The sequence below is a fragment of the Panthera leo genome, chromosome C1 (assembly GCF_018350215.1).
Source record: "Panthera leo isolate Ple1 chromosome C1, P.leo_Ple1_pat1.1, whole genome shotgun sequence".
Taxonomy (NCBI): Eukaryota; Metazoa; Chordata; class Mammalia; order Carnivora; family Felidae; genus Panthera; species Panthera leo.
In genome coordinates this window covers 184,920,456-185,408,042 of record NC_056686.1, presented here as the reverse complement: position 1 = coordinate 185,408,042, position 487,587 = coordinate 184,920,456, and the positions used below count along the sequence as shown (strand labels likewise).

The 487,587-nt window shown below is 39.4% G+C and overlaps 3 protein-coding genes, 2 long non-coding RNA genes, 1 other non-coding gene and 1 pseudogene across 16 annotated transcripts; 3 read left to right on the top strand and 4 right to left on the bottom strand.

The window, feature by feature from the left end:
* Nucleotides 1-740: 740 nt before the first annotated feature.
* Nucleotides 741-69,894, bottom strand: SGO2 (shugoshin 2). Of its 6 annotated transcripts, none has more exons than XM_042949645.1 (10): nt 47,648-47,732; nt 40,104-40,196; nt 39,504-39,635; nt 37,513-37,688; nt 36,609-36,686; nt 28,761-28,846; nt 15,662-15,792; nt 11,317-14,511; nt 10,213-10,363; nt 741-1,062 (listed from the first exon to the last, which is right to left on the bottom strand). In XM_042949645.1, the coding sequence occupies exons 3-10, from the start codon at nt 39,631-39,633 to the stop codon at nt 1,047-1,049; spliced, it is 3,963 nt and encodes a 1,320-aa protein (XP_042805579.1). In that variant the 5' UTR covers nt 39,634-39,635; nt 40,104-40,196; nt 47,648-47,732; the 3' UTR covers nt 741-1,046. The 6 variants fall into 6 exon arrangements, with proteins under 6 accessions (XP_042805579.1, XP_042805578.1, XP_042805577.1 ...); XM_042949644.1 differs by lacking the exon at nt 47,648-47,732 and adding an exon at nt 40,894-41,042; XM_042949643.1 differs by lacking the exons at nt 40,104-40,196; nt 47,648-47,732 and adding an exon at nt 69,872-69,894.
* Nucleotides 69,895-70,180: 286 nt separating this feature from the next.
* Nucleotides 70,181-92,787, top strand: KCTD18 (potassium channel tetramerization domain containing 18). 2 transcript variants are annotated; one of them, XM_042949642.1, is made up of 8 exons: nt 70,189-70,265; nt 70,829-70,883; nt 72,692-72,927; nt 74,463-74,674; nt 77,095-77,288; nt 78,324-78,418; nt 83,584-83,686; nt 90,707-92,787. In XM_042949642.1, exons 3-8 carry the CDS (start codon nt 72,759-72,761, stop codon nt 91,182-91,184), a joined length of 1,251 nt encoding a protein of 416 aa, XP_042805576.1. In that variant the 5' UTR covers nt 70,189-70,265; nt 70,829-70,883; nt 72,692-72,758; the 3' UTR covers nt 91,185-92,787. The 2 variants fall into 2 exon arrangements, with proteins under 2 accessions (XP_042805574.1, XP_042805576.1); XM_042949640.1 differs by lacking the exon at nt 70,829-70,883 and having other exon boundaries at nt 70,181-70,265.
* Nucleotides 78,324-88,856, bottom strand: LOC122226467. The gene is made up of 3 exons (XR_006205641.1): nt 88,578-88,856; nt 82,977-83,062; nt 78,324-78,404 (listed from the first exon to the last, which is right to left on the bottom strand). It is a non-coding gene; the product is annotated as an uncharacterized LOC122226467 (long non-coding RNA).
* Nucleotides 92,788-102,017: 9,230 nt separating the features above from the next.
* Nucleotides 102,018-267,397, bottom strand: SPATS2L (spermatogenesis associated serine rich 2 like). 4 transcript variants are annotated; one of them, XM_042949639.1, is made up of 13 exons: nt 267,380-267,397; nt 244,993-245,042; nt 185,243-185,303; nt 161,833-161,941; nt 158,378-158,427; nt 155,510-155,756; nt 139,291-139,497; nt 137,798-137,933; nt 117,579-117,637; nt 111,241-111,350; nt 108,568-108,670; nt 105,498-105,718; nt 102,018-102,918 (listed from the first exon to the last, which is right to left on the bottom strand). In XM_042949639.1, the coding sequence occupies exons 3-13, from the start codon at nt 185,279-185,281 to the stop codon at nt 102,523-102,525; spliced, it is 1,677 nt and encodes a 558-aa protein (XP_042805573.1). In that variant the 5' UTR covers nt 185,282-185,303; nt 244,993-245,042; nt 267,380-267,397; the 3' UTR covers nt 102,018-102,522. The 4 variants fall into 4 exon arrangements, with proteins under 4 accessions (XP_042805573.1, XP_042805571.1, XP_042805572.1 ...); XM_042949637.1 differs by lacking the exon at nt 267,380-267,397 and adding an exon at nt 267,053-267,201; XM_042949638.1 differs by lacking the exons at nt 244,993-245,042; nt 267,380-267,397 and adding an exon at nt 267,053-267,201.
* Nucleotides 199,528-214,261, top strand: LOC122226465. Of its 2 annotated transcripts, XR_006205640.1 has the most exons (5): nt 199,528-199,776; nt 200,967-201,081; nt 208,335-208,406; nt 213,505-213,592; nt 213,692-214,261. It is a non-coding gene; the product is annotated as an uncharacterized LOC122226465 (long non-coding RNA). The 2 variants fall into 2 exon arrangements; XR_006205639.1 differs by lacking the exons at nt 208,335-208,406; nt 213,505-213,592; nt 213,692-214,261 and adding an exon at nt 204,316-204,662.
* On the top strand, nt 266,119-427,572 carry LOC122226065 (annotated as a pseudogene).
* LOC122228958 lies at nt 279,143-279,248 on the bottom strand. The gene has a single exon (XR_006206840.1). It is a non-coding gene; the product is annotated as a U6 spliceosomal RNA (small nuclear RNA).
* Nucleotides 427,573-487,587: the final 60,015 nt, after the last annotated feature.

The following is a 487,587-nucleotide window of genomic DNA, read 5'->3' as shown; positions in this document are numbered from 1 at the left end:
TCAAAGTTTGATCCTAGGACAGTCTGCTCTAGAATTATCTGAAATGTTTGTTAAAAATGTAGGTTTCTAAGTCCACCCTTTTAGTTGTCAGATATTATGTAAGCAAGATTTTCTATCTAGGCAGAATAGAATTTGACTAGTCATTTGAATACACTAAGCTATGTTCACTGATCTCGGATATGAATAGGATTTATTACTTTGTACTACTGGTGTAGTAAGCAATCTTTAAAATAAAGTTACAAGGGGCACCTGGGTGGCTCAGTAAGTTGAGCATCTGACTTTTGATTTCAGCTCAGGTCATGATCCCAGCCAGGGTTGTGGGATTGAGCCCCATGTTGGGCTCTATGCTGAGTGTGGAGTCTGCTTAAGATTTTTTTCTCTTTCTCTCTCTCCCCTTCTGTCCCTCTCCCCAGCTCGTGCTGTCTCTCTAAAAAGTAAAATAAAATAAAATAAAATAAAATAAAATAAAATAAAATAAAATGAAATGAAAGTTATAAAAACCAAATTTAAAAGAACCTGAAAGGTTAAGCCCCTCAGCCAAGTCATCAGATTACATATAATGGAAAGAATTCAGAAATCAACACCTAACAGGTAATTCTGAAAGTATAAGAATGAAGCGTGACAGAAAACTGGCCAGGGCAGAAGGCAACTTTTAAAATCTTCTGTGTGTTCACATATATTGTATGGTTTAAAAACAAAACAAGATAGCTTGGTAAGCAACAAGATAACCAATGAAAAAATATTTCACAACACATTTTATTTGGCTAAAAGGTTAACAGCTTTTGCTTAGTTAATGGCTGTTTGGTTGAAAGAGGCTTACACCAACAGGAAGATAAGTTATAGGCTGACCAAAATGATAACAGAAGTTGAACATTACAAAATAGATACTTTATGCACATACATCTAAACATAAGAATGAATAAATTAACACTCATGAAAAGGTGGGGGTAAAAAAAGCTTTCATCATGCATTTCATCTTCTTGATCCTTGTTTTGACTTGTTATGGTTTGAGAATTCAAAAAAACCCCAGATTCCATAAATTCATGTCATCTTCTCATCTTCCTGCAAAGTAGAAAAAAAGGAAGATAAACAATACTAACAACATAAAGCTAATACTTTTGCTGTGAAGCATGGAGAAAAAAATGGCTGCATCATATAATTTGGAATACTCTACGATTGTGGGAATTATAAAATAGGGGTTAAGAAAAATTGACTAGCTTAGATTTTACACATTACATACTTTACTATATATTTCTTTTTTATTATTAACTTTGGCATACATAAAAGAGAATATGAAAATGTATAACTTAAAAACAATCAAATAAATGTTGATGTACCTACCACCCAGGTTAAGAACTGAAATGTTACCACACCTCAGAAGCTTCCAGTGTGCCCCTTTCTGATCACATCCCCGTCGTCCCCCAAGAAGTAACCACTACCCTGAACTGTGTTTATCTCCTGCTTGTTCTTCTTTAGTTAACTTGTTTTTTTTCAACACCTTTATTCATTTCCAAGTCTCTCCTTCACTGAAACATTAAACAGTCTTATTTTATATTCTGTATCTAATCCTGCTATCAGTTGCTTCTGCTGGCACCTTGTTCCCTTGCATGTGTAGTGTTTACTATGAGGTAACTGCTCATTTCCCTCAGAACTTTATCTGTGGAAAATTTGTTGATGACTGAGATGAAGGAGAGCCCTAGAAAATATTTATATTTGCTTCTGACAGACAAAGGGGGCACTACAAGTCATTGACTAATACTAAATCCTCAGCTTGAGGTTTTCTGTGACTTCCAGATACTGTGAATTCCAGCTGCAATGCAGGAGAGTTTGATTTTGGTTACAAATTCTCAGAAGATTTTTTTTCTCCTCAGTTCAGTACCAGAGTTATTTCCTGGGGCTTAAAAAAGCTGGTGGTAAGGTTGTTTTTAGTTTGCTCTCCTACTGAGAGTAGCTTAACTTTATTGAAGGTGATCTACTATTAGACTCTTCATTTTAACTAAACCTGAGGATATGCCTTCTGTCCTCAGCCCCATAAGGCTATGTGAATCCAACACTTAGGTTCACTTAATTAGAGAAATGCCTTTGGGCAAAAGCCAGTTTCAGAGTCCACCTACCTCTCTGGGTTCCTGCTCTCATTTAGTTTCTGATATGAACTTTCTTTTCTTCTAGCTAATAGATTTGTTCAAGGGTTTTGTTTGTTTTGTTTTTTTAATATTTTACCTAGTAATTTTATTTTTAGGTTGACCATGCACCTGGTTGGTCATATTATAAGAAGTAGAGTTGTATTTATTCTTTACAGTATATATATTTTTTAGATAAGATGTACACGCACGGGGCCAAATTACAAAGTATAAATGGTAGATATAAAGTAGGTCTCTTTCTCTCCTTTGTACTCCTCTCCAGAGCCAATGATACCACTGCCTTGGGTAATTAGATAGAATTTAATAATTCTTTCAAAAGAGTTACCTATTCTAAATATAGCAAAATGCTGTAATGAAATAGTATTCTATTTTAATTTAGATGTACTGGGCATACAGATTATTTGGTTAATGGTTTAGCTGGTAAGTGTTTTAAAAGCAAATATCACAATAAACATTTAGTATAAATACTAAGAATGATGACAACCCAGCTGCCTTTTATTTTCTTTTTGGATTGGGCATGGCATCCAGCAGGTATATATCACAGCTTCTGATAGGCTCCCAGTGAGAACAGATCCTGAATGAAACTGCTTCAATGTATTATGGAGTGATCATCATAAGCATTGAGGACAGGCGAGGCAGAAGTTATCAGGAAGGTAATACAAATACATTTTTAAAGTCTTTATCTTTTAAGTCCCAAAGCATTGAATAAGTGAGGAGATAGAAAATCTAAGCAATGTAGGGGTAAATCTTAACGAATATACATCAAACGAATATACATCAAACTCTATACTCTGATAATAGAGAATACATATTCTTTTTCAAGTACTCACAGCACAGTTACAAAAGCAAATCCAATACCACATTATGAAAAACATATACCATGACCAAGTGAGATTTATTCCAGGAATGCAAGTTTGGTTCAATATTAGAAAACCTATTATCATACACCATGTTAATAAATCTAAGGAAATAAAGCATACTATTTTTTCATAGATACTGAAAAAGTCCTTGACACAATGCAACACTCAACACTCACCCATGACTAAAACATTCAGTAGACATTGAGGGACATTTTCTTAATGTCATAAATTTTATATATATATATATATATATATATATATATATATATATATATATACCTTCATCCTAAAGCCATTATCTCATTTAATGGAGAGACAACAGAGGTATTTCCACTCAAGTCAGGAACAAGCCAGAATGCCCACTATTCCTGTTACTATGTCAAACTATACTTGAGGTATTAGCCAATGCCATTAAACAAGAGAAATCAATCAGAGGCATATGAATGGGTAAAGAAGTAAAATTAACTCTATTCTCAGATGATTTCATAGTACTCCTCAAGTATTCCTCTTCCACTGAGTTTTACTTGAGAGAATCAATGGGATAGAGAATAAAGGAAATTTAGTTAAGTAGCCAGTTATAAACTTACACAGAATTCAACACCTTTCATACTCACAAACAATAAATACTGAGCATGATTATATATGTCTAAGTTATATGTCCATTTATAATAGCAACAAAGACTACCTACAAATCAACTTAACAAGAAATGTGTAAAACCTGTATGAGGAACATTTTTAAACACTTCTAAAGGTTATACAAGAAGACTTGAATAAATAGAAAAGACATCTGTTCTTACACAGCACAACTCAATACAAAGATTGAGTTCTTCCTAAATTAAGGTAGAAATTCAATGCAATCCCAATAAAAATACCAGCAAGCCAGACCAATCGTTTTTAACTCAGGACAATTTTAATCCCTAGGTGACATTTTGCAACATGTAGAAATATTTTTGATTAATTTAAATGGACGGGTACTACTGATATTTACTGGGTGGAAGGCAGGGATACTGCTAAATATCTTACAGTACACAGAACAGCCTCCCACAACAAAGAAATATCTAGCTCAAAATGTCAATAGTGCTGAGCTTGCCAAGCAAATACTAAAGTCTAAAGTTCTATGTAAAAATAAGCATGTAATAACACCCAAGGAAACAATGAAAAACTATGAGAAGGCAGTAGCCTTACCAGACATTAAAACATCATATAAAGCCTCTATAGTAGACAGGTAGATCACTGCAGTAGAATAAAAAGTCCAGCATTAGACCCCATCAAATACATATAGAAATTTAAAATGTGACATGTTTGACATCTCAAATCTTTAGGGATAAGGATGTATTTTTTAATAAATGAATGGTGCCAGTACAGATGGGTAGCCTTCAGAAAAAAGACAAAATTAGATCCATATCTTACATCTCATGCTAGAAAACAAATTCTAAATGGATTAGGGTTTTATGTAAGAAATGAAACAATATAAATACTAGAAGAAAATATGGATGAATTCCCCTTTAATCATCGTAGAGGGAAAGACTTTCTAACTATGACTTAAAATTCAAAAAGAATGAAAGAAAAGATTGACAAAAATGACTATATAAAAATTTAAAATGTTTACATGATTAAAAATATAAAGTAAAAAAATAAATGATAAACTAAAAAAAATACTGGCTATACATACTACAAGGGCTAATATCCCTAATACATAAAGAATTCTTAATAACTGAGGGACAAAAGACCAGAAACACAATGAAAAACAAAAAAGTTATGAACAGACTAAAAGATTATATAATGACCCCCAAGCATGAGAAAAGCATTTAAACTCACTTATAGAGAAAGGCAAATAAAACAACACCATGATACCATTTCTTGCTTATCAGAGTGGCAAAAATTTTTACATATGACAATATATTACATATGATTACAATGTGGGGCAACAGTGCCATAGGCTGCAGCTGGTAATGCAAATTGGTACTAGCTTCTGGAAGGAAGTGTGGCAAGACCTAACAAAACTACATGTGTTCATTTTTCACCCCTGCAATCCCACTTTTAGGAATTTACCTTGAAGATACACTTCCAACAATATGAAAAGATATATGCACAGATTATTCAATGTAGTATTACTTATAATGGCAAAATATTGAAAACAACCTAAATGTGCTATAAAGGAATGTTATTGCATGACTATAGTATATCTATACACAATTAAGTATTATACAGTTGTAAAAAAAGGATAAGGAAAATCTCTACAAATTGACAGGGAATGATTTTCAGAATACACTGTTAAATGAAAAACAGCAAAGCCCAACAGAGTAGCTATAGTATGCTGCCTTTATGTAAGAAAAAGGGGAATATAAATGGATCTATATTTCTTTAGGAAGGATAAGCCAGAAACTAAAGAAACTGGTTACCCCTAGGAGGAGGCGTATAGAAAAAATAGGATAGAAAGAGAGGGTAATGGGAATAGGGTAGATGAGATAAAGTAGTTGACATTCTCTGCATATACCATTTTTTTCTCTCTTTTTTTATATCCATTCATTTATTCTGGTTTATACTCAACCACCTGAGCCACCAAGGCACACTTCTGCATACACATTTTGAATAGCTTTGATTTGTATAAACCAAATATTTCACATACCTCAAAGTAAACAACAAAACCTACCAAGAAACAGAAGAAAATGGAATACCAACAATAACAAATGTACCTAAATAAATTACAAGTGAATAACATAACTACTTTGGAAAGGGGTTATGGTAAGGAAAATAACTAAACCATGACAAAAAAGAACCAAATCTAAGTGTTATAATCTAGTTAGTAAATATGTTTCTCACAGGGATAGGAGTCAGCAATTCTGAAACTACTTTATGTGTATGCTACAAATGAACAAATAAGGAAATGTATTATAGATAATGAAAGCCATGCTTCTTGCTGATGAAGAAATCATGAATAAGCAAAGCTAAAATGAACCCTGTGGTGTTGAACTGGAATCAGAGATATCAATATAAACTCATTGTTTTTACTACATATACAAAAAGAAAAATATGAAAGTGTGTATACGTAGGGATTAGCATACATACATACATTTCCTAGCTCTGTCTGCTGAGAGGGCCTAACAGCAATGACCCCTGTGGTAACCAGCCTCTAAGAAGATCCCTCCCAACACACTCATAATGATGTTCATGCCCTTGGGTTAACTCCTTCTCTTTAAGGAACTGTGACTCTCATTTAACCAATATGGCAAAGGTGATGGGATGTCTCACTTCTAAGATGACATTTCACCATATAATACTCTGTTTGCTAAAGGATTTGCTCTACAGACTCTAGTTAGCTTTGAAATAAGGAACCATTTTGGGAGGCCATTTGGCAAGGAGCTGAGAGTGGCCTCTAGGAGTTGAGGACAGCCTCCAGCCAACAGCATGAAGCTGGGGCCCTCTGTCCCATAACTACAAGGAAATAAATTTTGCCAACAATCTGTGTGATCTTGAAAGCAGATTCTCCCACAGTGGAGCTTCCAGATGAGAACCATCTTGGAAAACATCTTAATTACAGCTTTGTAAGACATTAAGTAGAGCACCCAATTAAGCCAGTCCAGCTTCCTGGTCCACAGAAACTGAGAGTAATAAATGTATGTTGTTTTAGGCTACTAGGTTTATGGTAACACTGTTATGCAGTAATATAGCCAACTAATGCAACACAATATAAATATTAAAAGTACCTAGTGCCCAGATCATGGTTTCTAAATAAAATTCTTCAATCAAAGGAAACAGGATCTTTGAAAACGTGTCTGATTTGGGAGTTGGGGTAGGAAAAACACTAAGATGACCCTCGAACATCTTGTGTCAGAAAGTAAGGAAGCGCTCAAAATATAGTATGGTCTTGTTAAAAGAACACAGAAGGAAGCCACCATAAAGGAAATCCTAATAGCCAAGCTGGAATTATCTGAGCAATAAAATAACTATTGATAGTATTAGATTTTAACTTACAGAATAAGCATCCATGAGTCAACAGTGATATAAATAAATGAGGGAGAAAGAACAGCTTTTCCTTACAGAATTCCAATAAATGTAGAAGGAAAGAGGGAGACAGAAAACCACTATTAGGAAGAAATAGAACTGTTGTAGGCAAGATCCATCAATGGATGCTAAAATTAGTGGGTGAAAGTTTGAGGAAAAACAGGATGCAGATTCAAAGCAACTTCTCCAATGTTCATCACCTACAAAGGAAAAGATAGTAACTTTATAGTGGAAAAAAAAAAAAACCAACAACCCAGCAGACACCTCCTCAATCAAGTGATCAAGGTTAACATTACGGAGACAAACTGACACGATGAACCCCCTTCATATGATGCAATGAGGACACACCATTTCTGCAGAATTCTTGCCCAAAATGCAAAACTGCATTGTAATCATGAGAAAACAAAAGACAAACCAAACTAAGGGATATTCTACAAAATAACTGACCACTAGTTTTCAAATTGTCAAAGTCATAAAAGGAAAAGGAAGGAGTAAGGAACTGTCATAGCCTGAAGGAGGCTAAGGAAAAACAACAACTATATGCAAGGTAAGATCCTGGATTCTAAAACAGCAAAGGATGATAATGGACAGCTATCATTTACAGTTGACAATAATGTACCAATGCTAATTTTCTAATTTAGATCATTGTACTGTGTTAAAATTAAGCAAAGCTGGGTGAGGAACCTCTATGCTATTTTTATAACTCTTTGATAAACCTAAAATTAGTTCAAAATAAAAAAGTGTAACTTGCAACTCAGTAACAAAAAAGATAACCCAATTGAAAAAAGGGAGAAAGATCTGAATACATTTTTCTTTGAAGATATACAAATGGCCAATAAACACATGAAAAGATGCTCAACATCATTATTCATCAGAGAAATACAAATCAAAACTATTACATGCCACTACTTTACGCTCATTATTATGGTTAGAATCATCAAAAAACAAATAACAAGTGTGCAGGCAAGGAAATTGAGAAATCAGAATCCTCATACATCGCTGGTGATAATGTGAATAAAATGGTGCAGCAGCTTTGCAAAACAGTCAGCAGTCCTCAAATGATTAAACAGAGTTATCATATGACCCAGGAATTCCATAACTAGGCATATACCCAAGAGAAACCAAAACATATGTAGACACAAAAACTTGCAAATGATCTTTATAGCAGGATTATTCATAATAACCAAAAGATGGAAACAAATGTCCATCAAGAGACAAGTGAATAAATAAAATGTGTTATTATCTATATGATAGATTATTATTCAGTCCTAAAAAGAAATGAAATACTGATACATGCTATGACAATGGATAAAACCTGAAAACATTATGCCAAATGTAAGAAGCCAGTCACAAAGACCACATATTATGATTCCATTCATATGAAATATTCATAAGAGGGAAATCTACTGAGATAGGAAGTAGGTGAATGGTCACCTAGGGCTGGGGGGTATGGGAATATTGGGTAATGGCATGGGGTTTCTTTTTGAGATGAAGAAATGTTTTAAAATTGTGGTAATGGTATGCATATCTGTGAATATACTAAAAAAAACACTTAAGTGTATACTTTTTTTAAAGTTTATTTATTTCGAGAAAGAGAGGGAGAGCGCACATGAGCGTTGGGGAGGGGCAGAGAGAGAGGGAGAGAGAGAATACCAAGCAGGCTCTGTGCTATCAACACAAAGCCAGACATGGGGCTGGATCCCACAAACTGTGAGATCAAGAGGCAGACGCTTAACCAACTGAGCCACCCAGGTAGCCCTGAAGTATACACTTTGAACGTTGATATGGATGGTGTGTGAAATATAACTCGATAAAGTCGTTTTATTTAAAAAATGCTTTGATCCTTTATTTCACTTTTGTTTCTCTTCTACCGTAACTCCTTTGTATTGCTACCATGTGCTGGTTGTCTTAAACTACCTGTCAGAACCATCAACAGTTTTCATTTATAAAAGAAGCAAACATTGAAACAATGCAAAGGACAAGAACATTTAAGAATACTTTTCTCTTTTTGAAAATATGATCCCAAATATGATCAGGATCTGCAAAACAAGCTACTTCATTTACCCTTTTAAAAAAAATGAGGGGCGCCTGGATGGTTCAGTTGGTTAAGCGTCAGACTTGATTTTGGCTCAGGTCATGATCTCACAGTTTGTTGAGTTTGAGCCCCACATCGGGCTCTGTGCTGAGAGCGCAGAGTCTGCTTGGGATTCTCTCTCCCTCTCTCTCTGCCCCTCCCCTGTTCATTCTCTCTCTCTCTCCAAAATAAACAAACATTTGAAAAAAAAATTTAAGTGAGATTTTCAATAAAATACATGTTAAAAGGCATTTGGACATTTTTTGAGATAATTAAGGGAATTTGAATAGGAATTGGTAATTAGATGACAGTAAGAGAGTGTTGACAATTCATATTGATAATTGATGTGATCATGGTTTTCTAGTTTTGTTAAGAAGTTTGTTAAGAAGTTCCTTTTTTTTAAGAGAGATATATATAGAAGTGCTTTTGGAATAAATGACCCAATATTAGGGATTTGCTTTAAAAATACTACAACAGGGGTGCCTGGGTGTCTCAGTTGGTTAAGCATCCAACTTCAGCTCAGGTCATGATCTCATGGCTCGTGCCCTACATTGGGCTCTGTGCTGACAGCTCAGAGCCTGGAGCCTACTTTGGATTCTGTGTCTCCCTCTCTCTCTGCCCCAACTTGTGCTCACTCATTCTCCCTCTCTCTGAAAAATAAATAAAAACATTAAAAAAAAATACTACAACAAAAAAGGACAGACGAAATAAGTAAGGCAAAATACTGATAACAATTGAAGCTGAGTGATGTATAAATACGAGGAGTACTATGTTCTCTTTGTTGGGGAAATTTGATATTTTTAAAAAGAAAGAAGACTATTAGTCTTTAAGGCCAAAGAACAAACAAAGCCATTTTCAATTTTTCTAGGGAACAAGGTAGAAAACTAATGAAGATAACAGACATGGAAATAGTGCTATGCAAATCATAGACAGCAGTTTTTTACAAAGCCTGTTCAAAGAATAAAAGAAGATATTTCTTCAAATCTCATCTAGATCATTACTGTGGTTGTTATATATCAAAAATCTACTGATATTCAGAAGTGTTCAAATACAATTCAGGCAGGAATTTCTTTTAAAGCATATATTTTATATTATCATACTGAAATCACTTTAATATCACTGAAATACTTACCTTTTGAGATTTGGCTCTTTTAAATAGAGAGGAGTACACCTTCTTCTTCGGCTTGGTAGCTCTAAAGATGGATTTTCTGACTTATTTTCAGCGTTAGCAGTGTTATTTGAAATAAAACTGGTATTTGTCAAGTCCTGCAGTGTTCTACCACCTGAAAAGAATATTATTTTCACTATAAGCATATAGAGAGAGATACAGGATATCTCCCATATAGAAATAGATATGGGATATTTGTGGTTTGCAAATAGCTGACAGCAAATTTTTAAACTTAACAATCATCAAGTTGTAATTTTAAATATTGTAATAGTAGCACTAAAATTATTTATAAATCAGGTGTTTTTTCCAGCAATGAGAGGAAATGAGATTTAATATTTTAAGCAAAGTATCAAACTATATAAACCACATGCAGGCTGATAAAAATTTTTCACAAGTCACAAGTCTTGATTCACAGAATCACACAAATTACTACACATTCATTCAACATTTGTTATCGATTGTTTACTCTGTGAAAGGCACCACGAGGAATATAGAGATGAAAGATGACTCACCAGTCCTCTATAATGGCCTGCAACTCAAACTTTTGCACTTCATCTGCTTCAATATTCCTTCTATCTGGAATAGCTTTATACACCAAAATCCTGGTGTTCTCAAACTTGAGAAGATATCTGCACCCCCATGTTCATAGGCATTATTTACAATAGCCAAGATATGTCCATTGATGGATGAATGGATAAAGAAGTTGGGTGTGTGCATGTATGTGTGTGTATACGCACACACGCACACACACACAAATATATAGAACATATATATTCTATTTGCATAGAACATATATATACATGCTATGAATATTTTTCACCCATAAAAAATGAGGAAATCCTACCATTTGAAACAATACCAAAAAAAAAAAAAATACAGAAGGATCTTGAAGGCATTATACTAGGTGAAATAAGTCACACACACAAAAACAAATACTGTATATTGTTTCTATAGATCAGCTACACAGTTAAATATTAAACTCCATAAAAATATCAGGACATACTTTACTGATTAAATGAAAAAAGAAAATACACTTTTAAAACTTGATCACTTCAGCTTTTGACCTACCTATTTCTGATTTTTGTGTTCTCTGGTTGACTTTGAATTTCATGCCTTTCATCTTCTCATGTACATCATCAGTTACTTGAAAGATTGGTGAGCTCTCCAGGGCAAAACTTTCTTTTATTATCAGATTTTTACTAGAAGAAATACTTAGAGGTACTGAATCCCCAGGAACACTGTTAAAGGAAGAATCTTGTATGTTAGGTGAATATACCTGAGACAAAGATTCAAATGCCTTTGTGTAAAAGTCTGGCTTCATTTTGATAACTTTCTCATTTTCCAAAATTTTTTCCTCATTAGCCTGTTCAGATTCAACTGATATTCCCTGATCAGTGTCAGATATTACCTGCATTACTTCATGGTTATCTGAAGAAGGATAGATGAAGATCTTCCTTTTCTTTGATTTAGATGCCATTTTGTTAACTTTTCTAACCTGGCACTCTCCTTCTTTTATCACTTCCACAAAGGGAATGTTTTTCTTTTTTTCATTCAGAGTTGTAGTTCTTTCCTTTGGATTCTGCTGCTTACCAGGATCAGAATCTGCTTCATTAGTAATAGATTTTAAACCTGATTCTGAGACAGATGTCTGTAAAGAATCTGCTAACTGCAAAATAGATTTTTTACCTTTGGCCAAAATCGTGGTCTTTCCTGATGATTCTTTCCCATGCTTTTTAACTAGTTTGTAAAGATTTGAAATTTGATCACAGTTTTCCTTTTCATGGCTATCAATTTCCATAGCACACCCACTGATAATACCTTGGCATTCAAGTATTTGTTTAGATTTATTTACTTGAAAATCCAGACCATTTATATAGCTTTCTTGATCATGCACATCTTTATCATTATCCCCATATATGGGGCACCTTTCAGAAATTATTTCTGTCTTCTGATTTACTTTCTGCCTAAGTTTCTTATTTATTTTTGATTCATTCTGTTGAGCAGGTCGCATATCAGTGACATGCTTTTTCAAATCCAACACATTCTGTGTCTCATAATCATACAAATTTCCATTATTTTGTGTGGAAAGATAAGCTGTTTGTAATTCACTTGTGACTTCTAGGTTTTCATAAATAGTTTCTTTATCTGTTTGGGATAGGGAAAAGAAGTTACCTTCTTCTGGGTCATGCACGCCTTTTTTTTTTAACTCATTTACTCGGTTCATTTCTAAAATTATTTCTGTCTTCCGATTTACTTTCTGTTTGAGCCTCTTACTTATTTTTGATTCATTTTGCTTTGCAAGTGGCATATCGGTAACATGTTTTTTCACCCCCAAAATGTTTTGAGTCTCATGACATAGGTTCCTATTACCTTCAGTGGAAGGATCAGCTATCTGAAATTCATTTAAGCCTTCTGGGTTTTCAGGGATGGTTTCTTTTTCCTTTTGGGTTAGAGAAAGTAAGTTATCTTTTTCTGGGTCATGTATGTCTTTGTCATTATTCTCATATACTTGGTTGATTTCAGAAATTATTTCTGTCTTCCGACACACCTTTTGCCTAAGCTTCTTATCTATTTTTGATTCATTTTGACAAGTAGGTTGCATATCATGGATATGCTTTTTCACTCCTAGAACATTTTGAGTCTCATAATCGTATAGTTTTCTACTATCTTTGGTAGAAAGGGCAGGTGTTTGGAACTCACTTGGGTCTTTTAGATTTTCAGGGATGATTTCTTTATCTTTCTGGGTTAGGAAGAAAGAATTACCCTTTTCTGGGCAATACACATTTTTGCCATTATCTAAATGATTCATTTCAGAAATTATTTCTGTCTTCCGATTTACTTTCTGCCTGAGATTCTTATTAACTTTTGATTCATTTTGCTGAACAGGGTACACATTAGTGATCTGCTTTTGCATATCCAACACATTTTGGATCTCACAATCATACAGGTTTCCATTACCAATGGTGGAAACAGCAGGTTTTTGAAACTCATCTGAAACTTCTAGGTTTCCAGAGATGGTTTCTTTATCCTCTTGGGTTTGGAAGGAAAAGTTACCTTTTTCTGGGCCATACACATCTTTACCACTATCCCCATATACTTGGTTTGATTCAGAAATTATTTCTGTCCTCCGATTTACTTTCTGCTTAAGCTTCTCATTTATTTTTGATTGATGTTGCTGAGTAGGTTGCTTATCAGTGACATGCTTTTTCAAATATGACATATTCTGGGTCTTATAATCACATAAACTTCCATTATCTTTGGTGGAAAGATCGGCTGTTTGAAATTCACTTGTGACTTCTAGGTTTTCAGAAGTGGTTTCATTATTTTTTTGGTTTGGGAATAAGTTACCTTTTTCTAACTTATGAATCACAAATGTCTGTCTAGAAGCTTTACTTTTATGATAAGCTACAGAACTCTGACCCATATCAAATTTACTCTCCTGCTGGAATTTATCTGAACTTTGGGAGAAAGAGTTGGTTTCCTCTTGTTCATTTGTTACATGTATTCTCTTCTTTTTTTTATTATGCTGTATACTTTCTCTGTCGTCTTGATCAAAGCCATTATGAAGGGTTACTTCCTTCAGTATGTTCAACTGAGTCAGCTGCTCAGCACTGAAAATAAAATTTGGATCTTCTGAATTCCCTTTGCCATCCACAACAACTGATTTTTTTGCTGGTCCATTTTCAATCTTTTCCTCAATATCAATATCTGAACTATTTTTAAATTGTCTCTTAGATCTTTCTCTCTTTTTTTCAGAACTTGAATCTTTCACTTTTCTGAAAGTTTTTATTTCACAATCATTTGATTTTTTATCACTTCTATTTTTAGCACCTGTTGAAACTGTAACAATTTTGCTTACTTCACCAGCAGTTAAATCCATGTCAGCATCATATACAGTTTTCTGCAATTGATAGTCATCACTACCCTGAAATGGATTCATGTACTCTGCAGCTGGTTCACTTGTAGACTCAGATGAGTCAGGAAGGCACTGTATGTTTCTCTGCATTTTGATATTTGTTTCATTAGTACAATCATTTATCTCATGCCAATTAAATTCTTGACTTGAAATCTGTTGTTGATCTAAATCCATCACATGAAGACTGTCAGTAGAAGGATTATTTGATTCCCAAGATGATACACGTTTTTTCCTTTCAGTTATATTACTAGGAGATGATTTCTCCTTTCTGTGGCTGATTGACTGGGCATTTCTAATCTCACTCATTAGAGAATTCTTGGAACTTTGGTCTGAGTGGAAATGATTTTCTATAAAATAAGAGGAAAGAAAATTCAGAAATAAGTAATGGCAAGGAATTTGTTATTTTAAACAAATTAGATTAAATATCAAACTGTTTCACAGAGAGGATTTCTAACAATATGTTCTGTTCAGATACTATAAAGAATCTACACTAATGAAAATAAAGTAGAAATGATCAGAGTATTCATAAGTCATTACATTTGTATCTATGGAAAATATATACTTAGAATTCACTCTAGCTTGGCCCCAACAGTACTGGGGAATATAGCTGATAACAGAGCCATTAACATATATTTCTAAAATGGGAGGAGGCCAGCAAATGAACCCAAATAAAAGTGATAACTCTGATAAGGATTACTATCAAAAGGCTATAAGCAGGCAGCTAATATTTATATAAATATTTATGTGAAAATTTATGTATATATATATATATATATATATATATATATATACACACACACACACACACACACATCAATTTTTATAAAGGAAAAACAATTCTAAGTTCTAAATGAAATATACCTATGGTTCTATAATCCAATCTGTAAATCTATGACAAATACATAAGCCAGACTCCACTGAAGGATTATTATTTTAGAAATAACCACATAAATAAAACATAAGTGTCATCATTTTCTCTGGCTCAACCATTTTCCAGGCTCAAGTTTTTGTTTTGACTATGATCTTGAAAAAGTCACTAAATCTATCTAGACCTCCAGTTTTATTGTCTATGAAAAGGAGAGATGAAACTAAATAAATATATGGTATCTTTCAATTCATAAGCTAATAAGATACCAAGAAAAGCTCTTCAGGATTATTCATTTCTAAATATTGCTTGCAGAATAACAGTGTTAGGCCACTGTGGTTCTGACATTTGTCAGCATGTTTCCTTAAAAATTAAATTTTTCACCAGCAGTTTTAAATGGTAGAAGTTAGCATATCTATAACATAAGAGGGTCCAACTTATTAACTGCATATACACCTTGGGCCTCAAGAAAAAAAATCCGATGAATGTAACTTTTTAATACTGATATTCAAAATTAATACTGATATTCATCTTTGGGAAGCATAGCAATAGAAGAAATATGTCTGAATCATCTAAACCACACATATGATGATTATTTTCTTTAAGAAATAACAATTCCAAATTATACTGACTTGATAAAGATTGTCTCGTTGATACTGAAAAGGGAATATCAGGTGATGTCTTTGCTATAATATTGTCATCATATTGTATTTTCTCTTTATCATCATCATCATCATCATCATCATTTGAAGTTAATGGAACCCTAAAGGCAAGTGGAAATGAATGAAGAATTTTGTATTTTATAAACATTATTTAGAAAATTACATGGATAGTTCTTTTTATATTCTATTTATTTAAGATCCAACCATAAACCCACTCTGGTATCTCTCTGTGTTCAATGAAGACAACTATAGGCAGGAAAGAGATAGTTTCTAATAGTATAGAACAGGAATGCTTCTTACTCCCAGAGCCCCAGCGGCCTCAAAAAGAAATAATTGATATAATCACTGGTTGACCATTTAGGATAATACTAATGAAATGAATAAAGTTCAGACATACTTACAAATACTCACTCATATGTAATATTTATTGTTTTCTTACAATTAATTTTATGGAATACCCAAAACTCTTTCTCTAGTTTCAAAGAAGTACAATTATATGTAAAGTTATGTGTGAACTAAAGTTAGCTATGTTTCCAAAAGGCATCCATGTAAACTAGAGCCATATTCCTAGAGTAGTTAGTTAAATGTAGTTGGGGGTGGAGGGAAGACAGTAACCTACAGAAATAATTTGATAAACTGACCTTGAGTTCAAAGAATGAGGATTAATATCCTCCAACAATAAAGACTTTGCCTTGAATGCCAAATAAATCAGATATTTAAAAATTATTGACAATAATAAGAATAAATATTGACAAATATTTGTTAAAAATTTAAATGCAACAAATAGAATAGCCATTGGGAAGAAATTTCTATGCCACTTGAAAAAAACAAGTCAACAAAAATAAACAGAGGAGAGAGGTTCTGCTTCTGGTAATGGCTGAATAGCTATTTTTAAATCAACTCTATCAAACATAATGACTATAAATTCTGGATAAAATATTTTTAAAAAATGGGGTGCCTGGGTGACTCAGTCAGTTAAGTGTCTGACTCTTCATCTTGGCTCAGGTCATGATCTCACAGTTGGTGAGTTTAAGCCGTGATTTGGGCTTGTCAGCTCAGATCCTGCTTGGGATTCTCTGTCTTCCACTCTTTGCCCCTCCCTCTCTTTCTCTCTCTCAAAAATAAACATTTAAAAAATATGTACATTTTTAAAAACAACCTGAAGTAACTGGAAAGTAAACAAAAAGCACTTAAAAAAAGATGAGTTTACATCCTCAGCCAGTGCCACATTTTTAAAAAGTTAGAAGTCTACATTCTTATTGATTCAAGGTCAAAATTAGGGATAATTATGACAGCTGCAAAATGTGTGTGATGGGGGAAATAACAGATGAGATAGAGAGGGGAAGGCCAAATTTTGTGTGTAAACTGCCCCCCCCCCCCCAATCTCTGGCTGACCCATAAATCACAAATATGTGAAGAAGATTCCAACCAACCCCGCTAAGGATAAACGAACTGAAATGAGATTTCATATGTTGCCCCTCACAGGGAAATAATAAATTTGAGTTCAGACAAGGTAACTGCCTAAAATAAAAACATCAAACTTGTTGGAGGAAAACACCTGAATCCAGACTTTCTACAACACAGGATTTACAATATCCAGGATACAATCCAATATTATTCAAAATATAAAGCAACAGGAAAAAGTATTCAAATTCAAGAGAAAAAGATAACCGACAGAATGATCCTAATATAAAATGATCATGAAATATGCTCATTATGCAAATATTCTCAGTATCATTAACCATCAGGGAAATCCAAATCAAAACCACAATGAAATACCACTTCATACCCACTACAATGGCTGTAATCAAAAGGACTGGTAATAACAAGTGTTGGTGAGGATGTAAAGAAATTGGGTTCCTAATACTTTGCTGATAGAAACGTAAAACAATGCAGCAGCTTTGGCAAACAGTTTGGTGGTTCCTCCAAAAGTTAAACATACAGTTATTACAGGACTCAGCAATTCTACTTGTAGGCATAAGCTGAAAACTATGTCCACACAAAAACTTTTGTGTGAATAGTCATAGTACCATTGCTCATAATAGCCAAAAAGTAACAACAGCACAATTGTTCATTAACTGATGAATGGGGAAACAAAATATGGTAGATGCAAACAACTGAAAATTATTCTGTCATAAAAATGAATGAAGTACTAATACATGCTACAACATGGATGAAACTTGAAAATAGTATGCTAAGTGAAGGAGGCCAGACACAAAAGGCCACATATTGTGTGATTCCATTGATATGAAATGTCCAAAACAGGCAAATCCATAGAGACAGACAGAAAACAGATTAGCGGTTGCCAGGGGCTGGAGAAGAGCAGAATGGGAAGTGACTGTTGATGGATACAGGCTTTCTTTCTGATGTAATGAAAATATTCTGGAATTACACAGTGGTGAGGATTGCAAATTTTGTGAATATATTAAAATCTCCTGTGGGGCGCCTGGGGGCTCAGTTGGTTAAGCATCCAACTCTTGATTTTGGCTCAGGTTACGATCTCCCAGTCATGAGATCAAGCCCCACGTTAGGCTTTGTGAGGAGTGTGGAGCTTGCTTAAGATTCTGTCTCACCCCTGTGCTTGCTCTCTAAATCAATCAATCAATCAATCAATCAATCAAATCCACTGTACTATACACTTTAAAAGGGTGTATTTCCAGTTATGGAAAACTTTGTTATGTGAATTATATCTCAATTTTAAAAAATAAGTAGAAGAAAGGAAATAATAAAGAGCAGATACATGGGGCACCAGGGTGGCTCAGTCAGTTAAGCAGCCAACTTCAGCTCAGGTCGTGATCTTGTGGTCTGTGAGTTGGAGCCCTGCATTGGGGCTCTGTGCTGACAGCTCAGAGACTGGAGCCTGCTTTGGATTCTGTGTCTCCCTCTCTCTCTCTCTGCCCCTCCCCCACTCAGATTCTGTCTCTCCAAAAATAAATATACATTTAAATAAATAAATAAATAAATAAATAAATAAATAAAGGGGCAGACACCAGTGAAGTATGAAATGGAAGAAAAACTAAAAAGAAATATTTAAAAAACCAGAAGCTGGGTCTTTAAGGGATCAATAAAACTGACAACACTATAGCTAGCTTGATAAATTAAAAAAAAAAAAAAAAAAAAAAAAGAGATACAAATTACCAATATCGGGGATGAGAGAAAGAACCTCACTACAGACGTCACAGACAATTAAAAGTTTAATAAGGGCGGGGCGCCTGGGTGGCTCAGTTGGTTAAGCACCTGACTTCGGCTCAGGTCTCGATGTCGTGGTTTGTGAATTCGAGCCCCGTGTCAGGCTCTGTGCTGACAGCTCAGAGCCTGGAGCCTGCTTCAGATTCTGTGTCTCCCTCTCTCTCTGCCCCTCCCCCGCTCACGCTCTGTCTCTCAAAATGAATAAACATTAAAAACATTTTAAAAAAAGTATAATAAGGGCATTTTATAAACAACTTTATAACAAAAAACTTGACTGCCTAGATAAAATGGATGATTTTCTGGAAAGACAAACATTTTCTAAATTGACTGAAAAAGAACTAGAAAATCTGAAAAGCTCCATATTTATTTAAGAAATCAAATTAATAAATTAAAAACTCACATCCAAATTACCTATCTTATTAATTCTTTCAAACACGTAATGGAGAGATACCAGTTTTACAAACTCAAAAAATGAAGAGGGAATATTTCTTCATTTTACAAAGCCAGGACAACTCTTATCAAAACCCATCAAAATTACAGTAAGAAGTTTATAGACCAATATCCCTTATAAATACAGATAAAAAAATTAAAGAAAATGTTAGCAAATCATATCCATCAATATATAGGAAGAATAATACACCATGACCAAGTGGAATTTGTGACATAAAAATTTGGTTTAACGCAAATAAACTGAAGTCACCACATTAACAGAAAGGAAAAATATATCTCAATTTTTAAAAAGTAAAATAAAGGAAATAATAAAGAGCAGACACCAATGAAATATGAAATGGAAGAAAAACTGAGAAAAAACATTGATGAAACCAGATATAAAGGAGAAAAGTCATGATTCTCTCCAGACAGAAAAAAATTTTTTTTGACAAAATACAAATTCATTATAAAAACAATGAGCAAACCAGAATAAAAAGGAATGTCTTTCCATCCAGACGGCTAATAGACACATGAAAAAATGCTTAACATCATTCATCATCAGGGAAATACAAATCAAAACCACAATGAGATACCATCTCATACCTGTTGGAATGGCTAAAATTAACAACTTGGGCAACAACACTGCTGGTGGGAATGCAAACTGGTGCAGCCACTCTGGAAAACAGCATGGAGCTTCCTCAAAAAATTAAAAATAGACCCTATGGCCCAGCAATTGCACTACTAGGTATTTATCCAAAGGATACAGGAGTGTTGATTTGGAGGGGCACATGCATCCCAATGTTTATAGCAGCACTATTGACAACAACCAAAGTATGGAAAGAGCCCAAATGTCCATTACTGATGAATGGATAAAGAAGATGTGATATTTATATACAATGGAATATTACTTGGGGTTCAAAAAATGAAATCTTGCCATTTGCAACAACACAGATGGAACTAGAATGTATTATGCTAAGCAAAATAAGCCAGTCAGAGAGAGACAAGTATCATATGATTTCACTTATATGTGGAATTTTAAATACAAAACAGATGAACATAAGGGAAGGGAAGAAAAATAGTATAAAAAGAGAGGGAGACAAACCATAAGAGACTCTTAAATACAGAGAACAAACTGAGGGTTACTGGCGGGTGTTGGGTTAGGGGACGAGCTAAATGGGTGAGGGGCTTTAAGGAAGACACTTGTTGGGATGAGCAGTGGGTGTTATATGTAAGTGATGAATCACTAAATTCTATTTCTGAAATCATTATTACACTATATATTAACCAACTTGGATTTAAATTAAAAATAAATTTAAAAAATAGCCCTGTTAATTCAGAAAGAAAAAAAAAGGAATGTCTTTCTTCAACTTGCAAAAAAGGTGCTACCTTTTCAAAAGAAAAGCCAGAAGCCACAGACAATAAAATAACATCTTTAAATCACTAAAAATGATTCCCAACCTAATATTTTTAAATTGCAAACATACTCTTCAAAAATGAAGATGAAATAAAAAGTTTCCAGAAAAACAAAAGCAGAATGAATGCACTGCCAGGAACTGCATTAAAAGAAAGAATAAAGAATTTCTTTCAGCAGAAGGAATATTATCTTAAAAGGAAATATCAAAATGAAAGAAGCTTATTTGTAAATTTTATCTCAGTAAAGCTGGAGGAAAAAGTTGTGAGTGGGCAATTAAAAAAATGCAGGAAGCAATATGAAAAAATTGAACAGTTAAATATGTAGATCATTTAAATGAATCTTAACTACACAAAAAAATGAAAGTAGCAATTTGTGGGATTAAAATATATAGAAAATGAAAATACATAAGATTTACATAAAGGTAGGACACAGAAATGTGGAGCTTAAGCATTCTAACGTGCTAACATTATTGAGAAAGTGGTAAAGTAATAATTTGTATTAGAGAGTTAAAACAATCTAAGGATGAATGCTGCTATCACTAGAGTAATCATAAAGGAAGAGTAGATGATAACAAATTAATAGTTAACAAATGTAAATAAGAAAAAATATTTTATTTCAAAAGAAATCAAGAAAGGAGAGAAAAGGGAACATAAAACAGGTTGCTCAAGTAGAAAATAACTAGGGCTGCCTGGGTGGCTCAGTGGGTTAAGTGTCCAACTCTTGATTTTAGCTCAGATCGTAATCTCACGGTTTGTGGGATCCAGCCCCACGTCTGGCTTTGCACTGACAGCACAGAGCCTGCTTGGGATTCTCTCTCTGCTCCTGCCCCACTCACACTCTCTTGGTCTCTCTCAAAAGAAATAAACAAACTTAAAAAAAATAAAATAGGGGTGCCTGGGTGGCTCAGTCGGTTAAGCATCTGACTTCGGCTCAGGTCATGATCTCACTACTCGTGAGTTCAAGCCCCACATTGGGCTCTGTGCTGACAGCTCAGAGACTGGAGCCTGCTTCAGGTACTGTGTCTCCCCCTCTCTCTGCTCCTCCCATGCTCATTCTCTGTCTCTCAAAAATAAATGTTTAAAAAATTAAAAAATAAAATAACTAGATGACAGATATAAATCCAATTATATCAGCAATTATATTAAATGTAAACATATTAAACATTCTAATTAAAAGAGATGTTAAACTGAATTCATTTTTTAAAAAAATGAAATTATATGCATTTTTTTTTTTAAGTTTATTCATTTTTGAGAGAGAGAGACAGAGTATGAGCAGGGGAGGGGTAGAGAGGGAGACACAGAATCCGAAGTAGGCTCCAGGCTCTGAGCTGTCAACACAGAGCCTGATGCAGGGCTCAAACTCACAAACTGTGAGATCATGACCTGAGCTGAAGTCGGACGCTCAACCGACTGTGCCACCCAGGCGCCCTGTAATTATATGCATTTTAAATATAACAGAATTTGAAAGTAAAGTTATAGAAAAAGATATACAGTAAAACTTTGGTTTGAGAGCATAATCTGTTCCAGAAACATGCTTGTATAATCCAAAGCACTTGAATATCAAAGCAAATTTCAAGAGCCATTGGTTCAGTTGTGATTATGTGACATTTGGTGTCACATACTACTCATATTGCAAGACATCACTTATTTATAAGTTAAAATTTACTGGAAATGTTTGTTCATCTTGAGGAACACTCACAGAACAAGTTACTTGCAATCCAAAGTTCTACTGTACAGAGAAATGTTCTATCGGCTAAGTACACTTAAAAAAAAAAAATGTTTATTTATTTTTGAGTGAGAGAGAGAGACAGAGTGTGAGTGGAGAAGGGGCAGAAAGAGAGGAAGAATCTGAATCAGGCTCCAGACTCTGAGCTGTCAGCACAGAGCCCAATGTGGGGCTTAAACCCTTGAACCAAGAGATCATGACCTGAGCCGAAGTTGGATGCTTAACCAAGTCACCCAGGTGTCTCTGAGACAAGTAGATTTTAAAGCAAGAGTCATTTCTGGAAATAATTCATATTGACAAAACAAGTCATCAGGAAAACAAATCAATTCTAAACTTACATGCATCTACTAACAGCTTTAAAGTACATAAAGCAAAAACTGACTAAGCTAAAAGGAGAAACAGATGAATTCATAATCATAGATGTAGACTTTAATGCACTTCTCTCAGTAGCTGATAGAATAGGTAACAGAAGCAAGAAAGACATGGAATTTCTGAACAATATAATCAGTAAACTGATAAAACTGACATATATAAAATACTGCATCCAACAACCACAAAATACATTCTTTTTATGTGCACCCAAAATATTTACCAAATTAGACCAAGTTGTGTCTTAATGCAAGTCTTAATAAATTTCAAAAGACTAAAATCATTTATCTATGTTCTGTAACTACAATGGAAACTGGCTAGAAATCAACAATAAAAAGTAATTTGAAAAAACATCCAGCTGATTGGAAATTTGGTATGCTTGTTAATGACCCATGGATAAAAGTATATATCAGAACAGAAAAAAAAAATATTGTGAATTGAGTGATAATAAGGATATGGCATATCAAAAACTGTGCAGTGCAGCTAAAGCTATACTTACAGAAAAACAACCTTAAATGCATATTTTTTAAAAGAAAGTCTGAAAATTAATAATGTAAACTAGCTCAAGAAATAACTAAGAATAGTAATAATCACAGTTTTAATTTGAAAAGAAGCAAAACAGAAAGGCAAGACATGATAAGGAGCAGACTAAATTCAACAGGAAACAAATATACTAAAAAGAAACATCAACATAGCCCAAAAGACAATTCATTTTGTAAAGATGAATAAAACTGATAAATCCCTAAAGCAAAACAAATCAAGAAAAAAATTGAGAAAAGTCAATATTAAAGAAAAGGAGAACATCAGTACATATCCTACAAACATTAAACATGTAACTAGAGCTGTTATCAACAACTATACGCCAATAATTTGATATTTTAGATTAAAGGGACAAACTTTGGAAAACACAAACCCGACACAAGAAAAAATAGAAAACCTGAATATTCCTTTATCTATGAAAGGCCCAGATAACTTCTCATAAACATTTAAAGAAAAAAAATTTACACAAATACTTTTAGAAAATAAAAAATAAATGTACTTATCAGCTCATTTACTGTGACCAGCATAGTATGAATACTAGGACCTCAAGTTATTACAATAAAGAAATATTATAAATTATCTTTATTATTAACGTATGAGGAAAAATCCTTTAAAAAGTTACCAAGTAAAATTTACTGACATATCAAAAGGATGTATCATCAGGAGCAGTTCATTCCACAATTGTAATCATGATTTAACATTCAAATATCAATGCTTAAAATTCATTACATTAATAGAAAAAATATTAAAAATCATTACATTAATAGAAAAAAAAGAAAAAAATAACATATTCTTGATAGTGACATAAAAAGCATTTGATAAAATTAAAAAGCCATTCATGAAAACCAGGAGCACAAAGGAACTATTTATTCTGTTAAGGAGAACCTACAAAAACCCAAAAGCAAACATATTAAATAATGGGAACACAGTAAGAATCTCCATTATTATTACTTTTATTCATTAATGAACAAAAAGTAGTCACTACGATAAGATAAGAAAAAAATTAAAGGTGTACAAACTAAAGCAGAGAAGGGGAAACTGTCCCTATTACAATATATATAATATATAATAAAGTTATATTCATAGAAAATGGAAAAAAAAACCTACAGATAAACTATTAAAATTAATAGCAAGGTCACTGGAAACAAGGTTGATATTCAAAAATTAATTGTACTTCTATATACTAGCATCAAGAAGAATATTAAAGTTAAAAACAAGAACATTCAGGGGTGCCTGGGTGGCTCAGTTGGTTGACCGCCCAACTTTGGTTCAGATCATGATCTCACAGTTTGTGAGTGTGAGCCCTGCATCAGGCTCACTGCTATCAGGGTAGAGCCCACTTCGGATCCTCTGTCCCCCCTACCTCTGCCCTTCCCCCGTTCACACTCTCTTTCCCAAAAACAAATAAACATTTATAAATAAATAAATAAAACCAATAACATTCAGAATAGCACTAAAGATCAGATAAGTAGGAAAAAATCTAAGACATGCAATAACTACTCAAAAAAGTATAAAACTATGAGAGAATATACATAATATCTAAATAAACAATGATATACCATGTTCATTGATGGAACATTCAATTTTATAAAATGTCAATTTTCCCCAAACTGAACTATATTCTATATAATCCCAATCAAAATTCCAAAACTGAAAGAGAGAGCGTGTGTGTGTATAAACTGATAAGCTGATTCTAAAATTCACTTGGAAATGCAAAGGGGTCAAAAGAGCTAAGATAATGTTCAAGAACAAAAACCTAAATAAAGAAAATGGATACTGACACTATCAAACATCAAGACTTATTACAAAGCTAGTAATTAAGATGATGTGATATTGACAAAACTCATATAATAGAATATTGAGTTCAGAAACGGGCCCATACACATCCAGTCATCTGACTTATGATACAGATAATACTGCAGTGAAGTGGGGAAAGGGTGGTCTTTTCATTAAATGATACAAGGTCAACAGGATTTACACATGGAAAAAATGACCCTTCCCTCACATCATACCCAAAATTCTAAGTAGACTGAAGATCTAAACATGAAAGGAAGGGCGCCTGGGTGGCTCAGTTGGTTAAGCATCTAACTTCATTAAGCTCAGGTCATGATCTCACAGATCGTGAGTTCGAGTCCCGCATTGGGTGAGCTGAAGCCCTGCCTCGGGTGAGTGCGAGGTCTGCTTCTTTCTCTTTTTCTCTCTCTGCTCCTTGAAGGATTCTCTCTCTCTCCTTCTCTCTTTGCCCTTGCTCCCTTGTGTCTGCTCTCTCTCAAAAAATTTAAAAAGAAAAATTAAAGGGAAGTTAATAAAGCTTGCTATTTACTTATTTGTTTATTTTCTTCCCATTATAATTAAGCTTTTAAAAGAAAACATAAGGGAATGTCTCATGACCTTCCAATTGGTAACGATTTTCTTGAAAGGCCACAGAAAGTAGTAACCATGAGGGGCAAAACAGAGACATATAAAGCAGATTCTTATAAATAACTTCTGTTCATCTAAAGACACCATTAAGAGAATGACAAGGCAAGCCAGAGTAAAAGATATTTGTAATTTACACACAATGTATAGAAACTGCAAATCTTAAAAAAGAAAAGAAAGAAAGAAAGAAAGAAAGAAAGAAAGAAAGAAAGAAAGAAAAAGACAATCTAACAGAAAATAAACATATAAACAGGTGCTTAACTTCATTGTTTATCAAGGTAATGAATGATTAATTATTATGGCTCAGTATGGCTAAACTGAAAAAGACGGTAACAAGTGTTGATGGAGATACAGAACAGGAATTCTTATACATTATTAGGAATGTAAATTGGTATAACCCCTTTAGAAAACTGTTTGGCAGGTTCTCCTAAAGCCAAATATATGTAAAACCCAGTAATTCTACTCCTAGGTATATACCCAACAGAAATCTGTATGTGCATCCATCAAAAGGCTTATATATGACAGCGCTGTTTGTAACAAACAGGCCAAAACAAAAACAAAGTAAATGCTCATCATCTTAAGGATGAATAAATGATGGGATAATCATCCAACATTACACAGCAGTGAGAATGCCTGATCTACAAGTACATAGAACAATACAGATGAATCTCACAAACATAATGCTCAACAAAATAAGCCAGAGATAAAAATACATGTTTTATAAGGGGCGCCTGGGTGGCGCAGTCGGTTAAGCGTCCGACTTCAGCCAGGTCACGATCTCGCGGTCCGTGAGTTCGAGCCCCGCGTCAGGCTCTGGGCTGATGGCTCGGAGCTTGGAGCCTGTTTCCGATTCTGTGTCTCCCTCTCTCTCTGCCCCTCCCCCGTTCATGCTCTGTCTCTCTCTGTCCCAAAAATAAATAAAAAACGTTGAAAAAAAAAATTAAAAAAAAAAAAAAATACATGTTTTATGATTTCACTATAAGAAGTTTCAAATGAGCCAAAATTGTTCAATCTGTGATGTTAGAAGTCAGGATAATGTTCATACTTGGGTGGGTGGTGAGTAGTGACTAGAAAGGATCACAGAGCAGGCGTCTGAAGTACTGGCTATGTTCTGTTTCTTGGTCTGGATACTAATTATACAACAGTGTTTACTTATGAAAATTCACCACGGCTCTAAGATTTTACAACTTTTCTAATATTTCTAATATCTATATTATACTCCAATTTCTACTAAAAAATGAAATTTTTTATAGCGCAAGAGGACACTTAATTGGAAAATGTGTGCATAATGACAGCCAAGATATTCTTAAAAAACAAAAAACTAAGTAAAGGAACTACAGGACAGTAAAATGTATCTATTTATTTTTTTTAATTTTTTTTTTTAACGTTTATTTATTTTTGAGACAGAGAGAGACAGAGCATGAACGGGGAAGGGGCAGAGAGAGAGGGAGACACAGAATCGGAAGCAGGCTCCAGGCTCTGAGCCATCAGCCCAGAGCCCGACACGGGGCTCGAACTCACGGACCGCGAGATCATGACCTGAGCCGAAGTCGGACGCTTAACCGACTGAGCCACCCAGGCGCCCCAAAATGTATCTATTTTAAAACTACAGCAATTAGGGGTGCCTGAGTGGCTCAGCTGGTTATGGGACCGACTCCTGATTTTAGTCCAGGTCATGATCTTGTGGTTCATGAGTTTGAGCCCCATGTTGGGCTCCTCTGCTATCAGTGTGAAGCCTGCTTGGGATTCATATTCTCTCTCTCTCTCTCTCTCTCTCTCTTCCCTTCCATTGCCCCTCCCCCACCCTCAAAAAATAAACATAAAGAATAGAGAGTGACACAGTAGATACAGAATTTTTTTACTATTTTTTACTATGTTACAGATAGCATTTCAATATGTAAGTGCATTTACTTGTGCATTTAAATAAAAGCATTAAACCTGTAAATGACATAACAAAGAATTCTGTCTCTAACAGACAAGAGAATTTTAATCAATGCCATCAATTCATTAAGTCATTTTATCTCTCTGGACTTCAGAAATTGTCTTTAAAATGACAGGTTTGAAATAAGCTGTTTACTATGATTTATAATCAAATTAATCAAGAAGTGGTAAATTTTGGTTAGGAAATAGCAATGATGAAAGTTAATTTTAAAGCTTGGAGCAGTATTCAAGATAATAAAGATAGAAATAGTTACCAGATTTACCCAGCATAAAACGAGGCCAGTGGGGACTTAAGGAAAAAGAAAGAAAAGAACTAACGAGTAGCAGATACTACAGATGCACATAGTTACTGAATTTATGGGTAAGCTTCCTTGGAGCCCTGGAGATAAAACCTGTACCAAGAAACTACAGATCATCTCATTCCTACCTTACTAGGCAACTACAGGTTGATGAAACTCAAAATATTGTACAACATACACAAACACAATGTGCTACATAAAAATCTAAACACTCTGGGGGTGCCTGGGTGGCTCTGTTGGTTAAACGTCCGACTTTAGCTCAGGTCATGATCTCCCGGTTTGTGAGTTTGAGCCCCGTGTCAGGCTCTGTGCTGACAGCTCAGAGCCTGGAGTCTGCTTCTGACCTTGTGTCTTCTCCTCTCTCTGCCCCTCCCATGCTCATGCTCTGTCTCTCTCTGTCTCTCAATGATAAATACGTAAAAAAATGATAAACATTAAAAAAAATTAAAAAAAAAAATCTAAACACTCTGAACCAGTATAATTCAAACCCATGTAACTAAAGGTTCACCTTTGGCTCTTTCTTCTCTACAGTCTATGGGAAAGCTGAATATTATTTCAAAGTTTAAAACTGAACTCTATTAGATTATGCTTCCAATTTCTTTCACTGGTACAATGTTAACAAGTATTTCATTACTTATTTTTAAATGTTTTTCTATGTTTCAAGGAAGAAGACCCAAATAAAAACTGTTCAAAGTTTTATCTAGGTAGAGGTGTGCAAGTATTTAACCAAGTTTGAAGCAATTACCTTGCAAATGGAAGTCGCATCAACTTGTACTGTTTACTAGTCCGTTTCTTCTTGCTACTTGGCAGTAGAAAGGGACTCTGGTGAAACTATTTTTGAAATAAAGAATAAAGAAAAGGAAAAGGAAAAAAATTTCTAATCTCATTAAATGTTTGTTATTGAAGCACCAAATTATACAAGTATACCAATAGCAATAGAACAATTCTTGCATTAGCCTTTGATAGCTGAATGAGAATAATGTGATAAGATTAAACATAGTTCATCCTTTATCATGCCATCCAAAGATAATCATTACTACGATTTTGGTACATAAACTCCCAAATAAATTGTCTTCTGTGCATATGAATAAATATACCTGTGTATACCTATATAATATCTTGACATAAATATGCAATATGCTCATGCCACATATGCATTGTGTAACATATGATTGCACTTTATAATCCATATTTCTTAATGGTCTTTTACATTTAAAGTCTGGGTGATTTTAATATATCTTTTAAATTTTTGCTTATCTATAGTATTTTCTAAATTTTCTCAGACATTTTTTGAACATGTTTTATTTATTTAATAAATATCATAAAATTAAGCAACACACAACTATGTTTTATTATGGTGCTAACCTGTAATAGAAACAAGGGTATAACCAAATCAACAAACTAACTTTGATATTCACATGGAAATGCAAAGAACCCGGAATAGCTAAAACAACTTTGAAAAAGAAGCAGTTGGAGGGCTATAATTGACATAGTATAGTATTAGCATAAAGACAGACAAAAAGATCAGTGAAATATAAGAGTCCAGAAATAGACCCACACATATTTGGTCAATTAATTTTTGAAAAAGGTACAAAAGCCAAATGAGGAGCCTAGACTTCCATACTCACCAGGCTATCACAAGGCAACTGTCCTCCGAACTGTACTGTCAGAAAAGGCCAAGAAGAGAGGTGGGACATCCCAGGGGTAATGAGGATACCCCCTGTACCAGCAATGTCAGTGGAGAACACATGGGGACTCTGGACTTCCATTCTTACTTGCTAATAACAAGGAGCCCTTTTCCTCTACTCTAGGGTGGGGATAGAAGAGGTCTATAGAACCATTCTTTTCACCACTCTTCAATAATAACAACCTCCCCCTTTATGATTCCCCCAATCCTGCTGTCAGTGGAGGCCATGAAGTCATGAGGCACCCTACTCTGTCCCAGCCAGGGTGGTGTTAGCCTGAAGTCCTAGCTCCATCCATCAGTGAGGAGACACCCTCTCCACCAGGGTGACAACAGAAACTGAGTGGGGAACCTAAACTTTGACCCCTCCAACTTGGCAGTAGGTGGCACATCCCTTTATCACTGGCATTATGATACTATCAAATGGTGCCTGTCAAAACAGAATGTTTAAATAAGATCTGGAGTTTCTTAATACAATACCCAAATGGCCAAGATGTTTTTTTTTTTTTTCTTGAGAGAGTATGAGCAGAGGAGGGGCAAAGAAGGAGAGAGAGAGAATCCTAAGCAGGTCCTACACTGTCAGCGTGGAGCCTGATAAAGAGCTGGAACCCATGATCCTGTGAGACCATGACCTGAGCCAAAACCAAGAGTCAGATGCTTACCCGACTGAGCCATCTAGGCACCTCCCAAGATAATTTAATATAAAATAACTCATTGCACCAAGAATTAGGAAAAGGCCTAAATTTGAAAATTATAAATTTGAAAATGAAAAGACAATCAACAGACAGCAACAACAAGATAATAATACAGCACCAACATTAAGATGCTGGAATTACCTAACAAGGATTTTAAAGCAACCATCATAAAAATGTTTCAATAAACAATGACAAACATGCTTAAATCAAATGAAAAAAATAGAAAATCTTGCAAAGAAACAGAAAATCTCAGCAAATAAAAAGAAGATATAAAAAAGAAACAAAAATACAATAACCAAAATAAAATAAGTTAAAAACTCAATGGACTCAAAAACAGAGGGGGAAAAATCTGCGAACTTGAACAGAAAGCAACAGAAAGCATCCAATGTGAGCAAGAGAGAAGCAACTGAAAATAATTAAGAGGTTCAGGGATTTATGGGACTATAACAAAAGATATAACACTCATGTCACTGAAGTCCCAAAAGGAGATAAAGACGGCAGACGTGAAAAAGTTTGAGAGAGATAACGGCTGAAAATGTCCCAAACTTGGCAAAAGTAATCAAACCACATATTTAAGCCGAGTGAATCCTCAAAATGCTACAACTTTAAGAAATCCATGCAAGGATACATCATAGTCATATTTCTCAAAACTAAAGATAAAAATCTTCAGAGCACTGTGAAAAAATGGCACCTTCCTACAGTTATTAAAGAATGAAAAAAAAAAAAAATAAGCATCTGACTCAGGTAAAGAAGTAACAATAAAATAAACCACAGGAAAGGGGAAGAAAGGACTTACTACTCAAGATAAAAGCAAAAATTAGTAAGTTTGAAACAACAAAATAAAATTAAAGGTTGAAAATTAAACCCCAAAGATTACTATTTTAAAAAAGAAAAAAATAAATAAATAAATGAAAAAAACCACAAGCACCTAAACTAGTAGGGGAAAAAAAAAAGGAAAAGCCCAAAATACACAAAATTAGTCAACTGGGAAAATATAACACAGACAAAATTAAAAAATAACAGACTACTTTGGTCAACTCTGTGCAAATCAATTTGAAAACATGTCTGAGATAATAATTCTAAGGAAATATAACTGAATAAAACCAACCACAAAAGAAAGAAATTTTCCCAAGCAAACTAATATCCATAGAAGAAATAAAGTTAACAAAGTGTGACCATTCCTACCAAGAAAGACCCAGGTCTAGATGGTTCCACAGAATTCTATGAAGCATTTAAAGAAAAAATAATTCTAATACTGTACCATCTTTCCAGATCATAGGAAAAGGAAAACATCCAAATTCCAGTTCATATATATTTTTATCAATGCCTGAAGACTGTATAAAAAGAAAATCTCACTTGTGAATTAACAATAAAAAAAATTCCTAAACAAAGCACTGGCAAAAAGAATTTAGCAGCACATTGTAAGAATAATAAATCATTTCTGAAATTTATTCTAGAATTACAAAATTAGGAAAGCTACTAAAATAAATTATCATAATATACCTAAAAAGAGAGACCATATGATTATCATCATAGATGCTAAAAAAAGTATTTTACATTGTTTATCATTTTTTTATTTAAAAAGCTAAATGGGGGCACCAGGATGGCTCAGTCAATTAAGCAACCGACTCCTGATTTCAGCTCAGGTCATGATCTCAACAGTTCGTGAAATCGAGAGCTGCCTCAGGCTCCACACGGACAGCACAGAGCCTGCTTGGTATTCTCTCTCTCCGTCTCTCCCTCTCTCCCTCTCTTTCTCTCTCTCTCTTCTCTGCTTGCATGCATGCACTCTCTCTCAAAATAAATAAACTTAAAATAAAAAGCTAAATAAAATATAAGATAAATATGTACATTACCCTTAAAAAAAGGGATCGTTTTTAAAAAAAATATATTTTATTTTAATTTTTTTAAATGTTTATTTATTTTGAGAGAGACAGCATGATTGGGGGAAGGGCAGAGAGAGAGGGAGAGAGAGGATCCATGTGCTGTCAGCACAGAGCCTGTCATGGGCTCAATCCCAAAAACCAAGAGATCGTGACCTGAGCTGAAATTAAGTGTCAGCAGCTTAACTGACTGAGCCACCCAGAGCCACAAAAACAGGATCATTCTCAATGAGGAAACACTATCCAACATTTTATTAAAATTTATTGCTTTCTATTATGTTCTAGACATTGTTGTTATATAGACAGAAATTCTATACTCAAGAATCTTATGTTCTGGTAAGATGAGTAATAAAATTAATGAGTAAAATTATGTCATATAGTGTTAAGTTCTAAAGAGAAAAATTAAAGCAGAGAAGCAGAGTATAAAATGTAGGGGCAGGGATGGGGAAGGATTCAAATTTATATAAGGTTGCCAGGGAAGGCTTGACTGAAGTCACTCTTGAGTCAAGATTTGCAGGAAGTAGGGAGTAGGCCATATGAAAGAAGAGCAAGACCAAGGGCCCAGAGGTGGCAGCTTGCCTGTGTTTGAAGAGTGGGAGGAGGCCTGCAGATTGAAGATGTTAAAGAGCGGAAGGAGGAGAGTAGTCAATGAGGTGAGAGAAAGAACACAAGTTTCAGTATTCAGACAATAATAGGCAATAGATCACATGGGAAGCCACTGGAGAGCTTTCAGCAGAGACTTCTGTTTTAACAGTATTAATCTGGCTGCTACGCTGGGAAGAGAATATAGAGGCAAGGCAGAAGCAAGAAGCCCACGTTGGGATGCCACTCCAAGAACTTGGGTAAGAGAAAATGGGGGCTTGGATGGGTGGTGAAAGTGAGGGTTGTGAGAAGTGGTTAAGACTCTGGACTGAGCTTTAAGCAGCACTAAAACCATTTGCTAAGGGATCAGGTACAGGATGTGAGGAAAAAACAGGAAAACAGAATTGCAGTTACCTGAAATGAAGACCCCCAAAAGGAACTGGTTTGGTGGCAAGTGCAAAATTTAAGATACCTCTTAGACATCCAAATAGAAATGCGAAATAAGTAGTGGACTAGGTATTGTCTGGAGTTCAGAGGAGACGGGGAGGCTGCAGATGCAAATTTGGGAGTCATCAGCATTTAACAATAATCAGATCCATGAGAATGGATGAATCATTTAGGGAACAAATGTAGATAGAAGAAAGAAGTCCAAGAACTGAGTTCTGGGGCACCCAAAATTTAGCAGTCAGGAAAATAAAGAGGAAACAGCAAACAGACTAAAAATGAATAATCAGAAAGGTAGGAAGAAACATAGGAGAATATAGTGTTGTAAAAGTCACATGAAGGTCAACGTAAGGACCAAGAACTATCAAGAGGTTTTGGTAACATGGAGGTCAATTTCCAGAAAAGCACTTTTAGTGGAGTGGTGATGAAACTCCAATTGTTGTGGGTTCAAGAGAAACTGGAGACAGTGTGAACAATTCTCTCAGAGTTTTGCTATAAAGGAGAAAAATGAGAAAGTAGCTGGGGGTGGGGAGTTATTTGGAGTAAGAGGTTTCATTTTGTTTTGTTTTATTTTTTAAAGACGGGAGATAACATTTTTGCTTCCTGATAGGAATAATCCAGGAGAGAGGGAAAAAATTAATAATGCAAGAGGAAAGGGCATTCTACACTAATGTGAAGCCAAGCAAAAGACAACCCAAGTATCCAACATAGTGTTGGATAGTGTTAAATAGATTAGAGGTCCACTCTGGATCTATCCTAAATAGCACTGGAAAAGAATGAGGAAGCATTTCTTGTAATCATATGGCAAGATCTTCAAGACAGGTCACATTAAAAAAAAGTAAGGCATAGGACAAGGCATTAGGGATAGTATATTATCTTTTGTGTAAGAAAGAAAATTAAGAAAATATTTATATGTTTTGTTTTAATATAAAGAAACAAAGCAGTTACATGTAGGTAGTGTGGGGAGATGAAAGGAGGAAGAATAAAGTGGCTGAAAGCAGAACAGAAGCTTATATGAGATTTCATTCTATATACTTCATTATATTGTTCTGATATTAGAACATCTATAGTCCCCATCATTCTCTTCCCCAAATAAAAAGGAACTACAAAACTCAAAACTTGATATGCAAAAGTTAGTCTGTTAAATAGCAAGTCTAAGAAAGTAGATCCCAAAGTTATATGCTGTCCCTTCATCATCCAGCTCCTCCATTTACTGTTTTTACCTTCTTCTAAATCCAGATGCTGATCTCAGCCTTGAGTTCTCCAAAGAGAGCCACACAAAAAGCATCGGGAATAAAGTTGACTTTACTAAATATTTTTTAAAGAACTAGTGGAAGGAAGGAGCTTTGTATCACATAATTCACAAGTAGTTGAGCAATGCTTTTAGGGCTATCTGTTCTCCAAAGTTCCTCCAGATCTTGCTAATTAATTAGCTTCTTTCCCTTACTCTCTAAGTCAATTCCTGTACTAACTTTAGACTCCCCACTGCTATATCTGATTCTGATCTTAGTAATTTATTCAAGGCAACTTGATTCAGCCCTGCAAGCTGATCAGCAAAACAGAGCCCCCTCCCTGACTCTGCCTACCCACCCACCCACCCAGTGAAAAGCAAGCATCTCTTCTCCTTAGAGGATACTAAATGTATAAGGTATACCTCTGTTCACTGGTTGTACTAGGTATCAAATTTATAATGCTAAGAGCTACATCTCCTGTGAACATTATTTCACTGGGACATGTACGCAAATCTTTTCTGTATCCAAATGTGGATGAAGTTAGGAGATAAAAGTACACATTCTTTGGCTAGCTTTTATAAAGCTTCTGACAAAGGAGCTAACCACTGATCACAAAAGTTGAAAGAGTTCCTATTTTCTTACCAGAAAGACTATGTATTTAAAAGCCTTATAAATGACTAAAAATAAGTTTTTAAAAGGAGAGATTTGCAGAAAATTAGAAAACACAGGAAGATGCACACACAATAATAAAAAAGTAATGACAGCTAACATTTATTGCATTCTTCCTATTGTGAGGACACATGCTAGCCACATTTAACTCTCACACTAATTCTTCATAGATGTACTACCATTAGCCACACTAGGCACAAGAGGACAACTAAGATTCAGAATTAAATGCCAAAGTCACAGGACCAGGAAGTTAACAGAGCTGGGAGCTAAATATAGGCAATTCCATTTATTTTATTTATTTTATTTATTTAATTTTAACGTTTATTTATTTTTGAGAGAGACAGAGACAGAATGCAAGTGGGTTAGGGACAGAGAGAGAGGGAGACACAGAATCCGAAGCAGGCTCCAAGCCATCAGCACAGAGCCCAATGTGGGGCCCGAACCCACAGAGCTGCGAGATCGTGACCTGAGCCGAAGTCAGACACTCAACCGACTGAGCCACCCAGGCGCCCCGGCAATTCCATTTAAAAGCTGCCCTATAAAGCACTAAACTCCATTACTATCAAGAAATTTACCTACAATTGGGACTTCACTAACCTTTCTTCAGTTTATTTATTATGTATATTTTGCCTTCTCATTAGATACTACTTTACAACAATTATGTTTCCTATTTAGATAATTGAGTTAACTTCACTAATATTTGGCTTTCCTCCCTTCCTAATTTTACTACTGATTATATTTTCGTGATAGATTACAAGAGGTATTTAACTATCGATATTAATGCTTTATCTGCTATATGTTTAATTTTCCCAGTCTGCCATTGGCTTTTTATTTTTATGATTTTTAGCCTTCTAAGAATGTTCTTTGAGAAAATCCACCAATAGTTTCCTTTATGCCTTCTACTTGCTTTGTTTCTAGGTATAGAAAGGCCTCTCCTATTTAAAATGAATATATTTGTATTTCTTATTTTATATGATTTCTTTTTTTACATTTAAATCCATCTAGAATTTATTTTAGAGAATGTTATATAGTAGGATCTGCCTCTATTTTTTCCCCCAAAATAGTTGTTCAATTGTACCCATCTTTTTTTTTTAATAACACAAATCCTTTTCTAATTTGAAATACTACTTTTCTATCAATGTCTTTTTTAGCTGTGTTTTAGTTGTTCAGGGGCCATTATGTTCCACTGAGCTGTCTAATCCCGTGTTACTTCTAATCAAAACCTAATTTTTATGTAAAAATTTCAATAAACCAATTATGCCATATGATAATGTGCTGTTAGCCAGTTAAAACTGGTGTTATCATTTCTTTGCACAAAGTTTAAGTTAGTTTAATGCTACTTAATCTTAATTATCCTTAGTAATGCTTAAAAAATTACACTACTTACATATAAACTCTACTTACCTCAGAAAGAGTGCTCATTTCAATTGCAGTTATCAAGTTATTGTTCATGAGTGCTTCTATTTCTATAAGTTTCTTATTCTGTGTTAAAATAAAGACACTTTTAATCAATTAAGATTTGGAGTTTATTATACCATACATGTATGGATGTCATCAGTTGAGAAGACTTAGAAAATAACTGAGATCACACTGAAATAAAAAGGTACTACATGCTATAGTTCAAACACACACACACACACACACACACACACACACACACACACACACACACACCCCTTGAATGCTTCTGAGTTCTCAATAATAAATTTTCCTACGAACATTTCTCTTTCTTCTCACAGTAATAATACATCCTACAGCAAGTTAACATAGTTTATCAAGGAATTGAACACTCATGAATAGTAGATCAATTTTTCCATTTTAAATTAACTTCTGCTCATTTTGGTGTTAGATCTATAAATTGCAGCCTAGCTAACCATTGGCTCTTACTGACCTGTCTGTGGACAGAGTTGGAAATTGGAAGGGAAAACAACGACTACAATCTTCATTCTATTTGGTGTGTAGCCAGTGAAATGCTGGGATTAAAGAGAATACAAACACTCTGGGAACTCCCCTCTTTTCATTGGAGGAATTATGCCCATTGTTGTAATGCACCAAGTTTTGCTAATGATAAACAACCAAATAATGATCAAGGTATTATACTGGTTTGCAGGGCTGTAAGTGACATTTAGAATGTAGAGTTAAAGACACCTATTTTATTACCCATTAAGTTTGTCCACTAACATGGCATATTCTTTCAATAATTTTTTACAATAATTAGATATTTGAAAAACACTTTTAGAGCTTCTTTAATAACACAGTTAAGATTTTAGTTATAATTTAGAATTCAAACACAATATAGTATTCATACCAAATTATTTAGTTTTAGGCGAAGAAATGCATTCTCAAAATTCAGTTTCTCCACTTCTTTTTGCAATAGCGTTTTTTCAGTTGTAACCCTTCGAGAATTTTCTTTTTCTCTACTAAGAGCTTGAGCTAATGCCCTGTTGTTGTGCTTTAAAGAAATTTTGAAAATGGAAGAATTATCTGTAAAAAAAATTTTTAAGTTAATATTGAACTTATACCTTGTTTTCATATCCTTATAAAACTATTTTAGGCAACATATATTTCACTTATAAGTCTTAACTAAAGGCTGGAAAACAACAGAATGACAATATTAAAAAAAAAATGTATACAGACCAGAAATAAAAGCCAGACAGAAGATGAAGAACAAACGAACTGTAAGGAATGCAGAATGTTGTAAATAGAGTTAGGGATAAAGGATGTCTAGGACAGATGCAGGATCCTAGATAATTAGACCAGTCATAAAAACTAAATCTTGATACTTGCTGCCCTACCTTCCCTCCTACTTTGACTAGGAGGTAGAATGGAGAAGCTGATTCCAAAGCTCTAACTGGAGATATCCCATAGGTATTAGGGTAGCCATTAAAATCTTAAAGTCAGTTTCTGTGGCTCCAGAATGGAACACATCAGTTAATGCTTCCAAAGCCCATTTTTCAAAATTTTGAGTGAAAGGGACCATAATGAGTGTAAAGTTGGACAGACCATCTAAACCCTGTGGGATTTTCTATTGCTACCCTAAATATCCAATTCTTATTTCTTGGCATTTACTGCAATCTAAACTCGATGCCTTCTCTTTACAAGCACTATGTAAATATAATTTAAATCAGAAATGCTTCTGTGTTGTTAGAGAAATTTAATCGTGAATTCCTTGGTAAAGCTCACCTTAAATATAGTGTGTTCCCTTAGTACACATAAACCATACTTACATTTTCATAATTTAGATTTAAATGTTACTATTCAACAACATATCCCACTGAATGGAAGTTTAGTATCTATAAAATAAGTTTATAAAAGTAATAACATATTTTAAATATTCAAGCATTGTTTGGGCATCAAAAAAAGGGTCCAAAAAAGTACTTTATCTTTTGCATAAAGAAAGTAGTTTCACACAGCCACCCTTGACACAGAAAACAGACTAGAACGAAAACAGACTAGAACCAGTTTAAGACTTCCAGAGCTAAAGGATAATATTTTCCTGTCGCACTCCTCAAACTCCGGATGTTCCTTCATAATAGTGAGTGTGCAATGGTCCTGCCAAAGAGAATAGCAAACAGCCACTACACAAGGTGGTCTAATATACCACATGATTCTAGAGACCTGGGTAGGAGCAACATAAGATTTAAAGATACTCAGGAGGTTCAGCTATTTCAGAGGGCACACACAATTACCCTTCAAGCATGTTATATCTACAGGAAACCTTCTCTACTCCTGCTGAGATGGATAGGAAACACTGAGATAAGTTTCAGAAGTAATGGAAATTTATATTGGCAGTTTTTCCCACTTTTTTTTTTTTTTTTTTTTTCCCTTCTGACCTCTTAGTTCCAGAATCCATGAAACCTATCTCCAAAATGTTCAATACCATCATGAGCTTTGGCTATATAAAATCACCCATGACGACACTCTACCTGGGCCAATCATTCTAGATTACCCATCATCCAATTGCTACAGCATACTAGAACAATCTGTCACTTGTTTTTTAGCTCTTTTCCTGAAATGTCACATTGGTATTTTCTTTGCAGTGTAGGAGGTAGCTGCCTTAGGCTACCCCGGCCTCACTGCTGAAAATTCTGCTGTCACCACTGAGGGTAAATCATCATATCCGTTAAACTAATAAGAGTTGAAGGAGACAGAAAGGATTGAATGCACAAAAAGTATCGCTTAACAAAAATTGTCATTTTAGTCATTTTCTATACTTGATAAAATGAAGTGCCAAATACTGTATCAATTCTCCAAGGGAAAGTAAAAATGTGAGCATACTTTAAAACCAATAGCACTTACTTAGTATTTTTGTTTTGATTTTTGAAGCAAGAGAAACATTCAACTTCCCAGTCTTTGAAATTCTGTCTTTCACATGTCTCTTAATTCCTGAGGTAAAAAGTGAGCTAGTTTCCATCACTGGGTTCTCCATCACTGAAGTAAAAACAAGAAAGAAAGAAATCAGAGCAATGATTAATAAAAGAAAAAAGGGTATCTGATACATTCCAGAAGGTAATAATCATGACTTATATGGTATAATTTGTTTGTGTGTAAGTATTTACAGGGGTGCCTGGGTGGCTCAATCAGTTAAGCATCCAACTTTGTTTCAGGTCTGATCTCACTCTTTGTGACTTTGAGCCCCGTATCGGGCTCTGTGCTAACAGCTCAGAGCCTGGAGCCTGCTTTGGATTCTGTGTCTCCCTCTCTCTCTGACCTTCTCCCACTCCCACTCTGTGTGTCTCTCTCTCAAAAATAAATAAACATTAAAAAAAAAAAAGAATTTACAAAACGCTTTGTATAAAATCTGAAAGTATGCAAGTAGCCAGGAGTGGTTTAAAGTGGTATCCAAAAAAGGTAAATGACAATTTTTTCATTCAAATCTATATTATTATGTCTACATACCAGGAGCTAGGTTAGGCACAGCAGACAGAAAACAGGATACGGTTGTATAGGCATGTCAGTCATGGAATGTAGAGTTCACCGTAGGTACAGATCCTATTTTGACAATGTAAGAAGTGTAACCTTAGAGAATGCACAGAACAGATATACCTAATCTTATGCGAGAGGAGGCATGCTAGCTAGTTTGGAGGACTAGGCAGGATATCTTGAGTGTGTCTATTTGTCCATTACAGTTATGGCCTATTAGACCTTAAAGTCTAAAAGTAGAAAGAAGAAGATAATCACATTATACTATGACAAGAATAAATGATATAATATACAATGCATAAAAGTAATTAACTCTGCCTGGGCAGAGGAAAATGATCAGAAAAGGTTTTACTGAGAAGGGACAGTTGACGTTGAGCTATGTACTTAGACAAGACTAACCTTTCAAAGCTCCCATTCCCTCCCCAAGCTTCTTTGTCTCTATCTTCAGAGATCAAGAAGAAACCCCATTACCTGCACTTGCCTAACTTCCAATACTCAACCTTTCCACCACTACCTGACTTAAATCCACAGGACTAATCTCACTATGCTCTTTATGTCAATCACAGAATCTTTGGACTCCCAGGTCACTGTCATCTCCCTATCTCCCTCATCCTAATCCTCCTGTAGCTCTGTGGTAGGCTAAAAAATGGTCTCCCAAAGATATCGGGTCTTAATCCTTACATTCTAAGCCTTATGTGGAAAAAGGGTTTTTATAGACGTGATTAAGTTGAGGATCTTGTGATAGAGAGGTTATTCTGGATTATACCTAGTTAGGCCTCCAAATGGCCTCATTGGTGTCCATACAGGAGAGAGGAAGAGATTGAGTGATCCGGCCAGAAGCCAAGGATTGCTGGCAGCCACCAGAAGCTGAAACAGGCAAGGAACAGATTCTCCCCTGGAGCCTCCGGGGGACTACAGCCCTGCAAACACCAGAATTTCAGCTCAGCAACACTGAGTTTGGACTTTTGGCCTCCAGAACTGTGAGAAAACAAATTTCTGCTGTTTAAAGTCACCTGGTTTGTGGTCATTTGTTACAACAGCCACAGAAAATGAAGAGTCTTCATATCTCACCCCTGCCCTACCTTGTGAAGGTCTCTGGAACTCACAATCCATCACTATCAAAACCTCTAACTTCAGTCCCTCCTCTAAATGGTCCCTTCATCTTCTTGAACCAGCTGCTCCCAGGAAGATGCAGATTCCCCTCCCTGTCAGGAGGTGGCCATTTTCTCCCTTTCACCTCCTAAAGGATGCACTACATTCATGCTTGCAGACCATTTGTTCTCTCTCCTCCCTAAAAATCCCCAGCCTTGAATATAATGTCATCAGACTCTATAACCCTTTACATCCTGATGGTATAGCCAACCTCTGGGTCACTCTTTATTGGCTGCTAATTTCATATCCTGGCTCACTATTACTCTGAGAACACTGAAGCAACCTGTAGAGAACTCTGTCAAAGCTCTCATTACAATTACCTACCCATTATCATCTGTATCTGTGCCCTTGTCTTCTCTCCACTATGATGGATGAACCATCTATCTTCTAATGTCAGTCCTGCTTTGCTTAGATAAGGATCCATGCACTGGACTTCATGCTATCCTGCCTCCTCAAAGACATAACTCCATAATTCTCTCCTCTTCATTGTCATTTTTTCCCACTGGATCATTCTCATCAACATACAAACACACTGCTATTTCCTTCATCTTAAAAAACCTTCCCTTGTTCCCACTTCGTCCTCAGACTACTCCTCCATTTCTCTGAAGCTCTTTATAGCAAAACTCCTTGAAAGAACTGTCTGTACTCAGTTTCCAATTCTTTCCTAAACCAATGTCACTCAGACTTTCACTATGACTACACCAAAAGTGCTAATCTTGAAGTACCATCACACTGCTAAATCTAATGGTCAATTTTCAGTCCTCATCTAACTTGATCCAGCAGCAGCATTTGATATGGTTATTTCTCTTTCCTCCTCGAAAATTATCTTTCCTTGGCTGCCAGCACACCAAACTTCTGGGTTTTTTCCTCTACTTAATTAGCTGTTTCTTTTCTCTTTTACAAATGTTCCAAACTTGTAACAGATTTTCTCCTTGGATCTCCTCTGGGTATCTATACTCACTCCTTTGGTGATTTGATAGTCATGGCTAAAATACCACCTAGAAAATGCCAAGAACTCTAAACTTTATGATCTCAGTTTGGATCTCTTTCCTGAACCTCCCTGGATTCACAATTCTGCTTAAACAATTATAACAGGGCATATCAAACTTAACCTGCTCATACCTGCTTCAGTCAGAGCCTTCTCTATTTCAGTTAATAGCAACACCATCCTTCTAGTTGCTCTGGCCAAAATTCTCTCTCCTATCCCAATCAACCTTCACAGTACATTAGGAACCTGACCACTTCTCAGCACTTTCACTACTATCAGCCCAGATCAAGGCACGGACTCATCTTACTTGAATTATTGCAACAGGCTCTTATCCCCCTATTCCCACTGCTGCCCTCACTACAGCGCATTTTTTAGTCTAGACAATCTAAAAAACTCCCTGATGGTCCCATTTCTCTCAGAATAAAAGCTGAAGTCCTTCAGTGGTCAAGAAGTCCCTTCAACATCTGCTCTTCTTTCCATTTCTCCAATTTGAACTTTCTTCTGTTCACTAGTCCATTCCTTCCAGGCCACACTGGCTACCAAGCTCTAATTGCTCCTGGCAGATGGTAGGCATCCTTCAGCCTCAAGTCCATTGTACTGGTCATTCTTTCTACTCAGAAAGCTCTTCCTCCAGATATATAAAAGGCTCATTCACTCTCCTCCAAGTCTTTGCTCGTGTCACCTTCTCACTGAGGCCATTCAAAACTGTAGCTCCTTCTCTTGGCATGTCTGATCATTCTTACCCTTTTCTATTTTTTTCCATAGCATTTAAAGCACTATCTAATATTCTACAGAATTTACTTACTTCCTGTTTTCCCCAACTAGAATTTAAGTTCCAGAAGGTCATAGATTTTTCTGTTTTATTCACTGATATATTCCGTGGCCCGTGTAACAGGGCCTGGAAAATAACATGAACACAACAAATATTTGTTCAATGAACAAATAAGTCTTAAAAACAAAGAATTTGTTAGGTATCAAGATTAGAAAGGGTATTCCAGAAGAAGGGATGGCAAGTGTAAATGCATAAACATGGAACATTTAAAAAGATACAAGTGATCTCTTGATGCTGGAATGTTATTACCCTAGTTCTGTTTCTCTTTATCGCAAGTTCCCTTAATTTCTTTTTTTTATGTTTATTTCTGACAGAGTGAGAGAGAGACAGAGCATGAGTGGGGGAGGGGCAGAGAGAGAGGGAGACACAGAATCTGAAACAGGCTCCAGGCTCTGAGCTGTCAGCACAGAGCCTGATGCAAGGCACGAACTCACAGACCGCGAGATCATGACCTGAGCCGAAGTCGGACGCTCAACTGACTGAGCCACCCAGGCGCCCCTATCGCAAGTTCCTTTAAAAGAGTTGTCTATACTTGCAGTCTTCAGTTCATCCCCTGCCATTCCCTCTTGATCTACTCCACTCAAGTTGTTGCTCTCGTCACTACCGTATGGAAATTGATAATTGAAGTCACTAAATTGCAGCATTGCTAAATCAGATATAGTAGTCAAGATACAGTTCTCAATTGATCTAATTTTAATCACAGTATTTTTTTTTTTTAATCAGAGTATTTAATATCAGGTCATTCTCTCTGCAATACTTTCTTTAGCAATCTTCTAAAAAACATTCTCCTTGGTTTTTCCCTTCTCACTGACCACTTCTTCTAAGTCTCTTCTGTTATTCTTCATCTCCCTAACCTCTTACCATTGGAGTGCCCCAAATCTCAATCCTTGGGTCACATCTCTTTTCTATGTACATAAACTACTGTGAGAGTATCATCTAGTGTTCTGGCTTTTAAATCTAAATGCCAATGGCTTACAAATTTATATCCCTGATCAATTCCAGACTTATTTATCCAACTGCCTACTCCTCATCTCCAACTTGGATGTCTAATATGTATCTCAAAAAACAAAATCTTAAGTTTATTTATTCTGAGAGAGAGAGAGAGAGAGAGAGAGAGAGAGATGCAGGAAGGACAGAGAGAGAGGGAGAGAGAGACAGAGACAGAGACAGAGAGAGAGAGAGAATCTCAAGCAGGCTCTGCACCATCAGTACAGAGTGATGTGGGGCGGCTTACAAATTTATATCCCTGATCAACTCCAGACTTATTTATCCAACTGCCTACTCCTCATCTCCAACTTGGATGTCTAATATGTATCTCAAAAAAAAAAAAAAATCTTAAGTTTATTTATTCTGAGAGAGAGAGAGAGAGAGAGAGAAAGATGCAGGAAGGACAGAGAGAGAGAGGGAGAGAGAGGGAGAGAGAGGGAGAGAGAGGGAGAGAGAGGGAGAGAGAGGGAGAGAGAGGGAGAGAGAGAGAGAGAGAGGGAGAGAGAGAGAGAGAGAGAGAGAGAGAGAGAGAATCTCAAGCAGGCTCTGCACCATCAGTCCAGAGTGATGTGGGGCGGCTTACAAATTTATATCCCTGATCAACTCCAGACTTATTTATCCAACTGCCTACTCCTCATCTCCAACTTGGATGTCTAATATGTATCTCAAAAAACAAAATCTTAAGTTTATTTATTCTGAGAGAGAGAGAGAGAGAGAGAGAGAGAGAGAGAGAGAGAAAGATGCAGGAAGGACAGAGAGAGAGGGAGAGAGAGAGAGAGAGAGAGAGAGAGAGAGGGAGAGAGAATCTCAAGCAGGCTCTGCACCATCAGTCCAGAGTGATGTGGGGCGGCTTACAAATTTATATCCCTGATCAACTCCAGACTTATTTATCCAACTGCCTACTCCTCATCTCCAACTTGGATGTCTAATATGTATCTCAAAAAAAAAAAAAAAAATCTTAAGTTTATTTATTCTGAGAGAGAGAGAGAGAGAGAGAGAGAGAGAAAGATGCAGGAAGGACAGAGAGAGAGAGGGAGAGAGAGGGAGAGAGGGAGAGAGGGAGAGAGGGAGAGAGAGAGAGAGAGAGAGAGAGAGAGAGAATCTCAAGCAGGCTCTGCACCATCAGTCCAGAGTGATGCAGGGCTTGAACTCACCAACTGTGAGATCATGACCTAAGCAGAAACTAAGAGTCAGAAGCTTAGCTGGCTGAGCCACCCAAGCACGTCTGCAGCTCAAATTTAACATGTCCTAAACTCAACACACCCAAACCTGCTCCACTGTGTCTCCTCCATCTCATTTAATGGAAACTCCATCTCCACCTGCTCAGCTCAGAAACATCTTTCTCTCACATCCCACATCCACTCGATCATCAGTCATGCTGGCCTGACCTTCACAACATGTTCACATGGGCCACCTATTGCTATCACTCTGATCCAAGTGGCCATTCTCTCTCATGTACATTATTGCTGTAACTACCTAAATGGTGTTCTTGTTTCCACCTTCCTTCCTACTATCTATTCTCAACCTAGTAACCAAAATCATCCCTTTACACTTAATTCATGTCACTCCTCCGTTAAAAACCCTCCAGTGGTTCCCATATCACTGGAGTAGAGTCATAATCCTTGCAATGGCCTGTAAAGTACTACACAGTTTAACACTCCCCCCCCCACCCAATTCCCCATCCAGTACCTCTCTGACCTCTTCATCACTCTTCCTTCACTCACTAAGCTCCAGCCATTGGCTACCGTGGCATACTCCCACTGCAGAATCTTTATATTCCCGGTTTTTTTTTTCTTCTTTGTGTCAACTCTTCCTCCAAATAATCATGGGGTTTACTCACTTTCTTCAAGTCTTTACTAATATGTCACTTTCTTAGCCTTTCCAGACCAAATATTTAAAATTACTCACCTGACCCCATTTCACTATCCTATTATATATTTTCTCCATTAACTTATCAGTGTCTAATATAAGACCACATAATTTCCTTATTTAATTTACTGTCTTCTACTAAAATCTGTTCCATGAGGGCACGGATTTTTGTCAAGTTTGTTTGCTGCTGTACCCTTAGAGCCAAAAGAGTGCCTGGCACATAGCAGCTACTGGTTAAACATTTGTTGAAGAAGCAACTATGGATAAATGGAAGAAGTGTCAAATACTAAAACTGACCAATGCTGGAATGAGTCTCCTTTGAAAGTGTTGGGCAGATGTTGGGTGATGTCAAGTTAATAATGGGAATATGGTTTTAGAAGAATTTTCTGCAATGGGAAAGAAGTTTAAAGTATTCTAAAAATTTTGTCAAAAAAGAAAAAAGGTAAAATCAAAGATCACTATCTATTGCATAGATAGAACACAGGCACATACAGAAATTCCACAGATAAATGGTTGCATCTTACACCTGTGAAGAGACACTGGCATAGGTATCTAGTCCATCTCCAGAAAAATCCAGTCAGGAAGACTAAATCTCATTTTACTAATTAGGAAACCATCGCTGAATTGTCCTCCCCAATAAGTTGGTCCTTGGTTCCCTAACTTAATAAGTGGCACTATCAATCACCCACCCAAATGCTCATGCCAGAAATCAGAGTCTTCCTTTTAACACTGCCCTGTCACCCTCCACATTAACAACCTCACCAGGTAACACTTTAGGAACCAAGGCCAGGCCACTGGAGTACCATTCAAGGATGACTTATGGTACAGAGATTGAGGTATTTTAAATACCGGTTGGGACTGTGTTGGGAGTCTCAGTTCTAACATTTCATAGCTATGTTATTTTAATGTCTCTAAGTTTCAACTTTCAGGCTTATAAAGTAATAGTAAGTGAATCTAATTGTAGGGACTAAATGAGCCGATGTATGTACAGTGCCTAGTACAGGACTTGGCACATAGCACTCACTAATACGACCTATTTATTATTATTCTGTAGCTCCTGTCTGGCCATCATCTCGGCTAACTCTATATCAGAAATATTAAATTCCACATCCAGTTCTGAATTGGATTCTTCATCTAGAAAAATCATAGTCCCTATTCCTTACCGAAGTCCTACCTGTAAATCAAGACGCAGTTCAAGTTCTAAGTTTTTCCCAGTCTTCCATCACCCCTTCGCCTTCAGCCAGCCCTCCTTCCAAATGATCACTCCAAAGGAGAGGGATCATTTAAGAACCTGGGTAAGCAGTCTCCAACGCTCACCCAGCAGGTATTTACCGAAGGTTCACAATGACCTAGATAATGCTCTAAAAAGCAGGAGTAGTGCAGTCACAAAGACTGAAATCTCTTCCTTCAAGGAGCTGACCTTCTAACTGGCCGCTCGTACCTCTCACCCAGCCGGGCACAAAATCAAAGAGACAAGATGTAGCCACTCAGATCCAAACCGGAGAGTTCCCCAACGAGCCCCTGAGAGCGCGGCCTCAGTTCGCGATACCAGAGGGCGGAGGGTGGGCGGGACCACGGGCCGCGCACGGCTCCCTTGACGGAAGACTCAAGAGAGCAGCGCTGAGAGTTTCGGCTGGGAAAGGCACGGATCTCCCCAAGCAAAGGGCGGCCGCGCCGAGGTCCCTGACTTACCGCCCTTTCACCATGGGGGCGACGACCACCCAGCCTGAGAAGCTCAGCGCCAGCGGCTACAGATCTGGTTTAAACTCCGCAGCCGTTAGCGGTTGCCACATCAGCCAATCAGATCCCCAGGAGGCCGCGCAAAGGAGCGCGGTTACCAGGAAGTGGGAGGCGAAGGGGCGGTACCTCGAGCTGAGGGCCAGAGGGGGCGTTTCCAGGCAAGGCAGGGGCTATTGAACGAAGGTGAAAGTGGCAGCTTGGACCATGGGCGGGGCTGGGGGTGGTGGTGGCGGGTGGCTGTTGTTCTGTCTTTTGATGCATTGACCGAAAAGGAAACGTTCCTTTAACAAAAATGCCTTTATTAGAGGTCTAAAAGGCGTAACAGTCATCTTTGCATTATGATGCCAGGACCTTTATTTAGTTTTTCACTTAAAAGCACTCCCTATTTTTCTTTCAACTTGCCGAAGGAAAAGTGGCAATGAAATTTCTTTGAACATTTAGGTCTTAAACAAATGGTTTGATTCAACTAAATATACAAGAATGGCATTTTCCGTTACACCCAACTACATTAAAACATATATTATTCACTTTGTGTTCCAAGTCAGTTAGTTTTCCTTTCACGAGTGACTTTATAATCTATAGAAAAACCTGGGAAAACTATACAGAGAATAAAATATCCTCTTTGTATGTCATTAGACAGAAACTGAAAATAGCTTACTAAATCTAGATTTTAATAATTGGTTATAGAGTGATGCAGTCAACTTCATATTCCTGTCATTTTTTTGTCCATTTGGGGACATTTGAGAATCACAGATTTCCACTTTACCTTAGAAAATCTAGAAGAATTATGTCAAACATGATTCTGAGTTAGATCTTTTAGTTTAATATCTTTAAAGATTGGTGTCCAAAGAGATCTGGCTACATGAATCTTGTATAAGTAGAAGAGTATTTATTGATTGGCCAGCTGCTAAAATTACAGTTTATAGTTCAGTAAAAACTTCAATATAAGTGGTTCAGTATGTAATATACTGGTTTTAGAAATTTCTGGTTTATCTACGGATTAACTAGCACAGTATCTTGTTTACCCAGCCTGACACATTAAATGCTCAATATATGTTACATGATTTTTAAATGAACCATGACATGGCTCTGCCATTTAGTGCCTATTTAATCTTGGCCAAGCCACATAATCTCTTTAAGCTTCTGTTTCTTCATTTGTAATATGGAGGTTAATAACAACATCCAATATATTTTTATGATGGTTCCAATCAGCAGATCATTTTGTTCAAATACATTAATATTTTAAAAAACTAAATACACTTACATTGCTTTTTTCTTGTCTTATTTTGTAGCTACTACTTCAAAACCAAAACAAATAGAAAAGGGAGAGTAGTCAGAGGTAAAAGAGATGTTCAAAACTTTTTCAAGACGTGAATACCAAAACCTATTTTTTAAAAAAAGTGATAATTAACTTATTTTGGGCAGTTGAAAGAATTTAACAAACCAATGCTTTGTAAATTGTAAAAATCTCTTGAAAATGTAAATTCTTTTCATTCACAATCATAAACTTAAAAGGTATAATTAATTGAACTGAATTTACCTTGATTTCAGCCTGCTTTTAGGTCATTTGCCTCTTGGTAGAATGGATAGAGGCAGAAACCCTGAACTAGGAGTGTGAAGAGACAGTTAGTTGTACCTTGAACACACATTAGCTATGTGTTCTTTGTTGTAGGCTCCTTATCTGTAAAATAAACCAGTTAAATTAAATGAGCTCTTGGTCCTATTATGATACTCTTATCATACCTGCACAAGGTACTGGTTTTGCTCCTCTCCCTCCATTTTCCTTTATTCCTACACCCATTAATTGCCTGATTTTTTTTTACCTAAGGGTAGATTCCAGTCAATTAAAATTTGATTGCCCTGACCCACCCCCCCTCACCAATCACCTAAGAAAAACAGTCCCTGTCTAGGAGCTGAGTAGAAGACACATATTGCAAATCAATAAACCAATAAAACAAAATAGAAATGGTGTACTTACATTTTATTAAACCATCTGAATGCATAATGTATATCAATCTGGCAGGTTGAATTGCACCAAGAAAAACTAACCCAGGCTGACAGAAGGAGAAAAGGGCATTGGGTGGTTTAAAGCACTTCTCGAGAGGATAGAGAAGTGGACTTGAAAACAGGAACAAGAGGGTCTTGGCAACAAAGACCCAGCACGGTCATGCTACCAGCACAGCTTGTGAGGATACTGTTGATCTTACATAGCCAGCAGCGGCCCTACATGCTACCACTGGGACCTCCACCACTGCCACCTTTAGAGAAAGTGGGCATGACCCTAATATAGGTCCCCCATCCCTGCTGCCTGGTGCCACTAGCTCCTGTTGGTAGGCCTGCATTGAGTGTGTCTCACTGGTAAAACCTGGATCATAAGCTACAAAGTCTAGCTGGAAGGGAGTCCTGAACATTCAGCCGGGGTCTGGCTTTTTTAGCTTCTTAGTAAGAGGCCACCTCTACCTCCCATTTAGTCTCAGGAAGGGCTTTTGAGCTGGGCAGCCAAAAGAATGATAAAGGTTCTTTTCAGCATTTTATGCTACTGTATTATAATAATTATTTCTATTTTCTTCAATGAAAAGACTTCCTGCTGTGCCAGGTTAGGAATAGGTAATAATCATAACAGCAGCAGATAACATGTATCTAGCATTTTCCATGTCCTAGGCACTGTGTCAAGCCCTTTATATGCCTTTTCAATTCTCACAGTGATCCTATGTGGTAGGTACTATTATTTCCTTTTTATGGTTGAGAAAACTGAGGCACAAAAAAATGTAAGTAAATTCTGCAAAGTTTAGTATGTGATACAGCTAGAATTTGAACACAGGCAGTCTGGCCGGGGCCATTTTGAGATAGTGGAAGAAATGGCTGGTCACTGTCATTTCAGTTTCAAGGCATGACATTCATCATGTAAATTTACTTATGTTACCTGCTTGCCAGCTTTCTCTTTTTCTTCAGTTTATTTATTTATTTTTAGTCCTTTTTGCATTTGGCATTATGCTAGAGGTGAAAATGGATGAGGCAAATCCTGTTTCCTTAAGGGATAAGGCAGACAAGCAAACAATCCATTCCCATACATTATAAGTAGAGATTTAAGATGATTCAACATGGTCTCTCTGGTTTCGGCAAGGGCAGGGAATATGTAACAGGGGAACTAAGCAATCTTATCTCTGACCTAAGTTTATGTATGTGTGGCAGGGAGGCTTCTCTGGGGGAGGGATAAAATAATCAGGGGTCTTGGTCTAACTGGCTGTCTGGCTGGATGACCTCCAGCCAGAGGACTCTTTCATCACCTCTACCCTAATCCACATGCTGGGCTGTACTGAGACAGGGGTTGAGTCTACTTCCCAATCTCTAGCCTGTGCCTCCACAGGATTTTCCAAAGAGGTTCAAGCATTTCTTTACTCAAGATTTCCTGTGATAAAATCCAAACCATACACACTGGAGGCCTGGGGAGGGCTTGAAAAGTCAGCTGTCATAATCACTAGCTTCACTAACAGATTTACATTAACATGCACCATCCAACAGTGCAGGGCCCTGAAGCCCAAAACTCCAGAGTTCTCTCCACATGGACATTCCCCTGGCTGCTGGAGTGGGTCCCAAGAGACCTCCATCTGTACCCTTCCTCAACATACCCATTTTTTGTTCTACTCCTCACTACAAATGCAAAAGAATAGCAGTCATGGACAATAATGAATTCAGCTGTTTGAAGTCCCTTCAGGATATCTAAGGTAGAAATGTCCAGCAGGCACACAGATATAAAATATGGAACTCAAAAGAGATATCTGGATTTGGGAGTCAGCAATGGACAGTAATAGGAATTGCTGGAGGTGATTAAATTATGGGCGGAGGGTATGTAGAAGCACAAGGAGGGTGGAAGGCAGAACCCTGGTGACCATCAACATGGAGGAAAGATGAAAGGGTATCCAGGGAAGCAGTGAAGGGCAGGAGGAGACAAAAGCTTCATGCAGGCCAAGGGAAGAGCTCATTTCAAAGAGGGGACAGGCAACCTTGCCTTATACCACAGGAAGATGTGAGCAAGAACGACCCTGGGGGTTAACAGTCAAGAAGTCATTCATTTCCCAGTGAAGATGAGGGCAGACAATTCTTTGTGGGTAAAAACAGAAGTGACAAAAGCAGAAGGGGAATCCAGGGTGGAAGGAGGATCTGTAGTTTTTTTATAGGCTGGAGGGGGGAGCTGGTAGAGAGGGAGAGTGAATGACTTAGGTGGCTAGGGGTGGAGCAGACTTATGTGGATCCAGAGGTTGGAAGAAGAGCTAAGCCATAGGCTGAAGGGTTACCTCTTCCTCTGAGGCAGGAAGAAGAGGTTAAATCCCAGATGTTGTAGACATAGGTGAGTTTGAACACAAAAGTGCTCGGTAAACTTTCAAATTCATACAAATGTAGGACTATGAGCTTTCATTTTATTTAAAACATTTGCTTCCTTGGGGTGCCTGGGTGGCTTAGTCAGTTAAGGATCCGACTCTTGATTTCAGCTTAGGTCATGATCTCATGGTCGTGGGATTGAGCCTCACATTGGACTCCATGCTGAGAGGGCAGAACCTGCTGGGGATTCTCTTTTTCCCTCTCTCTGCCCCTCTCCAGCTCTCTCTCTCTCAAAATAAATAAACATTAAAAAAAAAAACACATTTGCTTCTTTTGGAAAAAAACCATCTCAACATTTAAAAAATTTTTTCTCCTATAGTTTCTCTAACAGAATGAAAGGAAATAGTTTGTACCTAAAACTCCCCACTGTTATATCAACCCACACACAAAGGTAGGGCCTCTTAAGATACAGTTAGTCATAAAAAGAAAAATAAAAAGTACTGGTTTCAAACTGACTGAAGCACTACAGAATTTAAGAGGGAAAAGATAAATACAATTGCAGATTCCTCCCAGAGTGAAAATTTAGACAATTAACATAAATAAGCCCCCCCAAAATATGCTCAGCAAATCAAATTTTTTTCAGCCAAGGCAGGCATCAGTAAGTAGCTAAATATTTATCATAATAGTTGGTTGTAGAAAACTTTGCTATGTTCACCCTAAATGCAAATATGAAGTACTTTTCTCAGTAAACGGACTAGTAATTTTTTTCACTCACAAAATATCATGTATCTTCTCCATCATCTTAATTTTATTTAGATCACATACATGGTTTTCTTAAGATCATATTTGCCATTTTTGTAAGTAATGAATTATACGGAAAGTGGTAGAAATTATTTAGAAAAAAGGAAAAACAGCTAATGGGTTCTATGAGGTTACACTGATGGAAGGTTCATGCTGTCAGAGAATTTTAGAGACCAGTACATCTGACTTATCATTGTAGCAATACAAGGTGGTCCATGCTGATTGCCACAACAGTAGCAGAGAGAGTGATTCCTGTTTGGTTGTAGGTTCAGGAGGCCAGCATAGAGGACAGTTCATGTGACCTAGGTGTTGTGGTAGGCTGAAAAGGGATATTGACTTCCTAATCCCTGGAACTTGTGAAAATTACTTCATATGGCAAAATCATGGATATTACCTTAATTTGAAAAAAGAGTCTTTGAAGGTTTAATTATGCTAAAGCTTTTGAGATGAGGAAATTATCCTGGATTATCCAGGTGGGCTCTAAATGTCATCACAAGTGTTCTCATGAGAGAGAGGCTGAGAGAAATTTGACATATAGACTCACAAGAGAAGGTTGGAGGGGTGCCTGAGTGGCTCAGTCGGTTGGGTGTCTGACTTCAGCTCAGGTCATGATCTCACCGTTAGTGGGTTCGTGCCCTGCGTCCAGCTCTGTGCTGACAGCTGAGAGCCTGGAGCCTGCTTTGGATTCTGTGTCTCCCTCTCTCTCCGCCCCTCCCCCGCTCATGCCCTGTCTCTCAAAAATAAATAAACATTTAAAAAATTTAAAAAAACAAAAAGAGAGGGATGCAGTCACACATTCAGGAACATCAACAGTCACCAGAAGCTGGAAAAGGTGAGGATCAAATTCCTCCTAGAGACTTCAGAGGGAGAGCAGCCATGCTAACACTTGCATTGCGGGTTTCTGGCCACCAGAATTGTCAGAGAATAAATTTCTGTTCTAAGCCACCCAGTTCATGGTAAACTATTGCAATAGCCTCAGGAAACCAATAAAGGGGCTGTTAAGAATGTGTAGGGTTTTACCAGATGAGAATTTCAATGTATGGAAAGGGGCATTTTATGTTGAGAGAAGGGCAAGATAAAGGGAATAAAATGTAAAAGTGAGTAAATTATCTGATAAATAGTTCAGTTCAAATACAATGTAAATATAAAGGACTAGGTAGAAATGGAGGGATGGTGTAATTATTTGGCAATGAGGACACAGGTGAGTTTTTGAGCAGAAAAGGGACATAATCAAGGCTATGCATTATATATATAGCCATATCTATCTATATCTATATATCTATATCTATATCTATCTATCATATATATATATATATATATAGAGAGAGAGAGAGAGAGAGAAAGAGAGAGAGAGGGAGAGAGCAGCTTGCAGAAAGACTTCTGGTCTTGCTAGAATAATTTATAGACAGCTCATATAAACTCTACTTAGCCCCCAACATGGAATTGTATTTATATTTTTTTACTTTTTATTTTGAAATAAATTTATTTATATATTAATTATAATACTTTTTATTTTGACAGACTCTACAGACTCCTTTAATCTGGAAAAGTTACAAAGCTTTTTTTTTTGGTTTTTCATGATCTTGACATTTTTTAAAGAGTAGAGGCACACTAAATTACAATGTCCCTCTATTTGGATTGTCTGAAATTTCCTCAGGATTAAATTCAGATTTTCATTTTGGGTAGAAGTAATGTTGAAGTCTTCTCAGTATATACCCATCAGGAGCACATAATGTTGGTTTGTACTGTTAACTGGTGATTTCAACTTTGATCACGTGATTAAGGTGATGTCTGCCAGGTTTCTCCACTGTAAAATCCCTTTATAATTAATAAGAATTATAACTTATGATTATAATTTCTTTTTATGATTAATAAGAATCTTGTGAGGAGATATGTTGTGTGTAATTATTCTTCTAATCAAAATTTCCAGTCATTAGTTTTTAACATCTATTGATGTATCTTTCCTAAATCAATTATTTCTATGATAGTTGTCAAATGGTGATTTTTTTCTAATTTTATCATTTTTTTTTTTTTACATTTATTGGTTGGCAAGAGCTTTCTTCTCACCCCTATCTATCAGTATGGACTCATCTATCAGTATCTCTCACCATCTGTCAGTATCTATCAGTATCGACTCATGAATTCTTATTTTATTCAATAGATTATAATCTATTATTGTCATAATAAATTTTGATGAGCAAATTGTCCCACATTTGGCAAGTAACAGCCCCTTAAAGATGATTCCTGTGTCCCTTTGGTAGTCCCCATCACTCATTGAACAACTTTCTGGAATAGCAGGATATTTCCGGCTCATTTTGTAGTTTCTCAGTCCCAGCCCTGGGAATTACTCAATCAGCAATTTCACCAAGAAGTTTTGGTTCCTTTTACTAAAGAATGGCAGAATGGGTTTAGAAACCAAAACTTGGGCACTTGGTGGGACCATTGCTACTGGGGTGTCATTAGTTCCAGGCTCTCTTAGGGGACAGAGCTTGAAAATCTATGTATCTTTATATATCCATACATACATGTATACAAACATCCATATTTCTATATTTACCATTTGTTTGTATCCATCATCTTATCTGTCTTAAAAACCATGCATTCACACTGATACTTCCAATTCCAATAAAAATAATGGGGTTCCTTCTACTATTTTCCTTTTCAATGGAAAATCTGAGACAGTAAATACTGAGACAGTGAGAAATCTGGTTCCTATTACCTACAATATATTTACTTTTTTGTCAGTCTTAGAATACACAGAAAGTAACTTTCTGACCCATAATTCTGTGAAAATTTGACTAACTAGAGTTGACTGTTTACCATTCTTTTTTTTTTTTTAAATCTCTTCCTTAAGGTTATGCAGTCAAATACTGTGACCTAAAGTTTCTTGGATTCATTAATTTTCTCCCCTCTATTCAAGGTGACTACGTTATTCATTTGAATTATGGTTAGGTTTACTTATGTCTATTTGTATATAGTTTTAGTTTTTTCCCCTATCTTTAGATGCGTGCATGTTTATACTCATATACGCATTTTAGTAGGTGAAACATTAACTAGTTTTAGAAGTCAGAACTTTATGAATACATGTATTCAAAAGTATCACTCTTCCTTTCTTCTATCCCTTTCTCACTCCTACTTCCTTGCAGCCTGCATTAGTTTCTTATGGCTGCTGTAACAAATCACCAGAAATTTCGTAGTTTAAAACAACAGAAATTGATTTTCTGATAGTTCCAGAGGCCAGAATTCTGAGTCAAGCCTTATGGGGCTAACCTGAGTATGTCAGCAAGGGTGTGCTCCCTCTGAAGCTCCAGGGAGAATTTTTCCTTGCCTTTTTCATCCTCCAGAGCTGCATTCCTTACATTCCTCCACTCTGGGGACCTTTTTCCTTTGTTCAAAACCCAGTAGCATCACCTCTTGTGACTCTGCTTTCCTCTGTTTCCATCACACAGCCTTCTGTTCTACCTGTAGTCCAATCTCCTTCTGCCTGCCTCTTACAAAGATACTTATGATTACGTGTAGGACCCACCCTGAAAATCCCAGATAATCTCTCCATCTGAAGGTATTTAATTTAATAACATCTACAAAGACAGTTTTTCCACATAAGGTAACATTCACAGTTTCCAGGGATTAGCACTTGGATAATTTTGGTGGCTATTATTAAGCCGATTATAGATAACTAATCTTAATAGTTTTTTGTTTGTTTATGATTCCTATGCTTTTATTTGTACAAATGATTAGATACATGTAGGTTTTCTCATTTCCTATTTTTACACAAAAAGTGACATACTGTAAAAAATCTTACATTTCATCTTCTTTGCTTAACAAAATTTTCTAGAAATCACTCTACATTAGTTCATAGAAAATGACCTCATTCTTTTCTATAACTTCATAGTACTCCATCCTATGGATCCATCCACACACTCTCCTATGTATAGACATTTAATTTTTTTTCTGATATTTTGCAAGTACAATACTGCAATCACTAACTTTGTGCTTAGAATGTTCACACTGTTGGTGGTATACCATCAGGGTAGATTTAACTTTCATTTCACGTATGAGTGAGTTTGGGTATCTTTTCATATTTTTGAGAAATATGTGAAAAATGGTGTGTGCATGTAAATCATCTCACAGTTAGGAATTTCTCTATTTTTTGTTCAAAAAAATGTTTAAACACAGTCAAATCTATCAATTTTATTTTTTATTGCATCTGAATTTTTAGTTGTAATTAGAAAGTCTTTTCCTACATACAGGTTGTAGAGAAAACCATACATTATTTCTTCTAGTACTTATATGACTTCATCTTTGACATTTATATCCCTGGTGCTTTTGGAGTTTATTCTTATAGTGTGAGACTTGCTTTTTTTTTTTTTTTTTTTTTTAACGTTTCTTTATTATTGAGAGACAGAGAGAGACAGAGCATGAGCACGGGAGGGGCAAAGAGAGGGGAGACACAGAATCTGAAGCAGGCTCCATGCTCTGAGCTGTCTGCACAGAGCCGGATGCAGGGCTCCAGGGCTCAATCATGACCTGAGCCGGATGTTTAACCGACTGAGCCACCCAGGTGCCCCATGAGACTGGCTTTTAATTTTATCTTTCTCCAAATAGCAAACCAATTATCCCACCAGTATTTGTTAAAATGTCCAACTTTTCCCAAGTGATTTGAGATAACACATTTATCACATTAAATTTCCATATGTATTTGGATCTATTTCTGTAATTTCTATTTTATTCTACTGGTCTATTTGTCAATTCATGCACTAGTACCATGAAAAGATAAAAAAACCAGACTTATAGTATATTTTAATATACGCCACTCTCCTCTCATAAACTTTTCTTTTTCAGTGTTTTCCAGGCTATTTTTGCATGTTTATTTTTCCAAGTGAATTTTAAGATCAACTTAACTAGCTCCATACAAATCCTGTTGGTAATTTTGCTGGTATTTGTTAAATTTATAAATTAACTTAGAGAAAACTAGTTATCTTTATGACATTACGGAATGTCTTTCAGTTTTTTCAAGCCCATTTTTGTATCTTTCAGGGGTGTTTTAAAGTTTTTCTTGTATGAAGTTTGCACACTTCTTGATAACTTTATTCTGAAATATTTTATCTTCTTTGTTACTATTGTATTCTCTATTTTCAGGGTATAGAATAAATATATCCATAAGATCTACTTTATTGCTTATGCTATTTACATATCTATTTTCCTTACTTATTTTTTGTTTACTTCATATGTACTAGAAGTGGTGTATTTAAGTTTTCTACAATTAGTGTATTTCTGTCAATGTTTCTTGCGTGCTCCATGATTTTTGCTTTATAAATGTATTGCTGAGTTGTTTGGTGAATAGGATGCATAACTGTTATATATTCATTGTGAATGTGACATTAAAACATGTCCTTCTTTGTCTTATTTAATGTATTTTGACTTAAATTCTACTTTGATATCAGGATCACAACTTCCACTTTCTTATTGTTTCCACTTACCTAGTAAACCTCTACCTATTCCTTTAGTTTTATACTTTCTGAATCATTTTGATTTAGACATGTTTCTTATTTTCATCTGCTTTCTTTGTGAATCAAATAGAAAATCTTTGTTTTTTATTTTTATTTTTTTTCAATATATGAAATTTATTGTCAAATTGGTTTCCATACAACACCCAGTGCTCATCCCAAAAGGTGCCCTCCTCAATACCCATCACCCACCCTCCCCTCCCTCCCACCCCCCGTCAACCCTCAGTTTATTCTCAGTTTTTAAGAGTCTCTTATGCTTTGGCTCTCTCCCACTCTAACCTCTTTTTTTTTTTTTTTTTCCTTCCCCTCCCCCATGGGTTTCTGTTAAGTTTCTCAGGACCCACATAAGAGTGAAACCATATGGTATCTGTCTTTCTCTGTATGGCTTATTTCACTTAGCAAAACACTCTCCAGTTCCATCCACGTTGCTACAGAGGGCCATATTTCATTCTTTCTCATTGCCACGTAGTACTCCATTGTGTATATAAACCACAATTTCTTTATCCATTCATCAGTTGATGGACATTTAGGCTCTTTCCATAATTTGGCTATTGTTGAGAGTGCTGCTATAAACATTGGGGTACAAGTGCCCCTATGCATCAGTACTCCTGTATCCCTTGGGTAAATTCCTAGCAGTGCTATTGCTGGGTCATAGGGTAGGTCTATCTTTAATTTTATGAGGAACCTCCACACTGTTTTCCAGAGTGGCTGCACCAATTTGCATTCCCACCAACAGTGCAAGAGGGTTCCCGTTTCTCCGCATCCTCTCCAGCATCTATAGTCTCCTGGAAAATCTTTGTTTTTTAATACATAAACTTATTCATATTGATTGATATGACATATGCTTAGTTCTACTATCATTTTATGTTAAAATTATTTTATATAAAGTAATGATATTAACATTGTTGTAATTGTTAGGTTTCTTTCCGTATATGATGCATTTTTCTTTGCTTTTAATTTAATTTAATTTTTATTAAAAAAATTTTTTTTAATGTTTATTTATTTTTGAGACAGAGAGAGACAGAGCATGAATGGGGGAGGGTCAGAGAGAGAGGGAGACACAGAATCTGAAACAGGCTCCAGGCTCTGAGCTGTCAGCACAGAGCCTGACGTGGGGCTTGAACTCATGGACTGTGAGATCATGACCTGATCCGAAGTTGGATGCTTAACCGACTGAGCCACCCAGGAGCCCCTCTTTGCTTTTAATTTTTAAAATTTCCTTTTGTATTTAGGAATGTTTATAGTATTATTCTGGTGGTTATCTTTGTATTCATAACTTTTCTAAAGCCCTTAGTTCTTTCTTGTTTAATCATTTATCACCTGACTCACCAATTTTAATATTACCCTTGACCCCTATTTACTGCTTATTCACAATCGATGAACTTATTCTACTTTCTTTTATCTCTCTAGTGTCTCCCATTTTATTTACACTATTTCTATTTTGTTAGACCCTATTACACATTATTCTTTGAGTTTTGTTCTCACCTTTGTGTAATTTTAGATTTACAATTAAATATGGTAAATGATCATCATCAACCCTTTTGATGAAATTTTGCCACTTGGTTGGATGGAAAACATCTTTTCCCAGATTCTTCAAGAGGGGCTCATGTATACAAAATTCCCTGAATTTTTCCAGTTGAAAATTCATTTCCTCTTGCTTTACTACTTGAAAAACAAGTTGACTGAATATTTTTTATTCACACTTCTTTTCCTTGAGTTTTAAAAAAGTGCTGTTCTGTTGTTGCCTTCGTTGTTTTTGAGCCAGTTTAATTCTCTCATTCTTGTAATTTCTTGATCTTTTGTTGCTTGAAGGCTTGGGTACTTATCTTTGAAATCCAATAGTTTTACTTACATATATATATATATATTTTTTTTTTAATTTTTTTAATGTTTATTTATTTTTGAAGGAGAGAGAGACAGAGTGTGAGTGGGGGTGGGGGGGGCAGAGAGAGAGGGAGACACAGAATCCGAAGCAGGCTCCAGGCCTCGAGCTGTCAGGCACAGAGCCTGTCAGGCACAGAGCCTGACGTGGGGCTCAAACTCACAAACCACGAGATCATGACCTGAGCTGAAGTTGGACGCTTAACCGACTGAGCCACCCATATAAAATATATATATATGTAATATATATATATATACACACATACATATATATATACACACATACATATATATATACACATACATATATATATATTTAATTTCTTTTTATTTGAGAGAGAGAGAGAGCACAGAGGTGGGAGAGAGGGGTAGGAGGGAGGGAGGGGGGGGAGAGAGAGAGAAAGACAGAGAGAGACAGAGAGAGAGAGAGAGAGACAGAGAGAGAGAGAGAGACAGAATCTTAAGCAGGCTCCATGCTCAGTGTGGAGCCCAACACAACCCCACGACTCTGGGATCATGACCTGAGCCAAAACCAAGAGAGTTGGACGCTCAACCAACTGAGCCACTGAGGCAACCCACTTGCTTATGTCTTGAAATTGATAATTCTGGTTAATTTTCCCATGCACTGATGGGTCCTTTCAGTACATAGATTTACATCTTCTTTTATAGTTCTGTTCCAGTGTTGTTCTGTTTATCTTCTTCAGGTACTGCCATTATTTGTATGTTGTTTCTTCTTCATCTTTATTTTTCTCTGACTCTAACTACTTTTAATTTTGTATCTCATTTTCATTATCTTGGTTATTTTCCTGAATTTTTTCAATGCCCCTTATTAAATTTTCACTTGACTTTATTTTCCTCAGAAATTTTGCAATTTATACTTCATTTCTGTGATAATTTTGGTCTTTTTCTTCTGTTTCCTTCCTGGGTTCAATCTTTTTATTTCTTCCTTTCTTAAAAAATCAATTTTTATTTTTTAATTACTGAATTTGGGGTTCAAGGTGGTGTTTCATATCCCCCCAAATTTCTATGTGGATACTTAATTCACTTTGGGGTGTGTGGTGCAGTTTTCTTCTACTTTGGGTTGTTCTTTGTTAGAGGGATACTTTTTTATCAGACTTGATAAAACCTTGTTTTCTGTTTTCTTCTTATAATAGCTTTGTATATATTTACTCTATTTTCACCTATTCACTTCAAATATTTTGGATGATTGGTAAGATTTCAAGTTCAAGGGTGCCCTCTTCTGTAGTGAAATACAGATTCTTGATGGTGTGTGTGTGTGTGTGTGTGTGTGTGTGTGTGTGTGTGTATGTATGTATGTGCGTGCATGCAGGTGCGGTATGGGCTAACAATTGCATATTTTCACAGTTTGGGATATCTTTTTCCTTACTTGACCCTAAATTTTCCTTTTACTTCTTTTCTTAAGGGTGTGTCTCCATTCCCTCTAGAAGCAATGATTTTCACACAGTGTCACCTTGAATCATGTGCATTTTTTTTTTATTATATAGTGTTTTGATCTACCAGAATTCTTCATCACTATTTTAGCAAAAGAGTAGACTTTTCTTGGTCATGGTTATCTTAGATCAGTTATAGGCTTGTCAAAAGCTCTCCTTTTCTCCCATGTATTCTTTCCAGACTGTGCTTTATCTTTGTGCAAGTTTGCAGTAGGACCAAGGGACACAATTTGCTAAAGTTTGGTGTTTATTTTTCTATTTATGGATAATTTGAAGTTTGGGTGTTCTCTTTTAGTTTTACAGATAGCATGAGTTTCATGTAGTTTTATTTGTTCTTTTTATTGTACTGTATTATGTTTTTGGAGAAGGAATTGGGAAATTCAGATTTATGCAGCTATGGCTGCTATTATCTTGGCTACTCAAAAATTCTACATTACTATTATTTTGATGGAAATGCACTCTTCCACGAGGCATTTTAAAAAGAAAAACACTGCAGGGGCACCTGGGTGGTTCAGTCGGTTAAGTTTAAGTGTTCGACTTTGGCTCAGGTCATGATCTCATAGCCTGGAGCCTGCTTCGGATTCTGTGTCTCTGTCTCTCTTTGCCCCTCCCCTGCTTTCGCTCTGTCTCTCTCTCTCTCAAAAATAAACAAACATTAAGCAAATAAAAAGCAAATCACATAAAAAGAAAAACACTGCAATCCATTGAGGTTAAATAAATAAAGGAGCAACCAGACCCCCTCATTCTCCTTCCTATAACCTTGTCCAAGGTTGGAAGGAGGAAATTGTTTATGGTTTGGGAATCTTTTTCCAAAGAATATACGTGAAGTTATTTGCTCCTCCTCAACCATGAAAAGTCCCTATCTTTCCCATACCAGGGAGAGCTGGAAGAGAAGAGTAGTCTTGACTTTGATCAGGCCTGTGACTCAGGCTTTGATTTATATGGTGCTTTCTCTTTTCCTTCCCCTCAAGCTTTGTTGCATCAGAGCTGGGATTATCCTTACTTCTTGGAGAGGTGGTAGAGAGAATAGTCAGCTAAGGGCTTTCCTGATGCTTGGCTTCCTTATAAGATCTTCCCCTCCATTCATTATACCATACAGTGGGGAAGAGCCAGAGGGTGGGGTCACCCCAATGCTGTTGAGCTAAATATCTGGGCTTTGGCTTGAACCTTGTACTAATAGACCATGAGGACTGTTCTCATCCTGGCTCAGATCCCTGTTTACCTTAACACTCCAGGAGTCTCAGCCTCTCAAGTTGTCCACTGCCAATTGGGTTCCCATGCCCATACTGCTAGTGTGTCCACTAGTCTGAACCAATTCCCGACTCTTCTCATTCCTCTTAAACATTTCCACTGAGCTTCTTAGAGTTCCCTTTTTAAATGCTCCCTTCATTTCTCTCATCCTGTTTTCTTTTTCTTTTTTTTTTTTTAACTGAAACTTGTCTGTTTCTAGAGACTGCTTCCTCTGCAGCCTCTCAAGTAGTGACTCCTTTTCCTTCCAATCCCTGCATACGTCAAGGCTAGGAGGTGGGGTTGGTGTCTTTTTTTCTCCCATTACTGTTAAAAAACATTTTTTTCCTCCATCCTTTCTCTAAGTTCTAGCTAATCTGAACTCTGTGCCACCTGGATATAGTATCTGTCCTTGTCTCCTCAATGTAGTCTTCTAAGGTTCTTCTAATCATCCATTATTGATGATATTAGCTTCTGTTTAATCTTCTTTCTTTCTACTCTTGTTGACTTTACTACTTATGGGGATAACTCATCTAATAATAATAATAATATTTTAAACTCCTTACTTCCATTAGCTGTTCTTTTACCTCACTCACGTGGAAACATGGCATTACAGTCATTGTAATAATAATACCTCTGAAATACTGAAATCAAGTATGATCCTTTCTGGCAAAACAGGGGTGTCCACTCTCACTACTTTCATTCAACACAGTACTGGAAGTCCTAGCTACAGCAATCAGACATTCAAAAGACTTCCAAATTGGTGAGGAAGAAGTAAAACTGTCACTACTCACAGGTGACATGACACCATATATATAGAAAACCCTAAAGACCTCACCAAAAAATTATTAGAATTGATAAATGAAGTCAGAAAAGTTGTAAGATACAAAGTTAATATACAGAAATTTATTGTGTTTCTATACACAATAAAGTAGAAGAAAGAGAAATTAAGAAAACAATACCATTTATAATTGTATCAACAAGAACAAAATACTTAGAAATAAATTTAACCAAGGAAGTAAAAGGCCCATGCTCTGAAAACTATAAGACACTTGTGAAAGAAATTGAAGACAAAACAAATAAATGGAAAGATATGCCATGTTCATGGATTCAAAGAGTATCATTACAGTGTCCATACTACCCAAAACAATCTACAAATTCAATGCAATTCCTATAAAAATACCAATAGCATTTTTCACAGAACTAGAATAACCCTAAAATTTGTATGGAACCACAAAAGGCCATGAAAATCCAAAGCTATTTCTCAGGCTTCTTGAGAAAGAACAAAGCTGGAGGTATCGCAATCCCAGATTTCAAGATATACTACAAAGCTTTAGTAACCAAAACAGTATGGTACTGGCACAAAAATAGACATATAGATCAATAGAAGGAATAGGGAACCTAAAAATAAACCCATGTCTATATGGTCAATTAATCTTCAACAAAGGAGACAAGAATATGTTTTTACATATGTTTACAATGGTAAAAAGACAGTCTCTTCAGTAAATGGGAAAATGGGAAAACTGTACAGCTACATGCAAGGAATGAAACAGAACCACTTTCTTACACCATACACAAAAATAAACTCAAAATGGATTAAAAACCTAAATGGGAGACCTGAAATCATAAAACTCCTAAAAGAAAACATAGGCAGTAATCTCTTGGACATCTGCCTTAAAAATATATTTATGGATATGTCTCCGCAAGGAAGGGAAACAAAGGTAAAAATAAACTATTGGGACTATACCAAAATCAAAGTTTTGTGCTGCAAAGGAAACCATTAACAAAGTAAAAGGGCAACCTAGTTAATGGGAGAAGGTATTTGCAAATGATACATCTGATATCCAAAATATATAAAGAACTGACACTACTCAAAACCAAAAAACACTACAATTAAAAGACGGTCAAAGGATTAAATAAACATTTTTCCAAAGAAGACATACAGATGGCCAACAGATAAATGAAAAGATGCTCAACATCTTTGTATGTATACGTGTGCATATATGTATATATATATATGTACACACTCATATATATATACACACATATATGTAATTATATATACATATATATATAAACACACATACATACACACATATAATGGAACATTACTCAGCCATAAAAATGAAATCTTGCCAGTTGTGACAACATGGATGGATCTAGAGGGTATTATTATGCTAGGTGAAATAAGTCAGACAGAGAAGGAAAAATACCATATGATTTCACTTATATGTGGTGGAATCTAAAAGCAAAAACAAAAACAAATGAACAAAACATACTCTTAAATTCAGAGAACAAACTGGTGGCTGCCAGAGGGAAGGAGGGTGGAGGGATGGGCAAAGTAGAGGAAGGACACTAAGAAGTACAAACTTCCAGTATAAAACAAATAAGTTGAAGAAATGGAAAGTACAGCATAGGGAATATAGTAAATAATACTGTAGTAACATTGTATGATGACAGATGGTGACTATACTGATCTTGGTAAGCATCAATAATATATAGAATTATCTAATCAATATGCTGTACATCTGAAATGTAACACTGTATGTCAATTATACATATGTCAATTAAATAAAGTTTAGTATGTAAACCTAAGTAAAATAAAATAAGTATAATATGATATTCTCTGACCACTGCCCCCAATTCTTCCAGCTCACTTACTCTAGTACTCCTATTTAAATAATTCCTTAACTTCATGGAGCTCTCCAATCCATTAACCTCACTACTTTTTTCACTATCCATCACCAACTCTAGATAGTTATTTCTCTCCTTACCCAGTTTAGAGTCCATTGTCCATCAGGGGAATCAATCACTTGCAAACATCCTCAACTCTTTTGCCCCTCTCTCCTTGTATTATATTTCAACCCTAGCTGAGTCCCATTATCATTCTCTAAAATGAAGCTGTTGAATGTTGCTGGATAAAAGTCACATAACTGGAATGATCATCCATGTTAGAATGATTATAATCTTCAAATAGGCTCTCATTCCTTCTTGGAAATCATTATCATATTTCCATAGAAAGTCTGATTTTTAAATTTCTCAAAATAAATAATTCATACTTTATTCTTTCTCAAACCTCATCCATACCTCATCTTCTTTACTGTCAGCCTCTGACCTTGCTTTAGAGTTAATAGAGAAAGTAGAAACCATTCAATCAGAATTTCCTCATTTAACCACTGTGAGATTTACCAGTTCATAGGAACTTTATCTTCTCTGTTTTATCTCCTCTCTGCTCTTGTCTAACAAAAAGTCTTCCACCTGTGGAATATTATTCAGCCACGAAAAAGAATGAAATCTTACCATTTGCAATGACATGGATGGAGCTAGAGAATATTATGCTAAGCTCAGTAAGTCAGTCAGAGAAAGACAAATATCATAGGACTTCACTCATGTGTGGAATTTAAGAAACAAAACAAATGAGCAAAGGGGAAAGACAGAGTGAGCAAGAAATAGACTCTTAACTGTGACGAACTGATGGTCATCAGAGGGGAGGTGGGTGGGTGATGGGTGAAATAGGTGATGGGAATTAAGGAGTGCACCTGTTATGAAGAGCACAGGTGTTGTATGGAACTGTTGAATCACTATATTATATACCTGAAACAAATATAACACTGTATGTTAACTAACTGGAATTAAAATAATTTTTTTAAAAGGAAATTACTCCACTTGTGCCGCTCCAAGTACCCTTTTGTCTTCTCAAGTATCATATTCCTTCAGTGGTCCCCTCTTTCCCCTGCACCACCAATCTCTACCTATCCATTGCATCACTCCCACCAGCATGACTTGCTATAGTAACTCTCATCCTAGCTTCTTTCCCTGACCCCGCATCCCACCTTAACTACAGCCCCACTTCTCTCATTCTCTCCACCATACGTCTTCTCTATAGCCAATTTCCCATCTCACATTCACCCTTCAACCCACTTTTATCTGGGCTTGCATCTTCATCACAGCATTGAAACTGCTTTTGTCAAGGTCACCAAGAATGTGTATACTACCAAATCTAATGGACTCTTGACCTCGTAACAGCATTTGACAGAAATGACATTTTCTTCTCTGCCGCTCCATATTCTTCTCCCCTCTGGATTTTCCTTCTAAACCTGAACTCTAAGTATTGGAGACAGTGCTCCATCCTATATCTCATTTACCTGTTCTTTGAATAGGCGATTTTATCCAGTCCCATGGCTTTAAATGCCGATGCCTTCCAAATTTACACCTTTAGCACAGAACTTCACTCCTGAGCTCCAGATTTATCCAGTTGCTATGTAATCTATTTACTTGGATGTCTAGTAAACATCTCAATCATTAAAGTCCTAATTACAGTTTCTGATTGCTCCCATAAATCGCCATTTTAGTAAATGGTACCATCATTCAGTTGGTCAAGCCAACAATTTAGAAGTGATCCTATATTTTCCCTTTCCCATATGGGGCAGCCATGAAAACACATCTCTCAGATCTCTGATTACAGGGAGCATTACTGACTGATGGCCTCAGTTGCCGTGCTCTGAAATCTATCACCATGATCCAGGCTGCACATCCTACCGACTGCTCTAGCCAGTGACTGAGTGAGACAGGGTCACTAAGACAGTCCCCTTCCCAGGAGACATAGGACTCCTCTGATGGGGGACATTGGCTTGAGGACTCCCCATTGGCTTTCTTGAAAGATTCTTAGAATGCATCATATCTACAACTTTTCCTACCCATTTTTCCCTGTCTTCCATGAGAGTTGAATCAGCATCCAGTCTAAAGGTTTTCCCAGTCCCCTTCAGAGCCCTCCCTGTTTTTCCCTCACAGGTGTCTTCCCCAGTAAGTCTTCTGCATGTCTAATCTGACCTTACAGTCTGTTCCTCAAAGAACCTGAACACACTATAGTTGAACTATCAGCAATTTTATGTTATTTCTGTTTCCTAAATATATATCTTGCAGCCATCTACTTTCCTCTATTGCCATCATCACTGAGTAGAAGCTATGCCATTTCTCCCCTGGATTATTGCAACGGTCGCCTAGTCTCATCTTATGCCTCTCCAATCCATTCTCATCACAGTAACAAGAGTGATTTTTTTTTTTTAACAGTAAATCAAACATGCCATTTCCCTGCTTAAAACCTTTCAACGGCTTTCCATTATGCTTAGGGTAAAATTTAAACTCCCACAACCACCATAAGTACTTTAAAACCTGGCTCCTGCCTATCTTTTTAGCTTCATCTCATATCACCTTCCTCCTTGTCCTCATGCTCACCAAGCTCCAGCCACACTAGTATCCTTTCTCTTCTTACAAATTGTCAATTCTTTCCTGCCTTGGGCCTTTTTTGCTTGCTCTCTCTTTTTTATAAATTACTTTTCCCCCCATCTCTTCAGAGGGCAGGCTCATTCTCATCCTTAGTGCTCAACTTGAATGTACCCTCATCAGCATCCAGGGCCTTCTCCACCCCAGCCATCATCTCCACCAAACATTATCCTATTTCCTCTTAAGTAGTTACCACTATCTGTAACTATTTAGCTTAGTGTCTGTTTCTCCCACTTGAACAGGAGTAGGCAAAGTATGGCCCATAGGCAGCCAATTGTTTCGGCATGGCCCATGATCTAAGAATGGTTTTTACATATTTAAGTGTTTGAAAAAACATTTTTTAAGTTTTTAAATTTATTTGGGGGGGGGGGGTGTGCATGCACACAAGCTGAGGAGGGGCAGAGAGGGAGAGAAAGAGAATCCCAAACAGGTTCTGCACCAACCGCGTAGAACCTGACATGAGGCTCAAACTCTAACTCACAAACGGTGAAATCGTGACCTGAGGTGAAATCAAGAGTCAAACGCTAAACCAACTGAGCCACTCAGGCACCCCTGAAAAAAATTTTTTAAAGAATATTTCACAACACATGAAAATTATGTGAAATTCAAATTTCTGTGTCCACAACTAAAGTTGGAATACAGCCACCCTCATTTATATACTATCTATAACTGCTTTAACACTGCAACAGCAAAGTTGAGTAGGTGTGTATGGCTCACAGAGCCTAATTTACAGAAAAAGTTTTCTTTATTTAAGTAATCTCTACCCTTAACATGGGGCTGGAACTCCCAACCCTGAGATCATTAGTCACATGCTTTAGGAGGGAGCTAGCCAGGTGCTCCCAGAAGCAATGTTCTGACCCTGACACTAAAATACAAGTGCCATTGGGCATTGATTGTCTTGTTCAGTCCATCACTCCTAGCGTGTGGTCCAGGCTAATGCTCAATTTATAGGATGAATCAACCTTACCACTCTCCAGGGACTATTACTATCTGAGGGAGTAGGTGGGCTTACTGGCTTATGCCCTTCTAAGACCCAGAGGAACTGGGAACCAATTATTATTGGCTCTAGAAAAGTACCTTGAAAACAGGACTATGTTTTATTCATCTTGAAATACCTAGTAAAGTCTTTTGTACAAGGTAGGGTGCTACTGCAATCTGGAAGAACTCTTTTGGGGTTGTTGTTAAGATAAAAGTAAAGCTAAGTAAAGGGCTTAGCATAATGTCAGGTGTACGTAAGTGTTCACTAAATGTTTGCTCCTGCCTCAATTTTCCTTGCTGTGATGGGAATAAAAGTGTGGGGTAGTACACAGACTCAAACAAGAATGTTCTTGTGTGAGACGGCTTTGTTTTTTTTTCATTTATTTATTCTCGATGGACAGAGGGAGGCAGAGCGTGAGCATGGAGGGGCAGAGAGAGAGGCACAGAATCAGAAGCAGGCTCCAGGTTCTGAGTTGTCAGCACAGAGCCCGACCTGGGGCTGGAACCCATGAACCATGAGATCCTGACCTGAGCCGAAGTCAGATGCTTAACCGACTGAGTCACCCAGGCGCCCCCGTGTGAGGCAGCTTTGTAAACTACAAACACAACCCGAATGGACTTACCCAAGTGCAGACAGAATTCTACTAAATCTTGGCAGTGAGCAGCCCAGTTTGGAGCGAAGGGCCTTCACCTGGGAGTCGGAAGACATAATTCTTCCTAACTCTTACCATTTAACTGACCCTGAACAATCGCAACTTCAGTGTCGTTTCTTTTCTTCATGTGTAAAAGCAGCCTCCAAACGGACACCATGTTCCTCAGGGGTCCAGCCGGCGTGTCTCTTCCAGGTCTTGCCCTTCCCTGCAGGTACTAAGACCCTTCCAATCGGCTCTGCGCGCCCACAGGCTGGAGGCCAGAGGGACGGGACCAGACTGGGGGCGGGGCCTGGAGTCTCCGGGGCGGGGCCTCCCTCGTTCCGGCTGCAGCCGCCGCCCAGCCGGGCCGCAAGGGGGCGCCGCTGGGGCCGCGCTGCTCCAAGAGTTGCTGAGCAGCCGAAGAGGCCCTCACTTCCGCGTCGGTCCCCGCGGCGTCCGGCGGCCGCGCCGAGGGCCGGGCTGGCCGCAGGTCAGTCGGGGAGGCCGCCAACCCGGCCCCGCCCGTGCAGAGGACCGGGGCGCCGGGTGGGCCGCGGGCCCGGGAGGCGGCGGGGCGCCCCAAGGAAGGGCCGGATCGCGCCGATAACACGGGCGCCCCGGGCTGCAGGCTCAGGCTTCGGGCCGATTCGGGGACCCCGGGCCGCGGGGACACCGGCGGGGCTTTCGGGTGTCCCAGCCCCTCTCCTTTCGTCCCGCGTCGTGGGAGGAGAGCGAGTCCTTTGAGCAGAGTTTATTAAAGTGGGGTCCGTGGGCGGATCCCCGACCCCATCTGACTTTCTGAACCAGACTCTTGTGTTGTGGCCTGGGAATCTGAATATACATCAAGCGTCTCTGATGGTTTTGATGCAGGTGGTCCCAGAACCGCACTTTGGGGGCACTTCCTCAGAGGGCAGGGCATTTCCGACACAGCAGGGAGTCTAAGTGGGTGCATTGAGGATGGGGCCATTGACTGGCCTTGAAATGGTGTTGGATGGTCCTCTGCCTTAGGAGAAACTGACTGAGGCAGGGGTATCTCTTAAATCCTTGCACTAGGGTGCTGCTATGTTCCTGTTGCCACCACTGGAGTCTTCAGATGGACAGATGCTTAGTGAGTAAAGTGCCCCGGTCAGCAGCCTTAGGGATGAAACAGTGCTGAAATAGACAGTGTAGGGTGCAGCAGAAAACTTGGAGCCAGTCCTGCGGACCTGGGGCCGACTCCGCCACTTACCAGCAGGGCAGTCCTAGTGTGGACCCTGCTCACATCACTATTTCTTTCTCCAGTGTCCTCATCTGTCAATAGAGACAGTAATTCCTATCCAATAGGGCTTTTGTGTGAATTAGGTAGTGTCTACCAAGTGTCTCCTGCAGTAACTGTCACATAATAAGCATTGAGCAAATGGGAATAATTGATAGTGATATAGATTCTGTCTTCCTAGAGCTATAGTCTCCCAAACTAGGGATTAAATAGGTGAGAAAAACGTGGAGAGAGGTACACAGTATATTTGGTGGACTGTGCACAGATTCTAACTGGGGGATGCTCGGGAAGGTCATGCAACCTGTGAGATTTGCCTGTGGCTTTGAAGAATAGCTGGATTCCAGGGAGCTGGTAACTGGGGCAGCATGAGCCAGTTCAATCCCGTGCTTCAGAGGTGGTTCTCTCACATGGATCATTGCAGGGCTGCTCCTGGGACTTTGAGGCAGCAAAAGAAGTCATGTTGATAAGTGCTTTCTGAAGGCTAAACTGTTGATCCATAAGAGTTTCTGTTTACTGACCACGTTTGACACATATTGTTTTTGTCAGACACCGATGGTCTCCTTTTCCCATCTCATTGGAGACTGGCTAAATTAGAGCATCTACAAAAGGATCCTAGTTGATCGCATAGTAAAAGTGAGTTGCCATGAATATAGTTGTCTCTTGGCGGCCATTTTGCATTTGCAGTGAAATGCGCAGTCACATCAGGAGTACCTTTTTATCACAGTATTGTTTTAGGTTCCAGAGAAACACCACAGTCACTTGTGGTTAGTCCATCTCCAGAATAGATTAAGAAATCAAGTCCTTAAAACTTCCCTAAAGCTTCATTCAGCCATTTTGGAATGAAGAAGCCAGATGATTTAGAGCTGTTATTTGTTGCTCTTTTGGACCAGTCTGGCTACTGGTATACATAGAATTCTGATCTCAGTTGATAAATTATATATTCCTTAGTTACCTAATCTAGGAACTACAATTAGCATTGTTAATAATTTCTGCTTAGGTTTCCTTAAATCTACAGAGCCAATATCAATCCTTCAGTATATGCCTTATGGTAAAATTTATATCGTTATAGATATAAATTTATATAGATAAAATTTATATTGTTATTGAGTACTTACTCTGAGCCAGAGACTGTTCTATGTGCTTTTTATATGTCCTGTTACTCCTCTGATAGTCCTTTGAGGTAGGCCCCATCCCTGGCTCCATTTTATAGATGAGGAAATAGGCAGAAGAAGATAAGTATTTGCCCAAGGTCCCTAGTTAGTGGTAGAGCCTAGTAGCCTAATTCCATGCTACATGCTGACCCCCTCTGCAGTCTAGATAGCTCCCTCAGACTTATTATAGTTTAAAAAGATATGTGAATATCAAAGAACATGAGCAAACCTCACCTTTGCTTTATATGGGACAGACAATGCATTTTCTTGTTAAATTCTTTAAACAGTCATTTCAATAGCTATGATTTGGTTGGTAATAGTTCATCATTTAAAAATACTCTGAACCAAAGTTTTCCAGCTTCTCGGCATATCTCAAACTTCTTTCATGTTATATAAAGTCCTCCAATATTGTTAGTGCTGAGCACCTTATTTTAAATCACATTAAGATGTATTTATTTTATTATCTATTTGGTATATTATTGGAAATGTGATTGTCCTTTGTTTTTACAGAGGTGGACCAGGACCACCATTATTTTGCAGTTTCTGAAAGCGTTTCAAAGCAAAAATTTAGGTGTTGATGGGAGCAATGGAAGGTCACAAGGCAGAAGAAAAGGTGGTAGATATTCTTCGACTGAATGTGGGTGGCTGTATTTACACAGCCAGACGTGAGTCCTTGTGCCGCTTTAAAGACTCGATGCTGGCATCCATGTTCAGTGGTCGTTTTCCTCTAAAAACAGACGAATCAGGTAAATAACTAAAGTCCATAAAGCATGATCATGAATATTCATTAAAATAGTTTAAATTCCCTTTGGTTTTCCTAATTACAATGGAATGTATTAGACTAGTGTAGTAATTATTGAGATCATTAGAGTTGTATGGAGATTTATTAAACACATGAAGAAGTTAAATACCAGTTTCCAGAATCTGTGATGCTGTCACTAAAAGTTGACAAAAAAATCAATGTGTGTTAAGGCCTACCATCACCTAAATATGGGGATTGATTATACTTTGAAAGTTGTTACGTTCGTGCAACTCCATGGGTAACGATATTGCGGCTTCTCTCTGTGTTCTTCAGTTAAAACATTTATTCTCTGGAGAAAGCAGCTGCCCTCATAGTTCACAGGGCAGTCACTGTAGTGTAGAATTAGTGTTAAACTGGCCACCCAGTCTAGTTGCGTAGCCTTGTGTGGGCTGATGTGGACTCCTGCAAAAACGTCAGTGCAGTGTATCAGCAGTCACCTAGTGGTAGAGGACTGAAAATTGGTCTTCCAGAAGAAACTGTAAAACACAAGGGTAGGGATCTGGGGCTGCTGCTCTTCTTGTTTGGAGTGCTCTGGTATTTGCTTAACCTACTCCCGTTTGTAAAGAAATCTCAACAGTGCAAATAAGTCTTTTTTGCACATCTTTGGTGTTCTGGAGCTCAGAGAACCCACTATTGCTTCTGTGTCAGAAGAGGGGGTTCAGGGGATCTTGAGCAAGAGTCACTGTTAGTAACCCTGGGTCTTTAGAGATTGCTTTGCCGGCTGGATGGCAGTTGAAAGAATGGAAAACACTGATGGCTGGTGCCCATGTGGGCAGGAAGGTTGTTGGCAAAAAGATAGCAAGCAGGGATTGAGTTTTTCCTCTGCCCCAAGTTTCACCTCCTTAATCCCTTCTTTTCTAAGCTAACCAAGGGAGAAAAGGAATTATTGAGTAGCCTCACACAGAAGTGTTTTTAAAAATTCTGCTAAATTGTCTAAGAAAGCCTTTTGTCATAAAGTAGTACCAGCATAACATTTCTTTTTTAAAGTTTCGGTTCTCACAGTACAAAGGGACTAACCTATTAAGGCTAAACATACAGTGTGCCTGGAGCTAGGAACCCTGGGTTTACATGTCATTGACACTACAAGTTGACTAACATACAAATATGACATAAATGAGCATGTCCTCATTAGGGAGGAACTCCATACATCTTTCCTGGCCGGGGAGAACTGAGCTTAGGGGTAAAGTTACATTTCAGCAGCAGTCGGATCTCCATGGCTTTTGAGTGGCCATAGCAGGAATATGGTCATTGCATCTAAAATTCCCCCATGGAGCTCAGAATACATTTTCCTATATCGTAGGTGAGAATACAGAGGATCACCAAATATGGCTAAACCCATTTGAACACTAGTTATTAACTTTCTTGTGAGAAAGAAACATTTCTAATTGTAGAGGTCTGCAGTCTGATTTTAGTTTGACATGTTGAAACTTTATGATCATATGTATCTATGCAGTGATTTTTGAACTGGATGTTTTCTAGGGGCTTGTGTTATTGACCGTGATGGACATCTATTTAAATACCTCTTGGATTATCTTCATGGAGAAGTTCACATTCCCACAGATGAGCAAACCCGTGTTGCTCTGCAGGAAGAGGCTGATTATTTTGGCATCCCGTATCCATACAGCCTGTCTGACCACTTGGCCAATGAAATGGAGACATATTCTTTAAGGTCAAATATAGAACTTAAAAAGGTCTTGGCATTTTCTTAAGTTTTAAAAAGTACATACGTATACATATATATATGTTTTTATACACAAAGCAATGTGTGTTATTTTGCATAGCCTGTGTTGCCATGAAAACCAAACATGAGAAAGGTACTTTTTCTAATTTTGAAGACACGTTTCTTAATTACTAATCTTTTGAAGGCCCAAATTCTATGTTCTAGGAAAGTGTATTACATTGCCACTCAAAGGTTTATAGTTTTTTTATTTCTCATTGGAGATTTAATACCTTTTGATGGCTTTTTTAATAGAAATATTCTGCTCTTTAGGTTCTTTGTAAATAAAGAGCAATATTGTAGTATGTAAGAGTATAGTGGTATTTTATTTACTGAAATGACTTTTTAAAGAATGGTCACAAAAATAGCCTGGAGCCTGTTTCAGATTCTGTGTCTCCCTCTCTCTCTCTGACCCTCCCCCGTTCATGCTCTCTCTCTGTCTCAAAAGTAAATAAAGGTTAAAAAAAAAAAAAAAGAATGGTCACAAAAATAAAAGATTGTAGAAAATCTACCTGATTCAATAAGTGTAGCAGTTTGTTACTAAATTAAAACATTGGTTTGATTAATTCACTTTGAGATCAGTAAATCTTTTTAAAAGATATTTCTCCTTTAAATCACATTTTAGAGATCTTTACATGAAAGATCTTGAAAAACTTCATTACCTATTTTTGTCTTACTGATAAGTATTATATTTGCTTTTAGTACCTTTGGGCATCTAAGAAAATTTTTTTCCCTAGATGATTAATAGTAGTGAAAACTGACCTGAATTGGGTTTGATTTGGGTATCAGTTTAGGAGAGCAAGCTGACAGTATGGTTATTAGGAGTGTAACATGAAGAGACAGTTGATTTGGTTCCAGATCGTCTTCAGGAATTTGCATGGTTGTATGGGTTCTGCTACTGAAGTTATATAGAAATTGAGTTGTCAAACAGTTCTAGGGTGCTGTTTGCCACATCTCAGAATGGGGCTAAGAAATCCTGACTGGAAAGCTGGAGTGGGTTGACATTCATCTTCTGAAGTCTCAACTGTAGTCTTTTGATTTCTGATTTGTACACAAAGAGGACATAGCATGTGTACATTGACTGTGTCAGCCAACACATATTTATCTCAAATGTTTTTGGTATATAGAGCACTGCTCTTGGACTGTGTGGGACACAAAGAAATATGACATACAGTTAGACAGCAATATTAAATGAAAATGTAAGACATGTTAGAGTCCTATTTTCATTCACTGAGTCAGTAAATATTAGGCATCTCCTTTGTGTCAGGCACTATTCCAGGCACTTGGGATACAACACAAAACAGACAAAAGTGCCTGTCCTCAGGGCCCTCAGAGGAATAATGCTGTTTCTCTCAGGGAAGGCCCTTGGGCACTCGGCTGGGTGAAGCGCTCCAGCTCTGTTTCCCTTAGCACCTCCTAGGCTCACCTCGTTACAGTTATCCTATGTGCTGATGGCTTATTGACGGTCTTTAAATTTCCTAGAAGTTTATTTATTTATTTTGAGAGAGATACAGAGAGAGAGAGAGAGAGAGAGAGAGAGAGAGCGCACACTCTGAGGAGGGGCAGAGAGAGAGGGAGAGAGAGAACCCCAAGCAGGCTCTGCACTACCAGCGCAAATCCTGACATGGGGCTCAATCTCACAAACGATGAGTCATGACCCAAGCTAAAATCAAGAGTTGGATGCCCAACTGATTAAGCCACCCAGGTGCCCCAGCTGTCTGTCTTTTACATTAGCTATAAAACTCTAGAAGGGCTGGGACCCTGTCTTTTGCTCATCATTATATCTGTAGGACCTTAGTGCTCAACCACGTTAGTAACTTCTTAATATTCAAGAGAATGAATGAATAGGTAGATAAATGCCAAGGAGTTCTTAGAGTTTGCACTGATTTTGTATATCTTGCAGTGGAAAAGAACAAGTTAATCTGGTTAATTCATGATTGCATTTGGAGTAAAAAAAAAAAAATCAACTATGGGGCTTAGTCAGTAGAAGGTGAAAGGAATATTGAGTCAAATGGGAAACTGGGGGGAAAATAAAAGGAAAAGAAAAAGGTCTAACTCTTAATCATATGAAGATTTTAAAATTAAAAGTAATGTTGATAGTGAGGCTAAAGGAGGAGGAAAGAAAATACAGCTTCCATGTGGAAGAGGATTCTCTAGATGAAAAGGTGTTGGATTTTTGGGTGGTGCTTTTTGTGATTTACCCCACCCCCATGCCAAATTCAACAAAAGCATGTTTGGTTTTTCAAGGTGTAAAGACTAGGCTGAAATTTATCATCTTTTTATTTCCCTTATGACCAACTGAAATTGCAGCTTTACATGAAAGTAATAGAACAAATTCATTTCTACTTTACTCCAGAATTAAATTCAAATTTTGTATATTTTTTTTTGCTCCAGGCTTTAACAGACTTCTGTGATTCATATGGTTTAGTTTGCAATAAGCCAACAGTTTGGGTTCTCCACTATCTTAACACATCTGGTGCAAGCTGTGAGAGTAGAATTATTGGTGTATATTCCACAAAAACTGATGGAACAGATGCTATTGATAAGCAGCTGGGAGGAAGAATTCACAGTAAAAGCATTTTTAAAAGGTATGCCCATATTTAAATATGAAAGGGAACAGAATAAAGTTTTGGTCTCTTGTAAGAGGTGTTACTGAATGGAATATGTGGTTGACTAGAAAAGATCTTCATTCAACACTTGGCAACACACAGAGTGAGCTCTTATAGCTGTTGAGACAAGCCTGCTTCAAGGAGATTGTAATTAAGACCACTTCACATATATGTAAACTATGGGACATCCACAGTGGTCTACTACATTGCCTCTCACCTGGGAGTGGGCATCAAAGTCCCCTAACAGGCCATGTCTGGCTGTCCTCCCCTAGACCATAGTCCAGGAACAGAAGCACTGCCTAGAAGTCAGCAGCCCTGCTGAGTGGCACAGGACTGGCATGTGCCTCGGTGTCCTGTTCTGAGAAATGAAGGACTTCCCTGGTCCCTATCAGCCTTAAAATCCGATGACTTGAATGTAAAATTCTTAAGCGTTATTCTCTTAATATTTTTTTTGTAAACTGACTTAACACAGCGGTCAATTCACATTACAGTTGGTGTTTTGTTTTTTTCTAATTCTCTGGGTGGTTGGATTGGGTCACATATTAGTGACTAATGAATGATCACATGAACTTGCTTTTTTAGGTGACTAAATATGTCATCATTTTATGAATTCTTTACAGGATGTTTATATAAGATATATGAGTGCCTGGAACAATGCTATGAAAGTTTTAGTCAAAGTTGAATCTTTTAAAATTTTCCTGGAGTTAGGTAATTTTTTTTAGAAAACCTATTTCTAAAGATTTGTTGATTTGTCTGTACAGTCTATATTGTAGAATTAACAAGTACTTTACCACATTAAAAAGAGATTGAATATAGGTCATAGATATAATCTATAGTATATTATTATCTATATATGTCCTTAAGAGTTGCAGAAGAACAACTATTCAATGCCAACATATTTTTTCCCTTAATTAACAAGTATTTGGTAGTATATCGAGTATTAGCTGTATATACATACACACACACATACATTCATACTTAGTATGTTTTCATCACCTTTTGCAATATTTCTAGAGAGGCGGGGAATAATGTTCAGTACATTTGGAGCTATTATTCAGTAGCTGAATTGAAGAAAATGATGGATGCCTTTGATGCCTGGGAAGGAAAAGGTATAGTACAATTATTTTATTTCATGGCAGAAGGTAGACTTTCCCATAATAAGACAAAGTGAGTTCAATTGCTGCATTTTTCTTTTTTGAGAAAGTATTTCTTTGTAAGGTCAAGACATTTGTCACTTCAAAGTATGTTGATTGAGACAATTTACTTAAAAATCTTTAGACCCCATGAGTTGCTAGATATTACTAATAGTTTATAATCCAGTAACCTAAAAAATAGTTTATAATTTCAGCATCTGTTAGTTATGCTTATTTAGTTCAATTCAACAGGAATTTATTTAGCATCCACTTTGTACCTAGCATTGTCCTTAAGAAGTATACCTTTAAATTAAGCATACAATGTATAATCAAAAGAAAAAAGGAAGGGAGCCCGGCTGGCTCAGTCAGTGGAGCTTGTGACTCTTGATCTTGGCGTTGTGAGATTGAGTCCCATGTTGGGTGTAGAGATTACTTAAAATCTTAAAAAAAAAAATGAAAGAAGAGAAAATGAAAATAATGCCAGAGAAGATGTCTGAAGAACCCTTAGGAAGAATTAATAATCTTTAAATGCCTACTTTGAAATTTGACCATTTTTACCAAGCTTCTTATATCATTTGATAATAATAATGCTATTTAATATTCAGTGTGATAAGTAGTTTACATTTGATAATAATAATGCTGTTTAATATTCAGTGTGATAAGTAGTTTACATTCAGTAACTCTTAGTCTTAAAACAATTCTGGATGTTGTTTACCATTTTATTGATGAGAAAACTGAGTCTTAGGCCATGCCACTTGCTTATGGATCACAGAGCATTAGCTGTTATATGCCTAAGTTTTTTTCCTTATTTAACAAGTATGTATTGAGTGTCTATTAGGTGCAAACACTATAAGAAGTTCTAAAATTGGGTCCGCAAATAAATAAGACACATGTTGGTCCTCAAATAGTCCTAAAAGCTGGTAGAGACAGACATTGCAAGTCACAAAAGATTGCATACAAGGACAGGAGGGGGGTTTAAAAAGCTCTTCATCACCTGCTTCTCTTCAGGTAGGGTGCTAGTACCAACCTTTCTTTCCTCAACTTTGCTCCTCTCACTTTTCCTCCCCCCCCCCCCCCACCAGATTACACCCCTCAGGCAGATAGAAGAAAGTGCTATTCTCTTTAAGCTTTTTATCTTAGATTTAATTGACTTTGAGACACTTAGGCTTAAGTTGAGGAACAAACCCCCTGGTGTTCTCTGTGTCTCCTATTGTGCCTCTGGACTGGCAGACTGCCCAGAAGGCTTTGGGAGAGCCCTGGCTGGTCTTCTTTCTCCACTGACTCGGGAAGCTGAAGTGAAGAGCTGGGATCACTGACTTACAGAGTGTGAGACTGATTTTAACTTTTTAATAAGCAGGTAATGAAGTATCATGGGTATTTAACACAGTTCTGGAAGGCCTACGGAAAGCCATTAGACAAGAAACAGAAGTGAGAGAAAGAAATATTGGAAGGAAGGAGATAGTTATTTGTGGAGAGTATGTCTTTTTAGAAAACCCAAAGGAATCAACTAAAGGTATCTTATAAGTGATGAGTTTAGTAGACCAAACCAGCTGGATACAATGTAAGTAAACACAAAGATCAGCTTACTTATGATAGATTAGTTAGAAATCACAGGGGAAAATCCCATTTACAATGGCAATAAACAACAAAATAACTAGGATGACCTATCAAGAAATACTTGAGTCTTTTATGAGGAAAACTACTAAAATATATTCATCCATTCATCAATTCATCCATCCATCTATAAAAAAAGAAGACATGAAGAGTATGGTAAGACCGACCATGCTCCCAAATAGGAAATCTATTCAGATAGATTTTATAATATTCATTATAAAGATATCAGTTTTTCTCAGATCAAATTATAGGTTTAACACAATCCCTACCAACACATCAGTGGAACCCTTTGGCCATCTTGAGGAAATGATTCTAATATTCCTTGAAAGAAAAAAGCAGTGAAATAGCCAAGAACATTTTGGAGAGCAGAAGTCATCAGAGGAATGAATCTAACTATGTGATAGTAAAAATACTATATATAGATTTGTGATAGTAAGAACCATATGCAAAGATCAGGAGTAAACCCCAATGAAATTATAAGAATAAAAATGCTATGTGATAAGGAGTATTAAATATCAATGAAAAAAGATGGATGATTTAATATGAAATTGAGAAATATGCTTAGGAGAAAACAGAATTTTAACCTCATGTCACTTATCAAAATAATCCCAGGTGAATTTATGGATGAAAAATGAAGCTATAATAAACTATAATGAAAGTTAAACAAATAACTGATTTCTTAAAAGGGAAATAAATCATAAAAGACAAAGATGAATAAATTTGATTACATAATATTTAATATAACTTTAAAACAAAAAAGTATAAAAAAATTAAAAGGCTAATAAAAACTTGGATAAAAATATTACATTAACTGGACAAAGAATATCCTTAAAATAGAGAGGATTTATTTAAGTTGATTAGAAAATCAACTCAATGCCTATTATAAATAAATGTGCAAGGTTCATGACCACAAAATTTTCAGGAAAGGAAATCAGCACGTGGCAGGAGGTTCAAACTCATTATTTATCAGTGAAATATGTATTAAATGAGAACTATTTTTTACATACCAGATTAGTAAAGATCTCATGCATTTTTGGCAGGAGTAACAATTAGTACTACTGTGTTGGGAAGTAATTTATCATTACATATTGATAGCATCAGAACTGTTCATATTCTTTGACCTGATAATTCTACTTCTAGATATAACCAAATGCAGATAAAGGTTTATGAACAAAGTATTCAATTAAGCATTATTTATAATAGAGAAAAAATAAAAACAATATAAATGTCTATGATAGAAGGTTAAATACATATTGGCACATCTATGGGAAACTGATGAGCAATAGCTATTAAAATTATTTTGAATAATTTTTTACATACATGAATGCCCATGATACAATAAGAAATTATCAAAAGCAGGAAAAAAAATTAAATGTAAAGTGTATTCAGTAATGTGCATATCATATGAATGAGAAAAAGACTGGAATCAGATTCATTGAAGTGTCATGAATCATGATTCCTAGTTTTAGGATTAGAAGTGATCTTGATTTTTTTTTAATATATACTTTTCTATATTATCCAAGTTTTATACAATGAAAGTGAATTATTTTATAGGAAGGCATATCTATATAATGGAATACTACACAGCAGTAAAAAGAAATGATCATTAATGCATATATCAACATGGATGAATCTTCAAAATATCAATGCTAGAGAAACCAGACACAGAAGGGTACATACTGTTATGATCCCATTTGTATGACACCCCTGAAATGGTAAAACTATGGAATGGAGGGGAAGGCATCAATAGCAAAGGGGTACATGGGAAATTTGGGGGTGATAGAAATGTTCTATGTCTTGATTGTGGCTATAATTATATGACTGTATACATTTATCAAAACTCAGTGAAGTGAGTACTTTAAAAGGGTGAATTTTATTTTATGTAAATTATCTCAATAAACCTGAGTTAAAAATAAACAAACAAACCTTAATGGATGGGATTTGGGAATGTTTTTGTAGCAGCAGTATGTTTGGGAGCATGATCAAGCAGTTCCAGATAATTATTGTCTTAAAATTAGGTCCATAGGCTCTGTGAGTATTGGATATATATGTTACATATACTAATTTATATGCCCAGCTTGCTAAGTTGGTTAATATTTATTACTAAACCTTTAATGATTAAAAAACAAGACACCAGGGGTGCCTGGATGGCTCAGTCAGCTGAGCATCTGACTTGCTTTCAGTCCCAGGATCATGGGATCAAGCCCCAAATCAGATTCTGTCCTGAGCATGAAGCCTGCTTAAGATTCTCTCTCTCTCCCTCTGCCCCTTTCCCCTGCTCGTGCTCTCACTCTCTTTCTCTCAAAACAAAACAAAAACAAAAAACCACATACATACGACACCATATCCATTCTTGGGACTTCAAAGTTACTTTTAAAACAATGTGAACCAATTTTTATTCAACATTTTTAAGCCTTTTTTAATGCATCTACATATAATTTTTTATGATTCTTTAAAAATTGGGGTGAAATTCATATAATATAGAATTAAAGTATAGACTTCAGTGGCATTTACTACATTAACAATGTTGTATAACCACCATCTCTGTCTAGTTCCAAAACATTTTCATCATCCCACAAGGAAACCCAGTACCTGTTAAGCAGTTACTCCCCATTCCCTTCTCTCCTCAGCCCTGGCAACCACCAGTCTGCTTTCTGTTTCATTGCATTAGCCTGTTCTGGATATTTCATGTAACTGGAATCATACAATATATGACCTATTGTGTCTGGTTTTTTAACTCAGGATAACATTTTTGAGGTTCATAAAAATACATTTCAAACTTTCATTCAGAAACTTCTCAGATTTAAAAGTTAAAATGAGTTTGACCACAATCTTGGCCTAACACACACACTACCCTAACAGTGATAGTTCATATTCATATAGTGGTCAAAGGAAATTTACAGTGGTTCACAAAATTTACCTGATTTGATGAGTGCTGCAATCCAATGATGTTGACATGGCAAGTGTTAAGACCGTCATTGTCCAATCCTTGCACTGCTGTCAACACTAGAATTTATAAAATAAAGGCACCAAACATCTGTTAAGCGCTGTCTGTTATAGGCCCTATACTAAGCATTTTGCACTTATTTACTCATTTAATCATCACAACAAACCTATGAAGTATATACTGTTATTGTAATTTTACAGATGAGAAAATTTAGACACAGAAAGTTAAGTAACTTTCGCAAGGTCACATGATTAGTAAGTGATAGAAGTGGGGGGATTCAGACCCAGGCAGTCTTGGCTCCAGAGCCTGTGCCTTTAACTCATCTGCCCAGAACCCATATAATGATCTACTAATTATCAGTAGTAGATCTGGGGCTGGTAGCCAGAAATTCCCTAGACCTGCGTTATGAGTTATCCCACTATTGCCTTGTTTCTTCATGGGAACACTTCCTGCATACACCTGCTTTCTTCAAATGGGAGGCATGAATCTCAAACTCTTTCTGCTTAGTTTTACACAAAAGTGTTGCTGAACCTTTTGCAGTGGACAGTGGCTCTCTTAATTATGCCTTTTGATCTTCCAGGTGTTAGCTACTGGCGGGTACCTCATGAGCTGATAGAATGTTGGACTCTGGAAGAGCGGCCTTTACTTGGAAGCCTGCGTCACATGGCCCCAATTCGAAAGAGGTTGTGTTCTGTTGATATTGTTTTTTGTTTAAATCTGTGACCTGTATTTTTACTGCCTTTACTGGAGAAATGAATAATGGTTCTTGATCTTACTAAGTTTATTAGTCACCTAGGTGAGTATTCTGCATTACCATCAAAATATAAATCTTGATAAATTCAAAGTTTCCAAAACTATGTAAAAACTGGAAATAATTCTCTAAAACTGAGTTACAGTATGTTCTTTTTGGGAGAATGTGATTTTAAGAATACTAGTGGACATAGTAAGAATGCTGTGGTAAGTATTTTTCCCTACAGAAGTAAAATCCTAGGCTTTATTGGCAGTAGCCAAAAAAATTATTTGTTAGACTTAATATTTGAAATTTCCTGTGACTTATTCTGAATTCCTTTCTCCTTCCTATTACCACCAATAGTATTTTTATTTAATGGTATTTTCTTGTATTTTCTGAAATTATTATCAAATTCAGTCCACATCTGTGCTTTTGACTGTACTTTAAATACATTTAAAATCATACTTATTTTTCATTATCTGGGTATCATTCATGGTTTTTAGATGTTCTGATTTCTTGATCATCTGTTGTGAATTTGATTCAGTGCCCCTATAGAATCTGTGATTGCTTTTTTTTTTTTTTTCCTTTTGGATCTTTCATAGAAATGCAGAGAATTTTCTTCAGTTTTTAATAGTTAATTATCTCTGGTTAAAACATCTTTTTTTTCTTAAAGGCCCTCATTTTATTATCAATATTTATTTTGCTTTTTGAACTTACAGTTAGCAAATACTGTTTGGGTCCAGAGCAGTGGTTCTCAACTGAGGGCAGTTTTGTCCCACAGGGGATATTTGACAATGTTTAGAGACACTGTGGGGTGGGGGATGCTACTAGCATCTAGTAAGTAGAGGCCAGGGATGCTGATAAACATCCTAGAATGCATTGAGCAGCCTCTACAACAAAGATTTATCCAACCAAAAATGGCAATAGAGCTAAGGTGGAGAAATCTTGGTCAAGACTCTAGTAGAAGATTTGGGCAGAAAACAAAGCAAGCAGGGATGGTTTTATGGAGATTCTCCTCTGCGTTAATTTTTCTTTCCTCTGGGGTTTATTAAGCATTATTTTTGATTCATGGATAGGATAATGATAATGATAACTTAGAAACAATTGTGAGGTCCTGAAGAATCATTTGCTTCACCTGAGAAAATTTAGTTATGTTCAGTAGAGTTTTAGGGTTGAATATATTATATTTGCATTCTTTATTACATGTCAGTTTTCTTTTTTTTTTTTTTTTTTAATTTTTTTTTCAACGTTTTTTATTTATTTTTGAGACAGAGAGAGACAGAGCATGAACGGGGGAGGGGCAGAGAGAGAGGGAGACACAGAATCGGAAACAGGCTCCAGGCTCCGAGCCATCAGCCCAGAGCCTGACGCGGGGCTCGAACTCACGGACCGTGAGATCGTGACCTGGCTGAAGTCGGACGCTTAACCGACTGCGCCACCCAGGCGCCCCACATGTCAGTTTTCAAATCGCCATGCCATTATGATCCTATTTCCAAGATCAAAATTCATTATGTTATATTTATTTGCCTGTGAAAATATACCCACACTGATAAAAGGGAGAAAACTTGGAGGATTGCCATTATACTTCCTGTTCAGGAGGTGAAACTGATGCAAACAGTGGCAGGAGCAGGCAGGATTTCGACAGTGGTTGTTTGACAGTTTTAAGGTCATTTCCTTAAACCTTAATATCATACTGGCTCTTTACAGATATTGAACCATCCTTGCATCCCTGGAATAAATCCCACTTGATCATGGTATATGATCCTTTTAATGTATTGTTGAATATGGTTTACTAATATTTTGTTGAGTATTATTGCATTTATGTTCACCAGCGATATTGGCCTATAATTTTCTTTTCTTGTGGCATTCTTGTCTGGTTTTAGTATCAGGGTTATCCTGGTCTCATAAAAATAATTTGGACGCATTCCCTCCTCTTCTGTTGTGTGGAAGAGTTTGAGAAGGATTGGTATCAACTCTTCTTCAAATGTTTGGTAGAATTTACCAGTGAAACCTTCTGGTCCTGGACTTTTGTTTATTGGGAGGTGTTTTGCTTTGTTTTATTGTTTTTTAAGTTTATTTATTTATTTTGAGAGAGAGAGCATGAGTGGGGGAGGAAAAGAGAGAGTGGGGGGGGGGGGAGAGAGAGAGAGAGAGAGAGAGAAAGAAAGAGAGAGAGATTCTCAAGCAGGCTCCATGCTTGTCAACACAGAGCCCAACATGGGGCTCAAACCCATGAACTGTGAGATCATGACCTGAGCTAAAATCAAGAGTTGGATGCTTAACTGACTGAGTCACCCAGGAGTCCCTGTTTTTTGTTTTGTTTTGTTTTGTTTTGTTTTAAGTAAGTTCTAGGCCCTACATGGAGCTTGAACTCACAATCCCAAGATCAGGAGTTGCATGCTCTACTGACTGAGCCAGCCAGGTGCCCCAGGAGCTTTCTGATTACTGATTCAATCTCCTTACTAATAATTGGTCTGTTCAGATTGTCGATTTCATCATGAGTCAGTCTTGATAGGTTGTATATTTCTAGGAATTAAAAAAAATTTATTTGTCCTTTTTTTTTAATTGAAGTATAGTTGACATACAATGTTATATTAGTTTCACATGTACAACATAATGAATTGACGATATTATATATTATGCAGTGCTCACTATGATAAGTGTAGTAACATCATACAGTGTTACTATAATGTTATTGATTATATTCCCTATGCTGTGCTTCATCCCCATGACTTATTTTATAACTAGAAGTTCGTAACTCTTAATCCCTTAGGAATTTATCCATCTGGTCTAGTTTGTTGGTGTGTAATTAATCACAGCAAGCTCTTATCTTATGATCCTTTGTATTTCCGTGGTATTAGTTGTAACACCTCTTCATTTCTGATTTTATTTGAGTCCTCTCTCCTTTTTCTTAGTGAGTTTTCTTAGTGAGTTTTCTTAAAGGTTTGTCAATTTTGTTTATCTTTTTAGAACTGGCTCTTAGTTTCATTGATCTTTTCTATTGTCTTTATAGTCTCTATTTCATTTACTTCTGTTCTAATCTTTTATTTATTTATTTTTTAACATTTATTTATCTTTGAGAGACAGAGAGAGACAGAGCACGAATGGGGGAGAGGCAGAGAGAGAGGGAGACACAGAATCCAAAGCAGGCTCCAGACTCTGAGCTGTTAGCAAAAAGCCCGATGTGGGGCTCGAACCCACAAACCATGAGATCATGACATGAGCTGAAGTTGCACACTTAACTGACTGAGCCACCAAGGCGCCAGCCTGCTCCAATCTTTATTTCTTTCCTTCTACTAATGATGTGTAGTTGTCACTCAGCTATTCTTTAGGGTTTTTTTTTTATGAGGAAATTGTTCCATATGTAGCTGTAGACTCAGTGTATTTGTGGGAGGAGATAAATTCAAGATTTTCCTACATCACCATCATGAACAGAAACCTATCATATGTTTTTGATATCGTATTGAAAATCATATGATCATCTCAATAGATGCAGAAAAAGCATTTGACAAAATTCAACAATTTACGATAAAAACTCTCAACAAAGTGGGTATAGAGGGACTGCACTTCAACATAATAAAGTCCATATATGACAAGCCCACACCTAGCATCATACTGTATGGTGAAAAGCTGATAGCTTTTCCTCTAAGGTCAGGAACAAGACAAGGATACCCACTTTCATCACTTATATTCAACATAGTATTGGAAGCCCTAGCTAGAGCATTTAGGCAAGAAAAAGAAATAAAGGGAATCCAAATTAGAAAGGAAGTAACAGGCACCTGGGTGGCACAGTTGGTTAAGCATCCAACTCTTGATTTTGGCTCAGGTCATGATCTTATGTTTCGTGAGCTTGAGTCCCGCATTGAGCTCTGATTGGCTCCACTTGAGATTCTCTCTCTGCCCTTCCCTTGCTCATGCTCTTTTTCTCAAAAATAAATAAATAAACATTTAAAAAAAAAAGGAAGTAGAACTGTCACTATTTGCAGGTAGCATGATATATATAGAAAAAATTACATCAAAACTGCTAGAATTAATAAAGAAATTCAGTAAATTTGCAGGATACAAAATTAATATACAAAAATCATTTATATACACTAATGATGAACTATCAGAAAGAGAAATTAAGAAAACAATCCCATTTACAACTGCACCAAAAAGAATAAAATATCTAGGAATAAATTTAACCAAGGAGGTGAAAAACCTATGTATTGAAAACTATAAGACATTAATGAAAGAAATTGAAGAGAACATAAATAAATGGAAAAATATTTTGTCTTCATGGACTGGAAAAATTAACATTATAAAAATATCCATACTACCCAAAGAATTCTATAGATTCAATGCAATCCCTATCAAAATTCGAATGGCATTTTTTATAGAAATAGAACAAACAATCCTCAAATTTGTATGGAACCAGAAAAGATCCTGAATAACCAAAGCAATCTTGAAAAAGAAGAACAAAGCTGGAAAACTCTTGGTCCATGATTTCAAACTAGCATAGTCCCCCCCTTATCCACAGGGGATACATTCCAAGACTTCCAGTGGATGCCTGAAACTGTACAGTACTGAACTTTGTATGTACTATGTTTTTTCCAACACATACATACCTGTGGTAAAATTTATTTTTTTCAATTAGGCACAGTAAGACAGTAATAACAGTAACTCAATAAAATAGAACAATTGTAACAATATACATAATAAATATATGTGAATGTGGTCTTTCAAAATATTGTACTATACTCACCCTTCTTCTTGAGATGATGTAAGATGATAAAATGCCTGTGATGAGATGAAGTGACGTGAATGATACAGACATTGTGACATAGCATTAGGCTACTACTGACCTTCTGATGATAGAAGAAGGATCATCTGCTTCCAGGCGATGGTCATCTGTGGGTAACTTAAACTGCAGAAAGTGAAACTGTGGGGGAGGGGGGACTACTGTATATTACAAAACTGTAATAATTAAAACAGTATGGTTCTGGCATAAAAACAGACACATAGTCCAATGGAACAGAATAGAAAGCCCAGAAATAAACCCACACATATATGGTCAAGTAATGTACACAAAAGCAGCCAAGAATATATAGTGGGGAAGGGACAGTCTCTTTTGGTGTTGGGAAAACTGGATATCCACATGCAAAAGAATGAAACTTTTGCGTGGATCCCTATCTTGCACCATACACAAAAATTAACTCAAAATAGACGAAAACAGAGGCAGTAAGTTCCTTGACATAGGTCTTGGCAATGATTTTTTGTATCTGACACAAAAAGCAAAAGCAACAAAGGCAAAAATAAGTGGGACTACATCAAACTAAGACTTCTGCACAGCAAAGGAAACCATCAAAATCAAAAGACTATCTATTGAGTGGGAGAAAATATTTGCAAGTAATATTATCTGATAAGGAACTAATGTCCAAAATATATATAGAACTCATACAACTCAAAAGCAAAAAATAAAATAAAATAAAATTTTAAAAAAGGGCAGAAAATCTGAATAGCCATCATTCTGAAGAAGACATACGGATGACCAACAGGTACATGAAAAGATGCTCAATGTCAATAATCATCAAGGAAATGTGAATCAAACCCACAATGAAATATCACCTTAGACCTGTTAGAATGGCTATTATAAAAAAGACAGGAAATAACAAATGTTGGCAAGGATGTGGAGAAAAGGGAACCCTTCAGCTCTTATGGTGGGAATGTAAACTGGTGCAGCCACTATGGAAAATAGTTGGAGGTTCTTCAAAAATTTAAAGGTAGAACTACCCTATGATCCAGCAATTTCACTTCTGGGCATTTATCCAAAGAAAATGCAGAGAGTAACTTGAATACTTCATTGCAGTATTGTTTACAATATGGAAAAACCTAAGTGTCAATTGATGGATGAATGGATAAAGAAGATGTGGTATATATATATAAAGGAGTATTACTCAGCTATAAAGCATGAAATCTTGCCATTTGTGACAACATGGATGGACCTCCATGGCATTATGTTAAGTGAAATAAGTCAAAGGAAGACAAATATCATGTGATCTTTGTTTTTTCATAAATGAAAGTAAAATGAAGTAAATAAATGAAGTAAAAAAAAATTCAAGCTGGTAGATACAGAGAACTGATTGGCGATTGCCAGAGGCAGGAGTGGGGGAGGGGGAGAAATGGGTAAACTAGTTTTTTGGTTTTTTTTTTTAATTTCAATAAGTCGAATTTTTTTTAATTAAAAACAACCATTGTCTTCCATTTAGATTTTTTTATAATGAATGGCAAACTCAATTCAGGAATCTTTTAAGTTTTGTCTAATACTTCTTAAATTGAAAAAGCATCTAACTATACCATGGGTTTGACCATTCTAGCAGTTCCCAAAATGCATTTCACAGAATGCTAATTTTACTGGGTGCCAAAGGCTGCATTACAGATTCATATTGGGAAATACGGATGCAACAAAATTAAATAGGTGTCTTTACTTTAGACCTCAGAACCTTTATTAACTTTCAAGAGGAGAGTAAAATATGCAACAGCATTTCTCAAAGAGTTTATGAAACAGTAAATTTTCTCAGTAAATCAACTGTTGTTCTGGGGGCGGGGGGGGGAGAAACCCTTAACTAGAGATCATCCTGGTTATCATCTGGATCACTGTGAGGATTCTTAGGAACCAAGTGATATACTATATAATTCTAATGTAACATTCCAAATCTTAATTTGTCGGTATTAACATGGTGATTTTATTTTATTTTAGAAAACATTATGGTGATTTTAAGAGTTCATATTCAAGTAGAAACAATCTTTTGTAAACTTGGTAATTTACTTGTTGACCTTGGTGGGAGACGAGATGAAGTACCTGATCCCTCTAAACCTCTTGACTCAAATTCGATGAAAACGATTTTCCTCACCCTGAAGATAAACTTTGCGGACGTTTCCATGAGTTACCAAACCTGTAAATGCTGACATTGACATGCTTCTGTATCCACAGGCGACTGATAGCTTTCAATGAAGAAGAAGAAGAAGTGAACTGTAAGACTGGTCCTAAACCAGTCCGATTTCTGGGCCCTTCCACCAGCACCCAAATTAAAGTCAAGAACTCGGCGTCGGTCCGAGTGTCTCCGGCCAGCGCCCTCCACTCTTCAGGCGGAAAGGCAGCGCAGCGTTCTGCGTCGCCAAAGGCCCCGTCGTCGGTGGGCACCGTGCTGCCAGGCCAGCCCCAGGCTTCCCGCGGGGCCAGGAGCGCTGCTGAAAACGGAGCCGCACACCCACCCCCGGCCAAGGTCCTGCTCTCAGACAAGAAAGCCACCCCGCCGCGAGTGATAAAACTGAAGCGAACTCCACTGTGCGCCGCCGGGCCTTCCCCGCCAGCCGGGGCAGCACCGCGACCCGCGGAACCCCTAGTGCCGCCCCCGGAAGTCCCTAACGCGCACGCGCAGACTGAAAACGGGCGGGGCCAGGCTGATTGACAGAAAAGTGGGTTCCTGACCTCCAGCTCGCCTCTCGGAGCGCCCGACCCGTGTGGTGCAAATAAGTGGCGCTGTTCTTGGTGCAGTAGAGGTGAAAGCTTATGCTGGTCTTTAGGATAGTTATGGGAAAAATGAAGTGAGTCAAGTAGGAATGGAGGAAGGAAGCTTTAAGTGGTTGAGCCTATCTTTACTTTTCATTTTCCTTACTTTGACATGGTTGGTCTACTGATAGTTTGAATTTCAGGGTGGTTTTGTTGGGTTTTGGGTTTTTTTGTTTTTTTGTTTTTTTGTTTTTTTTTTTTTGATGGTTAATCCGTATTAAGGCAACAAAACAGCACAGTACAATAAAACAGTACAGCAGAACCATCACTAGAGAAGTCTACTTTGTTGCTGAGTAATTATAGACTTTAGGCTCTTTTGTAATGTTACTCATTGCTGCCCAGGGCCAAGAGTGGGATTAGTATTCCCGTCTGCTGAAACAGAATAAGAGAGGGTGGCGTTAATGCTTCCCTGCGCTGTGTCCCAGCCAAGAGAGATTTGAGAGAAAATGTGCACCAAGGTGAACCCCCCCACAGGTTACTTTCAGTCTCAAAAGCCGTCATGAAAAGATATGAGGAGGAAAAAAAGAGTAATTGAAGATCACACTTTGACTCAAAGTATTTTCTTTCCTAGATTGTTTTTTTTTTTTTTTGTCTTTTCTGGTAGCAGATTTATTTATACATCACAAGATATCTTGGAATGAGAACCATATAACATGTCTTCAGAATGAATTGTTAAAATGTTTTAATTTGAATAAGTGAAGTTTTGAAAGTACTTTGAAAAAGAAGTTAAACATTAACTTTTAACTAAAGTTACTATTTGTTTCTCAGGAATGACCACTGAAGAGTCATTCTGACCATGTAATATGATTTTTATGCATAAAATTCCCATTTAACTTGAACTTAATATTTTTAAACAATCTTTTAATTAATCCTCTATTTTTTCACAACTATTCAGTTGTATGTGTTTACTCTTACATGTTAAGTTTTATAATTGGATCCCATATTTCTGCCTTCAGTAAGCAGTATGCCTACAGTGTATTAAAAATAAGTCCATAAAGCAGGGTACTTTTTACTCAATGCTTATCATTGTACTTGCATTACTTTGAAAGAGTGAATATACTCAAAACATTACTTTTTACAAAATAAAGTAAAACTTTTCCATAAAAAGTAACATTTTCTGTGACTATACTTTTTTTTAAGTCCTAGAGCCCATTGGTAGCATGAGAGCTTGTTTGTTTATGTAGGTTATCTATTTCTGGTTTCCAAATTTCTTTATTCCCTAGATAATGTATGAAATAATTAAACAAATTTTGTATATCTATTCAAATACCAGCAGCCTTTTAAAATAGGTGTTTTATCTGGCTAGAAAAAAAATGAATATATAACTGATGGTTCATGAACTACATTTCCCTGTAGAATATAAAAAATACTTAGTCACCTTGAAAAATACTATTATAAAGACTCTAAGCATTCTGAAAATCAAAGATCATAGTGAATTTTGAGAACTTCCATTTAGGACATTACTAGTATTGCTTGATCTCGGATATCTTGAATTACTGATTCATATAAGAATATTTTATACCAAGGTACCAATAGATTTGCTTGATGGAGGGTTGCCACAAACCTTCAATCTGTAAAAAAAAAAAAAAAAAAAAAAAAAAAAAAAAAAAAAATGCAGTATCTAGGAAGCACAATAAAGCAAAGTGCAATTAAAAGAGGTTTACCTGTACTCATGGGTGTTTCTGCAAATAGCCTTCTTTTCTTTGCCTCTAACAGTTTAAAGGAAGCCTATTTAGCGCATCTAGTCTTTGTAAGAAGGGAGTTTTTGGAACAGCTACTAGGCCATGGTGTAGCCAAGGTGGAAAGAGACAAGTGGTCCCTGATGGACCATGGGTAGCAAGAGTCAAAGTCAAATTCAGAATGCTGAAGTAATTTGAAAATTACTTTAGTTGGGGTGGTTCCCTGGGGACTAGGTACTTTTGCATGAAATCACATTTCTCCAGATTCTGTAGACACAAAGGAGTAACTTATCATAACCCTCTGGTCTTCCAGGAAAATAAAAAATAAGAAAAGAGAAAGTATGCTTTATAAATAATAGTTCAGTGTCATTACTTTGGAAATGTAGGTTTGTGCAGTTGTTGGGTCAGAGGAGACAAATTCTTATGATGAGTAGGACCTTTAGTACTGCTCGTATCAAAAAGATATATGATTATGCCCTTCTAGGCAATCTGTGTTGAAAACTGGTTTGTCCTGATTAAAACTGGTTAGTTATATCATGGAAAGCCCTAAGTCTGGCATTTTATATTTTATATTTTTAAATAATAATTTTTTGCTTCAATGTTGCCTTATAAGGCAATACATTGTAATATTTTATAAAGTATTTTCATATACTTTGTTTTATTGTGTTCATTTTGCTTTTTAGTTTCAGCACAACAATATAATGAAGGTAGTCTTTCCCAGTTCTTTAAAGATCAAGAAAATGAGGTTGAACAAAATAAGAGCTGTACAATAATGACACCCCCCATAACATCCCCCCATATTGGCCCCTGAATGACACAACATCACTGAACAAAGGAAAAGCTAGAGGGAGGAAGTAGACTAAAATTGTGAATTTGTTTAATATTTAAAGTTGTTGAACAGTCAGGTATTAAACTATTGGATAACATATCTTTCCTACTAGAGAGGGGACTCCATTGCCTCTATATGTGTAATGCCTGGTATGTGGTAGTCCTTCAGTAAATTTCTAAACAGTTAAGGCAATTCCCAGCTTCCTCCCCCACGCCCCAGTTATTTTTTTTTAAATGTGCCTGGTGGCAATCTTCAGGGGGTGTGGAAACTGATTTCCAGCCTTGCAGAGTTGATACAGTCAGAACAAAAGAGGTGGTAGTGGAGGTTCCTTAGTAGGGTGATTATTGCTAATGACCAAAATTACCATTAGTAATGACCATAACAGTTAGATAACTTGTCAAGTTGTTTAAAGTAATCCAGAGCGAAGGATCACGAGATCTCAGAGAGGTTGGTGCCAACACTGCCTGACTTCTGAGAAAGGAAAAAAGCAGTCTGGCCTCTCCCCTCCTGCTTTATTGCTTCTGCTAGAATTGCTGATGCAATTTCTTTTTCATTCACAGACTGAGTCCTATTCCAGTGCTAACGCTGAAAAAATTGTTGACTCACTTCCCAGTCTGTGGTTAAATACAGTATAATTATTATCCAGCTATTCCTTGATTTTTAAAGAAGGAATTAACATGCCAGTATATTTGACTTTACCTGAGAAATTGTGCATAGAAGGTTTTTTTATTTAAATAGCATTTTGAACGTGCACAAAGACTTGTGGTAATAAATTGTACTGTAAAGGGGAGAATGCTAACATTTGTATGAATATAAGGGTAACTTAAAAGAGATTGCCCCTTAAGGGCACACAGGTGGCCCAGTTGGTTAGGCTTTTGACAATTCATCTCAGCTCAGGTCTTGATCTCAGGGTGGTGAGTTCGAGGCCCCACGCTGGGAACCATGTTCAGCCCCCTGTTTGACCTCATTCTGTGTGTGAAGCCTACTTAAGAAAAAAAAAAAAGAATTGTCTTATACCTGCAATCCCTTTGGATAGCTTTAATTTATATTTGGTAGGATGTTGGTTAGATACTAAGTGGAAAGTATGAATTGGATAAAATGAAGGGAAAGAACTTCTATAGCAAATGGAAAGTATTCAAATTATTTACATATGTGTATTCCTAAGTTAACTAGGAACTTTCTAATGATGGAAAATACTGTCATTTTCCCATATGTGGAAACAGCCTTGAAAACTGTCAACAAGTTGCTGATTCCTCAGTGAAGAGTGGATGAGTGATTCTTTGTTGAGGGCTGCAGTTAGTATGCATGATTTCAAGCCAAAAAAGGAAACATCATGAATAGCTAACAGAAAAAAATTGGTTTCCAGCTGTTTTCAGAATTTCCTATTCATGGAATTTGGTTGGTGGTGCAGCCTCTAAGGGGCCATTTTCACTTACAGTTCTGTCAACCTCATGAGATACACATGGCTTACACATTCTTACACATTGTTACAGAAAAGCTAATTTTTCTTTGTTCACATGTGTTGTCTTGGACAGCCTGTATACATTTCATATTTGATAGCTAGACGGTTCCTGATGTAGGCTCTGGCTAAGACAAATAGAACTTTATAGTAACTGTCAGTCAGTATTCTTCCCTACTTGTTTATTTAACAACTTTTCATGCTGTATTGTTGCTTCTCATACTTTTTGTTTCCTTCCTTTACCCCAAAGCCCTCATTACCTTAGTAAAAATTTTTCCCAGCTACGGAAGTGAACTGGGGGCCTGAAGCCTTGAAGAGAAACTTGTTTTAGACAGAAGCATGTTACGGAAAGAAAAAGGGAGTATATTTGCTAGGTGGGAAAAGGCAACTATTGCTTCTGTCTGCCAAGATTTCTTAAAACTTTGGACATTCTGCTTCAATAGCAGCTCTTTCAAGAACTCAGCCCTTAACTTCTTGGTTTGGAAGATGTGGGAACTCAACTTCTATGTAGATGACGGGAATAGGCCAAGGGCTTCAGAAGCTATATATTTAGACTTCAGCTGTAGGTTATACAGTCTGGACTTGGTAAGCTAGGCTGAACCAATCAAGAACCCAGCATAGCTGGGGGAACAAGGCAACATGTGCCTGCTCATCAGCTCTGTTTCTCTTTCCTTCCTCCAAATCCCTTGTACCCTCCAGATGAGGGTTTGTCTTTCTTTCTTTTTCTTTCTTTCTTTCTTTCTTTCTTTCTTTCTTTCTTTCTTTCTTTCTTTCTTTTTTTCAGATGAGGGCTTTTCTACATTGACACTATTTGACATTTTGGATAATTATTTCTTGTGGGTGACTGTACTGTGCACTGTAAGATGTCAAGCAGCATCCCTGGCCAGGGATCCCTGCCCTAGTTGTTATAACCAAAATGTCTCTAGACTTTTCCAAGTGTCTCCTAGGGGTTGGGGATGGGCACAAGATTGACTACCCCTAGTTGAGAACCATTGCTTCAGTTTGGTGGCTTAACCTGAGCAAAATAATCACTTCTCCTAACTGGGGCCCATGGTATATTGAGGAAACATCACAGCTGTCCATCCCAAGCAGGAATGGAGCCGTGAGAATTAAAGGATGTCTCAGGCCCGCCAATTAAAAATGTATCCTATTAGCCCCCAGTTACAATTTTGATTTTGGTATTGTAGGAGCCAAGGGCAGCCTGCCCCAAGATGGACCACTTGGCGTGAAGATTATTTTGAGCTGAAAGCAATCAAAACCCAGCAGATTCAGGAAAAGCTCCTTTTTTCCCCCATCAAGGACCTAAACAGAATTTAGATAGAGGACTTGTTCCAAGAAGAGAGCACTCACCAGAGATAACTATAGAATAATATGAACTAGATATCCTAGACAGAGAGGAACCTAGCAAGGACTCTGATCAAAGTCCCCTATGTCCCATTATTTCTGAGTGGCCCAGCAAACATTTATTTACCAAACATTTACTTTTTTTCATCTTTCTGTGAATTGCATTCCTTCCCTTTGAAGTTCCAGACCCCTGCCCACTTCTCCTTAGTTCAGGATACATGTATACCTCATTTTGCCTGACTGGGGAATTTCATGTCTGTGTGGATTCCCCATATGTATGAAAGTAAGATTTATTTTCTCCTGTTAATCTGCCTCATGTCAGTTTGATTCTTAGACTAGCTAGAAGGACTTTGAAGGGCAGGGAAATTCTTTTTCCCTGATGTATAATACTAAAAACACTTGTTTGCTGTTCTGAGCAAGCAACTACCTAAGGAAAACAAAGATGTACTCCCCTAAGCCCTATATACTGACATATTTAGTATACCACTCTAGAATGTAGGTATATTATTATTATCATCCCCAGTTTATAGAGGAGGAAACTGAAGCACCAAGAGGTTTGGTAAGCCACCTAGCGGCTAGTAGGAGGCTAAGGCAGGATTCACATGAATGCTATCTTCCTGGAGTACAGGCTCTTAAGCACTATGGTGGGCCTCCTATGGAAGCTTGCTGCTCCATTTCTGAAGAGGAGCGGGACAGGACTTCTGCATGCTGTTTAGTCTTCTGTATGTTGCATAGCTATTATTTATCAAATCCTCGGCTAGTGCTTTCTAAGATTATGCCAGTTATCAACTCTTTTGCCTCTTGGTTCTGTGGGGGTGGCCTGCCCTTGGGCCCTACAGTTCTAAATCCACTCCTTATTGCCTTGCTTGTGATCCAGGAGCTGGACCCTATAAGCAGTTCTCTTTAGCCATCTGGCTTTGTCACTGGAGGGACACCACAGGAGGGAGGAAGGGGCTTTTTCTTCTTTCATTGAGCATCCCTGTGTTCTTGCTCCTGTGGTGCTTAGTTGGGGTGTGGGGCCCCCAGAAGCCCTCACCCTCAGTAAGTTTTGGCAGTAGCTTCCAGTCCAGCCTACCCCCTCTGGCTCCCCAGATAATTCAACAGTATCCCTGCTGGTACCCCAGCCAGATTCTTAGTGAGTTCAGTGGCACCCCTGCAGGGGGACCCCTGGCAGAGTGGCCAGCACCTCCTCTGGAGCTCCTCTCTGGCTCTCCAGTGCCCCATAGGTGGCTTCTTGCTGCCAGCATCTCAGTGAACTTCTTGACCCTCAGTGGACCACAGGTACACCCTCCTCTAGAGGATCAGAATCTCAGCCTATGGGGCCAGGGTGAGTAGGGGTGGGTGGCTCTCCCAAACTTGTTTTTTCCTTGGACAGTCTGCCTCAACTCCAGTGGTAACTGTCCCTGTGTCTGCTATTCCTGTACTCTTTAGTAGCTAATCCCTCGTTACTAATTATTTCTTCTCTCATTCATAAACACCTACACACACATAAACACACATAAAAAAGAACATATATATAAAGTTTCCCCATATAAATTTATAAAGCTTTCCCATTGTAATTACTTGGTGGTTACCTGACCCATACAAAGTGCCAGGAATTATTCCAGGTGGTTTGCAAAGATTAACTCGTTCAGTCTTTACAAAAAACCTTCAAGGTATGTATGGTTATCAGCCCATGGAGAAACTGAGGCAATGAGATGTTCAGAAACACACCCAAGTTTACACAGCTGGGAAGTGGTGAGGCCTGGATGTGAGTCCAGCTAGTCTGCCACAAGGGTCAAAACTTTAGTAGCTCTGTTCTCTTCCCATCTTCTTTAGAATTGACTTATTGGATTATTTTGCATTTAGACTCCACAATGTTCTAGGCATATTGGAGTTGACCACTCTTTCCTATCTGTTCTCTTGTATTTATTGAGTTCCTACTGTGTGTTAGGCATTGGCAGAGGGGTAATAAAATTATTGGCCAGGTTGTTACACAGTGATACTAATTTATAGAAAGTGTATGTTCTCACAAGAGACTAGGAACTGGTAAATCTAATTCAAACTTAAGCACCTGAAGTTAAAAATAGGTATTTTCTGTTTTTGATGGGAGGCACCTTTTACACTCATTTTCTGTAGAAATTCTTTGGTCATTGTTGCACTTACAGCTCTGAAATAATTATTTTTATGTGTGAGAAATCTACATATTTTCTCAAGCAAAGAAACAAATTTGCTTAGAATCTATTTATTCCCTAAAAACTGTGTACGGCAATGTCACCTGTGAGATTTGAACTTACTGGTAGCACCAAAAGCTGTGAGAAGAAGCAGAGTTCACAAGCAAGGGGTCCTGTGAAAATCAATCACCAAAAATAATTTATAAGAACCTGCATGATGAAAGCAACCTTGTGTGCTTCTTGGACAGCACTACTGGGTCCAGACCAGAGTGCCCTTTGCCTAGGGGGCTGCCGTAATGGGATTAAACACTGGTTTGGGCTGATTTCCTCCAAGGACCAGGGAGTTCTTTGAAACTAAGAATAGACAGAAAACTTCCTTAGGATTTATAAAGCCTTGTTAGAAAAAGCAAAAGGATGAAAAAAAGTTCCTTCTAATAGCTTGCAACGAATAGTATGAAAATCGTGCTTCAAATTCTGAGGTAACAAGAGAATCCCTGGCACTTAGCAACTCTTCATATTTTTTCTCACCAAATTAGAGCAGTTAGGATGGCTCAGTACTTTCAGGGAGCAGCATATTAGCCAGATGAATGATTTAGATGGTGATGATGAGTTTGCTGAAGAAATGTGGGAGCAGGTAACTGGTTATTTCTCTTTTGTTTCACTTTTTTGGTGCCTGGGGTAACTCTGGAGTCCTAGCCCACCTGTGCCTGCATTTTAGGTATGGCCTCTGAAGCCAGTGTAGTAACAAAGGTGCCAGCCATTACAGAGTTCTTGGATGCTCTTGTTAGCGTGTCTGTAGAGAAGTGAAAATCTTACCATCTCTAGACACAAGAGGGCACTCTAAACAGGCAGGGTAGGATACAAGGTAGAAAGGGAGAGAGGGAAAACTCTCAGGCAATTGAATTTAGGTTTTGAATTTAGGCACCCCTACCTCTAGTCTTTAATCAGTTCTCCGAACTCCACTGACCCTTCCCCTACCCCAGTTGCCCTAGGAAAAGAACTGATCAGGTCCTAGATTCCCTCTTCTCATGATTAAATTGAAATTGAGGCTCAAATCTAGGCTTTCAGAATCGCAAGTCCCAAATCTCTTACTTTGGCAAAAATCTGCAGGTCGCTTTTGGTCTGGCAACTTTTCCCATTAACCTCATTTGATGTTGCTTCCCTAGGAATATTTAATTAGAATCTCTTTTTCTGATGCCAGCAGTATTGAACTACTTGTGAACTGAGCCTTAATTTGGATATGTTGTGTTTCTAGTTTCTTCCCTCAAACTGTCATAATGTCTGTTATTGAGGATGAATTTTGTACGACTTCTGTTGAACTTTCTAAGTGTTGCTGCATTCAGCACCCTTAGGGTAGGCTCAACAGGACAGAGCTGGAGTCTGCAGAGATTCTCAAATGGAATGGAAATTTGGAATGTAATGGGAACCCAACAGGGAGGTTTGAATTTCACAGATGGGGTCTTGGTACAATGTAGGTGAGTTTTGAAGTTATTCAATCTTCATGGGTATTAAAATGTTTTAACCTCTACTAAAGAAATGTTTAAGAGTGAAGAATCTATTTTTCTGGCTATTGTGCATTAAGCAGAGACAGGAGAGTGCTTCTGCCTGTGGATTTTTTTTTAAAGGAGTTTAAAACATTTTAAAAGAATGGCAGAATGCGACCCAGACAGGATCACAATGGTTCCACCTGAGCAGACATAATATAGTATTTAAATGGCCTGACAGTGGCACTACAATATTGAAATTACCATTTCAAACATACAAATTAGTAAATGCTCACATGCCCAGGGTCTCATAAGAAAGGCAAAATCTAGGAAAAAAACCATAATTAGGTCTGAACACGTTTTAGCATTCTGTTTTATTTCTTTTCTGTGAGCTGGGAGCATTTGCAATGTGCTTAGGAATGTGTTTGAGCTGTCTTAACCCTGAGAGCAGTCAGTCAAGGCTGAGAGTGGTAGGGCCAAGGCTTACAAAGGCAGGTACACTCCTGACCTGGAAAATGTAGTGTTTCCTGCTGCAAGAATTATTTGACTCATCTTTAAAGCGGTCACATATTAAACTGACATTTTTTCAGTGGCAGGCCAAATCTTGCTACACAAAATTTGTGCAAAGTCCTTCTGTCTTGTAAAATATAAATTCAGGGCCTCAGATGGAGTAAACAGGGATTGCAGTCCTGAACATTTATCTTTCTTATTTGAACGAACACCTCTTCCTTCCTTCCTTCCTGGAATGTGACTTAACATTTAAAATTCCTATTAAATCTCTAGGTACATTCAGAGACTTCAGAAAGCTCTCTGCGGAGAAGGCAAACATCCTCCTGTACTTGGTTGTGTGGCTCAGGGCCACTGCTCAGGGCCGCTCTGTGGAGGGGAGCCACTGAACCTGGGCCGCCAGAAAAAATGTTAACGCTGAGCTCAAAATAAGCATTTGCACTTGAAAGAAGCCAACCAATCTGTAGGACACAAAGAAGTTGGACGGAAAAAGTGCCCTCATTGAAGTGCCCTGCAAAGATAGGGGACGTGGGGTTCTGTGGGGCTTGGGCCCTCCAGTGTCCATTCTCTCTTCCTGAGGAAACAGTAGCCCTTCCCACACAGCCCCTGTGTTTCTGCGGGGCTGGACTCCCATTAGTCTATGCTAATAAGTATATCTTATTTGCTGCCCTCTCCCCCAGTCTGGTGATTGCTGTAGCGACAAGCCTACCTGCAATCTGGGCCAATGATTTTCAAGACCCTTGCAGGGACTTCTGATAAGGATATTTGCTCCCCATGCATGCTATCTGCAGAGCATCTCTTTTCTTCTAGACAGTGTAGGGCATGGACTTGAATCTTAGAAGCAAGGCAGCTATTTGCCACCACTCTGAACACACTGTCAGCCTATGGAGGAAGGAGAGCGGAGGTAATCAAGAGAAATGAGCTGGAGCCCTGATCAAATTGGACCCAAGGCATACTTTGTTGCTGGACTTTTCAGTCACTGAACCAATAAATTGTCTTTATTGTTTAAGCTAGGCTGAGCTGAGGTTTATGTCACTTGCAACCAAGGTTTCCAAACTACCACATTGTGTCTAAGATGACTGGGGTGCATATCCACTCATATGCGGGCAATGTACTGGCAGGGGCCATTGTGAGGCATTATTTTTTTTTCTGAAAAAAGACTTGTCCGAAGAGAAAGAGTATTGTGGAGAGATCTGTGCCACAACCTCTAAAGTTTTCCTGAAAGTACTACATTTAATAATAAAGTAGGCATCAATAAAAAAAAAGCAAGCCAGGTGTCAAATGCAGCATATTTTAATTTGTTTCAAATAAAGCAATATATGTATATATATATTTTTTTCAGAAAAACACCAGATGTTAAATTCTACAAAAGCGCATGTGTCTTCAGCAGATCATGTTTGTCTGATCAGTAAGGATTTTTTTTTTCCAACATTAACTCTCTAAAGACAATCAATGGACTGACATCACTGCTACAACACAGGTTGCTACTGAGCCTCTGATCTTTAGCCACATCTTGATTTTCCTAACAAATGAGTAAATACTGCCTGGCTAAAATGCTGCAATGTCTTGGTGAGAAAAAGCATCAACAGATCAAGCAAAGCCATGAAATGTTATGAAAGCAAGCTAGAGCTGATTATTAGAATTAGTAAAAATGATTAAGAGAGGATGACACAACCATATAGGGTTTGTATATTCTGATTGACTCTCTTTTGGCAGCGAATTGGGTCAGCACCTCGGGCAGGGAACCAAAACTGAGTGAAAACTGCTTTTTTCTCTCCTAGCTCAGGCCACCAACGTTACAGCTGGGACTGAGAGGACCGCGGCATCTGTGGAAACTTCTATTCTTGTAGGGCAGAGATTGCACTGTGAAACCCTAGTGACATTACCCCGGAAAGGCCTGGCCTCAGAGTTGTCTACAGCGTGCTGCCTTCGCCGGGGCTTCTCTGAATGGGCTGGGGCCTCAGGGGTCTTTGTTCCCAAGGGGGCTTCTTGGTTTTTGGCGCCACCTTTGTTTTTGGGACGGAAGCCATTGTGCGGCTGTCTTCTGTGTTCATGGCGGTTGTTGCCCTTCATCATCAAATCAGCTTCATTACCACTGCCCTGGGGCTTGGCAGACCCATTTAGCCGGTTATTATGGTACTGTGGATTAAATCTTCGTCTTTGGCTAGAAGATCCATTCTACCAAAAGAAGAAAAGAGATAGGTATTAGGTGCCAACAAACCGCAGATGCCATCAGGGAAACCAAATTTCTAAGCCACAGGTAAGCTTTTTTTACATCCTAGAAGACAATGACAAGATGAAAATGAGGTCAAGCTGATAAGAGCTTAAAAGAACAGTGGACAGTCTTGCAAGTGGAACTCCAATTACTGATGTTGGAAGAGAGGTTTCAGAGTATAAGACAGACAAATCAAGAACCAGGATAAAGAAATCCCATAAAATATGCTTAAAATATAATGTAATGAATGTAACACAGAGGCAGGATAATGATGATTCTCTACCGTGAAAATTTCTTGGACCTTCTAAATAGACTAGAAATATGAATTCTCATTACAATGTATGAGGAGAAATGTAAAATTCTGTTTAAAATTCGGTTTGTAATTTTTCTTCTCTAAAGCAGTTTTTCTATTTTATCATCTTGAAACAAATATCATAGTTTAGAAATATTATCTTGGGTAAGTATAAGGGTAAGGTGTATCTGATAGATCCTGGCAGGATATAGAAGTAACATGTATTTTCATGGAGATAATTAGTTCTTCTAAACCTTATGTAGTTCTTAGCCAACGAGTTTTGAAACATCATACTGGAAAATTGACAGCCTTCAACAAATCAGCAACCAAGAATATAAATGGAAGAGTAGAAAGGAAGCAATGGTTAGCTTGTCTGTGTCTGTACAAGGGAAAGATTTCTGAACTCTATGAGGTCAGTTACAGCCAACATTTATTGAGGGCTTAAAGTGTTCCAGGCATCAAGCAAGGTACCATCTCATTTATCATCACACTCACCCTTTAAGACAGTTGCTATTATTTGCTTCATTTTATGGATGAGGATAATGAATTTGAAGGACTTGCCCAAGGTCTACAGTTAGAAAGTGGTGGAGCTATTCCCATTTCACATACTGTCTCCTGACAAGATTCATAAATAGGTTGTTCCATGAATACGGGCCTTGGTTGAAAATCAAATCTCTACTATTAAAATGTGTAATTTTATGACTTACAAATTTATAAAGTTCTACATTTGTGCTTTGTGATGGGATGGTATAGGTTTATGGCAGATCCACCTCTAATAATTCAAGGCCCAGGCCAAGAGCACAAAGGCAAGCCCATGTACCACATGAGTGAATATTGTCTCTTCCTCCCTCTGACTCCTTCCAACATTGTGAGTGGGCCTTGCACACACAAATGTGGACACTTCAGCCTGCACACTTAAGATTTGTCCTCACACCCATGAATGATCATCCTTCGGACCTAGGAGTGTACATACTGGTAGTATGGTCTGCCCTTAAGGTGATATATCCAGGGAAGTGGTCCAAAAAAATCCTGAGAGCAGGCTTGGTGCCATTTGGGAATAGAATTCCAGGATCTTGAGTACTTGGGAGAATACAGATTCTGAGTAGTGACATCTCTGGTCTTGCTCCATAGGGATGGCCGTGGCTGGGAGAAAGCACAGGGCCTGGTACAAGGGCCTTTCTTCCCTGGGTCTACAGGGCTCTGGCTTGTGTATATATTTCCATTTAAATGAGCCTTTGCCTGAAATGCTTTGCTGAAAATGATAACAGTGAGCTGAAAAAGTATCTATGCGGCTAGCATTTAATCTGGCTGCTTTTGTTTTTAAAGAAGTGAAAGGGAAGCCCAGACTAAATTTTAGACTTAATTTTAGTATGGGGTTTAATAATGACCAAAGAACAAAAGCTGTGAACAAAAGCTATGAAGATGTGAAATATGAAATGCTCCTTGTCAAAGTGCTGTTTTAGAGTTGGTGAAGATACCTGGGGCCAGAGAAATGTCTGTCAGTGTAATTAATGAGAATTCTAAAAGACCTAGACCACAAAATCCAACAGGGCACTTGTTAGAAAACCAGCATTTGGGAATGCTTTAAAAAAGTCTCTTTATTTGAGCTCTCTTTCTTAGAATTCATGAAAGGTGTCTTTATAGCATGCCCAACGTCTGTTATCATCAAATTCCATTTCCTGTTCATTCTCCTATGATAAGAGGGAAATCACTTCTCAAGCATATAGTGGAGGAGCAAAGGAATGAAGGAAGACTGACCTTTGGACACTTACATTTTTAGGTGTTACGGCAGATGAGAATTAATAATGTCATTTTGAAATATATTCTCTATACCAAAAGCCCAAGAGAGAAAAATCTGAGCTAACTTTGGCCTCTTACTGATAAACTACACATCAATGGGAATTAAAGAATCTTCAAAACCAAATGTCAGATTCCCTCCCTCCAGTAGCGTCAGTGGCCAGGTAGTCTTGTTCCCACGTCTGTGTGAGTCCCCTCTGCACACGGGCCAGTGACCAGGGCTTGGGGGTGGTGGCCCCAAAGGCACAGGAAGAGCTGGCTCATTCAGGTGGACTCTCCTAATGCCACAGTGTACGAAGGACACTTCCTCCACCTGGGAAAGTGCCTGTGAAATGTGGCTGGATGGACCAGGGGAGTTCTGCGAGGCCAGTGGCTGATGGAGGCCTCCGAGGTCAGGAAGGTGGTTTCTGCCCGGCACCTTGCACCAGGGTCTGCCTCCCCAGAGCGGCTTACCTGCTTATTAGTTGGCACGGCCTGGTGAGAGCTGTCGGCAGCACTGGGAAGACTGCTCACCATTTTTGGGTTTGCTGCTTTACCCTCTGAGGCCTTGTTGTGATTGGATGATTTTCGGGTAAAGTTGCTCTGTTTTCCAGAGGTTGCTGCATGGGTGTTCAGCAGCGGCAGCAGGGAGCTGCAGGGAGTTCTTGAGGAATAGTTGTTCTTTGGGTGTGTAACTGCAACAAGAAAGCGCGTGGTGTTATGGGCTATGCCACAAACACTCCTGCCTTAGTAACTGATGAAAAGATGGGAGAAAGTGGCAGAAGCTTCATAAAAACATTCTTTTTTTTTTTTTTTTTTTAAAGCTGTTATTTGAAAGGGCACTTTTGTGTTTGTGAGGCCAGTGAAGCTCTTCAGTGAGAATCATTGAACTGTCATTACAGCATAATTATCCAAGTTGGGAAACATTTGTAGGAAATAAGACATATCTGAGCAACGTTAATATTATTCTTTAGGTTAAGCACCACAAAAGGAAGAGAGACAATGAAATCTTGGAAGTATCCTCTCATGCCTGTCCACAAGTGTATTTTGCCTCTTGACTGCCCCATTACCAAACCCATTCTTTGCCCTCCATGTCAGACCCCTAGACCAGTGGGTGCTGCAGAGACGCAGAAAAACCAGGAGGCACGTGGACACCTGGCTCATCAGAGCCATGATGTTCTGTTGGGTGTCAGGAATTTTGTCAGCCTGGCTCATGCATATTTTGCGACAACAGGGCCAGACCTACCAGCCCCAAACATGCCCTAAAGCATCTTGCATATTCCATGAGAGCCACATTATCTGGCCTTTTCTCAACCTCATTTGCTACAGCTCCACTGCAAATCTGCACCAATTCCAATGCTAAAGTCAATGCAGACTAATCAGACAGATTCCCAGCAGGCTCAGGCAGGTCTGCTCAATGTTTATTATCACCATTCCCGCTGGTTTTGAAAGAGGTGGTTTTTGATGGGATGATTTCTATGTGATTATGCTGAATCAGTGCTGGAGGGAATCACTCAAGGATAAAGTTATGACCTCCCTCTCACAGTTCACCAGAATTTGACTGCCATGCTGGACAGTAAGACCTTTGAATCTTAAAATTGTCACCAATTTTTAAAAGTAATTTTCTCTGCTACCCTTGTTGGATCAGATTTAATCCTAGGGTTCTTCCAGAGGATTAGCAGTGACTAGTAGGGATCATAGAACATTAGAAATGGAAAGGACAGGGATGCATCATTTATCCCCCAAATAAGGGATAAATAGTCCCCTTATTTATAGGTAAGGTGTGACAGCACGTTGGGGGCTGTCCGAACATGACCAGGGGGTTTCAGTGGCTCTTGTGCTCACTAGATCAGTTTCACGGGGGTCATTCTTTCCTACAGCTCAGGGACAACTATATCTGGTTCATTAGCTGTGGGTTTCCAATATGCTGTCAACAAAGCTGATCTGGAAAGAGCCTTTTGAAGACTATTGTCTGCAACAGGGGAGGTTGACTTTCATGTGGACCTTTGGAATTTGGTAAGGGATGGCTCCTCCCACTAGATGGCACTGGACGTGCTCTGGAGGAAAGCAGGCAAGCTGAGCTGCCCACCCCTCTTCAGTCACTTGGCATCAGGGTCTTGCTCATCATCAGGCTGAAATGGAAAGTAGCTTGGGCAGTTAAATTGCCAACTGTGGAGCAGACTGTCTGTGTTTTTAGAGATGGGGCAAAAGCTGGGGGTAGAGAATGATAAATGGGTAGATTTTTATATATGGGAGAGAACATGTATTAAAAAAAGGAAAATAATTTAAAGGAAATGCAATAAGGGGGCACTTGGCTGGCTCAGTTCGTACAGCATATGACTCTTGATCTTGGGGTTGTGAGTTTGAGCCCCATGTTGGGTGTAGAGATTACTTAAAAATAAAATCTTTAAAAAAAAAAAAAGAAATGCAGTCAGAAAATCAGATAACTGCCAAAGATATGTGAACAAGGATGGTTACAGCAGTGTTACTTTAATGGTGAAAATTTGGGAGCAACCTAAATGTCCACAATCAGGGGACTGTTCACATCAATTATATTTATATAAATTATGAGTTAAATATATTGACATGGAAAAGTCTCAGCCATATGTTATAAAATGGTAAAAGCATCTCATATTACTATATATTATGTAGTATAGTATAAATTGTAACATGTAGTATAATTATAGATGTAATATATAACTTACACAAATTAAACATGCCCATAAAAAGTGCAAAAGCTACATAGAAGTAATGTCAAGTTCTCTTTAACATAGTTCTCTAATTTTAGATCAAGAAAAAAAGCACTTTCGACTCTGAAAAAAAAAATGCAGCCAAATCTCAAATTTTCAGCTGACTCTGAGGTTGTGGGTATTCCATGTCCCTCACTAGTCCTTCTTTCCCCCTTGTGCCTGTCCTTAAAGCCATTTCACTGTTCATTCCCACCTCCCCTGGTGGGTGGGCTGGAGTAGGAGAAAAAAAAAGATCAGCCAATTTTGTTGCACATTAACTGCTCTAATTAAGGCTTAATAGCGAACAAGACTAAAGCTAATGGCTGAAGTGAAGTCTTTCATTATCTTCAGACTTCACTCAGCACAGAGAGCCGACCAGGGGACAGGCTCCCAGCACTGCTGAGCAGAGCACATACGACAGCTGGGCCCTTTACGACAAGAGCCGCTTGTTCCCAGACTTGTTAGGGAGACTGGCTCTCAGTGTAACAGGTCTCTGTGGAACTAGACTATTTGAAATCAGAGAGGCAGTTTATCTGGCAGTGCTTAAGAAAAGTTTGCAAAAGATATAGACTAGTTGACCTGTTCTGTACTGCTTAATAAATCCTGGGGATTTACTGATGGGCAGTGGCATTTGAAGACTCTACGTTCAAATCTTGACATTTCTAGTGACTTGTGTCATGACCTTAGATCATTAAATCTCTTTAGACCTTGCTTTAACCCCACTGGGGGACCGCACACCTGACATTTCCAATATCAACTCCAAATAGCACCAAGCTTACTCACACAGAATTATTTAGCAAGTATGCAAAACTCACTTTCTCCGCAGAGCATGATTTGGGCCTTTAGCTGTTCAATGTCGCAGGAGAATCGGGCAGCTTTCCCGAGCTCTTCATCATATTTACGCTCGCTGACAAAGTGCTGGAGGAAAGAGAAGTAAAACAGGAGCCCCACAGTTAGAGAAATGACTGAGGCACACTGCAGATTCATTCACTCTGCTCTTCGGCTACCACTGATGGTGTTAACCAGGAAGGCAGTCATGCCGGTTCTGTCACCGTGTGGCTCCATTAAATCAGGCTTGGTTTGACCGGTCTGGAGCATGATCACCTTCTTGTTCTGGGAATAGGTGAGGATCCTGTCTTTCCCCTGCCTAGACTTGGAGAAAACCGTGATCAGGCAAAATGTGTGTCTGGACTCATGTATTTAACCTTTAGCACCCCTTGCGCTCCTTCTGGCATGTTTTGTCCTGTTATAAATTTTGGGGCTGCATTCTGTCAGTCTTCCTAATTTGGCCAATGGCTTGCTCAGGTATTATCCCTGGAGAGAAAACACGTCATCCTTCCCTGTTGTGATAGGGAGCCAGGAACCAGGAAGCGCAAAAAGCCTTTAGTAACTAGAAAACATTATCTTGAATGGTAGAATTTCAAGATTTCAATGTCTTCAATGGTAGAATTTCCCACTTCCTGTTAAAGGAAGTGGGAAAGAGATTATTTTTCAATTCATTTAAAATTTAGATCTGTGTGTAGATGTCAGAGTGAGAAATATAGAAATAACTATGATTCAGTCCCTCCTGAATTTGCCAGGGAGTTTACCACATGGCAAGGGAAACAGATACCACTAAACATAATATAAGGTAGAATGTGGAAGGTGCTTTAAGAATATAAAAGAGGAAGAATTATTTCCTACAGAGGGGAACAGAGAAAGAGTTATGTAAGGGGGAGCATTTGTGCTGGAACACCAAAAAAAATTATCGATCACTTACCAGACATGGGCCAAATTCTTAACAGATAATCTCATTTTCATCTGATCACATTATTACAAAGTCAGTACTATTATTATCTCTATTTTATATAAGGGGAATCAAGGTTCTAGGAATCTAAGAGAAAAGTAGTTTACCCAAGGTCACAGGAGCTGGACTGTTTGACTCCAAAGCCTGTGCCATTAACCATTTCATGATGAATGGGATTTTGGTAGGCAGAAATGAAACTTGGAAAATAAGTAAATTTCAATAGACTAGGAAACTGGCAACTTCATATTCTTCACCTGATGTTCTAACAAGGGATGAGAGCTCGAAGTTGGAATATATATACTGGAGTCCAGTTGTGGATTTTATTCTGATGGGAAGGGTGGACCAAACTGGGGGAGACCAGATCTGCTCTGGGGTGTAACTCTGGTCTTAGGGTGGATGACCAGGCTGAAGGGAGACAGCAGAGGGAGAGAGACTAGTTAGGAGGAAGTTGCAATTGACTGGTTGCAAGCAACAACGACCAGAAGAGCAGATGAGGAAGGAAAGGCCACTAGGACTTCACAGGACCCTCGGAGGAAGTCCTTATCCTCACAGGGCTCCCTTTCATGCTTCACCAGGGCAGAAGGGAGTCAAAAGTCACTTGCCACTTTCCACCATGCCCGACCAGGTTTTGCCTGGATAAGCAGACAATCCTATGTAAAACCTAGTAGCGGCTGAGTCCTCAAGGTACTCTAGACTCTAGAAGGTGGTTAGAAGCCAAGTGCATGTATACATGTGTGTATGTTTAGTATACTGGGGAAAGAGAAGAGGAGAAGGGAAGATGTATAAATTGTAATGTCCTGGTTTGTTATAGATACTTGTTTTCGCCTTTCTGGTAACCATTTTTTTCTGGTTACTGTACCCCAGTGCAGTTTCAGAGATCCGCAGTGTTGGCAGGTCTGTCAATCAAGGCATCCCTTGGCCAAATGGTGTATGTGATCCAAGTGGAGGCCAATCAGAATCTCTTTCTTTGGGATGCGAATTGGGTGGGGTGGCACAAAGGGTGATGACATCTGAAGGTCACGCACTCTAATGGTGCCCTGAAGAGTGTCTGGTAATTACTGCTGCCTGTATTACCCAGGTGGCTGCCTGGGTTTCTGCCTAAGTGTAGCCTGGAGTCTTCAGATCACACTTTGGTGAGCTGCACTCATATTCTTTCAAATTCCACTTGTTCTTGAGGTTAGCCAGGGTCAGCTTCTATTGCTTGCAACTGTAGAAATCCAATAAATACATATTTGTGGTGGTATTCTCAATAAAAGGGCAAGTGAGCTAGAAAAGGATACAGAAAAGAAGTCTCTGTATATTGTGTGTGATTTAGAATCCTTACTGTTACACTCAGTTCATACTCACTGTGTACTCACACGTGTGTTTATATACATACACCTAAATTACATATGGTGAAAATAATACCCCCCATTCCAGCTATAATTCATGGTTGAATAGATTTTATTTGGGTCAGTCTCCACTGCCTAAGAAAATAGCTCGTACTTCTCTGTAATAATATATCCCTTCAAACCATAGCATACTTAAATACAGTGATTAAGTTGGTTCTTCGCCCTTCTGAATGCTCTAGTTCAACACTGTGAAAGAGAGCTGGGTATATGATGTTAGGTCCTCAGAGAGCAGCACTCTATGCATGCAAAACAAACATAATGGGGATCAGATCTCTGGCTCAGAGTTCAGGCTGGGATATTTTAGAACTGACCTTAATTTCTGCCCTGAGTTCAGCCAGCTGCATCTCTGCCATCTGACTGGCTAGATCTGTCAGTCTCTTTAGTTCCTCTGCTTTCTTCTGACGAGCAGTCAGGATTTCCACTGCCAAATAAGAAAGAATACTACGTTAGGGCCAGAGACCTAAACATATTAAATGACCTAATTTCTTGGTATCAGTTCTCTCTCAACACACTGATCACTCTGTTGGACCATGACTATGTTTTCTGAGTTGGTCACCGAGGTGGGTTTGCTCCTGGTGCTCATGACTAATCACCCATTTCCGTACGTCCTTATCTGCCAATCCCCAAATCAAACACGGTCCCTTCTGATTCACTGTACACCCACAGTCTTCTTTGTTTTCTTCACTGGCGTCTGATCTCACTTACTTAATTTGGACTTTCAAATTTGTGCAGAACAACTGCTCAGAACTCAGAACAACTATCACCAAGAAAAAGACACTTAGTAAAATACTATCTGAATGGTATTGCAAAGAAAAGGAGTCCACTAAACAAAAACCATTCTTTGTGTCCACTATTAAATTCTAACATTATCAGACCTTTAACACTTACTCCTTTAGAGCAACTAGGTTTATTATTGGAATACGACATAGAAGTTTTACTTTACTGGCTTTATGTGAGCTAAAAAATGTGTCTGCTTTTGATACTCTGCAGATCTGTTTTCATTTTTGCAGTCAGAGAGAAGTTCCAGACCAGAGAGTGTCTTGTCTTTGTTTTAAGTGTCCCCCATGGAAAAATTTCAAGGTTAAGTCAAAGCCTGCTTGAACTGGATTTGTGTATACTCTTTAGCATCTGCACATGTGGAGAAGACACCAGGGAGTTTTCTGGTGCCATATTTCACACATCTGTCAGATGACCTAAAGGTTCAAGTAAACGTAGTAGTCCACAGGTGAACGTGTGTTTGTGTGTGTGTGCATGTATGTGTTTCTCAAAAGATCACAGAGCTCAAAAGCAATGCATACAAACACATAGGGTGAGATTTAAATATGAAATTTCGTCTTCCAATAGATAACTTGTAGTTCTTGAATTTAAGTCACATATGAACTGCCTTCATTTCTTTTGGACAAGCATTTTGAGTTACAAGAAAAAAGAAGTCCATTCAACTAAGATGATATCCATGTTGGATTCACATTACTTCTTGGTTGAAAAAAGGCCAACTGCTTTATTAGACCAGATTTGTAGCACACCTGTGTAGCCAAACAATACGATTTCTGATTGTAAGAGTTCTTAATTTATAAATGTCAAAAAGTCACTTTAAAAACTCCCAAAAAAGTTCAGAAGCAATCAAGAGTTAAGATTTCCTGCAAACTATAAACTATTCCACAGAGAAACATTGTCTTTCTATGCTGATACCAATGTTGAGAAGTCAATAAAATAAGTAATCTGTAACTCATAAAGCCTAATTGTTTGCCAAACTACTCTAATCATGCTTTGATTTTTTACCAGGACTCCCCCTGCTTCCCATTTACAATACCATGTAGCTGAGCAGAGGCTGATCTGTGCCTGTAGTCTTTCAAAATACAGAGGAGCTAGTGTAAAATGTGTCCCTACGATGGCTGTGAAAAGAATTTCCATCTGAACACAGATGATGTATTACTGAATGATGTCCCAGTTACCCAGTCAGACCAGAGGTCACAAAAAGGTGGCCTACTAACACTTCGGGCCATAGTGTACCTGTGTTTTATTTGGTCCACACATTACTTTTACAAATTAATTGTCCACATTTGAAAATTAGGAGATTCCATTTGGAACCTGGATTTCTGGCTTCCCTTAAAATATTGGCATTTCTGGCCAAAGTTGGCCAGCATTGCCATGTGGCAACCATTGGCTACCCCTGAGTTGTTGTTGCCCATTATAGATGGAGCATGGTGCCCAGCATGCCATGGTCACCCTCTGCCCTGCTCATTAAGGTTACCAGCCTGGCCCCTGTAGCCGTCTCCAATCATGGCAGAGGCTGCACTTTATGGTTGTGTCCATGTCGACTCGGACCTGGTACAAAGTGGGTGCCCACTATGTATGTTTGCTGAATGGAGGACTGAATGAATGAATCAATCTATTATTCAAAAGGAATATGCAAAGAAGGAGAGAAGTCCCTTTTCTAGAAGGGCCACTTATATTCAGCACTTATACCTTTGGCTGATTATTTATTTGTCTGCCATTATAATTCACCACAGGAATGGGACTAAAGTCTGGAGCGTGAAAAGACGATTCTCGAGCGGGAAGATGAAACAAAGTATTTTGCTCTTGCAAAGATAAAAAATTCTGAAGGCCTAGACTTGATGAACAGATAGTGAAGGGGTCAGCAGACCATGACTACACAATTAAACAGATCTGACTTTTCTTAATGGATCATTTGTGGGACCGGTGACAATTAGGGATAATTGTATTTTTTGAGAAAAACTTGGGCCTTCACACAAAAGATTTTGTAGAAATAGATATAAATGGGCCCTAAAATAGGAATGCAGGTGCAAGATCACCAATAAACTCTGAGTTTACCCTCATGCAAATGTGCATGGAAATGAATATTTTGCATCAGCAAGTGTTGGGATGAGTTTTACATATAGTCTCATTAACATTTCAAAGCATTTCATTATGAAAAAGGCTTAAAACTTGAGATCTAAAGCCAGAATTCTGTGGGGACACCAACATTTTCACCTCAAAAACATCAACCACAGAAACAAAAAGCAAAAACAAAGCCAGATCAGATCCTAAGATTCATTGATCCCCAAATTTAAAATAGAATAATAAGTTATATTTTGCAAGCACCATCCTTTTGGAAATCTGTAGAGGGAGACAGTTTCATAAAGCTTTAATTTTCACTGCATTCATGACTTCATTAATATTATTTCGGTGCTTTTATAAACAGTATCTGGTATGCTGAAATCCATTTTCTCAATAGGATTTATAAATTCCTTCAAGTTTTTGCAACACATTGGAAGCTTGCTCTTGTTGCTTGAACCATGGAAAATTTTAGGGCTTCTCAAATAATATTCCTTAGCAGAGGGTGGACTTGAAATAGGCACAAAGCTTTCAAGCACAAAGATTCTTTGAAACCCTTTTTATTATTGGGAATCCTGCATTTTTACCTCATAATATATCTGTGTTTCTGTTAATATAAAGTAATGTTTTCTTCCCAGATCGGCAATCAATTTGATATCCCAAGAACACACCTATTTTGGCCTTCAACAAAATTACCCTCAAACAAATTTCAAAAAAATTTGACTCAAAGTCTGAGACCACAGCACTGCAACATGCTTTGTTTCTTCATCTGTAAATGTCATGATCATATATACCTTGTAAGGCTGTTGTGGAGCTAAATGACATCACTGATGTGACATGTTCAGTATCATACACTAAAAGATGCTAACCTCAAATGTGATTAATAAAGTGAGATATAGTCATCTAGAATATACGTCCTCTTTTTGCAATTACTAATATTGGATCCGACAGCCTACACTAACTAATTACAGTAATTCATTTAACAAATATTATGAAGTACCTACAGTCTTTTCAGCACTGTGTTAGATGCCATGACAGATAGAGGGGCTTATGTCATAATTGAGGAAATAAGGTTTATAACATGTGCAGCAAATAGAAAGTATGGGAAGTACTTGAGATCATAGATGAGCAAGCTCAAGATGGTGGTTGTAAAGACAGTTCAGTTCTTAGTGGAGGGAAATTCAGTGGTTCCTTGTGCCTGTGGAGAAGACATATAGTTGACACAGGCATGTCACCTGAGAGATGCTGTATAACCCCTTTGGCTTCCATTTTCTGGCTGTCACATGAGAAGGCTGGACAAACTTCTTTACCAGTAAGTGCTTTTCCCTTTTTGTACACATACTGTGTCAGGCACTGTGCTAAGTGCCTGGCATATATTTCTCATTTTATCTTTACAATAACTATTTGAGATAGATACTATTCTTATTCCCCCTTTTCTGATAAGTAACCTCGGACTCTGAGAAGTTAACAAAATGGTACAAGGTCACACAGCCAATAAACAGGTGGAACCTGGATTTGAACTCAGTTCTGCTTGCCTCCAATGCATGCAAAATGGCTTCCCCACGTTCTGGGCAGTTCTAAAACCAGAGCTATGGCATCAATTACTGAAGTTAGGCAAACACTGCCAACCGTCTTGCCATTTCAGCTAGGCTGAAAGCTCTTTATGTGCAGGTCCCAAAGTTTACTGTTTGCTGCTTAACACAGTTTCTGACAGTACATAACACATACAAAGCACATAGTACATGTTTATTGATTGAATGAATTTGAAAAACAAGGATGCTCTCCTGAGATACTCTAAATCCCACAGGTCTTGGCACCCAATATTATTGTCTCAAGGAGACAGAATGAACATGTGAAATCTGTGGTCTTTCGTTAACCTGTTAGAAAGTGACGTGCTAGTAACTATGCATTTTGGTACTAGAGAAACATTTGTGTCTGTGCTGGCTGTGAATATTTTTACCAATAGCACATGAAACTTAAAAGAAAAAATAAGCTATACCTGAGAAACAGGGAAAATCCCAAATCATGTGGTAATCAACTTTTACCGAAGAAATCAACAGATTTCATAAGAGTAAAATAATTTCACAATCAAAGGGATTGCATAACTACCTAAATATTCCACAGCTGAACCCTGGATCACATTTAGTTTTATTTAATAAAACTTGCTGCATTTTAGATTCTAACATGTTGCTTAAGATTATTTTTAAAAGACTGTGTAACAAACACACTGATAGCTATTTTCCATAAAAAGTGACTACTGAATTATGACCAAGGGCCAGGCAAGAAAAATACAAAAAGAATGAAGAATCTGTTCTGATCCTTCATTCTGATAAAAAGAAAGGCATTGCAGTCAAAGGGGAAGGAATTTAGCTGAAACCAGGTTGGGGTACAGACTGCCATTCATTCAATTAACAAGATAAAATTTGGGTAAGGATGAAAAACTTTAAATGCCCAGGAGATAAGAACTATAAAACTAAATCCCAGCTGAAAAATACGGTTTTAGCATTCCCATTAACAACTTCAGGCTGAATTCGATAATAAAAAAGGGCTCGGCAACTCCACTTGTGGCTTGGTGTTGAATCTGACTGAGCCATCTTGTCTCAGTTAAAATTTCCAGCCCATGAACCTCAGCCTATTTGAGGTAGTCCTGTCCTACTAGCTGTTGAGTTACCTTACAACAGTGGAAAATTCAGAATTAGAAACAAGTATAAAGATAAAACAAATCAAACCGAAGGTATACTGATATTTTGTGTTATATTTAGGAGTTTTGCAATGATCAAGATCATCTGTTTATTGTTTAAACAGTTACATTATTACATTAAACCATCCCCATTTGTGATTTTGATTTAAAACACATAATTGATTTTCTTTTGAGGTGTTAATCTGGCAGGTGTCAGCCGATTTGACTAAGTTTGTAAACAGAAGCGGGAGGGTTTTAAGAAAACTTCATTTAGTATAATTCTAAGTTTGAATTATTAATCTTATAAGAGCTGCTTAAAAGCTTGGAATATGTTGCTCTTAGGTTTATGAGTTTGCCTTGTCAGGCATCTGAAATGCTTGAAAAAAATCAGATGGATTAAATTTATAAATGTACTTCAAAATGTTTGAGGGAATTTAAGTAAACTTCAAATGGACTAAATTTTTTTTAGGGGAATTTAATTTGTTAAACTTGTGTTAGTTGAACCTAAGAAAGGACAAGTGAAAAGGACTGTATAAGTAACATAGCAACATGTGTGAATTGCTGGGGTGTCTGGGTGGCCCAGTTGGTTGAGCGTCTGACTGGCTCAGGTGATGATCTCATGGTTGGTGGGTTCCAGCCCAGAGTCAGAACCCTGTGACAGCTCAGAGCCTGGACCCCGCTTTGGATTCTGTGTCTCCGTCTCTCTCTGCCCCTCCCCCACTTGCCCTCTGTCTGTCTCTCTCTCAAAAATAAACACTAAAAAAAAAAAAAAAAGATGTGTGAGTTGTGAAAGCTTAAAAACTTATGTTTTAAAATTTAATTTTAAATTCAATGTCATGTTAAGCCTGATTAAAACTATCAGTAGTCCTTTATACGCACAAAATTTTAAATAGCTAACAGCTATTATTTGCCAAGTGCCTTATTCTGCTGTGTGCTCAGTGGTGCTACTCCTCTGACTTTGTTCCACATGAGGTTCCTGAGGTTTCCAGGGGCTAAGTGACTTGCCTAAGGTTACAGAGCTCATTAATCAGTGTGAGTTTTAGGACCCCACTCAGAATCCATATCAGTGTCAGTCGACCTATGGATTGCTTCTGACTGGGAGGCTCCTGGCCAAACAACCATGTGTCTACTTACTGGCTTCTTCTTTAACTTTATCCATTTCTGCCATTAATGAAACTTCTTTGTCAATGATGCTGGGGGGGAAGGGGGAGGGAAACAAAAACAAAAGCAAAGAATGCTTAATCAAAGATAAACTTTTAATAAGCACTGGAAGCAGAAGAAAAATTATTTTCATTAAACAAAAGACAAAATTATCATAAATATTTCTATGTTACAATGCCAGCAGCACACTCTGCCTTTTCCAAAAATGAGGCAACACGGAAGGGATGCTCTCAAGTATTTCATAGTGACATCTGCTGATTAAATCATTGTCAGCAAATCTAAAAAAAAAAAAAAAAAGCCTTTTCAGACTTTCAGAATTGTGCTGCTTTGAATTTAAATTTGGGAGTATTTTTGCCCTATGAATTCCAAAGTTCCACAACAATGTAATGAGTATTTGAAAAGCTGCCATTCAGGTTATCAAGGGCAGTAGTTCTCAAATGTCTCTGTGCATGGCTCCTCTAGATTCTGGCTGGGAGGCAGGGAGGTGAGCCCATCTCTGATTCAGATGGTCTTGGGACCTACTTTGGGAAATATCATCTGGGTCCACCCATCCATGTGTTCAAAGAGTCTATGCCTTATCATTCCCCCAAAGAAGCATTTCAACTTCAAATTACTTACCCTCCCACCCCACTGTATTATTTTTTGGTTAGTTCTTTGAAAAAAGTATTACCTGCATAAAGTAAATAATTATCTGTCTAGAAGTTTGTTTCTCTTCCATCCTGACTCCCAGTTCCCCTCACAACAGCAACACATGTGAGACTTCCTTTATACAGTTGATTCTTGAACAACATGGGTTTGAACTATGTAGGTGCACTTATATGTGGATTTTTTGAGGGGGGGGGAATACAGTACATTACCATAAATGTGTTTTCCTTATGATTTTCTTAATAACATTTTCTCTTCTCTAGCTTACTTTATTGTAAGAACGCAGTATACGATACATACAACATATAAAATGTGTTAATTGACCCTTTATGTTATTGGTAAGGCCTCTGGTCAATGGTTGGCTGTAAGTTAAATTTTCAGGGAGTCAAAAGTTACATGCAGTCTTTTGATTATGCATGGGGGGAGCACCCCAACCCCACCCCCCCGCATTGTTCAAGAGTCAACAGTATATCCTTCCATAAGGATATATCCTTATGTATATATAAGCATAGATGTGAGATGTTCTTAAATTTTCATTTCCATCATAAATATTTCAATACATATCTCAAAAAGATAAGGACTTTTTGGGACTATAACCATAGTATTACCATAATATCTAAAAATATTAACAATAATTTAACGTTATCAGATATACTCAGTGTTCAAATCTCCCTAATTGTCCTATACAGATTTTTTATCAGTTTGACCAGGATCTAAACAAGTTCCAAGCATTGCAATCGGCTGATTGTCTATTAAATCTGTTTTAATCTATAAATTCCCTCCCATCTCTTTTTTTTCTTCTTTGCAACTCATTTGTTGAATATACCAGGTTGTTTGTCCTGCTACACTATCCACAGTCTGAATTTTGCTGACTACATCTCCATGGGTATTTAACCCATTCTTTTAATTTTCCTATGAATTTGTGATGAGATACAGAAATTTGATTAGATTCAGATTTGTTTTTTCTTCTAAAGAATACCTTATGTTATCTGCTTCTACCGGCAGACACATAATGACACAACACAGTTATAAATACTCCTCTTGAAAAAAAAAACCAAACCTGAATGTATTTGGATTCCTCCATCTCACAAGTTGATAGGAAATACAAAGGACATCTCTATTTTTATATTAGCCATTGATGATCGTTGCCTAGATCAATAGGGTTTTAAAAAGGGGATATTCAAATTCTATCATTCCTTCATTTATTTACTAGAAGACTTTCACAAAGAGAAACTTTCTCTTATCAGCTATTTGGGTTATCATGCCGTTTAAGTAGGTAAGGCAGGGTAAATGCTGGTGTATCAGTTTTCAAAATGATAGTTGGTTCCTTAGCATCCCCCCAAAGTAACCAAGGAGGTTTTTTTTTTTTTGCTTGTTTGTATAGTTTGATTATGAACTCATAATTAACATGCTTTAATACACTGCAGTTATCTCCATAATTATTATCTGTTTCAACAGATGTACTTTTTTCCCCATCGGGTGTACTTTTAAAATTTAAAGTGATTTGAAAATTTATTTCCTCTTAAGAGTAATATTTTGTAATCTCTGTCAAGGTAAGAAGGGATATATCTATAGGAGTTCTGGGGCTCTTCATCCAGATGATGTAACCTGAACACCTGGAGAGCAAGGACAGTATGCCGAGAAGCTCAGCTCTTTCCAACCAGGAAATCCTCATGGAAAGAACTGACGTGTAGAGTGAATGGCACATTCTCCAGAGCTGGGCTCTAAGCCTAATCCATCAAGTATGGATATCAACTATCCCCATGAAGCATATGGCTTAAGGTCACTGGAGATGATCACTTTGGTGTAGCCAGCACATCAGGATACTTGTACCTTATTAATTGACATTAAATAGGTATGATGTCAATGTGCTTTAAATACAGGGAATACAAAAGAAGGAAGTCTTTATCCTGTCTCTGTCCCAGCTTATTCAGTTCCCTTCCTTGGAGGTCTCCACCATTACCATCACTAGCTTCTTGAATTTCTTTCCAAAGGCCATCTATTCATAAACCAGCATATGTTTATTAATCATATGAAATGCTGAGTTAGGCCAACAGGCTTATGCTCCTGTGATTATAAGGTATATTTAGCTTCTCTGTCAAGTTCACATGTAGCCAATACAGGCCAAGCAATTTGTTGTTTTTGTTTTTAACAACCCTCTCAGAGAGGGCTGTTCTGTATTAGTTTAGGGAAAAGAAGGCTAATGGATGAGCTATTAGGGAGATAAGAGGAGAACCTAGAAATCTGGACTCAGGAGCCCCAATTACAATATGATTAAGCTACTCTGCCTAAGAAAATGTTTTGAATTTCTATCCCCTACAGAAAGAGAGGCAGAAGAGAGAGGTAGAAGAGTCATCAAGAAGGCTGGGAATTGTACAGAGTGAAGGCCCTGGGAGAAATCACCAGTAGTGGGATGGGCAAAAGAACTGCCGGGAGCCAGAAGTCTAAGGTGTGCACTGTGAGGACTGTGATATGAGCCTCGCTGGGGACCGCCCCATCTTCACTGTGCTTGGTGCAGCCGGTCTGAATGTGCGCAAGTGAACACACACATGGTCAGCTGAGGAGGTGGCTGGGTTCCACGTTTGGGTCAATTTGAGGCTGAACAGATGGGAAGGCAGACTGAGGGTGAGAATGTGGAGCCCACCCTCAACCCCGGAACTGGCACAAATCTTACAGAGGGCTTTTGACTTCCACTGGACACGAATAGGAGTCCAGGACCACTTCTTAGGAACTTAGGAGCAGGGACACTCCAGCTGAAGGATGGGCTACAGGTCATGTGAGCCCTGCAGGTAGCTTGTGCTCCATTCTCTTAAGCAATGGAGTGCAGCAGGATTGCACAGGTTTGGGACGGCAGTGCAGGAATGTGCCACAAAGAGCACTAGAAACCACACACACTGCACAAGTATTTGCTGAGTGCCTGCCATGTGCCAGCGAGGGTGTTGAGGCAGGGAATGCTGCTGTGGATGAAGCCCCCTGCCATCCCTGTGGAGCCTACAGTCTTTTGGGGAAAGCTGAGACGAAGGGGAGAGGACCTGCCAAATTTACTGGGGAAAAGCAAAAAGCAGACGGTCAGGGAAGAAAATGACGGCAAGAAGAAATTCCTCCACCCGAAACCAATGTCCTAATTAGAGTCTGTGGGATTTGAGGGCACACAAGGTACACATAACTAAAGGACATACATGCACCCAATACAAGAGTGGGTGTCCTTAGCCTTCCCATAGGTGGGGGAGGAGCACAGCGCGGGGAGTGCCCGGGCAGGGTCCCACGGTCCTCCCACGCATTCAGTCCCGGAACAAGGCTGAGACCCCGGGAACCCTGCAGCCTGTGTGTGCGTGTTGGGAGGAGAGAATGGTGGAGGAACGGGCCTTTGCTAATTTCTTTACTAGCTACAAGATCATGGTAAATTCTTGTTGATTAAATTTGTTAACAGAATTATGTGCCCAGAGGGTTTACGAGATGGACATTTTGGGTATAACACATATCCCCAGGTCTAACGCATAACAAAGCTGGATATTCATACAGTGGTTAGTTTGGGCCTTCTGGGGCCCAACAGGAGGAATGAAGGTTTTCACAATAAATTGTTAATCTGCTTAATGCCCACTTGAGGGTGTGATAAAGCTGTGAGGTTGGCATCAAACCATGCTTCCATTCCTCTGGGTATTTCAACAAAAGATTGTCCTCAAGCGTCTTAGTAATTCAAGCATTGCTACGTATGACTGCTTTCAAACCTCATGTGCAGAAAGGCAAGCCAGGAATCTCTGCTGAGTCAGGACCCTGCTCAGAACCCATGAACTGAATGCAAACCAGGATTAGGTGCCAGACTGAAGCAGCTCCCTCCAAACCTCCCTCAAGAATCTCAGTAAGATACACCTGAGGGTTTCTTTGGCTTTCACTTCCAAGGCAGCAGGATTGCGGAAGGGAAGTAGATACAGAGGGTGAAGAGGATTTCATAGTAAAGGCCAGTCTGTTCCCTAGCAGGCTGTCAGACAGTGAGGAGCCAGCATTACATCAAGCTGAGAACCAGATCGAAGGAAGGGTATGAAAGACTGTGTCTAAAAAATTCCAAATGCCCTCAGGACCTGAGGTCACATCCAGCTTCATGAGCACTTTCATCAGTGCCCTGCATGAGTCCTACTAGATCTTCTTAGAGGTCCTAGGACAGATACATACACTAGGTGCACTTGATGAGAAACACTGCAGGCAGGTAAGGACACAGGGTAGTACCAGATATGCAGGTAATCTGGAGTACCAGATATGGAGGGCAGGAGGGAGGGTCTTGAGAGAAATGACATCAGAGAGTTGAAGAGTCACAGAGAAATCAAAGGCAGTGTCACAGACCACATTCCTACTGAGGAACAGAAAGGGCACATGCTTGCTTTTTAGGTATACCTGTGCAGACAAGATGTCAGCCCTGAGTTGCCTTAAAAGGAGAGCTGATCATAACTGACACATCCTTAGTGCTTACTGTGTGGCAGGCACAACAAGTAGAGCACTAACACTTTACTGGAATGACCTTGATTAAGCTTCATGAAATCCCAAAACGTATGAGCTCTGTTCTCTTCTCACCACAGGGCCTTGGCACATGCCCTTCCCTCTTTTGGAAGACAACCCTCCTCCCCAACCCTGCCTTTCTTCACCTCATTAACTGTGAGTCTTCCTTCAGGTCTCCACTAAAATTATCACTTTTTCAGGGAAGCTCTGGGTTTAAAAAACTTCTACTTTATGGTCTTAGACAACTGTGGGTTCCTTGACAAGAAACTACTCAATAGTAATAATAACCAAATTATGGAAATAGCCCAGATGTCCATCGACTGATGAATGGATTAAGAGGATGTGGTGCATGCGTGCGCACACACACACACACACACACACACACACACACTGGCATATTACTCAGCCATTAAAAGAATCTTACCATTTGCAGTGATGTGGAGGGAGACAGAGGATTATGCTAAGCAAAATAAGAGAAAGCTAAATACCATATGCTTTCACTCATATGTGGAATTTAAGAAACAAAACAGATGAACACGGGGGAAAGAAAAAAAAAGAGGGAAGCAAACCATAAGAGACTTTTAACTATAGAGAACAAACCGAGAGTTACTGGAGGAAAGGTGGGTGGGGGGATGGGCATTAAGAAGGGCATTTGTTGTGCTGAGCACTGGGTATTGTATGTAAGCGATGAATCACTAAATTCTACTCCTGAAAGTCGTATTACAGTATATGTTAACTAAATAGAATTTAAATAAAAACTTGAAACATAAAAAAAAGAGAAACTGCTCAATAGTGATAAATGGGAAGGAAGACAACATATTCATTTTTTTCCCGTGGGATAGCAATAATGAAACTTTTTAATTGGTATACGGTAGTGCTTGCATATAAATCATGTTTAAGCAAAAAATTATATAATTTTGTCACTGATGGAATCTAATCATTTGAGACATAAGCTTATGAATAAAAGTGCAATGATAATCACCAAACCACACAGGGTTTGGCTCAGAATCAAAACAGGTAGTTGATGATTCTGTATGCAAATTAGGGTGTTAATAAATTACTGAAATTTGTGCTTTCCCCCACTAATCATCTGGTTTTGAACATTTTTGCTTTGGAACTGTAATCCTCTGTACTTGACAGAAATACAGAACTCTTCAGCCTTTCACTGACCACTAAAAGTTCTTTAAACGGTTGGATAAAGTCCTCTGGAGGGCACCAGACTTAAGACACATTGAACATGTTTTACATAAACTGTGCTCACATAAAACCTATGCTGACCTCACATGTTTCAGATGTGCCCTTTATCCTTCCAAAAACACATCTTCTCATTTTATCTAAACTGTCTGGATAGTAAAATTTTATTCTGTTGCCATAAAAAAGCTTTTATTATTAAAGCAATAAGGTGTAAGGAGGAGATTACCATGGCAAAGCCTTTATGGTTTATTATATAGTTAATCACAGAGATAAAGTGTCATTTTATAAAAATGTTTCTCCACTGTCTTGATTCTTTTCTGTAGAGGACTTATAATAACAATAATAAAAAGAATCAGAGAGGCACTTCAGCAAGAAGAGATTTATTATTTTCTGCTCTGTGAAAGGCTCTTCTCTAAATCCAGAGGCTAAGACACCGAGTGACGAAACGGCTTCCTTTGGAAGCTGGGTGCACCACGTTGAGTCCAGTGCTCTTCGTCAATAAAGATGCTGTGATGGGGAGGCAGCCACAGGACTGTCAGTGGCTGATAAGCTGGAGAGCAGAACCTGCTGGTGGGTACGGGGGAACGAAAGCAGGATCTCAAAGGGAATTTCAAGACACCAATCTGCAACAGCAGCCAGACTCCATGTTAAAGAGTTAAAACTAGACCACAGCTCATCGCCATGAGTTTGCCTCAGGGAGGCTGTGGTGAGAGAAACTGCCCAGACCATCTGGCTTCAGGACCTTCTTGTGGATGAAGTGCTTACCTCCTCAGCTGCCAAGCAGAACAAAGCGGGCGGAGCAGAGGGGCAGGATGAGAATCCTGCAGAAGAGCCTCCTGTCTCCCCCCCCCCCACCCCCCGCACCCAGTACAGAGAACGGGAATGTGGGAACTGCTGGGGGGGAAAGAAGGTGATGTTTCAGCCTTTCTGGCTTGTACCAAAGAGCATAAAGTGGGCAAATGAGTGATAAAGTCAGAAAGCCAGACTTTGTATATAAAGAATTTCTCTCTTTCACTGAAGAGAAAGAGTAATGTAAAATCACCCCCCGCCCCCACTGTGGGCTGTGCCCCTTCCTACTGCATCAGGAGTAGGAACTGTGAATGCCCAGAGGAATGCCAGCTGAGCTCCCGGCTGCCTCGTAGTGCCTGGTGGCTGCCACGTGGGCCTTCAGCTGCGGAGCTAGCGCTGATGGAAGAGGCTGCCTGTCCTTCCCCTCTCCTGGGTCAGAGGACTGTGCCCACCAGGTGCCACCTTTATTAAACATTTAAGGTGCACTACACTGTTACCATGGGTACCATTTCCAGTCCAACTCCACAAGTACTAGCAGGAATTCTTGGACCCAGGGTTTCAGCTCACCCATTTCTCAACTATTGCTGTTGTCAACAGAGCTTCTGTCCTGGCTTGGTAGCCACAAATGCGTGAGACTATGTGTGGCTTCCTAGGGTCAGAGGACTGGCACCTCTACCACTTACAACAGGTGCCTGCAAACAGCACCCGTGACCTTGTATGCTGCCAATTCCCTGTTCCTCCTCTGTTCTGCTTCCTGAAGGGTAGCAGAGTATGCCCCCCACCCCCAAATATGGCACTCTGATGTACTGATGATTGTGAGCTGCAGGCACTTGAAAAACAGCCTGGGTAGGGAGATGTTGTCTCTGAACTCCCCTCATCTGCTTGAAGGCGGAGCCTCCAAAGGAACTCAGTTGTCATAAATCCCCTCCTGGGGAGTTTTGCCAACCAGGTAAGATTGCTGACTCCTGTCTCAGGAGAGGAGCCTAGAAGTCAACACCACACTCAGACACACTTTGTCACAAATGATCATACCTTCCGTCTATTCTTCTAAGGGCCCACTCATCTTTTCTAAGAATCACTTACTCTCCCCTGAAAGGCCTATATCCCCCTCTCCCCTTTCCCTGTTAACATGGTATTTAGTTCTGAATTCTAAGCCACCGTGGGAGCTCCTTGCTTCCTCCTGGGTATCTCCTCTGTATACATGAGGTGCACATGTTAACAAACTTGTTTGTTTTTCTCTTATTAATCTTTTATTACAGGGGTCTTGGCCGAGAACAAAAAGGGTAGAGGGAAAATTATGTTTCCTGCCCTATATCCCCATCTTGTCCCCTCTCCTGTGCCCTGGAAGCTGGTCACTGGTATCGTCACTCACCCAGTTTCTGTGACTCCTTTTCCTTCTCTTCCCACGTGATCACGTCCTCTAAAGTCTACCCCAGAAATGTCTCCCCCACCCTACTCCTCGCCCACTGTGGCCGCTTACACTCCAGGCTCAGTACTAAGTAGCTGGTTATGTTGCATTCTTTAGTTGTACAGGGACCCTGGGGTCTGTCACATTCTACTCGGTACCTTTTTACGTTTAGATTTTACAACAAGTGGCATTCTTTTTGAAGACTGGGATTCTTCTTTTCTGAATGCAGCCATGGTGACAAACTGATCTTTCTAAAGACTTCCCGAATCCCACCCTTTTATTTGGCAAATATAACAAAACCCAACATACATGTCTACAGCATGTAGAGTAAGCTGAGACAGCCCTCTGGAAAGCTGCTTAGTCATTGGGACTATCAGGGAAATAAAGCAGCGCATGGTGCCTCTGAGCATGAATCACACTTAAAATATAAAGCAGTTAAAATCCCTCTGGCTGTCAATGAATGCAGTAACTGCACTCAGTTTGCCAATCAGGCTGAACTTGTTTTAGTTCTGTTTCTTTTATCAGAGGTAATATTATCTGTTAATGTTAATATCTCTTAGTTTTGTATTTTATATTGGGATCCTACAATGATTTAAATCACAGTCAATGAATATTTCATCACACTGTGTGAGGTGCACCTGTGGAATGAGACACGTGCAGATTTTAGCATAAGGAATGACTTCTAATACTTATAAAATCCAGGGTTCCTCAAAAAGCAAATAGCTAATTGAAAAAAAAAAACCACAGGGATTCTTTTTCTTCTCGGAATTTTAAAAATGATATCAGAGTTGCAAAATCCTATAAACTGTACAAATTCTGCAATACCCCATGTTCAGCTGAAAAATCTACACTCCTTATATACCTCCATTTAGAATTTTACATGATTTCATTTAATAATATAATTTATCTTTACTAATTATTTCTTAAAAATTTTTAATGTTTATTTATGAGAGAGAGAGAGAGAGAGAGAGACAGAGGTGAGTGGTGGAGGGGAAGAGAGAGGGAGACAGAGCTGTCAGCACAGAGCCTGACGTGGGGCTTGAACTTACAAACCGTGACATCATGACCTAAGCTGCAGCTGGACACTTAACTGACTGAGCCACCCAGGCGCCCCCTTTTTATTTTTACATTTGTTTATTTTTGAGACACAGAGAGAGACAGAGCACAAGTGGGAGAGGGGCAGAGAAAGAAGGAGACACAGAATCCGAAGCAGGCTCAAGGCTCTGAGCTGTCAGCACAGAACCTGATGCGGGGCTCAAACTCACAAACCGTGAGATCACAACCTGAGCCGAAGTCGGATGCTTAACCGACTGAGCCACCCAGGCACCCCTTTAATATAATTTTTTAATGTTTATTTATTTTTGAGAGAGACATAGAGTGCAGGTGGGGAGGGGCACAGAGAGAGGGAGACACAGAATCTGAAGCAGACCCCAGGCTCTGACCTGTCAGCACAGAGCCCACTGTGTGGCTTGAACTCACGAACCGTGAGATCATGACCTGAGCTGAAGTCGGATGCTTAACTGACTGAGCCATCCAGGCACGCTACCAGGCTCACCTTTGCTAATTATTTCTTAGTTTTGTTTCTTTCTCTGGGGATCACCATTCAGGGAAAGTAACTTAACTGTATTTCAGTTTCTATAGCTGTAAAAATTATCATTTAATCCCACCCCCTTATTAAAAAAAATTATACTAACTCTGGAACAAAAAGCAAACTTTTATCTGCGGATGTTAACTGTCTTATAGCACAAGGGTGCCATTTAAGGAACAGAGTTAACATTCTTCACATTTTAATTTCATTTTACATGCTCATTTAAAAAGCTGGAAAATATAGAAAGCAGGATAAAATAAAACACATTTCAAAATAAAACAAAATGAGGCAAAATATCTCTTCGTTTCATACCCAAAATAGAGTCAACCACTCAGAACACTGTTGCATTTCTTTCCAATCTGGGGGGTTGGGAGGGGAGGCATCTATGCAGAAGCCATCAGTGTTGTTGAACACAACTAAGAGGAACAGAAACTGGAAGAGACTGATGTGGCACAAGGAGTCACAGCAATGCTGGCCCACATCCAGCCCAAGGCCCCAGCCTGGCGGAGATGGCTCCTGGCCTCCCGATGGGCTCTTGCGTGAGAAGGGGACCTGGGCACCTGATGCTCTTCACCGCCCAGCACCTCCAGCCTCACATGCCAGCACCTGCCCTGGTTCTCTGGCTTCCCAAGTGGGGGTAACAAATGAAATGTTAAACTTCATATACTTTACTCTTCATTTTAGAAAGTAGACTTTCCTCATTTCTAGTATACAGATTAAACAGTGGCATACATATGTGACTTACAAATAAGTTTTCTGGTTCGAGAGGGATATGCTCATAGTTCATTTATTAATGGAATGAGACCCAGGGAATGTGCTCCTCCCAGAGAGTGCACTGGGGTCTCTCATGCTTGTGGTTCCTTGTGTTGTTTCTTCTGCATGGAATCCTCTCTCCCTTCTCAGTCTGGCAAATTCCTAGCCTTACTTCAAGTGCCAGCTCCAGCATTACCTCTGTGGTGGACCCTTTCCCTGCCAGCCAGAAACCCTACCCCATGCATGCTTCCCAACAGTTTTCGCCACACTGCATCACACAGCTTGCTTCTGTACACTCTCATTAGACTTTGGACCTTCTTTGTAAAGACATCATCTTCTATCCCTCAGTATTACCAGCAGTGTTTCTTCAAGTGTGGTCCTGAGACCAGGTACACTGGCACCCACTGCACTCCTTAGATGCAGATGCCTGGGCTCCACCTGCACCCACAGAAGCAGAGCCGCTAGGAATGGGGCCCAGGTGCCCCCTGTGCATTCCAAAGTTTGAGAAACACCAGCTCGCGACACATTCATCTCCCTACTGGATGGGTGAATGAAGAAAGGGGAAGAGAAAGCAGAGAGAAGGCAGGGCAAGGTGTGAAAGGGGGAACGAGGGTTGATCTGGTGGCCATTCAGAATCAGGGGTCAAAAGGCTTTTGCCTTACTTCTGTCTTCATCAAGCAATGAACAGTAAAAACTTGTGTTGAGATATCCATATCTCATAGCTGGGATCCACTGCATGCTAAACAGAAAAGTGGAGAAGGACAACTTCTTCCCATTGTCTTGGTACAGAGAGAAATAAATTTACTAAATGCTTATCTGGAAGGGAAGAGAACCAACCTATACGGGTCAGGCTACAGATTTACCAGAATAATCTGAGAAATGCATACATTGTACATGAATCTTGTACACGAATCTTCATAAAACCTCTAGATAGTGACAGTAGTACCCCATTTTGTAGCTGAGTAGAAGTTAAGAAACTCAATCATCTTCAGGGTTAGAATATGTGGAGATGAGATTAAAACGCTATTTTAACTCTATACTCCATGCCTCCTAATTACGTGGTTAATCAGCCTTGGAAAATGTGACTTTTGTTATCATATGGCTTACTAAGAACCAAAAGTTTACAGTCACTGAAAGAACAATGTAACTGACATATAAGCAATTCTGTTACATGACTTCAGGCACAGGCTGTTCTGTGATTTCTTGCTGTCCTAGGTGACAAATTGCCCAGAATGATTCCTTAGTCTCACCCTCAGAGATTACAGTCTTACTCTATATCCGTGTAATAAACAGAAATAAGTTCTAAGATCCATTCTGAAGTTGTGATCTAGGATATCCCACTTTGAAAACTATACTGTATTTTATATTTATACTAATATATATATGAACAAATTTGTCTTATTTTCCTAGTGAAAATAGATGATACTTAGAGTGAAACACACACACACACACACACACACACACACACACACACACACACACACAGCACATACTTCCCATATGGGACTGTACAGGGAGAACAATTTGCTTAATTCCTTTTTCAATTTCTATTCTGTGGTGAAAACTAACCCCGTATTCGGGAGCATGTTTCCAGGTGGGTATGATTCGTAGCCTTCCTTTGCTGAAAAGATTCAGAAATCTTTTCAGATTTCAAGCTGAAATCGCAATCAACGTCTTGTCCTCCAGCTCTTATTGTGGGTCTGTTATTTCACAGAGAAGGCTGCAGTGAAAGGGAAGCTGACCTCCACTGCCGAGTGTGTGACGAACATAACGAATGGAGGTAATCACACACGCAGCTCAGAAAGGCTATCAATACAGGGTGCTATTTATGCTGGTTTCCTGGGGACCATCCCCAACTGAAAAGGCCAGTCCGGTACTTTTTTTTAATTTATCAACCTGCTCTTCCTTCATGTCGACTGATTCACTCAGTCCTTGCAGTGGCCCTGGGGAAACATCTAATGCAGAGGAAAACCTCGGGGAGGAGAGAAAATAGGAAAAAAGCTTTCACCTCCAAAGAGTGAGCTACACCTATTTAGAATGACACATATTCACAAACGAGGCAAGATTTGAAATACAGTGTACCACAGGGACTTGCCTTAGTCACAAAGTCACAAGAACCTTGAGTTTCCCCGTGGTTTATGGTATTTACCCTTTTCACAATTTCAGAATGGATGCCGGAGCTTATTTCTGTTTATTGGACTGGTGCAGAGTAAGGAAAAGGAGTCATTCTGGGCAATTTGTCAGCTAGGACAGCAACAAAAACCATACATATGGCTCTCCTGAGGCATAAATATATTTATTAGCCTCTTCCATCATTGCCTCTTGGTATCCTTTGCAGGTGTATGTTTATCTCCATACTGTGAGTTCTTTTAATATGCTGGCATAACCTCGAATATTGGGTGTGGGGAGGAGGAACAGGCTTGTTTAATTTCCGTTGTATAGTTCTTTGTACAAGTCGCAAGCAGGTGGGCACTTAGAAAAATCATCTGATGAGAAGGAAAGAGATTAGTCAGAAAATCTTTGTTGGTATGGGTTTTGATCAATGGGAAGATTATATTTATTTCCAAAGCAGAAAGGACATAGAGACTTTTTTTAATTAAATTTCTTTAAAAAACCATAAAAAATACAACGCAGACTCCTGACTTTGTCTTCATTACACGTCTAAGGAGTTGGCAAAATCTAGCAATCGTTTAACACATTGCTGGTATTTTAACAGGGAAGCAAAGTCTGTAAATCATTACATCACAATGGCTGAAAAGGTTCCCAACGTCAGCTCTCCTACAGGGAATCCTATTACAAACATCCCCTGTTGAATGGCCTGGAGAAAAGGACAACACGCTCTTCCAGAACTCTTGAGCTCCGCGGTGCAAGAGGAATGCGTACCACTTCAGCCATGGTTTTAAAATGGAGTCTCTACCCCTTATCCACGCTTACGTCAATATCTTCCATGTGACTGAACTCAAAAACCAAGTCTGCTTGTTGTCACAGCATCTGTTCTGTGGTACAGTTCTGATTCTAGAACCTGCCTCACCTAATACATATTTTTCCTCCCCTCACCCATCGAGGTAGACGTAGCGCCGGCCGCAACTTCCATGATTCTCCTAATTAAACAGTCACCAAGTGTTTGCTCAACCACAACTGCACCATAAGGCACAAAGAGACCTGTTTTCATTCAGCTTAAATAGCTCAAGGGCTGGCACACTTGAGAATGTCACTGGCATTACAGTAGCTGGACACAGGCCACGTATGCCCAGGAGCACCAAGTAATACTGCTGGCTGGCTGAAGCCAGAGAAAAATAATAATCCTTTAAACAGACACTTAATGAAACAATTCCCTACTGTATTTATCTTCACGTACCTCAGATCTTCATCCTAATCCTCGACTCCCCCACCCCCCACCCTGCGGTATTGGTTTTATTGCAAAATGAGAAAAAGACTCAGGTAGAGACAGAATGGCTAATGAAAGGGACTGCCTGTTGTTAGCTGCAACCTTTGGTTCTTAATTTTTCCATTCTCTCCTAAGGACTGAGTTGAATTCTCTAATGCAAAATAGACAAAAAGCAAAGCCCTCAGTTTTCTACACTTCAACATAATTGTTTTTTATGGTCTTAAGGAAACAAAAATGTAATTTAACCTGTAAAATGTATAGTTAGAAAGCTTACATTTAAAGTTTCCTTGAAAAGAAGAGGACACTATGGTTATGTTTTTTTGGGTATGGAAATGACTGGAAAGGAAATTTCCTCTCTCAGGTTTCCAGCAGTGGGTTAGGAGGGCAACTGGGAGAGGGGCAGATAGATACTCAGAAGTGCAGCAAAGGGGAGGAACCCCGGTCCCTCCTTCAAGGAGCCACAGCAGGGCCTGTAGAAGGACTGATGGACTCTTCCTCTCACTCTCTTCTTGCCTGGGCTTTCCCAGTGTTATTGATGTCTTGGGACAGATAATTCTTTGTTATGGGTGCTGGGAGGGGAGGGCTGTTCTGTGCATCGTAGGATATTTAGGGGTATCCAGATGCCAGTAGCACTCCCTTCCTGCAGTTGTGACAGCCAAAATGATTTCCAGACGTGCCAACGGTCTCCTGGGGGGCAAACGCATCCAGCTGAGAATAGTGCACTAGCCCCAGATGTACCACTCCCTCTGTATGACTCTCAACCAGTGGTTTTCACCCACAGAGGCAGAGAAGAATCACCCGCAGTTCTTTAAAAAAAACAGCAACAGCCTTTTCCGGAGTCCCCGTCAGACCAGTGGCATCCACATCTCTGGTGGTGGCACCTAGGCGAAGGGTGACCACAGTGCTCTCAGAGCTTTTAATTATAGTGTACACACATATACTTCGGTATGGAGAGAAGTAAATATTAATTTACAAGCATGATCTTTCAGTCAATGCTCGGTTATTCACAAAGAGAACGTCCTGGGGAAACCAGGCTCTTAGAATTAAATGGGAAGCCAGGTATTGACCAAAAATCAGCTAAAAGTTTGGGGAATGTGGTGGGCGGGGGTATGGTGGGGAGAACCAGCCCAGGACTGCTGGAGAAATAGCAGGAGGAAAGAATCCTGCTATGTGTAAACCTTCAAGGGAAGAAAATTGGTCTTATTTGAACTCAAACTGAAGCAGTTCCAAGGTGGTATGTGCCAAGATTTTTACATTATTCGGGCACCCAAGGAGCAGCAAACTGGGGGTATGTGGCACATTGTTGCATTGCTTGTTCTTAAAGTCTCCACTGGCAATTTCCCCTTCGGGAGCCCTTGGAAAAAGGACATGACGTTTCAAATGTCACAGTGATGCTATCTGGTCCACATGCGGGGCCGCCCAGCTGACCACCCTTTGGTCTATGTGTGGTCTTGCATGGCTAACAGCGAAGCCTCCACAGCAGATGAGAAGCCGCCTTTGTGGAGTGGAATTTGAGGGATGCTGGAAGCAGACACACTTAATCTCAGAATGGCTTTTTCTTCAGCCTGAAATTCTCACTTTTATAGGGTTATTCTTTCGGCTGATGGAGAAGAGTCTCAAGAGACTCTGGTTAACACTTGCGAGCATAAAAATATGTCACTGTGGGAAGGAGGACCCATGATCATCAAAAGGATGAGCTTATCAGTGACACAACAGTGAGTTTCAACCGTTAATATGGAAAAAAGGAACGCGATACGGGGACCCCATTACAAGTTCATCTGGTAGCCAGTGGTGTGGGGAGGAACCCCCGGCCTGTGAGGAGCTGCAGGAGGTCCACCTGTCTTTGCTGGGAGGGAGGACACTCACAGTGGAGAGAAAGCAGGCGAAGAAAGAGGAAGGCAAGGGCTGGGGGGCCAGGGCTGGAACTGGCCTACTCCAAATTCTGCTTAAGTACGACTTGGTGCCACTTCAGGAAAAAATAAACATGAGGTGTAAGAACACTGTACAGGAATCATGCTTTGATTTCCCTTTCCTGTATGGAAGCAAAGCAGCCTAAAAATATTGTCTCTTCCAGCCTCCATTCCCTATGGCCCTGTTACCCCATCCCCAGCACACGTTCTACCCTCTGGCTCATCACCATCTTCCATTTCCTTTTAGGAGTGCTTTTAATTAGATGTTAAATTGACAATAGCACCTAGCAATTTTTACAGCTCTATTCTGGAATACTTTCTCCCCTGGCATATGGCACAGCTATCAAGTATTATTCTCCTGCCTTGATGTTTTTTGAAGTAAATGTTTATTGTTCATTTTAAGCCTTCACCATCAACTTGGACACGCACACACACAAATTTGTGATGAGAAACTAGACTAGTTTGCACACAAACCAATTAAATCTGGCAGCTATGATTCCAAAGGACGAATATTTTCCAGTTGTGGTAGGGGGCCAATCATATAGAAAGGAAACCAGCTGTTTCATGTTAGTTCCTGATGTGACTTTTCATAGACACTCATGTTGCAAAATTTATTTTCTGTTAAGACAGTGTGGGATCACCGTGTCATCTTTGCTGCCCTCTCAAATCCCCGATTCTTTCTGGGAAAAGAGAATGATCCACATAATGGTCATTTAGCCCTATGTAACTGTGTCCTGGCCAAATGCCCACTTTGATATTATAATTTAGCTACTTAATGGTTTTCTTCAATAACTGCACTGAAAAAAGTATTCTTCACAGCCAGACTGGGAAGGACAAGCATTTGGTTCATCTCGTTCTGATGTGTGCCCGCTGGGTACTGAGCACGTGCAAGCAGGTACTTTTTCCCAGCCCCCCAAAATCACCATTCCCATGAATCCCGGCAGGCTTTGGGGAATCTGATCAGGCAGGATTCATCTCCTGAAGCTGGGCAGCAAACCGAATGTTCAGAATTTCTTACCCGAGAGTTTCTTTTTATTTCTAAACTACACACAATGCCTGCTGAATGCTTCGGTGAGAGCACCGGATGGCCCGGAGTAAGGACAGAAGGACCACAAGTGCGATGTCGCTGCGTACCAGGTGAGTTAACATCTGTCCCTGAACTAGCATTCATTTTGGAACTCTCTGCAAGACTTGTCCCACATTTTCCAAATCTGGATGTGCCTTACAATGTGATCCTGAGGTTTACATGTGAACAGCACTGCATTCGCAAGTCTCTCTAATGCCTGGGGTCCATGATTTCACCACCAATTGGAAAGCTGCATTTTTTAAAACATGTAAGCTGCCTTCTTCAATTCTGTGATCTGCTTTTTTTTTTTAAGAGTGCCAAAATCCCTAAAATTCATCCCTTTTTCCCCCTCAGAAAACAAAAGGGAGTTATTCAAGTAAATCACCATGTTGGCTGGGCTGCAGGCTAACTTGGAACAGAGGTAAAGTTTTTCCATTTGGTCGAAATGTATGTTAATGGCCTATTAAAAAGAATTACTTTTGTTTTATTTTTAAGGTAATATATATGTAATTATTTTGGGATCATTTTATTAAAGGTTAGATAACAAAACAAGTGCTGCTGTTTACTAATTTTGTAGCAACAGCATGTAAAAAAATGGTTAATCTATATTTGTTCGTCTTCAGTTTGGAGGAAATGTGCCATTTGTTAAGAGGTGACTTTTAAGCAGCAGTACGGCTTGGTAGAGCTCATTCAGGAGTGATCTTTACCCATCAGTTTAAAACAAAATGTGAATTACAAGCAGAGAAAAGATACACAACTTCTCTGGGTGCTGACTTTCCTGCCCCACACTTTCAGATCTCGAGGAGTGAAACAGTCAAAGAGTCTGTTATAAATCTCGAGATGTCTCGTGACCCATGTGGTATTCATTTTACTAAGGAAATAAAAAAAAGTACTCAGAGCAGCTGGAGGAGAGAGGTAATTTGAGGTCACTGCTACACTTTGTCAATTAGTGTGAGTCACTCAGATGGAAGGTATCATACAGAGGCCTCAGAGGAAGAGTTTACTCTAAAATGCCACACAAAAGAGTAAGACAGAGTGGTCTTCTCTGAATAGTTAACTAATGCCTCCAGAGACTAGCAAACTACGACCCCCACAAGCCAAATCTGGCCCACTGCCTTTCGTGCCGTAACAGTAGAGCTGAGTAGTTGCACAGAGACTTTGCAGACTGTAAAGCTTACTAGCTGGCCCTTTATAGATAAAGTTTGCTGACTCTGGCTCTAGAAAACAGGCCTGGAAGTTGAGTGCGCTTATGTATATTAGGGTAATTTAAGGATAGATTTAAAAAAGTCACAGAACTGTAAAATTTAAAAAACCAACCATCATAATAACACCTTTCATTTGTATAGCATCTTTATGTTCTCTAAGTACTTTCAAACATAATCTTGGAGTTTACTTTGAACAATTACTTGGTTTATTGTCTGATCAAACAGAGAAGAGTTCCACTAAGGTCGAGATGACATGACTGGGTGGAGGGTAAGTGATTCCTCACTGAATGATAACCGAAGGAGATGGTTTTCTTTCAAGTTTCTGGTATCTTATGCACATGGGGATCTTATACATAGCAGATGGTTTAAAATTCAAGAATTTTAGATTGTGTTAAGCGTAATCCTTGGTTTTACACAACTATAATCTGCTAAAAAGCACATCTATGTCAAAGAAAGGACTTGGAAAGGAAAACCATGCAGAAGATGTGACCAAATTCTAGAATCATGGGAGGCCAATGAGATACAGAGAACACATGTGAGCCTGGGCACTGCGGACATGTTTTTCTGTTTTTAGCACCCTGATTTTCCTCTGGGGAACTCTCCAGTGATTTTCAACTCTCAGTTCATGGGGTTCAGGTGGGGCTCACCCCACCACTAACTCTGTGGTAGGCACAGGACCCAGCCTAGCTAGTGGGAAGACCCTGTCCCTCTTGCCACAGTGACTAGTTTAGGGACAGAAGATTGACCCAACCTACCCAGTGTAAATTAGCCCTTGGATTTCTGTTGGAACACTAGAGACAAAGCTCTCTCTCAGGTCACAGGAACTAAGGATTATGTAAGGTTGCAGCTGCTTGGGGGTCATCTTTGCTACCACATGGAGAGATCATACCTAAGAATCAAGCCAAGGATAAGCAGAACCAGGAGACTGTAGGAGACACTGAGAGAGGAAAGGAGGGTGAGAAGGGGAAAGGGAGAAAGGTAGAGAGAAACTGAATTCTCATAACATAATTTGGGCTTAGAACCAAATTCGCCTAAAAGAATCTTGTGGATTTCTCATGTACATCAGCCAAACAATTCTCCTTTGTCATTAACTAGTGTGACTTGGGTTTCCATCGCTTGAAACTGAAAAAGTCTTGACTGATACACTAAGAAGTTTTTCCACTTATAATAACTTAACCTTTACCAGGAGATATTTCATTGCAGCTGTGGACATGAGCAAACATACATGGCTCAAAGAGATGCCTTCTTTCAGCGTCAGTTGCAGAGCAGGGCAGGGCAGGACCAAAGCCACACCAGAGTACCATTTCTTAATTCCAGCCTTCAAGATACCTCAGAATGGGATTCTATCACTCAGCTTGCCTAAGATGTTTCTGAGTTTTGTTAAGGGAGTCTTTCTTATTTTATAATGATAAAGCTGGAAAATATTTGTTCTCAGTATCACTCATGATATTAGCCTCCCAGGGATTTGTCAAAAATATCGTTTGTTGAGGTTGTGTTCTACATCATTCATATACTTTGGGGCCAACTTCAGACTCCAATGAATTATGTGTATCAGGTTTCTTTTTATTCAAACACTTTCCCTTCATTTTTATTCCCAAGATATATGCCTCTGCCTATAGGACTTAAAAAAAATTCACTGAGGAGTTGTTCTGTGATGTTTATGCATTAAATAAACAATGTTTTCCATCAGATGCTTTTACCTGTAGGAACAGCTCAAGTGCCACAAGTTTATAGTTTCTAAGTCGAATTACTTACCAGTTGTGTAATTCAGCAAAGGCAGCTTTGATCTTCTTCACTGAACTATCCACTTCTTCCTTGATCATGACACGATATCTAGTTAGAGACACAGTGCAGCGTTGCAAATCCTTCACCGATTTCTCAATGTTTGGGCCTACAAGTAATGTCATGAAAAAAATGTTAAATTGAACACTTTATCTTTTTACTTGTGAGCTAAATAGCAACAGTGACAAAAGCAGCTAACTCACCCCACCCCCTAATAAGAGATTTATCTTTTGTTTCTCAATGAAAAAAAAAAGTTCTGTCAAGAAGATGTTTATATGTTTATAACCCAGAGTTTTAAAAATCCACAGTGGGGATATGTATGGCCCCTGAGACTGCTGTGATTTTACCAGTGGGTTCTGTGGGTGGGCCATTCTGGGCATACGTGTCTCCTCTGTGCTTTGGAAAGAGGTTCTGATCATCATGTTCTATCACGAACTGCAGTTTCTTAGAATCTGATATGTCTAAAGACCATTTGTGCTGCTGGCTCTCACCACTCTGTGTGGTTAGAAGCCAGCAGGGCTTTTGGATGAGGAAAATGACATGGAGATTGGGAGAGGTACAAATGAGCTAGAGAGAGGACGGAGCATTGGTGCCAGGTACGCTGGCTCTGGCCCATCAGTCCTGAGCCAGCCCTGTAATTAGAGCAACAGCACTGAAAGCTGCTCTGCAGGCGCCAATCTTGCCTGACTTCCTGAAACCGTCACCAAGGTGTACAGATAGTACAGTGCAAATAGGCGGATTGTACTTATCCCAACAAGGCCATGTTTCTTAGAAGAAAGAAATCTCCCTCCAGAAAAGTAAGGAAGTATATCAAACCAAAGCCAAGGAAATCAGATACAACTAAGGCTGAATGAGAAGGATATTATTTAATCTGCTGGGAATCAGAAAGGAAGTGATTTATCCCCTTTCATTTTTAATACCAGTTATGTATAAAGTATAGCAAAGCTCAAAAAATAATAAAAATATAGCATGTCAGATATAAAACCCTCTTTCGGTGTTACATTGTCTGAAGGTTCTAACACAGAACTGAATTTACATGAAGAAGATCATCTAAAGAAGACATCATCAGCTTCTGGATTCATCTTCATTCAATGCAAGTTAAGAACATGTGTGTCTGGGAAACATTCAGCATTCAAGTTACTAAAAGAGCTCCTGCATTAACATTTGCTTCCTAAGACATTAGGGTAGAAAGTATTTGTGGTGCAAATTTATCCATGCCTACAAAGAGAAGAATGACCACAGAGAGGCAGAGAAAGGGGATGTAATTCCTCTTAAACACTCGAGACCTTTGATTTATATGGGAGGAATCACATCTACTTTTCAATCTATGTTGGTCACAGAAAGAAAGGCAATTTCATGTGCATCTCTCTTCACTAAGCAGCATCTTTTGGAAAGTTCTATCATTCTGGCACTTCTCTGTGTGTGTAAAATAGGTTGAATCATTTGTGCAAAAGAAATCACTTTACCTCTTTTCTTTGCCAACTCATCTGGCTTTATTTCAAGATGAGCTGCAGGGGTATTGGACTTAACAGGAGATGTTTTTGCCTTAGGCTTGCTTGGGTTACAAGGCTGCTCAGCTGACCACTGTAGGCCATCTGACCCCTCTGGTGTTCCATGTATAGGTTTGGGGTTCCCATCTAAGGACAGTTTCTGTTGCAGTGGTCTGTTGCCTTCTGTAAGAAAACACCAAATAATGACTGTGAAGTGATAAGCTAAAAACACTGATGAGAAAGTGATGGGGGGGGGGGGTGCCAAGATTTTCATTTTGTTTACATGTTGGCAACAATGTCCTTCATTGCAAGCAGTGAGGAAACTGTTTTAATAGAATCTCTAGAAGATTTGAGGATGTACTAGAAAATAGAGCCTTGCACTTGGGAGTTGGTAGACCTGGGGTGGGTGTTTTGGCTCTGGTAATTACTTGCACGGTGACCCTGGGCCAAGCCACTTAACATCTCTGAGCCTTGGTTTCTTCACTCATAACAAAGGTTATTTATTAGGAGATGAGAAGATTTTTTTTCCCCATTCAGTAAAGGTATAGGCATCTTTAAGTATGATTTCATATGGAGGCTATAAAAATGCAGCCCTCCTATCTCCAAGCGCTACATTAATGTCTTGTAGTATTTTATTCTGAATTAATGAAGGCAGAAGAGTGATTGGAGATAGGGCAAGAATGAAGTGACAACAGGTACTATAATCATTTCACTTAATTTATGGAGGGATTAAATTGGGAAACATCATAATATCTCAACTATATTTAAAATCTAGGGAGTCAAAGTCTCTCTGGAGCTTTAATAGATGTAGCAATAAATTAGCAGCACATTGCTTTCAGCATCTTTTAAAGGTAGGTTTCTATTAGTTATTGCTGGAGTGAATTAAATGGCACCTTAGTGGCCTGAGAAGGAAATGTATCACCCTTAACATCTTACTCACAACCAGAGAAAGCTATGGGTGTAAAAAAAGGGAAGCCAGCATGTTTTGAAGGCTAGGTTCTTAGAGAAAGCTGAGTGTAGTAGAAAGAGTGCAGGTTTAGACCCAGGAGACCAATGTTCTGAGCTTCCCTATGTCCTGCATGAGCCTGTAGGAATGACTTCACTTTTCTGGCTGACTGTGGCTCACTTTCAAACAGCGCACAACGTCATCTCTATGAATCCCAGCCCCTTTCACCCTGCCTCACTTCTCTCTGCTCTCATGTTGCCTCTTAAAAACTTACTGCCTTGTATTTTAGCACAAGGCTTATGTGTCTGCCCTTCATCCTTGCCTTGAGGAGGCTAGGACTCCCTTGAAGTCAAATACTGAAATTGGATTCATTTCTGAAGCCTAGTACTGTGTCTGGCTCAATAGCTATCTGTAAAATTGTGACTGAATTAAAGTACTCTTAAAATGATTTCACAGGAAAACAAAAACAAAGAACAAACAACATTTTTCCTAATACTTGTCACAAACATTATAGAGACTGTACTCAGAAAGTGCACAAGAATATGATCTGGGTCTTAGTCAATTTGATATTAGACATTAGCCCATTTAAGACAAGTGTAAATTTGACTTTACTTGAATCCATCTATCAAGAAAGCACAGCATACATTTTATGGTCTGAATGATGAATACTCTTTAAAGGTAAATTACATTACACAATGAAATGTTCAGCAAAGGCAGTGAACAAGTTAAATACTGAAAACACCATTTCCTCCAGCAATGATTTAAATGGTAAACAGATTTAAATGGTATTTAATGGTAGTAAACAGATTTAAATGGTAGTATACAACTTTATCTTTATGTATACTAAAGGAGAACTTCAGTATAGGGCAGTGGTTGTCAAGATTTAGTGTGTGTGAGTTCTCCCTCAGTGCTTGTTACAAATGCAAATTCCTGGACAACGCATCCAGGGATTCTGATTCAGCAGTGGGCCCATGATTCTACTTGCCAGGCGATTCTGTTGGGGTGAAGGTGGATGGCACCACCCACCTGGAGAAACTCTACTGGAAAAGATGGAAAACTAATTTTTTGATGAGTCTGTAAATGTTTTGTTAAAATTGTGGTTAAGGACAGGCTGGCTCCAACTCATTCCCTCTCTAAATCATAGAGAAGATTCAGCCTTGGTGAAATAGTATAAATTGAGAATCTAAAATATAGCTTATTGTGCATAGTGTAGTAAATTAGTCTTATTCTTGAAAATAAGGGGATTTGTATTATAGCCTAATGGAAATAATGACCTTAGAATGAAGGGAAAAAATTATTCTGTTGGATGCTTTAGAATTTTAAATGGAAGGCAAGCATGCAAATGAGCATGAGTTCAGTGACCTAGAGCTGAAAATATTTTGTTTGTGTCTCAGAGAACTGGTATGTGGGCTACTGCTTCGTTTTATCATTCATCCAACAAATACCCATTGAGAAATCTGAGTAGCAGGATTTTTTTTGGGTCCTGAAAAGCTGTCTCATTATTGGTGGAAATCGCTGAACACTGGGAAGATCTGAAATTCTCAAAGATGACTTGGATGTATTTGCACGTTGGCTGTACAGATCTGTCTCCAAATATAGTAAAGCTCTGGGGCTCTTTCACATAAAAGCTGGTGGTGTTACTCAGCTATAACAGAATTAGGTTCATCTTAACCATGAATCCTGACATTTCTAGCAACAGAATAATGGGGGTTCTTTCCTGGATACAGTGATTTCCCTCTAACATTATGGCCAGAAGTACCATCGGTTCTTTATCTTTCTGGAATCTACTTGTAAACTTCACCAGCCTGTAGCTTACCAAGAGTTGATTCCTATCCCTGTCCAACAAGGTAGTCACTAGCTATATGTGGTTACTGAACACTTGAAATGTGGCTTGCCTAAATTGAGATGTGCTGAATTAAAAATATTTCTTGGATAATTTAAAAAATATTGACCATGTCAAGATAATAACATTTTGTGTATATTAAATTACATAAAATATATTACCCAATCTAATTTACCAGTTTCTTTTTACTTTTTTAATGTGGCTGCTAGAAATTTAAAAATTACATCTGTAGCTCACATTATATTTCTACTGAGGAGCATAATCTAAATCAGAAGGAGCGTGAGATTATTGGTCTAAAATCTGCAATCACTATTAATTCTAGGCTAAGAGAGTATTGATTTTAGTGAAACCTTAAAATATCCTCTGAAATTTCTACATGAGATAAGTGGTCACAGAGTGATATATGTCTTGTTCATCACTACATGCTTGGTGCATAGTAGGTACCATGATGAGTACTGAAAAAATGAATGAATGAATCAGCATTACTTTGGTACTTCCCATGCCTGGGACCCTTCTAGTTAGAGGGAGCCTAGTTTGATATGTGTCCCTGGTTGTGACTTTATCCAATATTCATCAAATACTTGAACCCAAGTAGTTACATCTTAGAAAGAAACGTTATCTCTGGAAACACCCAATCTGCCCAGATTTCAATAAATATTATATACAATTTAATTTTTATTTATTTTAGTTTAATCTTAAGAATGGCTCTTAGAAGCTTTAATGTTTTTGAATTTAACTATCACCTGAGCCTTCCCTTTGTTAAAAATATTTATCAAATCCTAACACACATGGTGTATATCTTCCTGAGTATCATTCTGGTTTCTGATTCAATCTAACTCAACAGACATATATGGAGGGCCCACTACGTGCTAGCACTGGCTTATTCACAGGAGATAAATGAGACACAGTCTCTCTGCCTTTAACAACTAATATGTAAAATGTGAAAATGTAGCCTAAGACCATAGCATAGTAAACCTGAGTTCACTTTTCCCCACTGAATTATGTTGGTACCTTCGCTGAAAATCAATTGACTATATATGTGTAGTCTATTTTTGGACCACATTCCATTCCATGGATGTAGTTGTCTATCCTTACCCCTAACACCACATTTCCTGTTTACTGTAGCTATATAACGAGTCTTAATATCAGGTCATATATGCCCTCCAACTTTGCTCTTCTTTTTCAAGATTGTTTTGGCTATCTTAGGACCTTTGCTTTTCAATGTAGATTTAAGAATCAGCTTATTTCAGGGCACGTGGGTGGCTCAGTTAAGCTTCTGGCTCTTGATTTCAGGTCATGAACTCGTAGTTTGTGGGCTCAAGTCCTGCATTGGTCTCCATGCTGACAGTGTGGAACCTGCTTGGGATTCTCTCTTTCTCTCTCTGCCCCTCCCCTGCTTGAGCTCTCTCTCTCTCTCTCTCTCTCAAAATAAATAAACTTAAAAAAAAAGAATCAGCTTACTTCTACAAAAACAATCAGTATCTTTCTACAAGAAATCGGATGGGATTTTGATTGGGCCTGAGTGGAATCTACAAATCAATTTGTAGATAATCAGTATCTTAACAATATTGCATCTTTTGATCTTTTAGCATGATACATCATACCATTTATTTAGCTTTTCTTTAACTGGTCTCAGCATTGTTTTTCAGTTTTTAGTGTCTTGAACAACTTTAGTTAAATTTATTCATAGGTATTTTATGTATCTTAGGTTATTGTATAGTATTTTTAAAAATTTCATTTCCCAATTGTTGGCTGCTAGAATGCAAAAATACAACTGAGTTTTTATATATTGAACTTTATACCTAGATACTTTGTTAATTTCCTTATTAGTTTTTTTTTGTAGATTTCTTAAAATTTTCTTTATAGGCAATAATGACATCCTTAAATGCAGTTTAACTTCTTTCTTTCCAAAGGTTAGGAATCCTAGGTTAGTGCAATGTAGAATTGCAGTCCTTGCATTGCTCTGATCTTAGGGAAACTGCATTCAACATTTTATTATTAAATATGACATTAACTGTAGAGCAGATTTTTCATATGCTTATTGGGAAATTCTCTTATATTCCTAGTTTTCTGGGAGTTTTTATTATTTTGCCAAGTGATTTTGTTTCACTAATTGAGATGACCATATTGCTTTTCTCTTTTGTTTTGTTAACACAGAAAATTACATTAATTGGTTTTTAAATGTTAAGCCAACGTTGCATTCCTGGGAAAAAGCACACTTGGTCATAGTGTACTATCTTTTTTATGTATTGCTTACTTCAATTCGCTAATACTTTGTTGAAGATTTTGCTTCTTTATTCATGAGCAATATTGTTCTGCTTCTAATCTTTTTCTTTGTTATAGGTCACATTTGATTGCTTCTTGTGTGGATTTATTTTACACAACAAAACATAAACTGTGGTGGTTGTTTTTTTGCTAACAGTACCAAAGAAAACAAATCTTCCTCTTGGGAGAAATACAGGACTTAGATTCAAAGATTTTTCATAATCTATGTATAGACATGTATGTGTTCAGACTTGGAAGTTTCTGAAAACTCTTTTTTCTTGTTAGACTTTACTTTTCAGTGAAAGTTTTATTTACTTATAAGTAGGCTGAAAGAAGTACACATAGAATTCAGGTCTAAGTTTAAGAAATGTATAACCATAAGAGTAGGTCTAAAGAAATTATTTTAAGCCACTGAGTTAAGATCTTCCTAATACACAGTAAAACACATTGTCTGATGATGATTAACATTGTAAAGTATTGTGAAGTAGTTCTACTTAGAAAAAACTGATAAAAAGACACAGTATAATTTAGTTGTTATAAAATTATGCCTAAAATTTCTAATGTCTGTGTTGCTTAAAGCATATTACATTCACTTAAAAGTAGTTAAGTGAATATGTTAGTGTTTTATGATAACTGATAATAATAATAATAATAATAATAATAATAAATTAGCTCTTTGATCATAATCTTAGTGTTTTTAAATATTCACAAAGAACAATGCAAATGGAAATTAAACATTTTAAAATGTTCCATTGCCCTATTGTCAGTTTTACAAATGAAAACAATAAGATTAGTCCAATCTTTGTGGACAGCAATATATTAAAAATTACAAAAATATTCATACTCTTTGACCCCAATAATTCCACTTCTAAGAAAATATGCCAATTAAATAATCATAGTTGTTTATAAAGATTTATATATAAGAAGTATTCACTATAGCATTATTTATAATAGTAATAAACAAATGGAAACAATCCATAGGGACAATAGTTTGGGAATTAAAAAGAAATATGTCAAATTCATAAGAACACAATGTAGCCATTAAAATAATGTCTTTAAAGAATATATAATGGTATGAGGTAATGTCTGTAATGTCATGTTAATGAAAAAGAATACAAAAGTTCACATACTACATAATGTGATCTTTGGTTTAAAAAATCCTATATATCTGTGCAGTTAAGAAATTCTGAAATGAAAAAAAAAAAAAAAAAAAAAAAAAAAAGAAATTCTGAAATGAAATTTAACAGTGGTTGTTTCTGTTTTTTTTTCCTTAAACCTTACTGCATTTTTAAAATTTCTTCATTAGTATAAATTTCTTTTAAAATCAGAAATACACATCCCCAAAGGCAAGGGAATTAAAAGCAAAAATGAACTACTGGGACCTTATGAAGATAAAAACCTTCTGCACAGCAAAGGAAACAACCAACAAAACTAAAAGGCAACCAACGGAATGGGAAAAGATATTTGTAAATGACATATCGGACAAAGGGCTAGTATCCAAAATCTATAAAGAGCTCACCAAACTCCACACCCGAAAAACAAATAACCCAGTGAAGAAATGGGCAGAAAACATGAATAGACACTTCTCTAAAGAAGACATCCAGATGGCCAACAGGCACATGAAAAGATGCTCAACGTCACTCCTCATCAGGGAAATACAAATCAAAACCACACTCAGATATCACCTCACGCCAGTCAGAGTGGCCAAAATGAACAAATCAGGAGACTATAGATGCTGGAGAGGATGTGGAGAAATGGGAAGCCTCTTGCACTGTTGGTGGGAATGCAAACTGGTGCAGCCACTCTGGAAAACAGTGTGGAGGTTCCTCAGAAAATTAAAAATAGACCTACCCTATGACCCAGCAATAGCACTGCTAGGAATTTACCCAAGGGATACAGGAGTACTGATGCATAGGGGCACTTGTACCCCAATGTTTATAGCAGCACTCTCAACAATAGCCAAATTATGGAAAGAGCCTAAATGTCCATCAACTGATGAATGGATAAAGAAATTGTGGTTTATATATACAATGGAGTACTATGTGGCAATGAGAAAGAATGAAATATGGCCTTTTGTAGCAACATGGATGGAACTGGAGAGTGTTATGCTAAGTGAAATACGCCATACAGAGAAAGACAGATACCATATGGTTTCACTCTTCTGTGGATCCTGAGAAACCTAACAGAAACCCATGGGGGAGGGGAAGGGAAAAAAAAAAAGAGGTTAGAGTGGAAGAGAGCCAAAGCATAAGAGACTCTTAAAAACTGAGAACAAACTGAGGGTTGGTGGGGGGTGGGAGGGAGGGGAGGGTGTGTGATGGGTATTGAGGAGGGCACCTTTTGGGATGAGCACTGGGTGTTGTATGGAAACCAATTTGACAATAAACTTCATATATTGAAAAAAAATAAAATCAGAAATACAAAATCCCTAATTATCTTTAAAAAGCAGCATAGCCACTTTACTAAATTTCACCTGTACTTTACATATTCTATCACTAATAATTCAGTGAAGACCATGAGAAAGGCTTGTTTGTCTGAGTGCCTATTGTGTCCGGTGTCTGTTTCAGGCACCAGAACAAGAATGGTGATCAAAGACAGATGTGGCCCCCATCTTTCCAGAACTTGCAGTGTATTAGGAAGACATATAAATCACACCAGCACACAGACAAATGTAGAATTACAATGATGGTAAGTGTTATGAAAGAAAAGTACATAGCATTCTGCAATCTGTAATTGGCATATTTGATGTAGGGACAGCAAGGAGTAACTCCCCAAGAGATAGATCCTGTGAGCTCATCAGGTAAGAAGGCAGGAAAGTGCACTCTAGGCAGAGACAGCATTTAAGGCAGGAGAAAGCCCTGTGTGCCAGTTATCAAGTTATTTTCTCTTGGCTCAAATCCACCCTTCTTTGCCTTACTTTGTGATACAGGAGCTGGCCCCTGCAAACGATTCTCTTTTGCCAGCTCACAGAATGTTAGCTTTATCAGTGGAGGGCAATAAAGTGACCACGCAGGGCTAAGAGGACAGGAATACACTTCTCTTCTAGTTCCGGTTCTTTGTTGTTAATGCTTATCCATCACAGGAGGTGGGAGCCATGCAGAAGAGCTCCAGCTGCAGTCATGCCATGGTCCCTGCATCCCCCGCACTGGCAGTGGCTTCAAGCAGTTCCAGTCTATCTACACCCTCTGGCAATGGTAAAGTTCTTCTACAGAACAGCTTAGTCCATGCCCTGTGACAGTTTTTGTTTGTCTGTTTGTTTGGTTGTTAGTGTAGTTGTTTTGCTGCCACAAGGTTGCATGTTCCACATGCTTTCAATGAGGTCACAATCTCAATCTTGGATTGGAGGGCTCTCTTTATTGTCCAGCCTTTCTAGAGACAGTAACTACTCTCCTGCCATGTCTAGAACCCTTAGAATCCTCATTTATTCCTTTTAGTAGTTAATCACCTCTTCGTGTTTCTAGTGTTTTAGTTAGTAATTCCCTGTATTACATTCCTCCCATTCAAATAAACTGTGTGGTTCCGGTCTCTGGACTTGAACCTGAATGCACACACACAGTCTATATGAGGGACTGAGAGGGGACCAGGAGGGTTGGAGTAGAGACAGCAAGAAGGAGCAGGCCATTCAGTGAGGTTGCAGCATCACTTAGGGGCCAGACCACGCTGGGCCTGTAGGCCACGGTAAGACTTTCGGTTTTTATCTTAAGAGTTCAGATTTGTGTTTTGAAAAGGTTTCAGGATATAGAATGACTTAGAGGGGAACAATCTAAAAGCTAGGACATTAATCAGTGGACTCGTACAGCGACATAGGCAAGAGAGGATGATGGCTTTGGTGGGGAGGCACAGGTAGAGACTGTGAGAAACAGATGGGTTCTAGGAACATTTGGAAAAGAAAATCGAGAGGACTTGTTGATGGATTGGATGAGGAGAAGATGTCAGGACTGATGTCTAGATTCCTGGCTTGCACATTGGATGGATAGTTCACTAAGATCAGGAACACTAAAAGAAAGCTAAGACTGGAAGGGAGATCATGAGTTTGCTTTAAGCATATTGTCGAAGTGCTTTGAACTGTTGAAGTGAAAGTGTCAAGTAAGAGTCTGGAACACAGAGAGGAGCCTGGCCTGGGAAGAGGAATTTGTGAGCCAGCTTACATAATTAAAACCTGGGCATGGTTGAAATGATCTAAGAAGACAGTACAGGGTCTTATAGGAGAAAGGACTTGGAACAAACCAAGTCTTGACAGGCTGTACCAATTAACAGCCTACGTAGAGAAGAATGACCCTCAAAGGAAAAAATGGAGCAATGAAGATGGAGGGGAAATCAGGAGGGTGTCATGTCAGAGGAACTGAAAAGAAAAAATAGAGTCCTTAAGGATCGTGTGATCAACAGCACTGAATGTTACAGACAGAAAAAGATAAAGTACAGATTGGAAAATGCGTGCTAAATTTAATCCACTGAGGCCATTGATAATCATCGTGGGAGCAATTTCTTTGGAGTGATGGGGCTGTAAGCCATACTGAATAAGATGATAAGTGAGAGACAGAGGTGAAGAGATGACGGTGAGTAAAGATAATTCTTTTAGCTGTTACAGAATAACGGTCTAGTGATAAAGCCCCAAGAAAACTCTCTTCACATTACAGTGACAACGCACCTGGATTTGCATGGTCCGTCATTCTTCTGTCACTGCATGACAGGATAATTAACATAGAGTCAGAGGAACCAACAACTTTGAAACAGAGACCCAAACAGACAGGTTTATTTCAAAGACATAATGTCTGTTGGTTCTGCCTCTTTGTAAGTTCTTTATCAAAGACAGATAGACTTTATTATTTCAAGTCCTATTAAACTTGATCAGATCGGTGGGCATAAAGCTGGTAACTTTCAGATTGGAAGCAGACCTTTTAGTTTTATTTACATTACCTTTCAAGGTCTCATTTGTTACTAATACCTTTACAGGTTTATTTATATTAAAAGATAATAGATAAGAAAGTCAATGAATTAAGCTGCCCAATGACACAAGGTGGACAATTTCCCTTAATTTGTTTCACTGACTTATTTCACTGAAAAACAGAGTCAATTCTCACTATATTTTGATAGAGCCATTTAAATCTTTGTTCAAAAATTTAAAAAACAATTTTTTTTGGAAGGCCTTTTGTTCTTTGCAAGGAGTGCATTCCATTTAATTAAGTCTCTTTGTTACTGAAATCGCCATAACAAAGTATGGGTGGGAAGTTATGAAGATATCAGCTCTTCAGAGAGAGTAGTTTTGTGTGTTTGCTGCAGGGTTGCAGCAAAAGTAGTTTTCAAATGAGAAGGAGAAGGGAGAGGGCTGTGGATTTCACTCTACCCGGGTGACAGAAAAATACCCGAGGGGTTGTGTGTTTCCTATGCCCTCCTGTCACTACACCCCATGTCTGTGTCTGTCTCTTTCTGCTTTGTCACACCCGGAGAAAGGAAGCAGAGGTCTTGGTCATGGAAAATGGAGTTGAAGGCCTCCCCTAACGTTCCCCAAACAGTTCTGACATGGTGCTGCTGAGGGTGTGAAACTGAGGGTGTGACTGCACAGCGCACAACCATGAACAGGAGCTAACACTGAGTATTTAGATGCTAAAATAATCATTAACGAGGAGTGAGAATAGCAATTACTGTGCTTCAAATGTAAACTTTCAAAATGCGAGTTCATAGGACACTACTTAGTATCGGCTACATAGATTAAGAAAGTATTGTATCTTTAATTTAAAAAAAGAGTAAAAAGCCCATGGTTATGGCTCTGCAAGGGTTTCAGCTAAAGTCCTTAATTAAGGTTTAAATAAAACATTGGCTGCTTGGACCACTGTAACCTGGTGTGGGAGAACCTGCTCTGAGGCCTCTGGGTCTCAGCTCCCATGTCTCCTCTTCAATCACTCACGGGACATGACGGCCTTATTTCAGGTTGCTACACACCTGATCTTGACCCCTGCCCTGATCTCTCTCCTACTCACTGCCTTCGCAACGTTTACTATCATCTAGAATTCTCGTGGTAACTTAGCTGTATTCTGATTTATTATGCATCTCTTCACCTCACCTTCCAAAACGTATGCAAACTTCATGAGGGCAGAAGTTTTGCTGTCTTGTTTGCTTCGTCTAGAATTCCTGGCTCATGTCAGGATGCTTAAAAATGTTTACTAGACACATAAATGATCTGAGGGTTGACTCTATGCCGGATGCTGTGCTAATCACTTTAGACACCTCACTGCATACCACAGTCTTGTAAAGTGGAGTCATATTTTCTATTTTGCAGGTGAGGACACGGAGACACAGAGTGGCTAACTTGTCCCAGGTCACCTAGCAAGCGATGAGGCCAAGACTTGAATCCAAACACCTCTAATGCTAAAGCCTGGTTCTTAGCTACAATATTATATTGCTTGGAGGGCTGGCACTGCCGAAATCCTGGAATATACACATTTGGCTTTACTATTAAAGTTCCAGGCAAGCTGCTTTCATCTTGTTGATCTTTTCTAATCCTCTGGTCCAATATAGGGGCTTAGAGAAGCAGGGGAGATAATCTTGAGGCTAGGACTGACAGTAGCATTAAAAAAATCTGCTTGGAAATCCTATAGGAAACCTCATACCATAAAAATACTGTGAAACAGTCTGGTGAGGTGTGTGTGTGTGGTGGTGTGGGGTGTTAACAAGACGCACGAATGAGGGACAAGCAGCGAACATTCTAAAATAACGGGATCCTTTCTCTCATGTTTGGTTCCGCTCACTTTGAGAATGAGAAAGCAGTTCTGTGCCAGTGCCATGCCCAAATAGACAATGTGTATTGTCAAGGCAAAATGACTGGGCTGCTCCTGTTCTGTGATACAGAGCAGATTGTGAAGTCCGGTTTGTGCAGGTCAGTGAACACAGCATGGAGCTTTCTGTTTGAGACAGGTAACGAATAACACAAGAGCTGGCTTCCCAGGATGCTTCACAAGACCAGGGGACACAAAGGAAGCCTGCTGGCCGTCAGGGGAGCTGAAGCCAAGAAAAGCCCCGCCTCAAAGTTTCTCTCAATGGAGTCAGTTGGTGGCCCATAATCCGGCTCCTTTCCTATTCAGTGGGAATTGTGTCCAGTGAGAGAAAGCCACACAGGAATTTGAATTCTTATTCTGACCTATCCGGTGATAACCACCTAAACATTTCAGTAATACATGCCTTAAGAAAAGTAGAGCAGGAAGAATATTTAGGAAAATTGAACCCTAAAGTCATAATGTGCTTTAGACATTTAGATGGACTTTAGGAAAAAAAATGATCCTTGGCATTACTTTTGGTAAAAATAAATCTTAATCTATTCCTTGTCTGACTTTGTACTTGGACACAGAATGATCATGATTGGATTATGTAAAAGATCTAATTTGAGCTGTTATTAAAAATTCCGAAATACAGAAAAAAAAAAACTACTCCAAGGCTTAAAGAAGTAATTTTGTACTAAGTTTAAATCAAACTCCCAAACTTCTAAGCTACATGCTGACAGGCAGCATTGTCCCACTCGACAGTGCTATATTTACAGCCTGCAATGATGATGCGTTTGGTGGTTATTTTTCACGTAGGAAGTCACACTAACACCCCTGAACCACCTGCATATATCTTAAAGCTAACTTCTCCCCTACCAGAAAGTGATTCTGTTTAAAATTTTTGAAAAAGAGAAATCTTGAATGTCAAGGTGTTATAAAAAGATAAAATGTGTGTTCCACATGTTCACAGCCTGCTGCCCAGCTGGGCATTCAGGGCAAGCTTTCTTGAGCCAGTTTCATTATTGGAAAGATTGATAAATGCTCCACTGCAAGCAGACTGGAGATTTCTTTTACACTCATACTTTGAACCCACTCAAGTACAGAATATCATTATATGGCTTTGTTAGGATTACCTTTTCCTAATTTTTCAATTATACATCATTTAGGAGTTATGGAGCCCACGGTTTCAGCAGAGACTCTATGAATGCATGCATTAAATTACAGGCTTTTGCAAACTAAAAAGAGTTACCCCAGGGGTGCGGGTTATCTTCTCAACCTGAGGGGCTCTAGCTTCCTCGGCAATAAAGTGAGGAGATGGGCTTCAAGGATCACTGCCATCCTTTCCGGTGCCAAGGCTCTACATTCAAAATGGGGTACAGAATGTCCAAGACCTAACACTCATCTGTGAAATACCTGTTAGGGGTCTCGGGGTTTCCAATGGATTGGATGAGCATTTCAAGGCCATTTCACAGTTTTGGCACCACCTTCCTGATGAACTTTCATTATCTTTGGGAAGGAAAACCTAACTAGTGACAAACTCATTTTTAAATTTATGAGTGAGCTGCTGCTGATGTTAATGGTCAACCAGGAGGATTCCCCTCCTTTTGCAAAATCATCTAATAATCTTCCATGATCATCATTCAGTCCTTAACAGGAAAATTTACATGAAGTATAGATTTGAAGTGAACCAGTAACATTAACAAATAATATTGACATATTTCAATGCCTTCATGCTAAACTTACAAAACTGAAAGGATATTGGGATGGCTCTTAGTGCAATGAAGGATTCTTCACACAAAGTTTCATGTTAGAGTTTACAAAAACCTCCTTGTACAGAGAACTCCTCCAGTGGGTACTTAATTTTCAAGGCAGCTATCCACTGTGAAGTGAAGCGCTTCAATATTGAATTTGCTCTAATGTCATATACTTGATAGAGTTACCGAAATTGTTTTAGAAAGAAGGTATAAATTATAAGTAAATGAACAAACATACGTGCTAGGCTTTTAGTCTGTGATTGATATCAAAACAGCAACTTGAGTAATTAGATTTTGAAAGTAATTCATGTGAAAGCAATAACAAGCAAAGTTGGGAATCTGCCACTCAATTATTTAATTTCTTTCCCCTGCCCTTACTATAAATCAAAACATTCTCAAAACTGTAGGCATAGTAAAAACTGAATTAAAAAATTCCTGGAAAATTTAGATTCTAAAGGGAAATAGGCTATTTTTTTTTTTTTAATTTTTAAGTTTATTTATTTTGAAAGAGAGAGTCAGCACAAGTAGGGTAGGGACAGAGAGAGGGAGACAGAGAATCTCAAGCAGGCTCCACACCGTCAGCATGGAGCCTGACATGGGGCTCGAACTCATGAAACTGTGAGATCATGACCTGAGCCGAAATCAAGAGTCGGACACTTTATCAACTGAGCCACCCAGGCGCCCCTGTTGGGTTGGTTTTAAGGAAGCATTGCACAGTAAGGATGATCTGAATTACGGCACTCACTATTAAGAGAGTTGGTAGGTAATGTGTTTATGGAAGAAAATTAGTGCTTCGTGAGCAAGTTGCAAACTCACTAGTGTGCTGTGTAGCATGTCAGTTATTTAATGTATTGCTTCCTCACTGGAGCCCTGATTTGGGACATGTCACCAGGAGATGTTCTGTTTGCATCATCTTCTGCTGGACTGAATTGTTCCTAGGCAGGGCCTGTCTTACTCAGAGACTGCAGACATACAAGAGTATGGAGTCAAGTTTTCTCCACTTCTTTTCAACCTTCCAAATCCCCTCTCCTCATTCAAATTTATGGGTCCTTCAATAACTACTACTCCCACAAAACTTCCCCGGATCACTCAGTTGGATGTAGCACCTCTCTTCCCTAAACTGTAAACCCAGCCTTCTCTTCAAGAATAAATAACAGGATGTGATCCCCTCAGGCTCTCAACCATACCATACCCTTCTCTGAATTTACTATGGCCTGAGAGCACAGTGCTTTGCATGTAGGAAGAATTTAAAGAGTCACTGAGTCAATAAAAGGAGGATTTTGTAACTAGAAGGACTTCAGGAATTATCTGGTTCTCACTGGGAGAATCTACCACCGCTTCGAAGGCACTTTGAAAAACTGATGGGGCATTTTTAAAATTTGTGTGTGGGGGAGGGGCCTACACCTATAGCCAGGTGACTTACAATCACAGGCATCCTGTACAACAAAGAATCATCCTGTGTCCTGAACTTTCTCATGTCCCGTTGGATGCTTTACATATAAACACAAGTATTTTTTAATATAATTTTCCTATAGATTTCCAGGATTTACTTGGATTTCTGGGATTTAATACTAGGTAAATTAAGAAAAGATTGTCTTTTATGGTGTTCGGAACCAATCAAAAGTTTTGCACCATTTGGGAAAATCACATGGCCAACGACACCTGTAGTCACGGTATCTAACAACTAGCACCCCTGCATCAGCCTGCCTTTGTAGTAGCTGCTTTCCTAGCGATGCTGTGTCTATATACAAACATTCTCATTCAGCTCTTACATCACAGGTGAAATACAAAAAAAACCACTGTCTACAATATCTTGTTGACCACTGTTCTCTTTTAAGTGCAAAGCGATTCATTATAAGAGGGTGTGTATATCAGACCATTTTATCAGGTTTTCTATTTTTTAGTGGTTCCTGATTTCTCACATTTTTTGCTTTATTGAAATCCTGTTTCTAGATAGATTATATAGATTATATTATCTATGAATTTTATTTTAGGATTTGTTATAAAATGGAGTATTCAGTAAGATGGTATTGAGGGCCACTGATCTAGTACATTGTCGTATAGTTTCCTTATTTTACAGAAAGGAAATGGGACACTAGAGATGAAATGATGCACCCAACGTCATACACTTGATTAAAAAGTAGCCTTTGGTGGACTGATTAAGATATAGCTATAGCACAAATAATTAATATTCCAGATTCTAACACCCTGGAAGGTTAGGTTCTGTCACATAATATAAAATACCAAAAGTTAAAATAATTTGATCTACCCTTTAATAACATTTGCTCTTGTCATCAATTATTTCTCCCTTATCCCAGGAAAAGGTGTCTTGAAAGAAAATTTCTTTTAACTGGAATTTCTGTTTTCCCGATGATGCTAACACAGATTAGAACTATGTTCCTTGGAAAAAATAATCCTCTGACTTAGTGCGGGGCTAAACTGAGTTTTATTCTTTGGCCCTGCAACATCCTCCCCACCCCCTCCCTATGGGAAGATGTCTGCATCCCTGCACAATGCAGAACAACCCTTCTCTTTCAACAATATCAACAGTAGAAACAATCAACTCAGTGGGTTCCCTCTGCATCCTTTTCTTCCGTGCCTTCCTAAGCAACTCTGTACGAGAATTACTGACCTGTGACCCCACGAGGGGACTTTGAAGGTTCCTCGAGTATCGAGATCTTTTTCTCACGAGGGATAAGGACTGGTTTTTCACTGGCAGAATCGGTGGATGAGTTGTCCTTCTCACAGCCATTTATGTGGCCATTTTGTATCTGGGGCGGTGGTGGCTGCAGGGGCCCTGCTTCCGGCCTCTCTGCCTTGTCTTTAGCATCTTTGTTGCCTTGATGCTGCTTAGACTTGCTTCTTTTTCTTTTATTGTTCTAGAATGAGAAACAAATGAGATATTATAAATGAAATATTATTCAGCTCAGACCCTTTAGATACAAAGTGAACCTAGACATCAAAATGAAGTATGTTACCTTGTTTGCTTTCTGGCCCTTTAGAATGGGCAAAAACACCTACATTTTTATTAACTGCCCACATTAATGTAAGTATCTTCTTTCTCACAGTAAGTTGTGTAAACTTTTACCTCATAAACATAGTGAGCAAATAAAAGTTCCCTTAAAAGGAAAAAATAGCAGGGAATGGCCTAAAAGTCGAAATATTATTGGAGCAAATTGAAGCCATATATATATGAACGGTAATATAGTAAAATCCTGTGAGAACTGCTTTCAAAGAACTTGAATTCAGATATTGTGCCACTGGAGAAGAGCTCACATTTCTTAAGTTGGTGATGTGGTGGTGGGAGACAAGGGTTCTGATCCTCCGGGGAGATTAGGAGGTTGAGGAGGAGAATCAGTATAAAAGGGCAGGCAAGTCCTTGCAAGATGAAGAAGTAGAAGGCAGGTCCCCAAAGTCCAGGGTGGGTCTGCCGAGATAGATACTAATCAACCAGGAGATTCCTGGCATGGCTGCCACTGTCCACGGAGTGCAAGGCAGCCACAGAACACATAATCATCCCCACGAGAATTTAAACTGGCGCAGACAACTGCTATAAAGCCATGCCAAACCGATCTGGGTCCACCTGGATTTGGACTGTGCAGCTGGAATCCTGGATGACCTCTCGGCTATGAGGCAAACAGCATTACATGGTTTCACTTTATTTATTTACTTTGAAATAACACCACCCTGCATTTTAGACCATTAAAATGTTTTTGGACCCCAATTATCACAATATGGCAGGGTTTTACGGTACCTCTCCTAAGATGCCCTAATGGATGATACATAATAATATACAGGAAATTAAGAAGATGTTCCCAATTATGTTGCACGCTTTACTTGACTTTGGTTTTGTACCTTCGGGGTACTCAATGTATTTAACATTCAGGACGGCGCAGACCTTGGCCAAGCAGAACAGATGCCTGACCCATTAGAGCAGACCCTGTCCCACCCGCCTGCTGCAGCAGTGAGTGCCAGTGGAACATCAGCCTGGCTTTGTTCTTCAACACATTTGAAAAGAAAAAATAAAAAGAAACTGTTTCCTCTTAATTCTCCTCCTCATTCCCTTTCTTTCCCATGGAAACCACAATCATTCCCCCAGTAGTGCTCCTCTGGCTGAGAGAAGCCATTCCCTGGGTGAAGGGAAGGGCTGGCAGCACAGGTTGCCATGCAAGCTGCATGTCTGCTGGGCTGGGGAGACCATTTTCCCACTGAGCCTCTAAGATGGAGGCTCAGTGAGCTGGGTCTGCAGTTGTTCCTCTGCTCCTTTTTTCACATCAGAGAAATCTGATACCCAAACCGCACATCTGAGATTTTTCCACGGACATGTCAATATTGCCTTTCAATCACTTGCAAACCATTTTCAGCTCACACAGAAGTCAGGGAAACCATGAGTAGAGATAAGCAGAGATTGTCAAAAAGGGTGACACACAAAGGTTAAAAAAAAAACAAACTCCCAATTCCTCCTATTCCACAAGAAACTAAAGGGAGAACAGAGGGCAAAGGGTAATTTCAGTAATCTCAGTCATCTCAGGATTTTATGGAAGTAATGCTCCCTTTTGTTTTCTCAAAACCTGTTCTGTGGGCCTGTGATCTTCCCTCATGGGGGAGGGTAGACTGGAGTATTATATTGTGGGATACCCAAAACACAAGGCCTGGCTGGGAAATTATGGGTACGGATGGGGCAGTTCCTTTGAAAACAGAATCAGACTAAAACAGGTTGCAGGCCAAGAACAAGACTGGTGCACCTTGTAGGAGCTAGTGAGCTCCATATATGTCCACAAGATTAGGCAGGCATGTTCTGGAGACAGAGTGCAATGTGACACAGGCACACCTCACGTGTGCCCAGAAGTCAAACCCTTTGTGACTAGCCAAGAAAGGAAAATAATTCGAAGAGGGCAGAGTAAAATCTCCTTCCCTCTGTTCTCAAAGAGTGGTTTGCCAGGGTTATCAAGAAGGAAAAAAATTGGTCCCTTTCTTACTATGGCTTTAAGGTATTTTCTTGTTCCTTTGTTAAAGATCTAGTTTAGAACTCCGCAAAAAAAAAACAAAAAACAAAACAAACAAAAAAAAAAAACAAAGCAACTCAGGGCAGCTTTGGACAGATTCTTTCAGTTGGAAAAACATGTGAAAATATATTCAGAGCTTTTCAAGTATCTTTAAAACACTCCCTAATTTTTTCCTTTGTGCTAAGGAATATGTTCAGGCAAGTTAACGTCTTGAATCCTTTGAATTCTCCGGCTGGGTTCCCCTTAATACTTAAAAAGAAAAACTCTGGGACTTCTAAAGCACACCTGGTGGTTAAAAACACTCCAACAGAAAACAAGGGCATTAGTAGTGAGGGTGGCTGGTAATTGAAGAGAGTCTTGAATTTGCAAGTTTTCTCGGTCTACATACCAACATATTTGAAAGAAGCATAAAATTGGTAACCTTGTTTAAATGGTAACAACCATGGATGTTTTGATTGGAGATGTGATTAATTTACAATCAGTATTAATCTTACCTTCTTTTTTCCTGTCATATTCCATTCTTTTAGAACTTGAACTGCACTGCCTAGACAAAGACAAAGAACCTTCAACACGTATTCACATAATAAAACACCACACAAAATTCATCTCTGTCTTTCCATCCTGGTAGCAATTTTTTTTTTGTGGCTTTTTCATTTGTTTTGATACATCCTACCTTAATAAAAATGCCAGTTTCATTTTTTATTTCCAGACTTTCATTTAATTCACTGCATGATCTTGGTTTTATCAAAGTATTAAGCCCTACTACATGAAGCTTACCTTTTTATCATTATGTTGTCTTAGAGAAAATGAAATATATCTTGAGAATGTTCTGTTAGCTTCATTGCCATAGGTGGAATTAAAATTGTTCTGTTTGATATATGAATCAAAATACCTATAATCTTCCAGACCAAACATGGGATTTTGAATATTATTAACCAAGTGCATCAAAGCTTTTTGCTTGGCCACTCCTGCTCTTTTTCTGCCCCCACTCATTATGTTTGCAACTTGAACTTGAGCAGCGTGATAAGGAGGGCAGATTATCTGAGGTTGGTTTTGCTCTCGTCACTGTGCATAAGGATGGGATGTGCTCTTTGCGAGGCTTCTACTTTGAAACAAAAGAAATTCATCGACTGACATACTAATCTCAGGTTTTCTCCATGCTATTCACATACATATGTGGCCTTGCACAGACTCAGAGGAAAAGTCTAACCTGATTAAGCTGTAAAATATTTTAAAAGACATGTATACTGTTAGTCAGCTATGATAACTGTTTTCCACGTGGTGTAACAAAGTTCTTCCCTCATTCCAACTGGGCTGGGGGTAATTTCAACAATACGTCATTTGTTTTCCTATAAATAGGTAATTCTAAAAGAGTAGCTCTTAAATGTATTCTTTTAACAATTTTAAGCCTTTTCATACAATCTCATTATACTAACAGTTCTGTACAATGAGTGTGTTGGCTAAATAGAGATAAACTTCAGGCCGGTCTTTATAACAAATTTCAAATTAGTAGGGCCCCAATTATTGAGTCCACTGTCACTGTTAGATAAGCAGAAGGCCATATTGCTTTGACAAATGTTTAGACAGGCTAATTATTCCTATCTATTCAAAGTTTCCAATTCAATGCCCCTCTTAGGCTTTCTGAGTCACATGTACTTGAAATAATAACACCGCACTTAAAAGTAAGTTATAATTCAGACTTTTTATTAACTGAGCTGGTCTTTCTCTCATTTGCCCAGAGAATTAATGTTTCACAGTATTCTCCTTTTGAAGAACTTTAGAAAGTCACTTTTATTAGGCTTTTTTCTTAGCCGATCCAGTGGCTAATAATCATTAGGGTAGTTTTTACTTACAGCTAAACTTCAGTTTTCTAAATAAAATAAAATTAAAAAGCAGTGTTAAATAATGTTCTTTCTAATCAGAGAAAGGAGGTGAGTTGCTTATGGCTTTACAATTATTCCTCTAATTTTCACATTTTGACATAAATTCTATTTGCAATTTGGACAATGAGCTTTTCGAGAGCAATTCTTAAGAAGGAATACTCATGTTCACAGAGAATTTAGAAAGTGTTTTATTAAATTTTAATTATACTGAAACGGCTTGAAGCTTTTGAAGCCACTCAGAAACAGTGCTTTTAATATGCCTCATAAGTGATTCCTAACAAATATTTTCGAACTTCAGTGGTTTTTAAACAAGTTTTCCAACTGGTCCCCAACCAAAGTGATATGAGATTTCTCAGCAATCAATGGGTTTTTTCAATGAGATCTCAACACTGACAACGAGGTGACAATTTCAAGGACAAGCAAGGTGCTCTATTTAAATACAAACGGATTTGATGACAGTCTATCAGTTACTGAGCATCTGTGCATTTCATCAGGGTCACTTTGTAATGAAAACTTTCATGATGGGGAATGTGGGGGCTTCAATCCAAGTGAGGGTGGGGAAGAATGGGGATAATAACCTTTTTCCTGTCCTAAAGCTTTTTTCCATGTGAATGACGTTGGCAAGTGAATCTTGAGAGTTTATCTGCGCCAGGATGTGCAGATTTCCAAAATTTTTTTCTTGAGACAAATTGCACCAAATGCTGCGAATTAGATCAATATCAGATTTTCTACTATTTTTTTCTTATGACTAAAAACTCTGTATCTGCCAGTCCATGAGACAGAGAGAAACAGAAAGGTTGCTCATTATGGGTCTGCTTGCAGGTCTATTTTGAATGACAATCATTTTTTAAATCAGTTAGGACCCTAAATCTTGAGATTAGTTGAGAGAATTTAGATTTAGAGTGTGGCCTGGTTTCAAGACCTGGCCTGAAATGCAACCATACTTGTAGAACTTTAGGAAAATTATTCCAATCCTAGGAAAATAAGTAAATCAAACCATCCTTAACAAAGAAAGTATAAATAGGATATAACTGAGAAATGTGCTGACAGGTGTTCCCTGACCCGATTTATCAGATTATATTTAGCCAGTCCATATTTACAACACAGAAACTAATACCAGGACAGAACCCATATGGTAACTGAGGACAAGTACGAGACCTCTGTCCATAAGTGGAAATTGTTCAAATAGGAGGGGAGAATTTCCCCATAATATACAGGAAATAATAAGGTCGTAGGTTACAAATTTATAAGATAAACATATTCCTAAGACTTTGGATTCTATGATATCACTGGCAATTGCTTGTCTAAAGAAAATTCTGTTTTAGACAGCAAAAAGGATCTAGAGGTAGATGAGCAGAATTGATATTCTGATTAATTAGGCAATCTCAAAATCATAGACTAAGGCTACTAAAGAATAAACCAGTACTGGGGCACCTACGTGGCTCAGTTGGTTAAGCATCTGACTTCAGCTCAGGTCATGATCTCATGGTTCATGAGTTTGAGCCCTACATCGGGCTCTGCTGTCAGCGCTGAGCTAGTTTCTGATCCTCTGTCTCCACCCCCACCCCCCCATCTTTTTCTGCCCCTCCCCGGCACAAGGGTGTGAGCATGCTGTCTCGAAAATAAATAAACATTAAAAAAAAAAAGAATAAACCAGTCCTCTCAGACTATGTAAGCATCAAGTTCAAGGACTGCAGCTAAGTACAGCTATGCTGAAGAGTTGAGGAGGCTTTCCAGATCAGGAAGTGCATTACCCTCCATTCACAAGGACACCATCAAATAAAGGGCATGCTTAATAACAAATTGGAAAGACTGGTGGACAATGGAATTAGCATCATTATAATAGGTATCTTTTAGAAACTAGGTACAATCTTTTTTTTTTACACGAGGGAGAAAGAAATCCCAAATTCTGCTCTTATTGAGTATATGGATGTGTTTTTAAAGCTTAGCATATTTTTATGAGAATTACATTGTCAGTAGCTAATTGACATTCAATGCATTTGAGGAAAAACACAGAACATATAGACTATTTAGTTCTAACAGGTTCAGGGGTCATGTATGCTTACCATCCACGAAGGCTTGCACTGCTTTATCTACATTAAAGTCAAACTGTTGTAGCACCAGCACGATTTCATTATTGCTTTTGTTGGGAACAACTGAGCGAACTGCATAGATCTATGATGAAAAAGAAAAGAAAAAGAAAGGTAAACACTTTAAATATTGTCCATACTGGATAGACTATAACTGTTAGAAGGCCTTGAAAAGCCAACTAATCTATCTTGCCATCAAGCAGACTCAAGCATTTCAGACCAGCAAAAGTTCATCCTGCTAATCACCTTGATACCCTTTTTATTTATGTATACATGTCCACCAAGAGCTCCTTGTTAGGACTGTGGTAGTAAGTGTGAAAAGCCAATTCTGGTTTTTCACCCTCAACCTATCCCCAAGACTAAGGATGCATACAAGAGGTGTTTTCAGTGAAGACACAGATCGTTTTCTGTCTCAAGCTCTCCTCTACACTGGCTCAGGGGGCATCTTTGGAAAACTTACAGAAATAGCCCCATGCCTCAGCTTCTCTTATCTGCACAGTGCAAGCAGTCATCTCAAAGCTCACACAAGTGTGCTGTAAAACTCCATTAATGCTTACAAAGACATAAAAGTGTGGGGCACTGTACTTTTGAAATGGCAATCTTAGCCATAATACAGAATGTTCCCAAACACATTTCTAAAAATCAAACATTTAAAACATCGTAAAAGTAAATACATATATGAAAGCTAAGGATTTTAATAGGTTAAGCTAAGCTGATAATAAATTTTTAATGACCTATATGTATTTCTTAAATTTAGCATGGATTCTTTACTAATAGAATTCATTGACCTCTATCTCACAGAACTTGGAATTACTACAGTATGCTCTACTTATCTGAGCAAAACCTAGCTCACCCAGCTTTCTATCAAGGGGATTATTGTAGCTGCTACTGATAGATTCTAGAGTCCTCATGGTGCAAAGGTAAGTGGTAGCCATAATGATGATCATGAAAGCACAGCACAATCTTTGTGTGTTTTTATCAATGGTTAAATTATGGCTAATTGAGTTTTAGAGTTACATGCAGTTTACTGTAATCAGATTCGTGGACTACAGATTATATGGGTACGATATGTGTAATGTGACTCTCCTAACCAGAACATTTAGTTAAGTATAGTTAAATATAGCTTAGTTCCTAATTATGTCAGAAAATAGGCAGCCTATCTCATATAGATCTGTACATGAGAGTACTTAGATTATAATGAGAAAACAGCACAAGCTGGAAGTACATAACTTACAGAGGTTTGACACTATTGATCAGAAAGCTGGTTTTGAATCTTGACGTTCATAAACACGTGGGTTTAACCAAGGACTCTAATGTAATATATGTATTTGTATGTATGTGTCTCAGGATTCCTTTGCTTTTTTTTTTCTATTCTCACCTTTTATAGTTCTTACTTTTTTAGATTCTATATTAAAAAATTTACTTCTTCAGATATAGGTTCCTTCTCATCTTTTCTCTTTCCCCTCTGTAAAAATCCACTCAGTGAACATTTTTTGAATGCCTATTGTGTGACAAAGGCACCAAACTTCCTGGAACTTACAGACTAGAGGGGCATGTACGTGTTGATCAAATGATCACATAAATAAATATATATGTATACATCGTGATTAATGCCATTCAATCATATGACAAGGAGACTTGACCTTATATAGGTATGTTAACATCTGAAGGACAAGTGAGAAGAGATGGGTAGGAGGTAAGAGGAAAGACATTTTAGGTAGAGGGAACAGTATGAATGTGGAGTAAGGCACAGAGGGAGGCAGAACTGAGGCTTTTAGAATATAAGCAGGGACCAGTGGTGGGCAGGGACTAAATCATGCACGGCCTACGAGGCCATGCAAAGGCCATGTGAGGATTTCTCAACTATCCTTTCTTTTGTTAAGTTGTACTTTCTTATTCATTCATCATGTTAGAAAGATAGCTTTCTCTCTATCTCTATCTCTATTATTGTGTTAAGTTAAGATGTACAAGGTGTTGATTTGGTACATTTATATACTGAGAAATGATTACCAACCACCATACCATTAGCTAATACCTCCATTCCATTACATAATTACCATTTCTTTTTTGTGGTGAGGACGTTTAGGATCTACCCTCAACAACCTTCAAGTACAGCATATAGCATTTTTAGCTATAATCACCATATTGTATGTTAGATCCCCAGAACTTGTTATTCTCATAACTGGAAGTTTGTACTCTTTGACCAATACATCCCCATTTCCCTTTTTTTTTTTTTAAAGAGAAGCTGAGAGAAAAACAAGAACAAAAACACCTGCATTTAGCCAGGAAAATCACTAACAATGTGTGTCCAACAACAGATACAATTGGCTTAATAGTTACCAGTGCATTGGAGTTACATATAAACATTACATGTTACCCTTCTAATGTAGTTCTTTCAAATAAAATTCTAACATTTCAAGCTACTATGGTTGGTTAGTGTTATACAAAAATCTTGAGGTGCCTGGGTGGCTCAGTTGGTTAAGAGCCTGACTCTTGATTTCACCTCAGGTCATGATTTCACGGTTTGTGGGACCAAGGTCCCCCCTCCCCAGTCAGGCTCTGCGCTTACAGCTTGGAGCATGCTTGAGATGCTCTCTCTTTCTCTCTCTCTCTCTCTCTCTCTGCCCCTCCCTCTCTCTCTCTCTGAAAATAAATAAACTTTAAAAAATAAAAATAAAAATAAATAAAATTTCTGAGGTGCCTGGGTGGCTCAGTTGGTTAAGCATCCGACATCGGCTCAGATCATGATTTCACAGTTTGTAGGTTTGAGCCCCGCAGCAGGCTCTGTGCTGACAACTCAGAGCCTGGAGCCTGCTTCAGATTCTGTGTCTCCCTCTCTCTCTTCCCCCCACTCTTGTCTCTCTCTTTCTCTCTCTCTCTCTCTCTCTCAAAAATAAACATTAACAAAACCTTAAAAATTACATTATTATTTTATCAGCCATACCCTTCTAAATAATGCAATGATTAGTTATTAATTACATTAACTGCATTATAATTACATTAGACCAAAGATTTCTTTTTTAAAAATATAGTTTATTGTCAAATTGGTTTCCATACAACACCCAGTGCTCATCCCAACAAGTGTCCTCCTCCTTGCCCATCACCCACTTTCCTCTCTTCCTCACCCTCCATGTAGTTTGTTCTCAGTCCTTAGGAGTCTCTTATGGTTTGCCTCCCTCCCTCTCTGTAACTTTTTCCCCCCCATGTAGACCAAAGCTTTCGATCCACCTGCACAGTTGTGTGATCAGTAAAGACCCAGAATTATGGAACAAACATAAAATAACTGTTCTCCCTGCTTCCAGTCTCTCCTCTGCAAAACATATTTTATTATATTAAGGTAAAACATAATATATAAACCACAGCATATAGGGACAGTTTCTTTTTAGACGTTTATACAACACTTGCCTATTCCTCTTTAAAAGGAAAAAAAAATAAAACCACGGTCAGATACAGAAAACATCTATTCTTGTCATTTTATATATTCTAGCTCCGAACATATCCTAAGAAAATTGTCAATAACTGAGTTCTGATACTAAATCTAACTATGAATATTGCACACAATTCTCAGAGGAAGATACTTAAGATAGGAATGTCAAGTTTTAAAGAAATGGGAAAAAAGAATTTCTGCCTATTCTTAGGTATTCCATAGTAATGTTGAATTCTAGTTGTATTTCTGGGCCAAGCTCTGTGTTTGCTTTAATCCCAGGGCTTGGCTAATGTGAAGGGAGTATTGTTTTTCCACCCTCTTATTTATAAATTCACTACGTCTACTTTCCAATGAAAATGTCTTTGAGAAAGATGGAGAAATTCTGCATGCTTATACGTGCGCATAAAAATACAGGAACCTCACAGGGTCCCTATTCATGACGCAGCAGAGTTATAAAGGGTCTAAGCATTTAAATCTAAAAAAAGATCTCATTATGAAGTAGCTTTAAAAATAAGGAGTGGATGACAAAGGCAGTGTTATAGTGAGGTTGTATTGAAAGGCTGCCTTTGCATTTGGAAATGAAGCTCCTGGAGGAATGGATCAATCAATGCGTGACTAATGGTAGTTTGCATACGGGGAACTCATAAAATTCACGCCTGCAGTGACTGTTTCGCAGAGGCTGTTTTTGGGACTGCTTCAGACATACAGCCTTTACTCCACTGCCACAGCCCAAGCTGGTGTGCCTGCTGCTGCAGCTTCACGTCGAAGCCCACTGTTTGAAGCTGCACTTGACTGCATCCCTCCAGGGTTCTCACGCCACGAACAGAGCGGTCCAGGAGGGGTGGAGCAGGCGGCAGTGCAGGCTGCTGGGCGACCGTCGGGACCGCTAGGTAGCGGTTCATTTAGCAACAGCTTTACCTTTCTCAAATCGTTCCCTTGTTTGGCTTCTACTAATTTAAATCCGGTTTGGCAAATTCAGTTTGCAATTGAGAAATCCGCCTTTTGCATCTCAGAAGTTGTTTTGATTTTACCTTCAGCGGTTTAATCTCTCCTGCCTTCCTCTCTCTGGGGCTTTCTATCTGGCCGGGCAGGCTTTGCCCCGTTCTGCCTCAGGCCCGCCCTGCTGGCATTTCGCTTGCGCTGAGCAGCCAGGCAGAGTGGCTTTCACAGACGCTGCTCAGTTTCAGTTTCCCACATTAACCTCCCTCCCCTGGACTTGCGCTGTCTGCTTTAAGAGCTGTTAGCAGATTTCCTCATTCACACTGTGCATTTTTTGAACCTGTCTGTGATGACTCTTAGAAATTCTTCTTGGCTTACTGATGAGTCACTTAGACTGTGTCTGAGTTTCAAAAACGGTTCTCTGACCAAAGTTTCCAATCCACCTACACAGCTGTGTGATCAGTAGAGACCCAGTATTATCAAATAAACATAAAATAACTACTCTCTCTGCTTCCGGCGTCTCCTCTGCAAATTCATTCCGAGGTTCCTGCCAGACTGCACTTCCTAAAGTATAATCATGGCCATTCTACTCCCTTTCTTGAGAAGAAAGCTAAATCTCTACATTTGAGCATTCATGGCCATCAGCAGCTCCAGCCTGCCCTTCCCAACGCCCCTCTCGCTCTGCCCAGTGTTGGCTCCCCTCCCCCCCACCCCTGTGAGCTTTGTCCTTGACAGGAGAGGTGTCTGCTTGTCCGAATCTTAGAGTCCAGCTGAAGTGCCACGTATTCCGTGGGGTCCTTCTCCACTAGCCCTGCCAGAAGTCACCCTGCCTCCTTACAATTCCCACGGCTCTTATCAGCAGGTGTCTCTTTACACTTAGCGCCTTCTACCCTACATGCTGAGTGTGTACATGCCGTGCTTACTAGATGGTAAGTGGCATGAGGGCAAGAGTCCTCCGCTCAGACACCTCTGCATAGTCAACATGCCCACCCCGCCTGACTGATCATGTGCATGTGTAGGTATTTAACAACTATTTGCTGAGTGAGACAATGCCAACTTGTAGCTGTATCTAGCTGCTGTTTTGGGTCAAAGGCCTATTCTGTGAGCAGGTTTGGGCCATCCTATCACTCTGCGTTTGCCATCCACAATAATATGGGGGTGGAGGTCAGGTGACTGTGATGTGACCTAAACATTATATGGGTAGGAGAATGTGTATATGTCCTCTAAATTTCAATAACAGAGATGGGAGGAATATTTATGAGATCTGATCATTTTAGGTACCGTATTTTGTGAAATTTTAAAAATATAAAATAACATAGTAAGTGCCTATCATTCCAAAGGTCAGCCCAGCAGACAGATGTTGGTTGAGCCCCCACTAAGTGACAGGCACAGAGAACACAGGGGGGAACAGATACAGTTCCTGCCCTGAAGGGGACAGTGTAGCAGTGGAGCCAGAACCGTTTACACCTGAAAGTGTATAGTAACCCCGTGCTGTCTTTATGAACAAGGTACTGTGGTACTCCAGAGAAAGAACCAGTAAAGTTTGCCTGGAGAAGGCAGATTACAGAGGAGACAGCTAAATGTCTTAGGAGCTTTGAATTGAAACAAACCTGTATTCTAATCTTGGCCCTGCTCCATCCTAGCTCTAGGACCCTGGATGAACTGTTTAAACTGTCAAAACTTGGTTTTGCAGCTGTAAAATGAGGATATGACCTGCTAGAGTCTCAGTAAAAATGAAAAGAGATGTTAAGTGTTGGATATAGAATTTGGCACATATTAGCTGCTCAATAAATTTTAAAAAGAAAAGGGTTGGCACATTTACACTGGGCCATGAAGGAGAAGGGTCCCTCTAGGTGTAAAAATCGGCACGTCTTTGAAATGGACAGAATATGTGGCTAGGGTGCTGGTGAAAATTTATTTGTATACCTCTCTCCTTAAGAACCTTCCTGTACAGCCTCACTGAGCAGTCAGCAGACCCGAGGCTCTCCTGAAGCCCTCCCTCACCTGCAAGCTGATGTACCATAAGGAAGCCCATCACTGCTTCCCCTCTTCCGGCCTGCTCATTCTTTATTTACTCACCAAATGTTTTCTGTGATCGAGTACCATACTAGTGGCTGGATATAGCACTAACGAAACAGATACTGTCATTACAAACCCATAGAGGAAAAGAGAAGTGAATATATAAATTTAAAATGTGTATTACTGCAACTCACACTAAGTGAGTGATATGAAGGAAGCAATCAGAATGTAGTGACAAAGATCACTGAGGTCAGGAAGTAACCTGGCAGAAAAGCCAAGTGGGCTAATCAGAGTCTCTGCCTTGGGAGTCTGGACTTTTTCATACAAAGGGAGAGAAGAAAATAGGGATGAAGAGGGGCTGTTCTGGAGCTGCCTCACTTCCTGCCTTGCCTGCTTCTTTAGCTCTTCTTGAAGTCCCATAAGACCCTACCCCAGACCTTTATAATAACTTCTTTTACTTGCACTAGTTTGAGAGGGTTTCATTTTCTACAATAAGCAGCAAGTGCTAGACACAACACTAGCAGCCAGGGCTGGAAATAAGAATAATAAAGCCAAATAATCAATTCAATTGGCAAAAGGGAGAAACGGACGACTTTACAGGTAAATCCAGTTGGAATGTGAAGGACAGAACGGAGAAGGCCCATGAGCCTTGTTCACATACCTCTTCTAGCAACTTGTGTTGGCATAATTATGTATGTGACTATTTGTCCCCCTGGGACATGAGCCCCTGAGTGACAGAGATCACATTTATAAATCTACTGGGTCTAGAACAATGGGTGGCATCAGAAGATGATCGATGAATGTACAACTGAATGAACTAAAGGAAGTAGGAAGCCTAGTAATATGGCCACTGAAATATTACAGTTTTATTTCTCCATTTCCCCCCCAGTGCGTTTCTGAAATTCAGTGTAAAGTATTACAGGATTAAAAAGTATTCCAGCCCAAAGTGAACGGAGTGCCTCCTAGGTACCAGGAGGATGGTATATGGCTATATACCATATATATATATGTATGTGGTGTACATGGCTGGTCCTAGCCCTGAGGAGCCTGAAGTGTTGTCGCTCCATCCTATCCCCTACCCTAAGGACAGCAGTCAAACAGCCAGCAACCTCCTTTGCACACCAGTGAGAACCAGAGTTATTTATGGGTTTGCCATTCTTGCAACTTTGAAAGGAATTTTATAATCAGCTTTGGTCACATTTCTCAAATGCTGAGCCGTTCAGAGATGCCTTAAACACAGCTCATCTGTGTATGTTTTGCTTCACTTGCTGGACCACTAATATCCACACACTAATGAAGGCAGTTCTCTCAAGAATCTTCTTGAGGAAGAAAATACTCTTTGTAGACCAGTATCCTGGCATCATGGATAATGCTATAATTTAATTGCCTTTTCTAACATCTACTTTCTGCCAGCGGAAAAAAAAATATGCATGAGGTGTTGTCATGTTCTACTTGGCTGACTTTTTGGGAATTAACACCAGGGGTACAAATCAAAATTAACTTTTTTTTTTCTTTTTGGCAGGAAACCAGGATTAGAAGGAATAATGAAGATTTGAAGGTGGAAAAAAATGAGATGTGCCTTCTCAAACTTTAAAGTACATTCACATCATTTAGGAATCTGATCAGAATGCAGAATCTGATTCAGATGCTTGGGGTGGAGCCCAAAATTCTGCATTTCTAATAAGCTCCCAGGGGATATACATGCTGCTTCTCTGCAGATGTGGTTGGCATAATAATGGCCCCCAAAGACATACACGCCCCCAGTCCCCTAGAACCTATGAATATGTTAGGTTACACACAAATTAAGATTGCATAGAATTAAGGTTGTTAGCTGACTTTGAAATGGGGAGATTATCCCGGATTATCTCAGTGGGCCCACTATAACCACAGCATCCTTCTAAGTGGAAGGAGGAAGAAAGTCAGTGTCGGAGTATGCAATGTGAGAAAGACCTGACTAGCCACTGCTAAGTCCAAAGATGAAATGGGGCCATGACCAAGGAGTGCAGGCAGCTTCCAGAAGCTGGAAAAGGAAAGAAAACAAATTCTGCACCTACAGCCTCCAGAGAGGAACATAGTCCTTGCCAACATCTTGATTCTAGCCCAATAAGAACCATCTGGATTTCCAATTCCATCAATGTAAGATAATCAATGTTATTAAATCATGTTATTTAAAGCTACTAAATTTGTGGTGATTTGCTACAACAAAGGGAAGCTAGTACAATGGGCCACAATTTGAGGAGTGAAGGTCTGCACCATTCTTCTTCTTAAAATGGAGATGTCTTTCCCTTGCTCACCAACTAATCGCTTTTAAAAAAAATACACCATCCTGTTCCCCCATCACACACACATATTTTGAGGGAATTCTAACTATTCATTCAAGCCAGATTTTGTGAGGTAAAGTGACATGAATCTGACACAATCTTTGCCTCCAGGAACTGACAAAACAGTGGGAAAATAAGGCAAAATCATAAATAACAACTAGCTCAAGGATCATTTTGACAAAGAAATCATCTGATTTCACGTGTTCTCTCTGCTCTCTTTCACTACCCCCAACAGGTTCCCTTTGCTTTTCACCTGGACTCTGGAAAAAGCTTTCTGATTGGATTCTCTGGCTTGGTTTCTCCTCTCCCCAGTCCATCTTAAAACAATCACTGTACAATTAATCTCCCCAAAATGGTTGAGTGTGCTTATCTGACCAAGGGAAGGAGCCGGCAATGAGAAAGGATTTGAGCAGAGGAAAGACAGGAGGTGAATTCTGAAACAAAGTCCTGGAGGAAATGAAGGAAAACGGTATCAAAATCCATGTGGAAAAACAAAGTTTGGAAAGGAGTGGAGATTCTTCTCTCTCATTCTCAAATTCTAAGAATGTGAAGATATAATGGAAATTTGAGATCGTGAAGAGGAAAATGTAAGGAGACTATTTCCTAAGTGAGAGTGTTAGAGCTTGCTTCAGGGCTTAAAAAGTGGGAACAGGCTTAGAGCTGCCTTATGGGAAGGTGATGGGAGTGGCCTCTATACGTGGAAGAATGCTGAGCAGGAGTGAGCAACCATGAATGTTGGATAGTGCAGATTTGTCATGATTTTCCCTAGACTGTTCAGTAAGCCCAGAGCAGAGAAAAGGAACGATTCAAGGTTATAAACTCTAAGGAACACACTAGGACATCCTAGAGCTCAGGGATATGGGGCATGAGAATCATAAATGCAGCCGATCAAGGCATCTGTGGTCTATGAAGAGGGAGGATGGACTGGGAGTAGGGAGAGGCTGAGGGATGAAAGATCGTGTTGAGAACCCAGAGCAGATGTCAAAGAGAGCAAGAGGCTGAGAAAGGTCATTATAAAAAGGATGTGGCCAGAGAGAGGATGTTAGATACTTCCAGTCCGTGGTCCTCGTCTTCCAGAGTGTAAATATAATCCTTTTCCTAAAGACCAGCCCTTCACTTTTTTCAAGGAACCAAAAGTATGCCCCAGAATTCCATCTGTTATAGAGTAAATGTATGTTCTTCAGCAGTTTTTTTTTTTTTTTAAATCAGCTGTGCTTCCCAAGCTTTTACCACATTGGCCAAGCTCCTCTAAGTGTATGACTGAAATGTGCTTCTATAAAAGAAGCTTATTGTTCCTGAAGTGGTTGGATCTGAGCAGAGGACTGTGGGACCTGCACCTGTCCTGGTTGGGCTCCATTTATCCATTAAAGGAATCTAAGATGGCACAAACACTTTTAGGAGCCACACCAATTACTGGCTGAGATGGAGCTTACTTTGCTGCTAACACACCCTAGGTTGTTTCTGTGACCAGTGTCCCCTGTTCCGTACTTGTGCACCAACTAGAATGCAAGTGTAGGATTTTGCATTCACCTTTGTTAAATTTCAATCTGTAAATTCTGACCTATCCCTCAAGCCAGCTGTTAGCCTTTAGAACCTCGCTTTCGCCACCAAAATCAGGGAGTGCATTAGCCATTCCTTCTGACCTTGCATCATTTTTTAAATTAGTTGAGATCTTGTATATCTTATCCAAATTGATTTGAATTTGGATGGCCAGAGCCAAGTACAAAAGCCAGAGTATTACTACAAGAACTTCCTTCAGAGCTAATATTTACCTCCTAATCCATGTTCATTTGTTTATTCATTCAGTCAGTCACAATGTACAGACTATGCTAAAAGCTGGACTGTAGGTGGTGACAGATACACTCCTTGACCAGCTTTGGAGTTTATAGTGTAGGAAGGCAGATGGTTGATGAATGCTACAGAAGGGGAAATAAAGATGCTTTGGGTGCTGATAACAGGAGAACCTATCCTAATCTAGAGTCAGGGAAACCCCCACTTGAGAACTGAGGATGAAGGGTGATTAAGACCCAGAGGGGTCAGGGGGGAAGAGATGGGAGTGTTCCAAGAAAAGCACACAACATCTGTTAATGGACAGGACAGAGTGACTAGGAGCACGTTCAAAGCAATGATGGTCCAGGATTGTGGGAGCATTAAAGGTTCAAAGGAAGGGGATTTTGGATGAAGCTGGATTGAAAGGCATGGGGCAAAGATGTGCAGGGCCCTGCCAGCCATCTTCTCATTTTGAGCCTTATTCTGAGGGCAAGCCATCGAACGGTTTTACTCAGAAGAGGAGAGTGATATTTGCATATTCGAGAAGGTCACTGTGGTCTCTATGTGGATTAGCAGGAGGAGGTCAAGTGGATGGCAGGATTCTAATGCAGTGTCCAGGGAACAGAAAATAGACCAAGACGGGGCAGTTTAAAGAATAACTCACAAATTAGTTGGGAGGAAGTGACTGATTTGTGTGTAAGGAGATGCGAAGAACGAGGAGGACAAAGGAATATGGATGACCCAGGTTTCTGACTTGAACATTTATGTGGATAGCGGTGTCATCTGAGAGATGAGGAGCCATGGTAGAGATGGAGCACTATTCTTGAGGTATCCACATATCCAGATACTTAGAGAGCAGCTGAACCTCTGAATCTGCAGCTCCAAGGAAGAACTGAGCCAAGAAAACAGATTTGGGCACTGTCAGCATCAAATATTGGTTCTCAGCCCCGAATGCAAACTGAAATTACCTGGTGAATTTTAAAAATATTCCTACACCCAGGCCCCATCTCCAACAATTAAATCTGGGCCTGGTTATTGATTATTTTTTTGTTTTCTTAGTGATTTTAATGTCTATCCAGACTCTGAGAACCATGAATGAGAGATATGGGAAGTCATAGATAGGGTGGGGCAGTGTGGAAGAAAAAGAAAGTGGCATGGGACAGACCTCCTTTTAGGTATAACTGCTCACCTATCAACTCATTTACCTGAATGCACTATCTAGCCGCCCACACCTCCATTATTTACGCATCATTGTAACTTCAAAAATATCAGTTCTAGTTTAGGACAGTTTTACTTTCAGAGAGGGCATTCCAGTTATCTACTGCTTCATAAAAAGTCACCCCACAACTTTGTGGTTTAAAAACAGCAACCTGTAATTTTTCAACATTTTTGTGGGTCACGAATCTGGGAGGAGTTCAGCTGAGTGGGTCCAGCTTGGGGTCTCGTGTATGTAGATGGAGGAGCTAGTAGAGTCAGGCAGAGGAATGCAGGTGCAGGTGGGGTCTGGCTGGGCATCTCTCTGTATTTATGTATCTCAGGCATTCTCCGTGTGGCCTCTCCTTGTGGGCTAGTCTGGGCTTCCCCACGGCATGGTGGGCTTAGAACAGTTAGACTGTTTCTACGGCAGTCCAGGGGACCAGCACGGGTGTCCCAACTAGTAAAAAAAAAAAAAAGCTGAACCATCGAGCTTCAGAAGTCACATAGTGTTACCTCCTTTTTACTGTCCTGGTCAGCTAGTTCCAAAAACCTACCTAATTTTAAGGGGAGGGGCACAGACCCCACTTCTCAATGGGAGAAATATTGTTATAGCTATTGGAGAATACAATCTACTCAAAGGGTTGAAAACAACAGCCACCACCCAGATTTCTTTCCATCAATTCTAGATCTATACCTTGCAAAGTCACTGTACATTTGAGGGAAGAAAAAGCAAATTAATTTAACTGTTGTTATAATACTAAATGAAAATTGGTATCTTAAAGTTATACAACTTCTCTAATTTCTAGAAATAACGTGATGATTTGTAGACCAAGAGATACTCACATGGACTTTTCTCCCATCTAAAGAAATAGTCAAATTAAAATCAGATAACCAAATGTCTTAAATCTTTTAATTTAGTCCATGATAAATTTTTCATTGTAGAATTCTGACCTTTAATCTGACACTTGTAGGTTTAAAAAATATATATCAAATGGCTGCTGTTAGCAGCACTGGCCCCTATAATCCACATTGAGACAAGGAATGAGCTTCATACACATTTCATTTTATCCATTTAGCTAGCATGGATTCAGTGTCTCCCTGCATGTTTACTGTACTTGTGCTTGATCCCTCATATTTTTCCAGAACTGCCAGTTAGATTTGCACAAAACTTAGGGCAGGGTGAGCCCCTGAGCCCACTGGAAGCCTGTTTTCAGCCAGCCTGTTACACCCACACCGTGTTAGGACTTGGGTAAATATTCTGTCTAGTTATTTTCTCTGATGAATTCCACATTTGGACTTATTAGTGAGGACACAAAAAAAGGGGGGCAATGTTATTTTTACAGGGAATTTTGGTTTTGAGATTTTAATCAGAATAGAAAAGTAAGGTGCTGGGGCGCCTGGGTGGCGCAGTCGGTTAAGCGTCCGACTTCAGCCAGGTCACGATCTCGCGGTCCGTGAGTTCGAGCCCCGCGTCAGGCTCTGGGCTGATGGCTCGGAGCCTGGAGCCTGTTTCCGATTCTGTGTCTCCCTCTCTCTCTGCCCCTCCCCCGTTCATGCTCTGTCTCTCTCTGTCCCAAAAATAAATAAAAAAAAAAAAAAAAAAAAAAGAAAAGTAAGGTGCTTTTAATTGATCTTCTGCTTCTAATTTAGAATATTCAGTAAAAATCATTCCTCCCTTTCTTTGGAATTTAAGCTCTCCACTTTGGGGGAAAAAGGTAATTAATGAAGTCTACTTTCCCCATGGATTTTTTTCCCTCTGCTCATTCACAGAACTTTTCAGATAAAGAGTACCACGGAGATATAAGTCACTATTACCAGTTAATCAATACCAGAATGAAAAAGTTAATTACCCATTAGTCAATACCAGAATAGAGGAGTTAAATTAATCTCTAAATTATATCAACTTTGGATATTTCTTCATTTGGCATGAAGTAAGGAGACTGTCTGAACACTACAGGAACCAGGAACACTCACTTTGGGGGAAGTGTACTTGTTCACCTACATACTATGTTTTAATTCCAATGGGTTTGACCAAGTCAAAACACACAGGCTGGTTTCAACATCAGTAAAAATTATCATCTGACTGATTAGATTTTGTTTTCCCCATAATTTAATGAGTTTCACTTGCTTTTCCTCTAAAAGCAGTAGAAAGTTAAAACTTGTTTGCACATTCAGCCTTAGTTGAAGAGCTGAAATTACAATCTCAGCCAATAAAAAAGCTAAACGTGAACAAATGTCCACTGATGGATAAGTGGATAAAGAAATGTGGTATGTACTGCAATGGAATAGTAGTAGTCTTAAAAAAGAAGGAAATCCTCTCATATGTGACAACAGGGAAGAATTTTGAGGACACTATGCTGAGGGAAATAAGTCAGACACATGACGAATATGGCATGACTCTACCATATGATGTATCTAAACAGCCAAACTCCTATAGAAGCAGAGAGTAACAACAAGGGTGGCCAGAGTCGGGGGGAAAAGAAAATGAGAAGTTGCTGTCAACAAGTATAAAGTTTCAGTTATGCAAGACGATTAAGTTCGAGGGATGTGCTGTGTGACACTGTGCCTACAGTCAACAGTAACACATTGTATGCTTAAAGAGAGTAGATCTCATGTGAAGTGTTCTTACCACAATAAGAGAAAAACTGTTAACTTTAAGTTATATAACTGATCCCCATCATCATTTCAATACATTTTTACTGGTAATTATCTTCAAGGATTGAGAAGCAGAGTTCTGAAGGGTCTGTAGACAGTGTGGCATTAGAAATGCCCTACTAGTGAACAACAAATGGAGCATAGGGCTGGTTTAATCAAATTCCTTTATTTTACAAGAAAGCAGGTACAGAGAGGTTATGTCCTACTTTTGAATTGAGGCAGCTAATTTGTATCACAGCTAAGACTGCCTCCATGGTCTCTGATCCACGACGCAGTCCCCTTTTCCAGTCTTATAAGACACCTATAAGGTGGTAAGGACCATGAATTCACCCAACGTTAGAGTTGGAGAGGGTTTTGGAAATCCTCTACATGAATTCTCTCATTTGGCAGATAAAGAAACTGAAGTCCAGAGAGGTTACACAATCTACCAAAGGACACACAGTTTTTTCAGTAGAATGAACATGTTAGAAATAGACTACATTTTTAATAGAAAATGGGACCCACAAATCATCATTGGTCCAAGAAGTTAAGAACCCCTATACTAGTGGCAGTATGGCTCAGCTTGCTAAGGGAAGGAGGATTCTGGAGTTTGCATTTTAATTTACTAATTAACAATGGTTCTCAAACTTTCTATTAATTCTTTTCAATGAACATATAAATCTCATGCTTTTCTCTTATACGACTGAATTTCAAAATAGGTATTTCAATTTCATTTTTTACTATAAATGTTTGCTATATGCTCAAATATTGTGGTACCATGGAAATCTCTCTCTGCGGGAAGTGGAGCTGAACCCAAGCCACGCTCCCCACAGGATGCTCCCAGCCAGTGATTGTGATGGTAGATGGTGGTGGAAGATCATTCCCAAGGGATACAGGACCCTTCCAGCTGACAGCTTTGGCCTCAGGACTCCCCTTCCGCGGAAACATCCTTCAAACCACACTCCAAGCTCAGACTCTTCCTACCCGACTTTCCCTTCATCTCTCTCTTCTTTCAAAGACACCAGACCTGCACCAGACCTGCACGCAGTGTGTAGACTCTCTCTGCTTGCTCATGCTTCCTCTCTCTTTTTATAAGCACTCCCTCCCTTCTCCTACCTCTAAGAAATCTCTTGCTCCTCTAATCATCTGGCATCTACCTCTTGGAGGACTCAAACAAACACAAACAGGCTTTTTCTAATTACTCCTGTCTTTTCCCACTGACATTCTAATGCTTGCCCCAAATGAGGGAGACATCGTCCACTCTTTCCTCCCTTCTTCCTCATGGCTGAGGACCTCCATTACAGAATCTTGGCTCAGTTATTTAGCTCTATATTGGTTAACAAATATTTTAGGGGCATAAAGTCTATGATACTGCTATTACAGGAGTCATTGGGTACACAACTAAATTAAAAGTCCATTTGTGTTTATAAGGAGCATGTAATCAAGTTGTAGAGAAATGATGTACAGAGAAAGAGAAGCTTTAATAATAACGCAAGCAGCACACTTTTAAGTGCTGAATCCATCTAATCTCATCTCATCTAATCTAACGTATCTGGATAGATTTTTAGTGCTCAAGGTCAGAAGAGAGAAAACCATTGTAGCCTTGTCATTTTTTAAAAAAATCTGTACCAACTGGATAATTTAATATGAAGGATCATTGTGAGAAACAGCTAGAGTATTGGTGAAGCGCCCATAAATTCCAAGAGATTGCCAACAGAGGTTAACTTCTTCCCTGCTGCCCAAAGTCTTAATTTTTGGTGTGTTCTTGTATATTTTAGCATTAACCATCTCTGCTTACATATACCTCTCAACCATAGTGCAAAAGGGGCTCCTTTTATAGCAAAAGGCTGGAAGCAGGGGGGCAGGAGAAGCCGAACAGAAACACTGTGAATTCCAATCATGTAACCTAGAAAAAGCAATGTGATGCTAATCCTGCAATAGTAAATTTCTTCTTATCCCCTGAAACTGATGCTGACATTTCCATTTATTCATTCAGTTCCTTTAGACTCCCTGTCAGATCTCTTCTGGTTGCCAAGCAACAATAACAGCAGTTCTGTACATAAGCATTAGGCAATAACTATTGTCAATGTTTCTCCTTCCTTTGAAAGGGAAATTTAATGACCCTTTCCTATGAGAAAATGATGACAAGAACCTGTCTGTGGTGAAACTTGGAAGCTGTTTGTGTGGTTTGTGTTTTTGCTGTTCGAATTCAAGGACTGGGCTCAACTGATTTAAACACTCCTACAAAATTATGAAATTAAGATTTGCCTCAAAGCTTGCGTGATTTGGTCTTTAAAAACAACTGTGTATCATACACCTGAAACTAATATAATACTGTATGTTAACTACACTGGAATTAAAAAAAAACAAACACAACAGTGTATCATTAAAACTATTCCACATCCTATGAAATGAGTTCTCTGTTAAATGAAGTTAATATTTCACAGATGCTCTGATCCTGCTAAAATTTCTTTAATCAAATGCTTGGGTTTTTCTGATCATACTCCACTCCACATAAAGCCTTGAACTATATTTTAGTACTTTGTGAAAACACAGATCAAGATAGTTACAGGGAAAAAAAAGATAAAATGAGACATCTGCCCATCTGTTGAGGACAGACTCTAGGACACACAGTCTACCTCAGTCATCTGTAGAAATGTTGAGATGACCCCTTTCTGTCCCCACAGTGGACTAGAGGCTCTTCTATTCTTCCTTCTTCATTTTAATGACTCTCTATGATTACTGTTTACAACCCAATTTATCTCTATAACTTTACCAGCTCTAAAAGCTATTTACAATAAGTGGTATATCCCAACAAGTATATTCTAGACTAAACTATTCCCCATTTCCATACCATTCTGTTTTCTAGCCTCACTTATTTTTTGTGAAGCTTAGCAATAGCTATAAAAGTTTGAAAAAGTCAAGTCCAGTTTTATGTTTTTTCTCATTTGGGATTTTTATTTATTTAATTTTTTCTAATCTCAATTCTATGTGAGTTTATATTTTGAGTTCCAGACAAAAATGCTAATTAGAGCTCCTCTTCCATTTTTTAAGTTGTAAAATAAACAGATGAGCTCCCCAAGATCTTTTATAGTTTACATGATTCAGAGCTCATAAAGCTCAATTTGTATTTGCTGACTTTGTTAAGTGGTATTATTACCATGTCCAATCTACAGGTTAGGAAACTGAGGCCCAGAAAAGTTAGGTGACTTGTTCCAGACTGCTCAGTTAGTAACTGGGGGGCTAATAATCTCTGCCTCTGTCTCCAAACTCCACAACCTTACCTTACTCGAGATCACTTCCCAAGCATACATGGTTCCCTAAAGTTGCATAGGGATCACTCTTTGTTGGAATTAGATATCAGTTCATAACTGGACAGTCAGCAAATATTTTGTAACCCCATTTTACAAGCAAGGATCCCCTCTGCTTTCCATCACCAAATTGTACTGCAGAATTGTATTCTATTTAAACTGATTTATAATAATGCATGAAAATATCTGACTAAAAAGTTTGCCTATGTCAGTTCTAATAATTTTTTCTTAGTTGACAATTACATATAAAATTTTATAAGTCAATTTAGCTTGATAATCTAGTGTTTTGTATGAGAAATAATATAATAGTAACAACTGAGCCCTATATCCTTAACTCATCCATGAGTTTCTAGTGTTGAACTTCCTAAAAAATATGTCATTTAGAAAAGAGTTGTAAAAAGTGACTATATCCCAAATAATACGTTCCCTGATTAGTGTAAAAATTTTGTTCTGGGTATCTTTCCTTAACAAAGTGAGATATGGGGATTGTTTTTTTCTTCCTTTGGGTTCTTGGGTTCTTCTTTTTTTTTATTTCTTTTTTTTTCTTTTTTTGGTACATCAGGATATGACGAGTTTTACTCACCAAAGGACCTCATTTGTTACGAGGACACCTTCCTGAAGCCACCTGTCTTTGACAACCATCTTATGAAGATGCTGCTTTTTTGCAGAACTACAGGTAGTCAGTCAACCTAAGCAACACTACTTTCTGTTTTTAGAAGCAATTTAAAACTTGCTTTATTTAATAGCAAAGAGAGTACTAAAATAAGATGACAATTCCATTAGCCTATATTTCAGTTTTCAAGAAGGCCTGAGATTTTGCAAAATATCATGAATGGGAAATGTAGTCTCTAAAGAACTTAACTATTCAAGTAGGCATGTTCATTCATTCATTAGTCATTCATTTGTCTAACTGTATTTGGGGGTCAACTCTGTGTCAAATCCAAGAATATGAAGATAAGAGGGGCCCAATCCCTGCCCCCAAGGAGCACATAGTCTCATGGCGAGAAAACAGAGCTAACCATTGCAATCTGCATAGTGGTTTTGGAGCAGAATGCAGAGAGCCCTGCTGAAGCTAAAAGGAGAAGGGCAAAGAATTCAGGTAGGGCAGGAGGAAAGAGAGAGGAGATATTCCTCTGAAAGGGCTCCTGAAATGGAAGTGAATGAGGGCCAGGTGTCTGAGGAGGAGATGGAAACGACTTTTGCTAAGGCCTACAGGCAAGGAACATTGGAGGTCAGGATGGTGGCAGTGAAGGGGGTCTGTGGGGAAGTGCCAATAAGTAAGGTGCAAAAGAAGACAGGGTCAGATCTCAGAGGATGTACGTCACACTAAGGAGACTGAACTTTGATGGGAACGCAAGCTGGTGCAGCCACTCTGGAAAACAGTATGGAGGTTCCTCAAAAAACTAAAAAGAGAACTACCCTATGACCCAACAATTGCACTACTAGGTATTTATCCAAGGGATACAGGTGTGCTGTCTCGAAGGGACATGTGTACCCCAACGTTTATAGCAGCACTATCAACAATAGCCAAAGTATGGAAAGAGCCCAAATGTCCATCAACGGATGAATGGATAAAGAAGATGTGGTATATATATACAATGGAGTATGACTCGGCAATCAAAAAGAATGAAATCTTGCCATTTGCAACTATGTGGATGGAACTAGAAGGTATTATGCTAAGTGAAATTAGCCAGAGAAGGACAAAAATCATATGACTTCACTCATATGAGGACTTTAAGAGACAAAACACATGAACATAAGGAAAGGGAAACAAAAATAATATAAAAACAAGGAGAGGGACAAAACAGAAGAGACTCATAAATATGGAGAACAAACTGAGGCTTGCTGGAGGGGTTGTGGGAGGGGGGATGGGCTAATGGGTAAGGGGCATTAAGGAATCTACTCCTGAAATCATTGTTGCACTTTATGCTAACTTGGATGTAAATTTAAAAATTAAATTAATTAAAAAAAAAAAAGGAGACTGAACTTTAAGTCCAATGGCATTTCCAACTTAAATCATTACAGTTGTAATCCAATAATAGAAAGATATTTTAAAATAAAATAGACACAGAGAGTGTCAACTATAAATTTCAGTTGTCTTGGATATTACACCTTAAGCTGTTATTTTCTCCTTTGGACTAAAAGCTGCCTGAGGACAGAAATGATTGCCTCAAAAGTACCTTCTCCTTTTCAATTCATCCAACAGTGGATCCACTAGAGGTAACTGATGAACTCATTTCATCACAAGGATTTTATTAAGTATTAACTTCCCACAGTGCTCCACTAGGTATTGTATAAAAATACTGCATACACCTGTTCTCAGGTCTCTAAAAGCTTATAATTTAAGACAAAACAGTTGTTATTATTCTTAATTTTCAGAACTAAAATGTCATTGCCCTGTGTGACAGATTGAGAAACAAACTAATCATAAAAAGGCCATAAAAGCTAATAACTAAAGGAAATAAATGCACTAAAATAAATCAACGTAAAATTATAAATGATCACAGAATTTTCAGTTGTCTATTATGATTTATTTTACTGAGTTGAGAGATCTATTAACCTTTTGCTATAGGAAGACGGAAGGTACTAATTGAGTTGGAGGGGACTTACTCTCATTGTCATGCAGATTAATAACATTTACAACTTAAACATCACCCTCTTTCAAAACAATGCCAATGTTTTGATAAGTTACTGAACTGCAATAGCAAAAACACCATCTACTTTTAATCTTCATGTGCATATGTGACATTGATCATGACAAGTGGATTGGTGTGGCGTCTAAGCCAATGCAGGGAGCATTCACACAGAACCTCTGTGGTTGGGGTGCTGACAGATCGGCCTCTTTCCCTTACTGGCTGGATGTCACCTCTGTTTTGAATAAGACACTTTTTCGGCTGAGCCTACAGTATCGCTCTATCCAACTAGCCATGTTTTGCAAAGAATCAATTGCCATGACTCTGATTCTTTAAAGTGCTTTTCCTTCCCATAACCCAACTTTAGAAGCTGTTCAACCCATCCATCAACAGGCATTCAGAAGAGGGCTAACCTTTGGTCGGTACTCTGGTGCCAGACCCAACTTCTCAAACAGGGAAACACATAGTCTCACCCAAGATTAAGACTATGAGTCAGTAAGAAGGTGAAGCCATGATATAAAAGGGGCACGTCTTTCTGCTATTGTTTGTTCAATACTCAATAAGTAAAAACAATTTTGTATTAAAATAACATATGCAATATATTACAGAATACAATGGCTAAAAAATTTGCGTTGATATCTAAGGTAACCCATGAAGACTCCAAACAAATTATGTATTGTGGAAAATGGTTTTGACCATGTCCTCGGAGACCTGGGGTCACAAGTTTGTTCTCCTGCCCTGAGGGTATTTTGGTGGAAAACTGTGGGAAGCAGTAATGTAGTGGAAAGAGGACAGGCTTTAGAACCAGACACAGCACAGTCTGAACCCCTGCTCCTCCACATTTCCTGAGAGTCTGACTTCGACCAAGTCACGTCACCTTAAGCCCCCTTGTCCTCAGAATGTTATTTAATATGAAGATCTGTAAAATAGGTAGCACAGTAGTGGACAGAGCTAGGGTGAGCTCTAAAAAATACCACATAAGTCACGCTCCTGCTTAAAAGCTTTCAGCAGTTACTTTTGTCCTTTGAATAAAGCCCTACATGGCTCTCAGGTTCTAAACCTTTTGGGGCACAGATTCCCTTTGGCGGTCTGGTGAAACCTATGGGGTCTTAGAATGTTTGAAATAAAATACATATAAGTATAAAGGCAACCACCATTCATATTGAAATAAAGTTAAAATTTAAAAAACGTATGCTACAGTAATATATGTGCTACACTATTAACAACAAATCGCACAATGTGGCGGCCGTTTCAATAGCTATCGTAATGTTGAAGTAGTGAGGAACAAATATCTCAGGGTTGTCTGCAGCAAATGTAATTTGATATGAAGAGATCTGTGGTTTCTAGTTATGAAAGTCACAGATACTCCTGCTGCAACTGTGGGTTTTCTCCTTTCCCTGCATTCATAATCAAAGGAGATGCTAAATTTCATTTAGATGTGAGTGAAGACGAAAATGTGTTTTTTCTCATGCAAGTTTGTGGAGCCCTGGATTCCACCCGTGGATCTTATGGAGGTCCAGGAACACAGATGAAGAGCCAATATCCCACCAACACTGGTTCCTGCTGTGCTCACTTATCTCCCCTTCCCATCCCTTTGCCCATTACTTTCTGGCAACAGGGAGCACTTGATCTTCAAACACATTCCATTGAGCCCACCTCAGGGCTTTTGCCTTTCTCTCTGGAATCTGCCCTCAGGTCTCTGCATGGTGCTTCTTTCTTGTCTTCATCTCAGCTCAAGAATCACCTCCTCTGAGAGGGCTGCCCTGACCAACCCCATCTAAAGTACCCCCTCCCACAGCCACCCTCATCGTTACACTATCTGAAATTATATGTTCTCTATTGACTCTCTGTTTCTCTGTCCTAAAGAGCAAGCTCCATGGGAGCAGGAACCTCCTCTACATGTTCAGCGCCATTATCCCAGCATCCAGAACAGTGGCACAAAGTAGCAGTCCAACACGTCTTTGCCAAATGAAAGAAAAAAACGTGGAGACTCCATTAGTGCCACTTCTCTCATCCTTCACACTATGTTTTAGGTACTGTGAGGATACAAGGAGATAAAAGACAAACTCTGGTCTTCAAGTAGTTTATGGTCTAGTGGAGGTGGGAGGTAGCCCTGTGGAAGGTGGAGAGGACTTCTCACTCTGCTGTACAACCATGGACATATCTCTTCTAGGGCCTCAGTCTCTACAGTGCCAGATAAATGGCTTGGACAAATTTATCTCCGTGGTCTCATACCATGGTCTCATATGGTTCATGATCATGAGGAGCTAACAGTGCAAGGTAGCATATATAGGAAGTGAGGGGTTTTGACCCTAAGGGGAGGAAACTTCACAGAGGTGGACAAGACTTGGAAGGGCTCTGAAATGTAATCAGCCTCCAACAAATAACGAGAAGGGGGATTTTCAGAGTCATGAACTTCCAGCTGAAAGAAACTTTATAGGTTATCCAGCAGGACCACTAGGTAATGCTATGGACATCTCTGTATGAGGCCATTTCTGGAGATGTAACATAATACCCCAGCCCTCAGATGTAACCCAGAATGTGGCTAAGAGTATGAGCTGTAGAATGGCACTACCCGGGTTCAAATCCCAGCTTTGTAGCTTACTAGCTATGTAAATTGAGGCTAATGCTTAACTTTTCTGTGTCTCTGTTCTCCCCTCTGTTAATAACAACAGTATTAACTTCACGGGGTTATGGTCAAAATTAAATGAGAAAATGAATGTAATATGCGTTAACACACATTTAGTAAATGTTCCTTATGATTCTTTCTGTTGAATGTTTTTTTAAAAATATTTTTTAAATTTATTTTTGAGAGACAGAGAGCGAATGGGGGAGGGGCAGGGAGATGGAGACACAGAATCTGAAGCAGGTTCCAGGCTCTGAGCTGTCAGCACGTAGCCCAATGTGGGCCTCGAACTCACGAACTGTGAGATCATGACCTGAGCCGAAGTCAGATGCTCAACCGACTGAGCCATCCAGGTGCCCCTGTTGAATGGTTTGCTAGCATGTCAAACTTACTATGTATCCCCCAAAACCACTTTTCTCTTCTTCCACTGCAATTGAATTTTTACTAGCTGGAGACTACATTATCCATTTTGTGAAGTTTCTATAAGCCAATACAGAAATATATCGTACCTTTTCCTTGACATTCACATGAGTATTGAGTTCAGCCATCTTGCTTCTAGTGGAATAAGCCCTGTAAAGAAGGAAGAAAAGATTAAGTCTAAAGTTTTAAAATTGATTTCTCAATGTGTTATTTTAATGCTCTCTCCCATGCTGAAATGCTCTCGTTCAGCCATAATCATAAATACCATTTTAGAATGTAAAAATGCTTTCAAGCTAAGCATTTGTCTTAGATATGTTCTAAAAGCATATTATAACTCTAGAAGACAATGTAAAATCTTTTATTCATACTATATGGACACGAAAAATGACAAAGATAGATGGGTGTGTACCCAAACTGTGTTTTTTTATTAAGTAAAAGAAAGGTAGTCAAAAATAGTGAGAGGAGGAAAAGCATACCTATTTTAACTAAGCATTGTCATCCCAATCCTTGCTGTCCCAAAGCTTTTATTAGCCGCTAGTTAATTTAACAAACATTTATTGAGTCTTTCCTGCATATACATAACTATACCAAAGCACTCGAGGAAGAAACAGGAGAAATGATTCCAGATTTAAACATAAACACTGTACATAACAGTTTTTAAACTGGCTTTTTCACTTATCAATATATGAACAGCCTTCCAGATCAATGCATATATAACACTTCACCATAATTTTAATGACCATAAATTCATGATCTCTATCAAATGGAGTCTTAAAATTGCCCATAATCTTTCTGTTTCCCTAAATTCTTTAGGCTTTCTACTGCTGGTGTCTAATCTTTTTTGTGAAGTGACCCACTCAGAGAAGATCTGTATTCTTAATAAGAAGCAGTGGTGTTTTCTTTCTTCTCATCTGGTCTAAACCTTTCATGATTATTATGGAAGACAGATCTTAAGTCTTTAATAGTTTCAATCTCTTTTTGAAATAGAACATAAATGACTTAAATGGCCAAACAGATTGGTTCAAAAATTAGCAGCAGGACAGGCCAAGGTATCGATATACTTCCTCTTTACATGTTTTACACTTTTTGTCAATCAAAAACCCCTGAAACTCTTTCTTATATTCTTTTTGACTTATGCTACAATGAGTGCATCTAGAGTTGATACATTTCAGGGATAACTTCCAAAAATTCTCTGATTTCTCCTCATCATTTTCTTTTAAACCTAGGTCTTAAATAAAACATAAATTCAGATCTATTACATTTTGTTGATTCAGGATGAAAGCTTAGCAATATGTAAACTTTATTACCCTTCAAATAGGAATCCACATATATTATTATGCATTATCAGACATTATAAACAATAGGATTTCATTCTTGTAAGTTTCCAAATGCTAATGCCACTAACACATGCATTTGGGCACACTAACAGGCTAGACCCTGCGTACTCAATTCCCAGTAAGACAGCTCCTTCCCAAATGCTCTGCAAAGAGTGTCTGTCCCATTGAATACTCCCAGTTAAGTAACTGTCCCAAATGGTAAATTCTTTTTTTAATATTTATTTATTTATTTTGAGAGAGAGAGAGGCAGAGAGAAAGAGAGAGAGAGAACCCTAAGCAGGCTCTGTGCTGTCAGCACAGAGTCCAATGCAGGGCTCAAACTCAGAAACCATGAGATCATACATGAACTGAGCCGAAATCATGAGTTGGATGCTCAACCGACTGAGACACCCAGGTGTCCTGCCTCCACCCCCCACCCTGCAAATGGTAAATTCTGTATTCTCTGACTTGGCATATGGGAGAAAGCGAATAGCTGGCAAACAATACCTGAATTTCATTCTCATTTATTCCTGCTCCTAAGAGTTGCTAGGAAAAGAGAACGGGATTATTTTCTGATGATCTATAACAGTGAAGACAGATGGCATGTGAGGTACAAGGACAAATAATCAGGAGTTTTTGTTGATAAGCCATAGATGAAAGTGGAACCTTTGATCAGTCATCACAACACCTGCAAAATGGTCTACAATCATATTTGAAAACATCTGGATGGTTGATTTTCTTATTCAAATGGGAGTTTAGGCATGTAAACATGAACAGTACATATATGGATTTTTCTGCGTGGGACATTGTATGCCTGCCTGTATGTGTATGTAAGAGAGAGACATTGTAAGAGGGAACAAGGATGGGGGAGGGAGGGGAATATATATATTATACCTATGGAACTATGAAGGATCAAAGGTGACAGCTGGATTTGGTACTATTTGTTAGGATAGATCTGTGAGCCACAATTCCTTTCATTAGACTAGACTAGCTAAATCTTCTGGACACATCTAATCTTGCCATTATAGATGTGTGAAATCTGATAGAAAAAAGTGTTGTGTTTTTGTTTTGCTTTGATGTCTAGGATTTGGGTGTGAAGCATTTTCTAAAGCTGGAGTGTTATAATCCACAGAGAATCAGGGAAGAATTTCATTGAGGACAGAAAATTTCTGAGATCTGAGGAAGTGGCAAAACAGAATGGTGATCTGTATTTGTAGATGAAATACACACACACACACACACACACACACACACACACACACACACACATATTTCTTTGGCAATTCCCTTTCTCTTTGACCTCAAAGTCTAACTCAAGAAGACTCTTCTTTGGTAGTGGTGCCAGTAAGATTAATTACAACATTTTTGTGTGTGTAACACACACACAAAAGGGAAGGAAAAGCTGTGTGTGTGTGTGGAAGGAAAAGCTGGTTCCGAGGGTGGAATGGGGCTATTACAGGTTTCTCAGACGGAAAGAGAAGATAATTACAGGGACCGTTCTTTGCTCATTTTACTCCCTTAATTTTTTTCACCTGTGTGGAGCACTGCCTCTATGCTCTCCCTTCCAGGTGGATTGCAATGCTCTCTCTACATCAAGGCTTTCTGCTGGCTGGTGTATAACAGAGAGATTGGGGAATCAGCTACAATTCCGGTTATGGAAACTAGATGGAGGATTTTAATCTAAATAAAACTTAAAGAATTAAGAGTTTAAATGGCTAGACAGTCAAACAGTTCTATTGATAAGGACAAACATTAGGGCAAGGTTGATTATCAGTGTGCTGAAGGTCCTTGTTAAATGTCCACACCCTCGGTTTGGCACTACCTCTGGATTATTGTGAAGCACACCTCACACTGGCATGGCATCATATGCCCATTACCCTTCCAGAGCCGACTCCCTCTCCGCTCTGAAAATGATACTATGCTGTGCCTCTATTCTGTTGGGATTCTGTGTTTTGCTACGAACTCTTTCTGGACAGTCAGATCAATTTGATCCGAATCTTAATTGTTTCACTTAGATAGTTAAGATCTTTTCCTCCACTACACATATTGTCATCTCCTCCAAAGTAACAAAACAAGCCCAGAGACTGACAACTTGAAATCCCAGCCCTTATAGTTGCAGACCCCTGAGTTAATCTGAGAATCGTTTAATGCTGTGAGTGATAGGTGTTTGGGAGCAACACACCTCACATCACACGTGGTGACACACTTGGTAGCTTATCACTACTGGACACAACTGATGACCATATCCTAACTTACTTTGATCAAAAGAGCTTTTAAATCCTGGTTTCTAATTCCTACTATCACTTAAGAGTGTTCTCAGAACTGACTAGTTACTAAAGCCTAATCATTCAAATCCGTAAATACATGTTCCATACATATCAATCAATATAAAATTAAAATAACCAGAAATTCTTGATATTGATGTACATTTCAATAGCTTAGATGTTGCTTGAAATTTTTTTCCTTAAAGTTGTACTTTAGCTTTTAGTAATAACATTACAAACATACATAGATACCATCTAAGTTTTATATACATCCCAGAGAAATATGTAACAAATAGTTATATATTATATATTATATTAGTTATATATTACATATACAAATAGTGCCATATATATATATATATATATATATATATATATTCCAAAGTCAAAACTTATTAGGAAAAGATATCAACCCCAAAGAAAAGAATTCCACAATTTACCACCAATATATCATCTATATACTTCTCCAGTGTAAAATTAATAACCCACAAATATGGTTACCAATCACTTCATGTACAAAGTTATATCAAACTGTACTATTCATTATGCAAGATCTTACTTAATATACATTAATGACAGTCAGAAAAATCTATTAGTTGATAACAAAGATAAATATTCTTTATGAAAAATAAACCTGAATAGCAAATATGTTTCAGCATTTCTAATTAATACAATTCAGTGAAATTTAATATATGTGACAATCTAATCAACTACCAAACTCTGAGTTTAAAAAATATATGTATCTATAATGCTCACACAATCATATTCAACATAAAAAGTGAAAACAAGTTATTGAAATGCCAAATTGCTTTCTGACTCCGTTTCCCTCATGTTTTACTGGGTAGACAGTAATAAAGTTTCACTTTTGTTTCTCTAAAACCTATTACTGCTCTTAGAGTCACTTTCTTTTTCCCAGGTATTACATCACTTTTCTTGAATTGAATTCAGGGAACCAGAGGTGATACGTAAGAAAAATTTTTAAATAACGATTTTAACAATTTTTTTCAAGATCATTTATGCAAAGTTCTCCCATGATCTATAAAAGTATAAAGGTCACAATGCATAATTAGAGCTGTTCACAGAGTATTTCATAAATCATCATAATATAGCTCAAGGGGATAGGTTAAGTGTCAGACATCCTGACAATAAGGTGCAGAGTAGGTAAATGAGCAAGTTGATAGAAGATGGGGATCGACTGGCTTTCTGGCTGATCATGAGAATCACCTGGAGAGCTTTTAGAAACAGAGATTCCTGGGCCCCAATGCCAAGTGGTATGGGGGGTTTGAGGCCTAAAAAAAGCAACCCCCCCAGGTCATTTTCATGCAAAGCCAGATTTGACTGTGGCTAGACTGCACTGGAATGTGCTGGGGCTATAAAATATATCCCAGATTTCAAAGACTTACTACAAAAAAGTAATGTAAACTGTCTCAATACTTTTTATACCTATTACGTGTTGAAACGATAATATTGGACATACTGGGTTACATCAAATGCAACATAAAAATTAATTTTACCCATTTCTTTTTACCATTTAAAAAAATTTTTTTACAATATTTTTTAAGTTTTATTTATTTATTTTTGCGAGAGAGTGAGTGGGGGAGGGGCAGAGAGAGAGGGAGAGAGAGAGAGAATCCCAAGCAGGCTCTGCGCTGTCAGCACCGAGCCCGATGTAGGGCTCGAACTCACACACTGTGAGATCATGACCTGAGCCGAAACTAAGAGTTGGATTCTTAACCGACTGAGCCACCCAGATGCCCCTCTTTATACCTTTTTAAAGGTGACTACTGGAGAATTGTAAATGGCCTATGCGGCTTACATTATATCCCTACTGGAAAGTGCAGTCCTGGAGCAGCTGTGCTGAAAGTTTGATTCCCAGAAGAGCAGTATCAGCGGCACCTAGGAACTTGGTAGAAATGCAAATTCTCTGTCTCTCGCTATAGACAGAATGAATCAGAAGCTCTGGGGCAGGCGCACAGCAATCAACATTTAGCCTTCCCCACCCCCGCCCCTACCCCCCCCCACTCCCCCCCCCCCCCCAATCCCCACAGCAGGGCATTCAGATGCACACAAACTAAGCTCTGAGAGCCACTACTCCAGAGTCTCCATCCTGGGAATATTAAGAAAGGGCCTCTTCCTTGATCTCAATCACTACACACAACAAACAGATTCTTATAGAAGCCTAGAGAGATAAATGTGGCCCAGTTTCCCACAAATTACATTAAAGAATGATCTTTCCACCAACATACTATTAATAATAATTAACACACTTATGGGGTAGTTATAACGCGGGGCACGCTAAGTACTCAACACATTTTTTTCAGTTAATGCTCCCCCTATAAAGTAAAAATGATGATTATCCCCCCATTTCACACATGTGAAAGCTGAGGCCTAGGAATTCAGTAATTAAGCCAGAGTGGCAGGGCCAGGATTCAAACCCAGGCACTGACTCTGGAGTCCACTTAGAGCACCTCAAAATCATCATAAACAAGTTATGGGGCTCAGTGTATATGAACTGCAGCAAGGATTCTGCAAGGAGAATGGAACCCATCCCAGGCTTTGGCTTCTCAGGCCAGGCAGGCATGTGATATATGCCTTGTTATCTATGCAGGGCATACAAACTGCAGAGCAAAACTGCTAAACTCACACAGGAATGGACAGGAATATACTTGTTATAAAGAGATGGCTGTTTTCCTGCGGCTTCCTACCTCAGACGAGAGTGTAGAAAGCTGCATTTAGCGGGCCCTGAGCCAACAAAGTGTTTCCTTGGCTCTCCAATGCTGCCCAGGGGCTCCATGACATTCCAGGGCCTAATGTTTTAACTGCTTCTTCTTTCTAAATTAAAGTAGTTACAGTGTCTATGTATGTGACTTCGGTACAGCCTAGACAGTGTTGTGATCATGTGGGTAGCTCCTGAGACATTTTCTCACGGCTGCCTCAGAGAGAAGAATCAGGACAGATCTTGTGAGTTGGAAGTCAATCCCTTGATGTGATTGGTGGAAGCAGCAAAAAGCTTCTCAGTCAAAACAGAGTGTCCAACGGTCTCCCAGAGTGCCAGTTCCTAACCTGTATAAACTTAACAGACATCTGCATTTTTACTCGGTTTATTACAGCACGCTATTACCTCTGGAAGAAGGTGCACTGTAACAGATTAATTTATTTTACTGCACTGCTGTCAACTGGCCCTCAGCAGAGAGCAGTGCTCTGAGAGAATGAGAAACAGGTCAGGTAAGTTTTCAATAGGTCTGTCTATATGGGGCACCACATCCTTATGGACATCTGAAGAAAGGTTCTAGATCATCACAGTATATAGCATGACAGGTAAGTTTTCAATAGGTCTGTCTATATGGGGCACCACATCCTTATGGACATCTGAAGAAAGGTTCTAGATCATCACAGTATATAGCATGAGGGCCTCAGGTCTCCAGCTGTAGAACAAGAGGCTGGAGTTATAAGGGAAGTGAAATAATTTTACCTATGCCCTTCTGAGTTCTTACCTGAGACCCCTCTATAATAAAAGACAGATTAACAAGGGAAAAACAAACAGAAGTTTATTAACATGTGCACTCACGTATAGAAGGGAGGTACGCAGGGGAAAGTGAGGCGCTCTCACCGTGGCTTAGAATTCAGAATTAAATACCATGTTAACAGGGAAGGGGGGGGGGATAGGCCTCTCAGAGGACAGCAAATGATTTTGAGGAAAGACGAGAGATCTGATAGTTTATAACCAATGTGTTTAGGCATGACAGGAGTCAACAGTCTAACTTGGTTGATAAAACTGCCAGAGGGAAGTTCAGAGAGCCTCAGAAAGCCTCTCCCTGCCTTTGCTGTTTTTCAAATGCCGAGAGCTCACAATAATCAATAGGTCAAGGTGGCATATTTTGGTAGCACGTCCTGAACTCCTACAATCACATTTTGGGGTGGCATATTCTCTACCCTTCCGAGTAGGACCTCTGTGGCCCTTTTCAGCTCTCAGACCTTGCAAGTGTGTAAGGGTCCTGGGAATGAAGGGAGCACTTAGCAGCCAAGGCAGCAGAAAGCTAAAAATCCACCTGAAAAAAAAAAAAAAAAAGCATGGGGGCTGTCTCCAATGTACTAGGCTGTCTTCCTGTAAAGATCACCTTTAAACTGGTCACGGACTAACTGTCCAGTCCCCCAAGCATGACCAGGGGTACTTGCATGCCAGCTGAAGAGGGAAATAGTGTTCCTTCTATGAAACTAGGGCTTCGCTTAAATTTAACGTTACATAGGTTCTCTGTTGCTTGACTTTCCTGTTGCCTGAGCCCTCTCTTCTGTTTTGTGCCCTCTTCCCTTTCCCTCAGTCCTTTGCTGCCCCTTATCTGGTGCTGTAATTACTGAGGTCTCTTATATTCCAAGTGCTTTAGCTCTTTCTTCTGTGGTTTAATTCCCACAGTTTAATAAAAGTTCTTGTGCAGTGCCTTGTTCCTTAGAGGAAAGCTGCTTTAATTATTAGGAATGAGGACACATAAACAATGAAACAGAGAATGGTGATTAAAATATGAATTTCATATAAAGATACTTACCTAGACTTTTTTTGTTTAATTTTGCTAATTCGGAGGGGGAAAAAAACCCCTCAAGGTTGCATTTTTATTCAAAGACACTTCAATGTACTAAACTCACTGTTAGAACAACTTTGCTGAAAAGCATTTTAAGGGCAAATGTCAGAAAAAATTTCACATTTAAAAGCCCAGGCTCTGCCTCTTTTGAAAGGCAGGGTTAGACTTTGGTTTAGAAATGTCGCTGCCTACGAAGTTCTTTGTGGGGGGAAGAAAGAAAATTGAATGTTTTATTTAAACAGGTCATTAACAGTCAATACTTATTTGAAAAGGCCTGCTTCCAGAGGCAGATAAAAGCTTCCAATCACTTAGAATATCACTTGAGCGCATCTAGGGCAAGATGTGCTGATGCAAGTTTCAGACCTCTATGGGAGAACGTCTTCACTCAACAGCCCCACAGCGGGGGTAGGAGGGCAGAGTCATCCCAATTGTGCGCCCTTGTATATGCTGCACACCCAGAGCCAGCAGAGAAGAGCACAAAGCACACTTTATGGCCGGCCCAGCTTTGAATTTTTCCATTTTAGTACTGGCAAAGGTGTATGAATGAAGATTAACCATTTTTGCATAAAGTGCCAAACCACCTCTCCACGCCAGCAGAGTGTAAATGGAAGCAAAAGAGCAAAGGCCAGCTAAACTGAATGCGGCAGATCTCAGGCACTGCAAGCACACGGGGTGGGTGTGTGGCAGGCTTTATTAGCATTCAGCTGTGGCAAGATTTTCCTATTTAATTTGAAATGATTTCATTTCATAGGTCTTTGACAGCTTGAGAATATAAATAAATGCCTTTTTCTAAAAGTGACCCAACGCTGGCTCCTGGAAGGCTCTGCTTCTGATCGAGGGGCTTTCAAGCAAACACGTGTTTCCATAGAGATATGGGTGACCCGGGCCTGGTGCGAGTACCTACTTGTACCAGCAGTTCAATTATGTTTCAAGATGCAGTGATGTCAGCTCAAGTCTTTAAAACATGCCCGTCCTCAGAGAAGCCTCAGGAAAGGTGAAGTGACTGGCATTATGAGGTTCAGAAGAAGAAAATCTATCCTCTCCAAGCACGCCATAATAGTTTCTCTTTCTGCAGATTACGCTAGTTTGCCCCCCATACCCCTACTGCCCATTTAACGAATCTCTAATCCCAGAGGGGTATGGACAAAAAACCAAGCAAGTTCTTCGCACACCTGGAGCACCAACTGCCTTACACAGACTCCCCAAATGCTGAAAAAGAACACGCTTTCCCTCTCTTCCCTTGCTCCCAGTTCTTCAACTAGCCATGGGCAATCCCTACAGAGAGGGCAATGCTTTTTCTTATTATCTGACAAACATTCACTAAACACCTTGGATGTACCTGGCTCTATGGGGAATGCTGTCAGTGGTTACAAAGTAACACTTACTGAATTCTTACTGTGTACCCGATACAGCACTAAGCACTTTTCATATATTAACCCATTTAATTCTCATAATAACTCTATGGAGTACACTATCCTCATTTTATTAAAAAAAAGAAACGGAGTGACAGAGAGTAAGCTACTTACTCAAGTCACACTGCTAATAAGTGCCTGAGCTGAGCTCTCAGCTTGGACCTCCTGATTCCTTCTATTACTGGATGGAGACAGATGTATACACAAAAACACAGACAAGAGCCAGATGAGGAGGTGGTGAAGGAAATCAGAGTATGGACTCAGGAAATCAGAGTTGGAATTGAGCTGGCTTAAGGTTCTGGGCAGGGCTCAGAATCAGGACTGTGGTCTGCCCAGCCTGCAAGTCTCCTGGCAGAGACCAGGCATAGCGGAGGGCTGGAGGCATGTGTGCAGTCAGCAGGGGCTGTATACTTTCTTAAAACTTTTTATAGCAACTTTATAAGGAAAACATAGATATTCATCTCCCAAGAAAACATGCATTATGGTTCTGCAATATAACTCCAGAATGGCAAAGAGAAGTCCTAACTAAACTTGGCAAAGAAAGGCTACACGTTCAAAGCCAACTCGGGAAGCTGGCTTATTTGTCACGGAATAAACACCGGTAGAGAAACCATCATCTTTTCAGTGCAGAGTCTGGTTTCAGAAACCTCTGTTCCAAGGAGCTCACAATATTCCTAATTCATTAAGTCAGAACTCTTTTAGGAAACATTTAATGATTTTCTCAGAGGGGCAGAGAAAGGTTTTTCCTACTGTCTTGAAATGGCACTGGCACTGACTGAGTAAAGACAGTAGAAGATGTCTACCTTACATGTACTGGCATTTGGTGGGAAAGGAATACTAGGAAACTGAGGCAGTGCCTCACTATCCAGCAGGAGAGAACCCACCAGCAGCCAGCCCCTCTAACACAATGACACCAACCCCACCCCACCCCCAAACTCCTGGACATAATTACTCCTGGGACTTTCCGACAAAATCAACCTCAACTCACTTTTTAAGGCTTCCCGGTGTGTTCTAAATCAGCTCCCAGCGCAAAGCCCAAGTTTCTGGCTTTGTCAACACGCAGATAAGCCCTGTTCCCCAACTGGCCCACCTTTATCAACACGTTTTTACCATGACCAGTACGTCATCGCAGTAGTGACGCAGGTGGAGTCAGAAACAGGGTAGGTAGCCGGATCCCGGGTGTGGCTGAGTAACCAGCAGTAGGCTGGTGGCCTCAGCCACCTGAGGCTCAGAAGGACTCACCCTCTGAGAAACGGCTTGTTCCCTTTCTGTAAAACTGGCCAGTGCTTTTGCCTTTGGGTCCCTGTTAGTGAATGCCCAGTTCTTCATTCTTCTTATCTTAGGGAAGGCGTAACTGTAAGACTGAACTTGCAACCTTTACACTGACTGCCCCAGAGGCTAAGAGACAGTACAGGCTGGGACTCCAGTCATCATTCCAAAGGTCAGTTTCTGGGTATGGTCATCTGCTAAAGGCTTCTAATCTTCCTGTGACACTCGTGCAGCATATGAATCAATTAGCAAACATTCCTGGCACTATACCCTGAGGCTTGCTCTCTCCCCTCCCCCTTCTAAAACCTGTTCCTGGTTTTAGGGGTGCCTGGGTGGCTCAGTCAGTTAAATGCCAGACTCTTGATTTCGGCTCAGGTCATGATCTCCCAGTTTCTGAGATCGAGTCCCACGTCTGGCTCTGGGCTGATGGCATGGAGCCTGCTTGGGATTCTCTCTCTCTGTGTCAAAATAAATAAACAAACTTAAAAAAATAAATAAATAAAACCTGTTCTTGGTTCCAGACTTAACTGGAAGCATCTGTTGGCTAATTCTGCACTAAATGAATAATGTACTACCATGTCCACATGTACATACATTTTACGAGGGGTCATGCTCTTGCTCAGAGGAATGAAGTTCTCATGGTGAACATTCAGTCTTTACCAGTGAAAAGCTAATGTGAGGCGTATGAGGGTGGGGATAACCATGGGTGGGGGGCTGGAGGGCAGAATGGGCAAGGCTTTCTTAACTGTTACATCTGTTTTGCCTGCAGGCAAGTTAATCCTATATACGATACCTATGTTTGCTGGTTTGATTTTTAAAAACCCAGCCTGTAAGTTCAACATGTTGTCAGAAAGGTGCTGTTTCTCTTTAGGGTCAGGCCTGTCTTGGTCCCCACCATGTCAGTAACCACCCACAGGCAAAGTCACCAGGGAGCCCCACCCCCACCCCCAGCTGGCCCTGTGGCAGAGTGGCAGAGGCATGTGCATGAATTATGGTGCTTTTTACAACGTGCATAGCATCTTGGGCCCTTAACTGATTGCAGAGAGGAAACTGCCTATTTTCTGCTATTCAGCTTCTTCCTTATCTTCTTATGCTAGAAAACAAATAATTACAATTTACCAAGTTTGAAACTCAATTCTGCCTCTTACTAGTTTTGGGATTTGGGCAGATTACTCCACGTCTCTATGCCTCTGTTTCCTCATCGGTAAAATGAGGATAATAATAATAAGTACCTCACTGGGTGGCAATGAGGATGAAACGAGTTCATATTTGTAAAAGTGATTAAAACAGTGCTTGGCACACACAAAATAAATAGAAATAGAGAAATAATCTCACTAGATTCCTCCATAGCCTGTGTGGTTGCTTTCCTATAATCCTCATTCTACAGATGAGAAACTAAGCCTTAAGAGGTCACGGTCATGCATCAAGCCAGCGAGGGAGCTGGCCCTTGAAACACAACCTTCCAAAGACAAATTGCCCTTATATGTCCACTTTCCCTAACCTCCATCTCGGACACTGCCACCTTACAGGATGGGGGCAGCTCTGGAGGGGAGTGGGTGGCAGGCTAAGGCCCAAATGCAGCATTACTACGAAGGACGCAAACTCTCAGGGCTATGTCCACAGGGTCATTTGTTTTTCGTGTTGTTTTTCACGAATACCTGTTCCCCTAGGATGGATTGGAAACTCATGCCAGGTCACAGTTTCTGGCCGTGGGGATAGCCAGATGTGATCAGTGCTCTGGTGACCAAATTCATAGCTAAGGTACTTGTCTTCAGAGGACAATAAACAATTACAATATAGAAAGAGCAAAGTTCAAATAAAGCCTTAGAGCTAATTAGAGAACAACTTAAAAATTACTAAATCTCCTTTTATACATTCTGATTTCAGGTTAATTGTATTAAGATGGATAAAAAAGAGAGAATTAATATGATTTTAATGCCCTTGGGTTTATTCTAATGCAATCACACATAATAAAAACTCATTTTGACCATTTTATGATATGCTAAAAATTCTACAGGTCATATTTACTATCTTAGTAAATTTTCTTTCAATTTCTAACTGTAATGAAAAATAGAAATCTGTCACCTGAAATATGCTGTAATGGGAAAATTAGTAAAGTCCTTTAAAGCATTTCAAATGTACAAGATTAATAGATTTAATGAATTACAAAAAGAATCCCTTCCCTCTAACAAGCCTATCTCTGATAAATTACACTTCTTTCTCTTTTCCAAAATACTTAGGAGAATGCCTTTGATAAGTAAATGTTCAGGAAAGACGTGGAAAAAAGAGGAATAAATGTCCTCTCATTCTGTTTTTCCCTTCTTGGTTGCAGTGAATCTTTACTAATTCATTCCCTAGTTTTCAACACCTAGGACTGGGTTATCACTTTAAACGCCACCATTAAACCCAGCTTTGTCAAATGTTGTTCTAGTCATGTCACTTTACACACACTCCAATTCACTCCTAATCCTCCTCTCCTCGTATTACCAAACCTGCAATGTGTTGGTCATTCTCAGAGCCAAGGTCCCATCATGAGCACTGAAGCCCTCCACATCTTCCCATATCGAACCCCATATATCCCAACTCTTTAACCAGGTGACTTCCCCAATGTCTGTTACTTATTTTACCACTTCTTCATGCAGAGTCTTGTATTTGGGGTAACCAGGGCACCAGACTGGCCCGCTAGTTCCCCTCTATCAAAACCTATATACACTCTGTCCAAAAGAGAAGACTGAAATTGTACCCTTTCTATGGAATATGAGAAAACAAAAAATAGTTGCTTTTCAACCCAATGCTAAATACACTGAACCACTACCCTTACCATTTATATATCCCTGTTAACTCTACCCATAGATACAGATTTTTTTTTTTTTTTTTTTTTTGGCTGTGGACAGTAAGGGCTCTTTGTAACCCTTTCCCATGGCCTGCCTGCTTACTCCTTTAGTTTACAGCATGAAGCTGTAAGAGGGGAGCAGACAGACACTGCACCATCTCTCCCTGCACTGAGCTCTAGCCTGCCCTGCAGCTCAACTCACACTGGGGGAAGTTGGGAAAGCACCAAATGCTTACAATGGTCTACAGGCCTCAGCAATATGTAGCTTAATCTCTTCCAAATCATTTTTATAAAGATTGAATCAAAACTGGTTTTTTGTACAGTAGTTCAAATATTGTACAGGCCTCTCAAATAAATATAATACATTATTTCCCTTTGGAAGACTTTCTGTTAGTCATCCAATTTACCTTAAAGCAATTTTCAGGTATAAATGTATTAGGTTTTGATCACTTGTTTGATGAAAAAGATCCATCTCTCACAGCCTTGATTCCACTTATACCCATTCTTGGCAGACTGATAGAGACAAGCAATTAGAGTTGTTTGATTTTTTACTAATGCTAAAAATTTCATCATCCAGCCTCAGAACATATCCTTTGAGTGAGTTCCCCATGGGCTGGACACTGCATGTAGAGGGGCATCCACACGTGTGTGTAATATGGGAAATGGTACTCGATGCCTATTCTTGAGGAGTGCATGTTATGGGGCGTCGGTTCTCTTGGTCAGAACCAAGAGAACTAAGAATGCCAGTAATGGAATCTTAAATCATTCTGAAATGACTAATCATGTTTATTAAAGGGGCTTCTAGAGGGGAAGACAGCTTTAATTTAGGTGGGTATATTAGAGCTCCTGAGGCGAGGTGCTCTTTGGTACTACTTTAAGGAAGTAGTGGCAATTAATGGGAATAGCCTTTTAGGTAAGAAGAAAAGCAAAACTGAAACCTCTCCGGCAGAAACAAGTAAGTCACATGTGAGGCCAGAAAGAAAGCCTACCTCCATAGTGCAGAGAAGTCAATTGATAAATATTTATTGGGGGCCCACTATGTATCTTGGCTAGATGCAATGTGTTCAGCTTATTGTAATGCAGTATAATTTTAAGATTGGCTCTGAAGAGAGATAAGACTAGCAGGCAGTAAGCGATTAGATGACAACAGAAAGCAATACGTGAAAGGTGTTATATGGTGTGGTTTCAGCTGTATGCTTGTTGTGTTCATAATGCTGCAAAGAGATAATGTCCTTGTTTTGTTTTCCTTTTAGCAAATGGGAGAGTTCCTTCTCATCCCCATCCCACCCCAATTCTCTGACCCATTCCTCTGTCATTTTGGTTATGGGTTCTGAAACTAGACCCAATTTTCTCTATTATTTTTGAAATGCTGAATTGAAACTTGACTTTAAAAAAAAATTATTTCAACTTGAAGCAAATTAATTCTTTGTCCTTTTAGTTTTGCAAAAATATACTCTTTAATCTGACTAATATTAAATATACACTCCAAAACAAATAAAAGCTATGTAGCTGAGTTTCATTTCGCTCCAGGAAAGCAACTCATAAATTACATTGAATATTTCATTTGGTTTTATTTTTACCTGGTTTTGCATCCTGGGAGATAACCAACTTAACCAAACTCAGTCTTGAGAAAGAGATAACCAGATGCTGAAAAGACACTCTTGTTTGTTTTACTAAGTGGTTCTTTTAAAAATATGAATAAGTATTAAAGAGAGAAAATGTCTTTGGAAATTAATCTACTTAAAAAAAAATCTATTTCTGAATGGCTGCCAGCCAGACTTCAGTTGGTTTCATTTTTCATTTCAAGCTTTCTAACAATATATGACTAGACAGAATGAGACCACTCTAGATATCTCATGGAAAACATAGGGTAAGGACTGAGGAAAGACTACAAAGACTAAATAATGCTTAGAGTTTTAGTTTAAGTTTTTAAAAATCCTGAAGCTACGCTGCATTATGGGAAGAAAATAAATTTAGCTGTGACAAAGCATTCTCCTTCTTCAAACCTTTGAATAATCAATCAGCTTCTTGCTTTACAAAGGCTTCCCATATCTGATAGCGCTGCCATGCCTTTAGCAAGAGCTATCATATGGGGAGCTCATTCATTCATTCAACAAATGCTTAGTGAGCACCTTCTTTTGCCAGGCACTGTCCTAGGTGCTGAGGAATACAACAGCAAACAAAATAGACTCCTCAAGCACCAGGCTGGATTTTATCTCTTTATGTCTATTTCACCAAGTCCTCACAATGCTCCTGCAAAGTAAGTATCATTATCTTCATTTCATAGATGGGGGAAGTAGGCATACAGAAGTTAAGGCCTAGGTCCCAGAACCAGTCAATAGCAAGGCAGGAACTCAAAACCTCTGAAACTGATTCCCAAGTTTGTGCTTTAGACTACTGTCATTATTTTGGTTCAATGCAAATAAAGGAAAACAATTTAAAAACTATATTTAATGGGTTCACTCCACTTGGGAAATCTTTGTATTCACAAGAATTAGAATCAGAAATGTAAAGCTGGCTTGGCAAAAAAAGTCAAATGGGACAAAAAAGTTATCAATGGGAAGAACAATGTTTTGTCTGTGTTTTAACTTTTGTTCTCCCCTTCTCAGGGAGGACAAATCTTAAGAGTAGTGTGTCTCCTGTCACAGAATTTGTTCAAGCAGAGGCTGGTTGACTACTTAGTGGGATGCCGGAGAGGGGATTCACTTATAATTCAGGAAAATAGGGGACCTCTGAGTCCCTTGATTCTCCCCCTGGAGAATCTCTCCAGGATTCCAAAAGGGGAGACAAACTAGTTTTGTAATCTTTCCTCAGTCTTTCCTTTAAGTTTCTCATGAAGCATCTAGAATGGTTTCATTCTTAGTCACGTATTGTCTGAAAGCTTGAAATGAACACTGAAACCAAGTTAGGTCTAGCTGACACTTGCTAGGCATGCTCCCAGAAGTGATAGCTTCCCTTTGGGCTCTTTGTGCCCAGGAGTCTAAAATGGTCACGGAAAAGGCCTGCTTGCAGACAAGACTGGAAATGCTTCCAAATATATGGCTCTGTTGGAAAATAATATATGACTTACCATTAAGGCAAAATCTAAAGAAAATTGTCACCAGAAAGGCATGAATACCTTCTGCGTAACTTAGTTTTTTTGTTTGATTTGGTTCGTAACTCAACCTGACTCCCATGGAATGCATCTCCAGGTCTCAACTTACTCACAGTCCTGCAAGCTGGAACAGCTTCAACACTCACCATCCATCCCTCACTACTTATTTCACAAAGAAAGGTCTAGTAATTGTCCATGTTTCCAGAATCTGCAGTTATAAGGGATTCAGAGTTCTCCTGTCTTCCTAACCTGTAAATGAACCTCCTTTCCAATATCCTCAATAAGTGGCCATCCAACATCTTCTCAAACAAATTGCCTGATGGAGATTCAATGCCTCTTAACATAGCTTCTTCTGCATGAGGCTAGTTGTGAGTAAATTCTTAGGTAAAACTGAGTCAATCACCTTCCTATAACTTCCCATGCAATGCTTTCCTAGTCATGCTTTCAGTTAACCCATAAATCTAACTACTCTTCCCCAAGTGTCACATTTGTCCTAAGTATGCTTTCTCTATACTAGTACACAATCATTCACAGAATCACAGGATGTTAGACTTGGAAAGGACTTCATAAATCTCTAAACTATTTTATGGACAAAACATTTTGTATTGTCAGACCTTTAGAACTTTGAGAGTACACTCATTCTTCATGTGACATTGCGTTGAGTATTCTCACTCTGATATATATGATATCTATACCATATATATTGTTATATCTATCAGGTACCAAAATATTATATACCAGTATGTATATATATTGATTCTATGGTTTTATTATTATTATTTTTTAATTTTTTTAATGTTTATTTATTTTTGAGACAGAGAGAGACAGAGCATGAGCAGGGGAGGGGGAGAGAGAGAGAGGGAGGCACAGAATCCGAGGCAGGCTCCAGGCTCTGAGCCATCAGTACAGAGCCTGATGTGGGGCTCGAACTCATCAACTGCAAGATCATGACCTGAGCTGAAGTCGGATCCTCAACCGACTGAGTCACCCAGGTGCCCCTATTATTTTTTTAATGCAACCTAAGATTGCATTTTATTGAAATCACATCACACTGTACATTGGTCATAATGAGCCTATATTAATGAAACCCCTAAGACATGCTCATTCAATCAATTAGTAAGTCTCATTTCCTCAGTCCTTACTTTTACAGATGATTTTTTTGGAACTTAAGTGCATGAGGTTATATTTACTTCAAATTAATTTTATCTTATCAATTCAGCCAATTTTACAGTCTACTAGAATTTTTTTGGACACCAAATCTACACCTTGCCACTTCAGCTATACATTTCACTTTGGTCATTAACAAGCTTGAAGGATATCATTGATAAAACTATGCCATTAAGTAAACAGTCTGGGATTGAATCTCAGTGCTGACACCTAAGAAATGTGTGACCTTGAGGAAGTTACTTAAACTCTCTGTGCTGCAGATTACTCATTTATAAAGTGGAGATAAGGGGGAACCTGGGTGGCTCAGTCAGTTAAGCATCTGACTCTTCATTTCAGCTCAGGTCATGATCTCGTGGTTCATTGAGTTCAAGCCCCACATTGGGCTCTGTGCTAACAGTGCAGAGCCTGCTTGGGATTCTCTCTCCCTCTCTCTCTGCTCCTCCCCCACCTGGGCTCCCTCTCTCTCAAAATAAATAAATAAACTTTAAAAAATATATAAAGTGGTGATAAAAGTATTGACTGCATTGGATTATTGTAAGGATTAAATAAACTGATGCATGCAGAGTAACTGAACAGTATTTCACACCTAAGAATCTAATAGGTGTCTGTTATTTTTTTAAATACTTTATTTTTTATTTTTTAATATAATTTATTGTTAAATTGGCTTCCATACAACACCCAGTGCTCATCCCAACAAGTGCCCTCCTCAATGCCCATCATCCACTTTCCCCCTCCCCCACCCCCCCATCAACCCTCAGTTTGTTTTCTGTTTTTAAGAGGTGTCTTTTATTTCTATTATTTTTATCAAATTCATCATCATTGAAGTCATTGCTAAAGAAAAATCTAGAATAAAACAGACGTAAAGGTCTATAGATCCCTCTCTGTGATAACATGGACCTATTCTTTAGCACTCTTTGGATTTGGTTATGCAAGCCTACTTGTGAATTCATTTAAGTACTGTTATTCCATTTATATTTCTCTATTAAATCCACAATGAAATCTTGAGATATTGTGAAAACTGGCTGGATCATATTTCTATATTACCATAACTACCACATTTTCTTCATCTTGCATTCCGATTACTTTATTGACCAGGAGTATCATTTAGTCCCCCTGGACTTCTTGCTGGTGACTAATAATTATCACTTTCTTTTCTGAATATTCTAAAAAATTTCAGAATAAATTCTAAAATTTTGCTGAGATGTTACGTTTTCTCTTTTTGCTAATCTCTAGGCATTTGGGGCTTTATCTGTTTGCTGACATTCCCTGAAGATGGCTGGCTGGAGTGGGAGAGTCACAGATGTGATGTTCTCAGTCCCATAGCTGCAATCTGGGCCAGGAGACCCCAATCCGTGAGGAAGGGCTTAGGATCTGGTATAATGCTACGGTGGGCCTCAATTCCCTCATCCACATTTTGTTCTACCCTTATCAGGTGGGAAATCATGATCCTTGATTAAAAGCCAAGAATAAGAAGAGATGTACAGTCCTTTGTTTTGCCCATCAGAGGTCCTGTACTTTTCTTGTTCTTTTTTCTCCAAAAGTAAAACAAAATTCTATGGTAAAAAGTACAACTAAAAATAATATTCCACTCTTGACAGAAATTGTAACCATGTCATTATCAAAAATGAGAATAACACAATTGACATCATGAGCATTCCAGTGTTCTATGTCTACTTTACTTTATGACTTTAATTTTTTGTAGGATTGTTCCTTGTGAGCTTTTTTAAGTCTCTTTTGTTGTTTTAGTTTTTTTTTTTTTTTTTTAACATAATTCAGCTCACTCTGGACTTTAGGCTTCTTGACACCAATCTAATGGGATTATCTCTCTCTTTGGTATTTGTTCTTGGTTATTTGCCTGTCCTTGCATTCTTCTTTAAATAATCTTTTATATTTTGAGTTAATCTGAGCATGCCCTTTGCAGCCATAGCCATCTCTCTTCCTCATTGTTTTTGAACATTCAAACCTCTAGTTGCAATTGTTCAAAACATTGTAGACTATTAGACTTGACAAATGTGTGTGTGTGTGTGTGTGTGTGTGTGTGTGTGTGTGTGCGCGTGCTCGTGCATTAGCTTTGATAATTTGGGAAAATACTCATGATTATAAGAATTTCATTACTGTTTATTGCTTAACTCATTATATATACAATAAAATGTGTGTGTGTGTGTGTCAGAGAGAGAGAGAGAGAGAGAGAGAGAGATTTATTGGGTATCAACTATGTACCATGTTCTGTCCTATTTACTAGGATATAAAGATAAACATGATAGATACACTCCTGCCCTCTTGAAGCCTGAAGTTTTGCAACAAATAGAAGTGACTGGGGGCGCCTGGGTGGCTCAGTCGGTTGAGTGTCCGACTTCAGTTCGGGTCATGATCTCACAGTCTGTGAGTTCGAGCCCCGCGTCAGGCCCTGTGCTGACAGCTCAGAGCCCGGACCCTATTTCCGATTCTGTGTCTCCCTCTCTCTCTGACCCTCCCCCGTTCATGCTCTGTCCCTCTCTGTCTCAAAAAAAAAAAAAAAAAAAGAAGTGACTGAAAAGGCAATCCTGATCTAGCATGACACTGAGAGCACATAGCAAGAGCCCCAATTTCATTTGAAGAATTGAGTTTCTCATCCCTTTAGTCTAGAGTTTCAGGCCATTTCTTCGCTGAAATGTGAAATTTCCCTCCTAAAATCTGTGGTACACATCTGGCTATATCCATCACCTGGTCCTTGGTTATCACAAAAGCTAAAATGACATGGTCACAATTTTCCAAATGTTGAGCACACAGTAGACACTCAAATATTATTGAATAAATGAATAAAGTTTCCTTCTACTTCTATTTTACCAACCAATCTCTTGGTGAAAATCAGATCCAAAATAGCAGTTCTTTTCATTTCCTTTACCCTCTTAGAGAAGAAAATGAGGTAAAGTGGTATCTGAAACCCTGTTTTCCTTTAACCACAAATAAGACTTCTATTTTTTTAAGTTTATTTATTTTGAGAGAGGGGTGGGGGGACAGAGAGAGAGAGGGAAAGCACAAGCAGGGGAGGGGCAAAAGAGAGAGAGAGACAGAGAGACAGAGAGACAGAGAGAGAGAGAGAAAGAGAGACAGAGAATCCCAAGCAGGTTCCACACTGTCAGCATGGAGTCCAATGTGGGGCTCAAACTCACGAACCGTGAGATCATGACCTGAGCTGAAACCAAGAGTCAGACGTTTAACTGACTGAGCCACCCAGGTGCCCCTAAACATGACTAAGACTTCTAGCAGATACCCAAATAGTTTAAGTTTTTTGTCACTCCTATTTACTATTTTTGTGCTACTTTTGTATGCTGTATCAGAAGTAAATTACACCCATGCTTATAGGGCTGAGTGGTTTCAGTTCATTCATTCAGTGAAAACGATTTATTGAGTGCATACTACATGCAAGAAACTGTTGTGGACACTATTTTTTCCTTCCTCCTTTTAACTTCGCCAAGTGTGTCCTCTCTTGGATTTTTAGATACCCACCTTTCTGTCTATCCTAAAACATCTGGATTCCTGCTCCATAGGAACAACTCATTTTCCTTGTTTCGTCTCTGTCAAAAACTGCCGTTTACCAACTTTTTCTTAAGTGCAGATTAATTAAAGCAGGTTTCTCAATCTTTTGACGAGGAAAACATTATTATTTTCTTGTGATGCTATTGAAATATCAAATTAAGTAATTTTTAAAAATCAGAGCTACGAGAGAAAGCACTCCATTGTTTATGAACTGCATCTATAACCACCTGCCATTAAGAATCATTGATCTTAATGATGGGAATAACTAACATGCTAACAGAATATAGTCAAATCTCTAGTATAATTTAGTTGGTCATTAACATGACCAGTAACTTTTAGGGTTTGAACTTTAATTTATATATCCGTATACCCCACATGCAGCCTAAAAATTAGAATTCACTTTCAACACTCAGGCATGTAAATATGAACATTATTTTCTTAATTTCTTTGATCTACTTTTTACAAAGTAATTTAAGCAATTTGTAATCAAAATGCAAAAACTGTGTTCCCAATAAATGCCAATTTATTTTCCATATGAAATAAAGATATATTCTTATCTTCCTGAAAAGTATACATTTTTTCATCAAGGTTTCTATACCAAATATTTGAATCAGGTCATTTTCACTGGCTGTGAATTGAGCTCAGAGTAACTTGTCAGTAAAGGAACAACAAATCCATTTGTCTTTGGTGTTTTCTTGGTGTGTTGCTAATAAACTGCTCTGTCTACATGAGGTCATGGCCACCTGACCTGGAAATGGGCTCTGCTGAGTCAGGAGGTCAGAGATCATCATGGATTGCTAAGTAAGCAATAATGCATAAAAATAATGGAGACAGAGGGGAAAAGACCCTAATGCTAATTAGCCCATAAGCTAGGCCAAATACAGTTTTGTCCAAAGATAAAAGGAATTCGGCATCGGGCCAGAAAACTTTCAATTAAAAGCAGAAAATAAAAATCATTTGTAGTGAGTTTACTTAGAGTACTGATGTTTTATCGCAGTAGGTGTATCATTTCAATAATATTGATCAAGACTTTGCAATAGGCTTAGGAACTAACTTTGAAAAATTTTAAGTCTGTTTTGAAGTTTGAGTTATTCACAATTACAGGAAATATAGAGGAAATTTTAGGAAAAAGTAATTATACCAATAGAAATTCTTAGTAAATGACTACTTTAGATTATTACATATACAAATGAAATATCTAAACATGTTTAATTTACTAGCAAGAAGTATCTGAGATATACTAAGATTCTGGTTCCTATGATAATTAGTGCTAGGAATGTAGGAGAAAGCAACCTCCAAAGTATATAAGCACAAATACAATCTGGTAGTTTGACATGGATTCCTTCACCAGGAAGTTAACCTAACAGACACCATGTGTGAGTTACTACAATGGTTTACATTTGCCATTAACAATTTTACAACGGGGATGTTAGTGGTTCTCTTTTTTCCTTTTATTTTCATATCAAATATTTCACACAGTTATATATGGTATCATATCTATTACCAACTCAAGTCCATGGATAATCAGTAAAAATTGCAGATCTTTTTCTTATTTGTAACTACTATTCTCACCCAGTAGTTTTTTTTTTAATTACCTTCACTTGAAATTCTTAGTACAGCAAAAAGTTTCATTAACTCCCAAAAATAGATGGACATAAGAATAAGAGAGTAGACATACACAGACTTTGTTATTTTCTCAGGCTTATGAGGCTCTTTTCGTTTGTATCAATCAGTGTAAGATGAAGAGAGTATCCTTCAGAAAATAAACCCTTGGGTCAAGAACAAAAATATCAACATAAGAACAGGTATGAATCTATTGACTATTAATGCATATAAGTGAGTGGAATGAATTAATCAATCCATGTTCAAGAAATTAAGTCCATGGAAATGCTCCCAACTTGTCATTTGTAAACTTTGATTGTGGATTTATGGTTTCTGGATAGCTAATGAGTTGCATTAGAATCCCAGTATGTTCATGTTTGAAGAGAACTTTGTAACATCTCAGTGAAATTTCTCTTTTTATAAATTTGGAAACTGAGACCCTAAGTGTATAAGGAACTTGTCAAAAGTCACACAACTAGAAAGTGGCAGGGCCAGGACTTGAATATAGGTTTTCTGTTCTTTATATATTCAAGAACATTTTATCAAAAACTTGCTATATACATGGACTTGTACCAAGTACCTAGGGAGAAAAACAGTGAGCGGAATACAAACTCTGGCCTCAGAGAACTTTGATTCTGATGAGGGTTACCAGACAAATAAACAAGACACAAGTCAACACATGCTATTATAGAGGATATACAAGGTTTTATTAGAGCACTTTGACTTGGGGGGCAAATAAGATCAGGAGGGTCAAGGAAACCTTCAAGATGGATGTTAGATCTAAGTTGGGCCCTGAATTATCCAAATGAATGGGGTGCAGTGAGGAGGGAACAAAAGGGAAGAACGTGATCTCAGCAGAGGGATTAAAATACACCAAAACCCAGATGCAAAAGACATTCAGGCCTGACAGGGTGTTCAGTATCCCTAGAACCAAATGAAGAGAAAAAAGATGAATCTAGAGAAAAAGAGGTCTGTGAATCAGGTTATGGAGCCTCAACTTTATCTTGAGGGTAGCAAGTAGTCCCTGAAGGGTCACAAGCATGGGAGTGAAATGGCCAGGTGTACATTTCAGAAAGAATGCTAGGGTAGTGTGGGGATCAGACTGGTGTGGAGGGCAAGAGAAGTCTATGAGCCCCTGATATTGGAAAGGGGATGTCCTGATCCTTAGATAGAAATAAATGCCCCAATAATAAAGGTTGATATATCATTCTTTTTTTTAAAAGTTTATTTATTTTGAGAGACACAGAGAGAGACAGAGAGAGAGTAGGGGAGGGGCAGAGAGGCAGAGAGATAGACAGGGAGAGAGAGAGGATCCCAAGCAGGCTCTGTACCACCAGTACTGAGCCTGACGCAGGGCTCAAACTCATGAACCGTGAGATCATGACCTGAGCTGAAACCAAGAGTCAGATGCTGAACTGACTGAGCCACCCAGGTGTCCCTGATCCATCATTCTTATTAAAACTTTGTTAGTGCAGGGGCGCCTGGGTGGCGCAGTCGGTTAAGCGTCCGACTTCAGCCAGGTCACGATCTTGCCGTCCGTGAGTTCGAGCCCCGCGTCAGGCTCTGGGCTGATGGCTCGGAGCCTGGATCCTGTTTCCGATTCTGTGTCTCCCTCTCTCTCTGCCCCTCCCCCGTTCATGCTCTGTCTCTCTCTGTCCCAAAAATAAATAAAAAACGTTGAAAAAAAAAATTAAAAAAAAAAACTTTGTTAGTGCACTGTAGAGTCTGAGCATCTCTGAGCTCACAGAAAAAGTCCAATTTATGGACCTTGAAGACTAAAAACCAAGGTTTAAAATATGGCCTCAACCAAAAGGTCCTGCATAGGCAACAGGCTAGCAGCAGTCCCAGTCAAGAGTCACACTGCTATTGCAGCCAAACCAGTACATATGCCACCGTCCCTGGGTCCCTGAGCACCTAGCTATAAATGGGGCTAATTATATCTACTTATCTACTCCATAATGATATTGTGAGGACACTCCCTCTTCCTCAGCAGGAAATGAGAGTAGTAATATCTATTTCATAGCAATGCTGTGAGTTAAAAGTAACATATGTAAACACACAGAGTTTTTACACAGGGTATTAAGAATACAATACTGTTAGTTTCTTTTCTTGTAATAACGCAAAAGCTGTTCTCTGTGAAAATAATTGACTCGACAAAGATAGAGAAAAACCTGTGGACTTCACTTCATTTACACTAGGCTCTACCCAACTCACTTAATGAAGCAAGTCAGTGAATGTTACATTGTGAAGATTCTCATTTCAGCAGGGATTTTCTTAGTTGTTAAAAAAGTAAGAACACACACACACACACACACACACACACACACACACACTTTCTTAAAGTTAAAAAAAAGAAAACAATACACCCGAGTTCATCCTTCCCAGCCCAGCCAGGCTCTAACTTGGAATGCCTCTTTCTGGAATGGAAGTCCCACATGGCACTCCCCCTCCCTTACTGGGGTGCTTGGTAGCTGGCCCTTCTCTCCTCTCTACCACTGCTGGGAATTTCCTCCTCTACCTCTTCACAGACCCCACCAAAGCTTCAGGTATTACTTCAGACAGGGCAGAAGAGAGGGAAGACACAGGAAGAGAACAGCTTTGAGGGAAGGACCTAAGAGCTGGTTGTACACGGAAGTTAGCAAATGGAATTTCCCACAATTGAAATATACAATCAATATTATCATGGATCTGAGGAGAAATCTACAAAATCCTTTTAAAGTGACAGGGCCAGCATAAAACTTGACTGTTGTCACTGACATAAAGAAAGAAATCTATCAGCAACATCAACATGGGAAAAGTACACTCAGAATGCAAACCTTGCTCATCTGAATACTGGCAAGGCCAGGATGTCCCTATGCTCCTGATGCTAAGTACTTCTCATGGATTATTTTATTTAATGCTTACAAGAAACCTGTGACATAGATCATTCTATCCTTCTCTTGAACAGGGAGGAAACTGGTGTACTAGTTTGTTATTGCTGCTATAATAAACTAGCACAAATTTAGGGGCTTTAAGGAACACAAATTTATTTATTATCTTTACAGTTCTGTAGGTCAGAAATCCAACATGGATCTCACTGGGCTAAAATCAAGGTGTCACCAGGCTGCATTCCTCTCTGGAAATTCCAGAGGAGGATCTGCTTCCTTACCTTTTCCAGATTCTATGGCTCATCTCCATGGTTTAGCTCCTGTACCCCTTCATCTTCAAAGCCAGCATTGTGGCATCTCTCTGATTGTTCTTCCACTGTCACAATTCCCCCCCACGCTCTGACTTCAGCCATAATATCTGATTCTTTCACGCCTCAAGAGCCAGTTTTCACCCTCTTAGGGGTAATGTAGCACCTGTTGAGAATGCACAATCTATTCAACTGGGAGTATTAATACTGAGCTAGAACTGCTGTTTATCTTCCACCCAAAGCTCCTTGGCTTTCCTTCCTCTGCTGTGTCAGCAGCCATGTAGTTTGAATGGAATGGATTCAAGGCTTAAGCACCGAGCACAGAAAAATTTGTGCAGGGCAAGTGCATACTGAAAACTCAACACATGAGAGTTTTCATTATTATTATATTATTATTTCTACAAGAGACGATAGAAATGTTAAATGTGTACATCAAATAAATAATCAGCTGAGAAACATATTTTGAATGCAATTTTTAACATCCCCATATACTTAAATTAATCCAATACTTAGGTAAAGCTATATATTTATTTTTTGTTCCTGGTTAAAATAATGGATGTCCCTGATCTAATTCTGCCCTGGTTTTTATTACTTTTCTCAATAACAAAAGCCAGGAACAAAATCAGATTTTGCTTCTAGCAGTTTAAATAGATAAAATCAGTGTGACTGTCAAAATCCAGGTTGGTCTTATCAGGCTGAGATGAAAACCAGGTTTACATTTGAAAAAGATGAATGTGGACACTAACAGGAAAAAGCGCCTGGCTAATCGAGTAAACAAATACGACTTGCAAGTCCCAGATGGAGTATGTATATAGCATTGTAATCAGCAAAATGTCTTTTTATGGTTATTTTCCTAGAACATTCGTAAAGTGATGCAGATCTTACAATGGGGTAGTACAATTTTTTTAAGTTAAAATTTTCATTTACTATCATTTAAAAAGTTTTATTTTTTTTTTCATTACAGTCCTCAAATATATGTTACTGACTCTTTCATGGAAATGTAGCAATACCTTAAACTAATAGGATGACCTAGATCAAGGGGCAATAGAGCAGTGTGGTTTCTGTGTCCTGAAAAGAGAGTAACCGAGCAAAGCTGTGATCTTGGTTTTATGCCGAACCTAGTTAGTTTGGAAACTTCACTTAGATAATCTATTTATTAAACTTATTTTTCTGATAGAGAGAAAGAGCGCATGTAGGGCAGGGGTAGAGACAGAGAGGGAGACAGAGGATCCAAAGCAGGCTCTGCGCTGACAGCAGTGAGCCTGATGCAGGTCTTGAACTCATGAACTGTGAGATCATGACCTGAGCCCAAGTCGGATGCTCAACTGACTGAGCCACCCAGTTGCCCCTAGATAAACTATTTTAATTAGGTTGTACAGAAGCCAAAGAATATTCTCGGAGTTAAGTAAGTTTCAACTTCACTCCTAGTAGCAGGAGAGGTGTACCTTTATTACTGAATGCCAAGCCTGAGATCCACTAGGTTGCAATGCCGATATGACCCAGCAGACTGGGCTATTCTATGGCAGAGAAGATTCTCTCCTTCTTCACATCCTTGGGTATTTTCTACACCACTTAAGAGTCCCCTCACTGAATTCATGGTCAAAGCATGCTTCTCAGGCTGGCTCTATCTACAAAGCCAGGGGCAGGGCTGTTATCCCCATTATCCATTCTCTCCTTCTCTCTTTAGTACTAGAACTGTGAAGTCCTACCTGGGCACATGAGGACCTGGAGTATTTTCCAGCCTCCCTTGCAGCTCAGTCAGTATGCTCATGCAGCTTCGTTCTGGCCAGTTGGATGTGAATGGAAGGGAAATGCACAACTTCTTGGTTGTCCCCTTAAAACGAGAGATGTGGTTTCCTCTCCCTCTCGCCCCCTCTTGACAGCTAAAGGGTGACAATATCTTGAAATGGAAGCCATAAAGACAGGATGACAGAGCAACGAGATAAGAAGACTAGTCCCCTTCAGCGTAGAGCCTCTATGTCAGTCTGCATGCTGAGGAACACTTAAACAGGGACAAACTGATTTGTACATTTTGAAGCCACTGTTGTTTTGCTTTTACCACAGCAGAAAATCCTAACTAATATTTACTCAAAAATTTCCTTCACTGACCTTCCTAAAATTTCCAGGATTCACATTTTTGGATTAAGAAGATTTCTGTATCCTAAAGAATTATGTATTAATGTCCGAATACCCCAAAGAAATCAAAATGCACAGGTAAGAAGCTGTAAATTAGCACTGAATTTGTTTCAAGCTGACTACTTGGGATACACACACAGAAACACACAGAAACCACCATATAATTCTTTTGTTTAGTTTCCACAACTAAATCAGGGTGTGAAAAACTGAAGAGGATACAGAGAGGCACCACCCAGAAGATTCAAAGTAAACAAAAAGAAGTATATGATGGCACTGGATTGACTTGCTCAGTTGTAAATCTAGTGGTCAACTTAATATTGCTGTATCACACAGAAGATGGTGATGAACTGTCTCTTCCACTATGGAACGGAAACCATTTTAAACTGAAGCAAGAATGTATTGACAGTTTGGAGAAAAGTGCTATCCGAGCTTATGTTTAATCATTTGAATAATTAGTTATTGAGGGGAGGCTGTAAAGTCTTTCTCTGTAAGTATTTAAAAACTGGATAGATTTTAATTTTCCAGAATGTCATGTTAGAGTTTTGCCCTGTGAGCGCAGGCAGGAGGAGCGAGGATGGACTAGAATGGACCTTAACGAAGTCCCTCACTCCAAGATGGAGTGTGCTTTCAATGCATCTCTCTCCTTCTCCCTTCCTCTTTCTAGAATGACATTAAATTACCTTCTGCTTACAAACAATGAGAAGCAATAAGCTTTTGTTTCTCTTTGCTTTGTTTCCCAGACCACATGCCTTCACCTTTCATCACCACCACCATCATAGTGGGTCTTTCATCCCACTATGTGCTCCAAACTGCAAAATTTAATGTTAGGGAACCATATGCACATGCGTGTGCATGTGAGTGTGCGTGTGTGCGTGTATGGTGGGGAATAGGGAGGGAGAGCTAGGAAAAGAGTTTTACAATATATCCAGATAAGACTGACAGCCACGCCATTCTTTTCAAACACACACACACACACACACACACACACACACACACGCATTCTGTTCTAATGCAGGGTTGGGAAATCAGATCGAGAACTCTGGGGAAGGGCCATATAATGGCCTCAGGTTCTAGGCCTCAGTCCAGATACATCTTAGGCCTTCAAACACTCAATTCAAAATCCTGTCAACAGGTTTTATGTGTTTTGCTTGTACTTTCAGTGAAAAGAGTGCTCCTTTTTAGGGAGACACATTTGAAACAAGAGAAAAATCTTATTTATTAAGAGGTGATAAAAGCCAAAAAAAACAGTGGTGTATTTGTCAGGAGGGACCCCTATATTAGAGAAACACCGTGATCTCTCCGCACCTGTTACCTACTTTCCCTCCCCTGTGAAGAAGTGGCTTATCTCGTAAGTGCATTTAAAAGAATAAACTGAGCATATCCCACTCAACTCCCTCCCTCTCTCCCCTGTTAGGATCTTTCTGCCTGCATACAAAGAGGATGACTTCTTAGCTGCTCTTGGTCAAGCAGTAAAAGCTCTGGTCAAAGGCCCTGCCCAGGCTAGGAAGGAGGGAGGTAGAAACTGTGCTGTAATTGCCCACTTTGCCTGTGACTGGGTCTGCTTACTGCAGGGGTGAAGTATTAGCAAACCATCCTGGCCCTGATATAAAGCTACATTTTCCAGTGAGCATCTATCAGAAATAATGCAGACATTTTGATCTCCTCTTACCTGACTTCTCTCTCTCCATACTGCTTGACACACTCTAGGGGATTAGCAAATAGTTTTTGAATGAGAGAATAAATGGACCTGGGTGGGCCAGTTTGCCGACCTCCTAAAACCCCAAAGAAAGTTCTGAATTTGAGCCTCTATTTTTTTTTTTTTTGAGAGAGAGAGAGAGAGAGAGAGAGAGAGGGAGAGAGAGAATCTTAAGCAGGCTCCATGCCCAGTATGTAGCCCAATGTGGGGCTCGATCTCATGACAGTGAGATCATGACCTCAGCTGGAATTAAGAGTTGGATGCTTAACTGAATAAGCCACCCAGGCAACAATCTATATTTTTCGATCATTCACTCCATTAGTAAAAATGCTTGCACATGGACATCTAATATGTGTATACTATTTATTTGTAAACGTTAACCATGTACCTTTGTACTAATATATACTTTATAAAAATACTCTAAGATAGAAATTTGAAATGAGGTGAAAAAATGTAAATGTTAAGTTCCAGTACTTTCTTCCTGCACACCAGTGGATTATTTTGAGCAGTCCACTCTGTAGCCCACCGGTCTAGACTTGAAGTACTACACAAGTCTGGAGAAGAAGAATCTGGAGGTCTGGAGCAGTCCAGACAGATTCAGGCAGCACAGCAGGGACTCTGTTTCACACAGCCTTGCACTCCTCACCATGCGTAGTAAGGACAATTTCTATTTAATGGTGCATCCTCAGGAAGAATGTGTTGAACTGACTTGGAAGGAGAAAGTGGATGAATAGGATGTTTATTGATCTAGAAGGAAAAAGGGAAGGATATTCCAAGTGAGACTTATCTTGGAACACTTTATTCCAAGACCAGACATCACAGAAATGGGATAGAGGTTGGCTTTCATCAGACACTGGCTTCAGAACCACATAATGTGAAGGAGCAGGAAATGAAGTTGGTTATTGGAAGAGAGAGAGAAGTGAGAAGGTGGCTCTGGGCCATGAAATCTAGGCAGATATATCAGCATCTGATTCCCTGTAAGAACAAAATATGGAACTTCTGGATGCTTTAAAGATCTTTTATGAAGATCAGACTGGGGTTAGGAGGCATATCAGATGGAACAATATTTGCATTTGGTTAGAGCAGCTCTGAAGAGTCTAGAATGAGACCATGAAAGTCTGGCTAGAGTGATGAAGGAGATAAGGGAAAAGAAAGTATGAAACAAATAGTCAATTAGAAAGAATATGATCAAACCTTCATAACCAATAAGATATGAAGGAAGAAAGAGAAGAAACCAAATATGTCTAGAGATGATCCCACCATTTGGAAAATGAACAATCTTACTTGATTTCTGGAAATTTTCCTCTATCTTGATTTGCTATGGTAAGTAATCCCAGTGTGAATTAAAATTTTTTTTAATGTTTATTTATTTTTGACAGAGACAGAATGTGAGTGGGTTAGGGGCAGAGAGAGAGGGAGACACAGAAGCAGAAGCAGGCTCCAGGCTCTGACCTGTCAGCACAGAGCCCGACGCAGGGCTCGAACTCACAAACCGTGAGATCACGACCTGAGCCAAAGTCGGACGCTCAACTGACTGAGCCACCCAGGCGCCCCTCCCAGTGTGAATTGATGTGTCTCTGTTCCTATTTAAATGCTTGAGGCTCACCCTGTAACCTCAAAGTAAAATGCTGAAACATGGAACACGGACTAAATTTTCATGAGTCCAAGGTACTACTTACTAAGTTTGCTGGAAGATGCAATTGAGAAATGGCACTTGGCCTTGAAGAAAAAGGAAACATCATGTTTGTGTGTATGTAGTTGACAACAACTGGTTTCCCACACACAACTGAACAATCCAGTCAACCACAAAGTGAAGACTAGTAATAAGTTCATGACCTTTTCAGCCACGTTTATTCCTATATGTGAACTCCACATTATTCTAAGCTATGGAGTTTACTCTGGGGTAATTCAGACAGCTGAATAATAAAAAAGGATAGAGGATAGAACAGATAACAATGCTGGAAAGAAAAGAAACCAAGCTTTTTTGTCAAATAGCTATAATCCTGTGGACAGGTTATATGATGTGTCTATGTCCATGCAGTTCATCTTTTGAAACCTGTGTGACTTATTCTGAAAACAGTCTCTCCTAAGATGGGAAGAAATGACCAAAAATTACATAAAGCTTACTTTCCAAATGGAGTTCTGCAGAAAATACAGCTGCCATCTGGCCTTCTGGCTAACTTCACTTCTTTCTTTTTCGGCAGATATTATTTAATCCAGACCACACAGTTTGTTAGTCTAGTTGGTTCATGAAGATTTCAGAACATGAATCTGTAGCAGGAATGTTTGGCAAGTGACAAGACATTAGCTGCTTGACATGAGGGCAGTTTCCTTGTCTCAGTGGTTAAGTAAGTCTCTCCCTGGCTCTGTGTGCCTGGGTGCCTTCAGCTATGAAGTCAAACTGATTATCCTTGTCATCTCTCAAACATGATGTCTGCCATGCACTCTGAGACAGGTACTGCTCCTGCATATATACCACTGCTCTAAAATTAACTACGAAGACTTTAAACCCAATGTTAGTTCACAGTTAACATTATGATGGTCTACTTGCATGTAAATGGACTGAAACTCTAGTCACTGTATATAAAATACAACCTGTGCTTTAAAATTTAGCCAAGATGTATTAAAGTACGGAAAAAATAATTTGGTCTGGGTAGGCTTTTAAAATCATGTTTAAACTAAGAAAAGAGGTATTTAATAATAAAAAAAATCACATCAGTTACATAGTAGCTTTCAAAAGGCAGAAGTTGCTGGTCTCTATAGATGCCTACCTGCCTCCAAAGAAAGTGAGAGGGTGAGCTGAGATTTACAGCCTATAAACTTCTGCCAGGTTCAGACAGGAAGAAGTCTTTTCATGACATTGGGTTTGGCTTCATTTCTCAGTGGTCTCACTTGGCCAGCAATGCTAAAGACTGCAGCAGAGTCCAGGCGTAATTCTATAGATACTGCCATTGGGAGGACCAGCAGGAATAGGGGTAAACTATCCTGGTGAGGCAGATGAGAGGGGTAGATATATGTCCTCAAAAACCTGGCCATAAAATAAAAATCAGTGAAACAAAAATTCAACATCTATGAAGAATGCTGGAAGACAATTGCTATAGTTTGAAAAAAACATTTAGGTAGAAGTTTACATAATTTTAATCATAAACAAGATTCTAACAAATAATAATCGCATGATCCTTAAGGCTTTATTAGCTATTTACCACACTCTTCAGATTTTCATTTCCTATTAAATCTGATTGATAACAAGTTTATCATTCATTTGCATAATTCCATTTCCTTCACCATTTCTTATTCAGAGTATGACATCATGGAGTTAGAGAATGGAAACTGTTTCTATACTTTGGGAGGAAAAAAAGCAATGTTTGTGATAACCCAATTTTTTTCCCTCCTTCTAAGCTAAACACTTATAATTCTTAACACATGTTTTTTCTTGGAAACCATTTTTACTTCTGGCTTTATGTAAAATGTGAGAATTTTCTATCTCAGAAAATGGCACTAGTTCATCTCTTATGATGTCCCCATTGTATGTTCATTGCCAGCGAAACAATCTGTTTAGAACTCTCATTATTATGACTATAAATAGACCTGTAAAATGTGCTTTTCTGCATGTTTCATCATTTTCAGTTTCAGAACTCTGTTATTTAAACCCTGATCAGAAGGTTAACACATGAAAATATCTAATGAACCTGGCTTCCTGGTATGGAATTCAAATACACTCTGTAGATACAAGTAATACCCATTAACCAAGAGTGGAATGACTTACTGTATATAAGGAATTCAAAACCACAGATGGAAAAATACTATGAGTGTTGGGATTAGGCCTGTTAATAAAAATATATTTCATGAATGTTATTAATTTTTTAATTAATGGTTACATAGCTATTTCTTAGTCAAGTTGTAAAACCTTAACATTCAGGTTTTTAAGTATGTTTTCTAGGCACACACAATACTCTCAAATCTCTAAAGCTCTTGAAATAAAGCCCAGTTATCTAATTTTCACCATCCAGGTATAAGAATCTTATAAAACAGCAGCATATCAAGATGAGAGATGGTTGAGATTCTCTGCATTGTATTGTTTCTTAATCATCTGTCCATGGGTTTGCTTCACTATTTAAAAAGGCAGAGATGTGTGCACATGTGTGCATATACAAAAACACATACATGCATAAAAATATTGACACACACAATGGAATATGGAATGGAAGGAGAACTAAATTCAGAATTTAAATTTGCAGTTTTTAGTTCTGCTTCTAGCAGCTCAAATATTTCAAGTTCTCTGAGTCTGTCTCACCATTTGTAAAGCAGCTGAAGAACAAATGTGTGTGTGGAAACCTTTTGTAAACAGTGAGACAGAAAGCACTAAACATACACAAGGGTTGTGTGTCTGTATGTGGGGTCACTATAGCCTGACCCAATCCACATGAACATATAAATGAACAAAGGTGGTTTTCCTCAACTCTCTCAAAAACATCTAGATCGTAAAAAAAAAAAAAAAAAAAAAAAAAAAAAAAAAAAGGATACTTTTAAGTCAAGATGAATAGAAGTAAATGAAATTAAAAGGAATCATGCCACATTAAAGAAAATATTGGTGAATCCACCTGGTCCTCCCCAGGAGCTATCTCTGGGGCCAGGCCCAGTTGTGCCTACTGTATATATAGCTTCTTCTTCCACTTTTTTTCTATAGAAACCAAGCTTTTTCCAGAAGAGCCAAGTTTTTCCACAGGCGGTCTCCATAGCAGTGTTGAAATGGCCTGGCACTGAGGGGGGACAGGAGGAAGGTGGGTAGTAGGGCAAAGAGGAGAAATGAAAGGGATCCTGAAAGGGGAGAGAGGGAAGAAGGGCAGCCTTTTATGTCTACTGGAAACTTGTTTGTCAAGTTCTTGTAAGTCAGGGATTGTACGTATATCCAACCATATACTTTACTACAATTTTTTAAAAAGTCATTCAGAGTTGACATTTCCTAAATGTCATGTTTAGCTACAAAACACAACCCTGGCAAGACGTGAAAGGTAGTGCCTCTGTTGCTAAAATCTGGTTTGTTTGGTCACAGCAAATGACTAACAAACTCAATTGAAAAGCATTTTCTTGTGTATCCCAGAAAGCACTTTAAAACCTATCTACAGTTAAAGCCACTTATATTTTCCACAAACTACCCCTCAAAATGGGAAGAAGGGATAGTAACAAGAATCCTTGGCATCACTTTGGTGAGGACTCCAGAGGCATGTGACCAAAGTGCATAGGCAAGATGGAAACTGCCCAATGTGGCTCTTTACTAGGGCTGGTTACACTGTGTAACACCTGAGGCTCCATTTCTAGGGTCATGAGGCTAACGCTAAAGTCATCTCATCGTACAAAGGTGAGGAACATCAACATTCTTTTCTACTAAGAACAAAGAGCCTTCACTAAAATTCATGGTCTTGGCCAATGCATTTTTTCTTCTTTGGGATAAAGAGAGGGTCTGAGCTAATGATTCACATTGTTAAAATTATGGACATAGGCAAAGAATTACTCATGGTTAGCTAAGCTTAGATCTGTTCCAACATGCCTTCCTGAAGTAACTCCTCTCAAAAACAAATTCACTAGGCAAATGTTTAAATTCATTAAGCCTGTACTGACATCAAGAGGGTAGATTTCCAATGGACTCTGCCATGCAAAATGTGGATTGAGCATCTTTACCCAAGGTCCACTTGGATATTTATGGAATGTTCTCACTAAAAAGAGGAGCAGAGTTCAGACAAGAAAATGTAAAAGCTGTAGTTTCCTACAATGGTGTGATGTATTTATGGTTACAGCACAGTACTTGTAAAAGTCACTGCTTCAATAAGAATTGATTATATGTTTATTTTTCAAGAAATGTGTCTGATTAGGAAACACCTTCAGAATTATTTTTTGGCAGATAAACTAAACTAAGATTGTGTGTGTGTGCAAGAGGGGATATGACAAGACAAGGAGTGTTTAGATTTAAATTTTGAACATTTGGGGGATTGCAGCAACTGGGGTGTGGGGTGGTTAAGGGTTAGAAGTGAGAAAATCAGGGACTACATCCACATGCTCTCATTTTCTCCTTTGGGGGTAGTGACTTCCTATAAAAAAATGAGAGGTTTATTCTCATAACAGCAGTGAGGAATCGCTAGGCAGATGTGTGTGGGTTGGTTCTGGCCCTTGATTAGCACACAGGAATGATACTGCCTTTACGTTTCACCAAATATATCCATTGAAACACATACAAGGGGCCTCCACTTGAGTTGCACAAGCAAGATCCCACATTTCAATGCAGTGATCATGCTGTTTGAGCAAAGTTTAAATGGGGCCAAATTTCCATTTGCAGAACCATTCTCAGATGTGGTTAACAAATTACACGGACTTCTTCTTCCCCTCTTCTCTGCTCCTCTAGGTTGAAAAATCTGAAATCAAGGTATTTTGAAAATGTTTATGATTAAGAAGGTACTTGATGGTAGCTGGATGTAATTCTTATGGTAAAGCAGAGGATATGACCACAGTCCCCTTCTGCAAACCAAGTATGATCCCAAGCCTTTTTAAAGACCATCTCTGCCATGTACAACCTGTAGATGCTCTCGTCAAAGTAGCTTCTTTTTCTGACAGCTAAAATTGGAATGTGGCTTTGAGCACACACGAAAGAGCTCACTGTGCCCCTATGTTTGTGTGTCAATGTGGGTGTTCCCCCTCCCCCGCTTTTTCAGTTTTTTTTCCTCCTAGAAGCTGGCTTTTTGTGCTGTTAATCCTCTTGGAATGTAGCTCTTATCACCACCTAGAGGAATTCATTACCCTTTCGCCCTCTCTGCTCCCCAGGCCCATGAGACTAAGGAACAAGAGAGCAATTGTCTGGGGAGCTGCCCCCTGAATTCAGGTGTGCTGGCACTGAGTAACGTTGTACCCGATTTTTCCTATAATCAAAAGGGAAGGGGAGAAATTAATCATGCTTCCCTCTCCAAGGGAGTGGGAGGAAAACAGCCTTCAGGAACAGAGGCTGAGGCCCCCTGCCATTAAATCCAGCTATTCTAAAGCCAAGGGTTTAAAAAAAAAAAAAAGGCAGCAGGTTCACAAGAGCATTCCATAGCTGCATCTGTACGAGGCCAGAGCAACTGATCAATAGAGTGGGGGAAAACTAGTTAAACCAGTTATTTGGAATGATGTTTAAGAGAAACACTGCTTGTTTGCCTTTACTTGTTGTTTTAGCTTCTGCTGGTTATACAGCAGCTTCAAAACCAAAACGTTTTGCATTTTATAGAGAGCATGCAAAACTCATTTTATGTCTTTAAGTGTATGCCCTTTTCTATTGTCCTTAAATCGGCAGTTTTGCTCACACAAGAAAACAAACTCTGAATACAAATGCAGCATGCTTCTCTTTTGGTTATAAACCATGAGGCTTTGTCTCATCAGCTAGGCACTAACAAAACGCCAAGAGGGGGGACACAGAAACACATTAGTCTCTGGTTCTTTCTTCACGAACATACACATAGGGGCGCCTGGGTGGCTCAGTTGGTTAAGCAATTCGACTTCAGTTCAAGTCATTATCTCATGATTCGTGGGTTTGAGCCCCGCGTCAGGCTCTGGGCTAACAACTCAGAATCTGGAGCCTGCTTCAGATTCTGTGTCTCCCTCGCTCTTTGCCCCTCCCCCGCTTGTGCTCTGTCTCTGTCTCTCAAAAATGAATAAACGTTCAAAAAATTAAAAAAAAAAAAAAAAGAACATACACTTAACACTTGAGATGTACACTGAAATGGGAAACTACCCAAACCAGAAAGGTAGCCAAATACACTGGAGAAGAGATAGGACAACATTCTCAGAATCCATTAAAAGGTAATAGAAAGCAACCATTAATTGAACAATACTGAACTAGATTTACCCTCTTAAAGAACAACGTCAAGGGGCAGGGATTTATAACCAAGCTCTTTAGGTATTTCTAGAATCCAGTACATCCTGAATGCAGTCCACAGGGCTACTTCACACTAAAGTCTACATTATTGTTAGCTATGTTTTTACAAGGCTGAACTGGAGTGGTATTAAAGCAAAAGCTCAATTTATAATCTCCCACTGGAGGAATGGGGGAAGGGGTAAATGCAAAAATTTTTATGCCTCACCTTTCAGTTTAAGGCTATGTAAATCAGTCATCAATTCTGAATACAGTATTAGTGAGTCCCTTTGGTAACAATTATGCATGTCAGAGCACCAGGAATAAAGTAGTATTAACCAAAATACATCAGATGTTGGAGAAAAGTTACTGAAAGGCTAATATATTTATTTTTTAATGGAAAATTTTAGTCCTTGGCAAAATAGAATATGTGCCACTCATTTAATTTTAACTTCTCAGGATTTTGAAAAGTGTCTTGCCTTCAAATGTTTTTACTGCAAACATGTTGCTTCAGTCACAAAAATCCACTACCATACGTTAAGTGTATTCACTTAGCACATATTTGTTCCCCTGCATCCCTGATATGTGCACACTTGTGGGAAGGCTTTCTATTGCTGGTTAGTGCCTCTAAAAACACAAAACACTGAGAGAGTTGTTTGGCACTTCCTCCCAGCAAGCACTCAGCTACAGAAGAAATATACAAATCCGCCTCTCAGAGTTCTCATTGATTTCCATCCATTGATTTCATAGTGGTGCATTTCATTTTCAAAACACTTTCATAAACATGATTGTGAACCATGCTGTGAGGTTAATTTTTAGTGATAACACAAAACCTGAGATTTATTTTTTGGGAGGTTCTTGGTAGTGACTGAACATATGGTGTGTTTGTTGCTGGGGGCAACGCCTCACACATCAGTATTGAGAGATTTCCTTAACCCGCTCTCTGTAGCTGAAGGCCAAGGTCTGGAACACTCATTAAAAAAAAAAAAAAAAAAAAAATTAAGTGCAGTCATCCCTGGTCAATCCTTATTCACCAGGCTTTAGGTCCATGTTAGACCTAATGGTTCCTGTTAGTCCATCCTTCTGTTAAGAGAGATGAAATTTTGGACAATACACCAAAAAGGGAGGCTACAAACATTCTGGGGGGTTGGGAGAAGGTGGTTAATAGATATGCTGATCTCTGCTTCCTTCCAAAACCTACTAGGATGGTGAGAAATAAATATAAATGGTAAAAGTCCAAAAGGAACAACAAATGGGCAAGGAGACACAAATGGCCAAGATGGGACACAATTTGGGAAGATGGAAGGCAAACTGAAGAGTGGCAACTGACTCTCCAGAGGAGACTGAGACCTCAGGGCCCACAGACATACATACAAAGGAGAAGCCAGCCAACTGGCTCCCAAAGAACCCCAAGAGGGCTCAGGAGGGTGACATATCCACCCCACTCAGAGCAGCCAAGCAACCATCCTCCCCAGCCCTTGAGACACGGGTTTATTCTCTGAAAAAACTGCATCCAAGAAACAAGAGGCTTCAGGTGTAATGGAGGGTGGTCTGAGGCACCAGGCTGGAAACGAGGGGCTTAGGAGGAAGTCTGGGCACTCAAAGTGAGACCTTTGGCCCTTCTCTGACTCAACAGCGTAGGAGGGGGTTACTCCTAGACCTCTAGGCAAGAGATATGGATTCAATTCATGGGAAATAGAGTGACCACAATAGGAAGACCTATAGATGTTGACATTTGGGGAGGGGGCAGGTAGCTTCTAACAAACTGAATTTGCAGAAGGGAATGAATTCCTGTCCATCAGCGGTTGGATAAGCCTGGCAAATAACAGGAGACCAGAAGGAGAGGTTTTGAGGATAACCAACAGAGTTAGTGGCTCTAGTAGCTACAGTCATTATTTCCCCTGACCTGGGCATCAGAAACCTTGGCTTTAGGTCCTGTCTATGTCACTGACTCTTCATGTGACCTCTGAGTCACTTTTCCTTTCTAAGCTTCAGTTTCTCATCCTTGGGTCCTGGAATTTTCAGATGTTCACTGTTACTAGCAGGTCTAAGATGACAGACAGACAGAATGTCAGGGGTCTTCAACAGGGTGCCATCTGCAGCCTTAAATTTCACTGACTTCTTGGAATCCTTGTTGCTCCCACAGCAGATGGCTGCCATTCTTACATGTAATGCAGTGACACCATCCTTCCAGAGAGGCTGTTTTCAACACACTTGCATCCCAAGTAAGTATAGGACAGGACTCTAGGGGACCTACAGCACCCCAATATCAGCTCTCCATTTTTCCACATCATCATCATCAAAAACGAAACCAAAAAAAAAAAAAAAAAGCAAAAGCATCATCAGGTAGGGCTGCCTGGGTGGCTCAGTCGGTTAAGCATCCGACTTTGGCTCAGGTCATGATCTCACGGTTCGTGAGTTTGAGACCCACATCGAGCTCTCTGCTGTCAGTACAGAGCCCACTTCAGATCCTCTGTCTCCCTCTCTCTCTGCCCCTCCCCAACTTGTGCTCTCTCTCCCTCTCTCGTAAATAAATAAACATTAAAAAAAGTTTTTTTTAAAGCATCACTAGGTAGAGTCAACCCAAACTCAACTTCTGTACTCTCACACATTTGTTGTTGTTGTTGTTACTTAATGAAACTCAAGAAAAAAGAGTGAAAAATTCAACACTCCTCCCTCTTTTCAAGGGTCAACTCTGAAAAGAGAATGATAGTTAACACTTACTAAACACTTAGATAGGTCTGAGGCACTTGCTAGAAGCTTTACATGCCTTTTCTCATTAGATTCTGACGTACCTCCATTTTACAAACGAGGAAATCGAGGCTCCAAGAGCTGGCGTGATCTACTGGTACATGTGAAAGGGCTGGAGTCAGACCCAGGTCTCGCTCTAACCGAACCCGTACTCTTGTTCCTACTATCTTCAACCCAGATAGCCAGTCTCCCAGCCGCAGCAAGAAAGCTTCTGCAGTCTACTCTCCAATGACATTTCCTGTGACTTCAAAGGATTGACATGATCAGCCCTTCTGCTGAACAGCTATGAGGCATTCTGAAAAATCAATACTGGCTTCTGCAAGAAGCAGACTTTCCCAAAGCTAATTGAAAGCCATCTGAACATTTTCAGAACTGTGGCCATAATCATCTGTCTTGCTGCATACCATGTCCCAACATGCAACTGCAGTAAATCACTTCAAAATCACTTCTGCATGTTCACTCATACAAAACAGAAGCCCGCAATATTTTTTGTCATTGCCCTGTAGCTCCTCCATCTAAACTCAGAGCACTGGTATTATGGTTACATAATAGGCAGCTTGCTGACATTACTGTTTCAAAGTACCACTTTTTCAGGGTTTATCACAAGTGATTTTAAATTCCATTTGGCTCTAACTTGTTATACAACTTTATGTTCGGAAACAATGTCCTCTGCTGCGTCGACAAGCTATACTAGAAAATACAGTTGTTTGGGGTTTAAAAACAGTTTTTGCTAAACTTTGATTCTACCCTTGTACAGGGCCACATAGAGGGTGGTGATGAGAAAGAGAAGTTAGATGGCTTATTGCAAGACATTGATCTGGAAAGTTAAAGACAGATATATTTTGATATCTAATCTGGATTAATGGTATGACCTTGCGACTTCAATCTCATCTACCATAAATGAATACAATGGCCAAATCGTTGTTTGCTGTAACTCTGCAAACCAAATGATTAGTTTGCCCCATTACTAGAGGCTATAATAACTCAAGAGAAGAAACTGGCCAACTCGGTAGGGTGGGTACTTGTGCCCTGATCATCCAGTATCTATCCATTCCCACAGCAGCTCTAGTTTGCTTGGAGGACTCAGTGAAGCCTCCTTCAGAACTGGGCTGGAAGCTGGGGGCAGGGGAGAGATGTCTCAGGATGAACCCAAAAGCACATCATTCTGTGTGTCGCAGCCATGGCTTTGCTGCAACCTCCAACAGACAATCAGGCCAAGGAGAAGCAAATCTGGAGCTTTGTTTGTGCTATTAGGAAACTGGACTTTCTCTCTGCTGGGTCTGAAGGAAGACGATGATGGGACTAAAGCTGCCTTAGCCATCTTGTGAACATGTGGAGCTCAGAGAAGAGCCAACACAGAGGAACGTAGAGGAAGCAGAGTCAAGAAATGCACAGCCCAGGCAACTGTTGCTGAAGAGGTTTCCTCGAAGTCCCGTCTAAAGATTTCTTTATTGGCCACCTCTAAGGGCAGCAGGCTGGGAAATGCAGTCTTTTGGCTGGGCACATTGCCTCCTTGAATCAAATCAGTGTGTAACTAAGGAAGAAAGAAAGAACTGGTACTGAGTGAGCAGTTCCCAGTTTCTTCTGTGGCCTGTTTAGGTTGGGTTTTCTGTGCTTACTGCAGAAAGCAGATCTCTTATATACAAGGGTTAAGGAGCTATTACATTTTTCAGAGTCTACAAATGAGACATCAAGCTAAAACACACAAGTAAAATCTTTGATTTGTAAATCTTTCATTATAGTAACCTGATTTTTCTTTTATAGTAGATTCATTTGAAATTGTTGCTCAATTTTAAAACGTGCTATCTACAATTAAAAATGCAAGATTGGCACACGTGCAGCAGCACAATTTTTCATATTCAATGTAGATACTGAAAAAATGTTGCTAAAAATATCAAATATCCTAATTTTTTTCTTAAATTATAGGGGTAAATCATACTACATATTTATGAGCCCACTGTCTCAAGGCAGGAATTTCTCTGTTTCAAATTATGTCTTAGACTTCTATAGGTTAGGTTAGAAATGATAACAAATGTAGGAATGTTTGAATTGACATTTAGTTCTCAGGGGATAGCTTTTAAAACTGGAGAATAATGAAAGTAGCTGCTTTTAAGAATTTTTTTCACTAGTCACAAAGACATATCATACATTAGAGGATATGGAGAATGCCAAAATGAGATTCTCCCTGAAATCATGTAGTGTGGCATGAGAAAAGGAAGATAAACAAGAAAACAATGGTTTATTACACCAAGAGAGATAAGAGGCAGGGGAGTCACAGGGCTGGATTGTTAACAGAAGCTTTGCCTTCAGTCTTGAGTTATGTAGACAACAATAAATGGCCTTTGCAGATCATTTTCATACAATCTCAGAGCTGAAAGAAAGCTTGAAAACCACTGAATTCAGCCCACTCACTGTACAGAGAAAACCTTGGACCTAAAGAGACTGGGTCATCTCTCTAATGTTTTACAAGCTCATGCCAGAGCCAGATTCAAAACACAGGTTCCCTACCCCATGGCACAACACTCTTTCCACTAACGCCCATTTCAGAAGATACAGAATGAAGAAGCTTGCCCGCCAGATGCGTACTGTAATTTACCTCTATGTTTATTGTGAACTCGTATTGAAACTATACTCTTAAAGTTTGTTTATTTATTTTGAGAGAGAGGAAGCACACTTGTGAGCTGGGGAGGGGCAGAGAGAGAGAGAAAGAGAAAGAGAGAGAGAGAGAGAAAGAGAGAGAGAGAGAATCCCAAGCAGGCTCCGTGCTGTCACTGAAGAGCCCAACACAGGGGTCGATCCCACAAACCAATGAGATCATGACCTGGGCTGATATCAACAGTTGGATGCTCAACTGACTGAGCCACCCAGGCGCCCCTGAAAATTGACTGTAATACCATGACATCTGCCAAGAGTGATAAATGAGTGAAAATGTATGATATCACCCATCCCTGAACTAAGCTGGGCCCAGGAAGCGTGGACAGACAGAGGTCTCCATGATACCAAAGGAAGAGGCTGAGAGGTCATCAGGGTTTAACAGCTAGTGGAAATTTTATTTTCTAATGGAAGTGAGTTCTTTGCCACTGTCTGCTTCAACTGCTTCCCATCTACTGCCAAAGTTTCCCTGGAACACGGAGTGGTTCTCGGCTGTGTGACCTTCACCATAAGCTTTCGGCAAAAGTTCAAAACTAGGGTAATCAACAGGTGATGGAAAAACTAGATCTTTTGAAGGTCTCCCTTCAAAAGAGCAGAAAATAGACAACAGGGAGAAACTTGTAGAGTGGGTTAATTTGTGTACTACAAATAATAAGATGAATCCTTACTAATATACTTTCATCACTTGACAACTTATAAATAAGAGAAATGCAGGGAGTTCCCAACTCAGCAGTTTCTCTGCGTAAACCTAGAAAGTGTAGACCTGGGGTTTGGATAGGAAGAAACCCCGGAGTTGGTCTAATAAGTTGAGTTCCTTCATTTTGCAGAGATTCAGAAAAAAGCTCATAATCTCTGCTAAATCAGGTGTATGAAACAGCAATTGCTCTTCTCAAATCACGGCACACATATTCAGCTGAAATGTGTTTACAAATAAATTCAGCTGAAACACATCACATGAGGTCTCTAGTTATCCACAATCAGTCATTTTCATATGGTTTGGCTCACATACTTTCCTTTCTTCAATTAAAAATAAACTTTGTTGGTTCTTTCTTGTTATAAAAGCAGTGTATGTTTAGGAAAATTAAAGACCCAGATAAACACAAAAGAAGAACATTTTAAATGCCCATGATCATACCACCCAGAGAACCACTTAACCCTTAAATATATTTCTGGGTCATTTTCTAAGAATACATCCATACATTAACAAAAATGTCATCACCCTGGGCATACTTATTTTTTTAGAACATGATTTTATCACTTAACAATATAGAATGAACATCTTCTCATTATCAACATTTATCTACAATATCATCTATAGTAGCTGAATAGTATTTCACTCTGACTATACAGCATAATAGTTTTAACTAATCTGTTTTGTACACGTAAGCAATTTCTTATTTACCCTATTATAAACAATGATGTGATTAACACCTTTGTGGCTAAAACCTTTGCACATATCCTTAGTTACCTCCTCAGCGTCAATTCCTAGAGATAAAATTTCTGTGATGAAACAGTGAACACATTTTAAAGGACTAAAAGGGGAGTCTGGCTGGCTCAGTCAGGAGAGCCCACGACTCTTGACCTCAGGGTGGTGAGTTTGAGCCCACGTGTGGCATAAAGTTTACTTAAAATAAAAAAAATTAAGTAAAGGTTTAAAAAAACACATATTGCCAAACTACCCTCTGCAAAGGGACTCACACAATTTAATTTACTTGAGTTACCTGCACATCAAGTTTTTTGGTCAGTTCAGCACTTCATGAAAAGAAATTGTAGGTACACTTGGGTTGGTCAAATGGGATAGATGTGCTTATATCTATAATTCTGATGAATGTTAACTATAGACACTTTAATCAATTAGATGATTTTATACTAGAAGTTCCCTATATATACACCTCTAGCCATGATTAACTTATACATTTCATTTTGACTCTTTCTTTGGGATTTGATGCCTTTTTCTCTTTCCCTGGTTAAATAGTCTTTTTATAAACTTAACAACATTCGTAAAGAGATTCTAGACAGTCCCTGGCAACATTCTTGTAGTGCTCTGATTACATGCATCAGCTAAAAAATCTATCATCCAAGTTATGCTCCCAATTAGATGCCAGAACCAGTTTTCAGTCTGACATTTTAATGAAATGATAGAAATAACATCTTAAATTCAGGCAAAATCAACAAGTACCTGTAAGACTAAAGAGAGGAAGTGGAATGTGCTGTCAGACCACACACATTCTTTTAAGTTTTTTATTTATTCCTTTTTATTCCACCTGATTCCAAAAAGGACTTAAAGCAGCTTTTCTTTCTAAACGTGTTTTCTAAATTGGACATTTTCACATCACTGAGGCTGCCAACTTCTTTCCTAACAGAAGGATATTCTTCTATCATAACTGCTTGCTATATTTGGAGACTGAATGACAGAGATATTGTTCTTATCCAGAAAAGAGGAAAAAATAACTCATTACGATCATGAATCCTGCCTGGAAGACCCCTTAAAACAAAGTGACCCTCGGTATGCAACACCAGTCCCACCAAAATCAAACCAAAACAGGAAAAACTCAATATCTAGGATGCATAAAAGCTTCAGAGAATCACAAAAAGTCAGGCCCTTGGGCTATTCATTCTCCGCAAGGGACAGTAAGAATTCAGATCCCAACATTCTAATTTGTGAGAGAACTGTGAGACCTGAAAATTCAGGAGGCTGACAGCAGGGAAGGCAGGCCCAACATCAGAAGGAAGAGGAAGCTTCCCACTTCCCTAGAACAGTGGCAAGGAAACCCCATCTCCAATAGGCTTGTCATTCCCAATCTCCTCTTCCTTTTTGTTCCCTGGTCCTCCTCTTCCAGCACCACCCATCACATCTCTCTGGGGTCTAGCTCTGCTTCTCTGTCCTACATTTTGAAGCTTTTTTTGAGGGGAGGTGGGACGGCGGGGGGGGGGGGGGGTAGTGGTGGGGAGCATAGCTTTTCTAAATCCTCATCCGTTGCACTTGATTTCCACTGACCTAAACCTTGTCCAACATCTCTTCTGTTTCGTGGGCCCATGCTAGCAGTAAGAGACAAGGTCCCAGACCCTGTATTACACACTCAAGGACACTTAATGATAAGTCACCAGTACATGGTGAGCAAAGACTTGAAAGAAAATTGATTCCCCCCCCCCCATTTTAGGGGGAAAAAAAAGGAAGGGGTGTTAGGGGCTACATTAATCAGGGAGAGTTACAGGGAACAAGTGTCACTGAAATTCCCTGGCATATTAAAAGTGCTAGGCTGAGTTGGCCTATGCTCTAAATATTCCCAAATGCCACCATTTTGGAAGAAAAAAAATCATTTTCATTGTGAAATTTGAGGTTTTCCTGAAATTTCCAGGAAACCTCAAGAAAAACACGCAGTTTTTCATCTGAACCAGCAGTATATCCAAGGAGCAAGGGCCAAAGTCAATAATAAGACCCACACAACTAATAGAAAATATCAACAGTTGGCCCAAACTTAAACGTCATGTTGTAGATCTTCACAATGTACAAAGCCCTTTCAAATAGCTATTTTATTTGATCCTCCCCACAACTGAGTAAGGTAGGTGTTATTATTCCCACTTCAGAGATGAGGAAACTTACGCTCCCCAAGGTTACATGACACAGTCGGGTCACTCAGGTAGTTTTTTCAGCGACTGAGAACGTGGACGCTGAAGTGAGACCACTTAGGTTCAAGCCCAGGCCCTACCCACCATTAATTATGGGAACCTGAGCAACCTACCTTCACTGTGCCTCAGTGTCTATGTCATCAAATATAGACAAATGACAATACTATAGGACCGTTTTGAGAATTAATTGAGTTAATACATTAGAGCAGTTATAGAATTAGAAAGTCAGTCTGGCTTACACAGTAAGCACTTAAAAAATGTTCAGAAGACTCAATTCCCAGAGCTAAATATTATAAGGCCAAATGAGGTATCCTTATTTTTAACAATTACATTGCTTCTACGATTCATAATTTTATCAGTAGAGAAATTAGGTATTTCTCACAAAAGGAAAATGCATACTAAAAGGAAACCTTGAATTGGATATAATGAGTCAAAAAGGAAGAAAAGGGCAAAAGTTCAAGTGTGGTTTCTTGAAAGAACGCCATTAATTTTTGTTTCCAGAAAAATACTGTACACGATTTAAGTATTTTCAGTCATTTTCGAGCACAATGAAAGGTCAGGCTAAATGGAAGTAATATTTGTGTAGCCCATGGTGACTGTCGGGGAGTCTGTTTCCCATGGTCTGGTCCTTGATGTAGACAATGAAGCATTTCTCTGGGTGAGCGCCGAGAGAAAGGGCTGAGGCTCCCCCCAAGCCCTTCCGCCTCCCTCGGCATCCACTCCACGTGAGCTTTCTGTGAAAGGAGAAGAACAAAGATGCAGCTGGCAACTCTAGAGTGCTGTGGAAAACAGCAATTTCCCTCAGCGAAGAGGGCAGTGGGGAATCAGCAGAGGGGTACCACCAGGACACACATTCTTGTTTGTAGTTTCCTGTGGCTGTGGGGGGCGGGGGGAAGAGGCTGAAGTGTAGAGAACGTGGTGTTGGGAGGCTAGGAAGGAACAGAGAGAACAACCAATACTCAGGGCTGTCGGACGAAAACCGCAGGCAGCTGGAATAACTATGAAAAAAGAACCAGCCTGCAGAACATACCAAAGCAACAAAGGAAGTATCATGCAAAGAGCAAAGAGAGCGTCATGGCAGAGAGGTTCTGGAAAAGTGGACATGTCAGAGGACCATAAAAGGAGCCACATAAGACCAGCAATGAGTGACTGCTCAGTCTTTTTCTCGTGCACGGGAAGGACTGGGTTCTGAGCCATCATCTAGACTGCAGATGTGATGTAGGCTGAGGTTCCTTCCTAGAAATTGCACCTCCTTCTAAAGCAACGTGCGAAGCATGCTTCTAGTGGCACAAGTATGGACTGGGGGTTCAAAAGTCAAGTGTAGTGTAAAGGAACCAAGTTAAGGAACTCAGGGTGTCTCTAACATAAGAGTTGCATGTGAAGGGGGTGCCTGGGTGGCTCAGTCAGTTAAGCATCTGACTTCGGCTCAGGTCATGATCTCACAGTTCATGAGTTCAAGCCCTATATCGGGCTCTGTGCTGACAGCTCAGAGCCTGCTTGGGACTCTCTCTCTCTCCCCTGCTCACACTCTTTCTCTCTCAAAAAATAAATAAATATTAAAAAAAAGAGTTATATGAAAAAGGAAATTTCACTTGAAACAGGAACATACTGAGCATTAAAACACACAGTTACAGACTGCTGTTCAGCCCAGAAGTCCTGCATGTCACAAGTGTTAAAAAGAACAATAATGAATTACATTTGTATACTACTTTAAAGTTTATAAAGAATTTTAATACAAGTGATCTGTCTCACATGTATATTTTTATGCCCCAAAAAGACACATTCTTCACATTATAAAAGTCCCTAACAATTTTTTATGTTACTGCAAACATTTAAGTCTATAAATACTACTCATAGAATTTTATCTATAAATATTATATATAAAAGCCAAACGGTGGGTTTTAGGTATTGAATCTACTCTAAAACATCTACTACTCTTCCAGAGTGACTAGTTAAATATAATTTACATTAACTGAACTAGGTGTAAACATTGCTATACTCTGCATAGACCATTAAGCATATCTCATTAAGAAGTTTCTATATTTCCAAACCCTCAGACATTCTAAGGGGGTACTATAGATGAGTAATTATTTTTAAATGAATATATTAAAAGATATCCCTCAAGGGTCTTTAAAAACAGCTCTTAATAGCATCAACAGGAAGCATGCTATAAGGTTATGAAGAATGGTAGAATAAAAATGATTGTGGCCTATTTCCATAAAGAAGCAGGGAGAATAGAAAATAAGCTAAAATTACTTCCAGCTTGCTGAGTTAAAATGAACTGTTATGTCATTAGGCGAGTGTCTTATTTACTCTTTGCCCTATATACAATAATAACACGTGTTGTTGAGAGTCAAGAGTTCACATTAGCATTTTTTAATTTAGGAAAAAGAGAAAATTGTAAACCCTAAGGAACAGTTTTCTGGTTGACATAGTTCAGCATGCCTGGAGGGTGATGTGTACTTTGTACCCAAATCTTACTAAATGTTCTGTCCTTGAGATACAAAGATAACACTTCTGACCCACCGTCAACAGAGCATTCACTCTGAGGTTCTTTCTTTCTTTCAGCTTTGATGATAAATTTGTGCTGATCTACCTTCTTTTGGTCACCTGGTTTCCTATGTGACCGGCATCATACGTTTGGGGAGGCAGCTGCCTGGCTTTGGGACAGAAGTTGCAGCCTGGAGAAGGGAAGTGAAGCAGAGAGCTAACCCTTGGCCTCGGCATTAACTGATGTGTTAAAGCAAAATTCTACAAAGTAGAAACACATATGGTCAGTATGGTAAGAACTCTGCAAACCTATTTACACTAAGAAATGCTGCAATCAGCTGAAGGTTTTCTTTGGATATGTTAACTTCTGGAGTAAATTAAGCCTTCTGTATCAATTCCTTCTGTACCACTGAGTTTTTACATTTTTCTAGGTTTTGGTTTCTCCAATCCCTTAGTTCTGATCATTCACCCCGTTTAGGTCTTTGGTAGCCCTTATCGCTAGTTGTAATTACTCTGTTTATTCACTTGGTTACCTGTGTCTTCATTGTCTGGCTCCTCCACTAGAATATTAGCTCTGTGCATTGGAAGATCCCAATCTACTAAAGTTGGGTACCGATTCCTTGATCAGAGTTTATCTGGCCCAATATATAATTCATCAATATATAGATCCCAGAAAGAACTGCCAGAATATATTCCTTCTTTCACCAAATACTAATTGAACATCCCTATGTACTGGCAATGGGCACAGCACTGGGCATACTGGTGAATGGAACTTATGTTCAGACAGCCGGTGGTCTATTATGGGTCTGGCTGAATATATCGGGTGCTATCTTGCTAAATCTTTGAGCAGACCACAGAGAAAGAAGAAGGAAAGAAGACATCGGTTCGTTAATCAGAGTGCAAGCTCACAGAGGACAAAGCCATATCTCTCCTACTTCTTTGATTTAATCTCCCTTCACTCTTGGTTGCTCTAGGTAAGCAACGCATGCCTTCTTAATTGGCTGCCAGAGCCGTCTTCAAGATCTCCTTTCAGAAAGCTTTGCAAAAGTCCTAGAAACAATTTTGCTATTCTGGAAAATGTTAATGTTCAAGGTACTCCTTTGAAAGAAAAGGAAAATTCCTTTGAGATTTTTTTTTTCCTCAGTAACAAGGAATGCAATTAGGCCTATACTTGGCACTTTGTCAGTTCCCAGAGCCAAGAGATCTCAGGGTTAGGAGAACAAAGCTACCAAGATGCTTTTGCTATTGACTATGGCTGACTCAAAGTTCAAGGGTTAAAGCCTGAGAATGTTTTACCCCTTGACTTGAATTTCCCATGTAAGTAACTTCCAAATACCAAAGCTTAGAGGAACCAGAATACAACAATCTTTTCCATTACTTTATTGAAAAATTATGTATGCTGTGATTTATTGCTAATGCTGGACTTTCAAAGCATTAGACAGGACACCTGCAAACTTTTGGACAGCAGCTGCCAATACAAGTTTAACATTTCATGGCTCAGCACTTAAAATATGATGAATAATAAATCATCCCTCTAACCAGCATGAGGCACTTGGTTGGTAATGTATTGAGAGTTGGTAAAAAAAATGAACTACAGATTATGTTGTAACTCAGCATTTTGGAAAATGGAGGCTAAGTAAAATGGTGATTGCTATTAATGTCTCTCTTTCTTAGTGGTACACTTTCTCTTCTTAAGAAAGAAATATTTTTTTACAGAAGGACCACGTCACTGTGTACTCACAATAAAAACCCTGGTGATTTCAGATGTATATATGTGCTTGAAAAACAAAGAATCTTGGAACTCTTTATAGGTTTATAGTAAATGGTGCAAATGGGACAATACTCAATTTAGGACCTATCAGGGCAATGTTTGAAAGTGATGTTTAACTTGTTTTGGAAGATATTCATCAGTTTTTCGGGCATATATTTTTATCATTTCCATTCTTGAAATATTACAAATAGTTGCTTAAGCTCTGGCAGAACAAATGGTACTTATGAAATACTGGTTTGGTGTGAGGAATGGCTATAAACATCCTGTTTAAGAATGGCTGTGATGTATTCAAATATATTTTAATAGGTCCCCAAGAGAAAAAAGTTAAGGTCCTTCAATAGTGTGATGAGTTGCTGACAGCACACAGATCCTGTGCCCCTTTCTTACCATCTTTCCGCTTTGGCATAAAATTTCAGGGCAAGTCAGGCAGTCAGTGAAGAGAATATAGGCATTAGGAATGATAAGGTGGATTTAATACCTTGTTTCTAACAAGAGGTCAAGCAGTAGCTAAAGGCAGACACGGAGTCAAACCCTAGAGAAGCAGCCTAAGCAGAAGGATGGCCCTTGGGACCTACACAGCAATTACTACGTCAATGAAAGTGAGTTCAAGGTCAGTGTCCACCCAAAGAAGAACAAGAGAAGCAGCGCAGGCTCAATCAGGTGTGTTGACATTTGTTGAAGAAATCGCTCATATATAATTTCATACTTATACTTGATTCTTTTTATGTAAATTCCTTAAAGAAAATTGAGTCATCAGCAATTATTGAAACACTACTACCAGTTGTAGGTGGAAGCTCACTGGGATCCCTGATTTTCTTTTTTTTTGAAAAAAAATTTAAGTTTATTTATTTTGAGAGAGAGAGCATGCATACGCACAAGCAGGGTAGGGACAGAGAATAAGAAACCCAACCAGGCTCTCTACACTATCAGCATGGAGCCTGACGTGGGGTTCCATCTCTCAGGACCGTGAGATCATGACCTGAGCTGAAATCAAGAGTTGGATGCTTAACTAACTGAACCACCCAGGGGCTCCAGGGATCCCTGATTTTCTGAGATGGCCCAGGGCATATGAGACTAGACCTCCTGGGAATGCTGTCTATACTAGGTGATGCTGTCCCGTCACCCAAGGATGACTGGTCAAAAGTGGTCAGTCAACCAAAATTGGATGAATTAGATTCTCTCTTCCAAGGGCCTCAAACCTGGAAGCATGAAACAGAGAACAGAGGACATCAGTGCTTGGTCACACTAACAATATCTTAGAGAAGAGGGACACAGAACCCTATGTTGTGATTACCAGAGCTTCCCTGGTCGCGGCCCTTCATGCAGTTTCATGGTTCCTCCCTTCCTTCAAGTCTGTGAGACACCCCAGGATACTTCCAATAAATAATATTAAAATAATTGGGGATTTTGTTTAAGCTAGTCAGTCAGTCTCTGTAGCTTCCAATCAAAGAATCTTGTAGGTTAAGGACAGGTAACTTTAATAAAAAGTTACATTTCATTAAAAGAGAAGTATAAGAGACATGATCATAATTGGTCACATTTGTAGGAAACTCTACATTTTACAGATGCTCTCATACATGATCTCTGTAAGGGTTGGAGAAGGGCTGCTATTATCACCCTCATGATAGAGAAAAGGCAATGCAGCTCAGAGAGGGTAGCACCTCATGCTGTGGGGCCTGGCTGCTGGCAAGAGGCAGAACCAGGCTTAGAACCCATGTCTCCTGACTGCTGGCAGTGCCCTTCCCATTGCAACCCATGACTTACATGCCATCTAGCACTTTCTATCACTTATGCTATGGGAATGGCTACTGGATGGTAATCAACTTTTTTCTTAACATACCAGACCCTAATTAAAAGGATATGTTTAGGGGCTCCTGGGTGGCTCAGTTGGTTAAGTATCTGACTCTTGGTTTCGTCCCAGGTCATGATCTCACCGTTCATGAGTTTGGGCCCCACATCAGGCTGCACGCTGACAGCATGGAGGCTGTCTGGGATTCTCCCTCTCCGTCTCCTCCAATCTCTCTGTCTCTCAAAATAAATAAACTTAAAATGAAAAAGAAAAAGGGTTAGGTTTATACAAAGAATACAAGCAAAATAGAAAAATGGAACTATTCTGAGCTCTTCTACTCCAACTCCAACTCAGGTTTGAGAAAAGTTTTAATAAAGTAAAATATATAGGGTATTGCCTTGGTGTTGATATTTGCCAACAAAAAAACATTAGGGCTCGGGCGCCTGGATGGCTCAGTCGGTTGAACATCCGACTTTGGCTCAGGTCATGATCTCACAGTTCGCGGGTTTGAACTCCGCTTCAGGCTTTGTGCTTGGAGCTTGCTTTGGATTCTCTGACTCCCTCTCTCTGCCCCACACCTGCTTACATGCGGTCTCTCTCAAAGATAAGTAAATAAACATTTAAAAAACCATCAGGCCTGAGAGGTGCCTCCTTTTGGGTAGCAAGCTTACCATCTTCTACATATTTTAACTATTAGCAGGAAATGTCCTTTGAACTACACAGCAGTGGTGTTCAAGATGTTTTCAACATGTATCTTCAAATATGTGCGGTTGTTTATTTATAATTCATACACATATATTATTATATTAACATGTTACATACCTTATAAACATGAACAAAATAGAAAAGGACAGATTTTGCTAATCGTGATTATCTCAAGGCAAATATACACAGGACAAGGTTAAGGATCAATTAACCACAGTGAACATAAATCCACATGTCTCCCAAGTAATTTATAATTTTCGTGGCTAGATTCTTAGAAGATCTGATTAGATGGTCACAGTCATCACTTTGTAATGTGGCTGACAGAGTTCATGCTCAACTCGGTCATTTTCTTGTTGCCTGCAATATGAAAACTGTCTTCCATTTATGGAAATTCTTTATAGAATCTTTTAAAGAGTGTGTTAGTTTGTGAGGGTTTGTTAAAACTAAAATATAGAATTTGCAACTCCAGTTAAAGCGGCATGATATATTTCACAAAATAACCCAAGTAGAGGAACCAGCAGGGAAGTCGCTGTGAAGGGGGTGGCCTCACCTCCCTCTCTCCAGGTGATAACTGATCACCTGACATGTGGGCCCAGGGACGATGCCAGTGTCAGTACAGTCACCATCAGTTATCATAATGTTTCATGAAAGCAAAATGAATCTAAATGAAAGTTCTAATCAATTTCTTTTCCACCCAAATGATTCTTCTCAAGAGCTCCCCAGGGTGTATATTCCACTTGGAGGCCACTTTGCCATGAAACAAAGCAATAGTTTATTTCTAGAGCACCTTATAATCACAGGAATCTCTAGGCCTAAAACTATGCAGGACAAGGGACAAACCAACTCAGACCACAAATGAAGTTATTTTGCATTTAAAAAAAAACTTTTAAGATTATGAACTATAACTCACAACCGGAAAAGCACATAAAACATTAATGTTTGATGCAATGTGCTGTATATTGTAACTACCAGACCAGTAAAAAAACAGGACCTTGTTAGGACCTTGCAAGCCCTCCAGGTCCTTTCTCCTCCCTAGCACACCCTCCTCAAAGAGGTAACCACTATCCTAATTCTTTCAGTAATAAATTCCTTGTTTCTCTTTATAGTTTTAGCCACTTATGTATGTACCCCTTAGCAACAGAGTTTAGTTTCTTCTGTTTTCACACTTCATATAAATAGAATAAGATTGTTATATATTCTTTTGTATATTCTTCCTTTCAACATCCTGTCTGTAAGATATATCTGTGTTAATGTGTATAGCTCTAGTTTATTCTTTTTTACTGATGTGTAGCTTTCTATCTGACAATCACATCTGCAGTTTATTCAGCCATTCTGCTACTGAGAGGTATTTTGGATGTTTCTAATTTGAGATGAATACAAGCAATGCTACTAGGGACATATTACACCTGCCTCTGGATGCTCATGGGTATACATGTCTCTAGAATACATATATTCATGCACATGCATCTGTGCACAAGTGAAACTGCTGAGTCCTAACATAGTTAAAAACCCTAATCAAAGTCCCTGATTTCAAACTATACTACAAAAACTACAGTCATCAAAACAGTATGGCATTGGTACAAAAAACAGACAGAAAGATGGGACAGAATTGAGAGACCAGAAATAAACCTGCACATATACAGACAATTCATTTATGATGAAGGAGCCAAGAACATACAATGAATAAAGGACAGTCTCTTCAATAAATGGTTTTGGGAAAACTGGACAGTCACATTCAAAAGAGTGAAACCAGATTACTGTCTTAAACCATACACAAAAATTAATTCAAAATGGATTAAAGACTTGAATGTAGTACCTGAAACCATAAAATCCTAAAAGAAAACACACATGGTAAGTTCCATGACACCTTTGTGAACCTGACTCCAAAGGCAATGGAAACAAAAGCAAAAATAAATGGGACTGCATCAGAGTAAAAAGCTTCTGCACAGCAAAGGAAACCATTGTCTAAACGAAAAGGCAACATACTGAGTGGGAGAAGGTATTTGCAAACCATATATCCAATAAGGGGTTAATATCCAAAATACACGATGAACTTATATAACTCAACAACAAGAAAAAACCAAACTCTATTATAAAATGGGGATCTGAATAGAGATTTCTCCAAAAAAAGACATCCATATAGCCAAGAGGTACATGAAAAGATGCTCAATATCACTAATTATCAGGGAAATGCATTTCAATACCACAATGAGATATCACTTAATACCTGTTAGAATGGTAATTATCAAAAAGACAAAAAACAACAAGTGTTGGAGAGGATGTAGAGAAAAGGGAACGCTTGCATACTGTTGGTAGGATTGTAAATTGGTAGAGCCACCGTAGAAAATAGCATGGAGGTTCTTCAAAAAATTAAATAGAACTATCATATGACCCAGCTATTCTACTTCTGGGTATTTATCCAAAGAATACATAAATACTAATTCAAAAAGATAATATGCACCCTTATATTCACTGCAGCATTATTTACAATAGTCAAGATATAAAAACAACTTATGTGTCTGCGAATGAATGGATAAAAAAAGATGTGGTCAATTTACACAATGGAATGCTATTCAGCCATAAAAAGAATGAAATCTTGCCATCCACAACACATGGATGGACCTTGAGGTTATGATGCTAAGCAAAACAAGTCAGATGGAGAAAGAGAAATGTCATATGACTTCACTCATATGTGGAAACTAAAAAAACAAAACAAAACAAAACAAAAAACAGAAGAAAAAAACAAAACAGACCAAAAACGCACTCCCAGATACAGATAATAGACAAGTGGTTACCAGAGAGGAAGGAAACTGCGGTGGGTGAAATGATGATGAGGGCCAACTGTATGGTGATGACCTGTAAACTAGTCTTGTTGTGTTGGTCACTTTGTGGTGTACACAGATGTCAAATTATAAACTGTACACCTGAAACTTATATTTTATTTTTTTGAAACTTCTACTTAAAAAAAAAGAAAAGAAAATAGAGATTACTGCAGCTTATAAACAAAACCCAAAAACAAAATACACCTAAGGGAAGGTAATTCTAGTGCATCTCTTGGCAATCAATTTTAATATCAACTAATTCTTCCGTAGCCATGATGAAAGCTCATTAAATTACTAGATTTATCTTTCCCTGGATTTTCACTCCTGCACATTCGTTAGGTTTGAACCACAATATTAAATACATTTAACTCTGTTAAAAAATAGTTTGAAAATTTCCAATGAATTTATTGAGGCCAATTCCCTCAATACCCACCCCCCTCATATATATATATTTTTAATATATTATAATCACATTTTTCACTTTAATGAGGGCAAACATTATATCTACAAAAAGTTCATTCAAATTTTAAAGCAATTTTGCACCAAAAGGGTTCAAGTTAACACTCATATTGATCAAACATGAAAAGCCAAAAATATTAATTCCACAGTCAAACTGAGGAATACAAATACAAGTAAGAGATGAATTCCAACTTTAGAATCTCCGATGTTTCATAACTATCATGAATGATCTCCAAATTGAGTGCGTAAACGGGGCATGCTTAGATGACAATATTGCGGCACTAGCAAAATCGTCCTGCTCATCAGTCTCCCATTGTCTTATTGATCATAAACACAGTAACTAACATTTGCTGTAGCACCAGGTACTTTCTGCATATTAGTTCATATACAATGCTATTTTAATCCTCAAAACAACTCTATGAGATAGGTACATAACCCTATGTAATAGGTCCCAATTACAAAAGGAAGCTGAGACACAGAGAGGAAAGTAACTGACCAATGTCCATGGCTGTAAGTAGTTGAGTTAGTCATCCAAACCAAGCCTCCCGGTGTCTCAGTCCAGACCCTACTATGCTGCTTGGCAACACATTTATTCATTTTGTTGTTGTCACTGTTGGCCTTGTGATTATTTTGATAACACCAAGAGTAGTTCTCTAAGACAAGAGCAAAATGTGTGAACCAATAGGAGGGCGGGGAAATCTATGTACACTTGTTTTGATTTATGAAAATTTTGTGAAAATGACTGTAACCAAGCAACTCTAACTCTGGGAGAAGTAATTAAGAAATGAATTAAGGGATTCAATGGATACCCAAATTAGTCATCAGAGCTCAAAGATCTGGAGTTCTGGTCTATATCCAGCTTTGGCACTTGCATCCAAAATAAACACGACCAGATAAGTACCACAAGCTCACAATTAAAATGGATTTATATGGCTTATGTGTCCACATGGGAGAGCCTCTTCCTAATTGAATTCGGACACCTCTTCAGTTATTGTGGGCTTCATTTGCCATCTTCCTACTCTTTTGTAACTGCTGGCAATAGGATTATACTGAGGGAGAAATCATTTCAATCATTGATGTCTGCAGAGCAAGCATAAAAAGATAAAAGAAAAGCCTGTGAACTGTAATTAGAAAATTCCTTAAGTGTGCTCATGTGACATATGTTTGAGACTATGACCAACTGGCGAGGCGAGTTACAGAATGAATGTCCAATGTCACTGTTCTGGGATAAGCAGCCAGTAAAAGTAGTGTCCCAACATGCGATTAGAGTAATCTTTTGCAGGCCGAAACATTCCTGCTTTCTACCTCTAATATGATTAGTGACAGACAGCTGGAGGCATCTCATTCTCCTGACAAAAATATGATCAGAATTGTTTTCAATCGGTATATCTTTCCATCAAGCTGTTTGTTGCCTTCCAGCAAAATAATCAGAGTTTCTGATTATTTCGTATGTTCCAAGAAAACAGTAATTGATTGTGCCCTTGCTTGTCTGATAGGGAGAAGGCTGCCAGAATTTACATAGTAACTCTTCAGTTGCCTAACCCAAAGAAAAACTAAGCAGTGTGTGTATGTGTGAGCATGTGTGCGTGCGTGTGTGTGCGCAACAGAGTGAGAGAGAGAGAGAGCCAATAGTTTCCATAATAATTCTCTTTGAACAACTATAAACAAAGTGTTTTCCATGGTGATTCAGATTTCAAATATGAGGAAGTAAAAGTATTCTATTCCACTCATGGAAAACCACCAACTCCCACCAATGTTAATGGCTCTTTTCAAAAAGTTACAGTCACCTTAATACTGAAATTTCAGGGTTATAGAAAAAGAATCAAGTTCAGATTAACATTCATGGAAATATTCAGGTGCAATAAGACCTCATTCATTTGGACTACCTCAGTTTAGAATCTACAATCATTTGACAGTTGTCTGGACCAGTGATGATCTTTTCACAACAGCTTGCTAAGCAAATTAACTTAAACGAGCAAGACTGCTGGGGGGAAAATAAAAATTCAGGTAAAGCATGATGAATCAAAAATAACAACATGCTTCCTGTACAGCAAACACTTTTCATGAACCCATTAAAATACCAGTGACTGATAACCATAATAATTACCATTTAATTAAGTGTCAATCTTATATAGCTCACATTACATACATGAGCTAGAACTATCCCAACAACTCTGCAAGATGTATATAATTATCCCCATCTCAGAGAGGAGGAAACTGAGACTCAGAGAAGCAGGTAACACACAAAGACATAACCATCACTAGGCAGCCGAAGCAGGATGCAAAGCCATGTGGTCTGGCTCAGAAGCCTGTGTCCTTTCACCCCAACTCAACACTGAGTCAGCACTGAAGATTGCAAGTCAGACTTCTAGAGTCACTGGAGCAAGTTCTTCTTCAACAACAACAACAACAACAACAACAACAACAACAACAACAGCAAAAATAGCGATCACTGCAAGGAGGGCTAGCTAGGCAGTCTGGCTCCAGAGCCCGCCACTCTTAACCATAGTTCCTTTCTACATCACAAGGGCATCTATAAAATACCCTTTGGTGCGTTGAAATATTTTACATGCATGAAACTACTCTGAAGAGATCCACAGAAATGCCAATGGAGGTGGAGAAGGGGGATGCAGGTGAGGTAGGAGTGCCTTGGGTCCACTTCCCCTCCCCCGCACCCCATCATGAGTGACTTTAGTCCACACATCTATAAACAAGAACCGGTGTTGAGATCCTGAGAGACTGATAAGGCTGTGAGGAGGCTTCTGGGAGTCTGCAGAAGCCTCTGGTGGTGGGCAGTGGAGGAGCACACGGAGAAGGGAAGGAACATCTCTACTTACCCAACTATCCACAGAGATATTCCTGAAAGCAGCCTGCGTTTCGGAATGCTCTAGGAAAAAAGTAAATTTGGGAGGTCAGATCTCATATTTAGCAGCCACACCACCCATTTCCATCACATCCACATGTGATGTGGAGTCAAGCAGGATGTGGAGTCAAGCAGACATGGAACTGGTCCTTACCTGTGACTTAAGAGCTACTAGGGAGAGCAACCTCTCTGTGTCTCAGTTTACTCAACTGTAAGATGAGATAATAACAGTACCCTCCTCACAGAGTTGCCATAATTCGTACCATGAATTCAAAACACAACAGTGCTCTTTTAACAAGTACAAGAGCTAACATTTAAGGCTTGTTTAGACAGTGCCTACCACTTCTCTAGGGCTTCAAATAAGCTAACTCTTCAACACTTATCACTGGCATTCTGCAGATGTAGAAAGTGAGGCACTGAAAGGTCAAATCATGTTTCGTAAAAGTATCCCTGGCAAGTGGTGGGGTGGGGACATAGGACCATCTGGCCTCTGAAGCTGGATAGTGATATTCTGCCTAATTTATTACAAGTAAATGTTATCTATTGTTATTATTGCTGTTATAATATTCTCCTCTCCGACCCCAGGGAGCTCACCATTTAGCTAGTAACCACTTAGGCACAGAGATAGGTGCCAGGGTCATAAGTCAACCAACCAATCACTCACTAAGTCAACAATCTCTTCAAGTGTTCCCTGAAAATCCCTGTGTACCTCATGCTCTGTTAAGTACCATGTGGGACTTCAAGGGCTCTGGTCATTGACCCTGCAGTCAGATAAACCTTCATGAAGCAAATGGGGAATGACAACAAGAAGGAAGCATAGAAAGGACAGGAGAGGGTGGTGTCAGGACACTGGATGCCGTGTCTGGCTCTGGCACTAGCTTTCTTGGTGGCCTTCCCCAAGTCAGCTGACCTCACTGGGTTTCATCTTTAAATGAGTTCTTAGCCCAGAGATTCTTAGCCCAGAGTTCTTAGCCGAGAGGTTCTTAAGCTCAGAGATTCTAATTTACAATTCTATTCTCTCCTTCAATTTGACTTATTTTCTCCCAACAGTCCATTTTTGAGAGAATACATTATAACCCTTCATTCATCCAACAAACATTGACTGAACACAATGCCAGGCACTGTGAACAGTGCTCAGGATATTAACACAAGGCTTGGCTTAACATTTTGTAATTAGCTCTGTGAGCATGATCCAGTCCTATCATGGAAATCTCAGGGAAGATTGCAGCCCTGAGGACAGCAGCACATGCCCATTCTTCCCAATGTGAACCTTGGGAGTGGCTCCAATGAATTTTGCACAGATCCAAAATCCAGGGTCCCACACTGGGCAAGAGGGTGCCATGCTAAGTAGGATGGGGAAGATAAGAATCTCTACGAAAAATAAGGCAGAAACTAGACCAGTGAAATGGGGCTGAGGGTTAGGTTTGTTTTCTAAAAGTAAGTGCTGTATGCAATAAACCAAAGAGATGAAAACTGTTGATACTTTACTTGACTTTCTTGACTTTATTAATGTATACTAATGGCCACTTTGATAGCAATCTTTTTTTTTATGTATGTGTGTGCATACCATGTATGTTTGCACATGTGACTGCTTCTTCAAGAAGCATTTATTTTGACACAAGGTGCTACTGACTTTATTTAAAGATAAGTTCATCACACTTAACTATGTTCGCTTTCACAGAAACTCCTCAGAGGGGAATAATTCCATGAGTATAAAACTTCTATTGAAAAGAAACTGATTTTAAAATGTGCTTTTCAAACTTTTGATAAAAACAATTTCTGACTTTATTTATGAACTAAAGAAGGTAAACACTGCTGTGGAGACAATTTAATGAATAATATGAGTTGTCAAATGAGCTATTAAATATTTACAGATATAATTTTAGCAAAGACTTTTAAACATACTTCAAAATGTCCATCAACCTTTAAGTAGCATTTTGGTAAATTCTACCTCCCACCACAACAGAAGTCAACACAAGATGTTTACGGTTCCATTATTATTATTATTATTATTATTATTATTATTATTATTATTTAGAGAGAGAGAGTATGCACACGCATGAGCAGGGGAGAGGGGCAGAGGGAGAGAGCAAAAGAATCTTAAGCAGTTTCCACGCTCAGTGTGGAGCCTGATGCAGGGCTTGATCCCATGACTGTGAGATCATGACCTGAGCTGAAATTAAGAGTCCGACACTCAAATGACTGAGCCACCCAGGAGCCCCAAGATGTTTGTGGTTCTTAAAAAAAAAAGCTATGATGGTATGCTTTGCAGGATGGTTAAATATTTTCAGCATATAATTTTAGGTGGCAAAAAAATGAGATAACATATAAAAAATGTATCATTTTGATAGGTTTTCAGGTAAAGTAACCTGTCCATGGCATTCTACAGAGAATTTGGTTCCTAAATTGGCCCTGAAAGAGATTCCAAAAATGTTTTAAGCAATGACAACATTGTTGGAGTACATGCATAAATGTCAAAGATGACAACTCTGAGGAACAATACTCTCTTGGATATATAAATTATAGCTTTCTTAAGCTTGGAAAGAAAAAAATTAGAAATTTAGTAGTGATTACTCCTGAGTGAAGAATTATGGTGTTCTTTTTCCCTTTTTCTTTATAATCCCTCTACTTTCCAAACTTCCTATAATGAGCATGTGTTACTTGAACATTTTGAAAAAAAAAAGTTTTTTCAAGTTCATGATATGTTATGGAAAATTGCCTGATATGAAAAGTGAAAAGGCTTTGGGATCACACAAACTTGGGTTCAAATCCCTTTTTAGTTTGGTGCCCTCAGATGAGCTACTCAGCAGACCAAGTTTGTACATAAAATGGAAATAATAACACATGCCTTGAAGTACCATGTTGCCTACTAAAGGTGAGATATATTGTAATTGCTTAGCACAGAGTAGGAGCCCAGTGAATGATAATCACTCTTCCATCCAGAGCACACAAGGAAGAAAGGCCTTCCTGATAACAGTAAATAAATTGTTGGTGTTTATAAATTGTATTTCAGCCATTTGTTTATAGAAACATTGAGAGTTTTTAACAGGTAATTTTCAGAAATCTTCTGATAGCTAAACGTTCAGAAGAAAAGTAGGAACAGGTTTACATCCTACCCTCCTTTCTATCACAATTATTAGGGTCTTACAATCTAAAACTCTTGGGTTCACTTGCACACGCCACTATGCTATGTTCAGAAATCCTCTGGTTGGGATGGGAATTGAGAGAAGGGTTAAGGCGGACCCAATGGAGCACAGAGAAACCACAGCTATCACAATCAAGATCTTTTCCATTTTGTCATTCCTTATGAGTAAAGTGAGCAAAATAAAGTATGGGACTGCTTAAATGAGGGGTGAGGGACAAGATATTTTTTATGGCTTTTTTTTAATGCTAGCTATGTTGATATTTTCATCCTATTCAGCTGAAGGTAGTTCAATCAGTTAGGTTTATGACAAAATATATGTACTCAACAAAATATGGCTGTTGGGGATATGTTGCCTTTGGATATATGTTGCTGTACCTTGACTACAGGAAGAAATATTGATTTAACTGGCTTTAATATCAAGTCAGGTATTTGTTGACACGTGGAAATGAAAAATATCAAATCCATGAACAGCTTGATATATAGGTCAAGTCCCATTTCACCTCCCTCCAAGGGACTGTCCAAAGTCTTCCACTGTATGGAACTGTGTTCTAATGATGCTTGCCCCAGTCACAGATAACATGAATTTTCATTACAATGGGGTTTGCTACATAAATGAATATTGGTATTATTTTTATGTAGTATAATTTATTGTAGAAAGTACAGCAAAAAAAAAAAAAGAAAAGAAAATCATTATGTATTTAACTTCTCCCTTTTCCCAACTCTGGAGGCATATCTTGCTTTCCACCAAAGCTATATAATGTTCTCTCCTTTTCACTATCTGATTACTTCTTATTCCCTCTCACAGTGCCTAGTACTGAGTAGACAAAAAAAAGCTGATGAAGAAATGAGCTGAATAAAATGTGGTACCAAAGCAAATGAGGAAAATTCGAAATAATCCCCAGTGTAAGAGAAATAAATTTAAATTTCTTTAATGTTTATTTTTGAGAGAGAGAGAGAAAAAAAAGAGACCAAGACTGGGGGAGGGGCAGAGAGAGAGAGGGACAGAGAGAGAGGGAGAATCCGAAGCAGGCTCCAGGCTCTGAGCTGTCAGCACAGACCCCCACGTGGGGCTAGAACACACGAACTGTGAGATCATGACCTGAGCTGAAGTCGGACACTGAACTGACTGGGCCACCCAGGAGCCCTGAGAAATAGATTTTAGAAATTGCTTCAAAATGAGTACAGCAAGCAGGCTGAGCCATTGCCAGCTAGCATGTTCAAGGTGCCCAGGCATCTGTGGACCTTTGGTTGGCTCCCTATTGCTAAATGGTCATGAGACTTGTCTAAAATGTCCAGCACCCAGCTCACACACTCCCTTCGCTGGGGAATGCCACAGAGACATTTCAATCATTAATTACCTGAAACACCTTCATAAAAGTCCTACAGACGTTCTGCTCTAGGGCAGCTACTGATCAAATTCTGTCCTTCTAAAGGACTGAGAAAGGACCACCATGACTGGGAGGCAATAAAGGCAGAGAGGTCGGCCCACAGCAGCCCAGGGAAAGGGAGTTAGCACAGCTCCAGAATTGGGAGTTACTTTCTTACAGCCAGACTCAGAAGCAGTTTCTGTGCCTTTAACGAGGACATAACCAAGGCTGGGGGAAAAACCAAGAGGTACTACTGAAAAGCTTGCATAGACACTATCCAGTGTCTAAATTCTTAATTTCTTGTTCTCTTTTCTTTTCACCTCCAGCAACAATGATTACTTTAATAATCAAAGAGTTTCCTATAATTTTTTATAAAGCAATCTATTTGGAATATGTTTTACCACCTGATAGTTTTTTCCTTTGTCTTTTTTATTAAAAGCTACAATAATGCATCAAATATAAAAGTTTTGTGGGGCACCTGGGTGGCTCAGTTGGCTGTCAGCACAGAGCCTGATGCAGGGCTTGAACCCACGAACCACAGATCATGACCTGAGCCAAAGTCGGACACTTAACCGACTAAGCCACCCAGGTGCCCCAAAGTCTTACTGTTTTATTTTTTATTATTTTTTAAATGTTTACTTATTTTTGAGAGAGAGAAACAGAGGATGAGCAGGGGAGGGGCAGACAAAGAGGGAGACACAGAATATGAAGCAGGTTCCAGGCTCTGAGCTGTCAGCAAAGAGCCTGACAGTGGGACTCAAACCCACAAACCGTGAGATCATGACCTGAGCCGAAGTCAGATGCTTAACCGACTGAGCCACCCAGGCGCACCCATTTGAAAACATTTTAAAAGGTAAATCAGCTTCTCTTTGAGAGGGATGACCTGTGGCCATTAATTAATAACTTGGAAACACATCATAAAAGCGTTTTTGAGTTAACCAAATGGTTTGCTCAATACATCTAATCCTCCATATGCCCTTTGCCTGTGCAACAGTCATCATCTCTGTTTTAGAGCCCAAGGAGTCAAGCATCAGAGACAGTAAAGCACTGTGCCCAGGATTAGACAGCTACTATGCAATGAAGCCACCTCTTGACTCCAATCTGCAGATTCATATCCAATTCTCTGTTCACAGTTAAAACCTCACTAGCTGTACACAGAGCCCAGATTTAACTTGTTGGGCCGCCCCAGCTAAGATATCACCATGGGGGATATACTCTCATCAGGTCAAATTGGTAGTCATGTTCTGTCAAGATTCAAACTTTTTTTAGTTATTGGGCTATGGGCAACATTGTTTATCCCTTGCAAGAACTAAAATGACTTAAGGGAAACTGGGACAATTCTAAGGTAAGAATGTGTAAGCTCAAAGGCTATAAAAATTCAAGAGCTCAAAACCAAAGATAGCTTCCTTGACTAGACAATAGTTGGTTATAAACTCTGCAACAAAGTACCTCTTCAATGTGAAATTTTACTACTAGGATTTTTTTTTTTGTTCATTTTTACTAAGAACTGAAACCTACAAAATGACAAACCAGGATTACCCTATTAAAAGACAACTTCAATTGTTCCTTTGTTCTAAGAAACTGTGTTAGGTACTGACTGGCAATATCTACACCTTGATCTTCATATTAATTATGCATTTTTCCTACAAAATTGACTGCCACACTACATGCTGTAAGTCAGATTTGAGAGCTGCCAAGATAAATGTTCCGAATGGTTGACTTTTTAAAGACAACTTGTCAGTTCACCAAATAATTCTGTGGGGGTTTATCCCAGTATATTCTATGTCTCCCCTGTACCTATACTTATACCTTTAGCAAATATTATAGCTCTTTCCTGATGTATCATCTTATAGCTAAAGCTAAAGATTTTTCCTTTCAACCCTTAATATACAAGTAATGAAACTTACAATTCCTTTTGACACCATCAATTTACTTTGGCTATTATTATCAGTTAATTCCTATATGGATTTGTGTGAAATACCCTGCTTCCTGGGGAGAGAAGTAATTCTGGCCCAGTCCATACAACTAAAACACGGACGACTTTTGTATTATTGACCAAATAAATGTCTTCTTCCCTGAGGTTTGCTTTCATCAATCATATCAGTGTCTTATTTCCTTTAGTTAACACCTTATTTTAATGAGGTTTGATTCCAAAACATATAAGAACATACGCACACAAGAGGTACTATATTGAGTAAGCCAAGAGTTCCAGCCAAGTGTCCTATCTTTTACGTGGTACAAAGCGACAGTTTGTAAAAAGCACAATGGTAACTATTCATTCCGCCAGCCTTAAAAGGATAGGCATGAACTGCATGCCAGAATGGAAAAGCTTAAGCTTTGAAATCAGACAGCTGGCTTCAAATACCATCTCTACTACCACTGTCTTTGTGACCTTGGGCAAACTACTTATCTCCCCTCACAGCTTTCTCATCCGAAAAATGGGGATAACAGATTTGCCTCAAAGGGGCTGTGGAAGAGGCAGACAAGAATTTTGCTATAAAAAAACCTAGCATACAACCTGGTATTTTAGTATATACGAAGGAACTGTTCATTTTTTCCCCACCTCCCTGTAAAATGTGATTAGTGATTCATTTTGAATCTGTTGTCTATGCACAAAAAAATAACGTAAAGGATATTAATGCTGGTGCGCCTATGATAGCAAAGAACTGAAATGGTCTAAGCATAGGGAAATGACCACATTAAGGCATATTCATATATTGAAATGTATGCAGTTATTCTAAATATTTTTCCAATAATATTTTATGACAAGGGAAACTGCTCTCCTAGAATTTAAGTGAGGAAAACAGACAAGAAGGTCTGTATAATGATAACAGCTCACATTTACTGAGCATTGACTATGAACCACGTACCATGCTATGTACTTTACATGTATTACCTTATTAATTCTTACAATAAACCAACTAGATGCATACTATTATTATCATCCCCATTTTATAGAAAGAGAGACTACAATTTTGATAGTTTGGGCAACTTATAGTCACTATATAAAGTAGCATGGCCAGTACTGGAATCTCAAACTGTCTGATTCCAAAGCATTTTTAACTACTATGTCACACTGATTCTTCAATACAAACTTCCTAGCTCCACCAGGAGACTAGTTTAAACACACACACACACACACACACACACACACACACACACACACAAATGTATGCATGCATGAATACTCAGACCCACACACACATGCATATCTGGAAGGAAAACACACCAGATGCTAGCAATGACAATCTCTGAGTGGTGAAATTTTAGCTGACTTTTAATTATTTTTATCCATTTTAGTATCTTTTCCAAAATCAAGGAGTATGAATTGTTTTTATAATCAGAAAAAAAATTTCAAAGAAGAAAATGTGTGAGAGTACTTTGTAAAATGTGAAGTATTACATAAATACAAGTATTTTTATGAAGCCATAGACTTCCAGATTTGACTTATAGATTCAGTGCTAGTATTCCTTCAATTTTTTTTTTCTTTCCACTGAGTCCAAGGTAAAGAGCATGTAAAAAACTATTTTGAGGGCGCCTGGGTGGCTTAGCTGGTCAAGCATCCGACTCTTGACTTTGGCTCAGGTCATAATCTCACAGTTGCGTGATAGAGCCACAGGTCTGGCTCTGCATCAGGCGTGGACCCTGCTGAGGGTTCTCTCTCTCCCTCTCTCTTTGCCCCTCCCCCCACTGCATGCATGAGAGCGTGCACACCCTCCCTCTCTCTTAAAAAGAAAAACTATTTTGAATATGAATACAACCAAATGTAGTATGGGAAACACCGTATGTGTATTTGACAGACATTCAATATTAATATAAAAACTGAAAGAGCTTGTGTGAGGGGGAAAAATCTTTTCAAGTAATACAGAATTTTCCACTTAGTGAAAACACATCCATTAGTGACATGATGCCGTTAGTGCATTCCCTGTCATGGTCATGTTAAGTGACACTGTCATGGAGCCATTTACGTAGACACCAGCACACTGTTTGGACATGCCTCAGCCTGATTACTGTCTACCCCAGAAGGTGTGAATATAATGATGTGTTGAAGTGACACATAAGGAGTGATTTCCTGTCACACCACTGGTACATTTTCAGAGCAATGATTCTATAAAGAGAACTGAATGATGTACGAAAAAGCAATTCCTTTGAACCAAACAAGTTCATATGAATTGAATGTGCAGATGAGACAAGAATTTATTCTACCAAATTGTTCTTTTTAAATTAAATTTAAAATAAGGTCATTTAGATATGATTTTAGTAAATTTTTCAAAAGAAAAATGCCATCTAAAAGTAACCCCAAACTAATCTTGTTTCACTTCAAAATGGAGGTTCTAAGATTGGCAATAAGAAGATCAACAATGATAGCATTACTTAGGCATTTGACTGAATATTTCCTGACTCTATCCTCTTAGACAGCCTGGGGAGAAGAAAGGAAACACAAGTGAAAGATTATCAAACTAGTAAGAAAAGAAAAAAGAAAAAAAAAAGAAAAGACAAGACAAGACTAACAAAATTCACATACTGATGCCAAGTCTCCTGTAGAAAGTCACAGGTCTCTATCTTTGGCCTGTCCTGGTCAACATTTTATCAATGAGAAAGTACAATTCTCAAATGTGTAATAAATAATAAGTGAAAGAAGTATCACTAATAAATTGAATTTAAAAATTAGAAGTCAAAAATGTCTTGCTAGAGAAGAAAAATGATTTGACCAAAAGAGACAATATGTAACAAGGATAAATGTAAAATCATCTACACAGGTTCACACGATTAACTGCACAAGCACAGAGTAAGGGAGACTTGGCTTTGTAGTAGTTGTTTAAGAAAAGACTTGGAAATTTTATTTGACTTTAGTGACAAACCAACAATGTGCTGGCCCAGGTTTAAAACGGAGGCCAATACAATATTTGACTAGATTAATAAAAGAAGGGTGCCCTGAACAAGGGAGTTTCCTACTGCTCAGAGAACTCAGGAGGAGGGAGTGGAGTCGAAGATCCTCACTTTTAAAACAGCATGGGCAGAGCAGTGGGCGACCAGAGGAGTGTTAACAGGATGGGAGATTTCAGTTCAGAGAGCTGGGACCACGTATGCCTGAAAAGAGAAGACTCTGAGTAGGAGGTCCAATAGCTACGGTCAAATATTTGAAGAGCTACCACACAGAAGGTGTCTATTCTGTGGCACTCCAAAGGGTGACAAAAGACAAATGGGGAAGCTGCAGGGAAGCAGATTTCAACATTTTTGTCTGCCTGTGCTTCATAATGAGTACTGGTCCAACCACACATGAGACTAGGTCCAAATCTAAAGGCGCTTCAGATCTAGAAGCATTGTGATGACTGTCAAAATTCCTCAGCATAGCAAAATTGTGAAGTTCTCGCTCCTGGCAGTGTTCAAATGGCAGCTGGCTGACTGGGATACCACGGAAAGGAACACTGCATTTGTGGGGGTACATTAAACCATAGCACCCTCTATCCCCTTCCAACGTGCATTCTATGCTTCTAATTTCACATTAGTAACTTTCATGAAGATAGTCCTAGGGCTTTATGGATGCAATACCTAAAAATGCCTGCCTTAATAAATGAGAAATAACTATAAATTTAAATGCAATCTGGAAGAGTCCAGAAGGTGAAATTCGACCAAAGTTTGGAAATTATAAATTAATATTGTCATGGCAACCTTAGTTGATATCATCCATCGCAGCTGAAACAGTTCTTGCTCTGGGACTATCAAAACAATAAGCGACTTTATATATTCAATGCCACAAACCAGCACTAAATAATATTTTTAATGCTTTTATTTTTAATTTTGGGAGCAATTGATTTGCATTTTCTCCTTGAGAGTTTACAGTTTTCACATGACACTATACTGAGGCTATCGTATTACAGTGGGGGGGGGGGTTAATTGCATCAAGAGCTGAGGAAGTCACTGGGAGACCCATGCGTGCACTGAATTCAGTCCACTATTCAGACCTCACAGGGGAAGTAAATAGAAGGGACAAAGACCTTCTAGATCAGGATGTTAGCAGCCACAATAGCCAGCATAACATCTACTGTTCCCTTAAAAATTACAGGACTGCCCACATTCCTATAATAACATTCATCGATCAGAAGTGGCAGTATGTCAGATCAGAGTATTTCACTGCTGTTTACGGCTCTTCAATAAATGCATTTTCTCAGCTATGTATTAGAAATCACTACAACCAGCCCACACTGAGAACAATATTGCCTCCGATCAAAACCACTCTTTCCTTAGTATACTAAAGCTTTTCTTCCCTTCTTGTAAGCAGCAAAGACTACAACAAAAGAACTTTCCAAACATCCACAGTTAAGGAAAGAATGGCTCCAACAAAATGAGTGTGAAATCTGTCCCCAGTGTCTAATTTGTATATGAATCTTCCTTTTCAGGGTATTTTAGTGACTTCCTTTATTTGTAATGTATCAGCAAAGAATAGAAATAAAAGTTTATTTTGATGGCAGTGCACCTGGCTATTCAGAGATTCAAAAACTTGCTTTGTTTATTCTTATGCTATCCTGGCAGATGATGTAAACAAGCCTTTTTTCCATGCCTTCATGCTGTACTCATAATCCCAGATGAATATTTTCACAAATGCAAACCATTAGGTAGGACTGGCCTTAAGCAAACCATGAAGGCAACTTCCTTATGGTCCTTTGTCACCCTTGCATGGGTGAAATCTGGGCCCCTTGACCCAGATTGCTTCTTCTCTTCCTTATCAGTTTTGGGTAAGGGTCTATAAAATGATTCAACCTAAAGAACACACATCTAACAAGTTTATGTTACCACTTCCCTAGCGTTTGCATTTTAGGCCCTGCTGCTGGGCACTTTATATCTTGTTTTATTTAGTCATAACAAAACAAGCGGGTATTATTAATTTCACTTCATATATAAGAAAATGCAGATTCAGGAAGATTAAATAATTTAAATAATATAGACAGTCAATTACATAAGTCAAAACCAAGTCTTTCAAGTGACAAATTTGTCCTCTTTTTTCCGATAAACCATATTGATCTTAGGAAAGGGAGTAGAGTTTGTATAATGTAGGCTTTCACGTATTAGAGAGCAGGAAAAGAGAAGCTGTTGATATCTGAACTGCCCTTTCCAGTAGTACAGAGTCTGAAATCACACCACGAAGGCTACCTTTCTCATCTACACACGAGACCAGCCTTCCCATAGGAGACAAAGAAGTGGACGTAGCATAATTTAGGAAAAACGCCCTATTTTTGCTTTCCTCTTCTCTTCCCAAGTTGCACATATGGTACAAATGGGACCCAGAGGCCAGTGGGGCAGCTCATTAATAAGCAGTGCTCAGTGTCATGGGTCTGGAACCAGGTAACAGCCAGTATCCAGGCAAGCTATTCAAACATCTATCAAACTGAGTTTCCTGCCCATTGCTGGCAGGTGTTGGTATTGAAGAAGCCTGGAAGGGAGCAGCAGGGGACTTACCTTTAAGGCTTGTAGCTCAGCTGCAAGACTACTGTCCTAAGAAAGTGTGGAAGTACATGATGGGACCCTTACCTAAGGCAACTTGGGATTCCTACATGAAAACGAAAAGCAGGGACTTGGGAATGAAGGAGACAAAGTGAAATCTGGGGCACAAAGTGAAAATGTGGTACCCAAGAATGAGGCTGAGCTCTGGCTTCCTAGGCAAACTGCAGGGCTGATCCCATGGAGAGTCCCTAAGGTACATACGCAAGGCAGTGGCAACCCTCCTGCAAAGAGCCTACACTGGTCCCACACCCTGCAGATGGGGGAACAATAACCACATCGACTTGGTCGCCATTTTTCTCAGGCCCTTTTCTGTACATATATGACTTTCAAACTTTTCTTTTTAGCACATGAAACTTTCTCCGTTTGTAGACTAATGCCTAATAAGTAGACACAAATAAAAACAACTGCTCAAAGGGATTCTCCCCTGAAATGAAGGGCTTAACAGAACAATCTGCAAAAGACCAGGAGAGAAGGCACTGAGTCACTCTGCCTATCAGACTTCGCTGGAATCCGATCCTGCTGAACCTTTATCATGATAGTTATGGTTTCTTCCCCTCACCTGCAGGTATCTCCCTCTTGCTCCAACTCGATAAGCTCTGGTTTCTATCACTGGTTGGCTTTTCCACTGTGAAGACATAAAGCTTTGTGTATCTCCTAGGACACCGTATATTATCTTCTGGGTCTTTCTGACCACCCTCATGCCCTTAGCCTTTTGGGCCAACTGATCCACAGACTGCTGCTGTTAGTATCTTAAGTGCTTTACCAACAGTTGTTTGGCACATCACTTTGTTTGATGCACAATGACTCTATAGGACACATATTGTTAAGGCTCAAGACCTACTGGTTCATTAGTTTGTTCAGAATTCCAGAGCTAGACAGTGGGGAAGCTGGGCCTTGGCCCACCAGAAGGGATCAATGGCAGGATGGGGCATCTCAGAGACCCGGGGAAGGCTCCCGGTGCTCCACCTGGTGCCACACAAGCTGAAGGCTTCTCAGGAATGTGACTCGACCTGCCCTTCCCCGGCTCCTACAGTTTATCTCAAATCTTCCCTCTACTACACAAGTATCCCTGCTTCTCACTCCTGACAGCGACTGGGTAGGCTAGGGAGACAGATGTGCTTTAATCATGATTTCAGCACTGTGCACATTGTATGCATGACTCCTGGCTGTAGCTTTCACAATCTGTTTCTTTGATTCCGAATCTTATCTAAAGCACTTTGTATCTCTGGATTTAAGAAACTGAGCAATTGCTGCTTCTCTATATCTGTAGGGTTGACTTAATCATTCAACAAGCTCATGGGCTTGGCTCATACAGGATGTATCTCCTGGGAATGAGGAGATGTTCTGTAACAATGCTGTCCAACAGAACTATAATAAGAGCCACACAGGCAATTTAAACGTTTCTAGTAGCCATGTTAAAAAAAAAGGTAAAGATAAATATGTGAAGTTAATTTTAATAATATATTTTATTTAAACTACTATATCCAAAATATTACTGTTTCATTAAGTAACCAATATTTAAATCTTTTAATGAGATACTTTACATCTTTTTCTCATATACAGTCTTTGAACTGTGGTGTATTTTACTCTCACAAAACATCTCACATTATTTCAAGTGCTCCACAGCCACATGCAGCTAGTGGCTACAGTACTGGATAGCATAGTTCTATAATCTCTTCTCTGTTCCCATCTTTCCTCTCATTTCTTTCCTGTAACAACTCGTTTCCTCTAGTAAGGATGCCATGGGCAGGGGCAGGGACCAGGATCGTTAGAGAAGACTTTGATACACACACGAAGGGAGAGCCCAGATCACAAAGGAGCTTTTGTGCCATGCTAGGAAGCTTAGATTTTATCCTGGAGACTGCTTCTCCGACTCTGCTGAAGGATTTTAAGCAGCAGAGAGTCGTGACCAAATCTGCCTTTTAGAAAGGCAGCAGTGTGGGGAATGGATTGGAGGCAGGCCAAGCAGAAGGCAGAGGCCAGTTATGAGGCCACTGCAGTAATCCTCAAGGGAAGTGATGAGGGCCTAGACCAAAGCAGTAATGGTGGTGGTGGTCTTGACAGGTCAGGGCAGATTCCAATGAGATTGAGAGATATGGCTTCTCCAGGCCTTGGTGATCAATGAAATGTAGGGGTTGTGGAAGAGGGAGGAATCTAGGACGACTCCCAGATTTAAAAACTGGTGAAGTGGGTTTCATTGAGAGAGAAAATACATTAGGAATATGCTGTAAATGGAAAGCAGGAGAGAGGAATGCCTCAGAAAACAAGTGGACAAAGTTTCAAAGAGCAGAGAGTAATCACAAAGGCACACAGGTCAAAAATCAGAAGAGAATCCTAGACAAAGGATCTGCCAGTTTGAAGGTCAGAGGTGGTCATCGTGAGAGGACAGGACTGTGGGGGTTTGGAGAGAAAGGGGAAAAAGGGATGTGCAGTTACTGTGTAAGAACAAGTCCTTCTGACAACAGCAATGGGATGGAACACAACCAGACCAAGAGGGAAGGGGCCAAGGGGATTTTGCTCGTCCTGTCTTCTGTTTTTATAAAAAATGAGAAGACTTGCACGTGTTAATGCGCTGAAAGAAAAGGTTGGTTGAGACCCTGAAGAAAAGAGAGATAATGGAACAAGGTCCCTGAGGAAGCAAGAAGCGATGTTGTCCAGAGAGATTAGTCTCCGACTAAAGATAATAAAGGGAAGAAAAGGTGTGACGAGGAAGAACCTGCCATTTATAAGGAAGATATAACATTACCATTGCAAAACTATTTTTCTTTATTTAGAAATAGAAATGAAATACAATTTTAAAAATATGTATTTATTTTTGAGAGAGACAGGTGTGAGTGGGAGAGGGGCAGAGAGACAGAGGGAGACACAGAATCCGAAGCAGGTTCCAGGATCTGACCTGTCAGCATAGAGCCCGATGCGGGACTCGAAGTCAAGAGCCAAGAGATCGTGACCTGAGCCGAAGTCTGACATTTAACCAACTGAGCCACCCATGCACCCCAAATTACACAGGAAGGCTTTTTAAAAATAGTCCTACATATCATGTAGAAAATCAGATAAATACTGAGCACAGAAGTCACTAGTTTCCTGGAGCCCGAGATTTGTGGTCTTGGTATACTACCAAGCCTTTTGCATACCTTTGGGCTCTAACTAAATCACCTCAGGTTACTCAGGAGAGCCAGAGCAGTTGTTTATAGTTTGTGGCCTCTCTGGTTGGTCAGTGTCTGTGCTGAACTGATAGGTAAACATTTCAGTATCACCACGCATTACCTGGCAGAGCGGTGTAAGAAAAAAAGCAGTGTAAGAAAGAGCGGTGTAAGAAAGCCCGGACTTGTGGGGGTGAGACACCAAACAGACTCTCCTGCAACTTATCAACAATGCAGATTCAATCAAATTATGTAACTTTCCTGACTTCGGTGTCTCCCTTTTTTAAAAGGTACATAATCTATACCTTGCAAGATAACCCTGAGGTTTAAATGAGATAATCAATAAGTGATACCTATCATGATGGTGATAATTGTATTCACTTTGTTCTGAATTTCTAGCATTGGGTTCTGCTGCTGCTGAATCTGTGCTTTGCAATAATCAACATCTTGATCCCTAAGGAGAATTAAACCACCAATCCTACTGTTAGGAAGGGTCCTTAAAAATCTTAATGGCCGTCTGGGGACGCCTGGGTGGGTCAATCAGTTGAGCGTCCAACTCTTGATTTTGGCTCAGGTCATGATCTCCCGGTTCGTGGGATCGAGCCCTGCATCGGGCTCTATGCTGACAGTATGGAGCCTGCTTGAGATTTTCTCTCCCTCTCTCTCTGTCCCTCCCCAGCTTGCTTGTGCACGTGTTCTCTCTCTCTCTCTCTCTCAAAATAAATAAACTTAAAAAAAATCCTAATGGCCATCTGACGTTTGTGTCCTTTCTTCATCACAATACATACTCAGTCTCAGCCCTCAAACGCAGGGGTGACATCTGCTCTACACCTAACTCACTACTCAACCTTTCTAGGCTTCAATATTGCTCTTCAGTAAGGCAGGGGTAATAAAAGTATGTACTTCAGAGCACTGTTTTGAGGAAAAATGGAGATAGGGCATGTATTTAAATGAGACACTACGTATTATAGCATGTGCTTGAATACATTTAGTCATGTGGGGCTTAGCTACCTCATGAAATAGCACAATCTCATAATAGGACCACCTTTCTTACACTGACCCCAAATCTGTCTTCCCTGAAACGTAAACCCATTGGTCCAAGTTTTACAGCTCATGGGAATACTTCTACAGAATCAGAACTAGGGTTCTGTATAACAGTATGTTTACTCATTCATTGAGCTCTGCTGGATGCACTGGGCAGCGTCTCACAGATGGCTGGCTACTTGAGATCACAGTCAGGGCAGACCTCTCCCTGTATGTAGAGCACTATCAAAGTTTCAACCTTCAGCTGTGTCTCCATAATGCAGGAGACCTTTTTGAGCATTCTGAGAAAGTTGGATGCTACCCAGGAATGCACTGGTTATACTGCTTACAAGATTTATTTTGTGCTTTATGTCATGGTCAGTTCAGCACTTGGCACCAAAAGTAATTATTGCAGGGATCTGTAGATGCTTTAAGTTTCATTATTGAACGCTGCAGCCCACCAATGCCCAGGAGAGCTCTGGTGGGATTTCAGCTTAGGAGCAGTGGCAGGGTAAAAGAATACTGATACTGGACTCAGAACTCTAGAATAGGCCTGCCCTTCCCTACCCCCACACCCAGCCACCATTCCCTTACCCCTGTACTCCCAATGATAGCTACTGAACTCTTGCAATAAACAACTCAAGATCCCCACCATATCCCAGGAAAGGAAATTTTCCCTTCTGAGCTCTCTTAGACCTTTGTTTCTGGGATACATTTGTCATTTCTCCTGTTAGACTATAAACTCCTTCCTGGCAAAAAACAGTGTCTTGTACAAGGTGAGTCTTATTGGAAGTTTGAAGAATTTAATTTTGTCCTGAACACAGTATGATGGGTGCCAACTCTTCCCTACCTTACCTTTCATCCCTGCTTGAATCCCCAGATGATTTTTTTTAATTTACAAGGAAGTTTTAAAATGAAAAAGGTTGGGCAGTCCTGTGATACAGTCTGGGATTTTATGGCCGATTAGCTGAACTTTTATTTAACTGAGAACTCTAGCCTAATTGTTTTATGTATAAAATACTGGCATAAAGCCTGAATACTTTTATTTTTTGCTCACTACTGGGACCCATCACTCCACCTTAAAATAACGACAGCCTCCTTAATTCCAACTCACAACTGCCAGCCTCCATCATTATCTCAAGACTGGAAAATGCCGAGGCCTCAGAATCTCACAGCTGATGAATGGAGAGGCTGATTAGAACCACAGAAGAAAAATGGGAAAAACTCTTGACAGATGCCTCCTTCAAATGCCTCTCCCTTTTATCCAATGTCAACATTAATTTCTATGTTAACAAATATTTATTGAGGTCATGACTAGGTGTCAAGCTGCAAGCTAGGCTCTGGGGACACAATGGTGAGCAGTACACAGGCAATATCAAAGCCCACTATTTAGAAAAAATTCACCCTTATGGCTTATGGACTCCACTGGTATACTTATCAAGAGCTTCCTATGCCAAGGCCCATAGACAGTTAAAGGATAGCATGCAAGTTAGAACAGTGCCCTCAAGGAACTTTCAGTCTAGTTGGAAAAGCAAGAATTAAGCATACAAGAGTACCGGAGAGTACCTGATGGTCTAAAGGGATGGTGTGGACAAAAGGGCAGAAGAAGAAGAAACCAGTGAGTAACATGATCAGGCTGACTTTAACTGGGAGATGGTTGTTAGGTTAGAGGAAAAAGGAAAAAAAATGTTCTAAAAAGCAGAGCATGAACAAAAGGGTACAAAGTCATCTTAGAAGGGCAGTGAGATCCGATTACCAGGAATAGAAGGTTCATGTTGGAAAGGACTAGAAAATAAACTTGGTAAACCAAATTTGGGCAAGACTGTAAAGTACATTCAAACCAGGTTGAGAGGTGGAACTAAAGGCAAGGGCATGGAAAGTATATGAACTAGTGGAAAGAGTACTGGCTTTAGAATCAGATAAACCTGAGGTCAACACGCCTTCCAGCGAGACAATCCTTGGAGAGGAGTTCTAAGGAGAAGAGTTTAGGAAGGCTGATGTGGTGGGAGCACACAGAGTGGGGAGAACTCAATTAGTGAGAGACCAAGGTACAGCTCACTCTAATCATCCTAGAACAGAGATGGCCTGGGCTATCCAGGAGAGTGAGGAATGCAGAGGAGATATGGGGACCGGTTCAGAGACACTATTAAAAAGGAAAAGTTAACAGAACTTGATGCACAGTATGAAAGATGGAGGAGCCAGAGGATGGTCCCTGGGTCTCAAGTCCAGGTGACAAAGAGAATGCCGAGTATCAAGGAACATCTTCTCATTGTGAAAAGAATAGGTTTAGCAAAGAATACAAAAACTTTGTATCAGGCATGCAGCCTTTAGTCTGACAGCAGGACATCCGCCATGAAAAGTCTATTAAACAGGTGCATAAATGGGAACAGAGTTTGTGTCTATACTAGAGACAAAAATTTGCATGCATAAATGGGAACAGAGTTTGTGTCTATACTAGAGACAAAAATTTGCATGCTATACAAATAGGTAACACCATCATATTTAAGAAAAACATTTTTGAAGTTTTTATTTATTTAAGTAATCTCTAAACCCAACGTGGGGCTCAAACTCACAACCCTGAGATCAAAAGTCACATGCTCCTCTGACTGAACCAGCCAGGCACCCCACGTTTAAGAATTTTTTATTAGAAAATAAAAATACTAGCTGTTAAACAAAAATAATGGAAACGACATAAATAGTAGAGAGAAACACATCTTCACAGACTATTATTCTTAGCTATGGTACTTAGGGGATCCTATCCATTACAACACTGAACGAATAAACTGGAGAAATATGGCATATGGCCTATTTACATAACAAGCATCACAACTCCAAATTAGCCATTTTGATGTGTCAAGGAAATAACACCTTCATAGCAGACTACTTCAAAAAAAGGAAAGAAAAAAGAAAGGTTTGTTTTTCCTCTATAATTATGTGTACTTGGTCTTTAACTGTTTGTGTCATGAAAATCATATTTTAATTGTGTGATTACACTCTAAGGCATAACAGTGATGGAATGAATTGATTAGCTGAATTATGCACAATCATTCAAAAATCAATAAACAGCCTCCATCACTTAAGTCTTTCCATATTATGTATCTTCCCTCATGTCCTGTGCCACGCTTATAAAAGTGGCTATTCTGCGCACAAAAATTGTAACAGACATATGATATAATTATCACAGTCAGGAAAGGGTCTACAGAACAGGACAGGGCAGTGAGCAGCCAATATCTTTCTACTGCATACAAAACCCGCTCCACTTTTATCATGTGGCCAGACAGGTGGCGGCAGCCTGGATCTTACTACCAGCAACCTCAACTTCTTCCATTTTATCAAAACTGTAACCAAAAGTTCTTGTCCTAGCTCACATCATGAGATGCTGATTCAAATTATGTAAAGAAAATAGAATAAAGACCACCAAGGCGCCTTTCACACATATGCCATAAGTGAAAATTCATTGTTAATGACAGGACCATTCTATGATCACAGACTGAGAAACTGATAAAACTTAGAACCAAAAATGAGACATCTCTAAAGCTTAACTTCTTACGGTATTTCTATCTGCACAGCAAAATTGATCTAGGAGATGCTTCCGACTGGCAGCACTTCAAAGACTGCAATGGTGTGGCCTAAGCATTTTCTTTCCCTGATCATCATGAGGTGGTGGAACAGCTTCACAAGCCCATAGATACCCATCCCCACAATGGCCACTTGAAAACCAGTGGGAACACAGAAGCAAATAAATTTAAGACTTTCACTAGGGAGCTCCCTAAAACAACGTAAATACAAAAGGAGTCTCAACTGTCTAAATTAGTACGTTAAACTAATTGATCCCTAGGAAATAATTTAATATTTTCAGAGGCAGGGATTAAAGAAAGAAAAAAGGAGTATATTACTCCTTTCCCAGATGTTGAGTTTTACTATGCTCTTAAATATTCTTTGCATTCAAGTCATTTGTATTTTTATGCAAATTATCTTTGGGGCTAGTCGTGTGTGTGTGTGTGTGTGTGTGTGTGTGTGTGTGTGTGTGTGTGTAAATCCACACAGATACAGAATTTGATATATTTTACATTCTATTCCTCCATAAAATAGGTTTTAACAAAGCTTGAGTTTAATCCAAAACACTAATTAGAGATTGCAGCAATGTTTGCTTTGTTTAAATAGAAAATCATTTCCAAAGTTGATTTTGCCCAAGTTAAAGATCCAATAAATATTAACATACACAGATATTATTTAACAGTACAGTTACTTGTTAAAACTGCCCCCATGCATGCAACACACTGCTTTCTGGTTTAATGATACAGTTTTATAAAGCCAATGAAATACTTTATCCAGAAGGCAACCTTAGTCTTTATTTTCAGAGAATCTTTCACAATAATTGGATTTGCTACTTGAATATTTTCTTTTTCAGAATGAAGCAATTTCTGACTTCCTGTCCTCTTTTTTCCCTGCCATATTGCACATCTGCTTAATCTCCAGAAAATAAAATCAATCAGAATGGCAATGAATTGTTCCTCTAAGACCAACTAAAACCATGTCATAAAGGTCACACGACCATACTCTTTCAAATACTGAAATAAGCCTTTTCCTCTGCATAGATTCTAAAATGTGAGTCTTTTTTTTTTTTTTTTACTTTTGAGAGGACTAGTAAAGTTAACATAACATTTAATTTTTTTAAATAAGTGAAAAATATTACATATAACATTTCACGTAAAGAAAGAGGCTGTGTTTGAAGTTCAAGGTTTTTCACTAGTTCTCAAGCTACAGATTCTGTAATACACTGAAAAGAAAATGCTGTACCGAAAGAATCTTTACAGCGTCAGGTCTCCAAAACCTTGACATCCGCTGAAACCAGGACTGCTGGGAACTGAAAGCTCACGAAGTTCACAAACACACACACCCCAACCCCCCAAGAACGGGAAGCCTCCACTTGCGAAGATGTGAAGCCTCGGTAGCATCTCGGTCCAGGTGAAGTCTCAGCCCTTCACCTCCTACGTCTGCAGTAAGTATTAACAACCCAACACGGTGCGAGCGAGCAGGGCCGATCTTCTGAGACACGCAAAGTCTAGCGTGCTGAGGGCGCGAAGAACGCTCTCCGCGTTTCTGAAACAACTGACGCCTTGGGCTTCAGTCCGCCGCCGCCGCCGCCGCCGGATCCGAAACCCCGGCCGCCGCCTGCGGACTCCGGGTCCACAAGCCCGGACGCGGCGGCGCGACCGCTCTGTCCCGCGGCCGGGTCGCCCGGCGTCTGCCCGCGTCACCCCGCCTGCCATCGCGACGACTTCGCGGCCACCGCATCCCGCTCCCGCCGGGCGCCGGGACGCGGTCGAGGGTGGGCCGGTCCCGGCTAAGGCGGGCAGCTCCGCGGCTCCGAGCGAGGGAGGAGGGCGGCGGGTGGCCGTGGGTCTCACTCCGCCCCGTGAGTGGAAGGGGGCGCTCGCGCCGGGGAGGGCCGGCGAGGGACCGCGGCCGATTCAGATCCGGGGCGGGCGGGTCCACGTCGGAGCGCGGCGGCCACACGCTCGCCCTGGGCGCGCAAATGTGCGCCGGACCCGGCACCTCCTCCAGCCCGCCGGCTCGTTCGCTCGCGCCGGCCTGAGAAAGGAAGGACTGCGACCTCCGCGTCCGGTCTGTGCCGCCAGCCCGCGTCGGCGCCGAGCGGGGGCCACACCCAGCGCCCCGAGAGGCGGCGGGGGCTGGGCGGCCCAGGCTGCGGAACGCTCGGCCCGGGCCGAGCCTCCGTCCCGGCCGCCCAGGCCCCGCCGCGTCCGCCTGAGCCCCGCATCCCGGTCCGGGCCCGGCGCGCGGGGAGGGGGGGTCCCGGGCGGCGGCGGCCGCGAGTCCCGGGCTTACCTCTGTGCCGAGCGTTGGTCGCTCTGTCCCGGGCCGGGAGACGGCGGCCGGGGGCGCGGTCGCCGGGGGAGGCGCAGCGGCAGTAGCGGCCCCTGCGGCGCGGAGGGCGGGCCGAGCGGGAGCCGCTGCCTGGGCCGCGCGCCGTCCGGAGCTCGCCCCGCGCTGCCGGCGCTCGCGGCGGAGGGCGCAGCCAGCTCGGCCCCCGGACTGGATTCCTTCACTGACACAACTCCGGATCGGCCCGCTCCACGCAGGGACACTCCCGCCCCTCGCAGGCTGCTCCCGCCCGCCGGCCGACCGGCCAGCCCGCCCCTCAGTGTCACTCACCCAGGCGCACACACCCCGAGCCGGCGCCCCTCGCTCCCGCTCGCACACACAGCGCGCTGCTCACGCCTCTCTCGGGTTTTGTATCCGCTCACACGCACGCTCTGACACAGATGCCTTCCCTCCACACGCCCTCCCTAGCTCCTTTTCCCACCCCACTTTCTAGAAGAATCCCCGTACAGCTTCCGCACTTTGCTTGCTTGCCCCACACCTACCTCCTCGCCTCTCCCCAATCCTCCACCTCACTTAAACTGCCCCTGCTATTCAAAGATTTTGTCACAACCCGCACGTGTTGCAGGAGAGTCGTCCTCCCACACGAGGGAAAATGAACTTTGCTCCCCCCAGCACTATCTACAAATGCAGGATGCTTCTCCTTTTAGAAGGTAGTAATGCTTTCTGGTGCTGGGCCAAGCTCAAAATGTAAACAAAGATAGCAGATTTCGAAATGACCTGAAGAACTAACTAGGCGCTCAAAAAGTACCGGGGCTCTGGTCTGTCCTTAGAAACCCTGCTAACCCGGAGTGTTCCCGCCCCTTCCTTTCCTTCTTGTTCACAATGGGCTCCTGGAGGATGGGTTACTCTAACGTGTGTAATAACCAAGTTCCAGATAGACACCTGGGCATCCGTCCACGGATTTGTACCTGGGAGTACAGTAGTCGGGAGAGTAAAGGCAGTTTCTCAATCATTATTCATGATGGAAGCACTTTAGATAACACACCTCTTCCAGAGGCAGTAGAGTGAAATGCAGGCAGCGCTCCAATTTAGTTTATTTTTTAAAAATGGTGACTTCTTAGCCTCCCGTATTCTCAATACTAGTAACTGTTTCTCAACGGTTCTTTGGATGTCAAAGCCCCTTAACAAATTTCAGACCAGGGGTAGTTATGTATCTCACACTCCGAACTCCTAAGGGGTCCCCGAATGTATAGCAGAATGGTACATCTTCCGCTCTTTAGGAACTCATAATTTGATATAAAATCTAACACCTTTCCGGTAAAGTTCAAGTCTGCTAACATTATGTGCCTCTGTTGACAAAGCACAGCCATAATAAATAGAGGAGTTAAAAGTACAGGAACTCATTTTCTTATGCGACTTGTGGTGGCAATACTTGTTACACTGGATTTATGTATTGATCACATAATTTATTTAAATATTTGCAAATGCTTTATAAGTATTAACTCATTTAATCTTCAAACAATCCTATCAGGTAGGTACTATTTTTGTCCATTTTGTTTTGTTTTGTTTGTTTAGATAAAGAAACAAGCATGGAGAAGTTAAATAACTTGCCTAAGTTATCTGGTAGCAAATGGTAGAGTGAGGATTTGAACTTGTACAGTCTGGCCCCACCTATGCTGCAAATAGGAAAACTTGCTTCTAGAAGCCATATTACATATGGGGGGCCTGCATGGCTCCAGCTGTTAAGCATCCAGCTTTGGCTCAGGTAATGATCTCATGCTTGTGAGACTGAGCCCCTCATGGGGCTCTGCGCTGACAGTGCAGAGCCTGCTTGGAGTTCTCTCTCTCTGCCTCTCCCCAACTTGCACTTTCTCTCTCTCTCAAAATAAATAAGTAAATGTAAAAAAATAAAAGCCATATCACATATAAATATGAAGGATAAACATCCCATTGCTTATTAAATTTAGGTATAAAGGTAACTTGTAGCAATTAGACTTAAATTTGATGTACCTTTTAGGTTCTGTGGCAAAATAATTTATTTAATGGAGGGGGTTATCTCCATAATTAGAATTCCAAAATGAATAATAAATTAATGTTTTCCTGGGAAGGCTTGGTAAATAACATTGAACTCAGACTTCATTCCTTTCCTCTACTATTTCATACTCTTCCCAGGATGCCAAATCTGATTTGTTTAGTAAAATCTGAAAGAAAAATGCTTTCAAGAACTGAATATGACCAGAGAGAAAAAAGAGTTTTCAGAAGCCCATACATGGCCTTTTGCATTTGAGGGCTATTTCCCAGCAAGTAGATAGTAGCTACAACAATAACTGGCATGTGTATTGAGAGCAAAATGTTAAAGCACTGAGTTGATTAAAAAAAAAAAAAATGGAGAATAGAAGTGTAGTAGTGGCCCCTGTACCACAAACTAGACTAAAATTAATCTTCTCCTGGAAATGGCCTAGCCCATGGAAAGACAATTATAAAGTAACTAGAGAAAATAATTATTGACTCTGGAAAAAATGAAAACTTCTGTTTCTGGGAGAGAGGGTTTTAAATGCTTATTGAGAAGTGTGTAAAAACTTTTTGCACATCGAATAACTCACAAAGCAATATTTTGATGAGTTAAGCATAAATGATTAAAAAAACATACAAATTACATTTCTATAACTGCATAGAGATATAAAAGTTGAAAAATAGAATATGGAAAAATAAGAATCAGTGTTTGTACCAGATACTGAAAATTTATTTGAAAAATTATATTATTTGAAATTTTTATCTGGGGCTTATCTAATGCTAGTATGATGCTGTTGTTCAAAATGATTCTCCATAATTATAATCCATGAATCTCATTTTACCATTTTCTAAACTAAATAAAAAGTGAAGGTCTTTTCTTATGCCAACAAACAAGAATCATAAGAGTAAATGTTCTCTGAGAGATGGACAAAGTATGTTATATATTCTAATATTTCTATAAAGGCATTTTCAATATGCTTTCTTCCATATTGTCACCCACACCCTTTGTCCAATGTGCTTAATTGTAATTGTGAAGCAACACTGACCTATCTCTCAATGAGGCTGACTCTTTCTCTGCAGTATGGATTTCGGCAAAATCCCATATTCCACCCCTTTAGATTGTGCTGAGCTCCTGATTCTCTGGGCATTCAGAGTAGGGTTCACTCTCACGCAAGCAGCTCAGATCCCAGGAGATTGTTTTAGGCCATAATCAGTTGTTGTCTCTATTAGAATTTTGGCATCTGAATAAGTGGTGGGGACAGAGAGTGATTTTAGTTGCTAGGCTTTAGCGTAAGACTACTAGGCCACCAGGCTCCAGACCACTGTTCAGACCTGCTGGAGAGCCATTATTTAGAAATCCTTGACTTTGACTAGGTGGAGTGACTGGATGGAGTCTGGGTGATTTCCCGCAGGGAGGAGATGAATGTGTTCTTTGTATGTGAGTGTGACATTTATTAGGGCTGTCCACAAATATTCCAGCCCTACTTCCTTTGAAGCTCATGGTAGGATTGCACTTCTCCACCCTACCGAAGGGCAGTGTAGCACTGCAACTTGCTTAGAAGTGATGAGTATCAGTTGTGGGCAGAAGTTAAGAGCTTCATCCATCACCACACTACACTCCCTTTTCTCTTTAGTCCTGCAACCAACAAGGTGCCTGGTGGTGGCTTCTCCATTGGATTGGAGCGTGCAGTCACAATGAGCAATGCCACCCCTGCTCATCCTTACTGGATATGTAGTGCAAGCAAGAAAATAAACCTTGTTAAAGCTACTGAGATTTAGGGGTTGTAATGTTTCTGCAGTATAAACTAGCCTATTCTGATTAAAAATAGAGAGGAAGAAAGAAACAAATCATTGCAACGTACCTGTGGCAGAGATTGGCTAATAATTCCACAAATCTGTTTCTCTTTCACCCTGGGCACACAGCTAATTCACATTTCCTATTCTCCTGTGTGGTTAGGTGAGGCCATGTGACTGAATTCTGACCAACGTTTTATACCCCACTTCCAGTCCCCACCCGTGGAAGACCTACTACATGATCTCTGTTTTTAATCTGCCAAGTGAAAACTAAGGAATCTGGGACTCTAGAGCAAGAGCCAGCAAACATTTCCTGTAAAGGGTCATATAGTAAACGTTTTTAGGCTTTGTGGGTCATAAGGTCTTTATTGCAACTACTCAACTCTGTTGTTTTATGGGAAAACAGTCACAGACTCTCCGTATACAAATGGAAATGGTTGTGTTCTCATAAAACTCTGTTTACAAAACCAGGCAGTAGGTCACTGTGTCCTGAGTAGTCATTTACTGACTAGTTACCTAGAGGAGAGTAAGAGTGAAAGGAACTTGAGTCTCTGAGTCACTCGATGGTATCTACTTGCTGACTACCTATGGGGAATTATTATCTGAGTAAAAAAAACCTGTTGAGTTAAGTGTAACTACTATCTTATTCCACTATCTTATTCCATATTTCAGAAAAAAATTCCAGGTGAATTAATAATCTAAACAAAGAAAAAAATGACTTAAAGAAAGCATGGCAGACTCACAATATTGTTTATATTACTAGTTAGAAAAATCATGATAAAAACTCTAGAAACTATAACAGAAAAGATTAAACAGATTTGGGTACAAAAACCCCCATTTCTGTGCAGTGAAAGATACTATAAACAACGTTACCTAATGGGAGAAAATATATGCAACATATGTACACAACAGGAAGAGGCTGATATGCAAAACAACAAGTAGCTTCTTGAAATCAATAAGAAAAAGAAGCAGCAAAGTAAGAAAATAGACATGGGATATGAAGAAGGAATTCTCAAAAGAAGGAATATGTGATAATAAGCATGTGAAAACATACTCAATCTCACCAATAATCAGAGTGTAAGTAAAAACAAGATAGTGAGTTTTACTTATCAGTTTGGCAAAAAAATTTTTCAATATCAAGTGTTTGTGAATTTGTATAAGTAACAACTTGCATACTCAACTGACTGTGAATTGATAAAAATTCTGGAAAGCAAGTTTCAGTATGTATAAATATTAAAAATACATATGTACTTTGATCAAACATTTCCATCACAAGTAATTTATCCTACAGAAACACTAAGTGTGCAAAAATATATTTATGTGTATGTCTATTATAGTACCACTCATAAGGGCCAAAAAAACTGGACCACACCTCAACATTTATGAGTAGAGGAATGGTTAAATAAATTTAATACATGTACATTGTAGAATAATAACTGTTAAAAATGAGAGAGACATATATCTGCTGACATATTTTTGAGTGATAAGAGCAAGTCAGAACAATCTGTACAGAATGTCCTGTAAAAAGGGGGCAGGGAGGAAAGGAGGTAGAAATCTATGTATCTTGAGGGATATGCACATTGTTGACACTGATAACCCTTGGAATGAAGGACTTATTCCATTTTTAACTTTATACACTTCTTTTTTCCCTTTGTATATCATTTTTATAATTATAATTTTTTTTAAGTAAAAGGACGTAAGTCAAGAAAGACTGAAAGAAAAGCCCATTGTGGACACTGGCCAAGGCCGAGGGGCTGAGGGATGGCTGGGCAGAGGAACAAAGGCTTGTGGAAGGCTTGCTGAGGCAAATGCACAGGCGTGAGTCACTCCCTCCAAGTTCCAATGACAGCAGATGGAGCTGTTATGACCTGGAACCAGGGTTCTGCTTGGAAATTTTCCAGAAAAGAGGAAGACTTGGGGTGAGAAAAGAAAGGGTAACCCTGCCGGCCTGAGGGCAAAGCATGCTGGAAACAAACAAAACAAAACCAAAACAAAACAAAACAAAACAAGTAATGTCCTTTGGCTGAACTGGCTTCGTCTATCCAGGAGCTAACTGCTAGGTTATCTTTTCACTGCTTCACATTTGTTCAGGTTAAAAACCTCCTCTCAAAATCTGTTGCTTGAAATGAATATACACCTAGTGGAAGGTGGGTATTGGGGGTTTTGGTTTTGGGTTTTAAAGGTTACATGTCACTGTAAATCCTAGGAAGATAATTTCGGGTTCATTCAACCTTGTGCTAACAGGAAGACAAATGGCACCAGTCTGTGTGTGTGTTGTAGGTGAATAGGCTGTAGTTCACTCTGGATGCGTGCATTTGTTGGTTCTCTGATGTGTATTAGCATCTTTCATTTACCAAGAGTACTTTTGTCAAAAATCGGATCACATGTGAGATGGAACTTCTTTTTGTATGTTTATTAACCATTTTGTAAGTAGTGCCATATTGATCTGTTACTTACCAGAAAGTTTTATCCATTGGGTATTGCTTGTACTCTAATATTCCCCATATTCTTGTATTATTACTTACCTTATAAACAAAGGCCGATGGGTGGTATCCATACTAGAGAGGGTAAAAGAAACTTGTTGCAGACTCAAAGTCACTATTTAAAGAAACCTCAAGATTCCTCTGAGTCACAGCATACTAATGAGCCAAAGGCAGATTCAGGCAGTTTTCTGATTGGTTGTGTTCTAAGTGCGTTGCCTAGAATGGAGCCTGAGTTGTGGGGTATACTTGTCACAGTGCAATGGTCTGTTAGTCAGCTAGGGCCGCCATAACAAAATGCCACAGACTGGGTGGGTGGTGTAAGTAACAGGAATCTATTGCCTCACAGCTCTAGAGGCTAGAAGTCCAAGATCAAGGTGTCAGCAGGATTGACTCCTTCTGAGGGCTGTGAGGGAAGATGCGTTCCTTGGCTTATAGATGGCTGACTTCTCCCTATGTCTCTTCACATTGTCTTCCTGTCATGTGCTTCTGTCCTTGTGTCCAAATTCCTCTCTTTTGGATTAGAGTCGACACTAATGACCTCATTTTAATAACCCTATCTTCAAGTAAGGTCACATTCTGAGGTAGGATATCTTTTCTTTTCTTTTTATGGGAGGGAATATGATTCAACCATAACAGATGGCATAATAAATAACAAAGTAAATAGTAAGCCTGGGTTTAGAGCCTGGGTCTCTGATTGGTCACCCAGGACTTTTTATCAGACCCTCTCCACATTCCAGGGTACCTTCCCTGCCCCTTTTCCCCACGTTCCTGTTGCTTTCTCTGCATTGCTCTATTGTAATTAGGTAATTGTGCATTTATCTCCCTGATGAGACCTGCACATTCCCTGTGAGAAGGGACTGTGTCTTTTGTTCCCCGTATCTAGCACAGTGCCTGACTCAGACAAGGAGAATGAATGAATGAATGATTAACAATGACATAATATTCATCTTTTAAGGAACACCAGTCCACATAACTATTTAAATGTCTTCTTGGTTTCACAACTAAATGTAAATGAATATGTACTCACCCCCATGAAATAAAATGATGTGCAAACTTGAAAAGCTTTTAAATTCTTATTATGTCGGAACACTTTGTGGACAGCAGCTTCTAGATAAGAAGGTGGGATAAGAAAGTCTAAAACGGGATAAGGACCCTTATATCCAGCTGCTTCATAAACAAAGCAAGTTCAGCCAAAGGATACTGCACCCTACTTACATTAATAATGAACTTCAGATTTAAAGTCTAATTTTAAAGTTATGGTTAGAGAATATGGAAATGCTTCTGCAGAGATTATTCTATGGTTAATAAATACAGTTCATGAAGAAGGCCTGTGGGACTTGTGTGTTTTCAAAACCTGGAGAAAACAAGTCAGAAGGGAAACTTAATGTCTTTGAGTGGAAACACAGGATGTTATTGGGTTTTTCTGTCTTTGCTGAAGACAGAACAAGAATAATTTATGCTACAGCATGCAGGGGTTTGGTTGACTACGAAGGAAGAATTTCCCAATAGAATACTAAATATCAGGATGGAATGGATTGGTTTTACACCTTTCTATCATTTAAGTGGGAACTCCTAGACCACATTGAGCCAGGCTCTTTCACTTACTATCCAGGAGAACTTGGAAAAGTTATACCATTTCATTGAGGGTCTATTTTCTTATAAAATGGGCCTAATTTGTACCTCACACTGTTACAGGAGATTGAATCTAAAGCGTGTAGCACAGTTGCTGACACATTATAAGCATTCCAAAAATAGCATTAATAATAAAAATGATAGCAAATATTTATTAGTTGTTTGGTACATACCAGACATCATTCTAAGCACTTTATGGGGCATTTAATTTTGGTTTCATGGTAATCATGTAAGGTAGGTGCTTTTATTTCTGTTTCATAGGTGAGAAAACTGAAGCACAGAGAGATGAAGTAATTTGACCCAAATCATAGAGGTAGTAAGTGACGAAACTCTAATACGAACCCAGGAAGTCTGTCTCCAGAGCCTGTGCTTCTAGTCACTATATGTGGAAACTCTAATGTTTATAAACATGTTTATAAACATTGGACTTTTAAAGTAAGAAATTGACACACTGTTAAAAAATTCATAGTCTAGTGGTCCCTAGCTTTCCATCATCCTTCTATTATTTTCCCTTCCATGTTTTGGATGGTTTTATTTACTAAAATACTATAATGATAAGCAATAATTCATTTTTTATTGTTATTCATCAAAGATCTATGTCACAAAGCTCCTGGTCATTGTGAGGCAACAGAATTATCTGAATTGATAATTCTTGTCAAAGGCAAAGCAACTTGACAATTTTGGTTGGCTTTTGAAGCTTTTTCATTGCACAGTTTACACAAGGCTTTCCGAAATACCTATAATAACAAATTGACTCTCTTCCTTCAAATATTAAGTTTAAAGAAGCTAATATTCTGTGATGAGGCATCTCTGATGCTGATACATGAATTCCCTCTACTGAAACACCATTTTAAGTATCTAGGTTTCCCCCCCACAAATGATTTCTGCGTATGGTTATATGTGTTCTGCAGACAGACAGATATGCTACATTAGCAGTTTTCAAACGGTGTGGTCAGGAGTTTTGGATAAGTCTGGATAAGTCTGTTTAGGGTCCAGAATGTCTTTCTAAAATATATATTCAATTATCAACTCTTACAAGTGTTTGTTTTAAGGTAGGAGCCAAAATATTGAATTGTTGGATGTAGCTAAGTATTAAAAGATTATCTGCCATTGAAAGCTAAGAGATAGACTGAAGAGATGAGGATCTGGAGTTAGACTGTGCACTCTGTGTGTGTGTGTGTGTGTGTGTGTGTGTGTGTGTGTGTGTGTGTGTGCATGCACACATGCATGTGCACAAAGGACGATTATGGAGAGAAACAAGCAACGGTGTGCTACTAAACCACTTTTTAGGGGAATAAAAGGCCCTAATTGGTAGCATTTGCCAATTTCCATGTTTTAAATACTCCTATCACAGCCAGTTTCAAGCTATCAACAGTTCAACAACTTTATATATTTATTTGTATTTTTAATATATTTTAAATTTAACAATTGGCTCTCTCAAGCCAGTATGAGCCTGTTCTCACAAATTTGTTTATCACCATTCTCAGGGATAGAGCCTGGAGATGCTATTATTGAGAATGGGCGTCTGACAGCTCAGGTGAAGGAGAAAGTGAAGAAAACATAATTTCTAAGATAAAGTCTAAGACTGAAGAATTACAGCCAGAAATGATTCTGAGCCAAGGAGGCCACAATGGGGAGAAATTTTGGAAGGTAGCAATCTGGTTAGCAAACAGAAAATGAAGGCCTTGGATGCAGGGGCATATCCCAGACATGACAACTGGTTAGACAAGGAGGAGAAAAAGATGCTGTAGTTCAAGCAGGGCAAGGATCTGCTTACTTCAGAACAGATGTGTTTCTGTCCGACATAATGATTGTCATCACCCTTCTCCACATTTGCCTCTTGTGTACTATGCTCATCTATCTTCCTGTCCCTGAGGGAACTTCAAGCATCTTTGGCAATACTGGAAAGTATTGTTCACCAGGAATTCATAGACAAGAAGTCCAAACCTGGTGTCAACATCATCGAAGCCCAATTAGGACTAATCAAGTAATTTAAACAAGTATATTGACACTTGATAGCAATAGAAACTCTAGAAACAGACAAAATTTGGAGACCCAGATGGGTAAACAGCAGGCAGTCAGATTTGTAGAAGTCCATCAGCAGATATTAGGCTCAGAGAGAGGTTAGGACACTGGTCTAGGGAAAGAGGTGGATATAATATGAATGGCAAAAGTTCCTAAGCTGAGCAATTATGTCAGAGACTTCTGATTATCTATCCAAAAATCCATTCTTTCCTTCTTACTTAGAACCTTTGTTTTATTTGGTTTGCACAACAAGGTACTAGGTAGTACTTTCTAGAAAGTTCTGTAAGAAGAGAACAAAGAGCTATGTGCCTCCTCTATCCTGCCTACTCCCCCCCCCCCACCCCCCATTACCTCTTTCTTGTGCTTTTTCCTTGAAAGACAGCAATGATGGCTAGTGCTTCAACAGACAATTTGGGCCATGAGGTAACCTTGAAAATAGAAACAGTACTAACGATGTTATTCTAGAAGGAAAGACAGAATCTTGGTCCCTGACCACTGAAGCTCCATCATAACATTCCTGGACTATCTACTTCTGGGTGTCTTTTATATTAGAGAAAAATAAACTTTTATCTTGTTTAAGCCACTATTGTTCACTACTTTAGTACCAAATTAAATTCTTATCTGATATAGCCAGCCAATAAGCCAGGTACCAAGGAAAAGGAAGGAAGCAGAGATGGGGATTTTATTTCAAGAATTCTAGTACAAGGTAGAAAAGAAGGAAGAAGCATAGTTACTAGGACAAGGACATGAGATAAGAGCCAAACTAGCAATACTACTTGAAGCCTACTTCTCTGAAAGAGCTACTTAAACCCAAATTCTAAAGTCACCCACCCAGCATTGCCTTTTGCCAATAAGTCAAAAGCAGGGTAGCAGATGGTCTAGAGAGAGCAGTCAAGTGCCTGGTGGCTGTGAAAAGAGAGGGGCCACCACAGGGAAGGGGGCCAGGTAGGTCATTATTCTAAAGAGTGAACTTCATTGGTAGTGAAGATTTCAGAGACATATAGAAGATTTCAAGGCATGCAAAGGTTTCATGAGAAACTGTAGTTCCCATCTAGAAGATCAACTACATTTGGCTTCTCACAGTCTGGTGATCAAACTCTCTAGGCTATCCCTGATCTGACACTACAATCCCCACCCACCAGCATGTCAGAACCAGATGTCAAGATGCCTGAAGATGGGGAGGAGAGGAGAAAGTGGAAATTCAGTTTGCAGGACAGAGATGGAGCTAGAGACAAATAAGGGATTTAAATGAAGGGCTTGAGTGCAGGAGAAAGAGAATAATGAAATGGTGCCTGCCATTAATTCTGATGAAAATTGGGAGAGTATGATTGTGTTTATCTGGAGAAATGAAAGAGAAGAGCAGTAAAAAACAGAAGTTTAGACTCACTCATTATCTTTTCAGTGCTCTGGTGTGCTATAGAATCTTATCTGACAAGGGATGATCCAAATGTCTAAAACTGATTCTTTTCTGCCTCCTTTACAATAAACAAAGCGCAATGCAAGAATATTAGTGCACTGGTGTCTGGCTTCCTCTCTACAATGACATCCAAAATGCTGTCACCAAGAGACTTCCTATTTACCAAATTCAATTGACGTTGTTCATTCCTATATATGGCCTCCTCTGACACTGCCTTCTTTTGGAGAAGGCTCAGCTCCTCTGTGCCATCATTCAGAGTTCTCATCCAAGCTCTCCGATCACCTCCTATCCATCTCACACTGGGCACATCTTCCCTCTCCTGCCTCTGATGGTTGGTGTCCCCAGTGTTCTGGGCTCAGTCTTTTCACTTTTCAGTTTATAATCTATTTCTAGACTCCTCTCTCATGCAAGGTTTTTGTTAGCTCTCTGTATCCCAACTCCAGTATCTATATTTTCAGCTCATACCTTGTTCCTTGGCTCTAGACTTCTAGATCCTAAATCTATATTATATGTCCTACAAATAGCTCCAACCCCATGAGTTCAAAATGAGAACTCGCCAACAACTTTGAAAGCCTTTGGAGTACAGGGCTAAGTCTCATGCATTTTCTTATAGCTTCAGTACATGGAAGTATTCAGTAAATGTTGTCAAATGACAACATGGCTGGATATTTTCAACAAACACATTTAAATGTCATTAATGTATGTATGTATGTATGTATGTATGTATTTATAAATATGGAATGCTTCACAAATTTGCTTCACATCCTTGTGCAGGGGCCATGTTGGTCTTCTTTGTATCTTTCCAACTTTAGTATATATGCTGTGAAGCAAGCAGTAAATATTTATTTATTTAACATTTTACTGAAATGTAATTGACATACAAAAAGTTGCACACATTTAAATTGTACAATTTGATGTTTTGCCATATGTACACTTGTTGAATGTTCACTGCAACCAAGACAGGGAGCATAGTCATACCCCCAGAAATTCCCTCTTTGTGCCCCTTTGTGATCCAACCCTCATGTCTTCCCTACCTCCCACCCCCCACTGCCAGGCAACCACTGATCCAATTTCTGTCACTATAGCCTAGTTCCCATTTTCTATAATTTTATATAAATGAACTCATATATTATGCACTCTCTTTTGGAGACTGGCTCCTTTTATTCATCATAATTATTTTAATTACTCATATTACTTCATGTATCAATAGTACATTCATTTTTATTGCTGAATGGTATTTTATTATATCTGTATACCACAATTTGTTTATTCATTCATCTATTGATGGACCTTTCTTTGTGTTGTTTCCAGTTTTTAGCAATTACAAATAAAGTTGCTATGAACATTTGTGGAAAAGTCTTTGTGTGGACATATGCTTTCCTCTCGAATAAATGAATAAGAACAGAATGACTAGATTATATGGTAGGTATATATTTAACTTTATAAGAAATTGCCAAACTTTCCCCAAAGTTTTGTACTATTTTGCATTCCCATTAGAGGTCTGTTCTAATTCCTCTACATCCTCAACAACATTTGATGTGGTCAATAGTTTTAATTTTAGCCATTCTAACGGATGCAAAGTGGTGTCTCACTGTGGTTTTAATTTGCATTTTCCTATTGACTAATACTGTTGAACATCTTTTCATGTGCTTACCTACCATTCCTATATCTTCTTTGGTGAAGTGTCTATTAATTTTCTTTGCCCATTCTTAAAATGTGTTATTTTGAGAGCTATTTTTATAGTTGACCCTTGAGCAACGTTGGGGTTAAGGGCAATAACTCCCCCACATAGCTGAAAATCTGCTTAGAACTTTTGACTCCCCCAAAACTTAACTACTAATAGCCTACTGTTAACTGGAAGCCTTACCAATAACATAATCAGTCAATTTAACACATATTTTGTATAAGTATAATATAAGCTAGAGAAAAGAAAATATTATTAAGAAAATCTTAAGGAAGGGAAATACATTATAGTATGATATTGTATTTATAAAAAAAAAGTCCATATATAAAGTAGGCCACGGTAGTTCAAATTCATGTTGTCCAAGGATCAACTGTATATTCTGAATACATTTTTTTTACCAGATATATATGAGTTGCAAATATTATTTCCCAGTCTATGGCTTGTCTGTTCACACTTTTAACTGTCTTTTGAAGAATAGAAGTTTTTAATTTTAGTGAGGTTCAAATTATTCTTTTATAGATTGTGCTTTTGATATAATTTCCAAGAAATCTTTGCCTAACCAAAGGTCACAAATATTTTCTCCTCTATTTTCTTCCAGAAATTGTATAATTTTAGCTTTTAGGTCTATGATCCATTTTGAGTTAATTTTCATATATGATGGAAGGTATGGATTCAAGTTCATTGTGATGCAAGAGGGTATTTAATTTGTTGAAACACATATAAATTTAAACAAATTATAAGAGGGCCTTTTCTTGTGAATCAGTGGAAACCTTTACTTTAAAATTCTGTAATCAAGGACAATATGCTAACAGCTCAAACTAACTGTATGCCTAATTTTTAAAAACATATTCTTTATTGTCTTTTCAAGGTGACTTATTAACTTTTTTATTTGTAGTAAAGGAATAAATCAACATTGTTTGTATCTTGTGTTCCATTGGCTTATTACCAAGTGTGAGTTCTATAAGTCTGCTTTGATTTAGATAGCTCATGGGCCTTGCAGGTAGGAGAGAAATAATAGGAAACAGGGTCGGTATGAAATGGGGATGAATATATCTAATTGGTACCTCATTAAAATGCTAAAAACCCTTAACTTCCATATTAGAGAAACTCCAGAGTTATTGAATGAAGCATCTTTTCTGTGTGGATTTTGACCCATGCAAGAATTGAATATTTTAACAGTGTGTGTATGTCCGTGTGTTTTAGTAGGAGGCAGGAAGAAGATGGCTGATTATAGATGTTACTTCAGTTCAGTAGAGAGACAAGTCCTGGGATAGACCCATCTTTCCCCTTTGGTGTGGCTTACCAGAGCTTAATAAAATATATCTGAGATATTTGAAATGGTCTTTGAAGTCCTAAAGCCAAATGCCACGGCTCAGTAAGTCACTGGAAGAGGTATGTATATCTTTGGGTCACCATTTAGGCTAGGTGGTGGACATATGTGGATAGGTGTGTTGCTTTCAGCATCCATTCTCCACTTACCTCATTCTTCATAGCCCCCATATCTTTAGTAAGTCAGATCGTTTTATAAAAGCCGATCCCACTTCTAACTTCAGGTGTAAAGCATTGATATGTTAGCTTTATGAATGCCCCTGGCCCTTGAGATTTGTTCATGGATGGGAATGTGACATGAGTTGACTCAATGAGAGTGAATCTCAAGACTTGTACAGAAACTATCAGAAGTTTTTTCTCTACCCCTCTAAGCACTTGATAATAAAATGGTAAGAGCTGAGAGGATAGGTTCTGTCTGAAACCTAGAAATGAAGCCAACACTGTAGATGGCAGAAGGAATAGACAATGAGAAAAGTCCTTGGTGATATAATTGGGTGGCTAGATCAAACTTCACTTGACTACTTCAAGACTGCTCAACTGTGAAGGCAGTAAGTTTCCTTTTTCTTTTATGCCTGTCACTGAATGAAAGGTAAGATACAATTGGGTATATTAAGTTTGCAAGGAACTGAGATCTGTTAGGGTTTCTTCAGGTTTATTGGGATATAGCACAAAACCTTAGCAGGCCTCTCGAAAAATTGAAAATTGGTTCAAGAAACAGTTGAGATTTAGCAAATCTGTTTTTTTCAAAAATCTTCTCAGAAGTTAGAATCTAACTCTATTCAAGTGCTCTATTATACTAGTGATTTAGCTGCTTTCTGCTACAAATACTACCAGTTACCTGACTCTGTCTCACATTCAAATTTTAGTTCAGTCAGTCAGTTACAATTTCAAAATCTCTGTCAAACATCACTGGCAAATGTACAGATACCTGGCTTAATCAACTCAAGATGGAGTGTTAAAAAGCATGGCAACGAGGGGGTAAGGGAATCTTCCACAGTAAGCTGTGGGTATGGAAGTTATGCTGAGCTTTCTCAGAAAGGGAGTCTGTTAGGCACCATGAATGTGCTGTCCAAGACTATGCTTTCTGGAATCCCTAAACTTATGATGGGTAGTGTGAGAGCTGAAGGAGCTGGGAAGCTGAGAGTTGGCAGAGATCTGATCATGTGTCTATGAGGACTTCTGGAATGGTCCTGTTGGCAAGTCCTGTGTAATCATATAATAAAAATGTTAAAATGTGATTTTGGTAAAAATCATATGGGAATGTAAACGCCAAGGTGATGAGGGTGGGCCCCCTACAGTGTCTCCTACGACTGTATCAACCAGCTTCCCTGCCCTTGGCTTCTGGCTGGATTCAGTTAAAAGGGAGCCCTAGTGAAAGATGCGAGAGATGGAAGAGAAAAGTCCTTCCATCTTTTTTTGTAGGCTGTTTTTTCCCCTGGCTCTTATGCTATGGGATTGCCCCAAGCTGGCTATGTTTCTTTACTGAAGGTCACTGATCTGCATTCTGGAGATCACAACTCCTCAATTCACTCTCATTGAGTCAACTCATGTCACATTCCCATCCATGAACAAATTTCAAGAGGCAGGGGCATTAATAAAGCTAACATATCAATGCTTTACACCTGAAGTTAGAAGTGGGCTCGGCTTTTATAAAAGGTGACTTTTTCCACGCGATTCTCTCCTTCTATGTTCCAGTAACCTCTTCTTGCCCTCTGCTGTTACCAGCTCTGGTCCGGCACTATCTCTTTTGGTTTCCCTATATCCTGATCACATCCTTATAAATAGTCCCCTTCTAAATAAATCTCAGTTTTTACCTACTTTGTGGCTTGTCTATTCTTTTTTCCTAACAGTGACTTTTGCTAGCAGAAGTTTTTGTTCTTGGTGAAGTAGAATTTATCATTTTTCATAATCCATGATCACTTTTGTATCCTGCCTAAAAAATATGTTGCCTATCCCCAAGTCATGAAACTATTTTCCTAGGTTCTCTTCTAAAAGCACTATGATTTTGATTTTTATTATGGATTTGGCAGATCCATGGCAAATTAATAGTTGTGTACAGTGTGAGCTAGGGTTCAATTTTTTTTTCCATATGGATAATCCACTTATTTCAATGCCATTTGTTGAAAGACTCCTATCACCATTGAATTATTTTCATTCATAGGGTTGGACTTATGTCTATCATTTTGTTATTCATTTTCTGTTTGTTACTGCTGTTGATTTGTTCCTCTGTTTATCCTTTTATGCCTTCTTCTGGATCAACTGAATATATTTTAGAATTTCTATTTCATCTATCTATTGGCTGTTTAGCTATACCTGTTCCCATTATATGTTTCAACTAATTCCTACAGGAATTATAGTATCTATCCTTAATGTTCTATGGCCTTTTAGAATTATTCTTTACTATTTTATATAAAATTACTCAGCTGTTTACCATTTCCAGTGTTCTTTATTCCTTCCTGAAGATTCATATTTCCATCTAGTATCATTTCCTACAGCCTGAAGAATGTTCTTTGTAATTCTTGTAGTACTGGACTTCTGATGATGAATCCTTTTAGTTTCTTTTTCTTAAATCTGAAAATGTTTCTATTTCATCTTCATTCTTCAAGGATATTTTCACTGGATGTAATTTTTTTTTTCTTTCAGCACCACCTTAAATATGTCACTGCACTGTATTCTAGCCTTTGTTGTTTCAGATATGAAGTTAACGATAACCAAGAGGAAATGCATTTTTCTCAGACTGCTTTCAAGACTTGTTCTTTATTTTTGTTTTTTAGCAGTTTGATTATCATGTGCTAGGTAAGGGCTTTTTCATATTGATTTTGCTAGGGGTTTCCTGAGCTGCTTCAATCTGTCAATTTATGAATTTTACCAAATTTGAAAAAATTTTGACCATGGTTTCTTTCAGTGTTCTTTTCTGCTTCATTCTCTACCATTCTCCTGGTACTGTAATTATAAATTTGTTAGATGTTTTGATATGTTTTGATATTGTCTTTCAGGTCTCTGAGTTTCTGTCCATTAATTTTTTCTTTCCTTTCCTTTTCTTTCCTTTCCTTTCCTTTCCTTTCCTACCTCTTTCCTTCCTTCCTTCCTTCCTTCCTTCCTTCCTTCCTTCCTTCCTTCCTCCCTTGTCTATTCTTTAGAGTGAGTAATTCTATTGAGTTCACTGATTCTTTCCTCTGTCATCTCCATTCTAGCTCCATCCAGTGAATGCTTTATTTTTTTACTTTTCAGTTTTAGAATTTCTATTGTTTGACTTTTTTTATACTTTTTATTTTTCTCCTGAGATTTTTTATCTTGCATGTATTTTGAGCAATTTCTTCTACCTCATTGACCATCCTTTAATAGCTGCTTTAATTCTCTTGTCTCAGGGCACCTGGGTGGCTCAGTGGGTTAAGCATCTGACTCCTGATTTCAGCTCAGGTCATGATCTCAGGGTCATGAGATCAAGTCTGGCATTGGGCTCTGAGCTGGGTGTGGAGACTGCTTAAAATTCTCTCTCTCTCCGGCTCCCTCTGCCCCTCCCCCTGCTCATGTGCACTCTCTCCCTCTCTCTAAAAAATGCTCTTGTCTCCTAATTTTAATATCTGAATAATTTGGGGTTTGATCTGCATTGATTGTTGTTTCTCTTGAGTCTGGGTCACAATTTCCTGGTTTTTATTTGTTGGGTATTTCAAACTATATCTCAGGCAATGTGATTATTATTATTATGTGGAGCCTGGATTGTATTAAATTTCTCTGAAGAAATTTTTTGTTTTATCTCAGTTGATAAATATAGATAGATTTTATTGCCCTGAAAAATCCATTAGACAAAGAGTTGCAAGTGTTTCAGTTAGAAGCCATTGAGTAGCATACATGGCAGTAGGAAGTGCCAAGATGCCAAGATGATTTGGGTGCGGTTCCCATGGTGTACTGGTATTAGTCAGGATTCTCCAATTTATCTCAATTTTGGTTGCTTTATCAGGCAATTGACTTGCTTAGGTTCATACTTCAAACCCTGTTTCTTAGGTGGGCATTCAAATCTCAGTTCAGTTCTCTTATCATTATCTAGACTTGAGGGGTCCAGCAGAGATTTGTGAAGAGTTATTTGGAGCTCTATCTAAGTACTTTCTGGGAGAATTCTCTCCATTTCTTACAGCTGTATTTCCTCACACGACGTCTTCCGGTTCTCCAAGACAGAATAACTGGTTTCCTTTCAGAGTTCTAGCTCCTCTGCATGATGCCAACTGCGGCTTATCCCTGAGCTAAAAGTCACAAAAACGGGAAATTCACCTTAGTTCATCCTCTTCTTCCAAACCTCTACTTCTTTCCAAAATCTACCTTCTTTCTTTCACTCTCTTAGACTTGAGATTATTCTCTTATTGTATTTTTCCTGGACTTTGTAGTTATCATCTGCGGTCTGAGAGGAGTTTGTTCAGCTATTTCTAGAAGCTGAACCACTTAATTCTGTGAATGCTTGGAGTGTGTTCTTTCCTAGGACTGGCAGTTTCTGGGCTCATGCTACAATAAATGGGCCACTGTGAAATTCACCTACCTAATAATGTTTTGCATATTCTATCTTGATCTTCTTAGTTGTTTTCTCTCAAAAGCTGTTCAAGTTTTCTGTTATCATTGAGTAGAGATATTTTCATTCTCCAAGGGGTACTTCCCAGTTTGTATTGTTATGGGCATCCTATTTATGGCTTTAAGAGAGTGCTATTCATTACTTCTTACATCTGAATTCTCTCAAAGGATGCTATTTTACTTGCTCCCTGAAATCTTGGGTCTTTCTCTTTTACATTTCTTTTGAGCATTATTTGCCTTTCAAGGACTAGCAATGACTAAAGCAAACTACACTGTTTTATCCTCCCATATTTATGAGTGGTTAGACTCAGACTCAGGCACATCTTCCCTTCTATACTGTGTAGATGAAATCCGTGTAGATTTTTTCCCTTTATATCTTTCTGGCCTGATTACTAAGGTCCCATTTCTTCCAAGAAAATCTCTTTCTTCTTCCAGCTTAATCAACCAGTATTTCTTTATTTTTGTTCTCCCCTGCTGCTCCTATTCTGGAAGTAAGTCAAAAGCATACTTAATATCTTTTATTTTCATAAAAGAAATACATGTGTATATATATATATATATATATATATATATATATATATATATATATCAAATAATCAAATAATATTGCAAAGTTTTAACAAACACCAGCTGTTCCTTGCCTACCTGTTTCCCTAGCTCTCTACAAGATCTCCTCCCCAGAGGCAATGCTTTCAGCTGTTTTATCTGTTTCTCTGGCATTGTTCTCAATGTTTCTAAATAATATGCTTAGACTGTTATAGACTGTTATTTATTGACTCTTTCACGCTGTATGTACTACTGTTGTAGCTTGGCTGCACCCAGAGCCAACCCTGAATCAAGGACTTGAATAAAACAGTTTGCTTAGGAGGTAGTCCTTAGAAGTGCAAGTAGGACTACGGGGAAATGAGAGAGGGAAGCGAAGAAAGCCTCATAAAGAGCGTGTTTCAAGCATATTGCCACTGTGGACAGCTGCAGTGTCCTGCGGTCCTATGGATGAAGTCTGAGAGGTAGTGTAGAATGTGCCTTGGATTATCCCTGAGAAGTAAGGGACAACTAACTCCTGTCAGTCAGTGGTTGAGGGTGCTTTCAGGATCCACTCTCTGTCTGGCACTTTCAGCTGCTCTGTGTACCAGTCAAGTAGATTCTATTGCCCTGAAAAATCCATTAGACAGAGTTGCAAGTGTTTCAGTTAGAAGCCACTGAGTAGCATGCATGGCAGTAGGCAGTGCCAAGATGCCAAGATGCCAAGATGATTTGGGTGGGGTTCCCATGGTATACTGGTATTAGTCACGATTCTCCAGAGAAGCATAATCAATAGGACTGGCGTTAGGAGTATCACCTGAGAATTTGTTAAAATGCAGATTCTCAAGTCCCACCCATATGTACCGAATCAGAATCTTTGGGGTTTGGGTCTGAGAGTCTGTGTTTTAACAAGTTCTCTAGGTAATTCTTATGCGGGTTAAAGTTTGGGAAGCACTGGCCTATAATTTATAGAATCTCTTGACTGGCTAAGCTAACAGGAGTTGAACATAGGTGAGAAAGAACAAAGGTAAATAAGTGCATATGTCTGATGCCCCTAATTAAACCTCTTGGAAAATGGAGCCAAACAGGGAGTTCAAAATCAGTTAGGGACCATTCTTATCTTGGCCTGCTTTTAACATCAATATCATCTATAATAAGAGAACGGTAATAATGTTGGAGAACTTCCTGAGCTGTTGTGCAAATCAAACCAGAAGGTAAATGTGATGGTTCCTTGCTCCCAAATGTCAATAACTGTTTCTAATAACATGACTCTTTTAAGTCACTGGAGTCCAATTTATTAAATTTCCACTTTAGTGAACTGCAATAGCATGTGGCCATTCCCCCCAAATGCTAACTTTAAATCAGTAAAAATGCCACTGTCATTGCTACTGTAGATTTTAATATTTGAAAATAGTTATTAGTCTCTTAGCCATGTTTTTCTATTTATACATAGTTAAAGAATGCGTTCTTACACTATACTTTCTACAAGTTGCTCTTAGAAGGGGCAGGCTTTTGTTTTGTTCTTTCTCTACAAGGATGGAATTTTTGTAACCTTTTCTCTTGATGACTATTCATTGCCAATCAGGATAAAAGAGCTTTGCCCTTCCAATAATTTCTATTTTATGATAACATGCTTGGACAATTTCAGTACACTTTAGAGGTACGAATGGGTCTATTTAAGTGCTATTATTTTTTTTAATTGCTATTTTTTGCTGCAGACTCATTAACAATTCAAAACTTGAATTAGAAGTAACCTAAAAATGTCTTACTTTATGTCAATGAAGTCTATTAGATACAAATGATACCCATTTTTGCAACACTCAATGAAGAACATATCATACCTAATGAAAATCTGTTCTCAGACTCCCTAGAAAATAAACTGAGCCAAGGGGACTAAATAAAAATGTAATTTTAATATTACATGAACATGACAGAATAGGAGAAATAGAAGGGTCAAAATGCTGAACCTGTTTTTAAATAATCAAGGTTATCCTGGAAGATTTTACTTTAATTATACATCAGAGAGGATGTTTTTAGAGAACTCAAATAAATACTCATTATTCAACTTGAACTTAAGTAGGCATTGAAAAAAATCTTCATAAATTCAGTAAAGTCATCAGACTTCTGCTAAATCCTAGCAGTTCATTTATACTTTTTTTTTGGTTTTACTATAATATTTTTGTCTATAATTAAGTGAGAGTATATACATATGAAAGTACCTGGCATATGAGTTAGCATATATACACATAATCAATGTTAGTGTCCTCTCTTTCCCTGTCATAGCATAAACCTAAAGAGACTTAACTAAATTTCTGGTCAGACATTTATCTAGGCTTTCTCTGGCCATTCTTAACACAGCAAATAAATATACTTAGAAAATGAAATTAAAACTCTGGGGAAAATTAGAGCTATAGGAAGATTTCTAAGTGTGAGTAAGTGCTTAAAATATTATATAATCACACTCATTAATAGTAAACATTTTAACTTGAGTGTAGTCGTGTGTATGTTGTTTATGCTTGTGTTTTTAACTACTATTTTCAGGCATTACAAATTCACACATGGAATCCAATTCAGAGGGAAGCTAGGAACCTCACATGACAGATGATCAAGTCTAAAGGAATTCATATTTAAAATCAAAGTAAAAGAACTTCTTTAACTATTTTTAGGTCATTGGCAGGAACTCTCAACCAAAAGAATATTATTGAAATGACTAATTATGAATTATGAACACTTTGCTTCCTACAATTAAAATTTTTAGACCCATACAAAAGACTCAATTGTATAAAATCAAGTTAAAAATCAAAGTTATTAATATGCACAACAGATGTTACATATTAATGTCATTGGATTTTTGGGTGTGTTTGTGTGTGAACATGTTAATGACACAGATGGACCATAGAATGTTGAGCTTATTCTAAGTTTGGAAATGCAGGGCCGATTTTATCCCATTCCAAATTGAAATTAGGGCTCTCAAAGATTCCAGACTTGAATACAGGAAATGAAAGTCCCTGAAATGCCCACAGAATAGGTACCAGATGGAGACTAGGGTTACCCAGTATTTGGGCAAGGCAGTACAGAAGATTATATCCAAGTAAATGACAAAATGAAAGTAACCAAACCATTCAGTACATGCTGTGGCTCATCATGCAGCCAAATGCACCAGTAGTGTCTCTTCTGTGTTTGATCAGAGGTTGGTGTCTTCGGTAGGGCCATACGGGACTTTAGATCAATCCAGTTTGAACTTTTTATTGAACAAATGAGACTCAGAAAAATTAAGTGACTAGGTCAAATCACAAAGGCAGTAAGTGGAAGAACAGAGTCTTGAATTCCGTTCTCTCAATTCACAGCCCAGTGTTTTCCCCCTTATTTCCTAAGGCCTATCTCTATTATTACCAGCATCACAGACATTCCCTGAATGCTGAAGGCAAAACTTGGCTCTGCCTTTGGGGGTGCAAATAGGGAGGGAATGCAGTCCTACCCTGACTCTGCTTGAGGGTCAGACTGGTACAAATAGGAAGATCTAAGGAATCCTTGGAATGAAGGAACATACATCTTCAAGGGTAAGTATGGGTTACATGATGATGCACCTGGAAAAGCAGGCTGGAGCTACATTGTGGGGCTCTCAACTGCTAGGATACTGAATTTGGAATTTATTTGACCTGCCAATGGGCGTTCCTCCTGGTGTCTGGCAGTGTAGGTATTAATGTCTATGTGTTATATGAATGAATAAGCTGTTGATAGTTTGTGAGTGGTTTCTGAGACATGTTCTTATCAGAGATGAACTTCAAATTATATTAGACTTTCAATGAGAATTTGAGGCTCAAGGAAGCAGGCAGTTGGGAGAATAGATCTAATCACAGAGATGAGAGACTACAGTGAGTTATAAAATTTTAACATATGTATCCATAGATTTTTAATAGCCTTATTGATATATAATTAGACTTTTTAAATTTATTTTTTAAATGTTTGTTTATTTTTGAGAGACAGAGAGAGAGGGAGCAGGGAGGTAGGGGGCAGAAAGAGAAGGAGACACAGAATCCGAAGCAGTCTCCAGGTTCTGAGCTGGCACAGAGCCTGATGCTGGGCTCAAACCACGAACCACGAGATCATGACCTGAGCTGAAGTCAGAGGCTTAACCGACTGAGCCATCCAGGTGACCCTATAATTAGACTTTTTAATAAAAGGATTGCTCATGGATCAATCTCACATATATAATGTTTGTTTGTTTGTTTGTTTGGTGGCTTTAAACAACAGAAATCTATTCTTTCACAATTTTCGAGGCGGGAAATCAGAAATCAGTTTCACTGAGTCAAATCAAGTGCCCACTCTTGGTTGGCGGGGGAGGGGCAAGGTGGGGACTGTGTCTGTTCCTCGAGTCTTCCAGCTTCTGGTGGCTCCCAGCTTTCCCTAGCCTAAAGTTGTACCACTTCATAATCTTCAAGGCCAAAATCAAACCTCTTTCTGCTTTTTTTCACATGGCCTCCTCCTTTGACCATGGAATCTCCTTCTGCCTCCCTGTTATAAAGGCACTTGTGATTAGATTTAGGGCTCACAGAGATTATCCGAGATAATCTTTCCGTCTTAAGATTTTTAACATAGGGGAGCCTGGGTGGCTCAGCTGGTTGAGTGTCTGACTTCAGCTTAGGTCATGATCTCATGGTTTGTGAGTTCTAGCCCCTACATCAGTCTCAGTGCTGACAGCTCAGAGCCTGGAGCTTGCTTCGGATTCTGTGTCTCCCTCTCTCTCTGCCCCTCCCCCACTTGTGCTCTGTCTCTTTCTGTCTCTCAAAAATAAATAAATGCAAAAAAATTTTATTTATTTATTTATTTTTTTATTTTTGGGACAGAGAGAGACAGAGCATGAACGGGGGAGGGTCAGAGAGAGAGGGAGACACAGAATTGGAAACAGGCTCCAGGCTCCGAGTCATCAGCCCAGAGCCTGACGCGGGGCTCGAACTCAGGGACCGCGAGATCGTGACCTGGCTGAAGTCGGACGCTTAACCGACTGCGCCACCCAGGCGCCCCGCAAAAAAATTTTTTTATAAAAAATAAAAAAGATTTTTAACATAATCACATCTGCAAAGACCCTTTTCCAAATAAGGTAACAATTACAGGTTTGAAATTAAGAACTGATTATCTTTAGGTGTCATTATTGAGTCTATTTTACCATAGGGTATTCTCTTCTGTAAAACACTATATAACCACTAGAACAGTACTGCCAATGAAGTTTTCTATAGTAACAGATATGTTCTGTATCTGTTGTCTAGTACAGTAGCTTCTAGCTGCATGTGACTACTGAGCATTTGAAGTCACATATATAATGTTAAGCAAAAGAAACCAGACCCCAAAAAAGTGTATCAGTTCAGGTCCTCTAGGAGCAGATTCCACATGGAATTGAAGTTCCAAGAGATGTAATATGCTAAATAAAGGAGAGAGAGTGGAACTAGACAGGGAGAGCTGTCATACCACAGTGTAGTCTGAGACCTGTGAAAGAAAAAGGGGAAGGAAGGAGGATAGGTAAGAAGACTCTCGGAAAATAGGGCAGCTAGGCTGATGGGGATAACCTAGAGCAAAGATTGCCTATTAGTGGGTCCAGCACTGAGCAGAAATAGCTTGATTCTGGTACCCCCACTATGCTCAATCATTGGCTGGGTGCAGCCTAGGGAGAACATGGTCTTGGTATAAATTCTGCAATGGATCTTGATGGTGCAATAGGTAGAGGCAGTCAGCTCACTGCAGTCCTCATCGCAAATTCTTTCCTCAAGGGAGATCTGAATGGCGCATATCTGTGGTTGCTACGATACTATTTGCTCCTATTTACATAAAGTTAAACAACAGACAAGTCAAGATAGTGGTAGTATTTTTCTCTATTAGGTAATGTTAACATCAAAAGATGAAATGAAAGAAAAATAATATTGGAGAGTTTAATGTAGTAGAAAATAGCAAAGAGTTTGATGCAAAAATCAAGTAATTACTTCAAATATAATAAAAAATGAAACAATTGGCCCAGTCTCTTGTCAGGGCTTAGAATTGGGCTGAAATGGACCAGTGTGGACTAGGGCAGTCCATGCAGACTGGCATGAATCTGGTAGAGTCTGGCAAATCTGATCAAGCCTTTCAGTTGGCGGCGGGGGGAGGGGTAGGTAGAGTGGGGAGAGGGACCTATGAACAGAGGCCAGTGGTGGTGGGTGGGGAACAAACATTACCATAAAGAATGACTAGGCAAGGTGTGAAGTCCCAGAGGACAGAATGGCATCAGCACCTAGAGAACCAAGTTGGGCATGAGAACAAAGATTATTTTGTGGTCTACTCTTGGCATTTAAGTATTTAATACACACCTTGTCAACTACCAAAGAGAAAAATGTCAATATGTACACTTGGGCATCAGCTCAATTATGAGACTGGACATCAGGCCCAGACAGATAGTTTTCTGATCTAAGGCTGGCTATCAGGTAAATGGATAAACCTCCTGACCCATTGATTCTATTGACCCTCTGCTCATCACTGATTTTAACTCTGGTAAAAGGAGAAAACACATAACAAACAATTGTTTCTGTGCATAAGGAAAAAATGACTGCCTTGTAAAAGAGATTAAGCTTGAGTAAAGTTGAAAAGGTGGTTTACGTGTGGTGTGAAAATATTCATAGATTGTATGTGACTCCAAGCAAAAAATATGATTCAGGAGAAAAGCCAGGATGCTATAAAGCATTTCCATATTCTCAATTTTAGGGACTTGAGGGTGTTTCAGGTCATCCCCTTGGCAATTTTAAGAATCTGTAGGGTATATTTTTGGGCAGGGATGGTGTCTTTATCATCTTTGGACACTTGGCACACCAATGGATTTTTCTATAAAGCCTTGTTGAATGCTTAAAAATATGAATGAACAAAGAGATCTCTGTCATCAGTCTGGTCTTGGTGAACAAAATGTATATGAATGTATATGAATATCAGAGGTCATCTGGAAAACCCAGACCTATTAGAGACTGATTAAGACCCCTCTCTTCCCAAGAGCTGGGTAAGCAACTCAGAGAGAGCAACCTTGATTTTCATTTAGAAATAGTGCCACTTCATCTGAGGCCCTTGGGGCCATACTTGGGTCGAACTTGTTAGAGCCCACTGGTGGGGGCCTGACCAAAGAAGAGAAATTCATGCAAGGGCTTCTCTTCAGAAAAAGAAATTTCTTGTGCTCATCTTTAAGTAAATTGCTGATTTTCACTATTAATCTTAAGTTCCTTATATTTGTTCAGCTCTTTATTTCAAATCTCTTTTGCCCATATTATTTCTTTAGCTAATCATACCAGTCATGATGTCTGTAGAATGGATTCAGTTTACTCCATAATTTAAAATGGAAGAAAATGTGTTGTATTATGCAGTGTTCTCCAGAAAAATAGAACCAATTAGACACACACACACACACACACACACACTCCCTGAGAAACAGATTAACTTTAAGGAATTGGCTCACATAATTATGGAGACTGGAAGACTGGCAACTCTTAGCAGACTGGAGACCCAGGGATGAGTCAATGTTGCAGTTAATCTGAAAGCCAGCTGTCTGCCGCAGAATTCTCTCTTGCTTGGAGGAGGTCAGTAATTTTGTTCTATTCTGGCCTTCAACTGATTAGATGGGGCCCACCTACACTATGAAGGCAATCTGCTTTATACTAAGTTCAGTGATCCAAAACACCCTCACAGAAACATCCAGAATAGCATTTGCCCACATAGCTTGGCACTGTGCCTCAGCCAAGCGGACACATAAGATTAACCATCACCAGGGTCCTAGAGTCTGGGAATTACTCAAGCCTATGGAGTTAGTCACAAGATGTTTTCTAAAATTCTGGTCTCTGACATTTACGCATCGTGAGAGACTTACTGAGCACTAGAATTAGATGATAGTTTTTCATAAATTCTGATGTGGGGAGTAAGAATGGAAAGGAGCTAGCTGGTGGTCAGAAATGTCAGTTATTCAGCAGATGCTGAAAGAAAGAATCAGACCCCAGCTAGTTAGGAACATGAGAAACCAAAATCCTTCTTAAATGTTATGTGTAACTATGTAAAATCACAAATTCATAAACAAACTCAAAATAAGAGAAAAGAAATGAAACCATCTGCCTAAATTTAGAAAGACACCTGTAGAGATGTTCAAGTTTAGATCTGGGAGATCTGGGTGGAGAATTTCATTACGTCTAGTACAGATGTAAATAACCACAGCCTAGGGTAGGTTGGGGCTGGTGAGGAGCTAAGCTCAACTGGGAGGCTATTCTATTCAGGGAAGTTTGATCTCTGCTGAGGGGCAGACTTAGGCTTTCAGACTTCCAAACAAGCCAAGAAAGCAGGAAATCAAGTAGCATACAGTTCTTTTTTTTTTTTTTTTTTAACGTTTATTCATTTTTGAGAAAGAGAGAGAGAGAGCACAGCGGGGGAGGGACAGAGAGAGAGGGAGACAGAGGATCTGAAACAGGCTCTGTGCTCTCAGCACAGAGCCTGATGCGGGCTCGAACTCATGAACCGCGAGATCAGGACCCGAGCCAAAGTCAGGCTCTTAACCGACTGAGTCACCCAGGCGCTCCTGTAGTTCTTTCCCACTCTCATATGGTTCCCCACCCTTCCTCATCTTGGCAGGGGCTTCTGTGTCCCACACAGCTCGGCCAAAGCAACTCCTCATCATGATAAGTATGTGATCCATGGCAAAAATTCATATTCAAAACCCATAAATCCATGAATTGATGATTCTGGAGGTTTTCCTGTCACAATGCTGGACAGTACATTCTCATGCATTGCAGTCTCTCCTATGACCTGTGATAACGGAGAATACAATTTGTATGAATATTTGAAGACCTCAGATAATCCCCAAACCTAATTTTAAGTTAAAAGCTTTTAAGTTTTTAACTTCTTGCCTCATGAAACAGCTGTTCGTTCCGTCAATTCTTCCTCTAGCCTTCTTTTGCAAATCCTGATGGAGGTGAAACGGCACGCACAAATGTGTGCCCTGTTTCTTATATACTAAAAGTGTTGCTGAAAAGTTGTATGTAAATTGTGCATTTTAAATGCACCTCAAGTAAGGAAACTTTCAGTTTAAAATTAACCTGAGGCAAAGGAAAGAGTCCTTTGATTTTGCATATTTGTGTCCTAATTTAGCTGCCTTATGGTTTTGTTTTTTTACAAATTGTATTTGCCTAAAGAAGATGGTATTAGTGGAAAGATGGACAAGAAATACAAATGACTGAGCACCTACTCAGTGCCAGGTAATATTCTGGACATGGCACAGAGGACTCAGGGAAGATGCCTCTGCTTTCCTGGAAGTATCTTGTAGCCCAACACCAATGCTAGGGATAGGCATTCTATTCTAATGAAAGGCAAACTCCAGTATTTAGCATAGTTCTGGAATAGTAAACGTGTGACTGCTTAAAACCGAACAATGAATCACGTTTCATTTCCCTGCCTGAACAAGAGAAGCAACTCTTTGTCCTGCCTTTCCTTCATGCTCAGCAGATGCTGGCTCCCCCAAAGATAAAGCATTCTTTGTGTGCTATGCCCTCAGCTTCGCTGGGTATTGGATGGCAGTTTCTGTATGCAGATGCTGAAAAATCTTTCTGAGGGTGTTTACATAGTAGTTGTCTCTTGAGCACATGTTTATTTTTAGTGGTAAATTATCAGAGCTTGTGAGGCTGAAACCTCAGCTACTTTTTGCCTGTTTCAGTAGCTGAATTCCAGACCAGTACACCATAGACCACATATCAGCCATGAGGTTAGTTTCCAGACCTCACCTTCCCATCATGCCAGGTCATTGAAATTGATTAATGACTTAGCAATTTAACAATGGTCAGTGAGGGCCCGCAAAATGCTTATTTTCAGATTATTCATAGTCAGAAGTCTATTTATTCAGCACTAAGAAGAATGAGCTAAAATATTTCTCTTTGTGGAGATAGAAACCTTAGATCAGCGATCTCAATTCATTACTCAGCATCTGCAGAGAGTCAGAGCAAAGAAAAAGGGTCAAGTCCCAATACCTGATGGCAAACTGTTCAAATTTCTAATAGGGAAGTGAAGGCTGGCTTTGATATTAGGATTCCAAGATGCTGCTTTCAGTGACATCCTTGGTACTGACAGACAATAGCAGAAATTGCTCTAAATTCTTCCGGAAGAGACCTGGGAAACACAGTGAACTCATACCCAAGACAGCTGTTTTTATGGGCACAGCAAATAAAGAATGGGGCATCTGCACATGGCCCTCTAATTTGTGCCTCATTACCTCAGAGATTTAAGGATGTGTCTCCATTAACTGCTAGGTTTAAGGGTATTACAGACTTTTTTTCTTTTTTAAGTCAGGACTCTTGGTTCCAAGCAACAGGTACTCAACCTAACTTCTTATACTTTCAATCTAACTTCTCATTCGGCTTCTTCAGCTGGATCAACTGACAACAAACAAACTCTGAAAAACTGGATGCATACAAGATGTTTTGCTTATGGGTGTATGGGTTTGTTTCATAAAACTGAAAGTCTAAGTAATATAACCAAGAGCTCAAATGATGTCATCAGAGTCCTGTGACTCATTCCATGTCTTGGCACTGCTTTGCCTTTGGTTGGCTTTATTTCACCTGCACACTTTATTTTGCTCCACTTAGTGGGCAAATTTTACATAGCCCATTGTTAGAAATCACAGTGGAAAAATAGTTTCTTCTACTGGTGTCCATATATCAATTTCAAAAGTGGATTCTTATTGGCTCTATTTGGAACACATGTACACCTCTGGACCAATCACCATGCCTTGAGGGACATGACTGTATAATCTGAGAAGTCATGTGCCCACTCCAATGGCCAGTGGAGGCAAGGCTGTGTGATTAATAGCTCCATGGGGATCTCACCATGAATGAAAGGAATAGATTCTCCAAGGAAGGGATGGTGACACATAAAAAGAAAGCCCACTATGACATATGAGTGGTCCATACAACTCTGATAGGCTTAAAAATAAATAAGAGTTTACCAGCTGCTCCTCCTTTCCACTCACGCTCTTCCTCTGCCATTCAGGGTGGTCTTTGATACTATATGGAATGAATGGATTTGGCATAGGTCCAAGAAAGTCCTGTATTATGTACTAATCTACACCTAATAAACCTTAGGTTATTGCTGCCTTCATTAAGGTAATTTTTTCCATTAGGATAGCATGCCATTCAGTGATGTTTGATATCCAAGAATGGAGACAGGGGCACCTGGGTGGCTCAGTCCATTAAGCATCTGACTTGGGTTTGGGTCATGATCTCACGGCTCATGGGTTTGAGCCCCACTTGGGGCTCTGTGCTGACAGCTTGGAGCTTGTATCCTGCTTCTGATTCTGTGTCTCCCTCTCTTTCTGCCCACCCCCTCCCCCGCTTGTGCTCTGTCTCTCTCTGTCTCTCAAAAATAAATAAACGTTTGAAAAAAAAAAGTTGGGAAGAAATATGTGCTTCTTAGAATGTAGAACTTGGTTTCGTTTATCTCTATTTCTGCTATAACACTGAGCACAGTGCCTAGCACCTGGAGGCCTTAAATCATTGCTTGCTAAATTTAATCAAGTAGGCCAACCTAACATGTCATTTGGGGGTTTGGTGGGTAGCTAAAGAATCTACATCCTCTGAGAACTTCTAGCTTCCCTCAACTCTTCCATACTGAAAATTTTACCTTTTTTTTCCCCAAAAGGATTCTCTTTAGCTAAAGACCTTATAGGAGCCTAGGCAGGTAACATATGAGATCAGCATAGTGTAATAATGGCTGAGGTTTTAGAGTTAGGCCTGGTTTAAAAATGTCCAATGTTCTGGAAAACAGTATGGGGTTCCTCAAAAAAATAAAATATAAGACTACCATATGATCCAGAAATTTCATTTGTGGGTATTTATCCAGAAAAAATGAAAACACTAATTTGAAAGGATATATGTACCCCCATGTTCACTGTAGGGTTATTTACAATAGCTGAGACGTGGAAACAACCTAAATGTCCACTAATGAATCAATGGATAAAGGAAATATGGTATATATACACAATGGGATATTATTTAGCCATAAAAAGAATTGAAATCTTGCCATTTATGACAACATGGATGGACCCCAAGGGCGTTATGCTAAATGAAATAAATCAGACAAAGAAAGACAAATACTGTATGACCTCACATATATGTAGAATCTAAAAAAAACCAAAAACCAAAAAAACAAAACAAAACAAAACAAAACAAAACAAAACAAAAAAAAACCCAGAGGCTTCAAAAGCCCAAGCTCATGGAGAACAGACTGATGATTGCCAGAGGTGAGGAGTGGGGATGGAAGAAAAAGGTGAAGAGGTCAAAAAGGCACAAATTTCCAGTTATAAAATAAATAAGTCATGGGAATATAATGTACAATATGGTGACTATAGTTAGTGATTCTGTATTACATATTTGAAAGTTGCTAGGAGAGTAGATCTTAAAAGTTCTCATCACAGGAAAAAAGTTTTTGTATCTGTGTGGTGATGGGTGCTAACTAGACATATTGTGGTGATCATTTTGCAACATATACAAATATTGAATCATTACTTTGTACACATGAAACCAATATGTCATTTATATCTCAATAAAAAAATTCCAATGAAATTACCAATAATTTGGGTTAACTTGGGCAAATTATTCAACCTCTTGGCTTCTCAGTTTCCCTTGGTATTATTCTCCTCAGTGAAAGAGTAATTACAACACCTACCTCGCAGATTGATATGAGGAATTACTGAAATAATACTTGAGAAACCTGGCACCTAATAGACAGATATTGTGATTGTTGAAGGAGCAGAGGCAGGTACTGAAAAGTGGGCAAGAGAATGGAAGAAGTAACTGCAGGCATAAGGGGTCAGATGGAAAAGTTGAGGGTCCAAGAGACAGTTCATTTATTTAAGATTTGCCCACAACAGTGTATTTGCGCTGTTGTGATAACAAAAGCTAAAATCATTAGTGGGAAAGATGTGTCCACTAATCAATTAATTGCCTGCCCATCTTGCATCCCTGGAGTACAGCCTCTATAGTTTGATCACAATGTGGTGTGTGTGTGTGTGTTTTTTATGTTTATTTATTTATTTTGAGACAGAGAGAGAACAATCAGGGGAGGGGCAGAGAGAGAATCCCAATCAGACTCCATGCTGTCAATGCAGAGCCAATGTGGGGCTTCATCTTACAAACTGTGAGATCATGACCTGAGCCAATATCAAGAATTATACCCTTAACTGACCGAGCCACCCAGGTGCCCCTGATCATATTTTTTCTTTATCACCACCTGGTGGCATCACAACAAAATTGCAAGGACAGCTTTCAAAGTGAAACAATCACCCTGAGAGTAGATGCCAAAAAACTAATCCCAGAGGTAAGCACAGCTTTGAGGGGGCACACAATTCCATAGCATTTTTATTAATCCCAAAGACACATTTATAAACTTCACTAGAATGTGAACGTTTCAGGGAAATAGCTTAGTATTAAACTTTTCTTTTATAGTTACTGGAAGATAAAAAGTTTCTCCAGAGACACCCCTTCCCCTGCCATGGCTTGTGTTGAATTAAGTAGTACTATATTTGAGGAAGTTTTACATTTCTCTGAATGCAAATCTATTTAAAGGTCAGCTAAGCTCAACTAAAAATAAAAGCCCAAAGTGGGCCTGCTGCTAATGCTTTATACATCCCATCTATTAAAGGAGTGGTTGGCTTATTGCTGTATATTGATATTTGGTGGGCCTGTTGTTATGTATTGATTATTTCTATGTTATCCCAAATGGGAATTATGGATTGTGTGGTCATCAGTGTATAATCATTCATTTTTAGTATAAGCCATATGTTACAAACTTACAAAGAATTGGAGTTTTCATAGTTTTGACAACATTTTGTACTATGATTTTAAAAAGAATAAAATATAAAATAATATGGAGAAACATTCAGTTCCATATTAGACTTCCATGGACCTGTACATGGCACTAGGCTTGGCCTAGGGCTGTTTCAAGTTTGGGCTGTCTCTATGGCTATTTTGTCTTCCTTCCCACACGTCCTTGAGATCTGTTTGGTTTCCTCTCAGGAGATAGGAAAGGCATGACTGAGGTAATAGCAGAGAAGAAGTTTTTTGGTTTTTTTTTTAATTTAAAAAATCTTAACAAAGTATTTCTTTGGCAAATATCTTGCTTGATAATCCCTAACGGCTCTACCTCTATGCCCTACAGGCTTCTCACAATCAATATGGCTAAAACTTGAGTTAGTTTTTTCCTTACTTAACTTGTCAATTCATCGCTGATTACCAAATTGTGGATGACACCGTTTCCACCCAGTCCACCTGACCAGAAACTTGAGTTACCTTTGGATAGTTTACCTTTATCTCTCTATTGAATTGAGCACCAAGTCCTTCTCCAGGATATTACCCAGGAGGTTTCTTGGTTTGGTTCCTTCTCTCCATCATCACTGTCACCATCTGACTCCAACACTTACTGTTTTTCACTTGGACTTTGGTAAGAGTTCCTCAGTGCCTTCTTTCTCTTCTTCCCTGCACCCTTGTCTTCCATTCATTATCCACAGAAACAGCAGGATATATTTTTTACAAAACATAAATAGTCATTTACTCTCTTGTTTAAAAAACTGAAAATAGTCGTCCAAGATTTTTGTTGATGACTCTGGCCCATGTAAAATCTTATCAATATTTAAGGATTCCATCATGCAAAGAACTGAGAATCAATACATTAATATTGCAACAAAGTTTATGGAAAGACAAAACTCAATGAAGCAAGATCAGCATAAGCAATTTGTTAAAACTTGACCTGGGAAACTATCCTTCATCACATTGAGAATGCTACCTCAAGAGTCCTGTTCAGATCATGACTTCTTATGGAGATATATCAATCTCTATCTGCACCTCAAAATGGAGACTTAAAACATTGATTGGTTAAAAGCTAAAGTAGAATATATTATTAAAAGTTAGTTGAGCCATTTTTCTATTCAAAATCAATTACCAAGATTACAATAAAAAGTGACAAAGATAATGAACTACCACTATTCTTAGTTAATTCCAACAGACCATATATACTTTTAACAACAACAAAAGAATATGTATACTGGTTTAATATGTTTTTACTACAGTAATGCTTTTTCATAATTTTCTAATTATGGTAGCATAAGATGCTATGCACTATAAACAATTAATAAGCAATTTATTTTTTGACTACTTATCTTTAAAAAATATTGTTAGAAAGACCCAAAAGATTATATGTAAATATATCTAAATTACCAGATAATAAAATAAACAACAGTGAATCTCAACCACTCAACCCAAGAACAAGAACATTAGCTATAATTTCCATAAATCTATTTGCTTTGCCTTATAGCTCCCATTTCTCCTGCAGAAGTAACCTTATCTGAGACAGTTGGAGTACTAGGAGTAGTCAGAGAAACTGGATGATAAGATGAGACTTTGGACCTGGACCATATTGAAAGTAAGGCCCCCATCACTGTGGTAGGATGAGTACCTGTAACACCTGGCCCAAGATGGCAATCTGCTGGTTAACGCTCTCACCAAAGATGAATTGGCATGGTGTGTGGGAGTGTAATACCCTAGCTGGTATGACATATCAGGCAGTTGAGAAATATGTGGGAAATAGCAACTCTAAGAGCAATGAGATTGGATGACTATTGCTAAACACTGTTGATGCCTTAGAAACCGATGATGAAACACTATAAATGCTGAACAAGCAATTGAAAAGCAGTCATGAAAAACAGAGGACTTCTCTGATAACTTACAAAGGAGCTCTCATTTCCTGCAACAGAAGGGTGGAGAAAGTTGAATATAAGACCAAGGCCCAGGACTTAATCAAATGACCAAGCCCCAGAGAAGGTTAAGGATCCAACCAAAATGGGTCTGCTATGCCAGGTCAGGCCCAGTTTGGGGAAAAGTGGAGCCCCACTTTTGGGATGTAGACATCTTGGTTAATCACCCCTTGCAATTTGAGTGCACAGATTTCCTGCACCTCTGAGCTTTCCGAAGTGTTCCACTTGTCCCTATTAAGAATGAGCGCACTCCACTTCCTTGAGACAACAGAGCAGTTTCTACCGCCCATGACAACATGTGCCCCCTCGGGATCTGCCCCTAGCCCTCCTCTGGACCTCTTGACCTATAATTAAGTCTAAGTCCCCAAGCTTAGAGGTGTAAGATGATTGATAAGAGAAGAAAGGGACTATACGCTAAAGGAGCTACAGCATCTAATCAGCACATACCAGTACAAGCAAGGAGCATGTGCATGGGATGAGGTCTAAGGGACCTTGATTGAGGGGGTAAGAACCTAAGGTTGGATGGGAAGAAATATACTGATTTGAGATAACTGTCCTGAGATCTAGGATTTAATACTATGACAGGGACCTCAGGAGATACTTCAACCTTGCTATTAGAGCTTCTTCTAGAAATGTGGAAAATATGATGGTTCACATGAAGTTGAAATGCCCAAATTGCTATGGGAAACAGCAGAGGAAGCAACTGAAAAGTTTAGTGAAGTGAGCATGAAGGCTCATTGGAAAATTATGTTCCATGGGAGTATCCAAAGGATATACTATTAACAGCCATAGGAATTGCTGGTGAGAGGGGCGTCAATGTCACCGGAAGGTTCAGTGGTGGCTCTCCTCTGTAGTCCAGAGCTGGATTAGGAGAGGTCTACATTTGCAAGCAGGATGACACTGGAGATGATAAGACCTGATACGATAAAGGCCAGATAGACACAATTATTGTAGTAAGTGGCTAAATTGGAGTGGCAGGCAAGGGAGCCTGCCCTGTAGAGACTTACAGAGATGGTTAATAGGACATGGCATTTTTATTTTTACTTATTTATTGTTTTTGAACATGGCATTTTTAGATGCAAAATAGATGGGCAGCTGACAAGGGTACTTAGCTTGTGCAGTCAGAAAAAAATAAAAGGTAAATAACCGGAGACTAAGGACAGTAGCCCCAGTAAAGAGTCACAATTCTTTGTTTAATTTCTGAACCAGCAACAGTTTGTAAACCTAGGACCCAGAGACTGAATAGAAGGCCAGGTCCTGGAGAGGAAGAATTTGGTATACAATGACAAGGGCACATGATAATGATTACCCCGGAGCTTCCCCACAAAGACTTATGACCATTTACTTAGGTAACTATACACTTGGGAAAGGGTAATGCCTGAATATTTCCAGGACTATTGGCTAGAAGGTGACATCATGGCCCATTAACATGGAGCACACAAGGGCCAGGTAACAAATAAAGTCCTGGCCAAAGTCAACTTATAGTGTATTCCCTGGGTTTATTGACTCAGTGGTCCATAGTCAGTTCTTTGATCTCAGAATCTACAGTTAGAATTCCTATACATGGTAATTGGAATAACACCCATATTAGATCTTTTGTCTGTGGGGGTGGAGGGCAGTGAAGTTGAGGTCTGTGAAACTGCTCCTCTGCCCAGCCATGATAGTAAATCAAGAACAGAATCCATTTGGGAGGAGGGAGGTGGTAGTGGAATTGACATCATCCTTAAGGCTGTAAGGTGTAAAGGTCCTTTTTCTGTAAAGGTCCAGATGGTAAATATTTTAGGTTTTGTGGGCTTTACAGTCTCTGTTGCAACTATTCAACTTTGCTCTTGTAGCAAAAAGCAGCTATGGGTAATATGTAAACACATGGCATGGCTGTGTTTCCCCAGATTTGATTTGCTTCTGTTGGTGGCCTGGGAGCTCTGTATCAGGGATCAGGTCAGCCTCCTACGTGTCTTGGTTAGCACAGAGTCTGAGGTTCCTTTTACACTTACCCCAGTGGGCCAACCAGCCCACTACTGTCCGAGCAGCCTCAGGTAACCCTGTCCCTTCCAGTTGCACCAGACTCTGGTACTTCTGGTTTCCAATGATTTGGGGGGTGTGGAGAGGTAGGGGAGGGAAGGACCTCTGAACACATCCCCCATCTTTTGTGAAATCAGTCAGGTCTCAGAGTTTGTCTTCAATAGATTTCATTGTTTTGCAGAAGGAGAGTCCCTCAGAGCATCTGGTCATCCATAATGATGAAGGTGGTGACCTTTATTTTAAAAATATGAAGGATAAGGATTTATTAGGCCAAATGAGTCAGACTATTTGCATTTCATTTGTGTTCACACATATGTATTGAGCATGACTCTAATGACGGTTTCTGAAGCTAATTGTGTGCTTTATATAGTTTTTCCCCCAAAAAAGATTTAATCGTTTTGTAAAAGAGAATTTCAAATATATACAGAAAGAGAGAGCATAGTAGAATGACCCCCTATGTACCCATCACCCAACGTCAACAATTTTCAATTCATGGTCACTCTAATTTCATCTATCCTTTCCTCCCTCCTCTTGATTATTTTGAAGCAAATCCAAGACAGCATACAATTTGATCCATAAATATTTGAATAAGTATCTCTAAACAATAGACTATTTTTCCAAAACATAACCACAAGAGCAGGATCACACCTAAGAATTTGGCAATGATTCTTTCATATCATCAAGTATACTAGGAACATTAACCCTTTATCAAATATTGTTTCCATATTTGTCATTCATCTTTATACTTTGCTTATAGTATATTTTTACCATTCAAAGATTTTTTTTTGTAATTATATATAGTCAAATTCATCCATCTTTCCCCTTATTACTTCTGGATACTTGAGTTCTGGATACAAAAGTCTTTCCCATGAGGCACCTGGGTGGCTCAGTTGGTTAAGCATCTGACTTTGGCTTAGGTCATGATCTCATGGTTTGTGAGTTTGAGCCCCGCATGGGGCTCTGTGCTAACAGCTCGGAGCCTGGAGCCTTCTTCGGATTCTGTGTCTCCCTGTCTCTCTGCCCCTCCCCCGCTCATGCTCTCTGTCTCAGAAATAAATAAAAACATTAAAAAAATTTACAAAAGTCTTTCCCATTCCCAGATTACAAATCCACTCATGTCATTTTCTTCTAGTTATTATATGGTTTTACTTCTTTACATTTAAGTCTCCTATCCATTTGAAATTTATCCTGGTGTGTGGTGTGAGGAATGGATCCAATTTTACATTATTCCTTGTAATTCTTCAATTATCACTTACCATTTACTAAAACGTACATTTCCCCGCACTGATTTGAGATTTCAAGTTCATCACACATTATATTCTCACGTGCACCTGAGTTTGTTTCTGTGTTTTCTATTCCTTTCCATTGGTCTTTCCCTCTCTTTATGTGCCAATACCACACAATTTTAATTATAGAGGCTTGATAATATATTTCAAAATACCTCCTCACAATTGATCCTTTTTTAGTTTTCCTTGCTGTTATTGCTTAGTTGTGTGTGGTTATTTTTTGTACAAATTTTTAAAAAGGGCTTTTCCTGCCACTCTTGCTTATTTTTCTTGCAAATGAACTTTAAAATGAACTTAAGGTCCTCATTCTTAATAGATATGGTTTTTACTAAAACAGAAATATCTTTTTTCTCTTTTTAAAAATCTTAAAACTTTTATTTAAATTCCAGTCAACATACAGTGTAATATTAGTTTCAGGTACAATTCAGTGATTCAGTACTTCCTTACGACACCCAGTGCTCCTCACAACAAGTGTACTCCTTAATCCCCATCACCTATACCATCCATCTCCCTTCTGGTAACCATCAGTTTGTTCTCTATAGTCTGTTTTTTGGTTTGCTTCTCTCTCTCTCTCTCTCTCTTTCCATTTACTCATTAGTTTTGTTTCTTAAATTACACATGTGAGTGAAATCATATGGCATTTTTCCTTTTCTGACTGACTTAATACACTAGCCTTATAGTCTCTAGCTCCATCCATCTCATTACAAATGGCAAGCTTGCATTCTTTTTATGATAAATGGATAAAGAAGATATATATATATGTATATGTATATATGTATATGTATATATACACAATGGAATATTACTCACCCATAAAACAGAAATATCTTGCCAGTGAAGTTATATTTACTATTTTTCTTGCCTACACATACATTGGTATTTCTCAATACACTGCAGTAATATTTTTGAAAACCGTGTAATATATAATACAGTATCACTTATTTTGAACAATTTCTTATATTTGTCTTTGCACTAAGCTGAAGTAGATACTAACTGAAGGAGAAGGTAGATCCCTAACAGCCTGTGTATAAAATGTCTGGTGGTTTCTTGGATAAGTAACTCTCCTTTCACTAACATGATTTTAAATATTTGTTGGAGATCATGTCCTTCCATTGGGATAGCATAATGTTGGTTACTTAGTGGCTATTCAGTAAGTATTAACTAGCTTTTGTATGCAAATACACATTCGCATTCTGTTAGCAAAGTACTGTTCTAAGTGCTATCAGACAAAAGTGTGATAGGTGAATCACACAAAGGTAAAGGAGCTTACAGTGTGGTAGAAAGGTAAAATGTATACCTAAGTAATTATACCATAAGACTGATGATCCAGAGGAGATGTTCAGATAAATGAGACAGAGAGAAGACAGAGACAGAGAAACAGAGACAGAGAGACAGAGAGAGAAAAATTAGTTTGAAGACTGGGCAACAAGTTAGTATACCAGAGTCTTGTTTATTATGAGAATTAATCAACTAAGAACAGTTACCTATTGAAGAATCAGGGCAGAACTATCAGTCTGTCAAGTCAATTTTCATGAAAAGAAATTAACGCATATTTCCATGTAAAGCAGTTAATTCTTTCCTTCTATATTTACTTACTGTCATGTAGATATGCCCTGGAGAAGTGCATATTTTTGGCTGGTGAGAAGGTAATGAGTTACTTGTAAGTCATTATTATAAAGAAGCTATTACTCCAGAGTGATATTCACTAAGGATTTCTCATCTGGATGCAAGGCACACCTTGGGAAGAGTTGGTGCCCCTAATATAGAAGAGTGGGGGTGTGACTTAGATATAGTTTTAAAATGAAATTTATTTCTGGTTGCAAAACAAAATGAACTCTGAGAGACAAAGCAAAGAAGAGAAATTGGCTCGCTGGGGCTGACGTATGAGCTCAACAACTGGTCTGAGCTTCCTTTGTTTCCTCTTTGAGCAACTTCATCATACCCTTAGCTGTAGATCTCAAAGGTTGTCCAACTCTTAAATCTCTAGTGTGGAGGCACGAGGTCTTGGGGGTTTCGTGTGGGAGGAAGTGGTTTCCATGCATGTGCTCTAGGGACACATCCAGCTATGAGTCTCTGGGCTCCCATGAGCCCTCTCTGGCTCTTACCAGACCTTGCCCATCCTGCTCTCAGCCTGCTGCTGACCCTGCATTTGACCTCCCTTCACTTCAACTCATGAGAGGGCTTGTTCTTCAGGAGCAACGCCAAATAGGAAAACATCTATGAGGGGCCTCCCTCAACATCGGCATGGCCTTACCCAAAAAGATGAATTCTTGGCTAGTTCTCAGGCAGAAGGGTACATCATATACTACATTCTGTCAGATGAAAACATGGTTTTATTTATAAGTTTTTAAATCCAGCTGTGATGGTTAACTTTACGTGTCAACTTGACTGGGCCACAGGGTGCCCAGAACGCTGACTAATGCACGAGCCTTGCGATAACATGGCTCATTTTGTTGAAATGTTCAATATGGCATATATGATACTGATACAAATGATAATCAGATTTATTCTCTTACTACATTCTCAGGAGAGTTATAAAGAGTCAGAAAGGATGACTTAGCCAAAGTGAAAAAATATCTGTGGTTGTAACTGGAAATAGATGATAAGACTCACGACTCACATATTAATTCCTACTAGAGCATATTGCATCCTTAGAAATACTCACTTTCATGTGGAAAACAGAATCTTTTGCTTTCCACATCATTGTGAAGATCTGAAAGATTTTCTAGTTGTTTCAAGAATTTTTGAGGCACATGAGGAAGGTCTCATTACTAAACTCTCACTAGATTTATCAGATGAGTTTTGTCAGTGATATCATTCAGACAATATATATGCCATTAAAAGATACTGTGGCTAGGGTGCCTAGATAAACACCTAAATTAACACCCCAGCTTCATGCAGCCTTGTGTTAGTGTATCATCCAAAAAAAACCACAGTCTAGCATCCAAAGGTAATTAAAGAGCCATTCAAGCCTGGGGCACCTGGGTGGCTCATTTGGTTAAGCATCTGACTCTTGATTTAGGATCAGGTCGTGATCTTATGTTCCATGGGATTAAGCCACACATCCAGCTCTGTGCTGACAGCCCAGGGCCTGCTTGGGATTCTCTCTCTCTCTCTCTCTCTCTCTCTCTTTGCCCCTCCCCTGCTTGTGATATCTCTCAAAAAGTAAATTAATTAATGAAAAAAGAGTCATTCAAGCCTTACTTTAAAATTTTTTTTTTAATATTTATTTATTTGTTTTTTTTTTTTTTTTGAGAGAGAGCACAAGCAGGGGAGGGGCAGAGAGAAAGGGAGACACAGAGTCAGAAGCAGGCTCCAGGTTCTTAAGCTGTCAGCACAGAGCCTGACACAGGGCTGGAACCCACAAACCATGAGATCATGACCTGAGCCAAAGTCAGATGCTCTACTGACTGAACCACCTAGGTGCCTCCTTACTTGTGCTTCTGAAGGAACTTTTATCTTCTGGCTAGTGTATGGTTTTACTTTATGGGCCACTCTGCAATCTTTGGAAACCTTTCTGAGGGTCTCTCTTCCTCTCATTTTCTCAGACATAGTAAACAGAAGTTCCTCATTTTTTTTTTTTTTTTTGAGAGAGAGAGAGCAGGAGAGATAGAGAATCTTAAGCAGGCTCTATGATCAGCACAGAGCCCAACACGGGGCTGGATCCCATAACCCTGGAATATAACCTGAGCCAAAATCAAGAGTCAGATGCTCAACTGACTGAGCCAGCCAGGCACCTTGCTTCTCATCCTTTTAACTCTCACCCCTTACCTTCTGGTCAGGTCTCTTACCAAGGCTTATACAAGAGTCCTGTTTTTCACATGTCCATTTACCTGATTCTGCTTCACAGAACCTGGAAACAGGGCTGGTAAGGAAAGAAGGCTATTTCTAAGGTAGGGGAGAGAGGGAAGTTGAGAGGACACAAATGTAAGTTTGTTTCAAGATAAAATCTGAGGCACCTCGGTGGCTCAGTTGGTTGAGCCTCTGATTGATTTATTTCAGTTAAGGTTATGATTTTACCGTTCATGAGTTCAAACTCCCCATCAGGCTCTGTGCTTTGTGGAACCTGCTTGGGATACTCTTTCTCCCTCTCTCTCTGCCCCTCACCCACTTGTGCAGGCTCTCTCTCTCTCTCACACACACACAATAAATAACACTTTAAAAAAGGAGAAATCTTAAAATGCTGATTATTTTCTTTTCTTTTCTTTTCTTTCTTTCATTGTCATACTTAGAGGTAGCCCTGCATGTCAACCAGGGGTAGGAGCCATGTTAGCTGTTCCCTGAAGGCCCTGAGGTATGTTTCTGTCATCCACAATTGCCTGCACAGTGGCCCTGGATTGCCTATTGGGAGGAAGATGGCCCATCTCTGAGACTTTGCCAGGCTCCACCCAAACTCCCTTGATACATGCACATTCTTTTCAATGACCCAAAACATGTGTACCCTGCATCTTATATAGAGATAGTGTTGGGCCTTGATGATCAGAGGGCTGTGACAGAATGGACAGAAAAGCCCCTGTGCTGGTACAGAATTGGACCCCTGTTGTGCATACTACTGGCTCATTTTATTTTCCAGAACATCCCTGTGGGATGGGCAGGGACCACTACGAATATTACCATTCTCATTTGATAGCCCATCAGACTTGGCATTTCTGTGAAATGTTGGTGAGTGATTCAGACAGTACGGAGAGTTGTTCACACTAATTGTAATTCTATTAACTCACATTAAGCATCCTGGTATTTTTTCTTTCCTCAAACTGAAAAAAAGTCCACTTTCAGATATGAAATAAGCATTTTTTTCCTACTAAAAATCATGCATTGCATCTTTTACAAAGAAAAATATTGAATTTATAAGCATACTTACACTGTAATCATTTCCTGTGATTACTTTTCATTTTTATGCTAATATAAGTAGAATTTACGTAGTGCATTATTTTTCCATAGTGCATCTATTCTGATAAATACAAGAAAAGAAAAGGCACTCGAAAACATTTTCTGAGAAGGGCTTTATTCTCTCTTCTTCCTCTCTTTTTTCTCTCCCCTCTTCGTTAGAAACAATCTGTAATATTTATAGATATTACATGGATTCATAAATCTATTTGTTTATAGAAATAAAGTAGATATGGACCCTAGTTCACTAAAAATAAGTCATTCATTGGTTTCTATGAATCTCTGAAATGTGCACCCTCTTTAGATGGATGCTGACCCTTACTTAGTCTGTGAGGTATTGGAGGACCATTATGCTGACCACCTCTGAGTGAGCCGATTGCTTTGATTGACACAAATTACCTCTTTGGGCAACCAACAAGGGTATGAGGGAGGCCTTTAAGGGCATGATCCTTGACAGCCTGAGGGATATATCTGAAGTAAAGAGACCTGACCACCGAAGCTCAGATGTCCATATGTCATATTATGGACACTGGCCAAATAAGGTTTTGGCACAACCCCCACCCACCCCCCGAGCATGTCTTACGAGGTAGGGGTGGGGCACAAACTAAATGGCAGGTCTGTGTCCTGTTAAGGAGGTGGGATTAAATCCACAGTTGCTCAGCATTGTGTTTTCCGCTTAAAGTTTTTCTTTAATAATCATATTTGAGTTTTTTTCTAACCAGGAAAAATAAATCAAATTGAAATCAGTAGAAGTATCTGTTTTCCTCATGAGGGCAGTCCAGGAACCTCCCTGTTCTAGGAACATGTGTAAAAATCAGCCACCTCTAGGAGCTTGTCTTTTATTGTTTTTTAAGGGATTGAATAGAGATAGATAGAGTAGAGAAAAGCCCAAGACTGATGAAAAATTCTGAAAAGAAAAGTCTGATTGTGCCATGTTTAAGAGGTCAGCAAGGCCACCCCTGCCTGTATCCCAGTCATGGACATCAGCTTTGCCTGGACGCTCCTGACTTCACGGGCCTGCATCTACGCTGAAGCCCCACAGAATGGAAGCCCACGCTGCACCAATGGCGTGGTGTCTTGCTCTCTTCCCCAAAGCTCACTTCAGTTTTGCTTCTTTAGGGCTCATGCTGTACATCCCCCCTCCGTCTCCTGCATCACCTTAGTCTTTGCACAGCATTGCTTCATGGCAAAGCACAACAGCTACTTGTTCATTAACCAATCACTCAAACCCCTTTGGTGTCAGGCCTTCATCTTCTACAATGTGGATTACATTTAGAAAATACTCAGCAATGTGTATGTCGTTCTTCTCCCTCATAAATTGTGTCCTCTGACAGCATTGAAGCTCCAGAGAAGGGGGGTAATGCCCTCAGAAGAGAATGGATATGACCAGAGCTGCCGCTCATCCCTACAATGCTTTCATGCCAACTAGAAAAAGGACCTCCTAGCTCTGAGGAGAAAAAGCCCAATGCCAGAACACCTGGCTGGGTAAGCAGAGAGCAGGATTTCAAGTCCTGCTCATTGTCTCATTTGGGCATTCTTGTGCAGCAAATCTGTACAAGGGTACGTGGTGGCCCTTGATGTACCATTGGGCTGAACCTGACTAAATACAGCTCATCCTGCGGGGCCTCAGGGGGTTGTGGGGAGGAGAAAGACAGCGATAAGAGAAAGATCAACTATGAGCCCTGATCTTCCTTCTTCAGAGAGAAATCCCAGAGGGTAAAGCATCTGGGATAAGTATTAGGGGAAAGCTCAAAGAAGAATACATTTACTCCTTTCTATTTGAGACTCCAGGAAGATACCCTTTTGCTGCATGTAGGTTGTATTTACTATAAAGTGATGACACAGTGTGACTGGGCAGAAAGGAAGATGGGGCTAGGCTTGCTCTGCTTTTCTGTGGCATTACAGAGACCTGAATGTCCTTCATCATCTGTAGGAACATATGCAGACTGAGAGTGTGGCTGGGGAACCCGCCAGAGGGGTCACCACAGCAGGGACATAATGACCTGTGACAAGATGTACAGAGTGCCATCCAGGTGGCTATCAAATGGAAGTCACAGCTAAACTTCAGGAGGTCCTAATGTCAGAGAGATTCTTAGGGAAGTCTAGACAGCAGAGGAGTGGGTTATGCTCTGATCCAGCCAAGGGAACTGCTGGCTGTTGCTGAGCCGTAGATTCAGTCCCCAATACCAGCAGGGTGCCCGAGAGCTCGGTGGACAAGGTCAAAGAGACCAGGCAGCAGGAAAGTCAGGTCTGAGTCCTTGACCCACAGCTCCGAGGTCTTCCTTTCTCCTGCAATTCGGAGGTAACACATCTTCCTTCTGTTCTCCCAGACACCTCAGAGAGGAGTAGGACATCTGAAAGAATAGCATTTGTCTGATAAAGACTGACTTATATATAGAGTTTATTTAAATTATTGGATGAACTACATTGATTAGGCTGGAACTGCATATTCCAGAGGCTTATAAGAAAAACGAGATCAGCTCTAGGAAGTAGAGAAACTACATTTTTCCCATTACCTTTGTTTGTGAAATTGCCTCCCAACTTCACCCTCATTCATATCCCCCACACAGCCACCATATTGCATGCATAAGGAACAGAAAAAGACAAAGGTTTGGGACTTGACCAAGATCAGACAGCTGGTTGATGGTGAGGCTTGGACCTGAACCCAAACCCTCTCATTCAAGTCTCTTCTCTGGATGTTCCTTCAAAGGCCATAAACACACTGACCCTGATCTGGGAAGAAATGTTTACCCAATTGTCTTTGGTCAGGTTCCCCAGAAGCTACGCTGAGACAAGGATTTATGTGCACAGGAAATATTAGGGAATATTTCCCGGGAGAAAGCAGTAAAGGAGTGGGGGAAGCAGGACAGGATGGGAGGGAAGCCAAATAGGGGTATGACTTCAGGGACAATCCCAGTCTCAGCTTGAACATGAAGAATTTACTCCCCAGTGGTTGTCCACCTCTAAGGAAGGGAGCAAGGTTTGCACACTCAGGCACACCCAACTACTTCTGGCTTTCTTGGACATGAACCCAAGGAAACTCTAGAAGCCTGAGGGCAGTCCTCTAAAGAAAGTTGCTGGTGAAAACAACCAGAAGCACAGCAGAGAAGGTAGGGGGTGAGCACAAAAACCAGTAAGAGAGATCGGAAGAGTTCTAGGATGACCATGGGATCCCCTAAAAGTGCTTCCCCCCACCCCCACTGTTTAAGGTTACCAACCATCCTGTCTTGGGAACAATGGTCCTTTATTCTGAGATTATGTTCTTCCTGCTGTTTTGGTATTAGAGTATTGTTCCTTTTATGAAGGATCTGGTGATCATGACTTGGTATTGTTTTAATGTCTTACTTGGCAAAATACAAGGAGGCAACTGTCTCTTGGTTCTCAAACTTATTTCACATGTTACTGGTCCATGAAACTCAAAAGTCTGGGAACCTCTGCATTAGTCCACATCACTTCTCTTTTTCAGTTGGTTTCCAAAATACTTCCTAACCGTTCTCTCTGATTTAAAACAGACAGCTAAAACAATAAAGAGTTTGGAATCCAGCTCAGTAATAATTGTGTAAACACTGCTTTTCCTCCCAGGAGGGCCTCTGCAATCATCAGCAATATGCACTTTCCCATGCAACTTGCAGGCGGGGGTGAGGGGAGAGCTGACCCAGGAGTATCACAAGAGCTACCCTTGCCTCACCTCTCCTCCTTGAGTCCTAGGCTGAGTGGGACTGGATGCAACTGTAGGTGGGAGAGAATCTCTCTCCTGTCTGCTACCCTTTCAGTCCCACCAAGAAATTCCTAGAAACCACTCGTAAGTGAGTGAGTGAATGAGTGAGTGAGTGTGTGGCTATGTGTTACAGGACATTTAGAGAATGAAGAGTAGGGGTAATTGTGATGAGAGTCCAGTTTAGTGTGAAAATTAGGAGTTGCCAGTCTATGCCTGTTGCATTTCAAATAAAGTGCAAATAAGGTGCATCGCCTTAATATTCTTCCCAGTGACAAATTCTTAGAACTGACAGGTTTTTTTTTTTCCTTCTCCTTTACCAAGAATGACTGAGTTTTCCATTTGGATAAAGCTTCATGCGTTTCTCATCTGCCAGCTAAAAATTGCAAACAAGAAAATTCTGTTCATTGGAGCAGTTCCTGGAGCAAAGGAATAGTTGCAGTTGATCGAAAGAGTTCATAGTGCCTGATGGTTTTGACTTTAAACTTTAAGAATCAAAGATTTATTTGTAGAAAGGAATATGGGTGACAATTCTGTTCAATTATTTACTACTGACTCTTGAAAAATGCGTGACAATCAATAAAGATGTTTTATTAGTCTCATTTTAATGAATAATAATCATGATTTCTATTTTGATTCCATAATTATCTTGCAGCAAACTTTATTTTAAAACTATGGTTTATAATATGATGATATGTCTAAGGCTGATCTAATGGATTATTATTATATTCAACTAATACTTCCCGTGTGCCAAGTATGTGCCCAGCATAGTGCTAGGTACTGGGATGCAGCAGTTAACAAAACCATTAAAGCTGTTGTGTAGTAATTGCCAAAGAGGTAAGCTAGCATTTCCTGTGAAATTGCCTTTGAAATAAAGTATTTTATGGGGTCAATCTAATGTGATGTGATGCAGAAATTGAAAGTTACCAACAAATATAGAATTGCTATTATTTTTGTCCCTAGAGTGAAAAAGAAAGTTCCCCAAAAGGCAGAAAATATCATGCTTTGATACTGGTGTTTAATAGATGAAATCTTCTCTCAAAGTAAGTAATGCATTTAAATAGAAAATAATTTTTGAAGTTCATAAATTCCTAAGTCTTTAAGATTTAAATGGCATAAGAGCCAGGAAAAGAACCTGGATTTCATCAGCCAGACAACGACAAGGAAATCACGTTGAGAAAAGCCTCGATTTCCTTCCTTGAGACATAGCGTGACTTGTCAATTATCTAGATAATTGTCTCAATTCTCTACCTTTAAAGATGACCTGAGTGATATGCTAGATAACACAAGACTTAGTATTGTTTAGTTCTCCAGATCTTTTAGTAATATAAAGAGATTTTCCTTGCACTGCTCAAATCACCAAACCAGGATTGTGTATCTGTTGAGGCGTGTGGTGTTGAAACCCAGGAAAGTCCCAGAGTGTTTCTCATCCAGGATTCTGGGCAGGCAAATGATCAGGGGAGTGCAAGAGGGAATTACACTCTGGAATGTGATATGTATGTCACTACATCAGACTGATGATACATCTTTTTCTCCCTAAATATAAATTAATCAGCTGTATTATTTTGCCACATGATGCCAGTAAAGGGCCTTTTTATTAAATTTTAGAGAAGACCAAATTCAGTCTATAGAAGCCTTTGAAAATAAATCTGGAGTTTTATAACAATAATAGTGCTTCTCTAACCCAAAGGGATCTGCTCATGAGTAATTTAAAAAATTAAACCTCATAGGTCCTTGTGAAGTTCCTTTTTTGGGTCCTAAAATTTAATTTAATAATAGCATTTATTGTTCATTTTCCATATACCAGAGGTTTTCCAAGTACTTTACAAGCATTATCTCATTCAATCCTCATATAGTCCTGTAATGTAGGTAGTCCTGTTTTACAAAATTAATTGAGGAGGATTTGGAGAAGTTGAGAAAATTGCCCAAAGTCACCTAGGTAGTAGGAAGAAGAGTCAGAACTTAGAACCAGGTCTGCTTGAGCCCAAAGCCCATGCTCTCAGCTTCCTTCTACATGTCTACTACCTGATGCCACACTGATGCTGCCAGAAAATGAAGTCCAATTCCAGGATCAGAGGCCAATTCCTGTTAACTTGGAGGAAATGGTGGACATCTCTCCTCCCTAGGATAGTATCCTTGAGCTCCTCTCCCACATCGCACCAGTATCTGGTAATGCTGCTATTGTGCTTGCTGTGTGCATTTCTCAGTTGAGGAAACACTCACCTAGCCAGCTGGAACCTGCACCTAGTTAGGCGTTTGCTCATACAAATAAACACTCACTATTTATAACACTAATTACCCTCTGCAGTGCAATTCTAGCAAAATGTATGAGGTGTGCTCAAAAAAGCATTTTTTTCCCCACACAATCTTGTTAATCAAAAGCGTTGGCAAGAGATCATAAGAACATCATAAGCCTTGCATAGAATGTAAGAAAAATAAAAACGCAACTGAATTTAGAGGGCGTGTTCGTTTCAGAGATGTTTTTGCTTCTTAATGATTGGTGTTCCTTTAAGACCAAGATGGCGGTGTTTCCACCAAGGATGGTGCTCTTCCTCCTCCAAAAGCTACCTTTTAGTTCTACTCTCCAAGCGACCCTGTAATTTGAAAATCACATTGTGAAAAAAGAGAGAAGCCCACATATCATTTTAGAATTTTGCATACCTGTGTGCTTAGAATTTTTTTTTTAAGAGTGGAGATTTAACAAGTATATTTAGCATTGTGAGGCAAGACGTTTTTAGAATTTAAATATTTTCTGAGAGAAATTTGATTTCAGGATTAAAACAGATGTGTAAAAGGGAAAACAAAATCTAATCCTTATTTTTAAACTTACTCGATTCAAAATACTTAAATATTTATAAACTACAGGTAATATTTCTATAAGTGGTCATCTCATTTAAATATATAAATATATACACAACTCTAAATGTGTGTGTGTGTGTGTGTGTGTGTGTGTATACACATTTAGCGGTTAATATAAGATTCAAAATAATACAAGGAGCCTGTACTTCAAATGCTGATTGGAGAACAGCCCTTACATTTCAAGGACATCTTGGTTGGTCTTCACATGAGCAAGAAATACACTTCTGTTGTATTTGGACTATTATAAAATGGTGAGGGGCTGTTTGTCCTAGAGTCAGTGTTACCCTCGCTAATCCAGAGACATCCAGCAGCTGGAGGTACTGAATTACTGTTTTAGGTTCTGTGTTTTTGTCGCATGTTTAAGAACTCATAGAACATGTGTTTAGTAGTTTTGCCTTTTGCTCACCTTTTTGACCAAAACTTTCTGAATGCATATTAGTTTCTTCTGCCTGTCTGTCAAAAAGCAAGAGAACAGAAAGAAAAACTCTCTTCTGCTGTGATAGCCTCTTCATAGCAATTAAGAAAGTAAAAGACAGCATATTTCAGCATCGAAAGAAAGCCAGAGTAGGTTTAGTTTTAAAATAACTTCTTTCATTTCTATTTATTTACTTATTTACAAATGTTTATTTATTTTGAGAGAGAGAGAGCGCGCGCCCAACTGGGGGCTTGATCTCACGAATGGTGACTTTGTGACCTGAGCCGAAATCAAGAGGCAGATGCTTAATGCCCCTCTCTTTTTTTAAAGTAACACATATGTTTCTCTGATCCCGCGGAGCCTGCAAAGTACTTGTACATATATGATATATCACTTGATTCTGCCGACAGTCTTGCTGGTAGGAAAGCAAGAATGAATTGCCCCATTTTACGGATGAGAAAATAAAGGCTTTGTAAAATGAAGTTAAGTTTGTGCCAAGAGTAGCAAAGCCAGCACTTCAATGCCACAGTTTTAGAGCCCAAGTCCTTTTCTTCTCTGAGATGATAAAAGGCTTGGTCTTGTTTGCTGCTGTATTTCCAGCACCAGCCTGGGACATTATAAAGGTCTGTCATCTTTGCTGCAGGAAGATGCTTTTTCTTTTATATCCAGCAATGGAGCAGTGACCACAGACCTGAAATCTGAATTAATTAAGATAGTGTTAAAAAGTGAAAAACAGAGTGGCACAGACTCTGGTGATTAAAAAGAGTAGTTTTTGGACTTAATGAGATTTAAACATTTTGCAGGATTTTCCAGGGAATTCAAAACTCCCTTGAAATTATAACATTTATTTTAAGCTGCATAATGACAATATGCATAGCATTTTTAAACATTAAATGAAATAAAAAATATCCACTACCATTTTTTGCAAGTTTAAATATAGGATGGTATGAAACAGAACAAAATGCACCTAGATTTTCTGGAAAAAAAAAATCCTTATCAAGGAAACATCAAATCATAAGTAGGTGGATGGGCCCTGTTTTACTTGCTTTTTGTAGTCTTGGTTACACTTACAGAGGTGGCTGTTGAGGAAAAACAGAAGAGCTTTGGACTTTGCCAGTTGAAAGAACTTTTCCAGAAGTCATGAAAAGATTAAATACTGGGCCCCACATAACTATTTCAGAAATGATATTTTTTTTAGCTGTGTATAAATAAAACCATTTCCAAAGCAGAGGTCTCTGTAGGAAATTTTGGACCAGTGTTTCCATTATTAAATATGTCTATGAGCTAAAAAGTTTCCTAGATCCAAACCCGGCCTGTCTAGTTATTTTTGGACACAGTGAAGTCTCAAACTTGCAGGAAAATGTCTGCAGTGTTCTGCTGTGTCATAGGGCAACCATCGCACAACTAGAGATGGTCTTCTGGGGTGGGGGTGGGAGGGCGGTATGCAGCCGGCACAGCCTGGCTTCATCTTGATGCACATCTTGTGAGGCATGAACCAAAATAGTCACTGTGTCCATTCTCCAGAGCATGGTCTGGAGCTTGTCTGAAAATTTAATTGCTAGAGTTGGAGGTAACGCAGTCCTTGACCACAGGGCAAGTCTGAGGGGTCTGGAAAGGGTGGCCAAAAGCCTGGAGCCTCATGCAAATGTTTTCATAACTGGGACATTGCTCTTAAACTCATTCATAAAGCCTTTTGTTGCAGAGGTAATCTAGTTTGGTGATCAGCCCAACACATGTAAAAACCAAATGTTCTGCTCTGTTTTTAGATTAGCTAAGCTGATGAAGTATTCTAAAAACCAATTACTGTGTGTGAGTGTGTGTATGCATGTGTGCTAAAAGTTCCTTCTAAACATTAGCGAGGGAGAGGAGCATTCTTTGATTTAATGACTTGAATGTCTGACCACTCCCGTTTTGGAGACTCTGAGTCCACGTGGACTGGGCATCCTCTAGGAGACTCTTTCTCAAATCTGGAATTAATGAAAAGAAATTACCAATCCAATAAACATATGTTAATTACCTTCGCATTCAATAATTAAGAGGTGGAAAATACTACTACTCTGAAACCATCAGATACATGCCGATAAGAGTCAGACATCTTGTCATAGAATATGCATAATACAGCTCCCAGCTCCCAGCATGGTGCACTGTTTAATGAAAACCCTGGCTGGGGAGCTGACTGCATAAGGAAAGGTTCACATCAGACAGCAGTGTTTACCAGAGTACATTACATGTTCATTGCAATGATTAGAGAAAAACGGTTTTCTAGACATGCAATTGCTGCAGGGGAAAAAAAAAAGCCAACATTAGCCTTTCCCTCTGTACCAGGCTTTATATTTCCTATAAACGTGAGCAGGAAAAAAAAAAAAAGTCCTATTAGTGCATAATTCTTTTTTGGGGAGAAAAAACATATTCTACTCCACAAGAATTTGGAACATAAGAGAACCATGATGGATGTAGTATGTAGACTGGTTGATTATTCATTCACTAAACACAATTATGGAATGCATTGTAGGCCAACGGCAACATGTGAGAAGATAAAGGGATCTAAACATACATTTCTAAATGCCTGTTCTTAAAGATTTACAAATTAGAAAGTGAAACAGCAAAGACGACAAAATATCTATAAAATCAGGCACAATGTGAGGAGAGATGCTAGATGTTACAGGAGCAAACAAGGGGGAGGAATAATTCTGGGGATGAGGGAGGTTTTGAGAAGGAGGGAACATCTAAGCTGGGCTTGGAGGGATGAGTAGGATTTCAGCAGGGGAATTGCAGGGAGGGGAGAGAGGCATTCTCTACAGAGGAGGAAAGAACAAAAGCACTGCCGGGAAGGAGATGGGGTGTTTGGGGGGAAAGTAGGTAGCATACACAAATGGAATCTGTGTTTCGGGAGGTGTGGGGAGATAGGCCTGGCAAGGAACAGTAACAATTATAAAATTCCTTTAGAACTATTTTACAGAATCAGGGTGTTCCCATTTCCTCCAGGGAAATTGCATTCTTCACCTTATACACCAGCTGAATTGAGGACATAATTGGTTGTTTTAAGTCCAATTACATTTAACTCCGTTGAAGGTAAGGATTATGGATTTTGATATTACTTATGATGGGGTATGCATAATAAGGCCTTTGATAGAGGTTAAAACAATGGTATAAAGTACAGTGGTCTGGCCCTGGGCTAGGAAACAAGAAAGAGATGACAAAAAATGAGAAATGAGCCAATTAAATTACGCAAAAACATCATGCTTGCAAAGAAACAGAGAAAAAAAATCAGTCTTTGGGGTTGTACTTCAAAGTCTAATTTTCTTTCCCCTTTAACCAGTACTCTTGCTTCGTTAGGATTTCTTCTAAACCATTTAGTAATTGGATTACACTCAAGAAAAAAAAAAGGGGGGGGGGGAATGAATCCAACGACTAATTTTAGGCAGGAATTAGAACGACAGATTTGACTTAGAATTGGTTATTTCTGATATCTCAGTTTCCTCATGGTGGGAGGGTGATTCATTTTGTGTATCTCCCTCTCAGAAGACAGTTCTATGAATTATATTCTGCTCCTGATAAAGTTAGTAAACATGGATCCAACCATATACAGCCCGAGTGAAAGAAGAGAGGGATGATTATCTGCTATTCTTAACAGTTGTAACAAAATGTATTAAATTAAGAGATTTAGTTTCACATGATAATTAAAAAAAAATAGGGTATTTTAACAGAACCTAAACCCCTTGGTTCAACGCTTTACACAAGACTTTACAAAAATGACTTTCCCGGTTTTTCTATCAAACACTCCATTGTTTCCTTCAAACTGGTTATCACACTGTTACTATCTTGCTTATTTTTATGTATCTTATGTCTTGCCCAATGAGCAAGGAAGGTACTCAAGGCCAGAGACCATATTTTTCTTGTTCACAAAAATACATCTTGCAGTTAGCACAATGCTTGGTAAATCATCATCATGGTGATGACTATCCTCATCATGTAACTGACATAATCACACAGTTAAATTCCTATGTCTACTTTGTATGTGTTCCCTCATCGAATATTACACTGAAGGTGATAGATGCATGTTTGTTGAACAAATGAATGGATTTCTTTTAAAGATATAGCATATAATTTGGGCAAGTTTACTAAAGTTAAATTGGTTCTTGTTTATGGCTTAAAAATTGGGGGTCTTGGAGAGATTTTAGAAGGGAAAGAAGTACCAAGTAAAAAGAAAAGGGTAATGAGGTTAGGGCCAGAAGTTTTACCTGTCTTCAAGTCATTCTTCTTCTTCAAAATTGCCTTCTTATTTATTTTCCTCATTATTTAAGTATGCATGCTGAATGCAAACGTTCAGGAAAGTTCATTCCATTCTAGAAGCATTTCACTCATTCCCCATGCGTGAGCATCTTTTTCCCACTTTGCAGAAGGAGGCTGCTTAATGACATGCCACCACCCATGTAACAGAAATTTAGGTCCTTTGTAGTGACTCAATAAATTCACTGATGATTAATTTAAGGCTGCAGCCCAGAGAGAACTAATTTTTCATTGAATGAAATTTCAAATCAATATATTAAATTTCTTTCTTAAGAACCACACAGCTTAAAAATTAAAGGGCAAATTAAAAGTTAGCAAACTCTTTGCTGGCATGTATTGATCTTCAAGATCTGCAAATATTGAGGCATATAATAGAACCAATTGAATTTGTCCCAGTGGAAAATTAATATGCCCAACTAGCCTCTAAAGCACAAGTATTTAAAATTTTCTGAGTGGTTTAAAAGTACGTGCTTAAAAAGTCTCATTAATAAATATGTAGTGCCAGCAAACAGAAGATCAGAGATAGTCACCTAATCTTGTCTCTGCCATTCCTGATCATCAGAGGAAGTGATGTGATTATGTGTTCTGAAGATCTGAATGGCGATGGCACAGCCTCAAGAAGCTGTGTGCCTTGTAAAGTTCTCTCTGTCTGAGCTCGTCTGCCTAAGTGCTTCCCTACAATGCACAAAATGCATACACGTGTGATGTCTCCATCAGATAATTTTGTATCATGTGGCTTCTATGGGGTCTGGAAATAGTGGGCAATCTGGAAAAGTGTGAGAAATGTTGGAATGCTAGAAGAAAGATGGTAAAGGCAAAGTTACTGTGGAGTCTTGTTGGTTTTAAAAACAAGGGTGATGATTCATACAGAGTGAGGCTCAGGGTGCCTGATTAAAGGCTGGGGGCTCAATGGATCATATTTCTCCTCCCTGTCCTTTTTACCCCTTCTTGATCCTTCGCAGATAGAAGTTTGTGATAGGAACATTTTCCTATGGCCACTGTTTCACCCATATTCTGAGTGCTCTGTGTCCCTCTCTGCTAGGGGACAGTAGAAGCCAATGCACTGTGTCATATCCTTGTAAAACTCTGAAAAGATGTCCATGCCTGATATGCAAAGCACTCTCATGTACAGCCTTTTCTTTTTTTCTTAAACACTCCTGTGAAACAATTAGGGTTAAGGTTATTCTTCTTTAGTAATTACAAGAAAGTGTAAATAGTAAGTGTTGGAGCTGAGCTCCAGCTCTTCTGATTCCAGCTCTTCTGATTCCATGCTCACTATCATACTAACATCGATCTTGTACCTCTGTTGTCCCCTTCACAGTGCCTAATATGCCTGGCACATCAGTAATCTTGTTCATCATTGATTGATTGCAAGTAAATTCTTTAAAGGGAGTTATCTTGTCTCTTCCCCTTGAATAATAGAGATATTGAGGAGAGATACTGTTTTATTTATACTCTCAGAAAGAATCAGATGGTTAAATCAAGAGGTTTAATGGATAGAATTTAAGAAAAGTTCTTTTTATAGAGGTGTGGGTAGGATAAGAAGAACCAGCAGGGGATCATGAGGCACCCAGGAGTTAGCAGGAAGCCACAACCACCCCTAAGCCTGAAGAGGAAGGGGAGTGATATTACTGGAATCCAGTACAAACTGAGTCCTTAAAAGAAGAAGCTTTAGAGAAAAGCTGAGGACATCAAGAAGCCTAGAAGAATCCAGAGGAATGTGGCCGCTGCCCAAATCCTTGGACTGGCACAGGGTTGTGATGGGGAGAGGTAGGGTGACAGGAAATAAATACTCCAGCCTACTGATTGATCTACTACTGATGTCTCTACAACCAAAGACAAGGGACTAGGTGAAGCAGTCCATGGAAGTCAGCCTCCTAGGACTCAGGGTGGGAAAGAGACAGTAGACAGCAGATCTGGAGAAGCAAACCAAGAGGGAAATCAAGAAATACTTGGTGACTGAAGTTTTTGCTTTATTCTGTCACTTTTATATCAAGATTTACCATTGCCTTCTTTCCTCCTTCTGTTCTTTATAATCAAGATGCCTATTACTTACTTTTGTGTTTTTCTGCAAGAAACACAATTCCTCACCACATATATACACATATATATGTACACAATAAAAAGGCATAAAGCATATTTTTCTCTTTTGCTGCATAGAACCAGTTTAATAAATGAGCTAGAGTCTGTGGAGTGGTATTGTGAGGCAGCCTTATTTTCTCACACCAGAGTGTTTCAGAACTGCTCTATCTGCCCTCCTTTGTCTGCCACTCAAAGACATCTAAGGCAGGCCCCATCATTTTCTCCAGTCACTTCTATATCCTAACAAACAATGCTAGCCTCAGGTATTAAAAAAATCCAGCTTCATTTAGGTCATAATCTCCCATCTCTCATGCATTCTAAAGCTTTGCTCCTTCTCAGTGCTTCCACCTGACCCGTGCTTGGACACTTGCAGAGAGGAAAGGAGGAGACAGAGGGCCCTCTTTTCTCTTCTTGTTCCTTGTTACCTGACTCAGAGTAGGAGAGGTGCAAGCAATGGTTTTCTCTAATGCGGGACATCTGGCCGTTCTTTAGCGACCTTCTGTTCTTAAGATTCTTTCACTGTACCCTTTCTAGACACATAGGCTTACCCTTCAGTACCACCCTATCTCACATGGAGTTGGGCAGTGCAGCGGCTCATTACTACTTCTAATGGTACCCTTCTCACAGAATCGGGGATGAGGTCATCCCAAGACAGATCACACTCGGCTGCCTGTTGTGATGTCCACTTTTCCATGTGAAGCACCAGGAATATTCACTTCGACAGCTGCTGGAAGTGTTGAGTATTTCCACTGCAGCTCTCTCTACCTACAGCCCTCACTTTGGACTTATCTAAGCGAAAGGAGGGTATAGGTCTATGTCCTTCAAACCTCATGGGCCCACATCAAGCCCTCTGAGGGGTATTCTTGAGCCAGTCCCTTCTTTGAAAGTGGCTGAGAAAAGCAGAGCACTCCAGCAGATCTCTTCCCCAGATACCTTCTCTGCTAACCTTCTCCTCATGCTGACCTTTTCTTATACAGAGACACTGAAGACAGAAGAGCCTAGAAGTGATGCACACAGGGTTTGGAAATGTTACAAGAATGTGTGAGCACTAACAGGTATTGTTCTGTCTCAATTCATAAACTAGAAAAGTCCCATTTAGGCTCTTGTTACAACCTTGGTACTGTGAAAATAGTAGAAAGTAAATTCCATAATCTCACCCCTGCAGGGAAATTTTCAGCTTCAGGATTCTACTCCAGTCCTTTTTGTAGGCATATTTTATGTAGTCGTAAATTCAATATTAATGACTTTTTTTTTCTTTGGTTGCTCAACTATTTGGTTATGAGCACTTTTCCTATTTCTATATGGCTTATCCAATAATTTAACACTATTAATGGAATGCAAATTATTATTAATAATAATATAACATTATTAATTGAGACTATGCAGCCACCAAGAATATAGTAGGGAAGAAAATAGACATATAGATTAAAGGGCATTCTCAAAGGGCAGTTAGGCATTAAAGAGATAATCACAAAAGTATGATGAGTTGTGTGATCATCTAACATCTGTAGCTAATATTTCATCAGGTGGATAGGCCATGTTTTACTTAACTATTTCCCCAATGTTTCCTATTCTGAGCAATATTCATAATCATGTAAATGGTATTTTCCATATTCTGAATCATTTCATTAGGCTTGAATCCAACACAGAAGATTAGGCACAGTGCATTTTTAGCCTGAATTGAAATTCTTGTGTTTTGAGAATTCTGTTACAATTGTTCAATATCCATATAAAGCACTTAGAACAACATTGGGCATATTATAATCACTCAATACACATTAGGTATTATTGCTGTCACTGCTATGCTTTTGAGATAGAGTTATCCTGAGATGTTGTGGCATCAGACTTAGGAGTTCTACTGTTAAAGTTCTACTGTAAGGAGGTACAATGTTAGAGGAACACCACCCTTTGATGAAGAAAGTATATCCCATGATTCCTGTAAAGGTAAAATAGGATACATAGCATATATCTCATGAAAACAAAGCACAAACCACTGGAAAAAGAAGTAGAATTCGACATTTCATTTCAGTCTCTTTGGCATTCTGAGACTTCTAGATCAGTGCTTTTATTCCCTAATTTCTTTTTGCCATAAAGCTAAGCTTCGGGCATTCTAGACTTGAGGATGGGGATCAGAAAATTAAGTTCCTCAGTTCGTGATCCCATCACCATCTGAATTTCTATCAGTTGCTTCTTGCTTATCTACCTGTTCTTTACGAGGTTTTTGAAGGAATGTTTGTAAAGTACAAAATATAAAAACATGTCTGTCACGGGAAACAATATACATATTTTTGCACATAACTCATTCATGCTTGCATCATTTATTATTGAATGTTTACTCTGCATATGGATGATCTGAAAATGTGAGCTATAAAGTATATCTGTCTCCTATCAAGCTTCTCCACTGAAGCACAGTGCTTTCTTAAAAATACAAATTCAACCATTTCAATCCCATGTTTAAAACTCTTCAGTGACATACTTCAGGGGGAATTCTAAAGCAGTCTGAGATTTAAAGTGCTAAGTTGTCTGATAAAACCTTAGGAACTAGGGGTGGGAGGGCATAAGAGGGAAGTAAACGTATTATCCTAAAGGTCACCTTCTACTGAGGCAGAAGACAAACAGAAGGAAAAGAGGGCCTATCAATGGGAAAACAGTATATCGTGTTGGTGAAAATAGTATTTTGTTTTCAAATAATAAAAGAGAAGTTGATGAATAATGATGAGAAGAGTGTAAAAGAGGTAGCAACTTAATAGATTAGAAAAATGCTGAGGGGGTGCCTGGGTGACTCAGTTGATTAAGTGTCTGACTCTTGATTTCAGCTCAGGTCATGATCTCGCAGTTTGTGAGATCAAGCCCCGCATTGGGCCTGTCAGCACAGAGCCTGCATATGGATGCCGATGTCAGCACAGAGCCTGTTTGGGACTCTCATTCTCTCTCTCTGCCCCTCCCCTGCCTCAAAAATAAATAAATAAACTTAAAAAAGAAAGAAAGACTAGGGAAAAATGGAATGAAAAGCAATTTGATCATATCAGGAAAAATAAGAGAAAAAGGGAGAAATGAAAATGTAAAATAAATATGGACTATTTGAAATATAAATATAAATATATATATTGAAAAAATATATAAAACATAAATATGAAATAAATGAAATAAAATCAATTATATCAGTGATGGATCCGACATAATTCTTCCATAAAAGGCAGAGACTATTACATTAGGATCAAAACAAAACTCAATTACACACTGATTAAAGAAGAATCACTTGAAATGAAGGATAAAAGTAAAGTAAGAGACACCAAAACAAAACAGACAAAAACAGAAAACCATAAAAAGGTAAAAAAGAAATCAAGAAAGCAGGAAAATAATATTAATATTCAACATGTTAGAATTTAAGATTAAAAGTGTTAAATAGCACAAAAAAGCAAATTAGACAATGGTAAAAGGCATAATATATGAAGAAACTATAATACTTACAAATCCATATGTACCAAACAACCTAGAAAATAAAGCAAAATCCATTGGGAAGTCAAGGAGAACTGAATAAAAATGATAATAGGAGATGTCAATATGTCTCTTTCAAAATTGGTTATATCTAAGAAAGCCTTCAGACTACTCATATTTCTTCTTCTGCCAAAATGGCTTTATCCTAATTTGTCACCAGTGGGAATTGTGTTCACCTTTTAAATTTTATTTTGGAATCGTCTTCTCCAGGAAACTTTTTCTTCATGCCTCTTTCCAGATGGAACTTACTATTCTCCTTTGGATTGCAATAAATTCCTTGCATACATGTATTTAACACAGATCTGAGAGTTTTCTTCATATTTACTGGTGAAAAGTCTGTCTCGCCTAGGAGGCTGTAAGTTCTTGGAGAGCATCCATTGGGATGTTATGTTGATTTACTAATAAAAGTATTTCCACCCCACCTTGGACTCGGCTGAATTTCTTCTCTTGAAATCCAATCCAACCAAACTTTAAGCTACCAAACATGGGCCTACCACATCCAAAAGGTGGTAAAGAGCAACAATAATCCCATTACAACAGTGTGTTTTCAATAAAGTACAAATGTTCATCATGGCATGTGCTCACTGAGAGGCTTGACACCGTCCCCAACAGCCTAAGAAAGTCTCTGACAATTCTGCTCCAAGAGGGTTATGCAAATGGCTGAGGGTAGACTTGTAATATCTGGATGAGGAAGACACAGAAATGGTGGACTGGAGACATGATTCGATTAATGCCAGACAGAGGTGTGGCCATGCCTGAGAACCCAAATGATTGATTAGTCACCTTGGCATATGCCAGCACAGGACTGACAATCGGATCCCTCCTCCTCCTCCTCCTGCTACATTAGCCTATGGGAACTCAGAACCCCGTGACCTGGAGAGGGCAAGGTTGGAAAGGAAAAATTTGGGAGTAGACTTTGAAACAATGGATTTTTTTTAAATGTTTGTTTATTTTTAAGAGAGAGAGAGAGAGCAGGGGAAGGGCGGGGGGGTGGGGGTGAACAGAAGATCTGAAACATGCTCTGCGCTGACAGTAGAGAGCCCGATGTAGAGCTCAAACTCATGAACCGAGTGGTGAGATTGTGACCTTAGCTGAAGTTGGATGCTTAACAGACCGAGCCACCAAGTTGCCCCCAAACAACTGGTTTTATTTGGAAATGACTAAGTTAAGGGATATGCCAACAGACAGAAGCTGATTCCAGTTAGCAAAAAATAAATTGCATGTGTGCTTTTCCAAGCTAGTTATTTGGAAATATGAGACCTGTCACAAGTGTGTATATCCCCCCATCCCTGGAACCCTGGCTCTGTGTCTGACAGTTAGTAGATACTTAAGAAATGACTGTTTATTTGAAGGAAGGATCAAATAATACTTGAATAATTAAAATCTAAAATTTCTTATTTGTTATTGGAATTTGGGTAAATTAGTTGCCATTTGAGACTTTAAAGATTTGCTTTTATTTGTTTATTTTTTTGCTTTTCACTTTAAAGAGAATGGTTTGAGACAGTTATGGTCATCTAGATATTTGATGTGATTGAGTTGTGATTTTTAAAACTAATACATGTAAAAGGGAGGCCAGACATGAAGGCCTACTTCCTCAGTGAGGGCCAGGTCTGTTAATGAATATCCAAGATCTGTTCTCAAAATTCACTTGTTGTTATTCAGGACAGAAGCTTAGCATCTTGGAACACCCCCCCCCCCCCCTTTTCTTTTTCCCTCTATGCAATTCAGGACAAAGTAAACAGAAAGAGTAAAAAGATGTCCTACCACATCTTCAAATACTTGGCTATACATATGAGCAAAGACAGAAACAGCCATTTATCTTTGGGGATGATCAACAATTTTAATCCCTGGTAACTAATGAGGTTGAACACCATTTCATATGTTTATTGGCCAATTGGATATCTTTGTTTGTGAAGTACTGTCAAATCAATAACCAGTTTTTCTACTGCGTTTTCTTTTCCTTTCTTAGTGATTTGCGGGAGTTTTTTTTTTTTCTTTTTAAATATTCTAGAATCAAATTCTTTAGTTAATATTTTCTTCACTTCTGGGGGTATATTCTCTTCATTAATGGCATCTCTTTATAAACAGAAGGTATATATTTTAAGATAGTCTAATTCATCCATCTTTCATTTATGCTCAGCGCTTTATTTGTGTCTTGCCTAAGACATTTTGCCTACTTCAAAAGCATAAAGATGTTCTTCTGTGTCTTTTGTACTCTCCTTTGAAAACTAGTTTCCAAATACTTAATTTTCCCCACTCGTCCTGTTGTCACCTTTTCTCCTTCTCGTACTCTTGTGGAACAAGAAAGATTGCTCTGTAACACTTCCAGTCTTATATCTCAGAAACTGTGTGTATTAGGGGCGCCTGGGTGGCTCAGTTGGTTGGGCGTCTGACTTTGTCTCAGGTCATGATCTCACAGCTTGTGAGTTTGAGCACCCTGTCAGGCTCTGTGCTGACAGCTCAGACCTAGAGCCTGCTCTGGATTCTGTGTCTCCCTCTCTCTCTGTCCCTTCCTCGCTCACACTCTGTCTCTCTCTTTCAAAAATAAATAAACATTAAAAAAATGTTTAAAAAGGAAGAGAGACTGTGTGTATTCTAAACCATCACCATCACTAAATGTCGAATCTCTGTGTGCAGAGTATTGCACAAGAGCAACACGTGCATTTATATTTTGGGTGTTTGGAAAAGGACTCTGAGAAAAACCCTTGAATTCTCAGCAATTCTCCTCCCTCCCGGTTTGCTGAGACTTTTATGTGCTTTAATAGTTTATTGTCCCTCCAGAATGCCTATCCAAATCCAAACCCCACAAAACCACACTGAGCTGAAGCCATGCTTTCCTTAAGATAACAGAAGAAGCAAAAGTACAGAAGGATACTGACTTCAGCCCAATAAAACTGGGTTCTAGGCCAATTTTAGCTCTGAATGTGCCTTTCCATATAGCCCTCAAAAAAAAAAAAGTAATTCTTTTTGTTACTATTAAAAAAGAATAGCAACACCCAATTTGTTATTCCGTAAGATGTCACCTGATGTAAACTCTGTCAAGGGTTTGTTTAATGTGTCATCTCTATTTCATCTTCTTGTTTTTTTTTTTTAATTTTTTTTAATGTATTATTTATTTTTGAGACAGGGAGAGACAGAGCACGAACAGGGGAGGGTCAGAGAGAGGGAGACACAGAATCTGAAACAGGCCTCAGGCTCTGAGCTGTCAGCACAGAGCCTGACGCGGGGCTCGAACTCACGGACCGCAAGATCATGACCTGAGCCGAAGTCGGCCGCTTAACCGACTGAGCCACCCAGGCGACCCCATCTTCTTGGTTTTAGATGCAAGATAGAGCTCAGTTCGTTTCTAGTTGAGAGAAGATGCTATGAATGCTAGTATCTGGGATGAATCCTTATGGGGAAAAATAAAGTGTTTCTCTTGTGAAACTCTTCCAGAGTTTAATTTTGTTTCAACAATTTGACCAATATTTTTTTCAGAAGAATAAAGCCATTATTTAAGCATCATTTTGAAGCTGCTGTCAGATTAATGAACAAATTTTATGCCCTATGCCAGACCTCATTTTCTCTATAAAATGGAAAACCGTAGGAAACTAGAGTATAAAGAGAAATACAACCAGCATTAATCTCTAGAAGCCCTGCAAATCAAGGAGAGTCTGCATGGAAGGCTTTTACTCTCCCATTTCAGTCTGTTTTATAGGAGTCAGACAGTAGTTCCACAAATGGTATTACAGTTCCAGTGTACTAAATAGCCATAACTATGAAATATGCTTACTTAAAAAAATGAATGCTTTCTCTCAACCACAACATTCTGCTTTAGAATAAAATTCTGTTCTTCGAGGTCTAGAAGCCAGATTCTTTCTCCAGATTCAACTTGTCACTTCTTTCAATCAGTTATTCACCCATTGCACCCTGGGTGCTCCATTTGTGCCAGGAGCTGTTCTAGATGTTGAGAATATTAAGATGAATACACTATGGTCTCTGTCCTTCAGGATTTTATAGCGGGGAGAAAGATAATTAAATTCACACCTATATTATATGATATGTTAAGTGCTGTGGAGAGGAGTCACCAAAATCTGATGTGGCATTCAGGGAAGACTCCTCAAAGGAGGCGATATGTGTGCCGACAAGTGGTGGATGAGTTTGATTTGGCTAACTGAAAATGAGAGTAATCTAGGAAAAGTAAATGCATGAGAAGAGCCATACATAAATAGTACTACTCTTCCAATAATGGTAAAGAAGAATCCTTGTGGGGAATGGTGGGGAGGGAAGCTACAAAGGCATATGAGGAAAAGATCATAAACTGTGTTTGGGCTTAAGGACCTGTACTTCTACGAACAAATTACAAAGGGTGTCAAATGCTGCAGGGACGAAAAGTAGAGGAGGACAGAGAAATGTTATTGAATTTGGTGGCACTGAGATCATTGGAGATTAAATCAAGTCATTTCAGTTGGATAATAGATAAGGATAATGGATTGCAGTGGGTGAGCGTCAATGAGAGGTGCAGAGATTTCCAGACACCTTCTTCTGGAATCTTGATTGCAAGATGAGGAATTAAAAGAAGTATGATTGACTTGTGGTGATGTTTTTTTCTTTTTGACAGAATTTTAGACTTCAGATCATTTCCAATAGTGCAGATAGTTCCTGTATAGCTCTCGTGTTTCCTAAATGTTAATATTTTTATCACATTTTCCTCATTTGCTTTATTTCTCTCTCTGTCCATGTACTATCCTGCCCCCTGACACACACCTCATTATTTATTTTTTTTCTGAACTGGTTGGGAGTAAGTCACAGATACGATGCTGCTTTATACTTCATATTTCAGTGTATTTCCTAAAAAAGAAGGATATTCTTTTATATAACAATAATGCAATAATCAAAATCAGGAAATCGATGTGATATATTATTATCTAATTTACATATCTTATTTAGATTTTGCCAATTGTTCCAACAATGTCCTCTAGTGCAAAAGAAAATCCCAGATCAAGTGTTTCATTCATTTGTCATAACTCTGAGCCTCCTTTAACCTGGAATAGTTCATCAGTCTTCATACTTTATAGTGAACTAGCATTTTTGAAGAAAATAGTCCAGTTATTTTGTAGGATGTTGCTTGATTTGGGTTAGTCTGATGTTTCTCCTGATTACATTCTGGTAATGCATTTACTGCAGGAATACTATAGAAGTGATGTTGTGTCTTTCTCAGTGCATTATATTAGGAGGCACACGGTGCTGATTTGTTCCGTACTGGTCATTGTAATTATTTGATCAAGGTGGTGATATTTGATAGATTTTTTCACTGTAAACTTTCTGTTCTTCTCTTTATAATTAATAAGAATCTTACAGGAGATATTTTTGGACTAAGTAAATGGCCCATTTCTCTTCAAATTTTCACCCCTAGCTATAGCATCTGTTGATGATTCTTGTTGAATCAATTATTATTATACTGGTTGCAAATGGAAATTTTCTAAATTCATTATTCCTTTCTACATTTAATTCCCTCAGAGTATGAGGAAGAGCTTTCCCTTCTCCTCCATTCATTTAATTATTCATTCATGTCACTGTGGACCCATGGATTCTTACTCATTCAAAGAGTCAAAATCATCTACTATGGGTAGTTTTTTTAATTGAAGTATAATTAATACATAGCATTATATTAGTTTCATGTGTATATTCATGTGTAAATAAACAAGTCTATACATTACTCGACGCTCATCAAGATGAGTGTGCTCTTAATCCTCTATCTATTTCACCCCTACCCCTACCCCACTTCCCCTCTGGCAACTGCCAGTTTGTTCTGTGCATTTATGTGTTTGTGTTTTGGTCTCTTTTTTGTTTATCTGTTTGTTTTGATTCTTAAATTCCACATAAAAGTGAAATCATATGGTATTTGTCTTTCTCTGATTGACTTATTTCACTTAGCATTATACCCCTCCAGGTCCATCCATGTTGGTGCAAATGCCAAGGTCTCATTCTTACTCTGGGTAGTTTAAAACAAACAAACAAACAAACAAAGAAACAAACACACTTGAGCACATTTAAAGGCATAGAAAAAAAAAAGCCAGGGAAAATTCGGGAGGGAGAGTGCATAATTGATGTAGCAAAGCATCTAACTTTTATTCTGCGACTCTGTTAAACTCTGACTAGTCTGGGTACTGAGATGCAAACATGAGTAAAACAGGGCCACATCACAAAGAAATGTTATATATTGGGGGATGGGTCGGGAGGGGCAGCCCCCTGGAAAAGGGGACAGAAACATTTACTAAGGTGATTTGTAAGAGCTGTAGATATGAGAGCAGAACTGTGGGTGGCACTGAGAGGAAAATGATTCATTCTGGTGGGTTGTGAAGGCTTCCTGAAGAAATGACCTTTGTGATACATCTCAGCACATTAGTTGGATGGGGGGAGCAGGGGAGAAATAAAGAGGAATAGGAAAAACATTCCAGACAGAAATGTGAGCCATGGAAATGTGGAAATAGCTTGTTAATTTCTCCTGGATAGTCAGGAAAATAAAAGGCTCCCAGTGAGTTGACTCGAAAGGCTGCAAGGATATGTGGTCACTTGAGGTTGAGGCTGCCTTTGCTCAATTTGGGGATTGAGAGTCAGAGGGTGTGGACATTTCAGTTCAGAACAGATCTTGATTTTTAAGGGAAATCCCTCCCTGACCAGGCCTCAGAAAAAGATACTTTTCTGCCTACCTCCATGGTTACCATGATCATCAAAACGAACTCTGTGCCCACTTTAAGGAGTTAGCTGCTAGATCTGAGTCAGCCTATTCAGGGAATCCTGTGAAAATGTGGAGTTCCCCTTAAAACATTTGCTTTTGACTTCTGAAGATGTACTCACAGACCATTTGCCTAAAGAGAGAATGAATCTGACTGCAATGTTAATTATTTAGCTTTATTTATTCATCCACACTAACAAAAAAGCAAATGTAAGCCAGAAGGCAAGAAGTTCCATTTATTTTAGATTTTACCTTAATTCCAAAGATGCAAAAATGTGGTTAAAGTTTCAATAGATTAATATTTCATACCTGAAAAAAGTCCCTCCAAAAGTGAGGTATTTTTTTGTTTTTGTTAATCTTATTTTGTTTTAAGAATGTAGAGATATATTAACGTGGTTTTACATACCTGGAAGAAAACAAAGTAATGCATTTGTTACCCCATCATCCAGTACACATAATACTCCCAAAGAAATTTAAACGAAAAGATTCTAAATCTTAGATTTCATTTTAGCAAATGCTGTCTAGCTGCAAATGTAGGTCACATAGTTTTGGCATCCTGTGTGGGTTTCCAGCTGTCTGCTGAACACAGAAAACAGAAGAATACGTGTTCCATAGCACGGCACACTTGAGAGTGAATTTCACGTTAAAGTCTAAAGTTATTCACTTACTGAAACTTATTTTTCTTCAACGTTCTCACTTCTGGTTTTTCCTTCTCTTTCGGGTCAGGATTTTTAGGTAGTGCAGAAAATATAACATTTTCTTTCTTTCTTTCCACTGTGGACTTAGTTTTCTACCAAATTAAATTAAAAACAAATTCAATCTTGGTATTAATCTAATTCAGATAATAAACACTGGCCTGTGATAGTTCAGTTTATTCCCAATGCAAACACAGAAAAGCTAACACACCAATGGATTCTTTGAGCTTTTAGGAACAGGAGGATAAGTAAGAGAGCCTTGCCCCTCGGTGGTTTATGAGTTAGGTTTGTACATCGAGACTAACCAAATAAGGCAGTAAACAATAAATATCATGTGAATGCCACAGATAATAAATGCCACAGAAGCCAAAAGAGTGTACAATTGGGGCCAAGGGAGAAAGTAAAAGAAGTTTGTGAAATTCTCAGCCCATGTGGTTGTTCCACCAAATTGACATAGCTGAAGGACTCCCTTACTTTGCTACTGACTAATCGATGACCCTCCAGTAGTTCAGTTAAATTGAATTCCAAGAAGGTGGAGAGTCATCAGAACCTTTCTCCATCACTTATCCATCTTTTCTCATATTGCAGACTGACATTTATCACTTCTCCAGCTCTTGTAGTAGAACATGGCTGCCCATAGTTCTCAAGTTTACATGCTGCCTCAGAATTCTACTTTCATTTCTCAGATGAGAGACTCGGACTGGGCCAGCTAAAAGGGAGGTGTCCATCACTTGTCCAGTCAGCCAGGGTCATGGGCAGTCATATAGTAAAATGTGATGGCGGTGGTCACGGGAGTGGGTGTGGGGCTGTGGCAGTTCCCAAAGAAAGGAGGGTCTCTGTGAGCTGGAGCAACACCCAAAATGTGTTTCAACAAATACCTGCTTCTCGTGGGTGGCTATCTGCCCTCGCATAGGAAAGGAGGGTTATGGGCTAAGATTAGTTTACAGATGACCACTCTGAGGGAAGACATTGCATAAGGGAATTAAAAATTCTGGAGAAATCTAAGGAGTGGGAGCAATTAGTGACTGAAGAATTAGGAAAGGCCTCATGGAGAAGACATTGGAGATAGGCCTTGACAATGGGTAGATTATAAAGATAGAGATATGCATAGCAGAAGAGAATGGGGATATAAAAATGGTGCGTACAATGGCCAGAGGGAACATTGACAACAGAGGGACCTGGAGGCAAGAATGATAAGTTCTGAGAAAATGAGAAGTAACCCCTGATATCCCTCACGATTAGGTTTGCCTGCAAACGATAAAACAAAAGAACAGGCAACAAAATAACCATGGCTTAAGTAAGATAGACGCTTATTTCTCTCTGATACAAAGGAGTTGAGAGTTCAGGGTTGGCAGGATGGCCATGAACATCAAAGACCCAGGCCCTTTCCATCATGTTATGTTGCCATCCTTCATCAGTGGCTTCTAGCTTGCAGCCCAAGATGGTAGTCCAGGTCCAGCTATCACATACACATTCTGCCCAACTAGATAGAAAAAATGGGGGAAAAAAAGGTGCACCCTCTACCATTTAAAGATACTTCTCGCAAGATGCACACATTTCTGCTTACAATCTGTTTGCCAGAATTTTGTCTCAACGGACATGCCTAATTGCAAGGCAGGCTGGAAAATGTAGTGGCCCTGTGCCCATATAAAAACCTAGAGTGCTATTTCTAAGGAAACTGGAAAGAATACATACTGAGAGACAGGAAGTCTCTTCCACCCCCACTTTGCCAAAAAAAAGTAGGCTCTATATGATGGATGAGGCTAGAAAGTTTCGTTAGAAGCACTTGAATGTTAGACCAAGGAGGTTGTTTAATTTGGTTGGCAATGAACAACCATTAAAACTTTTGGAGCAGGCAAGTGACATGATCAAATTTATACTTTAAGAAGATTGCTACTGAAATGATTATGAAGTAAGGCAATAACTATTAAGTATCATTTGAGAGTGACTCCTAGTTTAACATCTAGAGATTGTGTTGGAGGTGGAAGAGGCAAAAGGTGTGTGCACGTGAGTGGGAATGTGGGGGATGGGAGGAAGGAGGATTAGGAGATTGCATTAGTCTAGAGTCTAGACAAGAATTAATAGGATCTACATTGGGCCTGTAGCAAGGAGAAGATGGGATAATGGGGGAGAGGGAGAGGAAAAAGGAAATTCCAAAGTTTTGAGCCTCAGGGACTGAGGACCGATTGTGCCCTTAATAGAAACAAGGAAGTCAGGAAGAAACAAGGAAGGAGGAGGAGCAGGTTCGAATGCCAAAAGGGAAGACCACTGGTTTGGCATCAGGTCCTGTGGTTAGCGTGTCAATGGCAGGGATGTCCAGCAGGATGGCTGGGAAGTGAGGCAACGTGAGCAAGAGTCTCCAGGACGACTTTTGGCAATTCTAGGATTCTCTGGTGTCATATTGCTAGCACTTAACAGCGATGTGTGGCTCAGGAGTTATGATACTACTGATTCATGGCTTGCACTTGCACCTCTCTGAGAAGCTGAGAAGGCAGTAAACCTCCATCACTCTTTCGTATTGAAATCTCAGATTATTCAAGGTACTCTGGGCACATTTAGCATGGGTAAGTGAGACTTGGGTGTACTGATCCTGCTATATTTCCAGGAAAATGTCAATAAAGCTGCAAAGGTAATTTTTGACCTAGGTTTTAAGTGGAGGAGATTGATGTTGAGGTGAACACTAAAGGCTTTTCAGAGAAATTCTTATTTCAGGACTTTATAATTTGTTTATAAATCAACTATTCATTCAATAAATATTTATTGAGCACTGCTATGATGTACTAAATACAGGGTTTATAAGGGTGGATAAGGCAGACACAGTCCCTGCCTTAGTCTAGACCAGGGGTTGGCAAATTATAGTCCATGGGCCAAATCTGGCCTGCTGCGTGTTTCTGTTCTGCCTGCAAGCTAAGAATGGTTTTTACATTTGCAAATAATTGAAAAAAATAATCAAAAGGAGTACAATATTTTGAGATACCTGAAAACTATAAGAAATTAAATATGTATATTTATTTATTTATTTATTTATTTATTTCCATATATACAAGGGGCACCTGGGTGGCTTAGTCGGTTAAACGTCCAACTCTTGATTTTGGTTCAGGTCATGATCTCACAGTTGTGGGATCGAGTATCAGGTCCAGCTCTATGCTGGGCATGGAAACTGCTTAAGATTCTCTCTCTTCCTTTCCCTCTGCCCCTCTCTTGCTCATGTTCTCTCTTTCTCTCCAAAAAAATGGTAAGAAATTCAAATTTTAGTGTTCATAAATAAAGTTTTATTTTGTATAGCCCACCCACTCATTTACATCTTGTTTCTGGTTGCTTTCACACTAGCAGGGCAATAGTTGAATAAGTGTGACAGAGATGCATGGCTCACAGAGCCTACTGCATCCTTTGCAGAAAAAATTTGCCAACCCCTGGTCTTGATAGAATTAATCAAACATGTGATCACACAAACAAATAGATATTTAAGCAAAGTGGGTGGTTTGACTATTGTCTGATTTTACCCAAGAACCTTTCTCACTACCACTCACCCCCTCTAATATCTAGGTCTGTGGTAGGTACTCTCTAAAAGATGGCCCCCAGTGAACTGGGCTTCCCAGGATTTAGATTGTTTTAGCCTTCCCATCTCCTTAAATCTGGCTAGCCTATAACCTGCTTATAAGCAAGAGAATATAGCAAAAGTTACATGGTGTGGCTTTTAGACCAGGTCAGAAGAAGCCTTTCACCTGGCCTCTTGGAAGGCTTGCTGTAAGATAAACCAGATATTTACCGGAGTTCACCATGCTGCAGGAAAGCCTGAGCTAGTATATGGAGAGGACATGTGGGGAGAAAAATGCTTGGACAGCCTCCAGCTTTTCCAGGCATCCCAGGCTAGGGAATAGACATGAAGATGGTGAACAAGCCATCTTGGATGTCCCACCCAGTCAAGCTTTTGATGACCAACCCCAGCTGATAGTCTACTGCAACCCCATGAGGGACCCCAAGTGAGAACTACTCAGCTGAGACTAGTCAATCCTCAGAACTATTGGAGATTGTCATGAATGTTTGTTTAAATCATAGGTTTTGGGATGTTTTTCACACAGCAGCAGAAAACTGGAACAGGGTCTGGACTTGTATTTTTGAAGGGGCATTGAAATGGGTGGGGTGGGTGAATTCCACATGTTGACGTTTGGACAGGACTTAACAAAGTCTTAGGAATGGAGAGGTAATCTGCTGGCTTATCTATAGGCCTTTTCAGGCCTGTCCTGGAATGGAGATAAAAGTCTGCAGGCAGGACTGATCACTGGCAGGTCCACTAATATGACTGCACTGGCTACTAAAATATGGGAATATTTTCATGCCAGTTGGGAAGAATTATAACAGTAACTACAGTATGCATATCTCAGAATACGTGGTTATCTCAGAAACTCCATGCACTATAGTACTGAGACTGTTTTTCTGGCTTTGAGTGCTATATATGTACACACATACGCATTGTGAAAGCCTTCCTCCCATCCTGTTGAGATCATATTCATTACTCCAAGTTTTAAAGTCTTCCTAGGGATGGCAGCACTCCACAGCTGAGCTGCGATAGGGCTGCTGCATGAACCATCACTCAGTTCTTCACAGGGTCTCTAGTCACCAAATGATTATCACTGTAAGAGGGAAGTCATTGAAAAATTTTGATACAATACCCAGTATCGAACCATGATTCGTTCCAGGAAATAATTCAGAGAGCATGTTAGTTTGGGTTTCTCTCCAAAGCAGAGCCTGAGACAAGGATACGACAAATGTACAAATGTACAGGGGGTGCATTTGCAAGTTGGTCCCAGAAAGCAGTATGGGAGTAGGAATGAGATGGGGCAGAAAGGGATGTCAACAGATGAGATGTCACTATATTGGTTTTCACTGTGGACAACTGGGACCAGATCCTATTAAGGACACTTTGAAAAACCATGTAGAGCACACCTCAAAGTTGTCTTTCCAAAGGATGGGAGTCTGGGGGGCACTGTTTCCCAGTGATGCCTGGTTACCACTGTCTGAAGTTGGCCTCTGGGGTATTTGTCCTTGGGTACTTCCAAGCTGTGTCTGCACAAGGGTTGGGTGAACTCCTGTGGCTTTGGAGAAAGCACCAAGGCAGGAAAGTGAAGAGATCAGCAGACACTTGTGTTGGGATGCTGATGGTGTCCACGGGAGCCAACTACCTCAGCTGCAACTGAAATCAGAGGGAGGCCCAGGGGAGGAGGCATGGGGTGCCTGGAGAATCTTCCCTAGATAGTGACAGCTGCATCAAACACACGAACACAGCAATTGTTACAACCCAACAAATGCTTTGGCAATTGTTACAATGAGTTATTGACTGACTCATACTATAACTTGTGTTCATGGCAAACAGTTTCATACTCTAATTTAGATAACTTCAACAATAAGGGAATCTTTTAAATTTTTGATTTATATATTGGTTTATATACTAGTAAATATTAACATCAGATTGCCAAATCTTTGAAGTACACTCCTAGCTATATGCTGCTGCTCCCTCCCGGGCTCCCTGGTGCTGGCCAAGGATAAGCCTTGGAAGTGTCCTGATGTCAACTCTACTTTTCCTCTTTACCTTGTCCCCAGGTTACAGCATCAGCTCTGCTCTCCCTCCACCTGCATCCTCACAACCTGCCCTTTGAATTCTTATAAGCTTCTATCGGAAGATGAAAAACTGAGCATGAAATGTTTCTTGCTCTTGTCACTCCCTCTATAAAAATCCTACTTGTCCTTGAAAAAAATTGAATGCATCTGATTAGGGAAAAGGTCATGTGTAAGTTGTGGAGGGAAAAAATTAATATTTCAAGTTATTATCACACTGCACTAACACTTGCGGGAAGCGCTGTGAAGGCAAAGTACAGGATGTTAGGAAAAAATATACTGAGGATGACTGGCTGGGAAATCAGGGAATGCTGCTGAAAAGGGACTTTTCAGTTAAGATCTAAGGGATGAGAAGAGATTAGGCAAAGACCAGGGAAGAAATTTGAGGAAGAGAGAACAGCATGTGTGAAGGCCCTGGGGCCTCTAAGTAAGGATCTGAAAGAAAGCCAGAAGTGTGGATAAAGATGGCAAATGGAATCATGCATGCACTTTGCTTTTTTCCTAAAATTGCAGAAGCTTTCTCCTGAATGAGAATAAAGGGGAAACCTAGGATTATAGTTGCTCATCAGATGTAGGAGTCCACACAAGGGAAATGTCTTATATAGCCATTGTCATGAACTTAGTTGTTTGAGAGTAAGGCGAAGATGTTTACACACTAATGGAGAGTGTAGAGCTGACTTAGTGATAAGAACATCAAGCCAATGGGAAAAAATGACAATTATATTTTATTATTTTTTAAAATTTTTTAGCATTTTTATTCATTTTTGAGAGACAGAGAGAGACAGGGCGTGAGCAGGGGAGGGGCAGAGAGAGAGGGAGACACAGAATCTGAAGCAGGCTCCAGGCTCTGAGCTGTCAGCACAGAGCCCAACAAGGGGCTCAAACCCATGAGCCCAGAGATCACGACCTGAGCCGAAGTCCTACACTTAACCGACCTCCAGACGCCCCAAAAATGACAACTATTAACTCCAGGCAAAGTAAAATTTATTCAAGAAAGGAAAAGTAATGTTTGATACAACTTGGCTCAGCTATAAAAATGTTTGCATAGCCTCAGAAATGTAAACACAGGGTATTGTCTAACCACAATTATCAGGTAGTCGTGTTGAGAAGACAAGAGAATGGGAAGGACACGGTTGGGGGCGGGACGAGAGAACAGCAGCAGAGAATGAATTCTTACCTTGCATAGTAAGAACTCAATAGAATAGTATGCTTACAATAAAATAGGGAGCACCTGGCTGGCTTAGTCAGTAGAGCATGCAACTCTTGATCTCAGGGTTGTGAGTTTGAGCCCCACATTGGGTGAAGAGATTACTTAAAAAAAAGTTTTTAAAAATGAATAATAAATAAAAAATAAATAAAGACAAAAAAAGGGTGCCTGGCTGGCTCAGAGAGTAAAGCATGCAACTCTTGGGGTGGTAAGTTCAAGCCCCACATTGGGCTTTGAGGTTACTTAAAAATAAGTAAGTAAGTAAATAAGTAAATAAATAAATAAATAAATAAATAAATAAAGGCTTAAAAGTATGGTATTTAGAATTGTAAGCACAAAATTCCAAAGAATCAGCTGAAAGTTTTAAGGGGTTGCCCTTGGGGAGATGGAAGTTATGGGAGAAGAGGCATGTGATATTTGTTCAGATGGGGCCATTACGAACTTCACAGAAATTTCTTTCTTTCTTCTATAAGTGTATTATAACTTGGATTGAAAATAAAAACCACACACTGGTAGGAGTATCTGGAGGAAGCAGGCAGCAGCATGAGTAGAGTCATAAGTGGGAGGTGGGATCTTCCAGGCCATATTATGAATCTTAAGGACAATAGGAAGCAAATGAAGGAAAGATATTTTCAAAGGGGAAACTGCATAACCTGTTTTATATTTTAGAAAGGTTCCTTTTGCTGTTCTCTATTCGAGAACAGATAGAAAGAGGAAGCCAGAGTGGATATGGGGAGACCAGATTGTCATGTGAGAGAGGAGGCTGGCTTGGATGAGAGTTGGGGAGAAGTGGAAAAAATTCAAGTGGGTCTTTGGAAGTCGAAGTCTATAGTAAATAATTCCAGAGGGGTGTAAGAGGAGGGATGAGAGATTTTTCTTGATTAAAAACCACCATAAGCAACTTCAAAAATTATAGTTAATGACTCTAAAATTATTCCATTGATAAACCGTTCAGATTATGTAACATTGCAAATAGGCAGATATATTCATTTTGGGCTGAGTGCTTCTGGAAAATATGCCGGCTAGCCCCTTCGTGGCCTTGCATCCAACAATCCTATTTTCTTCAATTAAGCAGCTATTTCAAAGACATGTCATCTGTTTACCATTAATGCTTCCTAACACAGCCATCCGTGGATCAACAGCAGAGACCATCTAGAAAGGCTACATTATACTTGTGCAATTTTTATATGCTTTCTCATATGCATGTACATTTCAATTCCAAGCCAACATCTTTAAAGTGAAATATCACAGGGAAAATAAAATGGCAGTGAATTTAACTTTACAGGGGAAAAATGTATTAGAACTTATATTACTTAAACATCAATGTTCTTTTTCTGACTTTTGCTTTACTCAGATGTTCAAAGTGAAGGACTTTGCAGTCCTTCTTTGCAACTCCCACATGGACATTTCTGTATACTTCCAGGCGAACTGGCAGTTTCTCCTTGCCATGACTTAAAATTGTCCTAATATTTGCTAACCAAATTTGGGTGTCATTTTCCTTCCATAACAGCCCTTTTCCTTTCCCCAGGGGTAGAAAGAGATGCTGAGGTGTTCTGAGAAACAATTAATTTAAAAAGAAAAAGAAAAGGTGAGTGAAATAAGTCCCTTTAAGCTCAGTCCTCTCCATAAAGGCACCTTGACTCTGTCCTAGTCACTTGATTTGCTGACTCATGAAGCAGCCAAACATGTCACAAAAACAAGCAGCAGTTTGTGTGTCTGAGATTTAAAACCAAAGCCCACAAGTGATCAGAATGAGGTGAATGGAGTTTGCTCATTCTTAGTGATCTTTTTTGGTCCAGTTTGCTTTGCATCCTTATCTAGAACAGTTTCAAAATGTTGACAGAGAGTGGAACCGGCAGAAAGAGTGGGCAGAATCTCCTTGTGTTTTGTAGGGAACTGTTTCTAGCCCAGGGCCCCAAAACTACTTGGTTGGCTCTTTGTAACCCTTTGCTCACCAAGCCTTCAGAAGAATGTAAGAAATATCTGTCATTCAGCATTCAGATTTAGCAGTTGTTAATATTTTCCCATATTTGCTTTGTATCTTTTGTGTCAGGAAATGTAATGTCACAGATAACTGACTGCTGAAGCCCACTTTGTCTCTCTCCAGGTTCCCATTTTATCTCTATTTTTCTCCAGAGGTAATCACTGTCTTGAGGCTTAGGTCAATCTTCTTATCCATGTTTTATCGTTTTACTATATTATGTATATATCTGTAAGAAATATGTATGACAGTCCGGAGCTTTTAAAAACCTGCCATAAATGGTTTTAGGCTCCACATTTCATCCTACAACTTGCTTTTTTCAATCAACATTTTGTTTTTGATGTTTATGCATTTTGATATAGGTAGCCCTAATTTACTTATTTTCATTGCTATACAGTGCTTTGATGGGTAAAAACACCCATCCCCTGTTTCTGATGAAAATTTAGGTTCTTTTCATCCTTTTACAAACAACTTTGCAATGAATGTGGTAGATTACATTAATATACCCAATTCTTCGCGTGCCTGGGTGGCTCAGTCAGTTAAGCCTATTACTCTTGATTTCAGCTCAGGTCATGATCTCACAGTTTGTGGGTTTGAGCCCTGTGTCTGGCTCTGCACTGACACCACAGAGCCTGCTTGGGATTCTTTCTCCCTCTCCTTCTCTCTCTGCCCCTCACCCACTCACATGCGTTCTCTCTCTCTCTCAAAATAAATAAACATTAAAAAAATAGACTCAATTCTTCACTGATCCCTGAAACCATGTCCTTTGCTAGATGACTTTGGAGTTACTCCTACTAGAATGTATTTTTCTGTTTGGCCCTGCGACTTGCTTTGTCCAGTGGAATGTTAGTAGGCGTAATATGATCGAAGGCTTGGAAAGAAACTGTGTTGTTGGGTTGGTGCTCTTACATCTTTGTCATTGCCATGAGAACATGCCTAAACCACTAACTAGACCTAGGAGGAAGATGGTCGAAGTGGGTCAGAGGAGGGCTGCCTGGTGGAGGCCAGCTTATATCAGCTGACACCCACATGGGTGTGAACCACCCCAGCTGACAGGAACAAAGTCACCCACCTCAGCTAATCTCCACCCAACCTACAGATGCATGAGCCCAATACACGGTTCTTCTTGAATGCCATGGAGATGTTGTAGTCTTTGTTCCACAACAACGTCTAATTAATATGGTAGATACCCTTGTAAATAAAAGGAGAGTTCTAAGATTTTTACCTAGAAGTGGAATTGCTGGATTACCAGGGATATGAATTTTCATCTATTTGTGCTAGATAATTCCTAAATTCCAAGCGATTGGACTAGTTTACACCTCTACCTGTGGTAGATCTCATTTTCCTACATTCTTACTAACACTTGTTATTTTGTCTATCTTTTCTCATTTCTTCCTACATTTCTTTACTTTCCTTACTTTCTGTACTTCAGTCAGCCCAGCTTGGGCTCAAGACATGTGAGTCAAAAAGCCATCTTGAAAATGGGTTCTCCAGCCCCAGCTGTTCCTGCCACGAGCCATTCAGATCACTCCCTCTTGTGTGAGCTGTCCCAGGTGAAGCCTCAGATACCGTGGAGCAGAGAATGTGGTCTCCTTTGCCCTTTCTGAATTCCCAACCCATAGAATCCACAAGCATAATAAAATGGTTGTTGCTTGTAACTATTTTTTTTTCCAAACAGAAAGGGAGGGCGGCAAACCATAAAAGACACTTAAATACAGAGAACAAACTGAGGGTTCATAGGGGGTGAGAGAGAGGGGAAAATGGGTGATGGGCATTCAGGAGGGTGCTTATTGGGATGAGCACTGGGTGTTGTATGTAAGCCAATTTGACAAATTATATTAAAAAAAAAGATCCTTGTAAGTTTGGGCTGCTCTGAATCCAAATAAAGAGAAGTTTCAAAAAAATAAATAAATAAAATGGTTGTTGCTTTATAGCACTGAGTTTGTGGGTGGCTTGTTAGGCTGTCATACATAAAAGGAACAGTGGATCATCTCAGCCTGGTGTGGGACCCTTTTAGCCCCAACTGCAGTGCAGGGGTTGACCTCTGGCTGCCTCTGTCTGCTTATGCACCCAGACCTTGGCTCCTGGGTTCCTGCTTTGAGTTACTGTTTCATCTCCTATCCAAGAAAACTTTTGGTTTTGGTTTCGAACTGTCTTTTTTTTTTTTTTTTTTTTTTTTTTTTTTAGATTTTATTTTTAAGTAACCTCTACACCCAATATGGGTCTCAAACTTAACAACCCTGAGATCAAGAGTTACATGTTCCACCTACTAAGTCATCCAAGAGCCCCAGTCTTGATGTACCTTTTATTCTTTTCAAGGGCTCCTGAGTGCTGGGTGGTTCAGTCGGTTAAGTGTTTGACTCTTGACTTCAGCTGAGGTCGTGATCTCATGGTTTGTGAGTTTGAGCCCCACATGGGCTCTGTGCTGACAGTGCAGAGGCTGCCTGGGATTCTTTCTCCCTCCTTCTTTCTCTGCCCCTCCCCCACTCGCTCTCGCATGCTCTCTCTCTCTCTCAAAGATGAATAAATAAACTTTTAAAAAATAAATACTCTTTTCATATGTTATCTCTCATTGTTGTGTGCCTGGAGGTTTCAAATCAAACTTACAATGCTGACTTGCCTGCTTGTCAAGTGTTTTTAGTAAAAGATCTCATCGAGCATACAGCCCATCGGGCTCATCATTTCTTCAAAATATTGAATAGCACCCATTGTGTGTAAACGCTTTTCTAGACATACTGGAGGATATCAAGAAAAGTCAGAGATGATCCCTGCTCTCAAAGAGCTTATAGTCTGCTAAGGACAAGATATACATAAATAACTACAATATCACACAGATTCATAAACCGTATGAGTAAAATGATAAAGATACAGAAAAAGTACTACCACTCAAAGATGATAAATAAACCAAAATAAACCAAGTCGGTGTAGTATAAGAAACAGACTGGGCCATCTGCTCCCATGTGTCTCTGCTCTCTTGGAGAGGCCCATCTACCATGCTTTTACCTCCCCTGTGGCTATTACCACTGCACACGTGACTGGTAAACTCGTATCTCTGCTCTGGACTCCACAAAAATCTTCCTCTCACTTTCCTGCCTCTGGTCCAAGCCTCCACATTCTGCCAGGTGCGTGGATGTGAAATCTCAGAATTGACTCTCACTCTTCTTGCTTTCTCCTCCATCTAGGAAGTTCTCACCCCCTCGGATGTCCCCTCAGACTATCTTCTGTGTGTATTTATCCACCAGTGTGGGTTGCCATCTGCTCACGTGAGTATTACTGCGTGAAAAAAATGTGGCATCTCTAACTCTAAACTTTCATATTTCTCATCCTTCCTGCATGTTTGGGCCAGGTTCTCTTCCTTTAAGGAGATGACACTTTTGTTATGGTACTTTTATTATGTTTCTTCTCTGGCTTCAAAACTTTTAGAATGTCCCTCTTTTCCTTTCTTTTTTTTTTTTAAGTTTATTTCAGAGAGAGAGAGAGGCAGAAAGAGAGGGAGGGGCATAGAGAGAGAATCCCAAGCAGGCTCTGTGCTGTCAGTGCAGAGCTCCACACAGGGCTGGAACTCACAAAGTGTGAGATCATGACCTGAGCCAAAATCCAGAGTCAGGTGCTTCACCAACTGAGCCACCCAGGTGTCCCGGACATCCTTATTTTCTATTGTATCTCATTTAAACTTTTTAGCTGGATCCCAATTCCTTCCTCAAATCAGCCACACTCTGAGGAGGGCATGCTATTTCCTTAATTATATTGGGACCATCTCCCCATTGTCCTGAGTGCTTATTTTCATAGTCAGAACGTTTTCCATGTTGCCCATTGTCTGGAAGGCTCTTGCTCACTGTTACTTTTTGTTAAGCATTTTTTCTTCATCAGATCCTATTATATAATATTCCTTGTCCTTTGAAATTTTCAAATGAAAAAACTGCTAAAAGAAATGAGGGTGCTGTCATATGGAGAAATGGTGAAGCATGGCCTGTGAAGAGGAGCATGAGAGAAATGTCAAGTGGTATCCATAAGACCCCCCCCGAAGGAGTCTGGACAGGTGCTATTGTCCCCATTTCCTAGATCAGTTGAGGTCCAGGGGAGTTGATTTATTTATTCAGGGTCACAAAGCTATCTTGTGTCTGAATGAGGCCTAAACCTCACAGCTTCTCATTCTGAACCCAGAAGGGTTTCCATAACACAGCAGCGTTAGACATTGTATGTATAGCAAGTGGATAAAAGTTTTCTGAAGATAGATTTCTGTTCACAATGAGAAATAACTTTTAACAGTTAGAGTTATATAAGAGCTGAATGAGTGACTTTATTTATTTTTTTTAAGTTTATTTATTTATTTTGAGAGAGAGAGAGCATGGGCAGAGTGAAAGGGAGAGAAAGAATCCCAAGCAAGCTCCACACGATGGGTGCAGAGCCCAACACGTGACTTGAACTCACAAACTGTGAGATCATGACCTGAGCTGAAGCCAAGAGTTGGACGCTTAACTGACTGAGCCACCCAGGTGTTCCGAATGACTTTATTTTAAAAATGAGTTCTGCATAGGAGAAACAAAGATAGGATGATGGAGAGAGGGTCCCTGTTGGGAAGCAAGGGGATGTGACAGCTATGATCATTTTGAAGGGTAAAATTCTGTTATTCCTAGCTTGTTTGCAGGTGCTGCTTTTACCTGGCTCATTGGAGTGGGGAAGGGAGGGAAGAGGGATGGAAGGTGTTGTTTGTTTAATAAGTATTATAGGTGACATCCTAAGGGATTTATAATTTCATTTGATCAGCAACATCCACATCAACTTAGTAGAAAAGGTTTTTATCACCATCCCAAATTTGCAACAACAACAAAAAAAATTCAAGGTTAAGAGAGCCTAATAAATTTGTCTAAGACCACATGGCTGATAAGTGGAGAAAATGGGATTCAAGCCAAGCAGAGGGAAGTCAGTGAGGTCAGGTATTTGTTTCCCTAGCTCCCTCCATGTGGGAGTCTCCAAGGCTGGCTGCTTCTCTGGACCAGAGGGTTCCTGTCAGGCACACTCCCTAAGGTTCATTTCTTTTTATCACATCATACTGCACATGGTGGGACCTAAAAATGCCTCTTATATGATTACCTGATAAAGGGGTCAAATAAATAGACAAAGAGAATTAAGTCAGTGTACCAGGAGGTCAGAATTGTATTGCTTTTGACCAAAGTTTGCTGCCTGACGTATGGAGCAAGAGTGGATGTCAAGGAATATTTACGATACCATACACAATTCAACAATAAAAAAGTATAATCATGGGAGACATTTAGAATCCTTACCATACCTTAAAGGTATTCTTGACCAAACATGGACACGTCTGAAGTAGCATTAACTCTAAGTACAATGCAACTGGAGCCTGTGGTAAGTAATATAGATAGATAGATAGATAGATAGATAGATGATAGAGATAGATAGATATAGATACATATATACAAGAGCTTGTGTTAAAGGGCTTGTGACTCCTTTTTCCTGGTACTCTTGTGGACTAGATCGTTCTTAAATTACTTTCAAGAAACTTTGGTTTGAGTATAGATATGTGGAACAAATTAAGAGATAGTATCAAATGTCTGCTACTCAAGTGTCTCCATGTATTTATGTTCACTTGTCTTGAGACATTCACTGGCATCTGCCTTCAGTCATGGCTGCTTTGGATGTGGAGTGCTGGAGAGATGTGCCTGGCCAGGTGGTTTTATCTACCATGATTATTTTTAATCTTGGAAAATATGGTATCCAAAATAGCTATCCTGAGGGACATGGAGTTTTGATTGAAGATACACTCATATAAACTGGTGCATGCTGCAAAAACGACCCGTGTGTGACTTGAAGTAATTTTGTGTTTAAAACCAAAATGATTCTCCGGCTAGATATCATCAGCTGATGGCTCTCCTAGGAAACCTGAACTGGGGGAGTTTTATTATGGTCACACGAGGGTGGGGTGTGGTGGAGCAGAGCAGAATCTCTGCCCATGTTATGGTATTGGAGCAGGGAAGAGAGGTGCCCAATGTAAAAACTTTGCAGGTAAAACGTTCTTTATGGTTTCCAAGCTTGAATTGCATGTATCATTCCAGATTCAAGCCCCTGTTGCATAAGAAGTATAAACTGCTCTGGGTGAATTTTAGCACAAAGGTGACTATGTGGTTAATGTTAGGAGAACTAGCACTTTAGCTGGGCTTCTGACTGAGGGATTGTAGTTTTTACTCTTTTGGTGTAAGCTCCAGGAAAAGTGTGTGTGTGTGTGTGTGTGTGTGTGTGTGTGAGTGTGTTGAAGTAAACCCTACATATTTAAAGTGCTAACAGTGAGTATTTGAATACCCGTCATTGTCTGTCTGATATTAAATACCAGATTGGTTTTCTAAATAAATGATCACTCTGGTTTGTGACTTTTGAAATAATCATAGAGTTTGGAAAGTAGGCAATCAAAGTCTACAAAATTAAAATAAAATAGGTTATATAGTCAGCAGACAGAAGAATAAAGATGCCTTGAAATCTAATTGAGGGAGGGAACAATTGGACTTAGAGACATCTTAATTATGTCATGAAGCTAGAAATTAAATGTGGGAGCCAGGGATTTAGTACAATGCTGAATGTCTTATGTTTACCCTTCCAGATTTACTTTCTACCTCTTTCTGCCCTGCTCTGTGCCTCTGGACTCTGACAAGTATGGAGGATGTTAACAGGTTCCTTGGTCCTCTGGCTTCCAGTTGGGTTAGGTCAACAGGAAGCACAGGAAGGAGACTGTAGGAAGCAGGTATTTATTCGGCTGTTTTCTTCCTGTGGGATACCCAAAAAGTGATGGGAGGTCTAAGCTCCTGTCAGGAGGCCCTGCCTACATAGCCCACCTGTTCTCACAAAGCCCTGCCTACCCTGCTCCTTCAAGTCTAGGTGTGGTGAGTCCCACGAATGCTAGCCTGGGTGATGAGTGCTACATTATTCCTTATGCTTTTGCTCCTTTTGTTAATAGCCCTTTTATTAAACTCTTCTCAAATAATCTTTTTTTCCCCCATACGTTCTCTGCTTCCTGTGTAATTTTAGCCCTTGAGCCATCAAAATAAACAGAAAGAAAGGGGGGAGGAAGGGAAAGAAGGAAGAAAGAAAGAAAGAAACCAGGGTGTGTTTATGAAGTTGCTAAAGCAGAGTAAAAGACATCTGTGAATGTTAGCGCCTCTGAAAATTTCAGAGGGCTGAGTCAAAGGCAATGGGTGAGCACTGAGGAAACATCAGGAAATCTCAGAGGTGCTTTGTACTTTACTGCACTAAATAACCAAGAGGTAAGCGCTGGTCACTTGATAATTGTCCTCCCCCGAGACTAGCTTGTTCTCGAGGTGGATGCTATTGGATTTCTCTCAGGCTTTGTGCTTGTTCGATATCTGTTTGTCACACAGCTTGGAGGTTTATTGGGCAATAGGGGCCTGGGTTTTTTTCCCTTTTAATTATTGAGGCAATAGTTTTTCTTTTCTGGCTAAATTGGGTGTCCAGGATTTGAACCCAACGGGGTAGAAATTTACTAAATAATTCTGGAGAAAATGTATCCTTCTGGAAGGCCTTACCTGAGAGAAAAGATCATTTTGTTTCTTTCCTGTTGAAACAGAAGACCTGAGGTAAATTAAGTGTCTATTAAAACAGGGACAAATCTGAGGGGAAAAAAATCCACTTTAATAAGCTATTTATTTGAAGGCTAAATCTTAGTAATAACATACTTCAATGTGTGTGTGTGTGTGTTTACCATTGTTTCATGGGAGATTTATAGAATGGTTTAGGCTAGGTAATTTGGTCTTTAAAGAAGTCAACAAATTATTTAGGGTCCAATTAGTGCAAGGCCTTGTCTAAGGCAAAAGAGATCCAGTTGTTGACCAAGATAGGCAAGATTCTTGCCCTCAGAGGGCCTGCATGCTGGCTGACACGTGGATGGCCAAGCAAAACCCACTACCCCTACATGTAATGTGAAGTGAACTTTTATTGTAGCTTAGCCTTAAGTTTGACAGGTCATACAGGATTTATCAAATACTGATTTTTTTCATCATTCCTATGAGTGACTTCAACATTTTTTTGTTTTTAATTAGCAGCATTTTTTTTTTAGGTTTATTTATTTTGAGAGAGACAGAGACAGTGAGAACAAGAGAGGGTCTGAGTGAGAGGGAGAACCTCAAGCAGGCTCTGCACTGTCAGTGCAGAGCCGGACGTGGAGCTCGAACCCACGAAACTGTGAGATCATGACCTGAGCCGAAATTAAGAGTTGGAAGCTTAACGGACCAAGCCACCTAGGTGCTCTGGCGTCAACCTTTTCCATCTTGCTTTCTGAGCTTTATATTTTTGTCACATCTTTTAGAGGGTTACTGTGTTAATAGCAACTTCACCCAGCTGGATAGTTTGCATTAAATACTTGTTACCCCTCTCTGGAGTGCATGCTTAGGGGCACAATGATGTGCGTTCAGTCTTTTGTCTGGGTGAATGCTCAGTTTGTGAATACTTCCTGATGACAATACCAGGCAGCTCAGTATCCAGGAAGGACAATAACTTTCCAGTTTTCAATGAACAAGATGAGCCCCCAAGCCATATCTGGTAGGAATCCTCAGGTATACTTTCTTCTGCATCTTTCTTTGACTGGAGAGGCGTTCTGTTCTGCCTTCAAAAGGACTTTTATGAGCCAGATGTTCAATTCATATTGTATTTTGTGACTTTGGAAAGAAAGCTGAGCACCTGGACAAATGCTAGGAGGAGGAAATGTTTAAAAAATGGTAACAAAATGCCCAATTTATACAATCCATTGAAAGCACGCAAGGCACCAGTGTGTGATGAGTCCTCCATTGTTAGATCAAACAAAGCAGAAAAAACTTGCTTTGTCTTTGTCACTAATGAGATATTTCTATACAGCTGGAGTCTTTTTAAAGACCTCAAAGAAACCACACTTTATAAAAAATGCTATTTTACTTAAAAAAAAAAAAAAGACCAAGCAAGATTCCATTGTCTAAAAGACACTGAAAATACATTCATTCTAAAAAATTCTTCTAATTTAGGAGTGAATTGCAGTCCAGATTAAGTCCTAGAGTTGGTCTGAATAGTTCAGTCTGACTGTTCTGTAACTGTAAACTCTATGGTCGCCATCAGCTGGGAGATAAAATTTAAGTGGGCACAGCGTTTTGTCTGCTCTACACCCTCTTTTTCTTTCCCTTTCATGACCTTGTTATCTATAACCATCTATTAAACACTGAGTTCAGAAAACACTTTCACAATGAGATGGAAATGACTAGGTATGTTCAGCAGAGTATGTGGACTTTAACTGAAGGCAAAGGAGTAAATCTGCACCAGGGAAGTAGAGCACCAGCGGGTAGAGGAGAGAAATGCGGGACAGTGATCCTTTCTTGATGTTCCGCAGCATCAAGGGGTTGATAGATGCTACACCAACCACCACTGCCCACATTGTGGGCAGGGAGGGCGATGGTGGTCAGGATGGGATGCAGCTACAATTGTCATACATGCTGGTTTTCAAAGAAGCATGCTTCCCAGTCCTTCTGGGATGGAACACTAAGCCTTGCATCTGATCTAAGTATTTTAGAATAAAGAAAAATGGAATTAAGAACCTCCCAACTCTGCTTCCTATTTCCGGGCTATGTCTGCATGTGTTCATATTCTAATGTAGCAAGTCTGGCTCATCCGTTTCTCCTTTGGAGTAGAAAAGAATGCCTGTGTGTGGATGTCAGAGAATGACCTGCTGACAGAAAAAGGATGGAGACAGTTACCAACTGTAACGTGTTACCAACTGTTACAGACATGGCCTCTCTAGAGTCAGGCTGCTTGGGTTCAAGTCTTAACTCTTCATTTATTAGCTGTGTAACACTGGGCAAATTAATTAAATTTTCTGTGCTTTAGTTTCTTTGGCTGTAAAATGGGGAACATATTTGTATTGATGCCATGTAGTTGTGAGTTATTTACGTGAAGTATTTAGAACATTTCCCAGGACACAGGAAGCATTGTATAAGTGGTAATAATGGTAACAGTTTAAAAATTATTACGGGGGCACCTGGGTGGCTCAGTCAGTTAAGTGTCTGACTTCAGCTCAGGTAATCATCTCTGTTCAAGCCCTGCATCAAGCTCTGCACTGATGGTAAAAGCCTGCTTGGGATTCTCTCTCTCTCTGTCTCTCTCTGCTCCTCCCCCCACTTGTGCTTTCTCTCTCTCTCAAAATAAACTTTAAAAAAATATTATGATTTTATTATTAATGAAGGCCTTGTTTACTACCGTAAAGTCCAACATTTTAATTATTTTTTCTCTGAGATTCTAAAATCCCCATCCTGAGAGGCTCCTTTTGCTGTATTCTCTGGCAACACCCCAACACTGGAGGAGCCCAGCTGCCCACTCCTGATGCTATAGCTGTTACCTGGGCTACTGAACTCTGCCAAAGGACACATCACAGTGCAATAGATCTGTGTCACCACACATTTATGAGCACCAATCTCAAAAGGCTTCCTTAAACCACCCAGAATTGTATTTCTCACCCTCTTTCTTCACAAGATCTGTCAAACCTTACCCCGTCTTTTCCAGTCTCCAGCTCCCCATGTCCTTCACTCATTCTCAGTTGAGAATCTTGCTCCCCATTTTGCAGGGAAAGAGTTGTGAGAATGAAGTGCCTCTGACTCTGTCTCCACATCTACACGTCCACTGGCATCTCTTGTACTGGAAGAGATGCCCTTTCTTCCTCCACTCTGTACAGGACCCCTCTCTACCACTTCCTCGGGGCTGGCACCATCTATCATTCATTTTTTCCCCATATTTGCAATATGTGTTTCTCTACCTGTTCCTTTTTCTATCCACACCTAGAGAAGCTCAAGTCTGTTACACACACACACACACACACACCACACACACACACACCTTTCCTTATTCCCATGCAACCTTTCAGTCAAGGCCCAAGAAACTTCACTCTTCTTGTTCACAACCAAACTTTTTTTTTAATATCAAATGTAAAATTGATTTTTATTTTTATTTTTTTTAATTTAATTTTTTTTAATTTACATCCAAATTAGTTAGCATATAGTGCAACAATTATTTCAGGAGTAGATTCCTTAATGCCCCTTATCCATTTAGCCCACCCCCCTCCCACACCCCCTCCAGTAACCCTCTGTTTGTTCTCCATATTTATGAGACTCTTCTGTTTGTCCCCCTCCCTGTTTTTATATGATTTTTGTTTCCCTTCCCTTATGTTCATCTGTTTTGTCTCTTAAAGTCCTCATATGAGTGAAGTCATATATTTGTCTTTCTCTGACTAATTTCACTTAGCATAATACCCTCCAGTTCCATCCATGTAGTTGCAAATGGCAAGATTTCATTCTTTTTGATTGCCAAGTAATACTCCATTATATATATATATATATATATATACCACATCTTCTTTTTTTCTTTTTTTTTTTTTAATTTTTTTTAACGTTTATTTATTTTTGAGACAGAGAGAGACAGAGCATGAATGGGGGAGGGTCAGAGAGAGGGAGACACAGAATCTGAAACAGGCTCCAGGCTCTGAGCTGTCAGCACAGAGCCTGATGCGGGGCTCAAACCCACGGACCGCGAGATCATGACCTGAGCCGAAGTCGGCCACTTAACCGACTGAGCCACCCAGGCGCCCCTATACCACATCTTCTTTATCCATTCATCCATCGATGGGCATTTGGGCTCTTTCCATATGTTGGCTATTGTTGATAGTGCTGCTGTAAACATTGGGGTGCATGTGTCCCTTCAAAACAGCACACCTGTATCCCTTGGATAAATACCCAGTAGTGCAATTGCTGGGTCGTAGGGTAGTTCTATTTTTAATTTTTTTGAGGAACCTCCATACTGTTTTCCAGAGTAGCTGCACCAACTTGCATTCCCACCAGCAATGCAAAAGAGATCCTCTTTCTCTGCATCCTTGCAGAGAATCTATCATTGCCTGAGCTGTTAATGTTAGCCATTCTGACAGGTGTAAGGTGGTATCTCATTGTGGTTTTGATTTGTATTTCCCTGATGATGAGTGATGTTGAGCATTTTTTCATGTGTCGGTTGGCCATCTGGATGTCTTCTTTGGAGAAGTGTCTATTCATGTCTTTTGCCCATTTCTTCATGGGATTATTTGCTTTTGGGGTGTTGAGTTTGATAAGTTCTTTGTAGATTTTGGATACTAACCCTTCATATGATATGTCGTTTGCAAATATCTTCTCCCATTCTGTCAGTTGCCTTTTAGTTTTGCTGAATGTTTCCTTCCCTGTGCAGAAGCTTTTTGTTTTGATGAGGTCCCAACAGTTCATTTTTGCTTTTGTTTCCCTTGCCTCCGGAGACGTGTTGAGTAAGAAGTTGCTGCAGGCAAGATCAAAGAGGTTTTTGCCTGCTTTCTTTTCGAAGATTTTGATGACTTCTTGTCTTACACTGAGGTCTTTCATCCACTTTGAGTTTATTTTGGTGTATGGTGTAAGAAAGTGGTCCAGGTTCATTCTTCTGCATGTCGCTGTCCAGTTTTCCCAGCACCACTTGCTGAAGAGGCTGTCTTTATTCCATTGGATATTCTTTCCTAATTTATCAAAGATTAGTTGGCTATATGTTCGTGGGTCCATTTCTGGGCTCTCTATTCTGTTCCATTGATCTGAGTGTCTGGTTTTGTGTCAGTACCATACTGTCTTGATGATTACAGCTTTGTAGTATAGCTTGAAGTCTGGGATTGTGATGCCTCCTGCTTTGGTTTTCTTTTTCAAGATTGCTTTGGCTATTTGGGGTCTTTTCTGGTTCCATACAAATTTTAGGATTATTTGTTCTAGCTCTGGGAAGAATGCTGGTGTTACTTTGATAGGGATCGCATTGAATGTGTAGATTGCTTTGGGTAGTATCAACATTTTAACAATATTTGTTCTTCCTATCCAGGAGCATGGAATCATTTTTTCCGTTTCTTTGTGTCTTCTTCAATTTCTTTCATAAGCTTTCTATAGTTTTCAGTGTACAGATTTTTCACCTCTTTGGTTAGATTTATTCCTAGGTACTTTATAGTTTTTGATGCAATTATAAATGGGATCGATTCCTTGATTTCTCTTTCTGTTGCTTCATTGTTGTTGTATAGGAATGCAACAGATTTCTGTGCATTGATTTTATATCCTGCAACTTTGCTGAATTCATGAATCAGTTCTAGCAGTTTTTTGGTGGAATCTTTTGGGTTTTCCATATAGAGTATCATATCATCTGCAAAGACTGAAAGTTTGACCTCCTCCTGGCTGATGTGGATGCCTTTTATTTCTTTGTGTTGTCTGATTGCAGAGTCTAAGACTTCCAATACTGTGTTGATAACAGTGGTGAGAGTGGACATCCCTGTCTTGTTCCTGACCTTAGGGGGAAAGCTGTCAGTTTTTCCCCATTGAGGATGATATTAGTGTTGGGTTGTTCATATATGGCTTTTATGATCTTGAGGTATGCTCCTTCTATCCTTATTTTCTTGAGGGTTTTTATCAAGAAAGGATGCTGTATTTTGTCAAATGCTTTCTCTGCATCTATTGAGAGGATCAGATGATTCTTGTCTTTTCTTTTATTGATGTGATGAATCATGTTGTTTTGTGGATATTGAACCAGTCCTGCATCCCAGGTATAAAATCCCACTTGGTCGCGGTGAATAATTTTTTTAGTGTATTGCTGGATCTGCTTGGCTAATATCTTGTTGAGGATTTTCACATCCATGTTCATCAGGGAAATTGGTCTATAGTTCTCCTTTTTAGTGGAGTCTCTGGTTTTGGAATCAAGGTAATGCTGGCTTCATAGAAAGAGTTTGGAAGTTTTCCTTCCATTTCTATTTTTTGGAATAGCTTCAAGAGAATAGGTGTTAACTCTTCCTTAAATGTTTGGTCGAATTCCCCTGGAAAGCCATCTGGCCCTGGACTCTTGTTTTTTGGCAGATTTTTGATTACTAATTCTATTTCCTTACTGGTTATGGGTCTGTTCAAATTTTCCATTTCTTCCTATTTCAGTTTTGGTAGTGTATATGTTTCTAGGAATTTGTCCATTTCTTCCAGATTGCCCATTTTATTGGCGTGTAATTGCTCATAATATTCTGTTATTATGGTTTTTATTTCTTCTGTGTTCGTTGTGATCTCTCCTCTTTCATTCTTGATTTTATTTATTTGGGTTTTTTCCTTTTTCTTCTTGATCAAACTGGCTAGTGGTTTCTCAATTTTGTTAATTCTTTCAAAGAACCAGCTTCTGGTTTCATCAATCTGTTTTATTTTATTTTATTTTTGGTTTCTATAGCATTAATTTCTGCTCTAATCTTTATTATTTCCTGTCTTCTGCTGGTTTGGGGTTTTATTTGCTGTTTTTTTTTCCCAGCTCTTTAAGGCGTAAGGTTAGATTGTCTATCTGAGATCTTTCTTCCTACTTTAGGAAGGCCTGGATTGCTATATACTTTCCTCTTATGACCACCCTTGCTGTGTCCCAGAGGTTCTGGGTTGTGGTATTATCATTTTCATTGGCTTCCATATACTTTTTAATTTCCTCTTTAACTTCTTGCACAATCAAACTTTTTAAGGAACTGTCTACATTTGCTGTTTATATTTCTTTACCAAGGATGAAGATAAACCTTGGGCTTCCCAGGCCATTGAAACTACTCTTACCTAAATTTCCAATGTCCTACACTGTCATGAAATCTCAAGGATATTTTAGTTGTTTTGCTCTCTTTAAAAAATAAATCTTCTCCTCTTGCCTTCTGGCTACAAACATCTGATTCTTCTTTTGCCTCTCTGCCCTTCTTATGTGTCTTTATAATCTTTTCCTTTCTACTCATACCTTAAATACCTTCCTCTTAACTTCATAGCCCATACACCCAATTGCCTGTGCGTATATCTATGTGGAGGTTTCTCTGACACCATAAATTTAACATGCCAAAGCTGAACAAATAAACTTTTCCCCTAAACCTGCTTCTTTTTGTTTGTTTGTTCGGACCAGCGTTTACTGTCTCAGGGAATGGCACCATCATTCACACAGTGCCCAAATCAGCAACTTGGGGAAGTTACTTTAAATCCTTTATCTCCTTCATTCTTTACTCATCAATTACCTTTTATCATCCTTCCATCTCCTAAATGGTATGAATCCATTCACTTCTCTCAAATCACTTCTTCCTGCTTTACCTGGCCATTCTTTCTCACCAGAATTATAGTCCTGACTCATACTCAGCCTTCTTTCCTACATTCTGTAATCTACCCTTGAGTGAGTGATCTTTGAATATTCACACCTGATCATGGAACTCTTGTTTAAAATCCTTCATTAATTTTGCATTGCCTTTAGGATTAGTACAAATTCCTCTGCAAGGTTTCCTTATGGGGCACTCCAGGCTCTGGTCCTGCCAGCCTCTCTGGCTACCTCTCACCACTTTCCCCTAAACTCTGTCATCCAGGCACACAGACTATCCTGGGCTCTGCAGAGACTCCTTGTTTACACTCACCTACATCTTTACCAAATTTTAGCACAGTGCCTAATATAGGGGGGTACTCAGTAAATACTGATTGAATGAGAAATAAGGTTAAGAATTCTGCTGCTTCATTTTTTCAGTTGTTTCTGGTATCTTATATCTTATCAGAAGCCACATCTATTCCCCTGTTCCCATTTCAAAAATCTAACTTATCTACCCACTTCCCACCACTTTCTACACTTAAAAAAATTTTTAGGGGTACCTGGGTGGCTCAGTGGGTTAAGGGTCCAACTCTTGGTTTCAGCTCAGGTCATGATCTTATGGTCGTGGGTTGGAGCCCTGATTTTGGCTCTGTGCTCTTAGTGCAGAGCCTGCTTGTGATTCTCTCTCTCTCTCTCTCTCTCTCTCTCTCCCTGTCTCCCTTTCTTGTGCTTTCACTCTCTTTCCTTCTCAAAATAAATGAATAAACTTAAAAAAAAATTTGTTGCCTTCCTCGTAGCCCAGAGGTTGCAAATTACTTATTTCTAGATCAAATATGACAGGTGAAATTTGTTTGGTCTACACAACATTTTAAAATTTGAATTAGTTGCAATACTTAAAATTCAAGATGTTTACATAAAACTTCAGCTTCTCTTGAAAACAAATCTTCCACTATACTCCACCAGCATTCCCACATGGTCATAACCGGTTGGATCTGGGTAGCAATCTCTCTCTTTGAAAGGCAGGTAGTTTCTGGTTTATGTTAGTCACATCAGGCCCACTTCATCACCAGATTCCTTTGTGGTACTTGTAGTACCTGTGGGCATCTAGTTTGCACCACCTGGTATGGATTTGCTCCCCAATAATACATTCCTCAGCAAGAAATTCAATCACAGTCATGTCTGTGGAGTCCCTGAACATGCACAGGAATGTATACGATTTCTGTGCTGGAGCAGTTCCCAGAGAATGGGACCAACCCTGTCATCGCTGCTCTGCCCAGTGTGGGTCCTCTGCTGTCTCTGTGTCCATGCTGACATGCTATGGGGGAGCAGGGTAAGCTCAGAGATGTGCCTGTCAGGGGTCCTTTCCATGGATTAAAGACTCAGTGACACAGACCCCAGCCACAGCGCTTACATATCCAGTTTCCATAAGGATTCCACAACTATCCCCAGCATCCTGGCCATCACTCCCTCCTGCATATAACCACCATCCCCATTCAGTTTGGGGGAAGCTGCCTCCTGGGTCTGGGCCAGTCCCCCACTTTAACCTTGAACACCAGCCCAACTCTTCCCTGCTGGCACAATCTGCTCTCACCCCTTACATTCCTGCTAGGAACATGAAAGGTGTTTACTCCCACTACCACAGAAGGTCTAGAAGGGAAATCCAAGCCTCTCAGAGACATAATACTGGGATTGTGCTACTATATATTTTACTCTTCCCTGGTGAACTCATCATAGTACAACACTCACAAAGTAAGGCACCCATCAGCATTTTCCTCAACGTCTCATCCTGTTATATCCATTATTTCAGTTTCTGTGTATTATCTTGCCTGCTGAACTGACTGCAAGTTTCTCAAAGATGAGATTTCTTTTATTTATCATTTTTATCTCTAATACTTAGTATAGGTTCTGCCATATAATATTTGCTCAATAAATATTATTTCAATAGATAAATGAATTATACATAGGTCAGTATTCTGAGTGCCTTAAAAGTAGTCAATATTTAGGGAAACACAAACTAGAGCAGATATCTTCAAAGGCCCCTTTTCAAAAATAGCCCAGCTCTACAGAAATCTGAGGATCTACAGAGACAAGCAGTTAAATTTATCCCATTCAAAGTAAATCCCCCCTTCAAACATTTATTGGTGATAACTAGAGATTCCATTTCTGAGTAATTATTTCTCTTTCAGTGAGTCAAGGTCGGGATATTTTCAAAACTGTAATCCTGACTTAGCCACACTGATTTCTGTCATTTAAGATTATCCTTGAAATAGGGAATGCATGTTTCTTATCCTGGGGTTAAAATTCATTTGATAGTCTAGACATTCTTTGTTTGCTCTGGATGAAAGTTCACATTTCTCTGTAACACATGAACAGGTAAATTAAAACAAGTTTTGCACTGTGATTTCCCATTAATCATGATTATCAATTCATGAATTCCTGATAAGCCTGTTTGGTTAAATCTGATCTTTCACCTCCATGTTTAGAAGTTGAATTAAGGATAATTGCATGCATTATGCCACTTGTGACAGTATTTGAGCTGATTAGCTTGTAGAGAACTGATTAGGTGAAGGCTATAGTAGTATAAAAGTATGCATTATAATAGACTATGTAGATGAGCTTGTAGTGATATTGTATATGACACGAAACCAAAAGAACAGATTTTTATTCAGATTAGAGACTCTCTTTAATTGTACTCTGTAAGCATCAGGGCGCGTGACAGTCACTGAATGACTATGGAAATTCAGCCCCACATTTTTTGTCAACTGCCCATCATGACTCTCCTGTTCTCTATGGGAAAAAAAAAGAGAAAAAGCATAAATAGAAAGTTTTGGCAGGTGGGATAAAAACGCACAACAAAGAACACAGCTCAAACCCCCCACAATAAGGCACGCACTGCAGCATTTCATTACATCTACTGCCAAGACTTCTGAAATACAGTACATTTTGAGAAAGGTCTTCGAGAGACCCCCCCTAGACCGTCCCACACGTAAAGCCTCTTATCTCATTTTCAGGCAACACCTCACAATTCCCACATGCTTTCCTTCTTGTGAGTTTTTGATGTGTGATGATATCTCACTCAGCTTTGGTGTTCCAGTTTGCTTCATGTTTTTCCTTTTGACTTGTGCATCGTTGATAATGTAATCATGGTTGCTCCTGGCAGCCTCCGTGTGTGTATCCTGTTTTGTTTCTCTGTGTTGCAATTACCTGATGTCATTTGGGCTTCTAATTTTCCTAGACAGCATAAAGTATCAGCAGTAGCTACTCGGAAAGGTAATAAACACGAATATTCCCTACCCCACCTTGTCTTGACAAGCCTTCCATTTAGCCACATATTTTAAAATGTCTCATCTTCAACATCTTCCGCAAAGCAAAGCAAAATGTGATGTTTTGGTGTGATGGTGACTAGGGACTTTTGAATTATCTCAACCTATCCAACTCAAAACATTCAGAGAGGGTGTTGTAGGAAAATGTTATTTTCTTGGAAGACCATTGTGAGGAGAACTTTCAGCAAAAAATTACCAAATCTTACAGGAAGATGGCCTGACAGAAATACTAACAGGGCTTTCTGTTTGTTGACAACATGTACTTATTTTTTAAGTTTTTTTCCCCGAAGAACATACATCTTGTAACTTGTATCTTTTCTTATACTACAAGTGAAAACTTTCTAGATGCACGCAGCTTAATAAAAACATTTGGAGGACAGGTCAAAAAAATGAAGTTATCATATGACTTTCAAAGGTAATGATTTTATTTTTCTATAAGAATCATATACGACCTAAGGGTATAGCCTAGGCAGAGACGTGTATGATCTAGGTTAGCCCAGCTCTTGGCTATTATCTTGGTATTACAGTGGGATTTCCAGTTCAATGCAATGCTCTCATGATCTCAGTTTTTTCCATCTATAAAATAACAGTGAAACTTATCACGTGTATTAGGTAGAATAATGACCCTCCCGAAATGCCCATACCCTAATCCTAGGAACCTGTGGCTATGTTACCTTACATGACAAAGGGAACATTACAGATGTGATTAAGGGTATGGACCTAGAGAAGGAGAGGGTAGTTTGGGTTATCCAGGTGGGCCCTGTGTCATCATGAGTCCTCAAAAGCAGAGAGCCTTTCCCAGATGTGTTAGATGGATGAGATGCAAGAAGGAGGTTGGAGCATGAGAGAGACTTGACCTACCACTTGCTGACTTTAAAGATGGAAGGAAAAGGCCATGAACCAAGAACTGTGGATGGCCTCTAGAAGCAGGGAATGGCCCTTAGTTGACAGCCAGCAACAACACGGGGATCTCAATCCTTGTGTCTGAATCCCAGTTGCTGAGTTCTGCCCACAACACCAATAAGCAAGGAAATAGATTCTCCCCTAGAGCCTCCAGAAAGGAATGCAGCCTGCTGACATCTTGGTTTTAACCCAGTAAAACCCATGTTGGACTTCTGACCTACAGAGGTGTAAGACAGTATGCTACCTTGTTGTTTAAACCACTAAATGTGTCGTATTTGTTATAGCAACAATAAGAAACTAACACATCACATGGTGGGCAAACAACATTCATATGGGGGATTAGGGAGGTCTCAGCCTTTTTATTTTTTTCTACCACAGACTGTTTTCCATAGATAGAATATTCCGGGGTTGCCCACGTAGTTACACTTCTGAAGAGTATTCTGAGTTACTTTGCTTTCTTGGACCTTTGTGAGGAAGATGTGCGACAGAAGAAAGGGGGAGGGCCAGAAGACATCAGAGCCTCAGGGGAGGATCTTGCCTAAAAGGCTGTTACTATATAAAGAAAGAGGCACTAAATAAATACTTTATGGGGCTGGGTAGGTTGAGTGTCAGCTAGTGCCTGGGAGCAGTGTGGGGATGTGGAGGAAGGAGAGGTTGTCTAGAGGGTGGCAGGGCCCAGGAGTGATAGGCTGAAAAGGAAAGGGGCAGGAGGGTAGAAGCTGGGGGTGAGGAAAGAGAGAGAGAGAGAGAGAGAGAGAGGGAGAATTTTCTGGGGTTGAAAGCAAGAGACTCCCAAGAGATATAGGATTTTTAAAAACTGTTAGGGATTCTGTACTCCTATCCCACACTGTATTTTTCAGAAATATGGGTAAAGATTGGAATTCTCATTTAGACTATGCTTTTTCAAAAACAACTCCATTCTGTACTGAGCCGAAGGTCCATGATGAGCCTATTATAAGGACACAGGAAATAAATGAAGTGAAAATGAATTAAATGTTGGGACAAAGAAAGAGACATAGAATCCAGATCAAACTGGCATTTTCCGGTAAAATTTTGATGGATTTCAGTAGATAGATAAATAAGATAACTGAGACTATACCTTCTCATAAGGATCTTTTTCTATACGAGTAGCTAAATCTCCATGGATAGAATATTTTTATTTCAACAGCTAAACCTCCAGCTTAAACTGATGTTTGCTCAACATTAAAAAGGATTATAGTTAGACCAGGGTTCAAATTCCAGTTCCCCCTCTCGTTAGCTGTTTATATTATTGGTGTAGTTACTCAATCTTAGAGTCACAGGTACCTCACTTCTAAAATAATAATACCTGTCTTTCCATGTTATTGTGAGAATTAGATACAATGTTTAAAAAGTGCCTAGCAGAGCTGGTGGTACATGGTAATGAGCACTTAATAAACAGCAGCTACTGTTATGATTAGGGACACTAGAGGATATTGTTGTAATAGTTTAACCCAGGATATGAAAAAGGACAAATGGATGACAGTTGGTAAGACTTAATAGCAATTTTCTTTGGAACTGTTGACATAAATAAATGCACGAGCCCATGATTATACATTTTCCAACAACTTTAGTTAATTGTGGTTTCATTTCTGAAACTGTTCTCAACTCTAGGACTTGCAGAAGTGAAAAATACTGAGCATAAAACTCAGAGTAAATGAAAGCAATATAGAATCCAAGCGCTTATTCCTCAGCATGTTACAATCATAACTAATAACATACCCTTGCTTGTAATCCAAACTTTCTTTTCTTGACTTTCCCCCTATTTATGAAGGCAGGGCTGCAACACAGGCCTTGGTCAAGGTTGAGACCATCCCAGGCCTGTCTTCAAGCTATGGTCTGCTGCTTGGGGGGTGGTCCACTGCCACTGCTGCTCTCCAACCATCTGCCTGTCTTCTTTTAAGAGTTTAGGAAACTTACCAGTTGAAGTCTAATAAGACTCCATTTCCTCTGACTACTGTTTGAACAGACAACCTGCTTTTGTTTCAGCTGCTCTCCCTTGCTCACTGTTTACATGCTGTCAGTTAGCTATAGCTGTGGTAATGCTGAGTAACAAATAGCTTCAAGACCGTGGTGGTTTAAAACAGAAACAATTATTCTCATACAATAGCCTGCAGGAAGATTTGGGCTCAGCCACTCGGGGCTGGGAGGCTCGGCTTTAGGCTGCAAGTCTGTTGGGCTCAGCTCCAGGCTGTGGGCTGACTCCAGGTGTGTTCCATATGTGTCTCACCCTCCTTGGACTAGGGATTACCCGGGGAAAGTTCTTCTAATGTGCAGTTTGGTGTATAAGCCAAACCACACAAGCGTATTTAAAGCCTCTGCTTGCAAACATTTACCAACCAAAGCAAGTCAAATGGCCAAGCCTAAGCCAAACATCAGTGAGATGATGGAGGACAGTCCACCCACATTGGGAGAGTGGTGAAAATCTATATGGCAAAAGATATGGGTGTATTAGGTTAAACCACATGAAGATATGAGTGTATTAGGTTAAACCATTGCTGATATCCAACCATTTTTTTGCTTACCCAAAAATGCCAATTATATATAGTTTGACCTTATACTCTTATTACCCAAGAGAATAAAGAATTGGAACAAATAATCCAATCTATCACAAATGGTTAATCAATAGACTTTTCAGATTAACATACTGACCTTCACAACTGAAGTTTTTACTCTTACCCATTAAGTATGAGGATAGCTTTGGTTTTTCATAGGTGTCTTTTATCAGTTTGGGGAAATTCCATCTATTTCTAGTTTGCTGAGTGTTTTGATTGTGAAGGGATGTTTTTAGTCTCTCTAAGGTTACTTTACATATTCTGATAAATGAGCAATCAATGTTAGGGTTCAGTTCTTCATGAGAGATAGTATCTCCATTTAATCCCAATATTAGGGGTTTATTTCTTGCCTAAAAATCTTTTTTTTTTTAATTTTTAATGTTTATTTTTGAGAGAGACAGACAGACAGAGTGCGAGTGGGGGAGGGGCATAGAGAGAGGGAGGCACAGAATCTGAAGCAGGCTCCAAGCTTTGAGCTGTCAGCACAGAGCCTGATGTGGGGCTCGAACCCACAAACCTCAAGATCATGACCTGAGCCGAAGTTGGATGCTTAACCAACTGAGCCACCCAGGCACCCCTACCTAAAAATCGTTTATTCTTAATGTTAAAATACTCCATTATAAAATATACCTATGAATACTGATTTTTTTTTAACTTTTAGAAAATATTCAGGTTAAGATGAATGTACATAGGTTAAAAATTTCATTGACTTGGGGTGCCTGGGTGGCTCAGTCGGTTAAGCGTCCGACTTCGGCTCAGGTCATGATCTCACGGTCCGTGAGTTCGAGCCCCGCGTCGGGCTCTGTGCTGACAGCTCAGAGCCTGGAGCCTGCTTCAGATTCTGTGTCTCCCTCTCTCTCTGACCCTCCCCCGTTCATGGTCTGTCTCTCTCTGTCTCAAAAATAGACATTAAAAAAATTAAAAAAAAAAATTTCATTGACTATAAGCCAGCCTGCTTGTGGCAAGCTATGTTAATAATCTTTTCCATCCAAAGCTCCTAAACCTGAAACAAGTTTGCTACCCTGTAATTTTCCCATTTTAATTAACTGTCTTTAAACCTAATATCAACTGAGGACATTTTAAATGAATTCATTAGTCCAAATACTCAACATCCTTTCCTCTCAGCAACTGAAATAAGCAGAAATCAAAAAAAAAATTTTTCTAAAAAAAAAAAAAGTAAAAAGAAACCCAAATCCATATATGGTACATGTTATATGTTTTGGCTGAGTCTGAGTTGCAACTGTGACACAAAGCAAAAGTCCTTATAAATCTAATATCCCTCACCTCATCCTCTTCCATCATCTAATTCAGCATCTGTTGCCTGGTTTACTTGTGTTTTCTTTGTGGTCTATTCTCAGTCTAAGTATTTTGTGGATAGAATTTGTCTTCCAACTCCTAATCCCCAATGAATTATAGAGGGAAGATGCACCCTCTATAACTGAGAAAATAAACAGAACAGCACATACCTCATTGCAGTGAATTTTAACTTTGTGGGTCATAGACCCTTTAAAGAAACCGAAGATTGCAAAAATCCTCTCCTCAGAAAAACGCACACATGCACAGGTAAATAAAATTTTGTATGCAATTTCAGGAGGTCCTCAAATGTGTACAGAGAATATAAAAATCCAATAAGCCTTTGAGCCTGTATGTGCAGTTTAATAAGCAAGTGTACTAGACAAATTCCGGAGGAGGAAATGTAAGTATTTTCTCACATTGGGCTGTAAGTTTTATGTCCAGTTTAGTCTCTTGTGTTCCAGACTACTCATCACTCTGGATGTCCCTGATGTCTTCAGAGATCACAGTCGTCTGCAGACAAATCCTAGAAATGATTCTGCCTCGTAGCGCAGCAGACAAGTGGTTAATACTCGGGCAGATTGGAGAGAAAGAAAGCAATACAGACAGGGAAACAATATTTCATTTTGCCTAGGATCTCTTTTTTATTGAATTCCTTGCCCCTTTGTTCCCTTCTCTCCTAGCTAAGAGCTTCCCGTATTGTCTTGAGGATGGGAAAACACAAGTTGGGGGAAGGAGGAGGCTAATTTTTCAGCAAGGCTCTTCAATGCCAATGACATGACAGATGGATTTGGAGGTTCACACAATCACTTTTTCCTTAATCATGCTGGCTACCACATGGTGCATAGACACAATTGGAAATGAAGGCTTATCCAGGAAAGATGTTTTTTAAGAATGCTATCTATGCACAAGCTATAGAAAGTACAGAGTTCACAAAGCTACGGAGCAGGCTTGCATTCTAGGTAGAGAGCCCTGCCCTAAAATGCTGCAGTGCGTGCACACGTGAACACACACACACACACACACACACACTCCTTCTAGTCTAGCAATTGTCTTACAAAGATCCTCTCTAAAAGGAAACACAGCTTTATCTGAAAGACGCCACAAAGAAAAGAAGACTCATGCCATCCATCAATCTCTGGTAACTGGATTCAGCTCACAGATAGACTCCTCTCTTTTAATTTTTAAATCACCTTATCAATCAAAGCACCGTATTGTTCTCCGTCTCATTGGAGCTGTTCTGAGTTGATCCTATCTACTCTCTTCCTGCTTGCTTCTTGGATTTTCTCCTATTGTCTGTGGCTTATAGAAATCATTCAGAGACTTCTGAAACACATGCTTAAAAGAAGGTATTCATTTTTCTTTAGTTAATAAATACACAAGTTTCCTTGGGAAACTGTGTTGGCTCAGTGAAGTTCAGGCTATCAATCTCCAAGTTTGGGTCATTGTGGCATAAGAGTGAGGCACTGGCAGTGAACCACAGCAAAAGAAGACAGTTCAAGTTGAAGCTACAACAAGAAAAACTTAGGGGTAATTCTCTTAGCCCCGGTGCCTGGAGTGTTTCAGGGAATGTCCTGGGAAATAAAACTTTATGGTGGCTCTGCCTTCATAAATCCTGGAGGAAATTAAACAGAAGAATACTTAACTTTTAGTAAAACATTGCAGCCCAATTCTGATCCCAGGTGATCCACTTCCCATACTGTTCATTTCAGAGTTTTCCAGAGTTGAGCTGTGTAGCTCTGCTATTAGTCTATCTTGAAGAAAAACAAGGTGGTGGAGTATAATTATTCTCTTTTGTGACATTACACAGTAAACCCCCGCACGACTGGCAGAATGGAACATTTTTTCTTTTTCCTGTTAGAGTAACTGTCTTTCTTTCTGACACTTTTGGGGGCAGGCGAAGAGGAAAACTTATGGGTGCTTTCTTTTCTCATCTAAAACTGTTTTATTTGAGGTAATATTTTGATCACCTTTTATGAGCTGCATTGTCCTTTCTAATGGAGAAACCCGATACCTACCCAATAGTGAAGCCCTGGCTGTATTCAGGAAAGCAAGAAAAGCCAGGGGAAAGGTGACACTGACACAGGGCAGGGCTGAGATATTGGACGCAGTGCTGCGAGATTCTGAGCTCTCTTACCACACAAGAAACGATACCCCAGTGGCCTGAGTCAGTTAACTTGCCTTTTTGGTTCTGTCAAGCTCACTCTCGAACAGCAGCCATATAGGAAGAGTAGTATTTATTGTTTAGTCATTACGCTTATTCAAAAAGGAACTAAGGTGTAGCTAATACCCATGTGTGTAATTACATCTCACTTGCTACTATAGGATGCAGAAAAATATGAAAAACAATTGGAATCTTCTATATTGAGAAACCCATTTACATTTATTTATATTAATTTGATATGCATTGAGATTCTACATTGTACAAGAGGTGCTAAGAAGGGTGCAATGATTAAAAAGATATAATTTCTGCTCTCAATGAGCTTAAAATCCTGTATATAGTTTTAAATTTTTTTGTAATGTTTATTTTTATTTTTGAGAAAGAGAGCACAAGCAGGGGACGGGCAGAGAGAGAGGGAGACACAGAATCCAAAGCAGGCTCCAAGTTCTGAGCTGTCAGCACAGAGCCGGATGTGGGGCTTGAACCCAATAAATAAATTTTTATTTATTTTTCAGATAGAGAAAGACATAGTATGAATGGGGGAGGGTCAGAGAGAGAGGGAGACACAGAATCCTTAGCAGGTTCCAGGCTCTGAGCTGTCAGCACAGAGCCCGACGCGGGGCTCGAACTCACGGACCATGAGATCATGACCTGAGCCAAAGTCGGATGCTTAACCAACTGAGCTACCTAGGTGCCCCTCCTGTATATAGTTCTAATAATATCTGTGATCAAATTAATTCTGCAAGTCCCCTATTTGCATAGTCAAATGAAGAAATGAAAATTTCAAGCGTCAATTTGAAGATAGGTATACATGTACTCCTTTCTTGAACAAACACCTCGTACGCATCCTGTTCAATTGTGCTTTCATACAAGAAGCACAGTAACTTGCTAGGGAAATGTGCTTCCATCATGTTATCTAGTTGTTTTTTCTCTGTTCACTGTCCAGAGTTCCCACAGGAGGATGACTGAATTGTAAACAGATGCTTACAGAAAACTTTCAGATGGGCAATGACCATTCCTTCAGAACTTCTCTTTTTGTCTGGTATTCTTGTCACTTGGTCTGTACAGCACATATCCTGAAGCCTGAATTATACTGTTGGCTCTTGGCATACTTGAATGTACATACCTGAATATTTGATGAAAGATGCTGAGTGTTCAGGTTCGAATGAATGACTTCTTACATTGTATAGCTACTTGCCAACTGCATATGCTCTACAGGAAGAGGCTTCTCTCCCTCAAGTCCCATCATCTCTCTGTCCCTACATCCTGAGTAGCCCTACAACAATTTCAGTCTCCATTCCCTTAGCACAGGGCTTAGAGAAAGTCCTTCAAACTTTTTTTTCTCTACACTTTCCAAGAGTGGTTTCTCTTAGTGTGTCTCTAATTCCACATTAGCAGATGTACTCTATTCATAGGGGCAAGTCCACATCAGGGTATAAACTTGTGAAATGAGATCCACCCCCCCCCCCCCATGTCCTCTGGCCGCTGGAGGCTTGGCAATGCATTATGGGATGACCCATCGACTACTTTTTAAAACATTTATCAAGCACCTAGTTCTATGCCTGGCATTGACCTGCAGATGTCTATGCCCTTCATCTCATTTGATTCTTACTTCAGCCCATGGATGTAGGTATTGTAATATCCCCATTTTACAGATGGGGATCAGGGGACTGACTTGCATGGAAATGGCTGACTTGGCCATGTTAACGCTTAAATCCAGGTCTCCAGTGCCATTTAAAAAATACATAGCTCAACTTTCTCTCTCATTTATTACCTCAGAACAAAATTAAGCCTGAAATGTGAAAAATCAGTCAACTACACGCCACATTTGAATCTATAATAGGAAGTAAGCCAGGGTTGCACTTTTCCCCCAAGTTTTCTAAACAATGTAAAAAAAAACTCATTTATTTCAGCCTGAACATTGTAATATAACATTTCAGCATTTCCCATTAAAACCAAGAAATTACCACATATCCAAGTAAACTAAAGAACGCTATAATTGTTCATGTTTCAGAAATGTCATTGGATATGTGAGCAAAGAGGCTTGTTATTCTACATGCCATAAATATTATTGCTTGAGTGGGTAAAATGCACGGTTTTTAAATTCCTAATCAGTGTTTTCAAGCACTCATATAGGCACTTCATGATTGCACTTTCACTGGGTATTTTGGTTTTTCCTTCAACTGTCAAAGACACCAGCACATTTGTGTTTCTCCAGGGACATAGCACCAGCTTTCCAAGCTCTGGTGTTCCTGTTTCCACATGTCCATCACATAATGTGCACACATGCCCTTGGCTTTGTGTTTCCAGGAAGGGACTTCTCCTAGGTAACACTCTTGGTCTCTCCCATAGGCTCCTTCTCACTTTCCCACATGAGAGGAATAGGGACGTGATTGATTGGGCTTACAAAGAATTAACATCTATTGGTCATGCTCCTTGAATGTGTGGGTAGAAACCATTAAAACATTGCAAACATTGAAGGGTCCTTTCTCTGTCATGAAAGGAGGCAATAATTCTGAATGAATGATTCTCTCTGCAGACCCAAACTCCCCCTTTGAGAGAGAGTATTTGAAAGCCCAGCTTGGCCACCAAATTAAAATCATGTTCTTCAATTGGTTTTAACTGTAATGAAACTGACATTTGAATCTTAATGTTCTTGTTTTATGTCTTGGCTCTCAGTTAACTGGAAGAAGAAGTTATTTATGATCTCCCAACCCTAAAACTAACCAGTATTTCAACTCTCACACATGCCAGTGCCAACTATCAACAACCTAGAGCACCTGGAAAACCGAAAGCAGACTCTGACATTTTCATCGTTTATTTGCTGCTATTAAATGCCACGGGAAAACCACCCTAAGTGAAGATGGTCACGATAACCCTATAGTCATTCACCCATTCATCTAGTTTATGTTATCATTTAAAGACTGAGCCTTGTATAAAATGATGAGGATATAAAGATGGGTAGGACATGCTGCCTGCCTTGAGCAATTTGCAGAATCGGTAGACCAGAGGTGATATAGCAATGTGATCATTGATGTAACACAATATGTACAAGCACCACAGAAGCACAAACTCAGGTTCTAGGGTGAGGGGGATGGGTGAGACTAGGTCAGGCTGGGTCAAGGGGAGATATGAACTGAGCCTTGAGGATGAGAAATAACTGGACAAAAACAGAAGGTGGGGGGAGGGTGTTCCAGGCAAGGATGTGCTCAGGGAAATGCTAAGGATGCAGTAAGACTTGGAGTAAAAAACCTGTGAAGACCTTGATGAAGTCGAAGAGGAGGTGTAGGGCACATTCCTTTGTATCAAGTCTGGTGTAGACAGGAAAGAGTTTTTTCCCCACTAAATGTCATTGTCCTTGCCCCAGCCTCAACAGTGTCCTGGGGAATGGGTGTGCTTATGGGCTGAGGCCAAGATCACGAGACAGAGCTCCACCCAAAGCACATGCATTGAGAGTAGGGTGGGTGATCCCCCATAGGGAGGTTGAGGGTGCAGTCCTGGGGTGACTGGATGCAAGAGAGCAGAGAGGACTCATGCTCGCCGTAAAGGAGATTACTTTCCACTGGAGCTGAAATAGCAGGGAGGTGGCCAGGGTCAGTCTTGCAAGAAATTTCTAGGTGTGAACCTTAGCTCTATCACATATGAGCTGAAAAACCTTTGACAAGTTACAGAACTCCTCTTCCCATCAGTTTTCATCTCTTAAAATGGAGGTAATAAAGCCTTCTTCTCAGGGTTGCTCTGAGACAACACATATAAGCTCAATAGCCGATAGATACTAGGGCCGTTGTGGAAATTGTTAACATTACATCTTTGGTGGCATCCTAGCTTTTCCTATTCCCATTCTGTGACCCTTAACTCATTTGTCATCAAGGGCTTTAGAAATGTTTTAGTTATCTTCTGCCACTTAACAACCGCCACAAAATTTAGTAACTCAAAGCAACAATGATTTATTATTTCTCACAAGATTATGAGCTGACCAGGGCTCAGCTGGATGGTTCTTATAGTGCTCTCACTTAGAATGTCTCACACCACTGTAGTCAGATGGCAGGAGCTGGAACATTCCAGATGGCTTAAATAACGTGTCAGTTTCCTGGATGGGATGGCCAGAAGGATGGATGCAGATGGAACACTCCTCAAGTAATCTTAGGACATCTCTCTGTCTGCCTAGCTTCTTGATGTGATCTGTTTACCAGGGCAGCCAGACTCCCTGGTATCTCTTAAGGCCTAGACTCAGAACATCACTTATGCCATATGCTCTGGGTAAAGCACCCAGGTTCAAAGTGAGAGGACCTTGAATCTTCACACAAGGGTGTGAAGACTGGGAGGCAGGGTTCATTGACAGCCTGTTTTAAAGGCCAGCTATTTCATGCTGCTTTTAATTTCTATATAGCTCAGGTCTACAATGTCTTATTCAAAACCCTTGGAGTCACACGTATTTTCCATAATTCGGGTTTCTAAAATATTTTACAGAGAATATAATGCATGTACTGTGTATTATATACCCAGCAGACTTTGGGGCAGCCCCATAACCACACACCTTATAACTCTGTAATAAACTGCAGGACTCAAGTAGAATAACTATAGACTACAATTAGCCTCATAGAAGGTCAGATCAAGGTTTGGTGCTTTCAGAGATTTTTGGATTTAAATTGTGAGTAAAATATTATGAACCTGTATTCTGAGTCAAAATAACCTTTTAAAGGCACAATAAATTTCTCCTATCTTGGGGGCATATACCCATGATCAGTTCAGGTCCTCTGGGAAGCAGACATCAAACCAGAATTAGAAGTGTAAGCAATCTGGGGGAAACCACTGTGGAAAGATAAAGGGAAGGAGCCGCTGCAGCGGGAGCAGGGGGGTGGGGGTTGCAGGGGATAGCCTTCCTATCGGGACGTAGGTCTGCTGTCCCTAAAGGAGAGAGGGAAGGACAGAGGACTGGCTGCAGTGAAACTCCAAGAAATTTTGGCTAGCCCAGTGAGGAGGCCCGTCTGGAGCAAAGATTGCCTCTTCCAAGAAGGTCGTGTTAGGCGGTTCCAGCCAGGCCTCAGCTCCCTGCTGGCTCAGTTGCGGCCTGGGAAGGGGGTGGCCTGACCCCAACACCACCAATTGGCCCTCAGCTCACAGATGCCCCATGCAGGTTCTCTCTTCCAGGGCTATCTGAGCCCGGCCGCCGTGTCTGCCACCATCCTTCTCCCTCAGCATCCACACGCTTCGTTCCTTCAGTTCTTGGTTTCCAGTAAACACGGTGCTTTTCAGGACTGTGTCCTCCATGGTGAACCCCAAGTAACTGGGGGCTCAACTCCCATTTCGGGACTATCTAATGACTCCATCAGCCACACGGACTTGCTCCCACCCCATCTTCCCAGCCTATCCAAACAAGTGATTTTACAAGTGCTCTTTCCTTAGCTTTCCTGAGATGTCAGAGTGAACAGTCATTTGTAGCACATATCAGGAAGGGATATCTCTGAGAGAGAAAAGGCCCAAACGGCCTAGAAGGGCCGTGGGGACAGGGCAGGTGACATTGTGCTTGGCAAACGTGGAACGACTTTCAGAGCAGTGAATATTCCCTGTGGTCTTTAGGGCTCTGTTACACATCTCCCTCCCTCCGCAATGCCCTGATCCACATACAGATGTAGGAGGGCTGCAAATGAAAACTGATTCCAGCAACATCTCACCCCGGCCCTCCACAGTGCCTAGCTCACGACATTTACATCCACACCGCTTTAGCCTGCAGTCGGCAGCTTTGGGCCATGGGTCCATCTTACAGAGTGGGAAGCCCAGAGGGAATGCCCCAAGTCACCAGGGAGTGACAGAACTGGAACTGACTCCCCTCAGGGCTCTCTCTCCCTCACCCCACTCTGCCCTGCCCCTCCTCGTATTAGGAAATTTGCTCCAGGGGACATTTGCTCCCATCTTAGACCTAAGGCACTCATGGTAGGGTGTCTGAAAGGTCCAAAGGTAACAAAACATTAAAATCACATTTCTCTTTAAATAACTATTCAAAAGACCCCTTTAAAAATATGTGGCTCTTCCTGCCAGATTAGAAGTCCCGGGGAGTCTTCCAAAGACTTCTGGGCCACTAAACGTTCTGAACGCTCCGGGCGTTTTCCACGGCGTTCCACATTCTCTCGGATGTAGACGGTTGCTACAGATGTTGAAGAAATTTCCCAGGGTGGCCCCGTGGCATGCAGGTATTGTCAAGGGTGCAAAGGAAATAACTGTCACCAAATCTCTGACCACTTTTTCTAAAACATGGGTAGATAACTGTCCTCAGCAAATGGTCAGTCATGCAGAGTGGACAGCTTGCTTTAACCAGACAGAGTGTGCTTTGGTAGAGTTTCATATGATAATCCAATAAAACTGATAGCAAAGTTAATCTGACACATATAGTGGGGTACATAATAGTTATCGTACTACATGGTAATTAGGCATAAATGAAAGCAGTTCCCATAAATGCCTATAATTAGATTTGGAATTCCTCCATGGGTGGAGGAAATGGATAGAGAAGCTAGAAAATGCTATTGCATGTTTAATACAGTACAGAGTTTTTTCTTAAAGAAAAATTACCCTCAGCTAGCTGCCCTGATGCCCATTTTGTGACCAAGTTCTGAAACCCTCAGTGAATGATCATTATTTTTTTTCTCTCAGCTGCTTCTCTAGGATAATAAAGATAAGGAAGGGGGTGAAATGCACCGCGAGGCTCCTTGGAGGCTGAGCATACGATCCTGCTATCACAATAAAAGGATTTTTTTAAATGGGCAAGGAAAAAATATCTGAATATTTTTGAATATGGAAGAAAGTGGCTAAAATGAATACTATTTTTAAACAGTTGAGTCAAGTTTCTAGTTTTTATTTTTGGTTAATCTTCTAATAGACTGATCAGTGTCAGTGCTGATTAAGTTCCTGGTACTATGAGCCTCTTGGTCTTCTTAGACATAGTCATGGGGGAATCCCATGTTCTCCTTATAAATTCTCTTGCAACCGGGGCTCAATATCCACTTAAAGGGCATTTATTGAGCACCTGCCCTGTGCCAACACAGGCTTAGGGCTGGCAATAAGGGGCGATCAAGCAAGGTCCCTGTTGTCAAGGAGCCTGCATCCTAGAGGAGGAATAAGCCATGTAAGTAGACAGCAGTGATACAGTGGTGTGAAAGGTCACAGCCCAGGTGTGCATGCAATGGAGGCACAGGGTGGAGACTCGAAGGCCTATGCAGAGAAGGTGAGACTGAGATGGGTCTTTGTGACTGTGTTAGAGTTTTCAGTATGGAAAAGGAGGGGCCTTCCAGACTGAGGGGGCAGGGAGGCATGGAGGCTGAGGAGCTGGTGTGGGGAAAGTTGTGGGGGATGAAGCTTGGTAGCAATTATGCTGGGAAAGGCCCTGGATACCATGAGAGGGTTTTGGACTTCCCTTCGAAGGCAATAGGCAGCAGCGGGAGGGAGTCCCTTGCTAATGACCTGGGACTGAATTCCCTGAACTGGGTCCAAGTGCTCAGATCTTGGAATAGCCTTTTCTGTGGGATCCTTGCAACAGTCCAGCTGCTCCTGGCTCTTCCTCCTCTTCTTTCCACCTGTTCCTCACCCGGACTCCTGTGGCCAGCTGGAGGGGATAGTCGATTCAGTGCAAACAACCCTCGATGCCAGCACCTCACCCTCCACACCACCAGTTCCCAGGCCAGAATCTCCAGCAGCTGCCGCTGCTTCCCAAGGGAGCCCAAACAGTTGTCATTTTGGCATGTGGAGCTGGTAGAGATTTGCCATTCCTTCCGACTCAGACTTACCCAGCTCTCTGTGACTTCCTAGGAAATAACTCAAGTAGACATAGGAACTGATTTTGAGGACATTTGAGCTCAGAATCAGAGCAAAGTCCCAGCTTAGAAAGAGAACCCTACTTCCCACCTGCACCCCAGATGTTTAGGATCATTTTTAGAACCGTCAAAGCCTTCCACAGTCAGAGATAAAAGGCTGAACCCCACGGGAGCCTGGGGGAACCATCATCCAATATAAATGAGTTTCAGCTTCACCAAATAGTTTCCTTTCCTTTAATGTGGAGGAAGAATTAGAATTTTAAAAGCACAGAGCAGTGAAACTGAAGGGAAGAGACAATTGCCAGTAGAGGTCAGGCATCATGCTAGACAATTCATATACATTATGTAAACTCATTCTCACCACAAGCCCAGTGAGATGGGATTATTGTTCCCATTTTATAAAAGAAGAAATTACTGCTCAGAGAATTTAGATAACCTGTTTGAGTGAGGCATAAGATTCCAGAATTTCTACCTGGATGACTCTGGGGGAGAAAAGGAGAGGCTGGAATCCTTGGGCACCATCACTGCTGCATGTAGGCAATGAAAGACAAGTTGTCCCAGGAGCTTAGGAGCACTGATGCCATAGCCTAAAGGAGCTTACCTTCCAGTTGGGCATGAAACCCTAGGAACTAATGACATCTGGCATTTAGTTAAACACAAAACTGTCAAGGAGTAATCATAGAGTCTTAGAACTAGAGAAGTTGCCTTACAGATTATTATCATCTGTGATCCTCATTCTGCTCATAGGGAAACCAAGGCCAAGAGAATGGATATGATTTGCCAGGGTTAGCTCATTTGTGAAAGCTGGGATGAGCGCCTCGGTCCTTACCAGCTGAGTGAAATATTCACTGCTTCCTCAATAGGCAATCTACCTAATTGCACTCTGTGGCTTTTTTGCAGTGTTTCTCCTTCCGCCAGTAAAGCTATTGGCAGGCCCAGGCCTGGCTGGGGTGCCTTGTCGGGGGGATGTGTGGATCTCGGGTGCCTGGCAAGGTCAGAAGAGAGGGAGAAACAGGAGCAAAAAAGCAATGGCTATGTTTTTTCTCAAGCTTTAGTCCCAGCCATGAGATTTACAACAAATAAATGTCCTCTAGAAACAGAGATAACACTCCTTTGAAAAATATTTAACGTTACTCACATAATTTTGATGTCCAATCAAGGTCAGTAAAAGGGTTTTTGCCTTTATGTGTAATATCTGTGAGGCATAGTGACTCAGTTGGGGTGTCGGGAGGCAGTTGTGGGATACACACGGAGACCAAACATTATATATGTCATTAAATGTGATAATCATATAAGTTATTTATAATTGTGGAGCAGGTGAAGTTGTTTTCCTTGCTGCCAATTGTCTCATGTTGTTTCTTTCTACCCCTGGGGAAATTTCTCAGAACAAGACATAAAACTCACTCATTCTAAAGTGTAAATAGCAAACGATGCTTAAAGTAATATTTCTCCTAGGAGTATTTTCATCTTAACATTTTAAGTCAGATAAATTAAGCTTTGCTGGAGAAGTATCAGGCTTTATTTCAAGGTGGAAGAGAACCTTCTAAAGGTAAGTAGAACATTCTTAGTACCTCTGAGATCACATTATATGAGTGACTCTTCAGTCTTTCAGCTAGAGGAGTCTTTTCTGCTTGCAAAAACAATAACTACCAGTTAATTAATGTAAATCAAATGTCTAGAATTCCTAATGCTATGAGTAGATATTAATAACGGGTTAGAATTTGTTGAATGTTTAACTGAGCATCAGGCATTGAAAGAAACATTTTATGCCTGAAACTAATTTCATCCCACTAACTCCCTGTGCCGCAGGTAGTACTATCATCTCGATTTTATATATAAAGAATTCAAGTTTATAGAGATCAAGGAGGTTGCCAACAAGATTTTAGTGTTCCCATTTCACAGCTGTGAAAACAGAGCCTTGAAAAGAAACTTAAGCTCTTTCCTCTGTCGCTCTGCTCCTATAGTCTCTAACTTTAGTTAACACAGAAAAGAGTATTGGTTTTTTTAATTTTATGTTGTTTTGAGGTTCTGCTTTCTGTGTGATGTTTAGTGACAGGCTAAGGCATTACATCTTAAATGAATATAAATAAGTCCAATTTGGCCCTTGTTCCAAAACCAAATTGATAAGGGCAGTATTTTGTGAGGTTCATTTGTGGACATATGTGACTACATTGTTTCTTAAATGAACATGAAAACCATGATGATTATGATCTTTTGAAAAATTCATGGTTGAATCAGATCCAACTTAATTATGAGATTTGCCTTATGAGGTTGTGTGTACAAGTCATCAAGCAAAAGAAAGAACAGAAGGTCACAGAATTCACATCCGTGCAAGCATATGGATTGGTGTCTAAACACACACACACACACACACACACACACACACACACACTCTTCCACACATCTGGCTTGATCCAGAGAGAATCAGGAAATTCAAAGTCAAAATAAAAACCATTTTTATTTGTGTACTGTCTAGAGAAATATCATGGAATGTTATGGAAACAAAACTCTAAGCATGGCCGTGGGACACTTCAATTAAGAGCTAAATGAATAACAGTGCTCAAACCCTGTGTAGGTAATTAAGACCCGAGGTCTGACTCTCCCTCTACCCATAATATCTTTATAAAGGACAAGTGACTGGGTGGGGAGATCACAGAGATTCAGGTTGCATGCTTGTGTTAATAGAGAAAATAACTTTTTTGCATAATATTTAAAAAGACATGAAAAATGTCAATTTTATTGTGGTTATGGTCTGGACCCCTTTTTACCTTGATGAACTACACATGAGGCTTTCTTTGTGGACACGATGTATTGAAAAGGGGAACAAGGGAAAAAGTGTTAGCAAAGCTTTGACTCAGGCATGTAATCTGGCATATAATAGGCAGTCAATAACTTTTATGGGACCATTCATTTGACAAGCAAATAACTCAACAAATATATATTGAGTTCTAACATGTGCCAGGGACTGTTCTAGGCTCATGGGATACAGCAGAAAATAAAATGGAAAAGTCTTTAATGTAATGGAGATTATATTCTAGTAAACAGCACATAAATATTAGAAAGTGTCATGTGTTTAAAATGCTGATAGCTGCTCTGGTAGGGTAAATAATCATTTCCAAAGATGTCCTAATCCCTGGTATCTACACATATGGCACCTAATATGGCAAAAGAGACTTTGTAGCTATAACTACATTAAGGATCTTGAAGTGAAGAGATTATCCAGGTGGGCACAACGTAATCACAGGGGGCCCTGTAAGGAAGAGGCAGAAGGGACAGAGTCAGGGAGAGTTTGCAACCGTGGAAGGAGAGGTCAGAGTGATGTGGGGCAGCAAGCCAAAGGATGCAGGCAGCCAATAGAAGCTGGGAAGAGAAGATTAGGGGGCAGATTCTTTTCTAGACCCTCCAGAAGGAATGCAGGCTTGCCTACCTTGATTTTAGCTCTGTGATTTCAGACTTCTGACCCAGAAATGTAAAACAAAACAAAACAAAACAAACTTGTGTGAAACCACTAAATTTGTGGTAATTTGTTACACGCAATGGGAAAAATAAAGGAATGAGGATAGAGAATTTTGAGGTGGAGGAGGCAGGAGGCAGAGAGTGATTGCAATTTAAAATAAAGTGGTCAGGGAAGGTGTGCCAGATTGTATTCTCTAAAGATGGCTACCACAGTATTTCCCATCCCACATACTTTCCTTAGAATGTAAGTTTGATACCCCTCCTATCAGAAGGTGGGAGTCTGTGTTTCTCCCCTTGAGCCAAGGTAGGTTTGTGACTATGTGAAAGGGACGCTATGTACTTCTGAAGCTAGGTCATGAGAGCTGATACAGCATACATGTGGTGCTCTTTGGGATATCCACTTTTGGAACTCAGTCACCATACCATAAGGAAGCCCAAGCAGCCACATGGAGAAGCCACATGTAGCTGTTCTGGCTGATGATAGGCATCATCAATTGGCAGACATGTGAGTGATTTCAGAAAGGTATTGGAGGAATGCAGATTGTGTAGGTACTTGTAGGTCACTGAAAGAATCTGAGTCTTTCCTCTGAAAGGAGCAGTTTTGAGGGGGTGGGAGTATCATCTGACTTACATTTGCAAAAGACCTTTCCAACGGCTGTGTTCAGAATTGACTCTTGATTTCGGCTCAGGTCATGATCTCATGGTTAGTGAGTTCAAGTCTGCTTTGGATTCTCTCCCCCTCTGCCCCTCCTCAGCTCGCATGTGCGTGAGCACACACGTGCATGCATGTGCTCTCTCTCTCACAAAATAAATAAACTTTCATTTATAATAAAAATTAAAAAAAGAAGCTGATCTCTGAGGCTAAGTTTAGCTGGTTTAGCTGTAATAGGTATTTTCTGTAGTTGTAGGATTTTATAGTTTCTTGTAGCACCAGACATTCTTTGTTACACTAGAATTGAATCAGTAAAGAGGAGGCTGCCGTTTTTAACCTTCTTATTTTACTCTCAGGATCAAAGCACACAGTAAAGAATTTTATAAACAGCAAAGTATTATCCAGATGTGTCAGTGTTGGTTTGCTATCATGACATTGTGACTTTGATGTTGACCCTTTGGAGCTCTACTGTCCCAGGCTTTGACCACCCTTCTCCACCACTAATACAGACACCCACTTAGTATGAACTCTTTGGCTGGTGGAATTTATCAGGAAATTTCCATATTCCAAATGGAGTGACTGAAAAATGCTTGAGAAGGCTAGAAAGGAATACCCAGAACCACAAAGATATTCCTTAAAAAAAAATCTACAGTCTGTTTTGTTTTCAAATTTTGGATCCCTAACATATCCATGTGGTGTGATCTTGGCCCTTTTGAAAGCATACATTGCCCTAATGAAATAATGAAAAGGGAATGATAAACACAACCAATAGAGAATCCTAAGTCAACTTCCACACATGGAAACAATTGCCTAAATTATGGCAAAACCTGGCAATCCCACGTTGGCCTTATTATTCATTTGAGAAAAGAATCAGCATAGAAAAGCCATCCTTGTATGTACATTTTGCTTCTTTTACATCTCCAAATTACTATTTGCCTGCTGTTGTTTTTGTTTCAAAGCTGGGCAAAAAAAGAAAAAAAGAAAAAAAAAATCATGTTTCTAAACCAAAGTAAAGCGTAAGACCGTAATCTCAGACGTTCAAATAAAGTTTTTTGAATTCTTGCCTCAGTTTCTTCACTTTTTACAGGAAGGCCTTCTGTAGCTGACCGGAAAAAGTGCAAATAAATAAGGGAAATGAAACTGAAGAGCATCCACCAGCACAGCAGGAGAGCTGTATAAACCCCAGTAACCCAGTCCTTTTTCCACATAGGGGAGGAAAGCTGGGGAACACTGTCCTCCAAGTCCTTGCCACTCACAGTATAGGCAATGGACCAGAAGCATCTACATCACCTGAGGGCCTGTTAGAAATGCAGAATTCCAGGTCCTACCCTGGACCTTAAGGAGCAGACTCTGCATTTTAGCCTTTCCCCAAGTGCTGTACATGCATATTAAAGTTGGAGAAGCAGTGTCTAAGAAACTCTCACCACTTGAGGCCGAGAGGAGCTTTCAAACCGCTTGTTCAGCTTGGTGTGAGCCTGCATTTGCAAAACCAATCTTAGAGTCATGCAGGTGACTGACAGCTTTGAGGACAAGGGTACAATAAGTCCCACATCATTATGCATAAATGTTCCTCCTTACCCATTACAAAGGTTCAAAAGATACTGAGCTACAGATATTCCACATAATGACCTTCCAAATTTCTTGGCACCAATCATTTTCTAAGAGACTCCAGTGCCTGCACATATTAAATTAAACTTCCTCTTTTCACAAACTGTCAGTTCTTTGCTGCTGACTTTTAAGCCATGCCCCATAAATGAGGCTATTGGAAAAAAATATAACAGGAATAACATAGACAAACTATAGATAGGTACTTAAGGAAATAAAAAGATTAAAGCACCTTTGAGAAGCAGGTCTAATTATTAACTGCGGTGTAGTTTCTGAGTTCATTGAAATTCTGTTTATCATAGGTTCTGACAGTGGAGGGAAGAAAGAGAAACAAGAACCTGCTTGGGGACTGTATTCACAAACACACAGCTGTCGCCTTAACTAGGGTCGTGCGTACCATAGCTTTGTTTTTCTTGTCTTCCAGGTGTTTTCTGAGGATGCATCACGTAGAATTTCAATGAGTTGGAGAACTCTACTCAATGTATAAATTAAACTGAAAGCTTCTCAAAGCAAGTTCAAGCCAAATTGCTGTCCTCTGCTTATTTGAGGCAGTTACTAAGGAAGCAATGAAAATGACACTTTTTAAGCCAGGCTCTCATAAATCAGGTGTTTCCACACTTCTTGAAGTGACAATAGAAAGCCAATTGAAAAACATAATAGCAAAAGACACTGCTCCCAAACTGTCGTCAGACTTTGGAGTGAGTAAAATGTTTGACAGGAAAGATTGTGTGTGAGCATTTTTCATTGCACCAAGAGCCATTCAAAGGCACCTTCAGAGCAAAGATTAATGAAAGAGAATTCTCAGGAAGTAACATAATACAGAATCTCTTCCTCTCCCCTACCTACCTCTCCTTTGGGGAGATCCAGATTTAGCTTGGGACAAGATTTACGATTCTGAAGGTACGATGAAAGGTGAGTCATAGTTTACAATGCTATTACAGCGTCAGAGTCTCACCTCTGGACATACGGTTTGACATTTCTTAACCCAATTTGTATTTCCCCTTGGTGTTTAGGAGGCCAGGAAGAAACCACTGATGAGTGAGAAGCCAGATGTCCAATGTCACAGCTACATAGGAAACCAATATCCCAACTGTAATGATCCCCAGTTTGATCTGAGTTTGATGCCCCGCTGGTGCCACTCCCAATCTGTCAAATTCTCAAATGCCAGACCCACCTTCCTGACACTCTTATTAATACTTCTTGTCCATCAGAATTGATCATGGACTCTTTGAAGAGTCAGCCCAGAGTTACTGCCTAAGGAAAAAGCATGGAAGGAAGACTGATTTCATGTGTCAGTTCACACTTATAAGCAGCTTAGACTTTCCTCTGAAATGTAAAAAAAAAAGTAAAAAAATCTTTCTAAATTCTGTGGCTGAGGTACCACGTCCCTAGGCATTGTAGGGACCTATCTTCTTTAAATAAAGTGGGATGATGGTTGGAGAATGGGAAACTCCAAATTATCATAACTGAATGCCATCTGGCTGTCTGCTGGCTAAATATTGAGGCATTTTCTAATCAACAGTAAAGACTGTCAACTCTTCAGTCACGCTTCAGAATTTAACCATATATTTACTATGATCTAACATACAGAAGGCTGCCATTGGAAATAAGTATGCTAACTACTCATTCTTTGAAGTTTGTTGTTCCCAAACTTTTTGAGCATTAGGAATCTTCTCTCTCTCTTTTTTTTTTAAAAAGGACTTTCCTTAGAGCACTTTTGAGTTCATAGTAATTTTGAGCAGAAGAAACAGAGATTTCTCACATACTCCCTGTTCCTACACATGCATCACTTCCCCCATTATCTCCATCTCCCACCAGAGCAGTACATTTGTTATAATTGATCAACCTATATTGATAAATCATTACCATCCAAAGTCCTTCATTTATAGTAGGGTTCACTCTTGCACATTTTATGGTTTTGAATAAATTTATGACGGGGCGCCTGGGTGGCGCAGTCGGTTAATCATCCAACTTCAGCCAGGTCACGATCTCGCGGTCTGTGAGTTCGAGCCCCGCGTCAGGCTCTGGGCTGATGGCTCAGAGCCTGGAGCCTGTTTCCGATTCTGTGTCTTCCTCTCTCTCTGCCCCTCCCCCGTTCATGCTCTGTCTCTCTCTGTCCCAAAAATAAATAAAAAACGTTGAAAAAAAAATTAAAAAAAAAAAATTTATGACCTGTAGTCACACATTTATGATATGTAGACATAGTATCATACAAAAGGATTCCTTTTATAAAAGAATATTTTGTTTAAAAAACCTTTTGATTTGGAAATAATTTTAAACTTACAGGAAATTTGCAAGAATAAGAAGAAAACAAAGAACTGTACTTCTTTACCCAGATTCATTTATTATGAATGTTTTACCTCATTTACTTCATCATTGGTTCTCTCTCTTGCTCTTTTCAATATAATGCATTTATGAACCTCAGCCATGGCCCCTGCTCATTCCCTTTAATGTCTGGGACCATCTTCCATCTTGCAAGTCTTTAAGTCTTAGGGAAGATCCTGACCTCAGTCAGCACAGAGCTCTTGCTGGTCCCCCTTCTACCACTAGGTCAGACCTGAGGATTTGGGCCTGATGTTATGATTTTGAAATCATTTATCTTCCAGCAGGTGAACTACTGGTTCTATATCGGGAGAAGGGGGTGGGGGTGGGGTCTCATATATCTCACTCTTGGTTGACTCTTGTTCCTCTTGTTCTTGTTGTTAATTTACACAAATCCACGCACACATTTTTGGGTTGTGCACAATGCTGTGAACTGATCTTTCCCATACTTTATGATTGTGTTGATTACAAGGGCCAGAATGATGAAGTTTTGGGGTGATGGGGGGCTCACGGGGTCTAGAGCCAATAGCCAAGAAAGAATTCTTGAAGGTATCTTTGGTGCAAAAATGTGATTTTATTAAAGCATGGGGGCAGGACCCCTGCACTGGAGTTGTGACGGGTAACTCATTACATAACCTCAGGTTGGAGGGGGTCAGGGATAGAGTAAGTCTCTAAGGTATTTTGAAGCCAGGTTTCCAGGATCTTGAGGGGCTAGCTATTGTTCAGGAAACACCACTTATTACCTTTTAATAAAACCTCAGTCATGAGACCCTTCAGATATACGTCGGGGGGCCACAAGCTTGAAGTATGAATGCCAGCCTAGATCTTGGGGCAGTTGAGATAAAGGAAGTAGACTTATAGGATCCTCAAGGTTGGGATAATGTTAAGCTAAGGTTCTCTTTTGCTCCCAGCAAAGTGTCACCATCAAGGCAGCTGAGGTCCTAGAGGGAGGGCACTCTGCACGTTTTTTCAAGGACTTGTCAATGGGCAGTAGGCAGTAAGAGAATTTAATTTTTCATTTGTCTTAGTTTCCCACGTTACCATGGCAAGCACTTAAACCCCTTTCCTTCATTCTTGGGTAGCCAGGAGTGTCCAAGGAATATCACACATATTCCACAGGGCAGGGGAGAAGGAGGGGAGGGTGCCAGCCTGTATTTTGCCCTCAGCTTGCTCCACGCTCTCTCATCAAGAGCAACAGGGGCCTGGGCAAAACTTTCTCCTCGTTGCTTGAGCAGTGTGGGCTAATTTACTGAGGCATTAACTTAGGTTTTGTTTTTGCTTCTAAAAACTTTAGCAAAACTGAGCACCATTAGGGCTATATTCTCTTTATTTCCCCCTTTCTTTTTCCTGGAAGGGGTCAAAGCCTCAGGGGTATTTAAAGAGCTGAAAGCAGAAAGTGCTTGAAACAACTTCTCTTTCTGGCTTTCCAGAAAGTCTTGAGAATACTAAATGAGAATGTCCCCTGACAGGGGAGAGAATGGAGAGGAGTAGATAAAAAATATTAGAAGATGAACATTCTAGAAAGCCAGGAAGGGTCCACAGTCTCCCTTATGCCTCCTAGGGGAAGTGACGAGTTCTTTAAGGGGAATGTCCCCTGTGCCTAGGGAGACTGGATCCCAGGCACTGGAGCACAAGGGTCTGTAGAATACTACAACCAAACACGGCATTAAGGGAATAGAGCCCTTGGATTGATTGTTTTGTTTTTAGTGTTTTTAAATGGTCATAAAGTAGAATTAACTTTTTTTTTTGGTGTACAAATCAAGGAATTTTAAGACATGTATAGATTCGTGTAATCAGGATATAGAATAGTTCTATCACTCCCCCAAGCTCCACTGACTCCCTTATAGTCACCCCACCCCCACTCATAACCCCTGAAAACCACTGACACATTTTCTATCGTAGTTTTGTCTTTTTGAGACTGCCAGCTAAATGGAATCATACAGTCAGTATCCTTCTGAGGCTGGTTTCTCTCACTCAGCATAGTATTTTTGAGATTCATCCATGTTTTTGTGTGTATCAACAGTTCATTTCATTTATGGCTGAGGAGTATTCCATGGTATGGATTTACCACAATCTCCTTATCTTTCACCTGTTGGAGGACATTTGGGTTGTTTTCAGCTTTGGCTGTTACCAAAAAAACTGTCATGAACATTCATGTACAGATTTTTGTATGAACATATTTCCTTTCTCTGGTGTAAATACCCATGAGTGAGATTTCTGGGTCATATAGTAAGAGTATATTTAACTTTATAAGATACTGCCACGCTGTTTTCCAGAGAAGCTGTACCATTTAACATTTCTACCAACAATCTATGAGAGTTTCAATTGTTCCACTTCTTCGTTAGCACTAGATATTGTTAGCATTTTTTTATTATGGTCATTGTAATAGGTGTATAATGGTACCTCTTCATGGTTCTAATTTGCATTTTCTAATAAACTCCTGGATTTAAGGGCTCCTGTGACTTCTGACAGTGGATTTCTCAGGACTGACTGGTATGGAACAGAGATGAGGACAGCTCCCCCCAATATTTTGTTGTAATGACTGGGGCTAAGGAGTGAATGAAAGGCCTAATAATGACCAAGAATGTTATTCTCTACAACCCAGCAGTGGGGTTTCTGAGTCAGATTTAATATGATTTAAATAAAATAAAGTTAATAATTCTTGTAAACTCAATTGTGGTGGAAATTCATGCCCAGTTCATGTAGCTTACAGTTATTTCAAATCCATATATTCATAATTTTGCATACCTTATCTTGTGGTATATCATATGCCCAATTGCATTAGTATGACTTAATTATGAAAACTTAGCAAAGTGCTTCCAAAGGATCTCTCACATAATTGCTAATGCGGGTATGCACCACAATTCCGATTGGAGACACAGTATTTCCTTTGCTTTAGAACAATGGAAAACACTGCAAACTAAGTAAATGAAGACAATGAGAATATAGGTCCAGGTATTAATTAGTGTTGAGTGAATTAAAGAAGGCTACTCATCAGTTGCTAACAGACAGTAAGTCCAAAGGTGCTAGAACTACAAGATGCTAGAATCCAAGTATTTTAATAAGTAAGCCAAACGTCTTTTGTCTCCTGGCCCCTAACTGTAAGTATTCCTAAGACTTTAATTTCAAGGATTCACTCTCTCCACTCTCTCCCTGGGGGCTCTGTGAAATCTCCAGAGTGGGGAATATATGTGTCACATTCCCCACTTCCTGATTCAGAAGCCTCTTACTGTATAATAAGGAATTTGTCTGGACTTTGTCCCAGGCTTTTTGTTATTCATGAGCTCCTTGAATCACACCTGATTTTAGGTTAATGAGGTGACTAGTGGTAGGCCCCCACATAGCTTCAGGATGGGGGCTGGTCACCTGAAATACAACCATATGTTTAGAGGGTTGGAACTTGGAGTCAGTCCAACCTCAGGGGAGGGTTATGGGGGAAGCTGGGGACTGGGCTAAATAATATAACCAATGGTTCAAGCAATCATGGCTACAAAATGAAATCCCAATGAAAATCCTGGACAGGAAGCTCAGCGGAACTTCCTGGTTGGTGAACACATCAACATACCAGGAGAATTACATGTCTTAATTCCATGGAGAGAGGGCACAGACCCCTCTGCCTTCTGACCCTCCCAGACCTTGCCGTATGTGTCTCTTCATTTGGCTGGTTTGATTAGTATCCTTTATAATAAAACTGTAATAATAAGTATATTATAATAATAATATAATATAATATAATATAATTAATATAATATAAATCTCTAATAATAAGTATATTCCTGAGTTCTAGGAGTCATTTATTCTATGAATTCTGTGAGTCAGTGAATTATTGAACCTGAGGAAGGTCATTGGAACCCCCTGAGTTTGCAGGTCAGTTCAAGTGCCCTGGGGACTCCACCTGTGGCTGGCATCAAAGGGGGAGGGGCAGTCTCTTGGGACTGAGCACTGAACTCATGGTGTCTGCACTAACTCTAATTAGTGCAGAACTGAACTGAAGTATAGTAGTGGGGCTGAAACAGAACTCTCCACATCAGTCCTGTGGGCCGGTCCTTGGCTGTTGCCCCAAACCCCATCTCTGTTCTTCCTCCTGTGCCTCAACAGATGCTGCCAAGCTGCACACGGTCTGGCAATGACTGGGCACCTAAGTCAGATCGTATCTTCTCTGACGTCCTGGTAAAAGAAATGCCCCAGCTACTTCGCGGCCCCTCAGAAAAAGGCACATACGACACGGCCATCCCTCTAGTTTTCCTTTTCCGTGGCCCCGTGTTTAAGACACGGGGGAGGGCTGTCCCCATCAGGCTCATGAGCTGCTCCTTCTCTACTGTCACCTCAGCAGATTTCACTGCCACTCTCCCCTTATTCTTTTGGCCTTTAGAAAAAAAGAGTGCTGAATGCCAGTGTCTCCAAGTGGCTACTTGCATGGCTCTTCAGAAAGAGCATGAATAGATCCAGTGAGTCGCAGGCTGAGAGTGCTCCTTGGGTCCATCTGTATTCACCAGAGAAGAGCTAGTGGCTTTTTAAAAGGAGTTCACTAACCTCATGTTTTCTCCTCCACTTCTCAACTGGCTCTTCCCCATGCCCTTTGGCAGTTTTTCCAGGCTGTGTGACACAAACACCTCATTCTTTAAGAGAAGGGGGCGGGATGATCAATGAAAACTCCCTAATAAGTTACAAGCACCCTGAGCGGTTCTGTCAGGCTTAAAGGTCACATATTTCTGAGGTATGAAAAACACGGAGCACACTGGAAGCCTCATGCATAAGCAAAGCTTCTCATTGCATTCGAAAGTAATTTAAACGGCTGGGAAACTTATCTCTATGATAAAGGCTGCACCTTTTTATGTATGTTAAACCTAAGGAAAGTGCTTAAAATCCTCCCTGGCATTTGCCTTGCACAGCTCTTGTGGGGTAATGGGCCATGACGTGCTTTGAGCTCCTAGGAAGGAAAAGCGTGATGTAAGTGTAAATGTATTATTATTGCTATTAGGAATGGTGATCTGGAGGGAAGATTAAATGCTAAAGATAAAATCACTGAAATCTATAAGGGAAATGTAAAACTGGGCCCATGAAGTTCCATACTTCAATTAAATTAAATGACCACATAATGCTACATTCTAATCCTGTGTGCATAAATTAACATAAAAACAAAATGACACAAAACTGCCAACATCAGCAGGAAATTGAGGGGCCATTAGTCATTAGCCTCTCCAAGCCCCCTCTCATTATTATTCAGTGCCTAGGAATCTGACAACCGCAAAGTGCTTAGCAGTCATTTGTTGGTAAATGTGCTTCCTCAAAGCTGATTCTTTCCTAGGCTCTCTTTCTAGCCATTGACCCAGATTCCCCCACTTCATGCGCGGCCCCAACTGGGGCACTGGTCTTCCTGGCCTGTTCCTGGAGCAGCTGCATGTCTTCCCCAGGGCTTACAGGTTCTCCACATGCTGAGAGCTCGGGAGTAATTAGCTGATACTTGATTGATACAGAGGCAAGTCCTGATTCGGGCCTGTCCTGCCACCTGGCTCCCAGTGTCTCGACAGAGGGTTAACCCTGCGATTCCTTGGGCCACACTTGCTGTTTCTGCTTTAACGACAAACTCCTAGAAGGGACTCTGAAACCAGGGCAGTCTGGCAGTCCCTGGAGTCCTGTGGTACGTGTGGCAAGATGGACGTCAGACCGACTGTGGTGCTGTGCTGTGCCCTGTCAGCAGCGGGGCTGAGCCTTCTACATCTGGGCTCCTGAAAGGAAACCTCAGCTCTCCCATAAGACTCTTATCAATGTTGTAGAAAACAACAAATCAGCCCTTGGCTGGAGGTATAGATTGCATTGGCAGATTAAGGTAGCATGTTGATTTTTCCAACCAGCATGCAGCTATGCAGCGGGAGTTACAACTTGAACTGATGTTGTGTCCACCACTACCGGAGCTCAGATGTGTCCTCAGATGTGTCTGGTGAGCCACTGGGACAGACCTGAGCAACACCTATCTTCATGATGGCTGAGCTGCCTCCTGAAGATAATTCTGCCTAAGGAAGAAGGAGCCAGGCTCGAGATCTGGTGCACAGAGCCTCTGCCAGAGGAGAGCTGATTTTGAATATGGCACAGTGCTGTCTCTCCTTTCCGTCCTGTGCACGTGCCCAGAACCTGTCAGTAACATTGGTTCCCAAGCAGTATTGTTTTGGAGCCTCTGTAATGGATTTAATACCAAAGGGAGAGAGACACACCCCTTTGTTGTCAACCCCCTTGCAGCTCGGTGCTTTTGGGGCTCTGGAACATTGCCTGCTGGCAATGGAAGAGGAGCCCTCTGGAACCAAACTTCTTTCTCTGCATATGTGAGACAACCCTGGAGATGCACAGAAATGCTGAAGAAGCATATTTTAGGAGACTAGGGAGCTATGTGAACAGGTGTGTGAGTCAGAAATCTGGATTATTTTGGTATCCATAGGCTAGTGGAGCATGAGGAATCCGGAGTTTCCAGACGTATAATTAACACGCTCAATTTTACCTGTGAATTGTTACAATAAAGAATTATTGAGCACCTGCTATGCCTGGCACTGTGCTGGCTTCTGAAGTTACAGGTCTCCAAACCAAGTAGTAATAATGAGAAATCAATAACTAACCCTAATGAGGACTATGATGATAATGAAGAAGAAGATTATGTTGAGGACTATCATAATTTGTGTATCATTTGTGCACCATGCACTGTGTTCCACATATATTATTACTAATCTTTGCGACAGTCCTAAAAATAGTGCTGACTAAATCCATTTTAATGATGAGGAAAATTGACCTGTCAGATGGCTAGTAGATGTCAGAGATAGCATTCAAACCTAGATTTGTAGGACCCTACAATCTCAATCCTTCTATCACATGATGGGCTGTTTAGTAGAAAACATCCAGAGTGCAATGGAAGAAGGGGAAAAAGAGAAATTAAGGTGCCTCTTGACTCCTGAGAACCAAACAGCATGTTTCAGAGAGGCACTTTCAGGGGTCAGTCATTCAACGGATGGTAACAGGGAATAAAAGATTTTGCACATAAGTGTGTACCCTAGAGCAGTCCCTTATCACCCCCCTCCCCACTCCCCCCCCAAAAAAAGCAGAATTATACAAATATCAGACCACTGAGCTTTTCTTAGTAGCCCGAAAGAGTGATTCTTCCAGGGTGGTTGAGGTTGAGACATGCCCGAGACTCCATCTATCTCTCTTGGGATAGTTGTGAAGTTTCCTCCATATTTTTGAGCTTTTAAAATTACCAAGATTAATATGAAAAACTTTTTGGAAAGAGTGCGGGAGTAAAGAGAAACTGAAAGTTAACGTGTTGGAAGTTAATTAAAGTTCAGTCTGGAAGGAAAATATAACATCTTTGACAAGATAATATCAGCCAATAGGAAAATGGCTCAATTTATACACCACCTTTCAGGAATACATTTATTTTATCATGTGAGGCACAACTGTGCATGCATACTAGCACTGACTCAATCTTGTGGAAAGAAAAATAAAATGTTCTTTTACTAATAGGCACTACTTTATTATTTCCCCAAAGATAAGATAAACTCAGCTGATGACCTGAATGTAAGATGTATAAAATAGTCTACTTAAAATGTGAGATTGTGAAGAAAATATGCTATCTTACTAAATAAGCTACTCGGGAACATGTAATCCTAAAGAAAGACAAGACGTTTTTCTGACACTTGTTTATTGCTACAATGATATATTGGGTATGAACTATGCCTCCAAATTATTTGCTCTCTAAGAAACAAAAATCTATCCCTCTAATGCTTATTACCAGAATGCTCCAGACAAATACATGCAATTTCATGTAATTTCGTCTAGGCAAATCAGCTGAATTTTGTGCCGTCATTTTTCCCAGGCAAAGCTGCTATCGTTACCATATGACTACAGCCAGCAAACAGTCCCACAGTTAGCTCATATCCTCACAGAATCTTTTCCCCCAAATGTCAGTGTCGTTCAAATACATTCCATATGAACAACATTCAAAGGAACAGTTCTGTAATACTGCCACCCACCCACTCCCTCCTCCAAAAAAATTCGGGCTTACAAGAGAAATATGGTTTTTTTCTTTTCTGGCAAGAACTTAAAAGATATCTGATTTAAGTGCTTAATTCTAGGATGTCGAGCAGAGCAGAGTACTTGAGCTGTGAAAGACAGCCATGCGTTTTTATTGTAGACCCCACTCTACCATGCTATTAATTCATGCTTGATTATGCATCATACCTAAAATCCCATTTCCCAGTGCAACCGCAGTCCCCAACAAAAGCTCAGTGAGGGATCCATTCCTTTCCCCTCAATACACATCCTCAGCTCCTATTAATTTTAATGTAACATATGATAGTAACAATATTCACAAATTCAAAAGATAACCACTGCCACTTCCAGAGCTTTTCCACTTCAAAACATTAATTTTATACAGAGTATGATTATTTGGGCAAAAGAAAAGAACATTTCTTTCTAGAACTTTCTTCCTATACAGACAAGTAAAAATGCATTGTATTATAATTATAATTGCTATAATTTTTAAGCCCAGCTTCTCTTATAGATACATTTGCTTTTCCTACCTTTATAAAGTGACACAATCAACTTACTTAAAAGCTTCTTGCCTTCGTCAGTTTGGGCTTCTATAATAAAATACCATAGACTGAGGGGCTTGTCGATGGTAGAAGTTTATTTCTCACAGTTCTGGAGGCTGGAAGTCAGAGATCAGGGTACCACCATTGTTGGGTTCTGGCGAGAGCTCTCTTCTGGGTTGCAGACCACCAATTTCTTGTTGTACTGTCACATGGCAGAAAGAGGGTGTCATGAACTCTCTGGCTTCTTCGTATAAAAGCCTGCATCACAGTCATGAGGGCCCCACCCTCATTACCTAATTAACTCCCAAACATGTCACTTCCAATATCATCACATTGGGGATTAAATTTCAACATATGAATTTGGGGGAACCTAAATAGTCCATAACACTTCTCTACTGAGCATAAGGCCCCATGCTCCCCAATATCTTATAGGGCTGTGAGGCTCTGTACAATCTATTAGACTGTAAGGTCAATGAAGGCAGGGCACATGTCTGTCTCATCCACCACTTGTCATTTAGTAGACCCTCTGGCCCTGTGCCTGCCTGCCCTAGGATCCATTCTCTGGGCTGTGTGTGTGTGTGTGTGTGTGTACATGTGTAGGACGGGTGTGTGTAGGGGGTGGCTACAGAGAAACCAGGGGGTTCTAGACCTCCTTTTCTGTCTGTCCAGGGCAACATCTCTTCCACAACTAGTAAATCTCCTCCAGGGCTCCCACTCCACCAGAAAGACCCCATTCTAGTTCTAGTTTCCCCACCACCCTCTGCCCCTTAATTCTAGGGACACTACCTCCACCTGTTGTTCCTGAGGTCAAGGAGCTGGTAGTGACTTCCTTCTCTTGCTCTTCTCTTGGGTGTCTCACCATTCCCTACTGAACTTAAGCATGAATTTAGGAATTCAGATTATACTCCAAGAGAACTACTTGAGTTTTCAGATTTGTTGACATAGGAATCCAGGGAACATGCGTGGGAATGGATATTAAGGGTATAGGATAATGAAGGAAGGAACATAAAATTGGATCAGGCCAAATTTACTGATATGGCTCCCTAAGCAGGGATTCTGCATTTGATGCTGCAGCTTGTTACAAAGGACTCTGATTGCCTGGCTGAAACATGAACCAAAAGATGGCCTACACTGAGAAAATTGAAAATGCCAGATCTGCCTTGGTTTAATGCAGAGGGAGGGATTCAAAGGCTTAAGGAGATAGTGATGTTAGATTCGATCTGTCTTTAAGAGCTACTTACTCACTCTGGGAGGCTCCAGAAGACACACCTTTCACCATGACCGTGAGAAATAAATTTGTGAGCTCTGTGATTGCTCTTCTCTGTAGACCAGACCTTACAGTGGGAGCTGCAGTTATTGAATGGAGAAACCTAAATGCAGTGGGAATAATTGGATTCCAGGGTGGCAGGGGCCAAGTGGCATCATTCAGCTGCCAAAGGCAAGATGGGTGTGGTTCCCATAATGGCCAGCAGAGTTAAAGCAACAATCAGAATAGACTGACTGACATAGACCCCTGGTGTTGGTGCATAGACTGTGATGTTCCTGGAAGTGAAATAGATAGGAAGCTTACTAAATTCTTAATCTGTATAAGTGGAAAAGTTCTAGGACAAGTGAATAAAAGTGTAACTTGAATCATAAAAACAGTCATAGATCCTTAATCAATTTCCAGACTTGAGCCAGTTTACAGACCCAGAACTCCTTGAATAAAGGGGAAAATAGATTCCCTTGAGAAGAGCCCTGGTAAACTACCAAATATTTGTACTTTTCATCTTTCTTCTAGTGTTCCCCAAAGGGACTTATGGCTTTTACCAGAGTAGCTATGAATTGGAGGAAAGGAAATAATCAGAGCTTTGAGGGGGACCACTGGACACTGACTCTGAACCAACCAACACTAATTTCAGGAGATTTGAAATGTCACTCTGGTCCACTGGTCAGAGTAGAGGCTTATGGACATCAGGAGAGCAACAGAGTTTTATCTCAGGTCCATGGGTCCAGTGGGCTGCTGAACACATCCTGTGGTTATTTCTCTAGCTCTGGAATGCATACTTGGAATAGATTCTTTAGATTTTGGAGGAAATATACTCCTCATCTGTCTCTGTAACTCCAACCCATTTTCTGAGTGACCAGAAAAGCTGCTAATTTTGAGCGGGGCCCCAAAGAAAAGAAGGTCTGCAACAGGTCCATGCTGCTGTACAATCTGTTCTGCCATTTGGACCATAAGGTCCAGAAGATCTGTCACTAACACTTCAAGCTGCTTGAAGTGTTAGTGACAGATAGCCATGCTGTTGGGAGTCTTTAGCAGCTCCCTACAGGTGAATCACTAACACAGGCTCTTAGGCCTTTGGAGTGAAGTCCTGTCATCCTCTGCAGATAACTGCTCTCCATCTGGGAAACATCTCTTGGCCAGCTGCTGGGCCTTAGAAGAGACTGAATATTTGACCATGAGCCACAAAGTTACCATGTGATCCATTATGAACTGGATGTTAATTGACTCACCGGATCATGAAGTTGGGCATGCACAGTAACACTTCATTATCAAATGGAGGTGGTATACATGTGATTGGTCCTAGGCAGAAACTAAAGGCACAGGTAATTTACATGAAAAATTGGCCCAAATGACCATGGTCCCTACTTCTGCTATACTGCCTTCCCTCTCCTGGCCTGCAATTATGGCCTCATAGGGAGCTCCCTATGGTCAGTTGACAGAGGAAGAGAGAACTCAGGCCTGGTTTACAGATGGCTTTATATGCAATTGCAGGCACTATTTGGAAGTGGACAGCTGTGACACTATAGCCCCTTCCTGAGGCATCCCTGAAGTACAGTAGTAGTAAAGGAAAATCTTCCCAGTAGGCAGAACTATGAACAATGCACCTGGTTGTTCACCTTGTTTCTTTAAAAAAAATTTTTTTTAATGTTTATTTATTTTTGAGAGAGAGAGAGACAGAGTATGAGCAGGGGAGAGGCAGAGACAGAGGGAGACACAGAATCTGAAGCAGGATCCAGGCTCCGAGCTGTCAGCATAGAGCCTGATGCGGGGCTCAAACTCATGAACCATGAGATCATGACCTGAGCTGAAGTCGGATGCTTAACCAACTGGGCCACGCAGGCGCCCCACTGTTCATCTTGTTTCTAAGGAAAAATGTCCGATGTACAATTAAATACAGATTCATAGACTGTGGTCAATAGTTTGGATTGTCAGGGACTTGGAAGGTACATGATTGGAAAACTGGTTACAAGGAAATGTGGGTAAAGATGTGTGGATAGACCAGTCTGAATGGGCAACCACTGTGAAGGTATTTGTGTCCCATGTGAAAATTCACAGAAGAGTGACCTCAGCAGAGGAAGATTTTACTGATCAAGTGGATAGAATGATTTGTTCTGTGGATACCAGTGTCTGTGCCCAGCCACCCCTGTTATCACCCAGTGGGCTCATGAACAAAGTGGCCATGTGACAGGGATAGAGGTTATACATGAGCTCAGTAACATGAACTTTTACTCTCACAGCAGCGGAGACCAACACTGAATCCCCAATATAGCACCATTTCCTGAAGTGATCAGCTAGCTACCTGTTGGTCAGTTGATTGCATTAGACTGCTTTTGTTATGGAAGGATCAGTATTTTCCTGTTACTGGAATAGACATTTCCTTTGGATAGAGATTTGCCTTCCCTGTACACAATGCTTCTGCCAAAACTACTATCTGTGGACTTATAGAATGCCTTATCCATCATTATGCATTATGAATTGCTCCTGATTAAGGAGTTGACTTCATGGTAAAAGAAGTGTGGTGATGGGCTCATGCTCATGGAAATCACTGGTCTTACTATATTCCCCTCACCATCCTAAGGCAGTGGAATGGCCTTTTGAAGACAGTTGTAGTGCCAGCTGGGTGGCAATCCTTTGCAGCGCTGGGGCAGGATTTCTTCAGAAGGCTGTATATGCTCTGAGACAGTTGTCCAATATATGGTGCTGTATCTCCTATAGCTAAGATTAACAGGTCCAGAATTCAAGGGGGAGAAATGGGAGTGTCACCACTCACTACTACACCTGGTGACCCACTAGCAAGATTTTTGCTTCCTGTTTCTGTGACCTTATGCTCTGCTGGCCTAGGGATCTTAGTTCTAAAAGGAGGAATGCTTCTTGCAAGAGATACAACAATGATTCCATTGAATTGGGAGTTAAGATTGACACCCAGCCACTTTGGGATCCTCATGCCTCTCAATCAAAAGGCAAAGAAGGGAGTTAAGGTGTTGCCTGGGTGATTGATTCTTACTACAAGAGGAAATTGGACTACTATTCCACAATGGAGGTATGGAAGAGTATATCTGGAAGACAGGAGATCCATTAGGGCATTCATACCCTGTGATTAAGGTCAATTGAAAATTACAACAATCCAATCCAGGCAGGACGGCTAATGGCCTAGGCCCTTTAGGAATGAAGATTGCAGTCATCCCACCAGGTAAAAAACCATGACCAGTTGACGTGCTTGTTGAATATAAAGGGAATACAAAATGCATAGTGGAAGAAGGTAGTTATAAATACCAGCTACAACCACATGACCAGTTACAGAAATGAGGACTATAATTGTCATGAGTATTTTCTCCTTATTTTGTTATGAATATGGTTGTGTGTGTATGTACCTTTGTTTTCTTTTCTCTTATCTCCCTATCATGTAACATAAGATGTATAGATTTTATATCATAGTATTTAAGTATTGTTAATTTTACATTATAGTATTATGTATCAAGGGGAAGAGTGAACATCATTCAAAGTTTTTACCTCCTCTTCTGAGGAAGGAACTAGTGCATTTTCAGTTACAGGCAGGATGGTTCTTTCATGTTAGGTAGAATTATAACATTGTTATTGTCTTTATTTTGTGATTAAATATGGTTTAAAGAGATATTTATGGTTGCCTACTTGACAAGGATGGACTTGTGATGGTTCATTTTATATGTTAAATTCACTGGGCCTTGGAATGCCCAGATAGCTGGCTAAACAGTATTTCTAGGTATGTCTGTGAGAGTGTTTTCAGAAGACATTAGCATTTGAATTGGTAGTCTGAGTAAAGCAGATTGTTCTCCCCAGTGTGGGTGGGCCTCCTCCAATCCCCTGAGAACCCAAGTAGAGCAAACAGTGGAGGCAGAGAGAATTCTCTTTCTCTGACTGTTGATCTGAAACATTGGTTTCCTCCTTTCGGACTGGGACTTAAGGCATTCATTCTCCTAAAGATCTCAGGTGTTTGGACTTGGATTAGAACTATCTTCCTAGACCTCCAGTTTGCAGATGGCATATCATGGAAATTCTCAACCTCTATAACATATGTGTGCCTATAAATACAACACAGATCTATCACCTATTGGTTCCATTTCTTGGGAGAACCCTGACTTGGATATCTTCTGATTCAGAAATTCTGGAGCAATCTGAGTTTAAAAAGTACCTCCAACTGATTTTTGATGCAAACTAAGTTTGAGAACTGCTGCCCTATATGCCCCAGGACCCTTGCCCCAGTGCTGGAGAACTCTGAGCCCCAGATCTATCTGTGCATTTGCAGGAGGCCTAAATGTTCCCCAAATGAGACCATTCAGCTTCTTATCTACATCAATCAATAAGACAAGTAAAACACTACACCATATTGATGAAACTCATTAAGTAAGAATTCTCCTTTACAAACTCCAATTAATTCTTCCCAATTATCAGCTGAACTTCAATTGAATAGCTTTTCATTTTGACCTGAAATTATCCTTCTCAGACAGGCTAATTTAGCAATGTTGACAATATTCAGGGTTTAAGAACCTTCACCTAGATTAATGTATATTCCCACAACCTAAATTCCATGATAAAAAGCAGAAACCATGAAGTTGCTTTCCATGCATTTAACAGATATTTATTGAGCCCCCTACTCTAGTCTAGGCCTTGTGTCTACAGCGGTGAACAAATAGATGTGATCCCTGCCTTCCTGGCATTTATCAAGCTCCTTGCTTTGTTAAGCTTCATCAGGTTACAAGGAACAGAAATAGGTTCCTTTAGATAAAAATCAGATTTTTAAAGAGATTTTAGAGATTTTTTTTAGGGTTTATTGTAAAATGCAGAAAAAGTTTAGGAAATACAGGAAAATAAATAGCCATGGAGCCTTATCTTACTGAGAAATTGAACAATAATATTTCATCATTCAGAATCAGCTACCCTAGATGCAAAAGCTGTATGAGAATAATTAAAATAACAGTGTTCCAGGTTTTTATTTTATTTTATTTATTTATTTTTTTAACATTTATTCATTTTTGAAAGATGGAGAGAGACAGAGGGGAAGGGGCAGAGAGAGGGAGACACAGAATCCAAGGCAGGCTCCAGGCTCTGAGCCATCAGCACAGAGCCTGATGCGGGGCTTGAACTCACGAACTGCAAGGTCATGACCTGAGCCGAAGTCGGTCACTCAACCGACTGAGCCACCCAGGTGCCCCTATTCTGTGTTTTTAAAAAGTGGGGAGTAATCATATACAGTTGCCCATTATTAATAGTTGATTTTAGCTAAGATGCTGGGGCCTCCAGCCCAACCAGCTCTAGACAAGAAGTCAGGGTCCAGTGACACTCAGCATGGCATTTAGGGAGAAAGACCTGCCTTGGAGCTGAGGACAGGACAGGTACGGAATATTAGCACTATCCCAGTCCAATATCTCCTTTTCATCTGGGTTTATCAATTCTTACCTGATGTAGAGGAACGCACCTCTACACAGTTTAAGATTTAGGCATCAGAGCTCAGGATGGCCCAGCTCAAGGGGTGGATAGGATGGGATTTGGGGAGAGAAAATGTAGGCATGCTGCAGAGTGGCTGGGATGAACAGTCCCATTAGACAGAACTTTTCACATGCTGCAGCCAACAAATAATTTTTTTCTGTACTTGTAGCACTGGCCCAATCTAGCACTGCCTTGCAGATCAGCCTAAAGGGCCTATCAACCCAGAAAAACCTATTACAGATCTTATGTCCACTCACATGAAAGGACATGGAAATAAACTCACTGTACAGGAAGAAAGGTAATTCTGAATGTCCTCATTTCAGTTGGATCACAGTGTTTGCTGTAGGGAAGACAGGGAATCTTTTCGAGATCTAATAAGCTAAGGGGGATTTTGGTGAAGAATTTTCTGAGTCACAGCAGGGGCATGCAGAAGGCCCACACTGGCCTATTTGGAGGCATTATTGGACAGCTGCTTTTTATTCCATAGCTCAGCACAATGCTCTCTTTGCCATGAATTTCATGGGGCTTTAGGCAAAATCTTCCAGCAATTCATAGCTTGTGCACTGAAGGTTACCATGACATGCTCCCTCTCACACTCAGGCACCATTTCCAGCCCTGAGGTCCTCTGCTTCTGATACACCAAAACTCCATTATTAAGTAAACGAGGAGCAGCTGTGGTATCAGTCCTTAATTAAAACAAAGCCATACAAAGATAGCCAACATGCACTGCCACACTCATTTTAGCTTATTGCATAAAACTGTTTTATCTTGAGATCATTCATTTACCATAATCATTTCCTATTTCTGAGGTGAAAATTTCACTCAGAGTTTGTAATGGTGTTCTCTCTGTTATACCTACCAGTCAACATCACAGTCTGATAACATTTCCAGAAACAAGCGTTTATAGGAAGGGAAATATTTTACATATTTTCAAAAATCTCTTAAGGGCTTTTTTCATGTACTGCCCATTAATATCTCTGAGCCCATTCTATTCAACCCTGAAAACAGAAATCTGCGTATAGAATTACTACAATTGCTACAATTTTTGCCCCAGTGGTTAGAGCTTCCTGGTAAACAGAATGTGTGCCATTGTTTCAGTACCAAGAAAAAAAAACAACATTCTAAGTGCTTCAAGATCCAATTTCAACAAATTCCAATTCTCACTCTCCAAAGTGAAAGAAAACATTTCTATTGATTTCTGACAAACAAGTGGATCAAAAGAGCTTGCTGTTTTTGTTCAAGGTCCCTCTCTCTTTCTTTCTTTTGTTATTATGCTCTCCTTTGCTTTACCCCTTTGATTGGCTTGTTAGAGAATGAACTCACCCAGACATCTTTTGTTCTGAGTGAATTTTTCCCCTGTAGATTTTTAGTGCTCTAAGGAGCTGTAATCAGATGATCAGATGATGTGTGGGTGAAGTCTGAATTGGCTGTGACATAGTCCAGATGTTCTCCTGAACCTTTGGCACTGGATGCTGACTTTGTGGCCAGAGCCCTGGTTTAGGCTCACTGCTTCAATTATTGATGGGCCAGATACCGTCTTCAGTGATGGTGCAGCTGGCAGCCTCTTGACCAAGTGCAGGAAAAACTGTGGGAACGAACTGGTGGTATTTTGCCATTTCATGGTGGATGTAACATTTTGGGAGCTCATATTTGTTACAATTTTTACAAAGCCTGAGTTGTCTCCTGGATATTCATTCGTTTGTTCTTTTAAAAAATTAAGATATAATCTGCATGCTAAAAAATTGCCCTTTGAAAGTAGACGATTCAGTGGTTTTTAGTTTATTCACCAAGTTGTGCAACCACCACCACTATCTAATTTCGGAATATTTTCAGCACCCCAAAAAGAAACCCACACCCCCTGGCGGTCAGTCTCTGTTTCCCCACCTCCAAATTCCTGGCAATCATTTGTTTCCTTTCTATCTCTATGGATTTGTATATTTGGGACATTTCTTATAAAGGGAATCATACAATATTCCTTTTGAATTTGAATTCTTTCAAGGCTCATCTGTGTTATAGCATATATCAGTACTTCAGTTGTTTTTATGGGTGAATAATATTTGATTGTATGTATATGCCACTTTTTCTTTATCCATTCATCAACTGATGGACATTTAGGTTGTTACCACTTTTTGTCTGTTGTGAACATGAACATTCACATATAAGTTGTAGGCAGACTTACGTTTTCAATTCTCTTGAATAAACATCTGGAGTGGAATTCTTTGGTCAAATGGTAGCTTTGTATTTAACTTTTTGAGAGACTACCAAACTATCTTCCAGGAATGGCTGCACCATTTTACATCCTTACCATCAATGCATGACCATTCCAGTTTCTCCACATCCTTGTCAACACTTGTTATTGTCTGTCTTTTTGATTGTAGCCATTCTAACAAGTGGGAAGTGGTGTTTCATTATGATTTTGATTTACATTTCCTTAATGACTAATGGTCTTAAGCATCTTTTCATGTGCTTATTGGCTATTTATATATCTTCTTAAAGGAAATATCTATTCATATTCTTTGTCCATTTTAAATTGGGCTATTTGTCTTTTTATTGTCAAGTTGTAGGAATTCTTTAAATATCCTAGATATATAGATATGTTCTAGATATATTACTGGAGATGTGATTTGCAACTATTTTTTCCTGTTCTGTGGATTTTATTTTCACTTTCTTAATTTTCCTTTTAAATACAAAAGTTCAAAATTTTGAAGTCCACTTTATAGTTTCTTCTGTTGCTTATGTCATTATTTATTTTTTACCAACATTTTTGAGTCCCTATATGGATCCAAAACACAAAGATGAGTTAAGATACCATTTCTGCCCTCAATCTGAATCAGATTCTTGCATGGAGAAAACAGACATGTAAACAGATACATTGGAGAGTCTTATTTTCAGATAGATTCTTCATCTGCTTCATTCAGATCTTTGCTCAGATGTCTTTTCCTCAAAGATACCTTTACTGCCCAGCTGATCTAAAGAGTACTTCCTGTTACTGCCTCCTGACACTATTGCTTAATGCTGTCTTTTCATCTCCTGACCTTATTTCTCTCTCACCAAAATGTAGATTCCAAAATTCCAAGCATCTACAACAGCACCTAGTACATAGTAGATGATCAATAAGTACTGGTAAAAAGAATAGATATTATTATCATAGGTAAAAGGGGGATCAGTTCTACTGGGGAAAAGAATAAAGAAAGACCTCTAAAAAATGGGAAACCTTGAACAAAGTCTTGAGAGATAAGTTGGTGATAGGGATGCTGCAGAAAAAACAAGCTAAGAATGAGAATTCCAGCAGAGGGGATGCATGGACTAAGTTTAAGTTCCACAGACATTTTATTAGGACATAGGGATTGATTGAAGAGCCCACTTAAGTGCCAGTATCATTCTCAGGGGTGCTTTTGGAAAGTGAAGTGAGGGAGAAGAAGGACCACTGGACAAGGTTATCAGGAATCTTGGAGTCTGATCCTAACTTTTTCACTAATTTGTTATTGGCCTTGGGCAAGACAGCATACCCTCCAGTCATTAGATCCATCTATAAAACAAGGTGACTGATCTTTAAGGCATCCTCTAACATCAGGAGTCTAGAATTCCATTTCAGAAAGGAGATTAACTTTTAATATCTTTATAGTGAAGGATCATTTATTTCCCTTTTCTTCTTTATTTCTTAGATGAAATATAACTAACAAGAGTCATGATCACAAATCTTAAGTGTACAAGTCAATGCATTTTTACATATGTATGTACCCTTAATAACAAATCAAATCAAAATATAGGACATGTACTCCACCCTAGAAAGTCCCCTCATGCCTCTTCCCGATCAACAGCTCCCCAGAAGTAAACCACTATTCTGACTTTTATAAACAGGTTTTGTCTGGTTTTGAATTTCATTTAAATGGACCCACATAGTATGTACGATGTCTAGATTCTACTTTTTTGTTCAACATAATATCTATGAGATTCATCCATGTTGTTGAATAGATCAGTAGTCTTTGTTTTATTGCTGAGTGGTATTCCATTATATGAATTTATCACAATTCGTTTATCCATTCTCACACTGAAGAACATTTGGATCATTCAGAGTTTTTGGCTATTAGGAGTAAAGCTGCCCATTGACATTCTTGTGCATGTCTCTCGGTGGACATATCTGCACAGTTTCCCCCTTGGGCTTGCACCCAGGAGTGGAATTGTTGATTCATAGGGTAAACATATGTTTAGCTTTGGACACATGTACTGCCAAATATTTTCCAAAGTGGTTCTGCCAGTTTACGTTCCTACAAGGAATGTGTGGGAGTTCCAATTGATCCACATACTTTTCAAAAATTGTTATTGTCAGTCTTTTCAGTTTTAGCTATTTTGGACCATGTGTGGTGGTCTCCCATTGTGGTTTTGGTTTGTAGTTCCCTCATACAAATTATAATGATCTTTTCTCATGATTCAGACATTCTTTTGTGATGGGTGACAAGAAAAATTGGGTGTTTTACTTTTTGAAATTATGGATCTGTGAAAGATCTTCATATATTCTGGATGTGTCTTTGTCAGTAATATAAATATTCATTTGTATTAATTATATATAATTGTATATACGTATTATGTAATTATATATGTATATAATTATACATGTACATCAGTACAACATAAAATGTTGTATATATCTTTATATTATAAATATAATGAATAGTAGTTATTAATTTTACTAAGTCCAAATTATCACTTCTGATGTAATCACTTCTGGTTTTTTGTGTCCTGTTTGAGAAATCTTTACCTATTTCAAGTTCGTAAAGATATTCTATGTTTTTTCTAAAAACTTGATTAATTTTTTAAAAGTTTGATTATTTTAGTTTCACATTTAGCTTTATGATCTATCTTGAATTAATGTTAACAATATGGTATGAGAAAGAAGTCCAAGTTCACTTTTTTTTAATATGGATATCCAGTTTCTTTAGCACCACTTGTTCAAAAAATGTTTTTAATATTTATTTATTTTTGAGAGAGAGAGAGAGAGAGAGAGAGTGCAAGCAGGGGAGGGGCAGAGAGAGAGGGGGGACTAATGCAAGCAGGGGAGGGGCAGAGAGAGAGGGGGGACTAGTGCAAGCAGGGGAGGGGCAGAGAGAGAGGGGGGACTAATGCAAGCAGGGGAGGGGCAGAGAGAGAGGGGGGACTAATGCAAGCAGGGGAGGGGCAGAGAGAGGGGGGGACTAATGCAAGCAGGGGGGGCAGAGAGAGAGGGGGGACTAATGCAAGCAGGGGAGGGGCAGAGAGAGAGGGGACCCATGATCTGAAGTGGGCTCTGCCATCCAGGCGCCCCTCCAGCAACCACTTGTTGAAATGATCATTCTTTCTTCACTGCATTGCAATGTTGCCTTTGTCATTAAATGACTGTACATGTGTGGGTTTATTTATGAACTTTCCATTCTGTTCCAGTGGTCCATTTGTCTATCCTTGTACCAGTATCATCATGTCTTAATTATTTAGCTTTAGAATAAGTCTTGAAATCTGATAGTGTAAGTCTTCCAAATTTTTCTTACTCAAATTGTCTTGTCTTTTCTAGGCTTTTTGCATTTCCATATACATTTTAGAATCAACTTGTCAATTTGCACACACATGTACGTGGACACACACAAAGAGATAGGGTGTCTCCTGAAACCATAAACATCCTAGAGGAGAACACAGGCAGTAACTTCTTTGACATTTCCCATAGCAAACTCTTTCTAGATATGTTTCCTGAAACAAGGGAGACAAAATTTAAAAAATAAACTACTAGGTCAATATCAAAATAAAAGGCTTCTGCACAGTGAAGGAAATAATCAACAAAACTAAAAGCAACCTATGGAATGGGAAAAGATATTTGCTAATGACACATCAGATAAAGGGTTAGCATCGAAAACATATAAAGAACTTATAAAGATCAACACCTCAAAAATGAATAATCCAATTTAAAAATGGGCAGAAGAGGGGCACCTGGGTGGCTCAGTCAGTTAAGCATCTGACTTCAGCTCAGGTCATGATCTCATGGTTCGTGAGTTCAAGCCCCGCGTCAGGCTCTGTGCTGATAGCTCAGAGCCTGGAGCCTGCTTCAGATTCTGTGTCTCCCTCTCTCTCTGCCCCTCCCCCACTAATGCTCTGTCTCTCTGTCTCTCTCTCTCACTCTCTCAAAAATAAATAAACATTAAAAAAATTAAAAATAAATAAAAATAAAAATGGGCAGAAGACACGAACAGACATTTTTCCAAAAGAAGACATACAGACTGCCAAAGACACATGATAAGATGATCACTTATCATCAGGGAAATACAAATCAAAACTATAATGAGGTATCACCTGACACCTGTCAGAATGGCTAAAATCAACAACATAAGAAACAACAAGTGTTGGCAAGGTTATGGAGAAAAGGGAACCCTCTTGCACTATTGGTGGGAATGCAAACTGGTGCAGCCATTCTGGAAAACAGTATGGAGGTTCCTCAAAAAGTTAAAAATAGAACTAACCCATGATCCAGCAATTGTACTACTAGGTATTTACCCAAAGAATACAACAATACTAAATTCAAAGGGATACATGCTCCCTTACCATAGCATTATCTATCACAGCCAAATTATGGAAACAGCCCAAGTACCCATCAATTGATGAGTAGATAAAGAAGATGAATGATGGGATATTACTCAGCCATAGAAAAGGATGAGATCTTGCCATTTGCAATGACGTGAACGGAGCTAGAGAGTATTACCGTTAAGCTAAATAAGCCAGTCAGATAAAGTCAAATACCATATGATTTCACTCATATATGGAATTTAAGACACAAAACAAAAAAGCAAAAGGAAAAAGAGAGAGTAAGAGGCAAACCAAAAAACAGACTCAACTCTCGAGAACAAACTAATGGTTACCAGAAAGGAGGTAAGTGGGAGGATGGGTGAAATAGATGATGGGGATTAAGGAGCCTACTTGTTGTGATGAGCACTGGGTAATGTATGGAAGTGTTGAATCTCTATATTGTACACCTGAAACTAATATTACACTGCATGTTCCATAACTGGAATTTAAATAAACACTTTAAAAAAGTAATAGGATCTCTTGAATCACAGTTGCATTGATCACTTTGGGGGAGAAGTGACATCTTAATCATGAGTTGTCCAAGCCAGAAACTTGGAATATTTCTCCTTTTATTTGTCTTAATTTGCCTGCTAATTTCTCTTTTCAATGTTTTCTAGTTTTAAGCACCAATTGGAAAATGAAATAAAAAATGCAAAAGCATCAGAAAATCTAATACCTATCATTTATAATGTAAGCCACCTCAACAGATACTGCTCTCCCAATACACCTCTGTTTGGGGGAGGATTTGTGGATCTCATCTGTCAATGGATCATGTATGAATATGTTCATTTAAAAAATTTTTTGACTGATAAACATTAAATTTGATTCATATTTACTGACCTTCTTCGGCAGCTTTGACACCACATATAAATCTAGTTGAAAACTGCATGTCTTTTTAGAAAAACCCAAAAGGTTTAGGAAATAATGGGATTGTTATCTTGTTAATAATTTTTTTTCCTGCTAGGACTTTTAAGCTCTCCCTCTTGGATTCTGACCTTCTTTCCTCTCTCACATAGCAACTTTCCTACTGACAAACTTCTGGGTTATTGTTATTTATTGTTATTCATTTGTTACTTCTTATAATGTTTTAAATAACTGTTACTTCTCAAAGCACCATTACAGTTATCATTCCATTCAATACTTAATCCTGTGAGGGGTGCCTGGGTGGCTCAGTTGGTTGAGCCTCGGTCGGTTGAGCGTCTGACTTCGGCTCAGGTCATGATCTCGCAGTTGGTGAGTTCAAGCCCTGCATGGGACTCTGTGCTGACAGCTCAGAGCCTGGAGCCTGCTTCGGATTCTGTGTCTCTCTCTCTGCCCCTCCCCCACTCACACTCTGTCTCTCTCCTTCAAAAATAAATAAACATTAAAAAAAAAAGACAAAAAAAAAATCCTGTGAATTACTGAGCAAATAGTAGGCCTATTTTGCAACAGATGAAACTGAGGGTAGAGGTTAAGTACTTGACCATGCCCATTGAGCTGATGAGTGAAATATCTAGAATTCATAGCCAGTTTTCCTGATGGCAGTAGTGTTACCACTGCTCCTGGCAACAAAATTTTTTTGTTTTCCTTCCTAAAATAGAGCAGAGGGTAGAAGGATAATTGCCTCAATACCATACTTCATTTTTAAATCCATAGCCCAATTTAGTACTGACTACACAAGTAGAGAAAATTAGATCTTGAAAGGAGACTTACGCTGTTATGAAGGAGTCCAATTTCTTCCTATTGGTATAAATTAATGAGATAAAACTACTTTAAAACTACTTTAAGATGCAGTGAAAGTAGAGTAACTTTGAAATGCCTTTTTATACTTACTTAAAAGTGAAATGAAAATCCAGTGCGGACAACGTCCTGGTGAAGTTGGTGCCCTCACGCCCAGCCGCGGGCATGCTACATTGCTCTCGTCTTCATGAAACCTCGTTTAGCAAAAAGAACCCAAAGAGACAAAAAGGCACTCACTCATATCTTTTAGTCCAATTATCTTATCCCAGAGAATTTATCCTGAAGACATGATTCCTTTAATATTGATTTTTAAAAGTCAAAACAGAGTTCTTTATTAAAATATTATAACTAACTGCAATTGCCAGACATCAATAAATGTGTATTCAGAGTCAAAAAAACAATAAATGTGAAGGTTCAAGTGCCTTTCTTCTGTAGACTTCAAAAAGTGATCAATCTTGATATATTGGATACTAGCTTTACTTCCTAAACTCTAAATTGAGTGCAATGGAGAGCCATGTCTAAGCTGAAGCTCTCAGTAAATGTGCATAATGCAGGGGCTTTAGGAAGCCATGCAGCTTCATGTGACCAGGAGCCATGTGGTTGGACAGGTGCTCCTCCCCTTCGTGGCTCGAAATCTTTCATTTTCTGCTTCCTCCACTCTACTGTCCTTTGTACCCAAACTACCGGTAGCCCCATATATTGTATATTGTTTACTCTTCCCTCTCATGCAGTGAGAGAGGGAAAACCTTGATGTTGTGGCCGGAGCCTGTTGAGAACCCTGCTAACTAAGTAGCCTGTAGAGCTGACTGGGAACTTTCAGCACCACAGGGAAAAAGGGAGAAAGAATTATTTCAAGGCCTTTCCCTATTACAGACTTGGCTTGACTTGTAGAAATATCTTGCAGAATAGAAAATGACTTAAGGAGTAAGTTAAAAAAAAAAAAAGAGATGATTCAAGTTTTAGATATTCTCCTGTATAGTATTAGGAGAGCCACATTAGTATTCTCCCCCTGGACCAATAAGCCGCATTTACTTATATGTATTTAAACAAATACTTAGATTGCCCTAACTTCCCAGGACTGGGCAAAGGAACACAAATATCTTGGGAGGGGACCATCCGGGGTTTTCTGTTTCTTCATCATGAATACGCATTTTCCATGATTTTTCAGTCTCAAAGCCTTAATGTAGCTTTTACTTCCACAGCCTGCTTGTATTTCTCTGCTGTCCGCCTCCTTTTTTCAATCCCATTCTTGGAATTTGGTCTTACTGGGAGGATTAAGAAAAGAAAAACATAACTCCGTGTTGAGCTCATTTTACCATATGTTACATTATAGCTAGAAGCCAGAGAGCTTTTCAAAGACTCAACCTGAATTCTGTTGTACTACAGAATAGGTCAGAAAGAGCCAGAGGTGAGAGACCCAAACACCACTGGTTCTAAGCCTTAATCAATCATATTTTGCTCTCTAGAGTAACCAGTTTATTTCATTCCAATCCAAGATGACTCTCAGGGGGTACAACTGTTCCATATACTTTCAGAGAAGCCCATTGTTTCCCAAGGGTTTAATAACCACACTGTGGCAAAAGGCCTTTCAAAGTATTATATGACCCCTCTTAAAGCATTTGCCTCCATCTCTGAGGTAATGAAAGGGATAGGAAAAGGATTTTTCTCAAGGAACAAAGCCTCAAAGAAGTAGGTAGCTCCTTTCATCTTTGTGTCTTACTCCTTTCTGTAGGCATAGGATGTTCCTGGTATATTCTGTGCCCAGAATGTTGCTACTATATATTGTTTGTACTCATTCTGTGGATAACCCATGAGGAAAAAAAATAGTTTTAAGTCATTGTTCTGCATCAATTAAGCCTTGAATGGGAAGCAAAAAGAGGGGAAAGAATTCAGCACTTTGGAACATGCCTTATTTGTTATAGACTTATGAAGCATATGATTATGCTGTCTGCTTAGGGAACCAAGAAAAATCTAGGAGCCTGAAATGGGATACCTTTAAATGGAAATGTGTGTGGCACTCTTTTTCATTATGATGGCTTAAATGTCCATGGAGTGTGGAGCCCAAACAAAACATATAAAACATGTCATCTCCCTCTTCAAGCACACAGAGAGGTAGTTTAGCAGACAGTTGTATGTGTACATAGCTCATGTGAACTATACCCTCGAAGCCGTAGTTTCAGGAAACGGTATATGTGTGGGGAAGGTTATGAATGAGTTTTTGGAGGTAGAAAATAGGAGAACAGTTGTGGAGGGAATGCAGACACCAGGGTTACTTTCAAAAATCACCAACCTCTTGGGTTGACCCACTAGTTGCTTCACTATGTAAATCCACCTGGAGTAGATTTTGGGAAGAGGAAGATCATGGAAAAGAAGAGGAAAAGAATGCAAGAGCTGAAAAGGGTATTATAGAGTGACCCCAAGATGTTGCAAGTTGGTGTATTTAACAAATTCAGAATTTAAATGCCATAGGCTGGGAAGAACTCCAAAGTTCAGACAGTTTCCAACCCGTTCAATTGTCTTACACCTGGTCTACTGCATGTATATTCATTGCCTGATATCTGAAGGCATTTGGGTTAGTGATCCCAAAACAGCTCCATGCCGCAATGAGGAAATTAAGGCCTACAAAAGGTGGGGGTCAACCTTACCAAGGCCATGTAGCTAGCTGCAACAAAGCTACTGGTAGAACCCATGTTCCCTAACCCCCAGCTCAAAGAACAACAGCTGTCATTCACTTTGTGCCAGGTGGTGTGCTGAAAGCTTTCTGCTTATTATTGTATTTAATCCTCACAACTTTGGGAGCCTGGTTATTGTCTCCATTTTATGGACAGAGAAACTAAAATTTAGAGAGAGAAGGCGATTCATCACTCAGTGGCGAAATCTATTGGCAAAGCTCTTCATTTCTGTCTCTTCTGCTCCATGTTTTCTAAACGAGGTGTTCAGAAGAAGGTGCCCATGGCTTTGGTACTGGTGTCTGGAGGATGGTTTTAAAGAGGCCAGATTAGGGGCGCCTGGGTGGCGCAGTCGGTTAAGCGTCCGACTTCAGCCAGGTCACGATCTCGCGGTCCGTGAGTTCGAGCCCCGCGTCAGGCTCTGGGCTGATGGCTCGGAGCCTGGAGCCTGTTTCCGATTCTGTGTCTCCCTCTCTCTCTGCCCCTCCCCCGTTCATGCTCTGTCTCTCTCTGTCCCAAAAATAAATAAAAAACGTTGAAAAAAAATTTAAAAAAAAATAAAGAGGCCAGATTAGGGGCACCTGGGTGGCTCAGTTGGTTAGGCAACCGACTTCAGCTCAGGTCATGATCTCACAGTTCGTGAGTTTGAGCCCCGCATCAGGCTCTGTGCTGACAGCTCAGAGCCTGGAGCCTACTTCGGATTCTGTGTCTCCCCTTCTCTCTACCCCTCCCCTGCTCACACTCTGTGTCTCTCTGTCTCTAAATAATAAATAAATGTTAAAAAAAATTTTTTTAAAGAGGCCAGCAAAGTAGCTCATACGGAAAATTTGGTGGAATATTTGCTCAAATTGAAAAATTCAGTAATGTTGCTATCTTTGTTCAAATTGACTATAAGAGTTATAAGAGGGCTACCCCTAATTCTGCCTGACATTTTGAATAAATTATGAACTTAAATGGATGCAGTTATTATAAATTAGAAAAATGATCATTTTAATCAATTATTATAGCCACTGTTCTGATTTTTATTGCAATTAAGAATTCTAGTTTGATTTTTATCTCTTGAAAAGACTTAAGACATTTGCTTGACTATTGGGTTCACCACATTCTTATTTCTTTTTCTTTGGTGACAGCACAAGCTGGTTTTAGACTTCAAGGAGAAGAAAGTGATGGAGTAATTTCTGAAGTATTTTTAAAAAGGACTTTGTTGAATTTGTAATCAAATGAATATATAAATGGTTCTCACTTTATGTAATAGATGGCTCCTAAGAGACTGTAATAACATTTTTTTTAGGATGACACTGAATCCAATTTCAAAATGCAATGTGAGAGCTATGAGAAAGATTGTATGTGATCAATGAATCTTTTTGTAAAGCAAAGAATCATTTTGAAACACAAATGAGCATCTACCAACACATCTATTTCACCAGTTACAATTTTAGCAGTATGTTTCTTAAAGTCAAGCACAGCTACAAAGAAATTTTAAATATTGAAAATTTTCCTAGATGATGTTATAAAACTGAAAAATTTGTCCCCAAACTTGATATTATTGTATGATATTTACAAGCAACTGAAATAGTGAAAGAAATGCACATTTGGGATTGGTTTCCCTGCATTGATAGATAATAGCAAAGAAGTATTGATTTCTACTTGTCCATTCCTTTTTCATTCTTTACCACATGCTTCAAAGGTGTTGGCTTTGAGCCATTTACTCTTTCACACCAAAATTAGATCTTTGAAACACAGGAGAATCTCTCACTTTCTCCCTCGTTCTCTGAGATAAAACAATGAAGGGGCTAAAACCTTTGGCAAGCCTTAGAATCCTTTGTTTCCTTAGTGCTTTGTGAAATGAAGAAAGCGTGTGAAGTTCACATCAGAGAAAGCAAGCTCTACTGACATATTTAGACTGAACTCAAAAGTTTGGGGGGGATTAGAGTTTTTGTCACTTAGTGCTTTAATATGTGGGTTAATGCAACTTCCCCCCATAGCATCTCTGGGCTTTTAGCAGTTCCCACAAATGGGCAGAGCCACTTGACCTTGGGGTGTGGGACTTGGACCCTACATTCTGGTGACATGTGGAGCCAGTAAGATAGCACACTGAAGTGGATTCAGAATGGGGGGCCCAAATCCTAGTCTAAGCTGTGTGACCTTGGATTTTGCTTAGAGGCTGTTCTTCCATGAATATAACAATACCTGCTCTACCCACATCTGGAGACTGTTTGAAGCATCAAATGAGAAAAATATGAAAGGGCTTTCAACAATACAGCAGAGAAAGTGGGAAAATGTGAGTAAGTGGCCTGGAGCCCCATGTTTGGTCGGCCTCAGATGCCAGAGAACTGAATAGAAAAAGGCCTGAGAACGTTCTCCCGGCAACAGTCTCCCCTGTCTACACTTACAAGGCAGGGTGAAGGGACACAGGAGATCAGCAACAGATTTTCCAGGAGAAGTGGAAGAAACCCACAAAGCACATGTGGTAGGAAAGGGATTGACTCTATTTGTCATTCTTCCTGCTCTGTCCTTGGCTGTGGTCTCCCACTTCACACTCAGGCTGAGGGAGGAGACAATGGGTTGTTCTTAAGATGGAGACAAACATTCCTCCCGAATATCTTTGCACCAAGACCCTCTTGTCATACCCCAAATATAATCAGGGCTACTAAGTGTATATGTTAACCTTCTTTCCTTTTTTCCTTTCCCTCCTGTTCTGCCTCTTTTGTTTTTTTGGGGTTTTTTTTGGTCATGTTTGATTCTAGTGTTTCCTTTTTTGTTTAAGATTTTCATTGTGCAATGTAATAGGCAACGAGAAGAGTACATAACATAAACATCCAGTGTAACACACAATTTTATAGAAAATACTCCATGTCAGCCCTTCCCAAATCACAGACCCCTTTCCTCTCCCAGAGGTAACATTACCCTGACTTGTGATAATTTCTTTTCTTTTTTTTATTATTTTTTATGTTTATTTATTTATTTTTGAGAGAGACAGAGAGCACGCGAGCAGGTGAGGGACAGAGAGAGAGAGAGAGAGAGAGAGACAGAATCCCAAGCAAGCTCCATAGTATCAGTGCAGAGCCTGATGTGGGACTCAAACTCACGAAACTGTGAGATCATGACCTGAGCCAAAATCAAGAGTTGGATGCTTAACTGACTGAGCTACCCAGGCACCCCTAATTTTTCCTTTTAAAACTAGATTTATATAAAATAGAAAATAGCTTTATATTATGAGTTCCTAAAGAGGAAAGTTTAGTTTCCCCTGTTTTTCAACTTTATATAAACAGAATAATACTATATACATTTTTGTGTCTTTTTCCTCGTTCAGCCTTAAGTTTGTGATTTGAAATCACATTTTTATTACTATCGTTTAATGTTTATTTCTTTTTGAGAGAGAGAGAGAGAGAGAGAGAGACCCCTGAGTGGGAGAGGGGCAGAGAGAAAGGAGGACAGAAGATCCAAAGCAGGCTCTGCACTGCCAGCCACCAGCCTGATGTTAGGCTTGAACTCACGAACCATAAGATCATTACCTGAGCCGAAGTAGGACACTCAACCAACTGAGCCACTCAGGTGCCCCCAGCAATCATATTATTGCACATCTTTATAAATAGTTTACATTGTTCTTGTATAGTATTCCATTACATGACCCTACCACAACTAACGTATCTATTCCACTCATTAAAGGACATTTGGGTTGCTTTTGTTTCTGGGTATTACAAACAATGCTGTGATGAGTGGATTAGAATTGCTGGTAATAGATGATCTCAAAACTGGTTTACAAAGTGGTTGTATCAGTGTGTATTCTCGCCACATACAACATGTAGGAGATTCAATTGCTCTACTTTACAACACCTGGTATTGTCCACCTTTAAAATTGTTGCCCATGTGTTGAGAGTATAATAGTACATCATCGAGGTTCTGATTGTCTTTTTCTGATTTGTAATTTGCTTTATTAAATAGTGATAATTCCAAACCTCCTCGGCCTTATTTATCTCCAGTCCTCAGTCCCTAGGCTCCAGCCCCTACTTACAGTTCCCAAGCTGTCATGCTCTCTTTCACCTTGGGCCTTTGCACAAACTACTCCGCATCTCTGTCTCTCTCATGTCCTGCTCATGGTTGTCTCGCTCAGGTGTTCTCTTGGATATCGTTGCCTGCCCGACTCTTTAAGCCCTTCCTCTGCATCCCCAAAGCACCTACTAATTGGCACACAACACAATGCTGGCTTAATTCTCCTATATTAGGCTGTGAGCTTTCTGAGGGCAGGGGCCATGCCTCACTCCTCATTTATCTCTAACTCATAGTTCACACAATGACCTAGCTCACAGTGGACACTGAATAAATATTTGTTGAATATCACAAATTGAATAACACATAAAAAATTCAAGTGTTTAAATTCTTAGTGGAACTGAAGTTGAGTTTCAACCGAATTGAAAATGTACTATAAATTAATGAATTGAGGAACTCAAACCCTAAAAAACAAAATGTACCTCTTTATCATTCTATGATCCCACTGAAATATTAGTGACTTAAACTCCATTCATACTGAATTTTGAGCTGGAAGGGAACTTAGAGATCATGTGGCATACATGTGTCATTGTGCAAATAGGGAAGTACAGACGCAGAGAAGACATGCACATGGCCACACAGCTAGATAGAGCTGGGATTGCCATTCTTGGATTCTAAGTATGTGCCTTTCATCTCAGAAGTGGTTTGTTATCAAGTGAGGGAGAAAAAAGTGTTTTTCATCTGGAATAACGTAGTGTACATACAAAGGGATTCAGCGAGATAGGCCTAACTTTTTATATCTGGGTGTGACTACTACTGGTAAGCAGTATGAGTAGGAGCCATTAATTACAAGGTTCTGAACCCCCGACAGTACCTGATTCCATGCTGAACAGGTAGCGGTTGTTCTGAAACAATTTGTCTGTAGAGTTGGGCTGGGAGCTCTGGGCCAGGCTGCAATAACTACTAGAAGAGGCTCCTGGGTCACTGGGCCATCAGTTTCCTATCCATCTCTAGAGTCCTCCGCTGCCACTGCTGGTGGCCAGAGCAAGGTACAGTGGCACTGGGGAGGGGCCATCGTGAGCTCCTCTGGCTAAAGTGGCCCCTGAGCTGAGTCTTCCTGGTATAACTGTATCATGTAGGTAACCCCATTGTTCACTACACACACACACACACACACACACACACACACACACACATCACCTCAGCTGGATGCTGGGACCAGGGACAGACAACTTAGAATGCTACCTGTCAGTTTCTATGACAAATTCATCCTGTCATACAATTTAAGGAGATGTCAAGCAGAAAGAAGTTTTTCTAAATTATTTAACTAATAAACGCAAGCACAGCTGAGCTCCTCAAACGTGTCCTTTTATGATTTTATTGAAATTCATATTGTTCCCAAAGAGATACTGTCCAGCCATCTTAACCCCAGGGAAAATGACTGAACAGGAATCTTAGGGGGGAAGCAGACCTAGAAAATGCCAGGGGCTCTTTAGTTGTAGTACACTATTATGCTATGAGTGCATTTAAACAGTGTAATAATCAAGATGTGGTTCTGGTACCTGCTGGCACTTCGACATTAGATGGGCTATTCTGCTAATTACTCCAATTGAGGACTGCCTACTTGACTTTTTGAGTTCCTTGATTTAGGATGTTTTCAGATTGAGTGTTTTCTCTTCCAGTGTCTGCCTCTGTTCCGAATCAAGCACAGAAAGGAGCCATAACTCAGAAAGGATGCAATGAGATACACTTTTTGCCCTGAGGATACCAAAAAATTGGTTAGGATAAGTTTTTTTTTTTTTTTTAAACAAACACCATCATCCTATTTCATTCTTTGATTCAAGATATCCTGTTTTAGGAGATGATCAATGAAAACTGGTAAGAACTATACAAATGTAGCAATAATATAATGTTAAATGGTAATTCTTAGTATGATACACAATTGAGAATGAATACCAAAATTGCATTACATGAGAAAAATAACAAGACGGTTGTATCTCCTAGGTCATGTTTTTGTTCAGGGCTTGGGAGTTTTCATATAAAATCCAAATGATTAAGAGTTCCTTTCTGCCATCTTTAGACATGTCTTCATGTGACTTGATAGGAACACCAGAAAGTCATGGGCATGACACTCCTGGCCAATACTATCCAATGATTTTCTTTCCAAGAAAATAAATATACAGCATAAAAATCAAGATCTTTTTTCATTTCAAGGCACCCTTTGATATTACTGTTACACTGAAATTCTTCCTCCCCTATCGACCTGACCCTCCACATTCTCAGCATTGCTTTTCAGCATGCATATCCCTCTGCAAGCCAGTTGGAATTTGGCCTGGAAAAAAGACATATGGGCCTGCATGAGGTTATAAAATCTGGCTTGGAAATCCACAGCTTCTTATAAAAACACTATTTTTTATAAATGTACCATTTTAAGGAAGATGGTTACTAAGCAACCTGATTTAAATTATTATGAGAAATGGGAGGAAATTCTTCCATTAGGTCTGTTTTTACTTAGGTCAAAAAGTTTTGGGGCTTTTTTACTTTTTTTTGGCCTGTGTTGGTTTTGAATCTATTTTTCCTTCTTTCTTTTTAATGCACATATACTGTGTGCCAGTTAAACAATGGGTATTAGGCTATGTGAGCCCTGTGGGCAAAACAGTGGAGATGAGTTATCCTACAGACCATGCCCTTAAGGAGCTGGGGAGGGGGGAGGGTGTGTGTCTTACTAGCTCTTTGTGGCAGTAACCCCCTCAAATTACTGAACTGTGAAGAGGGAATTTCAGATGCTTGTAGAAGTCCAAGGCTGCAAATCCACGTGAGCCTCTTGAAGGCTGAGGCCAGCTCTGGAAGGACAGGAGCAACTTCTCTTTCCTGTTCTCAGGCTTCACATTTCTCTCTGCTCAGTTGCTTCATCATTCACTCTTTGTGGGTTGGATTTTTCTGATTCTTCATGAATATAATGGACAAAGTCAACCAACTGTTCTAAATGTCTTTTGTTATTGTTATGGTAAAATACACATGGAATATGCATGGAATAGCATTTGTTGATTTGGTATGAATACATTTGAGTAAAGATTGGAATAACTTTAGGAATACACACACCATGAAATTTATCATTTAAATCATGTTAAAGCATACACTTTGGAGGCATTAATTACATTCACAATGTTATGCAACCATCATCGTTAAGATCTAAAACTCTGTTATTCTCCCAAATAGAAACCCCATACCTATTAAGTAGTCACTCCCTATTCCCCTCATCTCCAAGTCTCCTGCAACCGCAATCTCCTTTCTGTCTCTCTGGATTTATCTCTTCTGCGTATTTTATATAAATGGAATCATGCAATGTCTCTTGTGTCTGACTTCTTTCACTTAGCATTATGTTGTCAGCATTCATCCATGTTGTAGCATGTGTCAATATTTGATTCTTTTTTATGGCTGAATTACATTTCATTGTATGGATATACCACATTTTGTTTATCCATCCACTGATGGACATTTGGGTTTTTTCCACTTTTCGGTTATTATTAATTATGTTGTTATGAACAGTTATGTACAAGTTTTTGTGTGAATACCCATTGTCAATTCTTTTGAAGATGTACATAGGACTGGGGTTGCTGGTTCATATTATAATTCTATGTTTGGCTTTTTGAGAAACTACCAACATTTTTTCCACAGCAGCTGCACCATTTTACGTTGTCACCAGCAATGTGTGGGGGCTCCAATTTCTCCACATCCTTGCAAGCACTTGTTTTTTTCCTTTTTTTTTTTTTATTATGGCCAACCTAGTGTGTGTGAGTACTATGTCATTATGATTTTGATTTACATTTTCCTCATGACTAGTTATGTTAAGCATCTTTTCACATACTGGTTGGCCATTGGTATATCTTTGAAAAAAGTCTATTCAAATCTTTTGTCCAGTTTTCAATTGAATTGTTTGTCTTTCTGTTGTTGAGTGGTAAGAGTTCTTTATATATTATGCATAATAGACCCTTATGCAACTGTCTTCTTCCATTCTGTGCATTGTCTTTACATGCTATTGAAAGTGTTGTTTGATTCCAAATGTATTTTAAATTCAAGAACCAGTAGAAACTCATTTGCTTCTCTAGGTTGCAACTGCTGGGAAAGAAAATTGACTTTGCCCAACCAGAGACAGGTATCCACCTATGGCAGAATCAGTTATGGCCAGGAGGGTAAGATCATATAGTACAAATTAGGCTTCTAGGTCTACTTCTTTTGGTGGTGGAAACATAGATACACATATGCTTAAAGAGGAAATCATGATGGCAAATAACCATAGTTCAGTTTTTTAGCAAACAATAAGGGTAGTTCATGGTAGAGGTAAAAAAAAAAGTTCTGTAGGACTTGAAGGGACATATAATTTCCAACTGAGAGGGTCAAGAGAAAGCTTCCTGGAGGTTGCACTTAACTGGACTGGCTCGATAGACAAGATTTTTTCATACTGGGGTGGAAAGAAAGGTATCAGTGCAAGCAGGAAGCATAGTGGGATTCAAAGTCCAAGTGGAGAGACACAGATTTGCTGGAGACTGAGATTTAAGACATAACGTTATTGAATCCCTGAGAGTTAGTGATATTGCAAAGAGAAAACAGAAATGAGAAATAAAGCAAGGCCAGATGAGGTGAGTCTTGGTGAGGTGTGGAAAGATGATGACAATGAAAGATGAGTTCATGGAGAAGGCTTACTTGATCAAATTCTACTTTGGCCATGGGGTCTTTTCTCTTATATTTAGTTCCATGTATCTCTTTCCTGCTCTAGGAACCCCAAACCCCATGTGCTTTCTTTCCTCTGAGCCCACAGAACTCCTTTCTCTAAGATTCACCTGGTAATAGTCTTGTATCACTACTGGACCTCTTGCTTTCTATTGCTACTCATTCTTCCATACTGATTTCTTTCATTCTCGTCTCCCCAGCCAGTCTATGCACTCTTAGAGGGCCCATTGACATTTTTACTCCCTGATACAGTGTTTTGCATAGAATTAGTGCTTAATAATATTTGTTGATTTGGTGTGAATACAAAATTCTAATAAAGATTGGAATAACTTTATAAGCTACTCATGGGATGCTTCTTTAAGCTCTTTTGTTCTGTGCCATTAATTTTTTCTCTATATGTCTTGCATGAAATAGATCTCGTGTTAGCATAGATGGGGACATGTTATCTATGGCATAATTTTTTCAATAAGCCCGTTCATTCATTACCATTAATGATTTCTCTCCTAAGATTATGAAGAGGCTGGAAAGATATGACAATAAGTGTCAATGCTTTTTCAAAAAGAAAATATTTTCAATCTAAAAGATCATTAGTGATACAATGATAAAAGTAAAACTGGAAACTTGAGATAATGTATCATTACTGCTCTGAGAGGTCTAAGATAACAAATTGGAAAATTTGTCTAAAATAATTGCAGGAGAAAGATTGTTATTACCTGCTTTTGTGAGTGAAACAAAGGAAATTACCATTCTTCTTGAGGTAGATATAATTTGTGTGCATCTGGAAATTAATGATATTACAAGATATAATTGCAGAATGTCTTAATTTTACCGCATAATTATCTTCTTTCAGCATTATAGTATATTAGCATGGTAAAAATTTAATCTATAGAATTCAAAACAGACAAAAGATTTATTAAGATTTTTTTCCCTTATGAGAAGATGAACAATCAAAGAGAGCAAAATACGCTCAAAAGATGCTCTTGCTACAAAGCAAAAAGCTTGAGAAACAGAAATCGATCCTAAAATGCCCCCAAACATGACTGTTTTGCTTCAGCATTTATCTCTTATAGGCATTTGCCATTTATATGGTCATTTGAGTTCAGCTGCTAGACTCCCCTAGAGAAATGATGAGAGAGGCAAAACATGGGAAATGGAGACAAAAAGAATTATGCCCAAGTTCACATCTAACCTGCCATGGTCACCACTGACTTACATTTCCACTATTTTGAGGTGAAGGCTAGATAGCCGTTCATAAGACACCATGTGAGTCATAAGTGTTGGGAAATCTCTTAAGTTTCCAAGACAATATTATTGCAAATGGGCATTTCCAGGTTCAGAGATAGTTACTAGAAAGAGCACTGGGAAAGGAGTAAAAAGTTCTATGTGCTATTTTGAATTCTTTTACTAAATAATCAAGGGGAATGGAGAATTCAGTAAACGTCATTAGCTCAGTTTCCTCACCTTTGAACGAGAGAGACATGTTACATAAGAGTGGCAGATAAGTTTTATCCCAACTGCCGACCTTTTGATTTTAATGGCTTCCTGAAGTACTGTGTTGAGAAGGATCCTGAGGCCGTTTACGGGCTCCGTGACAGAGACTTGCGCACAATTAACGTTTGGGGCAAGCGGTGGGTGGGGAATGGTCACGTGGGAGCCTTGAATTTGTCAGTTCTGAATCGCTAGGATTTGGGGGCGTGTCTGAGAAGGCTTAATTCTGACTCACAAGTCCTCAGTCTATAGGACTTCTATGTATCTCTGTTTTGTGACCTCTGGGTCCCCTCAACATCTTCTTTTCTGATTGCCAGGTTGAGATGTTGGCTGCTGCTGTTTCCGTGAAGCCTGCAGTCCCAGCACCTCATGGGAACATATGCTCCAGGGTGTTTTAAATGCAATCCTTCTGCCTGCCTTGTTTCAGTAATTTAGTTCAACAAATTTTCTATGTGCTAGGCAGTCTGCTAAGAGGCTGTAGTTGCCCTGCAGCTGTTTGGGAATCCATTCTCCACAAACCCCACAGCCCCAAAGAGCTGTAATACTGGTTCGAGTGCTGGGAGGTGAAGGGCTCCTTATGTTTGATAGCAAGGAATAGAGAGAGGCTCTCAAAGTCATTCTCGGAAGGGGGCAGGGATTAAAAGACATGCAATAAGCAATCTTGCAGGGCTCAAGGCAGAAGCTGAAAGAGAGTAAGGCTTCTCGGATTCTAGATTTGAAGGATAGCAAAGTCCTCAGATCCCCCTTTCTGATTGTTCCCAGCCCTTTTTCCTAGCCCCAAATCTATGTTGGATGAGCATGCCCAGAAGGGCCCAGAAGGGCATCTTTCCTGAGATGGGGTTGGCTTGCACCAATGTCAGAGGCAGAGAGCTACTCAAATCCTCCCAACACGTTTCTTCTCTCCAGGATGGTCAGAACATCATTTCCTCTGTTCTGAGGCAGTTCTGGAAAGTTCCCCTTGTCTTTGTTCAAGGTGAGATAGTTGCTTGCATTGCTGACACCCTGGATTTGGCATCACTTTTGCACTGACCTCTCTCTGCACAGTCTTGGAAGTTGCTAGGGCTTCAGGTCTCAGGAAACCTATCCCTTACTCTTGACCTGGTTCTTGCTGTCCATTTGATACGCCCTAATCACACTCCCTGGCCAGCTGGAAGGACAGCACAGGACCTGGAAAGCTGCTGCCATGGGGGAGGTGTGAGGGGCAGCAGTGAAGCTTTGGAAGACAGAACAGGTTTTGGAGGTAATTTTTTTTGAGAGAGAGAGAGAAAGTAAGAGTGAGAGCGGGGGAGGGGAGAAGGAGAGAGAGAATCTTAATCAGGCTCCACACCCAGCACAGAGCCCCACTTGGGACTCGATCTCACCACCGTGAGATCATGACCTGAGCCAAAATCTAGAGCCTGATGCTTCACCAACTGAGCCACCCAGGCACCCCTTGGAGGCAATTTTAAAGAAGAACAGCTCAGTTGTGATGCCTGACAGTGTGTGCAGAGTGGGTGGGGATGCAGGGAGGGTATTTCACCATGGCTATAGGAGTCAAGAGTGGCTGAGTGATGGAGATGATATGGTTGAGAGCTGAGAAAGTAAGCAGGCGGGAGAGCAGAAATGGTAGCTGTGAGTGTAGCTAAACATAACAAAGCTTGATTTGTTGGTTTTTTTTACACCCATACCCACAGGTTATATTTTAGTTGGGTTGTATTTTTTTTTAAACCTTTCATGTGAAAGTCAATTGTTAGGCCATCTAAACATGCTCACCCATCAAAACACCACCAGAAAGGGTTCCCAGGCTAGTGCCCAAAAAGTCTGTTCAGGATCATAAAGATGAAAGAGAGCTTGGAAATCACTGAGTAGCACACACCAAGGCAGAAAGCATGGGCTCTGAAGTCAGACCACATTTACTAAGTAGGTAACCTTATGGGGTATGTAATCCCACTAGGCCTCATTCTCCTTATGCATTACATGGAACAAAACCAGCCTCACAGGCTTGTCATGAGGATGAAAAAATGAGACGATCCTGGGCAATGTGTGAAAGCTGAGTTGCTTGTTGTTCCCATCACCGCATCGTGTTATGTGAAAGAAACCTCGGTCTGTCATTGACAAGTAATTGAGGCTTTGCTGGGTCACCCCAAGGGCTAAGGGATTTGATGCATTTGTGTTTCTACTACACTAGAAGCCCAAGAGTTGAGACTGTGATCACACATATGCCACTATTTTCTCCCCATCATATAAAAGAATAGCATAGGGAAATGATGAATGCCCAACTAGAGGAATTATTACTTAATCTGACCTCTTCTTTTTTACATATACAGAAACTGGGGCACAGGGAGGTGAAATGACTAGGCTCAAGGGCCCCAGCTAGACTGTGGCAGAACAGGAACTAGGAGCCAGGTAGTTCATGGTTAAAGCGGCTTCTTATTGTGTCAACTTGCGTGTCACAAAATAAGGCAGGGGCAAGTGGGATCAACTTCCCCACTACTTGTAGACACATGATCTCGAGAACACTCTTGGAGCTCAAACTGGGAATACCAGCTGAATGCCCAGCTGATCCAGGGACAAAGGAACAGGGATTTGGGTTCAGTTTTTAGAGGGTGTGGGGCTGGTACTCTCCTGGGCAGAGGGGGTGTGGGAGTCTGGCGATACTGGCAGGTAGGAGGTGCAGAGAGCAGTGATGGCAGCTGATATCCATGAAGGGGCAGCACGTCTTTGGTGCCCTGAATGGGAGAGCTTGGATTAGGCCAGGGAAGAGAGTCCCACAAAAGTAGTATCGAGGGTTTGGTGGCAGAGATGAAAGAGGATGGCTGATACTGTCATTCTGTGGACAGGTTGCTCCTAAGCAGGGTTTTTATATGTAGGGAACTGCAAATGGGGTATACCATGAAAAAGAACATCACACCTCAGCTCGTCCATATCATCGGGCACTCTGGTTACAGAAAGGAGGAGGGATCACATATTTAGTGAACGTTCACTATGCAACAGATGTGCTAAGCCCTGGACACACATACCTATCTGTGGGGGGTATGTTCCTGGACCCCCAGTGGATGCTTGAAACCTCTGATAACACCAAACCCTATATGTAGTATGTTTTTTCCTATACGTACATACCTATGATAAAGTTTAATTTATAAACTAGGCATAATAAGAGATCAACAACAATAAAACTAGCACACACAATTCATTCTCACTGTAGATCTTAGCTACCTAAGCATATGATTGCTTTTTCTTCCTAAAGTTGAGAACTGCCATCTCTTCACTCAAAGAAAGCTCTTCATGGCTTCTCCTTGGCCATGAATTGCCAACATTACTACTCTTGTGCTTTGGGGTTATTATTAAGTAAAATAAGGGGTATTTGAACACAAGTACTGCAATACCCAGGTGGGTGGTCTGATAACCAAGATGACCACTAAGCGACTAATGAGCAGGTAGTGTGTATGGTGTGGATACGTGGGACAAAGGTACGACTCACATCCCCGGTGGGATGGTATGAGATTTCATCATGCTACTTAGAATGGCATGAAATTTAAAACATATGAATTGTTTATTTCTGGAGTTTTCCATTTAATATTTGCAGACCACAGTTGACTGAAAGTAACTGAAACCACAGAGAGTGAAACCGTGGATAAGGGGTACTTCTATACTCCCTCTGTCCTCACAAGCTGATTGGAACAGTTGACATCACTGAGACCCAGAAAGAGTCCGGTGGCCACGTCCACAAAGACGGTTAGTAGCAGAACCAAGAAGTGAGCCCAGACATAGCTCTGCCTGAAACCTCAGCTCCTTCTACTGCCCCATGCAGGCTCAGAGATAACCAAGCCCCTTCTAATTTGACCCTCATTTTGAAAATCTGAAATTCTCTAGTTGAATCTCCTGCCTCAGAAAGTCAAATATACTTGCCTTGCTTCTTCATTATATTCTCTGTCACAGAATCACAAGTCCCATAAGGCAGTGAGGCTCAGTGGGGGAGGGGTATAACACAAGCATTTCCACAGCTGCCTAACATTTGAGATTCTCCCCCTTGGAGAAAAGCCAGGTGTCGTTGGGAGATGGGATGGTAGGGTGTGGTTTGAAAAATGTTTGCAATTTCACTCTCCCACTGTCTCTTCAGTACCAGGTGCCCTCATAAGTGAAAGCCAGCTGTCCTGACTCTTCACTTCCTCCCTCCTCACAAAAAGCTACCAGTTTTCACTCATTCAGTTAACAAATATCTATTATGTCCTTATGAGAGATGATGATAAATATCACAAGCATTTAAAATGTGCATTTCTTTTGAGAAATTATTTCATTTCTATGAACTTTTACTAGGAAATATCATGGACTTGGTTATAAGGATGTTCAATTGCAATGTAAAAGATAAAAACTAAGTGGAAAAAACAATAAAATAGAATTCTATACAACATAAACCATTATTAAATGAAAATGGCAGATTGGCCATAACAGTATATGAATATTACATAAAACAACATACGTATATTTTTGAAATTTAATATGCTATTTTTAGAGCAATTTTCACAGCAAAACTGAGCTGAAAGTACAGTGTTCACATATATCCCCTGCCCTCACATACACAAAGCCTCCCCCACTCAACATCTTGAACCACAGTGGTATGTTTGTTATAATCTATGAGCCTACACTGATACATCATTATCAGCCAAAGTCCATAATGTACATTATGGTTTACTCTTGGTACATTCTACGGTACATTATGGTACATTCTATGGGTCTTGACAAATATATAACAACATGTATCTACCATTGTAAAACTATATTTTGAAAATAGAAACACATACTTTAAAGTATTAATATTTATGTTTGGATAACAGAATTGCAGAAGAATGTCTCTCTGTATTTTTTACTCTAGGTATACATTATTTTATAATAAAACAGTAATTTTCAAGAGCCTCTGTTTAAGTAGGGGAACTAAAAGTTAATGGAAGTGTTGCCTTGATGATTACTGGTAGGTGGCAAAAGAAAGTAAGTCCAACTAAAAAATTAAAAGAAGTTAGGTAGAAGAATGAGACTTGATATTTTGAGGGGAAAAGACAAATTAAAAAATATTAGCAATCTATATTACAAAAAGTTGTTGATATCTAGTATCTAAAGGAAAATGCCATTAGCCCTATAGAAAAGTATAGATAATACTTCTATCCATCTTTTTTTTTTTTTTGAGAGAGAGAGAGAGAGAGCATGAACAGGGGAGGAGCAGAGAGACAGGGAGACACAGAATCCAAAGCAGGCTCCAGGCTGTCAGCACGGAGCCTGATGTGGGGCTCAAACTCACAAAACGTGAGATCATGACCTGAGCCGAAGTCAGACACCCAACCAACTGAGCCACCCAGGCACCCCTATACTTTTATCCATCTTAAATAAAACACAAAAAGGAACTGTAAAAAACCTAGGGAAAGATGCTCAACAAGTATACTGCAAAGCCATTTCTTACCTATCATACTGGCAATGATCCAAAAAACTTGACAAGATATTCTGTGATGATTCTGTGGATGTACAGGAAAGTACTAACTCTTTGAACCAGTGGTCCCACTTCTAGGAAGCTATACTAAAAATTCACTAGCAGGGGGCCTGGGTGGCTCAGTCAGTCAAGCATCCAACTCTTGATTTTGGCTCAGGTCATAATCTTGCAGTTGGCGAGATCTGACAGTATGGGGCCTACTTCGGATTCTCTCTCTCTCTCTCTCTCTCTCTCAAAATAAATAAACTTCAAAAAAAATTAAGAAATAAAAATGCACTAGAAAAATATAAAATAACATATGCCTAAAGTTTTTTGTTGAGTAACTATTAGACAAAAACTAAAATAACTCACCACTTTGAGGACGGACGGGGCCACAGCTACAACAGAGCTTTGAAGACCTGCTCCTGCTCCTGACTCCCCGCTGTTCACTCTCCCCCAGGAACAAGTCAGCCAGGAACTTGCACTGCAGCCATGACTTTTAAAGACCCCGGAAAGACACCCATGGCACCAGAGGTGGCGATTCATCGAATTAGAATTACTCTAACAAGACACAATGTAAAATCTTTGGAGAAGGTATGTGCTGACTTGATCAGAGGTGCAAAGGAAAAGAATCTCAAAGTGAAAGGACCAGTTTGGATGCCTAAAGACTCCAAGAATCAGTAGAAGAAAAACTCCTTGTGGTAAAGGTTTTAAGACCTGGAATCATTTTTAGACAAGGATTCACAAGTGACTCATTGATCTGCACGGTCTTTCTGATATTGTTAAACAGATTACTTCCATCAGTATTGAGCCAGGAGTTGAGGCTGAAGTCACCATCAAAGCAAAGATGCTTAAATCAACTTTTTTAATAAACTGATTGTCAGTTGTTAAAAAACAAAACAAAACAAAACTATGATAACTCAAATGTCCAAAGATACGGAATTATTTGAAAAGAAAAAAACATGGTACATGCACACAATGAGTCCGATGAGGTTATAAAAAAATCTTAAGGGAGTTCTCTGCCTATAGTGATGAAGTGGTCTCCAAAATATAGTGTTAGTAAGAAAAAAGTAAGAAAAGTAAAATTTAGAGCACTGTGTTTACCATGCAATCTTTTATGTAAAAAAAATACATATAATCACATATACTTCTATAATTATGAACTAATATACATACATGCATACATATACATCATTGCTAACATTAAAAATAGAACCCTGGAATAATAAACCAAAAAAAATGATGAAAATGATTACTTACATGGTGAAGAAGGAAATAAGGTTAGGGGACCGGTCAGGAAGCTAGACTTATCTGAATAAATCCTGTTTTATAGTGTTGATATTGGGACAATACAAATGTTTACATAATTATAAGGCAAAATTATTTTTTTAACTTTTTAAATGTTTTTATTTTTTATGTTTGAAAGAGAGAGAGACAGAGTGCGAATGGGGGAGGGGCACAGAGAGAGAAGGAGACACAGAATCCAAAGCAGGCTCCAGGCTCTGAGCTGTCAGCACAGAGCCCAATGCAGGGCTTGAACTCAGGAGCCTCGAGGTCATGACCTGAACTGAAGTCAGATGCTTAACCAACTGAGCCACCCAGGTGCCCCTACAAGGCAAAATTAAATCAAAATTATAAGAATTCTGAAATATAAAAAGACAAAAGAACCCAACTATATCTTTAGTTGGTGGTTTAATTACATAGAAAAAAATTATTTAAAGAGATTTTAAAACATTGTATTTTGGTGGAAGATGGTATATATGTATACCATGGAAAGTTATGTCCTATGGTTAGAAATACTTAAAAGTAATAATCATATTCTTAGTAATAATTTTCTTATGGTTATTTTGAAACATACACAGAAACACAAACATACATACACACGCACACATACATTTTGGCTATGTTTCTTTTAAAAAGTTATCCATAAACATGTCCCATATAATTTGACAGATAAATTTTATCAAATATTCAAGGAATAGATCATCCAAATTTTCCATAAGATTTTTCAAAGAAAAGAAAACTGGGGAATGTTCTCTTTTTTGTGGTAGACAGAATAATGCCCGCCACCAAAGATATCCATGTCCTAACTACTGGAACCTATGAATATTTGTCTCACATGGCAAAGGAACTTTGCAGGTGTGATTAAATTGAGGATTACGAGAGATTATCCTGGATTATGTAGTTCCAATGTGAATCCAATATAAAGTGTACTTATAAGTGAATAAAAGTAGAAAAACCAGAGTGAAAGAAGAAGTGACTGACAACAGAGGTCAGAGTGATGTGATTGCCGGCTGGAAGGAGACCATGAGTCAAGGAATGCAGGTAGCCTCTAGAAGATAGAAAAGGTAATAAAACGGATTCTTTCCTGGAGCCTGTGGAGTGAGCATGGACATACTGACAGCTTACTGTTGGCCCAGTGAAACTCATTTTAGACTTGTGACCTCCAGAACTGTAGGATAAAAAATTTGTGTTGTGTTAAGTCACTGAGTTTATAATAAATTATTACAACACTAAAAGGAAATGAACACCCCCCCGCCCCGGGAGTCTTTTAAAGAATAGCATAATCTCGATTACCAAAATCCAAGACAGTATGAGGATGAAAGTATAGAGGCTGATCTCATTCTTGAATAAACATCCTAAACAAAACATTGGCAAAACAAATCAAGCAAGTATTAAAAAAATAAAACATCATTATCAAGTTGAGTTTATCCTAGGCATATGAGGACATTTTATCATTAGAAAAGTTATTAAAGTAATTCACCACCATAACAAATTGAAGAAAAGTCACAAGATAACCTTGATAGGTGAAAAAACTGCATTCAATAACATTTAAAACATATTTATGATTAAAAAGTAAAAACTCTTGGGCCATGATGAAGTAATTAGCTCTTTTTATTGCAAACAACTATAAAACTAGGTTAAATATATTAATAACTGTTTTCAGATGTTGAATAAAAATAACATATGACCACAGTCCCTGAGAGAAGAGAACGAAATGAGATGATCACCCCATGATCAACTTGGCTATTTACCTGGAGGCACTTTGCAGACTGTGGTATAGAGAGCAAGGTCAAACAGCACAGTAGTCTTGGTATAGAGAGCAAGGTCAAACAGCACAGGAGATAGACATTGGAACTCAAGGCTTTTGAGGTGAGCTAGAATTTACAGAGCAGTATACAAAGAAGAGGGAGCTAGACAGAAAAAGAAGTCTAAACAGGAGATTCTCTGGGTCTTTGACCAAATACTGAGCTGTTCATAGAGCAAGACTCCACAAGCCAGGCAAAAAAAGATGACCCGGGAAGAAAGTAATACGAGTGGACCAACTAATGAGCTGAACAACTAGTGGCGCTCACAAAGATTGGGAGGCATTTGATATCCAAACCAGCCAGAACAGAGAGACCTCACTGAACCCACAGGGCATTTGGTAGAGATCCTGCAAAGGAGCTCAAGTGGCCCTAGCTACACCAGACCCATTCTAACACAGTTTAAAGATAAGCTTTAAAAATATGAAGCAGATTCATAAGTAACTAAATACCTGCCCTCCCCAGTTGAGCACCCTTAAAAAAAAGGCAAATTCTTGCATTCAACAGTGTAACATTCACAATGTCTAATATCTAATGTACTGAAGATATGCAAAAGAAAATGGCATCCTTAACTAGAAAGAAAATCAAGCCATAGAAACAGACCCAGAAATTATTGGGATGATGGAAGTCATGGAAAAATACTTTATAAATATGTCCAAGGATTTAAAAGACAACATACACACATTAAAGGAATAAATAGGGAATTTCAATAGAGAAAGAAAATTTATTAAAAAAGGAGTTGATGGGAATTATAGAACTGAAAAATATAATATCCAAAATCATTTATTGATTTAATATTATTATTAATAGATTAGACACTGCTGAAATAGTGAATTTGAAGACAGGCAGTAGAATCTATACAAACTAAAGCCCAGAAAGGAAAAAAAAAAAAAAGACTTATAATATCAGACAACATTAGGAGGAGAAAAGAGATAAATTGGGGTAGAAAAAAATGCGAAGAAGAATCAGAAAAATATTTTTAACTGAATGATAATAAAAATGCAGCATACAAGAGTCTGCATTGTAGCCATGCTTAAAGGAAATTTGTAGTTCATACTTTTATTTGAAAAGGGTAAACTATTAAAAATAATGATCAAAGTACCAACTTAGGAAGCTAAGCTAAAAAACAAAAGCAAATTAAACTCGAAATAATCAGGAGGAAAGAATTACTAAAGATAAAGGCAGAAACAAAATAAAAAGCTGATAATTGAGAAAAATCAATTAAATAGAAAGTTAGTTCCTTGAAAGATTAATAAAATTGATAAGCCCATAACTCGACTGGGGAAAAAAAAACCCAAACAACAAATTACCAATATTGAGAATAAAAGAACAACATTATAGATCATATAACATTAAAATGACATCAAGAGGATATTATGCAAAAATTTGTCCAAAACATTTGACAACTTATGCAAAATGTAAAAATTCCTTGAAAGAAAAAAAGTCACCAAAATGCATACAAGAAGAAATAGAAAATTTGAGCAGCCCTATACATATCCATTAGACTTAATTTGTAATGAAAAGCATATTATTTTCATATGCATATTCAACTTAAGCATATTCAACTTAAATTAATAAATTGAAAACAAATGAAAACTAGATCCAGATTGCTTTACTGTTTGGTTTTTTAAATTTATGTTTCTATGATATAGAGAGGAGAAAACACTTCCCAAAACACTTTATGAGGTCAGCATAACCCTGATAACAAAACCAGTAAAAGACATTAAAAGAAGAAACAATATCTTTCATGAATATTAGTGCAAATATCCCTAGCTAAATATTAGCAAATTTAATCCTGCAATGTGTAAAGAGGATGATACTTTATGATGAAATTGGGTTTCTGCCAGGAATGCATGGTTGGTTTAACATTCTAAAATCAATTAATGTAAATCATCAAATTAATATAATATGATCATATTAATAAATGCAGAGAAAACACTGGAAACAATTCATTATCTGCTCTTGATGAAAACCCTTAGAAAACTAGGATCAGAGAGAACTTCCTCAATTGATGGAAGACATCTACAAAGAACCTACAGCCAACATCACACTTAGTTGAATACATTTCTCCTAAAATGGGAAACAAGGCAAGGATAGTCAATATCATCACTTCTATTCAACATTGTACTTCAGTTCCTAGTCAATGCAATAAAACAAAACAGACCAAAAAAAAAAAAAAAAAAGAATATGGATTGGAAAGTACATAATGAAACTTTTAATTAAACTTAATTTTGTATGTAGAAAACCTTAGAGTCTGCAAAAAATATTATTAGAGCTAATAAGTGAGTTAAGCAAGTTTGTGGCATATTCATTATCTATTGTTACATAACATTACCTCAAAATTAGCAACATAAAACAAAAAACATTGGGTATTTCATGATTTCTTGGGGTCAAAAGTTGAGGCACAAGTTAGGTGAAAGAGACACACTTGCACTCTCACTTGTATGGTTGCTGGCAGGATTCAGTTCCTCATGCACTGTGAAGGCTGCCATTTTTCTGCTGGTAATGTTTAGAGACGTCCCTCAGTTCCTTACCATACAATCGTCTCCACTGAACACATCCCAGCAGAGCAGCTGATTTCCATGAGAGCAAGAAAGCAAATTAAAGCAAGCTAGAATTAGCAACACAAAAGTCAGTCTTTTTGTAACCTAAATCCCATCTTTTTTGCTGTGTTCTATGTGTTAGAAATAGATACTAGGTCCAGCCCACACATAGAGTGAGGGGATGATACAACCATATGAATACCGGAAGAGGGGATCATCACTGGGGGTTATAAGAAGCTGTCTACTATATGCAAGTCACTATATAAAACTCAATTGTATTTCTATATACTAGCAACAAACAACTCGAAAATGACATTTTAAAAACACCATTTACTATATCATTAAAAATACAAATACCTAGGGACAAATTTTATGAAATATATTTAAGACTTCTGCAATGAAAACTACAAACCATTACTGAGATAAATGAAAGCAGACCTAACTAGATGGAGAAGTATACCATGTTCATGCATCAGAAATCTCAATATTGTTAAATGTTACTTTTTACCAAATTGATCTGTAGATTCAATTCGATACCAGTCAACATTTCAGCAAGATTTTTGTAGAAATTAAAAAAACTCTAAAATTTATGTGGAAATGCAAAAGACCTAGAGTAGCCCAAACAATCTTGACAAAGAAGAACAAAAGTGGAAGACTTAAGCTATTTGATTTCAAGACTTAATATAAGTTGATGAAATTAAGACTGTGGTATTCCTACAAAGGTAGACAAATAGATTAATGGAGCCAAATAGTGAGACCAGAAATAGACTTATGTTTACATGACTTGTTGACTTTTGACCAAGATGCTAAAGCACCGTAACACCTTTAACATAAAAGCTAAAACTTCAAAGTTTCCAGGAAAATATATACACACTTAGAAATAAGGAAAGATTTAGAACTTCTGGAAATACCTGACAATTAAAAAAAAAAAAAAGACTGATAAAATGGAGTAATGGAAACTTTCAAAAGACGTTGTTAAAAAATGAGTAGGTAAGCTACACATTGGGATAAAATCTTTGCAATACATATATCTTACAAAGAACTTGTATCTAGGATATATAAAGACAACTACAATTCCCACGAGTGAATAATAAAAACACACATAACCTAATATCTGAACAGCCATTTCACCAGGTAGATGCACAGTGGCCAGGAAACAAATGAAAAGTGCTCAACACCATAAATGACCAGGACAATTCAAATGAAACTACAATGAGATATCACTGCACACCCACTAGAATGGCTGACATAAAAAAGACTGACCATAAGGGGTGCTGGGTGGCTCAGTTGGTTAAGTGTCTGACTTTGGCTCAGGTCATGATCTTATGGTTCATGGGTTTGGACCCCATGTTGGGCTCTGTGCTGACAGCTCAGAGCCTGAAGCCTGCTTTGGATTCTGTGTCTCTCTCTCTCTCTCTCTCTCTCTCTTTTTTTTTTTTTTTTTTTTTTTTTTTTTTTTTCAACGTTTTTCATTCATTCCTGGGACAGAGAGAGACAGAGCATGAACAGGGGAGGGGCAGAGAGAGGGAGACACAGAATCGGAAACAGGCTCCAGGCTCCGAGCCATCAGCCCAGAGCCTGACGCGGGGCTCGAACTCACAGACCGCGAGATCGTGACCTGGCTGAAGTCGGACGCTTAACCGACTGCGCCACCCAGGCGCCCCTCTCTCTCTCTTTTTTAAATATTAAAAAAAAATATATTAAAAAAGACTGACCATGCTAAATGTTGACAAGAATGTGGAACATCTAGAATGCTTCTACCTTTCTGGCAGGAGTTTAAAATATTACAACCAATTTGGAAACCTGTCTGGAAGTTTCTGATAAAGTTAAACATAAACCTACCATATGACCTAGAAATTCTTTTTCTAGGTATTTTAGTCTCTTTGGCACCCATATCCATTATGTCCATTAAAAAACACTTTGAGAAAAAATTTTCTAATGAATATTATAGACATTGGTTATTAGGCAGAATACACAAAGAACTCCTATGAATTAATAAGAATAAAACAGCTGAAGAGGAAAGTGATAAAAAACAAAAACAAAAAACAAAAACCATGAACAGGCAGGAGGGCCTGGCTGGCTCAGTCAGTGAGCATGTGACTCTTGATCTCAGGGTCGTGAGTTTGGGCATAGAGATTACTGGAAAAAATAAATAAATAAGTAAAAGAACAGGCAATGCTCAGAAGAGCCTGCTTACAAGGCCCTACTACCTAAGCGGTAATCAAGGAAATGCAAATTAAAACAAGATGGCAAGAATGTAAGAAGTCTAAAATACCTAATCCCCAAATAGATAGTTTTCAGAAAATACCTGGTTTGGGCAATAATGTGGAAAATGGAAACTCATCTAGTGAAAGGGTGTGAATTAGTGCAACCCCTTTGGAAAATAATCTGGCAGTACATGGTATACCTGAAGTTTAATGTACCCTTTGACCCAGTAGTTTTCCTCTTAGGCACATACCCTGTAGAAGGGGAAAACAAAAAAGCATGTGTGCACAGAAACCATGCCCAGAAATGTTCATAACAGCAGTGTTTGTAATGGAAAAACATTCTGGAAAACTTAAATGTTCATTGATATTAAAATGCATAATTCCCTGTGTTCACACCATAATGCGATAATCAGCAATGAAAATGGGTGAGCTAGAATTACCTGCAGCCAAGTGGATGAACCTTCTAGCAAGAGGAAAAACCTCAAAAGCATACATACTGTATAATAATGGCATCACGATGCTGCTGAAGTAGTAGTATGTTTTGTTTGTTAATAACAGCATAGACTCTAGATCCCATATCCCGGATTTGTATCCTAGCTCCATAATTTGGTAGCTGTGTGACTTTAGACAAGTTACTTAGCTCCTCTGTATCACAGTTTTGTCATTTGTTAAGAAAGGATGATTGTGGTATCCAACTCATTGGGTTGTTATAAGGATTAACAATGAGTTAAGATTTGTAAAGTACTTAGAACAGTGCCTGTCAGAGTATCTGTGTCTGTTAAATAAATGCAAATGATAAATATCAAATTCCAGAGAATGGTCACTGGTGTGAGGCTCGATATCAAAGGGAGCTGCAGCTATATTTTGAAAATCTTATTTCTTAAGCTGGATGGTAGATACACAGATGTTTTTATATTATTTCTTGATGGGTCAAAAATATTTCAAAATTTAAAAGGGGGCACCCAAACTATTTAAAATATATTGTTAAACTTGTCGGGAGAAAGACAAGTTATAATTAGAGACTTGATATTGTGGTATATTTCAGATGTCTGAGAGGAGAATCTTCCTTAAAATGTGTAAGTCTAACTATTGCACCTTCCAGTTTGATGACATTTTCTAGAAGCACCCCTAAACCTAGGGGACAAAGTATGGCCTTGGAATCCGAAAACCTAAATTCTCTCCACATTTCTGCCGTTGATTCGAGTCTCTGGGCTAGTCTGTCTCCAGTGACATCCTCAGGCTTCATTTGATTTATCTTTAGAATGGATGTGTTGTCTTCCACCTCTTGGAAACGGCAAGAATGGAACCATGTTTCCTTATCTTCAGCACAAGAGGGAGAATCAGAATTTCTGTCCCCACCCTCCCCCACTGCCTTTCACTAACGAGCAAAGAAGTTTATTTTATTTTAATGAAGTCTGTGAAAAATGATTCATGCTTGAAAGCAGCCTTTTCTCTTTCCTTATGACAGCTTCAGCTTCTGAGTGTAAGCTAAAATGTAGAAAAACCCTCTGTGGTTTTCCAAATGTACATATGAGCATATGTGCTGTGCTTTCAAAAATTTCTTTGTTAGTGAATCTATTGTGCACACAGGCAAGAGCAGTCTAGACCCTCAGAAGGGGAGATTCTCAAGAAAAGTTGTCTTCTGATTTCCCGATTGTTTGCTTTCAATTGTGCACTTTAAGGGAAACAGTGACAACAACATAATGGTGACAACTCATGCCCTTCGTGTGTATGCACTGTTGCATTTCTGAGAAAGCAGGTGTAGCTGTTTCTTCCCTGCTGTGCCCCATTTTAGACTCCCAGACTATGGTGTATTTAAAAATAAAACAACAACACACAAAATAACTGCTCACCCTTTCCCATGTCAATGGGAATCATACACTGATAACCAGGAGGTCTGGCCTTTTAGGTCTAGTTGTTTGAAAAAGAAAAATGAGTCCTCTGCCCAGCTGGTATGCTAATGGCATCTACTCGAGCTTTTTTCCTTATTATAAAGGAGAAGAAAATATTTGGCTTGCAAGGTCCTGGCGCATCCCTTTCTCTGGTTCCTTGCAGTCAGCATGGCGGGCCCCAGATGTGTCTCTGGTTGACTGACAGTCTTGAGCTTCCATCGAAAAAGAGGTTCAATAAAGCTCAGAGCTTATTTGGTCAAGCATGGTTGCTCTTTCTTTTTAAGCCCTCATACACTTGAAGGGGAATTTAATCCTTGCATTTCTGATTGTTTACACTAAAGAGTTGTGTTGTGAGAGCGATTTGATGTCTGGGAGACTATTTGAACATTTTAATAAAGCTTTGTGAGAAACATTTTCTCTCAAAACAGAAAGCTAGATTTTGCCATGTACAAATAAACATGAAATATCAATGGGCTCGGAGCTTGTAACCTGGAGATTCTGAATGAAGCCTACACTTAACCAATCAATATATTTTTCATCTTTATTTGTTTCCCAGTGAGTATAATGCCCCTCTATACCAATGCTATTTCTCCTTGTGCAGATGATAAACACATCTCTGCAGCAGGGAAAAGCTGGGACCGTGCAGACACAGCATCACATGGGACAGTTTTCAGGGTTCATTCATTCTTCAAACATTTCTTGAGCGCTCACAAGTGACTACTGGACACAGGGATACCAATGTGAAGAAGACTCAGTTTTATATTCAAGGAGTCCGTGGTCTGGTTCAGAAAGCAGACTTGTAAACCAACTATAGTTGACCCTGGAACAGCACGGGAGTTAGGGGCGCCGACTGCCCCATAGCCTGTCCTGAGCCTTCCTGCTCTTGCACCATTAACATACAGATCCAAGTGCAAAAGAATCCCTTTTTCTTATTTCCTTCCAGTGTAGCTGAAACAGGCGGTATTATCAGTAGGAACTTCATTTGAGAAAGCACGACCACAGAAAACACAAAAGGAGAATGAATGGGAAAACAACAAAGAAAATATAGAAATCTGTAAAATAATTATGCTTACAAAATATAGATTTTGTGTCCTATGACAGCCAACATTTCTGCCAGCCCCACTAACCATTTCTTAAGCTCTTTGCTCTCCCATTCTCTTCCCTACCTTGAGCTTCCAGGCTCACAGATGCGGGAAAAACAGTGTATAGTGAATACAGCAGATGGGCCACCCTGTGGTATTGTGCAGGCTTCAGGCGCTCCAGGGAGTCAATGTCTTTGAAGAAACAATCTCCCCCAGAGACACTTTCTGGCTCTCCATGGGGATCCTGGCACAATTAAAGACTCGTGGCAGAGTGAATAGGGTTCTGGTGTGAGTCTTTTCCCCATAGGTAAGAATGCAAGATCCAATGTTTCAGACATGTCTTTTGCATGACCCTCCCTTACCTCCTCCCTATTCCCACCCAAGTTCAAGTTCAGACCTTTGCTACCGCTTGTTCAAACTACCGCACTGGTCCGGTCTACAAATGGTGTGGCAACTTCTATTTTTAAAGTTTAGCTCCAACCTGATCATCTTTCTCCCTCTGTCTGCCAGATTGAGGATTTTCAACCTGGTGGTCATAACCAACCCACCTCCCCAGCCAAATATCCTTTACACATAACCTATGCTTCAGTCAAACCATAGTCCCTACACATTCCGTCTCCTAAATATGCCCCTGCCTTTGTTCATATGGATGCTTCCATGAGGAATCCCCTGTTTCTTCAACTTAATGGGTTGAAAATGCAAACTATCCTTATAAATACAATCCAGAACCATGGACTTGGTTAAATTCTTCATATTTCTTTTGCACTTATTATTTTACTGATTTGTATTAGAGTTTTAAAAATACATATCTCTTTCCCACTTACCTCACTCCTGTCTCTAGACTAAATTATAAGTAATTGAAGACAGAAATAAAATACCCTACAGACCAGTGTGGAGATCAAAAAAGAGACTGTGTAACGGGGCACCTGGGTGCCTCAGTCTGTTGAGCATCTGACTTTGGCTCAAGTCATGATCTCATGGTTCGTAGGTTCGAGCTCCAAATCAGGCTCTGTGCTGACAGCTCAGAGCCTGGAGCCTGCTTTGGATTCTGTGTCTCCATGTCTCTCTGCCCCTCCCCTGATCACACACACACACACACACACACACACTCTCTCTCTCTCTCTCTAAAATAAATAAACATTAAAAAGAGAGAGAGAGAGAGACTGTAAATTGCAAGCACGGGGATTGGTACATGGTTAGCCCTACACAAATGCCATTAAGGTCTGGAGCACTATTCTAGAGTCAAATAAAACTAGATATGAACTCTGACTGCACCACTGACTAGCTTGGTGACCTCAGTTTTCTTATCTGTAAAAAGGGGTTACTTACCACTGCTCCTTCTTCATGGTGTTGTGAGAATAAATTAGATGGTCAATTAAATTTAATCATGGATATAAAAATATCTAGTTTAGTACCCGGCACTTGGCAATTTCAAAATAAACTTGTGCTATTTTATGGGTCCAAGAACGGCACTTTGTATACAAAAGCCCTTGGGAAAGATTTGGATTGGAGGTTTGTGCCTCAGATGCAAGTACTTCCCACAATATGTAAATCCAGATTCAGGTCAGAGGTCCCAACTCTCCCTCACACCCAGGCTCCCTCGTTGGGGGAGGGCATCTCCTCTTCCCATCCTATTCTCTGTGACTTTGTCCTGGATGGCTCCCTGCCCTGCCTCTCACCACCCGTGCTCTCTCTTGGGTGGCAGCTGGTCTGCTGGAAGACATGCTGCTAAATTACCCTCCTCCGATGTGCTCACTATGGTTTTCTGGGGAGGATGAGGTGGGAGAGCATTCAGCTCTTCTGACCTGAGTTTCTACCATTTTGAAGACAATACCAAAGGAGCTACACCTCACACCTGCAAGTGAGGATATTTGTGCATGTGCCTATTTTAAGTTGATTGGATTTAAATGGAAGATTAGACAATACTGCTAATACTAATAAAAGAAAGAAAAGGAAGGCTGGTTCCATTGTCAATCTGAGAGGATTCCTGTAATTCATTGCAAACAGGAGGCGTCCAGAAACTGCTCTATCCAGTTGCTTTGCAGGTGGGCCCTGATTTCCAGTCCCGGAACACCAGACGCACATTTCCTGTGGATATTAACTAGCCATCCAATTGACAGTCTCAGTTTCCGTGTCTGTTCTGTGGAGAGAGCACGCAATGCATTGCAGGAAGCCGATCGATTATTTGCAAGTGGGATACACGATACCATCTCTAGTCCTCCAACCACAGCTGAAATCCAATTCCATCAGCTGGCTTGGATTTAGAGGGGAAATGAAAGTCACATTTTGGAAAAGTGAGATTGATTCAACATGTTACAACTGATGCTCATGCAACAAAACAAAAAACTAGTGGAGACACCCCCAGATGATCTATTCCAATTACCAATCCCAAGGAATCACAATGGTGTCCATGAATTTAGTAAATTTTTTGTAAATTTTTAGTAAAGTTTGATGACTCTCATAGACGCTCAGTTTTCTTACCTATTAAAGGAGATAATTATGTACTTCATGGTGTTGTTTTAAAGATTAATTTAGATAATAGATGCAGAGATGAATTACCATGAAGCTAATGAAGATTAAGCTCTTCATTTGCATGGGCCCTTTTCAAGACCTTGTGCCTAACTTTTTATTTGTAATAATGCATCCTTTTTCTTAAAGAGGGTGCAAAATCCTATAAGCTCTCAAAATCCACAAACCTGGGCCTGCTCCCAGGTGGATGTATAGGGTCAGTACTCAGATGGCAGGAAGTAGGTGACAAGGTCAGCAGGACGGAGGACCTGCAAGAACAGGTTGGGAGTCTCTCTGGAGACTTGTGACTTTTATTGTTTACCAAGTGTCAGTGCCTCAACTATTATAATAGCTAGGGCTTGAAAGGGATATAGCAAAATATCATCTAAAAACATGAGTTGATCACGGCTTAAATTTTTCCCTCATTTAGTGGGACCTGTGTCATGACCAAAAAACGTTCCTAAGGATCTTAACCTCTCATGGTGGAAGTCCAGGTACAGCAGCCATTTGGGGAGAGACTCTGGGACAGGTGTCTCTCAGATCACATCAGGCTAGCAGCCTGCAGGGCCAGCCACAGCTCTGGTTCTACAGAGCCTTTGCAAGAGCTGGGACAGTCCCAGCCTGGCACGTAGTAAGCGACATAGTACCTTTGAACAGCCAGCCTCTGCTCCAACAGTTTTTTTTCAGGCAGATGCACACAGAATCATTTTCAACCCCCACCGTCTCCCTTCTTCCTCCTTCTTTCCTCCCCCCTCCCCTTATCCTTCTTTCCTTTTGTTTTCCTTCTTCTTCTTTCTGTCTTCCATTGCATGAATCATGATACAAATTTCAATCCAAGATAAAAATGTACTTTATTTCACCCTTTCGGCTGTGATTAAGTTCGGTCCACAGCAAGGACATTGCCGTTTCCATGGGAACCAATACACTCTAAAGCTGAGGAGGATGACAGCATAGAAAAGTAGAAAGAAGGCAAAGAGGTTTGCTACAGCTGCTTTTCACCCGCTATGGAGGAAACAGAACTATGGAATCCAGGGGCTGCAGAGGAATTTACAAGGTCACTAAATCACATGCCCACCTCCAGAAGAGCCAATAAAACAATTCTGGAGATAAGCAAATGTCCTTTATTTAAAGAGGGCCAGAACAGATTCCATAATCTCCTTTGAAAAGACATTCAGCTGCTATTTTTTAAGGGCAATTATTCAGCGTACAATTTGAGCAATGCCTGGGTGCCTGGGATGATTCCAGTCAGAACCCAGGAGACACAGCTGCTGGTGTAAACGAGCTCTTCAGCTTTGCCAGGGAAGAGACCCTGCCTCACTCACCTTCTTTTCCTTCCAAAGCCACAGTACTCCACCTTTGCTATATTTAATCCCACCAAATAGTCTGCCAAAGTACTCAGGACCTACCAAAATGAGAGCAAAAATCTCTTGCCTCCCTTTTTATAGTTTTCTTTCAAGAAGAACTCATTATTCCAGCCTTCCTATAATTATTATCGACAACATTTCTACTGGTTTTAAGCATATCGAAATGTTATAGAGGTAGTGTTGGGAGTGAATGTTAATGTGATGACTTTAACAGAAAAACAAACAAGAACAATTCTCTGGTAGCTGACAATGGATGTGGGAGCCAAGGAAGAGTTGTTCAAGACTTCGTCCCAGGGGCTGGACCGCTCTTAGTGCAAGTCTGGCCAAGGAGCCAATGGTCAGGTCGCAGTTCGGGTAATCAGTCACATGGTGCAGGTTAAGGAAAAGGGAAAAACATTCTGCCCTTAAACTACACAGAGGGCTTCCTACATACAGATGTTGGGCTGTGAGCTAAAAGGAAAGTTATTCGTCAGGAAAGATCTTGGCCTGGTCAGTAGCATTTCCCCCAACTTTGAAGCCACAGTTCATGATAAATTTTGAGCCCTGGTCCTCCCCTGGTCAAGGTTGTACCCTTGTTGCCAAGGGGCTGACCACATATGGAAATTCAGGTGGGTTGCCTAGATTTGGGTGTTGCCTTGGGCAAGGGAAGCACCCTGAGCCTCAATTTTTTTTATTAAACATGGGATGGTAATATCTATATCAAATATGAGATTAGCTGAGGAAAAAGATAAGCCACTCAGTGGTGCCTGACATGGCCAATGAAAATTGCTTGATCAATTGTGGATATTATTAATATGCTGTCATTTTGGTCTCCTCATGCAGGCCCCACAAGGAAGCCAGCTCAGCCTCCTTGCTTATAGATTCTGTTGCTTGAACTGGGGATGAGACCTCTCATCACGCCCCTCCATCTTCCTATTTCAGCTTCTATGGGGAGCAAATCGGAGCATGGGGCCAACAGGATATCAGCAAAGCCTGGGGTGAGTTTGACCTGGGCAAGAGGCACGGACGGGGGTGACCTGCTTTACCTCTTCCCCGTGCCACCCCATATTACAGAGGCTGCTTCCTGCTGCCTTGCATCTCTTGGCGAACGGGGGAAGGCAGCTGGAAGCTGGGATGGGAAGAAACTGGGGCAGTCACTGCCCATGCGACCCCTTCCCCTTTCTTGCTGCTTGAATGCTTACGTGATACCCAGGGCAAAAACGCCAGCCCTGAAAGTGCTCAGCCTCTCCACCAATGCCAGCTGTCCTCCAGGTCTGCACTTGTTGGGGAGAAAAAGAACCCACTGTCAGTCAGGTTTTCTTGCAGCAGAATCATTTGTAACATATGCTGTCCTAATACTTGCCACCACACAAGTCATCCAAATGGGTGTGGGGTTCCCAGCCACTGGCCTGCCTGCCCTCCCCAGCAGCTGCAGGTTTAGCCTCTCTGTCTCTCCTGAACCGCACACCGTGGCATCCTCCTAATTCTCCCCTGCCCTCAGTTTCTCCCCAAACCATAATCTGTACCTCTTCCAGACAGATTTCTAAAACAAAATACCATCTGTGCCTCTGAAACTCAGTACAATCAGTCATTCTCCACTGTCCATGGTGTAAAGCCCAGATACCTCTGTGTGGTATATTAAGTGCCCTCAATCTTGGCCCTTTGTGCCTCTCCAGTTTTGTCCTTACTGAGCCCCTCCCTGCACGACAGCCACACAGAACCTACTTACAGCTTCCCTCCACCCAGTTTGGCTGCTTGCCTACATCTGATGGCTTAATGGCCCATTTTCTTCCTCTTATCCCATCCTCTGGCCAGGAGGTTCCCCCAACCCCCACCCGCACATCTTTCAAAGTTTAGTCCAAACAGACTTGTTTAAGAGACTTCTGTGAAGCCTCCTCAGGTGTCACTCTGTGCAGGACCCACAGCCCTCCGCGCTCCATCTGTACTCCCCACACGTCCATTGACAGCTCTTTCTGGTTTGTTGCCCCATCTGCTTATTGATCTGTCTCCCACTATCCTGGGAGCTCCTAGAGGACGTGAAGCAAGCCTTTCTCATCTTTGTTAAGTCCTGTGCTGATCGCATTTCCTGGTCCATAGCAAGAACTAAGTGTCTCTGTTGAATGAGTTGTCAAATAATTCAAAGACCCCCAGCCCAGATCAAGTCCATACAATGAGTTGTGACCATCAGCTAGGGCCAATCCTGTGAGTATGGGGGCAGGCCACTCTCCACCGATACGAGAGAGCACAGGGCAGCACGCTGCTCTGCAGGGCCGGGGCTCAGTTCTCATCTCCAGGGGCCCTGCAGGATGTCCTAAGACTCAGCACACTGAGCGACAAAGGGGATTAGAAGCAAGCTTGTGGCCCCGCCCCCACCACAGGAGCCAGAGGCCTGGCTGCCCTGAGATGATGTGGGGCCCAGGTAAAAATATTTTTTCTGGGAACTTTGTCTATATAAGTAATTTGATTACAAAAATATATCACAAAACCCATGGGCCTGTATGGGGTATAGTAATTTAGTGAAGAGGATTTTGAATAACGGATAAAGAAAAGACGCTTACGTATTTCTTTACAGTCCAGTCAGTATATCTGAAGAGTCTTCGTAATATCCACACGCCATCTTTTCCTGCTCAAGTCCAGGAACCATCTCATTATGTTCTTTACTGTCAAATGTGCAGGTCCTGGTGAGTTTTTGTATCTTTCACCACAAGTAAGAGGGAGAAATACCACTATTACCCACAATGATACAGCTCTTTAGAGCCAGTTTGTATCAAAACGATACAGATCTTTGGCCTCTGCAGTTCCCACCAACTATTTAATGTCAGTCACAGAGTCACTTACGATGTCATGTCATATAGCCTGCCCCCATACTTGCCTCACTGGCTCTCTCAAAGGTCGTTTCTGTGCTTCATTGATGATGACCAAACATGCAAGTCTTACCCAGAGTATGCAGAAAAAATGTGAGCAATGATTTATTTTCTGGTCAGGTAAAATTTTCCTTTTAGAATGTTATAATGGAAGCATAGTATGATATTCCTCTTAGGCTATGATCGCTGAATTTCTAGAATGTATCTCTTTTGATTTTGATGTAGCCCAGGATACCATCACCAAAGAGGAAGAGAGGCAAGAAGCCTATGGCTGAATGAGAAGAGCAGTCCAAGTCCTTTAAGGAACATTGGTCCCTCACTAAGACTTGCCCTCAAGATCAAGGCATCATCACATACATTGGAGGCAGAAGAGTGTACCACTCAGAAGGGCTTATTGGGCTATGGAGCAACAGCTTCAAAAGCTCTTGGACCAAAGAACAGACACACCTGGGGACCTTTACAACCAGTGGCACAGAGCCCACAGAAGAGGTAGGGGGACTGTCCTGGGTGCCCACAGCAGAGGGGGTTGCAGAGAATAAAAGACAGTAGAACCACCTCTCCCCTATGTGGGTGCTATATACCAGATGGCACCATGGTCAGCATATATAGGTAAGCGAGAACCAAGTGGGGCCCACAAGTGTAGTTCAAGAGAGAATAACAGGTTTAAAGAGTGGGCAGTCTACCATCAAGAGTTCAAAGCCCTAATTTTGTTCTGTGCCCAACATCAGAGAGAGTCACCCCAAATCAGCAAGCCAGTACCATTCTGGTGGCCCAGTCTTATGTGATCCTGTGAAAAGAATACCTTACAGTTCAGTGGCTATGATCTGCTGGCCAGGTAGCCCTCCAAGAACCTTTTTGACCACAGACTGGGACAATTGCAGAGACAAAAAACACAAAACATTTTAAGACATCTGGTTGATCCCACACCTTAGATGGGGGTAGAAGTTTGGAGAGCACCCTAGTGTGGAAAAATGGAGATGACCTCATGGTACTCTGCTCAGATGGCACTGACCACTCCAGCTGGTCCCTTCAATTAGAGACTGGCCTTCTCTGAGGAAGGTTTGCTGAAGTGCACAGTCCTCTGAGGCTCGAGCGGAGCAAGCCATTTGCCCAGGTCAAAGGTCACGCTGGTCAGTGGTGGGGCAGCCCTGACGGTCCTAATGGAGAATGAGATAAGCCCCAGCTCCTCTCATGGAAGGGTGGTTACAGCTTCTGTGCATAAATTTCTAGAGTCAGACCTAGAAAAGACAGAGGAGGACAAGATAAGTGCTTTTGTAACTTCCATTAGGGAGAATAATAGGTTTAAAAGAAACTAGACCCTCTATTCAGAGGCAGTAGTATTAAAGTATAACAGGTTGAATGGAAGCTCCCAAAGGATGCCCAATACACCTCAGCACAAAGGCCTTTTATAATTATGAAAGGGAGACCATGATTTTCTTCAAGGAGTTTTGAACTCTGGTTTCTCTGCCAAGTCATAGTGAAAGTCAGTGAGCAATGAATTAGGAATTCAAGGGTCTCTTGGGTGGCTCTATTGGTTAAGCATCCAACTCTTGATTTAGGCTCAGGTCATGATCTAATGGTTTGTGGGTTCGAGCCCCACATCCAACAGTGTGGAACCTGCTTGTGATTCTCTCTGTCCCTCTCTCTCTCTGCCCCTCTTGTGTGATCTCTCTGTCTCAAAATAAATTAAAAAACAATTTTTTTAAAGAATTCAACAGAGCTGGGGCACCTGGGTGGGTCAGTCAGTTAAGCATTTGACTTTGGCTCAGGTCATGATCTCATGGTTCATGAGTTCAAGCCCCACATTAGACACTGACAGTGCGGAGCCTGTTTGGGATTCTCTCTCTCTCTCTCTCTCTCTCTCTCTCTGCCCCTTCCCCACTCGCATCCTCCCCCTCTCAAAATAAATAAACCTAAAAAAAAGAAAAGAGTTCCACAGAGCTTAGGGAGATGTGAGAGTTTTATACAGAAAAATCAGTGAGGCAACAGGCAGGGGATGTGAGGACTCCATCTGGTGTTGGTTCTCCTGAGAGGGCAGCTTGCCATTTGGTCATGGGGTAAGCAGTAATGGTGGACCAGACCTGTGGGAACCTGTGGGAATTTTCCCAGTCTGCTGGGTTAAGGTTGTCCAAACTGATCCAACCTATTTCAGTGGAGTGATTCCAAATGTTTCTTTGCATACTTGCAGACACAGGATTTGCCTCCCAGATAACATTCCAACAATTAATTGAAATCGTTTAGATGAAGCGCTAAATTACAGTCAAAACCCAGTATGGTATGGGAGGCCCTCTGAATTTACTATTTGAATACAGTAATCCTTTGCTAACCATAAGGTTCCATTCCTAAAACATACTGTGGTTGGTGAGCTGGAGGTTTTGCAGTATCTCCTAGAAAACGTTTGTGGAAAAGCAAACAAAAATTGGTGCTAAGTATCTTTTTTAGACTGAAGGGGAAAAAAAGACAAGCAAAACCCTTGATTTGTTGATACTTGAAACTTTCTCCAGGAAGGTGTCTTTGTCTTAAATTTTCTTCAACTTTTTAGGAAATATTGGTGTAAAAACCTATCTATTGAGAGAGTTTGCCAAGAGTTTTATTCTTGAAAGTCCATATCCTTTTTTTTTAAGTTTATTTATTTATTTTGAGAGAAAGAGAGCACAGGAGAGAGAGGGGGAGAGAGAGAGAGAGAGAGAGAGAGAGAGAGAGAGAGAGAGAGAATCCTAATCAGGCTCCACGCTGTCAGCGTGGAGCCAGATGCAAGGATTGAACCCATGAACCGTGAAATCATGGCCTGAGCTGAAACCAAGAGTCAGACACTTAACCTACTGAGCCACCTAGGCACCCCAGAAGTCTATATTCTTTTTAAAGTTTTAAACTTGCCTCTATTGACTTTAACTATAATGTGTTTTAAACCTGCTTTGGCTTTATTTTTTTTTGAAACACTCTGCAAACTGCACATGTAATGTTAACAATTGGTTTTTTCTGATCCTTACTGTAGGTGGGGGAGAGAGGTGTTACTCTTCCATCTTCATGCAGTGTGAACAGTGTGCAACAAATATAATTTCCCTTGATGCACTATCTTAATCACCTAACAGAACTGTCTACAAATTCTATAATAGTTGTATTCTCTTGTTTCCGGGATATGGAACTAAACAAGCATAAAATAAAAATGAGAAGGCTAAAAACTCTTTGTGTAGAAATATGAAACAGAATTACCTAAAAACTATGCTTAGTAACTGTTCTATGTATCCTGACTGGTTTGCTGCTAACACATGAAATGCCTTTGTGAGATTTAGGAAAATGCTCCCTCCGTTCAGTTGGAGGTGTTTCAGACTGCTGCAGAGCCCTAATGGCTGCTTTGCCATCAGTGCAAACCCAACACGACAGTGACCCAGTGACAGTACATGGTGACCCTGATCCTGACAACTCTTTATGATTTCTCCTGTGCACCTAGCCTCAGCCCAGCCCTCAACAAAATAGTTGAATAGGTGGTTGAATGAGTAAATTAAAAAATGATCAATACAATAAAAAAAAAAAGTTGGAAGTGAAGGACTATGGAAGAAACAGAGCTAACTGTCAAAAACATTGTGTGTCAGGGGTGCCTGGGTGGCTCAGTTGGTTAAGCACCCGACTTTGGCTCGGGTCATGTGGGTCTGAGCCCCACATCAGGCTCTGTGCTGACAGCTGCGAGCCTGGAACCTGCTTTGGATTCTATTTTTCCCTCTCTCTCTGCCCCTTTCCCACTCACACTCTGTCTCTCTCTGTCTCAAAAATAAAGAAACATTAAAAACAAACATTTTGTGTCCTATCTAAATATTAGAAAACCTTTCTATTCTTGGTATGAATTACCCCACATGACAATACACTGCTAAATACTAAATGGTTAAACTAGAAAAGAGTATAAAGTGACCCCAAAAATAGTGGCAGATAGTTAAGTGTTAATTTCTATGGGTTTGGAGCACAGAAGTCCAGAAATCAAGGAGCCCAGGACAAGAAGTCTGCTTTGCTGATTTTCTTTTTTCATCTCATGAGTGGTTACTATTATGCTTTGAAAGAGTGCAATTTCGGCATGGCAGCAATCAGTTGCAGAACACCATTATGCTAACGTTTCTAGGGAAAAAAAGTTTTAGGAACTAGCTCTTTAGAATTTCTCAGAAGTCAGTGGAGCCTACACATGGAATTCAAAGCAAGTCTAGTTGGTATGCATCTTTTCCTTCCTTTTCTAATTTTATCACCCAAAATTGAGTATCCTGAGATGTTAACAGCAGAAAGAACTTGAAATAGACACTGACAAATAGGCTGTAAACAGGAGCTGGTAGATAGATAAATCAGATGGCCTCGAGACTTGTGTTTCTTGTTTCTATGACACCATCAAATCTAGTGGCCTGCTCCTTTGTGCAAAATGGGCGTTCCGGTTTTGGTGGAAAAGCAGCAAATGCTGTCCATTGCAGTAAACTGGAGTCCAGCACAGGTCCTCTCTGGCAGTCCTTCGGCCCAGAGGCCAGCCCGGGATGGAGCCACCCTGATGGCTGGCCGCTTATAGCTAACAACCTCACAGAACACTCTCTTGCCCACAGCATGGTGATCCAATTTAAAAGGAGTAAAGTGCTGTTAAACACGTACAACCGCTGAAACCAAAACATGCAGTTCCTTTCACAGATTGACCGTAACTTGACTTTCTGAAACTAAAGATTCACGTTCATTCAACTCACGGATCAGCAGTCACTCCACGATGTGTTCAAATAATGGCTTCACAAAAGCAATCCTGAAACTCCAGGTGTTTTTTTTTTTGTTGTTGTTGTTTTAAACCAGTCTATTTCCCTTCGTGAGGTAGAAGGTGCATGTTTATTCGCTTTAAACTGGATACATGTTAAACCAGACTCCAGAAAGAATGAAATATCATTAACAAGATTTACCCAAGAGCTACCCAAATAGAAAAACGACATGCGCAACGATCTGTTTCGCAGGAACGAGGCTGAATCAAACATCTGTTGGGCTTTCCTCCCCTCCCTCTTCCCTCCCCAATGCTTAATGACATCTGAAGTGCTTAAGCTTTGCACATTCCTTCACTAATTAAATTCCTGCAAAGCTGTCTCATGAATCAGGTGCTTTGTGGAGCACGAACACAGACCCTGCTTTTGTGTAGCTAGTCCCTGCCTGAGCACAGGTAGGAGCTGAACGCACACTTGGCCTGTTCAGCACTCTTTTCAGAAAGGTTTTAAGAGTTCTATTTTTCCCAAAGATCTTCCTTTGTTTTTTTTATTACTGTTCTGTTAAAACTAAATTAACAAAAATAAAGAAATGAGGAGTTAAGTTGCACAGGTAAAGATTCAAGAAAAATGTGTAAGTACTAATTTTTGAGGGCACAGGTATCTTTCAGTGACCCAAGTGGAAATAAAGGGAAAAGAAACTCTTGCCAAAGAGAAGTCCTGCTGCCTCAGACCCATTCTTCCTCCCTCCCCACTTCCCTTCCTTCTTTCCCTCCTTCCATTCATTCAACAAATCAATATGCATTAAGTGCCCCCTATAAGTTCCTCACACAAATGAGCCCTGAAGTTAAAGACAGACTCATTCCCTACTCTAATGGAGCTTCCATTCTGCATCTCAGACCTTAGGACTCTTAGCCCAGAACCAGAATGAGCAGCGGGATTCCTTCCATGATCCAGAGGTGATATGGTCATTGAGAAAGCAAGGGGGTGGGGGGTGCTATAGAAAGAAGTTTCCAGTTGATGGATACCTTGGGTCAGGGATCCTGGGGACTGGATCCACCATAATCAAGAGTGATTACTGGGCGCCTGGGTGGCTCGGTCAGTTAAGCATCCGACTTTGGCTCAGGTCGTGATCTCACAGTTGGTGGATTTGAGCCCCGAGTCATGCTCTGTGCTGACAGCTCAGAGCCTAGAGCCTGTTTCAGATCTTGTGTGTGTCTCTCTCTCTCTCTCTCTCTCTCTCTCTCTCTCTCTGCCCCTCCTCCGCTTGTGCTCTGTCCCTCAAAAATAGATAAATGTTAAAATTTTTTTTAAAAAAGAATGATTATTAGCTGCATACTATGTATTATAGAAATAGTGCTAGGGGCGCCTGGGTGGCTCAGTCGGCTAAGCGTCTGACTTCGGCTCAGGTCACGATCTCACTGTCCGTGGGTTCGAGCCCCGCGTCGGGCTCTGTGCTGACGGCTCAGAGCCTGGAGCCTGTTTCAGATTCTGTGTCTCCCTCTCTCTGACCCTCCCCTGTTCATGCTCTGTCTCTCTCTGTCTCAAAAATAAATAAACGTTAAAAAAAAAAAAAAAAGAAATAGTGCTAAAAGCTACCTCATACTGTCTATTATACACAAGGCACAGTGCTAAGCACAACACCAAGCAACGTTGTGTATGATGGCTGCAAGGCAAGAGTTCAGAGAAGGGGAAGCCTGTCCCAGCATTCAGGGAGTCTCTGCAGTGGGGATTGGAGATGAGGGAATCAAACAAGTTCCAGATCAGGTGGAAAGAAACAGGAAATCATTAAAAAAAATTTGTTTTAACCATAAAATCATTTTAATTAGGGGAAGTTAGGTAAACAAAGACACAAAGGCATAATGAGCAGCAACTGTTTCAGTTCCTCTACTTTCCTCAGATCCTTTCTCTTCCAGGCTTACCCTCTCCTCCTCGCAGCAGAAACAGATACCATCCACCCACCCAGACAGCAGGTCCTGAGCACACACCTTTATTGGCATCTACTCTGTCCCCTTCTTTTCCTCCTATTACTGCACGGGTGTTCTGTCTACCTCACTAAAACCAAGGTCCCCACCTGTGTTCTGGAGCCAGTAAGTAAATGGCAATCCTCTAGTGTGGCTGCACATTTATGACAAAAAGACTATCTGTATTAGTAGAGCCAGCTAACCTGAAAGAGACTAGCTACCCTACTCCCTCACTTCATCTCCTAGAACTTCAGCCAAGCAGAACTATCTACAAGTCCCTTTGGGTTCCATGTGCCTTCATGCTCCTCTGGTGCTGCCAAAGTTTTTTTCTCTCTCTAGAAAACTCTCTACCTTGCTGACTCCTATGAATCCTTCAAAACTGAGCTCAGTGGGCACAATATAGGTTAGGATTAAGAAAACTCAAAATGATAATAGCTAAGATATATGGGTTTATATTTTTTATATAATCCTGAAGTGGGTAGTCCAGAACTCTATGGTGGGCACCATGATCATTAGGGACTCAAGAGTCTTTATATTGTTCTGCTCTGCCAGCTTTAGTCCTTGGATCCTATTCTTGAGTTCACCTAAAGGCACAATATGGCTGCTAGAGTTCCTGCTAATGCATCTGAATTCCAGATGAGAATAAAAAAAGAGGGAAAGCAAAAAGGGCAAGTTCCAGCTGTCCTCTCTTTTGAGGAGTCTTCCTGATAAACTGATCAAAATGTCCATTTACATCTCACTGGTCAGAATTTAGTCACATGATCATTAGGGAGACTGAGAAATGTCATCTCTCAGCTCAGCATATTGCCACACTGAATAAAAACTGGCATCAGTTTAAGAAGGAAGGGAGTGGATATTGGGTAGGCAACTAGCAATCTTTGCCTAAATATCACCTTCTCCTGGAAGACTTCCTGAGTCACTTTCTTCTTGTCCCTCCAGCTATGAGGCAACCTTCCTCTGTGTCCTGTTGCACCGGGGCAGACCTCTGCAGTCATGCGTATTACATCACATTGCCACCACCTGGTTTGCTTGCTTTTCTCCTCCGCTGACTGTGAATTCTCTGATGATGGGCACCATCTTCATTGCATATGAACTTCCTAGCACAGGGCCTGGGAAATTGGTCCCTGAATAATTGATCATATTGTGGTGTATTTCAGAGCATCTCCTGGGTCTGGGTTTTCCACTCTTGTCTCCCTTTTTTGGAACATTGGTATTTTCACAGAGAAAACACTAAAAATATCTGGAAGGTTATTCCAAAGTGCTACAAGCTACCACTGTGACTGATGCCAGTTTCAGAGGAAGGAGCACTTGGTTTTGAAACCACATTTAAAATAGTATTCAAATGCTGATTTCAATTTCCCCTCAACTAGGTCATTTATTCGCTGTCTGTTACTAGGGAACTGCCCAGAGTGCGGTGGGTGGCAAGGACATTCTTACCAGGTTGCTATAATTGAAAAGGCCCAGAACATGAATTTGAACCAATCTGCCTTTAAATTACACTTTCTTTTTTTTTTTTTTAACAAATGCAAATTATTTGGGGGTTGGGGGTTCGAACCAGCTGGCTACTGAGAACAAGGTGGAAAGATGGCCACATAGCTCAATGGAAGTCACGTTATAATTATACCTTTAAGTCTGGCTCTGTCCTTTTGTGGGAAGAGGAAATAAAGAGAGAACATTTTAAATGAAATATTGAAGGCCAGCATACAAGGAAATCATACTAATGTGACATAAAACCTTTAAGAATTGTGGTATAAGATGCCATCTAACACCACAGCATCATCGGTGACTTCCTACCCTTCCTGTTTTTGATGTTCTTTCTCTTCTATCTCTTTCCTTCTTATCATTTTCACTGTCATCAAGCTCACTCAGGCCCTTTGAACAACAATATGCATGCAACAATAATCTCCTACCTGATCTGCTACCCCTACACTCCTCCCTCCACCCTCTCCCCTGCCCTTCCCAGACACCATACCTCTCACCATCTCCTATGGATTCTTAGCTTCTTTTCTTCCCCCTCTGTGAGTGACAGTTTTCTCAATCCAGCTACATGGTAAGGTACATCTCATACTTCCTCCTGTCCCCCCAGGGCCCATTCCAGAACTCTGCTCATCAGATGGGCTAACTATCTGTTGACTGATGACTCAGGGCTGATGGACCCCCTGGGTGCAGCAGGCATAGACATATGGCCCCCCAAACTTCTAGAGAGCTGTGAAATGGTTAATTCTCATTTCTTTTAAAATCAGAGAACAGAAAACTGACATAGAATAATAAATACATACTAACAAATGTGGCCTATATTATATTCATCTCTATACCAACAAAGCCATACAATATAATTTGTATTAGCTTTTAATGTAGGAAGGGGCCCATGAAAGCCAAGATGGCTCGAAGCCCTGACAGTCATGATGAGGCCCCTGGACTAATTTTTTGGAGCCTAGGTAACTAAAAGTATGCCCCCCAAGTGACTTTTTGATGCTTATTTTTCATGCATGTTTCCCTTGAACTCTCTGTGTTTCTCAGATTTTTATGCTGGTCCAGTGCTGATCACTAGTCCAGAAAGTGTGAAGGCTTCTTCCTGGACTTGATAAATCGATGTATATGGAATGTGACATGTTACTGTGTTATTTTGTTCACACAATCACCTCTTTGATGGCTCAGTAAAAGGTGGAAGAGAGAAACTTCTCATGATATCTGTGAAATATACACCACCTTCAGTCTGTGTGTTTAAAGACATAAAGCTCCCTTTCCAGTTTCTAAAACTCTAATTTCTGTGTGTCAGGGCCAAATGGAATGTGTTTTAGCTGGCTCTTGGGTAAACACAGAAACGTAATCTTTCCTCTCTTAAAGCTGAGCCTGCTTCACACACTGCATCTGTGTGTGTAATGTTTATTTAAGCATGCAGGGATTAGGACTTAAAACTGGTTTGAAAGCACTGGTGGGTGTTTTTCTTAAAGCATCTACGTCTAATGATTTGAGAATTTACAATATTTTTAATCTTCATAGGTAATTTTCTCTTCCAGGTTATTTATATTCAGCTTGAGTTTGAAATTAAGGAAATAATAACTGTACTTTCTTTTCTCTTTTGTGGGGAGGCACAAGATGGTCTCTAAAGAACTGACATTAGCTTGCAATTAGGAGTTTCATTTCTTTCTACCTAAACATAATTATCTCTAATCCAAATAAAATCCAGAAGATGAGCTGACCTTTTTCTTTGCACTATAAATTATAATCAAGGCCATCAATTGCTGCTTTATTCCATTCATTAATTTGTTTTTCTGTCAAAATGTCACCTGCCCCTTTCTAACTTTATAGCAAATTTACATAATTTTAGGCTGCTTATACAGTTACCTAAATGGTCAGTTTTGTATCTTCATAAACCCTCCATGATTTACTTTTCTATTCTTTGAGTTTTCCTTCTCATGGTCCGAGAATTACAGTGCGAGAATGATTTTGAAACATCACCCAGCCTTGTCCAGTACTTTTGGGCGGTAAATGTGCCACAAATATTCATCTGGGATGAAGAGAGGACCCTTCTCATTCTGAAAGTCAGAGATTCCAACTCACACAGCTCCCCTCTATAGTGCCTTCTTGTTTTAACTGCTCTGATCTTCAGGAAGATCCTCACTTGATCTCAGCCCAGAATCTCTTACCTCCCTCCTCAATGGTTTCCTTGGACTGTGTACTCCACAAACCTGGAGAATACCTTCTTGGCAACTTCCTAAAGAAATTCTTCATAAACCAAGTCCAAGTTAGACGCTTTAGCTCCCTCTCCTCCAGCCCAGGCTTCTGTTCTACCAGCGCCACTTTTTACCTTTAAAAAAATGCTTAGGGGTGCCTGGGTGGCTCAGTTGGTTAAGGGCTCAGGTCACGATCTCAGAGTTCATGGATTTGAGCCCCATGTTGGGCTCTGCACTGACAGCTCAGAGCCTGGAGCCTGCTTCGGATTCTGTGTCTCCCTCTCTCTCTCTGCCCCTCCCCCTTGCTGTGCTTTCTTTCTCTCTTTCTCTCTCTCAAATAAATAAATCTTAAAAAAGAAATAAAGAAAGAATAGAGTGACTGGGTCATCAGTTAAGCATCCGACTTCAGCTCGGGTCATGATCTCACGGTTCATGGATTTGAATGGTTCATGGGGTTCTGTCTCTCTCTCAAAAATAAACATTAAAAAAAAAAAGAATTCTTTAAAAAAGTGCTTAAATGACACAGACATGCAATGGACTATTATTCAGCCATAAAAAGGAATGAAGCACTGATATATGCCATCACATGGACGAAACCTGACAACATTATGGTAAGTGGAAGAAGCCACAAAATGTCACATACTACATGAGTCTATTTATATGAAACACCCAGAACTGGCAACTCCACAGGGACAGGGGCTGGAGGAAAGGGGGAATGGGGAGTGACTGCTTGATGGGGCATGGGTTTTCTTTTCGGGGCGTGGCACTGTCATGGAATTAGATAGTGGTGTTGGTTGCATAACAGTGTGAATGTACTAAATGCCACTGGATTGTTCACTTTACAATGATCAGAATGGTGAATTTTATGTCATGCATATTTTACCCCCTCCACACACACATACATACAACTTAAAACAGTTCTCTGAAGCCCTTTGGTTTTTACTTGCAACCACTTTAAAGGGTGGTGATGACAATGATGGATCCCTAAAGGCCTGACTGCAATAAAAAGACTGCAGTAGAAAGATTACACTTCAGTTGACCAGAGACAGAGTTCAATGGGTAGAAGACATATGTAAGAGTGAGGCACTGAATTTCATTCATTCATCAACAAATATCTGTTCAGTACCTACTGTGTGATATGCTCTGTGTGTCATACTCCAGGGGCTGGAGATACAGCCATGTGGACATTTCAGACATGCTCCTGGTTCTCAGGGAGCTTCCAGCCCAGTTAGGCCATTCCATGACTTTCTGAGAGTAAAGAGCCAATTTATTCTCTGACCTTTGTTTGATAAACAAAAGTGGGGGGTGGGGGGGAGGTGGAGGAGGGGAGCATATAATTATATTTCATTATATTTACCCTCTACAACCCACAGAGTTATTGCAAGGATTAAATGAGATAATGCATGTGAACATAATTTGTATTTTATAAAGCATTATACAGAACAGCAGGCATTAATATTATATTATTCTAGTTTAATGTTGACTTTTTTCATAACAGCACTGCATTTTCAGTCAGCTATGAAACTGGTATGGTTGTCTCTTTATAACATTTATTGGTGCTGGGGGAGCAGCCTTCCTATTACAGACGTAATATATGCCCATTGTAGGAAATTTAGCAAATCTGGAAAGGGACCTTTTAATCAACTGTTGTCCTACCCGCAGATATACCCACTGCTAGCATTTTAGTATGTGTCCTTCGGTGGCGATAGATCACCAGGTTAAGAGCAAGGATGCTGCTGGAGATGGGTTCTATCACTAACTATTCAACTTTGGGGGAGGCATCTCACCTCTCTAAGCCTCAATTCCTTATCTGTAAAATGGAGGAAATAACAGTAGAGACCTCCTAATTGTGAGGATGTATGAGGTACTCGATGTGTATCACTTGGCAAAGCACTTAATACATTACACACACACACATGCGTATACATATATAGCCCATACTTAAGTCACACATACACATAAATATACCATTTTCTGTTTGCTACCCATTAGTGAAGCAGCAACAAACACATCTATCTTAATCAGCACCTTAGCTCATTAAGTTACCACTTAAATGAGCCTCCCAAGTGTATTAACAGTGCAACTTCTTTGAAATAAAAACATTCAACCCCTTCAAAGCGTAGGAGATCTTATAATCTGTGTACAGAAGTTTCCAAATCTTGTACTGTTTATCATTCTTCTTTGCCTGTAGTGGAGAGAAACAATTCATATTTTAACAGCTGGCCCTGTGAGCTCCTTTAGACAGAAGCGTTTGCATTTAGCAAAACTCTTTGATATTCAGAGAAGATGACATCTTTAGGGTAGAGTATGAAAGCATAGTGAAACAAACTGTCCAAACAAACCTCATGAAAAATTAATCAAAATTGGAGGAAGGGGCAGAAGGAGGAGTCTGGAGGGGAAAAGATGGCATTGCTGGTGCAAAAGAGGAGATGGGGGAACCAGCATCAAGCAGGATTCTGATTTCTGATGAAAGGTTGTATATATATATATATATATATATATATATATATATATATATATATATAATATATGTATATATATTATATATATATATATATAATATATATGTATATATATTATATATATATATATATAATATATTCTCTCTATATATATAGAATAATATATATATATTCTATAATATTCTAATATTCTATGTATGTGTTTCTGAAATCCGTGCACCATTCATTACACCCAAACTTTAATAAAGTCATAAATACATGGCCTACAACTCCATTTAATTAAAGTCTCCTTTGATTTTCTTAGAAATGTTTTACAGATATTATACATCTTTTTCTAGATTCATCCCAAAGCCATATTTTTGTTAATATAGCTGGTAGTTTTTTAAAATTTCAATATCCAGAGGCGCCTGGGTGGCTCAGTCGGTTAAGTGTCTGACTTCAGCCCAGGTCATGATCTCATATTTCGTGAGTTCAAGCCCCGCATCAGGCTCTGTGCTGACAGCTCAGAGTCTGGAGCCTGCTTCAGATTCTGTGTCTCCCTCTCTCTCTGTGCCTCCCCTGCTCACACTCTCTCTTTCTGTCAAAAAAATAAAAATAAAAATAAACATTAAAAACAAGTTCGATATCCAATCATTCAGAGCTAGTGTAGGAAAATACAGGTGATTTTGTACTTGCCCTTAGATCCTGAAACTTACCATGGTTCTGTCAGTACCTTTTGTGTAGATTTCTTCAGATTTTCTCGGAAGATGATCATAGTCTTCTGAGAATTCAGACTATTTTATCTCTTCCTTATCAATATGGATGCCTTCTATTTCTGCTGCTCATCTGCTTGCCCTGGCTAGAACTTCTAGTAGAGAATTGAACAGAAGCGGTGAGTGGGAACATCCTTACCTTATTCCTAATCTGGGGGGCAAACATTAAGTGCTTCACGATTGAGTATGATGTTTGTCGTAATTATTTTTGGTAGATTCCCTCCATTCCTAATATACCCAGGGTTCTTTTTTTTTAACTTTATTTTTTATTTTTTAAAATCTACATCCAAATTAGTTAGTATATAGTGAAGCAATGATTTCAGGAGTATATTCATTAATGCCCCTTACCCACTTAGCCCATTCCCCCTCCCACAACCCCTCCAGAAACCCTCAGTTTGTTCTCCATATTTATGAGTCTCTTTTGTTTTGTCCCCCTCCCTGTTTTTATATTATTTTTGTTTCCCTTCCCTTATGTTCATCTGTTTTGTCTCTTAAAGTCCTCATATGAGTGAAGTCATATGATTTTTGTCTTTCTGACTAATTTCACTTAGCATAATACCCTCCAGTTCCATCCACGTAGTTGCAAATGGCAAGATTTCATTCTTTTTGATTGCTGAGTAATACTCCATTGTATATATATACCACATCTTCTTTATCCATTCATCCATCCATGGACATTTGGGCTCTTTCCATACTTTGGCTATTGTTTTTTTTGTAAACGTTTATTTATTTTTGAGACAGAGAGAGACAGAGCATGAACAGGGGAGGGGCAGAGAGAGAGGGAGACACAGAATCTGAAACAGGCTCCATGCTCTGAGCTGTCAGCACAGAGCCCGACGTGGGGCTGGAACTCACGGACCGTGAGATCATGACCTGAGCCGAAGTCAGACGCTTAACCGACCGAGCCACCCAGGCGCCCCCATACTTTGGCTATTGTTGATAGTGCTGCTATAAACATGGGGGTGCATGTGTCCTTCAAAACAGCACATCTGTATCCCTTGGATAAATGCCTAGTAATGCAATTGCTGGGTCATAGGGTAGTTCTATTTTTAGTTTTTTGAGGAACCTCCATACTGTTTTCTAGAGTGGCTGCACCAGCTTGCATTCCCACGAACAATGCAAAAGAGATCCTCATTCTCCGCATCCTCGATAACATCAGTTGTTCCCTGAGTTGTTCGTGTTAGCGATTCTGACAGGAGTAAGGTAATATCTCATTGTGGTTTTGAGTTGTATTTCCCTGATGATGAGTGATGTTGAGCATTTTTTCATGTGTCGGTTGGCCATCTGGATGTCTTCTTCGGAGAAGTGTCTATTCATGTCTTTTGCCCATTTCTTCATGGGATTATTTGCTTTTGGGGTGTTGAGTTTGATAAATTCTTTGTAGATTTTGGATACTAACCCTTCATATGATATGTCGTTTGCAAATATCTTCTCCCATTCTGTCAGTTGCCTTTTAGTTTTGCTGATTGTTTCCTTCACTGCGCAGAAGCTTTTTATTTTGATGAGGTCCCAGTAGTTCATTTTTACTTTTGTTTCCCTTGCCTCTGGAGACGTGTTGAGAAAGAAGTTGCTGCAGGCAAGATCAAAGAGGTTTTTGCCTGCTTTCTTCTCAAGGATTTTGATGGCTTCCTGTCTTACATTGAGGTCTTTCATCCACTTTGAGTTTACTTTTGTGTATGGTATAAGAAAGTGGTCCAGGTTCCTTCTTCTGCATGTCGCTGTCCAGTTTTGCCAGCACCACTTGCTGAAGAGACTGTCTTTATTCCATTGGATATTCTTTCCTGATTCGTCAAAGATTAGTTGGCCATACATTTGTGGGTCCATTTCTGGGTTCCGTATTCTGTTCCATTGATCTGAGTGTCTGTTCTAGTGCCAGTACCATACTGTCTTGATGATTACAGCTTTGTAGTATAGCTTGAAGTCTGGGACTGTGATGCCTCCTGCTTTGGTTTTCTTTTTCAAGATTGCTTTGGCTATTCAGGGTCTTTTCTGGTTCCATACAAATTTTGGGATTATTTGTTCTAGCTGTGTGAAGAATGCTGGTGTTACTTTGATAGAGATCGCATTGAATGTGTAGATTGCTTTGGGTAGTATCAACACTTTAACAATATTTGTTCTTCCTATCCAGGAGCATGGAATCTTTTTCCATTTCTTTGTGTCTTCTTCAATTTCTTTCATAAGCTTTCTATAGTTTTCAGTGTATAGATTTTTCACCTCTTTGGTTAGATTTATTCCTAGGTATTTTATGGTTTTTGGTGCAACTGTAAATGGGATCGATTCCTTGATTTCTCTTTCTGTTGCTTCACTGTTGTTGTATAGGAATGCAACAGATTTCTGTGCATTGATTTTATATCCTGCAACTTTGCTGAATTCATGAATCAGTTCTAGCAGTTTTTTGGTGGAACCTTTTGGGTTTTCCATACAGAGTATCATGTCATCTGCAAAGAGTGAAAGTTTGACCTCCTCCTGGCCGATGTGGATGCCTTTTATTTCTTTGTGTTGTCTGATTGCAGAGTCTAAGACTTCCAATACTGTGTTGAATAACAGTGGTGAGAATGGACATCCCCGTCTTGTTCCTGACCTTAGGGAGTCAGGAACTAAGGGGAAAGTCAGGAACTAATGGGGAAAGCTGTCAGTTTTTCCCCATTGAGGATGATATTAGCGTTGGGTCGCTTGTATATGGCTTTTATCATCTCGAGGTATGCTCCTCCTATCCCTTCTTTCTTGAGGGTTTTTATCAAGAAAGGATGCTGTATTTTGTCAAATGCTTTCTCTGCATCTATTGAGAAGATCAGATGGTTCTTGTCCTTTCTTTTATTGATGCTATGGATCACGTTAATTGTTTTGTGGATATTGAACCAGACCTGCATCCCAGGTATAAATCCCACGTGGTCGTGGTGAATAATTTTTTTAATGTATTGTTGGGGCCGGTTGGCTAATATCTTGTTGAGGATTTTTGCATCCATGTTCATCAGGGAAATTGGTCTGTAGTTCTCCTCTTTAGTGGGGTCTCTGTCTGGTTTTGGAATCAAGGTAATGCTGGCTTCATAGAAAGAGTTTGGAACTTTTCCTTCCATTTCTATTATTTTCGAACAGCTCCAAGAGAATGGGTGTTAACTCTTCCTTAAATGTTTGGTAGAATTCCCCTGGTAAGCCATCTGGCCCTGCACTCTTGTTTTTTGGCAGATTTTTGATTGCTAATTCTATTTCCTTACTGGTTATGGGTCTGTTCAAATTTTCCATTTCTTCCTGTTTCAGTTTTGGTAGTGTATATCTTTCTAGGAATTTGTCCATTTCTTCCAGATTGCCCATTTTATTGGTGTATAATTGCTCATAATATTCTGTTATTATGGTTTTTATTTCTGCTGTGTTGGTTGTGACCTCTCCTCTTTCATTCTTGATTTTATTTATTTGGGTTTTTTCCTTTTTCTTCTTGATCAAACTGGCTAGTGGTTTCTCAATTTTGTTAATTCTTTCAAAGAACCAGCTTCTGGTTTCATTGATCTGTTCTACTGTTTTTTTTGGTTTCAATAGCATTAATTTCTGCTCTAATCTTTGTTATTTCCTGTCTTCTGCTGGTTTTGGGTTTTACTTGCTGTTCTTTTTCCAGCTCCTTAAGGCATAAGGTTAGGTTGTGCATCTGAGATCTTTCTTCCTTCTTTAGGAAGGCCTGGATTGCTATATACTTTCCTCTTATGACTGCCTTTGCTGCATCCCAGAGGTTTTGGGTTGTGGTGTTATCATTTTCATGGCTTCCATGAACTTTTTAATTTCCTCTTTAACTTCTTGGTTAGCCCATTCATTCTTTAGTAGGATGTTCTTCAGTCTCCAAGTATTTTTTACCTTTCCAAATTTTTTCTTGTGGTTGATTTTGAGTTTCATAGTATTGTGGTCTGAAAATATGCACGGTGTGATCTCAATCTTTTTGTACTTACTTAGGGCTCATTTGTGTCCCAGTATATGGTCTATTCTGGAGAGGGTTCCATGTGCACTGGAGAAGACTGCATATTCTGCTGCTTTAGGATGAAATGTTCTGAATATATCTGTTAAGTCCATCTGGTCCAGTGTGTCATTCAAAGCCATTGTTTCCTTGTTGATTTTTTGATTAGATGATATGTCCATTGTTGTGAGTGGGGTGTTGAAGTCCACTACTATTATGGTATTACTATCGATGAGTTTCTTTATATTTGTGGTTAATTGATTTATATATTTGGGTGTTCTCATATTTGGTGCATAAATGTTTACAATTGTTAGGTCTTCTTGGTGGACAGACTCCTTAATTATGATATAATGCCCTTCTGCATCTCTTGATACAATCTTTATTTTAAAGTCTAGATTGTCTGATATAAGTATGGCTACTCCGGCTTTCTTTTGTTGACCATTGGCATGATAGATGGTTCTCCATACCCTTGTTTTCAATCTGAAGGTGTCTTTAGGTCTAAAGTGGGTCTCTTGTAAACAGCATATAGATGGACCTTGTTTTCTTATCCATTCTGTTACCCTATGTCTTTTGATTGGAGCATTTAGTTCATTGATGTTTAGAGTGAGTACTGAAAGATATTAATTTATTGCTATTAAGATGCTCATAGAGCTGAAGCTTCTGGTGGTATTTTCTGGTCATTTCTAGTTTTTGTTGCTTTTGGTTTTTATTTATTTGGTTTTCATTTTCATCTTCTCTCCCCTCCAAGAGTGCCCCTTAAAATTTCTTGCAGGGCTGGTTCAGTGGTCACAAACTCCTTTAATTTTTGTTTGTCTGGGAAACTTTTTATCTCTCCTTCTATTTTGAATGACAGCCTTGCTGGATAAAGAATTCTTGGCTGCATATTTTTCTGATTCAGCACATTGAATATATCCCACCACTCCTTTCTGGCCTGCCAAGTTTCTGTGGATAGGTCTGCTGCAAACCTGATCTGTCTTTCCTTGTAGGTTAAGGACATTTTTTTTCTTTGCTGCTTTCATGAAATCTCCTTGCCTGAGTATTTTGTGAATTTGACTATGATATGCCTTGTTGAAGGTCCGTTTTTGCTGAATCTGATGGGAGTTCTCTGTGCTTCCTGGACTTTAATGTCTGTGTCTTTCCCCAGGTTAGGAAAGTTTTCCACTATGATCTGCTCACATAACCTTTCTACCCCTATTTCTCTCTCTTCCTCTTCTGGGACCCCTATGGTTCTGATGTTGTTCCTTTTTAATGAGTCACTGATTTCTCTGATTCTTAAATCATGCTTTTTTGCCTTAATCTCCCTCTTTTCTTCTGCTTCATTATTCTCTATAAGTTTGTCCTGTATATCGCTGAGTCTCTGTTTGCCTCGTCCATCCTTGCCGCCATTGCATCCATCCGTGATTTCAGCTCAGTTATAGCATTTTTTATTTCATTCTGCCTATTTTTTACTTCTTTTATCTTTGCAGAAAGGGATTCTAATCTATTCTTGACTCCAGGTAGTATTCTTATTATCGTGATTCTAAATTCTGGTTCAGACATCCTGCTTGTGTCTGTGTTGGTTAAATCCCTGGCTGTCATTTCTTTGTGCTCTTTCTTTTGGGGTGAATTCCTTCGTTTTGTCATTTTTAAGGGAGAAAAGGAATTTATGAGGTAGAAAAATTGAAATTAAAAGAATTAAAATTTAAAAAATATTAAAATTTATAATTAAAACACACACACAAATCGAATAGATAATGCTAGATCCTTGTTGTGTTTTGTTCTGGGTGTAGAAAGTGGTTTGACAGATTAGGGAAACAAACCAAAAAAAAGGGGGGGAGAGAAAAAAAGGAAATCGTTTGAGAATTTGAAAAAATGAATACACTAAAGTAGAGTAAAATACACAAAAGTAAAGAATATAGTAGAAAAAAATTAAAGAAAAATATTTTAATAACAATTAAAAATAAAAAATATGAATTTATGAATATTTTTCTTTTTCTGTATTTAAGAAAAAAGAAAAGAAACGAAAAAGAGAAAAAAGATAAAAAAAGAAAAAAAGACAAAAAAGAAATCGTTCCAAAATTTGAAAAAGTGAATACACTGTAGTAGACTGAAATAAAATGATGGGAGTAAGATAGAATTTGAAAAAATTTACATAAAAGCAAAAAATATATTAATAAAAATTAAATAAAAATATTTTTAAAAGAAATTGAAAGTATAAATGAAGTTTTTCTCTTTCTGCATTCAAGAAAAAGAAAAGAAATGAAAAAGAGAAAAAAAGAAAAAGAAAAAAAAGAAATTGTTTGAAAAATTGAAAAGGTGAGTACACTGAAATAGACTAAAATAAAATGATGGAAGTAAAGTAGAATTTGAAAAAATTTACACAAAATTAAAAAAAATATAGTAATAAAAATTAAATACAGGTATTTTTAATAAAAATTGAAAATAAAAATGAGGTTTTTCTCTCTCTGTATTCAAGAAAAAGAAAATAATTGCAAAAGAGAAAAAGGAAAAGAGAGAAAAAAATTGAATAGATGAACCTGCTAACAGAATGAAATAGGACTGAAATTGCTTCGTTTTCCCCTAGAGGTCAGTCCATGTAGCTCTTTTATAGTCCATAAATTAAGCTGTCGGTGAGGTTTGTGTCCTTGAAAAGCGAAGTTGGCGCAGTTGGGCAGGGCTCGGTGTAACAGCTCCACTCTCCCCTAGATGGCACTGCTAGCCTACTGGGGTGGATTGTTGGGGTGCTTGTTGGTGCTCATGCACATGCGCAGGAGCAGTGAAAAATGGCGCTGCCCACCCACCCAGTCTGTTCTCCAGGATCAGCGATTGCGCACCGGTCCTCCGTCTTCAGCTCTCATCCACTCCCCGTTTTTCCACTCTCCGTGACCAGGCCCCAGGCAGTACCTCTCTCCTAAGTTTTGTCTCAGGTGCGGCTGTTTTCCCCGGCCCCTTACTTCCGAAGGACTGCGGCTTTGACCTGCTCCACCCCTCTGCTGGAGGGTCTCACCGAGCAATGGCCGAATGTCGGCTGCACCCAGGAACGCTTGCTGGACCCTGCTGTTGCCGGTGCCCGGAGACTGTGGCCAGGTGCCAGCCCGTCCCCCCCCCCCCAAAAATCGCAAGACAGTGTAGCCTCAGCGTTTCAAGGACCATGGAAAATTCCAACACACATCTGGCACCAGGCTTCACCTTCAACAACCTTGCCCCAGCACCAGCAAATGTGGCTGCCTTCCGGGGTCTGCTGGGACCAGGTGGCTTCAACAGTCTCTACCAAATGTCCTTCCAGCAGTGGAACTGCTTTTCCCCGTGTGGCCTGAGAACCTCCCGGATCCCACTCGGTTCCTGAGGATTCACCTTTCCGACCAGAGCACCGCCAGGTATTGAGCTGTGGAGTTGCAGCCTTTGCGATCCCCTTGTTTACAGTCTTAATGGGATTTAAATCCTCTCCTTTCTCCCTTTTCAGTTTAGTCCCTGTGGCTGTTTCCAATTTTCCACTTTCTCTCCAGCTGCTTTTGGGGAGGGGCGCTTTTCCCATTTGTTCCCCGCCTCCCCAGCCTCCGTCCTCTCTCTGCCTGCAAATGGGGTTCCTTACCTTTCAGGGCTTCTTGCTCCCCAAGTTCAGCTCTTTGTGTCGTGTACCTGCTGAATTCTGTGGTTCAGGTTGTGCAGACTGTTGTGTTAATCTTCCAATCGGTTTTCTAGGTGTGTAGGATGGTTTAGTGGTGGTCTGGCTGTATTTCATGGATGCGAGACACAAAAAGCTTCCATGCTGTTCCACCATCTTGGCTCCTCTCCCCAGGGTTTGTTTTTTTTTTTTAATCAGGATGAATTTTGGATTTCATCAAATGATTTTTCTTTATCGATTAAAATGATCATATAATTTTTCTCTTTAATCTATTAATATGGTGAAATACATTGCATGATTGTCAAAATGTAAATCAACTTTGCATTCTTCAAATAAATTACACTTACCCATGATGTATTATTTTGATTATATATTGTTGAACTCAGATTGCTAAAATTTTGTTAAAATTTTTCGTGTCTATGTTCATAAAGGTCTACAGTTTTCTTATAATATCTTTGCCTGATTTTGGTATCAGAATAAATTCTGGCCTCATAGAATGAATTGAAAAGTATTCCTCTCTTTTCAACTTTCTGAAAGATTCTTTGATTTTATCAAAGAATAAATTTTTGGTTCCTTTATTTTCTTTATTTTTTTGTTTTTTATTTCATTTTATTTCTGCTGTAATCTTATTTCTTTTTTCTAATATTTACTACTTACGACTTCTGCATACTCTCTTATACTACCTACTTCTTTTTCACTTTTGCTCTTCTTTTTCCAATTTCTTAACATGGAAGCTGAGGTCATTGATTTGAAACCTTCCTTCTTTTCTTTAATATACACATTTAGAGCTATAAATTTCCCTCCAAGCACTGCTTTAATTGTACATCACAAATTTGATATATTGTGCTTTCATTTTCATTCAGTTCAAAATATATTCTTACTTCCCTTTTGATTTCTTTCTTGACCTGTGAGTTTTTGGGGTTTTTTGTTTTGTTTTTAGTACTGTGTTCTTTAGTATCCAATATTTGATGATTTTCTGGGGCACTTTTTGTTATCAACTTAAAATTTAATTCCACTGTATACAAGATACTTGGTATGATTTAAATCTTTTTAAATCTACTGAGACTGATTTTATGGTTCAGAATGTCTATCTTAGTAAATATTTCTGGAGAGGCATGTATATTCAGCTGTTGGTGGCGGAGTTTTCCATAGATATCAATTAGATCAAGTTTGTTAAGAGTATTGTTCAAGTCTTCTCTAACATTCTTTATTTTCTATTTGTTCAATCAATTATTGATAAAGGTGTATTGAAATCTTAGTATAATTGTCATGCATCTAGTTCTCCTTGTAGTTATATCAATTTTTACTTTGTATATTTGAAGTTAGCTTATTAGGTACATAAACATTGAGGAATATTTTGTCTTCTTGATGAATTAACTCCATCATCATTATGTTATGATTCTCTTTTTCCCTGGTAATATTTTGTTCTAAAATCTATTTTATCTGTTATAGAGCCACCCCAGGGGCCCCTGGGTGGCTCAGTCAGTTGAGCATCTGACTCATGATCTCAGCTCAGGCCATGATGTCATGGTTCATGAGATAGAGCTCCGTGTGGAGCTCTGTAATGACAGTGCAGAGCCTGCTTTGGATTCTGTCTCTCTGTCTCTTTCTGCCTCTCCCTGGCTTGTACATGTGCACACTGTCTCTCTCAAAATAAATAAACTTTTAAAAAATTAAAAAAAAAAATAGAACAACTCCAGCTGTCTTTTGATTACTGATAGCCTGATATATTTTTTCCATACTTTTACATTTAACTTCTTTATAAGAGTATGTTTCTTATAGGCAGCATATAGTTGGATCTTGTTTTTTTATTCAGTTTCAATATCTCTGCCTTTTTTTTAATTTTATTTTTTATTTTTTATTTTTTATTTTTTTTTAATTTTTTTTCAACGTTTTTTATTTTATTTTTGGGACAGAGAGAGACAGAGCATGAACGGGGGAGGGGCAGAGAGAGAGGGAGACACAGAATCGGAAACAGGCTCCAGGCTCCGAGCCATCAGCCCAGAGCCTGACGCGGGGCTCGAACTCACGAACCGCGAGATCGTGACCTGGCTGAAGTCGGACGCTTAACCGACTGCGCCACCCAGGCGCCCCTAATTTTATTTTTTAAATTTACATCCAAATTAGTTAGCATATAGTGCAACAATAATTTCAGGAGTAGATTCCTTAATGCCCCTTACCCATTTAGCCCATCCCCCCTCCCACAACCCCTCCAGTAACCCTCTGTTTGTTCTCCATATTGAAGAGTCTCATGTTTTGTCCCCCTCTCTGTTTTTATATTATTTTGCTTCCCTTCCCTTATGTTCATCTGTTATGTGTCTTAAAGTCCTCATTTGAGTGAACTCATATGATGTTTGTCTTTCTCTGATTAATTTTGCTTAGCAATAATACCCTCTAGTTCCATCCATGTAGTTGCAAATGGCAAACTTTTTTGATTGCCGAGTCATACTCCATTGTATATATATACCACATCTTCTTTATCCATTCATCCATCCATGGACATTTCGGCTCTTTCCATACTTTGGCTAAGGTTGATAGTGCTGCTATAAAAATTGGGGTGCCTGTGCCCCTTCGAAACAGCATACCTGTATCCCTTGGATAAATACTAATTTCTGGGTTGTAGGGTAGTTCTATTTTTACTTTTTTGAGGAACCTCCATACTGTTTTCCAGAGTGGCTGCACCAGCTTGCATTCCCACGAACAATGCAAAAGAGATCCTCTTTTTCCGCATCCTCACCAACATCTGTTGTTGCCTGAGTTGTTCATGTTAGCCATTCTGACAGGTGTGAGGTGGAATCTGACAGGTGTGAGGTGGAATCTCTGACAGGTGTGAGGTGGAATTTTGAGTTGTATTTCCCTGATGATGAGTGATGCTGAGCATTTTTTCATGTGTCGGTTGGCCATCTGGATGTCTTCTTCGGAGAAGTGTCTATTCATGTCTTTTGCCCATTTCTTCATGGGATTATTTGCTTTTGGGGTGTTGAGTTTGATAAGTTCTTTGTAGATTTTGGATACTAACCCTTCATATGATATGTCGTTTGCAAATATCTTCTCCCATTCTGTCAGTTGCCTTTTAGTTTTGCTGATTGTTTCCTTCACTGCGCAGAAGCTTTTTATTTTGGTGAGGTCCCAGTAGTTCATTTTTGCTTTTGTTTCCCTTGCCTCTGGAGACGTGTTGAGAAAGAAGTTGCTGCAGGCAAGATCAAGGAGGTTTTTGCCTGCTTTCTTCTCGAGGATTTTTATGGCTTCCTGTCTTACATTGAGGTCTTTCATCCACTTTAAGTTTACTTTTGTGTATGGTGTAAGAAAGTGGTCCAGGTTCCTTCTTCTGCATGTCGCTGTCCAGTTTTGCCAGCACCACTTGCTGAAGAGACTGTCTTTATTCCACTGGATATTCTTTCCTGATTCGTCAAAGATTAGTTGGCCATACGTTTGTGGGTCCATTTCTGGGTTCCGTATTCTGTTCCATTGATCTGAGTGTCTGTTCTAGTGCCAGTACCATACTGTCTTGATGATTACAGCTTTGTAGTATAGCTTGAAGTCTGGGATTGTGATGCCTCCTGCTTTGGTTTTCTTTTTCAAGATTGCTTTGGCTATTTGGGGTCTTTTCTGGTTCCATACGAATTTTGGGATTATTTGTTCTAGCTGTGTGAAGAATGCTGATGTTACTTTGATAGGGATCACATTGAATGTGTAGATTGCTTTGGGTAGTATCAACACTTTAACAATATTTGTTCTTCCTATCCAGGAGCATGGAATCTTTTTCCATTTCTTTGTGTCTTCTTCAATTTCTTTCATAAGCTTTCTATAGTTTTCAGTGTATAGATTTTTCACCTCTTTGGTTAGATTTATTCCTAGGTATTTTATGGTTTTTGGTGCAACTGTAAATGGGATCGATTCCTTGATTTCTCTTTCTGTTGCTTCACTGTTGTTGTATAGGAATGCAACAGATTTCTGTGCATTGATTTTATATCCTGCAACTTTGCTGAATTCATGAATCAGTTCTAGCAGTTTTTTGGTGGAACCTTTTGGGTTTTCCATACAGAGTATCATGTCATCTGCAAAGAGTGAAAGTTTGACCTCCTCCTGGCCGATGTGGATGCCTTTTATTTCTTTGTGTTGTCTGACTGCAGAGTCTAAGACTTCCAATACTGTGTTGAATAACAGTGGTGAGAATGGACATCCCTGTCTTGTTCCTGACCTTATGGAGAAAGCTGTCAGTTTTTCCCCATTGAGGATGATATTAGTGTTGGGTCGCTCATATATGGCTTTTATCATCTCGAGGTATGCTCCTTCTATCCCTCCTTTCTTGAGGGTTTTTATCAAGAAAGGATGCTGTATTTTGTCAAATGCTTTCTCTGCATCTATTGAGACGATCAGATGGTTCTTGTCCTTTCTTTTATTGATGCTATGGATCACGTTAATTGTTTTGTGGATATTGAACCAGACCTGCATCCCAGGTATAAATCCCACGTGGTCGTGGTGAATAATTTTTTTAATGTATTGTTGGGGCCGGTTGGCTAATATCTTGTTGAGGATTCCTGCATCCATGTTCATCAGGGAAATTGGCCTATAGTTCTCCTTTTTAGTGGGGTCTCTGTCTGGTTTTGGAATCAAGGTAATTCTGGCTTCATAGAAAGAGTTTGGAACTTTTCCTTCCATTTCTATTATTTTCGAACAGCTCCAAGAGAATGGGTGTTAACTCTTCCTTAAATGTTTGGTAGAATTCCCCTGGTAAGCCATCTGGCCCTGCACTCTTGTTTTTTGGCAGATTTTTGATTGCTAATTCTATTTCCTTACTGGTTATGGGTCTGTTCAAATTTTCCATTTCTTCCTGTTTCAGTTTTGGTAGTATACATCTTTCTAGGAATTTGTCCATTTCTTCCAGATTGCCCATTTTATTGGCGTGTAATTGCTCATAATATTCTGTTATTATGGTTTTTATTTCTGCTGTGTTGGTTGTGACCTCTCCTCTTTCATTCTTGATTTTATTTATTTGGGTCCTTTCCTTTTTCTTCTTGATCAAACTGGCTAGTGGTTTCTCAATTTTGTTAATTCTTTCAAAGAACCAGCTTCTGGTTTCATTGATCTGTTCTACTGTTTTTTTTGGTTTCAATAGCATTAATTTCTGCTCTAATCTTTGTTATTTCCTGTCTTCTGCTGGTTTTGGGTTTTACTTGCTGTTCTTTTTCCAGCTCCTTAAGGCATAAGGTTAGGTTGTGCATCTGAGATCTTTCTTCCTTCTTTAGGAAGGCCTGGATTGCTATATACTTTCCTCTTATGACTGCCTTTGCTGCATCCCAGAGGTTTTGGGTTGTGGTGTTATCATTTTCATGGCTTCCATGAACTTTTTAATTTCCTCTTTAACTTCTTGGTTAGCCCATTCATTCTTTAGTAGGATGTTCTTCAGTCTCCAAGTATTTGTTACCTTTCCAAATTTTTTCTTGTGGTTGATTTCGAGTTTCATAGTATTGTGGTCTGAAAATATGCACGGTGTGATCTCAATCTTTTTGTACTTACTTAGGGCTCATTTGTGTCCCTGTATATGGTCTATTCTGGAGAAGGTTCCATGTGCACTGGAGAAGACTGCATATTCTGCTGCTTTAGGATGAAATGTTCTGAATATATCTGTTAAGTCCATCTGGTCCAGTGTGTCATTCAAAGCCATTGTTTCCTTGTTGATTTTTTGATTAGATGATCTGTCCATTGTTGTGAGTGGGGTGTTGAAGTCCCCTACTATTATGGTATTACTATCGATGAGTTTCTTTATGTTTGTGATTAATTGATTTATATATTTGGGTGTTCTCACATTTGGTGCATAAATGTTTACAATTGTTAGGTCTTCTTGGTGGACAGACCCCTTAATTATGATATAATGCCCTTCTGCATCTCTTGATACAATCTTTATTTTAAAGTCTAGATTGTCTGATATAAGTATGGCTACTCCGGCTTTCTTTTGTTGACCATTGGCATGATAGATAGTTCTCCATACCATGCCACCATGGCATTTATTCGAGAATGCAGCTCAGTTATAGCATTTTTTATTTCATCCTGACTAGCTTCAACTTCTAACTCCGCAGAAAGGGATTCTAATCTATTTTCAACTCCAGCTAGTATTCTTATTGTCATGTTTCTAAATTTTGGGTGAGACCTCTTGCTTATATCTATGTTGGTTAAGTCCCTGGCTATCGTGTCTTTGTGCTCTTTCTTTTGGGGTGAATTCCTTTGTTTCATCATTTTGAAGGAGAAAAGGAATTAATGAGGTAAAAAAATTAAAATAAAAAAATTAAAATGAAGGAAATATTAAAATTAAAATAATTAAAAACAAACACAGACAAAAAAGAAATTGAATAAATGATGCATGATGCTAGATCCTAGTTTTGTTTTGGTCTGGGTGTTGAAAGAGGTTTGATAGATTTTTGGAAAAAGGGGAAAAAAAAAGGAAATTGTTTGACAATTTGAAAAATTGAATACACTGCAGTCGACTAAAGTGAAATGATGGAAGTAAAATAAAATTTGAAAAAATTTACACAAAAGTAAAAAATATAGTAGAAAAAAATTAAAGAAAAATATTTATAATAAAAATTGAAAATAAAAATATTTTTTCTCTTTGTTTATTCAAGAAAAATAAAAGAAACAAAAAGAGAAAAAAGAAAAAGAATAAAATGAAAATTGAATAGATGGACCAGCGAACAGGCTGAAATACGACTGAAATTACTTTGTTTTCCTCTAGAAGTCAAACTATGAAGTGCTTTATAGTCCATAAATTAAGCAGGCAGAGAGACTTGTGTTCCTGAAGAGCAAGGTTGGCCCAGTTGTGTGGAAATTAGTGTAACTGCTCAGTTCTCCACTAGATGGTGCTGCTTGGCTTACTGGGGTGGATTGTTGTGGTGTTTGTAGGTGCGTATACCCATGGGGGCGGCGGGAGCAGTGAAAATGGCGTCACCCAGCTACCCAGTCTCTAGTATTGGAACTCTGTTGTCCTCGATCAGCAATCGTGTACCCATCCTTTGTCTTTGGCTTCTGTCCACTTCCCGCTTTTACACAGTCTGTGACCAAGCCCTAGGCAACACCTCCCTCCTGAGTTTTGTCTCAGATGCAGCTGTTTTTCCTGACCTCTTACTTCTGAGGGACTGTAGCTTTGACCCGTTCTGACCCTCTGCAAGATGGTCTTACTGAGCAATGGCTGGGTACCAGCCACACCCAGGAACGTTCGCGGGACCGTGCTCCTGCTGATGCCCAGAGACTGTGGCCAGGTGCCAGCCCACCCCAGAAAATGTTCGTGAGATACTGTAGCAAGTGTTTCAGGGATTATAGAAAATTACAACACACATCTGGCACCAGGCTTCACCCTTAACGACATTGTTCCAGCACCAGCGAATGTGGTTGTTCTCCTGGGTCCACTGGGGCCTTGCCTTTGGGGACCTACACAGCTTCTACCAGTGTCCTCCCAGCAGGGGAACTGCCTCTCCCCATGTGGTCTGAAAAACCCGGGACTCCACTCTGCTCCTGGGGATTTGCCCTTCCCACCAGAGCACAGCCAGCTATCGAGCTGCGGAGTTTCAGACTCGGCACTCCCCCTGATTATAGTCTTAATGAAATTTAAACCCTCTCCTTTCTCCTTTCTCCCTTTTTAGTTCAGTCCCTGCGGCTGCTTCCACTTTTCACTTTGTCTCCAGCTGCTTTTGTGGGGGGTGTTTTTCCCATATTCCCCCCCTCCCTCTACCCTGCCCCCCCCCCCCCGTCTCCCTCCTCTTTCCGTATGCAAAAGTGGCTCCCTGACCTCTGTGGCTTCTCTCTTCCCCAGTTCACCTCTCCTCACTGCATACCTGCTGAATTCTGTGGTTCAGGTTGTGCAGATTGTTGTGTTAATCCTCAGATCAGTTTTCTAGGTGTGAAGGATGTTTTAGTGTTGGTCTGGCTATATTTCAAGGAAGTGAGACACACAAAAGACTTCCATGCTGTTCCACCATCTTGGCTCCTCCCCAGTATCTCTGCCTTTTAACTGGGGTATGTATTAGTTACCAAATGATATGTAACAGGTTACTCTAAAACTTAGCTTGTTGGAAGAGCAAACGTTTATCATTTCATAGTTTCTGTGGGTCAAGAATGCAGGTGTAGCTTAGGTGGATGCTGCTGTCCAAGGGCTTCTAACCTGGAAAGAAATTTATGATTCTTGTATTTCTTAATCAACCATTTTGCTCTATATTCTATATATTCCATACAGGTCTAGTTTTGACTGTCAGATTAAGTTTCTTAATTTCAAACGCTACCATCAATTACATTGTTGTAATTTTTCTCATAATCCTCACTTTTGACCCATTTCTGACTCCACCCAACTAAGTTTCCTGAAAATTGAAGATGTGAGCTGCCCTGCAGCAAAACCCCCACCTCTTTGCCAAATATGCAGAATTCTGCACCATAGAACTCACCTTTCCACTAGAACAGTTCAAGTGGCAGATACTCTCCTCCTGGACAGCTGCGGTGTGAATATGTGACCTCGACTCCGTCAATTAATTATATGCACCCACTGGAGCTTTGACTCTGGTCTGTGAAGACTTCCTTTGGTGAAGAGGGCAGCCACCACCTCCATTATTCAGAAACGAGTGGTGGCCATGATGGCAGCAGTGGCATCCCGGGGCCAGGACGTCCTTTTCACTCAGTGAAAAGTGGTAGCAGCTGTGGTGCCCTCTCTTGACTGAGCCTGTGGCAGGATTTTGGTCACAGTTCTAGCTGGCTATCCTTCCACAGTTCCCTGCTAATACTCTGAGCTATTGTCTTCTCTCTCTCTCTCTCTTTTTAATTTTTTTTTGTAGCCTTTCTTATCTTTGTCTTCAATATCACATCTAGTTTCCTGTGCTTTCATAATAAAGATTCTTTGGTTCCAAGCACCAGAAGCCCATTCTGACTTATTAAGCAGGAAAAAATATATATCATAAAGGTATTAGTGATTCACAGAATTGATGGGAAGACTGAAAAATCAGACTGGGAAGGGAACAGCAATCAAGGTAGTTCTGGAAGATAAGGTAGCAGGATTTAATCCATAACCCCTAATTATAGCTTAATTCATCAGGGTCCCAGCATGGGAATAGGTCAGTGACAACCATTTTGTTTTCTATCATTTAATTCAAAAATGATCTAACCTAGCTCAAGGAGCTTTCCTTTGGCTAAGGGAGGGTAGCATGCCTTGAGTGAAGGTCCTACCGAGGACGCATAAAGAGAAGAAAGGTAACTCACCAAAAGGACATTAGGGTAGTGTTGTCAAAAAAAGGGGAACTAGATTCCAGGTAGCAAAAATATAAAATATATAAATATGTTATATTTATATATGTTATATTTATATATTACATTTTATAAAAATATGAATGCAAATAAACAAATAAAATACAATAAATGCTTAAATGACACCAAGTATTATATGTAATCCTGTGTATCTTTTCTTTTATTGCAATGATAAAACTTGGAAACAAGTTGATTTTCATTCTGGTTGAGAAAAAATGTTGAATGAAGTTCTTAACAAGATGAATGGGCTTGTAAAGGATGAACCATGACTCTCTCTACCTATGAGCTATGAGGGACAAAAGTCAATGTTGCAAATGCCAGGAGTCACTGCAAGACGCTGGGCATCCCTGAGTGTTTTGCAGGAAATGACACACTCTGGCATGTGGGTCAGAGAGAAAAACAAAACACAGCAGACAGGTAAGTACCATGCATTTATTTTGTTGTTTGCAATCTTGGGTAGGTTAGCAGAAATTAAATTTTGCAGTAACTTACCTGAGGCTATAACGGGCCATTAGTTTTTCAAGGATTCAGTAAATTTTCTTAAAGCACTTTGGTGCCATTCAGAAGGAAAAAAATAGCACGAGAATATTTTGATCATAGTTCTGGAGCATGAAACGTGATTTAATATCCAAAGGTCACTGCACTGTTTTATTGTAAGGAACATTTCCCTTCGTGTTAAGAAGTCACGGGGTAAAATGAACTGCACTTGAGGCAGCTCTCTCTTTCGGTCTGCTCTTTAGCCTGTCTGTCCTCCATTATATTGTTTGTACTGTACTAAAGAGTTCTGGAATGAAACCGCATGACAGCTGGTTCCCTTGAGACTTCTCTGGAAATAAGATATACATCTCATGTGGCTCTCCCAGCAAAAATCATGTAAAATAAATAAACATCCCATCTGTTGCTATCCATCTGAATTTTTCTAAGCTCCTCTGCTTCCTCTGCGTTCGTCTCGCATGGGGTACTCGCGAGTCAGGCAGTCGAAGGTGTGTCTGGAGCGCCCCGGCGGATCTTCCCTGACACAGTAGACTTCTTAAATTTCTTTTGTGAATGTTACGGCAATGCATCTCTTTAGTGTACTGCTTTGAGCAAAGTTGTTGTGAAAGCTGTTGTTTAAGGGAAATTACTAGTCCCGGATTCGGAGAGAAAGCTTCTGGGAGGAAGTAGCATTTAAGGCAGATCATAAGGGACAAGTGGGCTTTGCTGGGAAAAGTAAAGGCAATGGGGATAGAAAAGGGGAGAAACCTCTTGCAAAGAGGGGTTTGGTGTATGCTCGAGACGGGAGGTAAGAGGGAGCATGGCCTCTTCTGCAATCTACAAAGGCTCAGTGTGTGTGAATGTGTGTGTACGTATGAATGTGTATGTATGTGAGTAGGTATGTGTGTACGAGACTGTGTGCATTTATGAGAATATATTTGAGGGTGTGTCTAGGGGCCTGGAGGCTAGCAAAGGCCAAGGAAAGAGAGATAAGAACCTTACCTCATTTCTATATGGTGATGTCTGTGGTTTTAGTTCTTTGTCGGTAGCATAATAGTCTTTCCCACTGAACACCACCACTGCCTAGCGGACAGATGAGGCATCAGAACTGGCTTCAAATATCAAAAGCCTTTTCAGGCATCGCTTTCTGGCCTCTCTTGTCAGCCCTTGTCTTAAAATCAGACTTGCCCTGCCCACTCACTCATTTTGAATCCCAAACCTTAAGCCTCCTGGCTCCTCGGAGCAGTGGCTGTGTCCCTTCTCTCTGCAAAATGTGTTCCAGCCTCCTGTAGACGTCACCCTCCTGAATTCTTCCCTCTTTTAACTGACTACACTATGGAACTGAAATAGATTGTTTCATACATGGACTAATTTATTGAATATTTTTGTGTGTGAGGTGTCTGCTTTTAAATTAAAAAGAAATATAATGAATGAGTATATCTATCAGCCCCAACCAATAATAAATAAATAAGTAAATAAATAAATGAACAAATAAGTAGTCTTTGACTTATACAAAGACCTTTGTGCCAGGTCCGTGGTTCTTAGAAATGAAAAGATTTTGCATGCTTGTACAGATGCTATCACTGGTTGGTTGGCTTGTAGGGAGAGTTATGTCCCTTACCTTCCAAGTGCCTTATCTGGGTGTAAAAGCAATCTGCAACATTTTCCTAAAGCAAGAGGGCAAGACTTTAATGGATACCTGAATGTGGTAGCTATAGACTGACTCCATTTTATGTCCTTCTCTTTGATTTTCCCTTTTGTTCTTCACATATTTCTAATATATGCCATCTTGCTATTTTTTATGTATCCTTGTAAAGCCCCTTAAATCCATTCTGAGACAAGGTAGAGTATAAATTTTAAAAAATAAGTAGTATGAAAAAACAAAATAAATCATGTACTATATATTTAAGAACAACATAACTGTTTTTTCAGCACAGTGAGGTGTTTTAACTCATTTTATAGTTAAGGGGCTCAAGGCAGAGAAAGGAGGCACACCACCAGGTCTCAGGAACATCAGTCCTGGATTTCTTTTGCTATACCACAAATTCTAAAAGATGATTTTCTTTTAGAATGTTGAGAAATATCTGCAAACATCTTAAACTAGGTACACAGAAAGAAAAGTTTTCCCTACACTCCGTTTTAATTCCTCAGGGACCTGTCAATGCTGCAGGCAACTCAACCCCAGACAAGAAAGGGTCCAACATGACACCAGTGGCCTCCAAAGAGAGTAAGACCCCAGATCACCAATACAGAGGGAGCTGCCAGACAGCCAACCCTCCTGCCCCTCCTGTCAGGCAGGTTCAAAAAGAGACAGAGACACAGAGAAAGAGAAGAATTTGGCTCCAAGTGTGGGAGATTAAGTAACTCCTTCCATGGCTGCAGGGTGGCCAGGGGACCAGCCATTAGGAGACAGGTGTCCATTTGGATTATGAGGTGGGACAATGATTAGGGGGATGAGGCTGTAGCACATATAAAAGAACACTGTCATGAGACAGGCAGGTTGGAGAAACTACGGGACATTTAGGGAAAGAATTCTACTTCTTCCTGTGGATTTACACCAGTGTTTCTAAACTAAATCCCCTTTTGAAAAACATTGATTTAGATTGTACTTTCTCTGAGAATTGATGTTTGTCCTTGGGAGAGAAGGGTGTGTGTTTGTGTGTGTGTGCACATGGTGTGTGGGTGTGTGACACGTGTACAAGTATGGTGTGGTTTATGTATGTGTGTGTAAGTATATGCTGTATGTGTGTGAATATGCATATGTGTGGTGTGGTATATGTATGTGTGTGGTGTGTGTGAAGATGTATATGTATGGTGTGGTGTATGTGTGTGTGTGGGAGTGTGTGTGTGGTGTGAGTGGTGTGTGTGTGTTTGTGCACATTCCACCACAATTGATTTCTTCCTATGCAGTAATTTCCCCAGAGAAGGAGCTGATGCAATTATGTATCACGCACTGCACCAAGGATGCCACAGAGTCCCGACCCGCACGTGGAGACCACTGCTGCCCACATCAGTGGGGTGAGGCAGGGGCAATAGGAGGAACATGCTGAGCAAGCAGATGACCCCAAAACAGACAGCAAATAAGATTTGTCTCTTTCCTAAATATCCTAGAAAGAATTGACTGTGAAGTAGAAAAGAGTACTGACTGGTACAAAACAAGAGAGGCAAAGATAGGGTGACTGGGTGGTTGGGGGAAACAGGTCTGCACCTGTTTCAGGCCAACAGACAGAGTAAGACCCTTCATCCTGCTGATGGCAAAAGGGGTAATGATGCCATGCCGGGTGTTCACATTTACCCTTTCTGCCGAGTTTCTGTGTTGCCTGTTTTGCAAAATGTGCCCGAGACAGTCAAGAGAAACGAACGTTTTTGAACTCTAACATTAATAGGCAATATAAAATCAGAGGGGTGCGTGGGTGGCTCAGTCGGTTAAGCATCTGACTCTTGATTTGACTCAGGTCATGATCTCACAGTTTCCTGAGTTCAAGCCCCATATTGGGCTTTCTGCACTGACCCTGTAGAGAGTGGTTGGGATTCTCTTTCTCTCTCTCTCTCTCTCTCTCTCTCTCTCTCTCTCTCTCTCCTCTTTCTCTCTCTGCCCCTTCCCTGCTTGTGCTCTCTCAGTCCCTCTCAAAATAAATAAACTTTAAAAAATTATTTAAAAAATGAAAATAAAATAAAATTAGGCATATCAACGTACCATTCTATATTATAAGCTGAAGACAAAGACCTGTTGGAAAACAATGCTTCTAAGTAAGATTTAGAACACTGTGCATTAATATATACAGGAGTCACTTTGATAGCCTGCAGGTATTGATTGGGGAGGTTTGGTAGGGGGTTGGGCCCCGAGATACTACATTTCTAATGAGCTCCCAGGTAAGGCATATGCTGCTGGTACACGATCCATGCATTTTGAATAGCAAGATTTTAATACACTTTCCAGTCTGTTTTTTTAAGACCCTTTTTAATATTTTTTATTTATTTCATTTTTAAAGAAAAAGAGAGAGAAAGCACACGTGTGTGTGAGTGGGGGAGAGGAGCAGAAGGAGAGAGAGAATCCCAAGCAGGCTGCACACTCAGCATGGAGCCCAATGCAGGACTCGATCCCACGACCCTGGGATTTTGACCTTAGCTGAGGTCAAGAGTCTGACACTCACTGACTGAACCACATAGGCACCCCTCTAGTCTCAGTTTTTAAAAACTGTACCTTAATAGATTATCTAGCAGATTCAGAACTCCTACCTTTTTCAGGATTATTTTTTCTGTTGGTATACGTTTGTTTTATATTTGTGATCATTAACAATATAATATCCAACATATATTAACTGCTCAGCACACCAGGAACTGTTCTGAGTGCATTATTTGTATTAACTCATTTAATCCTCACAGCCACTTCTGGAGTAGCTACTATCATTGTCCCCATTTTACAGGTAAGAAAACTTAGGAGAAGTGAGATGGAAAGTTTATTCCTGTTAGTTGTTTTTGTCTTTACAAGTGAGCCTTATTTCAGACTAGATTTACAATTCAAACATGCTACATAGCTCTATTGATAAACATTTTGAAAATAAAATCCAAGACTTTTTGGCCTTCAGAAGCAGCCCATTTAGCTCTGATTATCTCCCTTTTGGAGGTTAAATACCAACAACTTTGCCTGATTCATCCTGATAATTGAGGGAAATTAACTAGCCTCCTTGCAGCCCACGCTTGTATTGAATAAGCCATGAAGTTTCCAAGTGATCATTTGTTAGCGCTCTTTCTTGCTAAGGAAAAAAATTACAGAATCTAGAAGTATTTGTCTGCATTAAGCTCCTGTATCTAGTGTCTTCTATATTGAGTGGAACTAGCTCTTCCATCCTGCTCACAACAGTACAATCACAGATTGGTGCCTGGGCTTTTCCTAGAGAGGGCAGCTGCCTCTGAAACAGCTTGACCTGAAGGTTGGTCCAGAGGGAGTTTCCATACAAGATAGGGGCGGAGCATCTTTTCTTTAGGGGGACCAAGATGCTAATTACAAGGTAGATCACATGGCTAGACTGCATTCCAAGTGGAAGTTCTCCTTTTGGGTGGTGTCTTTTTCCATTTTGGAAGGTCTGGAGCAAGAAGTATCTGGCTGGCTAAAAACACAGTTCTTTCCTTGTATCCTTATCATGAATCCTCATTACTGAGAGTAATTGGTGTCTGCATTTTTTTCCCAGTCTTACAGAGTCAAACTAATATAACATACTAATAGAATTTGTTGGGTTATAGCCAGTGTCTTGGCTACCGCTATCCTTTGGATTGAAGTATCTATTCAATTAATACAGTTCTGTTTGGAGTTACTTCATGAACTTAATTTCCTTCTGCATTTGTTCAAGATAGATAAGAATTTTTTGTCTATTAATTGCTAAATTTGGTGGAAAATGTAAGGCGTTCTATAAGGTCACTTAGCCTCTCAGTGATGTAGCCAGCAAAATGTAAAAGACATGAAAAGAACATTCACCCCCTGTATTTAATAAACATTATTTGCATCTAAAAGTTATTGTAAGTTTATTTTATACATAAATGAATGTTTTTAATGCTCAGAAATCCATTTGAGCCCTATAACTGAATTCAGAGAAGTCCTCCAATGAGTATGGAACTATAATAAACATTGCAACACATCTGCTTAATAAAGAAGATAAAAGGAAAAAGGATTCAGAGTTCTCAAGTCTTTCCGAATTCAGCATCTACAAGCTTCTCTAGGAGCGTCTCTATAGGACAGGTTATTAATATATTTGTTTGTTTGTTTTTGATTCCCTGAGAGAAAATGGCATCATCTCTGTGACAGCATCAAAGATGTAATATTAAATGACAGCATCAAATTTGCAATAAAATGAGTTAATTTTGCTAAATAATTTCAATATAATATTATTAATCTATGTTTTATTTTCTTTAAGTATTCAGTCATGGCCACCTTGTTTTATAAGCCATGGCGTCCTTTTCCTTGCATTCATTCTGTATGGGGTAAAGGTAAATCCAACTAGAAATAATTTGTCATTGCCTGGGTAGTCAGCAAGGTCACCGAGATTCAGGCTTCATAAGTTGCCTAAAAGACCAACGTTCAAGTTGCTTGACTTTGGATAGAGTACCAATGTTAAATTCACTATTTCATGCCAATTAGGTCTGATAGGTGGTTATATATAGTTGATGAATTTTTAAAGAGGCAGAAAGAAGGAATAATTGTTTACTTAAGTGCAACTTAGTAGACAAAAACACCTCGGACATGGAATTCAAGAAGGGAAATAACTTTTAAGGTCTTTGTATGTAGAAAAAGAGAGTAAACACCACTAGCTGAAGAATTATTCACATAAAGCTAATAAAGTTCTTTTTTAGAATTACATTTTTTTAAACAAGAAGAAACTAAGGAGAAAAAAGGTGAAAATAAGAAAAACTTAGGAAAGAAATAAAAATGGAAACAAGTAAAAGATGGAGAGGAAAATAATAATGAAGGAAACTTACAATAAGAAATGGAAAGGATCCAGCTTGTCACCCTTCCTTCCAAATTGCCTTTGGAAGAACTCATGGAATAGACATGGGTTCTAGTTTACCATCTTTGTCTGGAGCCTCTTTGGAAGACTTGTTTGGAAGACCTGTGTGAGCCAGCACAGAATCCAATGCTGCTCAATTCTTTCTTATTTGATCCCAAAGCCATAATGAAAAAGGGTCCCAGGAACATAAAGAGATTAATGGGGAGCAGCAGATATGATTATGATCTAGGGAACATCCATAGAGAACAAAGGAATCTTAGTGTCCCCTCTTTTGAGTTAACGAAATGGCAGAGCAGGGTGACAATGCAAAAATCCTTTGGTCAGTCTGGAAGAACCATGAAGATAGATTCGCATGTGTATTATTTGCCTTTATCATGTAGCTTCAGCTTCACCAAATCTGTATACGGTATTCCCACAGAGATGGACCTGTCTGCTTATAATAATGAAATAGCATTCTAGCACTTTGATGGCCTGAGAGACATTGATGTTAGCCTATCCTGTTCACACTTGATCGTAAATAAAGAAAATAAGTGATCATCTTTGGCATGTTACAGTCAATGTCTCAAATTTAGCCAAACTGTCATTGATTCTTTCATTCGTTCAGCAAATATTTATTAAGTGCCTGCAATGTGCCAGCTGCAATTCTAGGGAGCAGGAATTTGGCCATCAACAAGACATAGTTCCTGGCTCTGAAGTATTTGACATTCAGAAAGACAGTGAGAAGATTGTCTTTTTAGTCTGATACAGAACTAATAGATTTACTCTCATATTTATTCACTGAGCTGTTTTACTTTTCACAGACTTTTAAAAATTCTTAAGTAGGGAAGAATAGTGGGTGAAGAGAAATGATCTTGGGTAGGGATTGAAAGAAAGAGAAAAAGAAAAAAAAAAAAAAAAGAAAAAACCAAAAACCCAAAACCCAACAACAAAAACATGATCCTAGTGGCCAACTGTAGCTAGGAGCATAATTCCTTCTGTACAAGACCGTATGGCTTTCAACATGGGTAGTTCCCTAGCTAATCAAAATTTCAAAGGGTACAGAAGACCATTTAATAGGATTATACCTAAACCTGTTATAGATTAAATTCTCTGGTTGTTTGACACCCTGGTAACTAGCCCAGATTTGTATGTACAAAAAGGAGATGAGAAAAATTCCTTCTTGATAGGAAAAGAGAACAGAATATCCTACCTCTCCCCCTGCCTCCACACAGAAAACTCACCTCCAGTGTACCGTTGGCAAAGTTCAAATGTACCAGGAAAGTACTCAGAGCAATGTCCCTCCATGCCCTCTGATGCAAAAACCCACTGGCTGTTGTTTCAAAGGGCCCATGGCCAAGATCTAACATTTCTCCCCTGAACAGCAGGAACAATAAATATCCACCTCTACGTGACACAAATGGTTTAGCATTGACAGAATTTGAAATAGAAAGTACTAAAAACCCTGCCTCAGAGTTGCAACCACTAATCTTACTGTACCTTCAGAGCTTGAGGACGGTTGCTACTGACACTTAGCAACCCACCAGCAGGAAAATTATGTGAAGAGAAAAAATTACAAACTTGTATTTTTAACCTTAAAATGGTGGTATTGGAGGAGATGCAGACTGGATGAAATGAGAAGTAAGGGATATTTTCTTTAAAAACCATGATGGATAATACTTTTATATAGACTTGTGTTCACCCCCAAGCTAATTAACATTCAGACAAAGCTGTCATTCTAATATCAGTTCAAGAAACGAAGATGTTCATAAATAGAAAACTATATAAGTAAGAGCTGAAGCACACAGCTTTTCCTGACACCTATGAAAAGCCTTAAAAATTATTTCTGTATTGACTTTTACCATCTAGGAAGATATCCTGTAGTTAATAAAGCAGTTTTCCAAATGATTTTCTAATAAGGTCAAGTCAAGGTTTAAAACAGACTGTCTGCTAGAAGGTTTGAGAGAAGTGTTAAGAGTTAATTCACTTTTAGCTAAGACTGCTGATTCATTCCAGATGCTTTATATTTATATGGGCTCAATAGCTGATTCTGATTCGCTGCATTTTTTAACTTGACTTTATATTTCTTATTAAGAGGTTCTTCCAAGTTGGCTTATTTACTACCAAATTGATTCCGTGAACTCATACTGTAAGTGTAGGTTTTAAAATACAGTAGAACTGCCATTGAAATGTAAGACGGCAGCTGGTGTCTACAAACTCTGTGATAGAAAGAGAGGGGTAGGCTATGCTCTGCCACCTTCATGGGGACAAGACTTGACTAATCTGTCACATCAGAGGATGCCTTGTCACAGTTGTGCTAGTTGGTATATATACAGCTCTACAAACACACCTTCCACTGTACAACAAATATTTACATCTGGCATGTCATGTTTACAAGAGACATTCATATTTATTATTTATAAACATGAGTCCACACTCATACTTATTTAATTTGCTTTTATCATAATCTTAACAGGATAGGCACTACAACATACTATAGTGTTTCCCCAAATCCAAGGCTCTGCAAAAATTATGTGTTCTAAGAAATCTCTGTTGCTTCTTTCTGCATACAGTAATTAGCAGCATAGTCTCTGATTCATGCAAACATTCTAGTTCTGCTGGTAATTAATCTCTCTAAATCTCAATTTCATTAGCCATAAAATGAGGATAATCATAGTATGCCTTAAGAATTGTTACAACAGTTAAATGAGATAGTGCACATAAAGTCCCTTGGATAAATGCCTTGGAAACATAGGCCTAAATGTATGTTGGGCATTATTATTAACACATTTCATCAAATCTAATACGTCAGTGACTGCAAATATACCACTGTAGTATATACCACTACAGAAGAAAAAAACAAAACAAAAAAACACCGCCAGTTCAACTACACAACTATGATGCAATGTTTTTGCTTTTTCATTACTTAGAATTTTTATTTTACATTTATTAAGACAGTCTTTTTAGATGGAGACAGGTTTTATCATATAGCATCCGTGCATACATAAAAGATATGAGTGAAAAAATTGGTTAATTCTTTTCTAAATTTTCTACACTTTTCTAAAATTTAGTATTTCTAAACTTTACATTCTGACTCCCTGAATTGCTTTTTGACTTATCATTGCTGATGGCTGTGTTGTTTCCACACCGTATCTCCCAGGCATCAAGCGTGTTAGAGATGCTGGATCACCTTGTAACCACTCACACTCTTCCTACAAGTTTTCATGCTGGTGCTTCCTGGATCTTATAAAATGATAAGGTTTTCATTCAATGCCAGGATGGATAGTTCTTTCTCAAATCACAATTGAATCATTTGTTGATTGAAACATGCAGGAATTGCCTTTATGTTGTCACATCATCAGGAATAAAAATCCAGTTGGTGTATGCACAGCAATGACACCCAAACTGGGAAATTAGAATTGATCAAATGTAGAATCTTCCCTGTTACTTTTCCCCCTTTCTCATATGAGTAAAATAAGATGTGTCAATATCTATAGTCAAAATGAAACTGAAAAGCACCCTGAGTGCGCCCGATCTCGTCTGAAAAGCACTTTCGTATCCAATGTTGGTATTGGTTCTAACAATGTCCACGAAGACCCAACATTTATTTTCTATTTATTCGTTTGCCAAAATTATATTTATTCATTTACATTTATGAAGAGTCTGTTCTATGGATAAATATTAGGCAAGGTATCAGGAATTCAAAGAGATTAAGGCTTTGTCGCTAAGACAAAGTGACAGATGTGGCCCTTGGTCAGAGAGGGAGAGGAAACACCCAATGCGGTGGCTGAAGGGCAGTAAGAGCTTCAGGCACAAGGTATACCGGAGGCACAAAGGAGGCCTCTTCCATGGATTCTGCTTGGACCTGAAGTGGAAAAATCAAAATGAGTCTCCAGGCCAGCAGCAGAGGGAAGGGCATTGTGAGCAAAGGGGTTTTCCTCAAAGGAAACGCTATGATTTCTGATGTTTCTTCAACTTTTCTTTTCTGTGTCCTTTCTGTGTTCCTTGCACTGATAGGTTGAAATCAGTCACTGCTCTTCTTTCTTCTGGGAATTGTCTTTTCATAACTGTTGTCTATTCTCCTCTTGGGTTATATTCACTTATGGACTTCTAGGAACTTTTTATGTACCTTAGACATCAACTCATTACACATTACGCATTTTGCAAACATAGTCTCCATTTTGTCATTTGTCTTTTAATTTTGCTGGTAGCAACTTTTGTATTCCAACACTTTAAATATTTCCCCAGTCAAATCTGTCAATATTTTCCTTTCCGGTTACAAGGTTTTAGAATTGCTTGTAAAGACCTTCCCTACCCTAAGATATATTCTAACATTTCATATATTCTGTCTTTAGGGTTTTTTTTTTTTTACATTAAAGTCTAAAACTAAAATTTATTTTTGAATATTGTATGTGACTAGTATAACTACCCCCCGCCAATGCATGTTGAATTTAAACCTACCCTTAGATTTTCTGTTAGTTCTGACCAGACTGTTATTAACTTAGAAAATTACAAGCAGGCAACTTTCAATAACCAATGCCAACAAAGAAAAGTTGTGTCACAAAAAAACCTACTCTTTTAGTTTCAAGTGTCAGAAATTTCTGTCAAAATAACTTTGGTAAGACAAGACATTTTTGGGGGGGTTCTCATAAAGCAAGAAAGAGCAGAGATGGATCGGTGCTCAGAAATGGGTGGATCTGGGGATTTGAAAGTCGTAAAAACCAAGCCTGCCACTTGTTTCTGCTTCTCTCTTCGTGTTGGTTCTTTTCTCCAACTACAAACAGATTTTTTTCCATATGGGATGAGAAATGGGTGCAGAGCATTCCAGACACATTCTCCCAGTTCAACAACCAGAGAGGGAAATGTGTTCCCCATCAGATCTAATAAAAAACAAATCTCAGAGTAGGAGTCTAATTATACTACCCTTTAGTCACTGGTCATTTCTTTCTCAGGCAATGACCCATTCCAGACCCATCCCTGTGGCTCAGAGGATGGAGTTCTGTACTATGACCTAGCAGGCCTGGGTTGTGCTCCCAGACCAGCTGCCAAAGTGGTAGATCTGACAGCAGAAGAGAAAGGGTGATAGCAGACATAACTACCAAGAGAATCACTAACAGTCTCTCCAATGTGTAATTTGCTGCAATCAATAATTATAAAAGCGATATAAGCGTTTATGGTTTCTTACTGACTACATTGGAGTTTTATACATGCAAGTTGTCTTTCTTGTTTTTTACTATCTCAGGCTCATGTTAAAATTAACTTCTGTAACCTCAACACACAATGATTTATTTGAAACCTGGGTTTTCATCATTGTGTCTAAGACAAGTTCTTTAATCTCACCTAGTTCAAGACTTTTCATCTGTAAAATGAGATCTTTGATTTTATGATGTAGAGAAAGGGAAAGAAGATGATCCCAAAAGACAACATTGTCTGGTATTCAATTTTTGCCACAAATGCTTTCAAAATCTAAAAGTGCATATTATTAGGTCCACTTATCAGGTGAATTAGCACTTTCATTAGGTGAATTCTGCTCATGGCATCATGCACCTGTGTCCTGCCTGTCCTTCTCCATCTTGCATGTGTTACCTAAGGAAATGATAAAGCCCAGAACCAGAATTCTCTCTATCTGAGTCAGGAGCTCTTTCAGGAACAAGTAATAGAAACCCAACTCAAGTTAGGCTAATGGGGTAAAAAAGTATTTATCAGTTCCTATACGTGGAATGGGAAGCACACAGCGATGAAGCAAAAGCTATAGGAACCAGGGTCTTAGAAACTGTAGCTGGGGACTCAAAGTTACCAGTATTCTGTGTCCATTTTGTTCACTGCTTAATTTTCTTCTCTTTGCCTTTTTAAACTCATTATTTTGTAATAGTGGGGCATGGCTGCCAGTAACCCCAGGTTAGCAATCTTAGCCAAAGGGCGTAATCCCACCACAAGAAATGACTCTGTCCCTGGTTGGTTTATGTGCACATGACTTGGGCCAACCTCTTTTGGAATGGGAATTGGCACGGATTTACTTCTGTGGCC

Excerpts from the sequence above, each read along its gene's own strand:
- SPATS2L (XM_042949639.1), bottom strand. The coding sequence starts at position 185,281 with ATGGCTGAACTCAATACTCATGTGAATGTCAAGGAAAAG. Across the intron at positions 161,942-185,242 it reads ATGTGAATGTCAAGGAAAAG|ATCTATGCAGTTCGCTCAGT; the intron begins GTACGATATATT and ends TTTTCATCATAG. Across the intron at positions 137,934-139,290 it reads TGAGTTGGCAAAGAAAAGAG|GCCCAAACATTGAGAAATCG; the intron begins GTAAAGTGATTT and ends CATTACTTGTAG.
- KCTD18 (XM_042949640.1), top strand. The coding sequence starts at position 72,759 with ATGGGAGCAATGGAAGGTCACAAGGCAGAAGAAAAGGTGGTAGATATT. Across the intron at positions 74,675-77,094 it reads CAAATATAGAACTTAAAAAG|GCTTTAACAGACTTCTGTGA; the intron begins GTCTTGGCATTT and ends TTTTTGCTCCAG. Across the intron at positions 77,289-78,323 it reads AGTAAAAGCATTTTTAAAAG|AGAGGCGGGGAATAATGTTC; the intron begins GTATGCCCATAT and ends CAATATTTCTAG.
- SGO2 (XM_042949643.1), bottom strand. The coding sequence starts at position 39,633 with ATGGAGAACCCAGTGATGGAAACTAGCTCACTTTTTACCTCAGGAATT. Across the intron at positions 37,689-39,503 it reads AATCAAAACAAAAATACTAA|ATAATTCTTCCATTTTCAAA; the intron begins GTAAGTGCTATT and ends TTTTTTTTACAG. Across the intron at positions 28,847-36,608 it reads AAATGAGCACTCTTTCTGAG|TTTCACCAGAGTCCCTTTCT; the intron begins GTAAGTAGAGTT and ends TTTCAAAAATAG.